At 43.6% G+C, this 490,299-nt stretch overlaps 1 protein-coding gene across 5 annotated transcripts; it reads right to left on the bottom strand.

Annotated features, from left to right (window-relative positions):
- Nucleotides 1-73,712: 73,712 nt before the first annotated feature.
- NEK10 (NIMA related kinase 10) lies at nt 73,713-481,055 on the bottom strand. Of its 5 annotated transcripts, none has more exons than XM_077268946.1 (37): nt 480,931-481,055; nt 408,333-408,445; nt 392,889-392,949; nt 386,856-386,971; nt 386,654-386,752; nt 386,008-386,092; nt 372,012-372,053; nt 368,678-368,756; nt 348,697-348,764; nt 342,309-342,388; nt 340,067-340,153; nt 334,179-334,403; nt 332,475-332,614; nt 331,092-331,153; nt 323,350-323,433; nt 293,946-294,010; nt 292,189-292,291; nt 291,974-292,102; nt 282,787-282,924; nt 278,569-278,614; nt 275,769-275,890; nt 267,006-267,108; nt 237,809-237,884; nt 206,309-206,438; nt 205,371-205,441; nt 201,320-201,533; nt 179,231-179,411; nt 175,928-175,999; nt 167,968-168,019; nt 118,898-118,935; nt 118,670-118,810; nt 109,587-109,687; nt 103,947-104,057; nt 95,077-95,176; nt 80,517-80,569; nt 80,374-80,429; nt 73,713-74,122 (listed from the first exon to the last, which is right to left on the bottom strand). In XM_077268946.1, the coding sequence occupies exons 2-37, from the start codon at nt 408,404-408,406 to the stop codon at nt 74,071-74,073; spliced, it is 3,456 nt and encodes a 1,151-aa protein (XP_077125061.1). In that variant the 5' UTR covers nt 408,407-408,445; nt 480,931-481,055; the 3' UTR covers nt 73,713-74,070. The 5 variants fall into 5 exon arrangements, with proteins under 5 accessions (XP_077125061.1, XP_077125060.1, XP_077125065.1 ...); XM_077268945.1 differs by having other exon boundaries at nt 293,910-294,010; XM_077268950.1 differs by lacking the exon at nt 334,179-334,403 and having other exon boundaries at nt 293,910-294,010.
- Between the last annotated feature and the right edge of the window lie 9,244 nt (nt 481,056-490,299).

Consider the following 490,299-nt stretch of genomic DNA (forward strand, 5'->3'; position numbering starts at 1 on the left):
TGTTGTCTGAACAGACACCTGTTTCAATGCAATGTGATAGAAACCCTGATCCAGCAATGCAATGTGATAGAATCCTGACTAGAACCGAACGACAAAATCATAGACGACAGAATGGGCTGTGTTTTTACTGTGGTGATTCTACACATGTTATATCAGCATGCTCTAAACGCCTAACCAAGGTTGTCAGTCCTGTCTCCATTGGTAATTTGCAGCCTTAATTTATTTTGTCTGTGACTTTAATTTGTTCATTGTCTTCCTACCCTGTTATGGCGTTTGTGGATTCAGGTGCTGCCCTGAGTCTTATGGACTTGTCGTTTGCCAAGCGCTGCGGTTTTGTCCTGGAGCCTTTAAAAATTCCTATTCCTCTCAGAGGAATTGATGCTACGCCACTGGCGGAAAATAAACCGCAGTTTTGGACACAAGTGACCATGTGCATGACTCCTGAACATCGGGAGGTGATTCGTTTTCTTGTTCTGCATAAAATGAATGATTTGGTCGTGTTAGGTCTGCCATGGTTACAGACCCATAATCCTGTTTTGGATTGGAAGGCTATGTCTGTGTCGAGTTGGGGTTGTCAGGGAATTCATTGTGATTCTCCGCCGGTGTCTATTGCTACTTCTACTCCTTCAGAGGTTCCTGAGTATTTGTGTGACTATCGGGATGTATTCAGTGAGTCCAGGTCCAGTGATCTTCCTCCTCATAGGGACTGTGACTGCGCTATAGATTTGATTCCTGGCAGTAAATTTCCTAAGGGACGATTATTTAATTTGTCTGTACCCGAGCATGCCGCGATGCGTTCTTATGTCAAGGAGTCTTTGGAGAAGGGGCATATTCGTCCATCCTCTTCCCCTCTTGGTGCGGGATTCTTTTTTGTGGCCAAGAAGGACGGGTCTTTGAGACCTTGTATAGACTATCGGCTTCTGAATAAAATCACTGTTAAGTTTCAGTATCCTTTGCCACTATTGTCAGACTTGTTTGCTCGGATTAAGGGTGCCAAGTGGTTCACCAAGATAGATCTTCGTGGTGCGTACAACCTTGTGCGCATTAGGCAGGGAGATGAATGGAAAACTGCATTCAATACGCCCGAAGGTCATTTTGAATACTTGGTGATGCCCTTTGGGCTCTCTAATGCTCCTTCAGTGTTTCAGTCCTTTATGCATGATATCTTCCGGAAGTATCTGGATAAATTTATGATTGTTTATCTGGATGATATTCTGGTTTTCTCGGATGATTGGGATTCTCATGTTAAGCAGGTTAGGATGGTGTTTCAGGTTTTGCGTGATAATGCTTTGTTTGTGAAGGGCTCAAAGTGTCTCTTTGGAGTGCAGAAGGTTTCCTTTTTGGGTTTTATTTTCTCCCCTTCTGCTGTGGAGATGGACCCAGTCAAGGTCCGAGCTATTCATGATTGGACTCAGCCCACGTCTGTTAAGAGTCTTCAGAAGTTCTTGGGGTTTGCTCATTTCTACCGTCGCTTTATCGCTAATTTTTCTAGCGTTGTTAAACCTTTGACGGATATGACCAAGAAAGGTTCTGATGTGGCTAATTGGGCCCCTGCAGCCGTGGAGGCCTTCCAGGAGCTGAAGCGCCGGTTTACTTCGGCGCCTGTTTTGTGTCAGCCTGATGTCTCACTTCCCTTTCAGGTTGAAGTGGATGCTTCTGAGATCGGTGCTGGGGCTGTTTTGTCGCAGAGAGGCTCTGGTTGCTCTGTGATGAGACCATGTGCCTTTTTCTCTAGGAAGTTTTCGCCTGCTGAGCGGAACTATGATGTTGGTAATCGGGAGTTGTTGGCCATGAAGTGGGCATTTGAGGAGTGGCGTCATTGGCTCGAGGGTGCTAAGCATCGTGTGGTGGTCTTGACTGATCACAAAAATCTGATGTATCTCGAGTCTGCTAAGCGCCTGAATCCTAGACATGCTTGTTGGTCATTGTTTTTCTCTCGTTTTGACTTTGTGGTCTCGTACCTGCCTGGTTCGAAGAATGTTAAGGCTGATGCTCTTTCTAGGAGCTTTGTGCCTGACTCTCCTGGAGTCTCGGAGCCAGCTGGTATTCTTAAAGAGGGAGTAATCGTGTCGGCCATATCTCCTGATTTGCGACGTGTGTTGCAGAGATTTCAGGCTGGTAGACCTGACTCTTGTCCACCCGACAGACTGTTTGTTCCTGATAAATGGACCAGCAGAGTCATTTCCGAGGTTCATTCCTCGGTGTTGGCGGGGCATCCGGGAATTTTTGGTACCCGAGATTTGGTGGCTAGGTCCTTTTGGTGGCCTTCCTTGTCACGGGATGTGCGGTCATTTGTGCAGTCCTGTGGGACTTGTGCTCGGGCTAAGCCTTGTTGTTCTCGTGCTAGCGGGTTGCTTCTGCCCTTGCCCGTCCCGAAGAGGCCTTGGACACACATTTCCATGGATTTCATTTCTGATCTTCCGGTGTCTCAAGGAATGTCTGTCATCTGGGTGGTGTGTGATCTTTTTTCCAAGATGGTCCATTTGGTACCCTTGCCTAAGTTGCCTTCCTCTTCCGATCTGGTTCCTTTGTTTTTTCAGAATGTGGTTCGTTTACACGGCATTCCGGAGAATATCGTGTCCGACAGAGGATCCCAGTTTGTGTCCAGATTCTGGCGATCTTTTTGTGCTAAAATGGGCATTGATTTGTCGTTTTCATCTGCCTTCCATCCTCAGACTAATGGTCAAACGGAGCGAACTAATCAGACACTGGAGGCTTATTTGAGATGTTTTGTTTCTGCGGACCAGGATGATTGGGTGACCTTCTTGCCATTGGCGGAGTTTGCCCTTAATAATCGGGCTAGTTCCGCTACTTTGGTTTCGCCATTCTTCTGCAACTCTGGTTTTCATCCTCGTTTCTCCTCGGGTCATGTTGAGTCTTCTGACTGTCCTGGGGTGGATTCCGTGGTGGATAGGTTGCAGCGGATTTGGAATCATGTGGTGGACAACTTGAAGTTGTCACAGGAGAAGGCTCAGCGTTTTGCCAACCGCCGCCGCGGTGTGGGCCCCCGACTTCGTATTGGGGATTTGGTTTGGTTGTCTTCTCGGTATGTCCCTCTGAAGGTTTCCTCTCCTAAGTTTAAGCCTCGCTTTATTGGTCCTTATAAAATTTTGGAAGTTCTTAACCCGGTTTCTTTTCGTTTGGATCTTCCGGTGTCGTTTGCCATTCACAACGTGTTCCATAGGTCTTTGTTGCGGCGGTACGTTGTGCCTGTGGTTCCTGCTGTTGAGCCTCCTGCTCCGGTGTTGGTTGAGGGCGAGTTGGAGTACGTGGTAGAGAAGATCTTGGATTCTCGTCTTTCTAGACGGAGGCTTCAGTATTTGGTCAAATGGAAGGGCTATGGTCAGGAGGATAATTCCTGGGTGGCTGCCTCTGATGTTCATGCGGCCGATTTGGTTCGTGCCTTCCACGCTGCTCATCCTGGTCACCCTGGTGGTCTTGGTGAGGGTTCGGTGACCCCTCCTTAAAGGGGGGGTACTGTTGTGAACTATACTTCTTGGCTCCCTCTTGTGGTCACTAGTGATTTGGCACTTGGATTGTCTTTTACCAGGTTGGTACTCACCTGCTTCGTTAGGCCTGGGGTGTTGCTATTTAAACTTCCTGGATTCTCAGTCCAGTGCCTGGCATCGTTGTAATCAGTTCATTTCTGTTTGCTCCTGTCTTCAGGTCCTGGTTCTTTGCAAGATAAGCTAAGTCCTGCTTTCTTATTTTTTGTTATTTTGCTTGTTCTTATTTTTGTCCAGCTTGTACAAAATGTGATTCCTGATATTGCTGGAAGCTCTAGGGGGCTGATATTCTCCCCCCCTCACCGTTAGTCGGTTTGGGGGTTCTTGGATATTCAGCGTGGATATTTTGCAGGGTTTTTTGCTGACCATATAAGTCATCTTACTATTTTCTGCTATTAGTCAGTGGGCCTCTCTTTGCTAAAATTTAGTTCATTCTTACGTTTGTCTTTTCTTCTTACCTCACCGTTATTATTTGTTGGGGGCTTGTATTACTTTGGGGTCTTTTCTCTGGAGGCAAGAGAGGTCTTATTTTCCCTGATAGGGTTAGTTAGTTCTCCGGCTGGCGCGAGACGTCTAGGAACAACGTAGGCACGTTCCCCGGCTACTGTTAGTGTTTGTGCTAGGATCAGGTATATGGTCAGCCTAGTTACCACGTCCCTATGAGCTGGTATTTATGTTTGCAGACTTTGCTGTATCTCTGAGATCCTTGCCATTGGGATCATAACACACCACCCACAGAATAAAAACTGTGGCTCCTGCAGACAAAAGTAAATGTATTAGGAGCAAGTCAAGGTCGAGATGTGAAAGGAAGACATCATAATAGTTAGTATCTGTTCAGTTCCTTAGAAACAACTAAAAAATGGAGATGGAGCCTACAGAGGGGAAAACTGGTGAAAAATGCAACATACAATAACATAATGACAAAAATGGTTATAACTCTTGTAAACACAAAAGCTTATTCTGAAAAGTCATCTAAATCGACGTTACGCTTTAAACCTACTACTGGGTTATGTGTATTCCTGCTCGAGGAGAGCACCTATTTGCTCCCTGATTTTTTCCTGCCTCATTTGGCTTGTGTGAGCATGTGATAATGCATAGCAGCTGCACACAAAAGCAGTAGAAGTAACAACTTCTGCTGTTCCCCTTTCTAACTTATTGTTTAGAGCTACTTTGTGCAGTACACAACCATGTTTTATTGCATATACTGAACCAATATATTCTGCAGCGTTTTCTAAAGATTGTCATCACATTTTAACCCCTTTACCCCAAGGGTGGTTTGCACGTTAATGACCGGGCCAATTTTTACAATTCTGACCACTGTCCCTTTATGAGGTTATAACTCTGGAATGCTTCAACAGCTCCCAGTGATTCTGATATTGTTTTCTCATGACATATTGTACTACATGATAGTGGTAAAATTTCTTTGATATGACTTGCATTTATTTGTGAAAAAAATGGAAATTTGGCGAAAATGTTGAAAATTACACAATTTTCCAACTTTGAATTTTCATGCCCTTAAATCACACATATATGTGACACAAAATACTTAATAGGTAACATTTCCCACATGTCTACTTTACATCAGCACAATTGTGGAACCACATTTTTTTTGTTAGGAAGTTATAAGGGTTAAATTTGACCAGCAATTTCTCATTTTTACAACACCATTTTTTTTAGGGACCAAGTCACATTTGAAGTGACTTTGAGGGGTCTATATGATAGAAAATACCCAAAAGTGACACCATTCTAAAAACTGCACCCCTCAAGGTGTTCAAAACCACATTCAAGAAGTTTATTAACCCTTCAGGTGCTTCACAGGAATTCTTGGAATGTTTAAAAAAATGAACATTTAACTTTTTTTCACAAAAAATTTACTTCAGATCCAATTTGTTTTATTTTACCAAGGGTAACAGGAGAAATTGGACCCCAAAAGTTGTTGTGCAATTTGTTATGAGTATGCCAATACCCCATATGTGCGATTAAACCACTGTTCGGGCCCATGGCAAAGCTCGTAAGAGAAGTAGTGATGTTTTGGAATGCAGACTTTGATGGAATGGTCTGCGGGCGTCATGTTACGTTTGCAGATCCACTGATGTGCCTGAACAGTAGAAACCCCCCACAAGTGACATCATTTTGGAAAATAAACCCCCCAAGGAACTTATCTAGATGTGTTGTGATAACTTTAAACCCCCAAGTGTTTCACTAAACTTTATAATGCAGAGCCATGAAAATAAAAAATATTTTTTTTCCTGCAAAAAATATTTTTTAGCCCCCAAATTTTTATTTTCACAAGGGTAACAGGAGAAATTGGACCACAAAAGTAGTTGTCCAATTTGTCTGCTGATACCCCATATGTGGGGGTAAACCACTGTTTGGGCGCACGGCAGAGCTTGGAAGGGAAGGAGCACTGTTTGACTTTTTCAACGCAGATTAATAAAGAAAAATTTCTACCAATCCAAAATTTGATAAACAGCAAGGTAGATATGGTACCAAACTAAGTAAAATTTAGCTTTTAATAATAATATTTTAAAACCTTTTGGACAAACACGAGAAAACAGACATAAATTATACTAGAAATGAATGCACCCAGACCATATGTCTATTTCTCCTTGGTGTATCCAAAAATTACTCAAAAGCATTCCAGGGTCAAACCCCGCTCCTAAACGCTTGTAATTTGAGCAACAATGAAGCATTGACCTTTGGCCTCATGCAGCTATTCCTCTGTATTCACAAAAATCAGCGTAACTTAGATGCAATGAATACTCATCATATAATACATGACAGCCATAAATATAAAGGACAAATGCTAGAATATGGAACGGTCTCACCCAGACAATGTGCGTTGATTTCACCTGGTTTCACATGGACGGTTCCACATAGATGCCTCGAGTCAGTCCCAAGGGAAATGTGGGGAAACGGGTATAATTCAGTTCCCGTATACTTAAAGACCCACCACTGGGATATTAACGCATCAGAATTTTTAATCCCCCTGGCCTCCCAACGCGTTTCATTCTCTCAAATCATCAGGGGAGGAAGATTAAGTAAGTACATGCCAATTTGGGGGAGGGGAGATGTTTCCCTCACAAGGGATAAACAACCTCCTTGTTCAGTAGCATCCTGCGGTCTGCCGCCGCTCTTGTCTATGCTTTATATAAAAACCTACTTGTTAGGAATTAATCCCCATAACACCGGGGTGCCAAAAGGTCAGGAAAACCACCTCCCTCACTTCCGGGATTCTCCATATGCGTCTCCTCGTGCAACTCGCCGGAAATTTAGGGTAAAAGCGGATGTACCGCCTTTGGATGTCCTAACTATGCACAAACAGTGCGCCCTCCTAATGACGTTGTTTCTCATGCGTTCCAGGCATGCGTTCCAACAACCTCTACGTCCTCTCGGGAAATCCACCCACAGGCAGATGCACTTTAGACACGCCCACCTGACGCTATCAAAATCAGTGCCCTCTGCCTGTTCGTCATCTCAAACGTACCGCCTCCAACCTGCAGCGGTATGATTCCGCCCCTTCAGTGTATCAAACAGATAACACTCTCGGGTATGCCTGAAAAATCACTTCTTTAACTCCTCTACTCCAGTGTTGCCTCAGTGCTCAACAGACATGTCCTATCGGCGGAATACCATGTTACTACGACCCCTTATAAATGTCAGGTACACTCAATCCTCCACTCTCAGGAGCCTTAAAAATCTCTTTCAGTACTCCCAGTGGTTTACCTTCCATATATTGCGTATCTGCATGGGCCCGTAACTTGTCAATACCCTATGGTGGGAACGTAATATTGAGGATAAGATAATCAAACAACAGGACATCATTTAGAAAGCATATGTACTAGTTACACCAGAGGTGGGTATCAATATGTTACGGTTATAAAAAACCTTTTCTGCCAGCCTATATTTTTGCTGGTTCGTAAATAAATTTCTCTAATTCTCCTAACAACCCCAATACTAAGGGGGAGGAGAAGATAAGCAAAGTACCGATTCTAACCTAAAACACAGACACGGATTAGCATGGAACAACTTAGAGTATAGGAAAGACAAAAGTAAGTGCAACCACTAACATAACCCTATTCTGCTCTCACTTTTTGCCTACCTCCCAGCGGGGGTTGGCACCCTAAATACACGAGATGGTGCCCCCACTCAACGATGGCTGGCCCTCACTATGCCCTACTCGCCCTGTTCACAGGTGAGGAAAAAAGAAAAAGGAAAACAAACACCACAGTTCCGAATGTTATTAGAGCATTGGTTAGTTGTCAAATAATAAAGTGGGAACCAGGGTGCCAACAGTTGTATGCCTGTTGTCATACTAGCCTACTTGCCCTGCCTAAACAGTGGAGGTTGGCACCCTAGGGGGATGACAAAAATGGCGCCCCCACTCCGCGGCGGCTGGCCCTAACAGTCCCTATCTCAGGCCATGTATTTAAAGGAAGCAACTAAAAGTAAGCATCTCATTAAGACTTGCTGGTGACTGTGTCCTCAGGCAATGGATTCACCTTGTTTCACACTGCAGCACCCTCTGGTCCCAATCACCTCCCCTTTTTGGTTTCTCAACCTTGTCAATGCCCATACATTTTAAATGGGCGTAATTTCCATCATGCATGGTGTTAATATGTCTGGATAACGGGGTATCTCTTTTAAGCTCTATGTCTCTGAGGTGTTCGCCCACTCTTCTGCGCCATTCTCTGATCGTTTTTCCCACATATTCCAGACCACAGATACAGTCTGCTTTGTAGATCACCCCTTTTGTTCTGCAATTTATAAAATGTCTTATTTCAAATTTTTTCTTAGTGACATTACTTTCAAAGAATTTCCCTACTTTTTATCACTGGACAGGCCACACAACCACTACATGCAAAGCACCCCTTAATTTCGTGTGTCAACCAATTCTCTTTTTTTGGGGGTGCGTAATGACTCGACACCAACCTATCCTTCAGGGACCTTCCTCTCTGGAAAGTAATACTTGGGTGGTCACCCACCAGATCCCCAATATCCTCGTCCATTCTTAGGATCGGCCAGTATTTTTCTAAAATTGCCCGCATTTTATCTGCTCCATTACTGTAGGTGGTGATAAATCTACAGATTTCGGGCTCTATTTGAGGTACTGCGGGTTTTAGAAGTTGTGTCCTATTGGTTTTTCTTGTCTCGTTGAATGCCTTCCTTAGGATGCCATGTGGATAGCCCCTTTGTTGAAATCGTTTCCGCAGGTCGTCAGCCTGATCCAAAAAGTCACTTTCTAGGGTGCAATTTCGTCTAAGGCGTAAATATTGCCCTTTAGGAATACCCCTCCTCAGGGGTGTCGGATGGTGACTCTCCCACCTGAGGAGGGCATTTGTCGCAGTTGGTTTGCGATAGACTTTGGCATTAAGCATACCCTCTGCGTTCTTTTGGATCAGCAAATTAAGGAAAGCTAATTCAGTAGCATGATACTCAAAAGTGAAGAATAGACCTAGGGGGTTCTTATTCAATTTTGCTACAAAGTTCTTCAAGCTTGATGCATCGCCATTCCATATTACCAGGACATCGTCAATATAACGTGTCCACATTGTAATTTTGGCGGCATCTTCTACAAATTCTTCCCCAAAGACACAGTTCTCCTCCCACCAGCCCAGGAGCAAGTTCACATACGAGGGCGCACAAGGGCTGCCCATCGCAGTGCCCCTGAGCTGGTGGTAGAAAGAACCGTCAAACGTGAAAAAATTGGTTGTCAGGCAGAAATTTAACAAATTCACAACAAATTGATTGTGTAGATTAAATTGACAACCCCTTGTATTTAAAAAGGACCGCTTTCAATCCATCATAATGATTAATGGAGGAATAGAGGGCTTCCACGTCTATACTGCATAGAAGGGAATCCGTTTCCACTTGTATTCCCTCTATTCTTCTCAATACATCAGTTGAGTCCTTTACAAAAGAATTGAGTGACATAACAAAGGGTTTCAGAATTTCATCAATATAAATTCCTGCATGGTGCCCAATGCTGCCTATCCCAGAGACTATTGGCCTACCCTTCAAGGGGGTTAACCCCTTGTGAATCTTGGGTAGGCAATAGAACGTCGCCAGGATTGGATGGGTGGGAAATATGAAGTCATACTCATTTTTATTAATGACAGAGTCACTCAAGCCTTTATCCAAAATTACCTTAAGTTGTTTCACGAAATCTGATAAGGGATTTGACATTAATTTGTCATAATTCTTTCTATCTTTCAAAATGTTATAGCACATCTCTTGATATACCAGATGGTCCATCACCACAACATTGCCCCCTTTATCAGAGGGCTTTACTGTGATGTTTTTGTCATTTTCAAGAGATTTTAATGCATCCATTTCTATTTTTGTCAAGTTTCGGTAACCCCCCAGTCTTTTGTTCTCCAATTTTTCCAAATCTTTTGATACCATTTCTAAGAACACGTCAATCGTTGACTGGTCACCCTGTGGCGGAGGCATCTTTTTACTTTTAGATTTTAATTTTGTGAACGGGCCCTCCCCTGTAGTTCCAGGGACCGGTTCTGATAAATCATACAGCAGTCTTACATCTGACAGGAGGGAATCAGGGATATCCATGTTTTGGCACAGCCGTTTATACTCCCTAATGAAGTGTTTTCACCACTTCAGCTTTCTTGCAAAGAGGTGAAGGTCTTTTAGGCTGTCAAAAACGTGGAAATCAGATGACGGAACAAAGTTTAAGCCCTTGTTGAGAATCTTAACTTCACTCTCATTCAAAATTTTTGATGATAGATTGATAATCTGTGATTCATCTATTAATTCTGACTGCTGTGATTCATTCGATTCCTCAACGGGTAACCTTGATCCAAAAAACGTACTCCGGTTGATCTTTCATTTGGTCGTCCTCTTTGACCCCCACGTCCCCGTTGTCTATTTCTCCCAGCCTTATGACGTGTCTCTATGTCTCATAGATCCGTATCCGTTGAGGATAAGTCAGTCTCAAAATTTCGTGGTGTACTCCTGTTGGTGGGAAGTTGATATGCCTTTTTTTCTCTAAAATCCTGCAAATCCCTAACGAAATTACAGTGTTTTCGTTCTTTTAAATTATATTGATATCTCTCTACTGTATTTTGGAGAGTCAGTTCTTTTGCCGCAAAATCTGTCTCGCTTGAAAAATTTTTTGTTATGTCAATTTGTTCTTTAAGTTTGTCGTTTGCATTTGCAAGAGTTTTCTTTTCCTCCTCTAAGAGGATATGCATGAATCTAAGGGAGCTAGCAGTAGCCTCCTTCTCCCATTGTTCACTAAAAGATGAATTCCTGTATCTAAATCCCGGATGTAGGGTAATCCTCAGGTGTCGTGGGACTATGCCAGATTTTGCATAGCTCTCTAGGCTTTGGACTTCCCACCAACTGGAGATCTGACTTTTATAAGCTTTGGTCAATTCCTTGAAAGCATTGTTATATGAAGGGGTATATTTAGGTTGAGAAAAACTTTTTTCAGAAAAGACCTCCTGGGCCTCTGAATACCATGCATCCGTGTCTATGGTCTTAGCCAGAAAACCGGCCATAGCCTTAAATAATATTAATAAAGAAACATTTCTACCAATCCAAAATTTGATAAACAGCAAGGTAGATATGGTACCAAACTAAGTAAAATTTAGCTTTTAATAATAATATTTTAAAACCTTTTGGACAAAAACGAGAAAACAGACATAAATAATACTAGAAATGAATGCACCCAGACATTTTGTCTATTTCTCCTTGGTGTATCCAAAAATTACTCAAAAGCATTCCAGGGTCAAACCCCGCTCCTTAACGCTTGCAATTTGAGCAACAATGAAGCATTGACCTTTGGCCTCATGCAGCTATTCCTCTGTATTCACAAAAATCAGCGTAACTTAGATGCAATGAATACTCATCATATAATACATGACAGCCATAAATATAATGGACAAATGCTAGAATATGGAACGGTCTCACCCAGATAGTGTGCGTTGATTTCACCTGGTTTCACATGGACGGTTCCACATAGATGCCTCGAGTCAGTCCCAAGGGAAATGTGGGGAAACGGGTATAATTCAGTTCCCGTATACTTAAAGACCCACCACTGGGATATTAACGCATCAGAATTTTTAATCCCCGTTCTCTCAAATCATCAGGGGAGGAAGATTAAGTAAAAACCTACTTGTTAGGAATTAATCCCCATAACACCGGGGTGCCAAAAGGTCAGGAAAACCACCTCCCTCACTTCCGGGATTCTCCATATGCGTCTCCTCGTGCAACTCGCCGGAAATTTAGGGTAAAAGCGGATGTACCGCCTTTGGATGTCCTAACTACGCACAAACAGTGCGCCCTCCTAATGACGTTGTTTCTCATGCGTTCCAGGCATGCGTTCCAACAACCTCTACGTCCTCTCGGGAAATCCACCCACAGGCAGACACACTTTAGATTTTAAAATTAAAATCTAAAAGTAAAAAGATGCCTTCGCCACAGGGTGACCAGTCCACGATTGACGTGTTCTTAGAAATGGTATCAAAAGATTTGGAAAAATTGGAGAACGAAAGACTGGGGGGTTACCGAAACTTGACAAAAATAGAAATGGATGCATTAAAATCTCTTGAAAATGACAAAAACATCACAGTAAAGCCCTCTGATAAAGGTGGCAATGTTGTGGTGATGGACCATCTGGTATATCAAGAGATGTGCTATAACATTTTGAAAGATAGAAAGTATTATGACAAATTAATGTAAAATCCCTTATCAGATTTCGTGAAACAACTTAAGGTAATTTTGGATAAAGGCTTGAGTGACTCTGTCATTAATAAAAATGAGTATGACTTCATATTTCCCACCCATCCAATCCTGGCGACGTTCTATTGCCTACCCAAGATTCACAAGGGGTTAACCCCCTTGAAGGGTAGGCCAATAGTCTCTGGGATAGGCAGCATTGGGCACCATGCAGGAATTTATATTGATGAAATTCTGAAACCCTTTGTTCTGTCACTCAATTCTTTTGTAAAGGACTCAACTGATGTATTGAGAAGAATAGAGGGAATACAAGTGGAAACGGATTCCCTTCTATGCAGTATAGACGTGGAAGCCCTCTATTCCTCCATTAATCATTATGATGGATTGAAAGCGGTCCTTTTTAAATACGAGGGGTTGTCAATTTAATCTACACAATCAATTTGTTGTGAATTTGTTAAATTTCTGCCTGACAACCAATTTTTTCACGTTTGACGGTTCTTTCTACCACCAGCTCAGGGGCACTGCGATGGGCAGCCCTTGTGCGCCCTTGTATGCGAACTTGCTCCTGGGCTGGTGGGAGGAGAACTGTGTCTTTGGGGAAGAATTTGTAGAAGATGCCGCCAAAATTACAATGTGGACTGGACACATTATATTGACGATGTCCTGGTAATATGGAATGGCGATGCATCAAGCTTGAAGAACTTTGTAGCAAAATTGAATAAGAACCCCCTAGGTCTATTCTTCACTTTTGAGTATCATGCTACTGAATTAGCTTTCCTTAATTTGCTGATCCAAAAGAACGCAGAGGGTATGCTTAATACCAAAGTGGAAACCAAAGCTCCCGACGTAAGGACCCGAACCAATAAGAACAGGACAGGGAATATTGATAATATTAATTAATTTATTGAATGACAATAGTGACATTAATTGAAAATATATAGAAATAAAATGAATATAAAAATACATATATTAGTAAAAAGATTTTTGTGCACACTAAAAGCCGCAACACTAATAGGGCAAGCCAGATCCTCACAATAAATTATGGCATGTATGGCACTTTATCCCAATATACACACTAAATAAAATAATAAAATATATATAAGAGTTGTGTGTATAAAAATCAATTTGTGCCAGTGATAAGGATATCACAAAAGAACTCCAAACAATTCACTCTCAAGTATCAAAGTGACCATGAAAAAGATATATATAAGTGCTATGTGCAACAGTTGAACCACTATTAAGAACACATAAAGTGCAAAAAGAATGACCAAAAGGCCAAAAAAGTGCTATGTGCCTATGGAAAAAATGCCAGTTACTTACAGTGGTGAAGTAAGGGAATGACCCCAGGCTGCCAGCGGCTGATTAGTGTGCACCCCGACGCGCGTTTCAGACACGCAGTCCTTCGTGACGAAGGACTGCGTGTCTGAAACGCGCGTCGGGGTACACACTAATCAGCCGCTGGCAGCCTGGGGTCATTCCCTTACTTCACCACTGTAAGTAACTGGCATTTTTTCCATAGGCACATAGCACTTTTTTGGCCTTTTGGTAATTCTTTTTGCACTTTATGTGTTCTTAATAGTGGTTCAACTGTTGCACATAGCACTTATATATATCTTTTTCATGGTCACTTTGATACTTGAGAGTGAATTGTTTGGAGTTCTTTTGTGATATCCTTATCACTGGCACAAATTGATTTTTATACACACAACTCTTATATATATTTTTATTATTTTATTTAGTGTGTATATTGGGATAAAGTGCCATACATGCCATAATTTATTGTGAGGATCTGGCTTGCCCTATTAGTGTTGCGGCTTTTAGTGTGCACAAAAATCTTTTTACTAATATATGTATTTTTATATTCATTTTATTTCTATATATTTTCAATTAATGTCACTATTGTCATTCAATATAATAAAATAAATTAATTAATATTATCAATATTCCCTGTCCTGTTCTTATTGGTTCGGGTCCTTACGTCGGGAGCTTTGGTTTCCATTCTCTAGTGGTTCTTCACTATAACTATCGTACACGTGGTGGTCCATCAATTATAGTATATATATATATATTTTGTATTATTATTTTTTATTTATTTTTTATACTTTGGGGTCATTACTGTGCGTTTTTATTAATACCAAAGTCTATCGCAAACCAACTGCGACAAATGCCCTCCTCAGGTGGGAGAGTCACCATCCGACACCCCTGAGGAGGGGTATTCCTAAAGGGCAATATTTACGCCTTAGACGAAATTGCACCCTAGAAAGTGACTTTTTGGATCAGGCTGACGACCTGCGGAAACGATTTCAACAAAGGGGCTATCCACATGGCATCCTAAGGAAGGCATTCAACGAGACAAGAAAAACCAATAGGACACAACTTCTAAAACCCACAGTACCTCAAATAGAGCCCGAAATCTGTAGATTTATCACCACCTACAGTAATGGAGCAGATAAAATGCGGGCAATTTTAGAAAAATACTGGCCAATCCTAAGAATGGACGAGGATATTGGGGATCTGGTGGGTGACCACCCAAGTATTACTTTCCAGAGAGGAAGGTCCCTGAAGGATAGGTTGGTGTCGAGTCATTACGCACCCCCAAAAAAAGAGAATTGGTTGACACACGAAATTAAGGGGTGCTTTGCATGTAGTGGTTGTGTGGCCTGTCCAGTGATAAAAAAAGGGAAATTCTTTGAAAGTAATGTCACTAAGAAAAAATTTGAAATAAGACATTTTATAAATTGCAGAACAAAAGGGGTGATCTACAAAGCAGACTGTATCTGTGGTCTGGAATATGTGGGAAAAACGATCAGAGAATGGCGCAGAAGAGTGGGCGAACACCTCAGAGACATAGAGCTTAAAAGAGATACCCCGTTATCCAGACATATTAACACCATGCATGATGGAAATTACGCCCATTTAAAATTTTAAAATTTATGGGCATTGACAAGGTTGAGAAACCAAAAAGGGGAGGTGATTGGGACCAGAGGGTGCTGCAGTGTGAAACAAGGTGGATCCATCGCCTGAGGACACAGTCACCAGCAGACTCGAGTAGATGAACAGCGCTCCAACCAGGTGTAGTTATCAAAAGTGAAAAATTTATTTAAGCCATGGTACAGCAACGTTTCGACCAAAAACGTGGTCTTTTTCAAGCATACATATCAACACAACTTACTGGCTTATATAGTGTGGATACCACGCAGGGCACCAATCACCAACCAGTCATCAATTACATAAAAAAACACAACAAAATACACATCAAATAACCATATAGTACATACAAATCGTTAAAACGCAATTCCCCATATAGATAGAGTAAATATATAGTCATGTACACAAGAAGAATGTTTATCTTCCAATCAGCAAATAGAAGCAAGGCATCCCCGTTTCCATGGTAATGTTCCTCCAATGTCCATGTGCATAAAGGAATCCGCAGAACCAATTATAGATCAGCATAATTCGGCGCCAAAAAACACAGGTAACAAATGATATCACCCCATACCTAAAATGTGATACCCGGACTACCAATCAGACGCTCTGTTACATAGTACCTCCGTACCTTCAATAAACAGATGCGTCCGTCACCGGGATCCACCACCGGGTCAAAGGCCTGGCAGGCACCGCATCGCGAGAGCGCAAGCGCACAATCCGCTAGGCACGCCCACATCACATGACCGCGATGCGAACATGCCCAGTGATGTAACGGAAGCCACTCCCACAACCCGGAGCCCCCATGACCGAGACCAGACGCGGTGACCCAGGCAACCAAATTACAAGTATATCACCAGATCGCATGTCACACAGATGTCACAACAGGCAGGTGCACACACATCAATAGTCCGACGAGCCCCAAAGTGGACAAATCAGGCAAAGACGTGCAAGCAACCCCCAAGTGTGAATCTACGTGACCATGGTGAAACAGCAGCCTAAATGCTTTGAGAAAAAGAGAAAAACATTTGGGATTACAGAACAACCTTCACATATAAGGGAGACATGCATAATATAAATTGCATCAAAGTAAGATAAACCGTATAATACACCCTATAACCTTATAATGAGGCAGTCGGGAGACAATATACCAGAGGCCCATATACAACATCCATATATTCCTCATTGCGTAGAAGACATAATCTTAAATGCAATTTCCAAAAGAACTCCAATGGTCTGTCCACCGACTGTCACATCCATTACCTATCAAGGAGAATAGAATAAAAAATACAAAAAATACAAAAGAGTGTTAATAAAAACAAGAATACTGACGATAACACTACAACAACTTAAAGAAGCAACACTACTCTTTGGAGACACATACTTGTAAATTGAAGTCCAAATTCAGACCCCTAGGTTGTAAGGATCCCAATTCATAGATCCATCTCATCTCCTTTTTTAACAATGTCAGCCTATCACCTCCTCTTCTCAGAGTAGGGACACTGTCTATAACCCTAAAACGTAACTGATTAACCGAATGTTTATTGTCCAAAAAATGTTTGGGAATTGGTAGATCAGTAAGACCTGTTCTAATGGTGCTTTTATGTTTGCTGATACGGGCCTTCACCTCCATTGTGGTCTCGCCCACGTAAACCAGACCACATGGGCAAACAATCATGTAGACCACAAAACTGGAGGTGCAGGTGTATCGTCCCTTTAAAAAGATCTTTTTTCCGGTATGGGGATGATGGAAAAATTCACCTTTCAGCAAATTATTGCAACAAGCACAACCCAGGCATGGGAAATTCCCCTTCCGGGGTGTGCTTAAAGTATGTTGGATATGGACTTTCGATGTCCCAATATCTGATTTAATCAATTTGTCCCCCAAATTACGTCCCCTTCGGTATGACATCAGAGGATAATAGCCAAAGGCTGAAACAGACGGTAAACCATGTTGCAGACACGACCAATGTTTTTTTTAAAATCCTATCAACCCGATTGCTAGCGGAATTATATGTTGATACAAACGGGATCCACTCACAAGAGCGTTTCGATGAGGTTTTCTTGCGAACTGAGTCACGTGACAACGATAAAGCTCTCGTGTTGAACCTCTCTAGCTCCTTTTTGGGATAGCCCCTAGCTGCAAACTTACAGCACATCTCACCCAAACGTTGATCCACTATAGTATCATCAGACACTATCCTCCGTACCCTTAGTAATTGGCTCCAAGGCAGAGAGTTTACCATTCTCCTTGGATGATTGCTGTCAAACAATAACAGATTATTCCTGTCAGTATCCTTGACAAAAATATCTGTTTTTAATCTATCTACTTCCTTATATACAAGGGTATCCAGAAATTGTATCTGGGTGATCGACTGCGTTAAAGTAAACTGAAGTTCTGGGTAAATCCCATTCAGGTAATCATGTAATTGTTCAAGTTCCATTAGACTCCCCTCCCACACAACAAAAATATCATCTATATAGCGCCACCAGGCTCTGACGTGGCGCCAGAGGCTGGAATTGTACACATACCTGTCCTCAAATACCGCCATGTAGATGATAGCGTAAGTTGGGGCCACATTGGACCCTATGGCGGTACCCCTCAACTGCAAAAAGAACTCATCCCCAAAGAGAAAATAATTCCTCCTGAGGATGAGCTCCAGCAGTGTGAGGACAAGTCGTGCACACTCTGGGGCCACGTCAGAGCCTGATAGCACAGATGACACAGCGTCAAGTCCCTTCTCATGTTCAATCGATGTGTATAAAGATACAACATCGAATGAAACCAAAATGGTGGATTCAGAAACAGTCAATTCATTTATCTTATTCAAGAAATCATTTGTGTCACGGATATATGATCGTGCTGAGACAGCATATGTACGGAGCACCCGATCCAGAAAGATAGCAGTTTTATTAAACTGGGAACCCCTCCCTGAGACTATCGGTCTCCCGGGAGGGTTCAGCAGATCATTATGGATTTTGGGCAGCACATACAGTACCGGTACCACCGGTGTATCAACAATCAAATATTCTGACAGCTTGTGGTCAATGAGTCCCATGACTAAGGAATCACTGACCACAAGCTGTAGTTCCCCTTGAAAACGAGCAGTAGGATTACAAGAAAGCCTCTCATATACACAATGGTCATCTAGTTGGCGTAAAATCTCTGCTCTGTACTTCCAACTGTCCATAATCACCACCGCCCTGCCTTTATCGGCCTGTTTGATGGTTATTGAGGTGTTATCAGCTAGAGTGTTCAAGACCTTCCTATCTGCCGAGGTCATATTCTGATAAATTGGGGGTTTAAAAGTTTTTTCAAATTATTCATATCCCTCTGTACTAATTCAATGTAGGACTCCACAAAGTGGTTCCTACAGGGTGGCAAAAAATCACTTTTTTTGTACAACCCCACCTCCCGCAGAGAGAAACCCCCCGTTGATTTATCCAATACCGGATTAGTGTCACCTGTTTTCTCAGCAAAATAAGCTGACAACCTCAATCTTCTAAAAAAGGTATGTAGATCTATCTCTAGAGAGAACCAGTCTGGATTACTAGAGGGACAAAACGATAGACCCTTTGATAATACTTTAAGTTCAGTATCAGAGAGTGTCTTAGACGAAATATTTACCACCAATTCGCTGTTCATCATTGATTGTCTTTCATATTCCTCGTCTTCATTGTGAATTTCTTCGCTTAATGCTGGCCTTTGTGCAGACCCCGATCTCTTATGCTTCCGACCTCCCCTGCGGCCGCGTCTCCTGGATTTTCTCTTCTCTCTAAAAAACATAGTCCTTCAGGATTCCCTTTAGTAGAATCCTCAGTGGAATCTGATTCAGCAGAGGTATAACCAAAATTAATATCCCTTCTCCCCTGCGATTTCTTACGTCCTTTAGCTGTCCCAATTCTGCTCTTCTTATTATACGGGAAGCGGTTAGGTCCCATCTGCCAAGAAAAAACTTTACCAGTTTTATAATCTTCCACATCACGAAACCACTTAACTCTCTTGGTGGACTCGATATCAATTCGGAATTTATCCATATTTCCATCGATCTTATTTTTTACGGTACCCCAATCCTGTGCTGTCAGTTGACTCCTCAGTTGTTCTTCCAATTCCGTGATATTTTTCTTTATCACTTCCAATTCCTTCCTTAAAAATTCAATGTTTAGTAACATAATATCGAAGGCATATTTATTCGAGATGGACTCAAATTTAAGACAAAATTGTACATTGTCAGGTAAAAGGGTTGGCCTAAGATGTGGCCGCAACCCACGTGGAATCGTCCTGACCCTGAAATATTCCGTCAGGGTCATGACATGAAGTTCAAGAGAGAAAAACCTCCTCCTCTCATTCTCCCACTTTCTCTTAAGCATATCTGTTGTGGGTTTACTCAAAAAGGTCATGTCTGTATTAGAGCCAGAAAGTATCCGTGCAGCGTCATCGTCGGTATACGAAAAAGTCATGGCATTATCTAGTCCACCCACCTCTAGATCAGTAGATATATCCATCATTATGGTAGGGGTGCACGCCAGTCCAAGTTCAGTCCAAAGGAAATAAAAGGAAGAGGGACTGACAGCACTCACTTCATGGGGCGCCCGTTCTATGTCCAGGGAACCATCCCGGATATCCAGACAAACTCAAGTAGATGAACAGCGCTCCAACCAGGTGTAGTTATCAAAAGTGAAAAATTTATTTAAGCCATGGTACAGCAACGTTTCGACCAAAAACGTGGTCTTTTTCAAGCATACATATCAACACAACATACTGGCTTATATAGTTTGGATACCACGCAGGGCCCCAATCACCAACCAGTCATCAATTACATAAAAAAACACAACAAAATACACATCAAATAACCATATAGTACATACAAATCGTTAAAATGCAATTCCCCATATAGATAGAGTAAATATATAGTCATGTACACAAGAAGAATGATGTTTATCTTCCAATCGGCAAATAGAAGCAAGGCATCCCTGTTTCCATGGTAATGTTCCTCCAATGTCCATGTGCATAAAGGAATCTGCAGAACCAATTATAGATCAGCATAATCCGGCGCCAAAAAACACAGGTAACAAATGATATCACCCCATACCTAAAATGTGATACCCGGACTACCAATCAGACGCTCTGTTACATAGTACCTCCGTACCTTCAATAAACAGATGCGTCCTTCACCGGGATCCACCGCCGGGTCAAAGGCCTAGCAGGCAGCGCATCGCGAGAGCGCAAGCGCACAATCCGCTAGGCACGCCCACATCACATGACCGCGATGCGAATATGCCCAGTGACGTAACGGAAGCCACTCCCACAACCCGGAGCCCCCATGACCGAGACCAGACGCGGTGACCCAGGCAACCAAATTACAAGTATATCACCAGATCGCATGTCACGCAGATGTCACAACAGGCAGGTGCACGCACATCAATAGTCCGACGAGCCCCAAAGTGGACAAATCAGGCAAAGACGCGCGCACAACCCCCAAGTGTGAATCTACGTGACCATGGTGAAACAGCAGCCTAAATGTTTTGAGAAAAAGAGAAAAACTTTTGGGATTACGGAACAACCTTCACAAATAAGGGAGACATGCATAATATAAATTGCATCAAAGTAAGATAAACCATATAATACACCCTATAACCATATAATGAGCAGAATAGGGTTATGTTAGTGGTTGCACTTACTTTTGTCTTTCCTATACTCTAAGTTGGTCCATGCTAATCTGTGTCTGTGGTTTAGGTTAGAATGGGTACTTTGCTTATCTTCTCCTCCCCCTTAGTATCGGGGTTGTTAGGAGAATTAGAGAAATTTATTTACGAACCAGCAAAAATATAGGCTGGCAGAAAAGGTTTTTTTATAACCGTAACATATTGATACCCACCTCTGGTGTAACTAGTACATATGCTTTCTAAATGAAAACATATGAGGACGTAGAGGTTGTTGGAACGCATGCCTGGAACGCATGAGAAACAACGTCATTAGGAGGGCGCACTGTTTGTGCGTAGTTAGGACATCCAAAGGCGGTACATCCGCTTTTACCCTAAATTTCCGGCGAGTTGCACGAGGAGACGCATATGGAGAATCCCGGAAGTGAGGGAGGTGGTTTTCCTGACCTTTTGGCACCCCGGTGTTATGGGGATTAATTCCTAACAAGTAGGTTTTTATATAAAGCATAGACAAGAGCGGCGGCAGACCGCAGGATGCTACTGAACAAGGAGGTTGTTTATCCCTTGTGAGGGAAACATCTCCCCTCCCCCAAATTGGCATTTACTTACTTAATCTTCCTCCCCTGATGATTTGAGAGAATGAAACGCGTTGGGAGGCTACAGGGATTAAAAATTCTGATGCGTTAATATCCCAGTGGTGGGTCTTTAAGTATACGGGAACTAAATTATACCCGTTTCCCCACATTTCCCTTGGGACTGACTCGAGGCATCTATGTGGAACCGTCCATGTGAAACCAGGTGAAATCAACGCACACTATCTGGGTGAGACCGTTCCATATTCTAGCATTTGTCCTTTATATTTATGGCTGTCATGTATTATATGATGAGTATTCATTGCATCTAAGTTACGCTGATTTTTGTGAATACAGAGGAATAGCTGCATGAGGCCAAAGGTCAATGCTTCATTGTTGCTCAAATTGCAAGCGTTTAGGAGCGGGGTTTGACCCTGGAATGCTTTTGAGTAATTTTTGGATACACCAAGGAGAAATAGACATATGGTCTGGGTGCATTCATTTCTAGTATTATTTATGTCTGTTTTCTCGTTTTTGTCCAAAAGGTTTTAAAATATTATTATTAAAAGCTAAATTTTACTTAGTTTGGTACCATATCTACCTTGCTGTTTGTCGACTTTTTCAATGCAGAATTGGCTGGAATTGAGATCGGACGCGATGTTGCGTTTGGAGAGCCCCTGATGTGCCTAAACAGTGGAAATCCCTCAACTCTCACTCCAACCCTAACCCCAACACACCCCTAACCCTAATTCCAACCTTAACCATAACCCTAACCACACTCATAACCCGATCACACCCCTAACCCTAATCACAACCCTAACCACAACCATAAGCCCAACAGGCCCCTAGCCCCAACACACTCCTAACCATAATACCAACCCTAACCCTAATCCCAACCATAAACGTAACCTTAACCCTAACTTAACCCCAACCCTAACCTTAACTTTAGCCTCAACCCTAACCCTAACTTTAGCCCTAACCCTAATGGAAAAATGGAAATAAATATATATTTTTATTATATTACTTTTCCCTAACTAAGGGGGTGATAAAGGGGGGTTTGATTTACTATTTATAGTGGGTTTTTATGTTTAGCAGCTGTCACATGCTAAAAGACGCTTTATATTGCAAAAAATTGTTTTTGCATCACCACATTTTGAAACCTATAATTTTTCCATATTATGGCTCACAGAGTCATGTGAGGTTTTTTACAGGACAAGTTGACATTTTTATTGGTGCCATTTTTAGGCACATTTTTTGATCGCTTTTTATTATGATTTTTGAAAGGTAGAATGAACAAAAACCAGCAATGAATGAATTTCTTTTGGGGGGCGTTTATACCATTCCGCGTGTGAAAAAAATTGATAAGGCAGTTTTATTCTTCTGGTCAATACGATTACAGTGATACCTCATTTATATCATTTTTTATGTTTTAGCACTTTTATACAATAAAAACTATTTTATATAAAAAATAATTATTATTGCATTGCTAATTCTGAGAGCTTTAACTTTTTAATTTTTTCGATGATCATGCTGTATGGCGGCTCGATTTTTCTGGGAAAAGATGACGTTTTAAGCTGTACCATGTTTATTTATATCCTTTTTTTGATTGCGTGTAATTCCACTTTTTGTTTCGGTGGTATGATGATAAAGCATTGTTTTTTTGCCTTGTTTTTTTATGGGGGTTCACTAAAGGGGTTAACCAGAGGGACAGTTTTATAGGTCGGGTAATTACGGATGCGGTGATACTAAATATGTGTACTTTTATTGTTTTTTTTATTCACATAAAGAAATGTATTTATTGGAACAATATTTATTTATTTTTTTTTATTTTTTTTTAGGAAAATATATTTTTACACAGTATAATATATATTTAACTTTTTTTGCGCTGTGTCAGATCAGCGATCTGACAGGCAGTGAGGAAGGCTTCTCAGGTCTTACTTTCAGCAGGCGCTGACAAGCCACCTCCCTGCTGGACCCGGAAGGACCCCATTACCATCTTGGATCCATGGGGTCTGTTGGCAGGGAGAACCTCAGAACAACGCGATCACATTGCGTTGTTCTGAGGATCTGAAGGAAGCACGCAGGGAGCCCCCTCCCTGCGCGATGCTTCTCTATGCCACTGGAACGCTGCGATCTTGTGCGATCGCAGTGTTTCAGGGGTTAATGTGCCTGGAGTGGTCCGGGACCACTCCTGGCACTTTGTACCGGGTGTCAGCTGTGATAATCAGCTGACACCCGGCTGCGATCAGCCGCGCTCCCAGCATGAGCGCGGCTGATCACATGTGACATACTATTCCGTGCTTGGGAATTAGGGCCCAGGTCACATGGATGGAATAGTACATCTGATGGCAGAAAGGGGTTAAATTCCCTACCAGTATGTCTTAGGAGTTTGGGAGGAAACAAAAATACACATAGTAAACCCATGCAAACATAGGAAGAACATACAAATTCCATCCAGATGTTGTCCTTGGTGGGATTTGAACCCAAGACTTCAGCGTTGCAAATTAACTGTGTTTATCACTCTCACCATATCATTTAATTGTGGATTACATCCCATAAAGTGCAGCGTAGATACTGTACATTTTAGACTTCTCCAGTACTGCAATAACCTAGTTGTAATAATTATAGGGGATAACTCAGGAGACTCTTTGCATGGAACAAGACAACTACAGGACACAGTTTTATAAGTGGTAAAGTCTATACTTGACACGAATAAATCCTTGTCTTAGTCCAAACACAGATAGATAAGCTTATAAGGCAGTTCAAATCATATCTTAGCTCAACCAGGGAGGCCTGGTTAATAGTCTTGGGTTTTTGCAGAGCAGAAAGGGCTTACATGTCCAGCAAATGAGATGGAAGTAAACACAAGCAGCAGATGAAGGAGGATTACTGGGAACTGGTGTATGCAGCAGGAACTCAGAGCAGAGTAGCAGGATCACCACACAGGTTCACAGGAGCAGGTATATAGCCAGGGAGTAATCTGAGGACAGGAGCTGGATGCAAGGCAGAATACTTTAGCACAGACTGAAGGCTGGGGTGGAGTTTTATAGCAGGAAGACACAGTGCACATGAGACCAAAGACGCCATCTTGGAAAAGGGCAGTAATGCACAAAAGGTAAAAAATGTTCAGAGTCCTGACATTACTCCCTCCTTAGAAGCGGCCTCAGGACGATCCTGGACCTGGTTTCTCAGGGAATCTTTGATGAAAACGAGAAATCTTCTGTTGGGCATTGATGTTTTCCACAGGTTCCCAAGAGTCTTCCTCAGGGGGATATCCCTGCCATCTTTTCAGATATTGGAGCCGATTCCTGTGAATCCTGGAATCAATAATTTCCTCCACCACAAATTGTTCTTGCCCATCAATCACCACAGGCTGCGGAGGTGGCACAACACGTCCCTGGAAGGTATTAGGAGATACAGGCTTTAGTAAAGATACATGAAAAACTGGGTGTACCTTCATAGTCCTAGGCAGCTTCAGCCGGCAGGCCACAGAGCTCACAATACCATTGATCTTGAAAGGGCCAATGAATTTCTGTCCAAGTTTTTGTGAAGGAATGTTTAACTTCAGATTCTTAGTTGCTAATGACACGGAATCTCCTACCTTGAACATGGGTGCAGGTTTACGGAATCTATCAGCCGATCTCTTATAACGTTCTTGAGCTGTGGTCAGGGATTCCTTCAGAACCTCCAGATTTTGTCTCATTGCAGTCAGCCTTTCCTCCACTGCCCGGAACCGGAGAATTAATTGGAGACCTAGGTAAAATACACGGATGATAACCCAGATTGGCAAAGAAAGGTGTAAATTTAGTGGAGGCGCTCTGAGAATTATTATATGAAAATTCGGCTAACGGCAGCAACTCCAACCAATCATCCTGGAGATGGCTGACATAGCATCTTAGATATTGTTCCAGCGTCTGGTTGGTATGCTCAGTCTGACCATTTGTCTGGGGATGGTAAGCGGAAGAGAGACAGACATTAATATTGATTGCAGAGCAAAACCCCTTCCAGAATCTTGAAGTGAACTGTACTCCATGCTCAGAGATGATCTCATCTGGAACCCCATGCAACTGTAAGACATTCTGTATAACCAAGTTCACTGTATCTTTAGCTGAGGGGAGGCCGGTGCATGGAACAAAATGAGCAGCTTTAGTCAGGCGATCAACTACCACCATGATTGTATTCATGCCCCCCGATGTAGGCAGCTCCACAATAAAGTCCATTGATATAGACCCCCAAGGGTGGGACGGAACAGGTAATGGTTGTAGAAGACCCGTAGGTGCCACATGAGGAGTCTTGTAACGGGCACATACCTCGCAAGAGAGAACATAGTCCTTGGTATCCTTCAGGCAAGTTGGCCACCAGAAGGATCGGCTCAGGAACTCTTGTATCTTCTGTACCCCCCTGTGACCAGCCAACTTGGAGTCATGTACCAACTTGAGGATCTGCAGACGGACGACCTCAGGGACGTAGATACGTCGATCTCTGAACCACATGCCACCCTTAAAGACAAGATTAATATCCACAGGTGGGTTGGCCAGAAATACATCACCGTCATAGGCCTCCCTGCACTCCTTCCACAAGTCCTGATCGTGGATAACTCCGATGAAATTGGCATTAGATAGAATGGTCTTGGACAGGGCTCCAGGTACGGAATCCGTAGCATGGATTCGGGATAAAGCATCAGCCTTCCCATTACAAGAACCTGGATGGTACGAGATAACAAAGTTAAATTGATTTAAAAATAAGTTCCAACGAGCCTGACGAGGAGAAAGACATCTAGCGGATCTAAGGAACTCTAAATTGTGATGGTCAGTTAGCACTATGATCTGTTGTGCAGCTCCTTGCAGATGATGCCTCCATTCTTTGAAAGCCGCAATAATAGCCAGCAATTCCTTGTCTCCCACGTCGTAATTCTTCTCTGCTGAGGTTAGTCTACGGGAAAAGAAAGCACAAGGATGTAGCAGGACCTTCTCTTCAGTTCTTTGGGAGAGAAAAGCCCCCAATGCATTATCCGAAGCGTCCACCTCCACAATGAATGAAAGTGTTGGATCTGGGTGTATCAACAGCGGTGCTGATGTGAAACAGATCTTAAGCCGATCAAAAGCTTCTTAAGCCTGTGATGACCACTTAAAGGGATTTTCCTTCTTTGTCAAAGAAGTAATGGGACAGACAATATCAGAAAAATTTCAAATGAAGCGTCTGTAGAAATTTGCAAAACCAATAAAACGTTGGAGCTCCTTAACGTTCTTGGGTACCGGCCAGTCAAGGATAGCCTGAATCTTACCAGATTCCATGTTCAGCCCCAGGGGAGAGATGATATAACCTAAGAACTGTATCTCAGAACGATGGAACTCGCATTTCTCCGGCTTGATATACAGATGGTTCTCTTTCAGATGTCTTAAAACAGCTTTGACATGTCCTTCATGTTTCTGTAGAGAGTCAGAAAAGATTAGAATATCGTCCAAATAGATCACCACAAACTGGTCCAACAAATCTCTGAAAATGTCATTAGCAAGGTGTTGAAACGTTGCAGGGGCATTACAAAGCCCGAAGGGCATCACGAGATATTCAAAGTGTCCACACCGACATCATGTCTTCCACTCATCCCCTGGACGAATCCGCACCAAATTATAAGCCCCACGAATATCCAGTTTAGAGAACACCTTAGCATGGCGGACTCTTTCCAGTAATTCGGGAATCAGAGGCAAAGGGTAACGGTTTCGTACGGTTACCTTATTGAGTTCCCGATAGTCAACACAGGGTCTCAGGGTTCCATCCTTCTTTTTTACAAAAAATATAGGTGCCCCTGCTGTTGAGGAAGAAGGACGTATGAAGCCTTTGGCCAGATTTTCATCAATATACTCCTTTAAGGCTTGAAGCTCAGGTGCCGCCAAAGGGTATACGTTAACAAAAGGAATAGCTGCCCCAGGAAGCAGCTCAATGGGACAGTCATAATGCCTGTGTGGAGGAAGCTGATCTGCATTCTTCTTGTCACAGATGTCAGAGAACTCTTTATATGCTGGAGGTAAAGAAAATACCTGTACATGTGGTTCCGTAGCCGTGGACTCAGGGACAGCTTCTGTTAACGCTGAGTGACTCCTTGTTGGACAGATAATCTCCTTGGTCTCCCAGTTGATAATTGGGTTCTGGGAACGCAACCAAGGAATGCCTAAAATCACAGGAAAATGAGAAGAAATTAGCAAGAAAGAAAGTTGCTCCTGATGATTAGGCTCCAACAAAATTTCAAGGGGTACGGTCTCCTGATCCGCAGGCCCAGAGATTAAAGGTGACCCATCCACTGTTTCCATGGTAATTGGAGAGGCTCTTTTCTGAATTTCAATACCATGTTCCTTGGCAAATGCAATATCCATGAAATTGCCACCTGCACCTGAGTCAATCATAGCTGCACTGGAAATCCACTGTCCTAAACACAGGATCTTAATAGGGAGAGAACAGTGAGAGTTCTTTTCCTTCAGCTCCTTGGGGGGTGAAGTCATAGAAAGTGAATGGAATACAGCGTTTAAAGGCAGGCTACATTCAGATATGTCAGATTCATCATCACAGTTGTCATACTCCCCTACTGCTGCTAGCACCTTGTTAGGCCGTCTAGGACACTTAGGACAATTGATCAAGAAGTGGTCAGACTGGCCGCAGTAGAAACATAGACTTTCTCGAAGGCGATGCTCCCGGCGCTCATTGATCTCGCGCCTCTGAACGGAATCAATTTGCATGGGCACCTCCTTCACCTCCCGAGAGGTTTTACCTGCAGGCTCTTTGGGAGGAAGGGAAAAGTTAGGAATACGGTTATATGCAGCAAATTTCTCCTGCCTACGCTCAGTAAGGCGAATGTCTATGCGCACACAATGCTGTATAAATGTTTCTAGCTCTTGTGGTGACTCAGAGCAAGCTAGTTCATCTTTTATAATACTAGACAGACCCATTTTAAAAATAGGCAATTGTGCATAAGTGTCCCAATTGGTATCTACCGCTAATCTCCTGAATTCAGAGGCATACTCAATAACAGAACGTTTAGCCTGGCATAAGGACAACAAAGCAGATTCAGCAGTTGCACGGCGATTAGGATCATCAAACATTAATGCTATAGCGGCCAAGAAATCATCCAAGTTATTTAACCATGGGTCACGAGACTCATTATTACACACAATACTTTGGATCTATCAGTAGAAAAATGGTTAGCATGCACATAAAAATATAGCATACATTGATTCACAAAGCCACGAACTTTGTCGCGATCACCATTAAATCTGAATGGGGGCAACTTAGGTGGGCTAGCTGGTGGCGGTTGCCCATAGGGTAAAATCACTTGTGCAGCTATTTGCGTGCTTATGTCCTGAAAAGCCCGTCCATACTGGGACTCTATGCCAGCAAGTTTGTTTTTCTGGGCTGCCATGCGGTTGCGTAAGTCCTGCAAAGTTTGTCCAAACACTTGTTGATTGTGTTCAAAGCTTCCAAACTTCTTTTGCAGACCTTCCACATCTTTCTGCAGTGATCTAATTATGGAAAACACCTGCTCTAACCTGCTCTCTGCAGTCATTGTTCCAGCAGTCTCCTTTTTTTATGGCTAGGGTATCCTGTAATAATTATAGGGCATAACTCAGGAGACTCTTTGCGTGGAACAAGACAACTACAGGACACAGTTTTATAAGTGGTAAAGTCTATATTATCACACTGTGATTCAAACAGGTGCAGAGAGAAACTCAAGTCCACAACACTTGGTGTAATATTAAACGTAGCTTAGCAGTCTATAGGAAACTTCAGAGGAAAATGCAATCAAGCAGAAAGTCTATGAAGCACAGTTATTCTTGAGAATACTTGACACGAATAAATCCTTGTCTTAGTCCAAACACAGATAGATAAGCTTATAAGGCAGTTCAAATCATATCTTAGCTCAACCAGGGAGGTGTTATGACCCCAATGGCGAGGGTCTCAGAGATATCAGCAAGTCTGCGAAGTACAAAAATCCAGCTCATAGGGCAGTGGTAACTGGGTTGACCATATATCTTCTCCTAACGCCAACACTAGAAGTAGCCGGGGAACATGCCTACGTTGGTCGCTAGATGTCTCGCGCCAGCCGGAGATCTAACTACCCCTAGAAGAGGAAAACAAAGACCTCTCTTGCCTCCAGAGAATAGACCCCAAAAGCAGGATACAAGCCCCCCACAAATAATAACGGTGAGGTAAGAGGAAATGACAAACACAGAGATGAACTTAGGTTTAGCAAAGAGAGGCCCACTTACTAATAGCAGAATGTAGTAAGATAACTTATATGGTCAACAAAAACCCTAAAAAATCCACACTGGAGATTCAAGAACCCCCGCACCGTCTAACGGCCCGGGGGGAGAACTCCAGCCTCCCTAGAGCTTCCAGCAAGGATAGGATACAGATTATGTACAAGCTGGACAAAAATGCAAACAAAAACAAATAGCAAAAAGCAAGAAAGCAGACTTAGCTTAATCAAGCAGGAACCAGGATCAGTAGACAAGAGCACTACAGATTAGCTCTGATATCAACGTTGCCAGGCATTGAACTGAAGGTCCAGGAAGCTTATATAGCAACACCCCTGACCTAACGACCCAGGTGAGCATACAAGGGATGAAAGACATACCCAGAGTAAAATCACTAGTAGCCACTAGAGGGAGCCAAAAGGTAAATTCACAACAGTACCCCCCCCTTAGTGAGGGGTCACCGAACCCTCACCAAGACCACCAGGGCGATCAGGATGAGCGGCGTGAAAGGCACGAACTAAATCGGCCGCATGCACATCAGAGGCGACCACCCAGGAATTATCTTCCTGACCATAGCCCTTCCACTTGACCAGGTACTGAAGCCTCCGCCTGGAGAGACGAGAATCTAAGATCTTCTCCACCACGTACTCCAACTCGCCCTCAACCAACACCGGAGCAGGAGGCTCAGCAGAAGGAACCACAGGCACAACGTACCGCCGCAACAAGGACCTATGAAATACGTTGTGAATGGCAAACGACACCGGAAGATCCAGGCGAAAGGATACAGGATTAAGGATCTCCAATATCTTGTAAGGACCAATGAATCGAGGCTTAAATTTGGGAGAGGAGACCTTCATAGGAACAAATCGAGAAGACAGCCATACCAAATCCCCAACACGAAGTCGGGGACCCACACCGCGACGGCGGTTGGCAAAACGCTGAGCCTTCTCCTGTGACAACTTCAAGTTGTCCACCACATGATTCCAGATCCGCTGCAACCTAGCCACCACAGAATCCACTCCAGGACAGTCAGAAGACTCCACATGTCCCGAGGAAAAACGAGGATGGAAACCGGAGTTGCAGAAAAATGGCGAAACCAAGGTGGCAGAACTAGCCCGATTATTAAGGGCAAATTCAGCCAACGGCAAGAAGGTCACCCAATCATCCTGATCAGAAGAGACAAAACACCTCAAATACGCCTCCAGAGTCTGATTAGTTCGTTCCGTTTGTCCGTTAGTCTGTGGATGAAAAGCGGACGAAAACGACAAATCAATGCCCATCCGACCACAAAAGGATCGCCAGAACCTGGAAACAAACTGGGATCCTCTGTCCGACACAATATTCTCAGGAATGCCGTGCAAACGAACCACGTTCTGGAAGAACACAGGAACCAGATCAGAAGAGGAAGGCAGCTTAGGCAAAGGAACCAGATGGACCATCTTGGAGAAACGATCACATATCACCCAGATGACAGACATGCCCTTAGACACCGGAAGATCCGAAATGAAATCCATAGAGATGTGTGTCCAAGGTCTCTTCGGGACAGGCAAGGGCAAGAGCAACCCGCTGGCATGAGAACAGCAAGGCTTAGCTCGAGCACAAGTACCACAGGACTGCACAAATGACCGCACATCCCTTGACAAGGAAGGCCACCAAAAGGACCTGGCCACCAGATCTCTGGTGCCAAAAATTCCCGGGTGCCCTGCCAACACTGAGGAATGAACCTCGGAAATGACTCTGCTGGTCCATTTAGCAGGCACAAACAATCTGTCAGGTGGACAAGAGTCAGGCCTACCAGCCTGAAATCTCTGCAACACACGTCGCAGATCTGGAGAAATAGCTGACAAGATAACTCCTTCCTTAAGAATACCCTCAGGTTCAGCGACTCCAGGAGCATCAGGCACAAAGCTCCTAGACAGAGCATCGGCCTTCACATTCTTAGAACCTGGTAAATACGAGACCACAAAGTCAAAACGGGAGAAAAACAATGACCAGCGGGCCTGTCTAGGATTCAGGCGCTTAGCAGACTCGAGATACATCAAATTCTTGTGATCAGTCAAGACCACCACACGATGCTTAGCACCCTCGAGCCAATGACGCCACTCCTCAAATGCCCACTTCATGGCCAACAACTCCCGATTGCCCACATCATAATTTCGCTCTGCCGGCGAAAACTTCCTAGAGAAAAAGGCACAAGGTCTCATAGTAGAGCAACCAGGGCCTCTCTGCGACAAAACGGCCCCTGCCCCAATCTCCGAAGCATCCACCTCAACCTGAAAGGGAAGTGAGACGTCAGGCTGGCACAAAACAGGTGCCAAAGTAAACCGGCGTTTCAACTCCTGGAAAGCCTCCACGGCAGCAAGAGCCCAGTTAGCTACATCAGAGCCTTTCTTGGTCATATCCGTCAGCGGTTTAACAACGCTAGAGAAATTTGCGATAAAACGACGGTAGAAGTTAGCAAAACCCAAGAACTTCTGAAGACTCTTAACTGACGAGGGTTGAGTCCAATCATGAATAGCTCGGACCTTGACTGGATCCATCTCCACAGCAGAAGGGGAAAAAATGAATCCCAAAAAGGGAACCTTCTGTACACCAAAGAGACACTTTGAGCCTTTTACAAACAAAGAATTTTCACGCAGAATCTCAAAAACCATCCTGACCTGCTCCACATGCGAGTCCCAATCATCAGAAAAAAACAGAATATCATCCAGATAAACAATCAAAAATCTATCCAGATACTTCCGGAAAATGTCATGCATGAAGGACTGAAAAACTGAAGGTGCATTAGAGAGCCCAAATGGCATCACCAAGTACTCAAAATGAACTTCGGGCGTATTGAATGCGGTTTTCCATTCATCACCCTGCCTAATGCGCACAAGGTTGTACGAACCACGAAGGTCTATCTTGGTGAACCACTTGGCACCTTTAATCCGGGCAAACAAATCTGACAACAGCGGCAAAGGATACTGAAATTTGACAGTGATCTTATTTAAAAGCCGATAGTCAATACAAGGCCTCAAAGATCCGTCCTTTTTGGCCACAAAAAAGAATCCCGTACCAAGAGGGGAAGAAGAAGGACGGATATGCCCCTTCTCAAGAGACTCCTTGATATATGAACGCATCGCGGTATGTTCAGGTACCGACAGATTAAACAGTCTCCCCTTAGGAAACTTACTGCCAGGAATCAAATCTATTGCACAGTCACATTCCCTATGAGGAGGCAGTGCACTGGACTTAGACTCGCTGAAGACATCCTGATAATCAGACAAATACGCCGGAACTTCCGAAGGCGTAGAAGAAGCAATAGACAAGGGCAGGGAATCTCCATGAATTCCATGGCAGCCCCAACTAGACACTGACATAGCCTTCCAGTCCAAGACTGGATTATGGGTCTGTAACCATGGCAAACCCAAAACAACCAAATCATGCATTTTATGCAGAACAAGAAAACGTATTACCTCCCGATGTTCGGGAGTCATGCACATGGTAACCTGTGTCCAAAACTGCGGTTTATTTTTTGCCAATGGCGTAGAATCAATACCCCTAAGAGGGATAGGATTTTCCAATGGCTCAAGAACAAATCCGCAGCGCTTGGCAAATGACAGATCCATAAGGCTCAGGGCCGCACCTGAGTCCACAAACGCCATGACAGGATACGATGACAGTGAGCAAATCAGTTACAGACAGAATAAATTTAGGTTGCAAATTACCAATGGCGACCGGACTAACAACCTTAGTAAGACGTTTAGAGCATGCTAAGATAACATGTGTAGAATCACCACAGTAGTAACACAAGCCATTCTGGCGTCTATGAATTTTCCGCTCATTTCTAGTCAAGATTCTATCACATTGCATTAAATCAGGTGCCTGTTCAGACAACACCATGAGGGAATTTGCGGTTTTGCGCTCCCGCAACCGCCGGTCGATTTGAATAGCCAGGGCCATAGAATCATTCAGACCTGTGGGAATGGGAAAACCCACCATCACATTCTTAATGGCTTCAGAAAGGCCATTCTTAAAATTTGCAGCCAATGCACACTCGTTCCAATGGGTCAGCACGGACCATTTCCGAAATTTTTGGCAATACACTTCAGCCTCGTCCTGGCCCTGAGACATCGCCAGCAAGGCTTTTTCTGCCTGAATCTCAAGATTGGGTTCCTCATAAAGCAAACCGAGCGCCAGAAAAAACGCATCAATGTCAGCCAATGCCGGATCTCCTGGCGCCAGCGAGAAGGCCCAATCCTGAGGGTCGCCCCGTAAAAAAGAAATAACAATTTTTACTTGCTGAGCGGAGTCTCCAGATGAACAGGGTCTCAGGGACAAAAACAATTTACAATTATTCCTGAAATTTCTAAATTTAGATCGGTCTCCGGAAAACGGTTCAGGAATCGGTATCTTAGGTTCTGACATAGGATTTCTGATAACATAATCTTGTATGCCCTGCACACGAGCAGCAAGCTGGTCCACACTTGTAATCAAGGTCTGGACATTCATGTCTGCAGCAAACACAAGCCACTCAGAGGTAAAGGGGAAAAGAAAAAAAAATGAGAGAGAGAAAAAAAAACTCAGAACTTTCTTTCTTATAATCCCGCTTCTGCAATGCATTTAACATTTAATACTGGCCTGGCAAACTGTTATGACCCCAATGGCGAGGGTCTCAGAGATATCAGCAAGTCTGCGAAGTACAAAAATCCAGCTCATAGGGCAGTGGTAACTGGGTTGACCATATATCTACTCCTAACGCCAACACTAGAAGTAGCCGGGGAACATGCCTACGTTGGTCGCTAGATGTCTCGCGCCAGCCGGAGATCTAACTACCCCTAGAAGAGGAAAACAAAGACCTCTCTTGCCTCCAGAGAATAGACCCCAAAAGCAGGATACAAGCCCCCCACAAATAATAACGGTGAGGTAAGAGGAAATGACAAACACAGAGATGAACTTAGGTTTAGCAAAGAGAGGCCCACTTACTAATAGCAGAATGTAGTAAGATAACTTATATGGTCAACAAAAACCCTAAAAAATCCACACTGGAGATTCAAGAACCCCCGCACCGTCTAACGGCCCGGGGGGAGAACTCCAGCCTCCCTAGAGCTTCCAGCAAGGATAGGATACAGATTATGTACAAGCTGGACAAAAATGCAAACAAAAACAAATAGCAAAAAGCAAGAAAGCAGACTTAGCTTAATCAAGCAGGAACCAGGATCAGTAGACAAGAGCACTACAGATTAGCTCTGATATCAACGTTGCCAGGCATTGAACTGAAGGTCCAGGGAGCTTATATAGCAACACCCCTGACCTAACGACCCAGGTGAGCATACAAGGGATGAAAGACATACCCAGAGTAAAATCACTAGTAGCCACTAGAGGGAGCCAAAAGGTAAATTCACAACAGGGAGGCCTGATTAATAGTCTCGGGTTTTTGCAGAGCAGAAACAGCTTACATGTCCAGCAAATGAGATGGAAGTAAACACGAGCAGCAGATGAAGGAGGATTACTGGGAACTGGTGTATGCAGCAGGAACTCAGAGCAGAGGAGCAGGATCACCACACAGGTTCACAGGAGCAGTTGTATAGCCAGGGAGTAATCTGAGGTCAGGAGCTGGATGCAAGGCAGAATACTCTAGCACAGACTGAAGGCTGGGGTGGAGTTTTATAGCAGGAAGACACAGTGCACTTGAGACCAAAGACGCCATCTTGGAAAAGGGCAGTAATGCACAAAAGGTAAAAAATGTTCAGAGTCCTGACACTAGTAATGTGATTACGGTTTCAACATTATTTACATTAAATCCGCTTTGAAGCATTTATCTTGTTAACCAATAAAGCGAGGAATTAATGACAAAATATTTGCTTATGGTTTAATACTCTTACTCACCTTAACCATACAGGATGCACTAAACAATGCTTACAATTTCTCATGTCTGGAAAATCAATGTTAAATATATTAGCTTTGGTTCTAATCATTTTGGGAGCTTTTGAATCCAGCATTAAATTGCATAATATGCTTCACTGTAAAAGCAATTATCAGCATATACTGTATGCGTTTTTACAGAAAAATATTAACTGAGCTAATACAACATTGTAAGTCGACTAGAAATGTGTGGTTCAATAGCTCCATAGTTTTTATGATAAGGTTTAGATCTAATGATACCTTCATCTGAATATTTTATTTTTCTATTTTGCGCTTGTCAAGAAATGCTGTGAAGGGGAGCTTACAAAATCATACAAATTCCGAAAATATATACTGCTAAAATCAAAATATGGAAGAAGTTGAGAAAGGCAAATTAAATGCCAAGCTACGAAATGGACATGTTCTTTGAATTAATAATAAAATAAATACAATTACATAATAATACATTTTATGTAATCATACTACTAATATTCACATTATTGATAATATTCATGCTATTATATATAAATATTAGATATTACAATATATATCATTGCTAGATATTCTATTATAAAATGGTTACCCAAAATATGAAAAAAAAATGTCTTCCAGTGTGCAAGCTTTCTGTTAACAGTCAATGATTTTTATTTGAAAGTCCCAGAAAGCTAAGTGTAGACTCAAATGTAACATCATCTCTGACATGAACTTCAGGGGTTGACCTTTTTCTTCTTCATTTGAGCCTGCATCAGTCCCATTGTATTTTCAGTCTCTGTTAATGAGCATAACTGATCTGTTCACTAAGCCTGACCAGTTTACAACTCAGCATGGAGCAGGACTGAAGCAGGAGAAACAAAGCCATTTATGCTCAATCTGCCTAGGAAAGTTTTTTCCATGCTTTAGCGCATGTGCTTCTTCATGTGCATTTGCAAACCTGTAAGACAGCATGAGCAGATCAGTTATACACATTCATGATGCTGCCCCTCAACCTGATAGGAGCTTGCTCGAACATTGCTGATGTCATGTACGCAGGTGGCACAAGTTCGTGGACCCACTGTGCCACAGGGCTGGGCCTGCATAAGAACAGGCATAGCTAGGTGGCTACCTGGTGTTTACTGGAGCTCCTGATGGTGGAGACAGGCTGTACTGCAGATAGCTGCCAGGTACCACTCATAGGCAGATCCCAGTACTGCAGATGCTGACCCCAAGGGTCAGGTTCGCTAATACGGACTAGTGCTACATTCAGACTGAACTCATTCAGATACTGGTTTTAGCAGTCTGGATACACGGAAGACTCGGATAGGCATATGTACAAAAACACGGGTCTCAGATTCTGGTACTGACTATGGCCGACTAGGGAGCACAGTTCAAGACTGGCCACACAAGGACCAGTGGTTTGGGTTCATGACTGACCAAGCAAAGACCAGAGGTACAGGTTCAGGACACTGGCCACACAAGGACCAGGAGTTTGTGTTCAGGATGCTGATCACACAAGCACCAGGGGACCTAACAACTAACTAATGGGAGAAATAACACACTAATGAATGCTATTGCTTTAGCGACTCCTTATATGGGAGGGAGCCTTATATACAAGATGCCTCCCAGCAATTGTCTGGAAGCCATCTTGCAGGTGCACTCAGACACAAAATGCCTCCAAGCTATTGGCTGTGGGAATTTTACTATATGTGCATGCTGCCCTTTTAAGTACAGGGTAGCACATGAGCACACTAGGCAGATCACCAGGATGTGCAGTGTGCACAAGCAGGATGCACTCCAGCTGGCAGGGAGGTGACTGCGCAGCTGTGGTGGTGAGTATGTCGGCATCCCTACATGGGGGGAGGAGAGCCATGCAGTAATGTCAGCATAAATGTTACAGCTGAGCAGAGACTTCTGTCTCGAGCAGTGTTTCTTCAGTAAACCTATGCCTTGGACTGGTTGCAGCTTGATCTACAGCTCTGGCACAAAATAAGAGACCACTGCAAAATGTTCAGTTTGTCTGATTTTTCTCTTTATAGGTATATTTTGGAGTAAAATGTAAATTGTTATTTTATTCTAAAAACTTCTGACATCATGTCTCTGAATTTCCAAGCAATAAATTTAGCATTTTTTTCTGACAAAGAAAAATGGTCAAAATAAAAACAAAACAAAACAGTGCTTACAGACCAAAGAAAACAAGTACATAATAATTTAGAAACAACAATACTAATGTTTTAGCTCAGGAAGAGTTCAGAAATCAATATTTTGTGGAATATCCATGATTTTTAATCACAGCTTTCATGTGTCTTGGCATGCTTTCCACCAGTCTTTCACATTGCTTCTGGAGCAAAAATTTAAGTAGTTCTCCTTTGTTTGATGGCTTGTGACTATCCATCATCCTCTTGATTACATTACAGAGGTTTTCAATGGGGTTCAGGTCTGGAGATTGGACTGCCCATGACAGGGTTTTGATGTGGTGGTCTCTTAATTTTTGCCAGAGCTGTATGTGATGGTGGCCATTTTAGATACCTTCTCAAATATCTCTTTTAACCATGAACTTTCGACACTGGATCTAAAGCCAGCACAACACTTATTAATCTGGTGTGGGGAAAGGAGGAGATACAGCTCTGCAAGGAAGAATGGCCAGCAGTTTCACTGCCAGTGCTTAGCATTACGACAGCTAAATTCCTAATCGTAGCCAGAAGCAGCTGCAGGTGGATATGAAGAGTGTAAAAAAATGGGCCTTTCAAGTGATGATATGGGAGACTGGGAAGCAAAGTTCTAAAAATAAAAAACATGTTAAGGATATTAGGGTGCTATTTTAAGTAGTTGAAGAGAGAACAACCCCTTTAAACTCTTTCTAGAATTTGTTGCAGATAGTGCTCTTTAATAATCAGCCTAAATAAGGTAGCCTTTTTCTGTAATAACACAAAAACAAATAAGAAAAGTTATTTTCATTAAGTTATTAAAATGTAATTAATCATACATTTATCTTAATATTATTGTTATTTTGGCTTTAATACCTACAGTAAAAATTCTTTATCTGTTATTGAGAGGGTCTTGTATGTACCAGATCATTAATTAGATATTCTAAATTATTTGATGTTTTCACATTTCACTTTTAATTGTAAACCTTTTGAAAAGCAATCTAAAATAACATATTTTAGTAAATATTGCTAAATTCTTCTGAATAAAAGAGAGTGTCAAACTTTCAGAAGTACTTAATATTGGATTAATGAAACATTAGAAAAAGAAAAATAATGGCAGAAGTTGAATACAAATACTGAATGCACAATAAGGTAATATGGATAAACAGTTATTTACCAGCAATTTTACTTGAAATATTATCCAGAACACAATAAACTGGTTCAATTCCCAGAGTAGAAAATGCCAGCGTGATTTTGGAACGAGAGGTCATTAAACTGCCCGTGCAGGATCAGTCAAGAGGAAATGAATACTGCCAAATAATTCAGATCAAACTGGCATGCAGAATGTACAAGACACCAGCATCCAGATCATTAGAGAAGCATTACATTAGTTTTATAATAGAAACAATGCACTTAAAACTAAATAGATTGCCAATAGAAAGGCCCAGCATATGACCCAAGGGAAAATGAAGCCACTTATTTCTGGTGCAAAACAAAACACTATATAATGTTGGTTTGTGTTATGCAAGAAAAAACATACACAAACAAAACATGCTAATAAAATGGAATTAGAAAGCAAGCACGGAAGACCATATCTTTAAAAAGAACACTTCTGATTGAGACCACATTTTATGTCACACATTTTTAGTTTCCTTGTAAGCTATGAGTATTGGCCATCTGCTCTTAGCAGGTGATGCTCTTACAGAATACTATTTTGAAAATAAGTTTAGGTGGCTCCTTTTTTGCAGATGAATTCATCATTAATCAAACTGCAAAGCCTTTGATTGCACTTAAAAGGCGTGTATGACACTGTGAGGCCTCCTAGGACTCTATACAATCCCTTTAAAGATTTTTAGTGCAAACATAGCCATGGTAATGTCAAAGTGACTTGAACAAATATGACAAATACACAGCACTCTCTGACTTTTTTAAATTAAAAAATATCCAAATGATGTTTTTTTTTTGGCTCAGACACTGGCTGTTAAAGTGTTTATGTACATATTGTGCATATGGAAGAAACCATGGGGTTTTTTTTACAAGTAGGTGCCCAAAATGTATCCCATTTTGAAAAGTGTTACGTGTACACTAGGGTTGAGCGACTTTCATTTTTTAAAGATCGAGTCGGGTTTTGTGAAACCCGACTTTGTCCAGAGTCGAGTCGAGTGCAGTCGGCCGATTATCGCTAAAAGTCGGGGATCGACCGAAACACGAAACCCAATGCAAGTCAATGGGGAAGCATAGTCGGCAGTGAGTGGAGGCCAGGAAAACACCTACAGTGCCCATTTTAATGCCAAAAACATCCATTCTTGTTTTCTGAAGCTTGTCAATCTTAATTAACTTTATAATAATAGTTGGGCATTGGAAATTGGGGGTCTTTTGGCAAAAGTTGTGGGGGGTAGGGCTGGTTCAAGGTTTTAGTGGGCCCAGGAAACGTGGACTACGTCACGGCGGTGGAGCAGTGAGAGGTAAGTATGTCAAGTTTGCAAGTGCTGTGATCCTAAGCAAGCAGGGGGGGCCCACTCGTTGGCATTGGCACTGGCACAGGGCCCCTCAAAGTACAGCGGTGTGTTTGCACGGCGGGGGCGCCTCCCAACAGCAGTGACACTTTTGCGTACTCTGAGGGGCCCTGTGCCAGTGACGTCGCCAACGAGTATGCCCCCCCACCTGATGAAGGAACCTGCACTTTCATCTGCACCTTCCTCTTTGTCCCTGTGTAAGGTGGTATAACATGCGGGAAGGGGAACCTTACTTTCAGCAGGGTCAGATTCTGGCTGTGTAGAGTGCAAGGGGAATGTAGTGGTCTAGGTCAATGTACCAGCAGACTCATCTAGCAGTGGCTGGGCAATGGGCAGGATGAGGAGGAAACAGATATAGGGCCAAAGAATAAAGTAGGCTACATGCAGTTCAAAATTGGTAACAGGACTAAACAGGCGACATTGCTTTGTTCAGTGGAGTAGCAAACCCAGGAGCAGCAGACACTGTTTTAAGGGCCCAAACACACTAATAGGCCAAATGCAGTTTAATATCTGATACTTTAGGCCAAAAGCCTAAGACTGAAGCTCAGCTTTATTCAGTTGAGGGCAAACACCAGGGAGGGGCAGACACCGTTAGTAGGCCCTAACCACCAATTTTTAAAAACACAGCACTTAATGAGAGCCAGAAGGTTGAAGCTCAGCTTTATTCAGTTGAGGACAAACACCAGGGAGGGGCAGACACCGTTAGTAGGCCCAAACCAAAGTTGAAGGCCAAATGCAGTTTAATATCTGATACTATAGGCCGAAAGCCAGAAGGTGGAAGCTCAGCTTTATTCAGTTGAGGGCAAACACCAGGGAGGGGCAGACACCGTTAGTAGGCCCTAACCACCAATTTTTAAAAACACAGCACTTAATGAGAGCCAGAAGGTTGAAGCTCAGCTTTATTCAGTTGAGGACAAACACCAGGGAGGGGCAGACACCGTTAGTAGGCCCTAACCAAAGTTGAAGGCCAAATGCAGTTTAATATCTGATACTATAGGCCGAAAGCCAGAAGGTGGAAGCTCAGCTTTATTCAGTTGAGGGCAAACACCAGGGAGGGGCAGACACCGTTAGTAGGCCCTAACCACCAATTTGTAAAAACACAGCACTTAATGAGAGCCAGAAGGTTGAAGCTCAGCTTTATTCAGTTGAGGACAAACACCAGGCAGGGGCAGACACCGTTAGTAGGCCCTAACCACCAATTTTTAAAAACACAGCACTTAATGAGAGCCAGAAGGTTGAAGCTCAGCTTTATTCAGTTGAGGACAAACACCAGGGAGGGGCAGACACCGTTAGTAGGCCCTAACCACCAATTTTTAAAAACACAGCACTTAATGAGAGCCAGAAGGTTGAAGCTCAGCTTTATTCAGTTGAGGACAAACACCAGGGAGGGGCAGACACCGTTAGTAGGCCCTAACCAAAGTTGAAGGCCAAATGCAGTTTAATATCTGATACTATAGGCCGAAAGCCAGAAGGTGGAAGCTCAGCTTTATTCAGTTGAGGGCAAACACCAGGGAGGGGCAGACACCGTTAGTAGGCCGTAACCAAAGTTGAAGGCCAAATGCAGTTTAATTTCTGATACTATAGGCCGAAAGCCAGAAGGTGGAAGCTCCGATTTAGACAGTGGAGGACAATTTGAATTAGGGACTGCAGACAGACTTAGTAGGCTGTCCCCTGTGGACCATGCATCCACCACATTAACCCATTGCGCCTTAATGGACACGTAATCTTCCGTGGCCATGCCTACAGGTCCATGCGTCTGTTGTCAGGTGCACCTTTGTACTCACAGATTGCCAGAGTGCATGGACAATGCGGTCTTTTACATGCTGGTGGAGGGTTGGGATGGCTTTTCTCGCAAAAGAACTGTCGACTGGTTAGCTTGTAGCGTGGTACAGCGTAGTCCATCATGGCCTTATTAATAGTAAATAAAATATATAACTAGGCTCTATGAACTTTTAAATAGGTTCCAGGGGTACACGGGCAGCATTGGTGTGGTCAGTGGAGGAGTATTGCAAGTAGGGGCCGCAGACAGGCTAACAAAGGCCTAAAATAACAAACAATAGGCAGGCATGGCAGTTTTAAATCGGTTACATGGATACACAGGCAGGCACTCCAGGCAGCATTGTGGTCAGTGGAGGAGTATTGCAAGTAGGGGCCGCAGACAGGCTATCAAAGGCCTAAAATAACAAACAATAGGCAGGCATGGCAGTTTTAAATCGGTTACATGGATACACAGGCAGGCACTCCAGGCAGCATTGTGGTCAGTGGAGGAGTATTGCAAGTAGGGGTCGCAGACAGGCTATCAAAGGCCTAAAATAACAAACAATAGGCAGGCATGGCAGTTTTAAATCGGTTACATGGATACACAGGCAGGCACTCCAGGCAGCATTGTGGTCAGTGGAGGAGTATTGCAAGTAGGGGCTGCAGACAGGCTATCAAAGGCCTAAAATAACAAACAATAGGCAGGCATGGCAGTTTTAAATCGGTTACATGGATACACAGGCAGGCAGCATTGTGGTCAGTGGAGGAGTATTGCAAGTAGGGGCCGCAGACAGGCTATCAAAGGCCTAAAAAAACAAACAATAGGCAGGCATGGCAGTTTTAAATCGGTTACATGGATACACAGGCAGGCACTCCAGGCAGCATTGTGGTCAGTGGAGGAGTATTGCAAGTAGGGGCCGCAGACAGGCTATCAAAGGCCTAAAATAACAAACAATAGGCAGGCATGGCAGTTTTAAATCGGTTACATGGATACACAGGCAGGCACTCCAGGCAGCATTGTGGTCAGTGGAGGAGTATTGCAAGTAGGGGCCGCAGACAGGCTATCAAAGGCCTAAAATAACAAACAATAGGCAGGCATGGCAGTTTTAAATCGGTTACATGGATACACAGGCAGGCACTCCAGGCAGCATTGTGGTCAGTGGAGGAGTATTGCAAGTAGGGGCCACAGACAGGCTATCAAAGGCCTAAAATAACAAACAATAGGCAGGCATGGCAGTTTAAAATCGGTGACATGGATACACAGGCAGGCACTCCAGGCAGCATTGTGGTCAGTGGAGGAGTATTGCAAGTAGGGGCCGCAGACAGGCTATCAAAGGCCTAAAATAACAAACAATAGGCAGGCATGGCAGTTTTCATTCGGTTACATGGATACACAGGCAGGCAGCATTGTGGTCAGTGGAGGAGTATTGCAAGAAGTGTCTGACACAGTTAGTACTCCCAAAAAATAAATAGATGTTAATGTCTCGCAAAACAACTATAAATAAAAAAAAGGGTGGCATGTTTAGGTACAGGGGTGGGCTCATCTGCAGAGTTTATGACAAAGTAATTTGGCAGTAAATTAGTATTTACTGGTGTCAATATAGGACACTGACCCAGACTACTGTAACTATCATCATAGATGTCAACAAATTGGTATTGATTGTCAGTGCCAGGCATTGAATGATGTCAGCGCATAGACTAAACATTGGTGGAGCTGTGCGAGATAATTTGGCACGTGGTAGAGCACAGTTTCAGCTGGGGGGGGGGACTCTCTTGTGGCCGGCGGTACCGCCCCAGGGCCCCTCATGTTACAACGGTGTGTCTGACGTTGGGTGCGCACCACCACCGCCAGAGACACTACATTGTACTATGAGGGACCCAGTGGCAGTGCCGTCGACCAAAAGCGAGCACACCCACCTCTTCTGACAAACAGCACTGTAACTAACGGGTGCTTGCGCCAAGTGTCGAGAGTGAGACAACGGCCCCGTGGGGGGAGTTTTCCCATTGGGGGAGGTGTAAACATGTCGTATGCTGGTCAAACAGCTGCTGCAAATTAAGAGATTTTAACACTCAGTAAGACCAGTCCACAAGCAAGACCTTTTTATAGGAAAGCTAGGTGTCAGCCGGGAAAGGTGGGGCAAAATAATTTGAAATCCAGGAGTGGTTCATTTTAATGAAGGTGAGATCATCCACATTTTGGGTAGCCAGACGAGTCCTTTTTTCGGTTAATATTGAACCAGCAGCACTGAATACTCTTTCTGATAGCACACTAGCTGCTGGGCAAGCAAGCTCCTGCAACGCATATTCTGCCAATTCAGGCCAGGTGTCTAATTTGGATGCCCAGTAATCAAATGGGAATGACGGTTGAGGGAGAACATCAATAAGGGCTGAAATATAGTTAGTAACTATACTGGACAAATGTTGTCTCCTGTCACTTTGAATAGATGCTGCAGTACCTGTCTGCGGTCATTGCGAAATCACTCCACAACCTGGTCAGAAAACCCCTCTGTCCAACGCCACTTCTGATCTGTGCACCTCTAACACCTCTGCCCTGTAGCCCCCTGCAGCTCGTGTGAGAACCATCACCGGCGCTGTGTGCTGGGAATGCCTGAATCAAACGGTCTACAAGAGTAGCTTGTTTGGTTGCTAATATTTGTTCGAGGTTCTCATTTGGCATAATATTTTGCAATTTGCCTTTATAGCGAGGGTCAAGGATGCAGGCCAACCAGTAATCGTCATCGCTCATCATTTTAATAATGCGTGGGTCCTTTTTGAGGATACATAAGGTATAATCCGCCATGTGGGCCAAAGTTCCAGTTGGCAAATCTGCGGTTGTGCTGGTTTGAGGGGCAGTTACAGGCAAATCTACGTCACTTGTCTCCCTTACAAAAACAGAACCCGGCCTTGCAACGCCACTAATTTCTGTTGGCCCAGGAGAAGCTTCCTCAGTAAAAAAGTACTCATCCCCATCATCCTCCTCCTCCTCTTCACCCGCTACCACGTCCTCTACACGGCCCTGACCAGACAATGGCTGACTGTCATCCAGGCTTTCCTCTTCCTCGGCTGCAGACGCCTGCTCCTTTATGTGCGTCAAACTTTGCATCAGCAGACGCATTAGGGGAATGCTCATGCTTATTATTGCGTTGTCTGCACTAACCAGCCATGTGCATTCCTCAAAACACTGAAGGACTTGACACAGGTCTTGTAGCTTCGACCACTGCACACCTGACAACTCCATGTCTGCCATCCAACTGCCTGCCCGTGTATCCTCCCACAAATACATAACAGCACGCCTCTGTTCGCACACTCTCTGAAGCATGTGCAGTGTGGAGTTCCACCTTGTTGCAACGTCGATGATTAGGCGATGCTGAGGAAGGTTCAAAGAACGCTGATAGTTCTGCATACGGCTGGAGTGTACAGGCGAGCAAAGTCTGCGCACTTTGAGGAGCAGGTCGGGTAACCCCGGATAACTTTTCAGGAAGCACTGCACCACCAGGTTTAAGGTGTGAGCCAGGCAAGGAATGTGTTTCAGTTGAGAAAGGGCTATGGCAGCCATGAAATTCCTTCCGTTATCACTCACTACCTTGCCTGCCTCAAGATGTACAGTGCCCAGCCATGACTGAGTTTCTTTCTGCAAGAACTCGGACAGAACTTCTGCGGTGTGTCTGTTGTCGCCCAAACACTTCATTGCCAATACAGCCTGCTGACGCTTGCCACTAGCTGTCCCATAATGGCACACCTGGTGTGCAACAGTGGCAGCTGCGGATGGAGTGGATGTGCGACTGCGGTCTGTGGACGAGCTCTTGCTTCTGCAGGAGGAGGAGGAAGAGGAGGAGGGGGGGCGAACGCCTACAGCCAACTCTTTCCTTGACCGTGGGCTAGGCAGAACTGTCCCAATATTGCTGTCCCCTGTGGAGCCTGCATCCACCACATTCACCCAGTGTGCCGTGATGGACACGTAACGTCCCTGGCCATGCCTACTGGTCCATGCATCTGTTGTCAGGTGCACCTTTGTAGTCACAGACTGCCTGAGTGCATGGACGATGCGGTCTTTAACATGCTGTTGGAGGGCTGGGATGGCTTTTCTAGAAAAGAAGTGCCGACTGGGTAGCTCGTAGCATGGTACAGCGTAGTCCATCAGCGCTTTGAAAGCTTCGCTTTCAACTAACCGGTAGGGCATCATCTCTAATGAGATTAGTCTAGCAATGTGGGCGTTCAAACCCTGTGTACGCGGATGCGAGGATGAGTACTTCCTTTTCCTAACAAGAGTCTCATGTAGGGTGAGCTGGACTGGAGAGCTGGAGATCGTGGAACTAGCGGTGGTGCCGGTGGAGATGGGTGAGTGAGAGAGGGTTGGAGATGGTATTCTTGCCGGTGCCCTACATGCAGTGTTTCCTACTACTAACCTGGTGATTCCCTGACTGCTTTGGCCTGGCGACGAAAGCTGCACAGATACTGCAGGTGGTGTGGGAAATGGTCGGCTCACAGGGAGGGAAGGGATGTAGCGTTGCTGACTAGCTTCATTGGCCGAGGGTGCTGCAACCTTTAGGGACATTTGGTAGTTAGTCCAGGCTTGCAAATGCATGGTGGATAAATGTCTATGCATGCAACTTGTATTTAGACTTTTAAGATTCTGCCCTCTGCTTAAGGTAGTTGAACATTTTTGACAGATGACTTTGCGCTGATCATTTGGATGTTGTTTAAAAAAATGCCAGACTGCACTCTTTCTACTATCGGATACCTTTTCAGGCATTGCAGACTGAGCTTCTTTAACCGGATGGCCACGCTGTCCTCCAACTGGTTTAGGTTTTGCCACGCGTTTTTGGCCAGATACGGGCCCGGTAGATGGAACCTGTTGTGATGTTGATGTCTGCTGCGGCTCCTCCTCCTCCGCTTCAGAACTACTGCTGCCTGCACCCTGTTCCCCCAATGGCTGCCAATTGGGGTCAACAACTGGGTCATCTATGACCTCCTCTTCTATGTTGTGTGCAACTTCGTCTGTGCCACCGTGTAAGCCGGTGGTATTGCGTTCGTGACGGAGCACCATAGTCTCCGCTGGTTTTGATTCTGCCTCAGTACACTGCGAGGGCAATGTTCTGGTCTGAGTCAAAGGAACAGCATAGTAATCTGGCTGTGGCTGTGCATCTGTGCACTCCATGTCCGATTCAACTTCTAATGGGCATAGCCTGTTAACTGTTTCACTGTGTAACCCAGGAACGGTATGTGTAAAGAGCTCCATGGAGTAACCTGTTGTGTCGACTGACGCATCCTTCACTGTTGTTTTTAGTGAAGGACACAAGGAAGCGACTTGTTCCTGACCGGGAGCATCCACTGACGATGCACTGCTCTGACATTTGGCACTTTCCGAGGAGGAGGCGAAAGAGTTAGAGGCAGAGTCAGCAATGAAAGCCAATACTTGTTCCTCCTGCTCCGGCTTCAAAAGTGGTTTTTTCTACTCCCAGAAAAGAGAGCGTTCGAGGCCTTGTGTAGCCAGACAACGAACCTGGCTCAACAACTTGAGACTTAGGTGCTGTACTGCTTTTACCATGACCACCTGATGCTCCACCACCACTACCATCATTACCAGCTGACAATGACCGCCCACGGCCACGACCTCTTCCACTAGACTTCCTCATTGTTTGCAAAACGTAACCAAAGTAACGCTATTTGTTACTGTAAAACAACTTATCAGGTGAACTCAAACTTCTGTAGGATTTATATATACCTTTATAGGTGCCTGACACTGAAAGGAAAATCAGGCCCAATGTTACACACTAGGTTTTCTGTGCCCCAAAAATTTGAGACAGATGGCACACACAGGACCAGCACTCAAGCAGAAATGCCAATCTTAATCTCCCACTATTTATTTTTTTTTTCTGGGAGAATTTACCCTAAAAAAAAAAAATGGCCAAGTATTACACAGTGTTTTCGGTGGCACACAATGAGAGACAGATACCACACACAGCAATGGCACGGAGGCAGACTTGCTAATATTTATCTCCCACTAATTTTTTTTTTGAAAAAGGGAGAATGTACCCCCCCCCCAAAAAAAAAATGGCCAAGTATTACACAGTGTTTTCGGTGGCACACAATGAGAGACAGATACCACACACAGCAATGGCTCGGAGGCAGACTTGCCAATATTTATCTCCCTGCAGTTATCTCAGAAAAGTATGGCAGGCAGCTATAAAAAGGACTGCTGCACACAAAAGTGTGGACAAACACACAAGATAGCTGTGCAGAAAGGAAGGAAAAACAGGATTTGTGCTTTGAAAAAAGCAGTTGGTTTGCACAGCGGCGTACACACAGGCACAGCAACGCAGCTATCAGGGTCAGGGAGGCTTCTAGTACAGCCCAATGAGCTACAGCGCTGAGGAAAAAAAAATGTAGCTTCCACTGTCCCTGCAATCAAAAGGTGGTGTTGGACAGTGGAAATCGCTACAGCACAAGCGGTTTGTAGCTTATGTACCCTGCCTATCACTATCCCTGCTTCCGAAGAAGCTGCAGCAACCTCTCCCTACGCTCAGATCAGCAGCAGTAAGATGGCGGTCAGCGGGAACGCCCCTTTATAGCCCCTGTGACGCCGCAGAAAGCAAGCCAATCACTGCAATGCCCTTCTCTAAGATGGTGGGGACTGAGAACTATGTCATCACGCTGCCCACACTCTGCGTCCACCTTCATTGGCTGAGAAATGGCGCTTTTAGCGTCATTGAAATGCGACTTTGGCGCGAAAGTCGCGTACCGCATGGCAGACCCCACACAGGGATCGGCTCGGTTTCATGAGACGCCGACTTTGCCAAAAGTCGGCGACTTATGAAAATGAACAATCCGTTTCGCTCAACCCTAGTGTACACCGCTAGGTTCAGATAGGGGCGGAACAGGTCTCATGAATTCTTTGGAACTCTGGGGGAACCGTTACTCAGGGCGACCATGTTCTGCAGCTTCCTCCGGCACAAGATGGATCCACTTGCTCACACACATACAATTAATAGAGTCCTCATGAACATGAACAGTGTAGTTTAATGTCACAGAACATTCAGTATAATTCAAGTCTCTTAAGCACAGGCTTTACAAAAAGTACAGCTGCTTCTTAGAGGCACATTGATTAACAGTCTCTTTTGATAGCACAGTTCAGCACAGATTAAAGGTACCGTTACACTAAACGACTTACCAACGATCACGACCAGCGATACGACCTGGCCGTGATCGTTGGTAAGTCGTGTGGTCACTGGGGACACAAAGACAGCTCTCTCCAGCGACCAACGATCAGGGGAACGACTTCGGCATCGTTGAAACTGTCTTCAACGATGCCGAAGTCCCCCTGCAGCACCCGGGTAACCAAGGTAAACATCGGGTTACTAAGTGCAGGGCCATGCTTAGTAACCCGATATTTACCCTGGTTACCATTGTAAAAGTAAAAAAAAAAAACAGTACATACTCACATTCTGATGTCTGTCATGTCCCCCGGCGTCCACAGGGTTAAAACTGCTTTCGGCAGGAGCGCTGGTAATGCACGCGCTGCTGCCGAGAGCTTCCCTGCACTGAATGTGTCAGCACCGGCCGTAAAGCAGAGCACAGCGGTGATGTCACCGCTGTGCTCTGCTTTACGGCCGGAGCTGACACAGTCAACCCTGTGGATGCCGGGGGACGTGACAGACATCAGAATGTGGGTATGTACTGTTTTTTTTTTACTTTTACAATGGAAACCAGGGTAAATATTGGGTTACTAAGCGCGGCCCTGCACTTAGTAACCCGATATTTACCCTGGTTACAAGTGAACACATCGCTGGATCGGCGTCACACACACCGATCCAGCGATGACAGCGGGTGATCAGCGACCAAAAAAAGGTCCTGATCATTCCCATCGACCAACGATCTCCCAGCAGGGGCCTGATCGTTGGTCGCTGTCACACATAACGAGATCGTTAGCGGGATCGTTGCTTACGTCACCAAAAGCGTGACGTTGCAACGATATCGTTAACGATATCGTTATGTGTGACTCAGCCTTAAGACTCTTTACAAAAGCACAGTAGTACACAGCAATCCTTCCAGCACAGTGTAATGGAGGAGGGGGGAGGGTTTGCTTAGGGAGATGATCTTGGTGACACAATTTCTTCATATAATTATCTTCCTGCTCCTGATAGACTTTCTCCACTAGCAGCACAGGGGGCTAGCCCAACTCCACTCTGTAATGGAATCCTGTATCCCTATGGTTCACTTGCCTGAACTCTTGTGAGACAGATCGCAGAAACACACCACTCATCCCTTTTGCTGCTGCTAGAACAGTAAACAAGTTTCCCACAATCCCCCTGGGGCTCTGCTAACCACTCTCTGTCTCCTTTGACTGTGTTAAGCCCTCTAGTTGCTGGATGCTTTTGAAACAACAGCAGTTAGCACTATTTCTGCATGTCACACTCTTCCCTCCTTTTTGAATGTCGGCCTTGACATTTGCCTCAATTGATCGATCTGACCAATTCTAAGACCATGGTGGGAGTCATGTCACTTCATATACATATTAGCATAACATTCATAAATATCAATAACAACCTGTTCTTACAACCTTTTACTTGTTGGATTCCTGTAAGAAATAAACAATTAAAACAAACAGCATCTCTTCAGCTGGAGCTTTTCGTACGTCTTCATCCAGTTCTCTCTCTCACTAGGCCTTAACAGTTCTTTGTTTCTATAAAGTCTTTTAAGGAAAATCAGAGTGTGAAAACAAGTCTTTCCACCAGGCAACATCTACTATACTGCCTCTCGGTGGTGAACACCACTCAAGTGGGCTTACCTGGTTCATGGCAGGGATACCTATTTCCAATCGACAGTCCTTGGCACTCGACTCGGTTCACCAAGTGTCTCATACATCGGCATCACGGGCCTCATCACTTCTCGAGTTGACATCCTCCTGATGGGTTGTTCCTCAGATACCACAGGTTCTTCGGTTGCAGGAGTTTCTTCCGCCGCACTCATTTCTCGTACTTCCTCAGATGCTCTTGCAACTGTCTCTGTAAGTTCCTGTACTTCTCCTGAATCATCTGGTTCCACACAGTCTGGTAATACTGCTCCTTCTGAGTGTCGATCGGTCTCTGCAGTGATCGGGGTTCGATCATCAGAACTGACTTGGACTTCATCTGTTCTCCTTGGTACAAACTCTGGAGCCTCTGGACTTAGTTCACTCTCCTGAGGATAGTATATCCCTCTCCTTGCCGGTCTGAGAGATACAACAATGTGCTCTTCTTCATTGGAACTCTCAAGGTTGCTATCCACCTCCGGAGCTTCAGTCTGTGGTAGTCCTGTAGTCGTTCTCGATCGATATCGGTCTACTTCTGTGGAAACTTGTTGTGGTGGGTGTTGTGAATTCTGTTCTCGAACTCCCTCCGGTGGTTATGAATGGTACTTCTCTGAGTTCTGTCCATGGACTCCATCTGGTGGCTGTGAGTGGAGCTGCTGGTTCTGAGGTCCTGTCCTCAGCTGACCTCGTTTAGTCCTAGGCTGGCTGCTCTATTTAAATCCACTTAGGTCGTTACTTGATGCCAGCTGTCAATGTCCTAGTACTGGTTCAGTTTGCTCTTGGATCTTTCAGATGACCTGTCTACTCCAGGAAAAGCTAAGTCCCTGCTAGCTTATTTGTTTACCACTGTTTTCTTGTCCAGCTTGCTATCATGATTCTGTCTGGCTAGCTGGAACCTCTGGGATGCAGAGTGGCACCTCCACACCGTGAGTCGGTGTGGGTTTTTTTTTGCACACTCTGCGTGGTTTTTTGGTAGTTTTTTATGCTGACCGCAGAGATACCTTTTCTATCCTCAAGTCTGTTTAGTTAAGTCTGGCCTCCTTTGCTGAAACCTATTTCATTCCTGTGTTTGTGACTTCCATCTTAACTCACAGTCAATACGTGTGGGGGGCTACCTATTTCTTTGGGGAATTTCTCTGAGGCAAGTTAGGCCTTATTTTCTATCTTTAGGGGTAGTTAGCTCTTAGGCTGTGAAGAGGCGTCTAGGCAGTCAGGTACGCTCCACGGCTATTTCTAGTTGTTGTGATAGGTTTAGGGGTTGCGGTCAGCAGAGTTCCCACTTCCCAGAGCTTGTCCTGTATTACTAGTTTGCTCATCAGGTCATTCCTAGTGCTCCTAACCACCAGGTCATCATAACAGTACAGCTGGCCCGTAAAGTGTTAATGCATCTCAATAGAGGGATAAAGGAAGTTCTGAGACCATTTTTTTTTCCTTTCCAGCGTGTTTTGTTTTTCTTTTCCCCTAAATCTCTGGGTGGTTCAGGACACAGGTGTAGATATGGACATTCAAGGTCTGTCCTCTTGTGTGGATCAACTCACTGCAAGGGTACAAGGCATTCAAGATTATGTAGTTCAGAACCCGATGTGAGAACCCAGAATTCCAATTCCTGATTTGTTTTCTGGGGATAGATCTAAGTTCCTGAATTTCAAAAATAATTGTAGACTGTTTTTTGCTTTGAAACCCTGCTCCTCTGGTGACCCCATTCAGCAAGTAAAAATTATTATTTCTTTGCTACGTGGCGACCCTCAAGACTGGGCATTTTCCCTTGCACCAGGAGATCCTGCATTGCGTAATGTAGATGCGTTTTTTCTGGCGCTTGGGTTGCTTTATGATGAACTAGATTCAGTGGATCAGGCAGAGAAAATCTTGCTGGCTTTGTGTCAGGGTCAGGATGAAGCGGAGGTATATTGTCAGAAGTTTAGAAAGTGGTCTGTGCTTACTCAGTGGAATGAGTGTGCCCTGGCGGCAATTTTCAGAAAGGGTCTTTCTGAAGCCCTTAAGGATGTTATGGTGGGATTTCCCACGCCTGCTGGTCTGAATGAGTCTATGTCCTTGGCCATTCAGATCGATCGACGCTTACGTGAGCGCAAAACTGTGCACCATTTGGCGGTATCTTCTGAGCAGAGGCCTGAGCCTATGCAATGTGATAGGACCTTGACCAGAGCTGAACGGCAAGAATACAGACGTCAGAATGGGCTGTGTTTTTACTGTGGTGACTCCACTCATGCTATCTCTGATTGTCCTAAACGCACTAAGCGGTTCGCTAGGTCTGCCACCATTGGTACGGTACAGCCAAAATTTATTTTGTCCGTTACTCTGATTTGCTCTTTGTCGTCCTATTCGGTTATGGCATTTGTGGATTCAGGCGCTGCCCTGAATTTGATGGACTTGGAGTTTGCCAGGAGCTGTGGTATTTTCTTGGAGCCCTTACAGTATCCTATTCCATTGAGAGGAATTGATGCTACGCCTTTGGCCAAGAATAAGCCTCAGTACTGGACTCAATTGACCATGTGCATGGCTCCTGCACATCAGGAGGATATTCGCTTTTTGGAGTTGCATAATCTGCATGATGTGGTCGTTTTGGGTTTGCCATGGCTACAGGTCCATAATCCAGTATTGGATTGGAAAGCAATGTCTGTATCTAGTTGGTGTTGTCAAGGGGTACATGGGGATGTCCCATTGTTGTCAATTTCGTCTTCTCATCCTTCTGAAGTCCCTGAGTTCTTGTCAGATTACCGGGATGTATTTGATGAGCCCAAATCCAGTGCCCTACCTCCTCATAGGGATTGTGATTGTGCTATTAATTTGATTCCTGGTAGTAAGTTTCCGAAGGGCCGACTGTTCAATTTATCTGTGCCAGAACACGCCGCTATGCGGAGTTATGTTAAAGGAGTCCTTGGAGAAAGGGCATATTCGCCCGTCGTCGTCACCGTTGGGAGCAGGGTTCTTTTTTGTGGCCAAGAAGGATGGTTCTCTGAGACCTTGTATAGATTACCGCCTTCTCAATAAAATCACCGTTAAATTTCAGTACCCTTTGCCGCTACTGTCTGATTTGTTTGCTCGGATTAAGGGGGCTAGCTGGTTCACCAAGATAGATCTTCGAGGGGCATATAATCTTGTGCGTATTAAACAGGGTGACGAATGGAAAACAGCATTTAATACGCCTGAGGGCCATTTTGAGTACCTGGTGATGCCATTCGGGCTTTCTAATGCTCCATCTGTGTTTCAGTCCTTTATGCATGACATCTTCCGAAAGTACCTGTATAGATTCATGATTGTATATTTGGATGATATTTTGGTCTTTTCAGACGATTGGGAGTCTCATGTGAAGCAGGTCAGAATGGTGTTCCAGGTCCTTCGTGCTAATTCCTTGTTTGTGAAGGGGTCTAAATGTCTCTTTGGAGTTCAGAAGGTTTCATTTTTGGGCTTCATTTTTTCCCCTTCTACTATCAAGTTGGACCCTGTTAAAGTTCAGGCCATTTATGATTGGACTCAGCCTACTTCTGTGAAGAGCCTTCAGAAATTCCTGGGCTTTGCTAATTTTTACCGTCGCTTCATCGCGAATTTTTCTAGTGTTGTTAAACCATTGACTGATTTAACCAAGAAAGGTGTGGATGTGGTCAATTGGTCCTCTGCGGCCATTGAGGCTTTTCAGGAGTTGAAGCGTCGTTTTTCTTCTGCCCCTGTGTTGTGTCAGCCAGATGTTTCGCTCCCGTTTCAGGTCGAGGTGGATGCTTCGGAGATTGGAGCAGGGGCTGTTTTGTCTCAAAGAGGTTCTGATGGCTCTGTGATGAAACCATGTGCTTTCTTTTCTAGAAAGTTTTCGCCTGCTGAGCGCAATTATGTGGGCAATCGAGAGTTGTTGGCTATGAAGTGGGCGTTTGAGGAGTGGCGACATTGGCTTGAAGGAGCCAAACATCGCGTGGTGGTCTTGACGGATCACAAGAATCTGACTTATCTCGAGTCTGCCAAGCGGTTGAATCCTAGACAGGCTCGATGGTCGCTGTTTTTCTCCCACTTCAATTTTGTGGTTTCGTACCTTCCGGGTTCTAAGAATGTGAAGGCTGATGCCCTTTCAAGGAGTTTTGTGCCTGATTCTCCGGGAGCTCCTGAGACGGCTGGTATTCTCAAAGAGGGGGTAATTTTGTCTGCCATCTCCCCTGATTTGCGGCGGGTGCCGCAGGAGTTTCAGGCTGATAGACCTGACCGTTGCCCAGCGGAGAAACTGTTTGTCCCTGATAGATGGACTAGTAGAGTTATCTCTGAGGTTCATTGTTCGGTGTTGGCTGGTCATCCTGGAATCTTTGGTACCAGGGATTTGGTGGCTAGATCCTTTTGGTGGCCTTCCTTGTCACGGGATGTGCGTTCTTTTGTGCAGTCCTGTGGGACTTGTGCTCGGGCTAAGCCCTGCTGTTCTCGTGCCAGTGGGTTGCTTTTGCCCTTGCCGGTCCCAAAAAGGCCCTGGTGGGAGATAATCACAGGGTAGTAGTAAATTCCAATGGGCAATTCTGGTTTTCTTGTCCCCGTTTCCAATCAGATTTTATACACTGGACTGTCATTGGCTTTCCTCCTTACGACCACATACGCCTTGTCTACCCAGTACGAACAAAGTTTTCCCGGACCACCTTTTTCACGTACGTTCTTGACTACAACCCGACTTCCCAATGTTAATTCTGCTCCATAACATTCTCAATCATAGTACTCCTTACTCTTGCTCTGTCCTTGGGTAGCCACTTTGGAGGCTATGTTGTATGCCTTTGTCATCTGTTCCATCCATTTCCCAGGTGTCCCATGTTTTCATGGAGTTCTTTGAAGACCAACGTACGGTACACTGGGTAGCACCAACTGCTGTTTTTGCCCTCCTTTACAATAGAGGATACCATCTTCACTGAGGTAGAGCTTCGTCCATTCTTTAACTAAACCAATACTGCTGGTGACTCATTATCTCTCTCGTTTACTTGGAAAATGATTTTGGTCCACATAAGGAAGTACTCTGCCAATTATCTGATCTTCCTGTTGTGCTCTATGGATTGCTCTTTTTGGTAGTTGTTGAATGGACAGGGGGCGATCTCATTTTTTCACTTTTACGGTGGTTTCCACCATCAACGGACACTACAATGGTGTATCTTCCTCTTGATGAGCCTGTACGCGTGGGTAGTGCTCTCAATAGTTTCCAGACTGACTTCCTCTGAGCATTCTTGCATGAACTCCTCAGTCTCTAGTGGCATTCTTGACAATCCATTAGCATCCACATTGCATTTCCCTGGCCTATACTTAATACGGAAATCAAAGTCAGCTAGTTCAGCTACCCATCTCTGACCTGTTGCATTCAGTTTGGCTGTAGTGAGAACATAGGTCAAGTGGTTATTGTCCGTGTAAACTTCAAACTATTTGCTGTAATAGAGATAATCTCTAAATTGTTCACAAATAGCCCATTTCAATGCCAGGAACTGCAATTTTCCAGAATATAGATGGTAATTTCTCTCGACGTTTGTCAATGTTCTGGAACCGTAACCGATGACTCTCAATTTCCTATCTTGATGCTGATACAGGGCAACTCCCAGTCCAACTTGAGAAGGGTCACAATGAAGAACAAATGGTAAGTTGAAATCAGGATATCCTAATATGGGTGGTTTTACGAGGTAATCCACTAGTTCTTCCAATACCTCCTGGTGCCCTGATGTCAAGACAATGGGCTGTTGGGATGAAACGACGTTGTTTCTTTTAAGTCCAGTCCGGCCCAAATTCTTCTTTTTTTCAATGGGTGTTGTTGACTCTGGCGTCCCCCCTAAGAGAAGATATAGTGGGGCGGCAATCCTGGAGAAGTTCCGGATATAAGTGCGATAGTAGGAGAGAAATCCTATGATCTGCCTCCCTCACCTCTCCAACAGTACAAGGCCGCTTGTCTTTTAATGCCAGTACTGCAGTGATTTCTGCTGGGTCCATGGTATACCGTCTCTGGACATAATTTTCCCTAGAAATCAGACTTGCCATTTGAACAGTTCACACTTCTTTGGGGTCAACTTAACTCCGTGTTGTTGATAACACTGAAGTCCAGCCCTCACGTATTCAACATGATCTTGGAAGGTTTTGCTGTGTACTACATTGTCATCCAAGTACGGCTGACAGATATCATCCCTCAATCCTTCTAAACATGTCTCCATGCTCCTCTGGAATTCTGCTAGAGCTGAACTGAGCCCAAACGGTATGCGGATCCACTCATATAATCCCCATGTGTGATGAATGCTGTCAAGGGTCTACTGGATTCCTCAACAATCCCTTGGTGGTATGCTTTACCCTGATTGAGGACAGAGAACCAGGTACTTCCTGATAGGTTATCCAGCATATCTTGGATTTTTGGTATCGGTTGTTGATCAGGTAGTGACTTTCGGTTTAGTTCCCAGTAATCACAGCAGTCTCAACGTACCGTCCTAACACAGACAATAGGAGAGGAATAAGACAACTTTTGGACCCAACCTCTGTTGATTATATTTTGTATACTCTTTCACTTCACGATGTAATGGTTTTGGCACCAACATGTAACTTTTGGTTACTGGGGTCGTGTCTTTCAAATTAATTTTCAACTGCAACAACGGAATACAGCCTATATCAGAGTCATTTTTAAAGAATGCATGACACTGTTCTCAGCACTTGTTTTGCTATTGCTAGATCTTCAGCACACAAGTGTTCCAGGGGTATTGGGAGATCCCAGGATCCCGAGGAGGGTCGTGCAATTTCCTCCCCTGGGCAACTCCTGTTCCTTGGTGGGGGGACTGAATTCACAGTAGACCTCTTTGCGGGTCTCATACTGGCTGGATATACCACTTTGATGGTTTCAATGTGACCTAACACAGTCTTTGGATCCAGTCTAATTTCGTGTTTCGTGGTATTCATCACTGGCACTGTCACTCGAGCAAACCCACCAGTAGGAATCGTAAGCACAGTCTTACCTTGAAATAGGCCTTCTGGAAGTTCAGAGGAGTCTTTTGCCATGAACAGACTTTTTTTCCCGGTTCCACCCAGACTCCACACCTCACTCCCACCATTTGATTTAAAAGGATGATGGTTGGGCCCAGGCCTACCTTGACTTCTTTCAGATCCATTGTATTCTGTGCTTTCTTTACTCTATGAATCACGTTTCCTGCCACAGTATTGGGTATTTGCATTCACCATCAGTGTCCCTGACTTGTGTTTCATGATGACCTCATTGAATACATTATAACCCAGGATAGGATCCTCTGCCATGTTCTGATCACTGGTCATCAGAAAAAGGTAACAACAGCTCGATGGTGTTGCTGTTCTTCGTGGCCCTGAGTTGGAAAGTCACTTCCACCCAGCCTATGAAAGGAATTCCGGTCTGGATGACGGCTTTGCCGTGGAGTTCCACTGGTCCTAAGAGTTCCTTTAGAGACTGAAGGCAGGTCTGTGGCAGGTGGCGCCTTCTCCATTCTTCATTTAAAAGGGTTGCTTGGGCTTCTGTGTCCCACAGTGCCCTTACCAGGAGTCCATCTAGCTGGCACTGTATATAGAAACTTTCACCAATTAGGCTGATGAGGCAATCTTTACTGACCAAGGAATCCTCCCAGGAGTAGGACGTTAGACCTCCACACTGGGCATTAAGTAACTGATGCCCCTGTGTCTCTTGCAGCTGTTGTACAGTACAGACCAAAAGTTTGGACACACCTTCTCATTTAAAGATTTTTCTGCATTTTCATGACTATGAAAATTGTACATTCACACTGAAGGCATTCAAACAATGAATTAACACATGTGGAATTATATACTTAACAAAAATTGTGAAACAACTGAAAATATGTCTTATATTCAAGGTTCTTCAAAGTAGCCACCTTTTACTTTGATGACTGCTTTGCACACTCTTGGCATTCTCTTGATGAGCTTCAAGAGGTAGTCACCGGGAATGGTCTTCCAACAATCTTGAAGGAGTTCCCAGAGATGCTTAGCACTTGTTGGCCATTTTGCCTTCACTCTGCGGTCCAGCTCACCCCAAACCATCTTGATTGGGTACAGGTCTGGTGACTGTGGAGGCCAGATCATCTGGCTTAGCACCCCATCACTCTCCTTCTTGGTCAAATAGCCCTTACACAGCCTGGAGGTGTGTTTAGGGTCATTGTCCTGTTGAAAAATAAATGATGGTCCAACTAAACGCAAATCGGATGGAATAGCATGCCGCTGCAAGATGCTATGATAGCCATGCTGATTCAGTATGCCTTCAATTTTGAATAAATCCCCAATAGTGTCACCAGAAAAGCACCACCACACCATTACAACTCCTCCTCCATGCTTCACGGTGGGAACCAGGCATGTAGAGTCCATCCGTTCACCTTTTCTGCGTCGCACAAAGACACGGTGGTTTGAACCAAAGATCTCAAATTTGGACTCATCAGACCAAAGCACAGATTTCCACTGGTCTAATGTCCATTCCTTGTGTTCTTTAGTCCAAACAAGTCTCTTCTGCTTGATGCCTGTCCTTAGCAGTGGTTTCCTAGCAGCTATTTTACCATGAAGGCCTGCTGCACAAAGTCTCCTCTTAACAGTTGTTGTAGAGATGTGTCTGCTGCTAGAACTCTGTGTGGCATTGACCTGGTCTCTAATCTGAGCTGCTGTTAACCTGCGATTTCTGAGGCTGGTGACTCAGATAAACTTATCCTCAGAAGCAGAGGTGACTCTTGGTCTTCCTTTCCTGGGGCGGTCCTCATATGAGCCAATTTCTTTGCAGCGCTTGATGGTTTTTGCCACTGCACTTGGGGACACTTTCAAAGTTTTCCCAATTTTTCGGACTGACTGACCTTCATTTCTTAAAGTAATGATGGCCACTCGTTTTTCTTTACTTAGCTGCTTTTTTCTTGCCATAATACAAATTCTAACAGTCTATTCATAGTCTATAGTAGGACTATCAGCTGTGTATCCACCAGACTTCTGCACAACACAACTGATGGTCCCAACCCTATTTATAAGGCAAGAAATCCCACTTATTAAACCTGACAGGGCACACCTGTGAAGTGAATACCATTCCCGGTGACTACCTCTTGAAGCTCATCAGGAGAATGCCAAGAGTGTGCAAAGCAGTCATCAAAGCAAAAGGTGGCTACTTTGAAGAACCTAGAATATAAGACATATTTTCAGTTGTTTCACACATTTTTGTTAAGTATATAATTCCACGTGTTAATTCATAGTTTGGATGCCTTCAGTGTGAATGTACAATTTTCATAGTCATGAAAATACAGAAAAATGCTTCTGGGGCCTCCTCTGTGTCACTGTTACCAGTCGCCCCGCACTGTGTTGTGATCTGGTGGCCTAGGAGCAGCATGGATGAGCTCTGGAGTAGGTGGCCTCTATACTGACCGCAGACCCTGAACTTAACACCGCAACTATAAGTAGCCGTGGGATGTTCCTGTCACTCCCTCGACACCTCGTCACAGCCGGAGGACTAATTACCCCTAAAGAAAGAACCAGGAAAACTATCTTGCCTCAGAGAAAATCCCCAAAGGAAAGACAGCCCCCACAAATATTGACTGTGAGAGGAGAGGGAAATTACAAACGCAGACTGAAAACAGAATTTAGCAAAGGAGGCCACGCTACTTAGAAAGAAAAGACAGGACAGAGTACTGTGCGGTCAGTATTAAATTACTACAAAAATCCACCACAGAGAATACAAAAATCTCCACACCTAACTAAAGGCATGGAGGCTAACTCTGCGACTCCAGAGCTTCCAACTTAGCTGAATAAATCCTTACACAGACAAAGCTGGACAAGAAAAAACATAGCAATTCACTGAACTATAAAGTCCACCGCATGTGGACTGCAAAAACAAAGCCAGGACTTATCTTTGATGATTTGGACAATCCAGCAGGAGAAACCAAGCAGAGATGTGAATCCTCCAGAAAAACAATGGACAACTGGCACTCACTAAAGGGTGAAGCCAGACTAAATAGCCCCGTCCAAAGTGGAAGCACCTGATGACTGCTGTGAAGGACAAACAGCAGCACTACCACTTATAACCACCGGAGGGAGCCCAAGAGCATAACCCACAACAGAATTCACAACTGCACTGGCAACCTGCTGTCTTTTAACCCAAACGACCCTGACCATTGGCATTCCTTGGCATAATGTCCTTCCTCACCACATCTTAAACAGTGGACACATACTGTACTCTGATTTGATGAACGGCACGCCTCACAAGCCTTCTTCTGTTTTGAAACCCACTCCCAGGTCTGAGAGATACAGATTCTGGTCTGGAACGAATCAACTCTTTCACCTCCATCAGCTCAGCTTGCAGATCTCCTATTACTTCTTCCCAGTCAGCTCTGGCTGTCTTCCCTTTTGTTGGTTTAAGGTTCACTCTCAGCGGTCTTCATCATGATCTTTGGACTGGCAACTGGGGGTCTCCAATTTCAGCCGACTCATTTTGGTGGTTTTAGGAGACAAGCCCTTCTTTAACTTCTGTACGCTCTCTGACTTCAAACTAGCTGCCTCATTCATTTTTTTAATTTGGACTTCGTCCAGAATGCCAGGAGCTTCTAGGTACTGTTTCAGCTGTAACTTAATATCTTTGCTGATTAAGCCTATTCCTAATGATCTCAAGAACTTTTTCTGGACTAGCCCAGCATCAAACTTCTCCTCCGCCCTTTCATCTCTGCATGTGAACAACAGTCTATCCTTAAGTTCAATCACTCTGAACAAGAAACATTGGGGTGATTTATTATTGCTCTGTGAGATGTTAATGAGTCGGTGGAACAATTCTGAAGAACTCTCTTCTTTATAGTGTCCTTTTAAAATTATCTTCAACTGTGGTAGGGTCAATTGACTTTTCATCTCTAGCATACTATGGAGGTTCAGTCCTGGGCTGATCGCTTTCACCACCCCCTCAATTATCTCAACCGGCTGGTAGCCTTTCAGTAATCCTGCATTGATCTGATGCAACAAGTTCATATAAGACAGTTTCTCTTTCTGCTCACATTCCAATCTGTCCCAGGATCTTGAACTCTTTCCTTATGGTGATTTGTGGTGCCAGAGAGTACTGTTTTCCTGATTTATCAAACCCAAGCAGGTTAAAGGTTCTGTCAGAGTCTGTCACACGTTCAGAGGATTGGGTAGATTTCTGCAAGGCTTTTGTTAAGGTTTTGAATTCTTTCAATTTCTGTAGTTCTGTCTGCAGGATATTCCTGCTCTTGGTAATTGGTGCCGCCCCTCCATCTTCCAACTTCAACCCAGTAAGAAACTGTGTTAGCTCCTAGAGGAACGTCCTCATGACATCTTCAGCTTCTTTCTCCCCCAGCTCACTCATCTGTGTATTAATGGTGGCTACAAGTTGTCTGCAGGAGCATGCTTTAGAGATCTGTTCTTCTGATATCTTTATATGTTCTGCTACTGTTCTCAATTCTTCACATGTTAACTGAAGAAGCAGTTCACTGATCCTGTCCATTTGTATTTCCACATCCATTACTGCTAGTAAGCTAGAGCTGGTCCCCTTTAACTGATGTTGCAGAGTTGAGGTGCTGTGCTGCTTTAGGGCTGGTCCCCTTTAACGAGTGTAGCAGAGTTCAGATGAGGTGCTGTGCTGCATTAGGGCTGGTTCCCTTTAACTGGTGTAGCAGAGCTGAGTTGAGGTGCTATGCTGCTGCATTTTTCCAGTCACTTTGCCTCTTTTCCATCTACACGCTAATTCCCGTGCAGAATTCCCCGTTCAAGCCACCAATGTTACGTGTACGCTGCTAGGTTCAGATAGGGGTGGAACAGGTCTCAAGAATTCTTTGGAACTCTGGGGGAACCATTACTCAGGGCAACCGTGTACTGCAGCTTCCTTAGGCACAAGATGGGTCCACTTGCTCATACAGATACAATTGATAGAGTCCTCATGAACATGAACAGTGTAGTTTAATGTTACAGCACATTCAGGACAATTCAAGTCTCTTAAGCACAGGCTTTATAAACAGTACAGCTGCCTCTTAGAGGAACATTGAATAACAGTCTCTTTTGATAGCACAGTTCAATACAGATCAAGACTCTTTACAAAAGCCTAGTAGTACACAGAATTCCTTCCAGCACAGTGTAATGGAGGAGGGGGGAGGGTTTGCTGAGGAAGATGATCTCGGTGACACAATTTCTTCCTATAACTATCTTCCTGCTCCTGTTAGACTTTCTCCACTAGCAGCACAGGGGATTAGGCCATCTCCACTCTGTAATGGAATCCTATTATCCCTATGGTTCACTTGCCTGACCTCTTGTGAGACAGATCACAGAAACACACCACTCATCCCTTTTGCTGTTGCTAGAACAGTAAACAAGTTTCCCACAATCCCTCTGGGGCTCTGCTAACCACTCCCTGTTTCCAGTGACTGTGTTAAGCCCTCTAGTTGCTGGATGCTTTTGAAGCAACAGCAGTTAGCACTATTTCTGCATGTCACAGGAGCACAATTGCGTTGGTGTTTTTGCAAACTGAAGAAGCAAATACTTAGCTTCTTTTAGCCATCAAAAATACATTTTTTTATCTTTGTGGAATAGCAACAGATTTGGTATTTGTTTGAACAGTAAAAAAGTAGTTCAGAAATACTGGAGTTCTAAATTTTCTGGCCAGTGCTGAAGCAATGGGAAGTGCTAAGCCAGTGCCCAGCCAGTATACAGATAATTATAGCTGGCCTGTAAAAGTATAAAATAATGTTTTTTTGGAGATGGGAAGCAGCAATAGGTTTCATAAAAATAGTGAAAGAAAACTTGTGTGATTATATAATGTTGATGAAACAAAAGAATGAAGAAATTAATTCAGCTCTGACAACAACAAGAAATGCTTGCCCACTACACAAAGACAGTAAGGTCTAAGAAGAAGCAATGGATTTTTTCAAACTGTTCACAATTTTTTAGTTTTTGATGAGGAAAAGGCTTGCTGATTGGAAGATGAAGATGTAATAGAAAGCAAGCCTTCCAAACTTGTCCCATGTTTTAAATCAGCAACAGGTTTGCTGTTTGGAAAGTGAAGAAGCAACCGCTTTTTAAAGAGAGATCCAAAAATTATCAATTTTTGGGGGTCAGTTTCAGATTTCTTATACTTACCCTGTGTAAAGTAGTGTTCCCAACAGCAGTACATTATGAAGGTAGAATATAGTTGACAGGCACAAGATGCATGGGTATCTGTTGGTAGTGGCAGCAACATCATCAACATAGTATGTATTATATGGGAAAGGCAGTAGAGGTCTCGATGTGCATTGGCATTGGTGGCAGCAGTACAAAATGGAACAAACTGGACAGGCAAGCAAATGCTACAGATGATCTAATAATTTTTCATGAGCTGTAGGTGAATGAAAATCTTCATTTAGCCATCTCTGATGCATTTTTACAAATGCAAGATTCGCCAAGCTTAAGGAGGACAATCTGGTATACTTGAGTGTGACAAATACACCTGCCTTTTTGAGCACTTGACAGGGGTTTCTTGGTCAGACATGCGGTCAGTAGATGTCTGTTCGATGAAAGCACTAATGCAGCTTAATCTAGTAAAATGCTAATTTTGACTCTCTTTTTGGAGCCTGAAAAAAATCCTGCCTGTGCCTTGGATAACTAAATGCCCCCTCCACATCTACCTGCTGCTTCTCCTCCTCCTTTCCTTCCAAATCCTGCTGCATGGGATATTGCCTCTGAGGGTCTACAGCAGCCCATAGGCAGTGATGAACAGTGAAGAAGTTGCTGTTATTCCTCCATCCCTTGTTGCATCCCTGTGAGTGTGTGTTTTTGTCCAGTATAAATATGTGGGGGTAGCATCATTGATGCCACAGTTGTCCCTACTAACAAATTTAGTAGTCTTCTAGAACGACCTCAGTAGGCAACATGCATAACTCACCATCTGTCAGTGCTGCATCTCAAAACAAACTCAAGCTCCATCTTGGTTCCTGCAAGATAAAATCAGTCACCACTGTATGTTGCTCCAAAACATACAGCATTGAATTCCATCATTTTGCAAAGTCACAAATCAGGTCGTACTCAGCAGGGAGTGGATACAGTGTTCTCCCCTAATACTGCTGGAGATGTGGTTGTGTTTATTTACGAGGTTGAAGTGGACATGGTGGGGGGGATAAGCTCCACTTACTGCTGGAATCAGACCTAGTGTCCACCCGAGGAGGTTTCACTGTCTGTTCTTGTTGTGATGGTGCATCGCTGCCATGGAAAACATTTGCCAGGTGGGCCATAAATGACATGTACTGTCCCTATCCATAATTACAGCTCCACATGCTGACACTCAATTTCAATGACAAGTCCAGGGAGCAGGCTGGAACCCAGAACAAGCACTTCGTTCTGTGACAACTAATGGCAACTTGGTATCTTGCATCAAAGCTAAGTGCTCACCAACCAGGTACTACTTGAGTATGTGACCAGACTACCAGAAAGAAGAATACGAGGATTAGGAGGAGGTGGTCAGAAAGAGCTGTTCTAATATTGCAAACCAATTTGCTTTTCCTACCTTAGCAGGTGATGCCACTTTATGTGCAGATGGAGAGCTATAGTTCCTAGTAAATTTGTGCCGGGGCCTGCATAGCTTATTTTCCTCATGCAGAGCAGGCACATTGCAAACGATTTATTATATTTATTTATTATCAAAAATATTTCCCAAACCCACGAGGACTGCACATAGGGTTCACCCCAATCACAACAAGAGCTTTCAGGTTTTGACAAATAATTCAGATCCATCTGTTACTGAGTTGAAGGTAGAAGCAGATCTGTGTCTGAAAGAACTTTTTGATAGATTTAGGCACCGCTTTTTACGACTGACGACACCTACTTCCCCTTCTGTAGATCACCTCCTCATCACCTTGATCCAATTCCCAGGTGATATCCACAACCAGAGTCTAATTTAGAGTTTGTGCTGTGGTGAATCAGGCAGTTCCCTACTCACATTAAATGTTAAGTCAACAGCTATACCTCCTACTTTCCCATACAAAGACACACTTGGCCAAGGATGCATATTTTTCTTTATGGTGAACAACAATCTGTGACAGGGCTGTATGGATCCATAGGCTTTCTGTTGAGCTTGTGCACAGCTCTGTGCATGAACTCAGATAGAAGCTTAACACATGACTGCTTAGATGAGCACTGCATAGCGGCATTTAAGGTGAGAATCTCCAAACATGGCCCCCACCAATTATGTTCACGTTAGTTTAGACATATCACTTAAAAATAAATACATTTAGTAATTGTAGTTAAGAAGGGGGATTTTTCGTGTGTGCTTTGTTTCTGAAATTTCTTTTTTTTAATAACTGTAATTTAATTTTTTTATTTTTGTATTTTTTAATTACATTTTATAAAATTTTACAATCATAAATAAGAAACAATTTGGCTTACAAATTACAGGATCAGAAAGAATGGAGTACAATTAGAATGAACTATTGGAAGATGTTTCCCCATAGTGATATCAAAACATATTGTGCAATAGAACAGAAAAATACAGACAGTCCAACAGCAGTTCTAAGTTCCAAGTTAACCTGACTCCATCCCCATTCACCTATTACAATTCTAATAAAACCAATATATTAAATAAGACGAGACACGCACAAGAGGGAAGGGAAGAAGAAATCTGTTCAGAAACTAACATGCTCCTAACTGTTGTTTTGGGCTCTAAAATAGTCCCAGGGAGCCCAGACGGTCTCAAATCTGTCTAAACTTGCATTCAATAAGGTTGTCATGTGTTCCATCCTGCAGATGTTGGCTATTCTATCCAAAACCTTCTGATAAGAGGATGGAGTAGTTTTTCTCCTATGAAGTTTCAAGGGGAGGTCAGTCTGAGGAGAACCCGAGATCCTGTATATATCTGATATTAACCCTTTAGTTGACATGCCTTTCTTACAAAGCATATCAAATTCCGTTGGTTAAGAAACCATCAATGAGCCATACAGTGAAGATGCTTGGTGCTTAACCCTTTCACGACATACGCTGTACATGTACTGCGCATGTTGTGTCTCTCCCTTTGATGTGGGCTCTGGCGGTGAGCCCACATCGTTCCTGACACAGCTGACATGTGCCCCTAACAGCCGCTGGTGGAATTGTGATCCACCCGTGGCTGTTAACCCATTAAATACCGCTGTCAATCTCTGACAGCAGCATTTTGTAACGGAAACCTTAGCAGACTTACCCCCTGGGTCTGTATGAATGTCCGGGGATGTGCTCAGAAAGCCAGGAACTCCTGCTGTGATGTGAGATGCTGTTGTTAGCACGTCTGCAGGTGAACAGGACCTGCAGCATGTGACCACCATGGGAGTGGTTGGAGGCGGGGCTAGGCCCTGAACTCTTGTGGATGATGAAAGAAGTCGGGGAAGCCAAGAGAAATGTCAGGCGAGCCAAAGTCAGACCAGAGGACAGCACCATAGCCAAGGGGAGAGACTAATAGTAAGAGACAAGTCAGGGTTAGAAACCAGAGAGACACGAGGTACCAGAAGGACTAACGAGCAGGAAGTCAGGGGACAAAGCAGAGATCAAAACCAGGAGTATCATGAGAAGTACCGAATCAGTAGACAAATGCGAAAGCAGGGAACAGACCGGGTCATACACAAACTCGCAAACAGGAATAAGCAATACACACAGGTATTCACGGGGTCAGCTGCTCAGCCGAGATCAGATGTATAACTGACAATGGGCACATCACAGGGGTGGGTAAATATAGTCCTCCCCAACCCAAAGAGAGGCCACATAAATTAACCCTAGAAGTGCTGCCAAAGAAATCCCGATCAAATCATGACACATTTAATCTGATTGCGGCGGAAGCTGCAGGAGACGCTGTGGTTGTCATTGCCGGATTGCTATGAGTGTCGTCCAGTGGTCGGCGCTCATAGCAAGTAAGCCTAGCAAAGGGAGCATTTCTGCAACACATAGGCGATCTGATCATCGCCTGTATGCAGCAGAGGTGATCGGACAACTGCATCTTCTAGTCTCCCATGGAGACTATTGAAGCATGCAAAAAGTGCAAAACATGGTTTTAAAAGTATAAAAAAATATAAAAGTTCAATTCACCCCCCATTTGCCCCATTCAAAATAAAACAATTAAAAAAAACACATATTTGGTATCACCAAGTTCAGAATCGCTCTATCTATCAAGCTATAAAAATAATTATTCTGATCAGTAAACTGAGTAGCGAAAAAAAGTAAAAAAGCCAGAATTAAACTTTTTGGGGTCGCCGCAACATTGCATTAAAATGCAATAATGGGCACTCAGAAAATCCTATCCACACCAAAATGGAATCATTAAAAACATTAGCTCAGCATACAAAAATAAGCCCTCACCCAGCCCCAGGTCATTAGAAATGGAGAATTGGGGGAGACAAAACCAAAACACCTTGCAAATGAGAGCCAAAGATCCCTCGTAAACTGCATATGGCCCACCAAGTAAATGGTATATTAATAGGCTTAGTCGACCATAAAAGGGAGTTTGGGTGGATCAGAGCCAACCATATATTTTCTATTTCAGTCCAAATATTGTAAGCCCAGCATGAAGCCCACAAAGGAATCCTCCTCAGGTGTGCTGCCCAATAGTATTTAACAATATCCGAAACAGACAAGCCCCCTTGTGATCTATGAGATGTGAGAACACTTTTGGACATTCTATGGCGTCTTTTGTTTCATATGAACTTCAATATAGCAGCTTGGAGAGACCTAAGTTCCCCAAGAGGAACCTTAATGGGGAGAGTCTCAAAATAATAAAGTAGCTTAGGCAGGAGATCCATCTTAACTGAAGCTGTCAGGCCAATCATTGAGAGCGAAAGTGGCATCCACTTAGTCAATAGCCTCCTCAACTCACCAAAAAGAGACGGATAATTACAATTATATAAATTGTTATAGGAAGAGGACAGATCAACCCCTGAAATAATTTTTAACATTATAATTATAATTAACTTTTTTCTACATTATTTCAAAAGAACATTAGGAGACCTGATCATGCAATTGTTTGATCGCCAATATACTGTAATAGATTACAATAAATCTTTATTATATATTACTACTTTGAAATGGCCTTAGACATATGCTAAGAAGGCACACTTTGAAGCCTTTTTTTTTTTTAGCTATCTGGCTGTTATGAAAAACATGAGGTTACTCAAGCTGTCTGTTTAGATTCAGATGTCATTATTGACCATGACATCTGAGGGATTAATTGGCCAGAAATAGAGTTTTATTTGACCCACACTGTGGTGGCAGAGCTTTAATACACAGCTGACAAGAACTGCAGCTGAACTCAGCCTGTGCCATTATCACGCCAAACACATTTGGCTCTAACTGCAGCAATAATGAAAATGTATGGCAGATACCATCAAGGACTTTAGATGTATCCTATTTTGCAATCACTTGGGGTCTTATTTGGGTGATTAGACATTCAATTTGCTTGATTGATGGAATTGACCTTTATTATCCAAGAGAACATTAGCATTTTGTTACGTGCACCAGCATTTTACTGAACAGATGATGCAGTATTCTGTACTATTTTGTCCACCATTTTTGGCTCGATCAACAAGGCATGTTTTAACCCCTTCACAAACTATGGTGTTTGAATGTTATGGTGTCCCTGCATTTGATGCAGGCTCTGCGCTGAGCCCGCATATTGTCCCTCTCCATTACTAATCCATGGGCTTGATGTCACCTGACAGTACAAAAATGACATCAACCCCACAAATATGAACCCCACTTGCCACAAAGTGCCAGAATTGGCGTATCCGATAGATGAGGCTTTTCTGTATGGCGGCAGGCTGCTATTTTTAGACTGGGGGGGTGATATCCATGGCCCCTTACCAGCCTGAGAATACCAGCCCCACAGCTGTCTGATTTAGCAAGGCTAGTTGTCAAAAGGGCGAGGGACCTCATGCAGTTTTATTATATCATTTATTTAAATAATAAAAAAAATGGTTTTTGGACTTTTATATTCTTGATATAACCAGCCTTGCTGAAGCTGACAGCTGAGGGTTGCATCCCCCAACTGTCAGTTTTGCCTGGCTGGTTATAAAAAATGCAGAGAAACACACAACATTTTTTTAAAATTATTTTTTTAAAGTGCAGGTGCCGGCTGATGAATACCCCCATTAGCCGCACCTGCTTTCACTGTTATTAGGAGCAGGCATCAGCTGATGGGAGCAGTAGTCCCATCAGCTGACACCACTGACTGAAGGTAAACTTTATACCTCCGATTACAGCTGCGCGCTCACACTGTCTTTTGACAGTGTGGGAACTGCGGCTGTCTGATCGACTGTGATGATTTTACTGCTGATCAGAAGCACAGCAAACACATGTTCGGGCCACCAATTCAACTGAAAGAGGCCCTGGTTCAGGTACTGTTCTGATACCCAAACCTGAACTTTTTTGTTTGGCCAAACCCGCCAGACCCGAGCATCCAGGTGTCTGCCCATCTCTATTAACAGGTAATCCTAAAAACCAATGATTCCAATATTTTTGTCTCATCCAATGTATATCTTAATTTTCCAAATATCAAATTTAGCATCACATTTCACTTTTTGACATACATATCATTTGCCTTTTTATTTCCGCCATGTGTGACACTATGTCCATGATGATGAGAGCACTACCTCTGTCCGCAGATTTGATGGTGATGTCACCGAAAAGGACAGGTAGAACAAAGCTTGAAATTCTTCACTTGTCACATTTAAGTGTTTGAATAATTTACTAGTGTTCTGTTTTGATATTTCAATATTCTGAAATGCAGCGGAAATAAAGGCTTCAATTTCTGGAACAGGTATTCTTGGTGTAAAATCCCATTTTTTGAGAGGGGCACTTGTAAACTTAAATGGCTAATGTAATGAGTCTATGTACCACAATGCAGGATTTTTTTTATGCCTGCAGATGCTAACTTAATAATAGTGTCTCGGGAAGAGGTCCTTGTCTATGTGTCCCACCACTTAGACCATGTTCTGACCTGGTGGAGATACATAACTGACGTCTTCTTCCTGTTGACTGGAAAACTGGCAGAATTTAATGATTTTCAAGCCAATTACTTGCATATTTTAAGTTTACTTTAGAGAGGTCTATTATACAGTTCTTGTATGTTTTGATTACACTGAAAGTGGAACATTTTGGTTTTCCGTGTTTGTTAAATCTACCGATAAAAATCACTTGTTCCAATTTGGGAGGAGAATAGAGCTGGAGTGATAGAGGCTTCAGATGTACAACCTATTTTGTGTAGCAATTCAAACGCCAATTTCTCAGTAATGGAGGAACGGACTGCCCATGTAAATGTACTGCTGTACTTGTCTTTGAAAGAGAATTGTCAATTATTGCCCACTCTTCCTTGCAGATGCAAGGGAATCCCCTGTGTACAGAGCCCTCTTCAGTTCACCTTCACATGTTCAGTTGGATTCAATTCTGGGCTCTAGCTGGTTATTCAAAAAGCTTGATCTTCTGGCAAAGTCTTTTTATGTCGATTTGGAGGTATTATGCTTAGGATCGTACTCATGCCAAAAGGTGAAATTTCTCTTCATCTTCAGCTTTTTAGCAGCGGTCTGAAGGTTTTGTTGAAAAAGTTGACTGATGTCATGCTCCTGGTTTCGAACTCTTGAGCCTGTGTTTTGTGATCAGTTTCTCTGTCTGCCGAGCCACAGCATCCACACCTTTTTCTCTGGGTGTTTAGGTTCTGTTATTCTGACTGCAGTCTGTTTAGCATAACAGAGGTGTTTTCTTTTGACTGCCCTATCATCTTTCAGGTGCGGTTTTATATTCTGTCCCTCTGCTGACATTTCCTTCTGGCGATAATTTCTTGTGGATGTCCAGACATTCTGCAGTAACCTAAAGCCAGGCAGCAAAATTTCCTGCTATGGTTTATCTCGTTGTTTCTGTTCTTTACTCTGAACCTACCTTCAGTTTCTTTTTAGGAAGCAGGAGGCATATAATGTAACAGCACATACTTTATACTTTATTTTGTGGTTTACCTTACTCAGTCTGGTATCTTTCCTTTTTTCAGCACACTTTCCCTTTTGTAGGTAGTTCACACTCAGCTATGCCCTCTGATTTTTTAGGAGGAACATACAGTGCTCAAGGGCCTTTCAGGCAGCATAAGTCCGAGCTGACATCTTCTATTCTGTGGTCAGGGCTATCTCTGCTCACACAGGAACCATTAGGTACTGTAAGTCAGGATCTCTAGTCTATACAGGAACCTGCAGGGTCAGTTGCAGTTTTTAGCTTTTTAGCTATTTTCCTGAGTGAGTAGCTAGCTACTCTAACTTATCAGATATCTGGAATTGTACATAATTACTTTAACTTTGACTAAAGCCCTAGTGGCAGCTTCCAAAAAACAGCCCTAAAGCATAATGCTGCCTCCACCCTGCGTCATTGTGGGTATGTTCTTTTGGTAATGTGCAGTTTTGGCTTTGCGCCAAACATAAATTTTGGAATCATGGCCAAAACATTCAACCTTGTTCTCATCAGACCATAACACGCTTCCTCATATCCTTTTGGCAGACTTGATGTAGGTTTTGGAAAAAGATAGCTGGGCAAGGATGTTTTTCTTTTTAAGAAAAAGCATTCCATCTTGCCAGGGTACCTCCCAGGCAGACATATGAAGAATTTGGTAGATTGTTGTTACATGCAGTACACAACCAGTGCTTGCCAAAACATTACTGCAGATCATTTAACCTCTTACCTCCGGAGTCAATTTTAGTTTTTGTACTTTTGTTTTTTCCACCCCTTCTTACAAGAGCCATAACTATTATTTTTTCCATCCAGATAGCTGTAAATGGCTTTTTTTTTTTGCATAACAAGTTGTAGCTTTGAGTTTTGAAATATAACAAAGATAACAAACGTGGATAGATTTTTTTAATTAAAAGGGAATCTATCAGTGGGGTCAATCCTGGAAAGCAAGCTACATGGGCGCGCAGGTCATAGAAATATGAAAAAAGTGATAACTTATCAAAAGAGGCTGTTCAAAATTATGCAACCACATTATTTTAGTTTTGTTATTTTTACTTTCTTCTCAACTTGATTTGAGCTTCTTTTTCAATTGGAATAGTACAAATTATGGATAACATTAAAGGTAGAAAAGTTCTGAAATTATTCTTCTCTATATGATTTTTTTACGTGACAAAAAACTCACATTTCAACAGAGGTGTGAAGACTTTTTTTAACCACTGTATATATGTTTAATTTGTACAACTACTTATTGCTTGAGAAAGGTTCAGTCATTGAATTGAAACGTGGCTATTTGGGCTATTAAAGAGTCCACTTCTTTCATTATAATTCTTTGGGAGTGCGTAATTTTTCTTTCTTATAATGAAAGACAACTTGGGAATGTCTTGGAGGCCTGGCTCCTGAAATGAAATAATCTTGTTGAGTTTCTATGCATTTTTACAGGAAATAGATTTATAATTTTTTTTTTAGGGATGCAAGCACAGTAATAACACTAAAAGTGAGGCAATGTTATTCATTGAGCAGGTGGAAATTAATCTTTAGTACTACAGTTATGATATAATAGATGAGTCGAAATAATGATAGGTTATAGTTATACATTAAATGTTTCCTGTGACTCACATTGCCTATGTGCAAAATCTCAAGTGTATTCCTAAGAGACACAGCATTATGCTCCTCTTAACTCCTCCTGAAAGGGAGAAACCTATATCAAGCAGGTGGCAGAGGAAACAAATTGACTATGCTCTTATTTTTGAAAAGCAGAGGCAGTAAAAAAAACCTTTGTCCCTTCTGTGAAGCTAGAGTCATCATGGGGAATGTAGGTTTCAATCAGAGAAACATATCAGGAAGAATGAATCAATATGTCACGCATCCCAGAAGCAACAAATAAAATTAAATACTATGCACAAGATATACACAAAGGTGGTGCTTTAATGCCTAAAATATGTAGATAGGAAGAGTTGGTCAAACCTACAATAACATTGTGTTAAGCATTTTGTATGTTTCTCTTCGGTTTCTGACAACCTCTCAAAACAGAGCATTAGAGATATATTATCCATTCACAAATAGCAAGATGCTATCAGTTGTATTTTATAACACAGTACATGACATACCATGTGAATAAAAACATTCAATCTTCCAATCAAAATAATGTACTTTATTTGCATTTTTCTCCTGCAAAAACAAATGTTAAGATACCATCAATCTGCAGGAAAGCGGATTTAAATATTATCACACACTAAGATACAGGAAGTCTTTACATTTAGATACAAAAGATATAGTATTCAATTTATAGAGCATTTCATTATGCAAAGCATCTCAAAACAAGCGCAGCTCGTCTGATAATACAGTCACTTGCAAGTTTTCAGAAGTTTTCCCATAGGATTCCAACAGTCCCCATTATCTTCTTTCATATATGTAAAGCAGTTTTAAGTTAACCAACTATTTCAGTTGGGGAGAAACACAATAACATTGAACCTTGGAAAGGTGAAAGCCATCATCGTCTTATTGTTAAAAGGTTCTTGACTCCCACTGGGAATGAGTAGTATCTAGAAAAAGACAGATATGATAACAACAAAATATAATTAAGTGTCTTTATAAACAGGATAAGCCGTGCGTTCAATAGTCAGGCTCCTCTCAAATGGCAGAACTAAGTTTGCAATGACCTCTGTCAGATGTAAGCTATCTACTCTGGCTGATTGATTGACAATAAAGAAAGCTATATGTTGCTAAATGTAGCTTTATAAACTTTATTTCAATGATGCAAAGTTTAAGCTCTATAATAGGAAGAAGAGTATGGTCTAATGAAGGAGAGGGTAAGCTACTCCTTCTTGTAATCATCTAAATAAAAAAAGACAATTATCGATTTTACTTATCGGACCAGGATTTTAATAATATTCTTCTATCAGATTTTATAGCAGCACATTAAGATGTATTCATGATGGTTTACTTTACCCTATATTTTCAGTATGTAATTAACTTTTAAAGGAAATATATCATCAGCAAACATTTCATTGGTAAAAAAAATGCCAGACAGGAGGACCAGGAATGGCACTGTCTTTGCCACCGAGGGAAATCAAGATGCAGAAAATTATTCAAACTAATAAAAACTATATACGCAACGCGTTTCGGCTGTTTGCAGCCTTCTTCAGGTTTATGGAGAAAATGAATTTGATCCTTCTTATAAAGCCCTTTCCCAGTGTGAGAGAGGGAGGGGAGACAAAAGAGAAAGAGTGAGTCATCCTACATTGCTCTTTTAAATATATATGAAAACATAACATATAAGATGTATAAAAAAATATTGATAATAATTAACCTATTTGTTAAGCATGTCAATCTACTTAAATTCCCATCTGAAGAATAAAATGTATCTTAATAAAGGACCTTCTAATCTTTAAAAAAAAACAGGGGCCCCCCCTTTTGAAAAACTTTTGAAAAAAAATTGGTAAAAAAAAAAAGATTTTCATTTTAAACATATTTTCATCCTTATCTACTAAATATACTAGCCATAATAGATATTTCCTGCTCTGTAGAGATAACTTCTCAGCAGCCATCTCATTGTCATTACAAGGAAAGTTACCACCTTTATTATAATTCAGGATGCAGAACACAAAATCACACAATTAGTGAGGGGCAGATTGGCTTCTCCTCCTTGTACATGATTCCATGGAAGGTTGTTATTGAGGTTTCCAATCTGAGCACCTCAGACAAAATTACTGTGCCAATAACATGGGAAGAGGAAAATCAGAGAGCTTATATCCCTTTTAGTAAGCAAAATGACTGTGCCAATCACCATAGAAAGGAAATTAAAACATACACAAACTAAAAAAAATACTAATCTGTTTACAAATGGCTTTTAACTCGTAAAAATGATATTCCATTTAAATAATATATACTAGTGTAATATGTCAGACATTTTAAAACAAGTGAATACATGAGATCCCAAAAGGCAGGTGGCACTTGAGGTCCAAAGCTAACAGAAGACTAAATCTTTTTGTGTTTTTCTGCAGATTGTAGCAGATCGGTTATTTCCATCAGGTAAAATGAATGCTTTCCTCCCATTCAAAGCTCTCCTGCCAGAATATTGCAACCTTTGGCTCCTAGCAACTTTACCTTCAAGCAAAACTATCAGCTCCTTAAAAAGTTACCTAGACTTATTTCTCTATCTGTCATTGCCATCACAGATAGAAAAGAAACAGAAGTTCATTCTAGGTAGAGTTTTAAGGACAATATTCTTCTAACTTAACTCTTTTTACTGGTTTTTTAATACTTGTTAAGTGACGTAACTGAATGTAATAGATCAGTACATTGATATTATAAATATCAATGTACTGAAATAAGAGTGGGACAAATAGGATAAAAGAAAAATATGAAAGGGAGTGTTTGGAAATGACAAGAATATGTGAATTAGGTTAGAAATAAATTATATACCTGCCTTTCCCTTTTCTACTTTTTTTCAGTCATGTATCTGGTATATATTTTCCATATGCCTCATACAGTGGATAAAATAAGTATTGAACGCGACAGCAATTTTTGTAAGTAAAATTTATCTCTAACGGTGTTATTGACATTAAATTCTCATCAATAGTTAGTAACGACCCATCCAATCCACAAAGGCAAATAAATCAAAGCATAGATGTATATAAATTAAGTTATGTGCAATAATGAGAATTGACACAGGGAAAATTTATTTAATACTTTGCAGATTTTTATCAAGAATAAATTTGTCCATTCATCGTTACCTTAATTATATGAAGAATGCCAGCCCCACACCATGATCTTCCCACCTCCAAAACTCACTGTTGGTATGGTGTTTTGGGAATGATATGCAGTATCTTTTGGCCTTCAAACATGTTGTGTTTTATGACATCCAAAGAGTTCAATTTTGGTCCCATCTAACCAGACTACATTCTCCCAGTATTTCACAGGCTTATCTAAATGTTGTTGAGGAAACTTTAAACGCACTTGAACATGCTTTTTGTTCAGCAATGGAGTCTTGTGTAGTGAGCCTGCTTAGAGGTCATGGAGGTTGAGTGCATTGCTTACAGTATAATTTTCTTTGAAACAACTGATCCTGCTGATTCCAGGTCTTTCTTTCCACTCCGCTATCTGAAATTGTGTGGGGTGCATCTAGACGTGGCTGGCTTATAGTGAAATTATGTTCTTTCCACTTCCAGAATATGGTCCCAACAGTGCACACTGGAATCTTCAGTAGTTAAGTAATTATTTTGTTACCAATGCCATAAGTATAATTTGCAAGAATAAGGTTGTGAAGGTCTTGAGACAGCTCATTGGGTTTTATCCATCATGAGATGTTTTTTGTGTGGCACTTTGGTAATGAGACACCTTTTCATAGGCCATCAGTTGAACCAGCTGATATTATATTTCACTAAGTGGCAAGATTGCTTTCTAATTAATGATAGATTTCAGTTGGTGTCATGACTTTCCATGTCTTTTTGCACCTCTCTTTCTTCATATGTTCAATACATTTTTCTTGTGTAATTTTTCATTATTACAAATAACTTAATTTATGGAAATTTATGGTTTGATTTGTTTGCCTGTGTGGACTGGATGGGTTGTTACCGACATCTGGTGAGAATTTCATGTCAATAGCACCCTTTTATGTTCAATACTTATTTACCCGCTGAATATACAGAAATGTTGGATACACACTACCAATCCTACATGAATTATAAATCACTTTATATGGCTTCACCCAGATATTAAGTTCTACATAATGTCTAGAGGCTGAAGCTATTTAAAATTTAGTTAATTCTGAAAAAAAAGGTTGGATGCCAGCAAAAGAAGCAGGACAAGTTGAGATTATCAAGTCCATGTATATGATATCTTTTGGCTGTTATATTGTATCCATGGGAAACGTCTACATCGCGTTCCAAATTAATATGAAAATACAAATTTTCTCTTACTTCTCTAAATAGTCAATCGAAAGGAGTATAATGTTCAAATAATCAACCGTTAGAGTATACATCACATTTTACTGGACAAATCTCCCAATGATTATAGTATTGTTTTCAAAACTAAAAAACCCTCAAATGATTATACACAATTATGCACAACAGAGTTTCCAAACATTTTACAGTATAAGTTTGGGCACCACTATTAATCTTAAGCTTAATGTTGTATAAAAATTGTTTTTTTTGCAACAGCTATTTCAGTTTCATATATCTAATAACTGTTGGACACAGTAATGTTTCTGCCTTGAAACGAGGTTTGTTGTACTAACAGAAAATGTGCAATCTGCATTCAAACAAAATTTGACAGGTGCAAAAGTATGGGCACCTCACCAGATAAGTGACATTAATATTTAGTAGATCCTCCTTTTGCAAAAATAACAGCCTCTAGTCGCTTCCTGTAGCTTTTAATGAGTTCCTGTATCCTGGATGAAGGTATTTTTGACCATTCCTCTTTACAAAACAATTCCAGTTCAGTTAAGTTTGATGGTCGCCGAGCATGGACAGCCCTCTTCAAATGATCCCACAGATGTTCAATGATATTCAGGTCTGGGGACTGGGATGGCCATTCCAGAACAGTGTAATTGTTCCTCTGCATGAATGCCTGAGTAGATTTGGAGCGGTGTTTTGGATCATTGTCTTGCTGAAACATCCATCCCCTGCGTAACTTCAACTTTGTCACTGATTCATGAACATTATTGTCAAGAATCTGCTGATACTGAGAGGAATCCATGCGTCCCTCAACTTTAACAAGATTCCCGGTGCCGGCATTGGCCACACAGCCCCAAAGCATGATGGAACCTCCACCAAATTTTACTGTGGGTAGCAAGTGTTTTTCTTGGAATGCTGTGTTTTTTTGCCGCCATGCATAACGCCTTTTTGTATGACCAATCAACTCAATCTTGGTTTTATCAGTCCACAGGACCTTCTTCCAAAAAGAAATTGGCTTCTCCAAATGTGCTTTTTCATACCTCAGCCGACTCTGTGGCGTGCTTGCAGAAACGGCTTCTTTCGCATCACTCTCCCATACAGCTTCTCCTTGTGCAAAGTGCGTTGTATAGTTGACCGATGCACAGTGACACCATCTGCAGCAAGTTGATGATGCAGCTCTTTGGAGGTGGTCTGAGGATTGTCCTTGACTGATCTCACCATTCTTTTCTCTGCCTTTCTGATGTTTTCCTTGGCCTGCCACTTCTGGCCTTAACAAGAACTGTACCTGTGTTCTTCCATTTCCTTACTATGTTCCTCACAGTGGAAATTGACAGGTTAAATCTCTGAGACAGCTTTTTGTATCCTTCCCCTGAACAACTATGTTGAATAATCTTTGTTTTCAGATCATTTGACAGTTGTTTTGAGGAGCCCATGATGCCACTCTTCAGAGGAGATTCAAACAGGAGAAAAACTTGCAAGTGGCCACTTTAAGTAGCCTTTCTCATGATTGCATACACCTGGCTATGAAGTTCAAAGCTCAATGAGGTTACAAAACCAAAAAAAGTGCTTTAGTAAGTCAGTAAAAAGTAGGTAGGAGTATTTAAAACAAGAAAATGATAAGGGTGCCCATACTTATGCACCTGTCAAATTTTGTTTGAATGCAGATTGCACATTTTCTGTTAGTACAATAAACCTCATTTCAAGGCAGAAACATTACTGTGTCCAACAGTTATTAGATATATGAAACTAAAATAGCTGTTGCAAAAAAAACACTGAAGTGAACTCAAAGGCTTTCTCAATCAAAAAAATCTTAACAGGCCAACAAGTTAGATGTTAACATAGGACTAGTGATCAGGGAATATGCTCAGATAACATCTTATCTATCTATCTATCTATCTATCTATCTATCTATCTATCTATCTATCTATCTTATCATCTATTGTTGGTATGTCTTCCGATTGTAATATTATCCGTCATATTCACTGATTACTGTTTCACACCTGTGTATCCGTCTAATCTGGGTATGTCTTCTGATTCCAATATCATCTGTCATATTCATTGATTACTATTTCACACCTGTGTATCCGTCTATTCTGGTATGTCTTCTGATTCCAATATCATCCGTCACTGATCACTGTTTCACACCTGTGTATCTGTTTATTTTGGATCTCCTCATCTTCTCCTCACTTAATTTCTCATCATTCAATCACCTCCAAAACTTCTCCCGAATATTACCAATCCCCTGTGATTCTGTGCTCCAACACGTCCGATTATCCATCACATTTGGCTCCTTCAGACGGAACTTGAAAATCCATCTCTTCAAAAAGCTTACAGCCTGCAATGACCACGCTACCACCTCAACACCATCGCAGCTACTGCAACCCCCAACCTACTGTCTCCTTCTCCATCATCTTGTAGAATGTAAGCCCACAAGGGCAGGGTCCTTTTCCATGTGTATAAGTCTATCATTATTAGTATGTTTACTGTAAGTGATATCTGTAATTTGTATGTAACCCTTTCTCTTGTACAGCACAATGGAATGAATGGTGCTATATAAATAAATATTAATAACAGGCTGTCTGTAGATCTACAGGTCTATCAATCGGTTTATCTTTTGCAGGTGCAAAACAGTCTGGTCTGTGTCCTGCTCTGTCACCCATCTATTTGGAGGTCTACTGACAAATAACGAGGTGAAGTACAAGAATTAGGATCCATCATGAGGGTATACCTCATCACTGTGGGATAGTTTAACGTTATTTCAATAAAAATAGTGTCAACTATGTATACTGTTTTTACATGTGCTATTACTATTTATATTTACATACTTACTGTAGGGCATTTGCTCGTTTTGTTTTTATCCTTGATTTTGTCAAAATTAGTTAAGTTCTTTTTCTTACCTGTTTGAAGTTAGATTATAGTAGTTACTGTCTTCTAAAACTTCTTCAATCATCGTCTATACCATAATAAAAACAAGGAGTTAGAACAACTTAGACAAGACATGGCCTCACACACTGAGTCATAAAGTTATATATTACGATACCTGCAGTTGCTCATAAGTTATTCCACCATCAAATTCAAATGCTCCAGTGTTTCCTATTACCATGAAAATAAACATGTGTTACACATACATTATAGATTTTATAAACAATGAATCAATTAAATATAGAAAGTGAATGGGGTAAAATAAATTTTCAAGAGCAGGGTGGGTTTTGGATAATCCCTTCACATAATATGACATCAGAAAACAAAAATATGTATAATGTATTCAGTCTATGAAGCATCAAAGCCTTGTCTCTTCTATTGAATCTGATAATGGGCATGGAGAAACACATCTGTATGCTAAGTTAGAAATTTGCCAAGGCAAACTTCTGATGCCTGTCTGGCATTACCCAACTTTCATATTAATTAGAGTAGGACATACAGGAATTCTATGTAGTAGAATATGTGCACAATATCTATCAGCCGTTGTAAAGATGCCTACAGAAGATGGAGCAGGATGACAGACACATGATACCTTATGGGTTAAGACTTTATATCCTATGTCCAAGACACGACGGACATCCTTTCTCGGGTTGACGGCGTCTTTGTGGATAATAATACACTGCTTGTTACTGCTGATGTCGAGACTTTCTATACCTGCATTGATCATGGCCACAGCTTAGATGCGTTCCGACTCTTCTTGGGGACCTTCAACCTGGATGGCCCTTTGTGTGAGCTTATTCTTCAACTGCTGCACTTTGTCCTTGCCCACAATTTTTTTGCCTTTAACCCCTTAATGACCACCGATACATCTTTTTACTGACCTGAGATATAAAAGAATAGCCTCCCCATACAGGTGACAATCCAGCAGCTGCCAGCTGTACACTATAGCTGACAACTTGCTGCATCAGCCACGATCAGTGTTGGCACCGTCCATATCTGTGTAACCCCTTAGATGCTGCTGTCAATAGTGACTATATCATATAAATGGTTAACAGAGTGTGGAGGCTTCCTCTTTATCCCCATCGGCACCCTAAGATCATGATTGTGTGGTCCTGATGTTTGCCATGGCAATTCATGGCCAAATAGCAGCCTTAGGGTATGTGCACACGTCAGGATTTCTTGCAGAAATTTCCTGAAGAAAACCGGAAATTTTCTGCAAGAAATCCGCATTTTTTTTGCGTTTTTTTTCCCGTTTTTTTCGCGGTTTTTTTTAGCATTTTGCAAGCGAAATTAGCTTGCAGAATGCTAAAGTTTTCCAAGCGATCTGTAGCATCGCTTGGAAAACTGACTGACATGTTGGTCACACTTGTCAAACATAGTGTTTGACAAGTGTGACCAACTTTTTACTATAGATGCTGCTTATGCAGCATCAATAGTAAAAAGATATCATGTTAAAAATAATAAAAAAATAAAAAAATGGTTATACTCACCTTCTGCAGACAGCCGATCTCCTCAGCGGCGTCCGTTCCTATAGATGGTGTGTGCAGGACCTTCGATGACGTCGCGGTCACGTGACCGCGACGTCATCACGGTCATGTGACCGCGACATCATCGCAGGTCCTTCACACACACCATCTATAGGAACGGAAGCGGCAGCATGCACCGCTGAGAGGCGGGAAGACTCCGGGGCCATCGAAGGTGAGTATATGACTATTTTTTATTTTAATTCTTTTTTTTTTTACCAATTATACGGTGCCCAGTCCGTGGAGGAAAGTCTCCTCTCCTCCACCCTGGGTACCAACCGCACATGATCCGCTTACTTCCCGCATGGTGGGCATAGCCCTGTGCGGGAAGTAAGCAGATCAATGCATTCCTAGGTGTGCGGAATCCCCGCAATTCCGCAAATTTAATGAACATGTTGCTTTTTTTTCCGCAATGCGATTTTTTCACGGAAAAAAATGCAACATTTGCACAAGAAATGCGGAATACACTTAAAATAATGGGAGGCATATGTAAGCGTTTTTTTCGCGTTTTTATCACGTTTTATAGCGAAAAAACGTGAAAAAAACGCGAAAAATACTGAACGTGTGCACATGGCCTTAGTGTCTGCCAGCTATAGTAAAATGTTCAGAAGTTCGCGACATTTAGGTGGTAAAAATAAACTTTTTAATTCCTGTCATGTCACTTTGCCTTAATTCCTGAAAATCACCTAAAGGGTTAATAAACTACCTGACAGCAATTTTCAATTTGTCAGGGGGTGCTGTTTTCAAAATGGTATCACTTTATGAGGTTTTTCAATATAAAGGACAACAACGTCACTTCAAACCTGGATAAGTCCCTAAAAAAAATAAATTTTGCAAATGTCCTTGAAATAAATGAAAAATTACTGCTACATTTTTAAACCTCATAAAAAGCTAACAAAATAAAGTAACATTTTACAAATGGTGCTGATGTAAAGCAGACATGAGGGAAGTGTTATTTATTAATGTTTTTCTATGGTACGACTATCTGGATTAAAGGAATAATCATTTAAAGTTTGAAAATTGCTATTTTTTTTTACATTTTTTGTCAAATTTCTGATATTTTTTTATAAATAAACAGAAAACATATTGACTTAAATTTACCATTATCATAAATTATAATGCACCATGAAAAAAACAATCTCAAAATCACTGGGATTTGCTGAAGCGTTCCAGAGTTATTACCATGTAAAGTGACATTAGCCAGATTTAAAAAATTTGGCCCTGTCACTAAGGGGATAAAGATTCATTTTACCTCCTTAGGTGCGGTGACCATGTGCTGTCCTGGCTAAGATATGTTGACAACATTTTCATCGTGTGGGGCGGGATGGTGCAGCAGCTTGAGATGTTCATGAATCAACGTAATCAGAATTCACGCAATATAAGGTTTACGTACAATTATAATAAAAAAATAGATTTCCTGGACATAACTCAGGAGATCGACAATGACTTGCGTATCCAGATAGAAGTTTTCAGGAAACCCACATTGGTTAATGTGTTAATACGAGCAAATTCTTCTCACAACCCTGCTACCATAAGGGCCGTCCCGGTTGGACAGTTACTAAGGATGAGGCGGATCTGCTTTTCTGACCATAAATTTGAGACGTAAGCCATGAAACTCAGTAAACGTTTCAACTCATGTGGCTATAGTCACAGATATATTAAACGCGGGTATGACAGGGCAAGGAAGACACCACATAATAGTCTACTGTACTCCAGTAGTAAAAACAGAGGTAGAAAAACAGAGGATAAGATCAGATTCATCTCCACCTACATCCACGAGTGGACCAATATGAGAGAAAAACATTGGTCCATATTGAAAACACAACCCTCCATGGAACCATTCCTGACTGATTTCCCCTCTATGACATCCAGATAATCAAAAAATGTAAGTGACCTATTGGTCAGAAGCCACTATGTTCCAGCTCATACCAATCCATTTGGCTCTAGAGGTCCCTCACTAGGGTACTTGCAATGCAGCCACTGACCTGTCTGTGCAATTGTCCTACTCTGGTCAACATTTTACTCTTCAGACGGCTCCAAACACTTTCAGATTAAGCAACACATCTCGTGTAGTACAACTAACTTAATATATTAAGCCACCTGTGGTTGCTCTTTAATATATGTCGGATTGACATCTAGGGAATTTTGTGTCCGAGTACAGGAGCATGGTCGGGACATTTGCATGGCCACAACAGTGACCGACCCCTATTAGCTAAAAACAATCCCCTGCCACTTCAAGGCCTACCATAATTGTGATGCCAAGTCGCTTATGGTCAGCGGTATTGAAAGCCTACACATGTGGATCAGAGGGAGTAACAATAAAAAATTGTTAGGTCAACGTGAAACAAATTGGATTGAAAGACTTGACACTATGACGCCTAAGGGCTTAAATTACTTAAATGAGGCCCTTAGTGTCTCTTCCTTCTTATAGTACATCATTATTATTTTGTCCAATCTATTCTTTGCTCCTCTTTTTCCCTTTTCCTTTCCCATCTTGTCCCTTAACCTATTCCAGATTATTAATTGATTCTTTTATATTTTTTCTCACTATTATTGTTTTTTACTTTATTATTATTTATAGCCATGACCGTTTTGTGGTGCCATCATCAACTTTTTGTTTCTCTCCACCTGCTGCTATTACATCCAGTCTCTACCCCGCTCTCCCTGAAAGGCGTTTGGAAGAAATTATATTACAGTTCCCACCACACCAGTGTGGTTACATTGACTGTCATATCATGATTATCTAATTATAAGTCTTGAACTTTTTGCCACTGTTACCACTATTGTGACAAATGTGATACATGTGTGACCACACTTAAATTTCCAATACGGCAGTCAGCATGCACGCCGCACTAACGCATGTTGGGGTTTCTTTCATCCAGTCCAGTGCCTCCTGACAGCTGTGCTCTATTCGTGGTAAGCTATGCCCTAATTTGTCCAATTATATATTGTCACTTGGCCTCTTGGATCTTGCACATGGTCTAAATATTGTATTGAATATAGGGCTTCTTCTACTGTAATACTGGTGACACATTACTTGATTTTTGCTGTCATTTGACACCGTTGGCTTGTTCCGTCTGTCATGCACTTTACTGTTTTTTATTATTACTATATATTTACAAAATAAAATAATCTTTTAACCGCAATACTCCTCTTTCTCTATTCAATGCTATATATAGAGTTGGTTTCTCCCCATTGGGATTCTTTGCACAATTAGGTGCAACTCATTTTGCATTGAAATACAACCTGGCTTTGTCCTGGTATTAGATGAGTAGCAAGTCATCTTTCCCGCCAAGTGAGCAGCAGCCGATCAGATAGAAATAAGAGGTGCTAAACAACCACTTTAATAATAATGCCACTGCCTTAATGCCCATTTGTGGAGCAAAAGGCAGGTCAGGTGTTGGAAAGAGTGTTTCACAGACTTTGGCCCCAATTCACCAAAACCGGCGTGGTTAAGTCAGGTACATGCCTCTTAATGAATCAGGAGCATCTGACTAGTGGTTTGCACCTCCGTGCGCCTCGCCACTTTTCTTACTCTGGTTCAGAATTCCGGAGTAAGGAATGTCCTAGTTCTTCATGAATTAGACGAGCTGCGGCATTGCGCACCCTATGCCGCACTAGCTCTGTCAATTTTTGTGAAGCTGGGAGAAATTGGCGTAAAATTTTGCAGTTTTTCAAAGCTTTTAACGAAAGTTTTCTGGCATAAAAGATTTGATGAATCGGGACCTGAGTATATTAAAAATATTTTTGTTTTTGGTAACAGAAATTTTCTACCTTGATTTCAGAAAACATCTTTAGGACTATGGTTTAAAAGGAAACTGTCATGTAAAAAAAACGCTATTAACATAACAGGTATGGGGTTATTCTGCAGGTTAATAGCATTCTAACAGCGTGCATCAGTGTTAAGCCACTTGTCAGTCAAGTCCTGGGCGTGGCTACAGCTGCCGCTCGCTATGTACCAAGCGTTGACTGAAGCTGTGCCTCCCGCACCTCTATGACTGAAAGTCAGAAGCTGCCGTAAGGAGTAAAGTCAATATCCTCCTGGTAGTTAGGCTGTCAGTGCAGCGGCCACAACACTTTAGAACGCTATTGAACTGCAGAATTAAACCATATCTGCAGGTTAGCAGCATTTTTTGACAGCACAGGCTCCCTATAACCTCTTTCTGACGCTGGGCATAATAGTACCCTGTCGGACACCCTCCCTTTGATATAGGCTCCGGCGGTGAGCCCACATCTTTCCCGGGATGTCGGCTGTTTTGAACAGCTAACATGTTTTAACAGGTTAATAGCCGCGAGTGAATCGCGATTCCACCCGCGGCTATTAACCTGTTCAATACCGCTGTCAAACTGACACTGGCATTTAACAAACGCTTCTGTCAAACGCTCTGGAAATCTGCACACCGGTCACCCGTCACATGATTGCAGGTCACCGGTGGGTTGGCATCACAACCAGAGTTCTCCTGTAGACCTCTATGTTTGTCACTGCCGGCTTGCTGTGAACGCCGCCTGGTGGTCGGTGCTCATAGCAAGAGAGTAATTCTACTACATAGAGGCGATCTCATCATTGCCTCTATGTAGCAAAGCTGATCGGGTTGTAGCAGCTTCTAGTCTCCCATGGAGACTATTGAAGCATGCCAAAAGTTAAAAAAAATATATATATAAACATATATATATATATAAAAAAAAAACATAAAATTTCAAATCAACTCACTTTTGCCATGTTCATAATCACCCAATATATCAATAAAAAAAAAGGATTAACCTGATCGCTAAATGGCGTAGCGAGAAAAAAATTCAAAACACCAGAATTTGTTTTTTTTGGTCGCCGGGACACTGCATTAAAATGCAATAACGGGCGATCACGGGCGATCTGCAACAAAATGGATCATTAAAAACGACAGCATGGTACACAAAAAATAAGCCCTCACCTAACCCAAGATCATGAAAAATGGGGACGCTCTGGGTATCAGAAAATGGCGCAATTTTTTTTGTTACCACTTAGATAAAAAAGAGCCTAGACATGTTTGGTGTCTATGAACTCGTAATGACCTGGATGATAATAATGGCAGGTCGGTTTTAGCATTTAGTGAACCTAGTAAAAAAGCCAAATAAAAAACAAGTGTGGGATTGCACTTTTTTGCAATTTCATAACACTTGGAATTTTTTTTCCGTTTTCTAGTACGTGACATGGTAAAACCAATGGTGTAGTTCAAAAGTACAACTCGTTCTGCAAAAAACAAGCCCTCACATGGCCATTTTGACCAAAAATTTAAAAAGTTATGGCTTTGGGAAGAAGGGGAGCAAAAAATGAAAATGCAAACCAAAAACACCTCTGGTCATTAAGGGGTTAAAGAGAACCTGTCACCAGAAATAACTCTATTAACCTGCAGATATATGGTAAATCTGCAGGTTAATAGCGTTATGATGCTGCCCGGCGCCTGCATGCAGCCGAATGAGGCGAGGAGAAAATGATGTTTTTTTTCCCTCGTCAGCATTCCGTTTCAATCACAGAGGTGGGGGCGCCGCAGATTTAGTCACGGTTTTGAGATCAACAGAGCAACTGCTGTAATCATGTCCTAGGCCCTATAAAGAAAAGAGCAAAAAGCAGCCACTACATAGTCCGCACACCTCCAATATTGAGTGTAAACAAGGAACAACTTTATTGGTAACAATTTCTAAAAACACTTAAAACCAATACAAAGACAGAAAGAGAGAACTCCCCCCAATGGACCTGTTCACAATACAATGTATAATATACATGTGTAACCAAATGTACCCCACATAACACCGTATCTGTTTTCATGTACTGATATACAACTGGGTGGAACGACCATACTATAATAAAAATGTACGTCCTAGAGATAAAACAATCTCGGCAGATATTTAGACAAGAAAAATAAATGCAAGTCCCCTTAAAATAGATATGGACTACTCATAGGTGAGTACTGACCTAAATGACCAACAAATGTCGGTCCCAATGCAAACGGCAGTGTGGCCGCAATAAGGATGAAAACAGGGGGTCCCACAGCCGTGGATACCCCCAAAGAGGACAACAGGCAGCACACCACACAAAGCCTGGGAAAGCCCAGAAGATAAGGAGCAATAACCTGAACGGCCAGTGGGAGGAACAGGGCCTGGAGGCGGGAGGACACAACGCGTATCACGGTTCTGAGACCGCTTCGTCAGGGGAAGTAGCTTACCAATCGCAGTCAACGTCCTTTTATATCTTGGTAAGTGGTGATAAACGAGCATTGGCATACAGCCGTTCCGGACCGGAAACAGGGAAACCGGAAGTGAACAGAGAACAGAGGTCAAAGGCACCGGCAGAATAGCGCATGCGCAAAGAGAAAGAAGAGTATAGAAAGGGCAGACGTCTCTGCCCATAATGTTCAACTGCGCACGCGCCAATCGGAGATCGGTGGTCCACAAAGAACAGGAGTATATTGGCTTGCAAACAGGGACTGATGGGAAAGGAACAGAAGGGGGGAGATAAAGTGGCACAAAATGGGGGGTACAAGCACAAAAGACCCCCATAATAAAAGAAACACAAACAAACATATATATATATATATATATATATATATATAAGCAAAAAATATAAAAATAAATAATAAACCACATATACATAGAATAAATTGCATACAGACATAACAAAAATAATGAAAAAGTAATTAAAAAAAAAAAAAAAAAGGTAACATGACAAAAAACACACCAACAGCCAAAACATTTAATCCCCCCATTTAGGAGAGGTGAAACATCCCAAGAAGATAATCCAAAAATAAAGACATGAAACAAAGAAATAGTTAATAACGTCCAAAAGAGTATGACAAGGCTCATAGCCAAGTCCCTTTATGAGTGAAGGGTTTCCACATGGATGTAACATAGTCTTCAAGAATAGATCACAGCCAACTGGATGAGGTGTAACTGGAAGCCCACAGCCAACTCCAGCAGGATGTCCATAGTATGATCCAAAGACAAATTCACAAAGTCCTTTCCAGGATATTTCCAGAGTGCCACCAACCAAGGACAAATTCACAAAGTCCTTTCCGGGATATTGCCAACCGATAATGAAGCCATCCCGGGAAGAGATCAACCCAGAAAACCTGTGAAGAGGAGATCTTCATTAATCCCATGAGGTGTGATGGAATGAAGTGAATAAATCCACCTGGATTCGACCTGTAATAGTCGCTTATGTAGGGAGCCACCCCTACCGGAGCTCCTAATATGCTCCAAGCCGATTATCTTCGTATTTGCATGGCTGCCCATGTGGTGAGCCAAAAAATGCGAAGCCACCGTAGTCAGCGTCTTACCTTTATGGTGGTCCGCTGCCGCTGTATTTATAGTTGACAAATGGCTTTGTACTCTTCTGCGCAACTCCTGTGAAGTCTGACCTACATAAATGCAAGGACAAGGACAAATCAAAGCATAAACAACATGTGAAGTCTTGCAGTTAATATATGCTTTTAGCTTATGCTGTGTCTGGTCAACAGGATTGCGGAAGGAGTCACGAGTCGGATGCATGTAGGGACATATGCTACAGTCACCACACGGAAAAGAGCCTCTCAACAAGATTCCACGGTTGAGTCTCTGTGTGGGCCTAGTATAATGACTCTGGGTAAGAATGTCCCTAAAGTTGGGCGCCTTCCTGGCCGTCATTAATGTCTGGGTACTCACTACTTGGGACGTTTGAGTGTCCGTAGTTAGAATTCTCCAGTGCTCATTCAAAATCCTCCTTACCTGCGGCCATTGAGTATGGTATCCGGTAATGAAGCGCGCATAATTGTCCGATCTTCTCTTGGTAGGGACAAGCAGAGAATTCTGTGTCTGTAGATTAGCCTTCTGATAGGCACGAGAGATGCATCTTTTGGGGTAATTCCTACCCCGAAATCTTGTTGCAAGGTCTTCGGCTTCTCTCCTAAAGTCAGAATCTAGTGTGCAATTTCGTCTGGCTCGGAGAAATTGACCCGTCGGAACCCCGTCTCTCGTGTGTTTGGGGTGGAAACTCTGGTAGTCTAATAAGCTATTGACAGCTGTGGGCTTCCGATGCAGGCATGTGGAAAGTGTGCCATCCTGACACTTAACCTCGAGATCGAGGAAATTGACTGTGATAGAAGAAAGATGATGAATTAGAAAAATGTTAAAGGGATTGCTGTTTAAAGAATCCAGAAACCCCAAGCATTCCTCCGAGGAGCCCGACCAAATGAAAAATATGTCGTCTATGTAACGTGACCAATACCGTACTTTACTTTTGTAAAGGTCAGAAACATAGACAAAATTTGACTCCCATCATCCTAGAAAAAGGTTTGCAAGAGCCGGGGCACAACGTGCCCCCATGGCTACGCCAGATGTTTGAAGGAAGAAGGTCCTATCAAACAGGAAGAAGTTGTGTCTCAGGACAAAGTCAAGCAGGTCAACAATGAAGGAGTCGTGCATTCTATCAGAGTTGACTTGCTGGTCCAGGAAAAATAGCACAGACTGCATACCATCATCATGATTGATGTTCGAATACAATGATTCGACATCACAGGTGACCATAAACTCCCCTGCGGCCAACGTCATCCCTTTATAGGTACTGATGAAGTGTGAGGAGTCCCTGATGTAAGAGGGAAGTGTGATGACAAGGGGCTGCAGAAAGAAGTCAATGTAAGAACACGCTTTTTCGCACAAACTACCAATACTAGAGACTATAGGGCGGCCGGGGGGTTTCTTAATATTTTTGTGGACTTTAGGTAACATATAAAAGGTTGATACCACAGGTTGTTCAACCCATATGAAGTCCCGTTCATGAATATTAATAATACCCAACTCAAAAGCCCTATCTATGAGCAGTCTAAATTTGGTAGAGTAAACCCCCGTAGTGTTGGACGGGAGTTTGCGATAGAAGCGTTGGTCATTCAATTGTCTATAGGCCTCTTCCAAGTATAGATCATGGGGCCATAACACCATGTTTCCGCCCTTGTCTGCCTCTCTAATAAGAAATTCCTTATTTGACTTGAGAAGAGTTAGGGCCCTCTTCTCTTGTATAGTAAGATTGGCCATGGTGCCGGTCACAACAGGCAATGCTTCTATATCCTGCCTGACCATCTCAAAAAAGATTTTTACAGCCGGAATGGTAGAAAGAGAGGGACAAACCAAGGACTTGTTTCTATATGGAAATTGTGGCCTACCTGTAGAGGAATCCCCTTCAGATAAAAGGTCCATAAGGTCCTGAAATGCCCTGTGTTCAGTTTGCTCAAGGGATGGAATGGATTGCGGATGATTGTGCAAAACCTTTAAAATGATCTTTCTGCAAAAAAGAAAGAGGTCCTTAATCAGAATAAACTTATCAATCTGCTGAGATGGCGAAAAGGTAAGCTGTTGTGAAATTGGATTTTGGGCTCCCCCGGTGGCCACTGGTGGAATTGAACTTGTGTGCATCATCCCCTCTGTTCACCTGTTCCCATCAGGATGTGGGAGTCGCTATTTAACCTTGCTCCTCTGTCACTTCCATGCCGGTCAACATTGTAATCAGAAGCCTTTCTGTGCATGTTCCTGCTACCAGACAACTTCCAGCTAAGTCGGACTTTTGTCCTTGTTTGTTTTTTGCATTTTGTTCCAGTTCACAGCTGCAGTTTCGTTTCTGTGTCTGGAAAGCTCTTGTGATCTGAAATTGCCACTCTGATGTTATGAGTTAATACTAGAGTCTTAAAGTAATTTCAGGATGGTGTATTGATAGGGTTTTCAGCTGACCATGAAAGTACCCTTTCTGTCTTCCTGCTATCTAGTAAGCGGACCTCGATTTTGCTAAACCTATTTTCATACTACGTTTGTCATTTTCATCTTAAATCACCGCCAATATATGTGGGGGCCTCTGTCTGCCTTTCGGGGAAATTTCTCTAGAGGTGAGCCAGGACTATATTTTCCTCTGCCAGGATTAGTTAGTCCTCCGGCCGGCGCTGGGCGTCTAGGGATAAAACGCAGGCTACGCTACCCGGCTACTGTTAGTTGTGCGGCAGGTTTAGTTCATGGTCAGTTTAAGTTTCCATCCTTCCAAGAGCTAGTTCCTATGTATGCTGGGCTATGTTCTCTTGCCATTGAGAACCATAACAGTAAGCCCCCTCCTCAAAACCGAAGCTTCAATAGTGGTTAGCTGATATTGGGATAAATTAATAATTTGTAAGGTATCATTCCCATTCAGGTTGGCATACTCACAGATGTTATGGAGTGGCAGTGTGGTCACTTGCGATTCCTCTTCCGTTGGTAATTGTATGTTGGCCTGTAGTTCCTGTTCCTTGTAACCCGAGTGAAGAGACCTATGCTTCCTACGTCCTCGCCTTGTCCTGGCCCTGATTCTGGTTCGCTCTCCGCGGATGATAAAAAATCACTTGAACTCCGTCCATCCATTCCAGAGGCACTCGGTGCCGGTGCCGTGGAGCTCTGTTTGTTATTCATACCCTGACGTTGATTACCCTGGTGTCTCCAATTAAAGGCAACTTTCCGGTCAAAGTCTGCTTTATCTCTCAGAAATTTAGATTTCTTTTTGTCCATAATTTCGTTATCATATTTGTCCAGAACCTCCTTTAATTTGACTATAAAGGGCTGGACCTGGGAGGTCTCGTCAAATTTATTGAGACCACTTTCTAGATTCTTAATTTCAGATTTGACCTGGGCCAGGAGTTCCCTATCATGTGTGATCAACATGTTGATCAGGATATGTGAGCACCGCAGTAACCCTTCCTCCCACGTATTACGGAAGCTAGCAGATGGTTCCCAAGCTGGAAAAATAGGGATTCTCAGTCCCCTCAGCACCAAATTTAGTTTGAGGTACTCCTCAAGACAACGAATGTTCCATAATAATTTGATACCTTGTTTTTGAGCCGTCATTAGTTCTGACGTGAGGCGAGAAAAATCCGAGTCTGGACAGTTCTGGGTGGTATCAGTAAATGCCGCAGAGGCCCTCCATGCAGCCTCCCTAGTATCCCAATCCATCACCGCTGCACCCAAATGCTCGCCTAGAAACCACACAAATAAGACAATGTGTATAAGAGATGTAAAAAAAGGTTCTAATAAACTGTGTGCTGCCAAGCTAGAAAAAACATCAGCACGATGTTTCCAAAGAAGTAACCCATAAAGCAATAGTGCTGGCGCACCACTCAATAATCACTAATAATAACAGGGGGGGGGGGTGTGCAGAGAAGTGGCTAAAAGATAACCATATAAAGAAAAGAGCAAAAAGCAGCCACTACATAGTCCGCACACCTCCAATATTGAGTGTAAACAAGGAACAACTTTATTGGTAACAATTTCTAAAAACATTTAAAACCAATACAAAGACAGAAAGAGAGAACTCCCCCCAATGGACCTGTTCACAATACAATGTATAATATACATGTGTAACCAAATGTACCCCACATAACACCGTATCTGTTTTCATGTACTGATATACAACTGGGTGGAACGACCATACTATAATAAGAATGTACGTCCTAGAGATAAAAAAATCTCGGCAGATATTTAGACAAGAAAAATAAATGCAAGTCCCCTTAAAATAGATATGGACTACTCATAGGTGAGTACTGCCCTAGATGACCAACAAATGTCGGTCCCAATGCAAACGGCAGTGTGGCCGCAATAAGGATGAAAACAGGGGTCCCACAGCCGTGGATACCCCCAAAGAGGACAACAGGCAGCACACCACACAAAGCCTGGGAAAGCCCAGAAGATAAGGAGCAATAACCTGAACGGCCAGTGGGAGGAACAGGGCCTGGAGGCGGGAGGACCCAACGCGTATCGCGGTTCTGAGACCGCTTCGTCAGGGGAAGTAGCTTACCAATCGCAGTCAACGTCCTTTTATATCTTGGTAAGTGGTGATAAACGAGCATTGGCATACAGCCGTTCCGGACCGGAAACAGGGAAACCGGAAGTGAACAGAGAACAGAGGTCAAAGGCACCGGCAGAATAGTGCATGCGCAAAGAGAAAGAAGAGTATAGAAAGGGCAGACGTCTCTGCCCATAATGTTCAACTGCGCACGCGCCAATCATCAGCATTCCGTTTCAATCACAGAGGTGGGGGCGCCGCAGATTTAGTCACGGTTTTGAGATCAACAGAGCAACTGCTGTTATCATGTCCTAGGCCCTGACTGATAGCTCGGCCTCAACACAGAGGGAGTGTCAGTCAGGGCCGGGGGCAGTGGTTACAGCGGCCACTCTGTATTCTCAGAGCAGTGACTGAATCAGTGGCATTCCCGCCTCTATGACTGAAACTGAATGCTGGAGGGGAAAATAATGTTAATTTCCTCCCCTCTGTATTTGGCTGCGTGCGGGAGCTGGATAGCATCATAAATTATTAACCTGCAAATTAACCCCATATCTTCAGGTTAATAGCGTTAGTTCTTGTGACAGGTTCCCTTTAAACATATAACCAAAGACTCAAATCCAATTCATCACAGAGAAGCAAAACTAAATTTAACATGCAGGACATTTCACCAAATTTGTAAATGAAAAATAAAGTGCATGGCATTAATTCACCCCAGTTACAGAAATGTTCTTTTACGCATCTCTGAAAACATCACTAGCTCACATTCTATTCAAGTACGAAAAAGATGAGTCAAGCTGGAGCTACAGCCAGCTGTCATATTTATACCCCTAATAGAAGATGCATTTAGTTACATTATTCGGCCTTGTAGTGGGAACACAAACAGAAAGAACTGCACATCAAAGCAGCAGTGATACATACACACATACCTCCCCGGCAGAACATTCTTTGAAAAACACTGCTTTATGCCATAATTTATTATTACCATTTTTATTGTGCCTCTCTTTTATTGCGACACTTTGATCTGTACTCAGCTTTGATTATGACAAAATCAGTAAATTAAATTTTATATGAGCACTAATAGCCTTCAATCAAATATTTTATCTATATTTTGTCTTAAACATGATAGCGTAAGCTTTTTATGATGTCCCTAGTCCCTAATTGTGCCTGAATATATATTCTCTCATCTAAGTGCCTAGGACATTTTCTCCAAATTATTAACCTTGTGGGTAATTTAATAACCATAATTCGATCATCAAAAGGCCAGGACCCTTACATAGGTTCAATTAACATGGAATAGAAGTAAACAGGGTTCAAGATGTTATTTTATGGGTTGTTTTAGGAGTTGGTTTTAAGCAAACCTGTCCTGTCTTCAGAGATTAGTGACATCCCGTACGACTGTAGTAATCCATGGCAGTCATCAGCAAAGAATTCTATAATCTCAGGAGAACCCTGTACAACCTAAAAAAGACAAAAATAGTTATTTTCATGATACCTATAAAATGGTCCAGTGTTATGACTGAATAGTGGTTTAGTGCATTGATATTATGCAAAACTTGAAACAGACAAATATAAAGTACCAATATAAAAGAAAGATATTAAAAGAAATCAGTCACCAGAGAATGACTTTTCAAACCAAGTAGAGGTGCTCTCTGCTTCACGGTGGGGACAATCATTTATATATACCTTCCCACCTGCTTGGTTTCTATCTATCTACACCCTTCTCTGCCCCAATGAAGCCAGAGATGTCAATCAAAAAATAGAGGGGTGACAATTAAGGGAAATCAAACAGGTGGGAAGGCGTATTTAAATGATTGGCTCAGCCGTGAAGCACCGAGTGGTGGGACTTAGCTTGAACAGTCATTCTCTACTGACAGTATCCCTTTAAATGGGAACTGTACTTTCTACAGACTTTGCATGAATCAATAGCACAAATCATTATAGGAAACGTTGTAATAAATCTAATGCTTCTTTCTCAACTTATGAGAAACTTCTTCCCTCCTGCATATACTATTTATCCACTCTGAAAAAACAACTCAACTCCATCTTGCTCAGGACAAGATGGACTTCCAGCACAAAGAGGCATCAGGTTACACCTCCTGTTATACTATAAACAGATGGGAGGATGTTGGAGGAATGAGTAGCAAGGTGACAAAAAAGGCAGAGAGAGACACAAAAATATCATGCTGAGCTTTCGAATTCAGTGCTGGTTTCACAGCTACAGTGGCATGTAAAAGTTTGGGCACCACTGGCCAAAATTACTGTTATTTTTAACAGTTAAGCAAGTTAAAAAAGGCCTAAAGTAAAAGATGACACGCTTCCTTTGTATTGTAGGAAAAACATTTTTTTAAATATATATATATATATATATATATATATATATATATATATATATACTGTCATTTTTTACATTTTGTATACTATAAAAAGGAAAATGAGCTGATGCACAAGTTTGGGCACCCTTAGATATTTGTGTGCTCAGATAACTTTGACCAAAGTTTCAGACCTTAATTGGCCTGTTAGGGTTATGGCTTGTTCATTATCTTTAGGAGAGGCCAGGTAATCCAAATTTCCAAACTTTATAAAAACCCAGCTTCTTCTAACCTAATGCCAAAAACCAGCAGTAATGCGTTCATACAAGCAGCTGGCTAGCACTCTGAAAATAAAAATGGTAGAGGCTCACAAAGCAGGAGAAAGCTATAAGAAGATAGCAAAGTGTTTCAAGTTGCTCCTTCAGCAGTCAGAATTGTAATTAAGAAGTGGCAGTTAACAGGAACACTGGTCAAGATAAAGTCTGGAAGAAGAAGCAAAATTTTAGTGAGAGCTGCTCCAGGAATTGGTAGAGAGACAAATTGGAACACCTGCTTGACTGCAAAAAAAAAAAGAAATCTTCAGAAAGATTCACCAGACTCTCGAGTTCTGATACATTGCTTTACTGTTCAGAGACACTTGCACAAATATGTCCTTCATGGAAGAAAACCTCTCCTGTGTCCTCACCGTAAAAATCAGGAACATAAGTATGTAAAAGAACATCTAAACAAGCCTGATGCATTTTGGAAACAAGTACTGTGGGCCAATGAGGTTAAAATACAACTATTTGGCCACAAGGATCAAAGGTATGTGTGGAGAAAAAAAGGCAAAGAATTTCAAGAAGAGAACATCTCGCCAACCATTAAGTATGTGGGTGGATCAACCATGCTTGGGGGTTGTGTTGTAGCCAATGCCAGGGGGAACATTTCACGGCTAGAAGGAACAATGAATTAACTGAAATTTCAACAAATTCTTGATGAAAACATAACACAATCTGTAAAAAAGCAGAGGTTGAGAGAAGAGGATGGCCTCTACAAATGGATAATGATCCTAAACACATGTCAAAGCTGGAGGTTTTACAATGGCCTTCACAGTCCCCTAATCTGATCATCATTGAAAATCTATGGATAGACCTGAAAATAGCAGTGCATGCAAAACAACAAAGGAATCTCACAAAACCGGAAGAATTTTCCAAGGAAGAAAGAAAGAAAATCCCTCAAACAAGAATTGCAACACTCATTTCTGGCGAAAAAAAGTGTTTACAAGCTGTGCTGTGATACTTTCAAAAGGGGGTGCTACTAGGTAATAATGTTGCAGGGTGCACAAACTTTTGCATCAGCCCATTTTCCTTTTCGCAATTTTAAAAATGTAAAAGATGAAAATACATACCGTATATACTCGAGTATAAGACGAGATTTTCATACCCCATAGGGGCGGAGCCGCATATTCATTACTGTAATGAGCTTAACGGTGACCGCTCAATACAGGAAGTAGTTGCGGCACCGGGGAACCAGGGACTGCACCGCGCCAGGAGCAGGTGAGCATAAAAGAGAGGGGAGCACTGCGCGATATTCACCTGCTACTCATACCGGCGCCGCTTCGTCTTCAGCATCTTCTGCAGTGACGCTCAGGTCAGAGGGCGCGATGACGTGGTTAGCACGCGCCCTCTGCCTGAACATCAGTGCAGAAGACGCTGAAGATGGAGCGGTGCCGGGACAAAGTCAGGCGAATATTGAAAGTGCCGGGGGCCTGAGCGATGGAGAGGTGAGTATGTGATTTTTTTTTTTTATCGCAGTAACAGCAAAAGGGGCAAGTGTCTGTATGGAGCATCTTATGGGGCCATAATCGTTTGTGCAGCATTATATGGCACAAATATCTTTATGGAGCATCTTATGGGGCCATAATCAGCATTTGTGCAGCACTATATGGGGCAAATATCTTAATGGAGCATCTTATGGGGCCATAATCAACGTTTGTGCAGCACTATATGGGGCAAATATTTTTATGGAGCATCTTATGGGGCCATAACTAACATTTGTGCAGCATTATATGGTGCAAATATCTTTATGGAGCATCTTATGGGGCCATAATTAACATTTGTGGAGCATTATATGGGGCAAGTGTCTGTATGGAGCATCTTATGGGGCCATAATCAAGGTTTGTGCAGCACTACATGGGGCAAGTGTCTGTATGGAGCATCTTATGGGGCCATAATCAACGTTTGTGCAGCACTATATGGGGTTAATATCTTTATGGAGCATCTTATGGGGCCATAAGTAACTTTTGTGGAGCATTATATGGGGCAAGTGTCTGTATGGAGCATCTTATGGGGCCATAATCAAGGTTTGTGCAGCACTATATGGGGCAAGTGTCTGTATGGAGCATCTTATGGGGCCCACCATAAACTTTATGGAGCATCTTATGGGGCCATAATCAATGTTTGTGCAGCACTATATGGCACAAATATCTTTATGGAGCATCTTATGGGGCCATAATCAACGTTTGTGCAGCACTATATGGCGCAAATATCTTTATGGAGCATCTTATGGGGCCATATTCAACGTTTGTGCAGCACTATATGGGGCAAATATCTTTATGGAGCATCTTATGGGGCCATAATTAATGTTTGTGGAGCATTATATGGGGCAAGTGTCTGTATGAAGCATCTTATGGGGCCATAGTCAAGTTTTGTGCAGCATTATATGGGGCAAATATCTTTATGGAGCATCTTATGGGGCCATAATCAACATTTGTGCAGCATTATATTGGGCAAATGTGTCTATGGAGCATCTTATGGGGCCATTATTAACCTTTATGCAGGATTAAATGGGCCATATTTTAAGATGGAGCATCTTATGGGGCCATCATAAACTTTATGGAGCATTATATGGGGCTCCTGATTCAATATGGATATTCAAAAACACTTAACCTACTGATGTCTCAATTAATTTTACTTTTATTGGTATCTATTTTTACTTTTGACATTTACCGGTAGCTGCCACATTTTCCACCCTAGGCTTATACTCGAGTCATTAAGTTTTCCCAGTCTTTTGTGGCAAAATTAGGGGGGTCGGCTTATACTCGTGTCGGCTTATACTCGAGTATATATGGTATATTTTTTTGGCCTAAAATACAAAGGAAATGTGTAATCTTTAACTTTAGGCCTTTTAGATTTAGTTTAATCTTCAACTTGCTTAACTGTTCACAATAACTGTAATTTTGAACAGGGGTGCCCAAACTTTAACATGCCATTGTAACTTTCTACTCTGGGAATATTCCATTAATAAATTTCTTTTCTTAGCCAGTATCAATATACACATTAAAAGTCAGACACAAACAAGAGCCAAGAAGTAAACTTTCTTGCTTTATAGATAACTAAAAGTAAGCCCAGGTGCACAACCATATATACCATAAGAGTAATACACATGTTAATATATAATCAACATCTATGGCTCCTGGCACCTATGACACTTGCAGCAACATATTAACACAAAATGTAGTGATAGTGTCCAATAACAAAAGTGGTATGTAAATGAGCACAAATCTAACAAGAAGAACCAACAGAATATCATAACATGTTTCCACTGTCAAAGGCTCAAGTGTAACTGTGCAAATGGATAAAGAGATCCTATTAGGAATGCAAAAATGTGTACAGAAACTCAATATGATAATCCCACGTTCAATTCTATCAAACGAGTATAATCATCCAGAATTTTCCTGGTTGGACTGTTTTGATCTGGCCATTGTTAATTGAATTTGTGCCATATAGTAGCTGTTCGGTTATTCATTGCAGTTTATAATTTTTTTATTAAATAAAAAAATAAATATAAAACAGGTTTTTTTGCTCTTTTCTTGGGGAGGCATAAACTGAGTTGTGGGCTGCAGCTGTCATCGTACTTGCACCTATATTCCTCAATAAAACTTTATAGGAACTGTGCTGTGCACTTTATTCCTTTCAGACCAGCTTAAAGGGAACCTGTCACCCCCAAAATCGAAGATGAGCTAAGCCCACTGGCATCAGGGGCTTATCTACAGCATTCTGTAATACTGTAGATAAGCCCCCGATGTATCCTGAAAGATGAGAAAAAGAGGTTATATTATACTCACCCAGGGGCGGTCCCGTTGCGGTCTGGTCCCATGGGCGTCGCAGTCCGGGACCTCCTATCTTCATAGGATGATGTCCTCTTCTTCTCTTCACACTGCGGCTCTGGTGCAGGCATACTTTGCCTGCCCTGTTGAGGGCAGAGCAAAGTTCTGCAGTGCGCAGGTGCCGTGCCTCTCTGACCTTTCCCGGTGCCTGTACACTGCAGTACTTTGCTCTGCCCTCAACAGGGCAGACAAAGTACACCTGCGCCAGAGCCGCAGAGTGAAGAGAAGAAGAGGATGTCATCGTAAGAAGATGGGAGGCCCCGGACAGCGACGCCCATCGGATCCGACCGCCCACCCAGGTGAGTATAATCTAACCTCTTTTTCTCATCTTTCAGGATACATTACAGAATGCTGTAGATAAGCCTCTGATGCCGGTGGGCTCAGCTCATCTTCGATTTTGAGGGTGACAGGTTCCCTTTAATGAGTCTGTGAAGGGAAAGCAATGTCTGAACCAGATGCAAGTCTCTTGACCTTAACTCAATAGGCCTAAGTGTGGCAGCTGAGGTGGGGCCAAGAGACTCACAGATGGTCTAGACATTGAGGTCCATACTAAGATCATGAATGTCGGACGTGTGAAACTAATCTTGCGGTGTGTTATGCATTTGGAGGTGACTACGTACTATTATTTTCAGAAATAAGGAGCCATTGTTACTAAGGGGTTACAATTTTACTCCCATTTGCACGCACGTATTGTGAGATGTACATACTGTTCCTCAAATAGCTCATTGTTACTTCTGTTCCCTCAGTTTTTGTTTCCCTTATTTAAAAGGCAAAAGAGGTGTGTGTGCACCTTTCATTTTCAAAACAGTTACTTCTGTAAATCATATTAATTATATTTAACGATAACTGATTTTTGAGAAAAAAAAATATATTTAATCTGTTTGAAAAGAAAATTGTTTCCTTATTTCATAATCTTACCAAGATAAAAGAAAACCACATTGAGAGTGGCTACTTTTGATGGTGAAAAGAAGCTGTCATTAATAATGTAGGTGTTCCTGGCTTTGCTAATGGAGTGACTAATGGTGTCAAATTGATTGAGTGTGTTCTTCATAGGACAACTGGATGATATTAACTATGGAAGATGAAAATTTTGTACTATGAAGCACAGAGGATGCTGATGTGAGTAAATACAACTGGGATTATATTACAGACACAAGTTTTTTTTGTTAATGTTGCGCTTGTGAAGTGTATAGGACAAAAGTCTTAGTCATCTGATTAATGCGTTGAGCATCAATTAAAATATACTCACCTAGGAAATCTATAATCATCTTCATAATACGTCTTTTGAAAAGTACCAGTCATGAGATTGTTAGTGTGGGAGGCCCTGAAGACTTATGACAACTCTTAAAGAAAAGCTATCATCAGAATATTACTTATTTTTTAAATCAAGTTTTTGTACTGAATGTACTGTATGTTTTTTTAATTCTCGGCAATGTTTTTTCCCAAATCACAATGTCTACTAAAAAAAAAAAATTTCAATTTTCACACTTGCCAATGGGCCTTATTTTTACTCAAAACTTTCTGCTGTTTCCGGAAATAACATGTGTACATAGCCACAATGAACAGAGTTTGACTATATTTTGCTTTTAATCATGTCATGAGCATGTGCACAGGTCACTGCGAAAGGAGAGGGAGCTGGGTCAGCAGTGACATCACCTATTGTGATTGGTGGATCCTGTGTTATTAGCTGTGTGGAGAGGTGTTACTGTCATTCTGATCCTGCATCTTCTGATAAGGAGCCTGCTGAAAACTCTTCCTGGATGAACAGATTCTCAGGGGCCAGTTTAAAAATTGCAAGATTACTAATTATTTTTTAAAATAATGATCTTAATATTAAAAAATAATAGAATAAACTTCTAAAATAAAAAAGGAACAGAAACTCAAATAAAACAATAGGTCATTTTCTGATGATGGCTTCCTTTTAACCTCTTCATTACATATGACGTACCATTACTTTGATACAAGTCAAGATATTGAGCTTGCATTAATGTCAGCAGATAATGGCTGTGATACATAGTCAGGTTCTCCCTCTGACACTAGTCTGTGGACCCGAGCTGTGCCTGCTGCTGTTAACCTCTTAAATTCCACTGTCCACCTCTGACAGTAGCATTTAAAGTAGAGGAATCACCACCATTCTACATACCCATCAACCTCCCCAGTAATGAGTTTGCAGGGTGCCAATGGGTTGCCATAACAGTCTTGGGTCTGTGAAAACACCTGTACCTGTCATGATGGTGTGCCTGTGGCTGGGATTCATAGGAGGCAGTGATTTAACTTATACAACAGTACGGTAGTGCAGTATATAGAACAAAGCTATTGGGTGATTGCAGGATCAAATCCCTATGGGATTGTCAAATGAAGTGATTGCAGGTTCTTAGTCACCGCAACTCAGTGAAAAAATTCATTAAGAAGTGATCAGTATGTTGTATTTACCCCAAAATGGTAATAAAAGGCGGCAGCTCGACCCACAAAAAACCCGCCTTCACACAGCTCCATTGACTAAAAAGTGAAATTGTTACAAGTCTGGAAAAATGGCAACAAAAGCAAACTTATTTTTTTATATAAATAGGAAAAAATATTCCACAACTTCCATAATTTCTAATAAGTGCTTTTGTTTCAATAGCTGTTTAATTTAATCTCGATAATAGTATGAAGTTTTATGTAAAAATAACTTACAGGTTCTCTGATTTCATAAGTATCTTTTATTTTAAAAATAATATGTACAGCGTCAGCGACCCATGATGCGCTAAATGTCCACCTTCAAAATTTATTCAGAGATGTTTGTCTGGAATATCCATGAAGGGCATTAGCAGCACTGTCCTTGGATACAAGGACATGCAATCATGTGCATTCATGGAAAGAGGGGCATTAACAAGGGAACACATTTGATGTTTAACACTCTAGAGATAAAAGGGTGACCTTATATATTGCCACTTGGGAAGGATAGGTGAGATTGTAAATAACTTGAACTCCAGGACATCTATACTTCCCATTCTAGCAATTTTCTTCCCTCGGTAAACCATATATACTATATGCACATATACATACACATACATATAACAGAAAATGAAGACTTATCCATTTTTTGATGCTTAAATTTCACCTAAAACTATATCAGATTTTCACACAAGCCCTAAAAGTAGATAAAGAAACCCAAACCAAACAAATGAGAGAAAAATATTAGCCTGTCGTTTTTTACATGATGAACATGTCTGTGAGAAACAAAAGTAGGTGAACTTTTAGGATTAGCAGAAAAGTTGAATGTGAAATCACAGTCTGGTGCTTTCAATCAATGGGACGATGGGATGACAATCAGGTGTAAGGGATGAGTCACTCATCGCTGGAAATTGTATATATATACAGTATATATCCATTTATCAGAAATATAGCACAACCAATGAAAAGTACATAGAGGCTAATGAAAGCAAATTATTAATTGCTATATGTACTTGTGTTATGCAATGTAACTGATGTAAATGCAAACAGTGTAACATACACATATAGAGAGTGTTATGTCACACAAACAGGAAGATGAGATGTAGGATGTCAGTGAGACAAGGAAAGGAAAAATCTTCACAGCATAAGGATTGTGCCAACAAGGAGGGTAAAGTGGGATATTAGTGTGATATCAAAACAAGTATACCGGTTGTAAAGGATGATGTAATTGTAGAAACATTTGTATCACTAATTTCTACTTATAAAATCAAATTAACTGGAGAGAGGAAATAATATTTCCAATACATGATATTCATTTGATCCTAGGAATGTATACCTTTTGAATTTCTGCTTTCAGGTTGCAGGGATTGCTCTGGAGACTGAAAAGAGATTTTTTGTATCGTTCAACAACCCTCCTTTTCAGGTTATCATGAAGAGCCGGGGGGAGCTGCAGAAATCACATGAAAGTGTTAAAAAAAAATGCTTGAGACTACTGCAGGATATGTTATCGAATGTACAAAATCATCAGATCAGTGTCACATACTCACTTTATTTACTCGCCTTGCCCCAGAGCCTTTTTGGGTAATGTGCGCATCACCTAGGTAATGCATTTTACCATGTATGTACATAATGACCAGCATGCATACTGCCCTGTCAGACCCTCTCAGTCTCCTCCTGATGGCCACTAATGACAGTTTAGTAGCCAAGGGCAGGACAAGGCGCCCTATTCCTATCAGTGGCAGTTATTTCCTTGTATTATGGCTTCTGGTATGATTTCTCTTGATTCAGGTTTAGACTGGGGCCCACAGGAGAACAGGAAAATCCTCCGATGGGCCCCTGTACAAGAGTGAGACACCACCCTCCTATATGAGCAGCACTGGGCACAATATACATGAATCACTATGTACAGACAAAGGCAGCATCTTATTCATTTAACAATTTACTGAGTTCTTTGTTACATAAATTTGGGATTGAGGATAATGTCACATTTGCATGTAGCTGAAAAGTGAGGACCTGGAGTTAGTTACTGGTGGGCCATTGGCTCCCCAGTTCAACACTGTCCTAACTAATATGTTTCCTGACCTGGATTATTTAACCAAACCAGCAATCCAAGAGGTTAAGCAGTGCAGAAATGGACTTAACCCTGGACTGTGGAGACTTTCTTTGGTCTGTCTGATATTTTGAACTTGTTCCCGGTGACCTTCCTGGCCTAGCCCATGCCTTCTGATTCCTCCATTGTTTCCTTCCCCTCTGGTTTTGACCTGGTTAATTAACTATTTTATTGCTTCACTGGCTGCTCACAACAACCCAGAGAACCTATGCAGGGAAAACCAAATCCCTATGCAGGAAAAAATGGGTGGAAATTAAAGCGTTCCCTGGCATTCCCTGTGACCTTCTTAGTGGAGTAGCTGGTAAGAAGACTATCCATTGAAGCCCTATTAACAGTTACCAAATTCCTTGTACAGTTCTGAACAATTAGTAGAATATTGACTTCCATCTAATGAGAAATTGGCACTTATCATCAAAGAATACAAAACTTACATAAAATATCATTCTGTCAGTCCAACATTCACAAGACATGCATAATATTGTGTAGTGGATTCACAAACACCGTTAAAATGCAGAAAAATTATACTTCCATGGTTATAACCTTCAAGGAAGTCCTCTAAAGGAATTTGTTTACATTTCAATTGTTGTTTCTTTATAACTTAACTAGATTGTAGCCCGATTCTAACGCATCGGGTATTCTAGAATATGTATGTAGTTTATTTATGAAGATTTTAGAATAATACATTGAATACACAGGATTCAGCCGGCCGCGACCAATTAGCGAAGCGTGGTTCAAATCCCGCGCCAATTAGCGGCCGGACTGCGCCTGTTGCTGATTGTTCGCGGCCGGCCATGTAGTATATAACAGCCCACGTAGTAAATAGCACAGCCACATAGTATATAGCACAGCCACCCGCGCCAATTCGCGGCCGGACTGCGCCTGTTGCTGATTGTTCGCGGCCGGCCATGTAGTATATAACAGCCCACGTAGTATATAGCACAGCCACGAAGTATATAGAACAGCCACGTAAAATATAGCACAGCCACGTAGTATATAGCACAGCCACGTAGTATATAGCACAGCCCACGGAGTATATAGCACAGCCCACGGAGTATATAGCACAGCCACGTAGTATATAGCACAGCCCATGGAGTGTATAACAGCCCACATAGCATATAACAGCCACGTAGTTTATAACAGCCCACGTAGAATATAACACAGCTCACATAGTATATAACAGCCCACACACACAGTATATAACACAGCCCACGTAGTGTATAACACAGCCCACATAGTGTATAAAACAGCCCACGTAGTGTATAACACAGCCCACATAGTGTATAACACAGCCCATGTAGTGTATAACACAGCCCACGTAGTGTATAACACAGGCCAATTAGTGTATAACACAGCCCACGTAGTGTATAACACAGGCCACATAGTGTATAACACAGGCCACGTAGCATATTGCACAGCCCACATAGTATATAGCACAGCCCATGTAGTACATTGCACAGCCCACATAGTACATTGCACAGCCCACGTAGTATATTGCAAAGCCCATGTAGTATATTGCACAGCCCATGTAGTATATTGCACAGCCCACGCAGTATATTGCACAGCCCACATAGTACATTGCACAGCCCACGTAGTACATTGCACAGCCCACGTAGTATATTGCACAGCCCACATAGTATATTGCACAGCCCACGCAGTATATAGCACAGCCCACGTAGTATATTGCACAGCCCAAGCAGTATATTGCACAGCCCACGTAGCACAATAAACTTGAGTGCAGCCATTATCTATTTGCTATGTAAGACTTTTTGGTTATGCACCAGTTCAGACTAGATGGCTGTTCAGTCAGTTTTTCTATATTTACTATGTATTGCTTTTTCTGACTTGAACGCCCCGCCCTTCACCATGCTGTGATTTTAACTACATCCAAACACAGTTGGTTCTAACCTCCTCTATAAATACAGGCTTTACCATTTTATTAGCCATAGGTAAGTGTTCACACTAGGCAGACAGGTTAGTTACCCATTCGATCTGAGATTACCTTGACGTTTGGTGAATGGGCTCACAATATTTGGCCAAATTTTGTGCTAAAAATCTCATGTGTTTTTTCATAAATTTCACAAGCCATTATGCTGTTCACATTTCATGTATTGCACATTTCCTTGCTTTAGCACAATAAACTTGAGTGCAGCCATTATCTATTTGCTATGTAAGACTTTTTGGTTATGCACCAGTTCAGACTAGATGGCTGTTCAGTCAGTTTTTCTATATTTACTATGTATTGCTTTTTCTGACTTGAACGCCCCGCCCTTCACCATGCTGTGATTTTAACTACATCCAAACACAGTTGGTTCTAACCTCCTCTATAAATACAGGCTTTACCATTTTATTAGCCATAGGTAAGTGTTCACACTAGGCAGACAGGTTAGTTACCCATTCGATCTGAGATTACCTTGACGTTTGGTGAATGGGTTCACAATATTTGGCCAAATTTTGTGCTAAAAATCTCATGTGTTTTTTCATAAATTTCACAAGCCATTATGCTGTTCACATTTCATGTATTGCACATTTCCTTGCTTTAGCACAATAAACTTGAGTGCAGCCATTATCTATTTGCTATGTAAGACTTTTTGGTTATGCACCAGTTCAGACTAGATGGCTGTTCAGTCAGTTTTTCTATATTTACTATGTATTGCTTTTTCTGACTTGAACGCCCCGCCCTTCACCATGCTGTGATTTTAACTACATCCAAACACAGTTGGTTCTAACCTCCTCTATAAATACAGGCTTTACCATTTTATTAGCCATAGGTAAGTGTTCACACTAGGCAGACAGGTTAGTTACCCATTCGATCTGAGATTACCTTGACGTTTGGTGAATGGGCTCACAATATTTGGCCAAATTTTGTGCTAAAAATCTCATGTGTTTTTTCATAAATTTCACAAGCCATTATGCTGTTCACATTTCATGTATTGCACATTTCCTTGCTTTAGCACAATAAACTTGAGTGCAGCCATTATCTATTTGCTATGTAAGACTTTTTGGTTATGCACCAGTTCAGACTAGATGGCTGTTCAGTCAGTTTTTCTATATTTACTATGTATTGCTTTTTCTGACTTGAACGCCCCGCCCTTCACCATGCTGTGATTTTAACTACATCCAAACACAGTTGGTTCTAACCTCCTCTATAAATACAGGCTTTACCATTTTATTAGCCATAGGTAAGTGTTCACACTAGGCAGACAGGTTAGTTACCCATTCGATCTGAGATTACCTTGACGTTTGGTGAATGGGCTCACAATATTTGGCCAAATTTTGTGCTAAAAATCTCATGTGTTTTTTCATAAATTTCACAAGCCATTATGCTGTTCACATTTCATGTATTGCACATTTCCTTGCTTTAGCACAATAAACTTGAGTGCAGCCATTATCTATTTGCTATGTAAGACTTTTTGGTTATGCACCAGTTCAGACTAGATGGCTGTTCAGTCAGTTTTTCTATATTTACTATGTATTGCTTTTTCTGACTTGAACGCCCCGCCCTTCACCATGCTGTGATTTTAACTACATCCAAACACAGTTGGTTCTAACCTCCTCTATAAATACAGGCTTTACCATTTTATTAGCCATAGGTAAGTGTTCACACTAGGCAGACAGGTTAGTTACCCATTCGATCTGAGATTACCTTGACGTTTGGTGAATGGGCTCACAATATTTGGCCAAATTTTGTGCTAAAAATCTCATGTGTTTTTTCATAAATTTCACAAGCCATTATGCTGTTCACATTTCATGTATTGCACATTTCCTTGCTTTAGCACAATAAACTTGAGTGCAGCCATTATCTATTTGCTATGTAAGACTTTTTGGTTATGCACCAGTTCAGACTAGATGGCTGTTCAGTCAGTTTTTCTATATTTACCACGTAGTATATTGCACAGCCCATGCAGTATATTGCACAGCCCACGTAGTATACGGCACAGCCCACGCAGTATATAGCAATGTGGGCATCATATCCCTGTTAAAAAAAAGAATTAAAATAAAAAAGAGTTATATACTCACCTTCCGTTGGCCCCCGCTTCGCACCGATGTTTCTCGCGTGCTCCGGTCTCAAGAGTGCATTGCGGTCTCACGAGATGATGACGTAGCGGCTACGTCATCATCTTGCGAGACTGCAATACATGGAACGGACACCAGAGCGTCGCGAGGAGCGGGAAAGGCCGGTTCTGGATTCGAGGGGCTGACGGACGGTGAGTATATAACTATTTTTAATTTTTTTAATTATTTTTAACATTAGATCTTTTTACTATTGATGCCGCATAGGCAGCATCAATAGTAAAAAGTTGGTCACACAGGGTTAATAGCAGCGGTAACGGAGTGCGTTATGCGCGGCATAACGCGGTCCGTTACTGCTGCCATTAACCCTGTGTGAGCGCTGAGTGGAGGGGAGTATGGAGCGGGCACTGACTGCGGGGAGTAAGGAACGGCCATTTTGCTGCCGGACTGTGCCCGTCGCTGATTGGTCGTGGCCGTTTTGCCGCAACCAATCAGCGACTTGGATTTTCATGACAGACAGAGGCCGCGACCAATGAATATCCGTGACAGACAGACAGACAGACGGAAGTGACCCTTAGACAATTATATAGTAGATGGTTCTTGAGGCTGATACAAAATTGATATAACTTATTTTTCAATTTGAACCTTAAATATTCAATATGATAAAGCAATCATAAATTAAAACAAAATGACAGGCTACTGTAGACAGATAATGAACCTTTGAAGACCACTAGGTCCCACATTAAAAGAATTACTGAACCATGAGTATAATAATTGAGATAAGTTCAAATTTTAAAATGAAATGGCACAATGTAGTAATTCAGAGAGGCATAAATCAATCACTGAAATCTTTACCTGTGTAATGAAAATAATTTTGTGCAGTTGGATTAATATCTGCTGAATCGGATCACTGATCTGTCTCACTTTTCTCTGTGACACTGAAATACCTGCAGATGCTGTTGTGTAGAAAATAAGTTACAAGACAAAAGTGAATGAAAAACAACATTTCTGCATTTCAACATTTTTCATTACATTTATATACTATATATACTCGAGTATAAGCCAACCTGAATATAAGTCGATGCAATTAATTTTACCACAAAAAATTTGGAAATCTTATTGACTGAAGTATAAGCCTGGTATGCATGACCCCTTCATTCCTATCCTGGTATGCATGGCCCCTCATCCCTATCCTGGTATGCATGGCCCACTCATCCATTTCTTGGTACGCATGGCCCCCTCATCCCTATACAAGTATGCATGGCCCACTCATCCCCTTCCTGGTATGCATGGCCCCTTCATCCCTATCCTAGTATGCACCGCCTCCTCATCCCCTTCCTGGTATGCATGGCTCCTGCATCCCCATCCTGATATGCATGGCCCCCATCAGAAAAACATTAAAAAAAACCATAAATCATTTTACTTACCTTCCCTGTGCTCCCTTGCAGTGTCTTGTTTTGATGTCAGCAGTTGATTTATGCTTGTAAGTAGCGCATGGCAGTGACATCATGCACTGGCTACAAGCACAGCTCAGCTTCTGGACTACTCAATGCTCCCCATGCAGGAACTATAGGTGTGTGAAACAGTGAATATTCACTGATATTTAATAGCGGGCACAGTAACCTTAGCCGCGATCACGTGTGCCCGCTACTAAAGGAAATGAATATTGACTGCTCTCCATACCTACGGGAGTAGAGAGCAGTGAGTATTCAATCACTTAAGTAGCGGGCACACTTCAGAGCCCAGCTGCTGCAGGAAGCCTGTGGCTGTGGCTGACAGTGTGCCTGCTATTAAAGAGAAATAAATATTCCCTGCTCTCTACTCCCATGGGCATGGAGAGCAGTGAATATTAATTTCTCTTTAGCAGTGGGCACAGGAGTTAGCTGCTGCAGCAGCCGGCTCATGCCTCCTGTGACCCGCTGCTCCACCGCTGCTGCTCCCCCTCCATCTTGTGGGACCCTAACTTGAGTATAAGCTAAGGGGTTCTTTTTCAGCATAAAAAAATTGCTGAAAAACTCAGCTTATATACGAGTATATACGATAATTGATTAATTTTCTACTTATGCAATATAAACCATATAGCTCAGTGTCAGGCAGACTACACACATAATTTTCCAACAGCCACTTACATATGGTCATGTGTATTGATTGCTCAAAAATATTTGTTTGGTAACATTTTGCATGTGTGTATCTTCATCCTTAATGTAAATTAAATGTTAGAAATAAACAAAAATATTAATACTACCCTGGTCCGGCATCCACTTCAATACTCCTTGGCACCTGGGGAGCCAGAGCCAGGCAGAGCATACTTCTTTGGTTGACAAGTGTTGCAAAATCATGGTAGTGCGGATTTTTTTGCTTATATTCTATTAATTGTGAATGTGTGAATGATGGGTGACATGAGTAACCACTAGTTTGAGTTCTCATCCTTCCTATAAATTATTAGAGATGAGCAAAAAGATAAACAATAAACTGGTCCACTTCAGTACTCCTTGGCAGCCAGACCAGGGCAGTGGAAACTTCCTCTGCTGTCACTCAAATGCCAGCATCCAAGGCATCTCTTGTGATTACCGTATATACTCGAGTATAAGCCGAGATTTTCAGCCCAAATTTTTGGACTGAAAGTGCCCCTCTCGGCTTATACTCGAGTCACGGTCTGTGGCAGGGTCGGCGGGTGAGGGGGAGAGGGCGCTGAGGCATACTTACCTAGTCCCGGCGATCCTGACGCTCCCCTGCCCGTCACACGGTCTCCGGGTGCCACAGCTCTTCCCCTGTACAGCGGTCATGTGGGACCGCTCATTAGAGAAATGAATATGGACTCCACTCCCATAGGGGTGGAGCCCCATATTCATTTCTCTAATCAGCGCGGTGCCGGGGACCGCTGACAGAGGAAGAGCTGCGGCACCGGAGACCAGCTGTCCGGGGGAAGGAGCGGGACGCCGGGAGCAGGTAAGTATCGCATATTCACCTGTCCACGATCCACACGCCGCTCCATGTTCCCGGCGTCTCTCCGCTCTGACTGTGCAGGTCAGAGGGCGCGATGACGCATATAGTGTGCGCGCCGCCCTCTGCCTGATCAGTCAGTGCGGAGAGACGCCGGGACCGGACGCTGGGGAGCTGCAAGCAAGAGAGGTGAGTATGTGTTTTATTATTTTTATTGCAGCAGCAGCAGCGTTATATATGGCACAGATTTATGTGGAGCATCTATGGGGCCAAACTGAACGCTGCAGAGCATTCCATATGGGGCAGCTTTATAATGAGCATCTATGGGGCCAAACTGAACGGTGCAGAGCATTCTATATGGCACAGCTATATAAGGAGCATCTATGGGGCCATAATGAACGGTGCAGAGCATATAGGGCACAGCTTTATAAGGAGCATCTATGGGGCCAAACTGAACGGTGCAGAGCATATATGACACAGCTTTATAATGAGCATCTATGGGGCCACACTGAACGGTGCAGAGCATATAGGGCACAGCTATATAAGGAGCATCTATGGGGCCAAACTGAACGGTGCAGAGCATATATGGCACAGCTTTATAAGGAGCATCTATGGGGCCAAACTGAACGGTGCAGAGCATATAGGGCATAGCTATATAAGGAGCATCTATGGGGCCAAACTGAACGGTGCAGAGCATATAGGGCACAGATTTATAATGAGCATCTATGGGGCCAAACTGAACGGTGCAGAGCATATAGGGCACAGCTATATAAGGAGCATCTATGGGGCCAAACTGAACGGTGCAGAGCATATAGGGCACAGATTTATAAGGAGCATCTATGGGGCAATGAACGGTGCAGAGCATATAGGGCACAGCTTTATAAGGAGCATCTATGGGGCAATAATGAACAGTGCAGAGCATATATGGCACAGCTTTATATGGAGCATCTATAGGGCCATAATGAACGGTGCAGAGCATTGTATATGGGGCACAGCTTTATATGGAGCATCTATGGGGCCATAATGAACGGTGCAGAGCATTCTATATGGCACAGCTATATATGGATAATATATGGGGCAATAATCAATGGTATGGAGCATTATATATGGCACAGCTTTATATGGAGCATCTATGGGGCAATAATGAATGGTATGGAGCATCTATTTTTATTTTTGAAATTCACCGGTAGCTGCTGCATTTTTCACCCTAGGCTTATACTCGAGTCAATAAGTTTTCCCAGTTTTTTGTGGCAAAATTAGGGGGGTCGGCTTATACTCGGGTCGGCTTATACTCGAGTATATATGGTAATAGGCACCGATGTCATGATGTGTGCTCATCTCTATTTGCTCATCTCTATGAATTACAGCGGGTGAAATAAGTATTGCACACGTCACCAATTTTCTAAGTAACTATATTTCTAAAGGTGCTATTGGCATGAAATTCACACCAGATGTTGGTAACAACCCATCCAATCCACACAGACAAAGGAATCAAACCATAGGTATCCATAAATTAAGTTATGTGTAATAATCAGAAATGACACAGGGAAAGTGTATTGAACACACTTACAGAAAACCGCATTGGCTGCCCCTGAACATACATAGGCGGTCCCTGAGCCTGAAATCGCATTAGCGGTCCCTGAATCTGAAGCCGCATCTGCAGACCCTGAACCTGAAGCCTCTCCAGAGATACCCGAGCCTGAAGCTGCACCTGCGGTACCTGAACCCTGACACCACTCCTGCAGTACCTGAACCTTGAAGCCGCAACTGCGGTACCTAAACGAAGAAGCTGCTTCTGTTGTACCTGAACCCTGTCACTGCTCCTGCGGTGCCTGAATCCTGAAGCCGCACCTGAACACTGACACCACTCTGGCGGTACTTGAACACTGACACCACTCCAGCAGTACCTGAGCCTAACACAGCTCCAGTGGTACCTGAAGCTGAAGCTGCACCAGCTGTACCTGAACCTGAGCCTGAAGCCATTTTGGCAGTATCTGAACCTGAAACCATTCCAGCTGTATTTGAACCAGCACCAGTGTCTCTCTTGGTTAACATTCCCAAGTCCACACTGTTGTAGTTTGTTTCAGTATCCGAACCCTGTCGTGCCAGGGACTCAGAGTTTGTGTCCGTTCTGTCCAAAGACCCAGAACTCGTGTTGACTGAATAGGGTCCAAATCCTGTCCTGCCAGGGATTTTGAGCCCGTGTCTGCGATCCTGACCTCTGGCGTCAGCAGCTGCAGTATCGGAGACTGCCTAGGAGTGGTACACGGTGGCTACCTGCAGCTCAAGCCTAACACCTAACTCCACCATCAGTAGCTCTAGCAAAAACCAGGTAGCCACTTAGCCGTGCTCCTCCTAGGTAAGCACAGCCCGTAGCACAATGGGTCCACGATTCATGTGTGTGACATCGATCCTTTAGTTATGTGAAGTTTGCCAGTGCTATATGCTAAAAACAAATTCAGACCATGATGTTCCCACCTCCAAATTTCACTATTGGTATGATGTTTTGGCATGATATGCAGTGCCTTTTGGCCTTCCAAACATGGTGTTTATTATGGCATCCAAAGAGTTCAATTTAGGTATTATCTGACCATACTATATTCTCACAGTATTTCACAGGCTTATCTAAATGATGTTGAGCAAACTTTAAACACACTTGAACATGCATTTTGTTCAGCAATGGAGGTTTGCAAGGTGAGCATTCAGACGTCACGGAGATTAAGTGCATTACTTATTGTTTTCTTTGAAACAATTGTACCTGCCTATTCCAGGTCTTTCTGTAGCTCTCCACAGGTGGTCCTTGGCTTTTGGACAACTCTTCTGATTACTCCTTTCACTCCCCTGTGTGAAATCTTGCGGGAAGCAACTGGTCATGGAGGGCTTATGGTGAAATTATGTTCTTTCTACTTTCATAATATGGCCCCAACAGTACACACTGGAACCTTCAGTTGTTTAGAAATTTTTTGGTAACCAATGCCATCAGTATGTTTTGTAACAATAAGGTAGTGAAGGTCTTCAGGTAGCTCACTGGTTTTACCCATTATAAGATGTTTCTTGTGTGGCACCTTGGTAATGAGACACCTTTTTATAGGTTGAACCAGCTGATATTTTTCACTAAGTGGCAGGATTGCTTTCTAATTACTGATAGACTTCTGCTGGTGTCATGACTTGGACTTTTGCACCTCTCTTTCTTCATGTGTTCAATACTTTTTCCCTGTGTCATTTCTCATTATTATGTTTTGGTATCTTTGCATGTGTGGATCGGATTGGTTGTTACTGACATCTGTAGACTTCATGTCAATAGCACCTTTAGAAATATATTTACTTATAAAATTGGTGATGTGTTCAATACTTATATTACCCACTGTAGTTATGAAGGCTAAAATAAGTAAACACTATATTGGTTTGTTACACCTTTAGCAAATATTACAAAATATTGTTAAAGCATACATTGTATACTTTTATTTTTAAATAACCCAATAGTATATGCAAAAATAATGTAGAATTGTCTATCACTCACTGAGAAACCAAGACTAAGGGATAAAAGTTTTTACAGTTTCATAGAGGGACCAAAGAAATCAGTGCATAGAGAATTAGTGAAGGCTTTCTTCACATATTTCATTCTCCTGCTGATCTTTTATGAAGTATTATGTTATCCCACATGGAAAATTTTTAGGATTGAGAGTCCTCAGTGGTTGATACCATTTAATGGGTAACTGAAAAGATGGTAACAAATTGCAAGCTTTCGAGACTACTCAGGTCTCTTCATCAGGCATAGAATAAAACAAAATCTGAAGAATCACATATTTATACACGACATAGTCCAACATGGACACTTGAGTGACGGCCACACTGCTCCATCATTTCAACGCAAAACTCTAGTTATAAAAAAGGAGAAGAATGATCACAGAATTTAGACTACACGAACATGAGGAGAAAATGAGACTTTGCTTGTTAATTAGAAGCAAGGAGAGAATTTTGGACAGTGCATTTAAGCGAGTGTCGGATACTCTCATAGCATCTTGTGCCCAATCTTTCTGAAGCTGAGATCTGGAGCAATTGACAATTAGAGATGGAGACTGCAGAGTTAAAGCTCTTAAAAATGCATCATACAAGAGACATTGTGGTCAGAAATACTGCTCTTATTAAACTGTATAGACATGTAATGCCAGGCAAAAATGGAATATGTACCCAACATAGACTTATTTGGTGGCACAAACTCAAATGGACCATAACAAGTAAGCCTTCATATTTCAAGTAAAAGGGGTTATGCAGCCAAGGCAAAATTATTTTTAAAACTGCTAAGTTTAAAGATAAAATAGAAGCCATATTTACCTTACTAATATACTGCTAATCTGGTTCTAATGCTTCTCAGGTCCTCCATCGCACTCTATTTTCTGCCTCATCAATGATATCTCAAATCAAACATGTGACTGCTAAAGCCAATCATTGATGTAGTAAGTCACTGCTCCGGTGAGTGATTGACTATTGCAGTTACATTTTTTGAGTTAGAAACATCATCAGAAAAGCAGGGAAGGAAAGAAGACTGGGAACCAGAGTGGTGGGGGATCGGTAACATGGCTGTGGCTCCTATGGCTGTTTTACAAATACAACAATCTAATCTGTTTTCAAAAAATGTTTTTGCTCTCATTTCTTTTTTTTTTCCAGCATAAATGTTGCCCTTTTATTTCCAGAGTCACTTTTATAATTCTGCTAGTTGCCCCTGGAATAGAGTAGAGAATGGCTTTACTATTATTATTTCAGCGCAGGTTAGATAACCGAAGCACCATTATGGCTACTGGTACGCCTCTACAAATACACATAAATATATATACATTTATCATGCAAAGTGATGCTCAACAACATGCATCATGCAATGCTTTTTTTTTAATATATAACCAAATTGTATTATTGAAAGTTGTATCAAAAATTAAACAGTTGAATTCAATCAATTGGGTAACTTCTGAATTGCTTGGCTAAGTTACTATATACAGTCATGGCCAAGTGTTCAAAATAAAATTGAAATTACACATGTTTTATTATACACATTTTTATGTACTTTGTGTTTATTGGAACAACACAAAAACAAAACATAAAAAAGGCAAATTGGACATAATTTCACACAAAAACCCCAAAAATGGGCCAGACATAATTGTTGCCACTTTTCCAAAATTATGGGTACACATTTTTGTTTTAAGCATGTGATGCTCAGTCGTTTTCATGTTAGAAAATTACTACATGCCGTGAGAGAACCCCTTTTTGGATTTAAGCTGATCACTGATGCTATTACACGAGTTTTTATAGCCCACACCTTACATAGCTAAAGATAAAGGTCACTGTATTCACGCCAAAATTTGTGTGCAGTGTGCAGCCTTTTCAGACTGATTTACTTTGACTGTAGAAAAGGAAATTACATCAATTTAGTAAATCACTTTGTTGATTAGTATCCTACAGTGCGATGGAGGACAGTGCAGAGGTGAGGAATGGAATAAGTACAGAAGTTCATTTAAAATTATCTTAAATCACACATGCAACTTTTGAGGCAGTTTTTATGTACTTTTTGTAGAGCAAAAGCTTGGAGTGGATTTTAAAAAACTGGCAAATACAAAGGAAGAACATAAACATCTACTTCCTGCGGGATTCACCTCTGACTGACTCAATAAATGGATTCAAAAACTGCATCTCGAGATTCAGCAAAAACGTATCCTCTAACCGTATAGTAACCTTTAGCTGATAACCATGACCACACAAGTGCATGAACTGTTTATGTGGAGGACACCACAACTTGTGGTTTTTGATAAGCCAAGGCTGGCACAACGCCATCTGTGGGTCACAGCAGATTTTGTACCAGCCGTGTCAAATCAAATGCTGTGCTGCGGACACTGAAAGGTGAGAGATTTGTGAGCCTCCCATCTAGAGGCCAGGTACCACTGACGTGAACGCTGGACCAGCGTTCCAAATATCAACCTTCTCTTCTGTGGTAAATACACTCACCTACCTCAAGAATCCAGCGATATTCGCTTCTCTTCCACCACTTTTCAAACTCTCGGGGGTCACACTACACTTTGCATGACCCAGAAGTGGTTTTTACAATGTAAGCCTATTTAGTTTCAGAATGAAGCTCCATAGCTTTACCCTCAGTCTCTCTCATAAATGGCAAAGGTATGGGGTTCCTCTGATTTCACACTTGGCTGAAACTGCAACTGTGTAATAGAGTTGGAATGCTCCACTTCTGATCTCATGGGCACAAATGGAGGATCAACTTGGTTAATATGCCAAGTATTCTTTCACAATGCAACTGACTCCTACTCAAACTGAGCATGCTCTTCATGCATCCTAGATCAGTAAATGACAACAGTGTTGTGACTATGCACACCTGTAAACTATGTCCTAGAGTAATAACATACTGCATTTTAGTGGTAACATTTATGGCTTTTCTTATCGCTCACCATGGACAAGTGAAAGATAAGAGAATAGATAAGTGAAGTTCACAAATAGATTTTTTATTTCTACTTCCACAATGTCTCCCATATTGACCTTGAACGTTCCACAAAATTCATAAGGAATTTTTAATTTTTCCTCAATGTAAATTACATAAACATGACAGAAAACCCTCCACAGGCTAAAAATCTCATCACAACCATTGGTGGGGGCACCTGTAGGCATACAAAGTAGAAAAAACTCCTAGTAAAGTAACACAAAATCATATTGTCTCTCAAAGCTGTCCATCTTCTAATCATCTGGGGATATGCCGAGCAAAGAGGAAAGGCAAGAGAAAACATCTCCCTAAGCAGGAGAGACAACGGTGGTTGACTATACTGTGTATAGCAACTTTAGAAATATTTAAAAATACCTTTTCATATGCTTTAAGTGTTATAATGTAGCAAGTGAAATATTTTTTTCAACAATCATACACAAATGACATCTTGAGAAAAAAAAATATATATTTTTATAGGCAAAAAGAACAAGCATGAAATTTCACTAAAAATATATACCAGAATGTTTCAGACTGTGAAGAACCACAGTAGAAAAACTGTGAGCAGGCCATTCTGCCCCTAACGAAGTCGCTAGCTTCCTACTTTGAGACCTGAACACCAGTGAAGGAACTTTCAGAAGAAGATCAATAGGCAGCAAAGCTGAAGAAAAGAAAGGAAGAGACAGTATTTCATGTTATATCCTAAAAGAAACTTTCAAACCTCTGAGCTCAGAGAGCAAAGAATTACCTGGTCTTGGTTTGGAACTTGTGCTTCCAGTGTGCTCTCTGAAAAATACATAGTGTAAAATGTAAAGCTAAAAAAAAGTATATTTTATTTAATATAAAAGGAAATATCATTTAAAAAGCTCTTATAATTTTAGCAGATAACCCCTATTTTATGTACAGTATTTCTTGAAAGTTGGTGAACCCTTCAGAATTTTCCATATTTCTGCATAAAGTCCTAAAGGAGAAACAAGTGAAATAAATTAGTCAAAATATTAGACTTTGTATTTTTTTTAAATTAGGAAAATAATTCAATCTCTGTGAATGGCAAAAGTATGTCTCTCAGCATCTGATGTGAACTTATTGTGCAGCAAAAACTGCATCTACACATTTCCGGTCATTTTGATTAGTCCGGCACGTCGGCTTGGAGGAATTTTAGCTAATTTCTTCCTATTAAACAGCCTCAACTCTTGTCATGTTGGTGGGCTTTAACCCATGAACTGCTCATTTCATGTCCTTCCACAAAATTTCTATAGGATTAAGGTCAGGATTTTGACTTGGCCACTCCAAAACTTTTACTTTATTCTTCTTTGAATAGAACAACTTATGTGTTTGGGGGATTTGCCTTGCAGCATGATCTACATTCTCTTGAGATTAAGCTCATTGACAAATGTCCTAACAAATCCCCTTAGAATTTGCTGGTATATTTCAGAATACATTTTTCAAGCAATGATCACAAACTGTCCTGGCTCAGATGCAGAAAAACAGGCAAAAACTCTGGATCAACATGTTAGGGCATGTTAGGTTAGGCTATGGGTTGAATTAAATGGACTTAAAGTCTTCCTTCAACCTTAAAAAAATAAAAACTATGTGTTTCACAGATGGTATGAGGTTTCTATGCTGTAAAGCAGTGATTTTCTTTCACCAAACAACGCTTTTCATTTAATCCAAAAAGCTCCATGTTGGTCTCATCCATCCCCAAAAAATGTTCCAGTAGCTTTCTGGCTTGTCAAGGTGATCTTAGACAAACTGAAGTTGGGCAGTAATGTTCTTTTTGGAGAGCATGGAGTTATTCCATGCAGTCCTGATATGCACACGATTGTTGTTCAATGTCCTCTTGATGGTGAACTCATGCACGTTTACATTGCTTAATGTGAGAGAGGCCTTTAGTTGCTTAGAGGTTATGTTGGATTCCTCTGTGACCTTGCAGACTATAGTACGTCTTGCGCTTGGAGTGATGATTGCTGGTCGACCACTCCAGAGGAGACAAATATTAGAGATGAGCCAATCTTCTGAAATTCAAAATCGTCAGCTTCAACTAAATTTCAACAAAAAATTTAATTTGTGACAAATAAATGCACAGCAAATTTCAACACTGCAAAGCTTCTAACTGCTGGAAAAGATGTGTATAAGACTCTGACATCTAATAATATACTGAACCCCTTTTTGAGATCTTTAATGCTAATATACAATGGATCCACAGTCACATAGACCTCTGCTTGAAGCCAGTTGATGGGACTCTCAGTGTTTACTTTTAGGAATAAAAATCTGTGCCGGTCTTACGTGCATGACTGGTTTCAGTACAGTTAACAGGGCTGCATTTTGTATCAAATGTCCAACACAAAACTAAGAATTATTTGTGTCCACCAGAGCCAGATTACAGGTGGTGAAGGTAGTTGGGGGTGATCATCACCACTATGAAGGCCCCAACACACATTAGGTGAAAGTATGCAAAACCCAAAAATTTCAGATAGAATGGCAATCTAATGTTTCTTCATTGTTATGATTGTTATATTATAACTATACATAGACAGCATACTTTCCTACATTGTACGCCATTGTATGACAAATCCATCTACATCTACAACTGTGCTATAGTAGTAACACATGTTCTAACACAGCACGTCAATTCAGACTGTCTACCTAAATCTTTGGTTACTCCAGGGAATATCTACTTGCAACGGTGAACACAAAATATCCTGTCATATCTGTTCACTGGCTAATAGACCTAATAGACAGGGATCACTTTGTACATTTTTCAGTCAATGGAATGGAGACAAAAATTGTTACTAACAAGCTTACTCCATCGCATGATGAAATATCTGAAGCCATTGTTTGCTCCCTCTTGGCCTCATTAGATTCATGGTAGTCACATACAATTTATTTCTCAAGCTCTGTCAGCACATATGTATAGATTAATGTAATAGCCTGTAAATACAGTGGGAGAAAAAAATACTCAATATTTTAAAAGAATTGTGCATTAAGGGAGTTAAAATACAATATTCATTTAGTTAAAATGGACTACTGGAATACAATATTGAGAGATTGGGCCTTTCGATGTTATTCAATTGAACCAATTATCTGAGTAAAATGGTACTACGGTAGGAAGAAATAAATGATGAGTAATGGCTCGCTCACACAAGCATATAACTTGAATGAGTGCAATCCGATAAAAGAATTCAATGAGGCAGTGCAGATCTGCGTTTTTTTATCAGCTGTATTCGGCGTGAGAAAAGAATCGCATCAGCATGCGGCCATTTCATGGATGCATGAAAAAAAAAATCGAATACCATACAGATCATCAGAGTAGCATCCGATTTTTACCGATACATTACAATTCTCTAACACAGGAAACTGTAAATGGTCCTGTAAAAGATGAATAGCTGCTGAATAAAAAAAACAGATTGTAAGGACCGCACACGAACAACAACTGAGAGAAAATTGTCCAACCTTTCTGGATGAAAACACTGTTCTACTTATTTTCAAAAGTTGTCAGATTCAGTTATGAAATGAGCTACTTCATAATGATTTTGTCCTCTTGAAGTCAAATCTGACAATGAAAATTTTTAGATGGCTTTAGTTTCTATGAAATCAAAGTGTATTCCTTTTACTGCTATAATTAATGCATAAAAGTTTTAGTACTTTGAAATATCATTTTTGCAAATATAAAGATGCAGAATATTTTGTTTTGCCAATTTTCTGATATTTATTGTAATAACTTAATAAATTAATTTTTCCGAGGGGCCACATGAGAGACTGTGACTGTTGTGGAAGGCTGAACCAATAGACTGAAATTAGTTAGGCTCAATATTAATATCAACATATTAATTATAATTATTATATTACTAATTATATTAATATTAATTATATCACTTAGTATTGAGCAGAATCAAGTATGCTGACATCCCCATATACACAGTTTAAACCCGAATACGGCCCCTTTAAAATATCGTATGAGGCCAACGCAGCCTCCCCATGGCCACCATATCAGCCCCACACAGCCTCCCCATGTCTAGCATATGAGGCCCACACAGCATGAGCCCCATACAGCCTCCCCATGGCCAGCATCGGAGGCCTACGCAGCCTCCCCATGGCCACCATATGAACCCCAAACAGCCTCACCATGTTCATGTTAAAACCCCCATAGCCTACCCATATCCATGTTAAGACCCCATAGCCTCCACATGTCCATGATAAAACCCATATAGCCTCCCCATGTCCATGATAAGACCTCATAGCCTTGTCCATGATAAGTGTTGTGAATTCTGTTCTCGAACTCCCTCCGGTGGTTATGAATGGTACTTCGGCGAGTTCTGTCCATGGACTCCCTCTGGTGGCTGTGAGTGGAGCTGCTGGTTCTGAGGTTCTGTCCTCAGCTGACCTCGTTTAGTCCTAGGCTGGCTGCTCTATTTAACTCCACTTAGATCGTTACTTGATGCCAGCTGTCAATGTCCTAGTACTGGTTCAGTTTGCTCTTGGAGCTTTCAGATGACCTGTCTAGTCCAGCAAAAGCTAAGTCCCTGCTAGCTTATTTGTTTACCACTGTTTTTTTGTCCAGCTTGCTATCATGATTCTGCCTGGCTAGCTGGAAGCTCTGGGATGCAGAGTGACACCTCCACGCCGTGAGTCGGTGTGGGGTCTCTTTTGCACACTCTGCGTGGTTTTTTGGTAGTTTTTTATGCTGACCGCAAAGATACCTTTTCTATCCTCAAGTCTGTTTAGTTAAGTCTGGCCTCCTTTGCTGAAACCTATTTCATTCCTGTGTTTGTGACTTCCATCTTAACTCACAGTCAATACGTGTGGGGGGCTGCCTATTTCTTTGGGGAATTTCTCTGAGGCAAGTTAGGCCTCATTTTCTATCTTTAGTGGTAGTTAGCTCTTAGGCTGTGAAGAGGCGTCTAGGCAGAGTCAGGTACGCTCCACGGCTATTTCTAGTTGTTGTGATAGGTTTAGGGGTTGCGGTCAGCAGAGCTCCCACTTCCCAGAGCTTGTCCTGTATTACTAGTTTGCTCATCAGGTCATTCCTAGTGCTCCTAACCACCAGGTCATCATAACAGTACAGCTGGCCCGTAAAGTGTTAATGCATCTCAATAGAGGGATAAAGGAAGTTCTGAGACCATTTTTTTTTTTCCTCTGCAGCGTGTTTTGTTTTTCTTTTCCCCTAAATCTCTGGGTGGTTCAGGACACAGGTGTAGATATGGACATTCAAGGTCTGTCCTCTTGTGTGGATCAACTCACTGCAAGGGTACAAGGCATTCAAGATTATGTAGTTCAGAACCCGATGTTAGAACCCAGAATTCCAATTCCTGATTTGTTTTCTGGGGATAGATCTAAGTTCCTGAATTTCAAAAATAATTGTAGACTGTTTTTTGCTTTGAAACCCCGCTCCTCTGGTGACCCCATTCAACAAGTAAAAATCATTATTTCTTTGCTACGTGGCGACCCTCAAGACTGGGCATTTTCCCTTGCACCAGGAGATCCTGCATTGCGTAATGTAGATGCGTTTTTTCTGGCGCTTGGGTTGCTTTATGATGAACCAGATTCAGTGGATCAGGCAGAGAAAATCTTGCTGGCTTTGTGTCAGGGTCAGGATGAAGCGGAGGTATATTGTCAGAAGTTTAGAAAGTGGTCTGTGCTTACTCAGTGGAATGAGTGTGCCCTGGCGGCAATTTTCAGAAAGGGTCTTTCTGAAGCCCTTAAGGATGTTATGGTGGGATTTCCCACGCCTGCTGGTCTGAATGAGTCTATGTCCTTGGCCATTCAGATCGATCGACGCTTACGTGAGTGCAAAACTGCACCATTTGACGGTATCTTCTGAGCAGAGGCCTGAGCCTATGCAATGTGATAGGACCTTGACCAGAGCTGAACGGCAAGAATACAGATGTCAGAATGGGCTGTGTTTTTACTGTGGTGACTCCACTCATGCTATCTCTGATTGTCCTAAACGCACTAAGCGGTTCGCTAGGTCTGCCACCATTGGTACGGTACAGCCAAAATTTATTTTGTCCGTTACTCTGATTTGCTCTTTGTCGTCCTATTCGGTTATGGCATTTGTGGATTCAGGCGCTGCCCTGAATTTGATGGACTTGGAGTTTGCCAGGCGCTGTGGTTTTTTCTTGGAGCCCTTACAGTATCCTATTCCATTGAGAGGAATTGATGCTACGCCTTTGGCCAAGAATAAGCCTCAGTACTGGACTCAATTGACCATGTGCATAGCTCCTGCACATCAGGAGGATATTCGCTTTTTGGTGTTGCATAATCTGCATGATGTGGTCGTTTTGGGTTTGCCATGGCTACAGGTCCATAATCCAGTATTGGATTGGAAATCAATGTCTGTATCTAGTTGGGGTTGTCAAGGGGTACATGGGGATGTCCCATTGTTGTCAATTTCGTCTTCTCATCCTTCTGAAGTCCCTGAGTTCTTGTCAGATTACCGGGATGTATTTGATGAGCCCAAATCCAGTGCCCTACCTCCTCATAGGGATTGTGATTGTGCTATTAATTTGATTCCTGGTAGTAAGTTTCCGAAGGGCCGACTGTTCAATTTATCTGTGCCAGAACACGCCGCTATGCGGAGTTATGTAAAGGAGTCCTTGGAGAAAGGGCATATTCACCCGTCGTCGTCACCATTGGGAGCAGGGTTCTTTTTTGTGGCCAAGAAGAATGGTTCTCTGAGACCTTGTATAGATTACCGCCTTCTCAATAAAATCACCGTTAAATTTCAGTACCCTTTGCCGCTACTGTCTGATTTGTTTGCTCGGATTAAGGGGGCTAGCTGGTACACCAAGATAGATCTTCGAGCGGCGTATAATCTTTTGCGTATTAAACAGGGCGACGAATGGAAAACAGCATTTAATATGCCCGAGGGCCATTTTGAGTACCTGGTGATGCCATTCGGGCTTTCTAATGCTCCATCTGTGTTTCAGTCCTTTATGCATGACATCTTCCGAAAGTACCTGGATAGATTCATGATTGTATATTTGGATGATATTTTGGTCTTTTCGGACGATTGGGAGTCGCATGTGAAGCAGGTCAGAATGGTGTTCCAGGTCCTTCGTGCTAATTCCTTGTTTGTGAAGGGGTCTAAATGTCTCTTTGGAGTTCAGAAGGTTTCATTTTTGGGCTTCATTTTTTCCCCTTCTACTATCGAGATGGACCCTGTTAAAGTTCAGGCCATTTATGATTGGACTCAGCCTACTTCTGTGAAGAGCCCTGGGCTTTGCTAATTTTTACCGTCGCTTCATCGCTAATTTTTCTAGTGTTGTTAAACCATTGACTGATTTGACCAAGAAAGGTGCGGATGTGGTCAATTGGTCCTCTGCGGCCGTTGAGGCTTTTCAGGAGTTGAAGCGTCGTTTCTCTTCTGCCCCTGTGTTGTGTCAGCCAGATGTTTCGCTCCCGTTTCAGGTCGAGGTGGATGCTTCTGAGATTGGAGCAGGGGCTGTTCTATCACAAAGAAGTTCTGATGGCTCGGTGATGAAACCATGTGCTTTCTTTTCTAGAAAGTTTTCGCCTGCTGAGCGCAATTATGATGTGGGCAATCAAGAGTTGTTGGCTATGAAGTGGGCGTTCGAGGAGTGGCGACATTGGCTTGAGGGAGCCAAGCATCGCGTAGTGGTCTTGACGGATCACAAGAATCTAACTTATCTCGAGTCTGCCAAGCGGTTGAATCCTAGACAGGCTCGATGGTCGCTGTTTTTCTCCCGCTTCGATTTTGTGGTTTCGTACCTTCCGGGTTCTAAAAATGTGAAGGCTGATGCCCTTTCAAGGAGTTTTGTGCCTGATTCTCCGGGAGTTCCTGAGACGGCTGGTATTCTCAAAGAGGGGGTAATATTGTCTGCCATCTCCCCTGATTTGCGGCGGGTTCTGCAGGAGTTTCAGGCTGATAGACCTGACCGTTGCCCAGCGGAGAAACTGTTTGTCCCTGATAGATGGACTAGTAGAGTTATCTCTGAGGTTCATTGTTCGGTGTTGGCTGGTCATCCTGGAATCTTTGGTACCAGGGATTAGGTGGCTAGACCCTTTTGGTGGCCTTCCTTGTCACGGGATGTGCGTTCTTTTGTGCAGTCCTGTGGGACTTGTGCTCGGGCTAAGCCCTGCTGTTCTCGTGCCAGTGGGTTGCTTTTGCCCTTGCCGGTCCCGAAAAGGCCCTGGACGCATATTTCCATGGACTTTATTTCAGATCTCCCTGTCTCTCAAAGTATGTCGGTTATCTGGGTGGTTTGTGATCGCTTCTCTAAGATGGTCCATTTGGTGCCTTTGCCTAAGTTGCCTTCCTCCTCTGATTTGGTTCCGTTGTTTTTCCAGCACGTGGTTCGTTTACATGGCATTCCGGAGAACATCGTATCGGACAGAGGTTCCCAGTTTGTTTCGAGGTTTTGGCAGTCCTTTTGTGCTAAGATGGGCATTGATTTGTCTTTTTCTTCAGCTTTCCATCCTCAGACAAATGGCCAAACCGAACGAACCAATCAGACTTTGGAGACGTATCTGAGATGCCTTGTTTCTGCTGATCAGGATGATTGGGTGTCCTTCTTGCCTTTGGCTGAGTTCACCCTTAATAATCAGGCCAGCTCAGCCACTTTGGTTTCGCCTTTTTTCTGTAATTCTGGTTTCCACCCTCGTTTTTCTTCAGGACAGGTTGAGTCTTCGGACTGCCCTGGTGTGGATTCTGTGGTGGACAGGTTGCAGCAGATTTGGACTCACGTGGTGGACAATTTGACATTGTCCCAGGAGAAGGCTCAACGTTTCGCTAACCGCCGTCGCTGTGTTGGTCCCCGACTTCGTGTTGGGGATTTGGTTTGGTTATCGTCTCGTTATGTTCCTATGAAGGTTTCGTCTCCTAAGTTTAAGCCTCGTTTCATTGGTCCTTATAAGATTTCTGAAATTCTTAATCCTGTGTCGTTTCGTTTGGACCTTCCAGCTTCTTTCGCCATCCATAATGTGTTCCATAGGTCGTTATTGCAGAGATATGTGGCTCCTATGGTTCCCTCCGTCGAGCCTCCTGCCCCGGTGTTGGTTGAGGGGGAGTTGGAGTATGTGGTGGAGAAGATTTTGGATTCTCGTATTTCGAGATGGAAACTTCAGTACCTGGTCAAGTGGAAAGGTTATGGTCAGGAGGATAATTCTTGGGTGGTTGCCTCTGATGTTCATGCTGCCGATCTTGTTCGTGCCTTTCATTTGGCTCGTCCTGATCGGCCTGGGGGCTCTGGTGAGGGTTCGGTGACCCCTCCTCAAGGGGGGGGGTACTGTTGTGAATTCTGTTCTCGAACTCCCTCCGGTGGTTATGAATGGTACTTTGGCGAGTTCTGTCCATGGACTCCCTCTGGTGGCTGTGAGTGGAGCTGCTGGTTCTGAGGTTTTGTCCTCAGCTGACCTCGTTTAGTCCTAGGCTGGCTGCTCTATTTAACTCCACTTAGATCGTTACTTGATGCCAGCTGTCAATGTCCTAGTACTTGTTCAGTTTGCTCTTGGATCTTTCAGATGACCTGTCTACTCCAGCAAAAGCTAAGTCCCTGCTAGCTTATTTGTTTACCACTGTTTTTTTGTCCAGCTTGCTATCATGATTCTGCCTGGCTAGCTGGAAGCTCTGGGATGCAGAGTGGCACCTCCACGCCGGGAGTCGGTGTGGGGTCTCTTTTGCACACTCTGCGTGGTTTTTTGGTAGTTTTTTATGCTGACCGGAAAGATACCTTTTTATATCCTCAAGTCTGTTTAGTTAAGTCTGGCCTCCTTTGCTGAAACCTATTTCATTCCTGTGTTTGTGACTTCCATCTTAACTCACAGTCAATACGTGTGGGGGGCTGCCTATTTCTTTGGGGAATTTCTCTGAGGCAAGTTTGGCCTTATTTTCTATCTTTAGGGGTAGTTAGCTCTTAGGCTGTGAAGAGGCGTCTAGGCAGAGTCAGGTACGCTCCACGGCTATTTCTAGTTGTTGTGATAGGTTTAGGGGCTGCGGTCAGCAGAGCTCCCACTTCCCAGAGCTTGTCCTGTATTACTAGTTTGCTCATCAGGTCATTCCTAGTGCTCCTAACCACCAGGTCATCATAACAGTACAGCTGGCCCGTAAAGTGTTAATGCATCTCAATAGAGGGATAAAGGAAGTTCTGAGACCATTTTTTTTTTCCTCTGCAGCGTGTTTTGTTTTTCTTTTCCCCTAAATCTCTGGGTGGTTCAGGACACAGGTGTAGATATGGACATTCAAGGTCTGTCCTCTTGTGTGGATCAACTCACTGCAAGGGTACAAGGCATTCAAGATTATGTAGTTCAGAACCCGATGTTAGAACCCAGAATTCCAATTCCTGATTTGTTTTCTGGGGATAGATCTAAGTTCCTGAATTTCAAAAATAATTGTAGACTGTTTTTTGCTTTGAAACCCCGCTCCTCTGGTGACCCCATTCAACAAGTAAAAATCATTATCTCTTTGCTACGTGGCGACCCTCAAGACTGGGCATTTTCCCTTGCGCCAGGAGATCCTGCATTGCGTAATGTAGATGCGTTTTTTCTGGCGCTTGGGTTGCTTTATGATGAACCAGATTCAGTGGATCAGGCAGAGAAAATCTTGCTGGCTTTGTATCAGGGTCAGGATGAAGCGGAGGTATATTGTCAAAAGTTTAGAAAGTGGTCTGTGCTTACTCAGTGGAATGAGTGTGCCCTGGCGGCAATTTTCAGAAAGGGTCTTTCTGAAGCCCTTAAGGATGTTATGGTGGGATTTCCCATGCCTGCTGGTCTGAATGAGTCTATGTCCTTGGCCATTCAGATCGATCGACGCTTACGTGAGCGCAAAACTGTGCACCATTTAGCGGTATCTTCTGAGCAGAGGCCTGAGCCTATGCAATGTGATAGGACCTTGACCAGAGCTGAACGGCAAGAATACAGACGTCAGAATGGGCTGTGTTTTTACTGTGGTGACTCCACTCATGCTATCTCTGATTGTCCTAAACGCACTAAGCGGTTCGCTAGGTCTGCCACCATTGGTACGGTACAGCCAAAATGTATTTTGTCCGTTACTCTGATTTGCTCTTTTTCGTTCTATTCGGTTATGGCATTTGTGGATTCAGGCGCTGCCCTGAATTTGATGGACTTGGAGTTTGCCAGGCGCTGTGGTTTTTTCTTGGAGCCCTTACAGTATCCTATTCCATTGAGAGGAATTGATGCTACGCCTTTGGCCAAGAATAAGCCTCAGTACTGGACTCAATTGACCATGTGCATAGCTCCTGCACATCAGGAGGATATTCGCTTTTTGGTGTTGCATAATCTGCATGATGTGATCGTTTTGGGTTTGCCATGGCTACAGGTCCATAATCCAGTATTGGATTGGAAATCAATGTCTGTATCTAGTTGGGGTTGTCAAGGGGTACATGGGGATGTCCTATTGTTGTCAATTTCGTCTTCTCATCCTTCTGAAGTCCCTGAGTTCTTGTCAGATTACCGGGATGTATTTGATGAGCCCAAATCCAGTGCCCTACCTCCTCATAGGGATTGTGATTGTGCTATTAATTTGATTCCTGGTAGTAAGTTTCCGAAGGGCCGACTGTTCAATTTATCTGTGCCAGAACACGCCACTATGCGGAGTTATGTAAAGGAGTCCTTGGAGAAAGGGCATATTCGCCCGTCGTCGTCACCGTTGGGAGCAGGGTTCTTTTTTGTGGCCAAGAAGGATGGTTCTCTGAGACCTTGTATAGATTACCGCCTTCTCAATAAAATCACCGTTAAATTTCAGTACCCTTTGCCGCTACTGTCTGATTTGTTTGCTCGGATTAAGGGGGCTAGCTGGTTCACCAAGATAGATCTTCGAGGGGCGTATAATCTTGTGCGTATTAAACAGGGCGACGAATGGAAAACAGCATTTAATACGCCCGAGGGCCATTTTGAGTACCTGGTGATGCCATTCGGGCTTTCTAATGCTCCATCTGTGTTTCAGTCCTTTATGCATGACATCTTCCGAAAGTACCTGGATAAATTCATGATTGTATATTTGGATGATATTTTGGTCTTTTCGGACGATTGGGAGTCGCATGTGAAGCAGGTCAGAATGGTGTTCCAGGTCCTTCGTGCTAATTCCTTGTTTGTGAAGGGGTCTAAATGTCTCTTTGGAGTTCAGAAGGTTTCATTTTTGGGCTTCATTTTTTCCCCTTCTACTATCGAGATGGACCCTGTTAAAGTTCAGGCCATTTATGATTGGACTCAGCCTACTTCTGTGAAGAGCCTTCAGAAATTCCTGGGCTTTGCTAATTTTTACCGTCGCTTCATCGCTAATTTTTCTAGTGTTGTTAAACCATTGACTGATTTGACCAAGAAAGGTGTGGATGTGGTCAATTGGTCCTCTGCGGCCGTTGAGGCTTTTCAGGAGTTGAAGCGTCGTTTTTCTTCTGCCCCTGTGTTGTGTCAGCCAGATGTTTCGCTCCCGTTTCAGGTCGAGGTCGATGCTTCTGAGATTGGAGCAGGGGCTGTTCTATCTCAAAGAAGTTCTGATGGCTCGGTGTTATGATTTTCCCAATGGCAGGGAAATCAAAATAACAACGGACTAGCTCTCGAGTGATGGGAACTAAAGTGACCGTGACCTGAACCTGACACGACACTGGAAGTAGCCGGGGAGTGTTTCCTACGATGCCCTAGACACCACGCGCCAGCCGGAGATCTAACTACCCCTATCAGCGGAATATACAGGCCTGCCTTACCTCCAGAGATGAACCCCAAAAGGAGATAGCAGGCCCCCCACAGATATTGACGGTGAGCTAAGAGGAAATGACATACGTAGGATGAACAGCAGATTTAGCACAGTGAGGTCCGCTTACTAGATAGCAGAAGTACAGGAAAGAGTCACTTCACGGTCAACTTCAAAACACTACTCAAAAACACCATCCTGAAATTACTTTAAAACTCCAGTGACAACTCATGCCACTGGAGTGGCAATTTCAGTCCACGAGAGCTTCCAGCTACAGAGAGTCACATTGCAAATAGCTGGACAAAAATAGCATTAACTAGAAACAAAATTCAACTTAGCTGAACAGGATCTTGAGGCAGGAGAATGCAACAGAATGCTACTGATACATTGTTGGCCGGCATCGGACCAGCAGCCAAGCAGCCTTAAATAGGAAACTCCCCTAATGGGTGTCAACAGGTGATCAAGGATAGAAGAAGGCAAATAAGTGGCAATACCATAAAACACCACCGGGGGAGCCCACAAACAGAATTCACAACAGTACCCCCCCCTTAAGGAGGGGGCACCGAACCCTCACCAGAACCACCAGGGCGATCTGGATGAGCACTATGGAATGCACGAACCAAATCAGGAGCATGAACATCAGATGCTGTCACCCAAGAATTATCCTCCTGACCATAGCCTTTCCACTTAACCAGATACTGAAGTTTCCGTCTGGAAACACGGGAGTCCAAGATCTTTTCCACCACATACTCCAACTCACCCTCAACCAGCACAGGAGCAGGAGGATCAGCAGATGGAACAACCGGCACCTCATACCTCCGCAATAATGACCGATGAAAAACATTATGAATAGTAAAAGATGCTGGGAGGTCCAAACGAAAGGACACAGGATTGAGAACCTCCAGAATCCTATAAGGGCCGATAAACCGAGGCTTAAACTTAGGAGACGAGACCTTCATAGGAACAAATCGAGAAGACAACCAAACCAGGTCCCCAACACAAAGACGAGGACCGACACGCCGATGACGATTAGTGAACTGTTGAGTCTTCTCCTGGGACAACTTCAGATTGTCCACAACCTGTCCCCAAATCTGATGCATTCTATCAACCACAGCATCTACTCCAGGACAATCCGAAGACTCCAATTGACCGGACGAAAAGCGAGGGTGAAACCCTGAATTACAAAAAAATGGAGAAACCAAAGTGGCAGAACTGGCCCGATTGTTAAGGGCAAACTCTGCCAATGGCAAAAAATCAAGCCAATCGTCCTGATCAGCGGACACAAAACACCTCAAGTAAGTCTCCAAGGTCCGATTAGTACGCTCAGTCTGGCCATTAGTCTGAGGATGGAATGCAGACGAAAAAGACAAGTCGATGCCCATCCTGGCACAGAACGCCCGCCAAAATCTAGACACAAACTGAGTACCCCTGTCAGACACTATATTCTCAGGAATACCATGCAAACGCACAACATTCTGAAAAAAAAGAGGGACCAGCTCAGAGGAGGAGGGCAATTTGGGCAAAGGTACCAAGTGAACCATCTTGGAAAAACGGTCACACACCACCCAGATGACGGACATCCTACGAGAAACAGGAAGGTCAGAAATAAAGTCCATAGAGATGTGCGTCCAAGGCCTCTTAGGAATAGGCAAGGGCAACAACAACCCGCTGGCCCGGGAACAGCAGGGCTTAGCCCGAGCACAAACATCACAAGACTGCACAAAAATACGTACATCTCGAGACAAGGAAGGCCACCAGAAGGACCTAGACACCAGATCCCTGGTGCCAAAAATTCCAGGATGACCTGCCAACGCGGAAGAGTGAACCTCCGAAATAACTCTACTGGTCCAGTCATCAGGGACAAACAGTCGACCAGGCGGACAGCGATCAGGCCTATCCACCTGAAACTCCTGCAAAGAGCGCCGCAGGTCTGGGGAGACAGCTGACAATATCACCCCATCCTTCAGGATGCCAGTAGGTTCGGAATCACCAGGCGAATCAGGCTCAAAACTCCTAGAGAGGGCATCCGCCCTCACATTCTTAGACCCAGGCAGATATGAGACCACAAAGTTAAATCGAGAGAAAAACAACGACCAGCGCGCCTGTCTAGGATTCAGACGCCTGGCTGACTCAAGATAAATTAGATTTTTGTGGTCAGTCAAGACCACCACCTGGTGTCTAGCACCCTCAAGCCAATGACGCCACTCCTCAAATGCCCACTTCATGGCCAAGAGCTCCCGATTTCCAACATCATAATTCCGCTCAGCGGGCGAAAACTTTCGAGAGAAAAACGCACATGGTCTCATCACTGAGCAGTCAGGACCTTTCTGCGACAAAACTGCACCTGCTCCGATCTCGGAAGCATCTACTTCAACCTGGAACGGGAGCGAAACATCAGGCTGGCGCAACACAGGAGCGGAAGAAAAGCGGCGCTTAAGCTCCCGAAAGGCCTCCACAGCCGCAGAGGACCAATTAGCAACATCAGCACCCTTCTTGGTCAAATCAGTCAAAGGTTTAGCAATGGCAGAAAAACCCGCTATGAATCGGCGATAGAAATTAGCAAATCCCAAGAATTTCTGAAGACTCTTTAGAGAAGTAGGTTGTATCCAATCACAAATAGCCTGAACCTTAACAGGGTCCATCTCCATAGATGAAGGGGAAAAAATATATCCCAGAAAGGAAATTCTCTGAACCCCAAAAATACACTTTGAGCCCTTCACAAATAGAGAATTAGCTCGTAAAACCTGAAAAACTCTCCTGACCTGTTGAACATGAGATTCCCAGTCCTCCGAAAAAATCAAAATATCATCCAAATACACAATCATAAATTTATCCAGATATTCACGGAAAATATCGTGCATAAAGGACTGAAAAACGGAAGGGGCATTCGCGAGACCGAAAGGCATTATCAAATACTCAAAATGGCCTTCAGGCGTATTAAATGCGGTCTTCCACTCATCCCCCTGCTTAATCCGCACCAAATTATACGCACCACGTAGATCGATCTTAGTGAACCACTTTGCCCCCTTTATGCGAGCAAAAAGATCAGTCAGTAAAGGTAACGGGTACTGGTATTTAACTGTAATCTTATTCAGAAGTCGATAGTCGATACAAGGTCTCAATGAACCATCCTTTTTACCCACAAAGAAAAACCCTGCCCCCAATGGAGACAAAGAGGGGCGAATATGACCCTTTTCCAAAGATTCTCTGATATACTCCCGCATAGCAGTATGTTCAGGTACAGACAAATTAAACAAGCGACCCTTAGGAAATTTACTACCGGGAATCAACTCAATAGCGCAGTCACACTCTCTGTGAGGGGGGAGAGAATCAGTTTTAGGCTCCTGAAAGACATCATAAAAATCTGACAGAAATGCTGGGATCTCAGAGGGAGTAGATGAAGAAATGGGAACCAAAGGTGCATCCCCATGAATCCCCCGACATCCCCAGCTCAGCACAGACACTGATCTCCAGTCCAAGACTGGATTATGAATCTGTAACCATGGTAATCCAAGTACTAATACGTCATGTAGATTATATAACACAAGGAAACGAATAATCTCCTGATGGTCTGGGGAAAGATGCATAGTCACTTGTGTCCAATATTGTGGTTTATTGCTAGCCAAAGGTGTAGAATCAATACCCTTTAAGGGAATAGAAACCTCCAGAGGCTCTAAATCAAACCCACAACGCTTGGCAAAGGACCAATCCATGAGACTCAGAGCGGCGCCAGAATCCACATAAGCATCCACAGTAACAGATGATAAAGTACAAATCAATGTCACGGACAAAAGAAATTTAGACTGCAAGGTACCCATAGAAAAAGATTTATCAACCTTTTTATCAACCTTCTTTATGCGTTTAGAGCATGCTGATATAACATGAGCTGGATCTCCACAATAGAAGCACAACCCATTTTTGCGCCTGTAATTCTGTCGTTCGCCTCTAGACAATACACTATCGCATTGCATATGCTCTGGTGCCTTTTCAGAGGTCACCGCCAAATGATGCACAGGTTTTTGCTCAGAAGATACCGCCATATGGTGCACAGGTTTTTGCTCAGAAGATACCGCCATATGGTGCACAGGTTTTTGCTCAAAAGATACCGCCATATGGTGCACAGATTTTTGCTCAGAAGATACCGCCATATGGTGCACAGATTTGCGCTCCCGTAAACGCCGATCAATCTGGATAGCCAATTTCATGGCATCATTCAGACCTGTAGGCACAGGGAACCCCACCATGACATCCTTCACGGCATCAGAGAGACCTTCTCTGAAATTAGCTGCTAGAGCGCACTCATTCCATTTAGTAAGCACCGACCATTTACGAAATTTCTGGCAGTATATCTCAGCTTCATTTTGCCCTTGGGAAAGAGCTATCAAGGCTTTCTCAGCCAAAACCTCTAAATTAGGTTCTTCATAAAGCAACCCCAAAGCCAGAAAAAACGCATCTACATTTAATAACGCAGGATCCCCTGGCGACAATGCAAATGCCCAACTTTGTGGGTCACCCCGCAATAGAGAAATAACAATTTTAACCTGTTGCGCAGGATCACCAGCAGAGTGAGATTTCAGAGACAAAAACAATTTACAATTCTCTCTGAAATTCAAAAAACGGGATCTGTCTCCGGTAAAAAATTCAGGCATAGGGATCTTAGGTTCAGACATTGGAGCACGTATAACAAAATCTTGTAAGTTCTGGACCTTTGAAGCCAGGTTATTCAGACCTGCAACCAAACTCTGTGGATCCATGATACAAACAGGTGTAACCAAAGCCATTCAGAGATTAAGAGGAGAGGAGGAAAAAAAAAAAGGCTGAAGACTGCAGTTTAAGCAAGGAGTACAAATAAGCACTAAGGTGCACTTTCCAAACACAGAAGGAAAAAAAAAAACCTTTTATATCCTTTCCTGCTTTAGTGCATAGTTTTAACACATGTGTGCCGGCCAAACTGTTATGATTTTCCCAATGGCAGGGAAATCAAAATAACAACGGACTAGCTCTCGGGTGATGGGAACTAAAGTGACCGTGACCTGAACCTGACACGACACTGGAAGTAGCCGGGGAGTGTTTCCTACGATGCCCTAGACACCACGCGCCAGCCGGAGATCTAACTACCCCTATCAGCGGAATATACAGGCCTGCCTTACCTCCAGAGATGAACCCCAAAAGGAGATAGCAGGCCCCCCACAGATATTGACGGTGAGCTAAGAGGAAATGACATACGTAGGATGAACAGCAGATTTAGCACAGTGAGGTCCGCTTACTAGATAGCAGAAGTACAGGAAAGAGTCACTTCACGGTCAACTTCAAAACACTACTCAAAAACACCATCCTGAAATTACTTTAAAACTCCAGTGACAACTCATGCCACTGGAGTGGCAATTTCAGTCCACGAGAGCTTCCAGCTACAGAGAGTCACATTGCAAATAGCTGGACAAAAATAGCATTAACTAGAAACAAAATTCAACTTAGCTGAACAGGATCTTGAGGCAGGAGAATGCAACAGAATGCTACTGATACATTGTTGGCCGGCATCGGACCAGCAGCCAAGCAGCCTTAAATAGGAAACTCCCCTAATGGGTGTCAACAGGTGATCAAGGATAGAAGAAGGCAAATAAGTGGCAATACCATAAAACACCACCGGGGGAGCCCACAAACAGAATTCACAACAGCTCGGTGATGAAACCATGTGCTTTCTTTTCTAGAAAGTTTTCGCCTGCTGAGCGCAATTATTATGTGGGCAATCGAGTGTTGTTGGCTATGAAGTGGGCGTTCGAGGAGTGGCGACATTGGCTTGAGGGAGCCAAGCATCGCGTAGTGGTCTTGACGGATCACAAGAATCTGACTTATCTCGAGTCTGCTAAGCGGTTGAATCCTACACAGGCTCGATGGTCGCTGTTTTTCTCCCGCTTCGATTTTGTGGTTTCGTACCTTCCGGGTTCTAAAAATGTGAAGGCTGATGCCCTTTCAAGGAGTTTTGTGCCTGATTCTCCGGGAGTTCCTGAGACGGCTGGTATTCTCAAAGAGGAGGTAAATTTGTCTGCCATCTCCCCTGATTTGCGGCGGGTGCTGCAGGAGTTTCAGGCTGATAGACCTGACCGTTGCCCAGCGGAGAAACTGTTTGTCCCTGATAGATGGACTAGTAGAGTTATCTCTGAGGTTCATTGTTCGGTGTTGGCTGGTCATCCTGGAATCTTTGGTACCAGGGATTTGGTGGCTAGATCCTTTTGGTGGCCTTCCTTGTCACAGGATGTGCGTTCTTTTGTGCAGTCCTGTGGGACTTGTGCTCGGGCTAAGCCCTGCTGTTCTCGTGCCAGTGGGTTGCTTTTGCCCTTGCCGGTCCCGAAAAGGCCCTGGACGCATATTTCCATGGATTTTATTTCAGATCTCCCTGTCTCTCAAAGGATGTCGGTTATCTGGGTGGTTTGTGATCGCTTCTCTAAGATGGTCCATTTGGTGCCTTTGCCTAAGTTGCCTTCCTCCTCTGATTTGGTTCCGTTGTTTTTCCAGCACGTGGTTTGTTTACATGGCATTCCGGAGAACATCGTGTCGGACAGAGGTTCCCAGTTTGTTTCGAGGTTTTGGCAGTCCTTTTGTGCTAAGATGGGCATTGATTTGTCTTTTTCTTCGGCTTTCCATCCTCAGACAAATGGCCAAACCGAACGAACCAATCAGACTTTGGAGACATATCTGAGATGCTTTGTTTCTGCTGATCAGGATGACTGGGTGTCCTTCTTGCCTTTGGCTGAGATCGCCCTTAATAATCGGGCCAGCTCAGCCACTTTGGTTTCGCCTTTTTTCTGTAATTCTGGTTTCCACCCTCGTTTTTCTTCAGGACAGGTTGAGTCTTCGGACTGCCCTGGTGTGGATTCTGTGGTGGACAGGTTGCAGCAGATTTGGACTCACGTGGTGGACAATTTGACATTGTCCCAGGAGAAGGCTCAACGTTTTGCTAACCGCCGTCGCTGTGTTGGTCCCCGACTTCGTGTTGGGGATTTGGTTTGGTTATCGTCTCGTTATGTTCCTATGAAGGTTTCGTCTCCTAAGTTTAAGCCTCGTTTCATTGGTCCTTATAAGATTTCTGAAATTCTTAATCCTGTGTCGTTTCGTTTGGACCTTCCAGCTTCTTTCGCCATCCATAATGTGTTCCATAGGTCGTTATTGCGGAGATATGTGGCTCCTATGGTTCCCTCCGTCGACCCTCCTGCCCCGGTGTTGGTTGAGGGGGAGTTGGAGTATGTGGTGGAGAAGATTTTGGATTCTCGTATTTCGAGACGGAAACTTCAGTACCTGGTCAAGTGGAAAGGTTATGGTCAGGAGGATAATTCTTGGGTGGTTGCCTCTGATGTTCATGCTGCCGATCTTGTTCGTGCCTTTCATTTGGCTCGTCCTGATCGGCCTGGGGGCTCTGGTGAGGGTTCGGTGACCCCTCCTCAAGGGGGGGGGTACTGTTGTGAATTCTGTTCTCGAACTCCCTCCGGTGGTTATGAATGGTACTTCGGCGAGTTCTGTCCATGGACTCCCTCTGGTGGCTGTGAGTGGAGTGTTGTGAACTCTGTTTTCAGGCTCCCTCTTGTGGTCACTGGTGGTATGGTGTGACTTTTGCTTTGGGCTCCCCCTGGTGGCTTTGTTTGTTATCCTGCTGGTCTCTGGCTATCAGCTGGTTCGTTATCCTCTGGGAGGTTCCTATATAGCTCTGTTTTACTTTCACTTGTTGCCGGCTGTCGATGTAATCAGTGCTACTCAGATTCCTTCTGACTACCTTGCTCCCAGTCCATCCAGGACAAGCTAAGTTATGTTTGCTCATTTTTTGATCAGCAGTGTTTATCATGTTTTCTTGTCCAGCTTGCTAAAATGTGATTCCCTCGCTTGCTGGATGCTCTAGTGGACTGAGTTTCTCCCCACACACCATTAGTTGGTGCGTGGGTTCTTGAAGTCTCAGGATGGATATTTTGTAAGGGTTTTTTATTGATCGCATAGACCCCTGCTCTATTTTCTGCTTTCTAGTACTAGTGGGCCTCTTTTGCTGAATCTGATTTCATCCCTACGTATGTGCCTTCTTCTTACTTCACCGTTAATATTTGTTGGGGGCTTCTATATCTTTGGGGATTATTTCTCTGGAGGCAAGCGAGGTCTTTCTTTCTCTTTAGGGGTAGCTAGTTCCTCAGGCTGGCTCGAGACGTCTAGGAATTATTTAGGCACGTTCACCGGCTACCTCTAGTTGTGTTGGTTAGGTTCAGATTTGCGATCAGTCCAGTTACCATCTCCCTAGAGCTTGTCCTTAGTTTATTCACTTGCTGGTCTATTCGTGATCCTCAGCCACTAAGGATCATATCAGTACAGCCGGCCAGTAAAGTGTTAATTGCATGGCAGAAGCAGGAGAAAAGAAGCCTTGAGAAATTTATTTTATTTTTTTTTGTTTTTGCCGTGTGTCTAGCTGCTGTGGCTAGCTTCTCTCCTCCTCTTAATCTTGGTGTGGCTCGGAGTTCAGCTGCTGACATGGATGTCCAGAGCTTGGCTTCCAGTCTGGATCATCTTGCTGCTAGGGTTCAAAGTATTCAGGATTTTGTTGTTCACAGTCCTATGTCAGAGCCTAGAATACCTATTCCGGAGTTGTTTTCTGGAGATAGATCTAGGTTCCTGAATTTCAGGAACAATTGTAAGTTGTTTCTTTCTTTGAAACGTCGTTCCTCTGGTGATGCCGTTCAGCAAGTTAAGATTATCATTTCCTTTTTGCGTGGTGACCCCCAAGATTGGGCCTTCGCACTGGCGACAGGGGATCCTGCATTGCTTAGTGTAGATGGTTTTTTCTAGCCCTTGGATTGCTCTATGAGGAACCTAATCTTGAGAACCAGGCTGAAAAAATGTTATTGGCCCTCTCGCAGGGGCAAGATGAAGCAGAGGTGTACTGCCAGAAATTTCGGAAATGGTCGGTGCTTACTCAGTGGAATGAGTGTGCCCTGGCTGCAAATTTCAGAGAAGGTCTTTCTGAAGCCATTAAGAATGTCATGGTGGGGTTCCCTACGCCTGCAGGTCTGAATGAGTCAATGACTCTGGCCATTCAGATTGATCGGCGTTTGCAGGAGCGCAAACCTGTGCACCATTTGGCGGTGTCTTCTGAACAGACACCTGAATCTATGCAATGTGACAGAATTCTGACCAGAAGTGAACGGCAAAATTATAGACGGCAAAATGGGTTGTGCTTTTACTGTGGTGACTCAGCTCATGTTATCTCAGCATGCTCTAAGCGCAAAAAAAAGGTTGATAAATCTGTCACCATTGGTACTTTACAGCTTAAGTTCATTTTGACTCTGATTTGTTCCCTGTCATCTTACCCGGTTAATGCTTTTGTAGATTCAGGTGCCGCCCTGAGTCTGATGGATTGGTCATTTGCCAGGCGCTGTGGTTTTGATTTGGAGCCTTTAAAATTCCCTATTCCACTAAGGGGAATTGATTCTACACCATTGGCTACGAATAGACCTCAGTACTGGACACAAGTGACCATGTGCATGACTCCTGTTCACCAGGAGGTGATTCGCTTTCTTGTACTGCATAATTTGCATGATGTCATCGTGTTGGGTCTACCATGGTTGCAGACTCATAATCCAGTCCTGGATTGGAAAGCTATGTCGGTGTCAAGTTGGGGTTGTCAGGGAATTCATGGTGACGCTCCTGTGGTGTCAATTGCTTCGTCCACTCCTTCTGAAGTCCCTACGTTTTTGTCAGACTACCAGGATGTATTTGAGGAGCCCAAACTCAATTCTCTACCTCCTCATAGGGACTGTGATTGTGCTATAAATTTGATTCCTGGTAGTAAGTTTCCTAAGGGGCGACTTTTCAATTTATCTGTGCCGGAGCATGCTGCCATGCGGAGTTATATAAAGGAGTCTTTAGAGAAGGGACATATTCGCCCGTCCTCATCCCCTCTTGGTGCAGGATTTTTTTTTGTGGCTAAAAAGGATGGTTCCCTGAGACCCTGTATTGATTATCGCCTTTTGAATAAAATCACGGTCAAATTTCAGTATCCTTTGCCATTGTTAACTGATTTGTTTGCTCGCATTAGGGGGTCTAGTTGATTCACCAAGATAGATCTTCGTGGTGCGTATAACCTTGTGCGTATAAAACAGGGTGATGAATGGAAAACTGCATTTAATACGCTTGAAGGCCATTTTGAGTACTTGGTGATGCCTTTTGGACTTTCTAATGCTCCTTCAGTCTTTCAGTCTTTTATGCATGACATCTTCCGTGAATATCTGGATAAGTTTATGATTGTGTATCTGGATGATATTCTGTTTTTTTCGGATGATTGGGAGTCTCATGTTAAGCAGGTCAGGATGGTCTTTCAGGTCCTGCGTGACAATGCTTTATTTGTGAAGGGCTCAAAATGTCTTTTTGGAGTCCAGAAGATTTCTTTTTTGGGTTTCATTTTTTCTCCTTCTACTATTGAGATGGACCCAGTCAAGGTTCAGGCTATTCATGACTGGACGCAGCCTACGTCTGTTAAGAGTCTTCAGAAGTTCTTGGGTTTTGCTAATTTTTACCGTCGCTTCATAGCTAATTTTTCTGGCGTTGTTAAGCCTTTGACGGATTTGACCAAGAAGGGTTCTGATGTGACTATTTGGTCTTCTGCGGCTGTGGAGGCCTTTCGGGAGCTGAAGCGTCGGTTTTCTTCGGCTCCGGTTTTATGTCAGCCAGATGTCTCACTTCCCTTCCAGGTGGAGGTTGATGCTTCCGAGATTGGAGCGGGGGCTGTTTTGTCGCAGAGAAGCCCCGATGGCTCTGTGATGAAGCCATGTGCTTTCTTTTCAAGAAAGTTTTCGCCTGCCGAGCGGAATTATGATGTCGGTAATCGGGAGCTGTTGGCTATGAAGTGGGCATTTGAGGAGTGGCGACATTGGCTCGAGGGAGCTAAACATCGTGTGGTGGTCTTGACTGATCACAAGAATTTGATTTATCTCGAGTCGGCCAAGCGGCTGAATCCCAGACAGGCTCGTTGGTCGTTGTTTTTCTCTCGTTTTGATTTCATGGTCTCGTACCTGCCGGGTTCGAAGAATGTGAAGGCTGATGCTCTTTCTAGGAGTTTTGTGCCTGACTCTCCTGGAGATTCAGAGCCAGCTGGTATCCTTAGAGAAGGGGTGATTTTGTCTGCCATCTCCCCAGATTTGCGACGTGTGCTGCAAGAATTTCAGGCGGATAGACCTGACCGCTGTCCACCGGAGAGACTGTTTGTCCCGGATAGATGGACCAACAGAGTCATCTCCGAGGTTCATTCTTCGGTGTTGGCTGGCGGGCCATCCTGGAATATTTGGTACCAGAGACTTGGTGGCCAGGTCTTTTTGGTGGCCTTCCTTGTCGCGGGATGTGCGTTCCTTTGTGCAGTCTTGTGGAATTTGTGCTCGGGCAAAGCCTTGCCGTTCTCGTGCCAGTGGTTTGCTGTTACCTTTGCCTGTCCCGAGGAGGCCTTGGACGCACATTTCCATGGATTTTATTTCAGATCTCCCTGTCTCTCAGAGAATGTCTGTCATCTGGGTGGTGTGTGATCGTTTTTCTAAGATGGTCCATTTGGTGCCCTTGCCTAAGTTGCCTTCCTCATCTATGTTGGTTCCACTGTTTTTTCAAAATGTGGTTCGTTTGCACGGGATTCCTGAGAACATTGTTTCTGACAGAGGATCCCAGTTTGTGTCTAGATTTTGGCGGACCTTTTGTGCTAAGTTGGGCATTGAATTGTCTTTTTCCTCGGCCTTCCATCCTCAGACGAATGGCCAAACCGAGCGAACTAATCAGACCTTGGAGACTTATTTAAGATGTTTTGTTTCTGCTGACCAGGACGACTGGGTTACTTTTTTGCCGTTGGCCGAGTTTGCCCTTAATAATCGGGCTAGTTCTGCTACTTTGGTTTCTCCTTTTTTTTGTAATTCGGGGTTTCATCCTCGTTTTTCCTCGGGTCAAGTGGAGCCTTCTGACTGTCCTGGAGTGGATGTTGTGGTGGATAGGTTGCATCAGATTTGGAATCATGTGGTGGACAATTTGAAGTTGTCACAAGAGAAGGCTCAGCTCTTTGCCAACCGCCGTCGCTGTGTGGGTCCCCGACTTCGCGTTGGGGACTTGGTGTGGTTGTCTTCTCGCTTCGTTCCTATGAAGGTCTCCTCTCCTAAGGTCAAGCCTCGGTTTATCGGTCCTTATAAGATTCTGGAAGTCCTTGGCCCTGTGTCATTCCGTCTGGACCTCCCGGCATCATTTGCTATTCATAATGTGTTCCATCGCTCGTTGTTGCGGAGGTATGTGGTACCTGTGGTTCCTCCGGTTGAGCCTCCTGCCCCGATGCTGGTTGAGGGAGAATTGGAATACATGGTGGAGAAGATCTTGGATTCTCGTGTTTCTAGACGGAGGCTCCAGTATTTGGTCAAGTGGAAGGGCTATGGTCAGGATAATTCTTGGGTTGTCGCCTCTGATGTTCATGCGGCCGATTTGGTTTGTGCCTTCCATGTGGCTCATCCTGATCGGCCTGGGGGTTTTGATGAGGGTTCGGTGACCCCTCCTTAAGGTGGGGGTACTGTTGTGAACTCTGTTTTCAGGCTCCCTCTTGTGTTCACTGGTGGTATGGTGTGACTTTTGCTTTGGGCTCCCCCTGGTGGCTTTGTTTGTTATCCTGCTGGTCTCTGGCTATCAGCTGGTTCGTTATCCTCTGGGAGGTTCCTATATAGCTCTGTTTTACTTTCACTTGTTGCCAGCTGTCGATGTAATCAGTGCTACTCAGATTCCTTCTGACTACCTTGCTCCCAGTCCATCCAGGAGAAGCTAAGTTTTGTTTGCTCATTTTTTGATCAGCAGTGTTTATCATGTTTTCTTGTCCAGCTTGCTAAAATGTGATTCCCTCGCTTGCTGGATGCTCTAGTGGACTGAGTTTCTCCCCACACACCATTAGTTGGTGCGTGGGTTCTTGAAGTCTCAGGATGGATATTTTGTAAGGGTTTTTTATTGATCGCATAGACCCCTGCTCTATTTTCTGCTTTCTAGTACTAGTGGGCCTCTTTTGCTGAATCTGATTTCATCCCTACGTATGTGCCTTCTTCTTACTTCACCGTTAATATTTGTTGGGGGCTTCTATATCTTTGGGGATTATTTCTCTGGAGGCAAGCGAGGTTGTCACCACCTCGCGGCCCGGGGCACCTACTATCTCTTCCCCACCTGTTATTACCTCCTCCGGTCCTGTCCTGAGCCAGCAGGGTCACGCTCCGGTCGTCCGCCGGTGCTCCGGGGTCCATCCCTGCAGACATGCTGCCCGGGTCCTTGCTCCCATGTCTGCTGCACTTCCTCGTTCCTCTCCCTCTCCTAGGGAGTGCATAGGGGGCGGGCAGGCCAGCTCTCTGGCTTCTTAAAGGGCCAGCCCGTTCCTACTCACTGCCCCTCCTCCCGGCCTATCACCTGCAGGCTGGAGGGATAAAAGGATCTCAGTCACTCCTGGACTCCGCCTGGGCAACTTCTATTATCCTGAAGTTGCTGCTCCAGGTCTGGTCCTGCTATGCTTACCAATCCAGTTTGCCTGCCTTACTCTGTGTTCCTTTTTCCCTAGGATCGTGTCTGGCCTTCTCGGCATCCTGAGTCCTGGATCCTGTATGGTTCCCTGCAGTCTTCAGCCTGCTTCCTAGTTCCACGTTCTGCCCTGTTTTTTCAGTTCATTTCTTCCCAGCCTCCTAGGTCGGTTTAAAACAGGTGTCTGCTTCATCGGACCCTCTATTGGTGGTCAAGGGGAAATCCCTGTATAGGGGTCACTCCAAGCCTTGGACTCCTTAGAGGCACCCTGGTGTTGTGGTCCTGTGGCCCTCCTTTGGGGTGTCTCCCCTAGTATTTGTAATACTTTACAATAAAGCGTTTGAACCTGCTTTCTTGGTCTGGCTCTCCCTTCCTGGTATCAGCAACCACTGTATTTGAGGTCCAGAGGGTCCACCCGATAGACCCATCTGTAGGGCGTGACAGATTTTGCCCAGGCCATGGACCCCGCTGATGCCAGGTTCGATGCTCAGAGGGAGCTTGCTAGTCTCCGCCAGAGCCAGGAACAGGTTGTTGCGTTCATGCGGACCCTTGAGGCCCGTCTAGGTTCCCCTCAGGGGGTGGATGCATCTTACTCCTCTCATCTTGCAGATCTACATCAAGAGCTGGATCAACAAGGACGGATACAGACCCAGATGCTGGAGTACATGACGTCTGTGGACGAGCGGCTCTCGAATCTGCAGCGGTCTCCTGCCCCGGTTGCTGCACCCGTGTTGGATCCCGGTGCCGTAGGAGGCGTCTTCTCTTCCCCTCGTCTCTGCAAACCCACCAGGTACTCTGGGGATCCAAAAATGTGCAGGGGTTTCATCAACCAATGCCAGCTGCATTTCAGGCTTCTCCCTCATCAATACCCTACGGATGTGGCGAAAGTGGCCTTTCTGGCATCACACCTGGAGGGCGAGGCCTTGGCCTGGTTCAACCCACTACTGGAGAGAGAGGACCCCATTGTATCCGATCTGCGGTCCTTCTTGGACACCTTCCGGAAGATCTTTGATGAGCCAGGTCGAGTGGCTTCGGCCACGGAGGAGTTGTTCAGCTTACAGCAAGGTACTCTGTCGGTTGGCCAATACGCCATACAGTTTCGCACTTTGGCTTCGGAGCTTCGCTGGTCTGACGAGCCCCTGATCGGTGTCTTCCGGAGAGGGTTATCCAGTCGCCTGAAGGGCGAGCTTGCCATACGAGACCTTCCCGGTACCCTGGACGAATACATCTCCCTTGCCGTCCGGATGGACCGCCGCCTACAAGAACGCACCAAGGAGAGAACCCAGGAGAGAAGACCACCTCGATTGGCGCCCTCTTTTCAGAGGCCCCTGTTACCAGGTAACGCCTCGTCTGCCGAAGCACCCGAACCCATGGAGGTGGATCGTCTCCGGCTGAGTCCCCGGGAGCGTGAGGAGAGAGTCGCCCGGAGTGTTGTGAATTTGGATTCTGGGCTCCCCCGGTGGCTACTGGTGGAATTGAACTTGTGACATCATCTTCCCTGTTCACCTGTTCTGATTAGATCTGGGTGTCGCTATATAACCTGGCTTCTCTGTTAGATGCTTGCCGGTCAACAATGTTATCAGAAGCCTCTCTGTGCTTGTTCCTGCTCCCAGACATCTACTAGATAAGTTGGACATTCGTCCATGTTTTGTTTTTGTATTTTGGTTCCAGTTCACAGCTGCAGTTTCGTTACTGTGTCTGGAAAGCTCTTGTTGATCAGGAATTGCCACTCTGGTATTATGAGTTAATGCCAGAGTCCTAAAGTAATTTCTGGATGTGTTTTGTTAGGGTTTTCTACTGACCATGAAAGTATGCTTTCTGTCTTCTGCTATCTAGAAAGCGGACCTCAAATTTGCTAAAACTATTTTCCTGCTGCGTTTGTTGTTTCATCTCATATCACCGCCAATATATGTGGGGGGCTTCTGTCTCCTTTTTTTTGGGCATTTCTCTAGAGGTGAGTCAGGTCTTATATTTCCCTCTGCTAGCATTATTTAGTTCTCCGGCCGGCGCTGGGCATATAGGGATAAAAAGTAGGACATGCTACCTGGCTACTTCTAGATGATGCGGTAGGTTTAGTTCATGGTCAGTATAGTTACATCTTCCAAGAGCTTGTTCCTATAGAGGCTTATGCTAGTTCTCTGGCCATGGAGATCATGACAGTTTGACCGGCCAACTAAAGGGTTAAAATCCTTGGCTGAGAAAGGAGAGAAATAAGAAGTCTGCTGAGAGTTTTTTTTTTTTTTTTCTGTGCTCTTAATTGGATCACTTGCCAGTCTGTCTATGCTGCAGTCTTTCTTTTTTTTCTCTCTCCTTATAATCTTTGAATGGCTTTGTGTTCACCTGTTAATAATGGATCTTCAGAGTGTAACTGCAGGTTTGAATAATCTCACCACGAAAGTACAAAATTTGCAAGATTTTATTATTCATGCTCCGGTATCTGAGCCGAGAATTCCTTTGCCGGAATTCTTCTCAGGGAATAGATCTAGCTTTCAGAATTTTAGAAATAATTGTAAGCTATTTTTGTCCCTGAAATCTCGTTCTGCTGGAGACCCTGCACAGCAGGTTGGGATTGTGATTTCCTTGCTCCGCGGCGACCCTCAAGACTGGGCTTTTGCATTGGCACCAGGGGATCCTGCGTTGCGCAATGTGGATGCGTTTTTTTTGGCCTTGGGCTTGCTGTATGAGGAACCTCATTTGGAACTTCAGGCAGAAAAAACTTTGATGTCCCTATCGCAGGGGCAAGATGAAGCTGAAATTTACTGCCAAAGATTCCGTAAATGGTCTGTGCTTACTCAGTGGAATGAGTGTGCCTTGGCGGCTACTTTCAGAGAGGGTCTCTCTGATGCCATTAAGGATGTTATGGTGGGGTTCCCTGTGCCTGCGGGTCTGAATGAGTCCATGACAATGGCCATTCAGATCGATAGGCGTCTGCGGGAGCGCAAACCAGTGCACCATCTGGCGGTGTCCACTGAGAAGACGCCAGAAAGCATGCAGTGTGATAGAATTCTGTCCAGAAGCGAGCGGCAGAATTTTAGACGGAAAAATGGGTTGTGTTTCTATTGTGGGGATTCTACTCATGTTATATCAGCATGCTCTAAACGTACTAAAAAGCTTGATAAATCTGTTTCCATTGGCACTTTACAGTCTAAATTTATTTTGTCTGTGACCCTGATTTGCTCTTTGTCATCTATTACTACTGACGCCTATATCGACTCTGGCGCCGCTTTGAGTCTTATGGATTGGTCCTTTGCCAATCGTTGTGGGTATGATTTAGAGCCTTTGGAAACTCTTATTCCTCTGAAGGGGATTGACTCCACCCCATTGGCTAATAATAAACCACAATACTGGACACAAGTGACTATGTGTATTAATCCGGATCACCAGGAGACTATTCGTTTTCTAGTGCTGTATAATCTACATGAGGATTTGGTGCTGGGATTGCCATGGCTGCAGTCTCACAACCCAGTCCTTGACTGGAGAGCTATGTCTGTGTTGAGCTGGGGATGTAAGGGGACTCATGGGGACGTACCTTTGGTGTCCATTTCATCATCTATCCCCTCTGAAATCCCTGAGTTCCTGTCTGACTATCGTGACGTCTTTGAAGAACCCAAGCTTGGTTCACTACCGCCGCACCGTGAGTGCGATTGTGCTATAGATTTAATTCCGGGTAGTAAATACCCAAAGGGTCGTTTATTTAATCTGTCTGTGCCTGAACATACTGCTATGCGAGAATATATAAAGGAGTCCTTGGAAAAGGGACATATTCGTCCATCGTCATCTCCCTTAGGAGCCGGTTTTTTCTTTGTGTCAAAAAAAGACGGCTCTTTGAGACCATGTATTGATTATCGGCTTTTGAATAAAATCACGGTTAAATATCAATACCCATTGCCGTTGCTGACTGATTTGTTTGCTCGCATAAAGGGGGCCAAGTGGTTCTCTAAGATTGATCTCCGTGGGGCGTATAATTTGGTGCGGATCAGGCAGGGGGATGAGTGGAAAACCGCATTTAATACGCCCGAGGGCCACTTTGAGTATTTGGTGATGCCTTTTGGTCTTTCTAATGCCCCTTCAGTCTTCCAGTCCTTTATGCATGATATTTTCCGCGATTTTTTGGATAAATTTATGATAGTGTATCTGGATGATATTCTGATTTTTTCGGATGACTGGGACTCTCATGTCCGGCAAGTTAAGAGGGTTTTTCAGGTTTTGCGGTCTAATTCTCTGTGTGTCAAGGGTTCTAAGTGCGTTTTTGGGGTTCAGAGAATTTCCTTTTTGGGATATATTTTTTCTCCCTCTTCCATTGAGATGGATCCTGTCAAGGTTCAAGCTATTTGTGATTGGACGCAGCCCTCTTCTCTTAAAAGTCTTCAGAAATTTTTGGGCTTTGCCAACTTTTATCGTCGATTTATTTCTGGTTTTTCGGATGTCGTTAAGCCATTGACCGATTTGACTAGACAGGGTGCTGATGTTGCTAATTGGTCCCCTGATGCTGTGGAGGCCTTTCAGGAGCTTAAGCGCTGTTTTTCTTCTGCCCCTGTGTTGCGTCAGCCTGATGTGACTCTTCCTTTTCAGGTTGAGGTCGACGCTTCTGAGATCGGAGCTGGGGCAGTGTTGTCGCAGAAAAGTTCTGACTGCGCCGTGATGAGGCCTTGTGCCTTCTTTTCCCGTAAATTTTCGCCCGCTGAGCGGAATTATGATGTTGGGAATCGGGAGCTTTTGGCCATGAAGTGGGCGTTTGAGGAGTGGCGCCATTGGCTCGAGGGGGCCAGACATCAGGTGGTGGTATTGACTGACCACAAAAATTTGATTTATCTTGAGACCGCCAGGCGCCTGAATCCTAGACAGGCGCGCTGGTCATTATTTTTTTCTCGGTTTAATTTTGTGGTATCGTACCTACCAGGTTCTAAGAATGTTAAGGCGGATGCCCTTTCTAGGAGTTTTGAGCCTGATTCACCTGGCAACTCTGACCCCACAGGTATTCTTAAGGAGGGAGTTATCTTGTCAGCCGTTTCTCCAGACCTGCGGCGGGCCTTGCAGGAGTTTCAGGCGGATAGACCGGATCGTTGTCCGCCTGATAGGCTGTTTGTTCCTGATGATTGGACCAGTAAAGTCATCTCTGAGGTGCATTCTTCTGCGTTGGCAGGTCATCCTGGAATTTTTGGTACCAGGGATTTGGTGGCAAGATCCTTCTGGTGGCCTTCCCTGTCACGAGATGTGCGAGGCTTTGTGCAGTCTTGTGACGTTTGTGCTCGGGCCAAGCCTTGTTGTTCTCGGGCTAGTGGATTATTGTTGCCCTTGCCTATTCCTAAGAGGCCTTGGACACACATCTCGATGGATTTTATTTCAGATCTGCCTGTTTCTCAGAAGATGTCTGTCATCTGGGTGGTGTGTGACCGTTTTTCTAAGATGGTTCATTTGGTTCCCCTGCCCAAATTGCCTTCTTCTTCCGAGTTGGTGCCCCTGTTTTTTCAAAATGTTGTTCGTTTGCATGGTATTCCTGAGAATTTCGTTTCTGACAGAGGAACCCAATTTGTGTCTAGATTTTGGCGGGCATTTTGTGCTAGGATGGGCATAGATTTGTCTTTTTCGTCTGCTTTTCACCCTCAGACTAATGGCCAGACCGAGCGGACTAATCAGACCCTGGAGACATATCTGAGGTGTTTTGTGTCTGCTGACCAGGATGATTGGGTTGCTTTTTTGCCATTGGCGGAGTTCGCCCTCAATAATCGGGCCAGCTCTGCCACCTTGGTTTCCCCGTTTTTCTGTAATTCGGGGTTCCATCCTCGATTTTCCTCCGGTCAGATGGAATCCTCGGATTGTCCTGGAGTGGATGCGGTGGTGGAGAGATTGCATCATATCTGGGGGCAGGTGATGGACAATTTAAAGTTGTCCCAGGAGAAGACTCAGCTTTTTGCCAACCGTCACCGTCGTGTTGGTCCTCGACTTTGTGTTGGAGATTTGGTGTGGTTGTCTTCTCGTTTTGTCCCTATGAGGGTCTCATCTCCTAAGTTTAAGCCTCGGTTCATCGGTCCGTATAAAATATTGGAGATTCTTAACCCTGTTTCCTTCCGTTTGGACCTCCCTGCATCCTTTTCTATTCATAACGTTTTTCATCGGTCGTTATTGCGCAGGTATGAGGCACCGGTTGTGCCTTCCGTTGAGCCTCCTGCTCCGGTGTTGGTTGAGGGTGAGTTGGAGTACGTTGTGGAAAAAATCCTAGACTCCCGTGTTTCCAGACGGAGACTCCAGTATCTGGTCAAGTGGAAGGGATATGGCCAGGAGGATAATTCTTGGGTCACTGCATCTGATGTTCATGCCTCTGATCTGGTTCGTGCCTTTCATAGGGCCCATCCTGATCGCCCTGGTGGTTCTGGTGAGGGTTCGGTGCCCCCTCCTTGAGGGGGGGGTACTGTTGTGAATTTGGATTCTGGGCTCCCCCGGTGGCTACTGGTGGAATTGAACTTGTGACATCATCTTCCCTGTTCACCTGTTCTGATTAGATCTGGGTGTCGCTATATAACCTGGCTTCTCTGTTAGATGCTTGCCGGTCAACAATGTTATCAGAAGCCTCTCTGTGCTTGTTCCTGCTCCCAGACATCTACTAGATAAGTTGGACATTCGTCCATGTTTTGTTTTTGTATTTTGGTTCCAGTTCACAGCTGCAGTTTCGTTACTGTGTCTGGAAAGCTCTTGTTGATCAGGAATTGCCACTCTGGTATTATGAGTTAATGCCAGAGTCCTAAAGTAATTTCTGGATGTGTTTTGTTAGGGTTTTCTACTGACCATGAAAGTATGCTTTCTGTCTTCTGCTATCTAGAAAGCGGACCTCAAATTTGCTAAAACTATTTTCCTGCTGCGTTTGTTGTTTCATCTCATATCACCGCCAATATATGTGGGGGGCTTCTGTCTCCTTTTTTTTGGGCATTTCTCTAGAGGTGAGTCAGGTCTTATATTTCCCTCTGCTAGCATTATTTAGTTCTCCGGCCGGCGCTGGGCATATAGGGATAAAAAGTAGGACATGCTACCTGGCTACTTCTAGATGATGCGGTAGGTTTAGTTCATGGTCAGTATAGTTACATCTTCCAAGAGCTTGTTCCTATAGAGGCTTATGCTAGTTCTCTGGCCATGGAGATCATGACACCGGAGGTTGTGTCTCTATTGTGGTGGCTCCAACCACTTCCGCCGGCAATGTCCCAGGAGACCGGAAAACTCCTCCACCTAGGACAGGTAAGAGAGGCCATCCTAGGTGAGAGTGATACCTCTCTACCGTTAACTGTTTCCATACAGGTGAAAATCGGTGACAGGCGGTTCTCAGAGTTGGCGTATTTGGACTCGGGATCTGCAGGTAACTTTATTCAGCGAGACAGGGCTCTCCGCCTCGGCATCCCTATACACCCCCTGCAGCATCCCCGCACCATCACCTCCATTGACGGGAGACCCCTACAAGACTCCGTTGAGGGCATTACCAGGGAGGTGGAGATTCAGATCGGAGCTCTCCATACTGAGAGGATTGCCTTTTACGTGCTACCCACTCTCTCCCCACCTTTCTTGCTCGGTCTGCCATGACTGCGTATGCATGAGCCAGTCATAGACTGGCAAAGTGGGGAGATACAGCATTGGGGTTCGGCCTGCCATAGCCATTGCCTGCTGTCCGTCCGGCCTATCCGTTTGCCTCCCTCACCTACGTCCTTGCCTGGACTTCCGGAGGCCTACTGGGCATATGCGGACGTCTTCGATAAACGAGAAGCAGAGGTCTTGCCCCCGCACAGGCCTTATGATTGTCCCATCGATTTGGTTCCAGGTGCTTCTTTTCCTACAGGACGAATCTACCCACTGTCCCCTGCTGAGACTCAGGCGATGTCAGAATACGTCACAGACAGCTTGGCCCGGGGATTCATCCAGAGGTCCACATCCCCTGTTGGAGCCGGGTTCTTCTACGTGAAAAAGAAGGACGGGTCTTTGCGTCCTTGCATTGACTACCGTGGATTAAACGCCATCACGGTAAAGAATAAGTACCCTCTGCCTCTTATTCCAGAACTCTTCGATCGGCTCCGGGGAGCCCGGATGTTCACCAAGCTGGACCTGCGAGGGGCTTACAACCTTGTCCGCATCCGGGCCGGTGACGAGTGGAAAACCGCCTTCAACACCCGTGATGGTCACTTCGAATACCGGGTGATGCCCTTCGGACTGTGCAATGCACCAGCCGTTTTCCAGGAGTTCGTGAACGACGTCTTCCGTGACTTGCTGTACGTATGTGTTGTGGTATACCTAGATGACATCTTGGTTTTCTCCCCAGACCTACCCACACACAGAAGAGACGTCCGACGAGTTCTCCTTCGATTACGGGAGAACCGCTTGTACGCTAAGTATGAGAAATGCCTCTTCGAGCGGTCTTCTCTGCCGTTCCTTGGATACATCGTCTCTGACTCTGGGCTGGAGATGGATCCTGATAAAGTGTCGGCCATCATGAACTGGCCTCGGCCGGTCGGGATCAAAGCCATTCAGCGCTTCTTGGGATTTGCCAACTACTACCGGCAGTTTATCCCGCACTTCTCGGATCTGGTCAAGCCCCTCACTGCACTCACACACAAGGGAACACCTGCTAATGGATGGGCCCCAGAGGCCGAGTGCTCCTTCCAGGCACTCAAACGGGCCTTCTCCTCCGCACCAGCCCTGCACAGGCCCGTTGCTAAGAAGCAGTTCTTTCTGGAGGTGGACGCATCCTCCACAGGTGCCGGGGCCGTCCTCACGCAGAGAGCCGCCTCCGGACGTAAGGTCTCTTGCGGCTTCTTTTCGAAGGCCTTTTCCCCCTGTGAGCGGAATTACTCCATTGGTGACCGTGAGTTGCTTGCCATCAAAATGGCCTTGGAGGAGTGGCGTTACCTCCTAGAGGGAGCGGTGCACCCGGTGGTGATCTACACCGACCACAAGAACTTGGCCTATCTCCACTCTGCCCAGAGGCTCAATCCTCACCAGGCCCGTTGGTCTTTATTCTTTGCTCGGTTTGACTACCGTCTTCATTTTCGTCCCGCAGATAAGAATGTCAAGGCTGACGCCCTCTCCCGGTCTTTTCTTACCGACGATCATGAGGAGGAACCTCGTCCCAACATCGATCCATCCAAGGTGATCATGGTTGCACCGCTCCGACTGTCGCAGGTACCCCCAGGGAAGACGCTGGTGCCTGAACCTAATCGAGAACGCATCCTTCGCTGGGGACATTCCTCCTTACTAGCCGGGCACGCGGGTCTGACTAAGACCCTACAGTTGATCGGCCGGTACTACTGGTGGCATGGGATGCGTCAAGAGGTGACAGACTACGTCTCTGCCTGTTCTTCCTGTGCCCGCAACAAGACCCCCAAACGGCTTCCCGCCGGTCAACTCTTGCCCTTGCCTATACCATCAAAACCATGGCAACACATTGCGATGGACTTCATCACGGATCTTCCTGCATCCTCCGGGAATACTATCATCTGGGTCATGGTGGACAGATTTTCCAAGATGGGTCACTTCGTTTCTCTGCCTGGTCTTCCTTCGGCACCCAAGCTGGCCGAGTTGTTTGTTCTACATATCCTCCGGTTGCATGGGTTACCCTCCAACATTGTTTCCGATAGGGGAGTTCAATTCGTGTCCCGATTCTGGCGGTCTCTCTGCAGGAAACTCGATATTACCTTGGACTTCTCTTCGGCTTATCATCCACAGACTAACGGACAGGTGGAACGGGTAAACCAGGTGTTGGCAGGTTATCTACGGCACTTTGTCAACGCACACCACGACAACTGGACGTCCCTACTGCCTTGGGCGGAGTTCTCATACAATAATCATGTTGGTGAGTCTTCACGTAACACTCCATTTTTTATTGTATATGGGCAGCACCCGAGGATCCCGACCCCCTTGGACATCGCAACTACCAATCCTGCAGCAGAGGCCGTGGCTCGCGACTTCGCCGACATCTGGAACAAGACTCGTGTAGCTCTTGAGAAAGCATCCCAGCGTATGAAGGACCATGCCGACAAAAGAAGACTTGATGCCCAGATGTTTCAACCAGGTGACAAGGTATGGTTATCAGCCAAGTACGTCCGCCTTAAGGTGCCCTCTTTCAAGCTCGGACCTCGGTACATCGGACCGTTCGAGGTGTCCCGGAGACTCAACGATGTGTGCTATCGGCTACGACTGCCTCCTTCTCTGCGAATACATAATTCTTTCCACCGTTCCCTCCTCAAGCCTGTGATCCTCAACCGCTTCTCCCAGGATCCGGGAGAGCGACCTCCTCCTATCTCGGCCAATGACGAGTATGAGGTCAGTGCCATTCTGGACGTGAAGAAGAGAGGGCGTGCCACATGGTACCTGGTCGACTGGAAGGGGTTTGGTCCTGAAGAGAGGTCCTGGGAACCGGAGGGCAACATCCATGCTCCTCGTCTCCTACGTCGGTTCCTTGCCAGTCGCCGCCCGGGGGGGCCTGGAGGGAGGGGTACTGTCACCACCTCGCGGCCCGGGGCACCTACTATCTCTTCCCCGCCTGTTCTTATCTCCTCCGGTCCTGTCCTGAGCCAGCAGGGTCACGCTCCGGTCGTCCGCCGGCGCTCCGGGGTCCATCCCTGCAGACATGCTGCCCGGGTCCTTGCTCCCATGTCTGCTGCACTTCCTCGTTCCTCTCCCTCTCCTAGGGAGTGCATAGGGGGCAGGCAGGCCAGCTCTCTGGCTTCTTAAAGGGCCAGCCCGTTCCTACTCACTGCCCCTCCTCCCGGCCTATCACCTGCAGGCTGGAGGGATAAAAGGATCTCAGTCACTCCTGGACTCCGCCTGGGCAACTTCTATTATCCTGAAGTTGCTGCTCCAGGTCTGGTCCTGCTTTGCTTACCAATCCAGTTTGCCTGCCTTACTCTGTGTTCCTTTTTCCCTAGGATCGTGTCTGGCCTTCTCGGCATCCTGAGTCCTGGATCCTGTACGGTTCCCTGCAGTCTTCAGCCTGCTTCCTAGTTCCACGTTCTGCCCTGTTTTTTCAGTTCATTTATTCCCAGCCTCCTAGGTCGGTTTAACACAGGTGTCTGCTTCATCGGACCCTCTATTGGTGGTCAAGGGGAAATCCCTGTATAGGGGTCACTCCAAGCCTTGGACTCCTTAGAGGCACCCTGGTGTTGTGGTCCTGTGGCCCTCCTTTGGGGTGTCTCCCCTAGTATTTGTATTACTTTACAATAAAGCGTTTGAACCTGCTTTCTTGGTCTGGCTCTCCCTTCCTGGTATCAGCAACCGCTGTATTTGCGGTCCAGAGGGTCCACCCGATAGACCCATCTGTAGGGCGTGACAGAGGTCTTTCTTTCTCTTTAGGGGTAGCTAGTTCCTCAGGCTGGCTCGAGACGTCTAGGAATTATTTAGGCACGTTCACCAGCTACCTCTAGTTGTGTTGGTTAGGTTCAGATTTGCGATCAGTCCAGTTACCATCTCCCTAGAGCTTGTCCTTAGTTTATTCACTTGCTGGTCTATTCGTGATCCTCAGCCACTAAGGATCATAACAGTGGAGCTGCTGGTTCTGAGGTTCTGTCCTCAGCTGACCTCGTTTAGTCCTAGGCTGGCTGCTCTATTTAACTCCACTTAGATCGTTACTTGATGCCAGCTGTCAATGTCCTAGTACTGGTTCAGTTTGCTCTTGGATCTTTCAGATGACCTGTCTACTCCAGCAAAAGCTAAGTCCCTGCTAGCTTATTTGTTTACCACTGTTTTTTTGTCCAGCTTGCTATCATGATTCTGCCTGGCTAGCTGGAAGCTCTGGGATGCAGAGTGATACCTCCACGCCGTGAGTCGGTGTGGGGTCTCTTTTGCACACTCTGCGTGGTTTTTTGGTAGTTTTTTATGCTGACCGCAAAGATACCTTTTCTATCCTCAAGTCTGTTTAGTTAAGTCTGGCCTCCTTTGCTGAAACCTATTTCATTCCTGTGTTTGTGACTTCCATCTTAACTCACAGTCAATACGTGTGGGGGGCTGCCTATTTCTTTGGGGAATTTCTCTGAGGCAAGTAAGGCCTTATTTTCTATCTTTAGGGGTAGTTAGCTCTTAGGCTGTGAAGAGGCGTCTAGGCAGAGTCAGGTACGCTCCACGGCTATTTCTAGTTGTTGTGATAGGTTTAGGGGTTGCGGTCAGCAGAGCTCCCACTTCCCAGAGCTTGTCCTGTATTACTAGTTTGCTCATCAGGTTATTCCTAGTGCTCCTAACCACCAGGTCATCATAACAGATAAGACCCCATAGTCTCCCCATGTGCAGCCAAACATCCCATACAGATTAAAAAAAACACTATACACTCACCTTCTTCTCACTCCCATAGTGCTCTGCTCTGCTTCTGTCTTCGGTGCGTTGACTCACAGCAAAGTAACAGCCAACGCGATGACATCACATCATCGCGTCAGCTGTTTCGCACGCTGATTGGTGGAGGAAGGATCCGGAAGCCTCTCCTCCACCAATACAGGCAGCATGGATAAAGAGTGACTGCGGAGACAGAGAACAGGCAGGCAATGAGCGAGCGGGAGGGCACGGTGCAGCCCATGGACCACTGTTTCAGCCCCTCGGTTGTCTCGGTTGGTGGGCCGGACTGGAACAGCCAGAGGGCCAGCGGGCAGCACTTTGCCCATGTCTGATTTAAAAGGAAACTTAGCAATAATTCTAATAACTAAAACATGTCTAAACACTATTGCGAGTTATAAACAGTTACAGAAATTGCTCTACAAAATTTGGTCCTCATTCAGTTACTACTCTTTACTAGTACTCCTGCATTGGATCATCTCTTACAATTGTCCAACAGTAATCTGCAAGCATTGATGAATTTGATTCGATTCGATTTTCATTTATATCTTTTCAGCATAGCCGCAATATCTAGGTGAAATCTTTCACCGTTCTCATCGCTCACTGGGCCGCACTTTGTTGGAGAAATGTAACAAATGAATTGTTACCGCCAAGATCCTTGTATGTTTTGAGATTTTACACCAACTATTCATAATTATCTGCTCTTGAGTTTCCCAAAAAATTAGATACTACTAATGCGAATGCTACCCATGCAGCCTTTTCCTTCCTGTAACAAATGGGGAAACTACTCAACATGAAGAAGCATACGAATCTGAGGTACGATAAACACTCTTTCCTTTATATTTGCTTAACTCAACCTTAGAAATTTATCAATGAGATACTTGAATGTTTTTGCATTTTTTTCCATTGTTTTTACAAAGTTCTTCATTTGACCCCACTTGATATGCAATGGTGGTAACAAAATCTTATGTGGGTCAACAAGTGCTGCATGCAGGGCATTTTTACTCCCTGACTGAAGGGAATGTCAGAGAGGCCAGTCTCATTTGTTGTTGTGATATTTTCTTGCATGACTATCCTACTCACACAGAAAGCAGCAGTACTTTGAGTATCCAACCTGGAGACCAATTAAGAGGGCAACCACCTTTAAGTCACCACAGAGGCGACACAAATATTGGTCCTAATTCAGGCACCTCAGGCGTTTCATGTTGTCATAGGTCAGGTGTTTCATGTTGGCATCTTCAGGCGTTTCATGTTGTCATAGGTTTCTTTCACGTGGACTGCATATCCAACTGGAATTGAAGGTAGGATATTTCCATTATGAAGCAAAATGGTTTTTAGGCTTGTTTTGGACGAATCCATGAAGAACCTCCATTCCTATGGATTATGACTTGTCTTCAGAGCTTCCATTAAACTGCTGATGTTGTTGCATGCCCTCCATGAAGAAGTATTGGACATGATCTTTATCATTGTGGCAGAATAAAGAAATCTGAATATTGCCTGCTATTCCACTGCTGTAACCTGGAACCTAAAAGCTCAGCATTACTCTTTGGCAGATCCAAATCTCTAATAGGATTGTTCAGTTCACTTTGTGTTATAAGCTGTAGTTCAGCTGAGGTTGCGGACAGAAAGTCTGGCTCATGTAAGGGAGATGCCTCATGAGACCAAGCCTCCTCTTCTTCCTCACTTGACTCAACCGAAAAGGTTTCTGGTGCTTTTGGAACCGGCAGTTCTTCTGTATGTGGTACTGGGCGTATTGCAAATAAAATGTTTGGATACTGTAAAATCCATTTCTTCCTGGAAACTACTTTCCTAATGGGGGGCATCATGCAGAAACAGAAATTGGTAGTGTGATCATTTGGACTGCAAAAGGCACAGATTGCCTCTTCCCATGCAACCACTGGGTAAGATGTAATGCACATCTATTGCAGCATATTTGTGGAGCCCAACTCTTGTCCTGACCTCCTATTCTGCAGCTAAAATACAGGTTGTAGGCTTTTCTTATCATGGTACTCAACTTTCGGCTTTGTGATGCAAAAGTGACTTCTCAGCATATGCAGCAAAAACATGTCAATATGCTAAGAAACTAAGCTAAGAAATCCTAAATATGTATACCTTAGACAGAAAGCATTTATAAAAGTAGGTGATACAACTGTAATTAGGATTACGTCATTGTAGGTGAGTTGGCATCTTTTGATTGGCCACCTTAAGATGATAGAATACTGAAAGCTCAGTAGACTAAATGGATGATGAAATAGACTAGCTACTAACAATGCAATAATGATCACAAAATAATAAAGACGCAACTTTTCTATAAGCCTTCACAAAGGGTGGCATAAATAATTACAACCTCATATGGAATTGAAAATTAGAGCTAATCAGCACCACAAAATTAGTTAAGTTCAACTGTTTTTGTCTCTTTGTCTTTTGGCTGTAGAATAGGCAAATCAGACCGATTTTTTATGAGCTCGTGAGACCCCAGTCTTAATTTGATCATAAAATAATCATTAAAATGACACATAATTGTTACAAAACACCGGTGTGTTTAAAATAGGAAGACATAATTGCAAAGCTTGTTAATAATTGGTTAATAAAGATCTGCAGAGGTATGGAAATAGAAATAAAATTATTGTTATTTACTGCAACTGTACAAACTATAAGGATTTAAAAAAAAAAAAAAAATCAGCAGGGAAATCTTGTCCAAACATATGCCAAAAGGTCACAATGGTGGTGTATGTTAGCTCATTAAAGTCTATGAGCATCAACATTTACATGAGAATTTCCTGTATACGCTGTCTTGTCAGCTGTGAGAAGTGAGCTTTAGTGCTACATTTTAGGACATATTTTAACCTTTTCCAAACATAGGGCGTAAGAGTATGTCTTATGTCGGATCCCCATATATGGAGCAGTCTCAGGAGCTAAGCCCGTACCATACAAAGCAGATGCTGGCTGTATTGTGCAGCTGGTTTCTGCCTGTAACTGCAGCAATCGAAGCTTGCTCCAATCTCTGCGGTATAACAATTTAAAGGAAACGTAAAAGAACTCTATTAACCTGCAGATATGGGGTTAATAGCATTCTGACGTTGCCCAGCATCCGCACTATGAGCTCTGCTGCCGGAAGAAAATATAATAGGATAATTATATTGCCAAGGTCATTTGTAACGCATAATAAACAATATAAATACAATACAGACAAAAAAAATGGCACAATTGCCATTTTTTTTTTGCTGTTTCCTAGCAATTGGAATCTTTTTCTAGTCTTCCAGTACATTCTATAGTAAAATGAATTCTGTCATTCAAAACTGCAACTTGTCCCACAAAAAAACAAGCCCTCATACGGCTACATCGATTGAAAAATAAAAAAAATTATTTCTAAGAAAAAGGGGAGGAAAAAAACGAAAGCAAGAAAAAGAAAAATCTTCCATTAAGGAAAAAGTTAAATAAGAATTAAATTTTGTATTTGTAGATTAATAAATTATGCTCAAATGTGAGTTTTGCATTTTCCTCTGAATTATCATACCAACTTTAACCTGTCATGTTCTATTTAGCACCCCACCTAAGGCCTCATTTTTTTTTTACATATGTTTTCTATCTGTGGTTTTCACGGATAGAACCTGTACTCATTATATTTTATGGCACTGTTCCAGTATGTTTTGTGATCATGTGTCAAAAAAAAAAATCAGAGTCATGTCTATTTTTGACCCTGTCACAGGTCAAAATTACCCAAACAAATCTATTAGTTAGTAAAAAAAAAATAATTACAGCAGACATTGCGATGTGTGCAATCCATGTGCTGTTAGCCTTTAAAGGAGAAGTCCGGCCCTAGGCTTCAAGTCTGCAGTCACTCTATGTGACTGCAGACTTTTGAATCCTCACGTCTCGCACAATGAGCACTATGAGGATTCTCCAGCGCCGACACGGGTGTTTTGTGACCACAAGTATATGATTTGCATACTTCTGAGTACATTCCGACTAGACTGCGCCCAGCCTCAATCAATACACTTGTATAGAGTGATGCCACACCCAACTATTCTGCATGTATGCACAATATTTGTGTCATGATCCAGTCCTAAGTTTGTTTTCAGCTGTCTTGTCTCTGGACTGGTCATGTGGGAGTTTATCCCCTCTGCCTCGTTTTGAAGCTGGCTGGGCTATACCTGTACCCGTGTATGACTCAACCTGATCTCAGGACTCGGCCCCTTGGTTTCCGTCTCTGATACCACGCTCCCTGACTGGCTTAGACTCTGGCTTGTACCCCGACTTCGTCTTATGTCTCACGTTTTGGTTACCACATTCCTGGTAGGTTTTGACTTCTTGCTTGTCCCTAACTATGTGTTTTGCTGTTATCTTTGGTACTTCGGCTCCTGACAGTTTTGGATTCGGCTTGTCTGACTACTCTTTCGTTACCTGTGGCACCTGTGCTGCTGCTCAGTGATGCTACGTTGTGTTTGCAACCTCTCTTCCCTCACCAGCACCCCCTGGTGAAGGTTGCACTATACTGCACTGCAGCAGCACTTTACAATTTGCACTCAAGCACCTGCTGCTCCTGGAGCTGGCATCTGAGAATCCTCACAGTGGCGCCGTGTGTGCGATGTGAGGATTCACAAGTCTGCAGTCACATGGAGTGACTGCAGACTAGTACCCTAAGTCTGGGCAAACCCTTTCACATTGCAATGGGTAGAAGAAGTTTTGCAATTTTTTTTCTCTAACAAAAAAATCACTGTTGAAACACTGATGGTGAAAACTGAAACACTGACCAAAAATCTCTGACATCTGAATGAGGCCTAAGACTGGGTTGACATAGTCTTTTCTCCTTGGATCAATGGTAACACTGGGGCTTCCATCCAAATCCCCAGCAAAACGGAATTCGGGCGCATGCGCTGATAGGGCCAAAGACTATAATGTTGCAGATGAGGTCACCGTATGCCTTGTCCTGCATCATTTTCAGCCATATACACTTACTGGAGGCTGGTAGCAAGATGCAGATTACGTCCTGATGCCCGCTTTAACTAGGCATATATGGCAGACTGTTGTGAATTTGGATTCTGGGCTCCCCCGGTGGCTACTGGTGGAATTGAACTTGTGACATCATCTTCCCTGTTCACCTGTTCTGATTAGATCTGGGTGTCGCTATATAACCTGGCTTCTCTGTTAGATGCTTGCCGGTCAACAATGTTATCAGAAGCCTCTCTGTGCTTGTTCCTGCTCCCAGACATCTACTAGATAAGTTGGACATTCGTCCATGTTTTGTTTTTGTATTTTGGTTCCAGTTCACAGCTGCAGTTTCGTTACTGTGTCTGGAAAGCTCTTGTTGATCAGGAATTGCCACTCTGGTATTATGAGTTAATGCCAGAGTCCTAAAGTAATTTCTGGATGTGTTTTGTTAGGGTTTTCTACTGACCATGAAAGTATGCTTTCTGTCTTCTGCTATCTAGAAAGCGGACCTCAAATTTGCTAAAACTATTTTCCTGCTGCGTTTGTTGTTTCATCTCATATCACCGCCAATATATGTGGGGGGCTTCTGTCTCCTTTTTGGGCATTTCTCTAGAGGTGAGTCAGGTCTTATATTTCCCTCTGCTAGCATTATTTAGTTCTCCGGCCGGCGCTGGGCATATAGGGATAAAAAGTAGGACATGCTACCTGGCTACTTCTAGATGATGCGGTAGGTTTAGTTCATGGTCAGTACAGTTACATCTTCCAAGAGCTTGTTCCTATTGAGGCTTATGCTAGTTCTCTGGCCATGGAGATCATGACAGTTTGACCGGCCCACTAAAGGGTTAAAAATCCTTGGCTGAGAAAGGAGAGAAATAAGAAGTCTGCTGAAATTTTTTTTTTTTTTCTCTAGTAGTTAGTGTGCTCTTAATTGGATCACTTGCCAGTCTGTCTATGCTGCAGTCTTTCTTTTTTTTCTCTCTCCTTCTAATCTTTGAATGGCTCTATGTTCACCTGTCTATAATGGATCTACAGAGTGTAACTGCAGGTTTGAATAATCTCACCACGAAAGTACAAAATTTGCAAGATTTTGTTGTTCATGCTCCGGTATCAGAGCCGAGAATTCCTTTGCCGGAATTCTTCTCGGGGAATAGATCTAGCTTTCAGAATTTTAGAAATAATTGTAAGTTATTTTTGTCCCTGAAATCTCGTTCTGCTGGAGACCCTGCACAGCAGGTTGGAATTGTGATTTCCTTGCTCCGCGGCGACCCTCAAGATTGGGCTTTTGCATTGGCACCAGGGGATCCTGCGTTGCGCAATGTGGATGCGTTTTTTCTGGCCTTGGGCTTGCTTTATGAGGAACCTCATTTGGAACTTCAGGCAGAAAAAACTTTGATGTCCCTATCGCAGGGGCAAGATGAAGCTGAAATTTACTGCCAAAGATTCCGTAAATGGTCTGTGCTTACTCAGTGGAATGAGTGTGCCTTGGCGGCTACTTTCAGAGAGGGTCTTTCTGATGCCATTAAGGATGTTATGGTGGGGTTCCCTGTGCCTGCAAGTCTGAATGAGTCCATGACAATGGCCATTCAGATCGATAGGCGTCTGCGGGAGCGCAAACCAGTGCACCATCTGGCGGTGTCCACTGAGAAGACGCCAGAAAACATGCAGTGTGATAGAATTCTGTCCAGAAGCGAGCGGCAGAATTTTAGACGGAAAAATGGGTTGTGTTTCTATTGTGGGGATTCTACTCATGTTATATCAGCATGCTCTAAGCGTACTAAAAAGCTTGATAAATCCGTTCCCATTGGCACTTTACAGTCTAAATTTATTTTGTCTGTGACCCTGATTTGCTCTTTGTCATCTATTACTACGGACGCCTATATCGACTCTGGCGCCGCTTTGAGTCTTATGGATTGGTCCTTTGCCAATCGTTGTGGGTATGATTTGGAGCCTTTGGAGACTCTTATTCCTCTGAAGGGGATTGACTCCACCCCATTGGCTAATAATAAACCACAATACTGGACACAAGTGACTATGTGTATTAATCCGGATCACCAGGAGACTATTCGTTTTCTGGTGCTGTATAATCTACATGATGATTTGGTGCTAGGATTGCCATGGCTGCAGTCTCACAACCCAGTCCTTGACTGGAGAGCTATGTCTGTGTTGAGCTGGGGATGTAAGGGGACTCATGGGGACGTACCTTTGGTGTCCATTTCATCATCTATTCCCTCTGAAATCCCTGAGTTCCTGTCTGATTATCGTGACGTCTTTGAAGAACCCAAGCTGGGTTCGCTACCTCCGCACCGTGAGTGCGATTGTGCTATAGATTTAATTCCGGGTAGTAAATACCCAAAGGGTCGTTTATTTAATCTGTCTGTGCCTGAACATACTGCTATGCGAGAATATATAAAGGAGTCCTTGGAAAAGGGACATATTCGTCCATCGTCATCTCCCTTAGGAGCCGGTTTTTTCTTTGTGTCAAAAAAAGACGGCTCTTTGAGACCATGTATTGATTATCGGCTTTTGAATAAAATCACGGTTAAATATCAATACCCATTGCCGTTGCTGACTGATTTGTTTGCTCGCATAAAGGGGGCCAAGTGGTTCTCTAAGATTGATCTCCGTGGGGCGTATAATTTGGTGCGGATCAGGCAGGGGGATGAGTGGAAAACCGCATTTAATACGCCCGAGGGCCACTTTGAGTATTTGGTGATGCCTTTTGGTCTTTCTAATGCCCCTTCAGTCTTCCAGTCCTTTATGCATGATATTTTCCGCGATTTTTTGGATAAATTTATGATAGTGTATCTGGATGATATTCTGATTTTTTCGGATGATTGGGACTCTCATGTCCGGCAAGTTAAGAGGGTTTTTCAGGTTTTGCGGTCTAATTCTCTGTGTGTCAAGGGTTCTAAGTGCGTTTTTGGGGTTCAGAGAATTTCCTTTTTGGGATATATTTTTTCTCCCTCTTCCATTGAGATGGATTCTGTCAAGGTTCAAGCTATTTGTGATTGGACGCAGCCCTCTTCTCTTAAAAGTCTTCAGAAATTTTTGGGCTTTGCCAACTTTTATCGTCGATTTATTTCTGGTTTTTCGGATGTCGTTAAGCCATTGACCGATTTGACTAGACAGGGTGCTGATGTTGCTAATTGGTCCCCTGATGCTGTGGAGGCCTTTCAGGAGCTTAAGCGCCGTTTTTCTTCTGCCCCTGTGTTGCGTCAGCCTGATGTGACTCTTCCTTTTCAGGTTGAGGTCGACGCTTCTGAGATCGGGGCTGGGGCAGTGTTGTCGCAGAAAAGTTCTGACTGCGCCGTGATGAGGCCTTGTGCCTTCTTTTCCCGTAAATTTTCGCCCGCTGAGCGGAATTATGATGTTGGGAATCGGGAGCTTTTGGCCATGAAGTGGGCGTTTGAGGAGTGGCGCCATTGGCTCGAGGGGGCCAGACATCAGGTGGTGGTATTGACTGACCACAAAAATTTGATCTATCTTGAGACCGCCAGGCGCCTGAATCCTAGACAGGCGCGCTGGTCATTATTTTTCTCTCGGTTTAATTTTGTGGTATCGTACCTACCGGGTTCTAAGAATGTTAAGGCGGATGCCCTTTCTAGGAGTTTTGAGCCTGATTCACCCGGCAACTCTGACCCCACAGGTATTCTTAAGGAGGGAGTTATCTTGTCAGCCGTTTCTCCAGACCTGCGGCGGGCCTTGCAGGAGTTTCAGGCGGATAGACCGGATCGTTGTCCGCCTGATAGGTTGTTTGTTCCTGATGATTGGACCAGTAGAGTCATCTCTGAGGTACATTCTTCTGCATTGGCAGGTCATCCTGGAATTTTTGGTACCAGGGATTTGGTGGCAAGATCCTTCTGGTGGCCTTCCCTGTCACGAGATGTGCGAGGCTTTGTGCAGTCTTGTGACGTTTGTGCTCGGGCCAAGCCTTGTTGTTCTCGGGCTAGTGGATTATTGTTGCCCTTGCCTATTCCTAAGAGGCCTTGGACACACATCTCGATGGATTTTATTTCAGATTTGCCTGTTTCTCAGAAGATGTCTGTCATCTGGGTGGTGTGTGACCGTTTTTCTAAGATGGTCCATTTGGTTCCCCTGCCCAAATTGCCTTCTTCTTCCGAGTTGGTGCCCCTGTTTTTTCAAAATGTTGTTCGTTTGCATGGTATTCCTGAGAATATCGTTTCTGACAGAGGAACCCAATTTGTGTCTAGATTTTGGCGGGCATTCTGTGCTAGGATGGGCATAGATTTGTCTTTTTCATCTGCTTTTCACCCTCAGACTAATGGCCAGACCGAGCGGACTAATCAGACCCTGGAGACATATCTGAGGTGTTTTGTGTCTGCTGACCAGGATGATTGGGTTGCTTTTTTGCCATTGGCGGAGTTCGCCCTCAATAATCGGGCCAGCTCTGCCACTTTGGTGTCCCCGTTTTTCTGTAATTCGGGGTTCCACCCTCGATTTTCCTCCGGTCAGATGGAATCCTCGGATTGTCCTGGAGTGGATGCGGTGGTGGAGAGATTGCATCATATCTGGGGGCAGGTGATGGACAATTTAAAGTTGTCCCAGGAGAAGACTCAGCTTTTTGCCAACCGTCACCGTCGTGTTGGTCCTCGGCTTTGTGTTGGAGATTTGGTGTGGTTGTCTTCTCGTTTTGTCCCTATGAGGGTCTCATCTCCTAAGTTTAAGCCTCGGTTCATCGGTCCGTATAAAATATTGGAGATTCTTAACCCTGTTTCCTTCCGTTTGGACCTCCCTGCATCCTTTTCTATTCATAACGTTTTTCATCGGTCGTTATTGCGCAGGTATGAGGCACCGGTTGTGCCTTCCGTTGAGCCTCCTGCTCCGGTGTTGGTTGAGGGTGAGTTGGAGTACGTTGTGGAAAAAATCCTAGACTCCCGTGTTTCCAGACGGAGACTCCAGTATCTGGTCAAGTGGAAGGGATACGGCCAGGAGGATAATTCTTGGGTCACTGCATCTGATGTTCATGCCTCTGATCTGGTTCGTGCCTTTCATAGGGCCCATCCTGATCGCCCTGGTGGTTCTGGTGAGGGTTCGGTGCCCCCTCCTTGAGGGGGGGGTACTGTTGTGAATTTGGATTCTGGGCTCCCCCGGTGGCTACTGGTGGAATTGAACTTGTGACATCATCTTCCCTGTTCACCTGTTCTGATTAGATCTGGGTGTCGCTATATAACCTGGCTTCTCTGTTAGATGCTTGCCGGTCAACAATGTTATCAGAAGCCTCTCTGTGCTTGTTCCTGCTCCCAGACATCTACTAGATAAGTTGGACATTCGTCCATGTTTTGTTTTTGTATTTTGGTTCCAGTTCACAGCTGCAGTTTCGTTACTGTGTCTGGAAAGCTCTTGTTGATCAGGAATTGCCACTCTGGTATTATGAGTTAATGCCAGAGTCCTAAAGTAATTTCTGGATGTGTTTTGTTAGGGTTTTCTACTGACCATGAAAGTATGCTTTCTGTCTTCTGCTATCTAGAAAGCGGACCTCAAATTTGCTAAAACTATTTTCCTGCTGCGTTTGTTGTTTCATCTCATATCACCGCCAATATATGTGGGGGGCTTCTGTCTCCTTTTTGGGCATTTCTCTAGAGGTGAGTCAGGTCTTATATTTCCCTCTGCTAGCATTATTTAGTTCTCCGGCCGGCGCTGGGCATATAGGGATAAAAAGTAGGACATGCTACCTGGCTACTTCTAGATGATGCGGTAGGTTTAGTTCATGGTCAGTACAGTTACATCTTCCAAGAGCTTGTTCCTATTGAGGCTTATGCTAGTTCTCTGGCCATGGAGATCATGACAGCAGACTATGCTATGTGAACCCATCCTAAAGCTCGGTCACACACTGCATCAATACTGTGAAATTCATGTGGATTTTGAGTGTGGAGGCCGAGCTGTAGTGAATTCTAAGAACAGGTACAGCCAATAGCGAAAGAATGGATCTACTGTATGTCTGGTAAACAATGAAATGACCCACTGCACTTTCATTCTCCTGATTGGCGAAGGTGCTGAAAGGAATGGGCCATCAATTTTAAAATTGTGAACAAATGTTTTAAATTACTACAAAGTTAGTAATACGAGCCAGTACCACTACTAAAAGTATGGATCTTTAGCTGGCAAACAATTAAAGAAATTACTGCCCTTCAAATAGCTTTTCAGCAGGGGTGTATTAATAAATCTTTAAATCATAATATAATTAGTCAAAATTAGGTATTTTGTGTACATTCTCTTTCTTTCAAAATGTATGCTTTTATCTAGTGGCTTCTACTCCAATAATCAGTGACTTTAGAGCTACTAAACTAATCAGAAACATTTTTAAGAATATTTGCCAGATGTTTTAAATGCCCAGCGGTAAGTGTACTACACGAGAATCTAAATATACCTACTTTGTCTGAGTTATTTCCCCTCCAGAGGCACTGACACTTCGTTTTAATGTGCCTGAAAAAAGAAATAAATTAACATCCTGTTGTCTACACGATAAATATAAAGATTTCCAAGAATCTAATTGCAAATTTCTATCTTTAACTTTCAAAACTGTTACATTATTTTCTCAAATTTGTTATATTAAATGCTATTAAAGATAAACTTATTTAAATGTGACATTTTGTTAACTTACGGTTATTATTATTATTATATTTATTGTAATTATAATTTACTTAATTAATACTCTATTTGCATTTACATTTATTTTAATGTTAAAGGGAATCTGTAACCAGGTTTTTGCTACCCCATCAGAGACCTTTGTTCCAGTGATATATCACTTGCTTTAGTTTTGATAAATTCACTGTTTTTTTTTACCTGCTGCTGATCTATCAGTTCCCTAAATGCTGAGAGCTCTGTGTAACCCCGTCTACACCACTGATTGGCAGCTTTCTGTGTACAGTCTGCATAAAGAGAAGGCTGCCAATCTCTGTCGGGGGCATAGTGGGACTAAGCAGCAAGAGGCCAACTAGTCCTCTAGTTATAATCTTCTGATGATAAAACAGTGAAAAATATCACAATATGAATAATCAAAAGCACAGGAAAGCCATTACTTTACTTTTATATTTTTGAGACAATTAAAACAAATACTCTGCAAGGCCCAAGATTAACTATACGAATGTTGTCATAACTTGCAGTTAACCCCTAGCATTCCTATTGTCCACGCTGCCTGAACAAAATGTTGTACCTTCTTGCTTAAATTTTAATTCTGAATATATATCCAAAGCAAGACATTTTAGCTTATTAGAAATATAGTTAATTATATATACCCTTTGCACATTGCCTATATTGACTTTTTAAAATTTTGGCTATATGGGTCAAGCTTAGATTGTTTTCCCGTAACTTCATTCCTGTAGGTCCCATGATGCCACTCTTTGAACCTGCTGCTGGGGCTGATTGCTTCTTGGCCTGGTCCTCTTGTGGTTTGTATAAATACATAAGTCCATCTAGTTCAACCCACAGCCTAACCTAACATGTCCTAACATTAATTATTATTGGGTTCCTTGAGGCCCCAACTGGATGTCTGTAGGTCACCCCCAATGTCTTGTCTGAAGATTCACCTGCACTGGCTGTCCTATCTTTCTATAACCAAATTAAATACTTTTTATTATTAGAGGGTCTGAGAGAAGTAGTTAGGGGTCTGAATGACTCCATTGGAACAGAATATAGTTTTATTATTGACACATAAGATACCGACTGCATTTCCGGACAAGTGATAACATTTTGAAAATCCTGCCATGGTAGAGCCACTGTTTTTTCCCCTTCATAAGATTTTTCTTCTAGTGCCCAATATATGCTGACATGGTCAAACTGCCATAGGCACCATGTTAGGGCTAGCGGAACGCACCGAGTAAATATAAATGTTTTATTGAAACAGATGCGTTCGCAGCCCGGGGTCCACCGTGCAGGAGAACCTGCTGCTAGGAAACGGCGGCACTATATGGCGGTATGAACCAGCTCTGTAAGCTTCACAGAGCAGCCGAGAAATCAAAGCTCTGTGCCCTGTTAACTTTCACAGAGGCACAGGCTAACTACCAAAATTAGAGCAGTCAGTGGTCATGCATGCATACAAAACTCCTCGCCGGAGGTGCCAGCATTTTAGGGGCTTATTTCAGCCAGGTCCCTGAATACATTCAAACACAATCTCCTCGCCGGAGGTGCCAGCATTCTAGGGGCTTATTTCAGCCAGGTCCCTGAATACATTCAAACACATGACCACACTGGCGCAAAGCACATAACTTGAAAAGACACTAGCGCATGGCCGCGCGGCCATGCGAGCCTTAAATAGATGCAGCACGTACAGGACCTTCCTAGAAGGACCAATGAGAGGCTGCTACAGAGCCTGCGCACCTACAGAACCTTCCTAGAAGGACCAATAGAATTGACAGCAGTATCTGAACATGTGACCCTCGATCTCCACTGAGAGATCTTACTCTGGGCATGCTCAGAACGAGGAAAGCAGGACTTAGTCCCAGCAGCGTCTGCTCGCCGCTGCCCAACACTGGCCTCAATGGCAGAAGCAGGAAAGGCAGCAGCAACTCTTTGCACAGAGTCAGCACGAGCGAGACGCCGGGACCGACGTCTCCGCCGAGCAGGCTCCACTGCGGCAGGAGAAGAATGGGGACCGCAGCGGAGATGGCCCGAGATTCCCCCTGTGCAGAGGCGGGAACTCGACCCCTAACACACCATGCTACATACATATATGATGGTATTGTCCAGTAATCAAACATATCTGGAAAAAAAAAACTCATGCGCCTGGATGACAGAGTAACATGAGGCACACAGCGCTGATAGTGTTATTGTCTATAAGTCTTGGCTCCATCTCTCACGGGGAAAAAATGGTGCTAAGTCATTTTCTAACTGCAGCTAGGCCAATCACAGCTAAATAATGGAGGTCAGTCACCTGTTTGGCATGAAAAATGTTATGGCAGATTCCTATTAATGGTGCTGATGTAGGAGCTACGATCCTTAGTAGTATGCACATAAAACTGGTTAGAGAGATCAGTAAGCACTAAAAAGAATTATCCTAATCAGCGGTGACCATTTAAAAAAATAAGTATCACTACAAACAAAATAAGTCTTCATTCTATGTTAGGGTAAGGCTTTCTCAGCACACACATTTGTGAAAGCATTCAATCGATTACTCTTACGCTAATTAAATAGTCAGAGTTGATAAATTGGAACGTATGATTGTGTTCTAACGTTTTTATTAGAATAATTGGCTCCATGTTGTTAGCATTAGAAAGCTCTTGATTTTCACATTGTTCTGTTTCTCTGATTTTGTGAATACTGCACAGCCGTTTTATAGAAACAAAAAAAATATATAGAATGATCTAGTATTCAGCATGTTCAGCTGTGCTTAACTATACAGATCTACATAAGACCCTTACGTATGCGCCATATTGGAGAGTAAGGGAGTTACCCTACAATGAAAGCCTCCAAACAAGAACCTTTCTCTTTATTACCCTTAGTTCTCCTTTTAAACTTTTTGATACTACGCCCTGGAGAGTTCCACCAAGCATATACCGGAGTTTGTTAGGGAGCAGAAAACGCAAACGCTGCTGTCAGACACTGATAGGAATACAGAGACTTCCACCTCTGGTTCCAGTGTATTATACAGTGGCATGTAAAAGTTTGGGTACCCCTGGTCAAAATCACTTAATGTGAACAGTGAAGCAAGTTGAAGATGAAATGATCTCTAAAAGACCTAAAGTTAAAGATGACACATGTCCTTTGTATTTTAGGGGAAAAAAATACCATAAATACTCGTGTATAGGCCGAGTTTTTCAGCACTTTTTTGTGCTGAAAATGCCCTCCTCGGCATCTACATGAGTCATAGTCCAGAAAACCAGTGGGGGAGGGGGGGCGGCGGAGCAGCGGGTGACAGGAGCCGGCGGTTTCCAGCACACATCATACTCTCCTATCTGCATGAATATGGACGCGTCTCCACTCCCATAGGCGTGGAATGCATATTCATTACCTTAATGAGCAGTACCACATGATTGCTTGGCAGGAAGAGCTGCAGGTAGGCGCCGGCGGCCGGAACGAGATGCAGTGCCAGCACCGAGGGCAAGCAGTTAGGCGAGTAGGATTTGTTTTTTTTTCAATAGGAAACATGCACACAGGGATAGGGGATAAGGAGGCATGCATACAGGGACAGAACACGGGAGGCATGGATACAGGGACAGAACGGAGGAGGCATGCATACAGAGACGGAATGGGGGATGCACGCATACAGGGATGAAACGGGGGAGGCATGCATATAGGGGCAGGGATGAGGAGGCATTCATTCCAGGACAGGGAAGGGGGAGCCATGCATACAATGATAGGGACAGGGAAGGCATACAGACAGGGACAGGGATGGGGAGGCATTCATACCAGGACAGGGAAGGGGGAGCCATGCATACCTGGCTTATACTCAAGTCAATAAGCTTACCCAGTTTTCCATGGCAAAAGTAGGTGCCTCGGCTTATACTCGGGTCAGCTTATACTCGAGTATATATGGTATTTATATTTTCATCTTTTACATAATAAAAATTACAAAAAGGAAAATGAGCAGATGCAAAAGTGTGGGCACCCTACATGGTTAGTACCTAATAGCACCCCTTTTGAAATTAACACAGCTTGTAAATGCTTTTTGTAGCCAGCCAAAAGTCTTTCACTTTTTGTTTGAGTGATTTTCATCCATTCTTCCTTGGAAAATTCTTCCATCTCTGTGAGATTCCTGGGTCGTCTTGCATGCACTGCAATTTTGAGGTCTAGCCACAGATTTTCAGTGATGTTCAGATCAGGGGATTGTGAGATCCATTGTAAAACCTTCAGCTTGTGTCTTTTGAGGTAGTCTATTGTGGATTTTGACGTGTGTTTAGGATCATTATCCATTTGTAGAAGCCATCCTCTTCAATTTCAGCTTTTTTTTTACATATGGTGATGTGTTTGCATCAAGAATTTGTTACATTTTAATTTAATCCATTCTTCTCTCTATCCGTGAAATGTTCCCCATGCCAGTTATAACCATCACCAGCAATTCTCTAGAAGTGAGCATATATATGTGAGAGGAGTAGCTAACACAGAACAGCTGAGACAATTCAAGACGGAGAGCTCCAAGAGATGGACAGAAATGATTAACCCCTTAACAACCGCCGATACACCTTTTAACGATGGCAGCTAAGGGTGCTTATTCCTCAGCACCGCTTTTTAACAGCGCTGAGAAATAAGGATATAGAGTCCTCCAGTGTTGAAAAATCTCCAATTTCCCATTTATTTCTCTCTACTCTGATATGATCTAGCATACCAGAGGAGTGAGAAATGGGGTCCCATGAACCCCTCGGTACCTCCGGTGTCCCTGGACCCTCCAGATCCCTCCCCCAGCGTCTTCTTCTGGGAAGAAAATGGCGGGCACATGCGCAGTGCCACCACCAAGATCTGCCAGCAACAATAGATTTTTCCTATTGGTTCATTTTGATCACTGTGATACTGTGATAGACCCTATCATAGTGATGAAAATTAAAGAGAAAATAGTAAATCGAACTCCTCTTTTTCACCCCCTTAGTTAGGTAAAAATAATAAAATTTAAAAAAAGTATTTTTTTTCCATTTTTCCATTAGGGTTAGTGCTTCAAAATTTTTGCCAAATTTCCATTTTATTCATAAATAAGCGCAAGTCATATTGATGAAATTTTACCACTAACATGAAGTACTATATGTCACAAAAAAAATTCTCAGAATCAGTGAGATATGTTGAAGCGTTCCAGAGCTATAACTTCATAAAGTGACAGTGGTCAGAATTGTAAAAATTGGCTTGGTCATTAAGTACAAAATTGGCTCTGTCACTAAGGGTTAACCTTTGCAATAACAGAGCAAGGAAAACCTACACTGCCGATAGGAAGGTGAAGCAGATCTAATATGTGCAGAGATTTGTGTAACCAGATGCCACGATCTTCTGGCCCCTCTCTGTCGCGGTATCCCTATGACACTGGGTTTTTATAAAGCTGGGAAATTTGCATCACCTGGCCTTTCCTAATGATGATAATGAACAAGCCATGACCCTAACAGGCTAATTAGGGCCTTGTATAGAAAACTTCAACTTGCTTAGCTGTTAACAAAACCAGTAATTTTGACCAGGGGTGCCCAAACTTTTACATGTCACTGTAGCATTGCTGCGCAGTTGACTTTCATCTTGGTTACCACCAAGAAAGCAACTAATAAGACACCTTCTTTGAACCCTATGGTATTAGGGTATTGGGCACAATATAAAAACATCTGGTCTTTAAAAGATTGTAAAATGTGTAAATAAAACCTCAGATGACTAACAACACATTGTGTCATTATTTATTTGTAAAAAAAATTAGTTTCATCCAATCTTTAGGTTTTGGACAGTTAGCCTCACATTTGGCTCTAGAATACGTTGGTATACAGAGGAGTTCATGGTTGACATGGTGCCCAGATCCTGTGGCTGTCAAATCAACACCTCTTCACCACCATAGTTGAGAGTTGGTATAAGGTTTTTGTGCTGATGTGCTATGCTGGGTTTTCGACAAACATGGTACAAGGTATTATGGCTGAACACCTCACTTTGGTTTTGTCTATCCTGTGGACATTGTTCCAGTCTTTATGCTTGTACAGATGTAACTTTGCAAACTTTAGCCATGCTGCCATGTTGTTTTTAGAAAGAAGAGCCTTTCCTCTGGCAACTCTTCCAAACAAGCCAAACTTGCTCGGTCTTTTCAATATGTGTTTATATCAGTTTCCTTATCAGCCCAGGCAGAATTGCAATGACAGGTAACACCTCCATAAACAGCTGATAGCACAGGATCCACCAATAACAATAGGCGATGTCACAGCTGACAATGCTCTGCCTTCTTTCACAATGTCTTTTGCACAGGCATATTAGACACTTCACTATAAAAGACATGGGTCAAGGTCTGATTACTGTGGCTATGTACATATATTGTTTCCTGAAAAAAAATAATGGAAATTTTAGTCTAAAAAAAATCCCTAGGGATTTGCTCATGTGTTGGAGCGGGATTGAATGGGGAGGACAGGGTTTGTATGTCCTTTTGTTCACATTTATATCTTTTCATGATTTTTATTGTTTGTATTTCATTATTCTTATAGTTTTCATCCACATTGTGGCTCATTGCTAGAGCTTCTAGTTTCCAGACTAGAGGTCATGAGTTCAAATCCTACATAACTACTGCTGCAAGAAAGTTAATGAAATATTCATAATAAACAATTATATTCATATATTCTACATTTTTACTTATCTTTTTTACTTCCCATTAACACATTGGACTATACTCACTATTTCATAGATGTTCATATTTTATTCCTGCCACTGTTCATCTTAAATTATCAACCTACTTTACACCTACTTTTTTTAGCTATATTTGTTCATACACTATATATATATATATATATATATATATATATATATATATATATATATATATATATATATATATACATAATCACATATTTTACATAAAAATATTTTCATTTTATATTGTATTTTTGTTATTTACATTTTGTTTCTACAATTCTTCTTTTTTATCATTTCACTTGTTTCCTCCTTACTTCTCCTATATGTACCAATTGCCTTATGTCCTTCTCCTGGATCCACTATGTTCCTTGGGCATTGCTTTCTTCCTTAGTATGGCGCCTTCCTTGCATGCTTGCTTTATTTTCTGGGGCTGCCCATTATCACACGATGCTCATGATCATGTGCATGTCATATGCTCTGATGAGTAACTTCCTATTTCTGCAACACTGGTGATATGGTGTACAAGTGCTGCTGGGTAATTATAGAATTTGCTTGTACCTGCTTACTGCTGAGCCTTCTGTCAGTCAGAGCTGGGAGCGCAGATACAGCCGCAGCTCTCTATGCACATACAGGTGACTGATACTGTGTCGACACCTTCCCTATGAGTGAAAGCAGGAGGCTGCTAGGAGGATTAATGTTCATTTTCTCCTGGCAGTGGGGCTCTCAGTGCAGCAGAGAGGTGTCAGAATGCTATTAATCTGCAGATTAACCCCATATCTGCAGGTGATTAGTGTTATTTTACATGACAGGTTCTCCTTAATTAATTACGTGGTGTAGTTTGTCATGTACTATAACTAGTCTGAGGTTGTATTTTCTAATTTTAAGATTTTCTAAAGACCAAATTTATTTTTATTATTATTTTTTGTTATGTAAAACCACAGAATTCACAGGTGTAGGTGTTTTTTCTTATCCCTGTAATGTTTGAGTCAGCTATGAGCAGATCCTATTATCACTACTGTTCCTTATACATCATTTAGTAGGGAAAATCCAATAATTAGTGGCAGATTAAACATATGTAATACTGATGTATTAGACTGCTGTTACCTGTAGTTGGTCCTTTAAAATAGCTAGAATGATCAGATGCATCTAGTTCATCTTCAAGTTCCGAATACACATCTGACAAAAAAAATTGTAGAATAAAACAGATAATAAAAAATACATAGTATAATGAATACAATTTAATAGCAGTGGCAGGTATGTGTATTATATACGGTACTTAAAGAGACATCTACATGCTCATCTATATATTTGTTGTATCAAACAAAAGGTGCCAATTTATAATAATGAGTGCACTTTATTATAATTGCCTATTCATAATAATGAAACCCCCCAAAGTGAATCTGAGGAAAGACCGCTTATACTGATGCTACTGACAACCCATTGATGTTAAAATAGATGAAATGATGAATATTTTAGGAATGCTTTGAAAGGACTATTGATTGAATTAGATAAATGACTACAATCTACACTGTAGTTTGCTGTTTCTAAATTTTTTTTGGATTATCAAGGGCAAATACTTTCCTATAAAAATAAAATGAGACACTGTCAGATTGCTGTAACAGAATAAAAGGGTAACTTAGTACCCCCTGACAGAAGCAATGGCAAAACAAATGTTGGGGTGCGGTTTTATTAGATCGGTATCTACATTGCTTTTTGTCCTTTTATACAGTACAGACCAAAAGTTTGGACACACCTTCTCATTTAAAGATTTTTCTGTATTTTCATGACTATGAAAATTGTATATTCACACTGAAGGCATCAAAACTATGAATTAACACATGTGGAATTATATACTTAACAAAAAAGTGTGAAACAACTGAAATTATGTCTTATATTCTAGGTTCTTCAAAGTAGCCACCTTTTGCTTTGATGACTGCTTTGCACACTCTTGGCATTCTCTTGATGAGCTTCAAGAGGTAGTCACTGGGAATGGTTTTCACTTCACAGGTGTGTCCTGTCAGGGTTAATAAGTGGGATTTCTTGCCTTATAAATGGTATTGGGACCATCAGTTGTGTTGTGCAGAAGTCTGGTGGATACACAGCTGATAGTCCTACTGAATAGACTGTTAGCTTCTTTTTTCTTGCCATAATACAAATTCTAAGTAAAGAAAAATGAGTGGCCATCATTACTTTAAGAAATGAAGGTCAGTCAGTCAGAAAAAATGGGCAAACTTTGAAAGTGTCCCCAAGTGCAGTGGCAAAAACCATCAAGCGCTACAAAGAAACTGGCTCACATGAGGACCGCCCCAGGAAAGGAAGACCAAGAGTCACCTCTGCTTCTGAGGACAAGTTTATCCGAGTCACCAGCCTCAGAAATCGCAGGTTAACAGCAGCTCAGATTAGAGATGAGGTCAATGCCACACGGAATTCTAGCAGCAGACACATCTCTACAACAACTGTTAAGAGGAGACTTTGTGCAGCAGGCCTTCATGGTAAAACAGCTGCTAGGAAACCACTGCTAAGGACAGGCAACAAGCAGAAGACTTTTTTGGGTTAAAGAACACAAGGAATTTACATTAGACCAGTGGAAATCTGTGCTTTGGTCTGATGAGTCCAAATTTGAGATCTTTGGTTCCAACCACTGTGTCTTTGTGCGACGCAGAAAAGGTGAATGGATGGACTCTACATGCCTGGTTCCCACTGTGAAGCATGGAGGAGGTATGATGGTGTGGGGGTGCTTTGCTGGTGACACTGTTGGGGATTTATTCAAAATGGAAGGCATACTGAACCAGCATGGCTACCACAACATCTTGCAGTGGCATGCTATTCCATCTGGTTTATGTTTAGTTGGACCATCATTTATTTTACAACAGGACAATGACCCCAAACACACCTCCAGGCTGTGTAAGGGCTAATTGACCAAGAAGGAGAGTGATTGGGTGCTACGCTAGATGACCTGGCCTCCACAGTCACCAGACCTGAACCCAAACGAGATGGTTTGGGGTGAGCTGGACCGCAGAGTGAAGGCAAAGGGGCCAACAAGTGCTAAGCATCTCTGGGAACTCCTTCAAGATTGTTGGAAGACCATTCCCGGTGACTACCTCTTGAAGCTCATCAAGAGAATGCCAAGAGTGTGCAAAGCAGTCATCAAAGCAAAAGGTGGCTACTTTGAAGAACCTAGAATATAAGACATATTTTCAGTTGTTTCACACTTTTTTGTTAAGTATATAATTCCACATGTGTTAGTTCATAGTTTGGATGCCTTCAGTGTGAATTTACAATTTTCATAGTCATGAAAATACAGAAAAATCTTTAAATGAGAAGGTGTGTCCAAACTTTTGGTCTGTACTATAAATCACCCGAGTGGAGTGCGATTCCCGCTGATGCCTGCAGCAGAGGAGATGGAGAAATTAATCTCTCCGTCTCCTCTGCAGCTGTGCTGCGAGCATGTCATGCGAGAGGATCGGAACACAGAGTACAGCACCCGGCTCACACTTGCAGCAGAGCAGGAGCTGAGTGTCCTTAGCATATCACATTCGATGCTCTTAAATCGGATATGATTCTCTAATCGGCAGCATGGTGGCTCAGTGGTTAGCACTGCAGCCTTGCAGCGCTGGAGTCCTGTGTTCTAATCCCACTTTGGACAAGATCTGCAAGGAGTTTTTATGTTCTCCCCGTGTTTGAGTGGGTTTCCTCCATGTTCTCCAGTTTCCTCCCACATTCCAAAGACATACTGATAGGGAATTTAGATTGTGAGCCCAATCGGGGACAGCGATGATAATGTGTGCAAAACTGTAAAGCGCTGCCGAATATGTTAGTGCTATATAAAAATAAAGATTATTATTATTATAGTGGGACCCCGGACAAAAAGTGACATTGATCCGAATTGTAAAATTTGTCCCGGTCATGAAGGTGAAAACAGGCTTGGGGGCTGAAGGGGTTAAAAGACTATGAAAAGCATTGTGGTCATTAGTCATTAATAATATGTGCATAGTTGAGATGGTTCCATGATTCTAGACTGGTCAACGTAGAAAATATTGAAAGGTTACAAAGGGATTATTTTCCTTGACTACAAGTAGCTTTTAGCTCCAAGTAATCCTTTTTCTTATTTATTTTTACTAACTTTATGGTACTTCCTATATCCTTTTAGAAATAGAGTATAAACTGTGACAATTATTATTGTCTGCCAATGTCACCACCACAGCCTGTCAGCAGAGACCAGGAGCAGAGGTGGAGAGGCATCGATGGAAAGAGGGGAAGTGAGTAATGTTGAGTTTACTACCTCTAATACAAGTAAGCTGATAGGCTTTTAAACATAAGTGACAAATACCTTTAATAAATTTAATCCCTCAAACAAACTATCACTTGACCAAAAGTAAAAAAAAGAAAAAGAAAATGAAAAATTACCTTTACCAAGGTTGTCTATGGAGTAGCCATGGTCTGGGAGAAAAACATCAGAACTTTTATCACTGTTTCTTGGCTGCAATAGTCCCAAGGGAATAAAAGCATTCTCTGAAATGTCACTTTTGCAGCTTGCTATTCCACTGCTACTGCTGCTACTGCTCAAGCTGGATTTCTCATATTGGTCCTAGGACAAAAGGTGAAAAGGAGTCAAATGCAAATCACAAGAACATCAACTACAGTTGAGAGCAGAGTCTACATCATTCTTATGTACATAAATAAAAAAAAAATAGAAATAAAAAAATAGAGGAAAGCATAGCATGCAGTTAAAAAATAATCTTCCTAAAAGTAACTTTAATGACTAGACAAACATTACAGGGAAACACAAGGCAAATTATTATGGCAAATATGGGGCAAGAAGTGGTGTTGAAGGATTCAAGGAAAGCATACAAAGAAGTCATGTACTCAACACTGTAAGATTAGATTCACATGAGGCAGAATTTAATTGCAGAAATTCCTGTGATTAAGAATCTGCTTCATTCATCTACAACCCCAATTACAAATAAGTTGGCACGTTATGAAATATGTAAAGAAAACAAGAATGCCATAATTTGGAAATCAGCTACAGCCTAAGGATATTCACAACAGAATATAGAATACAGATCAAAAGTTGAAAGTTGGACATTTTTACATTTCATTTGAAAAAAATAACTCATTTAGAAATTAACGGCAGCAAAGCATCCCAAAAAAGTGGGAATAGGTTAGAAAAGTAATGAAAAAGAGCTAGGGGGTCAATTTCCATCTGGGTCACATAATTGTGTATAATAAGAGAATGTTATCGAAGCACAGTCTTTCCGAAGCAAAAATAGTCAGAAGTTCACGAATGTTCTGTTATGGATAAAATATTGTTAGATGAGATTTCCAAATCTTTGCATTCATTTTATTTACATATTATACAATGTCTCAATTTTTGGGGAATTTAGGTTGTAAATCAGGTTGTTTTGGTGGCCTCCATGTAAAAACTCAATTCAAGTAAAAAAATGTAAGTGGGAAAAAAAGAAAAACAGTCAACCAAAAATTAGATCCCAACCTGTTGAGCTCTTCAAGAAATTATACAATTACCATGAAATACAGCAAAACTAATTTTGGAAAGTTTAGATTGCATATACAGTGGGAACGGAAAGTATTCATACCCCTTTAAATTTTTCACTCTTTGTTTCATTGCAGCCATTTGGTAAATTCAAAAAAGTTCATGTTTTTTCTCATTATTGTACACACTGCACCCATCTTGACAAAAAAAATACAGAAATGTAGTAATTTTTGCAAATTTACTAAAAAAGAAAAACTGAAATATCACATGGTCATAAGTCTTCAGAACCTTTTGAACTAGTACAGCCATGAGTCTTCCTGGGAATGATGCAACAAGTATTTCACACCTGGATTTGGGGATCCTCTCCAGTTCCATCAGGTTGGAGGATGAACGTTGGTGGACAGCCATTTTCAGGTATCTCTCTACAGATAAAAAAAAATAAAACACACCAGTAGCGCTTCAGAAGCTGAGAATCCTGCAGCGGATCCAAATACAGTGCCACCCCTCTGTATTAGTAGCTATAAGTAAATATATATAAACAATCCGCGCTGGGTTCTATAGTCATATGACTACTAATTACCTCCCAAAGAACTATAAATATTTGCACCTTTTGTATAGCTTCCTTTATAAAACTGATTAAAATTAAAATTGTGTTTGTTTAAAATAGCTCCATCATGGAGCACAATATTGTTCAAATAACAAAAAGAAGTTCTGAGCAGTGTTAACTGTCCGTTAAAAGAACTTTTGATTTTTACCTGGTGCGGTGTGAACGGTAAGGTCCTCAGTCCACTTTCGTCGATCTTTATACAAGTCCAAATGTGGAGGAGTGCCTCTGCAGGACCTTACGTGACGTCACGGTCACGTGATTAATCACGTGACTAGCTATGGATAGCGTTTTGGACCAATTTCCTACGCGTTTCCTATTCCGAAACGCGTAGGAAATTGGTCCAAAACGCTATCCATAGCTAGTCACGTGATTAATCACGTGACCGTGACGTCACGTAAGGTCCTGCAGAGGCAGAGAACCGAGAGCTATACAACAGCGCTTAGCCGCTGTGAGTAGTGAGCGAGCGTAGGGCTGTCTGCCGCAGGCCGGGGCACTGCCTGGAGCCCGCTCACGGGATAACGAAAGAAGTAAAGAACTCCACCGAAACTGCACTCCTCCACATTTGGACTTGTATAAAGATCGACGAAAGTGAACTGAGGACCTTACCGTTCACACCGCACCAGGTAAAAATCAAAAGTTCTTTTAACGGACAGTTAACACTGCTCAGAACTTCTTTTTGTTATTTGGACAATATTGTGCTCCATGATGGAGCTATTTTAAACAAACACAATTTTAATTTTAATCAGTTTTATAAAGGAAGCTATACAAAAGGTGCAAATATTTATAGTTCTTAGGGAGGTAATTAGTAGTCATATGACTATAGAACCCAGCGCGGATTGTTTATATATATTATCTCTCTACAGATGCTCAATTGGGTTTAGGTCAGGGCTCTGGCTGGGCCAGTCAAGAATGGTCACAGAGTTGTTCTGAAGCCACTCCTTTGTTATTTTAGCTGTGTGCTTAGGGTCATTGTCTTGCTGGAAGGTGAACCTTCCGCCAAGTCTGAGGTCCAGAGCACTCTGGAAGAGGTTTTCATCCAGGATATCTCTATACTTGGCCGCATTCATGCTTCCTTCAATGGCAACCAGTCGTCCTTCCCTGCTGCTGTAAAACACCCCATAGCATGATGCTGCCACCACAATGTTTCACTATTGGGATTGTACTGGGCAGGTGATGAGCAGTGCCTGGTTTTCTCCACACATACTGCTTAGAATTATCACCAAAAAGGTCTATCTTTGTCTCATCAGACCAGAGAATCTTATTTCTCATAGTCTGAGAGTCCGTCATGTGTTTTTTAGCAAACTCTATGCGGGCTTTCATATGTCTTCCACTGAGGAAAGGCTTCCATCGGTCCACTCTGCCATAAAGGCCTGACTGGTGGAGGGCTGCAGTGATAGTTGACTTTGTGGAACTTTCTCCCATCTCACTACTGCATCTCTGGAGCTCAGCCACAGTGATCTTGGGGCTCTTCTTTACCTCTCTCACCAAGTCTCTTCTCCCATGATTGCTCAGTTTGGCTGGATGTCCAAATCTAGGAATACTTCTGATGGTCCCAAACTTCTTCCAATTAAGGATTATGGAGGCCACTGTGCTCTTAGGAACCTTGATTACAGCACAAATTCTGTTGTAACCTTGGCCAGATTTGTGCCTTGCCACAATTCTGTCTCTGAGATCCTTGGCCAGTTCCTTTGACCTCATGATTCTCATTTGGTCTGACATGCACTGTGAGCTGTAAGGTCTTATATAGACAGGTGTGTGCCTTTCCAAATCAAGTCCTCTAAGTTTGGACTAGAATAAAGTAGAACCACCTCAAGGAGGATCACAAGGAAATGGATAGCATGTGACTTAAATATGAGTGTCTGAGCAAAGGGTCTGAATACTTATAACCATGTGATATTTCAGTTTTTCTTTTTTATTAAATTTGCAAAAATGTCTACATTTCAGTTTTTTTCAGTCAAGATGGGGTGCAGAGTGTACATTAATGTGAAAAAAATGAACTGTTTTGAATTTACGAAATGGCTGCAATGAAACAAAGAGTGAAAAATTTAAAGGGGTCTGAATACTTTCCGTACCTGCTGTAAGTAATCACACCCAATAAACTTCCTGAGATTACGTGGGGAGATAGGTGATGGCAGCCATTGTGAGAGCAGTGCACACCAGCAATCAGTCCATTTTGAGATTAACAGTGGCATTTAAATGATTAAAGAGCAGTAAGTGGAGATAGGATGGGTTGCTGCTGTCATACTCAGGTTCTGGCTATATAATACATCATGCAACTGCCAGGTATAGTGCAGGCTCAGCTCCTGAGCCTGCCCCATTCAAGTGGACCTGACATGGAATGTATTATGTCCTAATTCAGGAAAGGGTTAAAAGTAGCGATGGGCGAACCCCCCCGATGTTCGGGATCGGCGGGTTCGCCCGAATTTTTTGTAAAGTTCGTGTTCGGGGCCGGACATGACACGAACTTCCGTCCGAACCCTGAACTCGGACTTTACATATATGGGATGGGGAGAGGGAGCTGCAAAAACAAAAGAAGAAAATTAATAAAAAACATTAGAATTATACTCACCGGTCCAGCGACGCATCCTCCCGGCCGCATCTGCTTCCGGTGCCGCTCATTAACTGCCGGCAGTATTCACTGACCTTGGCAGTCTTTGGCTTTTTCTGGCAGTGTTCATGCAGTGACGTCACCGCACGAACACTGCCGGAAAAAGCCAAAGACGGCAGTGAATACCGGCAGAAGGTAATTAGCGGCCCCGGAAGCAGATGTGGCCGGGAGACAGCAGGAATGGGAGGACGCGTCGCTGGACAGGTAAGTATAATTCTAATGTTTATTATTCATTTTCTGCTTGTTTTTTTACAGCCCGAACTGGACCCGAACTGTAACATGGGTTTCCCAAGGAAACCCATGTTCGGGACCATGTCACTGAACACTATGTGTTCGGTACAGTCCCGAACTTTACAGTTCAGGTTCGCCCATCCCTAGTTAAAAGAGTTGTCCAGAATTTTAAAATAAAAATGTCTAAAAGCAAGAAATAAAAAAAGAAACTTAAACTCATCTTCCATACATGCAAGCACCACTGATTAGGCCAGTGATTTGCTGCAGCAATCACGGGATTGTATGGCATATCATCAGTGAAGAGAAGGAAACAAAAACCAGCAGGGACCACAGGCACAACATTGTTGAATGGAGTGCGGGATTTAACTATTTTCTAAGCATATTTCCTGCCTTTACACACTTTGTTTACAATTCTGGATAACCCTTTTAAACTCATTTTATTTACTGAAAGATAATGTCATGTAAATTTTGCTATTTTGATACATTTAAATACTTTTAAAAATGATATTTGAATGATCTCCAATGAAAAAAAATTCTAAACCAGTTAAATACTTCTAATAATAGAAAGTGTGAAAATCAGTCTCTTGACAGTTTTCTGAGGTCAAACACTGTCAGTAACATGAAAAAAGAAAAAAGTGTAAAAGCAATATACTTTACTTATCCAAGCAGAAAAGTTGAAATGACAAATGGAACCTCACTAAACAAGTATTAAAACATAAGTCCACTTTTCAGGTTGAAAATGTGAAAATATGAACTATGGAGGCTCATCCCCGGGAGGAAATACTATAAAGTATATCTAAGTCTATGTTCACTTTTATATAGCATCTTAGATTCCTTGATTTAGTGAGACATCCTGATATTTTTCATACTATTGCAACACTCGTACTAAACAAACCACTTAGAAGGGAAATCCAGCCAAAATATTAGTAATTCAATACAGCACGTAAACCTCTGACCCTACATATGTTTTTTTTTTTAGCCAAATGGGAAGAAATTCACACAAACACTTCAATATCTTGTGGCAAGCCTTTGCAGATGAGTGGAAGCTATTGTAACCATAAAAGGATGTCCCCAACTCGAAATAGAAAGCCATGATTTTAGCAAAGGGTGTCCATCAAACTTTTAGGCTAGTTTTACATGATGCAGTCAAGATGTGTTTTTTGCCTGCCATGATTTTCCAAGTGGCCAAGCACTCATTGCACCATTCCGACCCATGATGACCATGCCTCGCAGCTTTCCTGTAAGCTGATTGACAGCGCTTGCTTAGTCAAAGTGAGGGTGGCCTGAAAATAAATCTATGGTATGCAAGAACAAAGCTGCTAAAGGGTTCACATGATGAGGTGGATTTTGTAGGCCATAGAGAGAGCAATATGGACCAAGCATGAGAAAACAACGCAGTGGACCTTACCAGATGGCACGTGGATCAGCAAGGACCAGAATAGCTGGGTATGCAGGCTGGCAGACAGACAAGCAGAGCAGGAAGCACTGAATGAAGCTGAGCTAGATGTGAAGATAACACTAGAGGTATAGACAATCTGCAAATTGACGTGTCAGAGTGTTTGCTTTCCATAATAAGCCAAAATGGACTCGCTCAAATGGAACTGGCCATAGGGATAGGAAACACAGTCCAGCACCTGAGCCTGATCGACAGTAAGCTGCACTTGCTCATGCAGAAACACTGTGTGCTCACATGCCAGAGTTTTCTGTCTTCTTTTCGAGCTTGTCAAGCGATAGCTGTCAATCAACATACAGTGAGGCTGTGAGGCATGGTAATTGAGGGGCAGAGTAGTGCACTGGGTGCTTGGGCATGACAAGGGTGCACTAGTAAGCCTCATTTCCATATTGAACTGCTTTTTATGCAGATCAAAGGCCACATTTATTACACTAAAAGTCTGATTTTTATAGGAGCGAGGTCTCCTATATGACCATGTGGCTAATTTAAAAAGTGTTTCTGCAGTAAAAGACTTTCTTCCACAGAAAAAGTAGCTGAATGGAAAAAACTCCTTCATACCATTATCTGTGCTTCATATTTTATTGTAGATGCTATGAATAGGTAATGTTTCCTGGCAGCCACCAAACTCAGATTCACTTATTAGACTGATTGTGAAATGGGATTCATCACTCTAGAGAACTTGTTTCCATTACCGCAGTCTAGTTAGGAACTAATTAGGATTGTTTGCGCTGCTTCACTACGGCAAACTATTTCATAAAGGCCATGACACAGCGTTTGTGTGTTGCATTGAAATTCTGTAAAGATTAATGAAAATTGGGATGCGAGATCTTTACTGTCATTCACTCCATATACAATAATAGTACAGTAAAGTGGGACAAATCTGACAAATCAGAAATGTCACAAACTGACTTTTGGCAAAACTAGCACACTATTACAATGTCATAGTTTACAGTTATTGAGCTCTTTAATACAATCTATATTACTGGCAAAGTTTGGTTATGGTGCCTACATGGCTGTGTGATTGACTTTTTTTCACCTGTTTACTATGAGTGAACTTGACCTCAAGCAGAGGAGGGGTATCTGAAAACTTTTAACCACATACTGTATGTCATAAGTACAAATATAAAATATTCTGTATATCATAATTCCACGTATGACATGTAAGTGTGAAGATTATAGACTGTCAATGTGTTTCATAATCTAATGAGACTTTTCATAGATTTTTTCTACTGAAAATCTGAGACAATTTTAAAGAGCCAATTATAGAAATAATTACATTTTTGCAATCATAGACTTCTCCACTACTGATTGTTTTTCACACATTTATTTCATAAAAAAATTCAGTCAAAACCATCTTTTTGTAAGCAATAAGACTGAAATATGGAGACACCCTGTGTTGTGAAAAATCTGTTGTAAGTTGTTTCATATAGATACTCTGTCAGACAGTTTTTATTAGTGCAATGAGGCACTTTGTTGCTATGAACATGACACACAGGTAACACGAATAAGAAAGACATACTACAGAGAGATGCCGCACCCACACCCTACTTGTCCCTGTACATACTAAACAATCCCTATCTGCACAACACATAATTAGTGATGAGCGAATATACTCTTTACTCGAGATTTCTCGAGCATGCTCGGGTGTCCTCCGAGTATTTTTTAGTGCTCGGAAATTTAGTTTTTATTGCCACAGCTGAATTATTTAAATCTGATAGCCAGCATAAGTACATGTGGGGGTTGCCTGGTTGTAGGGAATCCTCACATATACTTATGCTGGCTAATAGATGTAAATCATTCAGCTGCGGCAATAAAAACTAAATTTCCGAGCACTAAAAAATACTCGGAGGACACCCGAGCATGCTCGGGAAATCTCGAGTAGCGAGTATATTCACTCATCACTACTCATAATACAATCTCAGACCTGATTCCCTAAAAGGCCGTTGAGGGGTTTTCTCATACCTCCTGAGGAACCAGAGGGGAGGCTGCTACACACTGCTAACAAGAGGGGAAGAAAGTGAGCAGGTAGTTACTAAGACCCAGAGTGAGAAAACTTAAAGCACATTCATAAAGGGTACATAAGGAAAACTAAGGAGAACCAAAAATAAATGAAACAAGAATAATCTCACAGAAACCTAACTGTGGTCAAAGAAAAAGGTGCCGGAAAGATAGACAAACAGAAACTCAGCAGGAATACCACTGGTGTTTTCATAGCAGGGAAAATCCTGTAAATGAAGGGCTGGCACTCCTTAGCACAAATCCACAGAAGTATAGCCAGCAAGGAAGTGTAGTGAAGGGATAATATATATAAAACCCAACTGATAATGTGTTAGGGCACACCACAATGGGAAAATGGAAAACGTCTCGAGAGGAGTAAGCCAAGAAAAAAGAATAAAGAAAATATCAATCAGCATTTAGACAGGAAAGAAAATGGCAATAGCCCAGCAAGAAACAAGTCACCAATCACCAAACCGAGCCATGGCAGTTGTATTGTATTTGTATACTGTCTGTGGCTAGTTTTGTTATAGGTTATAGGTGAAGTGAGTAGACACAAAAAGAGGCTCCTGTTCCAAAATATATCCTTGGTTTTTAACTTCCAATGTTAAAGGAAACCTGTCACGTGAAAAAAACACTATTAACATGCAGATGTGGGGTTAATCTTAATGGCGTTCTCAACCTGCCCGGGGTCCGTACATTGAGCCAGCTGCCAGGAAGAAATTAACTTTATTCCTTCTGGCAGTGTTCAGCATTCTGTCAACGATTTGTGTATAGAGAGCGATGGCTGTAATCGTACCCCCGGATTGAGCAACAATGAACACCAATGCTGAGCTGCTAGTAGTAAGTGCTGGTGGTGTGGATATAGACGGTGATCTCTATACACAGAACAGTGACTGAACCTGCACCCTCTCCGCCCCATGACTAAACACTCAACTCTGCTGGGAGCAATAAAGTTATTTTCTCAGCAGCGGTGCTCAAAGTGCAGGCAACAGGAAAGTTCAGAATGCTATTAACCTGCAGAATTACACCAAATCTGCAGGTTAATAATGTTTATTCAAATCACAGGTTCCCATTAAGGTCAGGGCTGTCATCCACATAGCCAAACCAGGTCAAGTACCTGGTCCCAGTGGTTCCATTTGCAACAACCGGTGTATGGAATGTTGCATATGAGCACTGCATGTATGGAGCAGACACAGGAGCTGAGCTTGCTCTATACAGCATGTGTGACTACTCTATACAGCATGTGTGACTACTGTTATTGATAGCTGGCATCTGAGATAGAGCATGTTCTGATCACACCAGTTTAATATCTTAGCTGCCTTTAGTAACTGTAACAGCAACATTTAAAAGGTTGGAAATAATTCTGAGGTGCCCCTTCCGACAGCCATTGGCCTCCAACAACGCGATTTAAAGTGTAAAAGATGAAAATATTTTTCTTTGCCTAAAATACAAAGGAAATGTGTGATCTTTAACTTTAGGCCTTTTATAGATCATTTCATCTTCAACTTGCTTACTTAATTGTCACAATAAGGCTACGTTCACATTTGCGTTGTGCGCCACAGCGTCGGCGCCGCAACGCACAACGCAAACAAAAACGCAGCAAAACGCATGCACAACGCTGCGTATTGCGCCGCATGCGTCCTTTTTTTGATTGATTTTGGACGCAGCAAAAATGCAACTTGCTGCGGGACGCATGCGGCGCAAAACGCAAGTGCGACGCATGTCCATGCGCCCCCATGTTAAATATAGGGGCGCATGACGCATGCGGCGACGCTGCGGCGCCCGACGCTGCGGCGCCGACCGCAAATGTGAACGTAGCCTAACAGTAACTTTGATCAGGGGTGCCCAAACCTTTACATGCCACAGTATATTTGACAATAATAGTGGTATTAAAACAATCCTACAAATGTATTTCCCTGGCTTCTGAGTCTTTACAATAGTTATAAACCAAGACAATACATTAGAATGAATGTGGCTTTGATTCAGGAAATATCTGGTTTACATACAGTAAGTATAAATCAAACATGCTTTACCATTAATGACACTTGAGAATATACATTGTAAGCGGCGGTTCTCTTTGTATTGGTCTACGGTTCATTATTGCTGGATATTTATTATACTTTTTGAAGGATTTCTGATTGAAATACAAAGTGTTCTGCCTTTATAAACATATTTAACTGAAAATGTTTGCAGAAAATCATTGACGGACGACTTATTTTGCTGACTTTTTTGTGCAAACTTTAGGATAATCATTGCCAAGAACGTTTATCAGTGTCAGGAAGGTGTCAAATTTTACTGACGTCTATTCTTTTTTTTACTGAATGTAAAATTACATTTTCAAGCTCAGTAAATGTGCTGACAATCTGGAGCATGGTGGCTCAGTGGTTAACACTACAGCTTTGCAGCTCTCGTGGTTGTGCATTCAAATACGACCAAGGACAACATCTGCAAGGAGCTTGTATGTTCTCCTTGTGTTTGTGTGGGTTTCCTCTGGGTTCTCGGTTTTCCTCCCACATTCCAAAGACATACTGATAGGGAAATTAGATTGTGAGACAGTGATGATGACGTCTGTAAAGCGCTGTGGAATTAATGGCGCTATATAAGTGAGTAAAATAAATACATAAAGAAGTAAAGGTACAAAGATTGGAAAACTACATAGAAACAAAGGCTCTGTGTCATGGTCAGCAAACATTTCTAGAAAGGCCCTTTCCTTCTTGAACACTGCTTACAATTTTGCTAGGTGCACACATAGCATTTTTTTTTCTTTTTCAGTTCTTTTGCGGAAAAGCCATTAACTGATTAAAAAGGAATGGGAAATTTGGACTTTGTTCAGTGCTCCACCAAAAATTGAATGGGCATATTTAGAAAAACAGTTTATGTGAATACAATCTTTATTGATAATCACAATATCATTTATTGATCAGGATCACAGACAATCTAGAAACTAGAGAAAACTGCAATGAAGTTTTCACCTGCTAAGTACCTTAGATGTAAGAATTACGTGAAATCTCAAGTTGAAAAATGTGTAATGAAATATGATGTGGAAAGTGGAGACTTGAGATGAAAGTGAAAGGTTTTCTTAATAACCTTTTTGATTTCTAGATCATGCGTTATACACTGTAGTACTTATCCCTCTGCTGGAACTGTAGTCATGCTGCACTGGGAACATGAAGGGTCATGATGAATCGAGCGCCATCTGACACAAAAATGGTATGCTCCATAAAATATGGTGTGCAGGTCATATGCCATATTGCTAACAAATTACATCATTTATCACATCTGATACATACAGGTTGTAATTAAGAAATGACTCAAGCTACACAACAATAAGCTAAAGAAATCTGGAAAGAAAAATTAGTAGAAGAAAGGTGAATGTATCAGGAAATAGGACAATTTTCAAAAAATAATGACTTGGCTGGTGTTTTTTGTTTTTGTTTTTTACTTTGAAATCTAATTATCACTATTCTGAGGACCCTTAATCATAGTAAGTTATCATGGTTTCTATGATTGAGGCTATGTACCCACGTTGCACATTGCAACTCCCTGCTGCGGGTAAAACGCATGTGGAATTTGCATGCGTTTTCCCGCAAAACACAAGCGTTTTACAAGCGTTTTTAGCTTGCAGAACGTTTGCGCTTTTCCAAGCGATGCTTCACAGTGATTGACAGATTGGTCACAGTAGTCAAGCATAGTGCTTGACAAGTGTAACCAACTTTTTCTATTGATGCTGCCTATGCAGCATCAATAGTAAAAGATAGAATGTCAAAAATAATAAAAAAATATGGTTATTCTCACCTTCCGACAGCTCCCGATCTCCTCAGCGGTGCTCCCGATACGTTCCGTTCCCAGGGATGCTTTGCGCGAAGGACCTTTGTGACGTCATGGTTGCGTGACCGCGACGTCATCTCAGGTAATTCGTGCAATGCATCCCTGGGAACGGAAGCCGCCGCATGCACCGCTGAAAGGCGGGAGGACTCCAGGGGCCATCAGAAGGTAAGTATATCCCTATTTTTTATTTTAATTATTTTTTTTTACAGGAATCTGGTACCCTGGGCCTGGAGGAAAGTCTCCTCTCCTCCAGACCTGGGTACCATCCTCACATGAAGCGCTCACTTTACGCATGGTGGGCATAGCCACATGCGTAAAGTGAGGGTTTCAATGCAATCCTATAGCGGCGGAATTGCAGCGATTCCGCAGAAATAATGAACATGCTGCGGATTTTACCACTTTTTGATTCCGCAGGGGAAAATACACAGCATGGGCACAGCAACTGCGGAATCCCATAGGACTGCATGGGAATGTGTTTTTTTAAGCGTTTCCACTGCAGCAAAAATACGGTGGACACGCATAAAAAATGCAACGTGGGCACACAGCCTAAGGGTGCGGAGTGCACCACAAACGTGTGGTGTTTTAAATGGATAAAAAAATACATTGACATATTAACTTTTACAGGATAGAAGTGCGGAACATCTTCTTATTCTTCCAATTAACATAAATACTTTAAAAAGAAACACTTTTTCCAAACAGGACTCCCTGCACTCATCATTGTCCCCAATCTCTTCTTTTCCCTGTCCTGATCTCGCTGTACATCACTTCAATTACACTCTTAGAAGCACCTTTGACCAAGTAGCTCCCCTCACCCTCAGAACCTCTAAACACAGAGTGGCTCACATCGCAAACCCAATTTCTCTAGCGATGCTCTAGGTGTGCTGAACGCTTATGGAGGAAAACACGCACACCAGAAGACTTCATACACTTCAAATTTATGTTATGGACCTATAACTCTGCCCTTCACCTAGCCAAACAGACTTACTTCACCATCCTGATCTCCTCATTATCCAACAACCCCAAGAAACTTTTTGCCACCTTTCACTCCCTCCTCAGGCCAAAAGCACAAGCCCCTATCACAGACATTTGTACTGATGACCTGGCCTCCCACTTTATAGAGAAAATAGACAATATCCATCAGGAAATCCACTCCCACACAAAGGGCAGTGACTCCCATCTCTACCTGCATCTCCCTTGGCTCACTCTCCACATTCGATCCCATCACAGAAGAAGAAGTCTCCAGGCTCCTCTCCTCTTCTCGTCCAACTACATGCACCACCGACCCCATTCCCTCACACCTCCTCCAGTCTCTCTCTCCAGTCATCACAACTCACCGAACTACAATCTTTAATCTCTCGCTCTCCTCTGGCATTTTCCCCTCCTCCTTCAGACACTCTATCATTACTCCATTACTAAAGAAACCCTCCCTCGACCCATCCTGCACAAACAACTACAGACCAGTCTCCAATCTCCCCTTTATCTCTAAACTCTTGGAGCGCCTGATCTACTCCCGCCTTACCCGTTACCTCTCCACTCACTCCCTCCTAGACACTTCACAGTCCGGTTTCCACCCCCTACATTTGACAGAAACTGCACTCATCAAAGTGACCAATGACCTTCTGACAGCAAAACGTAACGGTGACCACTCTCTGCTCATTCTTCTCGACCTTTCTGCAGCTTTCTACACTGTTGACCACCCTCTCCTACTCTCTAGGCTCCAGTCACTAGGCATTAAGGACACTGCTCTCTCCTGGTTCTCTTCCTATCTTTCTGACCGCTCCTTCAGTGTTCTTTTCTCTGGCTCCACTTAATCTCCTCTTCCTCTCACTGTCAGGGTACCTCAGAGCTCAGTCCTTGGCCCCCTTCTCTTCTCCCTCTACACAGTCGCAATTGGACAGACCATCAGCAGCTTTGGCATTCAGTACCATCTTTATGCCGATGACACACAACTATACACGTCATCCCCTGACATTACCCCCGCTGTACTACAGAACGCCACTGACTGTCTGTCTGCAGTCTCCAACATCATGTCCGCTCTCTATCTGAAACTCAACCTCTCCAAAACTACACTTCTTCTGCTCCCGCCATCTACTAACCTCCCTAAATCTGACATTTCCCTCTCCGTGGGTGGCACCATAATAACACCCCGGCAGCAGGCGCGCTGTCTGGGTGTTATGTTTGACTCCAATCTCTCCTTCACCTCCCATATACAATCACTTGCCCGCTCGTGCCGCTTACACCTAAAGAACATCTCTAGAATCCGCCCTTTTCTCACTATGGAAACAACAAAAACCCTCACTGTCGCCCTGATCCACTCCCGCCTGGACTACTGCAATGCTCTATTAATTGGCCTCCCCCTCACTCGACTTTCCACTCTCCAGTCTATCCTTAATGCAGCAGCCAGGGTCGTTCATCTGGCTAATCGTTACTCGGACTCGTCCTCTCTTCACCAGTCGTTACACTGGCTGCACAGTCATTACAGGATACAATTCAAAGTACTTGTTCTCACCCACAAAGCTCTCCACAGTGCGGCACCCCCTTACATCTCCTCCCTCATTTCTGTCTATCGGCCTAACAGACCACTGCGCTCTGCAAATGACTTTCGACTAACCTCTGCACTAATTCGTACCTCCCACTCCCGACTCCAAGACTTCTCCCGTGCTGTGCCAATCCTCTGGAATGCTCTACCCCATGATATTAGGACCATCCACAATTTGCATAGGTTTAGGCGCTCGCTCAAAACACATTTGTTCAGAGCGGCCTATCACGTTCACTAATCAGTCATTTTAGGTTTGTGTGTGTAGCTCATCTCCATCTATCCCCCACCCCCTGAAGATGGCTGGACCATCATTGTAAACACATCATTGTAAATACACACCTGTGCTTTGCATCTCTTCCACCTCATTGTAGATTGTAAGCTCTCACGAGCAGGGTCGTCTTATTGTGCTTTAATTATTGTATTGTTAACGTTGTTACTTATGACTGTTGTGTTTGAAACTGTTAAACTGTAAAGCGCTGCGGAATATGTTGGCGCTATATAAATAAAGATTATTATTATTATTATTATTATTATTATTAAACAGGACAAGCTCCGTGTAAACTGGCACCAATGGCATGAATATCAAAATAAGATTATACTATAAATCTTGGAATTAAGTAACCAACTATGTTTAAGCTACCTATAACTATACTTGTTTTTATTCTCTCCATTATAATAATAATCTTTATTTTTATATAGCGCTAACATATTCCGCAGCGCCTTACAGGTTGCACACATTATCGTCGCTGGCCCCGTTGGGGGTCAAAATCTAAATTCCCTATCAGTATGTCTTTGAAATGTGGGAGGAAACCAGAGTACCCGGTTTACCCACGCAAACACGGAGAGAACATACATACTCTTTGCAGATGTTGTCCTTAGTGGGGCTTGAACCCACGACTGCAAGGCTGCTGTGCTATCCACTGTGCCACCGTGCTGCCCCATATACTATAAAGGAGAATGTTTGTACCCCATATATAAATGAATGTTGATATACTCAATGTGCACACTTGCTTTTTCTAAAAACACACTTTATAGTAAGCCTACCTTGCTCTTTAGCACTAGAATTCCACTGATGGTTAGATACATGGAATAGTGTCGCCACCACATAAAGACTCTGGCCTGATTGAACATAGATAAAAACGTTCCTTGTTGCTTACTGATAGAGGGGTTGTTCCCCGGGCATTGTATTAGTAAAGATTTAGCTGTTTTTGCCCTCATTCCATGATTCTAATACTGCATTCCCATGACATATCAACATGAGTTGCTAGTCACTGCTTAGCATACATTACTTTGGAAGCAGGGCCGGACTGGGACTAAAATTCAGCCCTGGCATTTGAAGTTACACAGGCCCACTTGTCACATGATGACTGTATAATATCTTTGTACACTTGTAGGTTACAAGAAGTGAGGGGAGTGTAACACAACTATATAACATATAATTACAGCTGTATCCAGCATTACAGCTCAGTCCTATTTATTGCTTTTAGTTGCAGTACCAAGAAAAGCCGCCACTTTACCTACATAACTGGATCTCGTAGATAATGAAGGGACTGAGATGTCCAAAGGCTATGGAACCTCATTCTGATGCTCCATAAACGTTGCCTACAGCCACTTTTGGTTCCGCTGCGCAGCACAAGACCCGGTGACTCTGAAGAGCGGAGACAACAGTATCATCACCGCTCTTCAGATATTCCGGGTCTTGCGCTGAGCTCGGCAACTGTGAAGAGCGGTATTGTTACTACCGTCACCGCTCTTCAGAGTCGCTGGGTCTCGCCAGGTCTTGGCTAGTAGTGGGGATGTCTGATAGACACCTCTCCATTACTTACATCAGGGATTGATAGCAGCTGACATTACGCAGCAGACATCAACCCTAAAAATCATTACACATACCAGAATTAAATGCTCTGGCGGGTGGAAAAAGCAATAGAGTTAGCGCTATTCCCAGGCGCCGGGTGCTAACTACAACTGTCATCATCCTTGACTGGTCTCCCTGCGAAGCATTTCTGCTGTATTTACAAGCGCTGATCTCAGGCCGCTAAACGAGTGTGATTGACAATACTAAAGTCGCTTGCTTGTTTCCCTGCCTCTTTACACCAACTGAGAATGAATGAAGGGAACAGAGCAATCACAATTAGATAAATCTGTCCCCATACAGTATCATGTTATCAGCAGCACATCTACAGTTTACACCGGCGATGTCCTGCTGAGAACAAGGATTTCTGTTCCCACACAAACAATCCAATCACTCGATGAATAGGCAGCATTTTGCTTGTTTAGTATAATACACCCCATAGTCCTCCATATATTATAATGTGCACCTCAGTCCTCCATATAGTATAATACACTCCTCAGTTCTCCATATAGTATAATACACTCCTCCATATAGTATAATACACTCCTCACAGTCCTTCATGTAGTATAATACACTCCTCAGTCCTCCATATAGTATAATACACTCCTCAGTCCTCCATATAGTATAATACACTCCTCAGTCCTCCATATAGTATAATACACTCCTCAGTCCTCCATATAGTATAATACACTCCTCAGTCCTCCATATAGTATAATACACTCCTCCGTCCTCCATATAGTATAATACACTCCTCAGTCCTCCATATAGTATAATACACTCCTCAGTCCTCCATATAGTATAATGTACTGCCACAGTCCTCCATATAGTATAATGCCCTGCCACTGTCATCCATGTAGTACAATTCACTTCCCATAGTATAATGCACCCCATAGTTCTTCATATAGTATAATGTATTCCCCATAGTCCTCGATACAGTATAATGCAGCCCACATATAGTATAATGATGCCACTACAGAGTATAATGCAGCCACCCCACAGAATATATTGTAGCCCCTGAGTATGATGTAATCCCCCAGAGAATATAATGCAGCCCCCTCATATAGTTTAATGTAGCCCCTGCATATATAATATATTGTAGCCCCCTCATAGAGCATAATGCAGCCCCCCCTAGAATATAATGTAGCCCTTCCATAGAATATAATACAGCACTCCATAGAATGTAACACAGCCCCCCATAGAATGTAATACAGCCCACCTCCCCATAGAATATAAAACAGCCCCCCAAAGAATATAATGTAGCCCCCAAAGAATGTAATACAGCCCCCCATAGCATGTAATACAGCCCCCCCATAGAATGTAATAGTCCTCCCACATAGAATGTAATGCAGCCAGACCCCCATAGAATGTAATGCAGCCAGCCCCCATAGAATGTAATGCAGCCAGCCCCATAGAATGTAATGCAGCCAGCCCCCATAGCATTTAATACAGCACAGACCCCATAGAATGTAATACAGCACAGCCCCCATAGAATGTAATGCAGCACAGCCCCCATAGAATGTAATACAGCACAGCCCCTATAGAATATAATGCAGCCAGCCCCCAAAGAATGTAATGCAGCCAGCCCCCCATAGAATGTAATGCAGCCAGCCCCCCACAGAATGTAATGCAGCCAGCCCCAATAGAATGTAATAAATCCCCCTATAGAATGTAATACAGCACAGCCCCCATAGAATGTAATACAGCCCCCCAATAGCCCCACAATCCAGTTATCACTCATTGATATATTTAAAAAAAAACACTCTCCTCACCTCTCCTCGTGCCCCGCGCTGCTCCTGGCTCCGGTCTCAGCAGCTGCAGTCTGACCTCCCGACACACAGCAGGTACGCGATGATATGACGTCATCGTGCACCCGCAGTGTCAGAGGCAGAGCGGGGAATGATGGGAGAGGGAGCGACAACAGACGCTCTCTCCTCCATCATTGCATTCAACTGTATCGGCATCATAGACGTCGGTATAGTTGAATGCAGCAGCGCTGGCGGGGGGGTCGGTGCTGGGGGGGGCAGAGTCATGCTGGCGAGCGGCCCACTACTGCCACCAGCCCTTCTGGCATTTGCCAGAATGCGTCCGATGGCCAGTCCGGCCCTGCTACACAAATATAAGGAATGAGTGTTTCCCAATAATCTGGCAGTGTACACAGGCTGCCATCCACCTGACAAACAAGAAAAACACATTCGTCAGATCAAATAATTTGCTTAAAAAATAAATCTGCTTAAAAATTACCGTTCTAGGCAGCACATCATCCTGTGTTAACAACCAATGTGAACAGGACGAACTATTATTGATCACATTGATCACTATTCAGAAGTACGAATACCCTGTGTAAATGGGTAGTCATTTTTGGGCTGCACTTCTTAACATCTATATGGACATACTGAAAGATATAGAGGCAGATTTATTAAAACTGTCTAATTTTTCGACTGTGTAAATGCAGACTAGACAGTTGAAGTTCACCACGTTTATGACAGTGGTTCATGCCGTTTAATAAATTTAGCACATCTTTAGACTTTCTACTTTAAGTTTATACCACCAAGTCTTATTTTGTGGAATTTTATAATAAATATGGTACATGACATGGAAAATAACTTTATATATTTTTTAAAAGCATGTTTTATGAGAATGTTTTACAATGTTTTGATGTTTTTATCCTTTTCATTCTAGATCTGCTGAAAAGGTAAAAGTAGGAGAACATGTCTAGCAAATGAACAAGTCTGGCTCCAATTTTAATCACGTCATAAAAAAGGCACTTGCTGGACGAAACATCAAATGTCCTATGTCACACATGTATTTTTCAAACATGCAATAAAGATTACATTTTCTGCATCAACTTCAACTTGAGGCCGGGGCCATGGCATTCTTGTAGTGTGAGGAGGTTGGTGAGGCCTGAAGTCAGAGAGTATACAGAAAAATCACAATTGTTGCCGACGGCGACATCAGACTTGACCAATGCAAAATTAGTCACAAAATACAAGTATGAGTTTCATTGTCTCATTGGAAAATGGTATATTTAGGTATACTTATACTAGGAATACAATATTTCTTTATTGTATAACTATAAAATTGTGAATGCACATCACTGATATCTAAAATCCGCAGACGCGTTTCAGATGTCTGTCCTTAATTGTTGCATACATGTAAAAGAACTATTGAACTATTTGCGTATTTATGTCATATCCTGAATGATCACATGGGAATTTTCACCAATCTATAGCCTGTGGATATTTATAACCCATATCAGGTTGTATGTTAGATTTATTGATGACTAGGTTTGTAGAGATATACAGTGGGGGAAAAAAAGTATTTAGTCAGCCACCAATTGTGTAAGTTCTCCCACTTAAGATGACAGAGGCCTGTAATTTATATCAAAGGTAGATCACAAATATGAGAGTCAAAATGAGAAAACAAATGCAGAAAATCACCTTGCCTGATTTGGCAAGATTTATTTTGCAAATTATGGTGCAAAATAAGTATTTGGTCACCTAAAAACATGCAAGATTTCTGGCTCTCACAGAGCAGTAACTTCTTAGGCTACTTTCACACTAGCGTCGTGCACTGCACGCTAGCGTTGAAAGCGCCGCACAACGGGGGCAGCGGATGCAGTTTTTCAACGCATCCGCTGCCCCATTGTAAGGTCCAGGGAGGAGGGGGCGGAGTTCCGGCCACGCATGCGCGGTCGGAAATGGCGGAGACGACGCACAAAAAAACGTTACATCTAGCGTTTTTTGTGCCGACGGTCCGCCAAAACACGACGCATCCGTCGCACAACGGATGCGACGTGTGGCAATCCGTCGCAATGCATCGCTAATGCAAGTCCATGGAGAAAAAACGCATCCTGCAAGCACTTTTTTTTCGTTTATTCTCCAAAACGACGCATTGTGACGGAGGCCAAACGACGCTAGTGTGAAAGTAGCCTTTTTTAAGAGGCTCCTCTGTCCACCACTCATTACCTGTAGTAATGGCTCCTGTTTGAACTTGTTATCAGTATAAAAGACACCTGTCCACAACTTCAAACAGTCACACTCCAAACTCCACTATGGTGAAGATCAATGAGCTGTCAAATGACACCAGAAACAAAATTGTAGCCCTGCACTGCACAGGCTGGGAAGACTGAATCTGCAATAGGCAAGCAGCTTGGTGTGATGTAATCAACTGTGGAAGCAATAATAAGAAAATGGAAGACATACAAGACGATTGATAATCTCCCTTGATCTGGGGCTCCACGCAAGATCTCACCGCGTGGGGTCAAAATGATAACAAAAACGGTGAGCAAAAATCCAGGGAACCACACGGGGGACCTAGTGAATGACCTGCATAGAGCTGGGACCACCATAACAAAGGCTACCATCAGTAACACACTATGCCGCCAGGGACTCAGATCCTGCAGTGCCAGATGTGTCCCTCTGCTTAAGCCAGTACATGTCCAGGCCCGTCTGAAGTTTGCTAGAGAGCATATGGATTATTCAGAAGAGTATTGGGAGAATGTCATATGGTCTGATGAAACCAAAGTAGTACTGTTTGGTAGAAACAAAACTCATCGTGTTTGAAGGAGACAGAATGCTGAGTTGCATCCAAAGAACACCATACTTACTGTGAAGCATGGGGGTGGAAACATCATGCTTTGGGGCTATTTCTCTGCAGAGGGACCAGAACGACTGACCCGTGTACATGATAGAATGAATGGGGCCATGTATCGAGAGATTTTGAGTGCAAACCTCCTTCCATCAGCAAGGGCATTGAAGATGAAACGTGGATGGGTCTTTCAGCATGGTAATAATCCCAAGCACACCACCAGTGCAATGAAGGAGTGATTTCGTAAGAAGCATATCAAGGTCCTGGAGTGGCCTAGCCAGTCCCCAGATCTCAACTCCATAGAAAACTTTTGGAGGGAGTTGAAAGTCCGTGTTGCCCAGCGACAGGCCCAAAACATCACTGCTCTAGAGGAGATCTGCACGGAGGAATGAGCCAACATACCACCAACAGTGTGTGCCAACCTTGTGAAGACTTACAGAAAACGTTTGACCTCTGTCATTGCCAACAAAGGATATATAACAAAATATTGAGAATAACTTTTGTTAATGACCAAATACTTATTTTCCACCATAATTTGCAAAATAAATCTTGCCAAATCAGACAAGGTGATTTTCTGGATTTGTTTTCTCATTTTTACTCTCATAGTTGTGGTCTACCTATGATGTCAATTACAGGCCTCTCTTATCTTTTTAAGTGGGAGAACTTGCACAATTGGTGGCTGACTAAATACTTTTTTCCCTACTGTAGGAAGGTACATGGAGTGAAATTCAACAATTTCTTGGTTTTATCCACCAAAATATTAATCTTAGATTCACAATAAATTATAATATTAAAGAAATTAATCATTTTGGCTATTATTCTGTTGAGATTCTAAAAAGGGGATAATAATAAAACCATATAATAAATCAACTTTAACCAGCTTCATCTAAATGGCTAAATCTCGCTATCCACCACGCATATGTAGCACTTGTACATATATGCAACGATTAAAAATAGACATCCAAAACGCACCAGTATTTATTTTTTTTATAGATCAGTGATGTGTATTCACAATTTTATAGATATACAATAAAGAAATACATTTTATTCACGTGGAGCTGCTTGCTGGTAGTATACTGGGTCGTTAATTTTCCACTCTTCTGAAGTCCTTAAAAACACCATAAAACGTATGTGCACATATTAGCAATATAAATGTATTGCTTATGTAAGAGCATGATTAGATGTGGAAAGTACATAAGCATGACGATTAGATATGGAAAGTACATAAGCATGACGATTAGATATGGAAAGTACATAAGCATGACGATTAACCACAAACCTTATGGTGACATTTATACTCACATAAGGTAGTGATGCATGGCGATGACCGTATTTCACAGTATTTTTGTTAGCCTCTATGAAATATTTTTGTGCTCGCTTTCTCTCTCTCTCCAGTTTTTTCTCCAGGGCAATCTGACAAGAGGATAAGCTGTCCATGTATCGCATCATGACATCTGAAATTAGGGCACAAACTTCCACTATGTCAGGACGGAGATCTGCATCTGAGGTCAAGCACCTGTGAGTAAGCATATCAAGTTAGAAATACGTGAAAAAGTAGATTTTGTTCATATTTTGTTAAAAGCACAATTGCAATGAATTACATAAAAGTGCATTGTTTGCTTTTATAAAAATATGTAATTATATGCACTGGCCTTAAAGATGACCTTTCATCTGAAAAGGGCTCTTTATTCAATCAATGTAAATTTAAACCCCCACAAAAAAAATTATTTTGCAAATATGACCAGTTAAATGTATTGGTCTGACAAACCGCTTCAGTGTGGCCCTATAGAAAAAACTGAATTGCGTCCTTTATTAGCAGCACCAAATTATGGGATTGTGACATCAGTGGCATGTGGCATTTTGGGAACAACAAAAAAGTATAACGACCCCAACTTGAAAGGCGGGAGCTGCCGATTTGCATAACTGGCAACCTCTAACTCTAAATTAATTAGTGACAAGGGGCATCTCCTGGTCATAGATCCTATTTAAAGGGAATCTGTCAACAGGTTTTTGCTACCTCATCTGAGAGCAGCAAAATGTAGGCAAAGAGAAACTGAATCCAATAATGTATCACTTAGTTTACTGGGTGCTGCCGTTCTGACACAATCATGGCTTTTAGGCCATGTTCACACTTTGCGGGTTTTACCGCGGATCCGCAGCGTTCCTGCAGCTGCGGGTCCGCAGCAGTTTCCATTGCGTTTACATTTACATGTAAACCCTATGGAAACCGCAATCCGCTGTGCACATGCTGCGGGAAAAACCGTGCAGAAACGCAGCGGTTTACATTCCGCAGCATGTCACTTCTTTGTGCAGAATCGCTGCGATTCTGCACACATAGGAATGCATTGATCCGCTAACTTCCCGCATGGGGCTGTGCCCACGATGCGGGAAGTAAGTAGATCATGTGTGGATGGTACCCGGGGTGGAGGAGAGGAGACTCTCCTCCAGGCCCTGGGAACCATATTTGTGTTAAAAAAAAAAGAAATAACATAAAAAAATAATGATATACTGTACTCACCTCTCAGCGCTGAACGCGGCCATCCGGTCGCAGGGTTGCTGTGCGAGCAGGACCTGCGGTGACGTCGCAGTCACATGACCGTGACGTCACGAAGGTCCTTCTCGCACAGCATCTTTGGAACCAGACCGCCACGTGCAGCGCCGAGGAGATCGGGACGTCAGAGGGTGAGTATAAACCATTTTTTAAATTATTTTTAACATTACTATTGATGCTGCATATTGCTGCATATGCAGCATCAATAGTATAGGAGTAAACCCGCAGCGGAAACCGCAAAACAAACCGCGATAAATCTGCAGGGATAACCGCAGCGGTTTTGCCCTGCAGATTTATCAAATCCGCTGCGGGAGAACCCGCAGAGGACCCCGCAAAGTGTGCACATAGCCTTAGATGTAGAAAGCAGCAGAGATGAGAAAGCTAACCCTGCCCTCACCAGGTGTACTTTTTTTATTTATTTTTTTCATTAAAATATTTATTTATGGGTAATATATATATAATTTTTTTTATTATTTTGTGATTTATTTATTTTTTTCACTTTTTTTTTTATATTTTGTCCCACTATGGGACTTTCACTTTTTGCAGTTTGATCGCTTATAAATCATAGAAATACGGGAGCATTGCAATACTTTATAAACTGGCAGCACTGCACTAACAGACAAACTCACAGCATGATGTAGCAAGTTTGCTAGCTCTAGTGACCTGGATGTCATCATGATGACATCGGGTCACCATGGCAACGATCGGGCCCCCGTGATGATGTTGCGGGGGAGCCAATTGGAGGGGGTTAAAATGCAAGGATCGGTACGAGTACTACTCCTGCACTGAGTGCCGAGTGTCAGCTGTCAGAATCAGCTGACACCAGTAGGCTGTGCACAGTCGATCGCCATATATATATATATATATATATATATATATATATATATATATATATATATATATACTTCATAGGTTGTAAAGTATTGTACAATACGATGAACTGCGATGATCTCACTGAGGTCAGAGCAGTTCATTGGCCTGCTCTCGCTTCAGCGAGTCATTCTCCCCTGCTCTTCAGTATGAGCAGTCGCCTCAGGACACCGCTCATGCTGATGAGCAAATGTCGCACAGATGGATTTTGGCGTGGTATACTCTGGATTCTGTCAACTTCGGACAGGTGAGGGATATTGTTGTTTTTTATTTTTGTTTATTTACAGGGGACAATGGCTTCAGGGAATTAGGTATTAAGGTGAGTATAATCTGATTTTTTTTATTATTATTATTATTTATTTTTTTTTTTATTTTAGTCTTCATTTTACACTCTATGTAGACAGCGGTACTGGAAATATCAGGACTTGGGAAGGAAGCCTAAAAGATAGTTGATTTGTGACTTTTGTATATGACTGGAAACAAAGTAAATTATAAAGGTGAATAAGTGTTTACTACGAAATGGTTATGTTTGACTTATATAAAATTAAAATATCCTTTTATCTCTTCCAATAAAATTGAATGCTGCATGTTAGGCCTCCTTCACATGTAAAAAAACTTGATTCCAGCTCATCCAGTTGCTCTATGCCCATCCACCTGGGGCTCAGACACTGGCCTCGCCCTGGCCTCACATCAAGAAAAATAGAAAATACTGGAGTCCGGCTCAACAGGACTGGATTTTCCTTTTCTTTTTCTTTTTCAAAAGAAAATATAGTGCATACAAAAAAAATAAAAATTTAAGTCATGAGTAAGACTGTCTAGTGCAGTTGAAACGCGTCGACTGGGTCATGTCCACCATGTAAATTTTTCTTTTGGATGCACTATATTTTCTTTTGAAAAAGAAAAGGGAAATCCAGTCCTGTTGAGCCGGACTCCAATTTTTTCTATTCTCCTTCACATGTCCTGATATTTCTGAGACTGGAAAAAACAGTAAAGGAGATATCCGTGTGTTTCATACATGTGGCAACCATGTGCCGCATCAGTATCACAGGTACCGGCGCCTGAGAAAAGCCGGCATAGTTTGCACTGTTCTCAGGAGCCGGGTGCTGAAGACAGCTCATATCATTGTCCCCTGCTCTCACTGCGATCAGCACAAGCAGAGGACAATGTTGAGAGTTCTATTCAGCCCCCGCTGTCAACATCCAGTGTAAAATGAAAAATCAAATTAAAAAATCAAGAGCGTGCCACACGGTGAACTGTGATGATCTCACTGAGGTCTGTGCAGTTCATGGGCCAGCTCTTGCTGCAGCGAGCCATTCTCCCCTGCTCCTCAGCATGAGCGGTCACCTCAGGCCACTGCTCATTGTGATGAGCAAATATCGCACATTTGGATAGCGGCGTGGGACACTCTGGATTGTTTCAACTTTGGACAGATGAGGAATATTGTTTTGTTTTTTTTTTTATTTACAGGGGACAATGGCTTCAGGGGATAGGTGTTAAGGGGAGTATAATGTGATTTTTTTAATTTTATTCTTAATTTTACACTAAATGTAAACAAGGGGGTCTGAATACAACTCTCAACGTTGTCACCTACTTGTGCCGAGATCAGCTGGTACTAGGGATCATCATGAACACCACCGATTCCCAGGTGCCAGTATGTGTCACACAGATGACACACGGATGCCATCTGTGTTGCAGTGTGCACAAGAGCGGGATGTTTTGCGGCGCATGCTGCTGCTAAATAATGGACATGTCAGCATGTTATGCCCATGGACACATGGTCCATTGAAACACACTGACATGTGCGCAGACCCATCCACATGTGAAAACTGTCACATGTGCCGGAAAGACTGACGTGTGAAGAAGTCCTTATTACTAGTACCACTTTGTATTTTAGTAAGTGGAAAAAAAATTGTACACAATTATCTAAATTACCTCTTAATTGTATTTGAAACTTTTTCTGAATACAGTCCATCAGGAATTGGAACATACACAGCTTCGACTATCTACAATAAAGACAAATAAATCACTGTACTTTCCTTCTGATACAGAGAAGATTTGGATGGTAATAATAATAATAATAATAATAAACAGCACATAAATCATATTAAAAAGAAGCTAAAACAAACATGTTTAAACATTTAATTAGGTCAAAGTATATGTATTCATTCCATATTGATGTCACCTTTGATTTACTGCAGTATACTTCAGCTAGTAATGCCATAACATAATGCTGAAATACTGGGACACTATTCTTATGCAGATATAAAAAATTCTATACACCCGTTAAAATTCAGGATTTTTTTTTTGTCATGTAAAAAAAAATCATAGCAAGAAGAATAATTTCAGAACTTTTCCACCTTTAATGTTATCTATAATCCGTACATTGAAAAATAAACAAACTACTGAATTTTGCGGACTATAAGACGCACCGGACCATAAAACGCAACCCAAATTTTGGGGAGGAAAATAGGAAAAAATAAAAAGAAAACTGTGGTGCGTCTTATAGTCCAATTTTACAGTAGCCTTCTGAGAGGTGCAGCTGCGGTGGAGCGTGGTCACAGGAGGCAGGGTCGCTGCTGGCAGGAATTAAACAATTCTGCGGACCGCCCCAGGCTGGGATGAGGGGGTGTTACGGCGGTGTGAAGCGGCAGGACCTGGGCTTCATAAAATGTCTGTGGTGAGCAGAGTCCCCTTCCCATTGATTTCTCTGTGGTGGGCTTCGTGAAAATGGCCACCAGAGGTGGTGCATGCGCAGATTGAGATCTCAGGAGCCAAGAAATTGTCTCCCACTGCGGCTGAACATAGCCTAAGAGTCTGTTCTGGTGATAGACTGCAAAAGATATAATTCTTAACCATTCAAACCTGCGTACTTTGGTTGCTAAGGATAGCATGTTAGTGCTGTGGAACGGAGGATTCAGAGTTGACATTTGATAGAGAATGCAGCCTGCTGCCCACACATCAGCTTTTTCCCCATATGGTTCACTTTTTACAACTTCTGGGCTGTGAAAATCAATAAAAACTTATTGCAAAGTTATAAAATATACAAATCAACAATTAATTTGCAGTCTAAAATAGTAAAGGTAAAAACGACAATGACAGATGTCTTCAGTGTTATCTCTGCTTTTCAGATATTATTCCAGCCATATCACCCTATAGCCCCAAAATAGTAGGAGGACTTAAGGGGTAAAAACACAACTAAAATCTCTAGATTCTGTTTGAAAGATGAGAACAAATTTGATAACTCCATCTCATATATATAAGGGGTACTGCTTCTCCTCGCTGTGAGTCTCCTGGTGTATTAAGGCAATAGAAAACTGGTTCTCTAGCGCCACATGTGGTGCTCATGCTATTTACAGATTTTTTATAGTTTGGCTGAAATCCCTTCTTAGGACTTAAGACCCTAACAAGGGCTCAACATTGACTTTTACAGAGTAACCACCTATAGAAGGCTTTCCTTCTTTCTGACATTGTTACAGTTGCAATCAAAATAATTTAACCCCCTCCCACTTTTTCAAATTAGGTTTAATAGCAAAATGTACAACATTCCTGCTGTTCGGAATAAACAAATCAAATAAGTCCACTTTAAACAGCTCAACAAATCTAATTTAACTCTATTATTATTTTTTATTATTATTATACATTTTTATAGCGCCATTTATTCCATGGTGCTTTACATGTGAATGGGGCAAATATAGACAAGTACAATAAACATGAGTAAACCAAGGCACACACAAGTACAGGGGGAGAGAGGACCCTGCCCACAAGGGCTCACAGTCTACAGGGGATTCGTGAGGATACACTAGGAGAGGGTAGAGCTGGTCATGGGGTGGTTCAGTAGACTGAGGATCACTGCAGGTTGTAGGCTTGTTGGAAGAGGTGGGTCTTCAGGTTCCTTTTGAAGGTTTCCATGGTAGGCGAGAGCCTGATGTGTTGGGGTAGAGAGTTCCAGAGTATAGGGGAAGCATGGGAGAAGTCTTGGATGCAGTTGTAGGAGGAAGAGATGAGAGAGGAGTAAAGAAGGAGATCATGAGACGATCGAAGGTTCGTAGGTAGGTACTGGGAGACCATGTCACAGATGTATGGAGGAGTCAGGTTGTGCAAGGCTTTGTATGTCATTGTTAGTGTTTTGAACTGTAGCCTCTGGGCAATATGAAGCCAATGAAGGACCTGGCAGAGAGGAGAGGCTGGGTAATAACGGGGAGACAGGTGGATTAGTCGGGCAGCAGAGTTTAGGATGGATTGGAGTGGTGCCAGAGTGCTAGAGGGGAGGCCAGAGAGTAGGAGGTTGCAGTAGTCTAGGCGGGAGATGATAAGGGCATGTACTAGTGTTTTTGTGGTTTCATGGTCAAGGAATGCACGGATCTGAGAAATGCTTTTGAGTTGGAATTGGCAAGAGGAGGCAAGCGCTTGGGTATGTGGCTTGAAAGAGAGGGTAGAGTTAAGGATCACCCTGAAGCAGCGAGCATGCAGGACCGGGGAAAGTGAGCAATCATTGACATTGATGGATAGGTCGGGTAGAGGGGTAGAGTGAGGAGGGGGAAAGATGATGAATTCTGTTTTGTCCATGTTCAGTTTTAGAAAGTGAGCAGAAAAGAAAGATGAAATAGCAGACATTGTGGGATTTTGGTCAGTAAGGAAGTGAGGTCAGGTTCAGATAGGTAGATCTGCGTATCATCAGCATAGACATGATATTGTAGACCATGAGATTCTATGAGCTGTCCAAGGCCGAAGGTGTGATGGAGAAGAGTAGGGGTCCTAGAACTGAGCCTTGGGGAACACCGACAGACAGAGGACGAGATGAGGAGGTGGTGTGGGAGAGGGAGACACTGAATGTCCGGTCTGTTAGGTATGATGAGATCCAGGATAGGGCCAAGTCTGTGATGCCAAGAGATGAGAGAATCTGTAACAGGAGGGAGTGGTCCAGAGTGTGGAAGGCAGAAGACAGGTCCAGGAGGCGGAGGACAGAGTAGTGTCGCTTGCTCTTGGCGGTTAGTAGGTCGTTGGTCACTTTAGTTAGGGCAGTTTCAGTTGTGTGATGTGATCGGAAGCAAGATTGTAACCGGTCAAAGAGGGAGCAGGAGGAAGGGAGGGAGGACAGTTCAAGATGGACATGCTGTTCCAGTAGTTTTGAGGCATAGGGGAGAATGGATATCGGGCGATAGCTGGATACAGAGCATGGGTCGAGGGAGGGTTTTTTGAGGATAGGTGTTATTGATGCATGTTTGAAGGATGAGTGGAAGACACCGTTTGTAAGTGAGAGGTTGAAGAGTTGTGTTAGGATTGGGATGAAGACTTTTGCGAGGTTAGGGATGAGGTGAGACGGGAGCGGGTCAAGCGTGCAAGTGGTGAGATGTGATCTTGACAGAAGGATGGAGAGCTGATCGTCTGTCATGGTGGAGAAGCTGGCTTTGGAACAGGGCTGAGAAGTGAAGAGGAGGGGCATTGGGTGCTGCGGGCCAAAGCTTTGTCTGATGTCATCGATCTTCTGCTTAAAGAAAGAGGCAAAGTCTTCAGCAGAAATGAGAGGAGGGGGAGGAAGTGCTGGGGGACAGAGTAGAGAATTAAAAGTGTTGAAGAGCTGTTTGGGGCTGTGAGTCAGGGAGGATATGAGAGATGAGAAGTAAGCTTGTTTTGCGGCAGTGAGCGTGGACTTGAAGCTGGCGAGGGACTGCTTGTATGCAGTGAAGTGCTCAGCAGAACGAGATCTCTTCCATCTCGCTCGGTGACCCTGAAAGCCTGTCTCAGTTCTTTGGTCAGGCTAGTCAGTCAGGGATGCCTGTTGATTGTACGAGTTTTGCTATGCGTGAGGGGGGCGGCCATATCAAGTGTAGCTGTTATTGTGGTGTTATAACACGTTCATTTTTTTGCTGCTTTTTACTGCAGTTAATAGCTGATCTCTTGGCAGTAAAAAACTGCAAACAAAAAGCAAGTTTTGCTAGCTTTTTTTGCTGCTTTTCTTGCTATGTATTTTTTATGTATCGTTCAGGATCCCTAAGCTCAGCTCTGCTTCCACCATGCAAGCATGAACAATGCAAGGTGTTAGGCCAGCAATGCAATACGTACGTAAATCCATATAACATTTTTGGAAAAAAAGGTCAATTTGATCACTTCATAGAATCATAGAATGGTAGAGTTAGAAGGGACCTCCTGGGTCATCTGGTCCAACCCCCTGCTCGAAGCAGGATTCACTAAAATCATCCCAGACAGATGTCTGTTCAGCCTCTGGTTGAAGACTTCCATGTAAGGAGAACTCACCACCTCTCGTGGCAGCCTGTTCCACTCATTGATCACCTTAACTGTCAAAAGTTTTTTCTAATATCTAATCCAGTGGTCCCCAACCTTTCTGAACTTGAGAGCCACATTCAGCTTAGAGAGAGGGTCGCGAGCCACATTAAGCACTGAGAGAGGGTCGCGAGCCACATCCAGCTCCCACCCCCTTCAAAGTAGTGTCAACCAAAGCCGCCATTACAGGTATAATGATAACCAAAGTTTTTCCACAGAAATGACTCCAGAGCAGTACACTGAGATTTAGGGGTTCCCACAACACCCCCATTCAGTATTCTCCCAACACACTGTCACATCCAGCTTTGAGCACCTCCTCTAACAGGTAGAACAAACCTCCAGCGTACCATACCTAAAACATCTCTAAACCCCTAAGACCAGTAAATGTGCATCCAGATCTGCAATTCTGTGCAGGGCTACTCACAAAATTCACCATTTTGAGATGTGCTTTTCATACCTGTTTGCTAGACCTGGACCTAATGCATCAAGCTGGCAGACAGTCGCGAGCCACAATTCATGGGACCGCGAGCCACACGTGGATCCCGAGCTACAGGTTGGGGAGCCCTGATCTAATCTGTCTCCTCCCATTCAGTTTCATCCCATTGCTTCTAGTCTTTCCTTGTGCAAATGAGAATAAAGATGATCCTTCTACAATGTGACAGCCCATGAGATATTTGTAGACAGCTATTAAGTCTCCTCTCAGTCTTCTTTTCTGCAAGCTAAACATTCCCAAATCCTGTAAACGTTCCTCATAGGACATGGTTTGCAGACCGGTCACCATTCTGGTCGCTCTTCTCTGAACTTGCTCCAGTTTGTTGATGTCTTTTTTTAAATGTGGTGCACTTTATTAAGTGGAAAATGTTTTTTATGTGTGAAAAAATAGTGACTATTCTGAACAAAAAAGTTCATATGAGTTCATGAAAAAATACACAATTGAAAATATAAAAACAGCAGGGGGATTTGAATTGGTCAGGCATAGTTTACCTAAGACATTGACAGTGCATTGAGTAGGTCAGGCATTGATTACTTGAACACATTCGTCAGGCATTTTTAATTTCACACATTGGTTGGCCATTGAGTTGCTGAGATTTTGTTTACTTTTTACACATATGACTAATTTAATTAAACTGTACTAATTCTAGACATTTTTTTTTAAACTTGGCAAAATCTGTAAAACAAATGGGTTTCACATCCTTCTATACCTGCATTTTCCACTAAAAACACTGCAAAAACTGTTGGCAATGTTTTTTGCTGCTTTTTTGCCTTACTACCGTAATTGCTTTCCATGGGTGAAAAAGCGCTACAAAAATAAATTGACATGCTGCAGTTTTCAAAAAAGCAGCAGTTTTCCAGGAAAAAAACAAGCACGTGCATGAGATTTTTGAAATGTCAAATCTTTTGCTGGTGCTGTAAAAAGCTTTTAATTTTAATAAAAAGACACAGCTAAAATGCAATGTGTGAACATAGCCTTACAAGTGGTTTCTCCAAATTCAACGCAAAATGACCCTTTTAATCACTACTGCAGTCTCAGAATTATTCAACCCCTTCATGATACTTTGAACTTAGTAGAGACCCTCTGGCCATTATGACCTGCTGTAAATGTGATGCATAGTCAGACACCAATTTACGACTGCGTTTCTGAGAAATGTTGGCCCATATGCCAAGGGAAACCACCTTCAGAACCCTAATATTCTTGGGCTTGCATGATGCAGCTGCTTTCATGAAAGACCACCAAACAGTTTCCATGGGGTTCAAGTCACATGTCTGCTATGTTCAGTCCAGAAACCTCAAGAACCTCTCCTGAACCAAGATTTTGTGTACTTTAAGGTGTGCTCAAAGGATCATTGTTCTGTCAGAAGATTAAATTATTTCCAAGCTTTAGACTCCTCACAAAAGACATCACATTTTCTCCTTGGATTTCCTGGTACTTGATTGAATCCACCAGATGATCACTTAGTCACCACCATGCTTCATTGTTCTTTTCAGTACATTCTTCCTCTTCCATCCAGACAAACTGCTGATCCACAAGTCTGAAAAGTTTTGTTTCAGTTTTTTCCAATGACGAAAATAATTAAACTTCTTTGAAATATTTATATAGTCTTAGGTATATTACAGCAGATTGTTATGGTATGGTACAGTATGGTTGAGTTAGAAGGGGTGTTTCAGCATTTAACATGCACCTTACTGTGCCATTTGAATCCTCAGCCCCTGTTACCACCAAATCTTACTGCAGGTCTTTTGCAATTACTCAAGGGTTTTTGACCACCTGCCTCCTCAGGAATCTGTTGGTAGCCTGTGATAGCTTCCTTTTTCTCACATTCAGGTAGAGCACTCAGTTTTCCTTTATTTTTAAACAAGTCATCTATACTTTCATCTCTATCTCTAGAAATATTCAATGTCTTTTTTTATCTTTTTGAATCCTTTTCCTTGTGTAAGCAAGGCAATGATCTCTTCTTTTAACTTTCTGGATGATTATCTTGACATCTCAAGAATATTAGGGATTTGGAGGCCATTGCCCATGAGGAATGTGCTAAAAATGCCAGACTGCTATTTTCCTAGGCATCATGTTTGCAGTTGATCAGGACAGCCATGGGGTGCTCTACTAAGTACTAAAGACACTTGTCATAAAGGGGTTGAATAATTCTGAGAACACAGTAGTCATGAGAAGTGACATTTTGTATTGAATTTCAAGAAACCCCTTATTATATTACTTATGTTGAGCTACTTAGATTGCTACACTTTGACTGATTCATTGATGTATTGCATAAAGCAGAAATTTAGAAAATTTGCCAATAAACCAAATTTGCAATTGTGGTTGAATAATTTTGATTGCAATTGTACATAAATCTTGTACACAGATCAAACATGGTATCTGTCAACAGTGTAACAATGAGAACAATGACTGAGCAGGGGCAGGTAAGTTCTGTGACTGACAATTATGGTGGCTCTACAGAGTGCATATTTAGGGCTATGTGGCTAGCACCCATAGGCAGCTCTGTGGTTGGCATTAGTAATTAATGATGATGTCTGTAAAGCCCTGTGGAAATTAATGGCTCTATATAAGTGAGTAAACTAAATAAATAAAATAAGGTGATGGTGGCAAACACTCACTTGAGTGGTTTTATAGCTCATAGTCAAACGATTTTTCATTGGGGCACTTGTGGTGATACAGTCTTACTTGAGTCATTTGTAAGCTCACTCACTGCAACTTATTAGCATACAATTTCAACTATGGATTTCTGTCAAACAGCAAAGTGGATTTGTACAAGAAAGGTAGGGAATCAATCAGCATTAAAGACTCTTTATATAGGTGTCAAGAGTTTAGGGTATAAAATCCTCCCATCTCATCCAAACAAATGTTGAGTCAAGTGTTCATGAGTTTTCTATGAGGAGAGCAAGATAAGCTACTGTCATTATGGTCCAATCGTTACAATCTGTCATGAATGCTGACAGAACTGGAAATTCTCTTCTTGACATTTAGGAAGAGTGAATGCTTATTACCCAGATTCTTCATTGGCTTGTACATGGAATATACCATGACTGATGGTTTCAGTAACTACTTTATGATGAACATTATGGTCAGGTCAATTTAGGAAGTACTTGGAGAACACTTTTCTTTCAGTAGGTATGTAAATTACAATGTTAAATCTTTTTAGTGGATTGCTTGGAAAGCAATAAGGTTCCTATAAATTTACAGTTCTGAAGAAGCATCTGGCAACTCTGTAAAAGCTGAAAATTATTTATTAAATATGTTGCACTGCCAACTCTTGTAATACACTTATTAAATAATTTTCAGCCTGCAAAAAGGTTGCCAGATGCTTCATCCAACATGCCAAATTATAATCCCATAACACTTCAATAAAAAAGATGTAGGAATACATATAGTTCAACTAAAAATGTTGTACTGCAGTTTGAAGTGTGACTTGTACATACATTACAATAATTTATCGGCAGCAACTTCTAAAAACCACATTGCTGTAAAAGTTATTTACTTGGAATGTACTGTATAATCTCTTGAAATTGATAAGGTATTATAGATAATTCCCAATTACCAGCTACCTATAATCATCAGAGGTCATAAAGATTACCCTGATATTTGGTGTCTGCTTGCAGTAGAGCATTAATATATCATTATGAATTCTAATTATTATGAATTTCATTACATAGACTTTAGATTTTTCCCATAGGCATCAACTGTGTGGTAGACATTATATATAAAGTATATTGAGTTGTATGATGTCTAGGAGAGAAGTGATAGCAAGATCCAACCATAATTTAAAGTTAAAGACTAAATATAAGTTTTTATAAATTTTTGTTCTCCTAATTGCATGCAGATTGGTGGGGGTCCTGGTCTTGAGACCCCACCATTCGCTAAAGAATCCATTAGGTACGCAGCTAAGTAGACAGGAGCGCACAGCTCCGGCGTGAGCTCGCACTCAGAGAAGAGTCCGAAAACAATACAAATCATAGATTTTCTACTAAATACAAAAATTGCATGCAGATTGGTGGGAGTTTGGGTCTTGAGAACCCCACCATTCTCTTAAAGAACCCGTTACGCGCGCAGCTCAGTAGACGGAGCGCACAGCTCCAGATTGAGCACGCACAGAGGAGAGTATGAATTCAAGTCATAGATTTTCTGCTAAATACAAAAACATCATAAGTTATTCTTGAGTAATTGGATGCAGTCCCAGGATATAGACCCCCACCGAACTGTGTATAATAACAAGGACAAAAAATATCAAAAAACGTATCAAAGATTTTAGTTACACGTTAAGGTTCAGGTTATAGAGTTACTGGACATACAAGGATCTTTATTTTTGGCAATACTGTTAGTGCATGCTGCTTTGACTTGAACCTTTACAAAAGGATTTCTGAAAAAAATTTCAAATCATACTGTCACATTTTTTAAGCAAGACGTGATCAGCTGCAGTGATATTTTCTATGCAAGAATAGTATTACACGGAGGTCATTTATACAGTATAGACGGTGTGAGAAAGTGAGAGGAATCATATGCGAGGGTCATTATGTTTCCTTCAGAATGTGCTTAGAAGCTTACTGAACTGCTGGAGTGCATGGCAATCAAATTAAAAGTAGGGGATAAGGTTCGGTTATCATCAAAAAATATAAAGCTGAAAATACCATCGGCAAAGTTGAGTCCTAAATTAATTGGCCCTTGCGAAATTCTGGAGCTCGTTAATCGGGTTGCCTTCAGATTAAAATTTCCTTAGTTTCTTTGTGTCCCTAATGTGTTCCACAGATCCATGTTAAAAGAGTTTGTCTCTTTGGTGTTGTCGGTCTTATCCCCATGTCCTCCAGTTTCTGTTGATGGAGGTTTAGAGGACAATCATGGATTCTCAAATGGTTCGAAATTCCCTCCAATATCTTGTCCATTGGAAGGCAAGCCGACCCGAGGTGAGATCCTGTGTTCCCGCTTGTTCTATCGTTTATTCAAGGCCTTCCATCTTAGGATTTCTGAGAAACCTGGGGGAGTATTGTCAGGATTCCTCCACTAAATGTGCCTTGAACGCAGTGAGTGACAGCTTAGTTGTCCTATATATTGCAGGGGCATGCTGAGCTGTCAGCATTTTGATAGCCAGCTCAGTCATCAAATCTAGTGCAGGTCAATGCTGAGCGGTCGGTATTTTTATTGACAGCTCAGACATCAAATCTGAGACTGGGAGGTGCTAAGCTTCCTTCAGGTGTTCCCTGTTCTAACGGATTACCTAGCTACTGTACTTAGCTAAGCTGTCAGCCACAGATCTCTGCCAATCATGGGATATGCTTGGTGCTGCGTGCTTGCGTTGTATTTCTGTGCTCTGTTGATCTATTGCTGCCTGATCTTGAACCTTGTTCTGATCTTAAATTTGCCTAGTCCCTTTGCTCTGATCAGCTATCTTCCACTGGTATGCTTGACTCTATCTATCCCAACTCACCTCCTCTCCAACCTCATCAGTGTGCTTATCCCTGCCAAAACCCATCTTTCAACCAAACATTAAACTCTGGTGCCTTACTTTCTGCTTTCAAACATGCAACAATCATACCTAAACTGAGAAGCCATCTCATGATTCAATCTCTACATTCAGCTATCGCCTCATATCATTACTATCGTTCACCTCCAAACTCCAAATACCCATCCACAATGAACTTTCCTATCACCTTTTATTCAACAAACTTCAGAAACCTACAAACTGACTTCTCTCCCCAGCACTCCACTGAAACTACCCTAACCAAAGTTACCAACGACCTACTAACTGTCAAAGCGAACACAAAATATTCCATAAACCTCCTTCTAGACCTGTCCTCTACCTTTAATACAGTTGATCACGCCCTCCTACTACAGATTCTCTCTCACCTTGGCATGAAAGGCCTTGTCCTCTTTTGGATATCCTCATACCTCACATTTAGTTCTTCTGATTTTCATACTACCTCCTCATCCGGCCCTCTGTCTATTGGTGTCCCTCAAGGCCCTGTCTAGGGATCCCTACTCTTCTCAATCTATAACTAAAAGGAAAGGTAATTTTAATGCACATTTTTATATTCAATCAATTGTTCTTAATTTATATGAGCTTTTAAGTGATGACGTGTTATAAATGTCACCTCTGACCCATTTATAAGGGAGGAGGTGATTGCTTATCTGTTAGCCCTGAGGAAGGAGTAGATTCTATTATAAGATACATTGTAATGAATTGGAAGTTATTTTATAATTGCCGTCTGGACTAACCTTTGTCAGCGGGAGCACCCAGGATCAACCGCATTCTTCCCTCCTTTACTTGTTATATCCTCTTTGCATTTGGTGTGAGTTCAGCGGCCGGAGCAGCAGCCACCATTGGATTATACATCACTGCCACGCACAACCTGTTAATGTGAGCAACCAACCCTCCAACTCACCCTCACATGTTACACAGGGAGCACCTCTTGTTTTTTTTTATCAGTCTATACCTTTGACGTCAGACAGTTCAAAGCCACATGGCCTCCAGTGCTATTTATACGCTGATGACACTAAAATCTAACTCTCTGGCCCAGATGTCAAAGTTTCATTGTGATGCTCGCTGCACGATCTGTCCGTCTTTTCCTTCTTAGAAAGTTATGATATATGTAATACTTGGCGGAGATATTTACAGTCTTATTCAGGTGATCAGTTATATAACATCGGTTGTCCATGACAAGTTTAACCCTGCTCTCAGCTCCAGTATCTAGAGGCTGTTTATCACCAGTGATACTGCTTTTGGTTTCTGTCTTAGTCCAATGTTTCACCCTATGAAAACTGTAAAAGCTGCACAGATTAGGTGTTTTTTTCTTTCTTATGCTACAACAATGCTTCATGCATCTATTACCATACCATATTCCTAGTTTGTGAAATCGCGATTCATAAACTATGCCAACCTTTTTACAATTCATTAAGTGCTTTATTCATAAACTCTTCTAGTGAATAGCTCTCTCTGCATCTAACTACCCTGGTCAATACAGTGTGGCTTCCCTATGTCCCTTGAAAAATGCCTTACAAAAATGCAGGTAAATATTCCTATGTTCACATCTCTTACCAAGGCTGATGCAAGAGGTGATTTCCACAGTAAACTGTCATGTGTTTACTTGAGAAAATTGTTAGTTCTCTCCGAGACTGGTTGATATGAAATCTTCTATATACTGCTCATATAGAAAAAGAGACTATCTTTCTCCCCTATATCTTTACAGCATACCCTTAGAAGCAACACAGAGGCCATTAAATAAGAGTAGTGACAAGTGTAGCTGTGACTCCAGCACTGAGTAAGATATGTTACCTACTAAAACTAGAAGCAGTATGTCAATGTGTGTCCTGTTATGAACTGGTGGTTTAGGAGCAACATGGGACGAGCTCTGGAGGAGGTGGTACCTGTACTAACCGCAGTTCCTGAGCTTATCACAACACTAGAAGTAGCCGTGGGATGTTCCTGCAGCGCCCCAGAGTCCTGGTCGTTGCAGTAACGTCGCTCTGCCGCTAAGGGGAGTGATGTTACGTCTGATTGCACTACAGGAGTTCACCTGATCAGGTAACACTCACATTACACTTCACACTCCGGCCACCAGGGGGAGTGGTTCTATCTAATAGGCCACTCCTCACACTCTGGTAAAACTGGGGGTTGGACAGGAAGACAGGGAGAAGTAGCTGGGGAGAGCTAGTGAGAGGACCTGTCAGGGAGGGGATCCTGGCAGACTCCTAAGAATAGCACAAACCAGTGAGCTACGGGGATACAGCAAAGAAGTGATAGAACCAGAAGGAGTCGTGCTGTAAGATCGGGGCAACATCCTTCTGAGGGGCCACAGTCGGTGGCCGGAACGCCGAGCAAGTAAGAGACTACAAGCATTACTTCAAACCACGGCAGGACAGCCAATTATAGGTTGGCTGTCTCACTAAAACACCTAAGCAGACAACGGAGGCAGCTGTGGGAGAGGGGTGACTCTAGAGCCCCGGAAGAACTCCAGGCCTACCCCGTCATACGGGTGCGTCCTAGCCATATCATCTGGGGGACGGAGAGAACGAGCATCAGAGACAGACAGAAGCAGTTGTGAGGACTATCCCGGGGTGCTCAGCAGGGAAGGACTACAACACACAGGCGCTAGAAGGTAGACGCTGATTCCCACCTGTGAAGGGGACTCCTGATGTGCCTTTGGACCGGCCGGTCTCAGACAGCCCGGTTAACAGTGCCCTGGATTGGACACCTGAAGCCTTCAGTAAAGAGGTAAAGAGACTGCAACCTGGTGTCCTCGTTATTTACTGCACCGCACCACCACCATCATCCACATTATTTAATGTACGCCCCTCAGCAGGGTCACGGACCGGGCCTAGCCACCGTGACAACCCCAGAGCAGAGACTCAGAGGCCCGGTACCGGGTACCCCTCGGCCCTGCGGCAGTGGGGGCGCTACAACTTGGCGTCACGAACAGGATCTACTTAAGCCTGAAGAATCAGGTCATGTGTGCCTTGGAACTGTGATTTACTGTGCTTGGAACTACTGTGACTTATTGCAAGGACTGTGTATTGTCATTTACCGCCAAAATTCGCCATTGCCGCGCATGGAAGGAGGAGCCTTAGCTTCGTGGGCGGAACCGGCCAAAAGAAGCGCGGAACGGAAAAGTGCGGTAAGGCGCCAATCCCGGAAGAGGAACTCCGACCTCCAGCAGGTTAGTGGGAGGAAGGGACAGCCATGTCCGAGTCGGGAGGAGAGGAGGTGGCGGCCGCAGCCGTGGACGCAGGGGCACCTCCGGCCCCGCAGCGGGCGAAGCTGCGGTCCTAATACCACCACTGGCAGCCCCGGAGCCCATTGCCCCCATCAGCCAGTCGGACATCGCCGCTACCGCAAAGGCTATAATGCCCTTCTCTATGCCATACCTGCCCGGGGCGGCCTGGCTGCCACGATACTCCGGGGATTCACATACATTCACTGACTTTAAAGAAGGGATCTGCAGCCTGCTTGAGTTCTATCCCCTGACAGAGCCTCAGAAGGTTCATCTGATAACAAACCAACTCTTTGGGGCGGCTCTGAGAGAAATGAAATCCTGGCCCGCCGCGGATAAGGGAACTGCACAGCAGGTTTTTGCAAAGCTTAAAGCCACCTTTGATACCCGCACTGCTACCGAAATTAAACTGACTTTCTATGGGTGCAAGCAGAGGCCGCAGTATAGCTTACGGGATTATGCCCTTAATCTTCAGGAGGCGATGCGGGCCATTAAGCAGAGTGACCCTGACAGCATGCAGGATGAGGATAAGCTCCTGTGCAGCCACCAAAGGGGTCAACTGCACTTCCTGGCCATGCAAAATCCAGACTTGACTTTTGCGCAATTCAAGGATAAAGCTATCCAGGCATGGCAGGAGCGACAGCCTAGTTGTGCAGCACCTCCTAGGCGTCCCGCTCTCACATACCACCAGGAGGTGGTGTCGGATGTTCCAGTCGCCGCCGAGGCCGATGCCCAGAGCTTAGAAGACGACTCCCCTGCAGGACTCCGCCTTCAGATGCAGGAGCTGACCAAGAGCGTTGCTGCCCTGGCCCGGACGGTGCGATCCCTACAGGAGGCCCCCAAGGAGAAGATCCAGCTGGCCACCAGATCGGAGGATGTTCCTTGGATGCGACAGAGGAGGACCCCGCCGACCAGAGGCCGGTCCAACGATCGCTTCCATGAGGATGGACGACCCATCTGCCGCCGCTGTCATCAGGTGGGCCACCTTGCAAGGTACTGTCCTTTAAACGAGCAACCCCTGGGGCAAAGGGCCAACCTCCAGGAATAGGACGGTCAGGGCCACAGCATTGGAGAGCCAAATACATTGGAGGGCGACCAGTTCTTCCTGTAGTGGTTGACGGCATCCCCCTGAATGCTTTGCTGGACACCGGTTCTCAGGTGACGACTATGCCTTATGTACTCTATAAACGGTATTGGGAGGACACCGATATTACTCGTGGCCCCGATGACGATTTCACCATAATAGCCAGTAATGGTCAGCCATTGCCACAAGTGGGGTATAAAGAGGCCACTATCAAAGTGGGGCGGGTGGAATTGAAAGCTCAGGGGATTGTGATTGTTGATATTGACCGCCGAGAATGTAATCCCATGATGACTATCGGTACCAATGTTATAGAAAATTGTCTTGCAGAAGTTATTGTTTTGTTGCAACAGGTAGCCGAAACCGCTGGCCACAGCGAACAACGTGCCCTGCAAAAAGAAATCAGAGCTCTGATGCAGAGACAGCAGGTAGAGCTGACTGGTGGTGAGATTGGCCGTGTCACTGTGAGTGATTCAAACCCCATTGCGATACCCCCCAGGAGTGAAATGTTAATATGGTGTTGGGCAGCCATAGGCCTCAGGGGAAAGGACTACCAGGCCTTGGTAGAACCCGTGTATTCAGACAATAGGCCTACTATTCTGACAGCCCGGGGGGTGGTCGACGTGCGCCAGGGGAGGGTGCCCGTACGTGTCCTCAATTGTGGGGAGGAAGAGGTTCATCTCACCAAGTATGCCACGCTCGCCAAACTGTTCACTGTCAACAATAGTGTGATAAGGACACCTGAACCCTTGGTCCCGTCAAACGTGGCGGAGGACAACGGTTCTGCAGGGCACACGAAAGATTGGTGTCGGGAATTGCATGTGGGCACTGACTCTACCCCATCCCATCAAAAACAAGGGGCTTACAGGGTGGTTCACGAGTACGAGCGGGTATTTAGCAAACACCCCTTAGATTTTGGACAGGTGAAAGGGATCCAACACCATATCCCCACGGGAGATCACCGGCCCATAAAAGAGAGATACCGCCCTGTACCCCCAGCTCATTACCAGTGTGCCAAGGACATGTTGCAAGAAATGAAGGAGGCTGGGGTGGTGAGAGACAGTTGTAGCCCCTGGGCAGCTCCATTAGTCCTGGTTAAAAAGAAGGATGGTACAATGAGGATGTGTGTTGATTATAGACAGTTGAATCGCATTACACATAAGGACGCATACCCACTGCCCAGGATAGAGGAGTCTCTGGCTGCCTTAAAATCTGCTAACTACTTCTCTACCTTAGATCTCACCAGTAGGTACTGGCAGGTTCCCATGGCGGAGGCGGACAAAGAGAAGACGGCCTTCACGACACCGATGGGTCTCTGCGAATTCAACTACATGCCCTTTGGATTGTGCAATGCCCAGGGACCGTTCCAGAGGATGATGGAGTGCTGTCTGGGACACAAGAACTTTGAGACCGTACTGCTGTATTTGGGTGATGTCATTGTCTTCTCTAAAACCTACGAAGACCATCTGAAGCACCTGGCTGAGGTGTTCGAAGCCCTGTCCAACTTTGGCTTAAAGGTGAAACCGTCCAAATGTCATCTGCTGAAACCCAAAGTGCAGTACCTGGGCCATGTGGTGAGTGCCGAAGGAGTGGCCCCAGACCCCGACAAGGTCACGGTGATCCAAGACTGGCCGAAGCCCAGCAACCTCCACGAAGTCCGGCAGTTCCTCGGACTGGTAGGCTACTACCGAAGGTTCATCAAGGACTTCACCAAGAAGGCCGCACCCTTGCAAGACCTGTTGGTGGGCCAATCAAAGAAGGTCAAGGGGAAGAACGCCCCATTTGACTGGAACGAGGGGCTGGAAGGGTCCTTCACGTGTTTGAAGTCGGCACTGACGGGAGAAGAGGTACTGGCCTATCCTGAATACGACCAACCGTTTGTGCTGTACACGGATGCCAGCAATGTGGGATTGGGAGCCGTGCTGTCCCAGGTCCAGAAAGGCAAGGAGAGGGTGATCGCTTACGCCAGCAGGAAGCTTCGTCCCACAGAAAGGAACCCTGACAACTATAGTTCCTTTAAACTGGAGTTCCTTGCCATCGTCTGGGCAGTGACAGAGAGGTTCAAACACTACCTGGCCTCTGCGAAATTCACCGTCTTCACAGATAACAATCCGCTAACGCATCTGGATACAGCCAAGCTCGGGGCCTTGGAGCAGCGGTGGATGGCCTGGCTGTCCAACTACAACTTCACCATCAAGTACCGGGCAGGACACAAGAATGCGAATGCCGATGCCTTGTCTCGGATGCCCAATTTGCTAGAAGTAGAGGAAGACCCGGAGGCACTTGAAGAGGTGGAGCTGCCCGCATTCCATCGCCCTAAAGCCACTCAGAATTCCCATCATGTGAGGAACAGGCATAAGAACCAACCGGGTGCTACGCTGAACCCCCTGCCCCATCACGGGTGGGCGGAAACCCAGGATGGTGACCCCGCGGTCCATCGGGTGAAAGAGCTCTTGACGCAGGCAGGGTTACGTCCCGGCCCAGATGACCCACAGGAAACCCAACAGCTGTGGAAGGGGAGAAGCAAACTGTTTATCCATGATGGCAAGCTGTGCAGGAGAAGCATCGACCCACGTACTCATGAATTGGTGTGGCAGATAGTGGTGCCAAGGCGAGATGCGCCCATGGTTCTGGGAGCCTACCACGATGGAGCCGGACACTTCGGATGGAGGAAGCTAGAGAGGCTGCTCCGAGGGAGGTTCTATTGGATTGGCATGAAGAGAGCCATTGAGAAGTGGTGTCGGTAGTGCGGTCCATGTAGCCTACGCCGGAAGGACCGTGACAGCCAACGGGCTCCCCTGCGGCCTATCATCACCAAACGGCCGCTCGAACTGGTCGCGCTGGATCATGTGAAGCTGACACCTAGCCGGTCAGGCTATATCTACGCTCTTACCATCGTAGATCACTACTCCAGATTTTTGGTGGTTGTACCTGTCAAGGATCTAACGGCCAGGACTGCCGCCAAGGCCTTCCAGCAGTACTTTTGTAGGCCCCATGGCTACCCGGAGAAGGTACTGACCGATCAAGGACCAGCCTTCGAAGCAGAAGTGTTCCAAGAGTTCTGCCAACTGTACGGGTGTAAGATCAGAACTACACCGTACCATCCTCAAACCAATGGGATGTGTGAAAAGATGAACCAAGTGGTGATTGACTTATTGAAAACCTTGCCCGTAGAGGAACGGAACCTGTGGCCGACAAAGTTGCCTGACTTGGTGGATATATACAATCACATCCCAGTAAATTCTACCAACTGCACTCCAGCGTACCTGATGCGAGGAAGGTCTAGCCAGTTACCCGTTGATCTGGACATGGGGGTCCTAGTCCCCGAAGATACCTCACCGGATGCAGATTGGGATGTAGAAAGACAGCAAAGGTACCGCAAGGTACAGGAGTGCGTAGAGAGGAGTCTCGCCCAGGCTAGGCAAAAACAGGAAAGGGACTACAGCCAGCACGCGCCTGCGATTCCCCTGTCATCTGGTGAGCAAGTACTCAAACGAAAGAGGAGATTACACAAGCTCGATGACCAATGGGAAGCGGAACCGTATACCATCCTGCCATCTGATTTCGACAACACGAAGGTCTGTCTCATCAGCAAGGACGGAGGGGAGACTGTTATGATCCTTAGTGGTTGAGGATCACAAAATACTCCAGCTAAGTAACAAAACATAGGACAAGCTCTAGAGAGGTGGCAAACTGGCAGAAAATAGAAAAGGGGTCTGTGCGGTCAGTAAAAAACCCTTACAAAATATCCACACTGAGAATTCAAGAACCCCCGCACCAACTAACGGTGTGGGGGGAGAAACTCAGTCCCCTAGAGCAACCAGCAAGCGAGGAAATCACATTTTAGCAAGCTGGACAAGAAACATGATGAATGCTGATAATCAAAAAATAAACAAACAAAAACTCAGCTTGTCTTGGAGAGACTGGGAGCAAGGTAGTCACAAGGAATCTGAAGAGCACTGAATACATTGAGAGCAGGCAAGGAACTGAGTATCCAGGTGAGCTAAATAGGAAACCAACCAAGGATAACGAACCAGCTGATGCTGCCAACCTGCAGAAAGACAACACTACACAGTACCACTTGTGACCACTAGAGGGAGCCCAAAAATAGAGTTCACAACAGTACCCCCCCCTTGAGGAGGGGTCACCGAACCCTCATCAAGACCCCCAGGGCGATCAGGATGAGCCGCGTGGAAGGCATGAACCAAATCGGCCGCATGAACATCAGAGGCGACAACCCAGGAATTATCCTCCTGACCATAGCCCTTCCACTTAACCAAATACTGGAGCCTCCGTCTAGAGATACGAGAATCCAAAATCTTCTCCACCACGTACTCCAATTCGCCCTCGACCAGCACCGGAGCAGGAGGCTCAACAGAAGGAACCACAGGTACCACATACCTCTGCAACAAAGACCTATGGAACACATTATGAATGGCAAACGATGCTGGGAGATCCAAACGAAAAGACACCGGGTTAAGGATTTCCAAGATCTTATAAGGACCGATGAAGCGAGGCTTGAATTTAGGAGAGGAGACCTTCATAGGAACATACCGAGAAGACAGCCACACCAAATCCCCAACACGAAGTCGGGGACCCACACCGCGGCGGAGGTTGGCAAAGCACTGAGCCTTCTCCTGTGACAACCTCAAATTGTCCACCACATGGTTCCAAATCTGCTGCAACCTATCCACCACAGAATCCACCCCAGGACAGTCAGAAGGCTCAACCTGACCCGAGGAAAAACGAGGATGGAAACCAGAATTGCAGAAAAAAGGCAAAACCAAAGTAGCAGAACTAGCCCGATTATTAAGGGCAAACTCGGCCAATGGCAAAAAAGTCACCCAATCATCCTGATCAGCAGAAACAAAACATCTCAAATAAGTTTCCAACGTCTGATTAGTTCGCTCGGTTTGGCCATTAGTCTGAGGATGGAAGGCCGACGAAAAAGACAAATCAATGCCCATCTTAGCACAAAAAGTCCGCCAAAACCTGGACACAAACTGGGATCCTCTATCAGACACAATATTTTCAGGAATGCCGTGCAAGCGAACCACATTCTGAAAAAATAGAGGAACCAAATCGGAGGAAGAAGGCAACTTAGGCAAGGGCACCAAATGGACCATCTTGGAAAAACGATCACACACCACCCAGATGACAGACATTTTCTGAGATACTGGAAGATCCGAAATAAAATCCATGGAAATGTGCGTCCAAGGCCTTTTCGGAATAGGCAAAGGCAAAAGCAAACCGCTGGCACGAGAACAGCACAAAGGAACGCACATCCCGCGACAAGGAAGGCCACCAGAAGGACCTAGCCACCAAATCTCTGGTACCAAAAATCCCAGGATGACCCGCCAACACCGAAGAATGAACCTTGGAAATAACTCTGCTGGTCCATGTCTCCGGGACAAACAGTCTCTCTGGTGGACAACGGTCAGGTCTATCCACCTGAAATTTCTGCAGCACTCGTCGCAAATCTGGGGAAATGGCAGACAAAATCACTCCCTCTCTGAGAATACCAGCCGGCTCAGAAGCTCCCGGAGAGTCAGGCACAAAACTCCTAGAAAGTGCATCAGCTTTCACGTTCTTCAAACCAGGCAGGTATGAGACCACGAAGTTGAAACGGGAGAAAAACAACGACCAACGAGCCTGTCTAGGATTCAGGCGCTTGGCAGATTCAAGGTAAATCAGATTTTTGTGATCAGTCAAGACCACCACGCGATGTTTAGCTCCTTCGAGCCAATGTCGCCACTCCTCAAATGCCCACTTCATAGCCAACAACTCCCGATTACCAACATCATAATTCCGCTCGGCAGGCAAAAACTTTCTTGAAAAGAAAGCACATGGCTTCATCACAGAGCCATCAGAGCTTCTCTGCGACAAAACAGCCCCTGCTCTAATCTCAGAAGCATCAACCTCGACCTGGAAGGGGAGAGAGACATCTGGCTGACATAAGACTGGAGCTGAAGAAAACCGGTGCTTCAGCTCCCGAAAGGCCTCCACGGCCGCAGGAGACCAATTAGTAACATCAGAACCCTTCTTGGTCAAATCCGTCAAAGGTTTAACCACGCTAGAAAAATTAGCGATGAAACGACGGTAAAAATTAGCAAAACCCAAGAACTTCTGAAGACTCTTAACAGACGTGGGCTGAGTCCAGTCATGAATAGCCTGGACCTTGACTGGGTCCATCTCCACAGTAGAAGGAGAAAAAATAAAACCCAAAAAGGAGACCTTCTGTACTCTGAAGAGGCATTTTGAGCCCTTCACAAATAAAGCATTAGCACGCAGGACCTGAAATACCATCCTGACCTGCTTCACATGGGACTCCCAATCATCAGAAAAGACCAAAATGTCATCCAGATAGACAATCATAAATTTATCCAGATATTCTCGGAAGATGTCATGCATGAAGGACTGAAACACAGAAGGAGCATTAGAGAGTCAAAAGGCATCACCAAGTACTCAAAATGGCCTTCAGGCGTATTAAATGCTGTTTTCCATTCATCTCCCTGCTTAATGCGCACAAGGTTATACGCACCACGGAGATCTATCTTGGTGAACCAACGGGCACCCTTAATCCGAGCAAACAAATCAGACAATAGTGGTAAAGGATACTGAAATTTGACTGTGATTTTATTCAGAAGACGATAATCTATACAAGGTCTCAAAGAACCGTCCTTCTTGGCCACAAAAAAAAAATCCTGCACCAAGAGGGGAAGAGGATGGGCGAATATGTCCCTTCTCCAAAGACTCCTTTATATAACTCCGCATCGCGGCATGCTCTGGTATAGACAGATTAAAAAGTCTTCCCTTAGGGAATTTACTACCAGCAATTAAATTTATAGCACAGTCACAATCCCTTTGAGGGGGCAGGGCACTGGACCTGGGCTCATCAAATACATCCTGGTAGTCAGACAAAAACTCAGGGACCTCAGAAGGAGTGGAAGAAGCAATAGACACCAACGGAGCATCGCCATGAATTCCCTGACAACCCCAACTTGACACAGACATAGCTTTCCAATCTAAAACTGGATTATGAGCCTGCAGCCATGGCAGACCCAAAACGACAACATCATGCAAATTATGCAGAACAAGAAAGCGAATCACCTCCTGATGTACGGGAGTCATGCACATGGTCATTTGCGTCCAATACTGAGGCTTATTCTCAGCCAATGGCGTAGCATCAATTCCCCTCAGAGGAATGGGAAATTCCAAAGGCTCCAGGACAAAACCACAGCGCCTGGCAAACGACAAATCCATCAGATTCAGGGCAGCACCCGAATCCACAAAAGCCATAACCGGGTAGGACGACAAAGAACAAATCAAAGTAACAGACAAAATAAATTTAGGCTGCATAGTACCAATGGTGACAGGTTTAGCGATTTTTTTTTAAGCGTTTAGAGCATGCTGAGATAACATGAGTAGAATCACCACAGTAAAAGCACAACCCATTTTGACGTCTATGACTTTGTCGCTCAATTCTGGTCAGAGTTCGGTCACATTGCATAGACTCAGGTCTCTGTTCAGAAAATACCGCCAAAGGATGAGCAGATTTGCGCTCCCGCAAACGCCGATCAACCTGAATGGCTAAAGCCATAGAATCACTCAGACTTGTAGGGGTGGGAAACCCCACCATAACATTCTTAACGGCCTCAGAAAGACCTTCTCTGAAATTTGCAGCCAGGGCACACTCATTCCATTGAGTAAGCACCGACCATTTCCGAAATTTTTGACAATACACCTCTGCTTCATCCTGACCTTGAGAGATAGCCAGCAACGCTTTTTCTGCCTGATTCTCAAGATTAGGCTCCTCATAAAGCAGTCCAAGAGCCAGAAAAAATGCATCTACATTAAGCAATGCAGGATCGCCTGGCGCCAGAGAGAAAGCCCAATCTTGAGGGTCGCCACGCAACAAGGAGATAACAATTTTAACTTGCTGAGCGGAATCACCAGAGGAACGAGGTCTCAGAGATAGAAATAACTTACAATTATTCTTAAAATTTAGAAACCTAGATCTATCTCCAGAAAACAACTCAGGGATGGGTATTTTTGGTTCAGACATAGGGCTATGAATAACAAAATCCTGAATACTTTGCACCCGTGCAGCAAGATGATCCACACTAGAAGCCAGAGTCTGAACATTCATGTCTGCAGCTGAGCTCAAAACCACCCAGAGTTCAAGGGGATGAAAGAAGCTAAACAGACTGCAGCAAAGGAAAAGCGGGAGGAAAAAAAAAAAATGTACTCAGGTCTTCTTTTTATCCCACTTCTGCGATGCATTAAACACTTTTTGGCCTGCTCTACTGTTATGATCCTTAGTGGTTGAGGATCACAAAATACTCCAGCTAAGTAACAAAACATAGGACAAGCTCTAGAGAGGTGGCAAACTGGACTGACCGCAAATCTGAACCTATCCAACACACTAAAGTTAGCCGGTGAACATGTCTAAAATCCTAGACGTCTCGAGCCAGCCTGAGGAACTAACTACCCCTAGAGAGAAAGAAAGACCTCACTTGCCTCCAGAGAAATAATCCCCAAAGATATAGAAGCCCCCAACAAATAATAACGGTGAGGTAAGAGGAAGGCACATACACAGGGGTGAAAGCAGATTCAGCAAATGAGGCCCACTAATACTAGACAGCAGAAAATAGAAAAGGGGTCTGTGCGGTCAGTAAAAAACCCTTACAAAATATCCACACTGAGATTTCAAGAACCCCCGCACCAACTAACAGTGTGGGGGGAGAAACTCAGTCCCCTAGAGCAACCAGCAAGCGAGGAAATCACATTTTAGCAAGCTGGACAAGAAACATGATGAATGCTGATAATCAAAAAATAAACAAACAAAAACTTAGCTTGTCTTGGAGAGACTGGGAGCAAGGTAGTCACAAGGAATCTGAAGAGCACTGAATACATTGAGAGCAGGCAAGGAACTGAGTATCCAGGTGAGCTAAATAGGAAACCAACCAAGGATAACGAACCAGCTGATGCTGCCAACCTGCAGAAAGACAACACTACACAGTACCACTTGTGACCACTAGAGGGAGCCCAAAAATAGAGTTCACAACAGGAGACCTCAACGGCGATATCCAGGGATCACCTTAAGGTCTGCCCTGATAAGTTGAGAGAGAGGGAAACGGCTCCAGGAATCTCCCCACCTGAAGAAAAGGAGAAGATGATCCACACTGTCCTCGGTGACTTTCCCCAGTCCTGGACTCAGATAAATCAGGCCATCGTGGTACCTGTTCTAATGTTCCAACAGCCGGATCCACCAGAAACAATGGTGGTACCAGATCATCCGGCCCCGCAGCCTCAGCCAGCTCAGCAGATCCGATCTGAAGATGCCATGCCAACCGTTGAACCGGCAAGTCCTCCCTCTGCTATCGGCGAATCTGTCGTACCCACTGTTGGCAGCAGCAGCCCTGAGAGCTCTAGCCTGCCAGTGCTACCCAGACTCACTAGAAGTGTAGCCAGAAGACAGTGCACTACACCAGCGGTAGCAAGCATAGCGGGCCCTGTTAGGTCAATAGTGACCACTGCGCTGCGAAGGTCCACACGCAGCACTCAGAATCAAACTCCACTCCGCTACAAAACTTGGAGGTATTAATGAGGGCTGCTATTTAGTTGAAAATGTTTGTGTGCACATCTTCTGTTACAGGTTTTAAAAATGGACAGCGGGGTAATGGACAGTGAATTGCTCCAAAAACTTCTAAAAGGGGACCCCTTTGTTTACCCGGGGTCCCCGCTGTTTCAACCACTGAACTGAGAGTCATAAACTGTGCATGACCTAACCTTTGCAACGTTCAAGAAGTCCTCACCTCCCATAAGGGGAAGCACTGTTATGTTTAATTGTTTATAACCTTTCAAATTGTTGTGTTTTTCCTGTTAACATGTATTGTTGTTCTTGTTTTCCCAGTCCGGGAGTACTGGATTTAACCAGGGGGGAGTGCAGCGCCCCAGAGTCCTGGTCGTTGCAGTAACGTCGCTCTGCCGCTAAGGGGAGTGATGTTACGTCTGATTGCACTAAAGGAGTTCACCTGATCAGGTAACACTCACATTACACTTCACACTCCGGCCACCAGGGGGAGTGGTTCTATCTAATAGGCCACTCCTCACACTCTGGTAAAACTGGGGGTTGGACAGGAAGACAGGGAGAAGTAGCTGGGGAGAGCTAGTGAGAGGACCTGTCAGGGAGGGGATCCTGGCAGACTCCTAAGAATAGCACAAACCAGTGAGCTACGAGGATACAGCAAAGAAGTGATAGAACCAGAAGGAGTCATGCTGTAAGATCGGGGCAACATCCTTCTGAGGGGCCACAGTCGGTGGCCGGAACGCCGAGCAAGTAAGAGACTACAAGCATTACTTCAAATCACGGCAGGACAGCCAATTATAGGTTGGCTGTCTCACTAAAACACCTAAGCAGACAACGGAGGCAGCTGTGGGAGAGGAGCGACTCTAGAGCCCCGGAAGAACTCCAGGCCTACCCCGTCATACGGGTGCGTCCTAGCCATATCATCTGGGGGACAGAGAGAACGAGCATCAGAGACAGACAGAAGCAGTTGTGAGGACTATCCCGGGGTGCTCAGCAGGGAAGGACTACAACACACAGGCGCGAGAAGGTAGACGCTGATTCCCACCTGTGAAGGGGACTCCTGATGTGCCTTCGGACCGGCCGGTCTCAGACAGCCCGGTTAACAGTGCCCTGGATTGGACACCTGAAGCCTTCAGTAAAGAGGAAAAGAGACTGCAACCTGGTGTCCTCGTTATTTACTGCACCGCACCACCACCATCATCCACATTATTTACTGTATTATTTACCCTCAGCAGGGTCACGGACCGGGCCTAGCCACCGTGACAACCCCAGAGCAGAGACTCAGAGGCCCGGTACCGGGTACCCCTCGGCCCTGCGGCAGTGGGGGCGCTACATTCCTGTCACTCCCTAGACACCTCGTCACAGCCGGAGGACTAACTACCCCTAAAGATGGAAACAGGAAAGCTATCTTGCCTCAGAGGAAATCCCCAAAGGAAAGGCAGCCCCCCACAAATATTGACTGTGAGTGGAAAGGGAAATGACATACGCAGAATGAAATCAGAATGTAGCAAAGGAGGCAGTCTAGCTAGATAGATTGAACAGGACAGAATACTGTGCGGTCAGTATAAAAAACTAGAAAAATCCACCACAGAGTATACAAAAATCTCCACACCTGACTAAAGGTGTGGAGGGTAAATCTGCTTCCCAGAGCTTCCAGCTTAACTGAATAAATCCATATTGACAAGCTGGACAAGAAAAAACATAGAAAGAGCTGAAAGATTAAGTCCACAATATGTGGACAGCAAAAGAACAAGCAAGGACTTATCTTTGCTGAACTGGTCAGAATATCAGGGAAATCCAAGCAGAGATGTGAATCCAAGCAGGAACCATTGACAACTGGCCCAGGCTGAAGGATAGAGCCAGGATAAATAGCCGAGCCAGAAAGACGATCAGTGGAAGCAGCTGCTGACTGCTAAATCCAAGGAGCAGCAGTTCCACTCAAAAACCACCGGAGGGAGCCCAAGAGCAGAACTCACAAAAGTGCCACTTACAAGCACCGGAGGGAGCCCAAGAGCGGAATTCACAACAGTACCCCCCCCTTGAGGAGGGGTCACCGAACCCTCACCAGAGCCCCCAGGCCGATCAGGGCGAGCCAAGTGAAAGGCACGAACCAAATCGGCGGCATGGACATCGGAGGCAACAACCCAAGAATTATCCTCCTGGCCATAACCCTTCCACTTGACAAGATACTGAAGCCTCCGCCTCGAAAAACGAGAATCCAAACTTTTCTCCACCACATATTCCAACTCCCCCTCAACCAACACCGGGGCAGGAGTATCAACCGAGGGAACAACGGGCACCACATATCTCCGCAACAAAGATCTATGGAAAACATTATGGATGGCAAAAGAGGCTGGAAGGGCCAAACGAAAAGACACCGGATTGATAATCTCAGAAATCTTATAAGGACCAATAAACCGAGGCTTGAACTTAGGGGAAGAAACCTTCATAGGAACATGACGAGAAGATAACTAGACTAAATCCCCCACCCGAAGCCGGGGACCAACACACCGACGGCGGTTAGCAAAACGTTGAGCCTTTTCCTGAGAGAACGTCAAATTGTCTACCACATGAGTCCAAATCTGCTGTAACCTGTCCACCACAGAATCCACACCAGGACAATCAGAAGGCTCTACCTGCCCCGAAGAAAAACGAGGATGAAAACCAAAATTACAAAAGAAAGGGGAAACCAAAGTAGCCAAACTAGCCCGATTATTAAGGGCAAACTCGGCCAACGGCAAGAAAGCCACCCAATCATCCTGATCAGCAGACACAAAGCATCTCAAATAGGTTTCCAAGGTCTGATTATTTCCCTCAGTTTGGCCATTTGTCTGAGGATGGAACGCCGAAGAAAAAGACAAATCAATGCCCATCCTAGCACAAAAGGCCCGCCAAAACCTAGAAACAAACTGGGAACCTCTGTCAGACACAATATTCTCCGGAATGCCATGCAAACTAACCACATGCTGAAAAAACAATGGAACCAAATCAGAGGAGGAAGGCAATTTAGGCAAAGGTACCAAATGGACCATTTTAGAGAACCGGTCACAAACCACCCAGATAACAGACATCTTCTGGGAAACAGGAAGATCCGAAATAAAATCCATGGAAATATGCGTCCAGGGCCTCTCAGGGACCGGCAAAGGCAAAAGCAACCCACTAGCGCAGGAACAGCAAGGCTTGGCCCGGGCACAAGTCCCACAGGACTGCACAAAAGAACGCACATCCCGCGACAAGGAAGGCCACCAAAAGGACCTAGCAACCAAATCTCTGGTACCAAAAATCCCAGGATGACCAGCCAACACTGAAGAATGAACCTCAGAAATTACCTTACTAGTCCATCTATCAGGGACAAACAGCTTCCCCACTGGACAGCGGTCAGGTTTATCAGCCTGAAATTCCTGAAGCACCCGCCGCAAATCAGGGGAGATGGCAGAATAACCCCTTCCCTAAGAATGCCAACCGGCTCAAGGACTCCAGGAGAATCAGGCAAAAAACTCCTAGAGAGGGCATCAGCCTTAACATTCTTCTTAACACCATCGAGCCTGTCTAGGGTTCAGCAGCTTGGCCGACTCGAGGTAAATCAGATTCTTATGATCGGTCAAGACCACAACGCGGTGCTTGGCTCCCTCAAGCCAATGTCGCCACTCCTCAAATGCCCACTTCATAGCCAACAACTCCCGATTGCCAACGTCATAATTGCGCTCCGCAGGCGAAAACTTTCTGGAAAAAAAGGCACACGGTTTAATCAAAGAACCATCAGAATTCCTCGGAGACAAAACGGCCCCTGCCCCAATCTCAGAAGCGTCAACCTCAACCTGAAAAGGAAAAGAAACATCCGGCTGACGCAACACAGGGGCAGAAGTAAATCGGCGTTTAAGCTCCTGAAAGGCCTCAACCGCCGCAGAGGACCAATTCGTCACATCAGCGCCTTTCTTCGTCAAATCGGTCAGGGGCTTAACCACACTGGAAAAGTTGGCAATGAAACGGCGATAAAAATAAGCAAAGCCCAAAAATTTCTGAAGGCTCTTCACCGATGTGGGTTGAATCCAGTCATGAATGGCTTGGACCTTAACAGGATCCATTTCTATAGACGAGGGAGAAAAAATAAAACCCAAAAAAGAGACCTTCTGAACTCCAAATAGGCACTTAGACCCCTTCACAAATAAAGCATTATCACGAAGGATCTGGAATACCATCCTGACCTGCTTCACATGAGACTCCCAATCATCGGAAAAAAATCAAAATATCATCCAAATACACAATCATGAATTTATCAAGATAATTGCGGAAAATATCATGCATGAAGGACTGAAATACAGAAGGAGCATTAGAAAGCCCGAAAGGCATCACAAGATATTCAAAATGGCCTTCGGGCGTATTAAATACAGTTTTCCATTCGTCACCCTGTTTAATACGAACAAGATTATATGCCCCTCGAAGGTCAATCTTAGTAAACCAACTAGCCCCCTTAATCCGAGCAAACAAATCAGAAAGCAAAGGTAAAGGGTATTGGAATTTGACCGTGATCTTATTAAGAAGGCGATAATCAATACAGGGTCTCAAGGAGCCATCCTTCTTGGCAACAAAAAAGAATCCCGCTCCCAATGGTGACGAAGACGGACGAATATGCCCCTTTTCCAAAGACTCCTTGACATAACTCCGCATGGCGGCATGCTCTGGCACAGACAGATTGAAAAGTCGGCCCTTAGGGAACTTACAGCCAGGAATCAAGTTAATAGCACAATCACAGTCCCTATGTGGAGGAAGGGAACTGGACTTGGGCTCATCAAATACATCCTGGAAATCCGACAAAAACTCAGGGACTTCAGAAGAGGGGGAAGAGGAAATTGACATCAAAGGAACGTCACAATGTACCCCTTGACAACCCCAACTAGTCACAGACATAGATTTCCAATCCAGCACCGGATTATGTTCCTGTAACCATGGAAAACCCAGTACAACAACATCATGCAAGTTATGCAACACCAGAAAACAGCAATCTTCCTGATGTGCTGGAGCCATGCACATGGTCAGCTGAGTCCAATACTGAGGTTTATTCTTGGCCAACGGTGTAGCATCAATGCCCCTCAAAGGAATAGGGCTCTGCAAAGGCTGCAAGGAAAAACCACAGCGCCTGGCGAATTCCAAGTCCATTAAGTTCAGGGTGGCGCCTGAATCCACAAATGCCATGACAGAAAAGGACGATAATGAGCAAATCAGGGTCACAGATAGAGAAATTTAGGCTACACAGTACTGATGGTAACAGACCTAGCGACCCTCTTAGTACGCTTAGGGCAATCAGAAATAACATGAGCAGAATCACCACAGTAAAAACACAGCTTATTCTGACATCTGAATCCCTGCCGTTCTGCTCTAGTCAAAATCCTATCACATTGCATAGGCTCAGGACTCCGCTCAGAGGACACTGCCATATGGTGCACAACTTTGCGCTCGCGCAGGCGCCGATCAATCTGAATGGCTAGAGACATAGATTCGCTCAAACCAGCGGGTCTTTAAGGGCTTCAGAAAGACCCTTTCTGAAAATTGCTGCCAGAGCATCCTCATTCCATTTAGTGAGCACAGACCATTTTCTAAATTTCTGGCAGTATAATTCTGCCGCTTCCTGACCCTGACATAGGGCCAACAAGGTTTTTTCTGCATGATCCAGAGAATTAGGTTCGTCATACAATAATCCGAGCGCTTGAAAAAATGTGTCTACATTAAGCAATGCCGGATTCCCTGATTCAAGGGAGAATGCCCAGTTCTGAGGGTCACTAGGCAGCAGAGAGATGACAATCTTAACCTGCTGAATGGGATCACCAGAGGAACGGGGTTTCAAAGCAAAACACAATTTGCAGTTATTTTTAAAGTTCAAAAACTTAGATCTGTCCCCAAAAAACAAATCAGGAGTAGGAATTTTAGGCTCTAAAGCCGGAGTCTGGACAACATAATCTTGGATACTCTGTACTCTTGCAGCAAGTTGATCCACACGAGAAAACAAACCCTGAACATCCATGCCAGCGCCAAAATCCTGAACCACCCAGAGATTAAGAGGAAAAAAAAGACAAAACAGACTGCAAAAAAAAAAAATGGCTCAGAACTTTTTTTTCCTTCTTTTGAGATGCATTTAATTCATTTTTGGCCAGTTGTACTGTTATGAACTGGTGGTTTAGGAGCAACATGGGACGAGCTCTGGAGGAGGTGGTACCTGTACTAACCGCAGTTCCTGAGCTTATCACAACACTAGAAGTAGCCATGGGATGTTCCTGTCACTCCCTAGACACCTCGTCACAGCCGGAGGACTAACTACCCCTAAAGATGGAAACAGGAAAGCTATCTTGCCTCAGAGGAAATCCCCAAAGGAAAGGCAGCCCCCCACAAATATTGACTGTGAGTGGAGAGGGAAATGACATACGCAGAATGAAATCAGAATGTAGCAAAGGAGGCCAGTCTAGCTAGATAGATTGAACAGGACAGAATACTGTGCGGTCAGTATAAAAAACTAGAAGAATCCACCACAGAGTATACAAAAATCTCCACACCTGACTAAAGGTGTGGAGGGTAAATCTGCTTCCCAGAGCTTCCAGCTTAACTGAATATATCCATATTGACAAGCTGGACAAGAAAAAACATAGAAAGAGCTGAACGATTTAGTCCACAATATGTGGACAGCAAAAGAACAAGCAAGGACTTATCTTTGCTGAACTGGTCAGAATATCAGGGAAATCCAAGCAGAGATGTGAATCCAAGCAGGAACCATTGACAACTGGCCCAGGCTGAAGGATAGAGCCAGGATAAATAGCTGAGCCAGAAAGACGATCAGTGGAAGCAGCTGCTGACTGCTAAATCCAAGGAGCAGCAGTTCCACTCAAAACCACCGGAGGGAGCCCAAGAGCGGAATTCACAACATTGTCCATGCCTCTATCTCTATAATTTCCTCCCTTTCACCTTTCCGTGGACTTTTATGGACGGTAACTGTAACTTGATCCCTCAGTAAATAGCTAGTTTGCCGTCATAAACTCTGATTTTAATGGGGTGTTAAAAAAGCAGTTTGATAACTGGTGAAAGATGCATTTTTTCTGTAAAAAGGTGTATTACAAAGTTTCTTATCTTCACTATTGATTTGAGGAAATCAATATACAACAGGTAGATTTTAATGAACCTTGTCTGGTCATCTGTAAAGCTTATACTCAATAAAATATTGCACTCTAAAAGGAATAAAATAACAGAATGGTGAACATATGTCTCTAGCACTCTCTTAAAGGGAACCTATCACCCCGTTTTTTAAAGATTAGATAAAAATAGTGTGAAATAGGGGCAGAGCTGGGCTTTACATTACTGCCTTTTTGGTGCCTTTACACCCCCGTTAGGCTGCCGAAATACCTTTGTGAAGTGGCCGTTTTCTGCTGTCATTCAAGTTGGTCAGGTCGGATGGGCGTGGTCACAGCGCTGTTTGTCCCCCAGGATCCTGCTCATCATTACGTTGGTGGCGTAGTGGTGTGCGCATGTCCAGCAGGCGAATCCACTGCCCAGGAGATGAATAACAGCGCGGTCTTCGCTATTCAGCCGTTTACCGGTGGGCGCGGCCATCTTTCCTGTGGCCGCGCCTGCGCAGATGGAGCGCTCTGCTGCCCGGGGCTTCAGGAAAATGGCCGCCACGATCTCCATCTGCACACGCGCGGAATCCCGCGGCCATTTTCCTGAAGCCCCGGGCAGCAGAGCGCTCCATCTGCGCAGGCGCGGCCACAGGAAAGATGGCCGCGCCCACCGGTAAATGGCTGAATAGCGAAGACCGCGCTGTTATTCATCTCCTGGGCAGTGGATTCGCCTGCTGGACATGCGCACACCACTACGCCACCAACGTAATGATGAGCAGGATCCTGCGGGACAAACAGCGCTGTGACCACGCCCATCCGACCTGACCAACTTGAGTGACAGCAGAAAACGGCCACTTCACAAAGGTATTTCGGCAGCCTAACGGGGGTGTAAAGGCACCAAAAAGGCAGTAATGTAAAGCCCAGCTCTGCCCCTATTTCACACTATTTTTATCTAATCTTTAAAAAACGGGGTGATAGGTTCCCTTTAATGCAGCATTATCCATGACCATTACATCCAATTTTAGTTGATATTCACACACAATTATCCAATTACCACTTTATTACTGTAACTTGTTAAACCAATGAACAATTGTGTTCTTACCAGGAGTACAGAATAGTTCCAACAATAGATGTTAATTTGCTGTTTTCTTGCTTCTGTTTGGCAAGACCAAAGTCAGCTATAAAATGACAAATGTAGTTAATATTAATATGTACCCACCAAAAAGCTCAGCATCTATTTTTACACACATTTCAGTAGCTGTAGAATTTTGTCTGTTTCATGTGCACGTTTTAGTAAAGTGCCATCTGCATATTTTTTTTTACACCTACTAATGCTTCAGTTGCCATGCATTTTAATAAGCATTTTCCACTTTAACAAGAGACTAGAAATCCCAATCAGATCCGTAGTTTTGTATAAATTGTATACCAGCTTGCTCAGTCATATACTGCATGTCTTGATAGCTTGCTATAATTAGTTGTCTCCATATTATTTGGCATACAGCAAATACAAGTTAGCTAACAATATTTCATACAAATAAAATACAGAAAAAATGTGAAATGCACATCTGTAAAAAACGATACTAGCAAATAAAACAAATTCTTTGTGTTTGTCCAATAACATAATTAGATGGTCCTAAAACCTAACCTTATATAACAGTCAAGTGTTCTTAATATAACTCTGTCTAGTACTTAAGTATAAGGCTGGAGTCACACTAGATAGGAATACGGACGAGTGATATGCGAGAAAAAAATCACATAGCACTTGGCCAATGTTAATCTATGGGGCAGCTCCCATCCCCTTTTTTTTCTCGGCCGAATTATACGTGCGAGTGAAATCGCAGCATGCTACGATTTGCACCGTGTATCAGCCGAGTCTTGCCAATGCAAGTCTATGGGTGCGAGAAGAACTCGCACACCACATGGACCATCAGTGTGACTTGCGAGAAATACCCCCCGCGTCCTTTGAAAAGCCGGCAATTCATGTGCGGTGTACAGTAAAATCACACTGACCGATTACAATAGAACAGATAGAATAGATATATACAGATAGCATAAGTGTATGTGTGTTTATGTATATATATATATATATATATATATATATATATATATATATATATATATATACAGTATATATGTCAGTGACACACACATATACAGTATATGTATATCTTTATATTTCAAAGACAGATAGATAGCAGAATAGCCGATAATTCATTTGTCGGCTTCTGTACAATCAATGCAGAAGCCGACAGGATAGGACACATGGTTTACATACAGTAAACCATTGCAGAACAGTTAGATTTATATATGTCAGTGACTAATACTGTTAGCACTGTTAGTAGTATGTGTGTGTAAAATGTGGGAGCTGTACGTATTTAATAAAAGAATGTTTTCACAGAAAAAAACTGGTGTGGGCTCCCGCGCAACTTTCGGCATCAGAGAGGGAAAGCCAGTGACTGAGAACAGATATTAAGAGCCTAGAGAGGGCTGAGGGCTGCCAGCTGATTTTTCCACGCTCAAGATTTCATCGGAGTTCAGGCCGGCAGGGAGCACAGCTTCAGTGACATCACCGCTAGTCACTGAAGCTCCGCTCCCAGCATTTCATTCATTCCCCAGTAGTTTACAGCCGGGCAGGTAGCATTAGCAGTGCTCCCGGTTGTAAACTTTATATACCCCAGATATGGATTACGGCGTGGGACTAACTGAATGCCAGACAAGTATGGGTATATTGTTGTTTTTTTTTTTGTTGTTTTTTTTTACAGGAGATCAAGAGCATTGTTTGGATTGGCAGAAGAATTAAGATGGCAAAACAGCGTGTTCTTTCATTTCATTAAATGCTTTATTTACTTTATATACTTTATTTTGCATGTGTGTGTTTATTTAACCCTTTACAAACTTTAGGATTAGTAATTGATACATGTCTTAAGGTACCGTCACACTAGGCGAAGTTGCAGCGATATCGCCAGCGATCCGTGACGTTGCAGCGTCCTGCATAGCGATATCGCTATGTTTGGCACGCAGCAGCGATCTGGATCCTGCTGGGATATCGCTGGTTGCAGGGAGAGTGGACGAACTTTCTTTCGTCGCAACTCTCCCGCTGACACCGCTGGATCGCCATGTGTGACGCCGATCCAGCGATGTCTTCACTGGTATCCATGGTAAACATCGGGTTACTAAGTGCAGGGCCGCGCTTAGTAACCCGATATTTACCATGGATACCATGGTAAAAGTAAAAAAAAAAACACTACATACTCACCGTCTGTTGTCCATCACGTCCCCTGGAGCTTGCCGTACTGACTGTCTCAGCGCCGTCCGGCCGTAAAGCAGAGCCCAGCGGTGAACCTGCAGTAACAGCGGTTCACCGCTGGGCACCGCTGTTACGGCCGGCCGGCGCTGAGACACAGTCAGTGCGGCAAGCGCCGAGGGACATGAAGGACGACAGAAGGTGCGTATGTAGTGTTTTTTTTTTTTTTTTTACATGGGGACTTCGGCATCGCTGAAGACAGTTTCAGCGATGCCGAAGTCGCTTGGTCGCTGGAGAGAGCTGTCTGTGTGACAGCTCCCCAGCGACCACACAGCAACTTACCAGCGATCACGTCGCTGGTCGCGATCGCTGGTAAGTTGCTTAGTGTAACGGCACCTTAATTGACACATCTCCATTACTAAGCCAGGCTTAATGTCACCTTACAATACAAAGGTGATATTAACCCCTTACCCCTTATCACCCCATATGCCACTGCTACAGGGCAGTGGGAAGAGAGAGGCTAAGTGCCAGAATTGGCACATCTTACAGATGCGCCTTTTCTGGGGTGGCTGGGGGCAGATGTTTTTAGCCAGGGGGGGCAATAACCATGGTCCCTCTCTAGGCTATTAATATCTGTCCTCAGTCACTGGCTTTCCCTCTCTGGCACAGAAAATTGCGCAGGAACCCATGCCAGTTTTTTCAGTGAAAATATTATTTTATTAAATACATACAGGTCCCAAATTTTACACACACATACTACTAACAGTATCAGTCACTGAGAAATATAAATCTAACTGTTCTGCAATGGTTTACAGTATGTAAATCATGTCTCCTATCCTGTTGGCTTCTGCAATGATTGCACAGAAGCCGACAAATGAATTATCGGCTATTCTGCTATCTGTCTGTCTATGAACTATAAAGATATACATATATATGTGTCACTGACATATATATATATATATATATATATATATACACACTAGATGGTGGCCCGATTCGAATGCATCAGATATTCTAGAATATGTATAGTAGTATATAGCACAGCTCACATAGCATATAGCACAGCCCACCCAGTATATAACACAGCCCACGCAGTATATAACACAGCCCACGCAGTATATAACAAAGCCCACATAGTATATAGCACAGCCCATGTAGTATATAACACAGCCCATGCAGTATATAACACAGCCCACACAGTATATAACACAGCCCACGTAGTATATAACACAGCCCACGTAGTATATAACACAGCCCATGCAGTATATAACACAACCCACGCAGTATATAACACAGGCCACGCAGTATATAACACCGTCCACGTAGTATATAGCACAGGCCATGTAGTATATAACACAGGCCACAAAGTATATAACGCAGCCCACGTAGTATATAGCACAGCCCACGTAGTATATAACACAGGCCACACAATATATAACACGGCCCACGCAGTATATAAGACAGCCCACGCAGTATATAACACAGGCCAAGCAGTATATAACACAGCCCACGCAGCATGTAACACAGCCTACAGTATATAACACAGCCCACGCAGTATATAACACAGCCCAAGTAGTATATAACAGCCCACATAGTAGATAGCACAGCCCACGTAGTATATAGCACAGCCACGTAGTATATAGCACAGAGACCTATATAACACTGGAGGGGAGTATGGAGGGGGGCGGTGGCGGCAGCTTTCTGGAGACCGTCCCCGGCCTGTTCGTCCATGAGAGGAGTAGATGTACAGGTGGTGTTGAGAGCGGCGGAGGTGCCATCTCCAACAGTGCGGGAGCAGCACATGGTCCACGCATAACAATAACAGGACACGTGTGTAGATGACGGAGAAGCCGAGGGCCCGGCTGGGAGTGTGGCACACACAGGGCGCCCTGCAGGACTTCACAGTGCTGGCACATGGGCTGGCTCCGAAGAGCTGTTCACATGCGGGGGGATAGTCCGCCCTTCCAGTAGTCTGGCACGGAGGCCACTGCTGGCGGAGGACATCGTGGCTGATCCCGGGAGTGTGCGGAGCCCCGGGCACAGATCAGATGATGGCGGCTGCTGTGATCTCCCAGTGGTATTTCCGTGTCCCGCATTGTGAGTGCTCGATGCTTCCTCCCCATTATAGCCTTGTGCACTGTGTGTGGGTTATGTGTCAGCAGTGACGCACGCAGGGGCACTGACAGGAGGGGAGTAGGGAGGGGGCAATTCGCAGCCGGACTGTGCCTGTACCCGGGATTTCCGTTACAGATAAACAGACAGACAGACGGAAGTACCCCTTAGATGTTTATATAGATATACATATATATATATATATATATATATATATATATATACACGCACCTATTCTATGTGTATATACAGTTATATGAAAAAGTTTGGGCACCCCTATTAATCTTAAGCTTAATGTTTTATAAAAATTGTTTTTTTTGCAACAGCTATTTCAGTTTCATATATCTAATAACTGTTGGACACAGTAATGTTTCTGCCTTGAAATGAGGTTTATTGTGCTAACAGAAAATGTGCAATCTGCATTCAAACAAAATTTGACAGGTGCATAAGTATGGGCACCCTTACCATTTTCTTGTTTTAAATACTCCTACTTACTTTTTACTGACTTACTAAAGCACTTTTTTTGGTTTTGTAACCTCATTGAGCTTTGAACTTCATAGCCAGGTGTATGCAATCATGAGAAAAGCTACTTAAAGTGGCCACTTGCAAGTTGTTCTCCTGTTTGAATCTCCTCTGAAGAGTGGCATCATGGGCTCCTCAAACTCAACTGTCCTCAACTGTCAGATGATCTGAAAACAAAGATTATTCAACATAGTTGTTCAGGGGAAGGATACAAAAAGCTGTCTCAGAGATTTAACCTGTCAATTTCCACTGTGAGGAACACTGTAAGGAAATGGAAGAACACAGGTATAGTTCTTGTTAAGGCCAGAAGTGGCAGGCCAAGAAAAACATCAGAAAGGCAGAGAAGAAGAATGGTGAGATCAGTCAAGGACAATCCTCAGACCACCTCTGGAGAGCTGCATCATCAACTTGCTGCAGATGGTGTCACTGTGCATTGGTCAACTATACAACGCACTTTGCACAAGGAGAAGCTGTATGGGAGAGTGATGCGAAAGAAGCCGTTTCTGCAAGCATGCCACAAACAGAGTCGGCTGAGGTATGCAAAAGCACATTTGGAGAAGCCAATTTATTTTTGGAAGAAGGTCCTGTGGACTGATGAAACCAAGATTGAGTTGTTTGGTCATACAAAAAGGCGTTATGCATGGCGGCCAAAAAACACAGCATTCCAAGAAAAACGCTTGCTACCCACAGTAAAATTTGGGGGAGGTTCCATCATGCTTTGGGGCTGTGTGGCCAATGCCGGCACTGGGAATCTTGTTAAAGTTGAGGGAAGCATGGATTCCTCTCAGTATCAGCAGATTCTTGACAATAATGTTCATGAATCAGTGACAAAGTTGAAATTACGCAGGGGATGGATCTTTCAGCAAGACCATGATCCAAAACACCTCTCCAAATCTACTCAGGCATTCATGCAGAGGAACAATTACACTGTTCTGGAATGGCCATCCCAGTCCCCAGACCTGAATATCATTGAACATCTGTGGGATCATTTGAAGAGGGCTGTCCACGCTCGGCGACCATCAAACTTAACTGAACTGGAACTGTTTTGTAAAGAGGAACGGTCAAAAATACCTTCATCCAGGATCCAGGAACTCATTAAAAGCTACAGGAAGCGACTAGAGGCTGTTATTTTTGCAAAAGGAGGATCTACTAAATATTAATGTCTCTATTCTTCTATTCTGGTGAGGTGCCCATACTTATGCACCTGTCAAATTTTGTTTGAATGCAGATTGCACATTTTCTGTTAGTACAATAAACCTCATTTCAAGGCAGAAACATTACTGTGTCCAACAGTTATTAAATATATGAAACTGAAATAGCTGTTGCAAAAAACCCAATTTTTATAAAACATTAAGCTTAAGATTAATAGGGGTGCCCAAACTTTTTCATATAACTGTATCTATTCTATCTATTGTATTATAACCTATTCTATATTGTACGCGGCAGATCATTTGACGGCTTTTAATTCATCTATATCTATCTATCTCTATTTTTTTCTCTATCTATTTATCTATCTATCTATCTATATATATATATATTTTGAAGATTATTTGGTACTAAAACTATGTTTACAATTGTGTTTTACAATGCGATTTTAACTTGAGCTTTTACATAGAGAGAACTTCTGTATGTAAAAGCTCATGTTAAAATCGCATTGCATACAGATGCCATACGGATGTCACACTGTTACTAGATGCGAGAAAATTGCATTCTCGCATTGCAAACGGATTACATACGGATCACTGTTCGGGAACATTTGTACGATTCTCGGCCATCAAAATCGGACTAATTTTTTATACGGTAAGTGTGACTCCAGCCTAAGATGTATATTAAAAAGAAAATCATGAAAAGGTTTGCTAAAACCCACTTGTGATTTTTTTTCTCTCACCATTTTATCAGTATTATAAGAACTCTATCACTGCAGCAGCGCCTTTGCTTACATGCGCCAAAGGAAGCTAAGTAGCATTGTGGAAACTACAACTCCCACGATTCCCTACAGCCAAGCAGTATTTCTCTAGTCCGACCCTGTGTTTTTACTACCTGCCGAGATCCAGCTGTTTTCCTTTCTCTGTAACCTTCCCAGAAAGTGAAGTCATTTACCTCCTGTAAGGCTGCAGCTTTCACACCAGCATGATAATGAGGTAGTGACCCAAGTAAGTTCAACATAAAGGGCTTTATTTTCCAACTCACAAAATAAACTCAAACTTTATCATCTGGTTTGCAGCCAGAATGTCCTTATCCAGTTTGATGCCATGGGCACCTGCACCACCACAGAAATCTCGGGTGCGGTAATGGCTTTGCCCAAGTCTCTGGTACCTGATCCCGGAAGGAATCTTGGGTGCGGTAATGGCTTTGCCCAAGTCTCTGGCTCTCGTCTGTGTTCAACCTCACACACCCAAACACACACAGAACCTCCAACTCTGCTGCACAGGAAACCAACACTGACACACCCAACCCCTACCTACAGCTTTAAGTGTGAATTGTAGCTATGGGCCACTTGCAAGATTCGAAGTGGAGGGAAAGATCTGTCCCACTACAGATCTTTCCAAAAATAAAAGCCACTATCATGTTTTCCTAAATCTGACTTTATCAAATATCTTGAGTCCACACTTACTTTTATTTTGTGCTGTAACCACAGCTGTGGCTGTCATTATAACACTCTCCAAGGGGTTCAGTATGCTTGCAGACACATCCTGGGGGACACAGACTCCCATCACTACCTCACACTCCACAGTAGCCCAGAAGCTACAGACTGTACAAACCACATTGTGCATGTTCCTGATGCTCTAACTCCATATAACATTGTGAAAAAAACAGATACTCAATTGTCCAATAAGTCAGGCTTCTGAAAGAGTTCTGGTGACTTGGGGAATCATCATATAATATAATGACTTATTTGGGGGGGTAGGACTACAAAGACTAATCATCAAGTTATTATTGATGCTACCTTCTGGGGTGTTGCTTTTCAGAGAGTAGTAACATTTCAAATTTTCTGGACACAAAGAAAGGAGAGGAACATGTAACAAGTAATCAATCTAAATAGCAAACAATTATGCTGAACTATACTATTTAAAGGAGTTATCCATTATTATTTTTTTCTCATGAGGCTAAGAACTGACAGACAGTAGTTCCGAGCAACCTGCTTTTTTTGTCTGGCACTGGCTAAGAACGATTACAAATCATTTTGCTGCTTCATTTGATCTCAAGTCAATAGAGCAGTTCATCCTCTTCGGGGCAGCTTTGGCGATGGGGTGTAACTGCCAACGTTATGCTGACTGACCACCGACTCCCCATTCCCTAACTGCAGGGAGCCCACAGTAAATCAGCATGACATTGGCAGTAAAGCCCTGTTAACTGAGAAAAGCTGAAGAAAGCAGCTGATCTGTCGACATAACATCACCGGATGTCTCAGAATCGCCTTCAGGAGTGGTCCATGACCACAGAGATCGGTGCTGAACAAGCTGGTAGTTCTTAGACCTATTAAGAAAAAAATAAAATAGTCCACAACAACCACTGCAATATAAGGTTTCAATATAATGTAGAGTGCATTATATGCTGGAAATCATTGATCTCAGCACTGACCGAAGAGACATTCGAGTGTAAAAACAAATATTTCATAATTTTGTATTTATTTTACATTAATAAATGAACAAAACAAGACTTTTTTTTCAATGAACTCTATTCCCTTACTAAACTTTTCCTATTGACAACTATAACAATCTGCACTTTAGAGTTGTTGCCAAAAGTTTTGAAATTGAAATTAATTTTGGTTTTCACAAAGTTGCTGCTTTAGTGCTTTTAGCTCTTTTAGTTAGATGTTTCTCTGGTTATTGAAGTATAGCTATAAGCATTTCATAAGTTTTGAAATCCTTTATTGACAATGACTCAACATTTTCAGTATTGTCCCTTATTTTTCAATACTACTACACTTCGCCCCGGCAGTTGGAAATCCTGTCTTACGGTAAATCATTCTTGCCTAATTAGCGCTTGGAGTTTATCACAATTTCTGTGTTATTGTTTGCCGACCCACTTATTGACTATTGACATCTGGGGAGATTCCTGGCCATGGACTATGAACCCATAATTTTAATGTTTTTTTCATCGAGCCACTTAGTTATTACTTTTGCCTTGGCATATGGTTCTCCAAGATGCTAGAAAAAGCATAGTTCATCACCAAAAGTCTTTTAGATCCTTGGGAACATATTTAGATCTCATATCATGGCAGTGTTCTTAGGCAAAACTGGGAGTGAGCTCACTTTTTTGGAACGAAAGCAACCCCACACCATTTGGTCTTAGCATGATTTATTGTTGGCACGACACAGGACTCATGGTAGTGCTCACCCTTTCTTCTCTGGACAATCATTCTTCTATATGTTCTAAACAGTCTTAAGGGTGCTTCATCACAGAAAATAGCTTTTGCAGAATGTAGATAGATTGGACTGCACAGGACTGGGGTAAAGTTATTTTCTCTGATGAAGCCCCTTTCAGATTGTATGGAACACTTCACCAAAGCTGTGCAATTCATCAACACTAAACGATAAGAATATATTCTGAAAATTCTACCATTTATTTAAAGAGATATGAGCAAAATCTCAGATTACTGCCTAAAAAAAATATTTCAAGGTGATAATGCCAAAACTACTTTCAAGTGCCCAAAAAATTCTGGCCATTTTTTGGTGTTTGTTTCTTGAACCAGTCATTTTCAGCCTGGACTTTTGAAAATCTCCATACTAGAGCAAATATGCAAACTGGAGCTTTTAAGTCAAAGCAGCACATTATTCACAACCAATTTTCTCAGTATGTGTTTCGCTTTTGTTGCATTTGAGAGATGAATCAATTCTTTCTTTATATTCCATTGATAGGTAAAATGGTCAGCTAAGCCAAATTCATCAGCAGACATTGTGGGGCATCATTAGATGCCCAATGAACTGTAATCTAATTAGAGTCCTCAAAAGACCCCCTCCTATTTGTCCAGTATGTCCTTAACTTCCCTATTAAAATGCAATGTATGTTAGGCAGTCGCACAGATTACAAGAATAACAAAGCTAAATATAAAACCTGTGCACAAAACTAATCTAGGAACATATCAAACTAATTACAAAATTCATGGTTGTGTGTAAAAAATAATAAGGGTAATATGGAAAGATACTGAGCGCTCTCGATAAGCTGACAAAAGAAATATTACAGTGATGTATCGGTAGAACGATAGCACCATGTAGTGGTAAAAAAAGAGAATGGTCTCTATTACATTAGGTGCCCCAATCAGGCATCTCATAATACTGATCTCAAAAACCAAGAGGTTTTATTCCTGATTTCTAGAAGAGAGGTTGATGCAGCAGTAAGTGATTGTCAACCACAGAAATCTGTGCTCAAAATATAGACAGAAAGACTTATGCAGATGGTAGTAGGAGTCTGGCATCTCCTGCCGTACGTCAATGTAGTATGTCATGTTTGCAAGAAATACATAAAGTGAAGATATCATAATTCATACCATGAGTTTGTCTAGCATGGGATATAAAGAGTACAGACAAATGGAACACAACACAATCTACTGTCAAAATAAGATCAGAATTTTCAAAAGCACTAACTGGTGTCTTCTTTCTCAAAATATAGAACACCGGAAAACAATCGATAATGGCCCTGGTGAGTAATGTATCTTCTACTAAGCAGTCGATAGTAGCAGACAGACGTCAGTATTTCAGTTTTCTAAGTATTGTGACTTCATTTCAAAAGAAAACGCAGCTGTGGCTTTTTAGACACAAAGTTGAACAGTTTCCTTTTTATAGACCTTAATTTATTTTTGACAAAAAGGAGCAAGGAGAAGCACAAAAAGCAAAGCAAGCATTTGTCATTTTTGAACAATCATGACTTCATGAGTAAATGAGAACATGACCTTCCTTAAGGTGGACTAGTACATTGTAGATCACAGAGAAAAATAACATCACAAAATATTAGGAGGACTAGTTTAAGTATACAGGGCAGTCATCGCCTGAATTGTGGAAGCTCAGGACCAAACGTTCATTGTGACCACCCTTCTCGGCTCCTAAATTCAGAAATTTAATGTAAATAATGGATCAATCAACAACAATAAACCCATAGTCTCCATGCACGGAACCGGCATGGAGTCTATGGGTAAGAACCTATGCTAACAGCAGCAGCTGTAGATAATACCTATTATTACCACTCTTCCTTCCTGAGACTCTTAGTATGAGCTTCTGATTTATTACCACTGAGCTGGGACAGTGTGACATTCATTTGTCTGGCTAGGGAGGCTCTAAATTTTAATTGATATATTGTGAGGGCATAGGATGAGTGGTTAGATACTGTATGTAGCACTGGCACTTCATTGGTAATGCTGCTATTCCCATGTGGTCCCCCATCCACCTTATACCTTTGGGTTTGTGTCCTTTCTGCACCTTTGTTCCACACTGCATATCTTGGTAATTCCTATTGTACTTGTGTTTATGTACTTTTGTTGTAAATTATGTGCTTAATAAAATTGGTACTTTTTACTTTGGACTTTCCCTCTCTTTGTTTTTTTCTCATGGTTTTATGACTATATGAAAGTGTCCTACAATACTCTAACCCTGTGTACCACTGGGTATAGGGTCTGATGTTTGATACTATGTTTTCTGTTCGATGGATTTTGTTTTCAAACCCAGTTCAAGGGTTGTCGGGTTAAAAGATACTGATGACCTTTCCATAGGAAAGATCACCTGACACCCTCACTGATCAGCTCTTAAAAGTTCCAGTGGCTGCTGAATATAAATACTTTGAATAGAGCTGAGAAGTGCGGCTCCATTCAATGTATAACAGCTTCTACTGGGAACTGGAGAACAAATCATATTGGAGCTATTCTGCAGTACATGAGAAAAACTCCTACACAATAAATGGAGCTGTAACTTACAGTTTTCTTTAAATGGTCCAATTTATCAAGACTGGCGTAGCGTATGTTCGCACTACGCAAGCCTTGATGGATTAGAAGACACGCCAACTTCATTAAGAGGCACATGCCACTTAATGCATTTTGCTGCCCCTAGTAAGTGGTGTGCGCGCCTCCGTAATCTGCATCAGAAATGCTACTCCAGTCAATCCACTTTTCATTAATCAGACAGACAGCCCATTCCTCCACAGCTCCACCCATTACGGCAGAGATGATCCAAAGCAACGTTAGAGTGCCATAAATCACAGTTTTATTGCACAACTGCATGTCGCACAAATAATGATACTTTTTAAAGCTTTTACGCCACTTTTGTCACGTAAAAGCTTTGCTAAATCGTCCCAAAAGTGTTTACATCTGGAGGCCAATGGCTTTCAACAGCTGAGAAGTGGGGATGCCGGATAGGGTTGAGCGACTTTCATTTTTTTAAGATCGAGTAGGGTTTTGGGAAACCCGATTTTGTCCAGAGTCGAGTCGAGTGCAGTCGGCCGATTATCGCTAAAAGTCGGGGATCGACCGAAACACGAAACCCAATGCAAGTCAATGGGGAAGCATAGTCGGCAGTGAGTGGAGGCCAGGAAAACACCTACAGTGCCCATTTTAATGCCAAAAACATCCATTCTTGTTTCTGAAGCTTGTCAATCTTAATTAACTTTATAATAATAGTTGGGCATAGGGAATTGGGGGTCATTTGGCAAAAGTTGTGGGGGGAGTAGGGCCGGCTCAAGTTTTTCGTGGGCCCAGGAAATGCGGACTACGTCACGGCGGTGTTGCAGGGAAAGGTAATTATTTAAAAGTTGCAAGTGCTGTGATCCTGAGCAAGCAGGGGGGGGGCCCACTCGTTCGCATTGCCACTGGCACAGGGCCCCTCAAAGTACGGCGGTGTGTTTGCATGGCGGGGGCGCCTCCCACCAGCAGCGACACTTTTGCGTACTCTGAGGGGCCCTGTGCCAGTGACGTCGCCAACGAGTATGCCCCCCCACCTGATGAAGGAACCTGCACTTTCATCTGCACCTTCCTCTTTGTCCCTGTGTAAGGTGGTATAACATGCGGGAAGGGGAACCTTACTTTCAGCAGGGACAGATTCTGGCTGTGTAGAGTACAAGGGGAATGTAGTGGTCTCGGTCAATGTACCAGCAGACTCATTTAGCAGTGGCTGGGCAATGGGCAGGATGAGGAGGAAACAGATATAGGGCCAAAGAATAAAGTAGGCTACATGCAGTTCAAAATTGGTAACAGGACTAAACAGGCGGCATTGCTTTGTTCAGTGGAGTAGCAAACCCAAGAGCAGCAGACACTGTTTCAAGGGCCTAACCACACTAGTAGGCCAAATGCAGTTTAATATCTGATAGTATAGGGCGAAAGCCAGAATGTGGAAGCTCAGCTTTGTTCAGTTGAGGACAACACCAGGGAGGGGCAGACACCTTTAGTAGGCCGGAAAAGCCTATTGCATTTTTTAAAATGGTAATTTGGAGCAGAAGGTTGAAGCTCAGCTTTATTTAGTTGAGGGCAACACCAGGGAGGGGCAGAAGCCGTTAGTAGGCCCTAACCACCATTTTTTTTTTAAAACCACTTAATGAGAGCCGGAAGGTTGAAGCTCAGCTTTATTTAGTTGAGGACAACACCAGGGAGGGGCAGAAGCCGTTAGTAGGCCCTAACCACCATTTTTTTTTTTTAAAACCACATAATGAGAGCCGGAAGGTTGAAGCTCAGCTTTATTTAGTTGAGGACAACACCAGGGAGGGGCAGAAGCCGTTAGTAGGCCCTAACCACCTTTTTTTTTTTAAAACCACATAATGAGAGCCGGAAGGTTGAAGCTCAGCTTTATTTAGTTGAGGACAACACCAGGGAGGGGCAGAAGCCGTTAGTAGGCCCTAACCACCTTTTTTTTTTTTAAAACCACATAATGAGAGCCGGAAGGTTGAAGCTCAGCTTTATTTAGTTGAGGACAACACCAGGGAGGGGCAGAAGCCGTTAGTAGGCCCTAACCACCATTTTTTTTTTTAAAACCACATAATGAGAGCCGGAAGGTTGAAGCTCAGCTTTATTTAGTTGAGGACAACACCAGGGAGGGGCAGAAGCCGTTAGTAGGCCCTAACCACCTTTTTTTTTTTTAAAACCACATAATGAGAGCCGGAAGGTTGAAGCTCAGCTTTATTTAGTTGAGGACAACACCAGGGAGGGGCAGAAGCCGTTAGTAGGCCCTAACCACCTTTTTTTTTTTTAAAACCACATAATGAGAGCCGGAAGGTTGAAGCTCAGCTTTATTTAGTTGAGGACAACACCAGGGAGGGGCAGAAGCCGTTAGTAGGCCCTAACCACCATTTTTTTTTTTAAAACCACATAATGAGAGCCGGAAGGTTGAAGCTCAGCTTTATTTAGTTGAGGACAACACCAGGGAGGGGCAGAAGCCGTTAGTAGGCCCTAACCACCTTTTTTTTTTTTAAAACCACATAATGAGAGCCGGAAGGTTGAAGCTCAGCTTTATTTAGTTGAGGACAACACCAGGGAGGGGCACACAGACAGACTCCTTTAGTAGGCCTGAAAAGCCTATTGCATTTTTCAAAATGGTAATTTGGAGCAGAAGGTTGAAGCTCAGCTTTATTTAGTTGAGGGCAACACCAGGGAGGGGCAGAAGCCGTTAGTAGGCCCTAACCAAAGTTGAAGGCCAAATGCAGTTTAATTTCTGATACTATAGGCCGAAAGCCAGAAGGTGGAAGTTCCGATTTAGACAGTGGAGCACAATTTGAATTAGGGACTGCAGACAGACTTAGTAGGCTGTCCCCTGTGGACCATGCATCCACCACATTAACCCATTGCGCCGTAATGGACACGTAATCTTCCGTGGCCATGCCTACAGGTCCATGCGTCTGTTGTCAGGTGCACCTTTGTACTCACAGATTGCCAGAGTGCATGGACAATGCGGTCTTCTACATGCTGGTGGAGGGTTGGGATGGCTTTTCTCGCAAAAGAAGTGTCGACTGGTTAGCTTGTAGCGTGGTACAGCGTAGTCCATCATGGCCTTATTAATAGTAAATAAAATATATAACTAGGCTCTATGAACTTTTAAATAGGTTCCAGGGGTACACGGGCAGCATTGGTGTGGTCAGTGGAGGAGTATTGCAAGTAGGGGCTGCAGACAGGCTATCAAAGGCCTAAAATAACAAACAGTAGGCAGTCATGGCAGTTTTACATCGGTTACATGGATACACAGGCAGGCACTCCAGGCAGCATTGTGGTCAGTGGAGGAGTATTGCAAGTAGGGGCCGCAGACAGGCTATCAAAGGCCTAAAATAACAAACAATAGGCTCATTGCAGTTTTACAGCGGTTACATGGATAGACGGGCAGGCAGCTTGGTGGTGGTGAGTGGAGGAGTATTTAAAGTAGGGACCGCAGACAGGCTTCAAAGGCCTAACATAAGAAAATGGGCTGGCTGTAGGCACTTTATAATTGGTTCCAGGGGTACACGGGCAGCAGTGGTCTGGTCAGTGGAGGAGTATTTAAAGTAGGGACCGCAGACAGGCTTCAAAGGCCTAACATAAGAAAATGGGCTGGCTGTAGGCACTTTATAATTGGTTCCAGGGGTACACGGGCAGCAGTGGTCTGGTCAGTGGAGGAGTATTTAAAGTAGGGACCGCAGACAGGCTATCAAAGGCCTAACATAACAAACAATAGGCTCATGATGGCAGTTTCACAGCGGTTACATGGATACACGGGCAGGCAGCTTGGTGGTGAGTGGAGGAGTATTTAAAGTAGGGACCGCAGACAGGCTATCAAAGGCCTAAAATAACAAACAATAGGCTCATGGCAGTTTCACAGCGGTTACATGGATACACGGGCAGGCAGCTTGGTGGTGGTGAGTGGAGGAGTATTTAAAGTAGGGACCGCAGACAGGCTTCAAAGGCCTAACATAAGAAAATGGGCTGGCTGTAGGCACTTTATAATTGGTTCCAGGGGTACACGGGCAGCAGTGGTCTGGTCAGTGGAGGAGTATTTAAAGTAGGGACCGCAGACAGGCTTCAAAGGCCTAACATAAGAAAATGGGCTGGCTGTAGGCACTTTATAATTGGTTCCAGGGGTACACGGGCAGCAGTGGTCTGGTCAGTGGAGGAGTATTTAAAGTAGGGACCGCAGACAGGCTATCAAAGGCCTAACATAACAAACAATAGGCTCATGGCAGTTTCACAGCGGTTACATGGATACACGGGCAGGCAGCTTGGTGGTGAGTGGAGGAGTATTTAAAGTAGGGACCGCACACAGGCTATCAAAGGCCTAAAATAACAAACAATAGGCTCATGGCAGTTTCACAGCGGTTACATGGATACACGGGCAGGCAGCTTGGTGGTGAGTGGAGGAGTATTTAAAGTAGGGACCGCACACAGGCTATCAAAGGCCTAACATAAGAAAATGGGCTGGCTGTAGGCACTTTATAATTGGTTCCAGGGGTACACGGGCAGCAGTGGTCTGGTCAGTGGAGGAGTATTTAAAGTAGGGACCGCAGACAGGCTATCAAAGGCCTAACATAACAAACAATAGGCTCATGGCAGTTTCACAGCGGTTACATGGATACACGGGCAGGCAGCTTGGTGGTGAGTGGAGGAGTATTTAAAGTAGGGACCGCACACAGGCTATCAAAGGCCTAAAATAACAAACAATAGGCTCATGGCAGTTTCACAGCGGTTACATGGATACACGGGCAGGCAGCTTGGTGGTGAGTGGAGGAGTATTTAAAGTAGGGACCGCACACAGGCTATCAAAGGCCTAAAATAACAAACAATAGGCTCATGGCAGTTTCACAGCGGTTACATGGATACACGGGCAGGCAGCTTGGTGGTGGTGAGTGGAGGAGTATTTAAAGTAGGGACCGCAGACAGGCTTCAAAGGCCTAACATAAGAAAATGGGCTGGCTGTAGGCACTTTATAATTGGTTCCAGGGGTACACGGGCAGCAGTGGTCTGGTCAGTGGAGGAGTATTTAAAGTAGGGACCGCAGACAGGCTATCAAAGGCCTAACATAACAAACAATAGGCTCATGATGGCAGTTTCACAGCGGTTACATGGATACACGGGCAGGCAGCTTGGTGGTGAGTGGAGGAGTATTTAAAGTAGGGACCGCAGACAGGCTATCAAAGGCCTAACATAAGAAAATGGGCTGGCTGTAGGCACTTTATAATTGGTTCCAGGGGTACACGGGCAGCAGTGGTCTGGTCAGTGGAGGAGTATTTAAAGTAGGGACCGCAGACAGGCTATCAAAGGCCTAACATAACAAACAATAGGCTCATGATGGCAGTTTCACAGCGGTTACATGGATACACGGGCAGGCAGCTTGGTGGTGAGTGGAGGAGTATTTAAAGTAGGGACCGCAGACAGGCTATCAAAGGCCTAAAATAACAAACAATAGGCTCATGGCAGTTTCACAGCGGTTACATGGATACACGGGCAGGCAGCTTGGTGGTGGTGAGTGGAGGAGTATTTAAAGTAGGGACCGCAGACAGGCTTCAAAGGCCTAACATAAGAAAATGGGCTGGCTGTAGGCACTTTATAATTGGTTCCAGGGGTACACGGGCAGCAGTGGTCTGGTCAGTGGAGGAGTATTTAAAGTAGGGACCGCAGACAGGCTTCAAAGGCCTAACATAAGAAAATGGGCTGGCTGTAGGCACTTTATAATTGGTTCCAGGGGTACACGGGCAGCAGTGGTCTGGTCAGTGGAGGAGTATTTAAAGTAGGGACCGCAGACAGGCTATCAAAGGCCTAACATAACAAACAATAGGCTCATGGCAGTTTCACAGCGGTTACATGGATACACGGGCAGGCAGCTTGGTGGTGAGTGGAGGAGTATTTAAAGTAGGGACCGCACACAGGCTATCAAAGGCCTAAAATAACAAACAATAGGCTCATGGCAGTTTCACAGCGGTTACATGGATACACGGGCAGGCAGCTTGGTGGTGAGTGGAGGAGTATTTAAAGTAGGGACCGCACACAGGCTATCAAAGGCCTAAAATAACAAACAATAGGCTCATGGCAGTTTCACAGCGGTTACATGGATACACGGGCAGGCAGCTTGGTGGTGGTGAGTGGAGGAGTATTTAAAGTAGGGACCGCAGACAGGCTTCAAAGGCCTAACATAAGAAAATGGGCTGGCTGTAGGCACTTTATAATTGGTTCCAGGGGTACACGGGCAGCAGTGGTCTGGTCAGTGGAGGAGTATTTAAAGTAGGGACCGCAGACAGGCTATCAAAGGCCTAACATAACAAACAATAGGCTCATGATGGCAGTTTCACAGCGGTTACATGGATACACGGGCAGGCAGCTTGGTGGTGAGTGGAGGAGTATTTAAAGTAGGGACCGCAGACAGGCTATCAAAGGCCTAACATAAGAAAATGGGCTGGCTGTAGGCACTTTATAATTGGTTCCAGGGGTACACGGGCAGCAGTGGTCTGGTCAGTGGAGGAGTATTTAAAGTAGGGACCGCAGACAGGCTATCAAAGGCCTAACATAACAAACAATAGGCTCATGATGGCAGTTTCACAGCGGTTACATGGATACACGGGCAGGCAGCTTGGTGGTGAGTGGAGGAGTATTTAAAGTAGGGACCGCAGACAGGCTATCAAAGGCCTAAAATAACAAACAATAGGCTCATGGCAGTTTCACAGCGGTTACATGGATACACGGGCAGGCAGCTTGGTGGTGGTGAGTGGAGGAGTATTTAAAGTAGGGACCGCAGACAGGCTTCAAAGGCCTAACATAAGAAAATGGGCTGGCTGTAGGCACTTTATAATTGGTTCCAGGGGTACACGGGCAGCAGTGGTCTGGTCAGTGGAGGAGTATTTAAAGTAGGGACCGCAGACAGGCTATCAAAGGCCTAAAATAACAAACAATAGGCTCATGGCAGTTTTACAGCGGTTACATGGATACACAGGCAGCTTGGTGGTGAGTGGAGGAGTATTTAAAGTAGGGACCGCAGACAGGCTATCAAAGGCCTAAAATAACAAACAATAGGCTCATGGCAGTTTCACAGCGGTTACATGGATACACGGGCAGGCAGCTTGGTGGTGGTGAGTGGAGGAGTATTTAAAGTAGGGACCGCAGAAAGGCTTCAAAGGCCTAACATAAGAAAATGGGCTGGCTGTAGGCACTTTATAATTGGTTCCAGGGGTACACGGGCAGCAGTGGTCTGGTCAGTGGAGGAGTATTTAAAGTAGGGACCGCAGACAGGCTTCAAAGGCCTAACATAAGAAAATGGGCTGGCTGTAGGCACTTTATAATTGGTTCCAGGGGTACACGGGCAGCAGTGGTCTGGTCAGTGGAGGAGTATTTAAAGTAGGGACCGCAGACAGGCTATCAAAGGCCTAACATAACAAACAATAGGCTCATGGCAGTTTCACAGCGGTTACATGGATACACGGGCAGGCAGCTTGGTGGTCAGTGGAGGAGTATTTAAAGTAGGGACCGCAGACAGGCTATCAAAGGCCTAAAATAACAAACAATAGGCTCATGGCAGTTTTACAGCGGTTACATGGATACACAGGCAGCTTGGTGGTGAGTGGAGGAGTAGTGCAAGGAGTGTCTGTCCCAGTACTCCCAAAATATAAATAGATGTTAATGTCTCGCAAAACAACCAAAACAAAAAAAAAAGGTGGCATACTTAGGTACAGGGGTGGGCTCATCTACTGAGTTTCTGACATTGTAATTTGGCAGTAACTATTTAATGGTGCCAATATAGGACACAGACACAGACTACTTTAAGTTGCATCATAGATGTCTACAAATTTGTATTGTCAGTGCCAGACATTGAATGATGTCAGCGAATAGACTAAAGATTGGTGGAGCTGTGCGACATAATTTTGCACGTGGTAGAGCACATTTTGAGCTGGGGTAGGGGGGAACTCTCTTGAGGCCGGCGGGACCGCCCCAGGGCCCCTCATGTTACAACGGTGTGTCTGACGTTGGGTGCGCACCACCACCGCCAGAGACACTACATTGTACTATGAGGGACCCAGTAGCAATGCCGTCAACCAAAAGCGAGCACACCCACCTCTTCAGACAAACAGCAGTCTCACGGGTGCTTGCGCCAAGTCGCGATACCACGGCCCCGTGTGGGGAGTTTTGCCATTTAGGGAGGTGTAAACATGTCGTATGCTGTACAATCAGCTGCAGCAAATTAGACATTAGAAAAGTAATTCACAGGCAAGAGCTTTTCATAGGAAAGCTAGGTGTCGGCCGGGCAAGGTGGGGCAAAAGATTTCGAAATCCAGTTGTGGTTCATTTTAATGAATGTTAGATCGTCAACATTTTGGGTAGCCAGACGAGTCCTTTTTTCGGTTAATATTGAACCTGCAGCACTGAATACTCTTTCTGATAGGACACTTGCTGCCGGGCAAGCAAGCTCCTGCAATGCATATTCTGCCAATTCTGGCCAGGTGTCTAATTTGGAGGCCCAGTAATCAAATGGGAATGACGGTTGAGGGAGAACATCGATAAGGGATGAAAAATAGTTAGTAACCATACTGGACAAATGTTGTCTCCTGTCACTTTCAATTGATGCAGCAGTACCTGTCCTGTCTGCGGTCATAGCAAAATCACTCCACAACCTGGTCAGAAAACCCCTCTGTCCAACGCCACTTCTGATGTGTGCACCCCTAACACTCCTAGTCTGCTGCCCCCTGGAGCTTGTGTGAGAACGATCACGTGCGCTGTGTGCTGGGAATGCCTGAAGCAAACGGTCAACAAGAGTTGATTGTTTGGTTGCTAATATTAGTTCCAAGTTCTCATGTGGCATAATATTTTGCAATTTGCCTTTATAGCGTGGATCAAGGAGGCAGGCCAACCAGTAATCGTCATCGTTCATCATTTTCGTAATGCGTGTGTCCCTTTTTAGGATACGTAAGGCATAATCCGCCATGTGGGCCAAAGTTCCAGTTGTCAAATCTCCGGTTGTGATTGGTTGAGGGGCAGTTGCAGGCAAATCTACGTCACTTGTGTCCCTCAAAAAACCAGAACCCGGCCGTGACACGCAACCAATTTCCTGTGCCCCCGTGAAAGTTTCCGCATTAAAAATATACTCATCCCCATCATCCTCCTCGTCCTCCACCTCCTCTTCGCCCTCGTCCTGTACACTGCCCTGACCAGACAATGGCTGACTGTCATCAAGGCTTCCCTCTTCCTCTGGTGCAGACGCCTGCTCCTTTATGTGCGTCAAACTTTGCATCAGCAGACGCATTAGGGGGATGCTCATGCTTATTACGGCGTTGTCTGCACTAACCAGCCGTGTGCATTCCTCAAAACACTGAAGGACTTGACACATGTCTTGTATCTTCGACCACTGCACACCTGACAACTCCATGTCTGCCATCCTACTGCCTGCCCGTGTATCCTCCCACAAATAAATAACAGCACGCCTCTGTTCGCACAGTCTCTGAAGCATGTGCAGTGTTGAGTTCCACCTTGTTGCAACGTCTATGATTAGGCGATGCTGGGGAAGGTTCAAAGACCGCTGATAGGTCTGCATACGGCTGGCGTGTACAGGCGAACGTCGGATATGTGAGCAAAGTGCACGCACTTTGAGGAGCAGGTCGGAGAACCCAGGATAAGTTTTCAATAAGCACTGCACCACCAGGTTTAAGGTGTGAGCCAGGCAAGGAATGTGTTTCAGTTGGGAAAGGGAGATGGCAGCCATGAAATTCCTTCCGTTATCACTCACTACCTTGCCTGCCTCAAGATCTACTGTGCCCAGCCACGACTGCGTTTCTTGTTGCAAGAACTCGGACAGAACTTCCGCGGTGTGTCTGTTGTCGCCCAAACACTTCATAGCCAATACAGCCTGCTGACGCTTGGCAGTAGCTGGCCCATAATGGGACAACTGGTGTGCAACAGTGTCATCTGCCGATGGAGTGGTTGGCCGACTGCGTTCTGTGGAAGAGCTGTAGCTTCTGCAGGAGGACGAGGAGGAGGAGGAGGGGGTGCGAACGCCTACAGCCAACTGTTTCCTAGACCGTGGGCTAGGCACAACTGTCCCTAAATTGATGTCGCCTGTGGACCCTGCATCCACCACATTCACCCAGTGTGCCGTGATGGACACATAACGTCCCTGGCCATGCCTACTGGTCCATGCATCTGTAGTCAGGTGCACCTTTGTACTCACAGATTGCCTAAGTGCATGGACGATGCGCTGTTTAACATGCTGGTGCAGGGCTGGGATGGCTTTTCTGGAAAAAAAGTGTCGACTAGGTAGCTCGTATCGTGGTTCAGCGTACTCCATCAGGGCTTTAAAAGCTTCGCTTTCAACTAAACGGTAGGGCATCATCTCTAACGAGATTAGTCTAGCTATGTGGGCGTTAAAACCCTGTGTACGCGGATGCGAGGATAAGTACTTCCTTTTTCTAACCAGAGTCTCATGTAGGGTGAGCTGGACTGGAGAGCAGGAGATCGTGGAACTTTCGGGTGTGCCGGTGTACATGGCAGACTGAGAGACGGTTGGAGACGGTATTGTTTCCGCCGGTGCCCTAGATGCAATATTTCCTCCTACTAAACTGGTGATTCCCTGACCCTGACTGCTTTTGGCTGGCAAAGAAACCTGCACAGATACTGCCGGTGGTGCGGAAAATGGTGGCCTTACAGTGACGGAAGGGATGTTGCGTTGCTGACTAGCTTCATTGGCCGAGGGTGCTACAACCTTAAGGGACGTTTGGTAGTTAGTCCAGGCTTGAAAATGCATGGTGGTTAAGTGTCTATGCATGCAACTAGTATTTAGACTTTTCAGATTCTGACCTCTGCTTAAGCTAGTTGAACATTTTTGACAGATGACTTTGCGCTGATCAGTTGGATGTTGTTTAAAAAAATGCCAGACTGCACTCTTCCTAGACTCGGATCCCTTTTCAGGGATTGCAGACTGAGCTTTAACCGGATGGCCACGCTGTCCTCCAACAGGTTTTGGCTTTGACACGCGTTTTGGGCCAGATACGGGCCCGGCAGATGGAACCTGTTGCGATGTTGATGCCTGCTGCGGCCCCTCCTCCACCTCCGCTTCTGAACTACTGCCGCCTGCACCCTGTTCCCCCAATGGCTGCCAATCGGGGTCAATAACTGGGTCATCTATTACCTCCTCTTCGAGCTCGTGTGCAACTTCGTCTGTGTCACTGTGTCGGTCGGTGGTATAGCGTTCGTGGCGGGGCAACATAGTCTCATCAGGGTCTGATTGTGGATCTGTACCCTGAGAGGGCAATGTGGTGGTCTGAGTCAAAGGAGCAGCATAGTACTCTGGCTGTGGCTGTGCATCAGTGCACTCCATGTCAGAATCTACTTGTAATGGGCATGGCCTGTTAAATGTTTCACTTTCTAAGCCAGGGACGGTATGTGTAAAGAGCTCCATGGAGTGACCCGTTGTGTCGCCTGCTGCATCCTTCTCTCTTGTTGTAGTTTTTGCTGAGGAGGACAAGGAAGCGACTTGTCCCTGACCGTGAACATCCACAAGCGACGCGCTGCTTTTACATTTACCAGTTTCGGAAGAGGAGGCAAAAGAGCTAGAGGCTGAGTCTGCAATGTAAGCCAAAACTTGCTGTTGCTGCTCAGCCTTTAAAAGCGGTTTTCCTACTCCCAGAAAAGAGAGCGTTCGAGGCCTTGTGTAGCCTGACGACGAAACTGGCTCCACAGCTCCAGACTTAGGTGGAATATTTTTATCCCCACGACCACCTGATGCTCCACTACCACTACCATCATTACCAGCTGACAATGAACGCCCACGACGACCTCTTGCACCAGACTTCCTCATTGTTTAAAAATCGTAACCAAACTAACTTTATTTGTTGCTGTCAAACAACTTACACGGTGAGCTATAACTTCAGTATGATTTCAATATCCCTTAACAGGTTGGTGAGACCACAAGGAAAATCAGGCACAATGTTACACACTCTGTTTTCTGTGACACCAAATCACAGAGATGACACACACGCAGGACTGTCACTCAAGCACTAATGTCAATATTAATCTCCCACCTAATTTATTTTTTTTTTTTTCTCTGTGAGACTTTAGAAACCAAATAATATTTAAAAAAAAAACAAAAAAACAAGGCTTTCTATGGCCCACTGAATGAGAGATGGCACGCACAGGAGTGGCACACAAGCCCTGACTGAGGCCAATATTTTTCTCCCACTGATTGATGTAGTGTTTTTGTGTTGAGGTTGATTTTAAAACACAAATGAAGGAAAAAAATAAAAAGGCTTTCTATGGCCCACAATTAGAGAGAGAGGTGGCACACCCAGGAGTCAAGACTGGCACACAAGCTGAAATGGCAATATTACTCTCCCACTGTTTTTTTATGTATTTTTTTTTTATTTTCAGGGAGACTTTAGAAACCAAATAATATTTAAAAAAAAAAAAAAAAACAAGGCTTTCTATGGCCCACTGAATGAGAGGGACAGAGGTGGCACACCCAGGAGTCAAGACTGGCACACAAGCTGAAATGGCAATATTACTCTCCCACTGTTTTTTTATGTATTTTTTTTTTTTATTTTCAGGGAGACTTTAGAAACCAAATAATATTAAAAAAACCAAAAAATAAATAGGCTTTCTATGGCCCACTGAATGAAAGGGAGAGAGGTGGCACACCCAGGAGTCAAGACTGGCACACAAGCTGAAAGGGCAATATTACTCTCCCACTGTTTTTTTATGTATTTTTTTTTTTTATTTTCAGGGAGACTTTAGAAACCAAATAATATTAAAAAAACCAAAAAATAAATAGGCTTTATATGGCCCACAATTAGAGAGAGAGGTGGCACACCCAGGAGTCAAGACTGGCACACAAGCTGAAATGGCAATATTACTCTCCCACTGTTTTTTTATGTTTTTTTTTTTTATTTTCAGGGAGACTTTAGAAACCAAATAATATTAAAAAAAAAACAAAAAAACAAGGCTTTCTATGGCCCACTGAATGAGAGGGAGAGAGGTGGCACACCCAGGAGTCAAGACTGGCACACAAGCTGAAATGGCAATATTACTCTCCCACTGTTTTTTTATGTATTTTTTTTTTTTATTTTCAGGGAGACTTTAGAAACCAAATAATATTAAAAAAACCAAAAAATAAATAGGCTTTCTATGGCCCACTGAATGAAAGGGAGAGAGGTGGCACACCCAGGAGTCAAGACTGGCACACAAGCTGAAAGGGCAATATTACTCTCCCACTGTTTTTTTATGTATTTTTTTTTTTTATTTTCAGGGAGACTTTAGAAACCAAATAATATTAAAAAAACCAAAAAATAAATAGGCTTTCTATGGCCCACAATTAGAGAGAGAGGTGGCACACCCAGGAGTCAAGACTGGCACACAAGCTGAAATGGCAATATTACTCTCCCACTGTTTTTTTATGTTTTTTTTTTTTATTTTCAGGGAGACTTTAGAAACCAAATAATATTAAAAAAAAAACAAAAAAACAAGGCTTTCTATGGCCCACTGAATGAGAGGGAGAGAGGTGGCACACCCAGGAGTCAAGACTGGCACACAAGCTGAAATGGCAATATTACTCTCCCACTGTTTTTTTATGTATTTTTTTTTTTTATTTTCAGGGAGACTTTAGAAACCAAATAATATTAAAAAAACCAAAAAATAAATAGGCTTTCTATGGCCCACTGAATGAAAGGGAGAGAGGTGGCACACCCAGGAGTCAAGACTGGCACACAAGCTGAAAGGGCAATATTACTCTCCCACTGTTTTTTTATGTATTTTTTTTTTTTATTTTCAGGGAGACTTTAGAAACCAAATAATATTAAAAAAACCAAAAAATAAATAGGCTTTCTATGGCCCACAATTAGAGAGAGAGGTGGCACACCCAGGAGTCAAGACTGGCACACAAGCTGAAATGGCAATATTACTCTCCCACTGTTTTTTTATGTTTTTTTTTTTTATTTTCAGGGAGACTTTAGAAACCAAATAATATTAAAAAAAAAACAAAAAAACAAGGCTTTCTATGGCCCACTGAATGAGAGGGAGAGAGGTGGCACACCCAGGAGTCAAGACTGGCACACAAGCTGAAATGGCAATATTACTCTCCCACTGTTTTTTTATGTATTTTTTTTTTTTATTTTCAGGGAGACTTTAGAAACCAAATAATATTAAAAAAACCAAAAAATAAATAGGCTTTCTATGGCCCACTGAATGAAAGGGAGAGAGGTGGCACACCCAGGAGTCAAGACTGGCACACAAGCTGAAAGGGCAATATTACTCTCCCACTGTTTTTTTATGTATTTTTTTTTTTTATTTTCAGGGAGACTTTAGAAACCAAATAATATTAAAAAAACCAAAAAATAAATAGGCTTTCTATGGCCCACAATTAGAGAGAGAGGTGGCACACCCAGGAGTCAAGACTGGCACACAAGCTGAAATGGCAATATTACTCTCCCACTGTTTTTTTATGTTTTTTTTTTTTATTTTCAGGGAGACTTTAGAAACCAAATAATATTAAAAAAAAAACAAAAAAACAAGGCTTTCTATGGCCCACTGAATGAGAGGGAGAGAGGTGGCACACCCAGGAGTCAAGACTGGCACACAAGCTGAAATGGCAATATTACTCTCCCACTGTTTTTTTATGTATTTTTTTTTTTTATTTTCAGGGAGACTTTAGAAACCAAATAATATTAAAAAAACCAAAAAATAAATAGGCTTTCTATGGCCCACTGAATGAAAGGGAGAGAGGTGGCACACCCAGGAGTCAAGACTGGCACACAAGCTGAAAGGGCAATATTACTCTCCCACTGTTTTTTTATGTTTTTTTTTTTTTTTCAGGGAGACTTTAGAAACCAAATAATATTAAAAAAAAAAAAAAAAAAAAAAATAGGCTTGCTATAGCCCACTGAATGAGAGATAGCACACACAGCAGTGGCACACAAGCCCTGACTGAGGCCAATATTTTTCTCCCACTGATTGATGTAGTGTTTTTGTGTTGAGGTAGATTTTAGAACACAAATCACGGAAAAAATAAATAGGCTTTCTATGGCCCACTGAATGAAAGGGAGAGAGGTGGCACACCCAGGAGTCAAGACTGGCACACAAGCTGAAAGGGCAATATTACTCTCCCACTGTTTTTTTATGTATTTTTTGTTTTTTCAGGGAGACTTTAGAAACCCAATAATATTTAAAAAAAAAAATAAATAGGCTTTCTATGGCCCACTGAATGAGAGGGAGAGAGGTGGCACACCCAGGAGTCAAGACTGGCACACAAGCTGAAAGGGCAATATTATTCTCCCACTGTTTTTTTAGGTTTTTTTTTTTTTTTTCAGGGAGAATTAGAAACCAAATAATATTAAAAAAAAAAAAAAAAAATAGGCTTGCTATAGCCCACTGAATGAGAGATAGCACACACAGCAGTGGCACACAAGCCCTGACTGAGGCCAATATTTTTCTCCCACTGATTGATGTACTGTTTTTGTGTTGAGGTAGATTTTAGAACACAAATCACGGAAAAAATAAATAGGCTTTCTATGGCCCACTCAGTGAGAGATGGCACACACAGGGATGGCACTGTAGCAGAAATGCCAATCTTAATCTCCCACAAAAAAAAAAAACAAAAAAAAAAAAAAAACTGTCCTACAATTACTATCTCCCTGCAGTAATGTAAGCCAGGTATGGCAGGCAGCAATAGGAGTGGACTGATGCACAAATTAAATAAAAAGTGTGGAAAAACAGAAAAGATAGCTGTGCAGAAAGGAAGGAACAAGAGGATATGTGCTTTGAAAAAAGCAGTTGGTTTCCACAGTGGCGTACACACAGCAATACAGCTATCACGGAGCCTTCTAGGGCAGCCCAATGAGCTACAGCGCTGAGGGGAAAAAAAAAAAAAAATAGCTTCCACAGTCCCTGCACACCGAAGGTGGTGTTGGACAGTGGAAATCGCTGCAGCACAAGCGGTTTGGTGGTTAGTGGACCCTGCCTAACGCTCTCCCTGCTTCTGATGAAGCGGCAGCAACCTGTCCCTAAGCTCAGATCAGCAGCAGTAAGATGGCGGTCGGCGGGAACGCCCCTTTATAGCCCCTGTGACGCCGCAGACAGCAAGCCAATCACTGCAATGCCCTTCTCTAAGATGGTGGGGACCAGGATCTATGTCATCACGCTGCCCACACTCTGCGTTCACCTTCATTGGCTGAGAAATGGCGCTTTTCGCGTCATTGAAACGCGACTTTGGCGCGAAAGTCGCGTACCGCATGGCCGACAAGCACAGGGGTCGGATCGGGTTTCATGAGACGCCGACTTAGCCAAAAGTCGGCGACTTTTGAAAATGATCGACCCGTTTCGCTCAACCCTAATGCCGGACCCAGACTGATCTGAAACTGATGAAATAACTTATGGTAGATCATCAATAGGTTATGACCGGACATCCCTGTTAAGGAAGATGTACAGTACATTATTACCAAACATCCGGTTGGGAAGATATCTTGATGTTATCAAGTTGATCACTAATAGTAATATAACAACCAAGTTATGGTAATATATCCAGCAAGTTATAGGAATATAACCACCAAGCTCAGGGCATCAGCTTCCAAGTGTAACTATCAAGATCTGATCCAAAGCTCTTGTGAAACAATCAAACTCTATGTCATTAGCCGAAGTTTAACCATCAAGTTTTTAATGTAATTGGTGGAATGTAAATTTTACACCGTTCTGCACTATCGTGTGTGGGCACAACTAATATTGTTTTTCTGGTTACTACATTACTCCACTTTTAGCAGTTTTCCTCGCTTAAGGCTCTAGTCACTGGGACCATTGGCAATTTTTTAATGTGTTCTGCCTCTTTCTTCCTTTAGTTCTCTTGTCTTTCATAGGCAGCAGGTGTAACTATATCCCTCACTGAAAGAAGAGCTGTACATAGATTTGAACCTTTATTCAATCAGTTTAGAAGATAGAAAGTGTGTAAAGTGGCATTTTTGTGACAAGTTTTATTACAAAGTTCATTAGAACAGAACAGGAGCACAATACCTGCTGATATTAGGTATGCAACCCCTCAAAATCAGTAGACATAACATCACTTGTCATGCTCACCTCCCGATGTAGAAAGGACTGGAGTTGGAATACTTTTTACCCACCAACAAAAAAATATTATAGATATTAAAAAGGCACCAAATTACCATCCCATCCTCCCTAAGAGGTGTGGTGCCCGCATCTGAGATCTGTGTTCATCAATTTAAAGCACCAATTCTATATCCATATAAACGTCCATAAAATAGGTTAATGACGGCAGAACAAAAAATGGACTACAAAGAAAAAACATGATGACTGGAACAGTTGCCAAATTATCTATGACTACTCCTTTAAGAAACTACGGTAATATTTTCATTTGCAGATTTTATTAGGATGAACTGGCACTAGCCTTGTTATATGCGCTTGATGCACCATGAAAATGTGCTGCCTTTAACCCGGCATGGCATTTATATGTGCTTGATTTTCTGCTCCTAGAATATATAATAAACATAAAATAACCCAACACTAATGAATACTTACTGACTGTTACTTTATCTTTCTCTCCCAGCATTATGTTGTTCGGTGATAAGTCTCGGTGAACAATCATTTTTTCTTTGTGTAAATATCTCAGTGCTAAGCATAACTGAAACAAAAATGAAAAGTGAAGAACATTCTATAGCTCCTTATAAAACACTAGGATACACACAAATATATGAGGATATAAAGGAAATTGGCACCTACGGAGGCAAAGTACTTTTTGGTTTCATTGTTACTGAAAGGGGTACTTCAGGCAGCTAAAAATTATTGCAATGGCCATGCCTTCATAAACTATTAGGATAACATAAATAGTGTGGTGTCCCACCATCACACTAGCTGTAATTCGGTGTGATGCTGCAGATGCTCCTCACTGCTCCCCCTCCCTTATGGGATATTATGTCACATAACAGGGGGCATGGCCCGCTCCCTTTTAGTAGCAGCAGCTAGTCTCCTGATACTATCTGCTTGTAAAGAGTCTGATATTGGGGGCAGGACGTGGGCATAGCCTGTTCCCAGCTGCTTGTAACAGCAACCCAGTCTTCTGACAATATCAGATCAAATTCAAGAAGATAGTATCACGGGGCAGGCTGCTAATAGCAGGCGTGAGCAGGCCACTCATACGCAACATCCCCAATATCGGACTGCATAGAAGCAGATCGTATCATCGGGCAGGCCACTACTAGCAGAGAGCAGGCCATAACCACACCACATGCCCAATATGGGACAACTTACAAGCAGATAGTATCAAGGGGCTGGCTGCTGCTACTAACAGCCAGGAGCAGGCTACACCCCAACCATGCTCCTAATATCAGGCAGCATACAAGCAGATCGTATCAGGGGGCAGGCCACTACTACCAGGGAGCAGGCCACAACCACACCGCATGCCCAATATTGGACTACTTACAAGCAGATAGTATCAAGGGGCTGGCTGCTGCTACTAGCAGCCAGGAGCAGGCTACACCCCAACCATGCTCCTAATATCAGGCAGCATACAAGCAGATCGTATCAGGGGGCAGGCCACTACTAGCAGGGAGCAGGCCACAATCACACCACATGCCCAATATTGGACAACTTACAAGCAGATAGTATCAAGGGGCTGGCTGCTGCTACTAACAGCCAGGAGCAGGCTACACCCCAACCATGCTCCTAATATCAGGCAGCATACAAGCAGATCGTATCAGGGGGCAGGCCACTACTAGCAGGGAGCAGGCCACAATCACACCACATGCCCAATATTGGACAACTTACAAGCAGATAGTATCAAGGGGCTGGCTGCTGCTACTAACAGCCAGGTGCAGGCTACACCCCAACCATGCTCCTAATATCAGGCAGCATACAAGCAGGGACAGGATAAGGGGCAGGCCACTACTAGCAGGGAGCAGGCCACAACCACACCACATGCCCAATATTGGACTACTTACAAGCAGATAGTATCAAGGGGCTGGCTGCTGCTACTAACAGCCAGGAGCAGGCTACACCCCAACCATGCTCCTAATATCAGGCAGCATACAAGCAGATCATATCAGGGGGCTGGCTGCTGCTGCTAGCAGGGAGCAGGCCATACCCTTGCCCCCAATATTGGACTGCATACTAGCAGACAGTATCAGTAAACTGGCTGCTGCTACTATCAGGAAGCAGGCCACAACCCCTGATTTATGAAGTAACATCCCATAATGGAAGGGGAGCAATGAAAAGCCACTGCAATGTCACACAGAATTACAGGTAGTGTGAGGGTGGGACACAGCACTATTCATGTTATCCTAATAGTTTATAAAGGGATGGCCATTAGAATATTTTTTCTCTCCCAGGAGTACCCCTTTAATTTGTTTCATAAATCAATAGTACAAGCAAAGGTAAACTTTGTAATATATCTTATTACATAAATCTGCTTCCTTCTTTTCTTGGACTTCACAAGCAATATACTGGCAAAATGTGCCTTCAGCAAATACAGATTTTCCCCTTATTGAGATATGAGATAACTGTTGCTGCTCATAAAATTATATGGAAACTGAAGAGGAGAGCAACAAGCAAATGCCACAAGTTCACATAAAATGACAGCTACATTTTATGTGGATGTATTTTGGTCTTCAAATAATTTTTGCAATTGGGTTCCATTAAAAAATTGCAGTGTTTGACTCTAACAGGCTTTTGTTTCTGCACAGAATTCATCAGTGAGGTCATTCTGACTAGAGTTGGGCGAATTTATGAAAATGGAATTGAATTCTACTAAAGAATTTACAAAAATCCACATGCTCCAGAATGCAGATATTTTGGAATACACTCCAAGTGAATTCAGTAAAATGGCAGCTGGCTGCCACCACTTTACTGAACTGTAAAGTGCCGGCAAAAGGTTAAAAAAGAAAAAAATAGCCTTTGTACTTTCTACACTACTCTTGCAGCCTTCGCTCGTTCTCCTTCGTATGGTCTTCGGCACATCTTCTTACAGTGTATATGAGCATGCGCATCATAAGGCCACGGTTTACATCATGATGTGGAGATGAGGCTACGACATAAACTCTAGGCCAGAACGTCTAGAGGCTAGGAGCAGGAACGTCTCGTGCTTAGTTGCGGTCGGAATTCCTGGCCTAGCGTGAAGATGCCCAAAGCTTCAGCAGTGCACTCGTTGGCAAGAAGAGTCTCCGAGGAATGTATGAGGGGACGGTGAGCAGCAGAGCTGAGTTGCAAATGTGAGTAGTGAGATTCTACTTGTTTTGCTTTTCTTCCAGAGGCCAGATCATTATACAGTAAGGGGCATTCAAATCAGTGTAAAGTACATGCACTGTGAATCGCATTTCCCGGTAAAATTCATACGATTTGGCAAATTCAAATCTCATCAGGTCTGCTTACCCCTCAATCCTTTAATCATGAGCCCCTAATTATTTAGATTTTATTTATCTCAAGTAGTCTAAGCTCTATGATCCTCAGAACAGATTTCTACTCTACGTAAGTACCTCTCCCACCTTGCGTACCACCTGGTATCCTGATTGCTTTAAAGATTTTTCCCAATTATTGACTACAATAAACAAAGGTCACCCTTTCGTCCATGGAGTGAAGGCTCTAGAAGTTAGCACTGTCCCACTGTTAGAGCTATCTAACCATAAACATTCACTGAAAGGAGGAAAAAGGAAAGTAGGTCAATTATTATGTGTTGGTACCATGGAACAAGTGGTATGTTTTACTACATGAATTGATAATTTAAAAATGTTTGAGGAGGGCTCTAATTTCTACACGTTATGGACTAGATTTTGTGATGGGACATTGATCCAGAGACCTAATCTGATTGCCGTATGTGGAGTCAGAAAGGAATTTTTCCCCTAATATGGGGCAATTAGCATCTGCCTTATGGCTTTTTTGCCTTTCTCTGGATCAACATGTTAAGCGATAGGTTGAACTTGATAGCCTTATGTCTAACGTCAACCTTAAACCATTTATCCCGAAGCCTGTTTTCACAGACTGTTTACGCTTTTCTGACAGAGGCCGAAGTGTTTGCACAAATCCCAGTGATTCTGACAAAGGGTTTTTCATTCTTGACACTTTATAATTCATGGCAGTGGTAAATTTTAGGAAATTAAAAATTTGGATTTATTTAAAAAAATATCAGAAATCTAGTGACCATTTTGAAAAAATGACAATTTACAAATATTTTATTTTTAACTCCTAAAACAAACATATTTCACAATATAGGTAATAAATGTCATTTGTTATATGTCTACTGTGAAGACACAGCATTGTATGTTAATTAGACTTTTCAGCAAGCCAGGAAGAATAAATTGTTATCTATATGTTGACTTTTGAATTTATGTGTTTCTTTCTGGTTGATCAAGAAAACAGACTTTTGCTTGTGTAAAGGTACCATCACACTCAGCGACGCTGCAGCAATATAGACAACGAGCCGATCGCTGGAGCATCGCTGTTTAGGTCGCTGTAGAGATGTCAAACACAGCAGCTCCACAACGATGCAGGAGCGATCCTGTGACGTAGCAGTGACTCACTTATCGTTCTCACAGGTCGTTAGCTCCATGTAAAACATTGCTGACATCGTTGCTTTTGCTGTCAAACATGACGATACACGCCGACCTGATGACCAAATAAAGTTCTGGACTTCTAGCTCCGACCAGCGATATCACAGCAGGATCCAGATCGCTGCTGCGTGTCAAACACAACAAGATCGCTATCCAGGATGCTGCAACGTCACGGATCGTTGTCGTTCTCGTTGTAAAGTTGCTGAGTGTGAAGGTACCTTAGGCCTGTAATATTGACTTAACTTCTAAGTTGACAATTTCTTTTAACACATTGCGCTCTTATTCTGGATGACTTGTGATGTTTGCTGATATGCTGACTACCCTTTCTTCCCCTTTAGGGCCCATACTCATTTGCGAGAAAAACAGGCGAGTGCAATCTGATAAAAAATCGGATTGCACTTGGACCAATGTTATTCAATGAGTGACATCTCTTTTGCATTTTTTTTCTCAGCCGAAATCGGACTGAGAAAAAAATCGCAGCATGCTGCGATTTGCTGCGTATCTCGGATGAGACTCGCCAATGCAAGTCAATGGGTGCAAGAAAAAAAATCACAACGTACTCGCACCATGCGGGTGCTGTCCGATTTTTATGCACTGGTGTCCTTTTAAAAAGTCGGCAATTCATGTGCGGCGTACAGTAAAATCACACTGGCATGTTAAGAATAGGATAGAATTGATATATACACATAGAATACATAAATATATGTATATGTACATATATATATATATATATATATATATATATATATATATATATATATATATATATATATATATATATATATATAGTATCAAAAAAAGGAAAGCAGAACAAAATAATAGAACAAAAGTGGACTTTATTGCCTGAACGGCATGGCAACGTTTCGGATACAAAATCCTTTTTATAATATTACACATAATGAATTTTGTAATTGAATATGTATGAGTTTTATATAAATGGTTGTTTCACTCATGTGTTCACTGCTTGAAAAAGGATTTTGTATCCGAAACGTTGCTATGCCATTCAGGCAATAAAGTTCACTTTTTTCTATTATTTTGTGGTGCTTTTCTTTTTTTGATACTATAACTGGAGGCTATTGGACTGCTGGTTGGGAAAGCTCTGCACATTATTGAGGTAGTACTGGATGCTGTTCCAATTTTTTCTATATATATATATATATATATATATATATATATATATATATATATATATATATATATACTAGATGGAAGATACATACAGTATATATATATATATATATATATGTATATAAAGTATATAGAAGATTATTTGGTTTTCAAACAATGTGTACAGTTGTATTTTACAATGTGATTTTAACATGAGCTTTTACATACACAGAACTGCTATATGTAAAACCTCATGTTAAAATCACATTGCATACGGATTGCATACACATGTCATACGGATGTTCCGTGGAAACATCACATGGAAATCGCATTACACTCGCATGACACTCGTCCATTTTTTCGGTCCGGAAATAGGACCATTTTTTTTCTCGCAAATGGGTATGAGCCCTTACCTGTAAATACTGAACGAAGGACACTTGTTAACTATAAATAGAGGTTATATGCCTCTGTGTGGTGAGACAGAGATTCCAGCAAGACATCCAAACATCCAAAGGACCAGAGACAGGACAGCAGCCAAGACATCATGGCTCGATCACGAGGCACAAAGATTTGTCATTCTACACAATGCCGGCTTGGGGCACCTTGCTCCTGCTGGAAGAATACAGATCTGCTCCATTGACCATCGCAAATCCATGAATACGTTTGGAAAAGGATTGGGATCCGCCAGTCACCTGGCTCCATGGAGATGTTCGGAGAAGCCAGGTTGTGACCTTCCCGTCAACTGGCCTTGTACCTCAATGGACTGTCATCTTCCTAAGCTTGTCGTTACCTTCTCTCTGTGTGTCTCACAGGTGAGGTAGTCGGTCCTGGAAACTGAAGCCTGGTTATGACCCTCCAGTCAACTGGCCTTAAAGGGAACCTGTCACCGCCCTCAGGCGTTTGTAACTAAAAGAGCCACCTTGTGCAGCACTAATACTGCATTCTGACAAGGTGGCTTTTTAGTTACAAACGCCTGCACATGCTGAAATAAACACGTATAAAATGTGCCCCCTCATACCCTGAAACCGTCCTGGGGGCGGGATTTTCCTTCTTAATCAGACGCAGCACAGCTGTCACTCTGGAGCTGTGCGCGCCAGGCGCCGCCTCCTCTTGCTGCATTATCGTCCCCGGCGCCTACGCCATAAGCTTTTTTTTCTGGGCATGCGCAGTTGCGCTGCCCTTCGTACTTACAGCGCAGGCGCCGGGACGATAATGAAGCAAGAGGAGGAGGTGCCCGGCGCGCACAGCTCCGGCGTGACAGCTGTGCTGCATCTGATTAGGAAGGAAAGTCCCCCCTCTGGGACGGTTTCACGGTATGAGGGGGCACATTTTATAAGTGTTTATTTCAGTGTGTGCAGGCGTTTCTAACTAAAAAGCCACCTTGTCAGAATGCAGCATTAGTGGTTCTTTTAGTTACAAACGCCTGAGGGGGGTGACAGGTTCCCTTTAAATCTGAATGGACTATCATCTTCCTAAGCTTGTCTCCTCCTCTCTATGAGTGTCACAGGTGGAGTAGTCAGCCCCGGAATCTCTTAAGTTACAGCTGTTCTTATCCCGGCGAGTCAGCGGAAGGGTGAGAGTCTGTAATATGCACACTCTTTGGTATTGTGCTGGGACTGTTCCATGTGTTATCTGCCTGTTTTGTGGTTCAATAAAGTATTACGACACTGTTTTACCCTCACCCTGTGTTGTCTGAGTAGTGTTAAGCCCACGGTAAAAGGAGAGCGGGCGTTCGGTGGAATGATCCCTGGTCAATGTAGTTTTTTTTGGCTAGCGGGCCAGGGCGCCCGCTGACCTTCCCCCCATGTCTCCACATCTACTTTATATCAGCGTCAAATTTGAAATATTTGCTTGTTTTTGTTGTTAACCCTTTCAACCTGAAGCCTGTTTTCACCTTCCTAACAGCCAAATTTTTCAATTCTGACCAGTATCACTTTATGTGGTAATAACTCTGGAACGCTTCAACTGATCCCACCGATTTTTTGCAATTTTCAAACTTCACATTTTTATACCCTTAAACCAGATAGCTATACCACACAGAATAAATAATAAATAACATTTAGCACATGTCAACTTCACATCAGCATAATTTTTAAAACATGATTTTAATTTTGTTAGAACATTTTATCATCAATTACTAATTTTTAGAACAAAATGTTATGATCACACGTAGTACAACTAGGATTACGTTGGACCAACTTTATGAAAGGTATACTTTCATAAGAAATGCAGAAAGTGGGGCATGTTGTGCTTTTATACACCTGTACAACTTTTATAAAGTTATAGTTGACCTATCTGATCATAAAAGCCTATAACTCAGCAGCGTCATAATTTGGATACAGTCTCTAAGATGTGTGGCATAAAAACATTTTTGAAAGCATGTAGAATAGGAAAAAACAGCAATTCTGTCATTATTTCTTAGGTTTTGTTATTAATTTTGGAATAGTTTGCATGTTAAGTTAATTCAGCGGGTCACTATAGCTAATATATAAATATTTCTTATTTGTTTTACTGGTTTTACTAAATAAAAATACTTTTTTTGTAATACAAAGTTTTTGTATAAGAATATTCTTACACCCATAACTTTTTTATTTTTCTGTCATAAAAGCTAGTTGGGAACTAGTTGGGAAATATTTAGTATGACCACCCTTAGCCTTCAAAGAGGCATCAAACCATTGACTCTTCCAGATACACTTGCTTCACAGATCTTTGTTGATTTAAGCTTGCTCAAATCTTCTGTTTCTTCATGTAATCCCATACCGTCTTGATAATGTTGAAATTACGGCATTGTTGGGGCCATATTATCACTTCCAGGACACCTTGTTTTTCTTTGGATCTAAATTTATTCTGCATTAGGACAACAACTCCAAATATAAGAACTATATTCAGCATAAAGAAAAACAAGGAGTCCTGACCCGTGTCTGACCGCATGTATTTCTATGCAGCTGTCAGGCTCGGGTCATGAGAGCCAGCGGCCAGTCAGTGCACGGCGATGTGATCGTCGTCCTTTTTATACGGCCTTCTGACGGCTCCCTCACTGTGACTTTTTACTTATCATTGTTAAGGCTGACATCACACGCTCAGTGAGACATCAAAGTAGAGTGGGAGACAGCGAGGAGACCTTGACTAATCACCACTTCAGTACCGCCCAGATAACTACTCGTGATCGGCGGGTAGCAGTTTTCTAACTTCACTTTGTCCCTCCTAGTAAAATCAGATATTAGTAAAAAAAGGACACCTAAAAAAGAATTCACAAGCCCTATAACATCTCAATGATATCTAATTCCCAGCGATGATTAAACGACTACAAGTCACCATTTGTTTTGGGATCCTAAAACATCATAATTCTCCTACACATTTGTGAGCATCACATAATGTTTCAGTCAGTGATTTTAAGAGCTCATAGACATATATTTGGATCTCCTATTTATGAAGACAAAACTGATCGATATGATCATAAGATCAGTTTTGTGACTGTTGGTATCAGCTTATAATGTCAGACATGTTCACAAGACAGACAGGGAAACGTTGAATACTACGCATGCTGACCAGGTGCACAATGTATCCATCATTTGTGTGCTACTCAATTAAACTGCATATGGTATATATTACTGCACTATAAGATATTTATATTTACCTGTACAAAAATGTGCCAAAGGCGTTCTTCCGTAAACTGTTGCTTTTTCTCCTTTAGAGACTTTAAATGCTCGCCCAGTGGTGCCCCTTCTATGAGCTCCATAACAATGTAAAGTTTGTCATCTGAAACACACACAAGGGAAGAAATTAACTATTAATACTACAACATTTACCCTTAGTTGATGGTAGATCAGCCTTTTATAAGATTTAATTTTATTGCTTACATGATCTATCCACAATCAAATTCTCTTACCATATGTTCACCACTTAGGGAATCCGATAGCAGGCTTTTGCTATTTAAACTGACAGCAGCATAATGTACAGAAACAGACCCTGATATCAGCGATGTGCCACTTACTGCTTTGATAGCAGTAGATTATCAATAGAGGACCAGTTGGCTTGTGCCTCCTAGTCCTCCTGCTCTGTGTAACCCCGCCCCCACCACTGATTGGCAATTTTCTTCCAAAGTACATTGTACACAATAAGCCAATCAGTGGAGTGGGTGGGGATACACAGCGTAAAAAGACTTTATGGTACCAAAGATGTTCTATCCAGCACTGATTTTGTTTAAACTACAACAAAACAACCCAGTAAGTACAGCAGAAAAAACTGCAATTTTTATCAAAATGACAGCATGCAGCCCAGTATTTGACACATAGCAGAAAACAAAGTCTCTGTCTATACTTCATGCTGCTCTCAGATTATATAACAAGAACCTGATTTAAGGTTCCTATTAACTATTAACTGCAGGACTCTGCTGTGCTGGTTGTCAGGCTGCAGGAGAAAATGGCAAAAGTAATGACTATCATGAAGGAGAATCTTCTCCAGGCACAGGCAAGGGTCTATGACCAAACAGCGATACTGAGTCAGTTCCAGCCCGGGAACCGCATGCTAGTGCTTTCATATGTAAAGCGCCATGGAATAAATGGCGCTATAAAAAATGTATAATAATAATAAAATAATAATAATAAAATAATAATAGTGCTTATTAAGTTCTAAGTTCTGTAGAATGTAAGTCCGCAAGGACAGGGTCCTCTCCCCTCTGTACCAGTCTGTCATTGTAAATTTGTTTACGGTAAATGATATCTATAACCCTTTTCTCATGTACAGCACCATGGAATTAATGGTGCTATATAAATAAATAATAATAATAACTTTGTATTTGGAAAGCAACATTTTCTCGTAAATTTTTTAGTTCTGTACATTATTACATAAAAAGGAAAATATCAGCTTTATTCCAACTTTTCACTAGTAGCTGCATGGAAACCAACCAATCAATTCAATGTAGCAATAATATTGTGCTGGTACTAAGCCTAGTTCAATACTAATTGAGTCAAGTGCCCTTTGAGATAAATTTCAGTGAAATAATTTTAATCAAGAAGGCTCTCCCTGGAGTCAAAGCACAAAAATGGTCTAAAGGCTTCCATGCAGCTCATGAGACATTGGTTGGGGACACAATAATGATATCTGTATGTTCAAGTTTTTTTTAATTTTAAGTGATTATTTGCAGCAGCGGCCTCCCTGCACCCTGCCCCTCTCCCCACTCACCACTGCGACTCCGGTCCTGCACTTCCTCCTTCCTCTCCGGCTACTGCCCTGGGTCTATGCAATGCGTGCAGATCTTCGGGAACTGTGCTTAGTGCATGCATGCTCCCTCCTTCTTAAAAGGGCCACACGCACCGTCCTAAAGTGTCCGCAGCCAATGGACACTTGCTAGATCTCAGGTCCATGTCCGCTAGTCCTGCTAATTTCTCTCCATCCATCCCTAACCTCCGTGCTAGCACCTGTCTTGTTAGTCTGTAATTCAGACGGAGCCGCCTGCACCTGCTATGCCAGTCTATATCAGCCGGACCTGCCTGCACCTGCTATGCCAATCCCTATATCAGCCAGACCTGCCTGCACCTGCCATGCCAATCTGTATATCAGCCGGACCTGCCTGCACCTGCCATGCCAATCTGCATATCAGCCGGACCTGCCTGCACCTGCCATGCCAATCTGTATATCAGCTGGACCTGCCAGCACCTGTTATGCCAATCCGTAAATCAGCTGGACCTGCCTGCACCTGCTATGCCAATCTGTATATCAGCCGGACCTGCCTGCACCTGCAATGCCAATCTGTATATCAGCCAGCCATGCCATGCCAGTCTGTATATTAGGTGGACCCGCCTGCACCTGCTATACCAATCTGTATATCAGCCGGACCTGCCAGCACCTGTTATGCCAATCCGTAAATCAGTTGGACCTGCCTGCACCTGCTATGCCAATCTGTATATTAGCCGGACCCGCCTGCACCTGCCATGCCAATCTGTATATCAGCCAGCACCTGCTATGCCAGTCTGTATATTAGGCGGACCCGCCTGCACCTGCTATACCAATCTGAATATCAGCCGGACCTGCCTGCACCTGCCATGCCAGTCTGTATATCAGCCGGACCTGCCTGAACTTGCCGTGGTAGTCTGTATTTCAGCAGTACTCTTCTACTGGGCTGTTGCAGCTACATGTCCCTTTGCGTCCGATGTCTGTCTGCACCTGGTGTCCATCAGTAATAAAGCCTAACCTCACCTTCAGGGGCTCTAGTGAAGAGTCAGGTGCTCACCTAGTCACGCCCATCCAGGCTCTCCACGGACCACGACACAGTGGTTCCACCACTCCCGTTATATTTATTTGACAGAAAATCACTTAGTTTAAATGAATTGCCACCCACATAACCAATAGATATTGTCCTTGAGACACATAATATAGAAGAAAAAAACAGCACATCTAAGGAATAAAATAACAAAATCTTGAGACAAGTTACTTACTTTCTAGGAAAGTCCTATAATAGCGAACAATGTTTGGATGACAAAGCTGTAAGACAAAATATGATGATGCTATTGTTAGCACATTAGAAATCACAACCATGTAACAGTCAAGAAAATACCAAGGAAGCTGGAAATATCTATAATGACAAACTAAAAAAAAAATTGCCATTTAAGTGAAAATAATCTTCAAATGTGAGAGGATCAGATTGGTGAAGTTTGTGATTCTATCTCTATTGCATTATTAAACCCCTTTTGCACCACACAAAATGTCTGTTAGGGTATGTGCCCACGATCCAGAATGATGATGTTCGTCCTTCGTTTTCGAAGATGACCATAACTTCAGGGTTAGAAGAGGATTAGTAGTTATGGGTCCGGAGGTGGCTGATGAGTCCAATCCGGGTCCTGAAGGTTCACCCACATACTTGACATAAGGAAGCAGATGTGGTCAGTACACCAGATTCTACTTGTGCCTTGCATACAGTGCGCTTTCTTTTTGCGTCAAAGATTTTCCTATCTTCAGCTGCACGTGCTCCTGAGGTGATTCTGCCCCGCCAACCTGGACGATCCAGGGCAAGCTCTTCCCATTCATTGGTGTTGACTTCCAGGTTTTTGAGAGACACCGTAAGGCAGTCTTTATAGCGCTTCTTCTGCCCCCCAACTGCTCGCTTTCCTTGGCACAGTTCTCCGTACAGCAGTTGTTTCTGTAGTCGGCTGTCAGGCATTCTAACCACGTGTCCAGCCCACCTGGCTTGGACTTTCAGCAGGAGAGTGTAAACGCTGCAGAGCCCAGTTTGTTCCAGAATTGCCGTGTCCGGGACATTGTCTTGCCACCTGATGTGGAGGAGTCTGCGGAGGCAACTCATGTGGAAATGATTAACCTGTTTAGCATGCCGGCTGTACACTGTCCAGGTCTCGCTAGCATAGAGAAGTGTGGTGAGGACCACCACGCAGTAGACCTTCAGCTTGGTGGTAAGGCTGAGTCCCCTTCGTTCCCAGATGTTCTTACGCAGTCTCCCGAAGGCGGCACTGGCTTTGGTGATTCTGTTATTAACCTCAGCGTCTATGGTTACTTCACGGGAAAGTGTGCTGCCTAAGTAGGTGAAGTTATCGACTGCTTTGAGGTTTTGCTCCTTCACTGTGATACGTGGCTCCTTGTACAGTTTTCCTGGAACCGGTTGATACATGACTTCGGTTTTTCTAATGTTGATCTCGAGACCAAAACTGTCGCAAGCTTGTGAAAAACAGTCCATTTCATGCTGCATCTGTTGTTCCGTGCTAGCGTTAAGTGCACAGTCATCAGCAAATAATAATTCACGGATAACAGTCTCAAGCACTTTCGTAACCGCCTTCAGGCGTTTTGGGTTGAATAGCTTGCCATCAGTCCTGTACCTAACCTGGATTCCATCTTCACAGTTGATAAAGGCATCATTTAACATTGCAGAGAACAGCATACTGAACAGGGTTGGAGCAAGCACACAGCCTTGTTTTATGCCGTTTGTTACTGGGAAAGCCTCAGATATGTCTCCATTGTTCAGAATCTTCACCATCATGCCATTATGGAACTGCCGGATGACTGAGATGAACTTGCTCGGGCAGCCGAATTTTGCCATGATCTTCCACAGGCCGTCTCTACTGACTGTGTCGAAAGCCTTGGTCAGATCAACAAAAGTTACATAAAGGTCACGGTGTTGCTCCTGGCACTTTTCCTGAAGTTGACGTGCTGAAAATATCATATCTACTGTTCCACGTTTAGCACGGAAACCACACTGGCTTTTCGGGTAATAGTCCTTGCTCAAGGTGATGTAAAAGGCGGTTGAGCAAGAGACGAGCCAATATCTTGCCTGCAGTGGACAGAAGGGAGATGCCTCGATGGTTGTCACAAGATTGGCGATTACCTTTCCTCTTGTATATGTGAATTATGCTGGCATCTTTCATCTGTTGTGGAACCTGTTCCTTTGTGCACATACACTCACCGGCCACTTTATTAGGTACACCATGCTAGTAATGGGTTGGACCCCCTTTTGCCTTCAGAACTGCCTCAATTCTTCGTGGCATAGATTCAACAAGGTGCTGGAAGCATTCCTCAGAGATTTTGGTCCATATTGACATGATGGCATCACACAGTTGCCGCAGATTTGTCGGCTGCACATCCCAAAGATGCTCCATACAAGGCAGGATGGATCCATGCTTTCATGTTGTTTACGCCAAATTCTGACCCTACCATCCGAATGTCGCAGCAGAAATCGAGACTCATCAGACCAAGCAACGTTTTTCCAATCTTCTACTGTCCAATTTCGATGAGCTTGTACAAATTGTAGCCTCAGTTTCCTGTTCTTAGCTGAAAGGAGTGGTACCCGGTGTGGTCTTCTGCTGCTGTAGCCCATCTGCCTCAAAGTTCGACGCACTGTGCGTTCAGAGATGCTCTTAGGCCTACCTTGGTTGTAACGGGTGGCGATTTGAGTCACTGTTGCCTTTCTATCAGCTCGAACCAGTCTGCCCATTCTCCTCTGACCTCTGGCATCAACAAGGCATTTCCGCCCACAGAACTGCCGCTCACTGGATTTTTTTTCTTTTTCGGACCATTCTCTGTAAACCCTAGAGATGGTTGTGCGTGAAAATCCCAGTAGATCAGCAGTTTCTGAAATACTCAGACCAGCCCTTCTGGCACCAACAACCATGCCACGTTCAAAGGCACTCAAATCACCTTTCTTCCCCATACTGATGCTCGGTTTGAACTGCAGGAGATTGTCTTGACCATGTCTACATGCCTAAATGCACTGAGTTGCCGCCATGTGATTGGCTGATTAGAAATTAAGTGTTAACAAGAAGTTGGACAGGTGTACCTAATAAAGTGGCCGGTGAGTGTAGATGCCGGTGTGGTTCAGGACCTTCGATGACGTCGCGGCTTGTGATTGGTCGCGTGAGTCACATGAGCAGTCACGCGACCAATCACAAGACAGCGACGTCATCACAGGTCCTGAACCACACCATCTATAGGAACGGAAGAGAAAGCATGCACCGGAGAGGCGGGAACACTTCGGGGGCCATCAGAGGGTGAGTATATCACTATTTTTTATTTTAATTCTTTTTTTTTGACCAATTATATGGTGCCCAGTCCGTGGAGGACAGCCCCGTGCGGAAAGTAAGCAGATCAATGCACTCCTAGGTGTGCGGAATCCCTGCAATTCCGCATTTTTTATGAACATGTTGCTTTTTTTTCCGCGATGCGATTTTTTCGCGGAAAAAAATGCAACATTTGCAGAAAAAATGCGGAATACCCTGTAAATAATAGGAGGCATAGGTTAGCGTTTTTTTCGCGTTTTTATCACGTTTTTATAGCGAAAAAACGTGAAAAAAACGCGAAAAATCCTGAACGTGTGCACATGGCCTCACTGTCATGCTGCGTCTGTAAGCCCTGTACTGCTGACGACCCCCTGCACAATCACAACAGCTGTTTCCCCTGCAAGATTAAGTGATTGTGTAGGGAAAACACTTACTGAAACACAAACAAATGACAGTAACAATGTAAGGATTGCAACTGGATCTTCTCTCTTTATCGTATATCACGCCCGACGAAGAATGGGTGAAACGCGTGTTGGGGCACCTGGGCCACAAAGCAGCTATCTCTTAACTTCAACCCATGATGTAAGTGTTGCCTGTAATACATACTGTATGTAGTTTTCTGCATTTTCCACAGGGACATACTCTGTAGGCATTGGGATACACACTATATAATTAACATATTTTATTACTTGCACTATACATTGCATTTTGTGGTCCTCCACTGGGGTACTCTGTCTTTTAACTATTGGTTTTTATTAATATTAATTTATTGTATTCTCCTTAGTAAACTATTCCGTTTATGAGACTTTTGTGCAGTATTTTCTTTCGGTGGCATTATAAGGATATAAAATAGAAGAATTGATTCTTATCGTTGCCCACCTGCTGCCTTTGTTTTGTATTGTCTGATTTGACTTTTAAATCTGTTATCACTAAAAAAGTTTGTTTTCAATTTTAATGCAATAGGATTTGTGTCTGGTATAAAAGTAGCCTGCAACATTATTTATGACGATGGTTAATTTTGTCTACATTAGTTTTGCTCCACACCTTGATCTGAGACAATGTGTTGCTATAATAGAGCAATTACTCCCTCTATCTGTTCCTCAAGGACAGTGATAGAAAGTGAACAATACAGCATACACGTATACTCATATGTACCTGCTCTCTGATTATTGTCAGCTCAGACACTATGTTCTCAGCGTTGTTCTCTCGGTCTCTCTTGTCTTTACCAAATGCTGGGTTGTGCAAATTAATTTCTTTCATTGCGAAGAGATTCTGTCCACTGCGTTTCCTGACCTGTATAAAATATTATTATACAAAATGAATGTATCAAGACTAAAAAGGATAAAGAACAGGAAATTAACTCTAAAAAAAAGTTAATTGTATTAAAGGATTATAATAAAAAAAGAAACAAGTTATTTTACACAGGATAGGGGATAACTTACTGATCACTAAAGTTATGACTGCTGGGGACATGGCTGTCACCAGGAATTTCAGGGCCCCAAACTGGCAAAATGTTCGAGCCCCCTTGAAACTCCTCCAAGGCTCCACCCCAGTTCCACCTCCCCCCCCCCTTGAACCTTCCACAATTCCACCACCCACTCTAGGAAAAACTCCACTTCTGCATCATGTTCTCATCAATAACACATTAACAGTTCCCATCGAACACCATATCACATACATAGCCATTAGTTTTTGTTTTGGACAAAAGATTTTTTCATCACGACAAGGTAGACGCTTTTGGTATGCGTTTCATCTTGCACTTTGTCAGCATTCTGCTATGTAAAGTGGCTCTGATATCATTACAGCACCCCCTAACTGTCCTTTTTAAAATTTACGAGGACTCCTATCACTCCTAGCACTACAGGGTGATGAAACACGTAGGGATGGTTTGTACACGGACATTTTTAAGAAGGATAGGTCACACTTGGGCGCTGTCCTTGTCAGCAAGGAAGATATTGCATTGGGCATGATGGGCAATGTAGTTTTACCTGTCTAACTTAATTTACCTTTTCTCCCTCCTGCATGATGTTTTTGCTCATTGGAAACTTCTAATGGTAAGATCCAACCATTTTTTAATTGAGGACTGGTTCACTTTATCACTTTAATGTACTTTAATGTCTGTTTACTGTATGTCATCGTGAAGTATTGGCTACCCATATTTTAATCTTGAATTTTAAGTTAGATTTTATCTATGATATGTGATCCTTCTTACCCCAGACCACATATTACCAGCACACAGTGACCGAATACTACAATACTGATCAATAATAAAAAAAAAAATCACAATACTAATATCAACATAATCACCATTATACACAGGATCTCTGTATATAGTGTTTAGTGTACAGGTAATACAAGGATCACTATGACATTATACACAGGAGCTCTGTATATAGTATATAGTGTACAGTTAGTACAGTAATCACAGTTGACATTATACAAAGGAGTATATTGTTTATAGTGCTTCAGGTGAGTATTTATTTGATGCTGATAGGTGAAACGACAATTTAGTAAGACATTTCGGCCAATTAATGGCCTTTATTATATAGTCGCCTTTTCAAATAAGCATCATGGGAAAACCAGGTAAGTCGTGTCACTGCAAAGAAATATGTAATAGAGCATATTAACCCCTTAATCCCCAAGGTTGGTTTGCATGTTAATGACCGGGCCAAATTTTACAATTCTAACCACTGTCCCTTTATGAGGCTATGACTCTGGAACGCTTGCATGGATCCCGGTGATTCTGGCATTCCTTTTCTTCTCGTGACATATTGTACTTCATGTTATTGGTAAAATTTCCTCAACATTACTTGTGTTTATTTGTGTAAACAATGGAAATTTGGCGAAAATTTTGAAAATTAAATCACAGAGATATGTCCCACAAAATACTTAATTAGTAACATTTCCCACATGTCTACTTTACATCAGCACAATTTTGGTACCAATATTTTTTTGTTAGGGAGTTATAAGGGTTAAAAATTGACCATCAATTTCTCATTTTTACAGCAACATTTTTTTTAGGGACCACATCACATTTGAAGTCACTTTGAGGGGTCTATATGATAGGAAATACCCAAGTGTGACACCATTCTAAAAACTGTACCCCTCAAAGTGCTCAAAACCACATTCAAGAAGTCTATTAACCCTTCAGATGCTTCACAGGAAATTATTGAATGTTTAAAAAAAATTAACATTTAACTTTTTTCACAAAAAAATTACTTCAGATCCAATTTGTTTTATTTTACCAAGGGTAACAGGAGAAATTGGACCCCAAAAGTTGTTGCACAATATGTCCTGAGTATGCAGATACCCCATGTGTGAGGAAGAACCACTGTTTGGGTGCATGGCAGAGCTCAGAAGTGAAGGAGTGCCGTTTGACTTTCCAATGCAAAATTGGCTGGAATTGAGATAGGACGCTATGTCGCGTTTGGAGAGCCCCTAATGTGCCTAAACAGTGGAAACCGCCCACAAATGACACCATTTTGGAAAGTAGACCCCCTATGGAACTTATCTAGATGTGTGGTGAGCACTTTGACCCACCAAGTGCTTCACAGAGGTTTATAATGTAAAGCCGTAAAAATAAAAAATCATATTTTTTCCCAAAAATGATTTTTCGCCCCCAATTTTTTATTTTGCCAAGGGTAAGAGGAGAAATTGGACAACAAAAGTTGTTGAACAATTTGTTCTGAGTATGCTAATACCCCATATGTGGGGGTAAACCACTGTTTGGGCGCATGGCAGAGCTTGGAAGGGAAGGAGTGCCGTTTAACTTTTCAATGCAAAATTGACTGGAATTGAGATAAGATGCCATGTCGCATTTGGAGAGCCCCTGATGTACCTAAACAGTGGAAACCCCCCACATGTGACATCATTTTGGAAAGTAGACCCCCTAAGGAACTTATCTAGATGTGTTGTGAGAACTTTGAACCCCCAGTTTATAACGCAGAGCCGTGAAAATAAAATATTTTTTAGCCCCCAAATTTTTATTTTGCCAAAGGTAACAGGAGAAATTGGACCCCAAAAGTTGTTGTCCAATTTTTCCTGAGTACGCTGATACCCCATATGTGGGGGGACCACCGTTTGGGCGTATGGCAGAGGTTGAAAGGAGTGCCTTTTTGGAATGCAGACTTAGATGGAATGGTCTGCGGGCGTCACGTTGAGTTTGCAAAGCCCCTGATGTACCTAAATAGTAGAAACCCCCAAGTGACCCCATAGTGGAAACTAGACCCCCCAGGGAACTTATCTAGATGTGTTGTGAGAACTTTGAACCCCCAAGTGTTTCACTACAGTTTATAACACAGAGCCGTGAAAATAAAAAATCTTTTTTTTCCACAAAAATTAATTTCTAGCCCCAAGTTTTGTATTTTCCCAAGGGTAACAGAAGAAATTGGACCTCAAAAGTTGTTGCCCAATTTGTCCTGAGAATGCTGATACCCCACATGTGGGGAAGGAGCACCGTTTTACTTTTTCAACGCAGAATTGGATGGAATTGAGATAGGATGTCTTGTTGTGTTTGCAGAACCCCTGATGTGCCTAAACATTTGAAACCCCCCAATTCTAACTCCAACCCTAACCTCAACACATCCCTAACCCTAATCACAACCCTAACCATAACCCTAACCACACCCCTAACCCGAACACACCCCTAATCCCAACCCCAAACACACCCCTAATCCCAACCATAACCCTAACCACACCTCTAACCCTGACACACCCCTAACCCAACCATAAATGTAATACAAACCCTAACCCCAACTCTAGCCCCAACCCTAACCCTAACTTTAGCCCCAACCCTAACTCTAACTTTAGCCCCAACCGTAACCCTAACTTTAGCCCCAACCCTAACCGGAAAATGGAAATAAATACATTTTTTTTATTTTTCCCTAACTAAAGCAGTGAAAAAGGGGGTTTGATTTACTATTTATAGTGGGTTTTTATGTTTGGCATCTGTTACACACTAAGAGATGCTTTTTATTGCAAAAAATAGTTTTTGCGTCACATTTTGAGAGCTATAATTTTTCCATATTTTGGTCCACAGAGTCATGTGAGGTCTTGTTTTTGCGGGACGAGTTGATGTTTTTATTGGTACCATTTTTGGGCACATGACATTTTTTGATCTCTTTTAATTCCGATTTTTGTTAGGCGAACCAGCAATTCATTAATTTCTTTTGGGGGGGTGTTTATACCATGTGGTAAAATTAATAAAGCGGTTTTATTATTCGGGTTAGTACGATTACAGCGATACCTCATTTATATCATTTTTTATGTTTTGGTACTTTTATACAATAAAAACTATTTTATATAAAAAATTATTATTTTTGCATTGCTTTATTCTGAGGGCTATAACTTTTTTATTTTTTCGCTGATGACGCTGTATGGCAGCTCGTTTTTAATTTTTTCACTGATGATGCTGTATGGTGGATAATTTTTTGCGGGACAAGATGACGTTTTCAGCGGTACCATGTTTATTTATAGCCGTCTTTTTGATCGCGTGTTATTCCACTTTTTGTTCGGCAGTATGATGATTAAACATTGCTTTTTGCCTCGTTTTTTCTTTTTTTTTACGGTGTTCACTGAAGGGGTTAACTAGTTGGACAGTTTTATAGGTCGGGTCGTTACAGATGCGGCGATACTAAATATGTGTACTTTTAGGCTACGTTCACACTTTGCGGGTTTTGCCGCGGATCCGCAGCGGATTTGACACTGCGGATCCGCAGCAGTTTTCCATGCAGGGTACAGTACAATGTTACCCTATGGAAAACAAAACCCGCTGTGCCCACGCTGCGGATTTCCGCGCAAAAAGCCGCGCGGCTTTTCTGCGGAAAAAAAGAAGGAGCATGTCACTTCTTGGTGCAGAATCGCAGCGATTCTGCACCCATAGAAATGCATTGATCCACTCACTTTCCGCATGGGGCTGTGCCCACGTTGCGGGAAGTTAAGCGGATAATGTGCAGATGGTACCCGGGGTGGAGGAGAGGAGACTCTCCTCCAGGCCCTGGGAACCATATTTTGGTGTAAAAAAAAGAATTAAAATAAAAAATGATGCTATACTCACCTCTCAGCGCTGCCCGCGGCGTCCGGTCTCAGTTGCAGTGCGAGCAGGACCTGTGGTGACGTCGCGGTCACATGACCGTGATGACGCCGCGGTCACATGACCGTGACGTCACGAAGGTCCTTGTTGGCACAGCCGCCTGCAGCACCGAGGAGATCCGGACATCGGAGGGTGAGTATAACCAATTTTTATTATTTTTTACATTACTATTGATGCTGCATATTGCTGCATATGCAGCATCAATAGTATAGGCGGAAACCCGCAGCGGAAACCGCGGAACAAACCGCGATAAATCTGCAGGGATAACCGCAGCGGTTTTGCCCTGCAGATTTATCAATTCCGCTGCGGGATTAACCCGCAGAGCAGGCCGCAAAGTGTGAACGTGGCCTTATTGTTTTTTTATTTATTATTTACATAAAGAAATGTATTTGTGGAACAATATTTATTTATTTTTCTTTATTTAGGAATTATTTTTTTATATTTTTACACAGTGTAATTTTTTTTAACTTTTTTACATTGTCCCAGGGTGGGACATCCCTATACAGTGTCAGATCGTTGATCTGACACTTTGCAGAGCACTGTGTCAGATCAGCGATCTGACAGGCAGTGAAGGAGGCTTGCTGGCGCCTGCTCTCAGAAGGCACTGACAAGCCACCTCCCTGCAGGACCCGGAAGGACCCCCACGGCAATCTTGGATCCGGGGCCTGCAGGGAGGAGAACGGAGGAGACGCTCGGAACAACGCGATCACATCACGTTGTTCTGAGGGACTCAGGGAAGAACGCAGGGAGCCACCTCCCTGCGTGATGCTTCCCTATGCCACCGGCACGGAAGAGGTATGGTGTCATGTGTCCAGATGCCATAAAGCACCTGATATTGGAGGTTCCTTTACCTGCTACCTCCCTTTTACTCTTGCGTTGCACATGAACTTTAATATCCACTAAGCTGCTACTATATGCTAGGAGGAATTAACTGAATTATATCTGATCAGAAGTTTAATTCTCAGATTCATTAACCAGGTAGAAATTAAACTATACAAAATTTGTTACATGCATGTGTCACCATTATATACATTTTGGCCATATCTTTACCTAGTCTGGATACCTTACATTTGTAAATGTCTTCTTTATGTATATTCAGTAAAGATTAATATTTTTTATGTGAAAATTGCTCTTGTTTTTTTTTAAAGATAGATTATATTGTCAGGTTCTGCATGTTTCCTTGTTACCAATTTTGAATGACTTGGGAGTTTTGCTTTAAATTGGTTTACTGGGATTAACATTATTCCTGACCAGTCTATGGGATAGATCATCAATATGAGATCAGTGGGGGTCCAACACCCTTTATCCCATGTCAGTGCCAATCATGTTTTTCAGAACTGAACTCCACCCCTCTGTATGCCGCTGCATTGTATCTCCTATTCAAGTGGTAAACTTCAGTACTTCGCAGCAGCCAAAAGACAATGAAAGGGGGTGTGGGGTTTGGTTCCATACACTGCCAATATATGGATGCTGCCTAAACAGATATCAACTGATTGCAGGAGCTTCTGGGTGTCAGACCTCTACCGATCTCATGTTGATGACCCATCCTATGGGATAACCTATTGATTTCCTATCCTATATCCTGGACAATGCCAACTGCACCTTGAAGAATAACAAAAATCATATCTAAAACACAGTTGTGAAATTGTTTTTTTTTTATTCCGCTATCAGACAATTTAACAGATAATTAGTTAGCACTGCAGCCTTGCAGCACTGGAGTCCTGGGTTCAAATCCCACCAAGGACAACATCTGCAAAGAGTACAGGTCCTTCTCAAAAAATTAGCATATATTGTTAAATTTCATTATTTACCATAATGTAATGATTATTACAATTAAACTTTCATATATTATAGATTCATTATCCACCAACTGAAATTTGTCAGGTCTTTTATTGTTTTAATACTGATGATTTTGGCCTACAACTCCTGATAACCCAAAAAACCTGTCTCAATAAATTAGCATATCAAGAAAAGGTTCTCTAAACGACCTATTACCCTAATCTTCTGAATCAACTAATTAACTCTAAACACATGCAAAAGATACCTGAGGCTTTTAAAAACTCCCTGCCTGGTTCATTACTCAAAACCCCCATCATGGGTAAGACTAGCGACCTGACAGATGTCAAGAAGGCCATCATTGACACCCTCAAGCAAGAGGGTAAGACCCAGAAAGAAATTTCTCAACAAATAGGCTGTTCCCAGAGTGCTGTATCAAGGCACCTCAATGGTAAGTCTGTTGGAAGGAAACAATGTGGCAGAAAACGCTGTACAACGAGAAGAGGTGACCGGACCCTGAGGAAGATTGTGGAGAAGGACCGATTCCAGACCTTGGGGAACCTGAGGAAGCAGTGGACTGAGTCTGGTGTGGAAAGGCGTGTGCAGGAAATGGGCTACTGGTGCCGCATTCCCCAGGTAAAGCCTTTTGAACCATAAACAGCGGCAGAAGCGCCTGACCTGGGCTACAGAGAAGCAGCACTGGACTGTTGCTAAGTGGTCCCAAGTACTTTTTTCTGATGATAGCAAATTTTGCATGTCATTCGGAAATCAAGGTGCCAGAGTCTGGAGGAAGACTGGGGAGAAGGAAATGCCAAAATGCCTGAAGTCCAGTGTCAAGTACCCACAGTCAGTGATGGTGTGGGGTGCCATGTCAGCTGCTGGTGTTGGTCCACTGTGTTTCATCAAGGGCAGGGTCAATGCAGCTAGCTATCAGGAGATTTTGGAGCACTTCATGCTTCCATCGGCTGAAATGCTTTATGGAGATGAAGATTTCATTTTTCAGCACGACCTGGCACCTGCTCACAGTGCCAAAACCACTGGTAAATGGTTTACTGACCATGGTATTACTGTGCTCAATTGGCCTGCCAACTCTCCTGACCTGAACCCCATAGAGAATCTGTGGGATATTGTGAAGAGAAAGTTGAGAGACGCAAGACCCAACACTCTGGATGAGCTTAAGGCCGCTATTGAAGCATCCTGGGCCTCCATAACATCTCAGCAGTGTCACAGGCTGATTGCCTCCATGCCACGCCGCATTGAAGCAGTCATTTCTGCCAAAGGATTCCCGACAAAGTATTGAGTGCATAACTGAACATTATTATTTGATGGTTTTTTTGTTTGTTATTAAAAAACACTTTTATTTGATTGGACGGGTGAAATATGCTAATTTATTGAGACAGGTTTTTTGGGTTATCAGGAGTTGTAGGCCAAAATCATCAGTATTAAAACAATAAAAGACCTGACAAATTTCAGTTGGTGGATAATGAATCTATAATATATGAAAGTTTAATTGTAATCATTACATTATGGTAAATAATGAAATTTAACACTATATGCTAATTTTTTGAGAAGGACCTGTATGAATGTTCTCCCTGTGTTTGTGTGGGTTTCCTCCGGGTTCTCCGGTTTCCTCCCACATTCCAAAGACATACTGGTAGGGAATTTAGATTGTGAGCCCCAATGGGGACAGCGATGATAATGTCTGTAAAGCGCTGCGGAATATGTTATATATAAAAAATAAAGATTATTATTATTATAATACGGTACGGTATATGTACCCCAAAATGGTTCTGAAAAAAATACAACTAACGTGGCAAAAAACAAGTTCTCACACAGATACTGCACACGATTTGAAACATTAAAAGTAATAAAAATACTAAAAAACTCATTGCGTCCTTAAGGGTGATAATAGCTGCGTACATAAAGGGGTTGTCTGGAGAGCAAATTATTTTTCAAAATGCACAGAATGGGATAAAATAGGCAATACGCCCCTTACCCATCTCCCAGAGCTTCTGTTCTGATGCTGACCAGTCCCTGCCAGTCTTTGTTCCCTACCAGTCTCTTCACAGGGACATCTCTAATTGTAAGTAATCACCTGCAGCCCATGACTGGCTGCAGTTGGAGATTACAGACGTCACTTGCTCTGTGGTTGGGACATCATGAGAGCAGCAAGTAGAAGCCAGCAGGGGAGCAAAAGAGATGGAATAACAGCAAAAGGGAATGGACAAATTATTGTTTCTTTTTTTTTTCTTCCCCAGTCTGAGCATTACATTAGCAAATTTTAACCCTTTGAAAACTGTTTAAACAGGTTACATAGCATTCGGCAGTAAAGAGGTCTGTGCTCACAAGGACATAGGCATATATAATTATCTATTGATCATGGCATCTATATGGCTCTCAGAAAGGAATAAGAAGATTATTAAAAGACATTGATTATATCTCAACTGGTAGATTTAAAAACTCTATAAAAATCACCTTATAGACACTCCCAAATGCTCCGCTTCCAAGGTGGTCTAAAATTGCATAGTTTCCTATAAATTTTGTGGGCGTCTTATTTTGATTGATGCCTTCAATACTATCGGAGACTTGCTTTAGTTCATCTTCCTGTAAACCACATAAAACACCACTTACATTTGCGGAGATAATGACTACATTTGGTTGTTAAAGAGGATTTATAGTATAGCACTTACTGGCAAAGCATTTAATTTCGATACAAGGTCTTCATAGGCACTGATCTCTCGAATATAATGTCCAATATCAATGAACATCTCAAACAAATCAGGTGGAAAAAACCTACAACAAATGCAAATTAGATGCAATAAAAGTAACCAAGCACCGTACTGTCACATAACTATGCATACATTCCTGGCTATGTATTCGTAAATGAGAAAATAAAGCAGTATCCAAAATTTGGTTATTATGTCCTCTCCCCTCTGTACCAGTCTGTCATTGTAAATTTGTTTCAGCATCATACTTATGGTGATACTAAAAATGTTTTACATTTCTTGATCAGTTACTGAAAAGCCAATGTGAAAGAATATGGCTACATCCTTTAGGCTATGTTCACATAGAAGTTGACCCTACGTTCATGGCTACGTCAGGGCTTCCATCCGAGTTCCCACACACAGGATTGGGGTGTATGTGGTGGTGGGGCCATTGACTGTAGTGATGCAGACGGAGTTAGTGTTTTCTGTCGTACATCCTTTTCGGCCATATATGCCTAATGAAGGCGGGCAACAAGATGTTGTAGACTAGGTGTCGATGCCCTCCTCAACTAGGCGTATAGCGCCAGTATAGTGCCAAAGATGATGTATAACAGAGCACACTGTAACTCCATCTAACTCATTATAGTCAAAGACCCTAGCAGCATGTAAGCCCAAATCCCATATTGTGGGGATTCAGACATAAGAATAAATGGAGCCACCGAATGTAGGGTCAAAGCAATGTGAACCCTGCCTTATATCACACTTTCAATTTGTACAAAATTATTAAGGCTCACTTCCATATAATACAAGGTAAATATTCAATAAAATATTATACCAGTCACAAAATTCAGGATGTGCACTAACTAACTTTAGGCACTGCTTCTGCTGTACTATACATGAGCATTTATACAGAATTCTGCCAGCTGAAAGAGTCTTCAAAACCAGTAGGTATATTGCTGATAATGATAGCTAGATTCCCTGCAATTGATCCACTAATTGATTTCAAAATTGGGCTCTGAAACTCCTTTTGTAGCCCCTTCTTGACTGGAATGCTTGACTACTGCTCTATTCATTTTCTATGGGACGGCTGGAGAAAGCCAAGTGCTGTATTCAACTTTTTCCAGCAGTCTCAATGACAATGAATGGAAGGAGGCATGCGCACCTCCACTCCATTCAAGACATAGCTGGATATCCCCATTCTCAGAGTTCCAGAGCCCTAAGTTCAGGAATGTTGGGGATAAATTATGAATTTGGGAATAACCCTACAACTATCATGCTTTTTTAGATGAGTATAATTCTACTACAGAATTATTGATACAAAATTTTCAACTAATTAATCAAATATTAAAGGGGTTGTTCACTATTAGGACAACCCCTTCTTGATCAAACTGTTTGGCACTTCCTTTTGAGAAAGCGAAACTCGAGTCGGGACGGAGAGGGGCGTTCCATCTCCATACACCATGGCTAAGTTGCGGATCATATTACTGATCTGTGGCTATGAGTGACATTATTACATACAAAGAAGAGAGCACAGATGAGAGAAGTCAGCACATGGGGTATGAAAGAGTGGATAGGTGGGTGAGCACATAGGGGGAGAGCTTCTCAACGCTGCAAAGCCTGCCCCATTGTGACATTACCACACACCCGATGCGATAGCATCAGGCCTCCATCTAGTGTTCACATATTATTGAAGTAATCCTTATTACCTTTGTTGTGTTGTATTCACAGTATGCATACTGTACCTTTTGAACAGATCTCGATTTCTTTCCATGCTAAAGAGAAATCTTAATGCTCTGAACGCATAACACTGTGTAAACAAAAAGAAAAAAAAGACAGAGGAAATAAAATATTTATGCCCATCCACAAACACTATCACCCAGCAGGATCTTTCAGGATATTTCATTACTACCTAGTATGGCATTTATTTTGCGTACTCTATGATCTTAGGCCATCTGGCGGTACATCCTCAGTGTGGAGATCTGCTGCCAGATGGTATTACAACTATCATATTTAGTCAAATTGAATTACATGTTAAATATTTTGAAATGTTTATGGCAGTGATCATTTTAATGTATACAACAATTCTATGCTTGTTCTCATATGTGAGACTATCAATAAAGGGCTAATGCAGGTTTTTCTAAATTCTAAATCTAAAAGTCACAGAAAACACTCTGGGGTAAGCTATAGGTAGAAAGGTAGAAATAAAACTTAAACATTTAACTAGAATTCATTTGTAAAAAGAAACATACACTGATCTCCAATACAATTCTCACAAAAAGCAAACACCATAAATAGAATTAGAACAAATAGTAGTGCACTTTACTATATAAAGATCAAACACACGAACCAGTAATATCCAAACCTAAATGACACACAAATATCACTAACGAGTCAGTTACTAGTCTATTTTGATCAATAAACAAAAAAGCAATGGGAATTTGAAAAAGAAAAATCTAAACCAAATTATTATTTGTTATGGCCAACTTTTGACTTTAAACAGTGTGAATTCTTCTAGGTACACCTGGACAAAGTCATGGATTTTTTTTTAGAATTCTAGTCCTTCATAAAGTCCTATAGTACATACAGTTCTAGTAACCAATTATACTAGTGATTATGATCATTAATTTATGAAACACAGTAATTAACGGAAGCAGAAACAGCTGTGTGGGATAAAAACTGAGTGAGGAACAGTCAAACTCTGCTGTAAAGGTGAGCTAGTGGAAGACTCAAGGTTCATATCACAGGTCATACACTGAGGCAAGACGAAGCACAGCAATGAGATACAATGTAGTTATACTGCATCAGCAAGGTCTCTCTCAGGCAAAGCATTTGAAGATGTCCAGCAGTGCCATCAGCTTAGAACTCACAGCAACCAGTGGCATCCAACTAAACCCATCTACTGTTCAGAGAAATTTGGCCAAAAGTGGTCTTCATAGAATAAATGTGGTCAAATAGCTATACATTCTACATGGAAACAACATGCAGAAACTCAACAATGCACAAAACATAGGATCTGGGGTGCAGAAAATGGCAGCAGATGTCACGGTCCCCCCCCCCCAGTGTGTCTGGGATGCCATTACAGCTGAAGCTGTCAGTACTTTGATTGACAGCTCAGTCATCCAGTCTTGTGCAGGGGCGTGCTGAGCTGTCAGTGTGTTGATTGACAGCTCGGCCGTCCAATCTGAGAGTGGGAGGCTCTGGCTGTCTCCAGGTGTACATTGTCCCAGTTGATAAGCTATCCTGGTATTCTGACCTCAAAACGTTACCTGACTATGCCTTTGTCTCTTCTTTCTGCTTATAATGTAAAGGCTAGGTTATGACTCCTGGCTTCTGACCTTGGAGTCCTTAACTACCCTGACTCTCAGCTTGGCCGTGAAAAGTGATGCAGTGTCACACCAGGTGCTCTATACTGATAAGTCAAAATTTGAAATATTTGGCTGTAACAACGGGCAGTTTGTCTGCCAAAGGACTAAAAAGTGGTACAATAATGTGTGTCTGTGACAATAGAGTAGCATGGTGAAGGTTACTTGAGAGTTTGAAGCTGTATTTCAGCAAATGGAGTAGGGGAATTGGTCAGATTTAATTGTGTCCTCAGTGCTAAGAAATAAAGTCAGATACTTATCTATTATGCAATACCTTCACAGTCATCTGATTGGCTCCAAAGTATTCTGTAGAATGACAATGACCTCCAACATACAGCCAATGTCATTACAGCTATCTTTAGTGTAATGACATCTGTGGGAATCTTTTCTACTAAATAGACTGGATAAGATACAGTGGTAAACCAGACGGATTATTATGACTTCCACAGAGCCCTAATATCAACATCATCGAGTCTTTCGGTGTGACGCTGAGTCACTTCTCATGGCCAAGCCATGAGATGGGATAGTCGAGGAGTCTGAGGTCAAAAGCCAGGAAGGTAAGTCGTAAACAGAAGAAAGAGATAGAGGATAGCAGATCTGAGCAAAAGGGGTTAAACAGATGGATGGTCAGAATGAGGTCAAAGGTCAGGCAACTTCCAATCCACAAATAGAATGCAAGGCACGGAGAGACAAACCACACAGTAGCTGAATGTGTGTCTGGCAGAGGTCTGGGAGTAACAGCCCAGATAAGTAGCCTGGCAATCACCTGGCACAATGAACACCTGGAGACAGCGAGAGTCTACCTGTCTCAGATTGGACAGTCGAGCTGTGAATCAACACACTGACAGCTCAGCAAGCCTCTACACTAGACTGGACAACTGAGCTGTCAGTAACAGCATCCCAGACACACTGAGGGGTGACACCATCACATTCTGGGATTACATGAAGAAACAGAAGGATTTGAACAAGTTTATGGCCAATTCAGATGTGTGCTTAGTTCTCCAAGATGTTTGGAACAACATTCCTGCTGAGTTCCTTTAAAACTTTGTGCAAGTGTACCTAGAAATTTGATATTTTAATGATGTTTTGAAGGGAATGGGTGGGAACATCAAACATTGATTTGATTCTCTTTTGTTCACTTTCCATTATGTTAATTGATTAAAATAAACTATTAACACTTCTATACTTGTAATCATTCTTACTTTGCAGCATTTTTTACCATCTGCTACAACTTTTGCACAGTACTATACATTACATATAAGACAGCCCTGTAGATTGTCTTTTCTTCATTGCAGCTTCCACCTATACTTTTGATTCGTAAAATCAGAATTTTTGCGTTTTTAGAACAAAATTTTGTCTGGGATATGATTATTGTGTGAATTTCTAATTTTAAAAAGGCAATGTATCTGGAGTGTCAGGTTATATATATATATATATATATATATATATATATATATATATAGTGGCATAGCGACTGGTCGTGTGATTAATGGACGGTATGTATCGCAGAGGTGGGGGGGGGCCCTGTGATGGAAGCCTTGGTATGTTTTGCTCAAGCAGATCTACTGCTGAGGGATTTGTTTAAGTTGGGAAGGCTTCCAGGTGATTGGAGAGATGGGTGGGTTCAGTCACCTACAAACCCACCCAAAGAGGCGTGTCTGAACACGTAAGATGGGTTTGTGTGTAAGGACCTGTGGTGATGTCACGCTCACCTGACTAGCCATGTGACAGGTACCTGGGTGTGGTTACACCTATGTAAAGAGGTGTGTGTAGCACATGGAGTGAGTGTGTGGGTGTGTCAGGGTGGACACACTTCCATGTGTCCTGGCTGGACACTGCAGAGTGGCCTGTGTGTTGGACAGTCCCAAGTGGGGACAGACATCCTGAACAGCACACACAGACCATTTAGGATGGAGAGCCTACGTGCTGGACATAGCACAGTCTGTGTGCCCACAGATCTGAGAGAGAGCGGAGCTCTACTATGGACATTGATGATTCATCTGTCTGATGTAAGACTGTTTACCTGTTGTTCCTGTTGCAATGTGGTTTATGGAGCAATAAACCCTGTGAACTTTTAAGGAAACATGTCTACTGAGTGTCATCCGCCGCACCTAAGCGAGTGTCCCCTAGACCCGTAGCAGGTGAAACGCTAAAATATATATATATATATATATATATATATATATATATATATATATATATATATATATTAGCTAGTGAACCCGTTCTAAGCCCGGGGGGAGAGCATTTTTATTGGTACACTTATACTGTGTGATCAATAAAATGGTGCCAGATCGTGGTATCAGCAGGCGCTGACTCGGGCGCCATGTTATAGTACATTATTTCAATAAGACAGCGCCGGAGTCAGCACGCGTGCATACTGCGATCTCTGATGCCACTATATTGAAGTAATGTACTACAATGTCAACATAGCAGTGCGCAAGCATTGGCAACAGAGATAATGGCGACATGCGTACTGCTATGTTAGCGTTGCAGTACGATTCTTCAATAAAATGGTGAAGCAGTCAACGCATGCACATCCTGCGATATCTGGTGCCATTTTGTTGAAGACACTGTGTCTGCGAATTTGCATACATAGTGTCTTCAATAAAAAGGGTGGTGGGCGGTGCCTGCGCAGTGTGGCGGCAGAGTCAGCACGTGCGCATACCGCACCACGGCGCCACACTGTGCAGGCACCACCCATCCCAACTCCGGGCAGAATGACGCATCCAATGTTATATCTAAGATACACAAAACACGTAAATATATTTCTAAAGGTGCTATTGACAAGAAATTCTGAAATTCTCACCAGATGTCTGTAATAACCCATCTAATCCATAAAGGCAAATAAATCAAACCATGGCTTCATAAATTAAGCAATGTGTAGTAACGAGGAATGTCACAGGGAAAAAGTATTGAACACGTTTACTGACATTAATTTAACCCCTTTACCCCCAAGGGTGGTTTGCACGTTAATGACCAGGTCAATTCTGACCATTGTTCCTTTATGAGGTTATAACTCTGGAACGCTTCAACGAATCCTGGTGATTCTGACACCGTTTTCTCGAGACATATTGTACTTCATGATAGTGGTAAAATTTCTTTGATATTACCTGCGTTTATTTGTGAAAAAAATGAAAATTTGGCGAAAATTTTGAAAATTTCGCAATTTTCCAACTATGAATTTTTATGCAATTAAATCACAGAGATATGTCACACAAAATACTTAATAGCTAACATTTCCCACATGTCTACTTTACATCAGCAGAATTTTGGGGAGTTATAAGGGTTAAAAGTTGGCCAGCAATTTCTCATTTTTACAAAGCCATTTTTTTTTAGGGACCACATCTCATTTGAAGTCATTTTGAGGGGTCTATATGATAGAAAATAATCAAGTGTGACACCATTCTAAAAACTGCACCCCTCAAGGTGCTCAAAACCACATTCAAGAAGTTTATTAACCCTTCAGGTTTTTCACAGGAATTTTTGGAATGTTTAAATAAAAATGAACATTTCACTTTTTGTCACAAAAAATTTACTTCAGCTCCAATTTGTTTTATTTTACCAAGGGTACCAGGAGAAAATGGACCGCAATAGTTGTTGTACAATTTGTCCTGAGTACGCCGATACCCCATATGTGGGGGTAAACCACTGTTTGGGCGCATGGGAGAGCTCGGAAGGGAAGGAGCGCCATTTGACTTTTAAATGCAAAATTGACTGGAATTGAGATGGGACGCCATGTTGCGTTTGGAGAGACACTGATGTGTCTAAACATTGAAACCACCCACAAGTGACACCATTTTGGAAAGTAGACCCCCTAAGGAACTTATCTAGATCTGTGGTGAGCACTTTGACCCATTAAGTGATTCACAGAAGTTTATAATGCAGAGCCGTAAAAATAAAAAATAATTTTTTTTCACAAAAATGATCTTTTCGCCCCAAATTTTTTATTTTCCCAAGGCTAAGAGAAAAAAATTGGACCCCAAAAGTTGTTGTACAATTTGTCCTGAGTACGCTGATTGTTGTAAAATTGGATTTTGGGCTCCCCCGGTGGCCACTGGTGGAATTGAACTGGTGTGCATCTTCCCCTCTGTTCACCTGTTTCCATCAGGATGTGGGAGTCGCTATTTAACCTTGCTCCTCTGTCACTTCCATGCCGGTCAACATTGTAATCAGAAGCCTTTCTGTGCATGTTCCTGCTGCTAGACAACTCCCAGCTAAGTTGGACTTTAGTCCTCGTTTGTTTTTGCATTTTGTTCCAGTTCACAGCTGTAGTTTCGTTTCTGTGTCTGGAAAGCTCTTGTGATCTGAAATTGCCACTCTGATGTTATGATTTAATACTAGAGTCTTAAAGTAATTTCAGGATGGTATTTTGATAGGGTTTTCAGCTGACCATGAAAGTGCCCTTTCTGTCTTCCTGCTATTTAGTAAGCGGACCTCAATTTTGCTAAACCTATTTTCATACTACGTTTGTCTTTTCATCTAAAATCACCGCCAATATATGTGGGGGCCTCTGTCTGCCTATCGGGGAAATTTCTCTAGAGGTGAGCCAGGACTATATTTTCCTCTGCCAGGATTAGTTAGTCCTCCGGCCGGCGCTGGGCGTCTAGGGATAAAAAACGTAGGCAACGCTACCCGGATACTGTTAGTTGTGCGGCAGGTTTAGTTCATGGTCAGTTTAGTTTCCATCCTTCCAAGAGCTAGTACTTATGTTTGCTTGGCTATGTTCTCTTGCCATTGAGAACCATAACAGTTTGACCAGCCCAAAAAGGGTTAAATTAATTGACAGAGAAAGGAGAGAAAAGAGAAGTCTGCTGAAGATTTTTTTTTTTTTTTTCCCTTCCCTTCAGTTCTGAGTGTGCTTGTAATTGAATCTCTTGCAAGTCTGCCTATATTGCAGCCTTTCTCTCTCTCTCTCTCCTTCTAATCCTGGAATGGCTCTGTGTTCACCTGTTTAAAATGGATATTCAGAGTTTAGCTGCAGGTTTGAATAATCTCACCACGAAAGTTCAAAATTTACAAGATTTTGTTGTTCATGTTCCTATATCTGAACCTAGAATTCCTTTGCCTGAATTTTTCTCGGGGAATAGATCTTGCTTTCAAAATTTCAAAAATAATTGCAAGTTGTTTTTGTCCCTGAAATCTCGCTCTGCTGGAGATCCTGCTCAGCAGGTCAGGATTGTGATTTCCTTGCTCCGGGGCGACCCTCAGGATTGGGCTTTTGCATTGGCTCCAGGGGATCCTGCGTTGCTCAATGTGGATGCGTTTTTTCTGGCCTTGGGGTTGCTTTATGAGGAACCTCAGTTAGAGCTTCAGGCGGAAAAGGCCTTGATGTCCCTATCTCAGGGGCGAGACGAAGCTGAAATATACTGCCAGAAATTCCGTAAATGGGCTGTGCTTACTCAGTGGAATGAGTGCGCCCTGGCGGCGAATTTCAGAGAGGGTCTCTCTGATGCCATTAAGGATGTTATGGTGGGGTTCCCTGTGCCTGCGGGTCTGAATGAGTCCATGACAATGGCTATCCAGATCGATAGGCGTCTGCGGGAGCGCAAACCTGTGCACCATTTGGCGGTGTCTACTGAGAAGACGCCAGAGAATATGCAATGTGATAGAATTCTGTCCAGAAGTGAACGGCAGAATTTAAGACGAAAAAATGGGTTGTGCTTCTATTGCGGTGATTCAACTCATGTTATATCAGCATGCTCTAAGCGTACTAAGAAGCTTGATAGGTCTGTTTCAATTGGCACTTTACAGTCTAAGTTTATTCTATCTGTAACCCTGATTTGTTCTTTATCATGTATTACCGCGGATGCCTATGTCGACTCTGGCGCCGCTTTGAGTCTTATGGATTGGTCCTTTGCCAAACGCTGTGGGTATGATTTGGAGCCTCTTGAAACTCCTATACCCCTGAAGGGGATTGACTCCACCCCATTGGCTAGTAATAAACCACAATACTGGACACAAGTAACTATGCGGATAAATCCGGATCATCAGGAGATTATTCGCTTTCTTGTGCTGTATAACCTACATGATGTGTTGGTGCTTGGATTGCCATGGCTGCAATCTCATAACCCAGTCCTTGACTGGAAAGCTATGTCTGTGTTAAGCTGGGGTTGTAAGGGGACGCATGGGGACGTACCTGTGGTTTCCATTTCATCATCTATTCCCTCTGAGATTCCTGAATTCTTGACTGAATATCGTGACGTTTTTGAAGAACCTAAGCTTGGTTCATTACCTCCGCACCGGGAGTGCGATTGTGCCATAGATTTGATTCCGGGTAGTAAATACCCTAAGGGTCGTTTATTTAATCTGTCTGTGCCTGAACATGCTGCTATGCGAGAATATATAAAGGAGTCCTTGGAAAAGGGACATATTCGTCCTTCGTCATCTCCCTTAGGAGCCGGTTTTTTCTTTGTGGCTAAGAAAGATGGCTCTTTGAGACCGTGTATTGATTATCGGCTTTTGAATAAAATCACGGTTAAATATCAATATCCGTTGCCACTGCTGACTGATTTGTTTGCTCGCATAGAGGAGGCCAAGTGGTTCTCTAAGATAGATCTCCGTGGGGCTGTGATAGAAATATATATATCATGTAGATCTCACTTGCATGTATACTCCTCTATAATCAAATATATACTTATATGCTCACAGCTAATATATACATTATAATAAATGGTTTAAAATGGCTGACACAAACTGAACTGATATAAGCCTGATATAACCCAGACAGATCATATGGGGTTTTCCACCCCTAAAAGCAGAAGAGGGTCAGATGTTTGGTGACTGCTGATCAAATGTCATCTTTGTCCTACAGACAGAGAACTCGAGTTTAGTTGCTTGATCAGCAGTCATATGAGCATTAATCACAATATTCCATATATGTTTAGATAACCAATGACAGAGGAGCTAGACAATATGGTAATTAACTAACCACTCCTTTCTATGTGAAAATATAAAACTATGTATGTACAATAAAATTCAGTATTGATGGAATGTTGTTCTGTCACAGTTGTGTACAGTCCATTCTTGATGAGCGCTCAAAATACTCAGTCTAATTGGGAGCGGCCACAGCACACACAGGGATATATTTATCCAACCCTAATATTTCCATAACATTAATGGCCCCCAACAGCGAGGCACGGATGAACGCACGGGATCCTTCTCACCGGAGATACGGAGGTTGTGGGCGTGGCCTGGACACAGGGACAGGAGACTGCGCAGCTCCATAAGTAAGGTAAGAAAATGTTATCATCTTACCTGAAAGTCCCCTGTGCCCAGTCCTCGTCTATGCTTCTTGCCGGTAAGATGTGGTCACAAATTCCCAGGTAGTGTAAAAAATCCGTAGCCACGAATCCACCCTGGGAGGTGTCTGCTGTGGACCGTGTATGTGTTTGTGTAAAATCCGAGAGAGGAAGGAAAAAGTGACTTTTGTTTATGGTGGCTGGGTAACAGACAGCAGGAGTTCAAATCGCTGAGTAAGCTATCACAGATTCCCGTGCAAGAGGAAAGGAACAGGTAGTTCCGGAGCAGGTGGCTCCAGAATCCAGGCATGGATGGTGATAGTTTTCAGGGGCTACCACAGATTCCCGTAGCCGGCGGCCAGTCAGGACGACCGGAGCGGAGGGTGGTAGAACCCGGCATATGCGTGCCAGTGCGATTGATAGTTGTCTGTTCCCAGCGCAGCCTGCATGTGTCACAGAATTTAAAAGGGCATCTCTCGGATTGTCTATCTGTCTGTTTGTGCCATGTACTATTGCCGCTTTAAGAAGCAGAAATAGTTCTCTTGTCCGAACTTCCTCTTTCTCCGTGCTGTTTAGCAGAGAGATATGCATTGTAAATCAAACTGTCACATTTTTTTTTTTTTTTCCGGACTGTTTTCAGCTGCAGTGCTGGGTATGTGTAGTTTTTTTTTGTGAAGAAGTGAAATTTAAGTTGTATCTATCATTTTTGATGTGACATAAATGTTTTCAGAAACGTGATTTTAGTGACATTTGATATTATTGCAATTTCATACGGAATAAAGAGGAAGTGTGTCTCTGACTGACAGCCGTTTTAATTTTTTTTTTTTTTTTTTTTACTCTCTTAAAGGGTCTTTTTTTTTTTGCGGCATTTTAAAGTTTTTAATTAAGTTTTCCTCAATCTTCAATCTCTTTACCTTTTTATTTTTTATTTATTTATTTTTGAAAAAAGTTTTTTTTTTTTACTCTTGTATCAAAGTTTTGAGTTTTTGGTTGTGAACTAAGTTTTTGACGGTTTTCTTATCATTTTGGGTTTTTCTTAGAGTTTTATATACTCATTTTTAGAAGTTTTTTTTTAGTACTGTTTTCTTTTTTCATTTTTGTGTGTTTTTTTCATTTTTTACTCTTGCCATGGGGAATAAAGTGGCCGAGCAACAGGAAAGTCTTTTTACTTCCTGATGAGAAAAGAGCCCCTAGATAGTGGCAGGACACGGAAGGTATTAAGTATGTGAAGATTTTGGAAGGTATAAAGTACGTGAAATTCATTAGAATGGCAGACTTCAAGCTGCAGAGTGGCATGACGTAGAAAGGAAAATAAGGGAAGTTAGCTGATGTTAGATTGCTGAATACTAATACATGGTATGAAGTGGCAGCAGAGCTTACATCGTTTAGGTGGAACAGAAAATTATGTGAGCAAACCAGGAAGTGATTTTTGTGGGTATAAGACAGGAGAATCTGAGTAGTCTGCTTTTAGCAGAATCCATGGTATAGGTAGTTATTTTTGCACAGTATGTGGTGCACCCCGTCTCTCCCTACAGGGAGAAGGCATCATTGCTCCACTCTATTGTTCTCATTCTGTTGTCAGTCTTTTCTCTCTGCATTCTTCTCTCTCTCTCTCTTTTCCTCTCCTCTTCCTCCACATATTTCTTCTCACCCTCCATCTTCTCCTCCCTTCTTCTCCACTTCACAACCACACCTATCTCCTCCTTCTTTTCCTTCTACACACCCATCTCTCCTCCCTCTTCTCCACACTCTCTCTCTCTCTCTCTCTCCCCTCCTACTATTCCTTTGTCTCACTCCTCGAACCCTCCCCCTTCTTCTTCCTCTTTTTCCCTCCTTGTTGCCGGCTGGGCCAACGCCCAATTCAAACAATATGGTGCGTACAGCACAAAGTGTCCCTGGCACAGTCCAGCCATTGCCAGTTGTGATATCGGGGAAAGAAGGTGAAAGCCCCCCCCACAGTGGGCAGCCCCAGACATATCAGGCAGCAGTCAGCTCAGCCCTGGGTGCAGAGGGGGGAGGAGTGATATCAGAACGAGCTCACTGACAGATCCTCCGTTACCTCATTTCACAGTCAACAATATTGTAACCCTTAAGGTTTTACATGAACTTTGATATCACTATGTATTGATAATGTACAGCTTCAGCACCGGTCAGAGCTGCCTACATCCACATTCACACCAACATGAAACTATGATCCTAATCCATCATAGCTTCAGCAAGGGGGGAGACATCCTCACACAAAAAAGCAACTTCTAAGTCCAAAATCAGCCAGTGTATGACCCCGGTACAAGCTATCACAACTATTCCTCTGATGAAGATGAAGAGGGAACATCATACATGCTGTCTAGTACTAGAAAAGAAACCCACAGGCACCAAGAATGCAAGGGCAGATAGAGGCACCACCATTACACTATGTGCACTGCACTTCAAGTCAGGTGACAATAGTCCAGACCCAGGGATGCCATTTTACCGAAGAAAGTAGCAGAAGCAGCAAACATATGCAGCCAGCTGGAATGATCTCTGGGCCATGAATGAAAATAGAAGCAGGTGATGCACTCTGGCCAATCATGAAGGAACAATTCAAACTTCCAGCAGAATCAGACATACACGCTTGGGAGTCAGGGCCACAGCTAATTGAACAGCTCAGAGAGTGGGCCAAAGGCAGATTGGCAGGACAAGCCATGACATGAGCCAAGATAAGACAGAGTCTGTAAAGAAGTTTCATTGCAGAGTAATGCAAGTATTCCAAGACTTGGGCTTCACCATTCATGACCAGATACACAGGCCTTTGTGCATGGACTGAGACAGCCAATCAGGAAACCACTGATAGTGGCTAGGCCTAGGAACAGGTCAATAGCAGTGGACTGACCCAGCAAAATGTTTTATGTGCGCCTAGGAGACTGTTCAATGCCAATTGTCACCAAAGCTGCCGTTATAGCACCACAAAAGAGCACAAAGAAGGAAAAGGGTGACATGCTGCTGAGAACACCAGAAGGGAAGCCAGAGGTGAAGACGCTACAAAGTGCCGATCGACACACCGGAAGAACCGCTGCAGACTCCAGAGAGGAGACACCGACCTCAATAAGGTTAGCAAAGGGGAGAAGCTATGTCGGAGCAGGGGGAAGAAGTGATGGCAGATGCAGCCACAGCCCCTGTAATGCCCCAAGACCTTGGGTTGGATGCAGCCGCCGGTCTCATGGCACCCCCGGGCCTCGCCACGAATGCACCTGCAGGCCCCGTCTTACCACCGCAGCATCAATCAGCAGGCCGGACCCCGCTGCCGCTGCAGTACCCATCAAGGGATTGAGTCACAACCAGGGGTGCAGAAGACAGCCCCTCTCATGGTGACCACTGACCTGGAAGCCCAACCACCCTACAAAGACAGAAGAAGTGTCAAGGGTTACATCTGTGGCAAGTTTGGCCATTTCCAGAACCAGTGCAAAGCACTCACGCCCCCGAAGAGACTGGACCCATGCAATCCAAGAGTTGGTCCAGAGAAACAGGTCAAGGAGGAAGTGCAGAAAGCAGTGAAGTACCCCGTCCATAGGACAGAGGCAAGCAAGCCAGGTCTGCAAGACACTACGCTCCTGACATGTAAAACTTAATCTGCAAGACCAGTACCTCAAATTACCCTTAAAATGGATGGCGTTGTCAGATCCAAAGTGGTGCAGCCAGAAGTGTGATGACACCTGTGGAACTCGCTGATCCCACCTGCCTATCAGAATCCTCTGTGTCTCGCATGGGCATTGGTGGTCAAGTCAGACATTCTCAGCTTACAAAGCCACTGAGCGTGTGCACTCAGCCAGGACACTCTATCCTGTCCCAGTTTGTGGTGTAAAGGACCTGCCACTCAACCTGCTGGGAGCGAACCTACTGCAGAAGCTGAAGGCAACCACAGTGTTCCAGGAAGATGGGACAGTGACATTTTCTTCATCCCTGACCCGAGAAGAGTCATGCTGGCAGCGCTACAAGAACATTAAACAATCGATGAGGCCTACCCAAGGAGGTACTGGATGTAGTACCAGAAAGTCTATGGTCTAAGGGACCCCAGCACGTGAGAAAAACCTCAAGTTGCCCCAGTACGGGTGTCACTCAAGCCATGTACCCCGTACCCTCGTAAGGCCCAGGCCAGGCCTAGAGTCAAGCTGCCTCTGACCAACTGAAGGTCTACCTGGAAATAGGAATCATTGTTCCTCGCAAATCGCCTTGCAATACCCCGCTTTTCCCCGTCAAGAAAAAGACTGTAAAAGGAGAGCCAGCCAAGTTCAGAATGGTATATAACCTGAGAGCTGTGAATGACACCACAGTGTTTGAAACTGCAATTATGCCGAATCCGCACACTCTGCTCTCGAATGTGCCTGCCACAGCAAAAGTGTTCACAGTGACCGACCTGGCTAAGGTTTTCTTCAGTGTTCCCCCTCATCCGGAAGACCAGTTCCTGTTTGCCTTAATGCACCAGGGGGGACACCACACATGGACAGTGATGCCACAGTGGGCCCAGAACAGCCCTTCACAGTTCACCAAAGCAATGTCCACAGTTCTCACCAACTGAGTCACAGAACAAGCAGAAGTAACCCTGCTACAATACATGGACAATCTACTCCTTTGTGCAGTTGACTTTGACACGTTTAAAGCCCATTCCTTGTATCTCCTACTCTACCTGGCGGAGCAGCACTGCAAGATCTCAAAGAACAAAGTCCAGTGGTGTCTGAAGCAAGTTACGTTCCAGAGACACTGTATTGCTCACCAGGTGAAACACCTGACAGATGACCGGAAGACCACAGTGGAGAAGATGGTCCCTCCGACAACTCCAAAGGTGCTACAGGTCTTCCTTGGTCTAGTTTCATATTGCAGAGCCTGGATCCCTGATGCTTCCGTCCTAATGCAGCCTCTGTGTGAATACGTCAGTGTGACCCCGTTCCTCCAGACAGATGTGGCCTTCAGTTCGTTCAAAAAGTTAAAAGGCTCTGTAGTCTCAGCGCCAGCACTAGGCCTATCTGACTACAAGAAGCCATTCCGTCTCTACTTGATGAGAAGAGAAGGCCTTGCTACTGGAGTCCTGACACAGCTTCAGGGGGGAAAACAGAGACTTTCGGACTACTTTTCAGCTTGCCTGGATCCAGTTGCAAGGGAAGCCTCTTCCTCCCGCATGAGAGCAGCAGTTGCAGCACACGCCCTCCTGGACAGGACTACTGACATCAGTGGAAAAAACCATTGGAAATCCTGGCTCTGCATGACATCTCAGCAATCCTCAACCAAACCCAGCTAAAACATCTCTCCACCGCCAGGCATCTTCGCCTCCAGTGCTCTCTACTCCTGCCCAACAATGTCACCATCTCCAAATGCACAGTCCTCAATCCGCCCACTCTACTCCCACTCCCAAGGGGGGATACAGATACGGATCCTCAGATAAAAAGTCTGATCAAAATCTGCATGATACCTTCTGCAGGGATCTGAATTTGCTCCGGACGGATGACCATGATTGCTTCAGCATCATGCAACAGGAAACAGCAGGACTACCCAAGGTGGCAGAAGAGCCACTGACCAACCCAGAGTTGATCCTCTATGTGGATGGCTCCAGATTTGCAGATGATGAAGGAAGATTCCACACGGGAGGTGCAGCGACCAGCAATCAAGAGATCCTGTGGTCCAGAAGTCTGCCGCCCAGTCTGTCAGCCCAGGAAGCAGAACTGATAGCGCTGATGAAGGCCTACCAGATGGCAGAAGACAAGACTGAGAAAATGTTTACCGATTCAAGGTACTTGCATGGCATAGCACACGACTTCGGACCCATCTGGGCTGCAAGGGACTTCCTCACAGCAAGCGGAACAACCGTGAAGCATCAATGGAGCCATTAAGGACCTGCTGAACACACTTCAACTTCCAAAAGTGGTGACAATGCTAAAAGTCAAAGCGCATGGAAAACTGAACACAGTAGGGGCACGAGGCAACAACATGGCGGATATGGCAGCCAAAGAAACAGTCAAGGGAAGACAATATGGACAAGTGGAAGAGGTCGTAGAGCCGGACGGCTACTACAGGACGGCTGAAGACAGGAAACCTGACAAGATGACATCCTGGGATCTGCTCAAAAAAGTTGCAAGAGCAAGCCCCAAAGGACAAGATGGAATGCTGGATGCAGAAGTGAGCAACACATGAAGAAGGAAGGGTATACTCAATGGACTACAAACCCTGTTTACCCCGAAGCATGTACCCTATGGTGGTCCAGTGGGCACATGGGCCCACACACAGATTAAAGACACAGATGAATGATCCGATTGGTGCTTACTGGTTCGCTCCAGAAATCTCCACCCTAACAGCCAAGTTCATAAACAGCTGTCTGACCTGTGGCAAATGCAACCCTGGAAGAATCAAGAAAGTTCCCACTCATCAACTTGCCAGACCACTGTACCCCTTCCAGAGGATCCAGATAGACCACATCCAGATGCCGCCAAGTGGAGGATTCGAATATGCCCTTGTGGTCGTGGACGTGTTCTCAGGATGGCCAGAAGCTTTCCCAGTGAGGAACCAGTCAGCAAAGACTACTGCAAAGAAGCTACTCTCAGAGACGAGATATGCAGCTATGGGGTCCCAGAAGTGATAGAGAGTGACCAGGGACCCGCATTCACAGCAAACCTCACATGAGAGATCTAGTCAGCAGTAGGGTCAGACTTAGGCCTGCACACTCCCAATCACACTACTCAGTGTTAGGCACACTCCCAGAGGCCCAGAAAAGCTGTCACCATATGAAATTTTGTTTGTGTCTAGTCCCAGGTTAGGGGTATCCTTTCCCTTAGCAGCTGATTATGTAATATGATACTTTGTCTGCTTATGTAATTGAAATCACCAAGAAACTTGCTAACATCCATTCTCGAGTTTTTTCTTCATTGCCAGATCCAGATTCAGTGTCCGGTATGCACTCCTAGAAGCCAGGAGATTGGGTGTTGGTGAAAAAGCTTGTAAGGAGAACACCACTCGATCCCAGATTTGATGGTCCTGCTCAAGTGCTGCTGATGACACCAAACTCTGTGAAACTGGAGGGAAGACTCGCTTGGATCCACTCATCGCATGGCAAGAAAGCTCCCCTACCAGAAGATGACACCCAAGCCAGAATGATGTCGTGGATGCCCTGCCTGACCGAACAGATGACCTCCCTGATAAAGACTACACATCGCTCACTACACATGCTATTGACTAAGAGACTGATTGCAACGAACCCCCGTTAGGGACAGATCTCCTGACCGCCCATTTGCGAAAAGTCTGTATGGAGTGGGGCACAGGCGTTAGGCTTGTGTCAGTTCGCCAACAGCACAAAAGAGTTGCAGCGCTTTGGGACAGGAGGCTAGGATTAGGGCAAGTGATATCTAAGGGGGGCTTGTGATAGAAATATATATATCATGTAGATCTCACTTGCATGTATACTCCTCTATAATCAAATATATACTTATATGCTCACAGCTAATATATACATTATAATAAATGGTTTAAAATGGCTGACACAAACTGAACTGATATAAGCCTGATATAACCCAGACAGATCATATGGGGTTTTCCACCCCTAAAAGCAGAAGAGGGTCAGATGTTTGGTGACTGCTGATCAAATGTCATCTTTGTCCTACAGACAGAGAACTCGAGTTTAGTTGCTTGATCAGCAGTCATATGAGCATTAATCACAATATTCCATATATGTTTAGATAACCAATGACAGAGGAGCTAGACAATATGGTAATTAACTAACCACTCCTTTCTATGTGAAAATATAAAACTATGTATGTACAATAAAATTCAGTATTGATGGAATGTTGTTCTGACACAATGGTGTTGCAGTCTCATTCCTTTGAGCGCTCAAAATACTCAGTCTAATTGGGAGCGGCCACAGCACACACAGGGATATATTTATCCAACCCTAATATTTCCATAACAGGGCGTATAATTTGGTGCGAATTAAGCAGGGGGATGAGTGGAAGACCGCATTTAATACGCCCGAGGGCCACTTTGAGTATTTGGTGATGCCTTTTGGTCTTTCAAATGCCCCTTCAGTCTTTCAGTCCTTTATGCATGACATTTTCCGTGATTATTTGGATAAATTTTTGATTGTGTATCTGGATGATATTTTGATTTTTTCGGATGACTGGGACTCTCATGTCCAGCAGGTCAGGAGGGTTTTTCAGGTTTTGCGGTCTAATTCCTTGTGTGTGAAGGGTTCTAAGTGCGTTTTTGGGGTTCAAAAGATTTCCTTTTTGGGATATATTTTTTCCCCTCTTCCATCGAGATGGATCCTGTCAAGGTTCAGGCTATTTGTGATTGGACGCAACCCTCTTCTCTTAAGAGTCTTCAGAAATTTTTGGGCTTTGCTAACTTTTATCGTCGATTTATTGCTGGTTTTTCTGATGTTGTTAAACCATTGACTGATCTGACTAAGAAGGGTGCTGATGTTGCTGATTGGTCCCCTGCTGCTGTGGAGGCCTTTCGGGAGCTTAAGCGCCGCTTTTCTTCCGCCCCTGTGTTGCGTCAGCCTGATGTTGCTCTTCCTTTTCAGGTTGAGGTCGACGCTTCTGAAATCGGAGCTGGGGCAGTTTTGTCGCAGAGAAGTTCCGATTGTTCCGTGATGAGACCTTGTGCCTTTTTCTCGCGTAAATTTTCGCCCGCCGAGCGGAATTATGATGTTGGGAATCGGGAGCTTTTGGCCATGAAGTGGGCTTTTGAGGAGTGGCGTCATTGGCTTGAGGGGGCTAGACATCAGGTGGTGGTATTGACTGACCACAAAAATCTAATTTATCTTGAGTCCGCCAGACGCCTGAATCCTAGACAGGCGCGCTGGTCGTTGTTTTTCTCTCGGTTTAATTTTGTGGTGTCCTACCTGCCGGGTTCTAAGAATGTTAAGGCGGATGCCCTTTCTAGGAGTTTTGAGCCTGACTCCCCTGGTAACTCTGAACCTGCAGGTATCCTTAAGGATGGAGTGATATTGTCTGCCGTTTCTCCAGACCTGCGGCGGGCCTTGCAGGAGTTTCAGGCGGATAGACCTGATCGTTGCCCACCTGGTAGACTGTTTGTTCCTGATGATTGGACCAGTAAAGTCATTTCTGAGGTTCATTCTTCTGCGTTGACAGGTCATCCTGGAATCTTTGGTACCAGGGATTTGGTGGCAAGGTCCTTCTGGTGGCCTTCCCTGTCTCGAGATGTGCGAGGCTTTGTGCAGTCTTGTGACGTTTGTGCTCGGGCCAAGCCTTGTTGTTCTCGGGCTAGTGGATTGTTGTTGCCCTTGCCTATCCCGAAGAGGCCCTGGATGCACATCTCGATGGATTTTATTTCGGATCTTCCTGTTTCTCAGAAGATGTCTGTCATCTGGGTGGTGTGTGACCGTTTCTCTAAGATGGTCCATTTGGTTCCCCTGCCTAAGTTGCCTTCTTCTTCCGAGTTGGTTCCTCTGTTTTTTCAAAATGTGGTCCGTTTGCATGGTATTCCGGAGAATATCGTTTCTGACAGAGGAACCCAATTCGTGTCTAGATTTTGGCGAGCATTCTGTGCTAGGATGGGCATAGATTTGTCTTTCTCATCTGCTTTCCATCCTCAGACTAATGGCCAGACCGAGCGGATGAATCAGACCTTGGAGACATATTTGAGGTGTTTTGTGTCTGCAGATCAGGATGATTGGGTTGCTTTTTTGCCTTTAGCGGAGTTTGCCCTCAATAATCGGGCCAGCTCTGCCACCTTGGTGTCTCCTTTTTTCTGTAATTCGGGGTTTCATCCTCGATTTTCTTCTGGTCAGGTGGAATCTTCGGATTGTCCTGGAGTGGATGCTGTGGTGGAGAGGTTGCATCAGATTTGGGGGCAGGTAGTGGACAATTTGAAGTTGCCCCAGGAGAAGACTCAGCTTTTTGCCAACCGCCGGCGTCGGGTTGGTCCTCGGCTTTGTGTTGGGGACTTGGTGTGGTTGTCTTCTCGTTTTGTCCCTATGAGGGTTTCTTCTCCTAAGTTTAAGCCTCGGTTCATCGGCCCGTACAAGATATTGGAGATTCTTAACCCTGTGTCCTTCCGTTTGGACCTCCCTGCATCTTTTTCTATTCATAATGTTTTTCATCGGTCATTGTTGCGCAGGTATGAGGTACCGGTTGTGCCTTCCGTTGAGCCTCCTGCTCCGGTGTTGGTTGAGGGCGAGTTGGAGTACGTTGTGGAAAAAATCTTGGACTCCCGTGTTTCCAGACGGAAACTCCAGTATCTGGTCAAATGGAAGGGATACGGTCAGGAGGATAATTCTTGGGTGACTGCCTCTGATGTTCATGCCTCCGATCTGGTCCGTGCCTTTCATAGGGCTCATCCTGATCGCCCTGGTGGTTCTGGTGAGGGTTCGGTGCCCCCTCCTTGAGGGGGGGGTACTGTTGTAAAATTGGATTTTGGGCTCCCCCGGTGGCCACTGGTGGAATTGAACTGGTGTGCATCTTCCCCTCTGTTCACCTGTTTCCATCAGGATGTGGGAGTCGCTATTTAACCTTGCTCCTCTGTCACTTCCATGCCGGTCAACATTGTAATCAGAAGCCTTTCTGTGCATGTTCCTGCTGCTAGACAACTCCCAGCTAAGTTGGACTTTAGTCCTCGTTTGTTTTTGCATTTTGTTCCAGTTCACAGCTGTAGTTTCGTTTCTGTGTCTGGAAAGCTCTTGTGATCTGAAATTGCCACTCTGATGTTATGAGTTAATACTAGAGTCTTAAAGTAATTTCAGGATGGTATTTTGATAGGGTTTTCAGCTGACCATGAAAGTGCCCTTTCTGTCTTCCTGCTATCTAGTAAGCGGACCTCAATTTTGCTAAACCTATTTTCATACTACGTTTGTCTTTTCATCTAAAATCACCGCCAATATATGTGGGGACCTCTGTCTGCCTATCGGGGAAATTTCTCTAGAGGTGAGCCAGGACTATATTTTCCTCTGCCAGGATTAGTTAGTCCTCCGGCCGGCGCTGGGCGTCTAGGGATAAAAAACATAGGCAACGCTACCCGGCTACTGTTAGTTGTGCGGCAGGTTTAGTTCATGGTCAGTTTAGTTTCCATCCTTCCAAGAGCTAGTACTTATGTTTGCTTGGCTATGTTCTCTTGCCATTGAGAACCATAACAGCTGATACCCCATATATGGGGGTAAACCACTGTTTGGGCGCATGGGAGAGCTCGGAAGGGAAGGAGCGCCGTTTGACTTTTCAATGCAAAATTGACAGGAATTGAGATGGGACGCCATATTGCCTTTGGAGAGCCACTGAGGTGCCTAAACATTGAAACCTTCCAAAAGTGACACCATTTTGGAAAGTAGACCCCCTAAGGAACTCATCTAGATGTGTTGTGAGAGCTTTGAACCCCCAAGTGTTTCACTACAGTTTATAAAGCAGAGCCGTGAAAATAAAAATTATTTTTTTTCCCACAAAAATTATATTTTAGCCCCCAGTTTTGTATTTCTCCAAGGGTAACAGTTGAAATTGGACCCCAAAAAGTTGTTGTCCAATTTGTCCTGAGTACGCTGATACCCCATATGTGGGGGGGGGGAACCACCGTTTGAGAGCATGGCAGAGCTCGGAAGGGAAGGAGCTTCATTTGGAATGCAGACTTCGATGGATTGGTCTGCAGGCATCACATTGCGTTTGCAGAGCCCCTAATGTACCTAAACAGTAGAAACCACCCACAAGTGACCCCATATTGGAAACTAGACCCCCCAAGGAACTTATCTAGATGTGTTGTGAGAACTTTGAACCCCCAAGTGTTTCACTACAGTTTATAACGCAGAGCCGTGAAAATAAAAAATCCTTTTTTTTTCCACAAAAAATATTTTTTAGCCCCCAGTTTTGTATTTTTTCAAGGGTAACAGTTGAAATTAGACCCCAAAAGTTGTTGTCCAATTTGTCCTGAGTACGCTGATACCCCATATGTGGGGGGAACCACTGTTTGGGCGCACGGGAGAGCTCGGAAGGGAAGGAGCACTGTTTTACTTTTTCAACGCAGAATTGGCTGGAATTGAGATCGTACGCCATGTCGCGTTTGGAGAGCCCCTGATGTGCCTAAACTGTGGAAACCCCCCAATTATAACTGAAACCCTAATCCAAACACATCCCTATCCCTAATCCCAACGGTAAACCTAACCACACCCCTAACCCTGACACACCCCTAACCCTAATCCCAACCCTATTCCCAACCGTAAATGTAATCCAAACCCTAACCCTAACTTTAGCCCCAACCCTAACTGTAGCCTTAACCCTATCCCCAACCCTAGCCCTAACCCTAACCCTAACCCTAGCCCTAATTCTAACCCTAGCCCTAACCCTAATGGGAAAGTAGAAATAAATAAATGTTTTTAATTTTTTAGTTTTTCGCTAACTAAGGGGGTGATGAAGGGGGGTTTGATTTACTTTTATAGCGGGTTTTTTAGCGGATTTTTATGATTGGCAGCCATCACACACTGAAAGACGCTTTTTATTGCAAAAAATATTTTTGGCGTTACCACATTTTGAGAGCTATAATTTTTCCATATTTTGGTCCACAGAGTCATGTGAGGTCTTGTTTTTTGCGGGATGAGTTGACGTTTTTATTGGTAACATTTTCGGGCACGTGACATTTTTGATCGCTTTCTATTCCGATTTTTGTGAGGCAGAATGACAAAAAAACAGCTATTCATGAATTTCTTTTGGGGGAGGCGTTTATACCGTTCCGCATTTTGTAAAATGGATAAAGCAGTTTTATTCTTTGGGTCAGTACGATTACAGCGATACCTCATTTATATCATTTTTTTATGTTTTGGCGCTTTTATACGATAAAAACTATTTTATAGAAAAAATAATTATTTTTGCATCTCTTTATTCTGAGGACTATAACTTTTTTATTTTTTCACTGATGATGCTGTATCGCGGCTCTTTTTTTGCGGGACAAGATGACGCTTTCAGCAGTACCATGTTTATTTATATCCGTCTTTTTGATCGTGTGTTATTCCACTTTTTCTTTGGTGGTGTGATAATAAAGCGTTGTTTTTTGCCTCGTTTTTTTTTTTGCGGTGTTCACTGAAGGGGTTAACTAGTGGGATAGTTTTATAGGTCGGGTCGTTACGGACGCGGCGATACTAAATATGTGTACTTTTATTGCTTTTTTTTATTTAGATAAAGAAATGTATTTCTAGGAACAATTTTTTTTTTTTTTGGAATTTGGGAATTTTTTGGGAATGTTTTTTTATTTTTTTTAGACATGTGAATATTTTTTTTTACACTATAACATTGCCCCAGGGGGGGCATCATGTTATAGTGTAAGATCGTTGATCTGACAGTTTGTACAGCACTCTGTCAGATCGGCGAACTGACGTGCACAGCTCCTCCAGGCTTTCCGGCGCCTGCTCTGAGCAGGCACTGTGAAGCCACCTCCCTGAGGAGGTAAGAGACCCTCGGAGCAACGCGATCACATCGTGTTGCTCCGGGGGTCTCAGGGAAGCCCGAAGGGAGCCCCCTCCCTGCGCGATGCTTCCCTATACCGCCGGAACACTGCGATCATGTTTGATCGCAGTGTGCTGGGGGTTAATGTGCCAGGGGCGGTCCGTGACCGCTCCTGGCACATAGTGCCGGATGTCAGCTGCGATAGTCAGCTGACACCCGGCCGCGATCGGCCGCGCTCCCCCCGTGAGCGCGGCCGATCGCATATGACGTACTATCCCGTCGGTGGTCATACGGGCCCACCCCACCTCGACGGGATAGTACGTCCAATGTCAGAAAGGGGTTAATACTGCGCACAAAAGCCTTTGTTGGTGATGACCGCTTCAATATACCTCCTTTATGAAGAAACTATTTGCATGCATTGCTCAGGTGTTATTTTGGCCCATTCTTCCACACAAGCACTCTTCCAGTCCTGAAGGTCCTGTGGGCTCCTACTATGAACTCTGAGTGTTAATTTATTCCATACATTTTCTATTGGATTCAGGTCAGAAGATTGGCCATTCTAGCAGCTTTATTTTCTTTCTCTGAAACCAGTTTATGAGAAATTAGTTTTTGGAACACTGTCTTGCTGAAATATCCAACCTCGTTTCATCTTCATGATCCTGGTAGATGGCAGCAGATTTTTATCAAGAATGTCTTAGTACATTTGTCCATTCATTCTTCTTTCAATTACATGATATTTTGACAGTTCAGTATGCTAAAAAACAGCCTCACACCATGATGTTCCCGCCTCCAAACTTCACTGCTGCTATGGTGTTTTAACATAGTATGTATAATGGCATCCAAAGAGTTCAATTTTTGTCTCTTGTGACCAGACTTTATTCTCCCAGTATTTCACAGGCTTATCTAAATATTACTGAGTAAACTTTAAATATGCTTGAACATGCTTTTTGCTCAGCAATGGAGTCTTGCGTAGTGAGGTGAGCATGCACACAGGCCATGTAGGTTAAAGGGAACCTGTGAGCAGGATTGTGCACAGTAACCTACAGACAGTGTCAGGTCAGCACCGTTATATTGATTAAAATGATATCTTGGTTGATGAAATCTGTCTTTTTTTTTAAATGTATATAATATTCATTATGTAAACCAGGGGGCAAGTAAGTGAGGGATCAGTGACCTGTCAGAAGCAATACTGGTGAATACCTAATCAGAGCACCACATGAAGACCCAACAGGCAGCCCAGAAGTACGAGCATATCATTAACTGAAAACTGAAAATAAAGATTACACAACAACCACAAGACGAATTTCATCAACCAAGGTATCATTTTAACCAGAATAACGGCGCCGAACTGACACTGTCTGTAGGTTACTCTGCACAATCCTGCTGACAGGCTCCCTTTAAGTGCATTACTTATTGTTTTCTTTGAAACAGTTGTACCTGCTGATTCCGGGTCTTTCTGTAGCTCTCCACAGGTGGTGCATGGCTCTTCGACAACTCTTCTGATAATTCTTTCACTCCACTGTCTGAAATATTGCATCTGGTCATGGCTGGTTTATTGTGAAATTATATTGTTTCCACTTCTGGATTATTGCCCAATAGTGCACACTGGCACCTTCAGTAGTTTAGAAATTCTTCAGTCAATGCCATCAATGTGTTTTGCAACAATAGAGTTGCGAAGGTCTTAAGACAGCTCACTGGTTTTACCCATCTTGAGATCTAATTATCTAATTATAGGCCATCAGTTGAACCAGCAGATATTATTTTTCACAAAGTGGCAGGGCTGCTTTCTAATTACTGATAGGTTTCAGCTGGCTCCTGACTTTCCATGGCTTTTTGCACCTCTCTTGCCTCATGGGTTTAATACTTTTTCCTTGTGTCAGTTCTCATTATGGGTCTCAGGTGTAATGTTTCTCCTTGTGGAGAGTGAAATACCAGCTCTGGCATGCCAAGGTAAGGAGGCTTATTCGTCATGCAATGCTCCTCTGGGAAATTTAATATGCAAATTGCCTCTTCAGAGAGAAAGTGGACTTGAACTCTATAGTGCCACCTGTTGGAAGCAGCAATTCTACATTATCAACCCTTTAACGAGTCTTGGAATATGACTTAGGATAAAAGCCAAATTGAGATTCTGATTTAGAATTTTTGACTTGGAAAATTGGTGATGTGTTCTGGCATTGTAACTTAGTCACCCTTACTTGAACACAATACCAGGAAAAGCAGCTTGCCAAAAAATTATGCCATAGGATGCACCACTTTTCTAATCAACATATTGGAGAAGAAGTGGTATTTGGACCCTCTAGTTTCTCATAGGCTTAGTGTTATAATTTTGATATTATAACATGACATCCACAGTGATATTGAGTCATAAAACATTTTTGGAAAATTGCTTTATGTTGCAGGTGACATAATAGTTTTATAAATAGGAGACAAAACTGATTTTAATTACATTGCAAAACATTTCTATGCAATTATTTTATTATTATACACATATGACCTTGACACGTGTAGTCTTCACAATTATATGAACATTATTAGTTAACATAAATTGATATGGTGTATAAAAGCTTTTGCCATTATTTATATTTGGGGGATTTATTTATAGGTATGAAATTAGTGACACTTCTTGAACTTGTGCCAAAGTACAAATAATCAGCATTGCTGTTCATGGTTGAAAAAAGACTCAGTGAACTTAACCACTATATGACAGATGCTGGATGAATAAATTACTTCCTTTTCTTAGCCTGAGGTGCCTATGGGATGAAATATGAAGCTCGTCTACTTTGTGGATCTCAACCACAGACCATATGAATTTCTGATGACTGTCACTATTCTAGCTGGTTAGATGTAGATATTGATGTGGATAGAGCCACTTTTCAAAGAGAATATTAAACATAGAACAGTACACAGATGAAACATCATGGTAGAATTTAGCAATGGCAAAGCCTAAGACATTGAGGCAGAGAAATAGATGTAAGCTACAATATAAAAAATTGTAATCAATAATGTATATAGTCGATCTATTTGCTGCAAACTAATTTTCAGCAAGCATAAAGGGATTTTTCTAGTTCCATTGCCTGGTTTTACTTTAAATAACCATTTTCTTACCTTACTTAATATTTATTTTAAAGCACCTTTAATGAGAGGCCACTATATCTAACCCTAATTCCAAATAAGTTTGGACGCTGTGTAAAAAAGAAAAAAAAAAAAAAAGAATGCAATGATTTGGAAAGCTCATATAACCATTTCTGTTTTCACAACAGAACAAAGAACTGAAATCAGAAGTTGAAAGTTAGACATTTTTTCATTTCATTTGAAAAAATTAACTAATTTTGAAGGCAGGAACACATTTAAAAAAATGTTGTGACGAGGTTAACAAAAGGCTGGAAAAGTTAAGTGATATTAATAAAAAACAGCTGGGCAGTCAAGTGTATAAAATTAGAATCTTAGAGAGGCAGAGTCTCTCAGAAGAAAACATGGTCAGAGATTGACCAGTCTGGGACAGCTGTTTGGGACCATTTCCAAAAAAATGTTCTATAATGTTAAATTACAAAATTGTTGACTAACCCACCATCTACAGTATAAAATGTCATCAAAAGACTCAGTTATTCTGGAGCAATCCATACGAACAAAGGAAAAGGCAAACAGTCAATATTAGATGCTCGTGATCTGAAAAAAAGGCATGATTCGGTCATGTAAATCACTAATAAGGCTCAGGAATACTTCCAAAAATCAAGGTATGTGAACACAGTTTACTGTAAAAGCTACAAATGCAAATTAAAGCTCTATTATGTAAAGAAGAACCTATATTAAGACAGAAAAGCTGCTGTCTTCTCCGGTCCAGAGCTCTTTTATAATGGACTGAGGTGAAATGAAAAACTGGTCTGTGGTCAGATGAATCAAAATTTGAAGTTCTTCATGGAAACCATGGACACCATGTTGTGTGGCATCAAGAAGAAAAGGACTGTCCAGCTTGTACTAGTGCACAGTTAAAAAGCCACCATCTCTGACGACACGGTGGCTGTATTCGTGCCTATAGAATGTGCAGCTTACACATCTTGAAAGGCGTTAGTGTTGAGCATTATAGAGGTGTTAGAACAACGAATAATCTCTTCCAGATAAAAGGCTATTTTAGGGAAGGCCTTGTATATTTCACAAGACATGACTAAACCCCATACTGCATCCATCAGTACAGCATGGCTCTGCAGAAGTAGAGTTCAGTGATGAACTGGCCGCCAGCAGTACAGAGCGTTCTTCAATATCAAACATTTGGTACATTATGAAACAAAAAATCTAGTGTGGAAGACTTAGGACTGTTGAGCAGCTACAATCCTATGTTTTGGGGGAAATATAAAAGTTCAAATCACCCCCCTTTTTGCTCCATTCAAAATAAAACAATAAAAAAAATACAAATATTTGGTATCACCGGGTTCAGAATTGCCCAATCCATCAATATATAAAAATAATTGATCTGATCGGTAAACAGCGTAGCGATTAAAAAAGAATCAAAACGCCAGAATTACGTTTTTTTGGTCGCAATAAAATGCAATAACGGGCGATCAAAACATCGTATCTACCCCAAAATGTTATCAATAAAAATGGCAGCTCAGTGCGCAAAAACTAAGCCTCACCCAGCCCCAGATCACAAAAAATGTAGACACTGCGGGTCTAGGAATATGGCGAATTGTTTTCTTTTTTTATTTTTTTTTTACAAACTTTGGATTTTTTTTTCACCAGTTAAATAAAAAAGAACCTTTAAATGTTCGGCATGTACAAACTCGTAATGACCTGGAGAATCATAATGGCAGTTTTGGCATTTATTGAACATGGTAAAAAAAAAAAACAATTGCGGAATTGAACATTTTTTGCAATTTCACCGCACTTGAATTTTTTTTTACCGTTTTCCAGTACACGACATGTTAAAACCAATGGAGTCGTTCAAATGTACAACTCGTCCTGCAAAAAACAAGACATCACATGGCCAAATTGACATAAAAATAAAAAAAATAATGGCTCTGGGAAGAAGGGGAGCAAAAAACGGAAACACAAAAACAGAAAAACCCAAGGTGATGAAGGATTGCTTGGATGTTTATAGTTTATGGCCTGTCCAGAAGTAGTTAAAGAAAATCTGGCAAGAAAGTATTGCTGTCTCAACAACAGGAAGCATGAATCAAAGACTGTATGCATTAATAGAGTGTGTATGTTTTATTTGGAAATAAAAATATATCTTAATAAAAGTCAGATGACAAGTCGAAAAGGCTTGTCTCCAACAGCTTCTCCCCACCCGCGCTTCCTCAGACTGACAGATCTCTCCGCATACAGGGAAAGACCTATCAGTCAATGGGAGCTGGGTAAGGAGGAGCTGCTGGGGACCTGTATCTTGGACTAGTATTTGAAAAGCCATCCAGGGATCATGCGTCTCCAAGTACGTTTTCGCTAAAAAGCTGCAACAATTCAAATTAAAACATACCCGTCTGCAATAACACAGCCGATGTTTGATTTAGGTTCCCTTTAAATCAAAGAGTCCCTATATTAGCTACATGACCAATTCAAGAATAAATTAAATTATATACCCATAAACATTTTTAGCTAAACTATGAATATGTGGGAGCTCCTGCGAAGGTGGTTACTCACTTGAATTTGTAGTGGCTGTTTTTTAGAAATTATTAAAGAAGCACTCTCATCAGAATTTTTATCCTTTTAATACACTGCAATCATATTATATAGCACCATGTACATACAATTTCTCATTTTGCCTTTCTATCCAGATAATTCTTCTCTTTTCCATTAAGTCAAGGACATCAAGTGATTAAAAAACAAACTTGCCAAATCCTTCTAAACTCTATGTAGAAAAAGGAAGTCTCTTTTGTCTACACAAGTCATCCTCCTCTTCAGCTCTTGATCCAAATGCTCCATTCCTCACCCCTGCAACTTTGCAGTGATGACTCATGCAGGGAAAAGAGACCTCCTCTTTCTACAAAGAGCTTAGAAGGATTCAGCTAGTCTGTTTTTAAACACGTGATGTCAAGGACTTAATGTAAAAAAGAACAATTAGCTGGGTAGAAGGGCAAAATGAGCAATTGTGAGTACACAGTGCTATATAATATGATGATAGCAATATATTACGAGGATAAAAACTTTGATGGGAGTGCTTCTTTAACCAAACACCAATAAACCCTGCACTTTATTTTGGGTAAGGGTACCGTCACACAGTGCCATTTTCATCGCTACGACGGCACGATTTGTGACGTTCTAGCGATATCGTTACGATATCGTTGTGTCTGACACGCTACTGCGATCAGACATCACGCTGAGAATCGTACGTCGCAGCAGATCATTTGGAACTTTCTTTCGTCGCTTGATCACCCGCTGACATTGCTGGATCGTTGTGTGTGACACCAATCCAGCGATGTGTTCGCTTGTAACCAGGGTAAACATCGGGTTACTAAGCGCAGGGCCGCGCTTAGTAACCCGATGTTTACCCTGGTTACCAGCGTAAACGTAAAAAAAACAAACAGTACATACTTACATTCCGGTGTCTGTCCTCCGGCGTCTCAGCTTCTCTGCACTGTGAGCGCCTGCCGGCCGGAAAGCGAGCACAGCGGTGACGTCACCGCTCTGCTTTCCGGCTATGGTGCTTACACAGTGAAGAAGCAGAACGCCGGGGGACAGACACCGGAATGTAAGTATGTACTGTTTGTTTTTTTTACGTTTACGCTGGTAACCAGGGTAAACATCGGGTTACTAAGCGCGGCCCTGCGCTTAGTAACCCGATGTTTACCCTGGTTACCCGGGGACTTCGGCATCGCTCCAGCGCCGTGATTGCAAAGTGTGACCGCAGTCTACGACGCTGGAGCGATAATCATATGACGCTGCGACGTCACGGATCGTGCCGTCGTAGCGATGAAAATGGCACTGTGTGACGGTACCCTAAGTCTGAATATGGAGATTACCAGGCCTTTACCTTATCCTGTTTTGCAGGGACATTTTTCAACATTTTTTTTCAAAAATATCTCTTTAAAAACAACATCTATCAGATGTTTTTTGTTACATTAAGACCTGTATAAGAACCCATTATGTGGTAGCACCCTAATTAAATCAATGAATAATATCATAATGTGTGCAAAATGTAAAAATGGTTTACAATCTTACCTGTAATATTGTACATTTGCTTTTAATACAGTCATGTTGTCTGCTTGGTAAAATCAGCATACCAATAATGTAAACACCATTCTCCTACAGAGGATACAAGAAGACATTCATCTGCTTTAGAAAACAATACTTTCAAATAAAAGATTAAAAAAAACAGGCCCCCTTCATATGTCAGTGTCTGCTGTATGTCTGTCATTCGTTTTCACACATACTAGACACATGTACAAGCGCACACCCATTATAATCTATGTTGAAACCCTCAGCAAGTCTGATTATCAAGAATAGAGGGGTCCACAAAATGTATTTTTTAATTATTGAAATAAATAATTTAAAAAAACGGCATGGGTCCCCCCTATTTTTGACAACCAGCCTTGCTAAAGCAGACAGCTGAGGGATGGTATTCTCAGGCTGGTAAGGGGCCATGGATATTGGGCCCATCAGTCTAAAAATAGGGAGCCTGTAGCCGCCCATAAAAGGCGCATCTATTAGATGCGCCAATTCTGGCGCTTTCCCCGGCTCCTCCCACTTGCCCTGTAGCAGTAGCAAGTGGGGTTCATATTTGTGGGGTTCATGTCACCTTTGTATTGTCAGGTGACATCAAGCCCACAGGTTAGTAATGGATTTTTGGATAGTAATCCATTACTAATCCTACAGTTATATGGTAAATAAAGACACAGCCAGAATAAAGTCTTTTAATTGAAATAAAACAAAACACACTTTTACTTTTTTATTTAAAAATAACCTAACGCCTATCCCACCGAATCCCTTGTCTCCTGTAATAAAACAATAAAAAACAGCAATATCCCTCACCTGTCTGTCGTTCTGTCACACACCATAATCCATGTCTGGGGGATAAATAGGTTTCAACCTGGAGGGTGCCGAGATGTGACCGTCCAGGCTGAGAACCACTGGTTAATGAACTGCTGCAAGTGCAGCCCCAGTGACTAGCGGTGATGTCATCGAGGTTACTGCCGGTCAGTGAGGCTGCGTTCCCAGCTGGCAAATGAACTGCGGTGACCTCTGCACCTTGAGAAAAAGACTCCCAGTGCAGAGGCGAGTTCACTGAAGTGAAATTCTTACTGTGAACTGCGATGAACTTGCCTCTGCACTGTGAGATCTATACCCCCCAAGTTCCTTACCAGTGTGTTGTCTCACTTCTTTTTACATGTTTTTATATGTATTTTGCAATAAATAAAAATTGTTCGGCAGGCGCCGGAAAGGTCAAAGAGGCCCGGCGCCTGCGCACTACAGTACTTTGCTCTGCCCTCAACAGGGCAGACAAAGTACGCCTGCGCCGAAGCCGCGGCGTGAAGACCAGAAGAGGACGTCATGGAATGAAGATAGGAGGCGCCGGAGCGGACCTGAGACACCCATCGGACCGGACCACAGTGGGACCACCCCTGGGTGAGTATAATATAACCTCTTTTTCTCCTCTTTCAAGTAACATCGGAGGCTTATCTACAGCATTACAGAATGCTATAGATAAGCCCCTGATGACGGTGGGCTTACCTCATCATCGATTTTGGGGGTCACAGGTTCCCTTTAATGACAGAAAAACCCACAATGGTCACAGAAATAACTTAAATCTGACAAAAGTAATAATAAATTAAAAATCTATGAAAATGAACAAATGAAAGTCAGAAATTGGTTTTTAACCATGCTTCCACAGAATTAAAAAAAAAAAACCCTCATGAAATGGGACTGCACAGAAATGATAGTACCCTTAATTTACCGTATTTTCCTGCGTATAAGACAACTGGGCGTATAAGACGACCCCCCAACTTTTCCAGTTAAAATATAAAATCTTCTTAAAAGTCGGGGGTCTTCTTATACACTGTGTCGTCTTATAGGGCGAGTGACCAATGTGCATATGGTGGTGGGGAAGGGTCCCGATGATGAAAAAGAGGGGGCGTCTCACAGGGAAGGTGTAAGTGGAGTATCCCTCTATTACCTCATTGTGGCAGCGATGCTCTCTGTGCTGGGGGGGCGGCAGCTCCTCTTTGTGCAGCGTGGGGGCTATGTGCTGAGGGGCAGCGGCGGCGTATCTGTGTGCAGCATCGGGGCTCTGCCGGCATTTCAGATCTTGTCTCCCGAGATCTCGGGATGAGATCTGAATCTGAGCATGCGCCGCCCCCAGCGGCCATTTCCCTGGAGGCCACCGCATTGCAGCAATGGAGCTGCCGGTGCCTCCGGGCTTTGAGGAAATGCCGGCGGAGCCTCGACGCTGGCCAAAGATATGCCGCCTCCGCCCCCAGAACAGAGCCCCCACGCTGCACAAATAGGAGCCGCTGCCCCCAGAATAGAGACCCCACACTGCACAAAGAGGAGCCGCCGCGCCCCAGCACAGAGAGCATCACTGCCACAATGAGGTAATAGGGGGATACTCCACTTACACCTTCCCTGTGAGACGCCCCCTCTCTTGATCATTGGGACCACTCCCCCCACCACCACCATATGCACATTGGTCCGCACCCGCCCTATAAGACGACACCCGGCATATAAGACAACCCCCAACTTTTAAGAAGATTTTCAGGGGTTAAAAAGTCATCTTATACGCCGGAAAATACAGTAATATTTTGTTGCACAACCTTTTGAGGCAATCACTGCAATCAAACGATTCCGGTAACTGTCAATGAGACTTCTGCACCTCTCGACAGGTATTTTGGCCCACATGTGAAGAGCAAACTGCTTCAGTTGTCTCGTGTTTGAAGGTTGACTTTTCCAGATGGCATGTTTCAGCTCTTTCCAAAGATGCTCAATAGGATTTAGGTCAGGGCTCATAGAAGGCCACTTCACCCTTTCTTGGGTGTTTTTAACTGTGTGTTTTGGGTCATTATCCTGTTGCAAGACCCATGACCTGCGACTGCGACCAAGCTTTCTGATACTGGGCAGCAAATTTCTCTCTAGAATACCTTGACAGTCTTGAGATTTCATTGTACCCTGCACAGATTCTAGACACCCTGTGCCAGATGCAGCCCCAAACATAACAGAGCCTCCTCCATGTTTCACAGTAGTCCTTTTCTTGATATGCTTAATTTTTCTGTCTGTGAACACAGAGTTGATGTGCCTTGCCAAAAGTTCATTCCTGTCTCATCTGTCCATAGGACATTTTCCCAGAAGCTTTGTGGCTTGTTAACATATAGTTTGGCAAATTCCAGTCTGGCTTTTTTATGGTTTTTTTCAACAATGGTGTCTTCCTTGGTCATTTCCCATGAAATCCATTTTGGTTCGTACAATGTTATGACCCCAATGGCAGAGGGTCTCAGAAATAATGACTAAGTCTGCAAACACAAAAACCAGCTCATAGGGCAGTGGTAACTGGGCTGACCATATATCTAATCCTAGCACCACAAATAACAGCAGCCGGGGAACGTGCCTACGTTGATTCTAGACGTCTCGCGCCAGCCGGAGAACTAACTAACCCTAGAAGGGAAAAGAAAGACCTTTCTTGCCTCCAGAGAAAAGACCCCAAAAGTTGGATACAAGCCCCCAACAAATAATAACGGTGAGGTAAGAGGAAAAGACAAACGTAAGAATGAGCTAGGTATTTAGCAAAGAGAGGCCCACTAGCTAATAGCAGAATATAGTAAGATAACTTATATGGTCAGCAAAAACCCTATCAAAAATATCCACGCTGGAAATTCAAGAACCCCCGAACCGTCTAACGGCCCGGGGGGAGAACACCAGCCCCCTAGAGCTTCCAGCAAGGTCAGGAATCACATTTAGTACAAGCTGGACAAAAATGAGAGCAAGCAAATAACCCAAAAAAACAAAGAAGCAGGACTTAGCTTAATTTTGCACGAACCAGGACCAGCAGATAGGAGCAAACAGAAAGGATCTGATTACAACGATGCCAGGCACTGGACTAAGGATCCAGGAGGTTTATATAGCAACACCCCTGGACTAACGACCCAGGTGGGTGCAAACTGAGGGAAGAAAATCCCAGAGTCATATCACTAGAAACCACAAGAGGGAGCCAAAAAGTCTAATTCACAACAGTACAACGACGGATGGTGCAATCTGACAATGATGTTCCTTGAGCTTGATGTTCACCTTTAATCTGTTTAGAAGTTTTTCTGGGCTCTTTTGTTACCATTCGTATTATCAGTAGTGTTGAGCATTCCGATACCGCAAGTATCGGGTATCGGCCGATACTTGCGGTATCGGAATTCCGATACCGAGTTCCGATACTTTTGTGGTATCGGGAATCGGTATCGGATCCATATTACTGTGTAAAATAAAGAATTATAATAAAAAATATTGATATACTCACCTCTCCGGAGGCCCCTGGACATCACCGCTGGTAACCGGCAGCCTTCTTTGCTTAAAATGAGCGCGTTTAGGGCCTTCCATGACGTCACGGCTTCTGATTGGTCGCGTGCCGCTCATGTGACCGCCACGCGACCAATCACAAGCCGTGACGTCATGGAAGGCCCTAAACTCCTCATTCTAGGAATTTAGGACCTGAGAATGACGTCGCGGCTTGTGATTGGTCGCGTGGCGGTCACATGAGCGGCACGCGACCAATCAGAAGCCGTGACGTCATGGAAGGCCCTAAACGCGCTCATTTTAAGCAAAGAAGGCTGCCGGTTACCAGCGGTGATGTCCAGGGGCCTCCGGAGAGGTGAGTATATCAATATTTTTTTAATTTAATTCTTTATTTTACACATTAATATGGATCCCAGGGCCTGAAGGAGAGTTTCTTCTCCTTCAGACCCTGGGAACCATCAGGATACCTTCCGATACTTGGTGTCCCATTGACTTGTATTGGTATCGGGTATCGGTATCGGCGATATCCGATACTTTTCGGGTATCGGCCGATACTATCCGATACCGATACTTTCAAGTATCGGACGGTATCGCTCAACACTAATTATCAGTCTCTTTGATTTGTCATCAATTTTCTTCCTGTGGCCACGTCCAAGGAGGTTGGCTACAACCCATGGATCTTAAATTTCTGAACAATATGTGTAACTGTAGTCACAGGAACATCAAGCTGCTTGGAGATGGCTTTATCACTTTTACCTTTAACATGTTTGTCTCTAATTTTCTTTCTAATCTCCTGAGACAACTCTTTCCTTCGCTTCCTCAGGTCCATGTTGAGTGTGATACACATCATGTCACCAAACAGCACAGTGAGTATCTGTAGCCCTATATACAGGCCCACTCACTGATTCCAAGATTTTAGACACCTGTTATGCTAGTTAGTGGACACACCTTGATTTAACATGTCCCTTTTGTCACATTATTTTCAGGCTTACCATCATTTCTATCCAGGCCTATTTCATGAGTTTTATTTTTTGAAAAATTCTGTGGAAACATGGTTGAAAAGCAATTTCTGACTTTCATTTGTTCATTTTCATAGATCTTTTATTTATTATTACCTTTGACAGATTCAATCAATTTCTGTGACCATTGTGGGTTTTTCTGTCATTAATAGAGGGGTACCAACAATTTTGACCACGTGTGTAGGTGCTCTGGATGTGACAGAGCACTTTGCAAGCCTCTACCTCCCAGCTTGTTTCCCCACACCCCATCACCAACCACTTTAGCTTGATAGCCTAGCGTTTGGTTTACACATACTGTGTGCAATCTTTAAAAAAGAGGCTGATGATTAATCCAGAAAAAAAATTGAGAGGAAGAGGGTTAGGAAGTGCTCTATCACAGGCACTTTACACCACATTAACATATGAATTAAAACGCTAATGTCTAAGGAATACATAAAAGGATAAAAGATATAAAGGTTTTGAGGGATTTACATTTCAAAGATCTGCAAGCTCATATCTGTAGTTTGGGGAAAGGGTTACTCTTATTGACAGATTCCCTTTAATATAATACAGATTTCTCTACAGGGTTTACTACTAGTGATGAGCGAATATACTCGTTACTCGAGATTTCTCGAGCATGCTCGGGGGTCCTCCGAGTATTTTTTAGTGGTCGGAGATTTAGTTTTTCTTGCTGCAGCTGAATGATTTACATCTGTTAGCCAGCATAAATACATGTGGGGGTTGCCTGGTTGCTAGGGAATCCCCACATGTACTTATGCTGGCTAACAGATGTAAATCATTCAGCTGTGGCAAGAAAAACTAAATCTTTGAGCACTAAAAAATACTCGGAGGACCCCCGAGCATGCTCGAGAAATTGGAAATTATCATGTCAAATGTCTGTTTGGCATCACTATTCTGGCACCTGGAGGTGTGCTTTGTCTCTGGGGGGGGGAGGAATTGTCATGTTCCGTATGTTTTATTCTTTTATTTCTATGTGTTTTAGTGGTTTCATTTATAGAAAACAGCCCTCTTACAACCACAGTAATTCTTTGTGTAGGGGTGGAGAGAATGACGTGACACCTCTCTAGGGACCCCTGTTGTTCTAAATGTATGAAAATGTACTGTACTGTATGTGTTATCCTCTGGGAGGTTGCAGTTCCTGTTGTCAGGGGTGACAGGGTTAACTGCAGGGCTGGCCCATGGTTGGGGAAGAGTAATAAGGACCTGTGTGTTAGTTCCTGGGAGTTAGTTGTTATTGAGCTGGAGACAAGAAAGGACACCCTCAGAGGACAGCGATCATCATTGGGTGTGTCTATGGGAAAAGACCAGGAAAAGGGAGCACGTTTCAGCAAGAGATCTTCAAAAGTAGCGGTGTTCTTCCTTAAGCAGGCAAATTGGGCTACCTATAGCAAGAACACTTGAGGAACGTCTTTAGTGTTTACCAAACCTGGAATCTGCTGTTAGCAAGGCAGTGTCAGCTAGGCTGGGGTCACATTTAGTAAGGAGGTAGCGGGTGGACCTTTCTTACATAGTATTCAGGAAGTGTAGTTGGAGTGTAGTGGTCCCAGCAAAACACATCGACCTGTGTGGCACTATACTGGGAAGATGTCCTCAGCTTAAACTGCAGATCTAGAGTTCATCACAAGCTCTGTGTCGCCATCCAGAACCACTAACAATGTTCCACTGTATTGTGCAAAAGAGAACAGCAAGCATGTTTCCTGCTACCCTCTGTACATACATTTTATTGTTAATAAAAAGGATTTTATTTTTACAAAGTTCTCTGGTTTCCTCATTGTGCGTGTAAAGGGGTCCGATGCCGCACAAATTGTGGCAGAGCTGAAACTGAAGGTGTCCACAGCAACAACTCAATCACGCACACATAGGCCGGACCCCGTTTTTATGTAGTGTGCCATTGCGTGGAAGAGGAGTACCTCGCTCACGGCTACAGCCCTGCACCACTTTTCACTTTTATACCACTAATTTGTGTATTACTTCATGAGAATACGTGAGTCCTTGTTCCTGAGTGTAAACTAAATCTGTGCCTATATATAATTTCCATGGTTTTAATAATATTTCTGCTCATTCCAATTTAAAAAATAAATATTTTTCCCTGACAGGTGCGTATACACAGTCATTTCGATCTCTGTGCTAAAAATTAAGCTGAATAAAATTATATCATGAAACTATTCAGAATATTGGATCTATGAAAAGAAGAAAAAATAAAAGAGCTCTGTAAATCTAACAGATGCTGTGTTAACAAGTCCCAAAAAGTGTGAAACAGGTTGCTTCTAGTATTCTGTTTTTTTTGGAAATTTGTCATTGACTTTTATTGAAGGAAAGCCATTTGTAACTGTAAAAATGTCTGCTTGATAAAAAATGTTCTGCATTTTTAGAGAAGAGAAATGCATAATTTAAGACAAACGATTAAAACTTTCCAACCAGAAACCTTGCAGAGAAATATGGCTATGACTGTACCTGAACTACTTGATGAGCGTTTGTATCATTGAGCACAAGTTCAGTAAGCGCTGCACAGCAAGCTGGAACGAGAAAGAGAAGTTTTTGCTAATTTACATTCAGATTAGCTGCAATATGGCTTCGTATTTTGGTAGGGAGACAAAACACAAATTGCTTATGCAGCATTATGTTACAAAAATCGTTTAGGTCACTGATAGAGTTACAGTATGTTCACATGGAGTTTTTGAAAGTTAAATTTTTGGGCTGAAAAATCCACATTAAAAAATTACTTTGAAAACCTAAAACGCCAATGTATTAAACAGTTTGTGATAGAAATCTAACGTAAAGCTGCTTGAAATTTCACAATTTTTTTATGCAACTCCTAGTTGCGCAAAAAATTTACAACTTTTGGCATTTTTAAAAATCTGGTCATAGGTTTTTGATTTTTTTATGCTATGGAGCTTTTTTTTCAGCAGAAATGCCTCAAAGTTTGACATGTTTCTTTTTCCACATGAAAAAAATCACACGTACAGGAGCATGTGCACTAAAGGAGTACATTTCCATTGAAATGAATAGGAAGCTCACAGAATAGTTTTTGAAGCTTTCTTCATGTGGATTTTAGAGCCAAAGTTCTCAAAAATCTAAGTAAAAAACTCAATGTGAACATACTCTCAAACAGTAATGTCTAAAACAGCTAACCAGATATAGGATGAGTAGAGATAGATAATACTGTCTACCTTTAGCTATACAATACTTAAAAATTGTATACAATATCAAAACCATAAACTACTTTTGTATATTTTGCATATGTTATATCAACATAAAATGTTATATCAATATAAAACCATTAAAGTGTGGAACTATGGGTGAGGGGTTGCAATGGTTGCGGTTGTACCTTGTATTTGTAGCCTAGGGAGCCCAAAAGGTCCTACAACCTAGTATGATGTGAGAGGTCATTTACAGATATTCCACACAGTCCTAAAAGCTTTATGTTACACCTGTGCCAAAATAACACTGGAAATCCAGTCTACATTGTGAGATGGCAGGAGACCACTGAGACTAGTGGTTGTCTGCTGCGGACATATGTTGCAGAAGGTGCAGCAATGCTGGAGCCCTGGAAAAGTAGACTGGGGGGATTACGGAGAGGTGGAACTGGAGCACTAGGGGCTTCATCAAGTAAATAATGACTATTTTGTAATTTCTCAGCATTACATACCTGTCCATTTGTTTTTTTTATTCTGAAAAAGGACAACCAGAAAAGGTCACCTTCAAGATGACCAAAACTTCTCTCACCCAGATTTTCATTTTTTTCAACATTAGTTTTTGTAAATTATTTTACAAGCTGAAAACAAAGCCGTCTACTACCCATTGCTCTTTCAACATGTACATGACAAATAACGTTACCCGCTTGAAGTGAAAGGGTATTTTCTTGTATTTCTCTGGGGCTCAAGTCTTCAGATAAGTAAAGATGTCGAATTCGTCCTGCAGCGTTTGCACTTGACAAGCTCCCAATGGAGGAGCGATCAGAAACTAGATACTGTTCCCTGGAAGAATGTAAAAGTGATATATTACAAAGGTTATGATGTTCGGCAAGAGCATTTCTATGACAGTATGTAATGAATCACTGACCGATTCTGTGCAGATGTGAGACGTTAACATTTCTTATATTTTCACATTTGAAAAAAGTCAGAATTTCTGAGCCTAATTTGCTTTCAATCCATATTTGTAATGTTGTTTTGATAATTGTTTTAATAATAACATTTGAAATTATCTTTTGAATGTTTTTGATCTATACTCCTTGATAGTATGTTAGTTTTACATGAGAATCTCATTAAGTGAAAATAAATATTAAACAACAACCACAAGACAGATTTCATCCACCAAGGTATCACTGTAATCAGTATAACGGCTCAGACGTGACACTTAATCTTAATTTTATATTCAGGGGGCACTATGGCTTTAGTAAAGGGCTCTGCTGAAGAATATCAGAAGAACTGACAGTTTCTGTTTCAACAAACAGGCCACGCATCTCAGTTTTGTGCAAGAGGCTAACCCGGGTGTCACACTGAAAAGGTGTGCCTCTCTACTTTTCCAGGAGTGTCACAAAGCTGAGAAGATTGGAAACACTTGGTGAGTTAGGCTATGTTCACATGTCCAGTAGTGGTCTGTCAAAATGGACCCAGCGAGCAAAAAAACTGACCAGTTAGCAATGGGAGAACAGCGGATGGCTAATGGATCTGTTTTTTGCTTTCTGGATCCATTAGAAACAGAAAACAAATGGTGGGCTATTTAACTAATCTGTTTTCCAAAGACATCAAAATTCAACATTTAAAAAATGGATCTAGCAGATCAGTTTTGAAAAACGGACTAAAAAGTTGTATGTGCACAACTTTTTTGACAACTAATTTCTGCTGGATCCGTTCTAACCGATCACTACTGGACTTATCAACAAAGCCTAACTGCACTCAAAACTCTTGTCATTTCATAGAAACATTTCAAAACATTTAATCAGTAGCATTCTATGTGCTAATCCAAAGCTGTTCCTCCAGAACAGTAGGTGAGCAATCTATGAGCTATTCCCAGTCAAAGAGGACAGCAGTGCTTGGCTGAGTGATTCGACCTCCAAGTCTTCATTCAAACGTCCGTGTTTAAACACATACATGAAAAAATTGTATCATTGTCATCAGTGTTTGGTCAGTGTGTCATCAGTGTTTTTCACAGATGGATAAATAAATTATAAAGCTTCTCCTATCCTTTGCAAAGTTCAACATGAATAGCACATGGACAGTACTATGATGCCATCCGTGTACTGTACGTGTTTTTCATGGACCACAGGCTTGGCACTTTTCATCCGGGATACCAGAGAAAAATGGGCATGTCTCCGTGAGTTTTGTATAGACAAACAGTTCAGGAAAAAGCACAGACATGTGACTATCTTCATAGACTTTAATAGATGTGTTCTAGCCGTGCAACATGGATACCTGGATGGAGCTTTAGTCAAAGTTTTGTGAAAAATGTTACCGTTTAAAGAGGATATGTCAGTTCCCAAAATATGTACATTCACACTTTTTGACAATTTGTCATTTCTGGAATTAATACTGCTTATACCCTTTTAAAATATGAAGCAGCTGTTTGATTCCTCCCCACGTCCGAATTTCCACACTGATTTCTGGATCTTCACAGATCTGAACCAAAATCCAGACAACGCTCCATAGCAGCTTTAGGTGGTCAGAGTGAAGCAAACTAAGCAAAGTGGGAACACCATCGTAAATCTTCACTTGTTCCTTAACGTCAGACTCTGAACATAGAAGACGTAGGAGCTCTGCTGAAAGCCTGCAGATTAAACAAATATATTCATCATGTTTTGATTTTAAATTTACTTTGTGTGTGGCCTCAAAAGTAAAAATAATGTTACACTGTAAGTAGTGTTTGTATTCATTGATTTTTTTTACTGCTATTTGCTATTACAAGAAAGATAAACGTGAAATAAAATGTAATATGGGTGTAATTGGTCTATGGTAGTGTGAGGACTCGCAAAGGTTCAGAAAGCAATGCTAGCCAGCAATCAGAGCAAACCTCAAATTGTCCTCCACCCCCTTCTTGCCAGGCTTGTCTTTCTGTCAGACAAGCCGCACCCTTAAGTAGTAGTTATTTGGTGAAGTGTCATCTTCACCTCCATCATCGTCATACTCCTCTACTGATCTTGGTACTCTAAGTACAACTCCTCCTCGCCTATCGAAACAACATATATCCGTGGCCAATTGTATGGCAAGGAAACAACTGGACGCTTCCAATCATTCTCTGGTTTGTCAACTATACTTACGTTCCCTACCTTACCAGCTTGTGGATTTTTCTGCATTTCGAGTAATGGTGGCGTGCACTCAGCCTTGCTGGAGTTACAAAGATACCATTATTTCTCATAGAAAGGGGTGTCAACCCCCTATTTTCATGTGTAGGTGAACGTAGGCTGCTTTCTGGACTTGCCTTTGAGCTCCACAGTGCAATGCACTATAGATTCTTGTTGCAACAACTGTGGTCAGGGACAATGAATGAGTTTTCATTTAATGTTTTCAGTGTCAGCAATGCATCACCGAATCTGGGACAGGTGATGATGTCTCCGTGACTAGGAGCTATGTCTGTTTCCACCATCAGGTAGCGGTTATCTATCTCCTCCTACATCTCCTCCGGATCCTGCTTAACTTACATGACCTCATCACCAACTTAAAAACACGGCATATCAAGGATTCCACACAGCACCCTCATTCTTTTTGCTCATGCAAGGCAAAGTGCTGCCAAGCAGTTTTACAGGTAACATGCCTGGAGGAGAAAAGCCACAAGTAGGAAGAGTTGCTGCTGTGCATCAAGAGGCAACAAGCCCTCCGGCTGGCTCCCTGTGAACTGCAAATTGGAATTGTCATCAGCAATGCGCGGAACATTTTGGATGTTTTACGGACAAGCAAAATAATCCATGCTCCATGCATTACCCACATCCTGAATTTAATAGTGCAAGATTTATTGAGCAAATATATATGCTTGCGAAACGTAGTGGACAGCGTAAAGTAATGACAGATTACATCTTGCAACAGTCAAACAGGAGCATGGGTTACTTTGAGATCTGACCTTGTCAGGTAATGTGAGATGCACGTTGCCTACTGAAGACCTATGAGGAGGCAACAAAATTTGTCTATAGGAACACATGGAATAAGCAATGCAATCTTGCTATTAATTGTAGTCATATTTACACCGACTAACATGCAAGAGGGGAATCGAGGAAGAATACCAATTTGCACCTGTTCAGCACTACCCTGTGTCTGTTATGGACCCTAAAGGTTCATATCACATGCTGCAAGATTTGGAGGACAAAGAGAAGGAGGAGGAGAAGTTGGAAGTGGAGGAAATAGATTTGACATCGACAGGGGATGAAGCAGACAGTCAGAGTGAAAATGGCCATGATTACAAAGCTGGCCATGACAACCAACCATCGCAGTGGGATTACAATAATGAAACAATGGGGTCATGCCGGTGTGCATGGCAAGTGTATGCTGCAATGATTATGGGAGGACAGGCGAATTGTTATCATGAAGCAAAGTGATGACACCTGGATAGCCACACTTTCAGACCCTTGCTGTGAAATGGGGGAATTTTTTTCCAATTTCCAAAATGAAGGCAAATTGACTTAGTACCAGGATAACCTCTGTTACCTGCTCTGCAAAACTTTAGCTGAACAAATAACTGCCACCCCTAGTGACCGGCATGCCCTCTGCGATCCATTCAGACACAATGTTCCCCTGCCTGTGCCAGTGTTACGGCTCCAACAAGTAGTGAGGCAGCAGTAGCAACACCTACAGTATTTTTGACATTAAGGATGAGATGTCTTTTCTGAAATTGCAACAACCTAGCACACTTCAGCAATCACAGACGCACCATCTGAACAACCAGGTTAAGTAATACCTAGACTGTGTTCTTTCTCAGGCAGATACACTGAGCATGCCAACCACATACCTCCTGGCTGCCCACTGTGTTTCATAGTGATTGACAATACAGCTGTTGCCGGGGTAGCCATTGTTCCACTAAACTTCCAAGCATCTCCTTGCCTGCCCCATCTAATCTCTGTTCTGCTCCAGCCCTAGCCACATACCTCCTGGCTGCCAATATGTTTCGTAATGCTTGACTGTACTACTGATGTTTGGAAACACACTTTCATGGTTTTGAACCCTCAAGAAACAGCTCTGAAAATAGGACTACATTTTGAAAAGGCTTTATGACAACAATCTAGAACTTTTTCGCGTTCAAAACAATGCAACTATTTTTTTAGGTGGGCTCATGGTACTAGACAAACTGTCAGTGAAGGTGCAGGAACCAAATGGAGGAGGACAAAAGAATGTAGGAGGGCGAGGAGGGAGTGGTGATGAGAGCCCAACAGTCAGGAGATGAAGAGGATAATGATCCCCTCTCTATTGTCCATGGTTGATGGGAGCAGACAGAGGAAGCAAGCTTGAGTGTTACCTTGCCACCAACACACCATGGACTTGGACCTCATGGAAGAACCTGACAAATGAGCGCCTTCTTGCTGCACTATCTGCAACATGCTGCCTATTCTTAGGGTTAGAAATATTGCTGACTACTAGGTTGCCACTCTGTTAGATCCACGGTACAAGAGTAAATGTTGCCAGATTTTTCCCCCACTGGAAAGGGACGTATGCATGCTGGAGTATCAAAACACGCTTATAGACAATCGTAAGAGTGGTTTTCCCCAAGACAGCAGTGAGACACACAGTGTACATCGCAGTTATAGATTTGATCCCTAGGAATGACTAGTAATCAAGATAAAAACATTGGCAGCAGCAGCAGTGTAAGTAGCAGAAGCAATTTCTGTGAGTCGCTTCACACATTTTTTAGACCAGCCCATGCGCCAGCAGAACAGAATACAAGTCTGACACGTTATGAATGACTAGAGAGGATGGTGCAGGAGAATTTCAAGCTCAATATCAATGTCACCAGGGTAAGTTTGGATCCTTTTGCATTTTGGTCTTCAAAAGTGGAAATGTGGCCTGAGCCTGCCTATCACGCATTGGAGGTTTTGTCATGCCTGGCAGCCAACGTTCTCTCAGAACGTGTCTTCAGCTGGTGGTGTTCTGACGGATAAGCACATCCGGCTGTCCCCCGATAGTGTAGACTGTCTAACTTTCATCAAGATGAACAAGGTATGGATCTTTAATGAATTTTGCACCCCAGTCGCAGACTGGGCAGACTAAGTGATGGTGTAGTTTTTAATGTGCTGCATTGATCTTGCGTTATTGCAGTCTGTGATACCTTTGTCGTGGCTTATGTGTCTGCTGTTGCTACTGCTGCTGATGTTACAAAACAATTTTTTGAAATGTGGAGACTCCAAGTTGAGTCTCTGTCTGGTAGGTTGCCTGTAGTGGAAGGGGTGTTAGAGCCCCACTATACTATTTCTACTCTGGGAAAATTGATACCACTTTAGTGGTGTGTTTCAATATTTTTTGAAATGTGGAAACTCCAAGTTGATTCTCCATCTGGCGGGTTGCCTGTAGTGGAAGGGGTGTCAGAGCTCAATTACACTATTTCTACTCTTTGAAAATTGATGGCACTTTAGTGGTGTGTGGCAATAATTTTGGGTCTCCTTCATGTGTGTTGCCTGTAGCAGTAGGGCTCCCAGATAGGCAGACCTGTACTAACATTCAGTCAACTACCTGTGTTACTATCCTTAAATGTTTCTAAGAAAAGTAGTCTACAAAGCTGATATTTGTGCCACCTGAGTGTGTCAAAGCAAAAAAAAAGTTTGAGATGTTGCATGAGGTATCAGGGCTCCCAACACAGCAGTTTTATACTAGTCACTCACCCACCTCATCTTAATTTAAACTTAAATTCAAATCTGTAAATGCTGGCCAGACCCTGATACCTCTTGCATGGCCCATGGCTGACTGCTGCTGTGCCATTTTCAAATTTCTACTATGGGTCAATTGATCAGTCAACTGTCTTTGTTAGTTGTTAGTATCTTTGATTTTTTTCTACCAATAGTAGTCTTCGAAACTTATGTTTGTGGCACCTGAGTGTGGCTGATCAAAAAAGCTATTTGAGCTGTTGCATGAGGTATCAGGGTTCCCAGCGCAGCAGGCTTACACCAATCCCTCACCCACATCATCTGAATTTGAACTTAAATTCAAAGCTCGAAATGCTGGCCCAGACCCTGATATCTCATGCATGGCCCATGGTTGACTGCTGTTGTGCCATTATCAAATTTCTACTGTGGGTCAATTGATGCCACTTTTCCTGGTGTCTGCCCCTAATCTTTGGAAATGTTTGGACATTAAGTTGGGTCTCTTTCATGTGTGTTGCCTGAATTTTGCAGGGCTCTCAGAGTACCAGGCCTATGCCTGTTACTGATCCACCTAACCAATGTTTAACCTAGAAATGCTGGTCCAAGCCCTGTCCCAGGCCCTCTCCCATGTATCCATGCTGCACAGTAATACTATTTGTACTCTGGGTCGATTGATGGCACTTTTTCAGGTGTCTGCCCCTAATTTGAGCTGTTATGGCAGCTATTTGACACCCCCCCCCCATCCTTAAAGGTGTTGTCTATGCATTTGCAATGTCACCTTTTTGAAAGTTGTCAAGTTTGAAAATGAAATGTTCCTTTTGTCAACAAGAGTCATTCTGCCATTGACTTTCAATATAAGTACATCAGCCTCATCGGGTCTAGGAGACTTATTTTTAATGTATAAAATTTGAATTGAAAAATTGGATGATAGATCTGTTTTAATATTTACTAGTCTTTAAATATCTCCCATGACAACTAACACCAACTGAGGGTAGGAAGATTTAAAAAATGACACTTAGCATCAGGTTCTTTAAAGTATATCAACCAATCAGCTAATACTAGTGAGGGAACCTGTGAGTAGCCACACAGTTTTCCTGAAGCATTACATGGAATGAATGATCTACAATAAATATCAGGACAGTTCAGAGTTCTTCAGTTCAGAAGCTGCAAACTCATTCCCGTATAAGGGGTTATAAGAACCTGAATTTAAGAAAAAATAAATTTTAACTTTTATGGAAATAATTTTTGCTGTCAATAAAGGAGTTGTCTGATACTAAAATATTATTTTAGGCAAGCATGATTTAAAAGCAATAAACCAAGGCAATGTCTCTTGCAGTCAGAAGTAAATAGGACCACTGCAGCCTGTGATTGACTGCAGCGGTCATTTGACTAGAAGAGCACATGATCAGAGAAACATCTAATGAAGCACTTTTCCAGTCACCTGAATGATGCAGCCAAACACGGGTTTTTAGTGGTCCGGTTGACTTTCATATGGAGCGGACATTGCTTCTGGAGCCGGCATAGACCTGCAGAGCTGTTTTCACTAGATCCACAACGATGCTGGAAGGCGAGTATGCCTCCGCTTATGGTTTAAATAACCATGCATGCAAAAAATGAATATTATTTAAATATTCAACAACCTGTTTAAGCTCACCTTTTGGAAAGCAGATCATATTCTTGCAGTATCATCATCAGATTTTCCACGATACTGAGTTCACTAATTGCAGTTCTGCATTCTGGGCTGAAAAAAAAAATGCTTCATATAAAAGTGCATTTAACGCGACAATATTTCCACAGTTTTGCAGTGGCTATCAGTCATTACATATACAGTATATGTATAGTTGGTCATAGACAGAAGACTTGGATCAGTCAGCGGAGGAACATCAGACTATATTCTTAGTTGATTGACCCATAACTACAGATTAAGGACAAATAATAACTTTAAGTTGGCACATTTTAAGACTTACATTGTTGTTGCCTTCTTCATATTATAACACACATTTCTTGCGTATTGGATACAGAGCAAACCAAGCCGCGACCCATGAGCCATATAAGGGCCTTTGGCTGTTCCTGTCTAGCCCGCGGAAAAGGATAGTGAATAGGTTGGAAATATTGGCATACGGCAAGTGGTATCATACTGTTTAGGGATCTGTGGGACATCATACTTTGAGGGGGGAGCTGTGGAGGCATCAAACTGTGTGGACAAACTGCTGGAGCTATCATACTGTATGGGAGGCTGGGGAGACATCTCATTGTGAGATTGATGCATACTGTGTGGGTGGCAACTTTGTGAGAGGATACTACAGGCCATCATACTATGTGTGTGGGAGTTTGTGGTGACATCATACTTTTGGGGGGGCCTGTGATGGCATCATACTGTGTAAGAGACTGTGTTGGCATCATACTTTGTGTGTGCACGGTGGGACTGTGGTGGCCATGGTACTGTGTGGGGCTGAGGGGCCATTATACTATGCAGTGGACTGAGAGGTCATCCTATTGTGTGGAGGGTCTGTGGGAACATTATAACGTATATCGCAGCGTGTGGACCATCATACCGTGTGTGAGGGAGAATGTGGTGGCATCAAACTGTGTGTGGGGGAAGACTCTGAAGGCATCCTACTGTATGGGTGGAATCATACTGTGAGGGGTGTACTCACTTTTGCGATATACTGTATAGAGACCTTAAGTGCTAGAAGAGCAGAATCACCTCTCAAGTGACCCAATTTTGGAGATTAGACCCCTCTAGGAATTTATCCACACAAGTGTAGGAACGATTTTGACTCCATGGGTGTTTTCCACAAGCAGCAGTGGATATTGCCAAGCGAAAATTGCAAATCTGCCAGTGTAGTGCCCAATACAATGCAGTGCCCGGTACATTATGCTTAGCTGGTGCTTCTGGAGACATGCACTTGTAAATTAAGTGGGCTAAGGGAGAGGCAACAGGGCTCATTGGGGTGAGTACAGGCCCCTATTTAGCCTCACTCCTGAATTTTGCTAAATAAATATGTCTACTGAAGGCGGCTAGTTATTAAAGATATTTTTTCTAGCATAAGCATTGTATCCACATCTTTGCCCAAGATGACCCAAGCAGTCTGTTTATTGCACTATTTTTACACTTTATGCGCCAATTGGGTATTTTTCAGCAGCACGCAGGAATAGAGTTACTAAGTGTTTAAATATTTTTCTTACTACAAGGGTATATCTCCGGGATTGGACTATCATCACCTGCTTAATAGGTTTATACTCTTATATCTTGTCGTGTTTTCTATAGAGAGTTTTTGTGAGGATTTGTTTTGTTTAGTCCTTTTAAATTACCAATAAAAGTTATATTTTATAGGTTCATATCATCTTTCTCTTTTTAGAGACAATTTGCATACAATGGCTCTAAAAATGTTCTTGTTTAGATATTTAAATACTTTTTGTCCTTTTTTATGCAATACATGAAGCTAATTGTTTAAGGCATTTTTATAACCCTTTTATATTTGGGGGGGAAAAAAACTTTTTTATTTCTTTTATGTCCACAGAGGACAGCTTTTTTCAACAGAGGTGGGCTGGATTGAAAGTGTCTTTTTTTTAGCTTTTTTTCTTACCTTACTATTTTTTTTCATTTATTTCAACGATGTGCACCCTAAAAAGTCTTAAAAAACCTTTAGAAGGCAGTTGAACTTATTATGTATAAAGTCTATGGGCAGGCAGGAATTGGTTGGGCTCAGCCCTGCACAAAAGCCCTGATCTCTCAAGTGGCCCCTTAGGAAAATGAATTACCATCACCTAATAAAGATTATTTCAAGCTGCTCAGTAATCTTGCAAAGAGATGCATTAGAAAAAAAATAAGCAAAATAAATATTCATTTGGGAGTGTCAAGGAGTCAGACTCATTTCATACCAATAACTCACCTCTCGGCCAAACTTGTAAGAGCAAGAAGAGCGCCGAGTAACACGTTACTGTCTCTGGCAGCGAGGAGTCTCAGAAGGGTCTAAAAGTACAAAAAATATCAATTATTGTGCATGAGCGACTATCACATTCAGTGGTCAAGTGATGGTTATCTTCAAAAGCTCCATGCTGCGATCCATGAGCACATAGATAGCTGAAGTAAATTTAGGTACCCCTGTCATTTTCCCTGCTGCACTATATAATTTTAACAATATATACAAAGAAGGGTGACCTGCTCATGAGTTAATCTTAATAAAATCCCTTAAACGTTTGGAATCAGTGACAGTTAGGCATTTTTGACAATGTGTTTTTTCTTTCACTTTTTTTTTTTCGGCAACATAGTCGTATGATGTCTTTTTTCGGGACTTACCATATTTGTAATTTTCTTACACTTAAGCTTTTTTTTACAAAACTACAAACTCCTCAAGGGAACTTCAATATGTGATCTTTTGATTGCATTAATACTCTGCATTACTTATGTAGCAAGGTGCATTATCTAGAACCTGTCAATCTTTGACTGACAGTAATCCTTTGGCTGGATCTCATAGGCTGAGATTTATGTCAGACATGGAGAACAGACAGTGTTAGGCCTGCTGGTTGCCTTAGCAACTAGCAACCATCAACCCCAATACCCCCACCCTGAGATCGTGCTGTAGAGGTACTGATAGGATGACAGAGGGAGAGATCTTCATCTGTCAGAAACCTCACATGCCACTATCACTATTTACTTAGGCATCTGAGTGGTAGAAGTACTAGGATCAGAGCTAGACAATGTCCCGGTACACACATCAAGAACATAGGTGTGTGTATAACAGCCTGCTCCTGCTGCTGATGATACACGCACAACTCTTGTGCCTGTGCCATTTCAGAGGAGTAACTGCACGGTGGATTGCGGTAAACTACGTGCAATCCAGATATACAGTCATGATGACACTTTGTGGTAAGGAGTTGAGCACTAGGCCATTTTGGATTAAATTGGAAAGTGTGATCAGAAAATTACCCACTATTTAAATCAAGTTTATATGTAAATAATATTTTTCAAGAATACTTTATTTTCCATGTCAGTATCTTGATTAGAAAACAAGCAGATTTCACACTGGCCATTGTGCTTTACAACAAGCTGATACTAACTGTGCAGAGATCACCTCTCCATGGTTTTATCTTTATCATGAATGGCAGAAATATAATGAAAGTTACACCTACAGTATATATAAACAACATATATAAAAAGGCCGTGGTCACAGCTAACTATCCCCATATTGCCACCAGCCAAAAGGAAATACAGTGTTCCAATTCTACTTTAGTTGGTAAATGCCTTATCCAGCTCATGTTCTCCCACCTTGAGTTAGGAGACTGAGTTTTAACAATTAGGTAGTAGTTAGTAGTAGAAGTGTCTTGTCCTTATCTAGTCCTAGAAATCATCTTTAATTAAAATCTATTGCTTGGAAACCTTAAAGAGGTATCCGGAACCTAAGAATTAATACCCAATCTCTATTATAGGTCATCAATATGAGATTAGTGGGGGTCCGACAGCCGGCACACCCACTGATCAGCTCAAGACTGCTTCAGGAGTGGCCAGAATTAAGCTTTGTATGAGGCGAAACCCTGTGCATTGCTTAGTGGCTGCTACCAATTACTGCACTCTTTCTTCTATCCAAATGTTAAGTACTGCACTTTATCTCATAGTCAAGTGAATGGAAGACAAATTACAGTACCTGGCAGCAGGCACTAATCAATGTACAGGGCTGCTGTGTTCTGCCACATAAAAAGCGAGGTTCCCGCTGCTGCCAGAGCAGTTTTCAGTGGATCAGTGTGGTGCCAGGTGTTGGGCCCCCACCGATCTCATATTGCCGACCTATCTTATGGATAAGTCATCAACTGTGTGCCTGTCGTTTGATGTGGCTTTTGAGAATGAGTGGCCATGTGATTATATGAGGAATAATGCTATATCTGTTCACCATATGCCCTATTTTCTGCAGGCTCCATCAATGCTTTTCAGTTGTCTCTAGACTAGTGGGTGGAGACTTGCTGAAACGATGTCCTCCATACACCGTATATTTCTGCTCTCCTGCCTCTATGCAACATATGCTCATAGGCAGTATTAGCAAGTTGGGCAGTATACATCAGTACTGAGCAGTGTACATGTGAATTCAGCTCTGCTATCACAGATAATACTCAATAGATAGCAGCTGTCCTGTCTATGTGAGTCTCCCTCACTCTGCTCCTCCCTTCTAAATAGCTGTCTGGCTACACGGTACAGGCAGGAAGAAGCAATGATTATCAGATTTGCTTTCTGAGTAGACAATGTTGATATATGCAGCTGTTTAGCTGGACTATGGCAGAGAACCGATAATGAGCAGTTCTTCCCATAAGTGACTGCTGGCTTTGACTGTGTATCCAGTCAGCTATTTAGAATTACACTGTCAGATGGGGGTATGGGCAGTACAAGCCAGATGTCAGTCAAAACTCATAATCGGTTCTCTGTGACAGGACAGAGACAGCTGTATAGGACAATACTGTCCATTTCCATCATGTAAAGAGAGCTTCGTGCTGGGCAGTGTTATGAGCGCTACTCACAGAGGGTTATGTACGCTCCTCACAGCACATATACCCCATTTACTAAAGAATATACATCAGAAAATGCTCGACCAAAACAAGCCTGCTACTGGAGGAGCTATAGAGTTAGCAATCTGTAATAGGAAAAGGATGCAATTCTGAAAATTGTATTTGAAAAGTTTATTGTTTGTCAAAAATGTTTTACATAGAATAAATTCACTGGTAAGTGATTAAACCCCTTTAAAGTAACTATAGCACTATGATGTACATCAGAGGTGAGGAACCTCGGGCCCCTTTACTCCGGCCCCTGGGCAGATTCACGGGCACTATAGTGCTCAGGCCAGCAACACAGTTTTGCCATTCACCTGCCCTTTATTTCCTTCTTGCTCTACCAGCACGCACACACAGCGTTCACTAATGTACGCTGTGGTGCATGCAAGGAAGGAGTGCCAGCATTTGGACATACCTTGGAGACAGAGTTAGAGCATGAGGCACTCCCATCCCATAGGTAAAGATAGCAGCACCAGCCACAGTGTATCCTGTGATGCATATGCTATAGCCCCAACGTCTCCTATTGTATATATTCCCTCCTCAGAGTCTCCTATGTGATGTATATGGTGTAGCTCCAGTGTCTACTATGTGATGTATATGCTTTAGTCCCCGTGGTGACTCTTACGTGATGTATACAGAGGGCAAAATAAGTATTGAACACGTCACCAATTTTCTAAGTAAGTTTCTAAAGGTGCTACTGACATGAAATTATCACCATTTGTCGGTAACAACCCATCCAATCCACACAGGCAAAGAAATCAAATCATAGATGTCCATAAATTACGTGTAATAATGATAAATGACACGGGAAAAAGTATTGCATGCGTTTACTGAAATGTAGCTAATACTTCATACAGAAGCCTTTGTTGACAATGACAGCTTCAATGTGCCTCCTGTATGGAGAAACTAGGAGCGATGCTTGCGACTTCTATGAACTCTGAGCTTAAGTTCCTTCCATACATCTTCTGTTGGATTTAGCTTGGGTGATTGGCTGGGCCAGCAATAAAGTCTTGCATAGTGAGTGTGCATACAGGCCATGGAGGTTCAGTGCATCACTTATGATTTCCTTTGAAAAAATTGTACCTGCTGATTCCAGGTCTTTCTGTAGCTCTCCGCAGGTGGTCCTTGGCTCTTGGACAACTCTTCTAATAATTCTTTTCATGCCTCTGTCTGAAATCTTGAGACAATTTGTTTGACACCTTGGTGATGAGACACCTTGTTATAGGCCATCAGTTGAACCAGCTGATATTATTTTTCACTAAGTTTCGGGATTGCTTACTAATTACTAATAGATTTTAACTGGTGTCATGACTTTCCATGGCTTTCTGAACCTGTCTTTCATCATGTGTTCAATACTTTTTCCCTGTGTCATTTCTCATTATTACACATAATTTGATGTATGGACATCTATGTCTTGATTTTTTTTGCCTGTGTGGATTGGATGAGTTGTTACTGACATCTGGTGAGAATATCATGTCAATAGCACCTTTAGAAATATATTTACTTAGAAAATTGGTGATGTGTTCAATACTTATTTCACTCACTTTATGCTCCAGCCTGTGTCTCCTTTGTGATATATATGATGCAGCCACGGTATCTTCCATGTGATGTATATGCTGCAGCCCCAGTGTCTCCTATGTCATGTATATATAGCAGTCTAGGTGTCTCCTTTGTTGTGTATATACAGCAATCTCAGTGTCTTCTATGTTGTGCACACAACAGTCTCCGTGCCTCCTTTGTGATGTATACACAGCAGTGTGAGTGTCTCCTATGTGATGTATACAGCAGTTTTGGTGTGTCCTATATGATGTACAGTATATACAACAGATTTGGTATTTTCTATGTGATGTATATACAGCAGTCTTGGTGTCTTCTATGTGATGTAGGCATCAGTTTCAGTGTCTCCGATGTGATGTATATACAGCAATCTCAGTGTCTCCTTTGTGATATATAGCAGATTTCCCACTGCTTGAGTTCTATAAATGTAACGTGAGCAGTTAGGAATTTTTCACTGCAGTGTAATATACATCTGTGTTTGGTACGTCTTATTGCTGCAAGTTCTTTACAAAACTTATCATTGCAAAGAGTTGACTACGCTCCAGAACGAAGCAAATTTGGAAAAGCAATTGAAAGTAGTAATATAATCATTACCACCTAATATCAAAACCGCCCAAAGAGAAGCAGTTCCAGCTATCACATTAGGGGTGAGGTACTGTATATACTCGTGCATAAGTTGAGATTTTCAGCACATTTTTTTGTGCTGAAAAAGCCCCTCTCGGCTTATACACGAGTCATTGCCAGCAGGGGAGGGGGGGAGCAGAAGACATCATACTCAACCTCCTGGTGTCATCGCTGCATATCAGTCCCTGCATCTCGGGCGCCGGCATCTCTCTTCCTGTCTTCCTTCCTGTGCTGAGCGGTAAGTGATACCGCTCATTAAAGTAATGAATATGCACACGTCTCCACTCCTATAGGCGTGGAGCGCATATTCATTACTTTAATGAGCGGTATCACTGACCGCTCAGCACTGGAAGGAAGACAGGAAGAGAGATGCTGTGCCCGAGATGTAGGGACTGATATGCAACGCCAGAAGGGTGAGTAGGACTGGGGGAGGATGAGCCATGCGATATTCACCTGTCCCCGTTCCACCGCCGCGCTGTGTCTTCCGGGTCCTCTGGCTGTGACGTTCAGGTCGGAGGGCGGCGTGCACACTAACACTTCATCTCGCCCTCTGACCTGAACGTCACAGCCAGAGAGGCGGTGACGCTGAGGAGCAGCGGGCAGCGACGAGAGGTATGTCATTTTATTTTATATCGCAGCAACAGCAGCAGCATTATATGGGGCATATTTTAATATGGAGCATCTTATGGGGCCGTCATTATCCTTTGTGAAGCAGTATATGGGGTATATTTTTGTATGAAGCATCTTATGGGGCATCATTATCCTTTGTGCAGCATTATATGGGGCATATTTTAATAAGGAGCATCTTATGGGGCCATCATTAACCTTTATGGAGCATTATATGGGGCATATTTTTGTATGGAACATCTTATGGGGCATCATTATCATTTGTGTAGCATTATATGGGGCATATTTTTGTATGGAGCATCTTATGGGGCCATCATTAACCTTTGTGCAGCATTATATGGAGCATATTTTTCTATGGAGCATCTTATGGGGCCATCATTAACCTTTATGCAGCATTATATGGGGCATATTTTTCTATGGAGCATCTTATGGGGCCATCATTAACCTTTACGCAGCATTATATGGGCGTCTTTTGTATGGAGCATCTTATGGGGCCCATCATGAACTGTATGGAGCATTGTATGGGGCTCCTGATTCAATATGGATATTCAAAAACATTTAACCTACTGTTGTCTCAATTAATTTAACTTTTATTGGTATCTATTTTTATTTTTGAAATTTACCAGTAGCTACTGCATTTCCCACCCTAGGCTTATACTCGAGTCAATAAGTTTTCTCAGTTTTTTGTGGCAAAAGTAGGTGCCTCGGCTTATACTTGGGCTGGTTTATAATCGAGTATATATGGTAATTGTTTGACCAAATATAGAAAGAACATTTTCAAGTTGATAATTGTGTATGGCTCTCGAATAATGGTATAAATACACAAATGGCCCTTTGCAGAAAAAAGGTTCCCCACCTCTGATGTACTGAATATGGATCATATGGATAATATGGATCGCCATCATTTCTACATTTGAATGAATCATCATCTCTTACTTTATGTGCTCCACTTTGAATCACCCATTCTCTTTGATCTTTAGCAGCAGCAATTTTTTGAAAGATATCTGTAACACAACAATTCAGCTTTAATTCCAAAATTACAACATAAATGAGTTCAATCCTTATATTAAATTGTAGACAATGTGCCATATGAATAAAGATGAGTTTAACCAATGCATATATTATAGATTGCTTGGATCGTCAATGTGTATTTGCAAATAATTTTAACCATTGCATGACCACTCAATACATTATCATCCACACTGTTCCAGAGTTTACAAGTTGCCATTTTCATTTGGCCTCAACAATACTGATTGGCTGTGAGAAGATAATTATCTGCTCAAAATTCTGCTAAATATAGTTTTCAGTTAAAAGTCAAGTACTGTGTACAGACCCTCAAAGTCAGCTTTGTACACCATGTTGGAAGGGTTTGAAGTGATGTTTTCTAACTTACTATTTAAACAACTTTTACCTCAATTTTTTTTTGTGCTGAATAACCTAATTTAAAGGGAATCCGTCAGTAGGTGTTTGCTACCCCATCTAAGAGCAGCATAATGTAGGCAAAGAGATCCTGAATCCAACAATGTATCACTCAGTTTACTGGGTGCAGATGTTCTGTCACAATCAAGAGTTTTAGATTTAGCAATGCAGCAGAGGTGAGGAAGCTAACTCCGCCCCATTACTATAGACAATGAGCTACTTATCCTGAAAGGGGCGGAGTCTAACTTGGGCTCACATGCTGCTGTGTCCTGGCAATGATAAGCTCCTGGCACTAAACCAATCACTGCAAGTAAACAACAGGACAGAGCTTGATGAGAGGTATCACTGAAATCTGTTTTTATAACTCCTACAGCATGCTGTCTTCAGATTACATAGCAAAAAAGTGCTTACAGATTCCCTTTAAAGGATAATAAGATCACTATAGATCCAATAGCTTATCTTTAGATATAACCCTCAAAGACTTAAAGAGAGCATGTTACCAGGTCAAAAGTGACCAGTTGTTGGTCTTATTTTAATCATGCTGTTCCAACTATTTATTATATTATTTACTCATTTTTTACCCCGTAATGACCGCCGATATGCATTAAAACGGTGTACTTTAAGGTGTCTTATTCCCTCATCGACTTTAGCCAGAACAGATCTCTACACAGAACTCTATGGGGCCAATTCATCGAAGCTTTTACACCAGAAAACTGTTGTAAAAACTTTGAAAAATCGCAAAATATTTGCACAACTTCCTGTTGAACAACATTTTGAGACTTTTGGCATATTAACGCCAGTTTGAATCAGCCTCGAAAAAGTGGGCAAAGGTGGTGAGGAGCCAGGCCAAACAGGGCATGGCAGCCTTACCTGCAGGGCCGGCGTTAGGGGCAGGCAGACTAGGCAGCTGCCTAGGGCCCCCTCTGCCCTAGGGGCCCCCAGCCAGGGGCGGACATACCGCCAATGCGACTGCTCTGGGGCCGAGAGGTGGAGGGTGGCCCCTGCAGGCAGGCCCGGTATCATGTAGCATCGGGGCCCCCGTCACTCCCTCCTGTAATCCTGCCAACACCCTCAGCTGGGGAAAGAGCAGCGCGCGAAGTGCAGGACTTCAAAAGGGGGGGCGTGTCATGCAGGGAGAGACGCTGGCCAATGAACGCTTTCCTCACCAGACTGAGGAGAGCGCTCATTGGCTGCTGTCTCTGTTCTCCTGCATGGCGTGTCCCTGGTGACTGGTGAGTACTCACCCCTACAGTCAGGGGCCCCGTAGCACAGCACGCAGGAACAGCAGTGGAGGAAGAGCAGGACTTACAGTGTGTCTTCTGCTCCCTCCACTGTTCTGTTCAGAGCAGGCTGCAGCATCTCCGTCCTCACTGTGAAGAGATGGGGGAGGAGCTCACTGCACTGGACAGCACAGCTGCACCAGGGGGATGATATCAGTCTGCTCTGTGCCCCATCCCCCACAGTGAGTTCTGCAGCCCTCTCCAGCTGAACTGACCTCCTCCAAGGCTCCTCCGATCACCTGTACAAGATTAGTATGTGTGAATATATGTGCTTGTTTATGTATGTATGTGCATCTGTGTATGTACAGTGTGTGTGTATCTATGTGTATGCTTCTGTGTGTATCTGTGTATGCATGTACAGTATATGTGTATGTCTGTGTGTATAATATGTGTGTATCTGTATGTGCGATATATTTGTATGTATATACGGTATGTATGTTTATGTGCATGTATGTACAGTATATGTGTATGTCTGTGTGTACGGTATGTGTATACTTTGTGTATATGTATGTACGGTACGAGTATGTGTACCTGTATGCATGTACGGTTTATGTATGTGTATCTATGTGTATGTACGGTACATGCGTGTATGTATGACGGTATGTGTATCTGTGTGTATGTATAGTATATGTATGTACGGTATGTGTGTACGGTATGTGTGTGTATGTACGGTATATGCGTGTGTGTATGTATAGTACATGTATGTATGACAGTATATATATGTGTATCTGTGTGTATGTATGGTATATGTGAGTGTTTGCATATACAGTATATGTATGTGTATCTGTGTGTATGTAAGTACGGTATATTTATGGGTGTGTATGTATGTACAGGGTGTGTATGTATGTATGGTATATGTATGTGTGTATGTATGTACACTGCAGTATGTGTGTTTGCATATAAGGTATGTATATGTGTATCTATGTGTATCATATATATTTATTACAAACACACTATATATATATATACGGTATATATATATATATATATATATATATATATATATATATATCCATCTCAGTGAAAAAATATAAATATATATTTTTTAGACGTTTGGGGCCCAAATAGAACTTTTGCTATGGGGTCCCTGTGATTGCTATGTACGCCCCTGCTTGCAGGGCACTAATAATGAGGGCAATCTGACTTGTTTCTCTGAGCCCGAGGCTCCAGGGTCCCATTGCCAGATTGCCATCATCATAAGCAGTGTATCAGGCAGGAAGGGGGGCCCAGACACATTTCTTGAACAGGGGCCCCAAGCTATTTGTGTCCGCCCCTGCCCCCAGCCAGTGGCGTGTCGCTAATAGCAGCACACCATGCAGCTGCTATGGGGCCCGTGAGTCAAAGGGGCTCGCCCGGTGCCAGTGAAGAAGGAGCAGTGGGTGACAGGAGGCAGGAGTTGGCTGCTGCGGCTAAAGCCTGTGCCCGCTGCTAAAGAGAAATTCATAGTCACTGACTCACTACTCCCCACACCCATAGTTGCTCCCACCACTATGCACTGAAGCCGGTGCCGAGAGATGGGAGGGACTATAGGAGTGGAGAGCAGTGAATATTCATTTCACTTTAATAGCGGTCACAGTAGCCGCAGCTGCAGGCTTCCTGCTGCTAGGTGATCACATGTGCCCGCTACTAAAGGGAATCAATATTCACTGCTCTCCACACCCATTAATACGATATATATCAGTGAGCGAGTGAGTACATGGTGGCCATAATGCTGTAGGACTGCATTATATTCTGTTGGGGACTGCATTATATTCTATGGGGGGCTGCATTATATTCTATGGGGGTTGCGTTATACTATATGTCAGTATTATATTCTATATGGGGACTGCATTATACTCTGGAGGACTATGGGAGTGTATTATACTCTATGGAGGACTATGGGGAGTGTTTTATACTCTATGGAGGACTATGGGGAGTGCGTTATACTATATGGAGGATTAGAGGGAATATATTATACTATATGGAGGACTATGGGGATTCTATTATACTATGGAGGACTATGGGGAGTCTATTATACTATATGGAGGACTATGGGGAGTCTATTATACTATATAGAGGACTATGGGGAGTGTATTATATCTATTATTATTTGACTGAGGGTTCCTTCTTGGCCTCCATAGATGTGGAGGCCTTGTATAGCAACATCCCACATCACCTGGGACTTAAGGCTATTGGTGATTTCCTGAGATCAAGAGCAGTCCAACACATGGCCCATAGCCAATTTGTGCTAGATCTCCTACAATTTACACTTACCAGAAATGTTTTTCTTTTTGACAGGAAGTACTTCCACCAGCTCAGGGGCACTGCGATGGGGAGTCCCTGCGCCCCATCGTATGCTAATTTGTTCCTGGGCTGGTGGGAGGAAACCATAGTCTTCACCGAGGACAACAAATGGTGGCATCAATTTGTGGGAGTGTGGTACAGATTTATAGATTACATCTTTGTCATATGGCAGGGTACAAAACAAGGGTTCATTGACTTTGTTCAAGAACTCAATATAAATAATATTGGCATGAAGTTCACCTTTGAAATTAATGACAAGACCCTGTCATTTCTGGACGTGTTAATTCAGAAAAGTGATGATGGTTGTTTGAAAACTCAGATCTACCGCAAACCCACCAGTACAAATAGCCTACTTGGATGGGATAGCCATCATCCTAGAGCCTTAAAGCGTGGTATCCCCAAAGGCCAGTTTATGTGGCTGAGAAGGAACTGCTCGGATGTTGACACATATATTGAGCAATCAGGTGACATGAGGAAGAGGTTTATTGAGAAGGGCTACCTGAGAGGAGTCATTGAAGCATCATATAAGCATGCTTTTTCACACAAGATAGAAGCACCTTGCTACAACCACGAATTAGACCACTTTTGAATAATCCTGATCAGACCAGAATTAGAGGCACCTTTGACACCCAAAATGAAAGAGTTATGAAAGTACTATCCAAATACTGGGAAATTCTGGCATCTGACCCTGATTTGAGCAACTGGATAGGCCCTAGGCCATTGATAACATATAGAAAAGGGAGGTCTCTAAGAGACAATTTGGTTCATAGCCACTTCAAGAGATCAACCCCAGTAGGAACTTGGCTTGACCGTAAGATATGCGGGTTTTTTAGATGTGGAGGCTGTGTAAACTTTGATTCATGAGACCAGGTAAATTTATCATAAGCTCCTCAACTGGTAAAAAGTTATATATTCGTGATCTTGCTAATTGTAAAACTAGTGGACTAATCTATATAGCTACATGTAGCTGTCCAAAAGATTATGTTGGTAAAACCAGGAGGGAGTTTAGGAGACGTGTAGGGGAACACATGGGGGACATTAAGCACAAACGTGATACCCGTTAGCCAGACACATGAATGAAGTTCATAGTGGCAGTGTTAATGAGATATCCTTCAGTATAATTGAGGTATATACACCGAACCCGAGGGGAGGTAATTTTGATAGATTCCTATTACAGAAGGAATGTGCATGGATCTATCGTATCAACTGTATAGCCCCATGGGGCCTCAATGAAAATGTCTCCTATGCATGCTTTTTGTAATTATAGTTATACATTTGTTATTTTCCTTCTTGATTACTTAGAGGTTGGGGTCTGTTGAAACAGGCTAGGACTGATCTGCGGGTGCCGTTATTGGAAATTTGTTGCTAACTATGCCACCAATATATTCTCTGTTTGTAACGGGGAAACACAGTATCAGCTGTGGTTATCTGAGACATCAATTCCTATTCTTATCTAAATATTGTTCTTTCAATATTTTATTTTATTTGCACTATATACATGTGATCAGTTAACACCGTCAGCTATGAGTTCTATAAAAGTATGTAATATATATTTATGGTGATCTCAGCTAAATTCAATATAAAGGGACCGTATAGTTATTGAGGCCCACATGAATTTATCACTATTTCATATTGAATGGCCCATAATTCAAAGTATTAATATCATTTATCAATTTATTTAGCAGAATATCACCAGATATATCAGTTTCTCTCCTTATCCGATGCTCCCAATGTTGCTAATCTACAAATGTTTATCTTGAGGGGGCGTATTAGCCTCCTCTCTGTAGTTACATCATCTGTGTGTTCTGCGCTGTGATAGGCGTATTCCACTGACACACTAGTATCTAGATCAGCAGCATCCCTGCGCATGCGCTATGCGGTTCAGCTGACACGCATATTGACGTCATCTCTTGAAGCTGCTGGACGCACTAAGGTATTCTGACATGCGCAGTACTGTGCGGTTCAGCTGACACGCACGCCGGGTGAACTTACTGTTGAGAAGCATGGGGTAGGTAGGATAGTGGAGCGTTGTATGCTATTGATTGTTCATATTTAGCGCTTGAGGATATCGCACTAGCATGTGTGTCCAGGACTGTGGGCGGTCGCCATGAACTGGTTTATAGTATTATACATATCTGGCAATGTATCTGGGCTACAATGCTATGGCTGCTGGGCTCCTGGCTCTAGCGTTTGTGTTAAGACACCGCCCAGATGTATATTGATACATGTATATAAGTGGATTAAGTTTGATTCCATGCAGCATCTATACATCATGGCCTCCTGATGATCCGCTGAGGCGAAACGCGTCGTGGTGTATTAAATATCATCTCTGATAAGTATAATTTCTCATCCTCTGCTATCATGTCATGTATATACATGTAATCTTCAGCTGAAGATTAGAGCTGATTATTGCTTGGTTATCTTGCCTTGCCTATATATATATATATATATATATATATATATATATATATATATATATATATATATATACATATATATATATATATATATATATATATATATATATATATATATATATATATATATTTTATGTAGTTATCACCCATCTTAAAAGTATCATTAGAATATCAGTAGGGTGTCAGCCATCGAGGAGTGGGGGGCGCCATATCCGATGTCAAGTAGGGTGCCAACCCCCACAGTCAGGCAGGGTTTATATGAGCAGGGGACAGAGGTAGTGAGGTGTTGCTTTTAAGCACGAGCACTTTTTTGTTTTGCACCTATTGTCTTTGTCCGTGTATCTCATCACCCTGCTACAAACAGGCCTATATGTATACATATATATATATATATATATATATATATATATATATATATATAGATAGATAGATAGATAGATAGAGATATATATATATATATATATATATATATATATATATATATATATATACACTAATTGCTCTTTAATCCCGCCTATCATTTCCGGTTGAATCATAGGGTCAGCCGTCGGTGAGTGGGGGCGCCAGTCTCGTATCTGTGTGTAGGGTGCCAACCTCCACTGACAGGTAGGAATTATTTAGAGGCCTGATCAGCAGGGCATCTTTAGAGTGCACGGTTGTGTGATTTATTTGGATATCTGTTTGTAGTTGTCTCATGGTTTTAAATTGAATTTAAATAAATTTAATGTTTTATCTATGTCATCATAAAGATATAAGGGTTATTTGCTTTAATAGAGTGTATTATACTATATGGAGGACTAGGGGGAGTACCTTATACTATATGGAGGACTAGGGGGAGTACATATACTATAAGGAGGACTATGGGAGTGTATTATACTATATGGAGAACTAGGGGGAGTGTAAAATGCAAGATATTCATCAAGTGATTGGATTGGTTATGCCTGAACAAAAATCATTGTTCTCATCAGCACATCACCCAGTGAAAACTGTAGATATGCTGCTACTAATGCAAGGCCCCAGAGTCCTGGTCATTGCAGTAATGTCGCTCTGCCACTAAGGGGAGTGATGTTACATCTGATTGCACTAAAGGAGTTCACCTGACCAGGTATCACAGTCACACATTACACTTCACACTCTGGCCACCAGGGGGAGCAAAGGGTTCTATGTATTAGGCCACTCCTCACACTCTGGTAAAACTGGGGGTTGGATAGGAAGTTAGGGAGAAGCTGACTGAGTTTTGCCCAGGCAACATCCTCTGAGAGAGGGAGTTCCTGGGAAGATTCAGGGGGGTCTCTGTCAGGGGTGGGATCCTGACAGCGGCCTAGCGAAAAGGACAGATCGTTACGGAGCCGCGCCTGCACCCGTTGCGGCGGCATCTTAAGAAAGGACACGAAGCGAGGTTTATTGTGGAGAAGTGAGAAACGAGATCACAGCACAAAGGAGAATAGAACCAGTAGGAGTCGTGCCCTAAGATCGTGGCAACATCCTACAGAGGCGCGTAGCCGGTGGCCGGAACGCCGAGGAAGTATTGGGCTCCAAGCATTACTTCAAACCAACGGCAGGACAGTTAACTTTAGGTTGGCTGTCTCACCTAATTCACCTAAGCAGACAACGGAGGCAATTGTGAGAGAGGGGCGTCTCTAGGATCCCTATAAAATAACTCCAGGCCTACCCCGTCATATGGGTGTGTCCTAGCCATATCATCTGGGGGACGGAGAGAGAAAAAACATCAGAAACAGACACAACAGTTGTGAGGACTATCCCGTGGTGCTCAGCAGGGAAGTACTACAACACACAGGTGCTAGTAGGTAGGCACTGATTTCCACCTGCAAAGGGAACTCTGGATGTGCCTTCGGACCGGCCGGTCTCAGCCAGCCCTGTTAGCAGTGCTCTGGATTGCGGATTCCGAAGCCTTCAGTAAAGAGGTAAAGAGACTGCAACCCTGTGTCCTCGTTATTCATCGCGCCTTGCACCACGCACCATCATCACCCTTTCATTGGACGCCCCTTAGCAGGGTCATGGACCGGGTCTAGCCACCGTGACAACCCCAGGACCGAGACAGAGAGGCCCGGTACCGAGTACCCCGTGGCCCTGCGTCTGGGGGCGCTCCAGCTTGGCGTCACGAACAGGATCTACTTAAGCCTGAAGAACCAGGTCATGTGTTATGACCCCAATGGCAGAGGGTCTCAGAAATAATTACTAAGTCTGCAAACACAAAAAACCAGCTCATAGGGCAGTGGTAACTGAGCTGACCATATATCTAATCCTAGCACCACAAATAGCAGCAGCCGGGGAACGTGCCTACGTTGGTTCTAGACGTCTCGCGCCAGCCGGAGAACTAACTAACCCTAGAAGGGAAAAGAAAGACCTTTCTTGCCTCCAGAGAAAAGACCCCAAAAGTTGGATACAAGCCCCCAACAAATAATAACGGTGAGGCAAGAGGAAAAGACAAACGTAAGAATGAGCTAGGTATTTAGCAAAGAGAGGCCCACTAGCTAATAGCAGAATATAGTAAGATGACTTATATGGTCAGCAAAAACCCTATCAAAATATCCACGCTGGATATTCAAGAACCCCCGAACCGTCTAATGGCCCGGGGGGAGAACACCAGCCCCCTAGAGCTTCCAGCAAAGTCAGGAATCACATTTAGTACAAGCTGAACAAAAATAAGAGCAAAGCAAATAACCAAAAAACAAAGAAGCAGGACTTAGCTTAATTTTGCACGAACCAGGACCAGCAGACAGGAGCAAACAGAAAGGATCTGATTACAACGATGCCAGGCACTGGACTGAGGATCCAGGAAGTTTATATAGCAACACCCCTGGACTAACGACCCAGGTGGGTGCCAAACTGAGGAAAGACAATCCCAGAGTCATATCACTAGTAACCACAAGAGGGAGCCAAAAAGTCTAATTCACAACAGTACCCCCCCCTTAAGGAGGGGTCACCGAACCCTCACCAAGACCACCAGGGCGATCAGGATGAGCAGCGTGAAAGGAACGAACTAAATCGGCCGCATGCACATCAGAAGCAACCACCCAGGAATTATCCTCCTGACCATAGCCCTTCCACTTGGCCAGATACTGAAGCCTCCGTCTAGAGAGACGAGAATCCAAGATCTTCTCCACCACGTACTCCAACTCGCCCTCAACCAACACCGGAGCAGGAGGCTCAACAGAAGGAACCACAGGTACAACGTACCGCCGCAACAAAGACCTATGGAACACGTTGTGAATGGCAAACGACACCGGAAGATCCAAGCGAAAGGACACAGGATTAAGGATTTCCAATATCTTGTAAGGACCGATGAAGCGAGGCTTAAATTTAGGAGAGGAGACCTTCATAGGAACAAATCGAGAAGACAGCCATACCAAATCCCCAACACGAAGTCGGGGACCCACACCGCGGCGGCGGTTGGCAAAACGCTGAGCCTTCTCCTGTGACAACTTTAAGTTGTCCACCACATGATTCCAGATCTGCTGCAACCTATCCACCACAGAATCTACCCCAGGACAGTCAGAAGGCTCCACATGTCCCGAGGAAAAACGAGGATGGAAACCAGAGTTGCAGAAAAATTGCGAAACCAAAGTAGCGGAACTAGCCCGATTATTAAGGGCAAACTCAGCCAACGGCAAGAAGGTCACCCAATCATCCTGATCTGCCGAAACAAAACACCTCAAATAAGCCTCCAGAGTCTGATTAGTTTGCTCCGTTTGTCCATTAGTCTGAGGATGAAAGGCAGACGAAAACGACAAATCAATGCCCATCCTAGCACAAAAGGATCGCCAGAACCTGGAAACAAACTGGGATCCTCTGTCAGACACAATATTCTCAGGAATGCCGTGTAAACGAACCACATTCTGAAAGAACACAGGAACCAGATCGGAAGAGGAAGGCAGCTTAGGCAAAGGCACCAAATGGACCATTTTAGAAAAGCGATCACATACCACCCAGATGACAGACATGCCCTGAGACACCGGGAGATCTGAAATGAAATCCATGGAAATGTGTGTCCAAGGCCTCTTCGAGACAGGCAAGGGCAAGAGCAACCCGCTGGCACGAGAACAGCAAGGCTTAGCTCGAGCACAAGTCCCACAGGACTGCACAAATGACCGCACATCCCGTGACAAGGAAGGCCACCAAAAGGACCTAGCCACCAGATCTCTGGTGCCAAAAATTCCCGGATGCCCTGCCAACACCGAGGAATGAACCTCGGAAATGACTCTGCTGGTCCACTTATCAGGAACAAACAGTCTGTCAGGTGGACAAGAGTCAGGTCTACCAGCCTGAAATCTCTGCAACACACGTCGCAAATCAGGAGAAATGGCCGACAAGATAACTCCCTCTTTAAGAATACCAACTGGTTCTGCGACTCCAGGAGAGTCAGGCGCAAAGCTCCTTGAAAGAGCATCAGCCTTCACATTCTTTGAACCTGGTAAATACGAGACCACAAAGTCAAAACGGGAGAAAAACAATGACCAGCGTGTTGTGGATTCTGTTTGTGGGCTCCCTCTGGTGGTTGCTGCTGGTACTGGGTGACTTTGGTGGGTTGCGGCCTTTGGTTTCCACCTGTCCATCAGTGGCTGGGTGTTTCCTATTTTACCTGGCCTTTCTGTCATTTCCCTTGCCGGCTATCAATGTATTCAGATGTGCTCTGTTTGGTTCCTGCCTACCTGCTCCCAGATCTTTCAGGATAAGCTAAGTGCTGATTTTCAGTTGTTTGTTTTTTTTTGTCCAGCTTGCTTATTATGTCTCTATGCTAGCTGGTAGCTCTAGTGGACTGAGGTTCTCCCCATGTGCCATGAGTTGGCACATGGGTTCTTGTAATCTCAGGATGGTTTTTTTTGATTAGGGTTTTTTGCTGACCGCTCAGTCCCCTTTTGTATCGTTCTGCTTTCTAGTTTACAGCGGGCCTCAATTTGCTAAAACTATATATATCATCTCTATGTGTGTGCCTTACTCTCATTTCACCGTCAATACATGTGGGGGGCAACTATATCTTTTGGGGTTCATTCCGCTGGAGGCAAGTGAGGTCTTTATTTTCTCTGCAGTGCTAGTTAGCTCTTAGGCTGGTGCGTGGCGTCTAGAACCAACGTAGGCACGCTCCCTGGCTATCTCTAGTTGCGTTTGTCAGGCGTAGGGCAGCGGTCAGCCCAGGTTCCATCACCCTAGAGCTCGTCCGTAATATGTTTGTACTTTGCTTGTCCTGTGCTATCCCTAGCCATTGGGATTCATGACACCAGCGGGCCTGTCTAGGATTCAGGCGTTTAGCAGACTCGAGATACATCAAATTTTTGTGATCAGTCAAGACCACCACACGATGCTTAGCACCCTCGAGCCAATGACGCCACTCCTCAAATGCCCACTTCATGGCCAGCAACTCCCGATTGCCAACATCATAATTCCGCTCAGCAGGTGAAAACTTCCTAGAGAAGAAAGCACATGGTCTCATTACCGAGCAACCAGGGCCTCTCTGCGACAAAACGGCCCCTGCCCCAATCTCAGAAGCATCCACTTCGACCTGAAAGGGAAGTGAGACATCAGGCTGGCACAAAACAGGCGCCGAAGTAAACCGGCGCTTCAACTCTTGGAACGCCTCCACGGCTGCAGGAGCCCAGTTAGCAACATCAGAACCTTTCTTGGTCATATCCGTCAAAGGTTTAACAACGCTAGAAAAATTAGCGATAAAACGACGGTAGAAGTTAGCAAAACCCAAGAACTTCTGAAGACTCTTAACTGACGTGGGTTGAGTCCAATCATGAATAGCTCGGACCTTGACTAGGTCCATCTCCACAGCAGAAGGGGAAAAAATAAACCCCAAAAAGGGAACCTTCTGTACTCCAAAGAGACACTTTGAGCCCTTAACAAACAAAGCATTCTCGCGCAAAACCTGAAACACCATCCTGACCTGCTCCACATGTGAGTCCCAATCTTCAGAGAAAACCAGAATATCATCCAGATAAACAATCATAAATTTATCCAGATACTTCCGGAAAATATCATGCATAAAGGACTGAAACACTGAGGGAGCATTAGAGAGCCCAAAAGGCATCACCAAGTACTCAAAATGACCTTCGGGCGTATTAAATGCTGTCTTCCATTCATCTCCTTGCTTAATGCGCACAAGGTTGTACGCACCACGAAGATCTATCTTGGTGAACCACTTGGCACCTTTAATCCGGGCAAACAAGTCCGACAACAGAGGCAAAGGATACTGAAATTTAACAGTGATTTTATTCAGAAGCCGATAGTCAATACAAGGTCTCAAAGATCCATCCTTCTTGGCCACAAAAAAGAATCCCGCACCAAGAGGGGAAGAGGATGGACGGATATGCCCCTTCTCCAGAGACTCCTTGATATACGAACGCATTGCGGCATGCTCAGGTACAGACAGATTAAATAGTCTTCCCTTAGGAAATTTACTACCTGGAATCAAATCTATGGCGCAGTCGCAGTCCCTATGAGGAGGCAGAGCACTGGACCTGGACTCGCTGAATACATCCTGATAATCAGACAAATACTCAGGAACTTCCGAAGGAGTAGAGGAAGCAATAGACACCGGCGGGGAATCAGCATGAATTCCCTGACAGCCCCAACTTGACACAGACATTGCCTTCCAATCCAAGACTGGATTGTGGGTCTGTAACCATGGCAGACCCAAAACGACCAAATCATGCATTTTATGCAGAACAAGAAAACGAATCACCTCCCGATGTTCAGGAGTCATGCACATGGTTACCTGCGTCCAAAACTGCGGTTTATTTTCCGCCAATGGCGTAGCATCAATACCTCTAAGAGGAATAGGATTTACCAACGGTTCAAGAACAAAACCACAGCGCTTGGCAAATGACAGATCCATAAGACTCAGGGCAGCACCTGAATCCACAAACGCCATAACAGGGTAAGAAGACAATGAGCAAATTAAAGTCACAGACAAAATAAATTTAGGTTGCAAATTACCAATGGCGACAGGACTAACAACCCTTGTTAGGCGTTTAGAGCATGCTGATATAACATGTGTAGAATCACCACAGTAAAAACACAACCCATTCTGACGTCTATGATTTTTCCGCTCATTTCTAGTCTGAATTCTATCACATTGCATTAAATCAGGTGTTTGTTCAGACAACACCACCAGAGGATTAGCGGTTTTGCGCTCCCGCAAACGCCGGTCAATTTGAATAGCCAGCGCCATGGAATCATTCAGACTTGTAGGAATGGGGAAACCCACCATCACATTCTTAATGGCTTCAGAAAGGCCATTTCTGAAATTTGCGGCCAGAGCACACTCATTCCACTGAGTAAGCACGGACCATTTCCGAAATTTTTGGCAATACACTTCAGCTTCATCCTGGCCCTGAGAAATAGCCAGCAAGGCTTTTTCTGCCTGAACTTCAAGATTGGGTTCCTCGTAAAGCAATCCGAGCGCCAGAAAAAACGCATCAATATTTGCCAATGCCGGATCTCCTGGCGCTAGCGAGAAAGCCCAATCCTGAGGGTCGCCCCGTAAAAAAGAGATAACAATTTTAACTTGCTGAGCTGAATCTCCAGATGAACGGGGTCTCAGAGATAGAAACAATTTACAATTATTCCTGAAATTCCTAAACTTAAATCGGTCTCCAGAAAACAGTTCAGGAATAGGTATTTTAGGTTCAGACATTGGACTACTGGTAACAAAATCTTGTATGCCCTGCACACGAGCAGCAAGCTGGTCTACACTTGTAATCAAGGTCTGGACATTCATGTCTGCAGCAAGCACAAGCCACTCAGAGGTAAAGGGGAGGAAGAGAGGAAAAAAAAACAACAACAAAAAACTCAGAATTTCCTTTCTTATTATCCCACTTCTGCAATGCATTAAACATTCAATGTTGGCCTGGCATACTGTTATGACCCCAATGGCAGAGGGTCTCAGAAATAATTACTAAGTCTGCAAACACAAAAAACCAGCTCATAGGGCAGTGGTAACTGAGCTGACCATATATCTAATCCTAGCACCACAAATAGCAGCAGCCGGGGAACGTGCCTACGTTGGTTCTAGACGTCTCGCGCCAGCCGGAGAACTAACTAACCCTAGAAGGGAAAAGAAAGACCTTTCTTGCCTCCAGAGAAAAGACCCCAAAAGTTGGATACAAGCCCCCAACAAATAATAACGGTGAGGCAAGAGGAAAAGACAAACGTAAGAATGAGCTAGGTATTTAGCAAAGAGAGGCCCACTAGCTAATAGCAGAATATAGTAAGATGACTTATATGGTCAGCAAAAACCCTATCAAAATATCCACGCTGGATATTCAAGAACCCCCGAACCGTCTAATGGCCCGGGGGGAGAACACCAGCCCCCTAGAGCTTCCAGCAAAGTCAGGAATCACATTTAGTACAAGCTGGACAAAAATAAGAGCAAAGCAAATAACCAAAAAACAAAGAAGCAGGACTTAGCTTAATTTTGCACGAACCAGGACCAGCAGACAGGAGCAAACAGAAAGGATCTGATTACAACGATGCCAGGCACTGGACTAAGGATCCAGGAAGTTTATATAGCAACACCCCTGGACTAACGACCCAGGTGGGTGCCAAACTGAGGAAAGACAATCCCAGAGTCATATCACTAGTAACCACAAGAGGGAGCCAAAAAGTCTAATTCACAACAGTCATGTGTGCCTTGGAACTGTGTCTAAATTGTGCTTGAACCGTGATTTATTGCAAAGACTGTGTATTGCTATTTGCCGCCAAAAATTCCCGCCAAAACCGCCGCCATTACAGCGCCACGAGGAGCGCAGAGGAAGAAGAAGGGCGTGCCATGGGAGGAGACTATCAAAGCGGCGCCAAAAGTGGTGACCGCCCCTCCGACTACTGCTGCAAGATGATGACCTGCCCCGAAGCAGAGGAGAACCGCCCCCTGGATTGCAACGGCGGGAACCAAGACAAGAAGGAGCCCCACCCTGGGAAGATGGTGGAACCATATGTGTCTGCAGCTGCCGACTGCGAAGCAGCGAGGGTGACCAGCGAGTACCTGAACGACGACGAAGTGATCCCGGGCTATCCCCATCGACCAGAAGCGGATCTGAACCCACCGCAGCTGGAGGATCCGAACTCCTTGGAGCCGCAGGTGGGGGAGCCGAGTCAACCTATCCCGGACATGGAGCTAGCAGATGTGAAGCCATGGAGGTCGGAGCTGTCCCAGGGGGTCGCATTGGAAGAACCGCGGTCCGAGCCGCAGCCGACTCCAGTGTTCTCATCAGTGGAACAGACCGGCATCGGTGGAACCATATCAGACGCAGGTATGGAAAGCGCCCCTGCTCTCCCGACCGATCCTGCTCCCATGACTGCTCCCCGTCCCGACAATGACCGATTCCTCTCCACTGAGCTGGTAGTGGTAACCCCCGACACTATGGAGAAGCTGGTGCCTCCGTTACCGACAACTATGGGAGAACCGCTAGATGTGAGCTCGGAGGGGGTGATCTTCCAATGGGATACCCCCAGGATTGGGCCAGACGGGGCCAGGCAGGAGGGCCTTAGCATTGCTGTTCTCACCTGGGAACAGTATAAACAATGCTTAATTCTACACTGGAAAAACCGAAAAGAGACAGAACAAAGTGACCCACCGAAAGTACAAAACCCAAAGACTGCACGCGGTAAGAAGGACTTGGTAAAACGGGGGACTGTACTAGCCTTTCACCCGAAACGGGGTTGGGGCTCTATACAAGAACCGGGACTGCCGACTGAAATCTTCTTTACCAGCTACAATGTGAAGACCCCGTTCCGCAATAGATGTGACAATCAGCTACTATGTAAAGGGGACCAGGTGACCTACACTCGCCATCGGAGTGCGCAAGGGTGGTGCGCTCGAGACGTCCAACGATGCGAGCCAGCAGTAGCGCCACCTGCTGTCCCGACTACGACTAACCCTGATTTGACAAACTCTACCACTATCACTACGGTGTGCATTATCGCCGCTACTGAACTTGCAACCAAAGCTGACATTCCAATCCAGACGCCGGGTGACCTGACCGCACCTGGGAGACAAACCAATGACACCGACCCGCATCAGCAAAGAACAAAGAACCGCAGCCCTACCGGTCAGGAGGTGTTCGCCACCAGCTGATGCAGTGTAACCTACTGTGAGAATAGACCTCGGAGCCATGAGGATGTAAATAGTTCTTTGTTTGTCTTCTACTGTTTTGCTGCTAGTACCCGACCAGGGTTGTCCTTAAAGGGATCCCTTCGTTTTCCCAGGGATCCCTATTGTTTTTGCTTTTTGTTTTTGCTTTTGTTCATCATTGTTTACAAAGACTGCCGAATCATGGACGGTGAATGGTTCACAAACTGTGTTGTAAATAGTTCGCACCTTCTTAGGCCGGCGTCACACTGGCGTTTTAAACGGCCGAGTGCAATGCGATCAAAAATCGCATTGCACTTGGACCAATGTTAACATATGGGGCAGCTCCCAGCAGCCGACTTTTTGTCGGCCGTTTTCTTCGGTCCAAGACAATCGCAGCATGCTGCGATTGTCTCGGACCGAGGAATACTCTGGGCTCACTCGCACCCATATAGGCCTATGGGTGCGAGTGAGACAGCGCACACCACTCGGATATCATCCAAGTGATGTGCGTTATAAGCGGACCCCAGCAATGGAGGAGATGGAGAAATTCTTTTCTCCGCCTCCTCCGCAGCCCTGCTCCGATCCTCCCTGTGCGAGAGAATCGGAGCACAAATGCATGACACTCGGCTCCTGCTCTGCTGCGAGCAGGAGCCGAGTGTCATTAGCATATCGCATCCGATGATCTCGCATCGGATGCAATACGCCAGTGTGACGTCGGCCTTAAAGGTGCCCCCTACTGGTTTTACAAAAAGGAGAACTTTTTGAAGAGACTGTTCTTGAATACAGTGCAGAAGTTCTTGCCTTAAACGGACTTGCAGATAGAGAGTCTGCACTACCTCAAAGAGACTTGGTCCCCTCTTAAAGGGAATGTTCATGTGTTGCACTTAAGTATAATGTTACTTTGAGAACATTGAATAGTAATGAATCGTGTGTAGTTATTTAAGAAATAATAGGAAATGTTCGATGATGTTACTAGAGGTTGAGGACAGGGAAGAGTTGAAAGCCGAGTTTCGGTGAAGTGAACCCGTAGGGGTTAGTGAGTCCTCCTGGAAACCATAGAGAGATGGTTGATTGATCTTATACTGTGAACACAAATTGACCTTATAGAAGAAAAGAGGCAGTAGGCCCGGACGAGTAGCCAGGCGGTCCTGCATGTTCGAAGTCAGAGAGTAAAGAAAAGTGTTGCATTTAGAAAAGAGAAATAAAGACAAAGTTAATTTATATTTTAGAGTTTTATAGTAAGCCTTTAGTGGGTTCAGCTTATACGCCCTTAAAGGAAAAGTTAAATTATTGTTCAAAATTTGCACTTAGTAGATAGAATACCCGGCTGGGTAATGATGGTTATTTATAGTCGAGTTAGTCATAAGTGTTATTTATAACCTTGAGTAAAAATGTAAATATGTTTCCGTTTGTAACGTTTAAGTGTCCTCACCTCCCATAAAGGGAAGCACTGTTAAATTGACTTGTTCATTGCATTTCAAAATGTTGTATGTCTTTTGCTAACATGTATTGTTGCTCTTCTTCCCAGTCCGGGTACTGGATTTAACCGGGGGGGAGTGCAGCGCCCCAGAGTCCTGGTCGTTGCAGTAATGTCGCTTTGCCACTAAGGGGAGTGATGTTACGTCTGATTGCACTAAAGGAGTTCACCTGACCAGGTATCACAGTCACACATTACACTTCACACTCTGGCCACCAGGGGGAACAAAGGGTTCTATGTATTAGGCCACTCCTCACACTCTGGTAAAACTGGGGGTTGGATAGGAAGTTAGGGAGAAGCTGACTGGGTTTTGCCCAGGCAACATCCTCTGAAAGAGGGAGTTCCTGGGAAGATTCAGGGGGGTCTCTGTCAGGGGTGGGATCCTGACAGCGGCCTAGCGAAAAGGACAGATCGTTACGGAGCCGCGCCTGCACCCGTTGCGGCGGCATCTTAAGAAAGGACACGAAGCGAGGTTTATTGTGGAGAAGTGAGAAACGAGATCACAGCACAAAGGAGAATAAAACCAGTAGGAGTCGTGCCCTAAGATCGTGGCAACATCCTACTGAGGCGCGTAGCCGGTGGCCGGAACGCCGAGGAAGTATTGGGCTCCAAGCATTACTTCAAACCAACGGCAGGACAGTTAACTTTAGGTTGGCTGTTTCACCTAATTCACCTAAGCAGACAACGGAGGCAATTGTGGGAGAGGGGCGTCTCTAGGGTCCCTATAAAATAACTCCAGGCCTACCCCGTCATACGGGTGCGTCCTAGCCATATCATCTGGGGGACGGAGAGAGAAAGAACATCAGAAACAGACACAACAGTTGTGAGGACTATCCCGTGGTGCTCAGCAGGGAAGTACTACAACACACAGGCGCTAGTAGGTAGGCACTGATTTCCACCTGCAAAGGGAACTCTGGATGTGCCTTCGGACCGGCCGGTCTCAGCCAGCCCTGTTAGCAGTGCTCTGGATTGCGGATCCCGAAGCCTTCAGTAAAGAGGTAAAGAGACTGCAACCCTGTGTCCTCATTATTCATCGTGCCTTGCACCACGCACCATCATCACCCTTTCATTGGACGCCCCTTAGCAGGGTCACGGACCGGGTCTAGCCACCGTGACAACCCCAGGACCGAGACAGAGGGGCCCGGTACCGAGTACCCCGCGGCCCTGCGTCTGGGGGCGCTCCACTAAGATGATGCTGTATGTGGACAGATTGATCTAGTGATTATTCTGAGCCCATCATTATTCCTCAGCCGATGTAAAGAGGCCGGGAAACAAGCGGCAAATTACTTCAATATTGTTAATCACACTCGTTTAGTGGCCTGAAATCGGCGCATGTAACTACAACCAAAATATTTCTGTGTGATGGTGCAATTTGTTAGCATTTGGGGCCCCATTTTAAACTTTTGCCTAGGGCCCCACTTTGCCTAAAACCGGCCCTGCTTACCTGCCAGTCAAACGTATCAAGAGTGGTGGCATTTTGTACGCGGGAAATGCTACTCTAGTCCCTGACTGTGATGGCATCTCTGGTGCAGTGCACGGAGGCACATGCCACTCAGAAGAGGTGCCACATTTATTAAATGTCATCTGCCTCTCAATGAATTCGGCACCAGGAAGACTGGCAGAGTGTGACCCTGCGCCACGCCAGTCTTGATGAACTGACGCTTACGAAGTATTAGACATTTCTAATACTACTGACACATTTCTAGAGATCTGGACTCTATGGACTCATATAGCATCAGAATTAACGTGTGATTTTTTTATCTTCATAGTGTCAAATGCAACATTTTTTTTGCTGTAAGAGGAGGAGTATCCTTCTTCATTTTTATGCCCCTTTATTTTCTTTACCGTCCCTCCTGCAGGAAATGTATGCATAAAAAAACGGTCATGTACGGTATATTCATTTATTTTTAAAGAAAAAAAAATCATAGCAGATAATTATACTTACAAGTCATATTAACCAGCTTGTCAACATTAAATTCATCTTCGCCTGATGAAAGGTACGTGTTGCACGTTACCTGCATGTACTAAAAATAAAAATGAGTTATTCCATAAATGTCCAGCAGATGGCAGAAGAGCATTAAAAGTGATGCAGTTGACGGAAGAACAAAGTTTATTTTGTATGATTTGGGGTTTCTCCTGGTGGAGAGTGACAACAAGCCAAGCCTGGCATGTCAGAGTGAGGAGACTTATAAGCAATGCATGGTCCTCTGGCACATTTAATATACAAATTGTCTCTTCAGAGAGGAAGCCACCGATTGGAAGCAGTGATCCTAAAAGTCAATATTGCTTTAAAGACTAAAGCATCAATATTGACTTTTAGGATCACTGCTTCGAATAGGTGGCACTAGAGTTCTAGTCCTTTTCAGCTCTGAAGAGACAATTTACACATTTTGCATCATGTAAAAGCACCAAACAGGTTTTAAATTGCAACAGAACTACATCCAAAATCATGCAAATATTTTTTTGTCCCTACACCAGGCACTTTTTGAGGCAACTATAGACTAAAGTTAGGCAACAAAAGAATTATTGCAATGTAAGGTTCTGTTAACATGCTGGAGTTATACATAGGAGGTGTATGTTAGGAGTATTCTCTGATATACACATCCAACATAAACCACTGTGAGGTCATGTAGTGGCATATGTCGGCCATTAGCCAGAATGTTACTGTATATACTTGAGTATAAGCGAGTTTTTTGGCACATTTTTTGTTCAGGTTATACTCGAGTGAGAGTCCAGAACATGGAGGGGCAGCGGCGGAGCAGGGGGTCACAGGAGGCAGGAGCCGGCTGCCGCTAAAGCACTGGGAGTGGAGAGAAGTGAATATTCATTTCTCTTAAGTCGAGGGCACACACTGTGCGTGCTACTTAATAGCAATGAATACTCTCTGCCCTCCATGCCCATAGACCTGGCGTGGAGAGCAGTGAGTATTCCGGCAGCTGTGCTCTCCTTGTAAGCAGCACATTATGTCCCTGCCATGCACTGCTTACAAGCATAAGTCAGCTGCTTGCACCTGAACAAGACGATGCAAGGAAGCGCAGGAAGGCAAGTAGGATGGTTTATTTTTTTAATGTTTTTTGATGGGGGGCATGCATACAAGGATAGGGATGAGGAGCCATGCAGACCAGGATAGGAATGAGGAGCCATACAGACCAGGAGAGGTATGAGGAGCCATGCATACAAGGATGGGGATGAAGAGCCATGCAGACCAGGATAGGGATGAGGAGCCATGTAAACGAGGATGGGGATGAGGAGCCATGTAAACCAGGATGGGGATAAGGAGTCATGCATACAAGGATAGGGATGAGGGGATAATGCATACCAGGCTTATACTCAAGTCATTAAGTTTTCCCAGATTTTTCCCAGAAAATTAGGTGCCTCGGCTTATACTCGGGTCAACTTATACTCAAGTATATACGGTACTTTGAAAAAATATATATATATACCACATGGTATTGAATAGCTGTAAAAAAAGCATAGTGACAGATAACACAACATAACACACAACACAAAAACACACTCTTCTACCCTCTATCAGGAGAAGGGGGAATGTTGGGGCACAAATGTGAATTTGAAGGGGTTTTCCTATGAATAAAATTAATTTAAAAGGTTATTTTAATCAATAGATCTTGGAATAATAATAATTTCCACAATTGGTTGTTTTTAAATAAAATGTTCCTATGCTGAAATAATCTTATAAATGTGCCCCTGCTGTGTACTGTGTAATGTCTGTGTCTGACTGTACAGGAGCATGGTCTGATCATGCCACATCTGGCCAGGGGAGAAGGCAAAATAGAGTATACAGACAGGACAGTAGGGGAACAAAGCTGATTATTTTTGTGAGATAAAACATTTAAAAAAAAACAGGCTTTGAAATGTTTTACCTCAGAGAAAGAATTATTTGTGATCCTGTGCTACTTGTCTGTATACTCTTCTGCTTTTTCCACGAACAGTAAAAATATCATAACAACATGTAAAACCAGATATAAGTACTTATTATAGTTTCAGGTGAACATGCTGCAGCGTTTCTGCCGCTATTTCTGCCTTGATCCTTTCTCCTCCTCCTCTCTGACACTTCTGCTACTGTATATAGTGTGGTATGGCGGGTGGCCATGTGGTTAATGGGCGGTATGTATCACAGAGGTGGGTGGCCCTGTGATGGAAGCCTGGGGTTGTTTTGCTCAGCAGATCTACTGCTGAGGGTTACTATACATTGGGAAAGCTTCCAGGTGACTAGGAGAGATGGGTGGGTCCAGTCATCTACATACCCCACTCAAGGGGGTGTGTCTGAAGATTCAAGATGGAATCCGTGTGTTTTGTGCATGGGCAGTGCTGGCTAGGCTGAGCCAGAGAGAGGAGGCCTGTGGTATACCTCCGGAGAGGACACCTCTGAGGATAAGAGGTATCCGGGAATCTGGGCAGTCGTCATGGACAGTTAACTGACACTAATCCGTGTTAGGCACACCAAGGCTCAGCAAGGACCGTGGGTAAGGTAAAGATGAACGAAGGGCCAGATGGTGCACGGGGTGCTGCATGTTCCAAGTACCTGAGATTCGGTTTATGCTGTGTATTAGTAAACCGAATGTACTTTTGTTTTAACCCTGAGTGTCCCAGCGTATGCCTCAACGACCGGCCAAGTGAGTATTCCCCGTCCACAGATAGTGGAGAAATATCACAATAGGAAGAAAATATAACCTGATCTCTCAGTCAGCTCCTTTCTCCTCCTCCTCTCTCTCTGACACTTCTGCTACTGTATATAGAAAAATATAATCTGATCTCTCAGTCAGCTCCTTTCTCGTTCTCCTCCTCTCTCTGATACTTCTGCTACTGCATATAGGAAGAAAATGTAACCTGATCTCTCAGTCAGGTCCTTTCTCCTCCTCCTCTCTCTGACACTTCTGCTACTGCATATAAGAAGAAAATGTAACCTGATCTCTCAGTCAGCTCCTTTCCCCTTCTCCTCTCTCTGACACTTCTGCTACTGTATATAGGAATAAAATGTAACCTGATCTCTCAGTCAGCTCCTTTCTTCTCCTCTCTCTGACACTTCTGCTACTGTATATAGGAAGAAAATATAACCTGATCTCTCAGTCAGGTGAAAACCTGTTTTCACAGAAGGCAGATCTGAGCAGTGAATTCAGAAAAGTGGAATCTGATAAATGGGGAAAGATATATATTAAAAACTTTTTTATTTTCACTTGTACTACTGATGTTACTAATTGTTTCAATTTCTTCATTTCTAAATAATTACTTAACAAGGAAATTTTAAAAAAATGGATTACCTGTGCAAGAATTTCAACTCCATTAATTTGATGAAGCTTTCCCTAATTGAAAAAAAAAGTTAGATGATAATAGTAAGAATAATAATACAATTCACGTAATAACAATTATATTAATATAAAGTATAAATTTGTCTTTAAATTGAGGCTCCAAATGTTATTGTGTTGTCAAACCATGTACGGTATATAATTGGCAAAGTATAAAATCTGACAATACACACGGATAACAAAGAGGAAATCCTACTTTATATTTTTAACATCTCAAAAAAATGTACAAAAATATTTGCTTTATGAATGCAGGGATTTCTAATAGGTGCTTTCTTTTTTGTAAAAGTGTTAGCTTAGCACTCACTTGCTAGTACAGTGAGAACGCAATTTCCTAAGGGCTCATTCAGATGTCCAAAATTCCCGTAGGAGCGCTGGCCTTGGTTTTCACGGGTAGCACTCGTACCTGTTATAGTCTATGGGGCCATTCACATGCCCATGATTTTTCACAAAATCGAAGGTCTCCGGAAAATCAAAGACATGTCCGATATTGATCCGAGGATGAGATTAAAATAAGTAATGCAAGTCTGTGGGTCTGTGAATTAGACCACAGAAAGGCGCCAGCAAGAGGAGGTTAGCAGGGGGCTGATACAGCAGGCACGGACTACCATCATTGATACTGGATTAGGGTCTTGCAAAACTTTTTGCTCAACTCTTTGAAATTATTAATGGATTTTCTAGGAGTATAAATAAATGCAAGCTTTCCTTAGATCTAAAATACAAAGTAAAAGATTTTCCAACAAAGCTACTGGTTGATATGAGGTTTATAGTCATGCACCATGTCATCAGTCATTGCAATGTTTTCTGGCCGGTCGTTAAACATAGATGAACTCTGGCATGCATGGAGAATTGGTAAAGCAAGTCTGAAAACGCGCAATCTCGGTATTCTATTCAACAGTAGGAGCCGCTGAGGTGTGGGGAAAGTCATCTGATTTTTAATACTATTGTTTTCAGTGTATTAAAAATATGTCTCCTTCCGCCCAGGAATGATCCTCTACTAGGATGGAATCACAAATACAGTTAACAGTGAGCCAAAGCCAGAAGTGGATGAAAAATAAAGGGAAATATTAAAGGAGTTGTCTTGTTCTATTGTTTGTAGACCACTGGATTACAGACTGCAAAAATAAAGTGAGCAATTACTTATCTTCTTTGTGTCCAATGAATCCTCCTTGCCACTGATCCAGTCTTTGTTGATCAGCCGCAGCGGTGAAATCATGACGAGAGCTCATTTAACTGCTGCAGCCAATACCTGGGCTCTACATTGACAGCAGTTATAGACAAAGAGTCACGGCTACAGCCAATCGATAAAGATGGGAGCAGCAGTGGAGAGACATCGCTGGATCTCAGAAGGGTGAATAAAAGCTCAGTTTGATATTTTATCAATCTGTGAGTCCATGAACCATGAAAACTTGAAACACAACAAGGCCTTTGAGGTAAAGCTTATATTCCTCTTTTCTCCAGGATACACTCGAAAAATTGCAATAAAACCCTTTGTTACTTTTCAGTAGGTTCCTGCTATTGGCCATCTGACCTTCATTCAAAAACACCATTATTTCACATTTGCCATCTCTGCTACTACTACAACGTTTGGGCCAACATCAGTGGCTACATTAGGTGAAGTCCTGAAAAGCAGGAATATGGCGGAACCCCCAACAGGGCCTTTGACTGTAATGAGGTAGACGAAGTTGGTTGAGGTGTGAATTAGACCATGCTTCTGTGCCCATCTCAAAAAGTTGGAAACTGCCAAAACAGGGTGTCTCAAGAAAGTCATTGGTTACGTCAGGGGTTCTACAAGAATTCTATTTTTAGGTCTTGGGATGGAAGCACCAACATTGTCATTGATGTGTGGCAAAAATGCAATGTGAACCTGGCCTTATTTGATGAAACAAATCAATTATTGTGACGATAAGTAATAACACAAAAATCCATCGAAAATGCTTCACCACATACATATGGTGTCTCTAGGAACCTTGGATATGAGATGTGAATTTAATTAAGGTTCTCCCAGAGGATGATAATATTTACCAAGTTGGAGGAAAATGGGTGCGATAAGGTACAATGAGGCTAGAGCAGAAGTTGTTGGAGAAGTTGAGGAGAAGTTGTGGTAAAGCTTATCTCACCACCATTTCCATGTTTCCATATAGAAATAGTGTCAAAAGCTACTTTATGACCACTGTAAAATAATTGTCACGGGGAGACTAGGTGGGCAAGAGCTAATAACCCGGGCCCCTGCAATTTCCCTCAGACTAGGGAAATCCTGACTGACCCTCTACCTAGAGTTTACACTGATGGTGTGCATGTCTAGGCCTCGAACCTCATCCTGTCTCCTGTTTCAACCCTAGGCTGAAACCACTGCCCACCACCCAGTGAAAAGATTATACACCAATACCCACAGTTAGCACAGACAAGGATAAAGGAAAATATACACCACGCCGCAGTCACTCAGGAATACACAATAAGTACACAGGGCAAAATAAATACAAATATAGGAAGGAGTAAATAAGACAAAGGGAAATACACCACCAGCAACGATACTCCAACTACTAGCTCACCACTCCAGACCGAGATAACAACGCACAAGACAGAAGCTATAATCGGCGACGCCCAATGTTCAGGAGAACTATTTAAAGGCAGTGGGCATGGCCTAGCTACCAATCAGAGCACCAGGTAAATTAACCCCGGACCAGCTAGATGAAATCTAGCCAACGCCAATGGGCGCATAGTGGTCAAAAGCGAAATTACCGCTGTCTGTCGAACGACCTGGTCTGAACAGTGTCCGACATGACAGTACCCCGCCTTCTACGAGGGACCCCATGGCCCTCACAGCTTATAGGACCCGGATTGTCTGGATGACGGCGGTGAAACAACCTGACCAGCCGGTCCGCATGAACGTCCGAGGCTGGTACCCAGGACCTTTCCTCAGGCCCATAACCACGCCAGTGTACCAAGTACTGTAAAGTGCGGCGCACTGTTATGATCCTTAGTGGTTGAGGATCACAAAATACTCCAGCTAAGTAACAAAACATAGGACAAGCTCTAGGGAGGTGGTAAACTGGACTGACCGCAAATCTGAACCTATCCAACACACTAGAAGTAGCCGGTGAACGTGACTAAAATCCTAGACGTCTCGAGCCAGCCTGAGGAACTAACTACCCCTAGAGAGAAAGAAAGACCTCACTTGCCTCCAGAGAAATAATCCCCAAAGATATAGAAGCCCCCAACAAATAATAACGGTGAGGTAAGAGGAAGGCACATACACAGGGGTGAAAGCAGATTCAGCAAATGAGGCCCACTAATACTAGATAGCAGAAAATAGAAAAGGGGTCTGTGCGGTCAGTAAAAAACCCTTACAAAATATCCACACTGAGATTTCAAGAACCCCCGCACCAACTAACGGTGTGGGGGGGGAGAAACTCAGTCCCCTAGAGCAACCAGCAAGCGAGGAAATCACATTTTAGCAAGCTGGACAAGAAACATGATGAATAGTGTTGAGCGATACCGTCCGATACTTGAAAGTATCGGTATCGGAAAGTATCGGCCGATACCGGCAAAGTATCGGATCCAATCCGATACCGATACCCGATACCAATACAAGTCAATGGGACTCATGTATCGGACGGTATCCCTGATGGTTCCCAGGGTCTGAAGGAGAGGAAACTCTCCTTCAGGCCCTGGGAACCATATTAATGTGTAAAAGAAAGAATTAAAATAAAAAATATTGCTATACTCACCTCTCTGACGCAGCCTGCACCTTACCGAGGGAAGCGGCAGCGTTCTTTGTTTAAAATTCGCGCTTTTCTTTCCTTTACGTGAAGTCCCGGCTTGTGATTGGTCGCGTGCCGCCCATGTGGCCGGGACGCAACCAATCACAGCAAGCCGTGACGTAATTTCAGGTCCTTCAGGATTTTAAAATTACGTTCCGGCGTTGTGATTGGTTGCGTCGCAGTCACATGGGCGACGCAACCAATCACAGCAAGCCGTGACGTAATTTCAGGTCCTTCAGGATTTTAAAATTACGTCCCGGCTTTGTGATTGGTTGCGTCGCGGTCAACCAATCACAAGCCGGGAGGCTGGACACGCGCGCATTTTAAAATGCGCGCTTGTCCAACCTCCCGTGACGTCCCGGCTTGTGATTGGTTGCTTCGCGGTCAACCAATCACAAGCCGGGAGGCTGGACACGCGCGCATTTTAAAATGCGCGCTTGTCCAGCCTCCCGTGACGTCCCGGCTTGTGATTGGTTGCGTCGCGGTCAACCAATCACAAGCCGGGAGGCTGGACAAGCGCGCATTTTAAAATGCGCGCGTGTCCAGCCTCCCGTGACGTCACGGCTTGTGATTGGTTGCGTCGCCCATGTGACTGCGACGCAACCAATCACAAAGCCGGGACGTAATTTTAAAATCCTTAAGGACCTGAAATTACGTCACGGCTTGCTGTGATTGGTTGCGTCGCCCATGTGACTGCGACGCAACCAATCACAAAGCCGGGACTTCACGTAAGGAAAGAAAAGCGCGAATTTTAAACAAAGAACGCTGCCGCTTCCCTCGGTAAGGTGCAGGCTGCGTCGGAGAGGTGAGTATAGCAATATTTTTTATTTTAATTCTCTCTTTTACACATTTTTACATTAATGTTGTTTCGATACCGATACCCGATACCACAAAAGTATCGGATCTCGGTATCGGAATTCCGATACAGCAAATATCGGCCGATACCCGATACTTGCGGTATCGGAATGCTCAACACTAATGATGAATGCTGATAATCAAAAAATAAACAAACAAAAACTTAGCTTGTCTTGGAGGGACTGGGAGCAAGGTAGTCACAAGGAATCTGAAGAACACTGAATAAATTGAGAGCAGGCAAGGAACTGAGTATCCAGGTGAGCTAAATAGGAAACCAACCAAGGATAACGAACCAGCTGATGCTGCCAACCTGCAGAAAGACAACACTACACAGTACCGCTTGTGACCACTAGAGGGAGCCCAAAAATAGAGTTCACAACAGCGCACTACACGAGAGTCAACCACCTTGGAGACTTTGAATTCCAAATTACCATCCACCAAGACTGGAGAAGGCATGGGTGTCGCATCCACAAGACCAACCGTCTTTTTTAGCAACGATCTGTGGAACACGTTGTGTATCTTATATACCGTAGGAAGCTCCAATTGGTACGCTACAGGGTTAATGACAGCGGCGACCCGAAATGGACCAGTAAACCGTGGACCCAATTTAAGGGATGGTATTTTGAGTCTTATGTTTTTTGTGGATAACCACACCCAGTCATCCACACTCAGGTCCGGACCTGGCACACGCCTACTGTCAGCCACACGTTTGTACCTAGCACCCACACTCAACAGGCGCTGTTTAACTCTCCTCCAGACTGATGACAATTGTGCTCCTAACTGATCTTCCTCCGGAACGCCGGAAGAGCCCCTTTGACTTAAAGTACAAAACCAGACGACTCCTGACGGTGATTATTGATGGCAAATTCAGCCAAAGGAAGGAACGTAGACCACTCCTCCTGGTTATCAGAGACAAAGCAGCGTAAGTACTGTTCCAAATTTTGGTTCATACGCTCAGTCTGACCATTTGACTGAGGATGAAACGCCGAAGAATGAGACAACTTGATCCCCAGCCGTGAGCAAAATGCTTTCCAAAATTTAGCCACAAACTGAGTACCCCTATCAGACACGATGTCAGACGGAACCCCATGAAGTCTGACCACCTCCTGCACAAATACCTGAGTCAGAGTCTTAAGGTACCGTCACACTAAACGATATCGCTAGCGATCCGTGACGTTGCAGCGTCCTCGCTAGCGATATCGTTTAGTTTGACACGCAGCAGCGATCAGGATCCTGCTGTGATGTCGCTGGTCGCTGAATAAAGTCCAGAACTTTATTTGGTCGTCCGATCGCCGTGTATCGTTGTGTTTGACACCAAAAGCAACGATACCAGCGATGTTTTACACTGGTAACCAGGGTAAACATCGGGTTACTAAGCGCAGGGCCGCGCTTAGTAACCCGATGTTTACCCTGGTTACCAGCGTAAAAGTAAAAAAAACAAACAGTACATGCTCACCTGCGCGTCTCCCAGCGTCTGCTTCCTGCTCTGACTGAGATCGGGCCCTAAAGTGAAAGTGAAAGCACAGCAGTGACGTCACCGCTGTGCTGTTAGGGCCGGAGCTCAGTCAGTGTCAGGAAGCAGACGCTGGGGGACACGCAGGTGAGCATGTACTGTTTGTTTATTTTACTTTTACGCTGGTAACCAGGGTAAACATCGGGTTACTAAGCGCGGCCCTGCGCTTAGCAACCCGATGTTTACCCTGGTTACCCGGGGACCTCGGCATCGTTGGTCGCTGGAGAGCGGTCTGTGTGACAGCTCTCCAGCGATCAAACAGCGACGCTGCAGCGATCGGCATCGTTGTCGCTATCGCTGCAGCGTCGCTTAATGTGACGGTACCTTTAGCGTTAGGCAATGAAGGCAAAGACAAAAAATGCGACATTTTTGAAAACCGATCAACAATCACCAAGATGACCGTGTTCCCAGCTGAGGAGGGCAAGTCAGTGATAAAGTCCATGGAGATTTCCGTCCATGGCTTACTAGGTACCTCAAGAGGAAGTAGTGTGCCAACAGGACGGGAGCGGGGCGTCTTAGCCCTAGCGCACGTAGTACAAGCTGACACGGATGAGACCACGACCTGTCGGATCTTGGGCCACCAAAACCGACGTGACACCAACTCCAAGGTACCTCTAACCCCTGGGTGGCCAGCCAGGACAGCATCATGATGCTCCGCCAAAACCTTTAAGCGGAGATGAAGCGGTACAAAAGATTTGTTGATGGGAAGCTCAGATGGTACCTCCTCCTGAGCCTCGGCAATCTCAGCCTCAACCTCGGTAGTGAGAGCCGAAACCACAACACCCTTTTTGAGGATGGGTACAGGATCCTCCCGAGGTTCTGCCCCCGGAAAACACCTGGACAGAGCATCCGCCTTAGTGTTTTTAGACCCTGGTCTGTAAGAGACAACAAAGTTGAACCGCGTGAAAATCAATGCCCAGCGAGCCTGCCTGGGAGACAGACGCTTGGCTGACTCCAAATACAGCAGATTCTTATGATCGGTAATAACAGTAACCTGATGAACCAACCCCTTCAAGAATTGTCGCCATTCCTCAAAGGCCAACTTGATTGCCAACAACTCCCTGTTGCCGATATCGTAGTTACGTTCGGCGGGCGACAGTTTCTTGGAAAAATAGGCGCATGGACGCAAATTACACCAACCTCAGACGCATCGACTTCTACAACAAAAGATCTTGATACGTCTGGCTGCACAAGAATGGGGGCTGAAACAAAACTGTTCTTATGAAATTCAAATGCGCGCACAGCAGCCTCAGGCCAAACGGAGAAATTGGTACCCTTTTTAGTCATGTCAGTTAGCGGTTTAGCAATGATGGAAAAATCCTTGATAAATTTCCTATAGTAGTTAGAAAACCCAAGGAACCGCTGAAGTGCTTTCAGGTTATCAGGCCGTTCCCAATGCAGCACCGCTTGCACCTTAGCGGCGTCCATTTTAAAACCAGAAACAATATAACCCAAGAAAGGCAACTCTTGAACAGAAAACACACATTTCTCAAGTTTAGCATACAGCTTATTCTCTCTGAGAAGCTGTAACACCTGCCTGACATGACCTAAATGAGTATCACGGTCGCAAGAATATATGAGAATGTCATCGAGGTACACGATAACGAATTTCCCCAAAACATGCGAGAACACATCATTAATGAAATGTTGGAACACTGCAGGTGCGTTAGTCAACCCAAATGGCATCACCAAATTTTCAAAATGACCCTCAGGGGTATTAAAAGCCGTCTTCCACTCATCACCTTGACGTACTCTTATGAGGTTGTACGCCCCCCTGAGGTCAAGCTTGGTAAACCACTTAGCACCTGCCACCTGGTTGAACAAATCTGGTATCAGTGGCATAGGGTACGGATCACGAACCGTAATCTGGTTCAACTCCCTGAAATCCAAACACGGGCGTAATCCACCATCTTTCTTCTTCACGAAGAAGAACCCTGCTGCCACAGGCGAGGATGAAGGCCTGATGTGCCCTTTGCTCAAACTTTCAGCAATGTAATCCTTTAACGCTTGTCTTTCCGGACCGGAGATGTTAAACATCCTTGCTTTAGGCAATTTGGCCCCTGGTTTAAACCTGATAGTACAGTCATGGGGACGATGTGGCGGCAACTCTGAACAACCCTTCTCAGAGAACACATCCACAAAATCCAGAAGTGACTCCGGAACGCTTGAAGTCACAGCAGACACACATGTGGCCAGGCAATTCTCCTGGCAGAACTCGCTCCACTGAATTATGTCCTGAGTTTTCCAGTCAATTACCGGGTTGTGCATAGACAACCATGGAAAACCCAAAACCACCCGAGCAGGAAGATTCCTGAGCACCTTACATGTAACCTGCTCGGAATGTAAAACCCCAATGTGGAGTTTCACCTCAGCCACAAATTCAGTAATCTCCCCCTGTGAGAGAGGAGCAGCATTGATGGTGACCACGCAAATAGGATGAGGCAGTTTTTCAATCCTAAAACCTGCTGTGCGCGCAAACTCCTCATCAATGAGATTTGTGGCTGAACCACTATCCACAAAAACAGTAATTGGCAGCTCACTGCCAGCGATAATAACCTTAGCAGGGAGCATGCATTGAGAAACCACCATGGAGGATATACATAAGCTCAGATTGGTCTCCTCCACACCCTCTGAGCTTAGAAGTTTTCCGCCGTTGCGTTTTTCTTAGACAGCAGAGGACAGTTAATAAAATGACCAGTTTTACCGCAGTAAAAACAGGCTCCCTGCTTCCTGAGCTCAGGGGCTCGACGCTTCACATGTGACACCCCTGCGATTTGCCTAGGCTCCGTGGGCTCACCTGCAGCAACCTCACGTGAACCTAAACCCTCTCCCATAGGCGATGTCTCATGCTCCCCCTGACGCAAACGGCGATCAATGCGGACAAACAGACTTATAGTGGAGTCTAGAGAAGTAGGAGTCTCGTACATCAGAAAGGCTTTTTTAACCCTTCCAGAAACCCCATGAATAAACTGACTCCGCAGCGCTGGATCATTCCACTGTGTATCGATCGCCCAGCGACGAAATTCAGAACAGTAATCCTCTGCAACTCGCTCCCCCTGGCGAATAGTGCGTATCTTAGATTCTGCTAGAGCCATTCTGTCAGGTTCATCATAAATATTTCCAAGAAAGGAAAAAAAACTCTCCACAGAGTCAAATGCAGCTGAATCAGATGGCAAAGAAAACGCCCATGCTTGGGGATCCCCGCTTAACAATGACAACACCAGGCTCACACGCTGAGCCTCATTACCCGAGAAGATCGGGCGCATACCAAAATATAGTTTGCAAGCTTCACGAAAAGAAACAAATTTACTGCGTTCCCCAGCAAATTTTTCAGGCAAAGGAAACTTAGGCTCAGCAACTCTACCTGTCACTCCAGCTTGCACATTAGATACTGCTAGTCCTTGTTGCTGCACTGCCCCCCTCAACTCAGTGACCTGTAGAGACAGCGCCACCAACTGGCGGGTTATGGAAGTCATGGGATCCATGACAAAACAAAAAAAAAAGGAAACCCCTTTTTTTTTTTTTTTTTTTTTTTTTTTTTGTTTTAAAGGCCAATTATAATGTCACGGGGAGACTAGGTGGGCAAGAGCTAATAACCCGGGCCCCTGCAATTTCCCTCAGACTAGGGAAATCCTGACTGACCCTCTACCTAGAGTTTACACTGATGGTGTGCATGTCTAGGCCTCGAACCTCACCCTGTCTCCTGTTTCAACCCTAGGCTGAAACCACCGCCCACCACCCAGTGAAAAGATTATACACCAATACCCACAGTTAGCACAGACAAGGATAACGGAAAATATACACCACGCCGCAGTCACTCAGGAATACACAATAAGTACACAGGGCAAAATAAATACAAATATAGGAAGGAGTAAATAAGACAAAGGGAAATACACCACCAGCAACGATACTCCAACTACTTGCTCACCACTCCAGACCGAGATAACAACACACAAGACAGAAGCTATAATCGGCGACGCCCAATGTTCAGGAGAACTATTTAAAGGCAGTGGGCATGGCCCAGCTTCCAATCCGAGCATCAGGTAAGTTAACCCCGGACCAGCTAGATGAAATCTAGCCGACGCCAATGGGCGCATAGTGGTCAAAAGCGGAATTACCGCTGTCTGTCGAACGACCTGGTCTGAACAGTGTCCGACATAACAATATTGGAACGTGAAGCCTTGAAAGAACAGATGGATTGTAACAATTGTAGTAAATAATATCTAATCATCTAAATCAATAATGCTCAACAATGCTCCTAATCCTTTCATCTGTAGTTATCTTTACACAGTTGGAAAATATGCAACCTGCCTGTTATGTTGATATTATGTTAGGATATTAACGGACATTTGTACTGTATTTCGATAAAGATGTGGTTTTCCGGATAAACTGATGAAAATCAGAAAGTCAGGGAATAATATAGCATGTCTTAGCACTAATACCATTTGGCATCTTCTTGGTTTTCTAAGTAAACACATGGATCACTTATCATTTATCTACAAGATAAGTGATAAAATATTTTTATCACCACAACAATCAACAAAAAGAGATTCCCAAGGTTTCCTGCATGAATGGAGTGGAAGTGAACATGAACGATCACAACGTTATTCTTTTCTATGAGAGAGACCTGGGTAGCGCTCTGCTCCGTTCAATTCACACGAGGGACTATGGGGCCCCTGGTCTGGCAATGGCTAAGGGTCCTATTGGTTAGATCCCAGTGATCATGTGTTAACTATGTATACAATGCTATAAATATTGTTAATATCTTTGACAAATGGACTGGCCTCCTAAGAAATTGGGATGAATCTGTCCCATTACCTGGGGATCCATTACCATCATGCCTCAATGTTGAGTTGACCCAATTACAAATAGTTAGCAAATTTAAATACTTAGGGACTATGTGAGTAGTAGGGACGATGAATTTCACATATCTTAACATACTCTCGCTTATGGGTAAATTTCGGAGTAAAATAGATGCATGGTGCCGTATCTACACTGTCAGTTATTGGTAGGAATAACCTAATTAAAATGGTTCTCATGCCACAGTTATTATATGTATTGCATAACTCCCCAGTGTGGATTCACATGATATACGGTCATAAAATAGAGACACTTCGCTGGGATAAATATATGCGAGGGTTGGCAATTCCAGACCCATGGATATATGATATTGCTTTTCAATTGCAACATTTTCACGGGTGGTTTCAAAAAGATAGTATAGGGTAAGTCGGGGGGTTGGATCTTATGGGAATACACCTGGAGCTCCCCACTTAGGGTTTTAGAAATAGGATTACTATCAGGTGATTGGTTTAGATCCTCCTCCTTCGTCATGATGTCTAAGGTATGGGATAGGGGGAAGGTATGCTGGGAGTGAAAGGTTATACCAAATTCACTCCAATCTGGAATAATCCCCTTGTACCTGAATTCTTTAAATTAAAAGTCTTCACACATTGAGAGGGGAAAGGGATCAGCAGACTTGAGAAATTTTAGGATAAAGTCTTTAAAATGTTTGCACAATTTCAATTAGTTTGATCTATCCCACAAACTTTTCTATCATTACCTGTAATTAAGGCATGCCTTCAACTCTCAAAAAAGCCAATCATCTATAATAGTTTCTGAACACTCAATCATTGACACTATCACCTCCTCGGACTCCACTAGGGGGCTAATTTCACATATCTACAAGATTAAGTAAATAGCAAGAGTAGCTCGAATATATTTCTTTGGAACAATGGAGAGAGATCCTTGAACTAATCCCAAAGTTATCACCTTGTGAATCGCAAAGATTATTACAAATACGTCTTGTCCACAGAGTGTATAGAACTCCAAGCTTTTGTTTCAAAATAGACATTCGCCCAAACGCAAAATGCCCTAGGTGTGGTAGCGAGAATGGTCATTTAATGCACATGATGTGGGAATGCATTCATTTAATGCACATGATGTGGGAATGCATTTCCATAGAAGCCCTTTGGAATGGAGTTTTGGATCTTGTGGAGAGAGTATTTGGGGTGAGACTGGAACCAGAGCCCAGAAGATGTATATTAGTTCTTTAGGGGGAAAATATAGACGTAGACTATACAATAGCTTTGGGCTTCTCAAGAATTCTTTTTTATGAACATAAACTGCTGGCGCATCATTGGCTAGATCCAAACTCTGCAACCTTACCACAATTGAAGAACAAAATGAATAATATTATATTTATAAAGAGAGGAGAGTCGATGTGGGGACCCTGGTTAGATACTCCCGCTTTCCCTTCCTACATACTAATAAGAGACAGAGCGATCATTTCTATCCTCCCTCCTCTTACACTTACACCTTGAGAAAAAGGAGAAAGGAAGGAATCAAAATTAGAACCCTATGACAGAACAGTCAACAAAATTTAGCTCTAGGTTAGATGGATGGATTTTGTCTCTACCCAAAGGCTGGTTAATATCAATTTCTGTACTTGTTTTTGGTTAATTAACATCTATATATAAAATACTACGATTGCCTTGAACTAATCTGTAGCTATGTTAATACACTATGTTATTATTTCCTCTTCCTGTTTGGAGAAAGAAAACTGAAAACTGTATGTAAAGTGGTTTTGTTTAATAAAAATGATTCAAAATTATGCATACAATGGATAAGGCTGGTTTCACACTTGCGTTTTGATCTGCAGCGTTTTTACCCTATATTTAACTTTAAAAACGCATGCGTTTTTTTTGTATGCGTTTTGCCACGTTTAACGACGCATGCGTTTTTTTGCTGCATGCGCTCTGTCGCAGAATGGCAAGATGTAGTAATTTTCAGAGGCTTTTTTTGATGCATGGAAATGCATGCGTTCGTTTGCGTTTGATTTGCGTCAAAAATACATTCATGTCTATGGAAACGCATGCGTTTTTGCGTACATGCGTTTGCTTGCGTTTTAAACGCATGCGTTTTTATAGAAAAAAACAAGAATACACCCTGATAAGCCACCCCCCACCATCAGGGTGATAAAAGGATCCTAACCCTAACCCTAACCCTACCCCTAACCCTAACCTTAACAATATGACAGTGAATACTCTCCGAGTTTATATTTTTAGTACTCTATAGAAATACCGTATATCTTGTGGTGTCCACATTGAACAAAGGTTTTTATTAGAAGAATGTCCTGGTCACCAGGTCAACATAATAGCCAATCCCTATGGATCCCTAGGATCCCTAGGGTTAGGGTTAGGGTTAGGGTTTGGATCCCTAGGGTTAGGTTTAGGGTTAGGGTTTGGATCCCAAGGGTTAGGGTTAGGGGTAGGGTTAGGGTTAGGATCCCTAGGGTTAGGGTTAGGGGTAGGGTTAGGGGTAGGGTTAGGGTTTGGATCCCTTTATCACTTTGATGGTGCGGGGTGGCTTATCAGTGACCTGGTGACCAGGACATTCTTCTAATAAAAAGCTACCCCTAACCCTAACCCTAGGGATCCAAACCCTAACCCTACCCCTAACACTAACCCTACCCTAACCCTAGCTAATTCTATTAATAGTGGGTTTTCTAGTTGATTTTGATGATTGGCAGCTGTCACACACTTCTCAGCATGCGTTTCAAAATCGCAAACGCAGGAAAGAACGCATGTTAACGCGTCAAAACACCGCGTTTTTTTACTGCATGCAAAAACGCATGCGTCTAAAAAACGCAGCGCTTGCACGCGTTTACATGCGTTTTTTCACCACCTGCGTTTTTTTTTCAAACGCTGCAGATCAAAACGCAAGTGCGAAACCAGCCTTAGCGATAAATGTTTTTAGAAGGAAAATTCATTTTTCACAGTTCTTGATGTCATTGAAAAGGCAAGTCAATGTATGAGAACCATACCTGATAAAAAGGGTCCCGGATTAATAATCTCAAGCAGATCAATACTCGTAATAAATGAACAGATGGAGCTCTGTCAGTCCATTCTCTGTGTTGGAAGAATAGAAGGAAACAAAAACAAGTGAGTAGCAACATATTTTAGAACAAGAAGCCTAGATCTAATTGTTGAACTTCCATATTTAATTAGATCATTATGCATTATTAGTTTTCTGTATAATATTTTCCAGCCAAACTGCCAGCTGAGGCTTTGTGGAACATACAGTGAGTGGGAGAAGAGCGTGGGATGTATGACTGGAGATGTCTATGGTTATTAATGGCGGGGCTGCGAGGGAAGCCAAAGAGAGTAATACATTTATTTAGGTTTGGAACGAAAAGAGAGACTGACACACAGCAAAACTGCACAAGAATGTCTGGAATCCCAACACTCCAGGAATTAAAGAGATCTTTACAATTCCACACAGCTGCACATTTTTGTCTTTAGGGATTAAATATTTGCTTAAAAATCTGCAATATTCTGTGAAATCATATGAATTGCATTCAATGTGCAGACTCATTATTAATATTTTACATATTTGTAATTCCTGAAATAAAGTTGTCTAAAGGAGCCAAGAATAAAACATTCAAATGTGTGTTTTTTTTGTTATTTTACCTGCATCCAAGCCTATTCTTTACCAGAGCCATGAATATGTCAAGGAATAAGTTATGTTGCGAGTGCTCCTTAAAATTTCTTTCATTTTTGTAGTTAATGCTAAAAATTAGAAAAAAAAAAACATCATTCACTCGTAACGAATAGTAATAAAGATACAAATATTGTCATTGCATTTACAAAAGGTACGGAATATTTTACCTACCTAAATTTTTCAAGTTCTAGAGATTCAGTAGTGTCTTGCCACTGATTTTTAGGTGGGTGGTTCTTTCCAAATTTCTGCTGAGTTTTTGCTGTGCTGCTAATTTTCAAAGCAGGAAGCTTCAAATAGAAAACATTAGATTGCAGATTTATATTGGATATTGAAGTAAATAATGGTGCAATATATAAAAAGATAAAAGTTGTTTCACTTTTCTCTCATGTTTTTTTTCATACACTGACTTGCGCTATTTACTTGGGATGAGGACATGAATGGGATATGGCTTGAGTAGGCACACATAAATGCTTCAGTAGTCTTGTGCCTAAGCCTATGTTTACACCTCTGTCATGGATCTTGTACAAGAGCCACAATGTTCTCTTGGTTCCTCTTGTAACTATAATTTTGTCACCAGACAGACCCCACTGACCAATAAGAATAACAGTGCATATTGCACTTTCTCATAAAATGTGATGGACGCTTGTAGTTGTAAGACAACTACAACAAGTCTGCAGTTACTCTGTATGAGATATTTCTTTATATTAGTGGGTAATTCTTCAACTAAAAAAAAATATTATTTGTAACAATGTGCACCATATTCTATGCAATCATATACTGAAAATCGACAACTAATATGTTCAATTTACCGCTGTAGTCATTTCTGTAGCACTATTCATTTTTTCACCTCACTTTTATTTACGGTGCTTGATCTGACTACTTGGTTAAAAAGGGACCTGTCAAAACTGGACCATTTTTGCTCATATTTTATTTGTGTCTCCAAGTTCCAGAGATGTGGTGTAATGATTATAAGGGATAACTCAGGAGACTCTTTGCATGGAACAAGACAACTACAGGACACAGTTTTATAAGTGGTAAAGTCTATATTATCACACGGTGATTCAAACAGGTGCAGAGAGAAACTCAAGTCCACAACACTTGGTGTAAATATTAAACGCAGCTTAGCAGTCTATAGGAAACTTCAGAGGAAAATGCAATCAAGCAGAAAGTCTATGAAGCACAATTATTCTTGAGGATACTTGACACGAATAAGTCCTTGGTAGTCCAAACACAGATAGATATGCTTATTAGGCAGTTCAAATCATATCTTAGCTCAACCAGGGAGGCCTGGTTAATAGTCTCAGGTTTAAGCAGAGCAGCAACAGCTTACATGTCCAGCAAATGCATATGGAAACAAACACAAGCAGCAGATGAAGGAGGATTACTGGAAACTGGTGTATGCAGCAGGAACTCAGAGCAGAGTAGCAGGATCTCCACACAGGTTCACAGGAGCAGGTGCAGGTGCAAAGCCAGGGAGTCATCAGGAGCTGGATGCAAGGCAGAATACTCTAGCACAGACTGAAGGCTGGGGTGGAGTTATATAGCAGGAAGACACAGTGCACATGAGACCAAAGACACCATCTTGGAAAAGGGCAGTAATGCACAAAAGGTAATCAAAATGTTCATAGTCCTGACATGTGGGCTTTTTCATTTAGGGCTATTTTTTATGGAGTTTTCAAGACAGCATAGTTCACTCGGTAATAATGCAAAGCAGCCTGAAAGCATGCCCCCAGAGAATACTTCCCCTTGATTAGGCCCATCAAAATCGGCACAAAATATAACGGCCCAAAATTCAGAAATTGTAAGGCAGATTTAAAAGAAAAATTTAACAAAATATTCTGGAGAGCAGTAGGAATAAAATAAAAGCAAAAACTGTCCACTTCTGATCTTGTAACAGGTCTCCTTTAATGGCCTGAACTTGACCATGTCTTGGCTTCCATTCATGGTTGGACATGTCTCTGTCTGACTTTTACTAACCTGAACCTGCTTGACCATGGGCATGTTTATTACCGGTGAACTACAACCTGGCAATATAATTAGGGACTAAATAAATAGGAACTTGGGGACCATGACCTGGCAATCCTCCGTCAGCACCTTTTGTGTTTTCCTTAGTAAAGACTCGCACACACTTGAGATTAATCGGATGAATGCATTCAGATTACAAATCGGATTGCATTTGTACCAATTTAATCCTATACTTGTGTTCTTAGTGGCGTTTTGTTTTACTGTTCCGATCAGATCGCGATCCGATAGGAAAGAAAAATAGCAGAAAGCCAAATTTGGATAGGATGGGTGTTCATGAAACATCACACTGCACTTGGATAGTACCCGAGTGCAGTGCGATTCCCACCGACGCTGGCAGCAGAGGAGATGGAGGATAGGAGCACAGAGCACTGACACTCAGTTCACGCTCGCAACATCGGGTGTGATACACTAGTGGGTCCCCAGCCTAATAGGCAAAGTCAGGGGGATTTTATATAATGAATACCCAAGGTTTGCCTTTGTGGTATTGTTAAGAGCTTCTTCCTGCAACTTTGCATTACTTTGTGCCACTGCCCCTGAGGCATCACACAAGCTCTAACAACACTAGCTGTAGACCAACATCAAGTACACTTCTGTGCTGTCTGTGAACCAAGGGAATACAGCACTACTGTAAATATCATAAGAGAGAGTAATTCAGGTATGAACAGTGCTAGGTCTCATAGGAGCTTTAGTATTTTATATAGTAATCCTGGCTACAATTCTGGCAGCATTAAAACAACTGTATTGCACAGCCAAATAAGTTGATACAAATTACAAAGAACTGTTCAGATGCAGTCACATACTTTAATGTATTTTCTATAAATCTTTAAAAAAAAAATAAAGTTAAACATTGTGGAAAAAATTATTTATATGAAACATGGAAACAAGGAAGGCTTACTTTGAAACTTTAAGAAAAGAGGAAGACAAAATTGTATTAACAGCATATTCTAAATGTACTTCAACCTTATCCAACCCCAACCCTCCCTTATAATCCCTTCTTTCAAGGTTCACTCTGTCCGTATCTACTCTCCCTCTAATCTCCAAATGGCTGTCATATACCGACCACCGGGCTCAGCCACTGCCTTCATTGACCAATTCTCCACCTGGCTTCTTCACTTTCTCTCTGCTGACATCCCCACCATCATAATGGGTGACTTTAATATCCCTACTGAATCGTCCCTTCCTCGGCCCACAATCTACTAAAACTCTTGTGCATGCCCTCATCATCTCCTGCCTCGATTACTGCAACACCCTCCTCTGTGGCTTCCCCGCTAACTCTCTTGCACCACTCTAGTCTGTCCTCAACTCTGCTGCCCGGCTAATCCACCTCTCTCCTCGCTACTCCCCTCTGCAAATCCCTCCACTGGCTCCCAATTCCCCAACGAATCCAGTTAAAACTACTAACACTGATCTACAAAGCCATCCACAACCAGTCCCCTCCCTATATCTCTGAACTAATCTCCCACTATCTTCCCTCACGTAATCTTCGATCCTCCCAAGACTTCCTACTCTCATCCACACTTATTAGTTCCTCAAACAACCGCCTCCAAGATTTCTCCCGAATATCCCCCATCCTGTGGAATTCCACGCCTCAACACGTCCGATTATCCACCACCCTCGGATCCTTCAGACGGAACCTGAAAACCCATCTCTTCAGGAAAGCCTACAATAACCATTCTGACGCCTCACCACCGCCAGTGCTGCCGCCTCACCACCACCAGAGCTGCTGCACCACCACCGCCAGAGCTGCCGCACCACCACCGCCAGAGCTGCTGCCTCACCAGCACCAGAGCTACCGCCTCACCACCACCAGAGCTGTTGCCTCACCACCGCCACAGCTGCCTCCTCACCACCTCCAGATCTGCCACACCCCTGACCTTCTGTCTCTTCCCCATTATCCCGTAGAATGTAAGTCCGCAAGGACAGGGTCCTCTCCCCTCTGTACCAGTCTGTCACTGTAAATTTGTTTACTGTAAACAATACCTATAACCCTGTACGTAACCCCTTTTCTCTTGTACAGCACTATGGAATTAATGGTGCTATATAAATAAATAATAATAAATGTAAATTTTTCAGTTTTTAATAAATGGGTAATTATTATCAGCACGGAAATATATAAATATGTTAACAACAACAGATTAACTCTCAGCATTTAGTAGACTGTTTATTGTGCCAAGACGCCAAGAACATTTTTAGCAGGTAAACAATGTGCAAACGAATTCTTAGGTGAATAAAGCCAGCCTGTTGTGTTTACTTGCTAATGTGTCCCTGTAGTATAATTTACTTGTAGAAACCTACTTGACCTGTAAATTTGGGTTTTCACAAAAACTAAGCAAAGCAATAGCAAGAATTAAGCATTCACACAGTCTTAACGTGTGTGTGTGTGTGTGTGTGTGTGTGTGCGTGTGTGTGTGGTGTGTGTGTATGTGGTGTGTGTATGTGTGTGCGTGTGTGTGTGTATCTGGTGTGTGTGTGTGTATGTGGTGTATGTGTGTGTATGTAGTGTGTGTATGTGTGTGTGTGTGTGTGTGTGTGTATGATATTCACTATACACTAATGCCTGGTATTCAGAGTAAAAAAAGACAAAACAATACAGGAACAAATAAAAAAATAAGCATCCAAATATATTATGATAGCTATGAACAACCTTCTGGATAATATTTTCCTGCCATTAGTTTTTTTTATCGATTTTTATTTTGTAATATGCTTGTATGCTACTTGTATACAACTTTTTTGCTCACAGTGCAGTATTATCATATTATTGTTAATAAAAGGGGGTCTTAAAAAAAATTAAGCTAGCAAAACTGTAGGGTCGTCCATGCAAAGCATAATTTCTTGTGATTATCTTTTTTAGTGGGAATACTCTAAATAGACCTATTTAGCATAAGGAGCACTACGCTGGCACTGTTAACTATGGGTGGTACCCTATTGACACTATTATTAATGGAGGGGAGCACTGCTAGCACTAATCACAATGGGGCACTCTGGACCTACTATGCCATGGGCCAGGGTTACCCAGGAGGGGAGTGACTAAGTGTCTACTGGGAATTCACTAGAACCTTTGATGGTGAGGATAGACTGATCCACCGGTAGACACCAGGTACCACTACAGTGCAGTCGCCGGGGCTGCAGCAGTTGACTCAGGTACAGGTGGGCGAGACAAAAGCAAGGTCAGACGGTCAGGGCAAGCAACACAGGTTCAGAATTCGTAGCCAAGGTCAGGAGCGGAGAGAACAGGATAAACGAGAAGGCAAGCCAGGTCGATAACAGCTGAGACAAAACAGAAATGTGATTCTTCAAGTACTGATCAGCGCTCACCAACAAAAAAGGGGAGTGGCGAAGTGGTTAGTGTGAGGGGGAAAAGGAAGGAAATGGGGGATTGAGGTGGAGCAGGAAAAATCAGGGAACAGGAACTGGTCAGGAAAGGAACAGGAATGTCTTCTTTCTTCTTACAGGAAAATCAGCAGCACCAGCAAAAGTGATGGCACAGGGTTGAAAAAGTCTGTGTCACCACAAGGCCCAGCACAGTGTGACAGAACAACACAGTGACAGCTATGCAACATCTCCAAACCAAAATGAGGAAGTGCAGGGTGGTCACTGCAAGTTCAGACCACGACTCTGCACACTGATTGGTGTGATCGGCGTCATTGTCTGATTGCACCAATCAGTGCTGGAGCTGGTGAGGCTGGTGTTACCCAACACCAGGCTATGATTGGTGCTGTTACAGTACTGATAATAGGCTGGACCTTAGTGCTTCAGGCAATTTTAGTGCTTGAAACACTGAAATCAACCACAGCAATCGAAGTTGCGGGGAGGTGGCGCCACCTCCCATGATGACAAGTCTTGGTGCAATGTTGATGTTGGCAATTGGGCGCTACCATTGTCCTTATCAATAGTGTGTCCCTACTGTCTGAAAGAAAGAGTCAGTGTCTGTTGGGGCTCGCACCACTGCAAAAAGCAAAAATAATACCAATTTGTCAAAATGTATTTGTATATTTCCATGAGAATTTACAGAGGAATGTAGAGTGCTAGGAACTTAATAATTATTATTCCACAGGAAGGATACATTTAATAAAACAGCAATTTCAGGAGAGCTGGCAGGTTCTCTTTGAGTTAATATCACAAACGGACTATAGAAAAAGATTATGGTAACTGATATATATTAAACTGGAAAGCATTTACCTGTTGTTTGCTCGCTTGTACATTTAAGAGAGACCAAAGTCTTTTGACATCAGAATATTTCCTACAAAAAAAAGTAAAAATCTACAATAAACAGAAATAATCTGTAAATACTATCTTGTCATAAAGTTATCTGAAAGTATTATTCAGTTTCTTAAAAAAATGCAGCAAATGTCAGAAAGTTAAAAAGTAGTGATGAGTGAACGTGCTCACCACTACTCGGTACTTGCCCGAGTATCACTATGCTCGGTGTACTCAGCGAGCACAGACTATTTCCGGGATTATTCGGCGGGAGCTCGGGTCTCCTCCTTTTAATTTTGGCACTTTTGAGAGCCCCAATCAGCATGCAGGGATTGTCTGCCATGCACTGTAATACTGCAGCCATCTTTGTTGTGGTATTACAGTGATTGGCTGGCCGCACAGCGCCATCAGGTCTATAAAAGATCTGGCGCCGCCCTGCTCAGCGCATTCTAGTGTAGGGAGAGCTGCTGCTGAGATAGGGTCAGATTCGTTCTTTTATTAGTTAGTGTGGGTGTACTAGTGTTCAATCCACAAATCCTGATAAACCAACAGTCCTTTTTAGGGCTAATTCGGGGGTATATAGATCAGTGCCTGCAGGCACTGTATGTGAGTACATAGATCTCACTGCATACATAAAAGACTCCATTACTGTCTGCTGTTGTGTATTTTATATATACGTAGCAGCAGGAATCTGTGGCAATTTTTTTTTTTTTTTGCAGCTTATACCTGCTAATTTTATTAGAAAGCAATAGCCCCCTTTTTCCTACATTTACTTGCTTGGTCACGCTGCAGACTACAGCCAGGTGATTACAATACAAGAGCGTGAAAATTTACCAATTTAAATTTTTTTTGTCCCAGGCATCAGACGTGAGTGCGCAGAAAAATCTGGGATTTTTTTTTGGAACTATATTATTTTTTGGAGTGACTTACAACATTTTTGGACACCATTTTGCTGCCACAAATATATTTAGCTACAGTTCTTATATTTATCACTGTGATTTGTACGCCACACGCATCGCATATCATTGCGCTAAATATTTTACAATTTTAGAACTCTATTTTTTTTGTGTGTCATAGCCTATTTATTGACACAATTTTGGTGGGCCCCACAAAATCAAGGCCACATTTTGATCAGTCTATTCTCTCCATCTGACGCCTGGTCTATCTGTGGTCTCCAAATTCTTGCTTTTCAGGCATACATTGCATTTTTTTGGTCTGCTAGCCTTGGTCTACTCAGTATTTTGTGGTTTAAAAACTTTTTTTTTTCTAAAGGCCACATATTGAAACAGTCTGTTAGCTAAGTCAGATGCCTTGTGTATCTGTCGTGTCAAAATCCTCACTTTGCAGGCATACTTTGTATTGTTTTGCCTGCTAGCCTTGGTCTAGTCATTTTTTTGTTTTACTTCTTTTTTCTTTAATAAATGCCACATATTAAAACAGTCTATTATCTCCGTCAGACGCCTGCTGTATCTTTGGTGTAAAAATCCTCGCTTTGCAAGCATACATTGTATTTTTTTGACTGCTAGCCTTGGTCTATTCAGTATTTAGTGGTTTAAAAATGTATTAATTTTTTTTTAAAAAGACCGCATATTTAAACAGTCTGTTATATCCGTCAGACGCCCGATGTATCTGTGGTGTCAAAATCTTCGCTTTGCAGGCATACATTGTATTATAGTGTCTGCTAGCCTTGGTCTACTCAGTATTTAGTGGTTTAAAAAATTGAAAAAAAAAAGCCACATATTTAAACAGTCTGTTATCACCGTCAGACGCCTGGTGTATCTGTGGTGTCAAAATCCTCACTTTGCAGGCATACATTGCATTGTTTTGTCTGCTAGCCTTGATCTACTCATTATTTTGTGGTTTAAATTTTTATTTTTTTTTTAAAAAAAGGTCACATATTTAAACAGTGTGTTATCTCCATCAGACGCCCGGTGAATCTGTGATCTCCAAATTCTTGCTTTTCACGCATACATTCCACTTTTTTGTCTGCTACTCTTGTTCTATACAGTATTTTGTGATTAAAAAATTAAATTAAATTAAAAAAAAACGCCACATATTGAAACAGTCTGTTATTTCCGTTAGACGCCCGGTGTATCTGTGGTGTCCAAATCCTTGCTTTGAAGGCATACATTCCACTTTTTGGTCTGCTATCCTTGCTCTATACAGCATTTGTTGGTTAAAAAAATTTAGCAAAATCCAGGCCACATATTGAAACAGTCTGTTATCTCAGTCAGACGCCCAATCTATCTGTGTTCTCCAAATACTTGTTTTTCAGGCATACTGATCACATATAAGTTTTCTCAAAATTAATCCATTTGTATTGAACTTTTCAAATATTTCAGTAGTCCATTTAAAATGGGCAAGACAAGGGGCAAGGGACAGGGAAGTGGACATGATGCTGATGGTGCATGCAGAGGACGAGGCTGTTGCCAAGCTGAAAGTGGGCCACAACAAAGACCCACATCTTCTCGCTCGACCTTCCTGTCCCAGTTTCTAGGGGACCGCAGCACACCACTATTGAAGCCAGAGCAGTGTGAAACGGATGTTGGTTGGATAGCGGATAATGCTTTCAGTCACTTAGCCACCACGTCTTCCACACAGTCAAGTCTGAGTAGCCATGAGTGTGGACCCCATATTACTCACCCTGATCCTCCATCCTCCCACCATGCTGAGTGCCCTGAGACAACTGATCCCACACTTGGACACTACGAAGAGCTGTTCAGTTTTCCCTTTAAAGATTCCAGACTCTTGGCCGGTCAACTTGGAGTGGGGCCAGATGAGATCGCATGAAGCGATGCCCAAAGATTTGTACAGCCACAGTCACACGAAGACGATGGTGGGAAAGTGTCACAAGAGGTGGATGATGATGAGATACAATTGCCAGAAAGTCAGGAGGAGGAGCATGGTGCAGATGTGGAAGACGAGGTGGTGGATGACATAGTAACTGACCCAACCAGGCAGGAGGACATGCAGAGCAAGGACAGCAGCACACATGGGGAAGGAGGCATAGCACCCCAACAGGCAGGAAGAAGCAGTGTGGTGGCTGCAGACAGAAGGCGTGCATCCATTCCCCGTAACACCAACAGGACGGAAGTTGCCATTCCAACTGTTAGATCTTCCCGAGTCTGGTTATTTTTTAAAGATTCTGCCAATAACCCCAAACAGGCCATTTGCATCACCTGCCATGCCTGCATCAGCAGGGGTAGCAAAACTACCAGCCTGACCACCAGCAGCATGATCAGGCACATGGCAACAAAGCATCCAACTTTTTGGGCCGAACCCCAGGCTCCAGAAACACTGTCTGCAGCTGACACCACTGCCTCTTCCATTGTTTTGTGTTTGAAGCCAATCCCCAGTCCACGGTGCATGTGAAGATGCCTCGTGCCCTGCATCTGTTGTTGCCCACAGTCAACCAGCACCATCATCAAGCCCATCCACGTCCTTGTCCCAGCTCAGCCTTCTATACCCCAGTCATTGGAACGCAAGTGGAAATACCCAGCCAAAGCCTCACAGGCCACAGTACTAAATTTTAACATTTCTCGTCTGCTTGCACTCGAAATGTTGCCTTTTACGCTTGTTGGGACGGAAGCTTTCCGCAAACTGATGGCGGCGGCTGTCCCAAGGTACTCGGTCCCCAGTCGCCACTATTTCTCCCAGTGTGCCGTACCGGCATTACAACAGCATGTGTCCCACAACATTACCCATGCCCTCAACAATGCTGTTACTGGGAAAGTCCACCTAACCACGAACACATGGACAAGTGATTTTGGGCAGGGACGGTACATCTCACTGACGGCACACTGTGTTAATATAGTGGAAGCTGGGACCCAGTCGGACCTTGGGATGGAACACATCCTCCCCATGCCGAGCATTGCAGGTCCTACGTCAATCAGGGCTGCTTCCACAGTCTACAGCTCCTGCACCTCCTCCTCCTCTTCAGCCTCCATCTCTGAAAATAGCACATCAGTCAGAAGCTTGAAGCACTGCAGCACTGCCTCAGCCAACTGGCAACATGCTGTGATGAAGCTAATCTGCTTAGGTGACAAACCGCACAATGCTGAAGAGTTGTGGACAGTGCTGAAAGAGCAGTCAGATTTTTGGATGACACTGCTGAACCTACAGCCAGGCATGGTCGTGTGTGACAATGGTCGTGTGTGACAATGGTTGGAACCTGGTGGCGGTTCTGAGGCAAGGTGAGCTCACACATGTACCTTGCCTGACCCAGGTGCTTAACCTCATCATTCAACGTTTTCTCAAAAGTTACCCGGAGCTGCCGGATCTGATAGTGAAAGTACGCCACCTGTCTGCCCATTTTAGAAAGTCAGCTACAGCTTTAGCCACCCTTTCCATGCTTCAGCAGTGTTTGCAGCTTCCAGCTCACCGACTGGTGTGCGATGTCCCCACGCGTTGGAACTCTACACTGCATATGTTGGAAAGGATTTGTGAGCAGAAGAGGGCAGTTGTTGACTACCAGCATCAACAAGGCCATCGTTATTGAGTTCAGACTCCACACATAAGACCTCAGGAGTGGACATGGATGTCACACATATGTACCATCTTCAAAAACTTTGAGGACTGCACCAAGATGGTGAGCGGCGATGACGCCATAATTAGCATCACCATCCCGCTTCTCTGCATTCTTAAAACCTCTCTGCTCACAATTAAAGAGGATGTATTGCAGGCGGAGCACGAGGACATGGATCAAGGAAACATACAGGGTAATTACACTCAGCCCAGCCTCATATCGTCCCAATGTGGATTGGTAGACAATGAGGAAGAGGAGGAGGAGGAAGAACAGGAGCTACTTTCATGTGCTATAGACAGTACTACAAGCACAGCTGTCATACTGTCTGTTCAGCATGGATGGCCCGAGGACAGGGTGGAGGAGGATGAGGAGGAGGAGGACATCATGGTCAGTCGTCCTGTTGGTGAGGACACAGAAGTCTTGCCTGTTAGCAGTCTGGCACGCATGGCTGACTTTATGTTGCGCTGTGTTTCGCGTGACCCTCGCATTATTAAAATTTTTGGTGACAATCATTACTGGCTGGTGACACTTCTAGACCCACGCTACAAAGAAAACTTTCAATCTCATCTTCCAGAGGCAGACAGGTGTACTAAAATGTTGCAGTGCCAGAAGACCCTTGGAGCGGAATTACAAAAAAAAATTCCCATTTGAGAACACTGGCAGCATATGTCAGAGTTTGTTGTACAACCAAGGAGTCCAAGCGAGAGACACAGAAGTACAGTCCAGCACAGGCAGGGGAACAATGGTAAAGTTCTGGGACAGTTTTCTCAGACCCTCCCATCGTGCCGGCACAAAGGCAAGAGGTGCTGTCACAAGAAGTGCAATGTTTGGGAAGATGCTCAGGGAGTACCTTGCTGATCATACAAAAGTCCTCCGTGATTCCTCTATGCTTTTTAATTATTGGGTATCCAAGCTAAACACGTGGCATGAACTGGCTCTACGCCTTGGAGGTCCTGGCCTGCCCTACTACTAGCGTTCTGTCAGAGAGGGTTTTTACTGCAGCTGGTGGAATTATAACAGATAAGCGCATCCGTCTGTCAACTGAAAATGTTAACAGGCTGACTCTTATAAAAATGAACAAGGGCTGGATTGGGCAAGACTTCTGTACACCACTGAATGAAAACAGCGAAACATAACCGCCATTACATTATCTTTTTGTGGAGGTGTATTCTTATGCACCTCTTCACAACCACACATGGGTATATGCTTCATGATTTGGTCTGTTTGGTGTTATCCTCATCCTCATAATCCACAACCACTGGAACACCAGGGTGAACGTATTCTGTGATGCAAAAGTCACTCATTTTTGTGCAAGGGTGTTTTTATGATGCCCATTAATAATTTGAAACCCCCCAAATTTTATTCCCCTGGGGGAAACATTTGTCAGCCCATGCACTTAGTGTATCGGCATTATGAGTCTAGGAGACTCCTTTAAATTGGGCCTTGTTATTAATGAGGCCTTCCTCAAGGTCTCATCATCCACCGCCACTAGATCTCCAGTGGCAGCCAGTCCAATTTTTGGCAAGGGTGTCTATGATCTCCATAAAATATTTTTTTTAAATGTACCCCCCATGGGGAAATATTTTTCAGCCCATGCACTTAGTGTATGGGCATTATAAGTCTAGGAGACCCGATCCTTTAAATTGGGCCTAGTTTTCAATGAGGCCGTCCTCAGGGTCTCATCATTCACCGCCACTAGATCACCAGGGTTAAAATGTTCCGTGCTGCTACAGCCAGTCTAATTTTTGGCAAGTGTGTCTATGATGAATGTGAAGTGTGTTTTCCTGTGGCCATCCAGTACCTGGGTTCAAAGCCTTATTGGGGTGCATATGACTTGGTAGCACGGCAGGCCTTGCAGTTAATACATAAGAAAACAGTATGGCAGGACCAACTGAAGAATGTGAAGTGGGTTTTCCTGTGGCTATCCAGCACCTGGGTTCAAAGCCTTATTGGGGTGCATATGACTTGGTAGCACGGCAGGCCTTGCTGTCAATACATAAGAAAACATTATGGCAGGACCAACTGAAGAATGTGAAGTGGGTTTTCCTGTGGCAATCCAGTACCTGGGTTCAAAGCCTTATTGGGGTGCATATGACTGAATAGCAGGGTAGGCCTTGCATTCAATGCAACATTTTTTCAGGAAGCCCTCCTGTACCTCTCGTGAAAGGAGTATTGGTGTGCGTCATAATTCTTGGCAGCCCAGCCACTCACTACATAGGCAATAACAGCATAGGAGACCCACTGTTTAATAATGAACCTTTAAGAATATTAAAGTGAACCTGTCACCCCCATTATCGAAGATGAACTAAGCCCACCAGCATCAGGGGCTTATCTTCAGCATTCTTCTGCATTCTTACAATGACGTCCGCTTCTTGTATTCACGCTGCAGCTCCGACGCAGGCGTACTTTGTCTGCCCTGTTGAGGGCAGAGCAAAGTACTGCAGTGCGCAGGCACCGGGAAAGGTCAGAGAAACCCGGCACCTGCACACTGCAGTACTTTGCTCTGCCCTCAACAGGGCAGACAAAGTATGCCTGCACCGGAGCCGCAGCGTGAAGACAAGCAGAGGACGTCATCCTATTAAGATAGGCCCCGGACCTGACCGCGACGCCCATCCGATCGGACCGCCCACCCAGGTGAGTATAATCTAACCTCTTTTTCTCATCTTTCAGGATACATCGGGGGTTTATCTACAGCATTCCAGAATGCTGTAGATAAGCCCCTGATGCCGGTGGGCTTAGCTCATCTTCGATTTTGGGGGTGACAGGTTCCTTTTAATGCTGCCTGATACCCCTATAAAATAGGCTTTATGACTTTAAGAGTCCCTCCTTCATAAATGAAACAAGATGTGTCTCCTTATGTGTCTCACACCACATGGCCAGGTAGGGTTGTTAAATGTTACAATAACATTTCACAGTGAATGCATTTGTATTGGTTGAAAGCAATGTTAAATTTGAAAAAAGTATCAAAAATGCTGCGTGTGAACATAGTCCAAGTGGTGGAGGAACATTTTGGTCTGGGGTTAATTATTTTGCCATATATACATGTGATTACCCTAGAAAGGATGTACCTTAACATATTTCCCAGCAAAATCCATTTTAGTTTCTTTTTTGAATGCTTTTTGGTGCACCTGTAAAAATGGCGTGAAACTCTGACAACATTGCTTACAGCTGTGACCTTGGAGTCAGAAAGGCTTCCAGGGGCAATCTCCATGATGTTCCTGTGTCATTTGAGCAGTGTTTCCATCATATTCAGACATTTTTAGACCTTAAAAGGACCCCAGGGAGGGATCGCGGTAAAAATACTCGGGTTTCCCCATAGACTTACATTGGGCTCTTTGCTCGGGTCGAGTACCCGAGTATTCCAATTTTCTTGACCCGAGCAACGAGCACCCGAGCATTTTAGCGCTCGCCCATCACTATGCCCGAGGCATCTATGGGGTTCTCGCCCTTTGAAATATTGTATGGCAGACATCCCCGGGGATTGCTCGATATAGCCAAAGAGGCTTGGGAGAAGCAACCAACCCTCCACAAGAGTGTGATAGTACATGTTGCAAAAATGCAGGAAAGAATGGAGACAGTCCTACCATTAGTCCTGGAACATATGGAGGCAGCATAACAGTCTCAAAGTCGGTTCTACAACCGGGAGTTTCGGGTAAGAATCTTTAGTCCTGGGGATCAGGTGTTGGTACTTGTGCTACAGTAGATAGCAAATATCTTGCAAGGTGGCAGGGGCCCTACGAGATTATGGAGAAGGTGGAATCGGTAAACAACAAGATACATCAACCAGGACGGAGGAAGCCAGAGCAGGTTTACCATATTAATTTGCTTATACCATGGAAAGAAAACTTCTCCGTAGTGAAAATAGCAGATACTTTGTCTCCTAAACAGGTTCAGGAGGTCCGGGAGTTTGTTAGCTGAAATACAGATGTTTTCTCTGAGCACCCTGGACGTACCTCCCTAATTCAACATGACATTGTCATGGAGCCACAGGCCAAAATTCGACTAAAGCCGTATCAGGTGCCTGAGGCCTGGCGACAAGCCATCTCGGAGGAGGTGAAAACTATGCTACAGTTAGGGGTCATTGAAGAATCCCAACATGAGTGTGCCAGCCCAATAGTCATAATACCTAAACCTGATGGTACGCTAAGGTTCTGTAATAACTTCAGAAAACTTAATGAAGTTCTGAAATTTGACGCTTACCCCAAGGCCCGGGTGGATGAATTGATAGAGCGGTTTGGGCAGGCACGGTATTTTTCAACCCTTGATCTCACAAAAGGATACTGGCAGGTGCCCCTAACAGAGGCGGCTAAGGAAAAAACGGCCTTTGTAACGCCCGAAGGGATGTTCCAGTATAAGGTATTACCTTTTGGTTTGCACCGAGCGCCGGCGACATTCCAGCAGTTAATGGATATTGTTCTCCGCCCCCCATTGCCGTTATACCTCAGCCTATCTGGATGATATTGTTGTGTACAGTGCAGACTGGTAAAGTCACATACCAAAGGTACAGGCGGTGATATATACTCTGCGACAAGCAGGGCTAATCGCCAACCCAAAGAAGTGTTCCATAGGGTTGGAGGAGCTTGGTACTTGGGTTATGTAATTGGGAGAGGAGTCCTCAAACCCCAAGTAAACAAAGTGGAGGCAATTCAGAACTGGCCCCGTCCCCTCCCAACAAAGCAGGTAAAAGCCTTTTTAGATTTAGTGGTACAGGTGATTTATTCCCAACTTTACAACCCTGTACGCACCTTTAACAGACTGCTTGAAATGGAGGGAGTCTGTGATGGTCCACTGGAATGATCAGATAGAGGAGGCCTTGGTAAAGTTAAAATCGGTACTGTGTGGTACACCACTTCTGGTTACACTCAAGTTCAAAAGAGAGTTCATCGTGCAGACCGATACCTCTGAGATAGGTCTTGGTGCCATGCTGTCTCAAGAGTTTAATGGGGAAGAGCATCCCGTTAGTTTCCTGAGCCAGAAGCTTACCCCAGCCGAAACCAGGTACAGCATTGTGGAGACAGAGTGCCTTGCCATTAAGTGGGTGCTTCAGTCTCTTCGCTATTATTTGCTGGGGAGAACGTTTCGTTTGGTGACAGATCATTCCGCTCTCACGTGGATGAGTCAAGCTAAGGAGAGGAATGCAGGAGTCACCAGGTGGTTTCCGTCATAGCAAAATTTTACATTTTCAGTAGAACATAGGGAAGGCAGACTACAGGGCAATGCACATGCCTTGTCCAGAGTTTACTGTATGTCATGCATCCACCCCCCTAGGGTTGAACAAAGGGGGAGGTATGTGGTGCAGCAAAGGGTGTAGTGGTGGAAGGAAGATATATTTCTCCCAGCAGGATAAAATTTGGCCGGGATTTTCCCTAAGGTTGAGGACCTGCAGTGATGTCACGATCACATGATCAGCCCATGTGATGTGTACTACACCTGTGGGTGTGGTTATGTGCTATGTAATGGAGAATGTTGTTTGGCAAATGGTCTGCACGCAAGGTAGTGATGGGCAGTCCGGCTCTTTTTGGTGATCCAGCTCTCCTGGCTCCGCTCACCAAAAAGAGCCAACTCTTTTTGGATCCTAAATGGATCCCTATTGAATACATGTTCAGGCGTCCAAAACCCCGCCCATCTACCACAGACACTCTGCTAGGAACCAATTAAATTGATGAGTGGGTGGAATTTTGCTGAGGTGGGTGGAGTTACACCTGCCAAAGTCCGGGATTTTATGCCCAGTGAGAGCCATTCAGAGAATTCAGTGGTTCTCACTGGCGTGTCAGCTCCCATCGTTCACAGAAGGGAGCCGGCTCTTTGTGTCGGATCGTTTGCGAACGACACATCACTAGTGCAAGGTGTGAGGAGCTAGGCTGGAGTGAGCCTCAATTTGTTTTGTCAGATTACACATGCTGCAAAGGTTTGAGACAAGACTAATAGCAACCCTGAGAATAGCACCTGGCGGACACCGCTGATCAGGCAGCCATTTAGTTAAGCCAGTCCATTGTAAGGGTGAGTCTGAGACCAGTGGTTCTCCAAGTTGAAGTACATTTGTGTTTTTTTTCCTTACTTTCTGCCACCCACTGTTTAAAGTGTTAATGAACCACTGAAGTTTGGACTCATCACTGCGGCCCTGTCACTGCCTACCAGAGCAAATCACTACTATATATATGTACAGTGGGAACAGAAAGTATTCAGACCTCTTTACATTTTTCACTATTTGTTTCATTGCAGACATTTGGTAAATTAAAAAAAGTATTTTTTTTCTCATTAATGTACACTCTGCACCCCATCTTGACTGAAAAAAACAAATGTAGAAATGTTTGCAAATTTATTAAAAAAGAAAAACGAAATATCACATGGTCATAAGTATTCAGACCCTTTGCTCAGTATTGAGTGGAAGCACCCTTTTGAGCTGGTACAGCCATGAGTCTTGTTGGGAATGATGCAACAAGTTTTTCACACCTGGATTTGGGTATTCTCTGCCATTCTTCATTGCAGATCCTCTCCAGTTCCGTCAGGTTGGATGGTGAGCGTTGGTGGACAGCCATTTTCAGGTCTCTCCAGAGATGCTCAATTACGTTTAGGTCAGGGCTCTGTCTGTGCCAGTCAAGAATGGTCACAGAGTTGTTCCAAAGCCACTTTTAGCTTCGTTCCGAAGTTATTTTAGCTGTGTGCTTAGGGTCATTGTCTTGTTGGAAGGTGAACTTTCGGCCAAGTCTGAGGTCCAGAGCACTCTGGAAGAGGTTTTCATCCAGGATATCTCTGTACTTGGCCACATTCATGTTTCCTTCAATGGCAACCAGTCGTCCTTTCCCTGCTGCTGAAAAACACCCCATAGCATGATGCTGCCACCACCATGTTTCACTGTTGGGATTGTACTAGGCAGGTGATGAGCAGTGCCTGGTTTTCTCCACCCATACCACTTAGAGTTATCACCAAAAAGGTCTATCTTTGTCTGATCAGACCAGAGAATCTTATTTCTCATAGTCTGGGTGTCCTTCATGTGTTTTTTAGCAAACTCTATGCAGGCTTTCATATGTCTTGGAGGGCTGCAGTGAAAGTTGACTTTGTGGAACATTCTCCCATCTCCCTACTGCATCTCTGGAGCTCAGCCACAGTGATCTTGGGGCTCTTCTTTACCTCTCTCACCAAGGCTCTTCTCCCATGATTGCTCAGTTTGACAGGATGGCCAGGTCTAGGAAGACTTCTGTTGGTCCCAAACTTCTTCCATTTAACCCCTTTCTGGCATTGGATGTACTACTCCATATATGTGACCTGGGACTTAATTCCCATGGACGGAATAGTACGTAACATGCGATCAGCCGCTCTCCCGGGGAAGCGCGGCTGATCGCGGCCAGGTGTCGGCTGATTCTCACAGCTGACACTCGGCAGTAAGTGCCAGGAGCAGTCACGGACCGCTCCCGGCACTTTAACCCCCGGAACACTGCGATCAAACATGATCGAAGCGTTCGCTGACAGCCCTCTGCCTTTGGATCGGAGACCTCGTGGCATGACGCAGGGTCTCGATCGCTCCCATGGTATCCTGATGTCGTCTTGACGACATCCGGGTTACCAGAGCTGAGAGACTTCCTGTCATGCACAGTGCATTTCAGGAAGTCTCTGAGGTCAGTGTGCACAGAGTGCAGCGCTGACAGCTTATATGGCATGTAGATGTGCATGCCATATAAGTGATCAGCCTGTACAAAAAGAGTGTCCCATAGTGGGATAAAGTGTAAAAGTTAGGCTATGTGCATACGTCAGGATTTCTTGCAGAAATTTTGTGAACAAAACCAGACACTTTCTGCAAGAAATCCGCATGCTTTTTTTTGCGTTTTTCTCGCGTTTTTGTGCGTTTTTCTTCCAGAACTTCCCAATGCATTAAATAGCGGCAAAAACGCAAAAAATCCCCAAAATTAATGAACATGCTGCGTTTTTTACCGCAATGCATTTTTTTCGTGGAAAAAGAACGCATCATGTGCACAAAAATTGCAGAATGCATTAAAAATGATGGGATGCTTATGTATGTGTTTTTAAGCGTTTTTTTCCACGGAAAACGGCCAAAAAAAATGCGAAAAATCCTGCACATAGCCTTAGAATGATTTTTTTTTTAAATTAATAATTGCAAATATATTTTTTTTAAATAAAAAATAATAATAAAAATCAATATTTACTCCATCAATAAATAAATAAATGAATAAAAAATATATAAACAATAAAAGTACACATATTTAGCATCGCTGCGTCCATAACAACCCAACCTATAAAACTGTCCCACCAGTTAACCCCATTAGTGAACACCATTAAAAAAAAAACAACAAGGCAAAAAAAAATGCTTTATCGTCATACCCCCAAACAAAAAGTTGAATAACACACGATCAAAAAGGCGGATATAAATAAACATGGTACCGCTGAAAACATCATCTTGTCCTGCAAAAAACAAGCTGCCATATAGCTCCATCACTGGAAAAATACAAAAGTTCTAGCTCTCAGAATAAAGTGATGCAAAATAATTATTTTTTATATAAAATAATTTTTATTATGTAAAAGTGCCAAAACATTAAAAAATGACATATATGACATATCGCTGTCATCGTACTGACCCAAAGAATAAAACTGCCATATCAATTTTACCAGACGCAAAACAGTATAAATGCCCCCCCCAAAAAAAAAAAAAAAAGAAATTCATGAATTACTGTTTTTTGTTCATTCTGCTGCACAAAAATCGATCAAAAAATGTCATGTGCCCGAAAATGGTACCAATAAAAATGTCATCTCGTCCTGCAAAAAATAAGACCTCACATGACTCTGTGGGCCGAAATATGGAAAAATTATAGCTCTCAAAATGTGGTGATGCAAAAACTATTTTTTGCAATAAAAAGCGTCTTTCAGTGTGTGACAGCTGCCACACATAAAAATCCGCTAAAAAACCTGCGATAAATAGTAAATCAAACCCCCTTTATCACTCCCTTAGTTAGGGAAAAATAATAAAATAAAAAAAAAATTATTTATTTCCATTTTCCCATTAGGGTTAGGGTTAGGGTTGGGGCTAAAGTGAGGATTACGGTTACGGTTGGGATTAGGGTTCGGGTTGGGATTAGGGTTAGGGTTGGGATTAGTGTTAGGGGTGTGATAGGGTTAGGTTTGTGGTTAGGGTTATGGTTGGGATTAGAGTTAGGGGTGTGTTGGGGTTAGGGTTGGGGTTGGGATTGGGGCTGTTTAGGCACATCAGGGGCTTTCAAACTGTGACATGGCGTCTGATCTCCATTGCAGCCAATTCTGCGTTGAAAAAGTCAAACGGTGCTCCTTCTCTTCGGAGCTCTGGGGTATCAGCGTACTCAGGACAAATTGGATAACAACTTTTGGGGTCCAATTTCTCCTGTTACCCTTGGGAAAATAAAAAATTGGGGACTAAAAGATCATGTTTGTGGAAAAAAATATGATTTTTTTATTTTCACGCCCGGGCGTTATAAACTTTAGTGAAACACCTGGGGATTCAAAGTTCTCACCACACATGTAGATAAGTTCTTTGGGGGTGTAGTTTCCCAAATGGGGTCACTTGTGGGGGGTTTCCACTGTTTAGGCACATCAGGGGCTCTCCAAAAGCGACATGGCGTCCGATCTCAATTTCAGACAATTTCTCCTGTTACCCTTGGGAAAATAAAAAAATTTGGATCTAAAGTAATTTTTTTGTGAAAAAAAGTAAAAATGCTGGTCAACTTTTAACCCTTATAACTCCCTAACAAAAAAAAAACTAGTAGTTCTAAAATTGTGCTGATGTAAAGTAGACATGTAGGAAATGTTACGTATTAAGTATTTTGTGTGACATATCTCTGTGATTTAAAGGCATGAAAATTAAAAGTTGTAAAATTGTGAAATTTTCGCCAAATTTCCGTTTTTTCCACAAATAAACCCAAGTCATATCAAAGAAATGTTACCACTGTCATGAAGTACAATATATCACAAGAAAACAATGTCAGAATCACCGGGATCCGTTGAAGCGTTCCATAGTTATAAGCTCATAAAGGGACAGTGGTCAGAATTGTAAAAATTGGCCTGGTCATTAACATGCAAACCACCCTTGGGGGTAAAGGAGTGAAGGATTATGGAGGCCACTGTGCTCTTAGGAACCTTGAGTACTGCAGAAATTCTGTTGTAACCTTGGCCAGATCTGTGCCTTGCCACAATTCTGTCTCTGAGCTCCTTGGCCAGTTCCTTTGACCTAATGATTCTCATTTGGTCTGACATGCACTGCGAGCTGTGAGGTCTTATGTAGACAGGTGTGCGCCTTTCCACATCAAGTCCTATCAGTTTAATTAAACACAGCTGGACTCCAATGAAGGCGTAGAACCATCTCAAGGAGGATCACATGGAAATGGACAGCACGTGACTTAAATATGAGTGTCTGAGCAAAGGGTCTGAATACTTATGACCATGTGATATTTCCGTTTTTCTTTTTTAATACATTTGCAAACATTTCTACAATCTTCAACTTGTTAACTGTTCACAATAACAGTAATTTTGACCACGGGTGCCCAAACTTTTACATGTCACTGTTTGTATACATGTACTTTGCTGCCCAAAATAAAATGCGGTCGAAAGGTTGCAATACTCAGCAGCTCTTTCTGCACAGAAGATTTACTCAACCATCTCCCCCACTATTTACTATGGTTGAAGCTTACGTACTGTAACATAAATATATAAAAAGGAATATTACTTTCAAAGAGAAAAAAAGATTCCGTATATAAAAAGAAGAAAAGGCCAAGTATAAGGGTTGTTGCACATAGTTTTTTTTTCGAAAAACACCAGTGCAGGTTTTTGAGCCAAAGTGAAGAGTGAATGAAACAGCACAACGTTAAGTGCGTAACTCACAATCCTGTGGGAAAAATAATTTAACAATAAAAATTACAAACCTTGAAGCTGCTCCTTGATTTTTCTTTTCAGAAACTTTTTCCGTTTTTTTCCCTTTCTCATCTTGATCCGGCATTATAAAAGAACTCAGTTCATAGAACTGAATTTCCTATTCCTGAAAAAAATAAAAAAGTTCAATTTTGAATATTGTGCAAAATCAGTAGCAAAAATTGCATGTTGAGCCCATTTATTGGCTGTTTCTAGCAGAAACATTCTGCTTGTATTCTAGTTGTGTTTATTTGTCGAGAAGCTTGAAGTTGTAACTTTATACTTCACTGTTTAATTTTAACCATTTAAAAGAAGTGACAGATTATTGCCAAGGAGCAAATGAAGAGCCATTAAGAGTATAAAATATTCTTGAAGTCCAAGTGGCATATGACAGAGGTATGTCAGCAGTCCGCTAAGGGTATGTGTCCACGTTCAGGATTGCATCAGGATTTGGTCAGGATTTTCCATCAGTATTTGTAAGCCAAAACCAGGAGTGGGTGATAAATGCTTAAGTGGTGCATATGTTTCTATTATACTTTTCCTCTAATTGTTCCACTCCTGGTTTTGGCTTACAAATACTGATGGAAAATCCTGACCAAATCCTGATGCAATCCTGAACGTGGACACATACCCTTAGGCTCAGGCACCTGGGGTTTTTAACCCCTTAGTGACGGAGCCAAATTTTTTAAATCTGACCAGTGTCACTTTATGTGGTAATAACTCTGAAACGCTTCAACAAATCCCAGTGATTTTGAGACTGTTTTTTCATGACACATTATACTTTATGATAATGGTAAATCTAGGTCAATATGTTTTGTGTTTATTTATAAAAAGTATCAAAAATTTTAGTAAAATGTTAAAAAATTTGCACTTTTCTAAATTTGAATGATTATCTCTTTAAGGCTACGTTCACATTAGCGGCGCCCGCCGCAGCGGCGGGCGCCGCAGCGGCGCCGCATGCATCATGCGCCCCTATATTTAACATGGGGGCGCATGGACATGCGGTGCACTTGCTTTTTGCGCCGCATGCGTCCCTGCGGCGCCCGCGTCGGGTCGCGGAGGACGCAGCAAGTTGCATTTTTGCTGCGTCCAAAATCAATGAAAAAAAGGACGCATGCGGCGAAAAAAGCTGCGTTGTGCATGTGTTCACATTTGCGCTGTGCGTTGCGGCGGCGACGCTGCGGCGCACACCGCAAATGTGAACGTAGCCTAATCCAGATGGTCACACCACAGCGAACCATTAATAAATAACATTTCCCACATGTCGGCTTTACATCAGCACCATTTGTAAAATGTTATTTTGTTTTGTTAGCATTTTATGAGGTTTAAAAATGTAGCATCAATTTTTCATATTTTCAAGGAAATTTACACAATTTCTTTTTTTAAGGACTTATCCATGTTTGAAGTGACTTTAGGGGTCCTATATATAAGAAAAACCCCAAAAGTGATACCATTTTAAAAACAGCACCCCTGACTAGTGTTGAGCGATACCGTCCGATACTTGAAAGTATCGGTATCGGTATCGGAAAGTATCGGCCGATAGCGGCAAAGTATCGGATCTAATCCGATACCGATACCCGATACCAATACAAGTCAATGGGACTCATGTATCGGACGGTATTCCTGATGGTTCCCAGGGTCTGAAGGAGAGGAAACTCTCCTTCAGGCCCTGGGAACCATATTAATGTGTAAAATAAAGAATTAAAATAAAAAATATTGCTATACTCACCTCTCCGACGCAGCCTGGACCTCCGCGAGGGAACCGGCAGCGTTGTTTGCTTAAAATTCGAGCGTTTACTTCCTTACTTGAAGTCCCGGCTTGTGATTGGTCGCGTGCCGCCCATGTGGCCGCGACGCGACCAATCACAGCAAGCCGTGACGTAATTTTAGGTCCTTCAGGATTTTAAAATTACGTTCTGGCTTGTGATTGGTCGCGTCGCGGTCACATGGGCGACGCGACCAATCACAAGCCGTGACGTCACGGGAGGCTGGACACGCGCGCATTTTAAAATGCGCGCTTGTCCTGCCTCCCGTGACGTCACGGCTTGTGATTGGTCGCATCGCGTTGCGACCAATCACAAGCCAGAACGTAATTTTAAAATCCTGAAGGACCTAAAATTACGTCACGGCTTGCTGTGATTGGTCGCGTCGCGGCCACATGGGCGATGCGACCAATCACAAGCCGGGACGTCACGGGAGGCAGGACAAGCGCGCATTTTAAAATGCGCGCGTGTCCAGCCTCCCGTGACGTCACGGCTTGTGATTGGTCGCGTCGCCCATGTGACCGCGACGCGACCAATCACAAGCCAGAACGTAATTTTAAAATCCTGAAGGACCTAAAATTACGTCACGGCTTGCTGTGATTGGTCGCGTCGCGGCCACATGGCGGCACGCGACCAATCACAAGCCGGGACTTCAAGTAAGGAAGTAAACGCGCGAATTTTAAGCAAACAACGCTGCCGGTTCCCTCGCGGAGGTCCAGGCTGCGTCGGAGAGGTGAGTATAGCAATATTTTTTATTTTAATTCTTAATTTTACACATTAATGTTGTTTCGATACCGATACCCGATACCACAAAAGTATCGGATCTCGGTATCGGAATTCCGATACCCGCAAGTATCGGCCGATACCCGATACTTGCGGTATCGGAATGCTCAACACTACCCCTGACATATTGAAAACTGCAGTCAGTTAGTTTGTTAACCATTCAGGTGCTTTACAGGAATTAATGCAGAGTGGCATGACAGAAATGAAAATGTCTATTTTTACCTCCTAAATGCCTCTAACTTCTGAACAGATTACTACAGCCGTCAGACTGTAAGGCCGCTATTTGGTCATGAATTGCCATTGCAAACATCAGGACCACACAATCATGATCTGAGGGCACCAATTTGGATAAAGAGGAAGCCCCTACACTCTGTTAACCATTTATAATGATGTAGTCACTACTGACAGCAGCATCTAAGGGGTTAAACAGATTTGGATGGTGCAAACACTGATCATGGCTGATACAGCAAGTTGTCAGCTATAGTGCACAACTGACAGATGCTGGATTGTCACCTGTATGGGGATGCTATTCTCTTATATCTCAGGTCAGTTAAAATAAGTATTGGCGGTCATTAAGGGGTTAATTCTATTCTTCTGTTTCCTTTTAGGAATAAAGAAGCTCGATTCATGAGGAATACGGATCCGATATATAACAAATATACAAATGGAAGCCGAAAGCCTCCATTAATTATAATGGGGTCTGTTTGATATCTGTTATGTGTCTCTATTTTTAAAACTAAATGGAACAGAGAAAAGACATGTTAAAATGCAGGTGCAAAACAGAGCCATATACATCTTAGCACTTACTACTGACTGCTGCCTTATTCATGCTGTTTGGTGCTTGAATGCGTCATTTCGCAGTGTGCGGCGGTGTCCGGCGAACACAACATGTTGCATTTTTTGAGGCGTCAATTATGCGCAGCCATGCGGATGCGGATGGTTGAGTGCATCAAAGAAACGCATTACTGTCTATGGGAACGCATTGGTACGCAAGGACATGTGTATGCATGCGTTCTATGCGCTTGCATAATTCGGACTGCGCATGTTCAGGAACTGTTTTGAGACAGGCCCATTGAGACACGCCCATTGAGACACGGAAATATCGTACGCATGCGCGTAAACAACGCAAACGAAGGCAAAAACACATGCACACGCATTTTTGCTGCCTTCATGCGTAAGCTGATGCAGATAAAAAACGCTGCATAAACATGCATTTGCATGCGTTTTGGCATGCATTTGCGCATGCAGGTGATACGCTGCGCACATATACGCAAATGTGAACTTAGCCTAAGTGAACACCAGACTGTTTACTAGAGCCTCTGATGGTGAGCTTAGATTTGGCTCCCGATGAACACCAGGTGCCACTCCAGGACAGACCAATCGTCGTGCAGCAGCTGAACCCAGAAGGACAGACTGGATGGAGCAGCAGGCAGAGCTCCTATCAGAATGCAGCAGACAAAGTTTGTGTCAGTGTGCAGCAGGCAGGATTTGCACCAGGGTGCAGCAAATAGGATTTGCACTGGTATGCACCCTTACACAAAATAGACTGTAAACAGGAAGGTTGCTCAGGCACCTCCCCAGTGGGGAGGAAGCAATATATACATAGTGTCCCACAGCCATTGGATGGGGAGGAAATAGCAAGTGCATGCGCTGACCCTGTAAGAGGGCGGGAGTCCACGCACGCGTGCCCTAAGGACATGGCTAGAGAAATGGCTGGAAGCATGCAGAGCATGGGGAAGGGAAGAGCTGTCTGCAGCACAGGTGAGTGAAGTGACGCCGGAGACCTTGCCTGTCAGAGCAGGGATCCGGCATCGTGCTAACACAGTTCGAGTAAAACAGCTAGATGCCTTGGGGCAGTGGTATCAAGAAAATGTTATTTTATATGAATGAACATTTGGCCAGTTTCAGATGCATTACAGATGCAAGTCCCCGACCAAAGTCAGGTGTGTGTGCATTAGTGGACATACCGCCTGTTCAACCGGAGCGACTGCACCGGGGCCCAGAGGCTCCAGGGAGGCCCTGCAGGGTGACTAATGAGGGTAATCTGGCCAGTTTATCCAGCCCTGAGGCTCCGGAAGGCCCCTGGCCAGACTGCCCTCATGTGCGGCGGGCAGGGAGCAATCCCTGCAGCTCCACTGCCTGCAAGAGAATAACGCAGTGGAGTGGAGCTGCAAGGATCCATCCTGCTTCCTGCCTGCGCTTCCTGTCTCACACAGCAGCGGCTGAATGACATCATTATTCAGCGTTGCGGCTGTGTGAGACAGGAAGCTGCCGGCGATGGTGTGGCTTCAGGATACTGTACGCAGAGGTGAGGTGTGTGCATGTATGCAGAGAGGTGAGTGGTTCTGTGTGTGTCTGCGTGTGTGTAGATGGAGGAGAAGGCAATGATGGGGGTGATGGGGCAGAAGGCAATGATTGGGTTGACGGAGAAGGCAATGATGGGGGTAATGGTGCAGAAGGCAATGATTGGGTTGATGGAGTGGGCAATGATGGGGGTGATGGGGGACAAAGCAATGATGGGGTGGTGGAAAGGACAATAATGGGGGTGGTGGGGGAGGAGGAAATAATGGAAGTGGTGAATGGGCAATAATGGGGGTGGTGAGGAGGAAGAAATGATGGAGGCGGTGTAATGCATAAAGATGGAGTGGTGGGGGAAAAGACAATGATGGTGGTGGTGGAAAGGGTAATGATGGGGATTGTAGGGAGGAAGAGATGATGGAGGTCATGGAATGGGTAATGATGGGGTGGTGGGGGAAAAGACAATGATGGTGGTGGTGGAAAGGGCAATGATGGGGATGGTGATGGAGGAGGAAATGATGGAGGTCATGGACTGGGTAATGATGCGGGTGGTGGGGGAGAAGACAGTGATGATAGCGGTGGAAAGGACAATGATGGGTTGGTGGGGAGGAGGAGGCAATGATGGAGGTGGTGGAATGAGCAATAATGGGGTGGTGGGGAGGAGGAGGCAATGATGGAGGTGGTGGAATGAGCAATAATGGGGTGGTAGGGAGAAAGCAATGATGGAGGTGGTGAAGAGGGCAATCATGGGGGTGGGGGAGAGTGAAATAATGAGATGCTGGGGGAGGAGGACAATGAGGGGTGTGGGGGATTGGAATGGGAGGAAGGGGGATTTATAATGGATTTGGGAACAGGGGGAGGTGGAGGAAGACGTTCTTATCGATTATTATGTCTAACACAGTCCCTTAGTGTAAAGTGTACTCACTTATGTATAGCACAGTCCCTTAGTATATAGTGTACTCACACATGTATAGCACAGTCCCTTAGTGTATAGAGTACTCACTTATTATGTATAACACCATCCTTAGTTACACAGTTTCCTTTTTATGCATAACACTGTCCCTTATTACGTACCATCCTCTCTAGTTATATATGATGCCCTCCCTTATTATATAGCTTCTTCTGCTGTTATGTACAGTGCTGTCTCTTACATAGTGTATTCTTGTTATTTTTGTTATTCACAGCGCCCTCTTTTATTACATAGTCTCCTCTCTTGTTAGATATAAAATGACTACTGATGGAGGACCCGGTGACCAGACTACCAGTCCATCGGCTCCTCCTTTAGAAAAGCTTTCCCATGCTCCATCAGCCATCATTGCATTATACAGCTAAGGCTACTTTCACACTAGCATCGTGCACTGCACGTCGCTATGCGTCGTTTTGTAGAAAAAAACGCATCCTGCAAAAGTGCTTGCAGGATGCATTTTTTCTCCATAAACTTGCATTAGCGATGCATTGCCACACGTCGCAACCGTCGTGCGACGGTTGCGTCTTGTTGCGTCGGACCGTCGCCACCAAAAACGTTGCTTGTAACGTTTTTTGGTGCATCGTGTCCAGCACCCGCCCCCTCCTCCCTGCACCTCACAATGGGGCAGCGGATGCATTGAAAAACAGCATCCGCTGCCCCCGTTGTGCGGCGCTTCCACAGTATGCGTCGGTGCGCCGCAACGTCGCATTGCGACGTGCAGTGCACGACGCTAATGTGAAAGTAGCCTAACAAGACAGGACGGTATGTAATAAATATATACTGTATAGTCTTTCCTATATAGACAGAATGGTGACCAGAAAAATGCCCACAGGAAAAATGCCCACAGGAAAAATGCCCACATGGAAATTTGCCCACACAGAAATTTGCCCACACGGAAAATTGCCCACACGGAAAATTGCGCACATGGAAAATTGCCTACATGGAAAATTGCCCACATGGAAAATTGCCCACACGGAAAATTGCCCACACAGAAAATTGCCAATTGCAGCATCACAAAGTTTCAGATCCATGATATTTGAGGTGCAAGGTGAAGAATGCCCACAGAAAATTGCCCATAGGCTGAATTATAGATTAAATGCTCTGTAGGACAGGGGGATAGTATATGCATGTATACATGAGATGCTCTGCAGGGCAGAAGAATAAATAATTATAGGTGAGATGCTCTGCAGGACAGAGAATAGCAAAGAGATATAGGTTAAATGCTCTGCAGGACGGGGATAGTATGGAAGTATACGTGAGATGCTCTGCAGGGCAGAAGAACAATATAGAATTATGGGTGAGATGCTCTGCAGGACAGAGAATAGCAAAGAGATATAGGTTAAATGCTCTGCAGGACAGGGGGATAGTATGCAGGTATACACGAGATGCTCTGCAGGGCAGAAGAATAATATAGAATTATGGGTGAGATGCTCTGCAGGACAGAGAATAGTAAAGAGATATAGGTTAAATGCTCTGCAGGACAGGGGGATAGTATGCAGGTATACGTGAGATGCTCTGCAGGGCAGAAGAATAATATAGAATTATAGGTGAGTTGCTCTGCAGGGTAGAGAATAGCAAAGATCTATAGGATAAATGCTCTGCAGGACAGGGGGATATTATGCAGGTATACGTGAGATGCTCTGCAGGGCAGAAGAATAATGTAGAATTATAGGTGATATGCTCTGCAGGACAGAAGAATAATATAGAATTATAGGAGAGATGCTCTGCAGGACAGAGAATAGCAAAGAGATATAGGTTAAATGCTCTGCAGGACAGGGGGATAGTATGCAGGTATACGTGAGATGCTCTGCAGAACAGAGAATAGTATAGAAATATAGGTGAGAAGCTCTGCAGCACAAAAGAATGTCTGCGAAAATTGCCCACATAATAAACTACCGACAAGTTAATTAAGAACAGTTTATTAAGGAGCTCTAATAACAACAATAACAAGTTTATTAAACAATCATTGCACACCTGCAAATAATTAGCTGCTGGGTAATAGTCCTTGACTTCCATGGGCTCCATTGAAATACAATACAGCACAACACAGGTAGCAAAGAAAATGCAGAATGGATTTCAACAAAGGTCTCTGGGCCCAGTTTACTTCTCCAGGTTCTACAGGTTCGGTTCACTCATCCCTAGTCCCAGAGTACGGATTCTGTTCTTGTCATTCCACTGTGCTAACAATAATTCCACTCTCATTGTGGTGTGTGTGGGCCTAGAGACCCTTATTCCACTCTCATTGTGGTGTGTCTGGGCCTAGAGACCCTTATTCCACTCTCATTGTGGTGTGTCTGGGCCTAGAGACCCTTATTCCACTCTCATTGTGGTGTGTGTGGGCCTAGAGACCCTTATTCCACTCTCATTGTGGTGTGTCTGGGCCTAGAGACCCTTATTCCACTCTCATTGTGGTGTGTCTGGGCCTAGAGACCCTTATTCCACTCTCATTGTGGTGTGTGTGGGCCTAGAGACCCTTATTCTACTCTCATTGTGTTGTGTGTGGGCCTAGAGACCCTTATTCCACTCTCATTGTGGTGTGTCTGGGCCTAGAGACCCTTATTAAAATCCACTCTGCATTTCCTTCCATCCTATGCCTGCCTGCACCTGCAGTATATGTGTATGATACATAACTAGGTAGGGTCTGTTCACTCTTACTCTTGGTAGTCATAAGTGGACAGGGAAGGAAGTGCAGGCCCCAGATTCACTGCCACTGGAGTCAATGGGAGAGCGGCGCTGCTATGGCACTTCTGCTCTTCTGACAGATTCTGACAGAATCTCACCTTTCTGCGGTGCCTTCTGGGCTTCCAGGACCATCTATCTCAGCCAGCAGCACCCTGCTTTTGGTGGACACCCACTGAGATGATAATGTATTAGATCTGACCTGCAGTACCATGTAACTCCACAGATTATACAGTGATTCTTTTGTGGGTTCTGATAGCAGTGATGGCTCCTCTGGATCACACTGCTGCTGTTTCTGCATGTGCTGCTGTACTGGGCTGGTGGGAGGAGTAAGGCAGAATCAGTGAGAGATGAGAGCAGACTAGATCTATCTATTGCTGAGAATGACAGACTGCTACAAACCACAGATCTTCAGCATGTTTGCAGTTTTGCACTAGGTGAGCTGTAAATCACAAGTTGATCACACATCATGTGATCATCCTCACCTTTCACCTCAAATATCATAGATCTGAAACTTTGTGATGCTGCAATTGGCAATTTTCCATGTGGGCAATTTTCCATGTGGGCAAATTTCTGTGTGGGCAATTTTCTGTGTGGGCAATTTTCCTGTGGGCATTTTTCATGTGGGCAATTTTCCTGTGGGCAATTTTCAGGGAACCGTAGCTCGATCTGCACAGAAGCCCATGATCCATGCCATCGCACGGCGTTAGACACAAGGAAGAAAAAAGTTGATCCCCATTTCATGGAGATGTAGTTAAAATCAGGAAGACTTTATTCCAGAAGAATTATAAATCAGTAGAAAAATTAAAAAACACAAAATACAGGTTTAATCCAAGTCTACAAACGCACTTGCGTTCGAAATGCGTCTGGCGTCCTGATTTTTTTGTGTCCTCCATCATAGAGGATATTTGTTTCCTGTATTTTGCATTTTTTTAATTTTTCTACTGATTTTTTAATTCTTCTGAAATAAAGACTTGATGATTTTAACCACGTCTCCATGAACTGTGGAACAGAAGTTGGATCAAGTTTTTCCTTTCCAGAATTAAAACATCCCTATAGGCCTACATCGTTACATATAACCAGGAGGTATGCTAATAACACGATACTGTATATGGGGACAGAATGATCATATCAGCAATCGTTCTGTCCTCTCTATGGTTTGTCAGATTTTTGGATAGTCCACTAAACAAGTGATGATCTACTTGTATATAATAAATTATTGCTCATTTAACAACCTGAAATTGGTAGTATAAATGTGCCCTAAATGTTCTTGTGTGATGGTGACTTAATCTTAAGATTTGGGGCCACACTCTTAATTTTATCCAGGGCCACATTTTGCCTAAAACTGGCCTTGTCTGTATTATGGGAACACAAATTAATTGTCACGACACAGCAGTTGGGTGACCCAGGACCAGGGGCTCCTTCCCTGTCCCTGACACTAGGGGCCGCCCTAGTTCGCCCTACTCCCTGGGATACTTCTGAATGTGAAGATACCGGGGCCTCCACCTTTGCCTTATCTCCTTAGTTAGCCCTCTGTCTGTTCTCTTCCCCCACCCAGGGAAGAGGAGTGCTACTGTGCACCAAAGTACACCGACCCGACAAACAAGGCAACACAAACAAGGGTTAACAGAAAAATCTAGGCATACAAAATATTCACTCACATAAAACACATGAATGCAACTGGGGCGTGGAGGTAGGGGAATAAACCAAAATAGAGAAGGATAAGGAGTTTCCACACATACAAATTAAGCAACAGTCACAGATTACTCCTCCAACTCTCCTCAGATGAACTCCTCTCCCTCCATTAGCCATGCAGCAAATGCTTGCTCTGACAAGGATTTGTAACAGAGCCCAGATTATAAAGGGGAAAGGAGTGGCTAACCGAGATCAGCTGTGTGCACAGGGATTTCCAACATGGCCGACTAACCCCTGTTCTGCCAATATTAAACATATTTGAAATGAAGGAGAAGTGCTTCTTCTCAGCGCCGGAGTAGGAGCAATCAGATGCTGCCGTCTTCTGGCTCCACACTGTCACAGTAACATTAATCCATGGCTTGTCAGTCTGAAACAGGCCTATGAAGATTTTAATGTCATGTTTATGAGAAGTGTTATGCATCACAAGCTTGTCACATGAACAGAGTCTGAGTTTGTCCTTCTGCTTTTCCTATCTCCAGGTATGATGATCAGACCATTCAGGGAATAGGGATCGGCATTGGGTAAACAAAGTAAGAGCATGCTAACCTTCAAGAAAGTATTTATAGAAGGTGGAATTATTTATTTTATAGCAAATATGTTTATTTAAGGTGGACTAATGAAAGTATCTGGACAGGGTTGGTCAACAAGGACAGAGGCAAGGCGACACACTGCTTAGCTTGGAACGAGACAGCTCCTGTAGCATAAATTAAAAGGTACCACACATTTATAACTTTATGTATATAAGTGGAATATAAAAAGGGCAGAAGCACCATTTCCCTCCTATAGATTTCAAAAACGTTTTACGCATTTCCTATCTCTAAAATGTAGGCAGGCCTTATTCAGATGACCATAATGAAGCGGTCTCAGCGTGAACACAGCTCTTATAGCCAGAAACATCATCATCAAGATCTATACTGTGCCATGTAAATGTTTGGGACAAACAAGAAAAGAGACTATGCATATAGGGCGCACTGCCAAAATACAATTAAATACCAAAAATACAAAATTTTTATTGGGGAAGACAGAAAACACAAGTAAAAACATATATTAAAATACAACCAACACACCACTGGTCCTATAATAAATCAATATATAGAGACAGCTTAAGGTACAATAGTATATCGCAAATCACGCCACCAACACACTATTGGTACTATCATGAAATATATAGAAGGACAACCTAGGGTACAATGATGTATCACAAATAGCACCACACATATGCACGAACAATGGCTTCGTCAGACAAAGCTGCATCCTGCAGTGATACGCGTGGGGCTCTCCCCACACTACTTGGGTCCCGGGACAATTCCCTTTCTGACTCTATGACGGCTGACGCCACACACTGGACTGCCTGATATGGTGATGTTCTTTTTTCACATAGCCTTTTGGCCCACTTTCCTGACATAGGTCTGCCCTTTTTCCTTCCATTTTGATGGCATATGTCGGCAGGTGAACCCTAAACGCTTCCTACACTACTCCAACAGGCTTATCTCTCTGCCGCAGTGGTAGCTTTGCCTTTCCATAGGAGCTTTTTCTGGTATAAAACTCCATTTTTTATTTTTTTTTGAGGGATTTATGCTTATTTCTTTTGCTGCAATTTAGTAGGCTTATCGGGGCCCCCTAGCTAGCATTAGCCCCTTTACTTATATAGGGGCACTCCCGCACTATATGGTACTCTGGGGACGCCCAGAGTTTACCTGCTGCCTTGCTCTGTGTACATAAGCTATTGTGTACACAAGCCATTGTTCGTGCATATGTGTGGTGCTATTTGTGATACATCATTGTACCCTAGGTTGTCCTTCTATATATTTCATGATAGTACCAATAGTGTGTTGGTGGCGTGATTTACGATATACTATTGTACCTTAAGCTGTCTCTATATATTGATTTATTATAGGACCAGTGGTGTGTTGGTTGTATTTTAACCCCTTCACCCCGGAGCTTTTTCCGTTTTCGTTTTTCGCTCCCCTCCTTCCCAGAGCCATAACTTTTTTATTTTTCTGTCAATTTGGCCATGTGAGGGCTTATTTTTTGCGTGACGAGTTGTACTTTTGAACGACATCATTGGTTTTAGCATGTCGTGTACTAGAAAACGGGAAAAAAATTCCAAGTGCAGTGAAATTGCAAAAAAAGTGCAATCCCACACTTGTTTTTTGCTTGCCTATTTTGCTAGGTTCACTAAATGCTAAAACTGACCTGCCATTATGATTCTCCAGGTCACTACGAGTTCATAGACACCTAACATGACTAGGTTATTTTTCACCTAAGTGGTGAAAAAAAATTCCAAACTTTGCAAAAAACAAAACAAAACAAAATTGCGCCATTTTCCGATACTCATAGCGTCTCCATTTTTCGTGATCTGGGGTCAGGTGAGGGCTTATTTTTTGCGTGCCGAGCTGGCGTTTTTAATGATAGCATTTTGGTGCAGATACGTTCTTTTGATCGCCCGTTATAGCATTTTAATGCAATGTCGTGGCGACCAAAAAAACGTAAATCTGGCGTTTTGAATTTTTTTCTCATTACGCCATTTAGCGATCAGGTTAATGCTTTTTTTTTATTGATAGATCGGGCGATTCTGAACGCGGCGATACCAAATATGTGTAGGTTGGGGTTTTTTTTAATTGATTTATTTTGATTGGGGCGAAAGGGGGGTGATTTAAACTTTTATATTTTTTTTATTTTTTTCACATTTTTAAAAACTTTTTTTTTTTACTTTTGCCATGCTTCTATAGCCTCCATGGGAGGCTAGAAGCAGGCACAGCCCGATCGGCTCTGCTATGCAGCAGTGATCACACAGCAGATTTGCAGGTGTGCTGTGAGCGCCGACCACAGGGGGGCGCTCACAGCCACCGGCAATCAGTAACCATAGAGGTCTCAAGGACCTCTATGGTTACAATGGAGGAGCATCGCCGACCCCCGATCATGTGACGGGGGTCGGCGATGCGCTCATATCCGGCCGCACGGCCGGATGCGGTAGTTAAATGCCGCTGTCTGCGTTTGACAGCGGCATTTAACTAGTTAATAGGTGCGCGCAGATCGCGATTCTGCTCGCGCCTATTGCGGGCACATGTCAGCTGTTCAAAACAGCTGACATGTCCCGGCTTTGATGTGCGCTCACCGCCGGAGCGCACATCAAAGCGGGGGTCCCGACATGTGACGTACTATACCGTCAGATGTCGGGAAGGGGTTAATATATGTTTTAACTTGTGTTTTCTGTCTTCCCCAATAAAAAATTTTTATTTTTGGTATTTAATTGTATTTTGGGAGTGCGCCCTATATGCATAGTCTCTTTTCTTGTTTGTCTGATATATGCTGCTGCTATGCATTGAGTTGCACCCCTCACTATACTTGCCCTATAGGTTGTGATTGGCTCCTTGCCCATTGGTAGTGCTCCCTAGCTTTCCCCCTTTTTTGCATGATGTAAATGTTTGGGCACATCTGATCAAAGTTACTGTTATTGTGAACAGTTAAGTAAGTTGAAGATGAAATGATCTCCAAAAGGGCTAAACATTTCCTTTGTATTTTAGGCTATAAATATATAGCCTAAGGGTATCAATGTCAACCCAGGCCACAGGAATGTTCTTAGCGTCTCAATGAATACACCTGACGCCCACCAGCTTCCAAGAGACTGGTACATGTGAAAGTGTGGCCCTACCAGGGTTACCAAACTCCCCAAGCCCAGAAGTCCTGTCACTTGGACAGCATTCACAGTCACCTGGCATTCCTGAGGTCAATAGCCAGGATGAGGAACAGCGCAGCAGGCAGGGTAGGTGAAGTAGGAGCAGTGCCAGCCCATGCTAAAGTCTATCAGCTCTGAGGTCAAAGGACAAATGGCCAATATATGACCCAGGGCACAACATCTCCAACAGACAATGTTACAAGATGTACCCCTTGATCCCGATTCTGACCCCTCCTGGGACCTTGAGCTCCCCTCAGAGGTGGTCTCTTCTTCTGGGTATCTCTGAAAGGTGAACTTGAACTCATATTCTCTTGACAGGGGAGGCTTGTCCTTCTGGTAGCGCCAGAGGTGAACCTGTTACGCCTGGCCTGCCAGGCTTATACCCAAACATGCCATAATTTCTGCCTTCAGATTATCGTACTCCTTAGCATTTTGCAGGATGAGGTTATAATACGCCTTCTGTGGTTCCCCAGAACCCTCCGTCCATTCCTCAGGGGATAGTGTCTCCCTGTCTGCCACCCTCTCAAATACAGTCAGGAAAGCCTCAATATCATCCTAAAGAGTCATTTTCAGCAAAGCCACCCATACAGTTCGCCTCACGAAAAGGCCATCTCGGTGCCGAGGACAGTTTCCTCCAAGAGTCATTTTCTGCTGATGGTGCTGCTGCATCTGTTGCTACTGCACCTGGACTACTTGATTGTGTTTGCAGTGCTGACACTGCCTTCACCCAGGACATAAAGACTTTATCCAGCAATCACCTCTGCTTATTGGGATTCTGTGGCCAAATCAAAAACACCAATTTTAGGTGTTGCAGTTGGTAGCATTCACACAGGCACACCATTTCTTGTCCAAACAGGAAGGTTTATTAACTACATAAACTTCCAGCAGGAAGTAATAACAAAACAAAGAGTCCCTACAGAAGTATGAGAAACAGAGCCGTTCAGTTGCTAAATATTCAAAGTCCAATACTCGGCATCTTGCAAAATCTAAAAAAACTTTCACAGGCCCTCCACCTTGCATACACAGACCCAAATACCACAGGTGTTTGCACCTCTACGCCCAGTTAAGGAATGAACAGCTCAGCTGCCCTTTTAATTAAACCAGCTGCACCTCCTTTATTGGAGGATCGGAATGACTACTTCCACCCACCTCATCTAATCATTTCTAACAAACCTGGACCCATATATTGGTCCTATTAACCATCTCAGCGCTTCCTATCCAGGATTCTTCCAGCTGCTTGTCTACAAATCACAGTGATACTCCCAGTTGTTCTGAGTTCATGTAATAAGAGTACATCGATGTTATGCCATTTTTGTAGCGTCAATCATGTGAATAGCAGACTTAATCTCATGTTACTTGTCTGAAATAATAATTTCCCTTGCAGGGATCAATACATTAAAGTAGATTATTTCCAAGGTTATGGATAGTGATGGGCGAACCCGAACAGTAAAGTTCCAAGTCCGTACTGAACACATATTGTTCAAGCACAGACACTGAACACGGACTTCTGAGCAAGCAGCTGTGACAGGCGGTAAAAAGTTTACTTTTGGTGACGCGAGTTAGCTGATGAGAAAGTACTACACCCACCAGCCTATGCCTGCTGTCACTGATAACAGTGAGAGCCAGCGCCGCTCATGGAAGTATTCAGCACCCGATACCTGTGTTAAAAATAAATACATTTATAAAAATAACGTAGGGTCTATTCTATTTTCTATTTTTGATAAGCAGTCCAAGCAAAACTAACAGCTGCGGCTTGCAATCCCCAGCTGTCAGCTTCATCATGGCTGGTTATCAAGAATAGGGGGGTCCCCACATCCTTTTTTTTTATTTTATTATTATTTAAATAATTTTAAAAATTGGCATGGGGTCCCCCCCATTTTTGGCAACTAGCCAAGCTAAAGCAGACAGCTGGGGGCTGGTATTCACAGGCTTGTAAGGAGCCATGGATATTGCCCTCCCAGCCTAAAAATAACAGCCCACTATTAGATGCGCTAATTCTGGCGCTTTGCCCGGCTTTTCCCACTTGCCCTGGGGCACTGGCAAGTGGGATAATGGTTGTGGAGTTGATGTCAGCTGTTTTATGGTGGCTGATATCAAGCCCACAGGTTGATAATGGAGAGGTGTCTATAAAGACACCCTCATTACTAACCCCATAGTTAGATTGTAAAAAACAAGACACAGCCAGAGTAAAGTCCTTTAATTGAAAGAAAAGCACAGACTCCTTCATTTGAAATTAAAAAAGCAGAATTATGCTCACCTTACACCTATCCATTGAAACCCTTGTTCCCTGTAAAAAAACAGAAAATAATAAACAACCATATCCCCTACTCGTCCGAAGTGAAGATTAGCAATACTGTTCCATACCGTAATCCATCTCTGCGTTAACTGGTTTACAACCTGAACGGTGCCATGATGCGACCGTCCAGGCTAAAAACAAGGACACAGTGGGGTGCTGTGAGAGCAGCTTCAGTGACGAGCGGTGACGTCATAGAGGTTATCACCAGACACTGAAGGTGCATTCCCACCGGCAGATCACTGTGAGACAGAACAATGAACCGCGGTGACCTCAATGAGATCACTGCGAGAACTGTGAGAATTTTCAACTGCGAGAACTGAGAATTTTCTTCTCCTGTGTGAAGACACCCTATAAGACGCTCAATGGTCAGATATGCAAATACAATAGTGGTAGGACAAAGTATGCAGAATATAAGAGTCAGTTACCAGTCAGATAAAAGCCCTGGCTTGCGGGGAAGGGGTTGCCACATGGGAGGTTTGTGGGGACCTCTGTTCCTTGACTTCTCCACACACAATATGGCGTTGCGACCTCCCCAGAAAAAAAAGCAATAGGCTATTGTTTACATGAGCATTTCACACCTTTGGCTCACTCCCCTTCTGCCCTCTGGGCTGAACCTAAATTACTTCCCATACCTCTGGCAGCAAAAAGCTCCAAAACCTAAGATAGGTCACAAGTCCTTAATGGATGGCCCTAGGGAGGAGGTTTGGAGCCACTGGATCTGACCAGGCCCCTGCTATGCATTGAGACCAAACATAGCTTTGCTACCTGGCTCCTGCTATTCATTCTACGTATCTCCCCAACCAAGGTTGCTAGAGTGGATCGAGATCCTGGAAGGATTTCAGCCTGTTCCAGAGATCTCAAAAATTTAACTGATGTGTGGCTATGATGTACAGTAAGTCCATATTCTCCTTATGAAATCCTAGCTGTCTGAACATAGTAGTTAGACCATATGGTATAAACATTGCAAGCACGCCTTTTGTGCTGAGCTTAGCTGGCTCAAGGTGTGAGATCTGTCACTCACAGCCTTTTGAGGCTTGACCCCTGCTGAGCTAGGTGTCCTGTTACAGCTGCACAAAGAAACGGGGTTGTATAATCCCATGCCAAATAGGATACAAATGATTGACATGAAATTATATCTCCAATATTCTTCACCCATTTTACTCATTTATTTATAAGAGAAAGTTATACTCACCTTACGCCTATTCCATTAAAACCCTTGTCACCTGTAAAAAACAACAACAAAAAAAAAAAACAGAAAATAACAAACAACCAGGATAGTCACCTTACATCTAATCCACCGATGCCCATGTCTGCTGGAAAAAAAGAAAAATAATAAACAACCATATCCCTCACCTGTCCGATGTGAATATAATCCATACTGTCCCATGACAATCCAGATTATTTGGATAGCAGTCACTTCAGTAATGCGACCACTATCCCAACCAGCCAGAACTCACTGACAGGAGCATAATTGCAGCGTTGAGTTCCTGTGAGAAAATTCACCGGAATTCATAGCTGAACCCCAGTGAACTAACTTACAGTACTGCTTCTTGAGAACTTTCACCAGCGACCCGTGCTGTAAGTGAGGTGAACGGGGTTCATCACATTTGAACTCTGGTAAACTTTTTTGCGGCAGCTCGGTGCTTACACTCTGCTCGCTTCACTGATGTAACCTCTATCCAAATTATTCGGATTGTTGTGGGACAATATTCCTAATCTTCACTTTGGACAGGCAAGGGATATGATTGTTTATTATTTTTCTTTTTTTCCAAGGGACATGGGCATCGGTGGAATAGGTGTAAGTTGAATATCATGGTTGTTTATTATTTTCTGTTTTTTACAGGTAATAAGGGTTTCTATGGAATAGGCATAAGGTGAGTATAACTGTGCTTTTTTATTTCAAATAAAGGAGCCTGTGCCTTTCTTTCAAATAAAGGACTTTATTCTGGCTGTGTATTTTATACAACCTAACAATGAGGTTAGTAATGGGGGTGTCTTTATAGATGCCTCTCCATTAATAACCAGTGTTATTGATGTCAGTGGCCATAAAACAGCTGACATCAACCCCACAACCATTACCCCACTTGCCACCGCACCAGGGCAAGTGGGAAGAGCCAGGCAAAGCGTCAGAATTGGCGCATCTAGTGATGCGCCTTTTCTGGGGCAGCTGGGGGGACAATATCCATGACCCCTTACCTTTCGGAGAATACCAGCGCCCAGCTGTCTACTTTAGATTGGCTGGTTGTCAAAAATGGGGGGAACCTCACACCAGTTTTATATTATTTATTTATAGCACAGGCACCTGCTGATGAATACTCTCACCAGCGACGCCTGCTCTGGCTGTTTTTAGAGATAGAAGGCGTATGCTAACAGGAGTAGTGCTCTCTTATCAGCCGACACCTGTAACCGAAGGTAAACTTTTTACCGCTGTGTTACAGCTGCTGGCTCACGTGGAAACAATGAATGTTCAGTTCTCCATTCAACTGAATGAGTTCCGGATTCAGGTACCGTTCTGGTACACAAACCAAACATTTTTTTGGATGTTTGGCACTACACGTTGGACCCAAACATCCACGGGTTCGCCCATCACTAGTTATGGATCATCCAAGCTAAGTAGCAGGAATATATGATAGACTAAGGAGACAATGAGAGATGGGGCAGGGGTAATTGGGAATATATCCAAGAAATGTTATGCTGAATGGAAATTGATTTGTTTTTATTATTATGATTAATGGGTAATAAAAATACATTTTATTTTTACATGAACTTTTATTTTCTTTTTGTTTTTTTGATAGTGAAAAACTGCAATATATATATATATATATATATATATATATATATATATATATATGTATACTGTATATATATATATATATATATATATATATATATATATATATATATATATATCTAATATATAAAGCTGAATGTGTGTGTGTGTGTATGTATGTATGTATGTATGTATGTCCGGGATTGGCATCTGAACCGTCGCAGCTACAGCCACAAAATTTTGCACAGTCACACGTCTGGACCCCGAGAGCGTCATAGGCTATGTTGTGAGGTGAAATTTTAACCCCGCGCTTTCCAATTCACCAAACAATTTTGCCCCTATCGACATAATGGGGAAAAAGTGAAAGGAAAAGTGTTGGAGGCGTCGCAGCTACAGGCACAAAATTTTGCACAGTCACACGTCTGGACCCTGAGAGCATCAAAGCTATGTTGTGAGGTGAAATTTTAACCCCGCGCTTTCCAATTCACCAAACAATTTTGCCCCTATCTACATAATGGGGAAAAAATGAAAGGAAAAGTGTTGGAGGCAAATTAACAGCTGCCAGATGTGAACAAGGGGGACTTAAAGAATGACAGCGATGGCGCCAAAGAGTATATACTGTACAGTTGCTAAGGTGGGGCCCCAACATGGGATAATCACCACACCACCACGGGGATATGAACACACACACAAAATGCGCCACATACTACCACGTGCTCGAACACATATACCACCCTCAGCGCACATTTCACCACACATACACCAACCTCGCCACATAAAAGTAGAAACACAAAAGTCGCCGCTCAAAACTCGCCACGCGCAAAACTCTCTACATGCAAAACTCGCCACACGTGCAAAACTCACCTCATGGAAAACTCGCCACACGCAAAACTTGCACACGCAGAAAAATTGCCACACGCAGAAAAATTGCCACATGCACAAAAGTTGCAACACATGCAAAAGTTGCCTCACACAAAACTTGCACATACTCAAAAGGCACCACACATAAAACTCGCCACGCGCAAAACTCGCCATGCGCAAAACTTGCTGCACACAACGCTAACCTGTCACATGCAACTCGACACACAAAAAGTTGCTACACGCATGTCGCCACACAAAACTCATCTCACAAAAGTCCCTACATGCATGTCGCCACACGCAACTCAACACACACAACTTGACACACGAAACTCGCCCTAAAACACACACAAGTCTGGTATTATCCTTCAAAAATAAAAATCTGATTAATAAGCAGACAAACTACAAGAGCAACAAATGTACCATATAGGAATCCGGCAGCTGTCAGTCACATGACCAGTCTATTATGTGTATGTGTGAGCTAATATATACTGCCAGGGGGTGGGCTTACTGTTGGCTGGGGATTTATCAGGCTGCCATTTTAGCTTACAAATACTGAGGTAAAAATACTGACCAAATAACGTGTGAACGAGGTCTAATACAGGAGGAGATGACATACAGATATATACTATATACAGGAGGAGATGACACACAGGTATATACTATTTACAGGGGAGATGACACACAGGTATATACTATATACAGGAGGAGATGACACACAGATATATACTATATACAGGAGAGATGACACACAGGTATATACTATATAGAGGAGGAGATGACATACAGGTACATACTACATACAGGACAAGATGACATACAGGTATATACTATATACAGGAGGAGATGACACACAGGTATATACTATATACAGGAGCAGATTACCTACAGGTATATAGTATATACAGGAGGAGATGACATACAGGTATATGCTATGTATAGGAGGAGATGACATACAGGTATATACTATATACAGGAGGAGATGACACACAGATATATACTATATATAGGCGAGATGACACACAGGTATATACTATATACAGGAGATTACATACAGGTATATCTAATATATAAAGCTGAATGTGTGTATGTATGTATGTGTGTATGTCCGGGATTGGCATCTGCACCGTCGCAGCTACAGCCACAAAATTTTGCACAGTCACACGTCTGGACCCCGAGAGCGTCATAGGCTATGTTGTGAGGTGAAATTTTAACCCCGCGCGTTCCAATTCACCAAACAATTTTGCCCCTATCTACATAATGGGGAAAAAGTGAAGGGAAAAGTGTTGGAGGAAAATTGACAGCTGCCAGATGTGAACAATGAGGACTTAAAGAATGAGAGCGATGGCGCCAAAGGGTATATACCGTACAGTTGCTAAGGTGGGGCCCCGACATGGGATACTCACCACACACGGGGATATGAACACAAACACAAAATGCGCCACACACTACCACGTGCTTGAACACATATACGACCCTCAGCACACATTTCACCACACACACACCAACCTCGCCACATAAAAGTCGAAACACAAAAGTCACCACTCAAAACTCGCAACGCGCAAAACTCGCTACATGCAAAACTCGCCATATGCAAAACTAGGCTCACGCAAAACTCGCCACACGTGCAAAACTCACCTCATGGAAAACTCACCTCATGCAAAACTTGCACACACAGAAAAATTGCCACATGTACAAAAGTTGCACCACATGCAAAAGTTGCCTCACACAAAACTTGCACATACTCAAAACGCACCACACATAAAACTCGCCACGCGCAAAACTCGCCATGCACAAATCTTGCTGCACACAACTTGCTACACTAACCTGTCACATGCAACTCGACACACAAAATGTTGCTACACGCATGTCGCCACACAAAACTCATCTCACAAAAGTCGCTACATGCATGTCGCCACACGCAACTCAACACACACAACTTGACACATGAAACTCGCCCTAAAACACACACAAGTCTGGTATTATCCTTCAAAAATAAAAATCTGATTAATAAGCAGACAAACTACAAGAGCAACAAATGTACCATATAGGAAATACGGCAGCTGTCAGTCACATGACCTGTCTATTATGTGTATGTGTAAGCTAATATATACTGCCAGGGGGTGGGCTTCCTGTTGGCTGGGGATTTATCAGGCTGCCAATAGCAACCAATCACAGCTCAGCTTCTATTTTGCTACAGTTAATTAACCTGAGCTCTGATTGGTTAATATAGGCAACAAAGACATTCTCAGTATAACAAAGCTAATATATGTTGTGAAATGCTTCTATTTGCTTAGTTTTTGCCTTTTAATAATTACATTTCTATCTATTTGTTTTGTGGTTTTTGTGTGCAGAATACATTTTTGTTAACACATTCTATTTTGCTAACAGCAGTCATTAACCCGGGCGAAGCCGGGTAGTACAGCTAGTATATATATATTAGGAAAACAACTTCGGGATAATGCTAGATATTGGTGTATAAATTGGGTGTTTTATTTGTGTTGTAGCGAGGGAGGGTCTGGTGTGCACTCCTGCCATCCCCCAATGTGTGATGCAGAACATAATGTTATTTCATTGTTATTTTGTCGCTCAATACAATAGATTTCCATGAATACATATAGCAATGTCTAATACAGCGGTGTCTATATACCCAAATGACAAATGTAGAAGACAGATTTGCAGCGCACACATTGATTTGTATGCAGCGGTTTTATTTTTGACAATCTAATTTTGGATGGTGTCACATTGCCTCTTGTAAGCTGCCATCACATCTCATCAAGATTTCACACCACAAATCCTACTTTACACATTGCCTCTGCGCTCTATTTTTACACAGCTCATTTGAGACATGACATCAGTCCGTCCTGTATATTTCGCACTCCCCAGCATATTACAATGGAAGTCACATTACAGGCAGGTGTCAGATCAGATTCCAGCACAGGTTCGTGTTCCTGCGGTGGCATACTTCGAATATCCCACGGACAGGGGTATGTCACAGAGGTGGACAGAGCCTCACGCCTCCGTCAGTATAACTCAGCCATCCACCGATGCTATAAGAGCGCACGCAGAGAAGAAATAGTCCATAATCCCTGGGAACGCAATCTCCCACCGCGTGTTAATCCCTCATTAGCTGCAATCACATTTTCATATATTTAAAGCTCAAGTGTTGTACTGTGTAAGTAATTGCATTAGATTATTAGTGACGGAATAAGTTACAAGTAGTTTAACCCTTTGAGCTGAGGAAATGGGTTACCTGGCATAATGGACATTCATCTGATGCCACTAGCAGACAAAGGCAGATGAGGACCCCTAAGCAAAAACAATATAGGGGCCTGTGAGGCAGCGATCAGTGCTATTTGTGAAGGTTGCTATGTGTCCCCCAGGATGCGCTCAGAAGCGTATTGTGGCCGCACGAGTGGATTGCAGTCACAGGTGTATCTGTGATTGCAATGCAGAATAAAAGTAAGTGTAGTCTTGGGCCAGCTATTTGTCCAGGGCAGATTTAGGGGAATCTGCCATGGGCTTTTATTTTTTAAACGGACTACAGGAAGGTAGCGGGGCGGTCCCTTTCCTATCCCGATCGGGTTTTCCATGTGGCCTACGGCCACAGGTTGAATGTTAAAACCCCTGCAGCAGAGGGCTGGGTGTGTCAGTTTGCAACTGCAGCAGTAGGCTCTGCAGAAGCTCAGCCTCTGTGAGTTAACACAGAGCCAGCAGAACAAAGTCCTGGCACCCTGCAGTGTTATACAGTGGTGCCGTCGCTCTCGGCAATCGGATTCCCATGGATTGTTTTGTTTCCCGGCTGCGATCCGGAGGATACTGTATGCTGTACACTGTGTGAGTGTGGACATTAAACACATTTGCTGTGAACTTTTCCTGTGGTCACTGTCTGTCACACTGAACCAACCTCGCTGCACTACAGGGCCCTTTGCAGTCCAATAGCTCGTCATAATGCGCAATTCCACCTGCTTTGGAGGTGTACATGGGCCCCCTTACCTCTTGGACCATTGTGCGGCTACATCAGTCTCCCACTGTGTGGCGGTATCAGGTTGATATTGTCAAGCCCCTGTTTGGTGCAGTGTTTTACATGTATACCACAGCATCAGCTGGATGTCACATGAAACATAAATGGAAAATTACAAATTCAAAAAAGAGAAAAGATACGAGAATACAATGTAAATATTTATTATGTAACAAGCACAAAAGCCTAAATCAGACAAATAAAAACATTTAAAATTGCGCAGGAACTAGTTTCCTAGGCCCAAAAATTGCCACCGAAATACAACAAATATGACCAGCATGATATTCAATAGAAATGTAAATGTTGTGGAAATCCGAAATAAGGATGAATGGACACTACCCCTAAAGTGATGTCAAGTAGTATTCAGCAAAGAAGAAAGGTGCAATGCACATGTACAAACAGTACATAATGCAGTATCAATAGCATATATTAAAGAAATTAAACAATAACCCCTTCACGACATTGCGATTTTCCATTTTCGTTTCTTGCTCCCCTTCTTCCTAGATCCATAACTTTTTTATTTTTCCATCAATATAGCAGTATGAGGATTTGTTTTTTGAGGGACGAGTTGTACTTTTGAATGACACCAATGATTTTACCAAATAGCATACTGGAAAACAGGAAAAAAAATTCCAAGTGCGGTGAAATTGCAAATGAAGTGCAATTCCACAATTGTTTTTTTTTTTTTTATTATTTACACTATGTTCACTAAATGCTAATTTTTATTTACTTTATGTTCACTAAATGCTAAAACTGACCATGCAATATGATTCCTCAGGGAAGCACGAGTATGCAGACACCAAACATCGATAGGTTGTTTTTTTATTTAAGTGTTGATGGAAAAAAATCCGAAATTTATAAGAAAAAAAATTTGCTTATGTCACTATTCACCGAGATCCAAAGTGCCTCCATTTTTCGTGATCTGGGGCTGGGTGATGGCTTATTTTTTGAGTCCCAAGATGACATTTTTATTGATACCATTTTGGGCTTGTTCAGACTACTGTATTTTCGGTCCAAGTATGATCCAAAAAAACATTGGATCGCACTTGGTCCAATTATATTCTATGGGAAAATGCATATGTCTGATTTTTTTCCAAGGACTGAGCCGGTCTGAGAAAATCGCAGCCTGACTGAGCTGGATCTGTTTATCAGATGGCACTCAGCCATGCAAGTCAATGAGTCTGTGAGAAACATCGGGCTGCATTCGGATGACATCTGAGTGCAGACCGGTTTTCATGGACTGACAGAATGGAGAATATGGAGTCTCTCCTCCTCTGAGAAAATCGTATCACACTATGATACTCAAGACACACTAATCAAAATGTGCCAGAATCTGGTGTGCCAAATGTATGTGTTTTGACACTTTTTAGGCCTTCCAAAAAGTAACTTAAAAATGAACCGGGGGTACTACCTATGAGGCCGCCGTCACACATGCGAGTTTTACGGACGTAAGAGCGCAGAAACTACGTGCGTAAAACTCGCATAACATACGGCACAATGATTCTCAATGGGTCTAGTCCTATCAGCCGTATATTACTGATCCGTAATATACGGCGTTCTACGGCCGTACAAAATCGCAGCATGCTGCGTTTGTCAGCGTATTGCGCAAAAAAATCGCCAATGAAAGTCTATGGGGGCGAGAAAAATACGGATTCCACACGGACCAGCAGTGTGACTTGCGAGAAATACGCAGCGGTGTTAGTGAAAAGTCGGTAATTCAATTGCCGGTTTTTCATGTCTCCTGCCTAAACCCGACAGGATATGAGACATGGTTTACATACAGTAAACCATGTCATATCAGCTTTTTTTTTGCATATTCCTCACTACTAATGTTAGTAGTGTGTATGTGCAAAATTTCAGCGCTGTAGCTGCTTAAAGGGTTAAATGGCGGAAAAAAATGGCGTGGGCTCCCGCGCAATTTTCTCCGCCAGAGTGGTAAAGCCAGTGACTGAGGGCAGAAATTAATAGCCAGGAGAGGGTCCATGGTTATTGGCCCCCCTGGCTACAAACATCTGCCCCCAGCCACCCCAGAAAAGGCACATCTGGAAGATGCGCCTATTCTGGCACTTGGCCACTCTCTTCCCACTCCCTGTAGCGGTGGGATATGGGGTAATGAAGGGTTAATGTCACCTTGCTATTGTAAGGTGACATTTAGCCAGATTAATAATGGAGAGGCGTCAATTATGACACCTATCCATTATTAATCCAATTGTTTGAAAGGGTTAAAAAACACACACACATGATTTAAAAGTATTTTAATGAAATAAACACAGCGGTTGTTTTAATATTTTATTGCTCTCTCAATCCATTTGCAGACGCTCGCATGGCTAAACAATAAACGCACAAGATACATACCCTCTGTTGAACCGTCACGTCCCACGAGGTAATCCATCTGAAGGGGTTAAAATAATTTACAAGCAGGAGCCCTGCAAATGCAGCTGTGCTCGTGCTTGTAATTCCCCGGCGAATGAAGGAAATGTAGGTCATTGACCTACATTTCCTTCAGTCGCGGTGATGCGCCCCCTGGTGGATGTCCTCATATGACCTGGAGCGTGGGAAAAAGTTCCCAGGCTGCAGTTCATGAGAACATCCAGCAGGGGCGCATCACCGCAACTGAAGGAAATGTAGGTCAATGACCTACATTTCCTTCATTCGCCGGGGAATACGGACCGTATTGTCTTACGCCAAGTGTGACGCCGGCCTGAGAAGGGGCAAATTTATTAATGTGAGTGCCATTTTTTTACAATTCAAAATATTGGTGTAAAGCATGCCAGACAAAAGTTGGAATAACACGGAGTATAGGCCCCGATTCAGCAAAGTGTTTTACCAGTATTGTGGCATAAAACACAGTAACACTGTGATAGGGAACAACATTTTTAAGAAACTCGAGGTTGCACAAAGATATCGCGACCAGGGGCGGGACACCACAACTTGTCTAACCATGAGCGGAGTAAGATTAGTGATAAGGTGCATGGAGGTGCACAACAATTTTCAGATGCATCTGATTCATTAAGAGATGTGCACTTCTTAACCCCTTTCTGACATATGACGTACTATCCCATCGAGGGGGTCTGGGCCCGTATGACCACCGACAGGATAGTACATCATCACCGATCAGCCGCGCTCAAGGGGGGAGCGCGGCCGATCGGGGCCGGGTGTCAGCTGACTTTCACAGCTGACATCCGGCACTATGGGCACATTAACCCCGGAACACTGCGCTCAAACATGATCGCAGCGTTCCGGCGGCATAGGGAAGCATCGTGCAGTGAGGGGGCTCCCTGCATCTGCATGCTTCCCGGAGACCCTCGGAGCAACGCGATGTGATCGCGTTGCTCTGAGCGTCTCCACTGTCCTCCTCCCTGCAGGCTCCAGATCCAAAATGGCCGCGGGGGGCCTTCCGGGTCCTGCAGGGAGGTAGCTTGCAAGCGCCTGCTCAGAGCAGGTGCCGGGAAGCCTCTCTGCAGTGCCTGTGTGATCACTGATCTGACACAGTGCATTGCAAAGTGTCAGATCAGCGATCTGTCACTATACAGTGATGTCCCACCCTGGGACAATGTAAAAAAGTAAAAAAAAAAAATATTGTTCCACTAAATACATTTCTTTATTTAAATAAGAAAAACAAACAATAAAAGTACACATATTAAGTATCGCCGCGTCCGTAATGATCCGACCTATAAAACTGCCCCACTAGTTAACCCCTTCAGTGAACATCGTAAAAAAAAAACCCGAGGCAAAAAACAACGCTTTATTATCATACCGTCGAACAAAATGTGGAATAACACGCAATCAAGAAAGACGGATATAAATAACCATGGTACCGCTGAAAACATCATACAGCGTCATCAGCGAAAAAATAAAAAAGTTATAGTCCTCAGAATAAAGCGATGCAAAAATAATTATTTTTTATATAAAATAGTTTTTTATCATATAAAAGCACCAAAACATAAAAAAAATAATATAAATGAGGTATCGCTGTAATCATACTGTTTCCCTACAGTTTTTATTTCTTCTCTTAATGGTAGACATTGAAACATCTATTTCCTGGAGAGTGTTCATCACTTGGGTGGATGTTGTAAATGGATTTTTCTTCACCCTGGGACAAATTCTGCAATCATCCACCACTAGGGTTGAGCGACTTTCATTTTTTTAAGATCGAGTAGGGTTTTGGGAAACCCGATTTTGTCCAGAGTCGAGTCGAGTGCAGTCGGCCGATTATCGCTAAAAGTCGGGGATCGACCGAAACACGAAACCCAATGCAAGTCAATGGGGAAGCATAGTCGGCAGTGAGTGGAGGCCAGGAAAACACCTACAGTGCCCATTTTAATGCCAAAAACATCCATTCTTGTTTCTGAAGCTTGCCAATCGTAATTAACTTTATAATAATAGTTGGGCATAGGGAATTGGGGGTCATTTGGCAAAAGTTGTGGGGGGAGTAGGGCTGGCTCAATTTTTTCGTGGGCCCAGGAAATGCGGACTACGTCACGGCGGTGTTGCAGGGAAAGGTAAGTATTTAAACGTTGCAAGTGCTGTGATCCTGAGCAAGCAGGGGGGGGCCCACTCGTTCGCATTGGCACTGGCACAGGGCCCCTCAAAGTACGGCGGTGTGTTTGCATGGCGGGGGCGCCTCCCACCAGCAGCGACACTTTTGCGTACTCTGAGGGGCCCTGTGCCAGTGACGTCGCCAACGAGTATGCCCCCCCCACCTGATGAAGGAACCTGCACTTTCATCTGCACCTTCCTCTTTGTCCCTGTGTAAGGTGGTATAACATGCGAGAAGGGGAACCTTACTTTCAGCAGGGTCAGATTCTGGCTGTGTAGAGTACAAGGGGAATGTAGTGGTCTAGGTCAATGTACCAGCAGACTCATTTAGCAGTGGCTGGGCAATGGGCAGGATGAGGAGGAAACAGATATAGGGCCAAAGAATAAAGTAGGCTAAATGCAGTTCAAAATTGGTAACAGGACTAAACAGGCGGCATTGCTTTGTTCAGTGGAGTAGCAAACCCAAGAGCAGCAGACACTGTTTCAAGGGCCTAACCACACTAGTAGGCCAAATGCAGTTTAATATCTGATAGTATAGGGCGAAAGGCAGAATGTGGAAGCTCAGCTTTGTTCAGTTGAGGACAACACCAGGGAGGGGCAGAAGCCGTTAGTAGGCCCTAACCACCATTTTGTTTTTTCAAAACCACTTAATGAGAGCCGGAAGGTTGAAGCTCAGCTTTATTTAGTTGTGGGCAACACCAGGGAGGGGCAGAAGCCGTTAGTAGGCCCTATCCACCATTTTGTTTTTTCAAAACCACTTAATGAGAGCCGGAAGGTTGAAGCTCAGCTTTATTTAGTTGTGGGCAACACCAGGGAGGGGCAGAAGCCGTTAGTAGGCCCTATCCACCATTTTGTTTTTTCAAAACCACTTAATGAGAGCCGGAAGGTTGAAGCTCAGCTTTATTTAGTTGTGGGCAACACCAGGGAGGGGCAGAAGCCGTTAGTAGGCCCTATCCACCATTTTGTTTTTTCAAAACCACTTAATGAGAGCCGGAAGGTTGAAGCTCAGCTTTATTTAGTTGAGGGCAACACCAGGGAGGGGCAGAAGCCGTTAGTAGGCCCTATCCACCATTTTGTTTTTTCAAAACCACTTAATGAGAGCCGGAAGGTTGAAGCTCAGCTTTATTTAGTTGAGGGCAACACCAGGGAGGGGCAGAAGCCGTTAGTAGGCCCTATCCACCATTTTGTTTTTTCAAAACCACTTAATGAGAGCCGGAAGGTTGAAGCTCAGCTTTATTTAGTTGAGGGCAACACCAGGGAGGGGAAGAAGCCGTTAGTAGGCCCTATCCACCATTTTGTTTTTTCAAAACCACTTAATGATAGCCGGAAGGTTGAAGCTCAGCTTTATTTAGTTGAGGGCAACACCAGGGAGGGGCAGAAGCCGTTAGTAGGCCCTATCCACCATTTTGTTTTTTCAAAACCACTTAATGAGAGCCGGAAGGTTGAAGCTCAGCTTTATTTAGTTGAGGGCAACACCAGGGAGGGGCAGAAGCCGTTAGTAGGCCCTATCCACCATTTTGTTTTTTCAAAACCACTTAATGAGAGCCGGAAGGTTGAAGCTCAGCTTTATTTAGTTGTGGGCAACACCAGGGAGGGGCAGAAGCCGTTAGTAGGCCCTATCCACCATTTTGTTTTTTCAAAACCACTTAATGAGAGCCGGAAGGTTGAAGCTCAGCTTTATTTAGTTGTGGGCAACACCAGGGAGGGGCAGAAGCCGTTAGTAGGCCCTATCCACCATTTTGTTTTTTCAAAACCACTTAATGAGAGCCGGAAGGTTGAAGCTCAGCTTTATTTAGTTGAGGGCAACACCAGGGAGGGGCAGAAGTCGTTAGTAGGCCCTATCCACCATTTTGTTTTTTCAAAACCACTTAATGAGAGCCGGAAGGTTGAAGCTCAGCTTTATTTAGTTGAGGGCAACACCAGGGAGGGGCAGAAGCCGTTAGTAGGCCCTATCCACCATTTTGTTTTTTCAAAACCACTTAATGAGAGCCGGAAGGTTGAAGCTCAGCTTTATTTAGTTGTGGGCAACACCAGGGAGGGGCAGAAGCCGTTAGTAGGCCCTATCCACCATTTTGTTTTTTCAAAACCACTTAATGAGAGCCGGAAGGTTGAAGCTCAGCTTTATTTAGTTGTGGGCAACACCAGGGAGGGGCAGAAGCCGTTAGTAGGCCCTATCCACCATTTTGTTTTTTCAAAACCACTTAATGAGAGCCGGAAGGTTGAAGCTCAGCTTTATTTAGTTGAGGGCAACACCAGGGAGGGGAAGAAGCCGTTAGTAGGCCCTATCCACCATTTTGTTTTTTCAAAACCACTTAATGATAGCCGGAAGGTTGAAGCTCAGCTTTATTTAGTTGAGGGCAACACCAGGGAGGGGAAGAAGCCGTTAGTAGGCCCTATCCACCATTTTGTTTTTTCAAAACCACTTAATGAGAGCCGGAAGGTTGAAGCTCAGCTTTATTTAGTTGAGGGCAACACCAGGGAGGGGCAGAAGCCGTTAGTAGGCCCTATCCACCATTTTGTTTTTTCAAAACCACTTAATGAGAGCCGGAAGGTTGAAGCTCAGCTTTATTTAGTTGTGGGCAACACCAGGGAGGGGCAGAAGCCGTTAGTAGGCCCTATCCACCATTTTGTTTTTTCAAAACCACTTAATGAGAGCCGGAAGGTTGAAGCTCAGCTTTATTTAGTTGTGGGCAACACCAGGGAGGGGCAGAAGCCGTTAGTAGGCCCTATCCACCATTTTGTTTTTTCAAAACCACTTAATGAGAGCCGGAAGGTTGAAGCTCAGCTTTATTTAGTTGAGGGCAACACCAGGGAGGGGAAGAAGCCGTTAGTAGGCCCTATCCACCATTTTGTTTTTTCAAAACCACTTAATGATAGCCGGAAGGTTGAAGCTCAGCTTTATTTAGTTGAGGGCAACACCAGGGAGGGGAAGAAGCCGTTAGTAGGCCCTATCCACCATTTTGTTTTTTCAAAACCACTTAATGAGAGCCGGAAGGTTGAAGCTCAGCTTTATTTAGTTGAGGGCAACACCAGGGAGGGGCAGAAGCCGTTAGTAGGCCCTATCCACCATTTTGTTTTTTCAAAACCACTTAATGAGAGCCGGAAGGTTGAAGCTCAGCTTTATTTAGTTGAGGGCAACACCAGGGAGGGGCAGAAGCCGTTAGTAGGCCCTATCCACCATTTTGTTTTTTCAAAACCACTTAATGAGAGCCGGAAGGTTGAAGCTCAGCTTTATTTAGTTGTGGGCAACACCAGGGAGGGGCAGAAGCCGTTAGTAGGCCCTATCCACCATTTTGTTTTTTCAAAACCACTTAATGAGAGCCGGAAGGTTGAAGCTCAGCTTTATTTAGTTGTGGGCAACACCAGAGAGGGGCAGAAGCCGTTAGTAGGCCGTAACCAAAGTTGAAGGCCAAATGCAGTTTAATTTCTGATACTATAGGCCGAAAGCCAGAAGGTGGAAGCTCCGATTTAGACAGTGGAGGACAATTTGAATTATGGACTGCAGACATACTTAGTAGGCTGTCCTCTGTGGACCATGCATCCAACACATTAACCCATTGTGCCGTAATGGACACGTAATCTTCCGTGGCCATGCCTACAGGTCCATGCGTCTGTTGTCAGGTGCACCTTTGTACTCACAGATTGCCAGAGTGCATGGACAATGCGGTCTTCTACAAGCTGGTGGAGGGTTGGGATGGCTTTTCTCGCAAAAGAAGTGTCGACTGGTTAGCTTGTAGCGTGGTACAGCGTAGTCCATCATGGCCTTATTAATAGTAAATAAAATATATAACTAGGCTCTATGAACTTTTAAATAGGTTCCAGGGGTACACGGGCAGCATTGGTGTGGTCAGTGGAGGAGTATTGCAAGTAGGGGCCGCAGACAGGCTCACAAAGGCCTAAAATAACAAACAGTAGGCAGTCATGGCAGTTTGAAATCGGTTACATGGATACACAGGCAGGCACTCCAGGCAGCATTGTGGTCAGTGGAGGAGTATTGCAAGTAGGGGCCGCAGACAGGCTCACAAAGGCCTAAAATAACAAACAGTAGGCAGTCATGGCAGTTTGAAATCGGTTACATGGATACACAGGCAGGCACTCCAGGCAGCATTGTGGTCAGTGGAGGAGTATTGCAAGTAGGGGCCGCAGACAGGCTCACAAAGGCCTAAAATAACAAACAGTAGGCAGTCATGGCAGTTTGAAATCGGTTACATGGATACACGGGCAGGCAGCTTGGTGGTGAGTGGAGGAGTATTTAAAGTAGGGACCGCAGACAGGCTTCAAAGGCCTAACATAATAAAATGGGCTGGCTGTAGGCACTTTATAATTGGTTCCAGGGGTACACGGGCAGCAGTGGTCTGGTCAGTGGAGGACTAGTGGAAGGAGGGAGCGCAGAAAGGCTTCAAAGGCCTAAAATAACAAACAATAGGCTCATGGCAGTTTTACAGCGGTTACATGGATACACGGGCAGGCAGCTTGGTGGTGAGTGGAGGAGTATTTAAAGTATGGACCGCAGACAGGCTTCGAAGGCCTAACACAATAAAATGGGCTGGCTGTAGGCACTTTAAAATTGGTTCCAGGGGTACACGGGCAGCAGTGGTCTGGTCAGTGGAGGACTAGTGGAAGGAGGGAGCGCAGAAAGGCTTCAAAGGCCTAAAATAACAAACAATAGGCTCATGGCAGTTTTACAGCGGTTACATGGATACACGGGCAGGCAGCTTGGTGCTGAGTGGAGGAGTAGGGACCGCAGACAGGCTATCAAAGGCCTAAAATAACAAACAATAGGCTCATGGCAGTTTTACAGCGGTTACATGGATACACGGGCAGGCAGCTTGGTGGTGAGTGGAGGAGTATTTAAAGTATGGACCGCAGACAGGCTTCGAAGGCCTAACACAATAAAATGGGCTGGCTGTAGGCACTTTAAAATTGGTTCCAGGGGTACACGGGCAGCAGTGGTCTGGTCAGTGGAGGCCTAGTGGAAGGAGGGACCGCAGACAGGCTTCGAAGGCCTAACACAATAAAATGGGCTGGCTGTAGGCACTTTAAAATTGGTTCCAGGGGTACACGGGCAGCAGTGGTCTGGTCAGTGGAGGCCTAGTGGAAGTATGGACCGCAGACAGGCTTCGAAGGCCTAACACAATAAAATGGGCTGGCTGTAGGCACTTTAAAATTGGTTCCAGGGGTACACGGGCAGCAGTGGTCTGGTCAGTGGAGGACTAGTGGAAGGAGGGAGCGCAGAAAGGCTTCAAAGGCCTAAAATAACAAACAATAGGCTCATGGCAGTTTTACAGCGGTTACATGGATACACGGGCAGGCAGCTTGGTGGTCAGTGGAGGAGTAGGGACCGCAGACAGGCTATCAAAGGCCTAAAATAACAAACAATAGGCTCATGGCAGTTTTACAGCGGTTACATGGATACACGGGCAGGCAGCTTGGTGGTGAGTGGAGGAGTATTTAAAGTATGGACCGCAGACAGGCTTCGAAGGCCTAACACAATAAAATGGGCTGGCTGTAGGCACTTTAAAATTGGTTCCAGGGGTACACGGGCAGCAGTGGTCTGGTCAGTGGAGGCCTAGTGGAAGGAGGGACCGCAGACAGGCTTCGAAGGCCTAACACAATAAAATGGGCTGGCTGTAGGCACTTTAAAATTGGTTCCAGGGGTACACGGGCAGCAGTGGTCTGGTCAGTGGAGGACTAGTGGAAGGAGGGAGCGCAGAAAGGCTTCAAAGGCCTAAAATAACAAACAATAGGCTCATGGCAGTTTTACAGCGGTTACATGGATACACGGGCAGGCAGCTTGGTGGTCAGTGGAGGAGTAGGGACCGCAGACAGGCTATCAAAGGCCTAAAATAACAAACAATAGGCTCATGGCAGTTTTACAGCGGTTACATGGATACACGGGCAGGCAGCTTGGTGGTGAGTGGAGGAGTATTTAAAGTATGGACCGCAGACAGGCTTCGAAGGCCTAACACAATAAAATGGGCTGGCTGTAGGCACTTTAAAATTGGTTCCAGGGGTACACGGGCAGCAGTGGTCTGGTCAGTGGAGGCCTAGTGGAAGGAGGGACCGCAGACAGGCTTCGAAGGCCTAACACAATAAAATGGGCTGGCTGTAGGCACTTTAAAATTGGTTCCAGGGGTACACGGGCAGCAGTGGTCTGGTCAGTGGAGGACTAGTGGAAGGAGGGAGCGCAGAAAGGCTTCAAAGGCCTAAAATAACAAACAATAGGCTCATGGCAGTTTTACAGCGGTTACATGGATACACGGGCAGGCAGCTTGGTGGTCAGTGGAGGAGTAGGGACCGCAGACAGGCTATCAAAGGCCTAAAATAACAAACAATAGGCTCATGGCAGTTTTACAGCGGTTACATGGATACACGGGCAGGCAGCTTGGTGGTGAGTGGAGGAGTATTTAAAGTATGGACCGCAGACAGGCTTCGAAGGCCTAACACAATAAAATGGGCTGGCTGTAGGCACTTTAAAATTGGTTCCAGGGGTACACGGGCAGCAGTGGTCTGGTCAGTGGAGGCCTAGTGGAAGGAGGGACCGCAGACAGGCTTCGAAGGCCTAACACAATAAAATGGGCTGGCTGTAGGCACTTTAAAATTGGTTCCAGGGGTACACGGGCAGCAGTGGTCTGGTCAGTGGAGGACTAGTGGAAGGAGGGAGCGCAGAAAGGCTTCAAAGGCCTAAAATAACAAACAATAGGCTCATGGCAGTTTTACAGCGGTTACATGGATACACGGGCAGGCAGCTTGGTGCTGAGTGGAGGAGTAGTGCAAGGAGTGTCTGTCCCAGTACTCCCAAAATATAAATAGATGTTAATGTCTCGCAAAACAACCAAAACAAAAAAAAAGGTGGCATACTTAGGTACAGGGGTGGGCTCATCTGCTGTGTTTCTGACATAGTAATTTGGCAGTAACTATTTAATGGTGCCAATATAGGACACAGACACAGACTACTTTAAGTTGCATCATAGATGTCTACAAATTTGTATTGTCAGTGCCAGACATTGAATGATGTCAGCGAATAGACTAAAGATTGGTGGAGCTGTGCGACATAATTTTGCACGTGGTAGAGCCCAGTTTGAGCTGGGGTAGGGGGGAACTCTCTTGAGGCCGGCGGGACCGCCCCAGGGCCACTCATGTTACAACGGTGTGTCTGACGTTGGGTGCGCACCACCACCGCCAGAGACACTACATTGTACTATGAGGGACCCAGTAGCAATGCCGTCAACCAAAAGCGAGCACACCCACCTCTTCAGACAAACAGCAGTCTCACGGGTGCTTGCGCCAAGTCGCGATACCACGGCCCCGTGTGGGGAGTTTGGCCATTTAGGGAGGTGTAAACATGTCGTATGCTGTACAATCTGCAGCAGCAAATTAGACATTAGAAAAGTAATTCACAGGCAAGAGCTTTTCATAGGAAAGCTAGGTGTCGGCCGGGCAAGGTGGGGCAAAAGATTTTGAAATCCAGTTGTGGTTCATTTTAATGAATGTTAGATCGTCAACATTTTGGGTAGCCAGACGAGTCCTTTTTTCGGTTAATATTGACCCTGCAGCACTGAATACTCTTTCTGATAGGACACTTGCTGCCGGGCAAGCAAGCTCCTGCAATGCATATTCTGCCAATTCTGGCCAGGTGTCTAATTTGGAGGCCCAGTAATCAAATGGGAATGACGGTTGAGGGAGAACATCGATAAGGGATGAAAAATAGTTAGTAACCATACTGGACAAATGTTGTCTCCTGTCACTTTCAATTGATGCAGCAGTACCTGTCCTGTCTGCGGTCATAGCAAAATCACTCCACAACCTGGTCAGAAAACCCCTCTGTCCAACGCCACTTCTGATGTGTGCACCCCTAACACTCCTAGTCTGCTGCCCCCTGGAGCTCGTGTGAGAACGATCACGTGCGCTGTGTGCTGGGAATGCCTGAAGCAAACGGTCAACAAGAGTTGATTGTTTGGTTGCTAATATTAGTTCCAAGTTCTCATGTGGCATAATATTTTGCAATTTGCCTTTATAGCGTGGATCAAGGAGGCAGGCCAACCAGTAATCGTCATCGTTCATCATTTTCGTAATGCGTGTGTCCCTTTTTAGGATACGTAAGGCATAATCCGCCATGTGGGCCAAAGTTCCAGTTGTCAAATCTCCGGTTGTGATTGGTTGAGGGGCAGTTGCAGGCAAATCTACGTCACTTGTGTCCCTCAAAAAACCAGAACCCGGCCGTGACACGCAACCAATTTCCTGTGCCCCCGTGAAAGTTTCCGCATTAAAAATATACTCATCCCCATCATCCTCCTCGTCCTCCACCTCCTCTTCGCCCGCTACCTCGTCCTGTACACTGCCCTGACCAGACAATGGCTGACTGTCATCAAGGCTTCCCTCTTCCTCTGGTGCAGACGCCTGCTCCTTTATGTGCGTCAAACTTTGCATCAGCAGACACATTAGGGGGATGCTCATGCTTATTACGGCGTTGTCTGCACTAACCAGCCGTGTGCATTCCTCAAAACACTGAAGGACTTGACACATGTCTTGTATCTTCGACCACTGCACACCTGACAACTCCATGTCTGCCATCCTACTGCCTGCCCGTGTATCCTCCCACAAATAAATAACAGCACGCCTCTGTTCGCACAGTCTCTGAAGCATGTGCAGTGTTGAGTTCCACCTTGTTGCAACGTCTATGATTAGGCGATGCTGGGGAAGGTTCAAAGACCGCTGATAGGTCTGCATACGGCTGGCGTGTACAGGCGAACGTCGGATATGTGAGCAAAGTGCACGCACTTTGAGGAGCAGGTCGGAGAACCCAGGATAAGTTTTCAATAAGCACTGCACCACCAGGTTTAAGGTGTGAGCCAGGCAAGGAATGTGTTTCAGTTGGGAAAGGGAGATGGCAGCCATGAAATTCCTTCCGTTATCACTCACTACCTTGCCTGCCTCAAGATCTACTGTGCCCAGCCACGACTGCGTTTCTTGTTGCAAGAACTCGGACAGAACTTCCGCGGTGTGTCTGTTGTCGCCCAAACACTTCATAGCCAATACAGCCTGCTGACGCTTGGCAGTAGCTGGCCCATAATGGGACAACTGGTGTGCAACAGTGTCATCTGCCGATGGAGTGGTTGGCCGACTGCGTTCTGTGGAAGAGCTGTAGCTTCTGCAGGAGGACGAGGAGGAGGAGGAGGGGGTGCGAACGCCTACAGCCAACTGTTTCCTAGACCGTGGGCTAGGCACAACTGTCCCTAAATTGATGTCGCCTGTGGACCCTGCATCCACCACATTCACCCAGTGTGCCGTGATGGACACATAACGTCCCTGGCCATGCCTACTGGTCCATGCATCTGTAGTCAGGTGCACCTTTGTACTCACAGATTGCCTAAGTGCATGGACGATGCGCTGTTTAACATGCTGGTGCAGGGCTGGGATGGCTTTTCTGGAAAAAAAGTGTCGACTAGGTAGCTCGTATCGTGGTTCAGCGTACTCCATCAGGGCTTTAAAAGCTTCGCTTTCAACTAAACGGTAGGGCATCATCTCTAACGAGATTAGTCTAGCTATGTGGGCGTTAAAACCCTGTGTACGCGGATGCGAGGATAAGTACTTCCTTTTTCTAACCAGAGTCTCATGTAGGGTGAGCTGGACTGGAGAGCAGGAGATCGTGGAACTTTCGGGTGTGCCGGTGTACATGGCAGACTGAGAGACGGTTGGAGACGGTATTGTTTCCGCCGGTGCCCTAGATGCAATATTTCCTCCTACTAAACTGGTGATTCCCTGACCCTGACTGCTTTTGGCTGGCAAAGAAACCTGCACAGATACTGCCGGTGGTGCGGAAAATGGTGGCCTTACAGTGACGGAAGGGATGTTGCGTTGCTGACTAGCTTCATTGGCCGAGGGTGCTACAACCTTAAGGGACGTTTGGTAGTTAGTCCAGGCTTGAAAATGCATGGTGGTTAAGTGTCTATGCATGCAACTAGTATTTAGACTTTTCAGATTCTGACCTCTGCTTAAGCTAGTTGAACATTTTTGACAGATGACTTTGCGCTGATCAGTTGGATGTTGTTTAAAAAAATGCCAGACTGCACTCTTCCTAGACTCGGATCCCTTTTCAGGGATTGCAGACTGAGCTTTAACCGGATGGCCACGCTGTCCTCCAACAGGTTTTGGCTTTGACACGCGTTTTGGGCCAGATACGGGCCCGGCAGATGGAACCTGTTGCGATGTTGATGCCTGCTGCGGCCCCTCCTCCACCTCCGCTTCTGAACTACTGCCGCCTGCACCCTGTTCCCCCAATGGCTGCCAATCGGGGTCAATAACTGGGTCATCTATTACCTCCTCTTCGAGCTCGTGTGCAACTTCGTCTGTGTCACTGTGTCGGTCGGTGGTATAGCGTTCGTGGCGGGGCAACATAGTCTCATCAGGGTCTGATTGTGGATCTGTACCCTGAGAGGGCAATGTGGTGGTCTGAGTCAAAGGAGCAGCATAGTACTCTGGCTGTGGCTGTGCATCAGTGCACTCCATGTCAGAATCTACTTGTAATGGGCATGGCCTGTTAAATGTTTCACTTTCTAAGCCAGGGACGGTATGTGTAAAGAGCTCCATGGAGTGACCCGTTGTGTCGCCTGCTGCATCCTTCTCTCTTGTTGTAGTTTTTGCTGAGGAGGACAAGGAAGCGACTTGTCCCTGACCGTGAACATCCACAAGCGACGCGCTGCTTTTACATTTACCAGTTTCGGAAGAGGAGGCAAAAGAGCTAGAGGCTGAGTCTGCAATGTAAGCCAAAACTTGCTGTTGCTGCTCCGCCTTTAAAAGCGGTTTTCCTACTCCCAGAAAAGAGAGCGTTCGAGGCCTTGTGTAGCCTGACGACGAAACTGGCTCCACAGCTCCAGACTTAGGTGGAATATTTTTATCCCCACGACCACCTGATGCTCCACTACCACTACCATCATTACCAGCTGACAATGAACGCCCACGACGACCTCTTGCACCAGACTTCCTCATTGTTTAAAAATCGTAACCAAACTAACTTTATTTGTTGCTGTCAAACAACTTACACGGTGAGCTATAACTTCAGTATGATTTCAATATCCCTTAACAGGTTGGTGAGACCACAAGGAAAATCAGGCACAATGTTACACACTCTGTTTTCTGTGACACCAAATCACAGAGATGACACACACGCAGGACTGTCACTCAAGCACTAATGTCAATATTAATCTCCCACCTAATTTATTTTTTTTTTTTTCTCTGTGAGACTTTAGAAACCAAATAATATTAAAAAAAAAACAAAAAAACAAGGCTTTCTATGGCCCACTGAATGAGAGATGGCACGCACAGGAGTGGCACACAAGCCCTGACTGAGGCCAATATTTTTCTCCCACTGATTGATGTAGTGTTTTTGTGTTGAGGTTGATTTTAAAACACAAATGAAGGAAAAAAATAAAAAGGCTTTCTATGGCCCACAATTAGAGAGAGAGGTGGCACACCCAGGAGTCAAGACTGGCACACAAGCTGAAATGGCAATATTACTCTCCCACTGTTTTTTTATGTATTTTTTTTTTATTTTCAGGGAGACTTTAGAAACCAAATAATATTAAAAAAAAAACAAAAAAACAAGGCTTTCTATGGCCCACTGAATGAGAGGGACAGAGGTGGCACACCCAGGAGTCAAGACTGGCACACAAGCTGAAATGGCAATATTACTCTCCCACTGTTTTTTTATGTATTTTTTTTTTTATTTTCAGGGAGACTTTAGAAACCAAATAATATTAAAAAAAAACAAAAAAAACAAGGCTTTCTATGGCCCACTGAATGAGAGGGACAGAGGTGGCACACCCAGGAGTCAAGACTGGCACACAAGCTGAAAGGGCAATATTACTCTCCCACTGTTTTTTTATGTTTTTTTTTTTTTTATTTTCAGGGAGACTTTAGAAACCAAATAATATTAAAAAAAAAAAAAAAACAAGGCTTTCTATGGCCCACTGAATGAGAGGGACAGAGGTGGCACACCCAGGAGTCAAGACTGGCACACAAGCTGAAATGGCAATATTACTCTCCCACTGTTTTTTTATGTATTTTTTTTTTTATTTTCAGGGAGACTTTAGAAACCAAATAATATTAAAAAAAAAACAAAACAAGGCTTTCTATGGCCCACTGAATGAGAGGGACAGAGGTGGCACACCCAGGAGTGAAGACTGGCACACAAGCTGAAAGGGCAATATTACTCTCCCACTGTTTTTTTAGGTATTTTTTTTTTTATTTTCAGGGAGACTTTAGAAACCAAATAATATTAAAAAAAAAAAAAAAAAACAAGGCTTTCTATGGCCCACTGAATGAGAGATGGCACGCACAGGAGTGGCACACAAGCCCTGACTGAGGCCAATATTTTTCTCCCACTGATTGATGTAGTGTTTTTGTGTTGAGGTTGATTTTAAAACACAAATGAAGGAAAAAAATAAAAAGGCTTTCTATGGCCCACAATTAGAGAGAGAGGTGGCACACCCAGGAGTCAAGACTGGCACACAAGCTGAAATGGCAATATTACTCTCCCACTGTTTTTTTATGTATTTTTTTTTTTATTTTCAGGGAGACTTTAGAAACCAAATAATATTAAAAAAAAAAAAAAACAAGGCTTTCTATGGCCCACTGAATGAGAGGGACAGAGGTGGCACACCCAGGAGTGAAGACTGGCACACAAGCTGAAAGGGCAATATTACTCTCCCACTGTTTTTTTATGTATTTTTTTTTTTATTTTCAGGGAGACTTTAGAAACCAAATAATATTAAAAAAAAAAAAAAAAAAAGGCTTTCTATGGCCCACTGAATGAGAGGGACAGAGGTGGCACACCCAGGAGTCAAGACTGGCACACAAGCTGAAAGGGCAATATTACTCTCCCACTGTTTTTTTAGGTATTTTTTTTGTTTCAGGGAGACTTTAGAAACCAAATAATATTTAAAAAAAAAAAATAAATAAATAGGCTTTCTATAGCCCACTGAATGAGAGATAGCACACACAGCAGTGGCACACAAGCCCTGACTGAGGCCAATATTTTTCTCCCACTGATTGATGTAGTGTTTTTGTGTTGAGGTAGATTTTAGAACACAAATGAAGGAAAAAATAAATAGGCTTTCTATGGCCCACTCAGTGAGAGATGGCACACACAGGGATGGCACTGTAGCAGAAATGCCAATCTTAATCTCCCACAAAAAAAAAAAAAAAAACAGGGACTGTCCTACAATTACTATCTCCCCTGCAGTAATCTCAGCCAGGTATGGCAGGCAGCAATAGGAGTGGACTGATGCACAAATTAAATAAAAAGTGTGGACAAACAAAAAAGATAGCTGTGCAGAAAGGAAGGAACAAGAGGATATGTGCTTTGATAAAAGCAGTTGGTTTCCACAGTGGCGTACACACAGGAATACAGCTATCAGGGAGCCTTCTAGGGCAGCCCAATGAGCTACAGCGCTGAGGGGAAAAAAAAAAAAAAATAGCTTCCACTGTCCCTGCACACCGAAGGTGGTGTTGGACAGTGGAAATCGCTGCAGCACAAGCGGTTTGGTGGTTAGTGGACCCTGCCTAACGCTCTCCCTGATTCTGACGAAGCGGCAGCAACCTCTCCCTAAGCTCAGATCAGCAGCAGTAAGATGGCGGTCGGCGGGAACGCCCCTTTATAGCCCCTGTGACGCCGCAGACAGCAAGCCAATCACTGCAATGCCCTTCTCTAAGATGGTGGGGACCAGGACCTATGTCATCACGCTGCCCACACTCTGCGTTCACCTTCATTGGCTGAGAAATGGCGCTTTTCGCGTCATTGAAACGCGACTTTGGCGCGAAAGTCGCGTACCGCATGGCCGACAAGCACAGGGGTCGGATCGGGTTTCATGAGACGCCGACTTAGCCAAAAGTCGGCGACTTTTGAAAATGATCGACCCGTTTCGCTCAACCCTATCCACCACTGTTGTCTTCCATGGACATCCAGGCCTTTTTGAGTGTCCAAGTTCACCATTGCGCTCTTTTTTTTGCAGAATGTACCAACCTGTTGATTTATCCACTCCTAACATTTTTGCTTTGTCTCTGATGGATTTCTTATTTTTTTCAGCCAAACGATGGCTTGTTTGTCTTCCATTGAGGGCTCATTTGACCACGTTTGGGTTGACAGCAACAATTCCCAAAATGCAAATGCCACAACTCAAAACAGCTTCCGACCTTTTGCTTACTTAATTGATGATGGATTAATGAAGCAATAGCCCATGGAGCCCATTAAAGAGCTTCGGAGGTAATTATCCAATCACCTTTGGTCTCTTTAAAAAGAGGCAGCTACATACAAAAGAGAGTCTGCAATTTAAGCCCATAGTGATTATGTAACTGTATCTTGACTATGTTTAGGCAAACTGCTAAAATGCCAAAACTTGTGTCACTGTCCAAATATTTTTGAACCTAACTGTAGATGTCACAATTTACTGTGTTATTTAAAGTGTTAACCCTCTTGCTCTTTTGGACACCTCTGCTCACTAGGACAATTTTTGTCATACAAGAAAAAAATTTTACTTACAAAATAACAAAAATTCATAGATTTTTTTTGAGAAATAGATATCTGGAATATTGTTGAAATGCCATCCATCACTTTGTATACTCAGACACCTTACTACATAAAAATTGAGAGAGGCTAAAAATTGTGAAAAAGCAGAAAGTTAGCTATACCACACCCAGGGCCGCATCAGGGCATTACAGCCGTTACTGCTGTATGGGGCCCGGTCAGCAGCAGTACACAGAGGGGCCCGCAGATCCGGGGCCCCACTGTTGTGCTTCTACTGATCGGGCCCCATCGTGCACTAAAATACTGTGCACTGCGGCGCACACGTCGGCGCTGGGGCCCGGGAGCCATTTTGGAGCTGTGCAGGGCCGTGGGTAAACAGCCCATTTTCACAGATTTGAATAAGTAACTGATGTTTTTCAGGGGTTGAATACCTTTGGGCCACTGATACAACACTTAAAATACACAGAAAGTGATGCCCTGCATCAAACCAAGGTTCCTCCAGCCTGGCCCAAATGCGTTCTGGGCACCAGAATTGGCATCAAACTGGGCAAACAGCCCATTCTCGCCGATTTGAATAAGTAACTGATGTTTTTAAGGGGTTAAATGCCTTTGGGCCACTGATTTGACACTTAAGATACACAGATAGTGATGCCCTGCATCAAACCCAGGTCCCTTCAGCCAGGCCCAAATGGGTTCTGGGCACCAGAACTGGCATCAAAGTGGTTAAACAGCCCATTTTCACATATTTGAATAAGTAAGTGATTTTTTAAGAGGTTAAATGACTTTGGGCCACTGATCGGACACCATTATTACATGCATTTTGATGCCCTGCGTGAAATTCATGTCACTTTAGCTTTTCCCAAATGGGTTCTGGCCGTGAGAATTGGCATCAAAGTTGGCATTGATTTTAATGATTTGAATAAGTAACTGAATTTTAAGGGGTTAAATGACCTTGGCCACTGATCTCACACCACTATTACATACTCAGGCTGGAGCCACACTAGCGATTTAAAAATCGGTCCTATTTATTGCAGGAAAGTCTGACGAGTGCAATGCAAGTGTCATGTGAGTGTCAGGCGTTTTTTGTGCGAGTACAATCTGACTTTTCACACCTAACACCCGATCTACATCCGACTGCAGTGCGATTTTAACATGAGATTTTACATACAGAAATGTTTTTAATCATTTACACATAGTTTTAAAACGTAATATTCTTCAAAATGTATATATATATTCTAGATAAATAGATAGATTAAAAGCTGGCAAATGATCAGCCACGTACATTTTAATCAGAGTGACAGGTTAGATTACGATAGAATAGAGATATACACATAGAATAAATGTGTGGTGTGTGTGTGTGTATACATATATATATATATATATATATATATATATATACAGTATATATATATATATATATATATATATTTATATATATATATATATATATATATATATATATATATATATATATATATATATAATATAACGCTGATAGCGTCACTCTGTCCAAAGCGCGACACGTCTGCACAGTCTGGATCCCACAGTGTGACGCATCTGGGGAGGAGGATTGTGGCCCAGGAGATCGCGGTAGGAGTAAGCACTGAACGCATACCGCGATCTCCGACGGAGAAGCAGAGACGCACCAGGAGGGTGAGTATGAAGGGGGAGGGTGAGCCATGCTATATTCACCTGTCCCCGTTCCACCGCCGGGTCTTCCGCATCCTCTGGCTGTGACGTTCAGGTCATAGGGCGCGATGACGTGGTCAGTGCGCGCCCCCTGCCTCAACAGTCACAGCCAGAGGACACGGATGACAGAGTGGTGCGCGGCGGTGGAACAGGGACAGGTGAATATTGCAAGTGCCGGGGCATGCGACAGAGCAGGAAGAGACACCACGCCAGTAATCAATCCAATAAAATTTATCGGAACAGGGAACTGGGACAACACAAATCAAAGTAATTCTGCAGCGTCCGTAATTAGTCTACAATGAGTCCACACAAAGGGAGCAGATCCGGAGGTGCCACCTGGCAATCCGAAGCCAGGGAAAAGAAAAATAATCCTGGGATGGGTTTACTGGATCCAACAGATGAGGGACACAACACCATTCCACGTGGCAGCTTTTAACCCTCCACACACGGGCACCAGGATCTCGCCTAAGCATACGATCCCAGCCCTTCGCAAGTCACCACACAATTGAATCAGCCAACACATGAGTCTATTGTTCTGTGTCCTGGGATCCATCCCTCCATGAGGGAAAGCTCCCCCTTCTGGTTGTTGACTCAAGCCTGATTACATAGCAGTCCATGGACACAGGCCGGGGGAGGGACACGCTTTTACACCGGGGGCCTTAGCCAGCGGCGACTCCAGGACCTGACCCCCATAGTGTGCTGGTGTTCCCACCTGCTTAGGCACTCGGCGCCCAGCGACGAGAGGTGAGTCTGTCATTTTATTTTTTTTTTAAATCGCAGCAGCAGCATACGGGGCATATTATGCTATGGAGCATCTTATGGGGGCCATCAACGATGGGAGCAGCACATGACAGAATGGGGGCGCAGAATGGGTGCAGCACATTACAGAATGGGGCGCAGGATGGGAGCAGCACATGACAGAATGGGGGCGCAGGATGGGAGCAGCACATGACAGAATGGGGGCGCAGAATGGTTGCAGCACATGACAGAATGGGGGTGCAGGATGGGAGTAGCACATGACAGAATGGGGGCGCAGGATGGGAGTAGCATATGACAGAATGGGGGCGCAGGATGGGAGCAGCACATTACAGAATGGGGGCGCAGGATGGGAGCAGCACATGACAGGATGGGGCGCAGGATGAAAGCAGCACATGACAGGATGGGGGCGCAGGATGGGAGCAGCACATGACAGGATGAGGGCACAGGAAAAGAGTAGCACATGACAAGATGGAGGCGCACAAAACAGGATGAGGGCGCAGGATGGGGCTGCACATGACAGGAAGGGGGCGCAGGATGGGAGCAGCGTATGACAGGATGGGGGTGCAAGATGGTAGCAGCACATGACAAGATTAGGGAGCAGGATGGAAGAGGCGCATACCAGGATGGAGACCATATACCAATATAAATGCTCGCCACCCGGGCGTAGAACAGGTTCAATAGCTAGTGTGTGTGTGTGTGTATATATATATATATATATATATATATATATATATATATATATATATATCTAACGCCAAGAAGACCAAAAACGAACGGCACTGTCTGTGAAACGGGGTTATCCAAAAATTTCGGGTTCCGGTATTAATGAATAATAGTCCTAGCATCAGCCATGCATCAAGATCATAGGTGCTCTTCTGAAAATACACGAAAATCCATGACCATATGCAAGAAGAAAGAGAAGGCACTCACCGATCTAAAATTCCCAACTTTATTTCATCTTCATGTTAAAAAAATAATGACCCGTGGAAGCGCAAGCACAAACGGCCGTCGTCTATCCCTGCTCACAAGAACTCCGCTCCTCACTCCCCCGGCCATGGAATTTTTTTAACATTAAGATGAAATAAAGTTGGGAAATTTAGATCGGTGAGTGCCTTCTCTTTCTTCTTGCATATGGTTTTATATATATATATATATATATATATATATATATATATATATATATATATATATATATATACACTGTATATATATAGTCTTTATATTGCAGAGAGAGATACATAGAAGAATAGCCGGTAATTCATTTGTCAGCCTCTCTAAAATCACTGCTGGAGCCGACAGGATAGAAGACATGGTTTACATACACTAAGTAGATGCAGAATAGTTAGATATGTACTGTATATGTCAGTGATCAATACAATTAGTATAGTGTGTGTGCAAATTAGAGGACATGTATGTAATTAATAAAAGATTATTTTTTGGGGAAAAAATGTTGCGCGTAATTTTCCAATCCAGAGAGGGAAAGCCAGCGACTGGAGGCCAATGTTTATAGCCTAAGAAGGGGTTAACACCCATGGATCTCCCCAGGCTATGAATATGAGCCCACAGCTGTATTTTTAGTGTTTACTGGCTATTAAAATAGGGTGGCCCCCCAAAAATGACATGGGGTACCCTTATAATTAAATTCCAGAAAAAGCTATGCAGACAGCTGCGGGCTGATATTCATAGCCTAGGAAGGGGCCATGGATATTGACCCCTCATGGCTACAAACACTAGCTCTCAGCCTCCCCAGAAATGTCGCATTTTTAAGATTCACCAATTTCAGCACTTAGCCTCTCTCTTCCCGCTGCCCTGTATCGGTGGTATATGGGGTAATAGTTTGGGGGTTGATGTGACCTTTATATTGTAAGGTCACATCAAGCCCAGCTTAGTAATGAAAAAGTGTCAAGAAGACACCTATCCATTGCTAATCCTATAGTTGTTACAGGTTCAATAAAGACGCAGCCAGGATAAAGTCTTTTAATGAAATAAAACACTAAACACAGTTTTTCATCCTTATTATCCAGCTAATACATACAACACCCTTGTTCTCCTGTAATTAAAAAAACAAACAAAAAACCCAACAATATACCATACCTGTCAGTCGTTCTGTCCCACGCAGTAATCAATATCTGGGGAAAATACAGTTTGCAACTAGGAGCGGTGCTGAAATGCAACCGCCATGGCTGCAAACTACTGGGGAATGAGGAGATGCTGCCAGTGCAGCTACAGAGACTAGTGCTGATGTCACATAGTCTGCCCTCCCTTCCGGCTTGAACTGCAATGAACTCTGCAGCGTGGGAAAATGAACTGGCATTTTCCCACGCTCCAGAGTTCAGCGCGGGTCAGGCAAGCAGGGACGGTAGACTCAGTGACTTCACCGCTAGTCACTGAGGCTACGCTGGCAGCATCTCCTCATTCCCCAGTAGTTTGCAGCTGGGCTGGTAGCATCTTAGCACAGTCCTGGTTGCAAACTGTATTTTCCCCAGATATGGATAACTGCGTGGGACAGAACGACGGACAGGTATATTGTTGTTTGTTTTTTTTTATTCATTACAGGAGATCGAGGGCGTCTCATGGATTAGCTGAGTAATAAAGATGGCAAAATGTGTTTATTGTTTTATTTAATTAAAAGACTTTATTCTGGCTGTGTCTTTATTGAACCTCTAACAACTATAGGATTATTAATGGATAGCTGTCTTATTGACACCTCTCCATTACTAAGCCGGGCTTGATGTGACCTTACAATTCAAAGGTCACATCAACCACCCAACTATTACCCCATTGCCACCGCTACAGGGCAGTGGGAAGAAAGAGGCTAAGTGCCATAATTGCCATAAATCATGCAGCTGCGTCAACAAAAACGAAATCTCTGAGCAGTCACAAATACTCGGAGATTTCCCGAGCAACAAGTATATTCGCTCATCACTATTAACTACCTGCAAAAAACACTTGATGAACTTTCGATAGTAGTTTGCAAACCCCAAGAAGCGTTGCAAATAGTGATGAGCGAGTATACTCGTTGCTCGGGCTTTCCCGAGCACGCTCGGGTGGTCTCCCGAGTATTTGTGACTGCTCGGAGATTTCGTTTTTGTTGATGGGGCTGCATAATGTATGGCTGCTAGCCAGCCTGAGTACATGTGGGGGTTGCCTGTTTGCCAGGGAATCCCCACATGTAATCAAGCTGTCTAGTAGCTGTAAATCATGCAGCTGCGGCAAGGAAAACTAAATCTCTGATCAGACATAAATACTTGGAGACCACCCGAGTGTGCTCGGGAAAACCCAAGTAACGAGTATACTCGCTCATCACTAGTTGCAAACCCTTCAAGTCACGGGGCTGAACCCAATCACTAATAGCCTGCACCTTCTTGGGATCCATGCAAAACCCCTCATTGGAAACAATCAAACCCAAAAATGAGAACTCCTGTACAAAAAATTAACATTTCAAATTTTGAAAAAAGTAGTTTTTCCCTGAGTCTATGAAGGACAGTACGCGAATAGTGAAAATGGGTTTCACTGTCAGGGGAGTAAACCAAGATGTTGTCAAGGTAAATAATCGCAAAGTGACCGATCAGATCAGCAAACACAATATTAATAAAATTTTGAAAAATGGCCAGGGGTGTTTGTTAGCCCGAAGGACGTAAAAAGATTCTCAAAAAGAACTTCTCACGTGAGAAACGCCGTCTTCCACTCGTCTCCCTCTCAAACACTTATCCAATTATAGGCTCCCCACAAATCCAACTTTGAAAATCATTTGGCCCCAGACAACTGGTTACACAAGTCAGGAATGAGAGGAAGTGGGTAAGTTTTTCTCACAGTGATTTTGTTGAGTTCCCGAAAGTCGAGGCAAGGACTCAAACCACCATCTTTTTTCTTTACAAAGAAAAAGCCAGCTGCCACAGGAGAAACATAAGGGCGGATATGCCCCTTACGAAGACTCTCGGCAATATACTCCTTCATGGCCAGCCGCTCAGGACAAGACAGATTAAATTGATGGCACAATTAAAAGATGGATGTGGCGGTAGAACCTCAGCCTCGCTTTCAGAGAACACGTCTTCAAAGACCTTCAGATACTCCGGAATAGCTTCCAGACCGACAGACAACACAGATACACACTTCAAGGACTTAGATAAGGACCATTGAACAATTTCCTCCGTAACCCAGTTAATAACAGGGTTTTAATGCTGTAACCAAGGCATTCCCGACACCAACCCACTATATTTGCCCACTTTGATGCTAATTCTGGTGCCCAGAACCCATTTGGGCTAGGCTGGAGGGACCTGGGTTTGATGCAGGGCATCACTATTTGTGTATTTTAAGTGTCAGATCAGTGGCCCAAAGGCATTTAACCCCTTAAAAACATCAGTTACTTATTCAAATCTGTTAAAATGGGCTGTTTGCCCACTTTGATGCCAGTTCTGGTGCCCAGAACCCATTTGGGCCAGGCTGGAGAGACCTGGCTTTGATGCAGGGCATCACTGTCTGTGTATTTTAAGTGTCGTATTAGTGGACCAAAGGCATTTAACCCCTTAAAAACATCAGTTACTTATTCAAATCTGTGAAAATGGGCCGTTTGCCCACTTTGATGCCAGTTCTGGTGCCCAGAACCCATTTGGGCCAGGCTGAAGGGACCTGGGTTTGATGCAGGGCATCACTGTCTGTGTATTTTAAGTGTCGTATTAGTGGACCAAAGGGATTTAACCCCTTAAAAATATCAGTTACTTATTCAAATCTGTGAAAATGGGCCGTTTGCCCACTTTGATGCCAGTTCTGATGCCTAGAACCCATTTGGGCCAGGCTGAAGGGACCTGGGTGTGATGCAGGGCATCACTTTCTGTGTATTTTAAGTGTCAGATCAGTGGCCCAAAGGCATTTAACCCCTTAAAAACATCAGTTACTTATTCAAATCTGTGAAAATGGGCTGTTTGCCCACTTTGATGCCAGTTCTGGTGCCCAGAACCCATTTGGGCTAGGCTGGAGAGACCTGGCTTTGATGCAGGGCATCACTGTCTGTGTATTTTAAGTGTCGTATTAGTGGACCAAAGGCATTTAACCCCTTAAAAACATCAGTTACTTATTCAAATCTGTGAAAATGGGCCGTTTGCCCACTTTGATGCCAGTTCTGGTGCCCAGAACCCATTTGGGCCAGGCTGAAGGGACATGGGTTTGATGCAGGGCATCACTTTCTGTGTATTTTAAGTGTCAGATCAGTGGCCCAAAGGCATTTAACCCCTTAAAAACATCAGTTACTTATTCAAATCTGTGAAAATGGGCTGTTTGCCCACTTTGATGCCAGTTCTGGTGCCTAGAACCCATTTGGGCCAGGCTGGAGAGACCTGGGTTTGATGCAGGGCATCACTTTCTGTGTATTTTAAGTGTCAGATCAGTGGCCCAAAGGCATTTAACCCCTTAAAAACATCAGTTGCTTATTCAAATCTGTGAAAATGGGCTGTTTGCCCACTTTGATGCCAGTTCTGGTGCCCAGAACCCATTTGGGCCAGGCTGGAGAGACCTGGCTTTGATGCAGGGCATCACTGTCTGTGTATTTTAAGTGTCGTATTAGTGGCCCAAAGGCATTTAGCCCCTTAAAAACATCAGTTACTTATTCAAATCTGTGAAAATGGGCTGTTTGCCCACTTTGATGCCAGTTCTGGTGCCCAGAACCCATTTGGGCCAGGCTGAAGGGACCTGGGTTTGATGCAGGGCATCACTTTCTGTGTATTTTAAGTGTCAGATCAGTGGCCCAAAGGCATTTAACCCCTTAAAAACATCAGTTACTTATTCAAATCTGTGAAAATGGGCTGTTTGCCCACTTTGATGCCAGTTCTGGTGCCCAGAACCCATTTGGGCCAGGCTGGAAATAACTGGTTTGGATGTGGGGCGCCTTGTTCTATATGTCAGCAGTGTGAGATCAGTGGCCCAAAGGCATTTAACCCTTTCCAGTTTTATTGTTTTTGTAGCCGTTTTTAAGTGTATTCACATCAGGGCTCCTCGCTGCATTGTGTTTTATTATTGTGATGATTATGTTTTGTTGTTAAACCTATAAAAAACAGAAAAGAAAAAATTGCCGAATAAGAAACTGACGAATAAGAAACCAACTTCAGCTCCGAATAAGAAACTGAACGAATAAGAAACCAACTTCAGCCTCGTGATGGGGACTGCAAATGATATGGGGGGACTGCAAATGATGTGGGGGTGATGGGGACTGCAAATGATGTGGGGGGACTGCAAATGATATGGGGGACTGCAAATGATGTGGGGGGACTGCAAATGATGTGGGGGTGATGGGGACTGCAAATGATGTGGGGGTGATGGGGACTGCAAATGATGTGGGGGTGATGGGGACTGCAAATGATGTGGGGGTGATGGGGACTGCAAATGATGTGGGGGTGATGGGGACCGCAAATGATGTGGGGGTGATGGGGACCGCAAATGATGTGGGGGCGATGGGGACTGCAAATGATGTGGGAGTGATGGGGACCACAAATGATGTGGGGGTGATGGGGACCGCAAATGATGTGGGGGTGATGGAGACTGCAAATGATGATGTGGGGGTGATGGGGACTGCAAATGATGTGGGGGGGGACTGCAAATGATGATGTGGGGGTGATGGGGACTGCAAATGATGATGTGGGGGTGATGGGGACTGCAAATGATGATGTGGGGGTGATGGGGACTGCAAATGATGTGGGGGTGATGGGGACTGCAAATGATGATGTGGGGGTGATGGGGACTGCAAATGATGATGTGGGGTGATGGGGACAGGAAATGATGTGGGAGTGATAGGGACTGCAGATGATGAAGTGTGTTTGAGGGGGTTCTGCACATGATGAAATGATAGGGGGCTGCAAATGATTATGTAAGGGGGACTGCAGATGAAGTGACGGGGGGATAGGGGACTAAATGATGATAGGGGACTAAATGATGAAGTGGGGGTGATGGGGACTGCACATGAAGTGAGTGTGAGGGACGTGGACAGCAATTGAATTGAAGGTGGGGGTGGGAAGAGCAAATGGTGTATTGAAGGTGGGGAGAGCAATTAATGAATTTTGAGGGTGGGGGAAGAGCAATTGATAATGAATAGAGGGTGGGAGAGAGAGAAGACATGACAATGAATTGAGGCAGAAGGGGCATGTAACTATAATGAATTGGGGTAAGGGTTAGAGCGGAAAGTACATAGTGGGGGTCGTTGAGGACAAAGTGACTGGTAATAAATTGGGAGAAAGAATACAGGTGCTAATTAATTTATATATTACATGGGGAAAGTGGCTATATACAGATAGTGGGGGCACAGTGGCGAATTATAATTTATATTTGGAATGGTGGGTTGCATAATAACCAATTATATATTAATGGTGGGTGAACTTCTGTAGTCAGATGTGTAGTGTAGAAGAAAGGGAAAAAATGGGGAATGTGCTCTGGAAGCGGTGCTCTAGATAACTGTGTTATTTTATGCAGAGACGAGTCCTGGCTGAAAGAAGCGATGGCGGTCTGCGCTGGATTAAAAAGAAACGCAAAGATGAAGGACTTTAGCTAGAGACGTCACTGGTGAGTATGTTACCTGTACACTGACACCATACACTGTATACTGTATACAGAGCTCCTGTGTATAATGTTACTGGTGATCAATATATTATCTGTACACTATACACTATATACAGAGCTCCTGTGTATAATGTCATTAGTGATCGCTGTATTACATGTACACTGTACCCTATATACAGAGCTCCTGTGTATAATGTCACTGGTGATCCCTGTATTACCTGTACACTGACACTATATAAAGAGCTCATGTGTATAATGGCATCGGTGACCACTGTATTACCTGTATACACACTGCATACTAAGTACAGATCTCCTGTGTATAATGGCACTTATGGTGATAGTATTTTTTTAAAATTAATGATCAGTATTGTACTATTCAGTCACAATGTGGTGGTAATATGTTGTCCGGCTATGGTGTAGCGGTATTTGTTCCTTGTATGTGCTATTATTCGGTTACTGTGTGGTGGTAATATGTGGTCTGTTCATGTTGTGTTGGTATTTGTTCCTTGTATGTAGTTGGTCACCATGTGATGTTAATATGTGGTCTGGACATGCTGCGGTGGTATTTGTCCCTTGTATGTGATATTGTTCAGTCATTGTGGTGGTAATATGTGGTCTGCACATGGTGTGGCGATGTTTGTTCCTTGTAGATAGTATTATAGGTCACTATGTGGTGATAATATGGTGTCTGGTCATGGTGTTGTGGTATTTGTCCCTTGTACGTGGTATTATTGGTCATTTGAAAAATTGAAAAATAAATAAAAATACACCTAATTTGTATTGCATATTTTAACAAATGTTTAAAGGGAACCTGTCACCACGTTTTTGGAAGATGGGATAAAAATAGCGTTAAATAGGGGCAGAGGTGGGCGTTACATTAGTGTGTGTGTTATGCGTTTATTACCCACCTAAGTTGCCGAAATAACTTTGCAAAGTCTCCGTTTTCGCCTGTCAATCAGGCTGGTCAGGTCACATGGGCGTGGTGTCTTCACCCAGATTTGGCGTAGTTTTCCGTTGGTGGCGTAGTGGTGTGCGCATGCCCAAAGTCCGGAATCCTCTTCCAGGGGATTTAAAATAGCGCGGTGTTCGTTATTGCATTGGTGATCGGTGGGCGCGGCCATCTTCCTTTGGCCGCGCGTGCGCAGAAGCGGCGCTCTGCTGGCCGCGGCTTCAGGAAAATGGCCGCGGGATGCCGCGCGTGCGCAGATGGATATCGCGGCGGCCATTTTCCTGAAGCCGCGGCCAGCAGAGCGCCGCTTCTGCGCACGCGCGGCCAAAGGAAGATGGCCGCGCCCACCGATCACCAATGCAATAACGAACACCGCGCTATTTTAAATCCCCTGGAAGAGGATTCCGGACTTTGGGCATGCGCACACCACTACGCCACCAACGGAAAACTACGCCAAATCTGGGGGAAGACAACGCCCATGCGACCTGACCAGCCTGATTGACAGGCGAAAACGGAGACTTTGCAAAGTTATTTCGGCAACTTAGGTGGGTAATAAACGCATAACACACACACTAATGTAACGCCCACCTCTGCCCCTATTTAACGCTATTTTTATCCCATCTTCCAAAAACGTGGTGACAGGTTCCCTTTAATAGGTTAGAGTAGAGTAGGGCCCGGCCAAAAGAGTCTACCTTGTTGTTGTCTCAGATTAGAAAAAAAACCTTTTGGCCAAAGCAAAAGCTGCTGGCTATGTGTTTGATCTGGTGATGGGAACTGTTAATGTGTGATTTGTGAGAAGTGGAGTTTTGCCAAGAGACAGCGGTGGGACTGTGGACAGTTTGAGGGGTGGAGGCGGGGCTGGGGTGGAGCCTGGGCGGAGTCTTAAGGGGGCCCTGAAATTCCTAGTGGCAGCCCTGACCACACCACCTGAAAACAAAAGTTTAACATGGGCAGAGTCCATACATAGCATTTGGGTTATGACTACCCTTATGAAACTTAGTATCAAAAATGCTATAAAGTAAGAATCCTTTCAAATATAGAAGAGTTAATAGTTTATTTTTATCAGTTAACAAGTGAAGTGAATGAAGGAAAGATGAATGTAAATCAGATCTATGTTTGCTGTGACCACAAGCAGCATTATAGCAGTGATCCTCCTAGGTACACTTGTTTAAGAGGAGCGAGCGGGCTCAAGAAGATGCCGTCACAAGAGAGAGTAGGGAAATCTCAGGCAGTGTGAGGAGTGATAGGTTCAAGGTCAGCTGATGCATAGGTATGAAGTTTTGCGCAAATCCCGAGGCGGTCCAGGGCATAGGGCCCAAAAGAGGCATCAGATTCCATGGCTCTTTTTCCCCTAAGCAGAAGAGGTTGGTTGGGTCACAGGGATGGGGACAGTTCAGGCACAGCGGAGGAAACAACTGATTAGTATACTGGGCAAAGAGAACACCAACCGAAGGGGACTCTGTCTTATTCTGTATGCCACAGTCGAATGTATCCAATTTACAAGGTAAAGCCGAACCTGTTGAACCAGACCAAATGTCTCCTACTGTGTGTGCAGCTGTTTCCAGTTCCAAGAACGAGGAGGTAACAAGGACTCCAGAACAACAAGTGAGTACAGAACAAAGCCCACAGCACACATGTCAGATTCCTGTTTAGAAGAGGGGTTTCAGGGTGAAGAGGAGTTAGATCCAGCCCACAGCAGAAGTCTTGTACCCCCTTTCAAGTGGCGCTGCGAGCAGAGTCAGGCACTTACAAACGAGAAAAACGGACAGCTTACTACTTTAAAGGTGAACAAAATTGCGAACAGCGTCACAAGCTTCAATATAGCAGACGGCGACACGAATCCCAAAATGGCGGGCAGCAGCGTGAGTCCCAAGATGGCAGTGGCTGGTGGTCCGAAGTGGGGAGGTTTGACTCATTGTGGGAATGGACGTCTGAAGGTTTGAAGATGGAACTGGCCATCCCACTGGAGTGACAACCTTGAGGAGGTGGTGTCAAAGAGCCAAGATCCAACCCAGAAGAAGTGGTGTGTTATGGAAGAAGGTGTGGTCCAATAACAGAGGAGGCTTTCTGGATAAGAGAAGACGAGAAGAGGGGGGCGTGTCCAGAGACAGAGTCACGGGAGTGACACTGGAGGTGTTGGTTGCCTCGGGAAAGCCAGTCGAGCGGGAAGTGCGCCAGAAGTGACTGCTATTACAGCTCGTGGACACAGCAGATGCCTCGTTCGTTATTCCAGCCATGAGCCACGTGTACAGCAGAAGTGATGGATACTACATCCGACGAGGAAGTGATCTATCTTACAATCCCAGGGGCTGCTACAGGAGGAAAGTCAGCCAGTGAAACCAGAAGTTAGGCGACGACGCTGCCCATGTCTGAGCAATGGCAGACGACTTCACAGCTGCAGGTCGGCATGTATTAGCAGGAGGTCTGGTTACTCTATTGGAGCCGAATGCCCGCAGAGGACCAGATGCCATCACTGGTTGACATTTCCTCACCAAATCAGTCTGATCCTGTTAGCCCAACTGCACTGCCCCTGGGAGAAAGTGAGGGCCCCTTGGGAGAGGAGGAGAGGGAAGCCCCGCAATCTGCCACCATACCCTCATTGTGGGCTGAGCCCGAGAAGTTGAATTGGAATGAGGGAAGGTAGGACCTCCCAATCCCTGTGAGGCCGACATCCAAGGGGATCATGGAAGAAAGGATGATAACCGCTAAGTTCAGGAGTGGCTCGCAGGCCCGAAGTGAGCCTTGTTTGAGGAACAATGCACCGAGGGAGGTCAACTACATTAAAGGCATCGGTTTTATTAAAAAAACAGCGAACCAGAGAATAGATGTACGAGAACCGGGCCATGCAAAAAGTCACTGCCATATCACCTACATAGCCTCTATGTAGGTGAGAAAGTCCATTTCTTTAAAGTCTGGAGCCGCAAAGGCTGGTACGCAGTGAGGGTCAGCTGTCCTGTGACCGGCAAAGAAGTGGAAAAGTGGGAGGAGGCAGAATTTGAGAAACAGTACCAGCACCGCCATCCAAACCCATGTTCCGTGAACAGAAAAAGACTACACAACACCGTAGGATGATGCCGGTACCCAGACTCTCATTTGGGATGGGGAGGTGGAGAAAGTGGAGAAACGTCCTGAGCAGAAGTACCCCGAGTGATCGGTCCCAGTACAAGCATTTGCCTGCCAGGAAACGCCTCAGACCAGATGTTTGTGTCAGGGATAGGACTGTTGCAGAATGACCAGGGAAGACAACTGTATCATGATTAGCCGTGGAGGTGGGGTCATCCACCATCCCCTGACTCCTGGGCAGCTTGGATGAAGAAAAGTGTGTGAAGCAGACATTTCCAGGCTGTCCCAGGTTGTTGTTTCTTTCCTGAAAAGGCACTGTTCTCAAGGCCTTATGCTGAATAGAGGGTCAGCTAGACACAGGGAGATTCCAACTGCTACAAGAGTCTTCCCCCACAGTTGTTACACTTTAGCAGTCATTGCTGCATTGGACATGATGCCCTGAGAGACAGGAACACTACAAACACGGTCCTAACCCAGCTGGACCATGATAAGAACCAACCACTAATACCAATAGAGGAAGACGTCTTATGCTACTTTCACACTAGCGTCATGCACTGCACGTCGCTATGCGTCGTTTTGGAGAAAAAACGCATCCTGCAAAAGTGCTTGCAGGATGCGTTTTTTCTCCATAGACTTTTATTAAAGTCGCAGTGCGACGCATTGGAAGGCGCGTTCTCACATCTTTGCATCGGCACCATTGCGGCTACACTGTTTACTGCTATCTTATAGGTAATTTCGATTGTAGTAATCTGCGGGTTTGTTCGACTTTTGTCTCCTTCTCGATTAATGGTCTCTACCACTAATATCGCCGCACATAGCATTTACCCATACCCACTGATCACATGATGGGGGTCTAAGATCCGATAGGCTAATGATGTCCGCCATTCTACCATATAATGTGGACCTTACAATTCCTCCCACTCTCTTCAGCATAGTAAGGAGGGTGGCAGGTCCTTTTGTCCTCATGTTTAGCACTCGTGCACTTTATCTCCCAGGCAGACAAGTCCCCTGATGATTAGGCCTGCAAGGAAACGCGTCGGGACACTTCAATAGGGAGAGTGCAGGGCATGATTTTGCTCAGGGGTAGCTGTGGACTGCCCTTGTAAGGGCGGGAGCTTGGGACGTAGGTTTGTTGATAGCCCCTCAGGGATTGACAGGGCATTGTCTCCCGACATCGCTGATCCATGGAATTCTCCGCTCCAGCGAACCGTGGGCTTCACCTACCTGGTCTATGGCAATTGGTGAGATCATTCCTGTTTTAAACATTCAATATGATTTTCATCCTATTTTGCTTTCATCCCGCCTGCCTAGTATCTATTTTTGATACCTGCTGATACCTATACAACAAGATTACCTGGTAAAATATTTCGTGCACTTCTATGTGCCTTTATTATAGATTATAGGTATCTTGAAAGTTTGGGACAGCATACTTTGTATGTTTAACTACTGTTCCAACTACAATTTATCAGTACCATCCATTGGTACATTACCATACAGGCTGTATCATTTGGTACTTGTTTGAGGTGACACTTTTTTGTTTTTTGGTGTTTAATTTTTTTACTTTTTATAACAATAAAGGTTATGTTTTAATTCCTACTATAGCTTTGTTCCTCTAAATATTGGTGGGATTTGTTGGATTATTCCAATTAGATATACATTCAGAATTGCTGTTTTTGTGCATCTGTGATAACTTGCTTTCAGCAAAGAACACCTTTAATGCAAACTACCGTAATGGTATATCCCAGTTATAGTGGCGCACAGTAGATGTGCAGGAGCCGCCTGTGTTTTACAGTATACGTACCACTATATCGGGGATAATGGCTAAGTTATTTGCATATAGCTGTAAGGTGGGCCCCTAGGGTCAATTCCGCCTGTGGGCCCCAGACACCCCAGTCCGACTCTGACAGCGAGCCTTTCCCAGCATACAATGGGGAAATAAGTATTTGATACACTGCTATTTGTACACTTCAACTGTGAGAGACTAAATCTAAAAACAAAAGCCAGAAAATCACATTGTAGAATTTTTAAATACTGTAATTAAATTGCATTTTATTGCATGAAATAAGTATTTGATCACCTACCAACCAGCAAGAATTCTGGCTCTCACAGACCTGTTAGTTTTTCTTTAAGAAGCCTTTCTACTCTGCACTCATTACTTGTATTAATTCCACCCAGGGCCGGCTCCAGGTTTTCACCTTTAGTTTTTTAGGGTCGAGTCGGGTTTTGTGAAACCCGACTGTCTTAAAAGTCGAGTCGAGTGAAATCGGCCGACCACCGTGAAAAGTCAGGTTTCGGCCGAAACACGAAACCCAATGAAGGATTTTTTTTTTTCTCTCTCTCTCTCTCTCCTCTCTCTCTCTCCTCTCTCTCTCCCCTACGAAAGAGTCCCGGTGGGCCCCGTTAACACATACCACAATTCATAATGCACGGATACGGCAGATAAATATAGGTATAGTACAATCCAAAGATTTCACTTACATTACATGAGTGATATCTATTGTGCATTCTACATTAGCTCAGAAACCGGACAGTATAGTCCTCCATACAGAATAATTAGCCCCATACAGTATAATGGCCCCATATAGTGCTCCATACAGTATAATTGGCACCACATAGTCCTCTATACAGAATAATGAGCCCCATATAGTGCTCCAAACAGAATAAAGAGCCCAATATTATGCTCCATACAGAATAATGAGCCACATATAATGCTCCATACAGTATAATGGGCACCACAGAGTACTCCATACAGAATGAGTCGCATATATTGCTCCATACAGTATAGTGAGCCACATATAATTCTCCATACAGTATATGATGGGCCCCATCTATTGCTCCATATATAACGGGCCTCATATAATGCTCCATACAGTATATGATCAGCCCCATACAGTATACTGAGTCCCATATATTGCTCCATACAGAATTGGCCCCATATAATACTCCTTACAGAATGGGTCCCATATAATGCTCCATATATAATTAGTCCCATAAGATGCTTCATATATTATTGGCCCCATATACTGGTCCATATTGAATTGGCCACATAAGATGCTCCATATTAAATTGGCCCCACATAGTGCTCCCTATAGAATTGGCTTCATAAGATGCTCCATATATGGGCCCCATATAATGCTCCATATATAATTGGCCATATAAAATGCTCCATATATAATTAGTCCCAAGAGATGCTTCATATATTATTGGCCCCATATACTGTTCCATATGTAATTGGCCCCATATACTGCGCCATATTGAATTGGCCCCATATAATGCTCCCTATATTATTGGCCCCATAAGATACTCCATATAGAATTAGCCCCATATAATGCTCCATATATGGGCCCCTTCTGATGGTCCCCATATATTGCTCCAAATATAAAAAAAAATGAAATACACACCTCTCGTTGCTTGACGCTGCTCTGCTCTGGACTCCTCACCGTCGGCGTCTTCCTGCTCTCTGTGCTGCGACTGCTCAGGCAGAGGGCGCGCACTGGTGACGTCATCGCGCCCTCTGACCTGAACGTGACGTCAGAGGATGGAAGACACTGCAGCGCTGGAACCGGGAGAGGTAAGTATCGCAATGCCGGGGCCCGGAGCAGACGGGGGGTCCACTCGCGGGGCCGTCACTATAGCGCGCCAGTGTCCCCGACGGCGAGTGGGACCCCTGCCTGCTCAGGGCCCCGGCACTTGCCCGGGTGCTGACGCCGGCCCTGATTCCACCTGTCCACACACTCAATCACACTCCAAACTCTCCAACATGGCCAAGACCAAAGAGCTGTCTAAGGACACCAGGGAACAAACTGTAGACCTGTACGAGGCTGGGATGGGCTACAGGACCATAGGCAAACAGCTTGGTGAGAAAGCATCAACTGTTGGCACAATTATTAGAAAATGGAAGAAACACAAGATGGCTGTCAGTCTTCTTCAGTCTGAGCTCCATGCAAGATCTCGCTTCAGTGGAGTAAGGATGATTCTGATATAGGTCAGGAATCAGCTCAGAACTACATGGGAGGACCTGGTCAATGACTTGAAAAGAGCTGGGACTACAGTCTCAAACATTACCGTTAGTAACACACTACGCCGTCATGGATGAAAATCCTGCAGGGCACGTAAGAAGACCCTGCTCACGCCAGCACATGTCCAGGTCTGTTTGAAGTTCGCCAATGACTATTTGTATGATCCAGAGGGAGCATGGGAAAAGGTCATGTGGACAGATGAGACCAAAGTAGAACATTTTGCTATGAAATCCACTCTGTGTTTGGAGGTACAAGAAGGATGATTACATTCCTACGAACACCATCCTAACTGTGAAGCATGTTGGGGGAAACATCATACTTTGGGGATGTTTTCTGCAAAGGGGATAGAATGACTGCACCACATTGAAGAGAGGATGGATGGGGTCATGTATTGCGAGATTTTGGCCAACAACCTCCTTCCCTCAGTAAGAGCATTGAAGATTGGTCATGGCTGGGTCTTCTAGCATGACAAAGACCCGAAACACACAGACCGGACAACTAAGGTCCGTATAAGAAGCATTTCAAGGTCCTGTAGTGGCCTAGCCAGTCTCCAGACCTGAACCCAATAGCAAATCTTTGGAGGGAGCTGAAACTCAATGTTGCCTAGTGACAGCCCCGAAGCCTGAAAGATTTGGAGAAGATCTGTATGGAAGAGTGGGCCAAAATCCCTGCTGCAGTGTGTGCAAACTTGGTCAAGAACCACAGGAAACGTCTAAGTTTTCTGGTTATTATTCTTAGATTCTGTCCCTCACAGTTGAAGTGTGCATACAATAAAAATTACATACTGGAGAACAGATGTGATGTGAAGTCTACCTACCACATACAGTGGTGAACATCATCCATAGGGTGCCAGGTTAGAAATCCAAGCCTTCTTTTACAGTAATGGAAGGATCTACTGATGCCTAAAGGCTCATTAAGACGTCAGTTTTTCGCATACAAGTTTTTCACAGATAGCTCTCGTACGTATTAGGCCGGCGTCACACTAGGCGTATGAAAATACGGTCTGTTTTTTACAGCCGTAATACGCAGTAATTGTCCCAAAACACTGTTCTGTATTCAATGCGAGGATGCGATTTTTACGCACAAATTTATCCATGTGTCATCCGTATGGCTTCCGTACGGCGATTTTTTTGCGCATACGGCGATTTTTTTGCGCAGGCTTGCAAAATGGACATATCATGGATACATCGGCTCAAATATTCTTAAAAACATACATACAGTCTATATATATATATATATATATATATATATATATATATATATATATATATATATATATATACACTCACTGGCCACTTTATTAAGTACACCTGTCCAACTTCTTGTTAACACTTAATTTCTAATCAGCCAATCACATGGCGGCAACTCAGTGCATTTAGGCATGTAGACATGGTCAAGACAATCTCCTGCAGTTCAAACCGAGCATCAGTATGGGGAAGAAAGGTGATTTGAGTGCCTTTGAACATGGCATGGTTGTTGGTGCCAGAAGGGCTGGTCTGAGTATTTCAGAAACTGCTGATCTACTGGGATTTTCACGCACAACCATCTCTAGGGTTTACAGAGAATGGCCCGAAAAAGAAAAAAAATCCAGTGAGCGGCAGTTCTGTGGGCGGAAATGCCTTGTTGATGCCAGAGGTCAGAGGAGAATGGGCAGACTGGTTCGAGCTGATAGAAAGGCAACAGTGACTCAAATCGCCACCCGTTACAACCAAGGTAGGCCTAAGAGCATCTCTGAACGCACAGTGCATCGAACTTTGAGGCAGATGGGCTACAGCAGCAGAAGACCACACCGGGTACCACTCCTTTCAGCTAAGAACAGGAAACTGAGGCTACAATTTGCACAAGCTCATCGAAATTGGACAGTAGAAGATTGGAAAAACGTTGCTTGGTCTGATGAGTCTCGATTTCTGCTGCGACATTCGGATGGTAGGGTCAGAATTTGGCGTAAACAACATGAAAGCATGGATCCATCCTGCCTTGTATGGAGCATCTTTGGGATGTGCAGCCGACAAATCTGCGGCAACTGTGTGATGCCATCATGTCAATATGGACCAAAATCTCTGAGGAATGCTTCCAGCACCTTGTTGAATCTATGCCACGAAGAATTGAGGCAGTTCTGAAGGCAAAAGGGGTCCAACCCGTTACTAGCATGGTGTACCTAATAAAGTGGCCGGTGAGTGTATATATGTCAGTGAGACACACACATATATATATATATATATCTATATATATAATTGTCTAAGGGTTTTTCTGTCTGTCTGTCCCGTTTATTCATTCGCTGATTGGTCGAGGCCGCCTGGGCCTCGACCAATCAGCGACGGGCATAGCATGGCGACGATGATGTCATAATGGAAATCCCGCGTCTCTGACCAATCAGCGACGGGCACAGTATCGACGTAGATGTCATAATGGTTGCCATGGCGACGATGATGTCAAAAAGGTTGCCTCGACCAATCAGCGACGGGCACAGTCGGAATCATCATTGTCCATATACTACGGGGACATGCATATTCTAGAATACCCGATGCGTTAGAATCGGGCCACAATCTAGTATATATATATATATGTATGTTTAATACAGCGCTAGATAGCAGAAAAGCTGGTAATTCAATTGCCGGCTTTTCCTATCTCCTTCACAAACCCGACAGGATATGAGACATGGTTTACATACAGTAAACCATCTCATATCCCTTCTTTTATTACATATTCCTCTTTACTAATGTAAGAAGTCTATGTGTGTTAAGTTTGGGGTCTCTAGCTATTAAATTAAAGGGTTAAATCCAGGAAAAAATTGGCGTGGGCTCCCGTGCAATTTTCTCCGCCAGAGTGGGAAAGCCAGTGACTGAGGGCAGATATTAATAGCCTAGAGAGGGACCATGGTTATTGCCCCCCCCGGGCTAAAAACATCTGCCCCCAGCCACCCCAGAAAAGGCACATCTGTAAGATGGGCCTATTCTGGCACTTAGCCTCTCTCTTCCCACTCCCGTGTAGTGGTGGGATATGGGGTAATGAAGGGTTAATGTCACCTTGCTATTGTAAGGTGGCATTAAGCCAGGTTAATAATGGAGAGGTGTCAATTAAGACACCTATCCATCCATTATTAATCCAATAGTATGAAATGGTTAATAAAACACACACACATTATTAAAAAGTATTTTAATTAAATAAAGACCATATGAACTCGAGCCTGCGAACTTTTCTGAATATTTTCCCACGCTCTAGTTCATATGAGTTCATCCAGCAGAGGGCGCATCACCGCGACTCGAGTTAACGACAGTACATTCCCCTGAATTCCATTCATTCACCAAGTTTTACAGTCAGGAGCACAGCTGCATTAGCAGAGCTCCTGGGTGTAAAATGATTTAACCCCTTCAGATGGATTTACATCTTGGGACAAGACTGAACGACGGAGGTATGGAATATTGTTGTTTGTTTTTTTTTTACTTTATTTCAGGTGACAAGGGTCTTCAGGTGGATTAAGAGTATAACAAAATATTAAAACACCATGTGTCTTTATTTCATTAAAATACTTGTTAATAATGTGTGTGTTTTATTAACCATTTCGTACTATTAGATTAATAATGGATAGGTGTCATAATTGACGCCTCTCCATTATTAACCTGGCTTAATGTCACCTTACAATAGCAAGGTGACATTAACCCTTCATTACCCCATATCCCACCGCTACACGGGAGTGGGAAGAGAGTGGCCAAGTGCCAGAATAGGCGCATCTTCCAGATGTGCCTTTTCTGGGGTGGCTGGGGGCAGATGTTTTTAGCCAGGGGGGTCCTATAACCATGGTCCCTCTCTAGGCTATTTCCCACTCTGGCGGAGAAAATTGCGCGGGAGCCTGTTATGACCCCAATGGCGAGGGTCTCAGAGGAACGTGGAAGTCTGCAGAATACAAAAATCCAGCTCATAGGGCAGTGGTAACTGGGTTGACCATATAACTACTCCTAACGCCAACACTAGAAGTAGCCGGGGATCATTCCTACGTTGATTCTAGATGACACGCGCCAGCCGGAGAATCTAGCTACCCCTAGTAGAGGAAAACAAAGACCTTTCTTGCCTCCAGAGAAGGGGACCCCAAAGCTGGATAGAAGCCCCCCACAAATAATGACGGTGAGGTAAGAGGAAATGACAAACGCAGAAATGAACCAGGTTTAGCACAGAGAGGCCCGCTTACTGATAGCAGAATAAAGAAAGGTAACTTATATGGTCAACAAAAACCCTATCAAAATCCACACTGGAAATTCAAGAACCCCCGAACCGTCTAACGGTCCGGGGGGAGAACACCAGCCCCCTAGAGCTTCCAGCAAAGGTCAGGATATAGATTAGGAACAAGCTGGACAAAAATGCAAAACCAAAACAAATAGCAAAAAGCAAAAGGCAGACTTAGCTGATATAACTGGAACCAGGATCAGTAGACAAGAGCACAGCAGACTAGCTCTGATAACTACGTTGCCAGGCATAGAACTGAAGGTCCAGGGAGCTTATATAGCAACACCCCTAACTAACGACCCAGGTGCGGATAAAAGGAATGACAGAAAAACCAGAGTCAAAAAACTAGTAACCACTAGAGGGAGCAAAAAGCAAATTCACAACAGTACCCCCCCCTTAGTGAGGGGTCACCGAACCCTCACCACGACCACCAGGGCGATCAGGATGAGCGGCATGAAAGGCACGAACTAAATCGGCCGCATGAACATCAGAGGCGACCACCCAGGAATTATCCTCCTGACCATAGCCCTTCCACTTGACCAGGTACTGAAGCCTCCGCCTGGAGAGGCGAGAATCCAAGATCTTCTCCACCACGTACTCCAACTCGCCCTCAACCAACACCGGAGCAGGAGGCTCAGCAGAAGGAACTACAGGCACAATGTACCGCCGCAACAAGGACCTATGAAATACATTGTGAATAGCAAACGACACAGGAAGATCCAGACGAAAAGATACAGGATTAAGGATTTCCAATATCTTGTAAGGCCCAATAAAACGAGGTTTAAATTTGGGAGAGGAGACCTTCATAGGAACAAAGCGGGAAGAAAGCCATACCAAATCCCCAACGCGTAGTCGGGGACCCACACCGCGGCGGCGGTTGGCAAAGCGCTGAGCCTTCTCCTGTGACAACTTCAAGTTGTCCACCACATGATTCCAGATCTGCTGCAACCTATCCACCACAGAATCCACCCCAGGACAGTCAGAAGGCTCCACATGACCCGAAGAAAAGCGAGGATGGAAACCAGAGTTGCAGAAAAAAGGCGAAACCAAGGTGGCGGAACTAGCCCGATTATTAAGGGCAAACTCAGCCAACGGCAAGAATGTCACCCAATCGTCCTGATCAGCAGAGACAAAACACCTCAAATAAGCCTCCAAAGTCTGATTGGTTCGCTCCGTCTGTCCATTAGTCTGAGGATGGAAAGCAGACGAAAACGACAAATCAATGCCCATCCTACTACAAAAGGATCGCCAGAACCTGGAAACGAACTGGGATCCTCTGTCTGACACAATATTCTCAGGGATGCCGTGCAAACGAACCACGTTCTGGAAAAACACAGGAACCAGATCGGAAGAGGAAGGCAGCTTAGGCAAAGGAACCAAATGGACCATCTTGGAGAAGCGATCACATATCACCCAGATAACGGACATGCCCTGAGATAGCGGAAGATCAGAAATGAAATCCATGGAGATATGTGTCCAAGGTCTCTTCGGGACAGGCAAGGGCAAGAGCAAACCGCTGGCACGAGAACAGCAAGGCTTAGCTCGAGCACAAGTCCCACAGGACTGCACAAATGACCGCACATCCCTTGACAAGGAAGGCCACCAAAAGGACCTGGCCACCAGATCTCTGGTGCCAAAAATTCCCGGGTGACCTGCCAACACCGAGGAATGAACCTCGGAAATGACTCTGCTGGTCCACTTATCCGGGACAAACAGTCTGTCAGGTGGACAAGACTCAGGCCTATCAGCCTGAAATCTCTGCAACACACGTCGCAGATCCGGAGAAATAGCTGACAAGATAACTCCATCTTTAAGAATACCAACAGGATCAGCGACTCCAGGAGCATCAGGCACAAAGCTCCTAGAAAGAGCATCGGCCTTCACATTCTTTGAACCTGGTAAATACGAGACAACAAAATCAAAGCGGGAGAAAAACAATGACCAGCGGGCCTGTCTCGGATTAAGGCGTTTAGCAGACTCGAGATACATCAGATTTTTGTGATCAGTCAAGACCACCACACGATGCTTAGCACCCTCGAGCCAATGACGCCACTCCTCAAATGCCCATTTCATGGCCAACAACTCCCGATTGCCCACATCATAATTTCGCTCGGCAGGCGAAAACTTCCTAGAGAAAAAGGCACAAGGTTTCATAACAGAGCAACCAGGGCCTCTCTGCGACAAAACGGCCCCTGCCCCAATCTCCGAAGCATCCACCTCAACCTGAAAGGGAAGTGAGATGTCAGGCTGGCACAAAACAGGCGCCGAAGTAAACCGGCGTTTCAACTCCTGGAAAGCCTCCACGGCAGCAGGAGCCCAGTTAGCTACATCGGAGCCCTTCTTGGTCATATCCGTCAAAGGTTTCACAATGCTAGAAAAATTAGCGATAAAACGACGGTAGAAGTTAGCGAAGCCCAAGAACTTCTGAAGACTCTTAACTGACGAGGGCTGAGTCCAATCAAGAATAGCTCGGACCTTGACTGGGTCCATCTCCACAGCAGAAGGGGAAAAAATGAACCCCAAAAAGGGAACCTTCTGTACACCAAAGAGACACTTTGAGCCCTTGACAAACAAAGAATTTTCACGCAAAATTTTAAAGACCAACCTGACCTGCTCCACATGCGAATCCCAATTATCAGAAAAAACCAGAATATCATCCAGATAAACAATCAAAAATTTATCCAGATACTTCCGGAAAATGTCATGCATAAAGGACTGAAAAACTGAAGGCGCATTGGAGAGCCCAAAAGGCATCACCAAGTACTCAAAATGACCCTCGGGCGTATTGAATGCGGTTTTCCATTCATCACCTTGCTTAATGCGCACAAGGTTGTACGCACCACGAAGGTCTATCTTGGTGAACCACTTGGCACCCTTAATCCGGGCAAACAAGTCAGACAACAGCGGTAAAGGATACTGAAATTTGACAGTGATCTTATTTAAAAGCCGATAATCAATACAAGGTCTCAAAGATCCGTCCTTTTTTGCCACAAAAAAGAATCCCGCACCAAGAGGGGAAGAAGACGGACGAATATGTCCTTTCTCCAGAGACTCCTTGATATATGAACGCATAGCGGTATGTTCAGGTACCGACAGATTAAACAGTCTTCCCTTAGGAAACTTACTGCCTGGGATCAAATCTATAGCACAGTCACAGTCCCTATGAGGAGGCAGTGCACTGGACTCAGACTCACTGAAGACATCCTGATAATCAGACAAATACTCCGGAACTTCCGAAGGCGTAGAAGAAGCAATAGACACAGGCAGGGAATCCCCATGAATACCACGACAGCCCCAACTTGAGACTGACATAGCCTTCCAGTCCAGGACTGGATTATGGGTCTGTAACCATGGCAGCCCTAAAACAACCAAATCATGCATCTTATGTAAAACCAGGAAACGTATCACCTCGCGGTGTTCAGGAGTCATGCACATGGTAACCTGTGTCCAATACTGCGGTTTATTTGCTGCCAATGGTGTAGCATCAATACCCCTAAGAGGAATAGGATTTTCTAATGGTTCAAGAGTAAAACCACAGCGCTTAGCAAATGAGAGATCCATGAGACTCAGGGCAGCACCTGAATCTACAAACGCCATGACAGGATAAGATGACAGTGAGCAAATCAAAGTTACAGACAGAATAAATTTAGGTTGCAAATTACCAACGGTGACAGGACTAACAACCTTAGCTATACGTTTAGAGCATGCTGAGATAACATGTGTAGAATCACCACAGTAGTAGCACAAGCCATTCCGGCGTCTATGAATTTTCCGCTCATTTCTAGTCAGGATTCTATCACATTGCATTAAATCAGGTGTCTGTTCAGACAACACCATGAGGGAATTTGCGGTTTTTCTATCACATTGCACCGAATTAGGTGTCTGTTCAGACAACACCATGAGGGAATTTGCGGTTTTGCGCTCCCGCAACCGCCGGTCAATTTGAATAGCCAGTGCCATAGTATCATTCAGACCTGTGGGAATGGGAAAACCCACCATAACATTCTTAATGGCTTCAGAAAGGCCATTTCTAAAATTAGCGGCCAGTGCACACTCGTTCCAATGTGTCAGCACGGACCATTTCCGAAATTTTTGGCAATACACTTCAGCCTCGTCCTGCCCCTGAGACATAGCCAGCAAGGCCTTTTCTGCCTGAATCTCAAGATTGGGTTCCTCATAAAGTAAACCGAGCGCCAGAAAAAACGCATCAAGATCAGCCAATGCCGGATCTCCTGGCGCCAGCGAAAAAGCCCAATCCTGAGGGTCGCCCCGTAAGAACGAAATAACAATTTTTACTTGCTGAGCAGAATCTCCAGATGAACAGGGTCTCAGGGACAAAAACAATTTACAATTATTCACGAAATTCCTAAACTTAAACCTGTCTCCGGAAAACAGTTCAGGAATCGGTATTTTAGGTTCTGACCTAGGATTTCTGATAACATAGTCTTGTATGCCCTGCACACGAGTAGCCAGCTGGTCCACACTTGTAATCAAGGTCTGGACATTCATGTCTGCAGCAAGCATAGCCACTCTGAGGTAAAGGGGAAGAAGAAAAAAAAAAAAAAACTCAGAATCTTCTTTCTTATAATCCCTCTTCTGCAATGCATTAAACATTTAATACTGGCCTGGCAAACTGTTATGACCCCAATGGCGAGGGTCTCAGAGGAACGTGGAAGTCTGCAGAATACAAAAATCCAGCTCATAGGGCAGTGGTAACTGGGTTGACCATATAACTACTCCTAACGCCAACACTAGAAGTAGCCGGGGATCATTCCTACGTTGATTCTAGATGACACGCGCCAGCCGGAGAATCTAGCTACCCCTAGTAGAGGAAAACAAAGACCTTTCTTGCCTCCAGAGAAGGGGACCCCAAAGCTGGATAGAAGCCCCCCACAAATAATGACGGTGAGGTAAGAGGAAATGACAAACACAGAAATGAACCAGGTTTAGCACAGAGAGGCCCGCTTACTGATAGCAGAATAAAGAAAGGTAACTTATATGGTCAACAAAAACCCTATCAAAATCCACACTGGAAATTCAAGAACCCCCGAACCGTCTAACGGTCCGGGGGGAGAACACCAGCCCCCTAGAGCTTCCAGCAAAGGTCAGGATATAGATTAGGAACAAGCTGGACAAAAATGCAAAACCAAAACAAATAGCAAAAAGCAAAAGGCAGACTTAGCTGATATAACTGGAACCAGGATCAGTAGACAAGAGCACAGCAGACTAGCTCTGATAACTACGTTGCCAGGCATAGAACTGAAGGTCCAGGGAGCTTATATAGCAACACCCCTAACTAACGACCCAGGTGCGGATAAAAGGAATGACAGAAAAACCAGAGTCAAAAAACTAGTAACCACTAGAGGGAGCAAAAAGCAAATTCACAACAGGAGCCCACGCCAATTTTTTCCTGGATTTAACCCTTTAATTTAATAGCTAGAGACCCCAACTTTTACACAGAGACACTTGTTACATTAGTAAAGAGGAATATGCAAAAAAGAAGGGATATGAGATGGTTTACTGTATGTAAACCATGTCTCATATCCTGTCGGGTTTGTGAAGGAGAGAGCAAAAGCCGGCAATTGAATTACTGGCTTTTCTGCTATCTAGCGCTGAATTAAATATAAATATATGTATATATGTATCTCACTGACTATATATATATATACCTATTCTATGTGTACACATTTATTCTACCTATTCTATTCTAACCTGTCAGTGTGATTTTACTGTACACTGCACTGAATTACTGCCTTTTCTAGAGAACACCGGTGCGTATTTCTCGCAAGTCACACTGCTGGTCCGTGTGTAATCCGTCATTTTCTCGCCCCCATAGATTTTTATTGGCAGATTTTTTGCGCAATATGCTGACAAATGTAGCATGCTGCGATTTTCTATGCCCGTAACATACCGTATATTACGGATGTGTAATATACGGCAGATAGGAGCTGCCCCATAGAGAATCATTGGGCCGTGTGCAATACGTATTTTCTTGACGCATTTTCTGCGCTCATACGTCCGTAAAACTCGCTAGTGTGACACCGGCCTCATAGTCTGTCTGTGGAGCTGCTCACAAGTCTGTGTATTTTTGTGAACCGAGAGGTTGGAACCAAAACATGGAGACATGTCTGATTTTGATCTGAGTCGCTATTCGAACTCGCAATTCAAGTCTATGGTCAGTGAAAGAATCTGTCTGCACTCGGATGCCATCTATGTGCTGTCTGATTTTCGTATTTGTGTGATAGGAGAAGTGTGAGAAAACATCTCATGCGCAAAAAACACTGATGAAACTGATGGTGAAAACTGACATATGGACCAAACACTGATGACCGTCGGTCTCTTTTTCATGTATGAGAAAAATCACTGAGAATGACTGGAGCGGTGGTGCACTCATCCGGCCTGTGCAGTGCCCTGTTCCCAGGATCAGTGGAGGTCCCAGCGGCTGAACCCCCACTGATCAGCAAGTTATCATCTTCCAACAGGTACCGATACGCGAGAACTTCTCAGGATGGGAATATCCCTTTAAACCACTGAGTTATAATGTGCTGTGATTGGACATTCAGGCTACACAGAAGAATCCACCCCAGCGGCCGCCCTACAGGTGGGTGATCAGTGCAGCAGTGTCAGGCAGGCAGCAGTGACGGGCAGGCAGCAGGGTTGGGCAGGCAGCAGTGACGGGCAGGCAGCAGTGGCGGGCAGGCAGCAGTAACGGGCAGGCAGCAGGGTTGGGCAGGCAGCAGTGGCGGGCAGGCAGCAGTGACGGGCAGGCAGCAGTGGCGGGCAGGCAGCAGTGTCGGGCAGGCAGCAGTGACGGGCAGGCAGCAGTGGCGGGCAGGCAGCAGGGTTGGGCAGGCAGCAGTGACGGGCAGGCAGCAGTGACGGGCAGGCAGCAGGGTTGGGCAGGCAGCAGTGACGGGCAGGCAGCAGTGGCGGGCAGGCAGCAGTGTCGGGCAGGCAGCAGTGTCGGGCAGGCAGCAGTGTCGGGCAGGCAGCAGTGACGGGCAGGCAGCAGTGTCGGGCAGGCAGCAGTGACGGGCAGGCAGCAGGGTTGGGCAGGCAGCAGTGACGGGCAGGCAGCAGTGACGGGCAGGCAGCAGTGGCGGGCAGGCAGCAGTGTCAGGCAGGCAGCAGTGTCGGGCAGGCAGCAGTGGCGGGCAGGCAGCAGTGACGGGCAGGCAGCAGTGGCGGGCAGGCAGCAGTGACGGGCAGGCAGCAGTGGCGGGCAGCCTGGCAGGCAGGAGCAGGCGTTTACACACTGGTATTGGCACCAAATAATCTCTGAAATTTATTGGTCTTATGGTGAAAAACCAGTCCGAGCTGCCATTATTGGGATCATTCTGTGGCGTTCCCCAGCAGATTATACACAACGTCCATAGTGTCCCGTGCACCCGGCGAAGACACCTGACAGGTAGGACACTGAGAGCGCTGCAGCCGGGACACCACAAAGCCCAGCATACAGCAGAGTCCCTCCCCGCCCCCCGCACAGCCCGGTACTCACATACTGCACTGCCGCTGTTCGGTGGCCGCTCTGCGGGTCCCGGCTGCCGGTCTCCCTGGTAACGGTGTAAACAGTGACGACGGGACACAAAAAAGACATGCTGGAGGGGCGGAGCCAGGCATGCGCACGCCGAGCTGAGAGCGAGCCTCAGCGAGGCACGGTGGTACCTGTAGTGCCGCACCTGGCGTGTATGCGCTCCGCAGGTGTCCCTGCACTGACGCCCCTGTGGACCTTATACTCAGTCTGAGACGCTGCACATTGGTCACAGTAAGGGAGGGGAATAGCTGCAATGTCTGCCGGCCAGCGGGTGAAGAAGCAGGGTGACAGTAGTATGGCAGCCATTACTGCAGCCTCTACAATTATATATATATGTGGAGTTATGGAAACTGCAGGATGGCTAGACGGGTGATAGTATCTGCAGATGAGATAGCAAACATCTCAGGTGACTTAGTACTGAGTGTGAGCAGAGCTCCGCGCACTTCCACGCCTCGCTGCCATCACTGAGGTCCTTATTTACTAGTGGTCTGAGAAGCTGTCTGCCATGCTGAATACACTTTGGCACAAATCATCAAGAACCGCTGCTGGCAGCCCCCTTTGCTAAGGATGTCCCACATGTTCTCAATGGGAGACAAGTCCGGAGACTCTGCAGGCCGTGGTAGCACATCTACGCCGTACGGGCTGCTCACAATAGCACAAGCAATATACGGTGTGACGCCCACAGCCAAATCATTGTAATGCTGAGCTGATCGTGTTCCTGGAATGAAGAGGAGAGGGGTCTGGATTCCCATCCTTAAAAGTCTTCCCCATAATTCCGGGAGTAGGAGCGGCGTAACGTTCCCTCATCATTTACCGCTTGCCATTGTTCTCACAGCCGATCATGGTGCATTGGAGGCTTGAAAGAAGGTCTCTCCAGCGAGTCTGGCTTTTATCTCAGATGCAGCGATAACTGGAGGTTGGTCTGGAGACGACAACGCCATGAAGGGCCCTCAACAAGGGAATGTCCCACTGATCCCAGGATTATGAGCCGGGGTGGCGTAATGGACGGTAGTGAACCCCTCTCGTCTACATTCCAGTATCTGGTTGTGGATCAAGTGGTACGGCCAATAATCCAAACTGTCTTAGGAGCCATTTTCCAACATGACAAATTCCAGGCTGCACATTTCCCATTCTACAGTCATGGCCAAAAGTTTTGAGAATGACACCAAAATTATATTTTCACATGATCTGCTGCCCTGGTTTTTATTAGTGTTTGTCTGATGTTTATATCACATACAGAAATATAATTGCAATCATATTATGAGTACCAATAGGTTATATTGACAGAATGAGTTAATGCAGCAAGTCAATATTTGCAGTGTTGACCCTTCTTCTTCAAGACCTCTGCAATTCTCCCTGGCATGCTCTCGATCAACTTCTGGACCAAATCCTGACTGATAGCAGTCCATTCTTGCATAATCAATGCTTGCATTTTGCCAGAATTTGTTGGTTTTTGTTTGTCCACCTGTCTCTTGATGATTGACCACAAGTTCTCAATGGGATTAAGATCTGGGGAGTTTCCAGGCCATGGACCCCAAATCTCTATGTTTTGTTCCATGAGCCATTTAGTTATCACCTTTGCTTTATGGCAAGGTGCTTCATCATGCTGGAAAAGGCATTGTTGGGCGCCAAACTGCTCTTGGACGGTTGGGAGAAGTTGCTCTTGGAGGACATTCTGGTACCATTGTTTATTCATGGCTGTGTTTTTAGGCAAGACTGTGAGTGAGACGATTCCCTTGGCTGAGAAGCAACCCCACACATGAATGGTTTCAGGATGCTTTACAGTTGGCATGAGACAAGACTGGTGGTAGCGCTCACCTCTTCTTCTCCGAATAAGCTGTTTTCCAGATGTCCCAAACAATCGAAAAGGGGATTCATCAGAGAAAATGACTTTGCCCCAGTCCTCAGCAGTCCACTCCCTGTACCTTTTGCAGAATATCAGTCGGTCCCTGATGTTTTTTCTGGAGAGAAGTGGCTTCTTTGCTGCCCTCCTTAAAACCAGGCCTTGCTCAAAGTGTCTCCGCCTCACAGTGCGTGCAGAAGCACTCACACCAGCCTGCTGCCATTCCTGAGCAAGCTCGGCACTGCTGGGAGTCCGATCCCGCCGCTGAAACAGTTTTAAGATACGGTCCTGGCCCTTGCTGGTCTTTCTTGGGCGCCCTGGAGCCTTTTTGACAACAATGGAAGCTCTCTCCTTGAAGTTCTTGATGATGCAATAGATTGTTGACTGAGGTGCAATCTTTGTAGCTGCGATACTCTTCCCTGTTAGGCCATTTTTGTGCAGTGCAATGATGGCTGCACGTGTTTCTTTAGAGATAACCATGGTTAACTGAAGAGAAACAATGATACCAAGCACCAGCCTCCTTTTAAAGTTTCCAGTGATGTCATTCTTACTTAATCATGACTGATTGATCGCCAGCCCTGTCCTCATCAACACCCACACCTGTGTTAATGGATCAATCACTAAAACAATGTTAGCTGCTCCTTTCAAGGCAGGACTGCAATGATGTTGAAATGTGTTTTGGGGGTTAAAGTTCATTTTCTGGGCAAATATTGACTTTGCAAGTACAGTAATTGCTGTTAAGCTGATCACTCTGACATTCAGGAGTATATGCAAATTGCCATTAGAAAAAATGAAGCAGTAGAGTTTGGAAAAATTAATATTTGTCTCATTCTCAAAATGTTTGTCCATGACTGTACTATGAGCCGCCTGTATGGCCACCATGGCCTGCAGCGTGTCAGGACTGGCCTCCCTGCCAGTACTTCTGGGCTTGGTTGGCAGTAGCAGAGGAGCTGCCAGCAGTCTGTCTAGTTAGGTGCAAGGTCTCTACTGTGTGGAGAACACTTGGCTATTCTTCTTCATCTGGGTTAGAAGGAATGAATATTACCAGTTAGGGAAGAGAACACACAAAGTCTTATCCCACATGGAATGTAGGACATGTTGGGTGTGAGCGCATAACATTGGTTTTGTCTGACTAAGGATGTTGGTAAGTAGTGATCAGCGACTATACTCGTTACTCGAGATTTCCTCAGCATGCTCGGGGGTCCTCAGAGTACGTTTTAGTGCTCGGAGATTTAGTTTTTCTTGCCGCAGCTGAATGATTTACATCTGTTAAGTACATGTGGGGATTCCCTACCAACCAGGCAACCCCCACATGTACTTATGCTGGCTAACAGATGTAAATCATTCAGCTGCGGCAAGAAAAACTAAATCTCCGAGCACTAAAAAATACTCCGAGGACCCCCGAGCGTGCTGAGAAATCTCGAGTAACGAGTATATTCGCTCATCATAGTGAATGATGCCTGACCACTCTTTTAAGGTTTTCTCTAACTTCAGATACTAACTCTGAAGAATATTGGAGATATAATTCCAGGTCAATCATTTGTATCCTATTTGGCATGGGATTATAAAACAGAACACAGTGGGGGGGGTCGAGAGCCAAAGGGCTGTGAGTGACAGATCTCACACCTTCACCATCTCAGAGCAGAACAAACGGCTTGCTCGCCATGTAGATGCCATGTAGATACCATGAAGTCAAAATTGCTTTGTTAAAGGGAACCTGATAAGACATACGGCCATCATCTTTCAGGGTTGATATATAGCATTCTATGATGCAGTATATAAGCCCCCAACCCGACCTGCAAGAGAAGAAAAATAACTTGTATTATACTCACCTGCGGGGCGGTCCGGTCCGATGGGTGTCGCTCCTCTTGGTCCGTCGCCCCCCTTCTTGTTGCGATGCCGTCCTCCTGCTTGTTTCGTGTGGATGACCCGTCTCCTTGGCACCGCACTCCTGCTCTGTTGAGGGCAGAGTAAAATACTGCAGTGCTCAGGTCCCAGGAAAGGTCAAATAGCCCCCGCGCATGCGCACTTCAGTACTTTGCTCTGCTCTTGACAGGGCAGAGAAGTGCGCCTGCACAGAAGCGCTGTGCTGAGAAGATTGTGTGGATGACGAAGGGACGCGTCATCCACATGAATCAAGCAGGAAGATGCTATCGCAGCTGACATCCGGCACTATGTGCCAGGAGCGGTCACGGACCGCCCCGGCACATTAACCCCCGGCACACTGCGATCAAACGATCGCAGTGTTCCGGCGGTATAGGGAAGCATCGCGCAGGGAGGGGGCTCCCTGCGTGCTTCCCTGAGACCCCCGGAGCAACGCGATGTGATCGCGTTGCTCCGAGCGTCTCTTACCTCCTCTCCCTGCAGGCCCCGGATCCAAAATGGCCGCGGGGCTGCATCCGGGTCCTGCAAAGAGGTGGCTTACCAAGCGCCTGCTCAGAGCAAGCGCTGGTAAGCCTGCAGCGCTGTAAGTCAGATTGCTGAGCTGACAGAGTGCTGTGCAAACTGTCAGATCAGCGATCTGTGATGTCCCCCCCCTGGGACAAAGTAAAAAAGTTTAAAAAAAAATATGTCCACGTGTGTGAGAAAAAAAAAAAAAAAATCCTAAATAAAGGAAAAAAAAAAAAAATTCCCATAAATACATTTCTTTATCTAAATAAATAAAAAAAAAAACAATAAAAGTACACATATTTAGCATCGCCGCGTCCGTAATGACCCGACCTATAAAACTGTGCAACTAGTTAACCCCTTCAGTGAACACCGTAAAAAAAAAAAGAGGCAAAAAACAACGCTTTATTATCATACTGCCGAACAAAAAGTGGAATAACACGCGATCAAAAAGACAGATATAAATAACCATGGTACCGCTGAAAACGTCAGCTTGTCCCGCAAAAAACGAGCCGCCATACAGCATCATCAGCGAAAAAATAAAAAAGTTATAGTCCTCAGAATAAAGCTATGCCAAAATTATTTTTTCTATAAAAGTTTTTATCGTATAAAAGCGCCAAAACATAAAAAAATTATATAAATGAGATATCGCTGTAATCGTACTGACCCAAATAATAAAACTGCTTTATCAATTTTACCAAACGTGGAATGGTATAAACGCCCCCCCCAAAAAAAAAATTCATGAATAGCTGGTTTTTGGTCATTCTGCCTCACAAAAATCAGAATAAAAAGCGATCAAAAAATGTCACGTGCCCGAAAATGTTACCAATAAAAACGTCAACTCGTCCCGCAAAAAACAAGACCTCACATGACTCTGTGGACCAAAATATGGAAAAATTATAGGTCTCAAAATGTGGAGATGCAAAAACGTTTTTGCTATAAAAAGCGTCTTTGAGTGTGTGACAGTTGCCAATCATAAAAATCCGATATAAAAAAACGCTATAAAAGTAAATCAAACCCCCCTTCATCACACCCTTAGTTAGGGAACAATAATAAAATAAAAAAAATGTATTTATTTCCATTTTCCCGTTAGGGTTAGGGCTAGGGTTGGAGCTAAAGTTAGTGTTGGGGCTAAAGTTAGGGTTAGGGTTGGGGCTAAAGATAGGGTTAGGGTTTGGATTACATTTACGGTTGGGATTAGGGTTGGGATTAGAGTTAGGGATGTGTCAGGGTTAGGGGTGTGGTTAGGGTTACCGTTGGGATTAGGGATAGGGGCGTGTTTGGATTAGGGTTTCAGTTAGAATTGGGGGGTTTCCACTGTTCAGGCACATCAGGGGCTCTCCAAACGCGACATGGCGTCCGATCTCAATTCCAGCCAATTCTGCGTTAAAAAAGTAAAACAGTGCTCCTTCCCTTCCGAGCTCTCCCGTGCGCCCAAACAGGGGTTTACCCCAACATATGGGGTATCAGCGTACTCAGGACAAATTGGACAACAACTTTTGGGGTCCAAGTTCTCTTGTTACCCTTGGGAAAATAAAAATTTGGGGGGCTAAAAATCATTTTTGTGGGAAAAAAAAGTTTTTTTATTTTCATGGCTTTGCGTTGTAAACTGTAGTGAAACACTTGGGGGTTCAAAGTTCTCACAACACATCTAGATAAGTTCCTTGGGAGGTCTAGTGTCCAATATGGGGTCACTTGTGGGGGGTTTCTACTGTTTGGGTACATCAGGGGCTCTGCAAATACAACGTGACGCCTTCAGACCAATCCATCTATGTCTGCATTCCAAATGGTGCTCCTTCCCTTCCGAGCTCTGCCATGCGCCCAAACGGTGGTTCCCCCCAACATATGGGGTATCAGCGTATTCAGAACAAATTGGACAACTTTTGGGGTCCAATTTCTCCTGTTACCCTTGGGAAAATACAAAACTGGGGGCTAAAAAATAATTTTTGTGGAAAAAAAATTATTTTTTATTTTCACGGCTCTGCGTTATAAACTGTAGTGAAACACTTGGGGGTTCAAAGCTCTCACAACACATCTAGATAAGTTTCTTAGGGGGTCTACTTTCCAAAATGGTGTCACTTGTGGGGGGGTTTAATGTTTTGGCACATCAGGGGCTCTCCAAACGCGACATGGTGTCCCATCTCAATTCCAGTCAATTTTGCTTTGAAAAGTCAAAAGGCGCTCCTTCCCTTCCAAGCTCTGCCATGCGCCCAAACAGTTATTCACCCCCACATATCGGGTATCAGCGTACTCAGGACAAATTGCACAACAACTTTTGGGGTCCAATTTCTTCTCTTACCCTTGGGAAAATAAAAAATTGGGGGCGAAAAGATTATTTTTGTGAAAAAATATGATTTTTTATTTTTACGGCTCTGCATTATAAACTTCTGTGAAGCACTTGGTGGGTCAAAGTGATCACCACACATCTAGATAAGTTCCTTAGGGGGCCTACTTTCCAAAATGGTGTCACTTGTGGGGGGTTTCAATGTTTAGGCACATCAGGGGCTCTCCAAACGCAACATGGCGTCCCATCTCAATTCCAGTCAATTTTGCATTGAAAAGTCAAATGGCGCTCCTTCCCTTCCGAGCTCTGCCATGCGCCCAAACAGTGGTTTACCCCCACATATGGGGTATCAGCGTACTCAGGACAAATTGTACAACAACTTTTGGGGTCCATTTTCTCCTGTTACTCTTGGTAAAATAAAACAAATTGGAGCTGAAATAAATTTTGTGTGAAAAAAAGTGAAATGTTCATTTTTATTTAAACATTCCAAAAATTCCTGTGAAACACCTGAAGGGTTAATAAACTTCTTGAATGTGGTTTTGAGCACCTTGAGGGGTGCAGTTTTTAGAATGGTGTCACACTTGGGTATTTTCTATCATATAGACCCCTCAAAATGACTTCAAATGAGATGTGGTCCCTAAAAAAAAATGGTGTTGTAAAAATGAGTAATTGCTGGTCAACTTTTAACCCTTATAACTCCCTAACAAAAAAAAATTTGGTTCCAAAATTGTGCTGATGTAAAGTAGACATGTGGGAAATGTTACTTATTAAGTATTTTGTGTGACATATCTCTGTAATTTAAGGGCATAAAAATTCAAAGTTGGAAAATTGTGAAATTTTCAAAATTTTCGCCAATTTTCCATTTTTTTCACAAATAAACGCAAGTTATATCGAATACATTTTACCACTATCATGAAGTACAATATGTCACGAGAAAACAATGTCAGAACAAGATCCGTTGAAGCGTTCCAGAGTTATAACCTCATAAAGGGACAGTGGTCAGAATTGTAAAAATTGGCCCGGTCATTAACGTGCAAACCACCCTCGGGGCTTAAGGGGTTAAGGCGATCTATATATATATAAAAATGTGTGTGTGTTGACAACGATGTCATAATGGTTGCCATGGCGACGATGATATCATAAAGGTTGCCATGGCGAAGATGAGGTCATAATGGTTGCCATGGCGACTATGTCATAATAGGTTGCAGTGGTGAGTTATGTCATAATGGTTGCCATGGCGACGATGATGTCGTAATGGTTGCCATGGCGAAGATGATGTCATAACGGGTATATGGGCACGGAACTATGGGATGGAGGATGTGTGATGGGCATATGGGCACGGGACTATGGGATGGAGGATATGTACGATGGGAATATGGGCAAAGGACTATGGGATTGGGATATGTGATGGGCATGGGACTATGGGATGGAGGATATGTATGATGGGTATATGGGCACGGGACTATGGGATGGAGGATAATCATTATAATTTGTTATAACTAATCACAGTTAGTTACTATGCCCGGGCAATGCCGGGCTCTTCTGCTAGTTAGATATATAATTAAATCTTGGGCTGCTCTTTTTCTTGATCCACAAAGCCATATCTCCGTTTCTCGGATTAATTTTCCATGCTATCGGGGCTGGTTTCTGCCCCGATATAATTCCTGTTATTGATCCAGGATTATATCGAACGAGGAAGTGGTGGCAGTTCTGCCAGGCTGATAAGGTTCTGTTTCATTGGGGCTAGTGACCAAGAAGGAGAGTGATGGGGTGCTACGTCAGATGACCCGGCCTCCACAGTCACCAGACCTGAACCCAATCGAGATGGTTTGGGGTGAGCTGAACTGCAGAGTGAAGGCAAAAGGGCCAACAAGTGCTAAGCATCTCTGGGAATTCCTTCAAGATTGTTAGAAGACCATTCCCGGTGACTACCTCTTGAAGCTCATCAAGAGAATGCCAAGAGTGTGCAAAGCAGTCATCAAAGCAAAAGGTGGCTACTTTGAAGAACCTAGAATATAAGACATATTTTCAGCTGTTTCACACTTTTTTTGTTAAGTATATAATTCCACATTCATAGTTTTGGTGAATGTACAATTTTCATAGTCATGAAAATATAGAAAAATCTTTAAATGAGAAGGTGTGTCCAAACTTTTGGTCTGTACTGTGTATATACACACACTTACAATATAATATAATATATATATATATATATATCTATATCTACTATATAATTGTCTAAGGGTCACTTCCGTCTTTCTGTCTGTCTTTCTTTCTGTCTGTCACGGATGTTCATTGGTCGCGGCCTCTGTCTGTCATGGAATCCAAGTCGCTGATTGGTCTCGCCAGCTGCCTGTCATGGCTGCCGCGACCAATCAGCGATGGCCACAGTCCGATTAGTCCCTCCTTACTCCCCTACAGTCAGTGCCCGGCGCCCGCTCCATACTCCCCGCAGTCACGGCTCACACAGGGTTAATGCCAGTGGTAACGGACCGCGTTATGCCGCGGGTAACTCACTCCGTTACCGCCACTATTAACCCTGTGTGACCAAGTTTTTACTATTGAGGCTGCCTATGTGACCGCGACACGGTCATGTGATCGCGACGTCATCACAGGTCCTGCGCGAGAAGGAGGCGACAGGACTACAAGGGTCCCTGGAAGGTGAGTATATGTTTATTTTTTAACCTGTGACATACGTGGCTGGGCAATATACTACGTGGCTCGGCAATATACTACGTGGCTGGGCAATATACTACGTGGCTCTGTGCTGTATACTATGTAACTGGGCAATATACTACGTGGCTGGGCAATATACTACGTA

The sequence above is a fragment of the Ranitomeya variabilis genome, chromosome 6 (assembly GCF_051348905.1).
Source record: "Ranitomeya variabilis isolate aRanVar5 chromosome 6, aRanVar5.hap1, whole genome shotgun sequence".
Lineage (NCBI taxonomy): Eukaryota > Metazoa > Chordata > Amphibia > Anura > Dendrobatidae > Ranitomeya > Ranitomeya variabilis.

Bases quoted from the DNA above. Each gene is read 5' to 3' on its own strand.
- NEK10 (XM_077268945.1), bottom strand. From the start codon at position 408,406: ATGCCGGATCAAGATGAGAAAGGGAAAAAAACGGAAAAAGTTTCTGAA. The intron at 386,753-386,855 runs GTAGGTAAAATA...TCTAATTTTTAG, and splicing joins CTAGAACTTGAAAAATTTAG to CATTAACTACAAAAATGAAA. The intron at 348,765-368,677 runs GTAAGTATAATT...GTTGTGTTACAG, and splicing joins CAAGCTGGTTAATATGACTT to ATATCTTTCAAAAAATTGCT.